The sequence below is a fragment of the Notechis scutatus genome, chromosome 1 (genome assembly GCF_049901735.1).
Source record: "Notechis scutatus isolate UNSWTSFEM ecotype Mainland chromosome 1, rNotScu1.2, whole genome shotgun sequence".
Lineage (NCBI taxonomy): Eukaryota > Metazoa > Chordata > Lepidosauria > Squamata > Elapidae > Notechis > Notechis scutatus.
Genome location: NC_142009.1, coordinates 172,517,193 through 173,093,908, shown reverse-complemented (window position 1 = coordinate 173,093,908; position 576,716 = coordinate 172,517,193). Strand labels below are relative to the sequence as shown.

The 576,716-nt window shown below is 40.5% G+C and overlaps 5 protein-coding genes and 1 pseudogene across 21 annotated transcripts; 4 read left to right on the top strand and 2 right to left on the bottom strand.

The window, feature by feature from the left end:
- Positions 1–72,651: 72,651 nt before the first annotated feature.
- LOC148133105 (uncharacterized) lies at positions 72,652–88,666 on the top strand. The gene is made up of 3 exons (XM_087956152.1): positions 72,652–72,760; positions 73,001–74,009; positions 88,459–88,666. The coding sequence occupies exons 1-3, from the start codon at positions 72,652–72,654 to the stop codon at positions 88,664–88,666; spliced, it is 1,326 nt and encodes a 441-aa protein (XP_087812278.1).
- A 59,059-nt stretch (positions 88,667–147,725) lies between these two features.
- Positions 147,726–336,575, top strand: RAPH1 (Ras association (RalGDS/AF-6) and pleckstrin homology domains 1). Its single transcript, XM_026681279.2, is given in 15 exon segments — positions 147,726–148,034; positions 241,048–241,167; positions 242,009–242,114; positions 243,067–243,587; positions 292,978–293,055; positions 294,304–294,463; positions 319,351–319,472; positions 320,537–320,602; positions 321,110–321,253; positions 322,581–322,691; positions 323,056–323,154; positions 325,314–325,434; positions 328,623–328,768; positions 329,915–330,299; positions 330,302–336,575. Coding segments are annotated over 14 exon segments (3,744 nt in total). The 5' UTR covers positions 147,726–148,034; the 3' UTR covers positions 331,867–336,575.
- A 3,477-nt stretch (positions 336,576–340,052) lies between these two features.
- Positions 340,053–418,179, bottom strand: ABI2 (abl interactor 2). Of its 17 annotated transcripts, none has more exons than XM_087950010.1 (12): positions 418,037–418,179; positions 383,858–384,025; positions 382,765–382,941; positions 377,646–377,663; positions 373,733–373,830; positions 372,821–372,967; positions 371,736–371,860; positions 369,881–370,066; positions 356,348–356,506; positions 355,003–355,089; positions 347,953–348,123; positions 340,053–346,139 (listed from the first exon to the last, which is right to left on the bottom strand). In XM_087950010.1, the coding sequence occupies exons 1-12, from the start codon at positions 418,151–418,153 to the stop codon at positions 345,964–345,966; spliced, it is 1,629 nt and encodes a 542-aa protein (XP_087806136.1). In that variant the 5' UTR covers positions 418,154–418,179; the 3' UTR covers positions 340,053–345,963. The 17 variants fall into 17 exon arrangements, with proteins under 17 accessions (XP_087806136.1, XP_087806147.1, XP_087806231.1 ...); XM_087950021.1 differs by having other exon boundaries at positions 371,736–371,857; XM_087950105.1 differs by lacking the exon at positions 418,037–418,179 and adding an exon at positions 392,911–393,029.
- A 30,636-nt stretch (positions 418,180–448,815) lies between these two features.
- On the top strand, positions 448,816–455,563 carry LOC148133104 (E3 SUMO-protein ligase KIAA1586 pseudogene; annotated as a pseudogene).
- Positions 455,564–494,697: 39,134 nt separating this feature from the next.
- On the bottom strand, positions 494,698–566,671 carry CYP20A1 (cytochrome P450 family 20 subfamily A member 1). Its single transcript, XM_087950147.1, has 13 exons — positions 566,499–566,671; positions 564,421–564,470; positions 563,553–563,719; positions 523,311–523,456; positions 521,543–521,710; positions 520,466–520,544; positions 519,854–519,969; positions 509,886–509,940; positions 502,264–502,384; positions 501,025–501,136; positions 498,992–499,056; positions 496,107–496,196; positions 494,698–495,690 (listed from the first exon to the last, which is right to left on the bottom strand). Exons 1-13 carry the CDS (start codon positions 566,568–566,570, stop codon positions 495,528–495,530), a joined length of 1,404 nt encoding a protein of 467 aa, XP_087806273.1. The 5' UTR covers positions 566,571–566,671; the 3' UTR covers positions 494,698–495,527.
- Positions 566,672–566,802: 131 nt separating this feature from the next.
- Positions 566,803–571,665, top strand: LOC113421073 (alpha-aspartyl dipeptidase-like). The gene is made up of 4 exons (XM_087954148.1): positions 566,803–567,049; positions 567,671–567,755; positions 569,974–570,048; positions 571,574–571,665. Exons 1-4 carry the CDS (start codon positions 566,945–566,947, stop codon positions 571,663–571,665), a joined length of 357 nt encoding a protein of 118 aa, XP_087810274.1. The 5' UTR covers positions 566,803–566,944.
- Positions 571,666–576,716: the final 5,051 nt, after the last annotated feature.

Genomic DNA, 576,716 nt, shown 5'->3' with positions numbered 1-576,716 from the left:
CATATTTAGGAGGAAGAGAAATTCAGGTATTTTATTCACGAGGCTTCTTGCATTGAGTAGTTTGCATTTAAGGCCGGCAGTAGTTGGAATTGAGGTAGTTGGGGGCGTGCGTGCCTAGTCTTGGGTGATGGTGGATGGGTTGAGGTAGGGTTGTGGTTGAGGGTAAAAGCTGAGTATTGGGTTGCGTGGCTTACTTTTGATACAGTCAGCATGGTAGTCAATGTACAGGTCCTTCTCTCCATTGTCTAGACGGTTTTTGAGTTCGGTGCGGAGTACACGGGAGCGGGCACGTTGCTGTATGGTTAGGTCAGGGCGGCAATGGAGGTTCTTATGGTTGGTGTTGGTTTTGGCGAGTGAGTTTATAGTATAAATGAATTTACGTTTGCTTGATTCATTTTTGCAAATGACCCTGCACAAGCGTGGGGCCACAGAGCCGTCTCTATTTTTGAGCTCTCGGTCGATGCGGAAATGTCAAGTATTTCATCAGCGGAGATGGTTGATGCTTGATAATCTCTGATGATGTTTCGGACAGTTGTGATGTCATCATTGACATTGATGTCTTCTAGACCAAATAAGATGGCGTTTGGACGTTTCCGTTCACGCTCAACGGCTTCTCTGATGAGGATTGGGATATCAATATTTGTCTGGGTTGTGTTTATTTGTGGATTGGGTTTTGGATTGGATTGTGGTTGTTTGGTAGAGATGTGGTTTGTAGCTATTGGATGTTCAGGTTTTTGCGTTGTGTCTTTTTTTTCAAGGTTGGATATTCTTTCTTTTACGGCGTCCAGGGATGCTACTATGGTGTTGAGGGATGTTTTAATGGTTTCGATGGTAGGGGATGTTTCAATGGTTTCGATGGTATCAACTCTTTCAGACAGATCCAGTTTGGGTCTGCATGATTTGCAGAAATATGGAAACTCATTGGATGATTTTAGGTATTGAATCATCTGCTCAGGTAATCCCAAGCAGTCATGATGAGTGTATTTTTTACACAGAGAACATTTGATGGAGTTTTCATTATCCTTTAGATTTTTGTAGCATTTAAGGCATGTGCAGGAGTCTTGTGGTTCATTGGTGGGGATCATCTTCTCTTTAGGTTGTGGTTTGATGTAGGATTTTCTTTTTGGCATGGTAGGATTGTTAAAATAGTACGTTGATTGAATTAATTAAAGGAACAATTTTGGGTAATCTATATAGCCAATATTACATCAAACAATCAATTGCAGTAATCTCTCAAGTCAGATAATATTCCTGAGTAACAATCAGCCTGATCAATTAATTACTCTAATCACTAATCAATTAATTACACTAATCATTAATCACACTGTTCATTTAAATTCACTAAATCAATGATTTTGCTATTCAATTAAATTACATGAATTTTGATCTTTTAAACTAGTCAGTAATCACACTATTTGCACTAAACACTCTAATCACACTAATCAATTAAAAACAATAAATCAATTAAACCATTAATAAAATATTTTATAGAAATTGATTATCTAATCGTTGATATAGGTTATATATTATCTAATCGTTGATATAGGTTTCAGAACATTTAAAGTATGTGTAACATAATAAGAAGCAAAGTGTGTCTGGGTAGACATGGGTAAATATATCTTTCTTTTGTTGGTTGGTAGTGGAGTGTTTGGAGTTTTTGGCTGGCATGGTGGATTTGATTTGTAGATGTATAGTTGAGTATTTCTTTTGTTGGTGTTCAATGTTGAATTAATTTGATGTTTGCTGGTGTGGATTAATCACTCTCTTATTTATTGGTAATTAATTCCACACTAATCAATAACAATAACTATTCAATATGATAGGCAATAACTATTCGATATGCTAGGCAATCAATTAATAAATATTGGTAATCAATCAGTTAGAGACCAAATAAATAATAATTAAGGTCACTCTGCTCAATTAAAGTAATCCATAGATGTACTAGATAATAAATCAATTGACCAGACAATCAATGATACAGTAGTAAGTCACTATCAATAAATCAGTAATCAGTAGTTAATTAACTAATTAATTGTTAAACCAATCTATTAATTTATAAATCAATTATTTTAGACAAATTTTTAGAATTAGTGATAAAAGTCTTGAGGTAATCACTATCAATTAGACCAATCATTAACAATCAATTATCAATCAATTACACTAATCAATAAATCAGTAATCAGTAGTTAATCAATTAATTAAATGTTATAGCAATCTATTAATTGATAAATATTTTAGATAAACTGTTATCAAATCAATGATACAGGTCTTGAGGTAATGAGGTAATGGAGGTAATAAAGTATTGGAGGTTAGTAGTGAAAGGGCTTCTCCTTGACTTCTTAGAATCACATGATTTATTTTTTGTTTTAATGGCATCCAAGTAAGCAATAAAAGGAAATTGACAGTATATAAAGAGAATCAATATACAATGTTTATCAGTGGTATCTGGCCCTTTTGAGATAAGCCAATATGTATCCAAATTTAATCCCACTTTATTGGAAATGTAAACAAACAAGGGGTACCTTCTTCCATACTTGGTGGCTTTTCCCAAAGAGTAAGAAATATTGGACAAAAATATGAACATGGATAAGAGAAATTACAAACATTCAATTAGAATTTAAGGCAGAAATCTTTTTATTGGGAATAATAAAAGGTGAATATGCAAAAGAAATAAAATATTTAATTTTACATATAATTACTGCAGCGAGGATAGCGCTTGCACAGTGTTGGAAGGGTGATTGAATGCCAGTAGAAAACTTAATAATCCAAAAAGTCTACAATTACGCTGAAATGGACAAACTTACCCTAAAATTAAAAGAAAAGGAAGACTCAAAATATTATACAGTCTGGGAAACTGATATAATTGGATAAATAATAGAAACCAGAGAGTAAATAGATAAGGAAGAAAGAATATAAAGAGGTTATAGTAGGATAACCAGATATATGAAATAAGTATTAGAATATTGTTTGATAAGAAATCTAACTAACTAACTAAGTTCTAACTAAGTTGTAATGTATACATTCTTTGTTTTTGTTTCATTTTTAACGAAATGTATTTTGTATTTATCTTCTTAATGTTTAATAAAGTGTATGTGTGTGTGTGTGTGTGTGTGTGTGTGTATTGGAGTTTTATTTGATTTTGTGAGTATGAATACTTTTAGAGGATTGTTTGAATTTTTAGCCAGATTGTTTACTGGTAGGTGGAGATTTTGTTGCAGGGATTTTGACTTGAAGACTGAAGGTTTTCGTTTTTCCACAGTCTCCAGGGAACTGTGCTCCTCTAGAGAAGGCTGCGGCTGTCTCCAGGGAATTGCACTCTGACTGCCTCCAGGAATTGCGCTCCAGAGAATTGCATTCCAGGGAACAGGGGTGGGATTCTACTGGTTTGGCTGGTTCAGGAGAACTGGATGTTAATTTTACATCCAGTTCAGTGAACCTGTAGTTCTGAAGAACAGCTGGTTCCGCCCACCCCTCCCTCCCCTTGCAGGAGTACCCATGAGGCCTGTCTGGCTTTCAGGTAAGTGTAGAGCCTTCTGTGAGCAAAAATGGGGTGTGTGGGGGAGTCTGGCTATGCTGGCTGGAGAATTCTGGGAGTTGAAGTCCATAAATCTTAAAGTTGCCAAGCCTGGAGACTCCTGGTTTAAGCAGAAAGAGGTTCCAGCTGAAAATATACCATGAATACCATAAAGATGCATGGTAGCTCTTCTTTCTTTCTTTCTTTCTTTCTTTCTTTCTTTCTTTCTTTCTTTCTTTCTTTCTTTCTTTCTTTCTTTCTTTCTTTCTTTCTTTCTATTTATTTATTTATTTATTTCTCTTAAAAGGAAGAAGAAAAAGAAAGAGGGTGGGATGGGAGAAAGAAAGAAAGGGAGGGAATGGAGAAAGAGGGAAGAGAAAGGAATGTGAATGAGATATGGATGGATGGATGAATGGACGGATGGATAGAGGGAGGGAGGGAGGGAGGGAGGGAGGTGGCGAAAGAAAAAGGAGAGGACGGAAGGACTACAAACCCTGGCACCAGACCCAGCTTCAGAGGATGCTTTGAAACAGCACAGCAAACAAGGGCTGGAGCTGGCTTCTGGGGATTATGCTCTGCTGGGAAAGGTTGCGAAGGAGCCTCGCAGCCAGATCTGGGCTTCAGAAAGGCAGGGATGGCACTCTGGGGAAGGCGCTCCGATCTCTCACCTCTGTCTCTCACCTCTGTCTTTGTTCGGGGAATCGATGGCCAGGGGAGTCTTCATTCACTCAGTCTTCATTCACTCAGACTGTGTTTGGAGAATTGATGCCCAGGGGAATCTCTGGTCTCCACTAATGGGTCCCCCAGCCTTCCTCTGTGTCCTCAGTTATTATAGACTCCGGTAGATCTGTGTGGCCAGTCTCTCTCTCTCTCTCTCTTGGGTTCTGCTGACTCCAGACTCTATTTGTCACTATAATTATTCTTAGTACTTAAATCTATATCTACTCTCCCCATTTGGCTGTTACCATTCCTATCTCTAACCCCAGGTTTTTGGTATTTTGCCTACTCCTAGTCTCCAGTGATGTGGCTAGGCGTTTGCCTTGGCCACCATCTTCAATGTCCTCATGTACTTCATTATACTCCTTGTTACTGTATAAAATATTCCTTGTTTTTAGTGAGTTCCTGTTGTAACAATTTATAAGGCAAAGATATACAGTTGGCAATATTAGAAATAATGTGTTATGCCACAATTTTATTAGCTATGTTTTGTTGAATAATTCTTTATAGATAATGTATATACACCACTTAAAGCCAGGCATGTGCAAGCTGAATCCTTTACCTGTATGTTTTACTATTAAGTTTAGTGGCTTATATACAAAGAAAAACTTATTTTTAAAAGGTAAGACAAGGAAATTTATTAAATGCATACCAAATATTTCTAGTACTAATTTACTATAATTTAAATCAGGTTTTGCTTTGATTCCCTATTTTTTGAAATATGATTTCCTATATGCTGAATAATTATTGCCTAAAACAATAATTAAAGTTGAAATTCAGGGAGTGTTACTGCTGTTATTTAATTATGCTGTCTTTCTACTCTGTTAGGCATTTAAATTAAATTAATTTTAATTTAATTTAATTTTAAATTTAAATTAAAGTTCTGCATTTAACACAATTCTTTCACATAGACTAGTGTCTACATTTCTGGACCTTGGACTTTCTCATTCAATCAGCCTTTGGATTTTAGATTTCCTGTCTGGCCTCTCTTCAGGCATTATTCTTAACAATGGTACACCACAGGTTTGCAGGTTGAGTCCCTTATTCTCTACTCTTTATGTGCACGACTGCATTCCCACTCACACTAGTAATACTATTACTAAATTTGCAGATGATACAACATTAATCGCACCAAACTTGATTGCAGGAAATACGACTTCAGCAATATCTGGAATACTCTACTCTGTATATTTCTGTGGTTTCTTCCCCAAACCCCAAAAACTTTAACCTTAGACTGTCTACTATTGACCTCACCCCTTTCCTAAGAGGTGTGTAGGGGGTGTGCATAAGCGCACCAAAGTGCCTACTGTCCCTGTCCTATTGTTTCTTTTATTTTTTTTATTTTTCTTATATGTATCCATGTATTCATAACTATGTTTTTACTTATACCTATTATCTTGTAAGCAATTGACAAAAATAAATAAAAATAAAAAACAGTGGTGGGACTCATCTCCGGAGGGGATGAGTCTGCCTACCAAGATGAGGTGGACCGGTTGCTTTCATGGTGTGGAGACAATAACTTGGTCCTCAATACCAATAAAACCAAGGAGCTTATAGTGGACTATAGAAGGAACAGATCAGACATCCAGCCCCTGCTTATCAATGGAGAAATATCCTAGGAAATATCCTAGGAAATATTAAAAAGGCAGAATATTTCCTCTAAAAAGAGTAGAAACTCAGAAGCAGAAACTCACCTCAGAAGTACCGTAGAAGCTCACCCACACCTTTGTTAATGGGTGGGCCATTAAGGTCTGGGCCAGAATACTTTACATGACAAAGATCTCCAGGTAAAACTATAGCAATTGCCCAAAGCCCTTTCAGTGTATCATCCAGCAAGGCTCAACCAAGCCTGGAACTCAGGACAGCCTACAGAGTTGCCCATGCATGGCCCCATGGGAGTCTGACAACCAATCAGAATACAAGCTCCAATTCAAATCCCAACAAAGGTTATAAAACCCAGGCACTCTCAGCATATCAGTCCTTTCTTGATCTCTTCCTTCACCTTCAAGCATGTGATCATCCTTCCTTTTCACTCTGGAGCTCCAAGCCATGTGGTCCTCCTGTCCACTATTAAACCTTCCAAACAGCCTCCATGTTTCCAGTGTCTTTTTCCCCACTTGGAACTGAACCCAGAAGGATATTTCTTCCACGAAGGGACTCCAAGCTAGCCTAACCAATGGACCAGGCCCAGGTAAGATTCCCTTGCCAGCAAACAGACCCATTGAGTCTGTGGGCGAGTTTTCCTGGACCTTGGCCATTTGGAAAAAGGTTTCAAAGGGTTTTTTAGTGTTGAGCTCAAAGGCTGTTTGGAAGGAAGGTGAGTACCTCTAAATTCTAAATTTAAAGCATGGGAAATATGTGTATGCTTGCATGTGTGTGAGAGGGTCCTTCTCCCAAACACAATTGGATCTTGCTTCCTCTGTGCATTTCCTAACCTCAGAAAGACCAAAAGTCTGGAGAGCATGAGGGTTTTGTCAGAGCATAGGACCTTTTGTTAGGGAAGGAGGAAGAACATGTGTGTGAGAGGCTTCACCCTTGGACAGCAGCTGGATCTCATTTCTTTGTTTGGCCTCTAGCCACCCTCTTGCTTGTTGCTAGCTCTACAGAGCCATGATCATCAGGACAGGAAAAGCAAAGGGGGGGGCCCTCATCAGAGTGTGGGACCTTCTGTATATAAGAGGGAAAGCCGAGTGGGTTATGACTGAAGGGAAGGAAGAAATTTTTTGTTAGTTTTTTTTGTCCAGTGTATCCCAAAAGCAAACCCCAGGATTTTATTGGATATGAAATTAGGAGTGTCAGTACTTGCTTGCATAAGAGCAGCAAGTTTTCCCGGATTTGAGCTCTTCCAAATCCACTAAACGTGGGCCTGAAGTTAAAGAGGAGGAGTACCAGTACTTATCTGTGGGGGGCAGAAAGTCTCACGGACTGTCTTTTTGTGGGGAGAGGAAAGAAGTCTGCACGAGCAGTTTACCCCCAGTCTGAAAACCATGTGAAAAGAGAGAGAGAGAGAGCCTCTTGTTGTTTTTAAAGAGGAGTGTGCATACTTTGTGGAATACTTTGTGAAAGAGAGAGAGAGTTTTTTGTTTTTTTTAAAGGGGAGTGCACATACTTTGTGGAAGATGGTGTTTGATTTCATTGTACGAGGTGCAATGACTATAAAAGTAAACTAAACTAAAGTCTCCCCCAGACACCTTTTTTTTTCTTGCTCTTGAATTTCTTGTGTCTGAAAACTGGGTCACTGACTGACCCAACTAAGCCAAAGTGTGAGAACCCCACATCGGAAGGGGAAAAACATGGGAAGTGGTAGTTCAAGGGTCCTGAGTGGAACCCCCCTGGGAGAGCTGTTGGAGGCTTGAGATGAGCGGCAGGTGTTGTTAGCTCATGCTAGCCAGCATGAGCAGGAAAAAGGCAAAACATACTGTATATGTAGAGAATGGGCTTTGCTGAGGGATACAGGAAGACCAACGTGGCTAAATAAAGGTACTTGAAAAAAAGAAAAGAAAAATGAAAGAAAAGGCCAATATATAAAACAGGATCACATGGGATTTTTTTTTAATTCTTTCTTTCTGTGTCTCTTTCTCTGTCTTTCTCCATGTGGTTTGTTCCTTAAGATTTGTGCCTTCTCCAATTTAACTGAGAGATTTATTGTGTGTGTAAACCTGAGTTTTGTTTTCCTCTCTGTGTCCTTGTTTGTGTGCTTGTGCGAGCGCGTGAGCATGTGTGTCTAAGTCTTTGTGTGTCCTCGAGATAACTGTTGCAACTGTTAAGTGTCTCTGATCCCTTCAGATATTAATTTTAAATTGTTAAGAGTTAGAGATAGTGAGGGGAAAAGAAAATGTCTTCACCCAGTCTCGTCTGGCCAACTAGATTGGATGAGGAACAGAGTTCAATTTTCTCTCCTCTCTGTGCTTTTAAGAAAAACCCAAGGTTATTAACAAATGTTTTAAGTTCATTTACAATAAAAGTTTTATCCTTGCATTTACTGTGTGTTTAAATGATTTTACTTGTTCATCTTTTTCCTGAAGTATGTGAATCCAGTTTTTTCCTTTCTTATCTGTTGTGTCTCTACTTTGTTGAAATTGATTTATCTGTTTAGTACCTGCAATACTGATGTGTTATTTTTCTTCCTCCTAAAGCCATGCCTGCAAGCTATCCCATCTCTAATCTTTTTACAATGCCTTTCCTGGTAGAATTACCAGCAAATGGGGGAGGGGACCTTTTTTCTTTGTCTTTCAGTCCTGCCACAAGTGGAAGCAGATGCTGCCCCCTAGAGACATTCCATCCATTGGAGCCAAACAATTGGGTTTGGATCCAGCATCCATTGAAAGTCACTACAGCAAACCAGAGTGGGTCAGACCTTCCCAAGCCTGACTAACCACCCATACCACCAGGCCAAGCCTATGCCACCCAGAGACATGAAGGAAAGGACCCTGAGATGGACCAGTAAAAGACTAAAAGACTGTTTTCAATCCCCAGAAGACAGTTAGAAAGATTATGGGGGAGGGTGGAAATTTATTGTAATGTGAAATCCATTGTAATGTTTTCTTTCTTGTATCATTTATATTGTAACCAGTTTGTTGTACTCATGTAAGGATTGTATTTGATTGTGGTTGGCCCAGCAAGTCTGAACACCTGGTACTTCTGTCTGGTGGGAGGGAAAATTGCCCAGCATGTTTGTATTATCTGTATTGTAAAACTAGTTGCATATGCAGGGACACACCATTCAGAATTAGATAGAAGTTATCCCTTTCACCTACCTCCACATAAAGCTGCTCCTAGCTTCTTTTTTGCTGCTCCTAGCTTCCTTTTTTGTTTTTGTTTTTTTGTTTTGTTTGCTGCTCTGTGGCATTAAGGCCCAAGCTAAACTCCCTGCTAATTCCATGGGGGAGGGGCATCTCCCTCAGGCAACTCCTGAAGAGATAGCAGAAAAGAGATCTCCAAACCCCAAGTCCTGATTGTGACTCACAAATGATGCTGCCCAGTTGCCCAGTAAAGCAGGATATGTTGCACTGGTGGTCTCATGAGTAGAAGTCCCAGAGTTCATTGTGTATAACTTTAAAAATACTAAATAGCTTGGATTGCACACTGGCTAACCTCAATTTGGCCTCACAAACCCTGGAAGCTAAGAGCTAGGCAGGTAGTAACCATAATCTAAGAAATGGGCAGCCTGTAATTTAAAGGCTATGGAGAATGTAGGGGCTTGTGCTTATAACCTGACTATAAGCTCATATAAAAGTACATCAAACATCAGAAAATTAATTGGCATGAAAAATTGGATACAGCAAAAAAAATAAAAAATAAAAATCCAGAACTTTTCTAGGCTGCTAGGCCTTCATGGTTGAAAGCTTTTGGGAGCCGCTGAAGGAATCCTTTTCTGTTGCCTCTTTTTCAATGCCTTTCTCTTTGCATCAGAAAAATTAAAAGCACCCATCAAGTCTCCCTGATCTGATCACCTTTTAATCTTTTGTCAAAACACTTGCATGTTTTGAAAAAAAAAAGAGGGAATGTAGGAAGTTAGCACACACCCCTCTCCTAGAAAATTGAAATATCCTAGGAAATATTAAAAAGGCAGAATATTTCCTCTAAAAAGAGTAGAAACTCAGAAGTAGAAGCTCACCCCCACCTTTGTTAATGGGTGGGCCATTAAGGCCTGGGCCAGAATACTTTACATGACAAAGATCTCCAGGTAAAACTATAGCAATTGCCCAAAGCCCTTTCAGTGCATCATCCAGCATTCTCAAAGATTTTTCCTGGCGCAAGTCCTCACCTACATGCAAGAATACGGGCAGAATTTCCCAACCCAGGGGTCAACCAAGCCTGGAACTCAGGACAGCCTACAGAGTTGCCCCTGCATGGCCCCATGGGAGTCTGACAACCAATCAGAATACAAGCTCCAATTCAAATCCCAACAAAGGTTATAAAACCCAGGCACTCTCAGCATATCAGTCCTTTCTTGATCTCTTCCTTCACCTTGAAGCATGTGATCATCCCTCCTTTTCACTCTGGAGCTCCAAGCCATGTGGTCCTCCTGTCCACCATTAAACCTTCCAAACAGCCTCCATGTTTCCAGTGTCTTTTTCCTCACTTGGAACTGAACCCAGAAGGATACTTCTTCCAACAGCTGCACCATAGAGAGTACCTTTACTTACTGCATCTCTGTAGAGTTTGCCAATGGCACAATGGCAGATAGGAAAGCACTCCAGAGGGTTAATGTCATTGCCCAAAAGATCATTGGTTGCCCTCTCCCCTCTTTGGAAGAGCTTTATAGCTCCCACTGCCTTAAGAAAGTTCAAAACATTCTCAAAGATTTTTCCTGGCGCAAGTCCTCACCTACATGCAAGAATACGGGCAGAATTTCCCAACCCAGGGGTCCCGGGTACCAGTCATCACCCTGGCCCTTGAAGGGGCAGCAGTCAGATGGATGATGACACTCCACAACGTCAATGCCCCAGAACTGAGGAACCTCGATTGCTTCATAACAGCCCTACGCCACCGTTTCGAAGACCCCCTCGCCGATAGAAAAGCCCGTGACCATATCAGAGTCATAAAGCAAGGCCGTCGCCCAGTAATGGAATACACCAAGGAATTTCGTGACTTGACCAGCCGAGTTGACTGGCCAGAAGATATCCTAGTCTGTTGGTTCAAAGATGACAACCTGTATGCTGCCTAGGCTCCAACCCTCCTGCATGAATGGTACCTGATGGCAGAGGACGCAGAGATTGACATGACTCATAATCGGTACAGCAGTACTAAGCTTTGGAAAAGATCCCCACCCCAGGGGAAACGGGAAATTTTCAAACCCCAAACCACCATGACTCCAAGAATGTCTGGCTGTTTTAAATGTGGAAAGGAGGGACACCGTGCAGCAGAATGCTGTTTGAAAATCCCTGCCAGAAAGCCAGACCACGAACCGGGGGGGAGGGGAACCTGGAACACCCAGCCCTCGAGGAAAGGAGACTGGCCTGAGAAGCCAAGAAGCTGTGGGATTCCGCTCATCCTCCAACCCAGAGGACGAAACCCCAATGTTCTGTGGAGACCTGAGCCAGTCCAAAAGTGATCCAGAAGACGACCTGCTGGTAAACAACCCAATTGAACTAATCACTCTACCTCTAAGACTGTTCATCCCTAGCCGAGGGAAGGGGAGGAAATTGCAGTACTACTGGATTTGGGATGCACCCGTTGCCTGATCAACCCCTCCCTAACAAAGAAATTGGGAATCCCACTAAAAAGATTGATGAACCCCATTGCCTTCTGCCATTTAGATGGAACGATAGCGGGGGGGGGGAGCCAGATAGGTTTGTCACAGAACCATTGAAAATAAGCCTAGGAAACCACAGTGAGATGCTCTCATTCATTGTAGCCCCAGGGATGGAAGGGCCGCTAGTCCTAGGTCTCACACAGCTGCGGAAATGGAATCCAAAAATAAATTGGAGGAGAGGAACCATATAATTCCAAAGAGATGTAGTATATGCAAATAGCTCAGAGGAAAGGATAAAGAAAGGAACAGAGAACAGAGAGTCAGCCATGACCGGACAGATGGCTGAACCCATTTACATCCCCAATGAGTACCAGGATCTGGCCCAAGCATTTAGCGAGGAAGCTTGTGATGAACCACAGACTGCACTATCGAAATCCTATCAGGGGCTAAACTCCCCAAACCACAAATGTACTGCATGTCTCCCAGAGAACTAAAAGAACTCAGAACATTTATCAACAAAAATTTAAAAAGGGGTTTCATCGAACCCGCCTGACCAAAAATAGCTGCCCCAGTGTTATTCCGCAAAAAGAAAGATGGCTCCATGTGTTTGTGTGTAAATTACAAAAAATTAAACGCAATTTGCATAGAGAATATGTATCCACTCACCCTCATGAAGGACGTTCTCAAAGGGAAATTTATTTTCAAAGTTAGACCTACAAGAGGTATATTACCACATCAGAATAAAGGAAGGGGATGAGTGGAAGATAGCTTTTAACACACCATTGGGATGCTACCAATTTAAAGTGCTCCCTTTTGGACTGCAAGGAGTGCCTGCTGTGTTTATGCAATGAAACCCTTCATGAATTTTTATATAAAGGGGTTCTAGTGTATCTTGATGATATTTTAATCTACATGGAAACGATGGAAGAACACATCAAGCTACTCCATGCTGTCTTCACAAAACTCTTAGACACTAAACTATATGCAAAACTCTCTAAATGCGAATTCCACCAAGAAAAAAATTGACTACTTGGGGTATAGAATATCCCATGAGGGAATAGAGATGGACCCACAGAAAGTAAAAGCTGTCATCAATTGGGACCCACCTCATCCCCGCAAGCAACTGCAAAGCTTCCTGGGGTTTCTGAACTTTTATCACCAGTTCATTCCAGCTTTTGCAAACATCACCCTCCCTATCACGAACTTGCTAAAAATGAGGGGGGGGGCAAACTAAGGCAACCCCTTATCTGGACAATGGAATGCCAAGTGGCATTCGAAAAACTCAAACATCTATTCTCAGCAGAACCAGTCCTTAAGCACCCAGATCCCGAACAACAAAAACACTTGTTTACTCAAAGATGGACTGGCTTGGGTAGAAAACAAACTTTATGTCCCTGCAAGCCAGATAATGGACCTCATGAAACGCTGCCATGACTTCAAAATAGTGGGACGCTTTGGGTTTGTAAAAACCCTGCACCTCATCAAAAGACAATTTTGGTGGCCGTCCCTCAAAGAGGACATTGAAAACGATGTTGCAAGCTGCCCTACCTGTGCTGCTGCAAAGAGAAGACAAGGAAAATATCCTGGACTTTTACAAACAGTAGCAGACCCTTCTGGTCCCTGGAAAGAGATATCTATGGACTATATAGTGGAGCTTCCCGAAAGTGCTGGGAATACTGTCATTTGGGTTGTAACTGATCTTTTTTCAAAACAGGTTCACTTTATTTTTGGATTGAAGCTTCCTTATTGTAATGGGTAATTTGTTTTTTTCTGGTTTGGGGAGTTGTTATTGGTACATATAGTTTGATGACTCTTTTGACTTCAAGTAAAAATATGTTGTAATGGTCTTTAACATTATTGCATCCAGTGAATAGAAATTGCCAATCAAGAGATGAGAGATTGTTGTCTGTAAGATCATAGTTGCCTTTTTTGAAGTTGTAATTGGGGATTACGTCTTTGTGGTGATTTTTGTGTGGACATATGTTGAGACAAAAATCAATCATGTTGTGGTCACTGTTGGAAAAAGGTTCTTTAATTTGTATTCCGTAAATTGAATTCAAACTATTGCAGAAGATGAGATCGAGACAGTTGTTAAGTCTAGTATTGTTGGTTACCAGTTGTTCCAGTCGCAGATTTGCTACAGCATTGTAGAAGGTTGCATGTATGGGTTCAGTATTACATTCATTCAGTTAATATGAGGTAGATTGAAGTCACCAAGAAAGATAAAACTATGTGGGCAGGATGCTGCCCACGCTAGTAGTGAATTTAGCTTGTTTACATGTTCGATGTCATAATCAGGGGCTCTGTAACATAGTAAGAATCGAAATGTGATATTTAAGGACAATTCACAGACGATGGTCTCAGGAAGAGCAAGTTCTTGGGTAACTTGGATATTTTTTAGATGTAAGGACATCTATTCTGCTTGCCACCAGAAGTTCTGAGTGCTCCAACCCTGGAAGTTTCTAAGAAAAGACTGGACAGCCGTTTCTCTGGAATGGTATAGGGTTCCCCCCAAGGTCCCTTCTAAGTGTTATTCTGTTATTCTGACACCTTTCCCAGGACCTCTACTCACAGTTTGGCACCCTCAGTTTTCCTGCCTGAGCAGGGGTTAAAGATCTCCAAAGTCCCTTTCAACTCTGTTAAACACACATGTATTTCTGTTCTGGACTATAGACATGTAAACCCTGAAAAATACCTGGGCAAAAGAAAGGCAGTAAAATCATCTAGGTGTAGGGACAGTGTAAAATATTAATATATGATAAATAATGGAACAATTAAAAATAATAGCACAGAGTTTTCTCTCTCCCCACTTCCTTCCTATTTCTTTTTTTCTTTCTGCCCTTCCTCTTTCTTCCTCTTTCTTTCTTTTTCTTTCTCTTCCTTCCTCTTTCTTTCTCTTTCTTTTTCTCTCCCTTTCTCTTTCTTTTTTCTTTCTTTCTTTCTTTCTTTCTTTCTTTCTTTCTTTCTTTCTTTCTTTCTTTCTTTCTTTCTTTCTTTCTTTCTCTCTCTCTCTCTCTTTCTCTCTCCTTCTTTCTCTCTCTTCCTCTCTCTTCCTCTTTCTTGCTCTTTCTTTCTCTCCCTTCCTCTTTCTTTCTTGATCTTTCTTTCTCTCTTTCTTTCTCCCTCTTTCTTTCTCTCCCTTCCTTTTCCTTTCTTGCTCTTTCCTTCTTTCTCTCAGTTGCTCTGTGGCCAGCCACGCAGATGAAGCAATAATCACAGAATCTAAAGAAATAGCAGTGTTTTATTCTGTCACAGATGGTAGCAAGAAGCAGCGAGCATATGTAAATAAAGTTAGCGCTAAGTGTTCACCGATCCCAGCATTCTATTTATCCCACCCAATAATTACCTTTCCATATCCAGCAGCCCCTCCCCACAGCTAGCCAGCATTCCGTTCCTAATTGGTGACAGCTAACTTCGCTGTCCCACATCACAATTCTCCCATCACCAGGCTCTGCTACATTAAGTGAACCCCTAACACCTCTACCAAGTTAACACGCTTCCAGACATCCGTATCGGCTCAGCAATCTCCAGCCAGCTTGGTTCCATTGTGCTGCTTCAATCACTATGGCTAGCTGACGCCCTGCTGATATGTATTGTTAGCGCCCGCTGCTGTTGTGGGGCAAGAAATGGATTTGAAGCTCCATTGCTGAAATGATGTCATAGCTGGCTCGGAGAGTTCGTGGCAGGCTTTACTTGTGGCTAGCCTTCATCAGTGGTACATCTGATGGTGTCGAGTTGTGGCTTGAGCTGAGCATGACACTTTCTCTCTCTCTCTCTCTCTCTCTCTCTCTCACACACACACACACACACACACACACACACATCTGGTCTGGGATGAACTGAATGATCAGTTAGCAGCGGGCGACAGGAAAAGGAAGAAAGGGAGGGTGGGGGAATGGCATGCGGCTGCAGTCCTCCCAAAAGCAAAGCACCTCCGTGTGCAATGGTGATGGCGATAGTGGCGGGGCATTAAGCACCACCTCACCCCAGTCCTCCCAAAGGCAAAGCACCTCAGCATGCAGTGGCGACGGCAGCAGCAGGGCCTTGAGCAAGCCCCCCGGCCGCAGCCCTCCCAAAACATCTTCGCAGGTGGCAGAGGCAGTGGGCCAGTAAGCTGCCCTGGCCTGTGAGGGAAACAAGTAAGCACAGGGAAGGGCTCTGGTTAGTGCCACAATCTCCCACTTGCTTCCCAAGCTGCCCTGACTTGTGAGGGAAGCAAATGGGAGATTGTGGCACTGGAGCCCTTCCCCATGCTTGCTTCCCAAGCCAAAGTACCTCCACATGTGGTGGCAGCGGGGGGCAGCGGGGCCTTGAGCACCCTCCTGGCCCTCCCAAAGTATCTCCATGTGCAGCAGCAGCAGGAGGCAGCCGGGGCCGCTGCATGTGGAGGTATTTTGGGAGGGCCAGGTCTTGCTGCCCCTGACACCATCACCACCACATGGTAGGGAGAGCTGGGAGAGCGCCACATGGTGGCTTAGCCGGCTAGCCAAGCCCAAGAATGGGGGGAGCAAGTAGGTAGGCTGGGCAAGGGCTGGGGAGCCCGAGAGATGGCTGTGGGAGGCTTGGGGAACCCTGGAGATGGCCGCGGGAGGCCTGGAGAGAGTTGGAGAGGGGCTAGCACAACTTGCAGGCTTACCTGTGCAGACAGGAGCCTTTTCCCAAAGGGAGGGGTAAGGGACTTGCAAACTTTTTGGTCTGCTGCAGTGAAAGGCCAGTAGCAATGGCTGGCCTGGCAGGCAGGCAAAAGCACGCTGCAGGCAAGTCGCACACACAATGTTGCACCTGCGTGATAGGGACTGACTGGGCAGGGAGAGGAGCAGTGGGCGGAGAGGGTCGGGGCCAGACAGAGGCCTGATTTACTGGTTGTCCGAACTACCGGGAACCATAACAACTGGTTCTATGGAACCAGGCCGAACCGGTAGAATCCCACCCTTGCCTGTAGAACTGTTCAGGTTTACTCTCTCTGCACTTGCTACAACTGAAGGTAGGTTATACCTCTTTTTCTTTCTCACACCCATTTCCTTAGTCACCAAAAATACTTTATTCCAAGTGTGCTGACTTTCTGGTTTGAAGACTGGAGTGTATCTTGCACAAAGCAGGAAGGAGAAAATGATCCAGGAGGACATTTATTCACCTTGCTTTTGCTCTCTTAATTTATATAGCAATGATTAATTATCACATCCATCTACATCCACACTCCAAAACAGAGAGAAAATGTGAAGATGTGGAGTTAGCAAGTGGTGTATGTGTGTTTCTATGTGGACCTAGTTTATGGAAAGAAGCACATTGCCCAGAACGTGCTTTGTTCTGGTTGTAAATGCACTGGCTCAGTTCTGTGACAAATTGTTGCATGATTATCCTCTAGAATCCATTAAGACAACATCATGAACAGTCAAGCCTTTGTACAATATTTAACTTTAGTAAGGAGAGTAATCACTGTGGGTGGGAAATAAGGGAGTTTCTCCTATAAGGAAAGCTTTTGGAAAACAAAACAAAACAAAATACTTCTAATTATTACGTTTTTCAATAAAATGTAGAACACTTTATACTCTTTTAAATACAAAACAAATGCTACATAATAGACAATATTATTGAACTACAGTAATTAAAAAATAATTCAATCATTCCCTTTGATCACTATCCCAAGAAATTATCCATTTCAGTGCCTTATTTGATTTTAAAATGTGATTTATTTATTTAGCTTACATTTACATACCTCAGACTGCTTTTTAAACTATATGCAGATTATCTTCCCTTAATTCTTAGGGCATACCACAACTAAAGATACTTTAAATGTATTAGTCTTTATGGTCACTATTATTCATTTTGGAACCTGAATATAAAGTCAACGGTGTATTCCAAGTTTAAAGCTAACATTCTAGATCTAACCTGCATTTATCATTGATTATGAAGTACCATACCTGTCAGATTGGTGTATCTGCCATTCTTCAATGGAAGAAGAAGTGGGGGGGAGTTGGTATAAGTAATCCTTTTTGATGTAACCTGAATATATTAAATCTTATATTGAATCTGTATAACTTACACATGATATACAACTGGAGAACTGGAGCCAGATGGCTAGAAATTTGTCACCTCTTGAAGACATAGCAAGAGGAGAAGTGACCATAAAAATTCCAGCTCTGGAAGATAATCCCTGGGAAACTCTTCTAAAATACATTCCCAGAAAAGGGGAGGGGGGAATTAACATGTTGGTCCTTTGTTTGACTAAATCCACATCTAAATAAGGGGAGGGGTTCTAACTCCCTTTATCTAGTACTGTATGCCTGGAAGCATCTTAGATTCTGCTTTGACTAGTGTTGGAATCATTTCCTTTCAATAAAGAATTCCTTTTGAAGTGCCTAGATTTCAGAAGTTCATTCTTTTTTTGGTTGAAGGGGAAAAAGTCCATTGCTTATATAAAACAGAATCTGCAATAAAGATCAATCCGGAGAGGGATGTTTTTTTTTAAAAAAACTTCACTCTACCAAGGGGACCCTGCAAAAAATGTCTGAATATAGCAAGGAGCAAGGGGAAGCTGAATGCTGGGGAGAAACTTTGACAGCTACCCAGCCAGACACGGACTTTGTGTACCCCATCAAAGACAGTGAAGCTGCCTGCAAAAATTCCACAAAGCCCTGGTGTAGGAAAGAGAGACAACTGGGATAGAAGAACCAAGGGAGTAACCCTCACCCAAAGTAACCGTAAACTTGGGTAGAAAATGGAGCTGGAGGCCCCCTCTGATCAAGAAGAATGGGTCGAGGAACCACTGGCAGATGACCCACTGAAATGACACATAAATCACCTCATGAGGGAAGCCTTAGAGCAGGGGTCCTCAACCACCGGTCCGCGGACCGGTCCCGGTCCGTGGAGCACTCTGTACCGGGCCGCAAAGAATTTTTTTTTAAAAAAATGGCGGCTTTCTTCGCCTTCGGTGAATGCTGCTGGGATCAGGGATCAAGGACACAAATGAGAGAAGGGGAGGGAGGAAGCAACCAAAGCCTGTCCTGCTCTCCGACTTCGGTTTCCTCCCGCCTCGTTCCTCTCTCAGTCTCTCTCTCGCTGCTCCACCAGCCCAGGAAGAAACTGCTTCAAAGAAGCGGGGGTGGCTTTTCCTGTCGCCGCAGCTCCTCCGAGCGCCCGTTCACCCCCACCCCCACCCCGCCCGCCAGCGCGCGGTTCAACCCAGTGCTCCGTTCTGCCTGCCTGCCTGCCTGCCTTAGTTTCTGGTTGATTCGGAGCAGCTTTGGCTGAGTAAAAGAGGCGAATAGTTATTATTCTCAGCCGAAGCTGCTCCCAAACAACCAGAAACGAAGGCAGGCAGGCAGGCAGAACGGAGCACTGGATTGAACCGCGGGCGGGCGGGGTGGGGGTGAACGGGCGCTTTGGAGGAGCTGTGGCGACAGGAAAAGCCACTCCCCGGCTTCTTTGAAGCAGTTTCTTCCTGGGCTGGATGTTAGAGGTCCATCGTAGCTCTGAATGATCCCTAAACAAGGACTACAGGAGCTTCCTAGGGAAAACACACTGACTAAATGCTCCTCATTCAATTCCTGTTTTCACCAAACAGAGATAAGAGAAACATCTGCATGAAATTTTGTAGCTAGGCAAGGGCAAGACCTAGAACTAGAGAGCTGGGCAAGACCTAGAACTAGAGAGGCTGCAGTCAGGTGTCTTTAATGCTAGTTGTACGGTAAACATAAAGTTTTGGGAATGGAAAATAGAATCCCCCCCCGTCCTTGAAAAAGTGTTTCTGCTTGAAACTGGTCCCTGGTACAAAAAAGGTTGGGGACCACTGCCTTAGAGGACCTCAATGTGAAGGATGAACCAGGTTGCCAACGTAGGAAAGCGAGTGACCCAGAAATTGAGACAACCTGATCTGTCACCACTGTCCAGTGGAGAATCATTGGGCATTGGAATAAGCTGGAAGACCAGCAACCATACCAAGTACCTCACCCCTTGCCGCCCCACAGCAGGGGATTAACCTTGGCAAACCCAGAGACATACAACTGCAGAGAAAGGTTGGGGGGTAAAATTCGATGGGGACTCCCAGAAACTGGGATTTTTCCTGGCTCAAGTCCTCAACTACATGCAAGAACACGAGCAGAATTTCCCGACCCAGGGGGCCCCGAGTGCGAGTCATCACCCTGGCCACAGAAGGGGCAGCAGCCAGATGGATGGTGACTCTCCAAAATGTCAACACCCCAGAACTGAGGAACCTCGATCGATTCATGACAGCCCTACACCACTGCTTCAAAGTCCCCCTTACTGACATAAAAGCTTGCAACTGCATTAGAGTCGTAAAGAAAGGCTATTACCCAATAGCTGAATACACCGAGGAATTTTGTGACCTGGCCGGCCGAGTCGACTGGCCAGAAGATATCCTAGTCTGTTGGTTCAAAGATGGACTCAACGGCGACCTGTACACTGCCTGCCTGGCCTGTGGGGCCCCAAACCTCTTGTATGAATGGTACTTGATGGCAGAGGAGGTGGAGATAGACATGATCCAGAGGAGGTGGAGATAGACAACCCAGAGGAAGAATCCCCAATGCCCCGAGGAGACCTGACCCAGTCCGAAAGTGATCCGGAAGACGACCCGCTGGTAACCAATACCACAGTGGCAGAGTTTGGAGAAGATCCCCACCCCAGGGAAAGTGGGAATTTTTCAAACCTCAAACCACCATGTTTTAAATGTGGAAAAGAGGGGCACTGCATAGCAGAATGCTGTTTGAAAACCCCTGCCAGAAACCCAGACCACCCATCAGGGGGGAAACCTGAAAAATCCAACCCTCGAGGAAAAGAAATTGGCCTGAGAGCCAAGAAGCTGTGAGGTTCCAGTTTCCCCCCAACCCAGAGGAAGAATCCCCAATGCCCCGAGGAGACCTGACCCAGTCCGAAAGTGATCCGGAAGACGACCCGCTGGTAAGCAACCCAATTAAACCACTCACTCTACCCCAAGACTGTTTATCCCCAGCCAAGGGAAGGGGGAGGAAGTTGCAGTGTTACTGGATTCGGGATGCATCCATTGCCTAGTCAACCCCACCCTAGCAGATAAATTGGGAATCCAACTAAGCAAAAAATGGAAAATCCCATCACTTTCTGTCAATTAGATGGAACTATAGCGGGGGGGGGGGGAAACCAGCCAGTTTTGCCACAGAACCATTGAAAATAAGACTAGGGAACCATAGTGAGATGCTCACATTCATTACAGCACCAGGAATGGAAGGGCCACTCATCATAGGACTCACATGGATATGGAAATGGAATCTAAAAATAAACTGGATGAGAGGAACCATACATTTCCAGAAACATGTAGCATTTGCAAACAGCCCAGAGGAAAGGAAAAGAAAGAGAACAGAGAACCAGCCATGGCCGGTCAGCTGGCTGAACCCATTAAGACCCCCAAAGAGTACCAGGATTTACCCCAAGTATTTAGCGAGGAGGCTTCTGATGAACTCCTACCCCATTGCGTAACAGACTGCGCCATTGAAATCCTACCAGGGGCTAAACTTCCAAAACCAAAAATGTACTGCATGTCCCCCAGAGAACTAAGAGAACTCAGAGCATTTATCAATAAAAATCTAAAAAGGGTTTTCATTGAACAAACCCGACCAAAAATAGCAGCCCCAGTAATATTCCGCAAAAAGAAAGATGGCTCTTTGTGTCTATGAGTGGATTACAAAACTCTAAATACGATCAGTGTGGAGAATATGTACCCCCTCCCCCTCATGAAAAATATGTTAGCCCGCCTCTCTAAAGGAATTTTTTTTCGAAGCTAGACCTGCAAAAGGCATACTACCGCATCAGAATAAGGGAAGGGGGTGAGTGGAAGATAGCTTTTAACACCCCACTGGGATGCTACCAATTTAAAGTGCTCCCTTTAATGCCATGTTCTTGCAATTAATTAATGAGACTCTCCATGATTTTTTGTACAAAGGGGTTCTTGTTTATCTCGATGATATTTTAATCTACACCGAAACAAAAGGAGAACACATCAAGTTACTCTGAGCAGTTCTCACAAAACTCCTAAATGACAGACTATATGCAAAACTCTCTAAATGTGAACTCCATCAAGAAAAAATTGACTACCTGGGATATAGAATATCCCATGAGGGAATAGAGATGGACCCACAAAAAGTAAAAGCTGTCATCGATTGGGAACCATCCCTTACTTGAAAACAATTGCAGAGCTTCCTGGGTTTTGCAAACTTTTACCGCCAATTCATTCCAGCTTTTGAGAATATTGCCCTCCCCATCATGAACTTGTTAAAAATGAAAGGGGGGGAGAAACTCAAACTGAGGCAACTCCTTCCCTTGACGATGGAATGCCAAGCAGCATTCGAAAAACTTAAACAACTGTTCTCAGCAGAACCAATCCTGAAACAGCCAGACCCTGAACAACCATTTGTCATCCAAGCAGATGCTAGCGATGTAGCGGTTGGAGCAGTTCTACTCCAAAAGAATGGATGTGGACAGTTACAACCATGTGCTTATCCTTCCAAGAAACAGGAACCGAACAAAGATGGGCCATATGGGAGAAAGAGGCATATGCTGTGCGATGGGCACTCCTCACATGGAGACAGTTCCTAGAAGGGAACCAAATCCCCTTTGAAGTCTGGACTGATCATAAAAATCTAGAAGCCCTGAAAACTGAAAATTCCACGGAAATTCTCAGAAAAACAAGCAAGGTGGGCTCAATACTTTAAACCAGGGGTCGCCACCCTTTTGGATCCCAGGGCCCACCAAATTCATACTTTTAAATCCCAATTTTTTTAAAAAAGCTAATATAGTTAGTATAATATTTTTATATTAAATATAAATATAAATATAAATATAAATATAAATATAAATATAAATATAAATATAAATATATATATATATATATATATATATATATATATATATATATATATATATATATATTCTTAAGTTTTTATGGTACTTACATGTATGGCCTTCAGCTTTGTTCGGGTATTTTCCCACGTCATAGTAGTGGTGCTTTTAAAGTTGTAGCAACGTTTCAGCAGAATCTCATCTGCCATCATCAGGCTTTTGTATTGTGTTCGTATGTGAGTTAGACTTTTACAGTGGTTTCAGATCCAAAAAAGATGAAAGAGAACAAACTCACACAAACACAGGCAGGCAAGCTGACTCGGACTTTATAGAGTTAATCCTTTATACTGATAATGTCCTTGGCCTTCCAACACACTCTGCCTGCCAAGTCCGAAAAGATAACAAGAAAAACTACTCGCTGAAGATTCCAAAGCAGACCACAAAAAACAGTCACGACGAAACCTGGAAGAGAAGTAAATTTTGTCCCGTACAAAGTTTCCGAAGAAAACACACCCACTTTTATCCTCTGTGGGATGTGTCTCAATGACTCAGCTCACTCTCTGACCTTCCCACGCCTCCTACGTTGCAGCTCACATTTCTTCCTACGATGCTGCCTAGGATCAAGCCAACATTCGTCCACTTGACTCCCTGTCAGGGGCTGCTCCAATATGCCCTCCTCCTGATTAATCTCAGGCTGTTCCTCTCGGTTGTCTGATGAAACCTGAGGCACCATCAGGGAGGAAGGCACTGCCAGAGAGGAAGGTCCTGGGGAGGAAGGCATTCCCAGTTCCTCCTCCACATCTTCCGAGTCCTCTTCCTCCAACAGCACAGGCTCGGGAATCGGAGCCACAACATACATACATACATACATACATATATTTGTTTTCTTAAGTTTTCGCGGGTACTTACATGTATGATATTCAGCTTTGTTCGGGTATTTTCCCCCGTCATTGTAGTTGTGCTTTTAAAGTTGTAGCAACGTTTCGGCAGAATCTCATCTGCCATCATCTGTATTGTGTTCGTCTGTGAGTCAGACTATCACAGCTGTTTAAGTTTTAAATTTGGGGCAGCCTACTGCTGTGCCAGAATGGTTTTTTCTTCATCCTGATTGGTTGAGAGTCTTGGTCTGTGTTTATTGGTCTTGGAGTTTGCTGTGTTCTGCTTGATTGGTGTTTCTAATATCTTCTGTCTGTTTTGTGGCTCTTTTTGTGTCTTGATTGGCTGGCAACATTGTGTTCCTTTATTGGAGGCCTTTAGTGCAGCTTGGCTCCGAGTAAATGGACAGCTATCATTTGTTAGGTAGCTAGGTTTCATCTGGGTGCCTGGTTGGGGTATGTTTCAGCTGGAGGTATCAGGGGGGATCTGTTTGTGCCCAGGTGTTTGCCTGGCTTGTGGTGTGGAGATTTTTTTGCTTGTGAGTGCAGGCTTCCAAATAATTGACAGTCTGGTGGAATCATCTCTTCTATTCATGCTTTCAGGGCTTTTTTCAATCTCTATGGCTTCTCTGATGATTCTGTGGCTGGGGTTTTCTATAGTGGCAAGGGTTTTGGTGCCATTGAAGTTGATGCTTAAGAAACTTAAGAAAACAAATTTTATATATATAGAATCCCAAGTTCCAAAGTTCAATTATTCAAGCAAACAAAACCAGACCCAAAAGAGTTAACTGCTTCTGTTTTCACAGTCCTTGGCAGTCTTCCTGGAATCTGTCTGGCAAGTCTGAACTGTCCATAAATCACGACGCTGCAGCCAAAAGAGTCATACGCAATTCTTTCACACCAAAAGACACTTTGCTTCCAACAAGGATTACGAGCTAGTACGTTTCCTTATATCCCCTGAGGGGGCGTGTCAGTCTCACTAATTAATCACTGGCTTGACGCTTCTTTTCAAATTGTGATTGACATTTCAATCTTCTTCTAGTCCTAGCATCAAGCCAACATCCGTCAGTGTCGTCATCGCTCGAAACCTCTGGCACGTTCTCCTGATTATCTGTTAACAGCTGAGGTGTAATCAGGGAGGGAGATTCGGGGGAGGGAGAGGACTCTGAAACCTCCAGTAAAGCAGGCTCATCTCTCAGAGCCAACTCCTCCCCCTCTTCCTGACTCCCCTCTAAGTCACTTAATAACGCAGGTTCGAATCTCAATGCCAGATCTTCTTCATCACTCGAGCCTACAACTGCTGACTGACCAGGTTCAAGTCTCGGAGTCACAACACTATCCCTCACCGCAGGGCCCTTCCCCCGAGTCTGACGAGCCAGATGCAGTTTCGATGGGAAGTGTTAATGGAACCTCCAGATAAGGTCTGGGGCGTGAACTGTGGAAGCATCCATCCACGAAAAAACCTCTGAGCCATCCGCTATCCTCCCGACGAGGTACTGAAAGCGTCCCTTTAGCCAGCGAGAATCACTAATGCTGACCACCGTGTCATCAGCATCAGCCTCATCGCTGGGTATTGATGGAGAAACCGCACCAGTGGGAGAACGGAGAGTACACGATGGGGAGTCAGGAACCAGGAGGGAATGATGGAAGACAGGCTGAATGCGCATGGAGTGCGGCAGAGTGAGTCGATACGCAACGGGATTGATGACCACCTCGATAGGGAAGGGACCGATGAAGTGGTGGTCCAACTTCTTAATCGGACGATCAACCCGAAGATGCTTTCTGGATAACCACACCCTGTCACCCACAGACTGCGGAGGCGTCACCCGACGTGAACGATCTGCGAACCTTTTGTAGTCCACCTTAGCCTGTTCCAATTGTTGGGCCACTAAACGGTGAACCGACTGCAATTCCGCGAGAAATTCTTATGTTTCTGGGACCGGGGAATCCACAATTGACAATGGGAAGAATTGTGGATGGTAGCCCACGTTCGCATAAAATGGCGTTACTCGAGTAGATGTGTGCTGAGAATTATTAAAGGCAAACTCTGCCAAAGGGAGGTAGTTCACCCAATCGTTCTGTCGATGGTTGACAAAACATCTCAGATATTGAGTGAGGATGCCAATAACTTTCTCAGTCCCGCCATCAGTCTCCAGATGGTGCGCCGCCAAACACACCTGCACCCGTAATGCAGTCATTAAACTTTTCCAGAACCGAGCAGTAAACTGGACACCGCGATCCGAAACCACTCTGTCCGGCAGACCATGTAAACGGAAGACATGCTGTAGAAATAACTGGGCAGTAGTGTGAGCTGATGGTAGTTTCCGACAAGGGATAAAATGGGCCATCTTGGTAAGCATATCAACCACCATGAGTACCATCGTATAACCCAACAAAGAGGGCAAGTGTGTTAAAAAGTCCATGGAGATTGCCCCCCATGGTCTGCCCGGAGTCGGCAGTGGTTGAAGGAGTCCAGGAGGCGCACCTGACGCTGCTTTCGCTTGTCGACACGGAACACAAGAAGCGACGTAGGAAAAGACATCATGTCGGACTCGAGGCCACCAAAAAGTCCGTGTGACCAAGTGAAGAGTTTTAAAGAAGCCAAAATGGCCAGCAGCTGGGTTGTCATGACATTGAGTCATGATGAGGGCTCTAAGCATCCTGGTGGGTATGTGCAATAGGCCCCGATATCGTAGCAAGCCCTCCTCCAGAGTCCATGGGGAGTCAAGTCCAATTTCCCTCATTCTTTGCTGTGACCAAGCGTCTAATCGGTGCGCCTCTCTTACTCGAGCCCTCAAATCCACTGGATCCTGAATAACGGCCAAAGATTCTGGTGGCAGCACCGTACGTGGAGGAAGAGGGTCCTCGGGACCAATATACTCGGGTTTACGAGACAGGGCATCCGCTCTCCGATTTTGTCCACTGGGAACGTATGTGACTGAAAAGTTGAACCTAGCAAAGAACAACGACCACCGGATCTGTCGTTGGTTCAACTTCTTGACAGTGGACAAATGTTCTAGGTTACGGTGATCCGTTCGAACCTCCACCTTATGCCGAGCCCCTTCCAGATGATGTCGCCAGGTCTGAAACACAGCCTTGATGGCCAGCAACTCCTTCTCCCAAATGGGCCTCCACTTTCCTCGGGTCCATGGCAATGTCCTCAGGAGAGATGATATGCCCCAAGAACTCTATGGAAGTCTGGAAAAAGAGGCATTTCTCCAGCTTCGCATAGAGTTTATGCTCCCGAAGACGTTGTAATACCTGACAGACTTGGCGAAGGTGGCTATCCCTGGACTGAGAGTAGATCAAAATGTCGTCCAGGTACACCACCACGAACCGATCCAGCATGTCCCGTAAAATGTCGTTCATTAAGTGCTGGAAAACCATGGGAGCGTTGGTCAACCCAAACGGCATTACGGTGTATTCAAAATGTCCACATCGGGTGCCAAACGCCATCTTCCACTCGTCCCCCTTGCGCATCTGCACCAGGCTGTATGCCCCTCGAAGATCGAGCTTGGTGAAAATAGTGGCCTCCCGCAACCGCTCCATCAACTCTGGAATGAGCGGCAAGGGATAACTATTTCTTACCGTGATGGCATTTAACCTGCGGTAGTTGCAACATAAACACAACTCCCCCGTCTTCTTTTTCACAAAAAGGACGGGAGCAGAAAGAGGAGACGACGATGGTCTGATAAATTCCCGGGCCAAGTTCTTATCCAGAAACTCTTGAAGAGCAGCCAATTCGGGCTCAGACATGGAATATAGACTACCCTTGGGCAGTGGGGCATAAGGTAGAAGGTCCACGGGACAGTCATAGGCTTGATGCGGTGGAAACTGATCTGCGTCCTTCTCACTGAAAACGTCAGAGAAGTCTGATAGCTCCAGTGGTATGGAAACAGCAGGGGCGGCGATGTCCTGGCCAGCGCAGATATGTCTCAGATGGTCCACGCACTGGAGACTCGGGAAGGAAATGACGTTCTACGCCCAAGCCACCAAAGGATCGTGCAATCGTAGCCAGGACATGCCAAGAACCAGAGGGAGATGGAGGTCTGAGGTGATATAAAAACTAATCGCCTCCTCGTGGTCTCCGATAACCAAACGCAACGGCTGGGTGGCAAAATGAATGGGTCCCGACCTTAGCTCACGCCCATCAACGGTTTCCACCTTGATGGGTGGTTCCACGGCAACCAAAGGGACATCAAAGTGAGTTGCGAAGGCCCGGTCCATAAAACTAGTAGTAGCCCCTGAGTCCACCAACGCAACCGCAGGAATCCCCTCCTTCCAGGACTGTAGGAAAACCTGCGTGTCCAACATTAAATGTTGGGGAGGACCAGAGTTCACCTCAGCTACTTCGGGTGGTGGTGTGATAAGTGCCCGACCTAAGGTTTCCCCGAGGTCGGGCCCACCCCATTTCCCAACGGCCCAGGATTAGTTTCTGGCACTGGTCTTCGTGTCCCCCTCCATTTACAAGAACTGGCAAAATGTCCCGGTCCCCCACAATAAACGCAAAATCCTCCCTGGAACCTTCGCGAGCGTTCTTGCGCCATCAACCGAGGGCGGAGTGCACCCAACTCCATTGGCTCCTCGGTCCTAGTCGCGATATTATGGGATACCTTGTGCGTGGATTGTACTGGAGGTGACGGCCGTGAGTAGGAGGGCGGTTCCGGAACTGAGCATCTGGTTTTATGCCTTTGAAGCCGGGTGTCAATGCGCAAACATTGTATTATCAGCACATCCAGGGTTAGAGCTGGCTCCACGTGCACCAGCTCAGCTTGGATTTCATCTGCCAATCCATCATGAAATGCGTCCATATGGGCTGCCTCATTCCAAACAGAGTCCATGCAGAGTAGACGAAACTCTGCAATAAACTCTTGCAAAGGGCGTTTCCCCTGATGAATGTCCTTCAAACGTCTGGCCACAGTTTGACTCTTTATGGGGTCCTCATACCTGGCATGTAATTGTTGCTGGAAAGCCTGGTAGTTATTTAGTAAAGGGCTATCTTGTGCCAGCAGAGGAGTAGCCCTTTTAGCAGCCGGACCTGACAAAAGGCTGATAATAAACCCCACCCTAGCCCGGTCATCCGGAAAATCTTCAGGCCGTAAGGATATGAATAGTTGGCACTGTCCCATAAATGCCGGGAACATATCAGTCTGTCCCAAGAATTTATCCGGCACAGATACCGGGCATTTCTTAAGGGGAGGAGCTGGGGGAGCAACAGGAGCCTGCAACTGTGAAAGATGATTAAGCAGCTGAGTTACCTGATGTTGTAAGACCTGGTTATTCTGTAAAAGTTGGTCAATTTGTTGCTGTTGCTGCTCCACCAGTTGCTTTAGTTGTGATGGGTCCATCTTGGTTATAAGATGGATTAGCTGGTTGGAAGCAAAAATGTTCTGTCTCACCTGTATCCACAGGTGAGAATCCAAAGTTCAAATATTCAAGCAAACAAAACCAGACCCAAAAGAGTTAACTGCTTCTGTTTTCACAGTCCTTGGCAGTCTTCCTGGAATCTGTCTGGCAAGTCTGAACTGTCCATAAATCACGATGCTGCAGCCAAAAGAGTCATACGCAATTCTTTCACACCAAAAGACACTTTGCTTCCAACAAGGATTACGAGCTAGCACGCTTCCTTATATCCCCTGAGGGGGCGTGTCAGTCTCACTAATTAATCACTGGCTTGATGCTTCTTTTCAAATTGTGATTGACGTTTCAATCTTCTTCTAGTCCTAGCATCAAGCCTAAATCCGTCAGTGTCGTCATCACTCGAAACCTCTGGCATGTTCTCCTGATTATCTGTTAACAGCTGAGGTGTAATCAGGGAGGGAGATTCGGGGGAGGGAGAGGACTCTGAAACCTCCAGTAAAGCAGGCTCATCTCTCAGAGCCAACTCCTCCCCCTCTTCCTGACTCCCCTCTAAGTCACTTAATAACGCAGGTTCGAATCTCAATGCCAGATCTTCTTCATCACTCGAGCCTACAACTGCTGACTGACCAGGTTCAAGTCTCGGAGTCACAACATTTTATATATATATATATATATATATATATATATATATATATATATATATATATATATATATATATATATATATATATATATATATATGTTGTGATTCCGGCATCTGCTACAGGTTTTTTGAATGACAGCTCCAGCGAGGAGGACTTATATGAATCAGCAAGTTCTAACGATGAGGAGGAGATGAATGCATTTGATTTGCAAGATCGGCTTGAACCTTCAAACTCCTCCACCCTTCAATTAGGTGGTCAGCCGGGAACGGGTGATAATGAGGAACCAATGATATCTTCAGGTGAAGAAGATGATAATTTGGATGATTGCTGGGTAGATGTCAGGACAAGACGTCTCCTGACAAGGAGGAACCAACGAGGATACAGTAGGAGAGCAGACCAGCAATTAGACTAATTAGTTACTCTATAAAGGGAGAGATATGACTTTGCACTTTGTCCGGAACAAAGTGTCTATTTGCAAGGAGAACTGAAGAGCACAGTTTGGAGGATTTTGATCTGAAATATCTTGTTGGGATTTGGATTTAATTCGTTGGAACTTCTACTTATTGGAATTATTTTGTGAAGGATTTTGATCTGAAGAATCTTGTTGAGTCTTGGATTTAGTTCGTTGGAACTTTTACTTATTGGAGCTATCTGTGAAAATTCCTGTTTGCTGCCTTTCTTTACAAGGACTGTTGCTTTCAGCCTTATCTGTTTACTTTAAAAGGTGGGACATAACATTTTTGTTCCGGACCCAACAGACCATCTTTGCAACGATGGATTCAACTCAAATGCAACAATTGGTGGAGCAGCAACAGATGCAAATAAATCAATTACTTCAGAGCAACGTATCCCTTCAAAATCAGGTAACACAATTATTATCGTTCGTTGCCAATTCTCAAACTGTTTCAGCTGCAGCTGGAGTTCCCCCTGCACCCCCCTGTGAGAAAAATTCCGATAGCTATGCCAGATAAATTTTCTGGGCAAACGGACATGTTTTCAACATTTTTGGGTCAGTGCCAATTGTATTTTTCTGTGAGGCCGGAGGATTTTCCAACCGATCGAGTTAAAATTGGCTTTATTATTAGTTTGTTAACCGGGCAGGCTGCCAAATGGGCTACTCCCTTATTAGTACAAGATAGTCCATTACTGGACGATTTCCAGGGGTTTATTCAACAGATGAACGTTATGTTTGAGAATCCAATTAAATCTCAAACTGTGGACAGAAAATTGAGGGATATTATTCAAGGTAAACACTCATTGCAAGAATACGTTGCAGAATTTCGCTTGTTGTGTATGGACTCCACCTGGAATGAACCAGCTCACATGGCAGCATTCCAAGAGGGTTTGTCCGACATTATCAAGGATGAACTAATTCATGCAGAGCGTGCTTCAACTTTGGACACATTGATTACTCAATGCTTACGTATTGAAGCTCGCCTACAACATCGTGGGTGTAAACGGACCGTTGCAGAGCCACCTGTGTTTCCTCGTTCACGCACCCCGTCTATGAGGGTTTTCCAATCCAGAATTCCAGCAGAGGAGCCGATGGAGATAGGCGCACTCCGCCTCGTTTAACAGTTCAGCAACGATCGAGAAGATTTCAGGAAGGTTTGTGCCTTTATTGCGGGGGTTCGGGACATTTTGCAAATTCCTGCACTCGGAAGGGGACTCGTGGACCTGTATCAAAACCCATTGCTGGTCCGTCGGGAAACGGGTAGGCCCGACCTCAGGGAAACCTAGGTCGGGCACAGTATTCACTTTCATCTCAAATTGCTGAAGTTAATTCTGGCCCTCCTCGACATTTACTTTTGGACACTCGCATATTCTTGCAATCTCGGAAGGAGGGAATCCCTGCCGTGGCACTGGTGGATTCAGGGGCTACGACTAGCTTTATGGATTATGATTTTGTAAAACATTTCAAAGTTCCTTTAGTGCCTGTGAATCCCCCCATGCAGGTGGAAACCGTAGATGGGCGCGAACTCAAGTCGGGACCTATTCGCTTTGCCACCCAATCACTGCGTATGCGTATTGGGGATCACGAGGAGGCGATAAGTTTTTATATCACTTCGAACCTCCATCTTCCTTTGGTGCTCGGAGTATCCTGGCTGCGTCTACACGATCCGTTGGTGGCTTGGGCGCAGAACGCTGTTTCTTTTCCAAGCCTGCAATGTGTGGACCCCCTGAGACATGTCTGCGCAGGCCAACATATTGTCGCTTCTGCTGCCTCGATTCCTTCAGAGCTGTTGGATTTCCCGATGTTTTCAGTGAACAGGAGGCAGATCAATTACCACCACATCGTGTTTACGACTGTCCCGTGGATTTGATACCGGACGCTCCATTACCAAAGGGGAGGTTGTATTCTTTGTCTGAGCCTGAACTAGTTGCACTTCGAGAATTTTTGAATAAAAATCTAGCTCGGGGATTTATTCGACCTTCGTCATCCCCTCTTTCAGCACCCGTTCTCTTTGTCAAGAAGAAGTCGGGAGAACTTCGTCTTTGTTGTGACTATAGACGCTTAAATGCTATCACTGTGAGAAATAGCTATCCTTTACCGCTCATCTCCGAATTGTTGGAGCGGTTACGGGAAGCTACAATTTTCACGAAACTTGACTTACGTGGAGCTTACAATTTGGTTCGGATGCGTAAGGGAGACGAGTGGAAGATGGCTTTTGGCACTCGTTATGGTCATTTCGAGTACACCGTTATGCCATTTGGTTTGACCAACGCTCCTGCTGTATTTCAACATTTAATGAACGATATCTTTCGAGACATGTTGGATAAGTTTGTTGTCATATATTTGGACGACATTTTGATTTATTCAAAATCTAAAGAGCAACATCTTCAGCAGGTGCGTCAAGTGCTTCAGCGTCTTCGGGAACATAAACTTTATGCTAAATTAGAAAAATGTTTCTTTTTTCAGTCGTCTATCGAATTCTTGGGACACATTATTTCTCCTGTGGGCATTGCTATGGACCCCAAAAAAGGTTGAGGCGTTGTGTAGTTGGGAAGCTCCTCGTCGGGTTAAAGATGTGCAACGACTTTTAGGATTTGCCAACTATTATCGGACTTTCATTCCAGGTTTTGCGAAGATAATGGATCCCATAACCCAGCTTCTTTGTAAGAAGGTTCCATTTGTGTGGGGGCCTCCACAACAACAGGCTTTTGACACTTTGAAAAAAGCATTTATAACTGAACCCATATTGAAGCATCCTGATCCGGATCGCCCATTTGTGGTCGAGACAGATGCTTCTAATGTCGCTATCGGAGCAGTGCTGTTACAAGCTTCGGAGGATGGCGCTCTTTGTTTCCTTGCGCTTATTATTCTAGGAAGCTTACAGCTTCGGAACGCAACTATACCATTTGGAAAAAGAGTTGTTAGCTATTAAGGTTGCTTTTGAGACTTGGAGACATCATTTGGAGGGAGCTCGACACAAGGTGGAGGTTCGGACAGATCATAGGAACCTGGAACATTTGACCACGGCTAGGAAATTGAATCAAAGGCAGATTCGTTGGTCGTTATTTTTGCCAGATTTAATTTCTCGGTTACTTACGTTCCAAGTGGTCAGAACCGGGGCGGATGCATTATCTCGAAACCGGAGTATACTTGTGCCAAGATCCTCTTCCTTTACGGACAGTGTTACCACCGGAATCTCTAGCCGTACTGCAGGAACCGGTAGATTTACGGGCCCAACTACGAGAGGCGCAACGTTTGGATGCGTGGACGCAGCAGAGACGGGAGGACATTGGCCCAACTTCTCCATGGTCTTTTGAAGACGATCTGCTTCGATATCGGGGTTTATTATATGTGCCTACCAGACCGTTGAGGGCTCTCACCATGACACAATGTCATGATAACCCAGCCGCTGGTCATTTTGGATTACACAAGACCTTGCATTTGGTCACTCGGACTTTTTGGTGGCCTCGAGTTCGTCATGATGTGTCTTCTTACGTCGCTTCTTGCGTTCAATGTAGGCAAGCGAAAGCAGCATCCGGTGCACCTCCTGGACTTTTGCAACCCTTGCCGACTCCAAGTAGACCATGGGGAGCGATCTCTATGGACTTCTGACACATTTACCGTCTTCATCGGGGTTCACAACAGTGCTTGTGGTAGTGGATATGTTGACTAAAATGGCCCATTTCATTCCCTGTCGGAAATTACCATCGTCCCGCACTACGGCTCAGTTATTTTTGCAACATATCTTCCGTCTACATGGACTGCCTGATAGAGTGGTTTCTGATTGTGGGGTCCAGTTTACGGCAGAATTTTGGAAACAGTTAATGGCGGCTTTGCAAGTGAAAGTATGTTTAGCGTCAGCGCACCATCCGGAAACTGATGGCGGGACGGAGAAGGTGATTGGGATTCTTACTCAATATTTGAGATGTTTTGTTAATTTGCGACAAAACGATTGGGTGAAATACCTCCCGTTAGCAGAATTCGCGTTTAACAACTCGCAGCATACCTCCACCCGTGTCACGCCATTTTTTGCAAATATGGGTTATCATCCGCGTTTCTTCCCATTAACTATGATGGATTCCCCGGTTCCTGAGACCCGAGAGTTTTTGGAAGAACTACACGCAGTTCGCCGTCTACTGATACAACAATTGAACAAGGCAAAAGAAGATTATAAGCGGTTTGCAGATCGGTCCCGTCGAGATACACCTCCGTTAGTTGTGGGTGATAAAGTGTGGCTATCTACAAAACATCTGAAGGTCGATCGCCCTATTAGAAAACTTGATCATCGGTTTATTGGTCCGTTCCCGATTGAGGCAGTTATTAATCCTGTGGCATACCGCCTCACTTTGCCACGATCCATGCGTATTCACCCCGTCTTTCATCGATCTCTTTTGATTCCTGATTCTTCTGTTTGTCGATTACGTGATTCTGCTGAACCGGGTCCGTTATCATTGCCTTCTGAGGAGCCTGCTGTTGACGATACGGTGGTCAACGCCTTGATTCCCGTTGGCTCAAAGGTCGCTTCCAGTATTTGGTCAGGAGGAGGGTAGATGACTCGGAGGTTTGTTCCTGGACGGATGCGTCTACACTTCATGCTTCGGATCTGCTTCGAGACTTTCATGCACGCTTCCTTCGAAACCGCATCCGGATCGCCAGACCCGGGGGAAGGGCCCTGCGGTGAGGGATAGTGTTGTGATTCCGGCATCTGCTACAGGTTTTTTGAATGACAGCTCCAGCGAGGAGGACTTATATGAATCAGCAAGTTCTAACGATGAGGAGGAGATGAATGCATTTGATTTGCAAGATCGGCTTGAACCTTCAAACTCCTCCACCCTTCAATTAGGTGGTCAGCCGGGAACGGGTGATAATGAGGAACCAATTATATCTTCAGGTGAAGAAGATGATAATTTGGATGATTGCTGGGTAGATGTCAGGACAAGACGTCTCCTGACAAGGAGGAACCAACGAGGATACAGTAGGAGAGCAGACCAGCAATTAGACTAATTAGTTACTCTATAAAGGGAGAGATATGACTTTGCACTCCTCCGAGGGGAACAAAGTGTCTATTTGCAAGGAGAACTGAAGAGCACAGTTTGGAGGATTTTGATCTGAAATATCTTGTTGGGATTTGGATTTAATTCGTTGGAACTTCTACTTATTGGAATTATTTTGTGAAGGATTTTGATCTGAAGAATCTTGTTGAGTCTTGGATTTAGTTCGTTGGAACTTTTACTTATTGGAGCTATCTGTGAAAATTCCTGTTTGCTGCCTTTCTTTACAAGGACTGTTGCTTTCAGCCTTATCTGTTTACTTTAAAAGGTGGGACATAACATTTTCCTGTTTGCTGCCTTTCTTTACAAGGACTGCTGCTTTCAGCCTTAACTGTTTATTTTAGAAGGTGGGACATAACATATATATATATATATATATATATATATATATATATATATATATATATATATATATATATATATATATATATATATATATATATATATATATTCTTAAGTTTTCGGGTACTTACATGTATGGCATTCAGCTTTTTCGGTATTTTCCCACATCATTATAGTTATGCTTTTAAAGTTGTAGCAACATTTTGGCAGAATCTCATCTGCCATCATCAGGCTTCTGTATAGTGTTCGTATATATATAATATTTACTATAAAAATTATACACACACACACACACACACACACACACACACACTTATTTAATTATAACAAAAATGTAAATGCTTAATGATAACAAAATAAAACATTCCAGGCTGGAAGCCTCCCCCAGCTGCACCTTCCAAAGAGACAGAAGAGCCTTTCAGATGCCAAGTGGAGGATTGAGAGAGCTCAGATCTGCAGCTGAGAAAAAGCTGGGGGTGGGAGGTGGCTCTTCCAGCCTCACCTGGAGACAGGCAAGGAAAGGTGTCCCTGGGGGAACTTTGCTGCCAAACCCAGCCACAGCTAGTGATTTTTGGGGGGCAGGGGAGGGGGAGAGAGAGAGAGAGAAAGCATCTCTCGCATTACCAGGAGAGGAAAGGAGGTGAAACAAAACTCACTCTTTCACCGAGACTTACAAAACACCAATCTACCACATTCCAGAAGATCTTAAAAACTACCAAACACTCCCACTTGCAGTTCCCGCGCCTCCCGGCTCAGGTCCCTGAGATGCATGCTCCCACACACAGCGGCAGTGGCAAACAACAGTCCCCTTCCCCAGTGCCCGCTGTCAGCTCTACCCATTAGTTCTCTAGCTTTGAATTGTTCCCAGCTCTCCCTCTTTCCTCCCCACCCCCATGCCCACGTGCAGACAGGAAAGGAAAGGGAGATGGAGCTGTGTGCAGGGTTGCCATCTGGCCGTTTTTCCGGCCAAATTCGAGAAAACTGGCTGTATAGAAATCTGTTTGGCCGTGAAAAAAATCATGTCTCCAGCCAAATATATTTGGCTGGAAATTTGGCCATATGAAAGTTGCTTGGCCGTGAAATCAAAATTTTGACCAAATACCGGTTTTCAATACAATATATTTGCATGAAAATGACTGGCCGCCACGAGTGCTGCAGGAGCAGCAGCAGCAGCAGCAGCAATAGCCTCCCTCACTTGCTTGCCTGGCTGCCTGGCTGCCTACCTGGGCTCCGCGTGCTGCCTCCGAGGGGAAATTCCACGTCTGCGCCGCCATAACTTTGAGCTCAAAAGAAATCGGCTGTCCTCACAGGGTTGTTGTTTTGTTGTTTTGTGGGTTCGTTTGTTTCATCTGAGGAGGGGAAGGCGACTCCATGCTGGGTGGCGGGACAGGCTCCCTTTTGGACCAAGAGGAAATTCTAGGCCGGCGTCCTTCTCCCCCTGCCTCAGCATCCATAAATTTCAGGCTACCGGGGCTTTCGCACACCGGCTTTCTGCTCCCTCCAAGGACCGGGAGAGCCTCCCTGGCCCCCTCAAACTTCACAAGGTAACTAAGGGCGACTCCAGTTCCTCAGTAATCCTTCTCCCCCCCACCCCCATATTTTTTTTTCTTTCTTTCTTTCTTACCGCTCGTGCCCTTTTTACCACAGCAAAACACCCGCTTGTGCTTTGCTTGGGATCCCCATTTGAAACCTCTTCCTCTCAGTTGGTGAGGGGAGAGGGTGGAATTCCTCCTCCATCCACCCACCCAGGCACCCCGGTCAGTTCATCTGCTCACGTTGCTTGCGGCAGACCCTTCCTGTGTTGTAGGGCCGGCTTTGCAACTGCCGTTTGGCTCCAGCCTTGCCGTCGCCTCAGGCCCAGCTTACCGAAGGGAAAGAGAGGGGAAGGAAGGCGGGGTGTTAGTAGGCTTCCCGATCGTGCGCGCGCGGGGAGCCTTCCCGGCCTCGGTGCCGCAGTCTCGACAGAGACCGTGCTGCCTCGCAAAAGAACATGGTGCCTCCTCTTCCTCCTCCTCCTTTTCGGCCCCGCGTCCTCCCTGCCTCCCTGCCACTGCCTAGCCTGGATGTGAGTAAAGAAACGCAGAAATTCCCATGACATCACGTCATGTTGTCGAATAAAGACTATTTTTTATGATTTGATTATTTAAAAACAGTTAAAAAACCAAAAAACAATATATCCTCATGTTATATTGCATAAAAAAATTTGGCCGGAAAATTTGGCCGTGAGAGAAAATAATTTGGCCGAATTTGGCCGTATTTTGACTTGAGTTTGGCCACAGAGCCAAGCTGCGATCTGGCAACCCTGGCCGTGCGCAGCTCTCTGCTTTTCCAGCCCTCACTGCCTCTCTCAACATCGAAGCCTTGGAAACGCAGGCAAAGCAACCACAGCGGTAGCGCCCTGAGTTGCTTTCTTCTTCACTACTGCCTCTTCCTCCAGCACCTTCTTCTCTGGGTAGGGAGATTCTTAACTTAACCAAGCATGCTAAGGCAACTCAGGGCACTACCGCTGCAGCGGCTTTGTCTGTGTTTCTGAGGCTTCGAGGGCTGGAAAAGCAGAGAGCTGCGCATGGCTCCATCTCCCTTTCCTTTCCTGCCTTCACGTGGGCATGGGGGTGGGAGGAAAGAGAGAGAGCTGGGAGCAATTCAAAGCTAGAAAACTAATGGGTAGAGCTAACAGCGGGCACTGGGGGTGGGGACTGTTGTTGCAACCACCGCCGTGTGTGGGAGCTGGTTGGCGTGTGCATCTCAGGAACCTGACTCTGGGATTCCTCGAAGAGCCGGAAGGTGAGAGAATGTTTTTAAATGTTTGCAGTCTAGTCTTTTCTTAAAATTAGTTACATTGCTTTCTACAAGTCTTTCACAAGGAAGTCCCACAAATTGATGATTTTATATTTATATTTTTAAAGGTTTCTGAAGTAATTAATTCATCAACCTTTTTTTCATATGCACCCTTTTCCTCTAAAAGTATTTCAAATTATTTAATTTAACCGGATAAGCATGCCACACAGCTAGGGTTGACCCTAAACTACAGGCAGCCCATCTTGGACCAAAAACTCTACCAATCTTTATAATTTCAATCTCAAGTTGTTCAGAAATTTTGTTAAATTCAATTAGGTCCTTATTGGATTGATGGAAAATAGAATATATGTTATCAATAAAGATTTGAAAATGATTTACTTGCTTTATTTCCCTAATATAATCATCTAAAACAAGTTGCAGACGATGGTTTAAGCAGTGCCATATTATAATGTTTGGAAAGTCTTTGTCTATCCTAGTGCTTACCCCAGATTTTCTCCCAAGCATAACACTGGCACCATCAGAACAAAATCCAATTAAATGTTTCTCTAGATAGTTCTTATTAAACCCAACTTTATTCAAACTTTCCATAACTGAACATTGTCTCTGCATTTTGTTTTTCCAATTCTACTAGTTCAGGAAAATTGTTGGTGAGAAAACTGGATCCTCAACTTTTAAGTACAATGTAAGAACTGGTTTGGAAGATATCATCAGTGATCGAACAGATTTTGAGAATTTTTTCAATAATTTTGCTAAATAAATGTTTCCTAATATCTTTTGCAATGAAATCTACTATTGCAACTGCAGTTTTACGTGAATGCAACCCTATTCCCATTTTTAATTTGCAATTCAATCAGATCGTCTGTTCCATATCCACAGACTTGAAACCCTGCATTCTCATTGGTCCGTTTTAACCGCTACCTGATTGGACAGCTTGGACAGTTATGATTGGCTCGCTAAGAGTCTGCCGTGATTGGCCAAAACCAAGCGAGGGAGACTTGAAGCGGTGTCATTGGCTGCCAAGCCGCGCGAGCTCTATAAAAGAGCTGCTATTTCTTTAGAGCTTGTCTAGCCGACAAATAAAGAGCTGTTGTTACTGAACCGAAGTCTCTCATCTTAATGAACCTGACCTTCCGAACTTAACACTGGAGACGAAGGTGGGATAGAGAAGACAATGAGGCAATCCAGCATGTGGCAAATGGCGCGAAACGACCTTCAAGATGGCCAGCAATGCCACGCCACCCGCTCCCTTTAATCCGGCCACTGAGGACTGGGAGTCCTACATTGATCGGTTCCAGATGTTCTTGGAATGCAGCAACCTGAAGGACGCCAACGGAAACCGGAAACGGGCCGTATTTCTAACACACTGCATATTTAAAATGGCCAAGGCTTTGGCAAAACCGGCAGACGTCAAGGCGATGGACTGGGATGACCTCGCGCCCATCCTCTGAAACCACTATGCTCCAGCCGTGCCCACCCTCATTCACCGGCACGACTTTTACTGAAGAGACCAGCGCAAGGGTGAGAGCATCAGCGAATTCGTGGCTGATCTAAGGGACCTAGGAGGGCTGTGCAGATTCACCGACCTAGAAGACGCCATGCGAGACCGGGTCGTCCTCGGCCTAAAAGACCCCACACTACAAAGCAAGTTGATGGCAAAGGGCAGTATCTCCCTCATCGACACCATAGCCGAAGCAACTGCCGCAGAAGCTACCCGCAGATCAGCGGCTCAAATGCGATGAGCAAACGGAACTGACCGCCATCCTGTCAGCGAAACGGCTTCAACTTCAGAGAAACACACCACCTCCACCCACCACGGCAACACTGAATCCCCCTCTGACAGCGACTACGAGGAGAAAGAGATCCACTGGCTCCAGTCGGAATGCGATCGACGAGACCGGCGGGGTCGTAAGTCGGGGTTTCAGTGCGCCGGATGAGGAGGCGATCACCCCCGCTCTGAATGCCGTTTTCTTGACACCATTTGCCGGCATTGCGAGAAGCGGGGCACATCGCAAAAGTATGCCGAAATAAACGCAACCACAGCCCCCGGCATCGAGGCGGCAGCCCAGGACGACGAGATGGCACCCCCCCAAAGCAGTGGGACTGCCAGACTGACAGCTGATGGAGCCGAGACGCCCAGACCAAGTGATTCAACGAGGCGCCGCGGAAAGAAGAGACCCACCAAACGGTTGTCATCGGCCATTCTTCTACCATAGATGCCCGAAAAGTACGCATAACAGTAAACATCAAAAACCAACCGTGCTCCATGGAAGTGGATTCTGGATCCTACCTCTCCATGGTCTCCTGGCACCTAATACCCATCAAGCACCTAATACCCAGCATATGCCTACATGAGCTAAGCGACCAAAAGCTTATTCTCAGAAATTACCAAGGGAACCGCATTCCTGTAACCGGCATCGGGCACTTCAAAATCACATTCAAAGACCGCACCAACATACTGCCACTCACCATCATGGACAAAGACGGTCCCAGCTTGCTTGGACTACAATGGTTCGAGCCGCTAGGAATAGAAGTGGCTGGTATCCACCACACCAACGAAGAAGACTGGGAAGAAACACTTAATTAATTCTCAACCTTTTTTCATATGCACCCTTTTCCTCTAAAAGTATTTCAAATTATTTAATTTAACCGGATAAGCATGCCACACAGCTAGGGTTGACCCTAAACTACAGGCAGCCCATCTTGGACCAAAAACTCTACCAATCTTTATAATTTCAATCTCAAGTTGTTCAGAAATTTTGTTAAATTCAATTAGGTCCTTATTGGATTGATGGAAAATAGAATATATGTTATCAATAAAGATTTGAAAATGATTTACTTGCTTTATTTCCCTAATATAATCATCTAAAACAAGTTGCAGACGATGGTTTAAGCAGTGCCATATTATAATGTTTGGAAAGTCTTTGTCTATCCTAGTGCTTACCCCAGATTTTCTCCCAAGCATAACACTGGCACCATCAGAACAAAATCCAATTAAATGTTTCTCTAGATAGTTCTTATTAAACCCAACTTTATTCAAACTTTCCATAACTGAACATTGTCTCTGCATTTTGTTTTTCCAATTCTACTAGTTCAGGAAAATTGTTGGTGAGAAAACTGGATCCTCAACTTTTAAGTACAATGTAAGAACTGGTTTGGAAGATATCATCAGTGATCGAACAGATTTTGAGAATTTTTTCAATAATTTTGCTAAATAAATGTTTCCTAATATCTTTTGCAATGAAATCTACTATTGCAACTGCAGTTTTACGTGAATGCAACCCTATTCCCATTTTTAATTTGCAATTCAATCAGATCGTCTGTTCCATATCCACAGACTTGAAACCCTGCATTCTCATTGGTCCGTTTTAACCGCTACCTGATTGGACAGCTTGGACAGTTATGATTGGCTCGCTAAGAGTCTGCCGTGATTGGCCAAAACCAAGCGAGGGAGACTTGAAGCGGTGTCATTGGCTGCCAAGCCGCGGCGAGCTCTATAAAAGAGCTGCTATTTCTTTAGAGCTTGTCTAGCCGACAAATAAAGAGCTGTTGTTACTGAACCGAAGTCTCTCATCTTAATGAACCTGACCTTCCGAACTTAACACTGGAGACGAAGGTGGGATAGAGAAGACAATCCAGCATGTGGCAAATGGCGCAAACGACCTTCAAGATGGCCAGCAATGCCACGCCACCCGCTCCCTTTAATCCGGCCACTGAGGACTGGGAGTCCTACATTGATCGGTTCCAGATGTTCTTGGAATGCAGCAACCTGAAGGACGCCAACGAAACCGGAAACGGGCCGTATTTCTAACACACTGCATATTTAAAATGGCCAAGGCTTTGGCAAAACCGGCAGACGTCAAGGCGATGGACTGGGATGACCTCGCGCCCATCCTCTGAAACCACTATGCTCCAGCCGTGCCCACCCTCATTCACCGGCACGACTTTTACTGAAGAGACCAGCGCAAGAGTGAGAGCATCAGCGAATTCGTGGCTGATCTAAGGGACCTAGGAGGGCTGTGCAGATTCACCGACCTAGAAGACGCCATGCGAGACCGGGTCGTCCTCGGCCTAAAAGACCCCACACTACAAAGCAAGTTGATGGCAAAGGGCAGTATCTCCCTCATCGACACCATAGCCGAAGCAACTGCCGCAGAAGCTACCCGCAGATCAGCGGCTCAAATGCGATGAGCAAACGGAACTGACCGCCATCCTGTCAGCGAAACAGCTTCAACTTCAGAGAAACACACCACCTCCACCCACCACGGCAACACTGAATCCCCCTCTGACAGCGACTACGAGGAGAAAGAGATCCACTGGCTCCAGTCGGAATGCGATCGACGAGACCGGCGGGGTCGTAAGTCGGGGTTTCAGTGCGCCGGATGAGGAGGCGATCACCCCCGCTCTGAATGCCGTTTTCTTGACACCATTTGCCGGCATTGCGAGAAGCGGGGGCACATCGCAAAAGTATGCCGAAATAAACGCAACCACAGCCCCCGGCATCGAGGCGGCAGCCCAGGACGACGAGATGGCACCCCCCCAAAGCAGTGGGACTGCCAGACTGACAGCTGATGGAGCCGAGACGCCCAGACCAAGTGATTCAACGAGGCGCCGCGGAAAGAAGAGACCCACCAAACGGTTGTCATCGGCCATTCTTCTACCATAGATGCCCGAAAAGTACGCATAACAGTAAACATCAAAAACCAACCGTGCTCCATGGAAGTGGATTCTGGATCCTACCTCTCCATGGTCTCCTGGCACCTAATACCCATCAAGCACCTAATACCCAGCATATGCCTACATGAGCTAAGCGACCAAAAGCTTATTCTCAGAGATTACCAAGGGAACCGCATTCCTGTAACCGGCATCGGGCACTTCAAAATCACATTCAAAGACCGCACCAACATACTGCCACTCACCATCATGGACAAAGACGGTCCCAGCTTGCTTGGACTACAATGGTTCGAGCCGCTAGGAATAGAAGTGGCTGGTATCCACCACACCAACGAAGAAGACTGGGAAGAAACACTTAAAATGGAAATACTATTAACAAATTAAGGGAGTTTGTTACTTTGTGCCAGTAGTGGCACAAAAATCTTTCCTAGCCAAGACTACTTACCTGGACCTACAGTCCCTAATGGAATGCTCTCTCTATAGCAGAGAGAGAGAAGCCAAGGGAAGCCATATTTAGCCATCTAGGCTTTTTAGACTTTGCATCTTAAAAATGTACTGAAGCTTTTTACAGCCTTTTGCAGATATATATAGTACAAAAAAAAGATATAGTAAAAAGATCATCAGAGAAGTTAAACTAAGAATGAAATTCATAGGCACATTCACAGAACAATACTGAATTCTTTTTCTGAAATTTTTTCCTCAGTTTAAAAAACTGGAATATATGAATTAGGTTCAGTATTGGGCTCTGCTAGTACTCAAATAGCTATTCAAGAGTATGTAGTGTCAAAGTTAGCAAAAATGGTAAAGCAACATATAGATTTAAATTTTAAAACCAGAAATATTTTTGTTGGTACCCACATAAATAAAGGGAATATAATACATATTTAATTTTACGTATGTTAACAGCGGCTATAATTATGTTTGCACAACAGTGGAAAAATGAACAGATCCCTATAGATGAAAATGAAATTAAAAAATTACAATGTGCAAAAATGGATAAAGATAAGAGGTAGAAATTAGGTGGAGAACAATCATTGCCATGTATGAATTAAATACAAAGGGTTGATAAACATGTTGATACGATTAACAGAATTATAAATAAGCCAGTACAAAGAAATTTAGTTAATTTTTTTTTGTTACACTACTGTTGTTACATGTTGATACTTGTTTTTCCTTTGTTTTTTCCTAAATGATATATGCCCTTCCTGACAATATTATTCATAAAAACAAAACATATACCAAAAAATAAATAAATACATAAATAAAAATTATTTTACTATTATTGTTACATGTTGATACTTCTGTTTCTCTGTTGCTTGTTTCTATTAGGAAAAAGCAAAGGAAAAATGTGTCAATATGTAACAATAACAGTAATGTAACAAAAAATCATTTATGTATTTATTCATGTTTTTAATATCTCTACTGTTTTTATGATTAATAAAACAAAACCTATACTAAAATATTAAAATTATAATTTTTAATATTTTAGTATAGATTTTGTTTTTATTAATCATAAAAACAGAACAGATGGGTTCCTAATAGGAAAAAGCAAAGGAGAAACAAACAGAAGTATTAACATGTAACAATAATAGTAAAATAATTTTTATTTATGTATTTATTTAGTTATTTATTTAATATCTGTTCTGTTTTTATGATTAATAAAAACAAAACAGATACTAAATAAATATATAAAGAAATAAAAAAAGCAACTTGCCAAAAATTAGGCAGGCTATGCTGGGGTCCTCGGTTGGGACTAGTATTGGAGCTTGCTTTGGCGAGGACCGCTGGGTGGCCTGGGAGTGACTGGGGCTAGTGGTGGTGGCGGCAGGAGGAGGTAGGCAATCAGTGGGGCTAGCTGCTTGCCTCCTCACTCACCAATTGGTGGTGGAACGCCAGGCAGCAACAACAGTGTGGTGGGCTGCAGATGGGAGAAGATGGTGGCCAGCCAAAGATAGAGGCTGCTGGCTGAATGAGGCAGGTGATGAGGGCAGCTGGGCAGCCCGGGAGTCGGCACTTGACCGGAGCTAGCGGTGGCAGCGGCAGGAGGAGTTAGGCAACTGGTGGGGCTTGCTGCTTGCCTCCTCACTCACCAATCGGGGTTGGAAGGCCAGGCAGCAACAATAGTGGGCTGCGGGCAGGAGAAGATGGCAGCCAGGCGAGGCAAGCAGCTGCCAGTGAGGGCAGCTTGGCACTGAGGCTTGCTTGGAGGTCTCACTCACTGATCCGCATCTTCAATTTACGGCAGCTGCGAGGCAGGTAGGTCGGGGGAGGCAGGCTGGCCAAGGCAGGTCGGGCAAGGAGATGAACTCTAGTACTCCTCCCTCCTCTTATTTTCTCCAGAATGATCCTGTCAGGTGGACTGGACTAAGAGAGAGTGACTAGTCCAGGCATCTAACCAATTTTCATGCCTAAGGTAAAACTAAAATTTACTGTCTCTTGATTTCTAGCCTTGTGCCTTAACCGTTAGACCATAGAATAAATACAATATTGTTTTGTTCTCTCAGTATTGAAAGGAACATTCTTGTAGTGAAGGTAGTTTTGACAAAAAAAAAAATCATTACTCCTTCTTGAAGTATTAGGATTTTGTTTGGAATCTAGAAAGCATATTCTGACAATTGCAATATATTTGCAATATATACAATATATACTTCCCACATGCAATAGAATAGGAGGGTTATGATCTCAGGCTAGTAACAACACAAGGAAGAAATGTGCATTACTTTTGGGAAGAAACTTCCAAATTGTACTTTCCCTTCCATTTTCTGGCTCCACCATTCCAACTTTTCTTTCTCAGAAGGCAAAAATGTGGAATACATCTGTGTGCGTGTGTGTGTGTGTGTGTGTGTGTGTGCATGTCTATGTGTTATGTCTCACCTGTATCCACAGGTGAGCAATCAAAATTCTAAAGTTCCAAAAAATATAAGCAACCAAAAACAAACCTCAACAAAGATAACTGCTGAGGTTTTTCCAGTCCTCAGCAGTAGTTCTGAAATCTGTTTGGCAATCCTGAAGTGCCTATAAATCACAATGCCTCAGATAATCTCACAGTACTTTCGCTCTAACAAGACACTTTGCTTCTGGCAAATTTCTCAAGCCAATCCATTTCCTTTTATCCCCTAAGGGGGCGTGTTACTCTCATTAATTAATCACTGGCTTGACGCTTCTTTCCCAATTGAGATTGACGTCTCAATCTCCGTCTATTTCTCATGTCAAGCCAGGATCCCTCAAAGTCCTCCTCCTCACTTGAAACCTCTCGCACGTTTTCCTGATTATCTGTTACCGGCTGCTGCGTAATCAGAGAGGGAGATTCGGGGGAGGGAGACGACTCCGACACCTTCAATAAATTAGGTTCGTCTCTCATAGCTAAGTCCACCTCCTCATCCTGGCTACCTTCAAAATCACTTAATAATGCAGGTTCGAATCTCAGTGCCAGATCTTCTTCACTCGAGCTCACATCTGCTGGTGGACCAGATTCAAATCCCGGAGTCACAACATCTATGTGCTTTCAAGTCAACATTGATTCCTGGAAACTGCCTGAACAACTCCATACAGTTTTATTGGCAAGATTTCAGTAGTGGTTTCCCTTGCCTGTTTCCTAGGATTGAAAGAGAGGGACTGGCCCAAGGTTACCCAGATGTCTTTGTGCCTAAAATAGAACTAAAACTCACCGTTTCTCAGTTTTAGCCAGATCCTTTAACAACTACACCAAACTGGCTCTCACGTCCTTTACTGAAGTATTCTGGAAATCAAATTAAGTTCACCTTGGTTTTATATGAATAATTTACTTCAAACTTACTTTCATTATTTGCCTATGGAGAAAATTCCTCCCCCATAGAATCAGTTCCTCTGTAGAAGATCATCATCATCATCTTCATCATCAGCAACATCATCATTGCAACCACCATGAATCTCATTACAATCATTCTTTAAGGAGCTCAAGGTGTTCCCTCCCATGTTTAGGCTATGAGATGGTGATTCATGCAAGTCCTCCCCCACATTCTCCCATGTTGAACTAACTCCCAGCCCCAGAACACAATGATTCTCACTATTTGGGTACACTCATATTACAGAGTAATCTTTCCCAATCATGCTCTCTGGGTTGATGTTGGGGGTTGTAAAAGAACACACTTGGAGACCATTGAGTTGAAGAAAGACTGGAATGATTCATCAAGTGCTGTGGGCCTTCAGTATTTCCTGTGGAACTGAAAAGTTTCAATGCAGCACAATCAACATCCTCTGTAGTCTGTACGTTAGGTCATGATGGACAAACTGTTTTTGGAAACTTGTCCATAAATACTGGATTGCTTGGATTAACCCTTGATAAACCTGAAACTCTTTCATAAAAAAATAGCTAATATTGCATCACATATGTATTCCTTTGGAAAAAGAGAAGCTCTGCAGATTTTAAAAACTTTCTTCACATAGGCACTGCTATTATATTACTGTTTTGATCGCCACACAAGTGTAGTTTTGGGTTATTGCTTTATATTCAAGAAATTAAACTTGCCACCAGGTTCAATCTCATCAATTACAAAGTAACAGACATATGGTCTATACTCTAGTAATCCAGATCCATTTTTTTAGAGTAATGCAGAAAGGAAGATAGAACGAAACAACAACAACAAAAATATGCAGAATGTAAATGGTATTATCAGCTTTTTTTCAAAGGCAGAATCAATATACTACTAAAACTGTCATTCCCATAACTTTAACTGGGTGAAATGGTGCATTATAGAGGAATATTTTTTGAACTAAAGTATCTCAAATGGATTAATTTACAGAATGTATCCAAAATCTGGCAAATTTTATAAAAAAATTATGACATGAAAATGATCATAAAATTGTTTATGATATGATACAAAATATCATAAAATGTTTCTTTTGCTTATGTTCAACACTGTCAACATAGATACATCTCCAACTGTACCCCGACTTTTCCAGTGAAGGCAGTACATTAGAGGCTCTGTCATGTTGAAGGCATTGAAGATATCCTTTACCCACAGGTTGTCTAGTAGAAATTAAATTTCACTTAGCTGATGGCTTGGGGATCACTTATATGAAACAAGGGAATTGAGGAACCATAAGCTAATGAATCATTCCAAAACAACACCGACAGTGGCTGAGATTTTTTTTTCTGTCTGACACTTGTTTTGACTTTATTAGACATCATAGATCACATTTGCTTATAGGTGGCATCACAGAAAAAAACGTGATGCTGCTGTTGCTATAGCATCTAAAAGATCTCTCAAAATATCAAAATATCTGCTGGTATTAGGAAACTATCTAAGGAATTAAAAAATTGACCAAACTGGGATCTTTCTAAATTCAAGTTGTAAATTTCCTAAATAACAATGGGAAGAAAACCTGCCCAGTGCAACCAAATATTTGTGCCAAAATTTGCATCATTTATTTGCATCACATTTGGACCCTGACTATCTCATCTAAGTGACTCTGGGCAGTTTTAGAATAAAAAAGGATATAATATAAAAGCATAAATATAAAAGCATATGGTAAATAAATGCAAATTAAAAGCAGAATTTCAACTTTTAAGATCTTAAAAATTAAAAGTTGAAAAGGTAGGGAGAATATCCTCAAGAAACCAACCATCCCATGATGGCATATCACTCTTTGATCCACCCATCCCATTGATTAACACCCTTTCTGAAAGCCCAGAAGCATGAGGACCCACCTCAAAGGATGAGGGCAATGGTAGAGAAAAATTCCTGCCTGAATTTGCAATCAGAATTCTTTAATTGATGGAAACTGCCACATACCCTCCCTGCCTGACCAAGTAGGATGGGATGATGTAATTGGGATGAGATAGTTCCTCAAGTAACCTGGTCCTATACCAAGAAGAACTTTAAAGGTGATCTCTAACATCTTGAATTGGACTCAGAAACAAACTGGCACATAATGTCACTTGCATGGAAAAGATAGCCCCATGTAGATCTATTGGGCATGGGATTGCAACAGAAGCCACGATTTTTGCATGTTTCATTATGTACATACAAAAGAGGAAGGACTTTGGACACAATGCTGCACTGATCCCCCAGATGGACATCCATGGACATGCCCCAATTTCTGTTTCTCCCAGGAGATTTGTGAACAAGACTGGGTTTTTTAAAGACTGATATAAAATGCACACACACAAAAGAATAGTGTTTCCAATCTAAGCAGATAAAATAGACCAAATAGATCAAATCAACAAGGTATTCAGAACTCTGAAAATGACAACTGTGACATACCATTGTTCTTATAATGTGCAGGATTATCTGACCATAAGAACATAGATGTTTCTATAATACCTTCAATATAAATAAATACATTATGGCATTAACTTTGAGAAGAACTGGCTTTATAAAAAGTGGAAGGGTTTCTTACCTATTGTTTATGCTGTTATTACATCTGTTTGATTCATACGTCACACTGAACAGCTGAATGTGTCTTGCTTATTTAATCTTCTGAACCTTGGCTCCCATTTTAAAGAATTTTAAGGCTGGAAAAATGTCATCCTGAGATCTTGAAGAAGGAAAGGCAGTTGATCTGAAAGTGCATATGTATTTTAACTAGAGAAGTGAGTTGATCCAGAGCACAGAATGTGATATTGCTTTTGGAATAAGTGTAATATAAGCCTCTGACCATGTTTTAGGTATCATCTTCTTTGACATAGCTTCATTCATAACTTCAAGCAATGGAATGCTCAATGATTCTTGAAATGTTTTATAGAATTCTGCCGGAAGCCCATCTGGACCCGGTGCTTTCCCATTATTTTGTTTCTTAAGTGCTTCAGTTAATTCCATCATTGTTATGTTGCTTTCTAGCATTTCTTCAATCTCTTTAGGCATCTTCGGTAGGTTAGCATTCTGTAAATACTGTTTAACTTTTTCTTCATCAATATTCTCTTGTTTATATAGTTGCCCATAAAAATCTCGAACAATTTCCTTTTTCTCCTTGTTACCATAACAAACTTGGCCTTGATCATCTATTAACTTCAATATTTTTCTTTTTTTTTTGTCTTTTTTTTTCCTTTTTTTAAAAGGTTTTTTTATTGATTTTAACAACAAACAAAAACACAAACAACATAAGACATGACATAAAAACATCATTATTCTTCATATATTTACAGACAGTGCATCGGTTGGTTTATCACTCCTTTTTGTGCATCTATTTCATATCCATCATAGTAGTTATATTACATAGTAACTCATATTATCAATCAACAGTTGTATATCCTAATATTGTTATTAAACAATCATTTAACTGATTTTAGTAATTCATACTTAAACGAGATAACTATAATTTATTTAGCTTATCTTATTACGAATCATAAAATCATACCAAGTCTATCGTAGTGTAATATTCTAAAAATGTTATCAAAGCCAAGAAAAAAAAAAGAAAAAAATATATATATATATTCATTATTTCCTAAGTTTCTAAGTATTCTATTATTCTATTGCATTATCTAACCATTGGTAAAAAAGATCCCAAATTTCATAAAATTGTTTATCTTCTTGCTCTCTAATTTCAAATGTCAATCTACTCATTTCAGCACAGTTCAATATTTTCTTAATGATTTCTTCCTCTAATGGTATTTTCTCACTTTTCCAATTTTTAGCAAATACAATCCTAGCCGCTGTTAATACATTTACAATCAGGTACTTTAAATTTTTATTAAATGTATCAGGTAAGATTCCCAATAAAAAAATCTCTGGTTTCAAATCTATATGTTCCTTTGTCATTTTTTCCAACCACATGCGAATTTTAGTCCAATATTTTTTTGCATCCTCACAAGTCCACCACATGTGGTAATATGAGCCAGGAGTCTGATGACATTTCCAGCATTTTTCAGATTTGTTCTTGAACATTCTTGCTATTCTTGTCGGGGGGAAATGCTACCTGTAAAACATCTTATACAAGTTTTCTTTATATGCTACTGACATTGTCATTTTATAATTTTGAGACCACAATTTTTGCCATTTCTCCAAATCAATCCCATATCCAAAGTTTTTCCCCCAAGCAATCATTGTTTCTTTGACTTGTTCTTCCTCTAGTTTAATTTCCAACAAATGACTATATAGTTTTTTAATCATCTTTTCATCAGAACCTGTCAAAATCCTATCTAAGTCAGTCAATTTATCATAAAATCCTTCTGTTTTAGAATCTTTAAGATACCTTGAGTGTATTTGCACATATGAAAACCAACTCATCTTTATATCTTGTTCTGCTAACTTTTGCATCGTTTTAAGTTCACCCTTTTCATCCAATATTTCCCCATATCTAACTGTTTGTTCCTTCTTATAAACTATAGGATAGTAAAAAGCTTCGATAGTTGATAAACAAACTGGTATTTTCAAATAACATTGTTTCTTAATTTTCTCCCAATTCAACCATAATGATTCCTGTATATAGTGCCTTCTAAAATAGCCCTGCGATTTAGTTCCTTTATACCACAAAAAAGTGTGCCAACCCAACAATAAGTCATGTCCTTCCAATGTCAATAATCTAGTCTTTCTTAATGTTAACCATTCTTTAGCCCACATTAAGTTTGCAGCTTGATAATACAACTCCCAGTTAGGAAGGCCAAATCCTCCTCTAATTCTAGCATCCTGTAAAAGTTTTAATTTTATTCTCGCTTTCTTACCTTGCTATATGTGTTGTGTCCCTGACTAGCTAAGTCTTCAACCTGGTCCGCATTTTGAGCGGGACCATCTTACTGTTCCCATTGGTTGGTGCCGTTTGACAGCAGACTATATAAGGAGCTGTCAAACGGCATCAGCTGGGGCTTTTTGGGGCTCCGGCTCCAGCCAGCCGGCTGCCAGCCCAGCTGGGCAGCCACGTTAATCTGTTACTGCTTCAATAAAGAAACGTTACTCTTCAGCTCCTGTGTCTGCCTGGTGTGTCCGTCAAGACCAATACAACACTGGCGACGAGGGTGGGATGTCAGAAGAGACACCCAGGCAAGAAGCTAAGTCACTGAAGAAAGAGCTGAAGCCACAGAATGTCTGGAGCCGCAGACAGTCTCTGCGTGCGCCAAATTTAAAAAGAGCCTCTGAGCTGAGGAGAAGAAAGTCTCTCTGAGCTGAGGAGAAAAAGTCTCTCTGAGCTGAGGAAAAGTCTCTCTGAGCTGAGGAAAAGGAAGTCTCCTGAGCTGAGGAGAAAGTCTCCCTGAGCTGAGGAGAAGTCACTGCCTGACAGGCACTCTAGCCTCCCGTGCGAAAGGCACCCTGTTGGCACTACCAAAAGCGCAGAAGTCTGAAAAGCCTCCCCAGCCGAGGAACAGATGTCGCCTCAAGGCCCGTGAAGGCTGGTGAAACCCCGTTGGCGCTACCAAAAGCGCAGAAGTCTGAAAAGCCTCCCCAGTCGAGGAACAGACGTCGCCTCAAGGCCCGTGAAGGCTGGCGAAAAACCCCACCCCGTGGGCGCTACAAGAGCGCAAAGCCTGCAGCCTCTAGCAGAGGTCCAGACTTCGCCTCAAGGCCGTGAAGGCCGGCGAGTCCACGCTTCCCCCACTGATCCGGCCGCCGTTACCGCGCTGCCGCCGCCGCGACCCGACAGCCGCTCCCGCCAAGGGCGCCGAGCGCCTCGCTGCAGCCGCTCCCGCCGAGGACGCCGCTGCGGCCTCCGCTCTTCAGCCGCTGCCGCGCCTCCGCTCTTCTGCCGCCGCCGCGCTCTCCGCTCGTCAGACGCCGCTGCGGCCTCCGCTCTTCAGCCGCCACTGCGGCCTCCGCTGCCGCCGCGCTCGCGCCTCCGCTCTTCTGCCGCCGCTCGCCGCGCGCTCTCCGCTCTTCAGCCGCCGCGCCTCCGCTTCTGCCACCGCTGCGGCCTCCGCAGCCTCCGCTCTTCAGCCGCCGCTGCGCCTCCGCTGCCGCCGCCGCGCCTCCGCTCTAAAGCCGCCGCCTCCGCCCGCCGCGCGCTCCGCTCTTCAGCCGTCGCCGCGCCTCCGCTCTCCTGCCGCCACCGCGCCTCCGTTCTGCCGCCGCCGCCGCGCCTCGCTGCCGCCGCGCGGCCTCCGTTTCTTCTGCCGCCGCCGTCGCGGGGCCTCCACAGCCGTCGCCTCGCTCCGCCGCCGCCGCGCGGCCTCCGCTGCCGCCGCCGCGGCCTCTGCTCTTCTGCCGCCGCCTTCGCTGCCGCCGCCGCGGCCTCCGTTTCTTCTGCCGCCGCCGCCGCGCGGCATCCGCAGCCGTCGTCTCTCTCCGCAGCCGCCGCGCGACCTCCGCTGCAGTCGCCTCCCCTCCCCGGCCGCCGCCGCTGCCGCCTCCGCCCGTGGCCGCCGACAGCCCGAGCGCCTCTTGACTCCCACCGGCTGCCGAGCGATGGGCCACTGCCGGTGCAGCTTTTCACCATTGTGGACTGGGTGCAGCCATTGGCTCTGCAGAGATGCAGCCCCTCCGGGGTTGAGCATGGCTGGTGTGCGTTTCCATGATTCACTGAACTGTTGAGACCTTTTCTTCGTTCTGTCGGGTTGTTAAATAAAAATTCTCTTCTGCCCCCCCTTCCCAATGACTCTGGGGGGATGGATCCGGTATTTAGGGGGGGGTGGGTGTCAGGCGTTGAACAAGGAGGTGCGCACCCACCATTAGAGTCCTTCCATGCACCCACATCCAGGGTCTCTCCCACCTGGGCTTGTCTCCCTTGACATTAGCACTACACTCCCCAGGGAGGGCGAAAGCTAGGTAGGTGGGAGGTTGGATGTTCTTGTCCCAAGGGGGGCCAGGTTGGATGTTCTTGTCCCAAGGGGGGCCAGGAGAGCACAACGAGCCTCCAGCCTTAGGGTTCAGGCACCTCTGCCCTACCCCATGCAGGCAGTCACCAGACAGGTTTATTCACCATCTTATCTGGTTCCCCTTCTCAGGCTCCTGCCTTGTGACAGGTGGGGTGCCATTTTTTGTGCAAGCCACAGCTAGACCTGCCATCTCTGCAGCGTTGGTTCCAAGGCAGGCAGCTGTCAGTATTTGACCCACAACCCTTGGGATGTGGGGGCCCCTACTCCGCCACAGGCGGGAGGTCACCTGGGCAGGGTTGCTTGCCACGTTTGTCAGGGTCTCCTTCCCAGGCCAGGTGCTCTTCCCTGGCCACTAGTTCAATTTCCTCACTAGTTCAATTTCCTGGTTATACCATTGTATTCCCAAAAGGCTGGGCAGCGCATGTCCTTAGCTAGGGGAAAGGGGTGTTGTGTCCCTGACTAGCTAAGTCTTCAACCTGGTCCGCATTTTGAGCGGGACCATCTTACTGTTCCCATTGGTTGGTGCCGTTTGACAGCAGACTATATAAGGAGCTGTCAAACGGCATCAGCTGGGGCTTTTTGGGGCTCCGGCTCCAGCCAGCCGGCTGCCAGCCCAGCTGGGCAGCCACGTTAATCTGTTACTGCTTCAATAAAGAAACGTTACTCTTCAGCTCCTGTGTCTGCCTGGTGTGTCCGTCAAGACCAATACAACAATATGTATTTCAACTCCGAAGTTACAGCTGATATCTTCGCCCCTGGTTGGTCCCAACGGACCTAAACCGTCCCGTAGGGACGGTGATAGTAAGGGGCGCGTTCTGCTGATCACAGGGACACCGCAAGTCCCTGGAAGATCCAGAAGAAGCCCCTTTACCAGCGGCGGAGAGGCAGCCATTAAGCTGCTGAAGCAGGGACAGCTCCGGAAGGAAGAGAAGACAGAAAGAGAAAGTGCATCGGCTGGTGAGATTTTATTTTAATTATCTGGAACTTAAGCTCACTCTAGAAGAAGAAGAAATCTGTAAGATTTTTGACAGAACTTCGATAAGGTGGACTTAGTGGCGATTTTTTTTAGAGCTGTCAAAATGACGCTTGGCTTTTTAGCTTTTTTTTTTCTTTTCAATGAATCTCTATTGTGATCAGTAATTGTAACCAGACTGGTTTTCCCTTTTATATTTATCCATTTTCTTTGGTCTGACTGTTTATATTTTTAATAGAGGCTCCCTTTAGTAATCTCTCTTTTTTTTTGATATATATATATATATATATATATATATATATATATATATATATATATATATATATATATATATATATATATATATATATATCAAAAAAAAGAGAGATTATATATATATATATGTATGTATGTATGTATGTATGTATGTATGTATGTATGTATGTATGTTATGTCCCACCTTCTAAAATAAACAGTTAAGGCTGAAAGCAGCAGTCCTTGTAAAGAAAGGCAGCAAACAGGAAAATGTTATGTCCCACCTTTTAAAGTAAACAGATAAGGCTGAAAGCAACAGTCCTTGTAAAGAAAGGCAGCAAACAGGAATTTTCACAGATAGCTCCAATAAGTAAAAGTTCCAACGAACTAAATCCAAGACTCAACAAGATTCTTCAGATCAAAATCCTTCACAAAATAATTCCAATAAGTAGAAGTTCCAACGAATTAAATCCAAATCCCAACAAGATATTTCAGATCAAAATCCTCCAAACTGTGCTCTTCAGTTCTCCTTGCAAATAGACACTTTGTTCCGGACAAAGTGCAAAGTCATATCTCTCCTTTATAGAGTAACTAATTAGTCTAATTGCTGGTCTGCTCTCCTACTGTATCCTCGTTGGTTCCTCCTTGTCAGGAGACGCTTGTCCTGACATCTACCCAGCAATCATCCAAATTATCATCTTCTTCACCTGAAGATATCATTGGTTCCTCATTATCACCCGTTCCCGGCTGACCACCTAATTGAAGGGTGGAGGAGTTTGAAGGTTCAAGCCGATCTTGCAAATCAAATGCATTCATCTCCTCCTCATCGTTAGAACTTGCTGATTCATATAAGTCCTCCTCGCTGGAGCTGTCATTCAAAAAACCTGTAGCAGATGCCGAATCACAACATATATATATATATATATATATATATATATATATATATATATATATATATATATATATATATATATATATATATATATATATATATATATATGTTTTCTTAAGTTTTCGGGTACTTACATGTATGGTGTTCGGCTTGGTTCGGGTATTTTCCCACGTCATTGTAGTTCTTTTAAAGTTGTAGCAACGTTTCAGCAGAATCTCATCTGCCATCATCAGGCTTCTGATGTATATACACATAATTATACACATATATATACACATAATTTTTTTTATTGGGTTTGTCTTTTTTTTTGGAGGGGAAGAAGGGGGAGTGGAGTAGAGAAACTTTGTAACTTTGTAACACTGCCAACTAGAGGCTTGAAGATATTTTATTTGAAGTTGTGAGAACTGTGAGAAACTTTTTCCCAAGGACACGGAGTTGATAAGATAGAGGGAAGAAATCTGAAAAACATTTTCACAGGTGTTTCTTGGGGTTTCTACAATCAACTGAATATTTGAAGTCTGGCTTCGAAGCTTGCCATAATAAGAGCCTTGGACGTTTAAATAAAATGCAGTGTGTTTTTTGCTTCACTGATTGCTAGCTTTTACCCCTCCTCCTCAACCCCACAGCATTTTGTAATAATCTTACATTTTCGCTCATCATTATTATTATTATTTTTCATTTATTTTTTTTCTAAAGGGAAAGCCTCAGAATATTTTTTCCTTTCTCTTTTTTTCTTTTCCTTGAGGGGGGATTCTTGTTTTTTTCATTTATATATATATACTTCATTTATATATATATACTTTTTCCTTTTATGGCTATGTTTTATTGTTTGGAGACCTCGCAATTGGATTAGGGTGTGAAGAACCTGAAGAATTTTTCTCTTTTTCCTTTATTATTATTATTATTATTATTATTATTATTATTATTATTATTATTATTATTATTATTATTATTATTATTATTTAATATTATTGGGTTTTATTCTTTTTTTTTTGTTTGTTTGACTATCGTAACTGAGGATTAAGGTTTAGAAGAACCTGAAGAAATCTCTTTTTTTTTTTGAAACCTTTTTCTTTTTGAATTTTGGGCCTTTTATTTTTTACTGGCTATTCTTTTTTTTTTTTTTATGTTTTTCCTTTCCCTAATTGGATTACAATTACCACTCTGCCAACTGGATTAAAGAGTGGGAAGATTCTGAGCTATTCAAATGAGTAAGAAAATTCTACCTTCTGGCACCTCAACTTCTGCGCCTGCCTCACCATCAACTGGAGGACGACTTTCAACAATGGCGAAGCAAGATAAAGCACAAACAGATTTAACGACGGTTATACAAGGAATTCAAGAGCTCAAAATGAGTACGGGAAGCATTGAACAAAAAATTGAAAGCATCCAACAAATGATGGTGAAATATGATGAGAGACTACAAAGAATGGAAGAGAACAAAGAGATGAGAAATTGCAAAAATGGAAGAGAAAGACAACCAAAGAGACGAGAAAATTGGAAATATTGATGACAGAGTGACCACGCTTGAACAAAGTAAGAATGAGATGTTGAAGTTGGAGATGGACAGATCAGAATATTATCTCAGATTTCAAAATATAGAGGAAGAAAAAGGACAAGATCTTGCTGCAGTAATGATAGAAATCTTGGCTGAAGCTCTGGGAATAACAGATGAAAAGATGATGGATGGAATAGATGAGATATATCGAGTTTTTACAAGATATGCATCGAGGAATAAGTTACCAAGAGAAGTTCATATCAGATTTACTAAAAATCTATTAAAACACAGATATTACAAGTGGCAAGAGAGAAGACATTGAAATATAAAGGTAAAGAGATTTTGGTTTTAAAACAAGTTCCCAGAAAAGTTAGAGAGATGAGAAGAGAATATCGATTTCTGACTAAAATATTACTGGAAAAGGAGGTGAACTACAGATGGTTGATTCCAGAAGGATTAACGATTACATGGAAAGACCAGAGATACAGAATTGACTCAACTGACGAAGCAGAAGCGTTTTACAATGAATTTCTTAAAAGAAGAGAAACAGAGATAGAAAAAGAGATTACTCCAACCGAATTTCAAGAAATGGGAAAAGAAGAAGGTGCAGTATGTGGACAAGTGGAGACTAAAGAACAACGTGAAGTAAGATCAACGAGAGCGGTTAGACCTAAATATAAATCATAATCATGGAGGAAAAAAAATTGATTTCTTTGAATATAAATGGACTGAATTCAGCTACTAAAAGAAGGAAAATCTTTGGCTGACTTCCGGTTTGTCGGCTTCGCGAGTGGCAGGGATTTGCGAAGCTGCGCGATCCCTGCCGCGCTAGCCGTTTTTGGGGCTCCGACCCAGACGGGTGCGGAGCTAGCTGCCCTGCAGGGGCAGCTGAAGGTAGGGGATCCAGAGAAGGGTTTGGGGGTTTTGCAGACCCCTCTCCCGGCCAGCAGAACCCCCTTTTCCCAGGACAGTGCAGCGGCGGTCCGTAATGGCCGCCACAAAGAAGCTGGCAGCCGGGTAAGAATGCGCAGGAGGAAGTGGAGAAAGTGTTTGAAAGGAGAAAGTTTTTCTTGGCTCCTAGGACTCTAAGACATATTTAACAAAATTCCTGAAAAGTATGACTTTCTGAATGATACCTTCGAGAAGAGGAAAAAGTGGCAGTTTAATGGTGCTGAAAGGATAGCTTACCCTTTTTTCTACGGAATAAAAAGTGAATATTAAGAAATCTATTTTTTTTTTAAGGTGAAAACTGGCTTTAAGCGATGAGTGGGAAAAGAGAGGACTAAAAAAAATATTTGTATGCTAAGACTTTGTTGGAGGAGATGCCTTAAGGATTGAAAGACTAAAATATATTGCAATAAGATTTTAAGAAACAGATTTGGACTTTCTTTTTCTCTGATTGATACTACCCTAGGAGGAGAGAGTGGGAACTCTGTCTTGGTTTGGACTGACTGATAACTTTGGGATTGTCTTATTTTTCCTTTGGAATATTCTGACTGTTGTAAGAGAAAAGAAAAGAAAAGATTTATAATGGCTCCTTCTATTGAGGAACTGAGAAAAGATTATGAGCAAGCAAAAAAAAATGGTAAAGCTGGTTTGAAAGAAGCCTTCCTTTTTTTAGAAATGGCGCTTATTAACTATCAACAAACATTGCAGCAGATGAAGACAGCAGAAGAAGAAGAAGGAGAGGAAACCATCTTTTAATAAATCTCAGAACTCGACCAAGAGGGAAGGAAGAGGGAAGAGAAGAGAAATAAAGGACTTAAGATTTAAAAAAACATTTAAGAAAGGGAAAAACAAGGTGCAAAATCAATATAAGGATGGTAAACAAAAGGGAAGAGGAATACGACAGAGAAGGGAAGCCAGTAAGGCAGAGGCTAGAAGAAGGGGGTAGAAAGGTTTGTTGGGAGAAGAAAGAAAGGGAAAGGTGGAGAAAAAGCTACAAAGTTTTGAAATTAAATGGGAAAAAAGGAATTTTTAAGGGATAAAGGATAAGTATAATTTCTTCAAAGAGATTTTGCAAGGTACATAAAGATGATATGGTAGTATTGTATTAGAAATAGAAAACTTAAATGGCTTAAGAGTTGATAAGAGATTAAAATGTTGAAATGTTAATAATGATTGGCTTTAAAATATAATATGAGGGGAGATTTAGAATATTGAGCTTTAATTAAAGAGTTTAATAAGATTATGGGATTGATGTTATTATAAAATTTTCATTATAGTATTTGTTTTTAATATTTAGATCTATTGTTTAACTATGTATTTAATTATTTTGGATGTATTATTCAGTTAGAATGTACCAAGCAAAATCGGATTGGGTATTCTAAAGATTAATTTGATTAATTTAGTCGGGAGACAGAAAGGCATCATACTCTGATTAGTGATTTCAGGAGAAATTTCTTTTTTTTTTATAAGGAATGAGACAAAGGTACAATAAAGAATGGACAAAAGATACAAATATAATGACTCAAATTAAGATGATTAATTAAGATAGAATTAAAAAGAGTGAAATATGGGGAGAAGTTAATATAGAAGATTTAGAATGGTAAATAAAATAAGTAATGATATGTAAGATGAGTATGAATACAGTTGAAGTCCATGAAGAAAGAAATACCTGGGTCCAAGTTACTTTCCAAAAAGATCTTTTTTATGTTTTGTGTGTTGTGTATATATGTTTTTTTTGGGGGGGAGGATTAATGAAACCTTGCAGAAATATAGAATGAGAATAATGGTAACTAAGTCAGAAAGAAATAGATGAAATAATAATAATAAAATGGAATAAGAGTAAAGAGAAAGAAAGAGAAAATGGATAAGAGGTTTTTGTATGTTTATATGGAAATGGTTTAAAACAGAATTATAGTTTATCTGACTTGTTAAATTTATAATGGAAAAAGGTTTAAATATGTAATGGATAATGACGACTTGTGTGTTTTGAAAAAAATTAATAAAACTTGTTTAAAAAAAAAAAAGAAGGAAAATCTTTCATAAAATAGAGAAATTAAAATTTGACATAATCTGTCTACAAGAAGTACATATTAAAGAACAACATCAACAATTATTGGTTCGACCGAAGATAGGGAAAATGTTTACTTCTTTGACACATTGTAAGAAAAGAGGCGTGGTTTTGTATATTAAAGAAACCATTCCAGCAAAACTGATCTATAAGGATGAAGAAGGAAGAGTACTAATGGTTGAAATAGTGGATAATAATACAAAAATACTCTTGGTTGCAATCTATGCCCCGAATGATAAACAAAATGGATTTTATAAAAAATTACATATGAAAATAATTGAATTGGACTATGCTAATTTATTTATAATGGGAGATTTTAATGGAATTGTAGACAATGAACTGGACTATTCAGCAAAAACAATACGACAAAACAGGAGGACCCTCCCTAAATCTTTTTTAAATGATAGAGGAACTAAATTTAAAAGATATATGGAGGGAAAGAAATACTAAGACTCAACAATACACTTTTTATTCGAATAGACACTCATCATGGTCCAGAATAGATATGATTTGGACGTCAACAGAATTATTATCTAATATTCAAGAAATAAACATCGAAACAAGTACATGGGCAGACCATAATCCATTGACAATTAAATGGAAAGGACAAAAAAGAAGATCTAGATGGACATTAAATAATACTATTTTAAAGGAAAAAGATTTTATACAATGGATAGAAAAAGAACTGGCCTTCTTCTTTAATGAGAACAGAAAAGAAGATACTTCAATGCAGAATGTCTGGGACACAATGAAGGCTTATGCAAGAGGATTGATAATGGATTATACAAAGAAAAAGAATATTAGAAAGAGGCAAATGATTAAAATTTTAGAAGAGGATTATAAAAAATTGGAAAAAGAATTACAGAGAACACCGCAGAAAAAAGATATTAAATTTAAAATGGACATAATTAAACATAAAATGGACCAAACAGAGAAAGAAGAATTGGCGCAAAAAATTAGAAGTGCTAAACAGAACTACTTTGAAGATGCAAATAGGCCAGGTAGATGGTTAGCATATAAATTGAGAAAAGAGAAAGAATCCAAGAAAATACTACAATTAATGGATGAACAAGGCCAAGTCTGTTATGGTAATAAGGAGAAAAAGAGAATTATTCGAGACTTTTATGCACAATTATATAAGCAGGAGGATCTTGATGAGGGGAAAATCAAACAGTATCTACAAAATGCCAACCTACCCAAGATACCGGACGAAACTGGGAAAATGTTAGAAAATCCTATAACAATGATGGAATTAACTGAAGCACTTAATAGACAGAATAATGGGAAAGCACCAGGACCAGATGGCTTTCCGGCAGAATTTTACAAAACACTACAAGAATCGTTGAGTATCTCATTGTTAGAAATTATGAATGAAGTTATGATAAACAAGAAAATGCCTAAAACATGGTCAGAAGCTTATATTACGCTCATCCCAAAAGAAGGGGCTGACCCACTACAAATTAAGAACTATAGACCCATTTCTTTATTAAATGCAGATTATAAAATCTTTGCTTCAATTTTGGCAGAAAGGCTTAAAAAATACTTAAATAATTTTATTCATCCTGATCAAAATGGATTTTTACCAAAAAGACAAATTAAAGACAACATGAGAGTAATTCTGGATACTTTGGAATACTATGAGGCACATCCTGAAAAACAAATGGCTTTGATATTCTTAGATGCCCAAAAAGCATTTGATAACGTGAATTGGAAATTTATGTTATTATTACTGGAACAGATGGGTTTTGCTAGAAAATTTATTCAAGCAATAGAAACTATATATTATAAGCAGACAGCCAAAGTGATGATAGACGGAGAATTTACAGATTCTATTAATATTTAAAAAGGCACAAGACAAGGATGTCCATTATCCCCTCTGCTATTTGTATTGACTTTGGAAGTGCTAAACAGAAATATTAGAGAGGACACAAGCATAAAAGGAATGAAAGTTAAAAAGGAGGAATTTAAGTTGCAAGCCTTTGCAGACGACTTGGTCTTTATTTTGGAAGACCCTTTAGAGACAGCTTTAAAATTACTGGAAAAGATAGAGACATATGGTGAGATGGCGGGCTTGAAAATAAATAAAGAGAAAACAAAGATTTTGACAAAAAACATGTTATTGAGACAAAGAGAAGAGTTGGCAGACCTATTGAAAATTCAAGTTACGAATAAAGTTAAATACTTGGGGATAATTTTGACTTCAAGATGTATTACATTGAAAGAGAATAACTATATCAAACTTAAACAGCAGATAGCATCCGACTTGAAAAAGTGGGAAAATCTACAATTGTCTTTGATAGGTAGAATTTCAACAATTAAAATGAATATTCTACCTAGAATTTTATATTTGTTTCAAACAATACCAATCAAGCTAAGTAAGGACTATTTTGAAGAATTAAACTTCAATATTTTTCTTGATTCTTTCTCTTTTCTCAATTTATATGCGAGCCATCTACCTGGTTTGTTTGCGTCTTCAAAATAATTCTGTTTAGCATTTCTAATTTTCTGCGCCAATTCTTCTTTCTCTATTAATTCCATTTTATGTTTAGTTATATCCAACTTCAATTTAATTTCCTTTTTTCTGTGGCATTTTCTGTAATTCTTTTTCAAGTCTTTTATATTCATCTTCCAAGATCTTAGTAGCTTTCCTTTTCCTAATGTTCTTTCTTCTTATATAATCTATTATCAAACCTCTAACATATGCCTTCATTGTATCCCAAACATTCTGCAATGAAGTATCTTCTTTTTATTTTCCCTAAAGAAAAAAACCAATTCTTTCTCCATCCATTGTGTAAAGTCTTTTTCTTTAAAATAGTATTGTTTAACGTCCATCTCGATCTTTTTTTTGTCCCTTCCATTTAATTGTCATTGGGCTATGATCTGCCCAAGTACTTGTTTCAATATTTGTTTCTTGAATATTAGATATTAATTCTGATGAGATCCAAATCATATCCAATCTGGACCATGATAAATGTCTATTTGAGTAAAAAGTAAATTGTTTAGCTTTAACATTTCTTTCTCTCCAAATATCTTTTAAGATTAATTCATCTGTCATTTTAAAAAAAGATTTAGGGAGAGTCTTTCTATTTTGCTTTGTTGTTGTTGCTATATAATCCAGTTTATTGTCCACAATTCCATTAAAGTCTCCCATCATAATTATATTAACATAGTCCAGTCCAGTTATTTTCATGTGTAATTTTTTATAAAATTCTTCTTGTTTATCATTCGGAGCATAAATTGCAATCAAGAGTATTTTTATATTATTGTCCATTATTTCCATCATTAATACTCTTCCGTCTTCATCCGTATAAATCAATTTTGCTGGGATGACCTCTTTGATGTATAGAACCACTCCTCTTTTCTTACATTGAGTCAAAGAAGTAAATATTTTCCCTAATTTTGGTTGTACTAACAATTGTTCATGTTGTTTTTTGATATGTACTTCTTGTAAACAAATTATATCAAATTTTAATTTCTCTAATTTATGAAAAGTTTTCCTTCTTTTAACAGCTGAATTGAGTCCATTTATATTCATTGTAATCAATTTTTTTTCTTCCATGATTATGCTTTATATTTAGGTCTAACAGCTCTCGTGGATCTCACTTCACAGTGTTCTTTACTATCCACCTGTCCACCTACTGCACCTTCCTCTTCTTCAATCTCCAGTTGTTCCTCTTGAAACTCAATTAATGAGACCTCTTTCTCTGCCTCTGCTTCTCTCCTTCCAAAAAATTCTGCGTAGAAAAGTTTTGCTTTCTCAATTGAATCAATTCTATGTCTCTGTTCTTGCCACGTAAACATTAATCCTTCTGGAATCAGCCATTTATAATTCACTTCCTTATTCAATAACATTTTGGTCAGGAATCGATATTCTCTTCTCATCTCTCTCACTCTTCTGGGTATTTGTTTTAAAACCACAATCTCTTTCCCTTTGTATTTCAATATCTTCTCTCTTACAACTTGTAGTATTTGTGTTTTGATGGATTTTTTGGTAAATCTAATATGGACTTCCCTTGGTAATTTATTTCTCATCGCATATCTTGTAAAAACTCGGTATACCTCATCTATTCCATCCATCATCTTTTCCTCTGTAATTTCCAACGCATCCGCCAAAATTTCTATCATTATCGCAGCCAAGTTTTGTCCTTTTTCTTCTTCTATATTTTGAAATCTGAGATAGAATTCTGACCTCTCCATCTCCCACCTCAACATCCCACTTTTATCTTGTTCAACCACTGTTAATCTGCTGTCAATATTTCCAATCCTCTCTTTGTTCACCTTCTTCCTCAATTTTTTGGAATCTCTCATCATACTTCGCCATCATTTGTTGAATATTTTCAATTTTTTCATCAGTCTTCCCTGTTCTTTGTTCAATATTCTCTATTCTTTGTTCAATGGCGTCTGATTTTGTCTTGAAATCTTGGATTCCTTGCATAATCATCTGTAAAGTCACTTTTTCTTGTTCTTTATCTTGCTTCAACATTGTCTGAATCAAGCGTTGTCCAGCTGGTGGAGAGGCAGAGGTAGAAGTAGTGATCCACTGCAAATTAAGAACTATAGACCTATTTCTCTATTAAATGCAGACTATAAAATTTTTGCTTCAATTTTAGCAGAAAGACTTAAAAAATACTTAAATAATTTCATCCACCCAGATCAAAATGGATTTCTGCCAAAGAGACAAATTAGAGATAATATGAGAGTAATCTTGGATACTTTGGAATATTATGAGGCACATCCTGAAAAGCAAATGGCTTTGATATTTCTAGATGCTCAAAAGGCATTTGACAACGTGAACTGGAGATTTATGTTATTACTATTGGAACAGATGGGTTTTGCCAGAGAATTTGTCCAAGCAATAGAAGCCATATACAATAAACAGACAGCAAAGGTAATGATGGAGGGAGAACTTACAGATTTTATTAATATAAGAAAAGGCACAAGACAAGGATGTCCCCTATCTCCTTTGCTATTTGTATTGACTTTGGAAGTGTTGAATAGAAATATTAGAGATGATAAAAGCATAAAAGGAATGAAAATTAAAAAGGAAGAATTTAAACTGCAAGCTTTTGCTGACGACTTAGTCTTTATTTTGGAAGATCTGTTAGAATCTTCCAAAGTTATTGGAAAAGATAGAGATATATGGTGAGGTGGCTGGTTTGAAAATAAATAAAGACAAAACAAAGATTTTGACAAAGAACATGCTACTGAGACAAAGAGAAGAACTGGCAGACCTGTTGAAAATCCAAGTTACGAATAAGGTTAAGTATCTGGGGATACATTTGACAGCAAGATGTAGCACATTAAAAGAGAATAATTATATTAAACTTAAACAACAGATAGCTATAGACTTGAAGAAATGGGAAAACTTGCAATTGTCATTAATAGGAGAATTTCAACAATTAAGATGAATATTTTACCCAGAATCCTATTTCTCTTTCAAACAATACCAATTAGGCTCGGAAAAGACTATTTTGATGATTTAAATAAAATTATGTTGAAGTATATATGGCAAGGTAAGAAAGCGAGAATAAAACTAAAGCTTTTGCAAGATGCTAGAATTAGAGGAGGTTTTGGCCTGCCCAATTGGGAATTGTACTATCAAGCTGCAAGTTTGATATGGGTTAAGGAATGGATAACATTAAGAAAGACTAGATTGTTGACATTAGAAGGTCATGACTTGCTGTTGGGTTGGCATGCTTTTTTATGGTATAAGGAACTAAAACACAGGGTTATTTTAGAAGACATTATATACGGGAGTCTTTGTGGTTAAACTGGGAGAAGATAAAAAGACAATGTTATTTGAAAATTCCAGTTTGGTTATCGACTACTGAAGCATTTTCCTATCCTATAATTTATAAGAAGGAACAAACAGTTAGATATGGGGAACTATTGGATGAAAAGGGTGAACTTAAATCGATACAAAATTTAGAGTAAAGATGAATTGGTATTCATATGTGCAAATACATTCAAGGTATGATGAAGATTCTAAAACATAGGGATTCTATGATAAACAGACTGATCTAGATAAGATCTTGATGGGTACTGATGAGAAGGTGATTAAAAAAATATATGGTTATTTACTGGGAATTAAATTAGAAGAAGAACAAGTTAAAGAAACTATGATTGTTTGGGGGAAGAATTTTGGATATGGGATTGATTTAGAGAAATGGCAAAAATTGTGGTCTCAAAATTATAAAATGACAATGTCAACAGCATATAAGGAAAATTTGTATAAGATGTTTTACAGGTGGCATTTCCCCCCGACAAGAATAACAAGAATGTTCAAGAACAAATCTGAAAAATGCTGGAAATGTCATCAGATACCTGGCTCATATTACCATATGTGGTGGACTTGTGAGGACGCTAAAAAATATTGGACTAAAATTTGCATGTGGTTGGAAAAAATGACAAAGAAACGTATAGATTTGAAACCGGAGTTCTTTTTATTGGGAATCTTACCAGCTACATATAGTAAAGATTTGAAATATCTGATTGTAAATGTGTTAACAGCGGCTAGGATTGTATTTGCTAAAAACTGGAAGAATGAGAAAATACCATCACAGGAAGAAATTATTAAGAAAATATTGGAATGTGCTGAGATGAGTAGATTGACATTTGAAATTAGAGAGCAAGAGGATAAACAATTTTATGAAATTTGGGATCTTTTTTATCAGTGGCTAGATGACAAAATACGATAATAGAATATTTAGAAAGTTAGATAGCAAGGAATACCTTTATTTTTTCTTTTGCCAATGTTATTTGACATTATATCTATAAAGTGTTTTTAGGATAGATTTGGTATGATTATATGATTTGTTATAGAATAAACTGTTTAAAGTATTGTTATCTCATAAAGCATGAATGATTAAAAGTATAGTCAAATGATTTATTAATAGCGATATTAGGATATATAAGTTTGGATTGACAATATGAGTTGTTATGTAATATAATTGTAATTGAGACTACGAAATGAATGCACAAAACTGATGAACCAACCGATACACTGTACGTGCATAAGAGAGTTGATGTTTTAATGTTTTGTTTGTCTTGTTTGTTTGTAGAAAATCAATAAAATTGTTTTCAAAAAAAAAAAAAAAAAGAATGTGATATTGCTCTATTGATTAAGTATACTTATCATCCACTCAGTAACCAAAGTTCTCTACATGAAATATAAAACTAAAATAATTTTAAAATGACAAAGCAATACAAACAATACAATAATGAGTAGCACAGAAGCGATGTAAAACATCATATGTATTATTCTAGTGTATGATGGACATGTTAGAGATTTAAATTCAGTAGGAGTTTTTTTTTAGTTCTTTCCCAGGATATGCTATGATTTCTGTGTAACACAGACAGACAGATGGCAAGAAGCTTCCTTGTATCCTTTAAGTAATAACAAGCCAATTGGGAAACATTATTATGTTAGCATTACGTAGCATAATTATGAAACATTCATATTAAGAACAAGGCAGCGGAGAAGACCGTTCACGTCATTTATCTCCTATTTCCCATAGGACTTTAGCAATCTGATAGATTTATAGCTACAAAGAAATGATGTAATCTTCAATAAAGTGCTTCAAATCAAATAAATACAGAGCTGTGCTCGCTACAACCTACACCCTACCCTTATAACAGCAGTTTCTAGCAGAAACTCCATTTGTTTTCAGGAGAGTTTCCTTTGCTTTTACTGTTAAACAGGAACACTGACATTTCCAGGACAGCCACAACATTTATTTCAGCTGCCATTGCTGTATGCAAGGAAATACTAAAATTTTAGAACTTCACCAATAGACATTTGTTCTACATATAAATGTAGAATGTAGAATTTTTATTTTAATTGTTAATCCAATTTATATTGCCACCTAACCATCTGAGAAACTTTGGGAGAGAGCAAACAAAAATAAAGAATTACAATAAAACAAGAACCAACTAAAATGGTATCAAGACTCAGTAAAAACATAAACACCTATTTTGGAGCTCCCAAGTTCCCACTAAAGCAAGGGTGTCAAACTCACGCCATCACAATGGTGCCACATGACGTATCAGAACTTTTTCCTCCTTCACTAAACTGGGCATGGGTGTGGCCAGCACATGATGCATCCAGTCTGTGGGCCGGGAGTTTGATAGCCCTGGACTTTAGCACATGCTTTCAATATATTTTGCATAAAGCACTGCAGAGAGTAAGGCATTTTATCTTACTAATCAGATGCTCTTCTATATGCAGAAAGCCGTTTAGTTGCTATAGATTTTATTCATTTGAGCAAGTAATTTTCTCCTGTATAGATTTTAATAGGATGCAACCAAAGAAACATCTATTTGCTCTTCAATAGCTTTTACTTTAATGCTTGTTTTGGCAAAATCAAACTCTAAAGCCCAAGAATGATCCTGCTGAAAAGCTATAGAGTTTAGCATATGAATGGCAGTCTCTTGGAGACTAGCAAGAACCAGTCAGTACTAAAAGACCACAACTGAAAGTGACTGGATCTAACTTTAACTAAAAATTCAACATGGCAGCCCATGCCTAATTTGGAATTAGAATATTTTTTTTAGAATATAATCTAAAAATATGTATTTGAGAGCATTTCTAGCATGTGGTGAGGACTTCTCAATTCCCCAGCAATAACAGAGCTCCCCAAAGACACTGGATCTCTCTGCTCCCAACAGATAGGTGTGAGCAGAGAAGATTTCAATATGTCCATCCTCAAACATCTGAGTAAGCAAAGCAGGATTTAATCTTGTCTTCCACATCAATTAAGGACATGATTCACCCTGTTTATTTACTGAATGTGAAAGCCTTCCAGTTTTAAGTTTGTGGTTGTTTTCTTTTAAAATAACTACACTTTTGGTAGTTATAAGCAGCACAGAGACAAAGTGTGTCAGAGGCTGGGAAGGCTTGGGAAATATACCTAATGGGAGACAAGATGAAAACCATCTTCCCATTCTTCCAATATATTACGCATAGATAGAACTCTCCAATTTATTTATATATAATATTTTTTTAGTATTTTGAAATACATTAGATCAAGTTAGGCATCGAGTAACTGAGCAAGGACTTGATCTTCAAAAAGTCTTAAAACTCATTTTTATTCTTGATTGGTGTGCTTTTTTGTTCTCACGGTATACTGTGTTCTTCTAATTTAAAAAAAACCCACAATATGGAGGCAAGACTCCACTGGCTGTTTTGGGACATGTAATTATTACTATGTTTATTTCAAATCTCTTTGCAACAATACTTTTGTTTCCTGACAATTAATCTGTCAGATCCGTGTATCTGCCATTCTTCAATGGAAGAAGAAGAGGGTACAAGTTGGTACAAGTAATCCTTTTTGATGTAACCTGAATATATTAAATCTTATATTGAATCTGTATAACTTGCACATGATAGACAACTGGAGGATTGGAGCCAGATGTCTAGAAACTTGTCACCACTTGGAGATATAGGAAGAGGAGAAGGGACCATAAAAATTCCAGCTCTGGGAGTTTCCGGTTTGTCGGCTTCGCGAGCGGTAGGGATTCGCGAAGATGCGCGATCCCTGCCGCGCTAGCCGTTTTGGGGCTCCGATCCGGACGGGTGCGGAGCAAGGCTGCCCTGCAGGGGTAGCTGAAGGTAAGGGGATCCGGAGGAAGGGTCTGGGGTGTTGCAGACCCCCTCCCTGGCCGGCAGAACCCCTTTTACCAGGACGTGCAGCGGCGGTCCGTAATGGCCGCCACAAAGAAGTCGGCAGCCGGGCAAGTATGCGCAGGAGGAAGAAGGGAAAGTTATTAAAAGTGAAAGTTATTCTTGGTCGACCCAGGGCTTTGAGATTTATCTAATTTAATTCCTGGAAAAGATGGGTTTTTGATGATTTTTTCCACAAGAGAAAAAAAAGCGGCAATTTTTGAGGTGCTGAAAGGAAAGTTTACTCTCCCTCCCGACGGAATTAAGCCGGAAGGGAGAGGACAAAGAAAATATATAAATCTGGATCTTGTTGGAGGAGATGCCTTAAAGATTTGAGGACAGAAACATAATTTTAAAAAGGCTTTAAAATACAGATTTGGACTCTCTTTTTTTTTGTTTGATACCACCCCTGGAAGAGGAAGGGGAAATTTGGCTTGCTTGGATTTATTGAGGATTGTGGACTTTGGGATTGTTTTACCTTTCTCTCTGAATATCGGGTTGGTGTAAGAAGAAAGAGGAATAAAGAAAAGAAAAGATTTATTTATAATGGCTTTTCCTTCTGAGGATCTGAGGGATGAATATGAGCAAACAAAAGCAGCCTGTAAAGATGGTATGGAAAAAGCTTTTCTATTTCTAGAAATGGTGCTGGTTAATTATCAACAGACAATGAAACAGATGGAAACAGAAGAACAACAACAAGAAAAAGACGAAGACGCCATCTTTATTGAATTTCAAAACTTATCTAAGAAAGAAGGAAGGAAGAGAGCAAGGAAAATGAAGGACTTAAGATCTAAAAAAACATTTGAGAAAGAGAAAAATATGATGCAAAGTAAATATAATGATAGCAAACAAGAGAAAAAGGGAACACAACAGAGAAGGAATCCCAGCAAGGCAGAGGTTAGAAGAAGAAGCGGGGGTAGGAAGATTTGGTGGGGGAAGAAAGAAAGGGAAAAGGCGGAGAAAAGCCTCAAAGTTTTAAAATTGGATGGGAGAAGAGGAATTTTTTTTAGGGACAAAGGATGAAATATAAACTTCTGTAAGAAAGATTCTGCTAGGTACAGAAGATGGTATTGTAACATTTATATTTGAAATAGTAAATTAGAATGGTTTAAGATTTAATAAGAAATTAAAATGTTGAAGTTTTTAATAATGATTGATTTTTAAAATGTAATAAAATATTGAAGGAAAGGAGGATACAATGTATTTAAACATTTTTGGTGGATAGAATGTACCAAGCAGAACCAAATTGGGTATTTGTTATGTTGAATGTTACTTTTACTAACTAAGGGGGAGGATAGAAAGGCATCATACTCTGATTAGTGATTTCAGGAGAAATTCTTTTTATTATAAGAAGAGATAGAGGGATAATGAAAGGGCAAAAGATATAAATATAATGATTTAATTAAGATGGATTAAATAAGATAGAATTGTGAAGAGTGAAATGCGCTGCCCATACAAAGAGAGGTAACTGGGGCCAAGGTACTTTACTAAAAGATTTTTTATATGTTTGTTTGTGTTTGTTTGTGTTTTATGAGAATATTGGGGAAATTTTTGTGGAATTACAGGAAAGATTTAAATATGTAATGATTTGTTTGTTGTTGAAATTAATAAAACTTGTTTTTTTTTTTAAAAAAAAAAATTCCAGCTCTGGAAGATACTCCCTGGGAAACTTTTCTAAAGGGAAGGGGGGAATTAACATGTTGGTTCTTTGTTTGACTGCCTGGAAGCATCTTAGATTCTGCTTTGACTAGTACTGAGATTATTTCCTTTCAATAATTCCTTTTGAAGTGCCTAGCTTTCAGAAGTTCATTCTTTTTCAGTTGAAGGGGAAAAGTCCAGTGCTTACATAAAGCAGAATCTATAATAGAGGTGAACCCGGAGAGGTTTTTTTTTTTAAACTTCACTCTATTGAGTGGACCCTGCAAAAATGTCTGAATATAGCAAGGAGCAAGGGGAAGCCAAATGCTGGGGAGAAACTTCGACAGCTACCCAGCCAGACATGGACTTTGTGTACCCCATCGAAGACGGTGAAGCTGCCTACAAAAATTCCACAAAGCCCCAGGTGTAGGAAAGGTGTAGGAAAGAGAGACAACTGGGATGGAAGAACCAGGGGAGTAACCCTCACCCAGGGTAACTGTAAACCTGGGTGGAAAATGGAGCTGGAGGCCCTCTCTGATCAGGAAGAATGGGTCGAGGAACCACTGGCAGATAACCGACTGAAACGGTACATAAATCGCTTCGTGAGGGAAGCCCTGGAGGACCTCAATGTGAGGGATGAACCAGGTCACTAACATAGGAGAGCAAGTGAACCAGAAATTGAGAGAACCTGAGCTCTCAGTGGAGAATGATCAGGCATTGGAACAAGCTGGAGGACCAGCAGCCATACCAGGTACCCAACCCCTTGCCACTCCAGAGCAGGGAATTAACCCTGGCCAACCCAGAGACATACAACTGCAAAGAAAGGTCCTGACCTTGGGGGTAAAATTCGATGGAGACCCCTAGAAACTGGGATTTTTCCTGGCGCAAGTCCTCAACTACATGCAAGAATACGGGCAGAATTTCCTGACCCAGCGGGGCCCGAGTGCAAGTTGTCACCCTGGCCCTAGAAGGGGCAGCAGCCAGATGGATGGTGACACTCCACAACATCAACACCCCAGAACTGAGGAACCTCGATCAATTCATGACAGCTGTCAGCCTTCAAGATCTTCCTCCTTTCCTTTGCTTCTTTCTGGCTGTCATGAGTAACGGGGGGTGGAAGGGGGAAATGTATGGGACGTGAGCTGAAAGTGTTACTAACTGATATTGTATAAACTGGGGAGGGTTTCTAATTCCTGCTTAGCTTTCTCTTCTCTGTGCAACTGCAAACCTTTATCTGAGTAAGCCAAGGTCAACTAATCATCACCACCTGGAGATGTCCACATGATGAAGTTCACAACTTTTAATTGGAAGAACCGTTTGAACTATTGGGGGTGGGAACATTTCACTCCCTTGATATATGTGATGAAGCCTATTTCCCCAGATTCAGAATTTTCTTGTTGCTACCACTGACTTCCAGTAAAAGATATCTTTTCTCTAATTACAAGAGTCTAAGTATTTCTTTCTTGGATTTTGAACGGAGCACCAGCTGACATTATTCTGAATCTCACCCTATCAGCCCACCCGGAGAGATAATACAATTTCTTCTGAGGGGGTCTGAACATCATGTCAACTCCAGCCAGCGACCAAGAGGAAGCAAGGGAAGCTGACTTGTTAGCAGAGCTCAACCTTGAGGAAAAACCAGCTGTAAAGCCCAAATGGTCATTGGGAGTAGGTTGGAAGGATCCAGAGGAGCCTCCTCCCCCAGGAGTCACCACTACCCATCGGCGTGGAACAGAGAAGCCATGGCAAGAGAGGGAAAGGAGAGACTTTTTACTAAACCAAGCCAGGCACTTCCTCAATGAGGCTTTTGGAGAACCTCACACTGCACAAAGGTATGAGGGAGAGGGAGAGGGGGAGGCAGCCCCAGCCAGAAGAAGCCAAGCAGCCACCCCCATAAATCAACCTGGGCCAGTGCAACAGCCAGCAGCAGCCCCGGGGCCCCCAGCAGGAGGTGTAATTCCTAGAAGGCGTAGAGCTCCCAAGTTGCCTCCGCTGGAAGTAAAATATGGGGGAGATCCCAAAGAGCTAGAGTTTTTCCTAGCACAAGTTTGGAGCTATATGGAAGAACACGGAAGGGATTTTTCCTCAGAAGCAGCCAAAGTGAGATGTGTTACAAGGGCTCTGGAAGGAACAGCTGCAAAGTGGATGGTGACTTTGCATAGTGATAATGCTCCCCAGCTGTTGAATTATGACCTGTTCATGACTGTGCTGAGGGCCAGGTTTGAGGACCCACTGGCAGAACGTAAGGCCAGGATTAGGATGAAGACCATAAATCAGGGGCGGAGATCAGTGGCCGACTACACCCAGGAATTTAGAGAGCTGGCGTGTCATATTCGAGGCTCGTCCCAAGTAGCCCTGATAGAAGCTTTCAAAGATGGGTTAAATGATGATGTACACCAGAGCTGCATTGCCAGAAGAGACCCCAATGATCTGCAGATGTGGTACGTGCTGGCAGCAGAGGTAGAAATTGATTTAACCCGAAACAGATGCCGGGGAGGCTCTGGTTGGAGCAAGCCCTCCCCCACACATCCTCAAGAAGCCTTCAAACCCCAAAAGGGAGGGATGGCAGAAAGACTCAAGACTACTGTTTGCTTCCGATGTGGGAAGGAAGGTCACCGGGCTGCAGACTGCTGGGCCAAGTTGGAACCAAAGGGGGCGCCAAGAGGAGAAAAAAAAAACAGAAAAACCTCAGCAAAGCCTCGCAAAATGGCGCTTAAGACAGGGGAGGTTGTAGAGGTCGCCCATCCGAAGGGAGAGGGGCTGGGAACTCTGACCTCCTCTGAAGAGAGTGACGTCGATTCGGAAGATGACTCATTGGTAAGTCCAAACAAGGGCCCTATGACCATTCCAGTGCAGTTAACGGTACCTGCATCGGGGGCCAAGGGGGAAATGCCGGCCTTGCTAGACTCTGGGTGCACAAGGTGTGTGATCAGCCCGGAAGTAGTACAGAAGATGGGCTTAAGACTAAAACCTTTAAAAACGTCCATAGCCTTTTGCCAATTGGATGGATCAGTGGTGGGGGCGGGCCTGCACATTTCATAATGGAACCTATAGAAATGACGATGGGGAAGCATAGCGAGACTCTGTGTTTTATTGTGGCCCCTGGGATGGAACAGCCAATACTGGGATTTCCCTGGCTCCGGAAATGGAACCCCCATGTCAATTGGAGAAGAGGGTCATTGCGTATACGTACCGACCAGCGGCCGGAAGGGGTGGGGCAATCTCAACTGAAACTCCAGAATCCTATTGACCTAGCTTCCACGGGTACGGAAGACCTGAAGGGGGAGGAGAAAATTCTGGAGGAGTATTGGGACTTAAAGGACATATTCAGTGAGAAGGCCTCAGATGAGCTGCCCCCTCATCGTTCAACAGATTGTAGTATTGAATTTTTACCTGGGGTGAAACTCCCGAAACCAAAGCTGTACTCGATGACACCGCGGGAATTAGAAGAGCTGCAGTCGTTTATCAATAAAAATTTGAAACGTGGCTTCATCCAGCCCGCTAGACCCCAGGTGGCGGCCCCAGTACTGTTCTGTGAAAAGAAAGATGGCTCCTTTCTGTTGATTACAGAAACCTGAATGCCATTTCTGTGGAAAACATGTACCCCCTCCCCCTGATGAAGGACATGCTGGCCCACCTGGCCAAGGGGAAGATTTTTACGAAGCTCGACTTGAGAGAAGCGTACTACTGGGTTCAAATTAAGGAAGGGGACGAATGGAAAACCGCTTTTAACTGCCCGATAGGTTGTTTCCAGTTCCGTGTTCTTCCATTTGGCCTACAGGGGGCCCCAGCAGTATTCATGCAGATGATTAATCAGGTTTTACATGAACATTTATACAAGAGGGTTTTGGTCTACCTTGATGATATCCTTATCTACACAGAGACTTGGGATGAACATGTGAAACTGGTGCGGTCAGTCTTAAAGAAACTCCGAGGCACTAAGTTGTATGCTAAATTGTCCAAATGTGAGTTCCATCAGGAGAAAATTGACTATTTGGGGTATCGCATCTCACATGAGGGCATAGAAATGGATCCAGGGAAGGTGCATGCCATGTTGGAATGCCCCCCTCCCACGCACCAGAAAACAACTTCAGAGTTTCTTGGGATTCACCAATATTTACCGACAATTTATCCTGGCTTTTGCAAAGATAGCACTGCCTATCACAAACCTCCTAAAAACCAAAGGGGATGTGAAACCAAAGCCTAGTAAGCCACTGGAGTGGTCCATGGAATGTCAAGCAGCCTTTGAAAAGCTGAAATGACTGTTTGCTGCTGAACCAGTGCTAAAGCACCCGGACATGGATGCTCCTTTCATAATCCAGGCCGATGTGAGTGATGTGGCGGTGGGAGCTGTATTGCTGCAAATGAATGAGAAGGGGATTTTACAACCCTGTGCATATACCTCCCGTAAATTATCTGAAACTGAAAGAAAGGTGGGCAGTGTGGGAAAAAGAGGCTTTTGCAGTTCGTTGGGCCCTACTCACTTGGAGACATTTCTTGGAAGGAGCAAAACACCCGTTTGAGGTGTGGACCGACCATAAGAATTTGGAGGCCTTGAAAACGCCCCGGAAGCTGTCCCCCAAACAAGTTTGCTGGGCTCAGTACTTTAAACAGTTTAATTTTTCATTGAAGTACATTCCAGGGGGGAGGAACTTCATGGCAGATGTTCTATCTAGACTACCTCAATATAATAGTGCTCGCCAGGAAGTAGTATGGCCGATTGTCCCAATCGAACAGTTGGCAGCTCCAGTAGTTACTAGAGCCCAAAAGAAGAAGAAGGAAATGGATCTATCGAATGATTTGACTGCGCAATTAAAGGATGCTCTAAAACTCGATGATTGGTTCCTGGCTCATTCGAATAACTGTAGTTAGAGATGGCCTGGCCTGGGTGGGAGCCAAGTTGTATGTGCCAGAGAAACTGAGGAGCCAAATCTTACAACAAGCTCATGATTCTAAAGTGGCTCTAATTCTAATTGGACTGACCTTTTACCATTTGCTGAAGTGGCATATAACAATTCTATTCATAGTAGTACTGGATTTACCCCCTTCAAGGTGGCATCGGGACAAGACTTTGTACCCATACCTGAACTCCCTCGTGAGAGGCCTAGTATTCAGTCATTAGATGAATGGATAACATAACTCCAGCTTAATTGGCCAGTCGCTCGTAAAGCATTGGATGATGCACATTGGGCTCATAAGAAATTTGCAGATAAAAAGAGGACTCCACAAAACCCATATCAAGTGGGCAATAAAGTCTTTTTGTCCACCAGATATCTACAAACCACTCAAAAGTCAAAGAAACTTGGTCCTAAGTATGTTGGTCCTTTCTCAATTGAACAAATTATAAACCCTGTGACAGTCCAATTGAAATTACCAAAAAGCCTTCGACGAATTCACCCGGTTTTAAACGTTAATTTGTTAAAACCTGAACATACTTCCGATCTGAGACCGATCCAGACCGACCCTCCTGTACCATTGCTTATTGATGGCGAACAACATTTTGAAGTTAAAGAAATTCTAGACTCTCGACGACGGAGGGGTTGGCTCCAATATTTGGTTGCTTGGAAGCATTTTCCTTTGTCCCAGGCTGAGTGGGTCAATGAAAAAGATGTTAGAGCCCCTAGGCTTGTCAGAGCATTTCATTCTAATTATCCTGATAAAACCTAGATACGTGTCTCTTTTATGTTAACTGGTTATTAAGTCGTGCCTTTTATATTTCCCTCTTTCATAGGACTAACGTCTTTTTTCCAGGAGGGCCGAATGTCAGCCTTCAAGATCTTCCTCCTTTCCTTTGCTTCTTTCTGGCTGTCATGAGTAACGGGGGGTGGAAGGGGGAAATGTATGGGACGTGAGCTGAAAGTGTTACTAACTGATATTGTATAAACTGGGGAGGGTTTCTAATTCCTGCTTAGCTTTCTCTTCTCTGTGCAACTGCAAACCTTTATCTGAGTAAGCCAAGGTCAACTAATCATCACCACCTGGAGATGTCCATATGATGAAGTTCACAACTTTTAATTGGAAGAACCGTTTGAACTATTGGGGGTGGGAACATTTCACTCCCTTGATATATGTGATGTACGTGCCTATTTCCCCAGATTCAGAATTTTCTTGTTGCTACCACTGACTTCCAGTAAAAGATATCTTTTCTCTAATTACAAGAGTCTAAGTATTTTTTTCTTGGATTTTGAACGGAGCACCAGCTGACATCAGCCCTATGCCACCGCTTCAAAGACCCCCCTCACCAACAGAAAAGCCCGCAACTGCATTAGAGTTGTAAAGCAAGGCTGTCACCTGGTAGCTGAGTACACCGAGGAATTTTGTGACCTGGCTGGCTGAGTCGACTGGCCAGAAGATATCCTAGTCTGTTCGTTCAAAGATGGACTCAACGGCGACCTGTACACTGCCTGCCTGGCCTGTGGGGCCCCAAACCTCCTGCATGAATGGTACCTGCTGGCAGAAGAGGCGGAGATAGACATGACCCATAACCAGTACCACAGTGGCAGAGTTTGGAGAAGATCCCCACCCCAGGGAAAGTGGAAATTTTTCAAACCCCAAACCACCATGACTCCAAGACCACCTGGCTGCTTTAAGTGTGAAAGAGAGGGGCACTGCATAGCAGAATGCTGTTTTAAAACCCCTGCCAGAAACCCAGACCACCCACCAGGAGGGAAACCTGGAAAATCCAACCCTCGAGGAAAAGAAACTGGTCTGAGAGGCCGAGAAGCTGCGAGGTTCCGGTTTCCCCCAACCCAGAGGAAGAATCCCCAATGCCCTGAGGAGACCTGAGCCAGTCCAAAAGCGATCCGGAATATGACCTGCTGGTAAGTGACCCAATTGAACCACTCACTCTACCCCTAAGACTGTTTATCCCCAACCGAGGGAAGAGGGAGGAAGTTGCAGCGTTACTGGATTCAGGATGTACCCGGTGCCTAATCAACCCCACCCTAGCAGAGAAATTGGGAATCCAACTAAGGAAAATGGAAAATCTCATCACTTTCTGTCAATTAGATGGAAGTATAGCGGGGGTGGGGGGGAGCCAGCCAGTTTTGCCACAGAAGCATTGAAAACAAGACTAGGGAACCATAGTGAGATGCTCATATTCATTGTAGCACCAGGAATGGAAGGGCCACTAGTCATAGGACTCACATGGCTACGGAAATGGAATCCAAAAATAAACTGGATGAGAGGAACCATATATTTCCAGAAACATGTAGCATTTGCAAACAGCCCAGAGGAAAGGAAAAGAAAGAGAACAGAGAACAGAGAACCAGCCAGGTCAGCTGGCTGAACCCATTAACATTCCCAAAGAGTACCAGGATTTAGCTCAAGTATTCAGCGAGGAGGCTTCTGATGAACCCCCACCTCATCGCGCCACAGACTGTGCCATTGAAATCCTACCAGGGGCTAAACTTCCAAAACAGAAAATGTACTGCATGTCCCCCAGCGAACTAAGAGAACTCAGAGCATTTACCAATAAAAATCTAAAAAGGGTTTTCATTGAACAAACCCGACCAAAAATAGCAGCCCCAGTAATATTCCGCAAAAAGAAAGATGGCTCTTTGTGTCTATGAGTGGATTACAAAACTCTAAATACGATCAGTGTGGAGAATACATGTCTCATTCTCTAAAGGAATTTTTTTTTCAAAGATATACCTACGACAGGAATACTACCGCATCAGAAAAAGGGAAGGGGATGAGTGGAAGATGGCTTTTAACACCCCACTGGGATGCTACCAATTTAAAGTGCTCCCTTTTGGACTATTAGGAGCACCTGCCATGTTCATGCAATTAATTAATGAGACTCTCCATGATTTTTTGTACAAAAGGGTTCTTGTTTATCTCGATATTTTAATCTACATCAAAACAAAAAAAGAACACATCAAGTTACTCCGAGCAGTTCCCACAAAACTCCTAAACGACAAACTCTCTAAAACTCTCTAAATGTGAACTCCATCAAGAAAAAATTGACTACCTGGGATATAGAATATCCCAAAAGGGAATAGAGATGGACCCACAAAAAGTAAAAGCTGTCATCGATTGGGAACTGCCCCATACTTGCAAACAACTGCAGAGCTTCCTGGGTTTTGCAAACTTTTACTGCCAATTCATTCCAGCTTTTGAGAATATTGCCCTCCCCATCATGAACTTGTTAAAAATGAAAGGGGGGGAGAAACTCAAACTGAGGCAACCCCTTCCCTGGACGATCGAATGCCAAGCGGCATTCGAAAAACTTAAACAACTGTTCTCAGCAGAACCAATCCTGAAACACCCAGACCCTGAACAACCATTTGTCATCCAAGCAGATGCTAGCGATGTAGCGGTTGGAGCAGTTCTACTCGAAAAGAATGGACATGGACAGTTACAACCATGTGCTTGTCCTTCCAAGAAACTGAAAGGAACCGAGCAAAGATGGGCCATATGGAGAAAGAGGCATATGTTGTGCGATGGGCATTCCTCACATGGAGACAGTTCCTAGAAGGGAACCAAATCCCCTTTGAAGTCTGGACTGATCATAAAAATCTAGAAGCCCTGAAAACTCCACGGAAACTCTCAGAAAAACAAGCAAGGTCGGCTCAATACTTTAAACAGTTTAATTTCACTCTCAAATATCTCCCAGGGGGAAACAATTTCTTGGCAGATGCCCTGTCCAGGAAACCCCAATACAACAGCAAAAAGATTGAAGTTATAAAACCCATGATCCAACCAACCGAACTTGCAGCCAAACTAATTACCCGGGAACAAGAGAAGAAAGAATCACTGACTGACTGCAACAACTTCAATATTTAAGGAGGCACTACTTAAGGACCAGGCTAACAAAAACACTTGCTTACTCAAAGATGGTCTAGCCTGGGTAGAAAACAAACTTTACGTCCCTGCCAGCCAGAGGATGGACCTCATGAAACATTCCAAGATTCAAAAATAGCAGGACACTTTGGTTTTGTAAAAACCCTGCACCTGATCAAAAGACAATTTTGGTGGCTGTCTCTCAAAAAGGACTTTATAGCGCAGCTCCTTGAAAGTGCAGGAAATACTGTCATTTGGGTTGTAACTGATTTTTTTTCAAAACAGGTTCATTTTGTACCATGCCAAAAGATCCCAACAGCCAAGGCCTTAGCAAAGATGTTTTTATTACACATTTATCGCCTTCATGAAGCTCCCCAACAGATTATCTCAGATAGGGGTGTACAATTCACATCCACATTTTGGTGGGCATTTTTAAACCTATTAGGCTCTGCCCAGGGTTTGTCATCTTCCAATCACCTCCAGACTAACGGCGGAGCAGAACGATCATGTATTAGAACAGTGTATTAGAACAATATTTAAGATGCTTTATTAATTACCAACAGGACAATTGGACTGACCTTCTTTCTTTTGCAGAGGTAGCATACAACAACTCAGTCCACAGCAGCACTGGTTTCACCCCATTCCAGGTAGCCACAGGCCAAGAATTCAACCCCATGCCAGAACTACCCACCAAGGAACCTGAAATTCCCTCCCTTAAGGAGTGGATTAATAATTTGCAAGCCACTTGGCCAGTGGTCAGACTAGCCTTACAAGAGGCTAGAGCAGCTTTTAAAGCTCAAGCAGACAAAAAACATTGTGATCCTAAAACATTCAATGTTGGAGACCACATATATTTGTCCACAAAATTCCTAAAATCATTGCAACTCTCTAAGAAACTGGGACCTAAATTCATTGGACCATTTTCCATCTCCAGAATTATTAACCCTGTTACGGTAGAGCTTCTACTTCCCAAAACACTTAGACAGGTTCATCCAGTATTTCACTCAATACTACTCAAACCAGAGATCACTTCATTTATTTATTTATTTATTTATTTATTTATTTATTTATTTATTTATTTATTTGATTTGTCAATTGTTTACAAGATAATAAGTACAAGTGTATACATAGTTGTGAATATATGAAATGGGTACATATAAGAAAAATAATAGAATAAGAGAAACAATAGGACAGGGACGGTAGGCACGTTGGTGCGCTTATGCACGCCCCCTAACTTCAAACCTTAGATACGCCCCCTTCCCACACCTCCAACTCCCATTATGGTACATGGGGAACAACATTTTGAAATTAAAGTTATCCTTGATTTGTGCACTCACCATGGATCCACACAATATTTAGTAGCTTGGAAATATCTTCCTTGCTCAGAAAATGAGTGGGTAGCCAAACAACATGTAAAACTACCCACATTACTATGGAGGTTCCTCCTGAAATACCCTCACAAACCATCCTAAGTTGTAAATGTAACACATCTTTTATGTCTTCCAGGTGGATTTCTCAAATTTTTGAGGAGAGCAGTATTGCCATTCTTCAATAGAAGAAGAAGGGCGGGGGGGAAAGTTGGTATAAATAATCCTTTTTAATGTAACCTGAATATATTAAATCTTATATTGAATCTGTAAAACTTGCATATAATATACAACTGGAGGATTGGAGCCAGATGTCTAGAAACTTGTCTCCTCTGGAAGAGATAGCAAGAGGAGAACGGACCATAAAATTTCCAGCTCTGGAAGATACTTCCTGGGAAACTCTTCTAAGATACGTTCCCAGAAAAGGGGAGGGGAGAATTAACATGTTGGTTCTTTGTTTGACTGAATCCACATCTAAATAAGGGGAGGGGTTCTAACTCCCTTTATCTATTACTGTATGCCTGGAAGCATCTTAGATTCTGCTTTGACTAGTACTGGGATTACTTCCTTTCAATAAAGAATTCCTTTTGAAGTGCCTAGCTTTCAGAAGTTCATTCTTTTTCAGTTGAAGGGGAAAAGTCCAGTGCTTACATAATCTCTGTCTTATTATTAATGCTTTACTCCTGAAAACAACTTCTTCTTAAAACAAATGACATTTCATCTGCAGAAAATAATATTTCTAGAGGTTTATCAGCTATGTTAGTAAACTGGAAATCTTGTCCCATTTATTGCTCTACTAATGAAGACTGTCCATAATAAAAAAGACAGGCAGGTTACTTTTCCTTCAACAGGGACAGAAATCTACCAAAAATCTACTTATAATTTACTAATTGCTCATACAACAGCGTTGAAAAAAGTGATTTATGACCATTTTTCACACTTACAGCCATAGCCCCATCTCCATGGTCACATGATAAAAATTCAAACACTTGGCAACTGACTGATATTTGTGATAGTTGCAATGTTATGTGATCATCTTTTGCAACCTTCTGACAAGCAAAGTCAATGGGGAAGCCAGATTCATTTAACAACTGTGTTACTAACTTACCAATTGCAGTAATTCACTTAACAACTATGGCAAGAAAGGTTGTAAAATGGGGCAAAACTCACTTAACAAATTTCTCACTTAGCAACAGAAATTTAGGGTTCAATTGCAATCATAAGTCAAGGACAACCTGTACTGGGGATCAGGTTTTCAAATGTTAAACTTAATTAGAATGAATTAAGTCAGTCAGTCTATAGCAGTGGTGGCTAACATTTTGGGCTCCTGTGCCAAAAAGGAGTGTCGCGTGCCAGCACTCAGAAGTCAATGTGCACCCCCCTCACCCCCTGCTCATGTGCGTGCAATCCCCTCCCCCACTTACCTACACTGCACCTCCCAGCTGATTTTTGGACCATTTCGGCCTCCCAGAGGCTTGATGAAAGCCTCTGCAGCTTCTGCAGCCCAAAAAATAGGCCTGTTTCATCACTTCCGGTATTTCCAGAAATATAGGAAGTGATGAAATGGGCCTATTTTTTGGGCTGCATAGGCTTTCCTCAAGCCTCTTGGCAGCTGAAAAAGGCCTCAAACATGCTGGAAATCAGCTGTGAGGTGTGCGTGCAGTGAGGTAAGTTTGCCTGCGGCTCGCATGCTGGCACAAATGGCTTTACGTGCCACCTGTGGCATGTGTGCCAGAGGTTCACCATCACAGGTCTATAGCGTCCTTTAGTACAAGAACTGAGTGATGGACTCATATGTTCCTTTCTTCCAATTGCAAATGTTTTTCTGTGTAGCATTAACCATTGTGATCTCAACAAATATTGCTTGTCTTGCAGTAGTCAGTGGGCTTCTTATTCTGAACTGCAAAGTAAACACTAGCACTAACTATTTCTTAATTTGGATTTCACAGCAAATTAAAGCCATAGATGAGGATAGATTCAATAAAGTCACTGGTCCAGGATTCTCTATGGATAATAATTTATATTGAGCAAGGATTTGTATGAATATATGCCTGCTCCTCCCTAATATAATTATATTTGTACTCTTCAGCTTTGAAATCTCTCTTAAAAACTAAGGATGTGTTCTAGCAATTTTGCTGAATTTTAATTCCTTGCTGATTATGGTATAATGCTTGCTGATTATGGTATAATCAGACAAGGAGTTGAAGAGTGTTATAATATCTCTTGCAGTTACATTAACAACATACCAGGTTGTTTTAAACAGCTGCTTGGATTCTGCAGATCCCTTTTACCTTCTGGGAAAGAAACATTACTTCCTCCCTAAGCCATCACATAAAACTATTTCCAACATGAAGGTTGAAGGAAACTGCCAGCAAATAAAAATAGGGTTCTAAAGAGCCTTTGGATGAATCATACAGCATATCATATTAGAATGATTTAAGTCTTCAAGACGTCCAACAATTCCCATGTGATTCTTGTCTCTTTTTCATTGAGTCAGAAACATTGCAACTGTTTTGTTAGCTGAATTTCCATATGCTTTGCTTTTAGAATTACTAGTTTCTATTTGCCTTGTATGTGCATATATTTGGAACTTGACACTTACTTTAAGTCTATGGAATTTCCAAAAAGCAGTTGAAAGCCTATAGAATGAAATTTGTGCACCAGGTTTATGTAGGCCACTGAATACCATTCTTACACCATGGTATTGTTAACAGATTAAAAACAATAGCTTTAGGAACTCTGTTCACTCCAGGAATGTATTTATAAAACTTGTTGCTCTGATGTCCCCACAAACCAGCAGAGCATCTGTTAGCATCTCAGTGCTGGAACACAAATCTTGTTTTCTTGGTCAGGGGCAAAAATTCCACCCATTCTTCCTTTGCTCATTAGGACACCATATGCCGAAAGTTAATTTCCATTATGAAGTAGCAAGTGGTTTTGAGCCAAAAATGTTTCACGTGTTGATCTTAAAGGCTCCAATAGCTTGAATGATGGTGACCTGAACTCTATAAGACTAGGACAGTTAGACTTCTGGTGGTGCTTCCATCTAAGACGGACCAGAGACCACGATTGTGCATGGCTTTGATCCGTGCTTACCCTGTTGGAAGGGTCCCTACGGGACCGGATCCAGCTAACCCACCTCAGAGGGGTTGGGGAAGAGGGAGAGACTGCCAACTGGGTTAAGGGAAGCTGCATCTCCCCTCCCTGGCTAAGTATGCTCTCCTGGAAGACAGGGAGAAGAGGCAGTTTTTAATGGCTGCCCTGAAGACGGGAAGCTGCTGGGACCTAAGTGTGTGCTGGAGTGTTGAAGTGGTGAGTGGTGTGTAACCAGATAAAAGAACTTGAACTTTTTTTTTTTGACAACCCTGAAAAGCAGAAAGAAAGGGACCTCATTTAAGAGTATGACCACGGCAAATGGAAAAGAAGAGGAAAATACAAGGTAAATAAAAAACTGGAAATAAAAGAACTACAATGAAAGCAGAGATTAAATCTGGAATAATATACAGAAACTGGCATTAATTAGACATTGAATAGAATGCTGGACTTGCCTGGAATTGATTATATCTAAAAAACAACAACTAATGGGTAAGAATTAACATTGATATTACTGAAAAGAGGGGGGAAGAAAGAACTTTGAAAAGTGGAAGCGATATAGAGCGCCGTCTAATGGTTAAAGACATTTTCTCTTCTGTGATTTTATGGAAAATTACTGGTCTTATAAACGTGCGAAAGAAGAAATAAATAAAATAAAAGACAGGAATCCTGGAAGCCTAAAAAAATGAGGGGGTGGGAAATTGCAGCAAAGGTTAAATGAATGTAACATCTTGCGACTGTTTGGTGTTGACTGTGACAAGGAGACAGAAGGAAGGGAAATTGAGATAAACAGAGATCTAAGGACTACAACAAAAAATTCTGACTTTTAATAAAATAAAGAATAACTTAAAAATGCAAGAAACAAGCAAAGAATCTAAGTCGGAACTGAAGCTGTGAGAGGAATGTTAAAAGAAAGAATAAGACTGTTGGATATACTGGCAGTCAAAGTAATGGTGATGCAGTTTGCAGAAGAATAAAAGAAGCCTAGGGAGGAGAAGTCAAAGGAAGAGGAAAGCAGCTCAGACAAACATGGAGAACAATGGATACGGCCAAAAGACATAAAAGGAACTAATTTTAAAATACCAATGATAGAGGTAATAAACAAAAGGGAAAATGTTCCTAAGATTAAGCAGCAGAAGAAGAAATTGTATAAGAAGATACTCCAAAAAAGAGAACAGGAAAGGTCGGGGGAAAAGATGCCAGATCGGCAGATGAAAATAAAAATAATATTAGAGAGAAAAAGAGGCATAAAGAGGAAAGACCAGGGAAACCTGGAAAAGGGAGAGCTGGCTAAAACTAAAAGAAAGGACAAGGCAGAGAGATTTAGAGATAAGGATTAGAGATAGTATAAAAGGGGGATACCACATGGAAATGAATATTGGTACTTTCTTCTTCTTTTAATTATATTAGAAATACAGTCTGGGGAGATTGAAGTTTAAAACTTACTGGGAATTACCCTAAGATTATATAACTATATATGAGTTCTATTGTTATTATTCCTTCTTTTATATATATATGTATTCTAAAATATGTAATTGAGTGTCCAAATGATATTAGAAAAACAGAGAATATGGCAAATTGGGAGAAAACAAGTTATTACAATTGAACAAGTGTGAATTATATAAACTTTATAGGTTAAAGTTGGCTAAAGGGAAGCAAAAAGGGAAACTTAATTTTCTATCTTTCTTTTTTTTCTTTTTGGTGTACATATGAAATAGAAAATGTAATTGATTATACAAAGGATATGAGAAAATAGAAAATATGACAAATTAGAAGGGATTATATTGGCACATAAAGTATTTATAATGAGAGTATTATCTTATGACTAAAAACAGGGGAATGAAAATTTATTAAATTACATAGGTAAACTTTGGCTAGTGGAAATAAAGAAAAAATACAACTACTATATAATTATATATGAGAAAAGTGAAGATAGAGTGAGAAACATTAAGTTATTGCTGTTAATCCTTTCTTTTATATATATATATATATATATATATATATATATATATATATATATATATATATATATATTCTAAAACATGTAATTGATTATTTAAATGATAATAGAAAAACAGAGAACATGACAGACTGGGAGAAAATATGCTAATTATACAAACTTTATAGGTTAGATTTGGTTAAATCGAAGCAAAAAGTGAAATTTAATTTTCTGTTTTTCTTTCTTTTTGGTGCATATACGAAATAGAAAATGTAATTAATTATATAAAGGACATGGGAAAATAGAAATATGATAAATTAGAAGGGGTTATATTGGAATGTAAAGTATTTATATACTTAAAGTAAGGAAATGAAAACTTATTAAAATTATATAGATAAATCTTGGCTAAGTGGAAATAAAGAAAAAATATGAAATGGTTAAATGAGTATCTCTGGAATAAATATAAGATATATTGTAGATTGGAGGATATACCATGTGGAACCTAAATATATTAATTTTATATTATTTTTACTCTTTTGTGATTGTTTACTATATATTGGTCTTGACAAAGTTAATGATGATAATAATGTATAATGTAAAATAAAATAGGAGGTAAGCTGAAAATGGAAATATTAGGGGATAAAGAATTGAAAATAGATGTGAGGATGAAATGATCTTGATATTGAACTGATGAATTGAAATATGAAATGGAAACTTATTTAAAGATTAGAGAAATGGATGATGACTTGATGTGATGTTAAACAAAAAAGTTGAAAATGTAATAATGACTATGCATAAATGTTGTAATCTGGAACCACATTGCTCATATGAAGAGATGTGTAAAAAAATAAAAATAAAAATAAAAATCTTTTATTAAAAAAAAAAAGACTAGGACAGTTAGAGAAAGTGGGGCTCTAAGAGAGGCTTTCTGAATTAGTCTAATGCTATGTATTTTTCAAATGTATACTTAATCAGTTCAATCCAGTTTGGAAATGTGTCAAAAACAGGCTTCTGTTTAAAGATCTTCTCATAGGATTATGGCACCTAACCTGCAGGATATTTCAGGAATAACTGAAAATACCTGAAAATACCAGAAATAACTGAAAGATGGTATAATAGTGTCTGTATCTTTCAGCATATTAAAATGCTTCTTTCTTGTTATACAGGTAGTCCTCGACTTATGATCACAATTAAGCCCGAAATTTCTGTTGCTAAGTGAAGCATTTATTAAGTGCATTTTGCTCCATTTTATGACCTTACTTACCACAGTTGTTAAGTGAATAGGCCCCCCAACTTTGCTTGTGAAAAGGTTATTACATGACCCAGTGGTACTGCGACTGTCATAAATATGAGTCAGTTGCCAAGCATCTGAATTTTGATCATGTGACCGTCATAAATGTGCAACAATCATAAATGTGAAAAATGGCCATAAGTTGCTGTTGCTCTGGGCCCTGCCTGTGGAATAGACTTGAAGTCGCCTTGTGGCGCGGCAGGGCCCATTGAGCCTGAGGTTCCAGAAGTACACCACAGGACCTCCTCTTCTAAAGCTAAGTGTCCCCATGTTCTGTTTGGGTTTAAGGCTAGGCAGTTACCTCTTTCAGTGTCTTCTGTGGGTAGGGTCTTTGCCAGGGCCGGTTCTGGTGGTGCGTGTTGGGCTTCTGGCTGGTTGTCAGTGATAGTGACCCGGCCTCTGATCTGGTCAATGTACCTGTCCCACAGTTGCCCTTCTTCGGTCTCCGGAGTGCTCTTATGGTGGCCTCTGTAGTGGTTGACTTCATAATGATCACTTCCAACCACTTAGAGTATGCGTCCACCACTATCAGGAATGTTTGTCCTTGGCAGGGGCCGGCAAAGTCAATGTGTATCTGGGCCCAGGGGGAGGTGGTTGTTTCCCTCTTTACAGGTTTCACCACTGGGGGTGATGGTCGGGTTTCTTGACATAGGGTGCAGGTAGCGACCCATGTCTCAACCTTCTTGTCTAGTCCTGGCCACTATAGATAGCTTCTGGAAAGGGCCTTCATGCGGACAATCCCTGGGTGACCCTTGTGTAGCAATGTCAGTACTCTAGTCCTTACCGGTGGGGGAATGATCACCCTCTCCCCCCCACAGTAGGCAGCCCTTGATCACTGACAGCTCTGCCTGTCTGTTTTTAAATTGCTTGAATTCATCCCCTTCTATGGTTTCTAGCCATCCCCTCCACACCCAGTTTGAAATCCACACCATGGTTTTGTCTTTAGCTGTAAGCCTCGTGATCTCCATCAACGTCATCAGTCCAGGCCATAGGCTTTCACTAGGAGAACTTCAGTGGATGGCGCTGGGTCTTCAGCGAGAACTGGGAGGGAAAGTGGCTCAGGGTGTCGGCATTGGAAATGTCTTTTCCTGGCCTGTGGATTAGACAGTAATTGTATGCGGCCAGGAATACGGTCCATCTTAACATCCTGGGCAAGAGGATGTTCGGTGTGGGTTTATCCCTGGTGAGGATACCCAGCAAAGGCTTGTGGTCAGTAATCAAATTGAACTGTTTCCCGTAGAGGTATTTGTGGAAGCACTTGATTCCTGCAACAGTGGCCAGTGCTTCCTTGTCTATCTGACTGTAGTTCCTTTGTGGCTTGGATAGGGTCTTTGACTAATATGTGATAGGGGCTTCTCTTCCATTGGGTAGTTTGTGGCTGAGGACTGCACCAATTCTGTAGGGGGAGGCATCGCACGTGACTGTTAATGGCAGTGTTTCGCTATATTGAATGAGAATGCTGCTGGATGTTAAAATGCTTTTTATTTTTTTAAATGTGTTGGCTTCGCGTTGTCCCCAGGTCCAATCGGTCATCTTATCTAACAGTCTATGGAGCAGTTCTGCGATGGTTGCCTTCTGTGGTAGAAAGACATTGTAAAAGTTGAGCAACTGCAGAAATGCTTGCAGTTCCGCTTTACTTTGAGGGGTGGGGGCTTCCCTGATTTCCTGTAGTTTGCCGCTTGTGGGTCAAATGCCCGATGAGTCAATCAGGAAGCCCAGAAACTCTGTTTGGGGGATGGACAGATGACATTTATTCCTTTTTAATTTTAGTCTGGCTTCCTGGAACCTCCTCAGCACTGCCCTTAGTCTCTCTATTAATTGTTCCTAGCTTTTGGCCGATATTATGACATCGTCGAAGTATGGTATGACCCCCAGAATGTTGTGTAATAGTCTCTCCATAATACTCTGAAAGAGACCAGGGGTAATGCTTACTCCAAACTGCAGCTGGTTGCATTTAAATGTGCCCCAGTGAGTGACAATTGTCTGTGCTTCAGCGGTTGCCTTGTCGACCAGCAGCTGCTGATAGGCCTGGACCATATCTAGTTTGGAAAAGATGTTTCCTTGCCCCAGGGAATATAGGAGGTGCTGCACAACTGCCATGGGGTAGGCGCTGTGCTGCAGGCCCTTATTCAGGGTGGTCTTGTAGTCAGCACAGCTTCTCACTAACCCATCTGGTTTTACTGGGGTGACTATTGGGGTCTCCCATCTGGCGTGGTTAACCAGCTCAAGAACCCCTTGGGCAATTAATTTATCAAACTGCTCTTCGACCTTGGGTTGGAGAGCAAACGGGACCCACTGCGGCTTTAATCTGATGGGAGCTATGTTGGGATCTAAATTAAATGATATTGGGGGTCCCTGTGTATTTGCCCAGTTTGTCGCTGAATACATAGCTGAAGTTGCACTCTAGTGCTGTGAGGTCATCTTCCTGGTGTAGGGGTGGTGGTCTCAGAAGTGTGGACACCGGTGTGTGGATCTGGATGTAAGGCATCCAGAAAGTATCCATGATATCAAATACTCCAAGACATTTTCTCTCCAATTGATTTATTTAGAAATAGATCTGGTATGTCTAAAGCAATTTCCCAAAGTGAAATTATTTTTGTGAGTCCACCTTCTCTCCTCCCACTTCTACACTTCATAAATCACGAGAACCAATTAACTGCAACTGGAATTTCTTAATACAACATACCTTGAACTTTTCAACTCCTCCAACCCTCTTCTAATAAAAATGAGGCAGCTGAATTTCAAAGCTGACAGGCGTCCCCCCCTTGAAAACTCCTCCTCCTAAAATAAAAGAAAAAAAAACAGATACAGGGATTAATACATTGTCCTTAACCCCCTCTCCCCCCCTCCACGAGGACCCTTCGGTTTGTGGGGAAAATCCTCATGGAATTGGTTAATCAGCATGAATATCCCAACTCTTTACCCAACTAGCACCTGAGAGGGGGTATCCTTTCCATAAGACCAAATATTGCAATCAGCCACGATGTAATCTAGAATCAAGAATTTTTTGAATTTCATAATGTGTTTCCTCCTGTACCATTAACGGTTTAGGGGGAGCATTTGGCAGTGGTCTTATCATTGATGTAGTAGCTGGTTTTAGTAAACTACAATGGAACACTGGATGAATTTTCAGAATGATCTGCAGAGAAATGTCACCCCTAGAGCACCCCCCAAGCAATTAATCCAGGCTGCATGGGAACACAAGGCTATGCCACCCTCATGTCCCCCCTCCCCACCCACTCACTCCTTACCTGGCAAACTTGCCTGCTAAGTTGCTATTTTTCCTTTCCACCCCCAACCATCAGCTGTTCTGCTGTGCCAGGAGATTTAGATTAGCTAGAAAGCAGGAAACCTTCAATTTCTTGCTTTCTAGCTAATCTTTAGATCTTTAGAACCTTCCTTAGGACTGAAGCTTCTATTATTCAATACAGGTAGCTGATGGCAGAATCATAGATCTCTTAGTGAATCTGTGATTCTGTGAGCAACTCAATCTGCTTGACTGCTTTGCCTGATTTTGGGTAAAAGTTGCTCTTTTTTAAAATAAAAAAATTAATATTTACATACATGGTGTGTTGTGAGTTAATTTTGTGAGTTTGCTTGCAAGCATATTTTATGTGACAGATTCAGGTAGTCGATGGCAGAAACACAGATCTCTCAATGAATCTGTGATTCTGTGAGCAACTCAATCTGCCTGCCTGCTTTGCCTGATTTTGGGTAAAAGTCTCTCTTCTTTTATAAAAAAAAATCAATATTTATAATAATATTTATAATATTTACATACAAGCAATGCCCAGCCAGTCACATAACCACCAAGCCACACCCACAAATTAGCCATGCCCACAGAACCAGTTGTTAAGAAATTTGAATCCCACCCCTGTCTCTGTCTCTGTCTCTGTCTCTGTCTCTCTCTCTTTCTCTCTCTCTCCCACCAACATCAGCAAGCCACCATCAGTCAAAATTCATATTAGTGGTCCCCAGGATTTAAAATTATGAGTTTGGTGGTCCCTGAAGTCCAAAAGGTTGGCAACCCCTGTCATAGATAAACCACAGACAATTACAGCGATCTAATACATATCGATTTTACAGAAGATAACATCGAAAAAGCACTACAAGATCTAAAACCATCTCTATTATTGGACCCGATGGACTATGTACCTACTTCTTAAAAAAGATTTCCACTGCCATAGCAGAACCTGTAAGCATAATCTTTGAAAAATCTTTCAGGACCAGCTGCTTGCCTAATCTATGGTCACTAGCCACAGTCATCCCCATCTTCAAAAAGGGAGACCCCAGCCTAGTTGATAACTACAGACCAATCTCTTTATGTTGTGTCACCTGCAAAATCATGGAATCAATTATTAACCAATCCATTACCCTCCACTTAGAGACAGACAACCTACTCTCTAACAAATAATTAGATTTCAGGAAAAATATATCCTGTAATCTGCAACTCCTACACTGCAAAAGCATATGGACTACACAACTTGATCAGGGGAAAGCAATAGATGCTATTCACATAGACTTCTGTAAAGCCTTTGATTCAGTGGTACACGACAAACTACTTTTAAAACTAAAATCTTATGATATCTCCAGACATCTGCATAATTGGATAGCTGCATTCCTGTGAAACAGGCAACAAATGGTCAAAATAGGGAGCACCCTATCAAATCCTGTACCTGTCAACAACAGTGTCCCCCAAGGCAGTGTTCTAGGACCAACTCTCTTTGTACTTTACATAAATGACTTTTGGATCATATTAAAAGTAACTGCATTCTTTTTGCTGATGATATAAAACTATTCAACATCACCGACAATACTGCTACCCTTCAAAAAGACTTTGATTATGTGTCAGAATGGTCAAACAAGTGGCAACTTCAAATCTCAACAAAAAAATGCTCTGTCTTACATATTGGCCAAAAAAATCAGAAAATAAAATACAAGCTGAATGGACATGACCCATTCATGCCCATGTAGATGACCCCCACTCAGTCAAGGACCTTGGAGTACTCAACTCTGATGATTTATGTGCTAAAACCCACTGTAATAACATTGCCAAAAAGGCATTAAAGTTATTAACCTAATCCTGTGTAGCTTTTTCTCTGGTAATATTGTACTACTAACTAGAGCATACAAAACATTTGTTGGACCAATTCTCAAATACAGCTCATCTATCTGGAACCCGCATTGCATATTGGATATTAATACAATCGAGAGACTCCAGAGATATTTCACGAGAAGAATCTTCCATTCCTCTACTTGCAACAGAATATCTTATGCCACCAGACTTGAAATTTTAGGCTTAGACAACTTAGAACTACGCTGCCTTTGGTTTGATCTAAGTATAGTACATAAAATTAAATATTGCAATGTCCTACCTGTCAATGACTACTTCAGCTTCAACCACAACAATACAAGAGCACACATTAGATACAAACTCAAGGTAAACCACACTAAACTCAATGGCAGGAAATACGACTTCAGCAATAGAGTGGTCAATGTCTGGAATACACTACCTGACTCTGTGGTTTCTTCCCCAAACCCCAAAAACTTTAACCTTAGACTGTCTACTATTGACCTTACCCCATTCCTAAGAGGTCTGTAAGGTCATGCATAGGTGCACCAACCATCCCTGTCCTAATGTTCCATTTTATTCGTATCCATTTCATACATTCATAATCATATTTGTACTTATATCTGTTATCTAATACATGTTTGACAAAATAAATAAATAAAAATAAAATAAAATAGAGTAAGAATTATTAAAACTTTATATAATATTCCTTATAAACACAGATGTCACAATAAAGCAAACAACATGTATTTCAAACATTGTTTATTGAAAATATTTTGTTACGAAAAGGAGTGTATAACTTAAAATAATAAACTACTGTATATTTGGGGGTTACAACATAATTCTTTTTGTCAAGGCATTCAAGGTTTTACAGTTTTGTTTAAAGATGCAGCCATTATTTTAAGTTCTAATGGAGTTAGAATGTCTAATGAAGTTCTCATGAAGTTCTAAAACTAATGATCAACATTATGGTGAGCAGAGCTTCTGGTGGAATCACAGGAATCACCTGAGGCTTGGACATGAATGCTTTCAATGCTGCCTACTTTTGGAGGACTTATCTAGTTTTCTAGAGCGTTCTTTAGCATCACATAACTTCAGAACACAAATGTCTACTTTTTGTGTCTGTTCTTTATATTAGGGAATAGATTTGCACAAAATTCTATTTTGACAACACAAAATGAGTGTTTTGCATTTAACCTCCACCACAGAGCACTGTGCAGTCTATATAGAAACTTCTTCCCTTCTCTCTCATCTTCTGGAATGGCCATGTGACATATAATATTGCTCTGCCACATGATCAGGAAGTGTCAGAAAAAGGATGGTAGGACTATTTGCAAAGTCTGGAGCTATTGTAAGCAAAGTTGGATTTGAATGAGTTAAACAGGCTTAGAAGAAATATTTATGTTTCCATGTACATTTTTTTAAAACATGCAACCTCCAATATTCCCATAATTGACTTTCCTTAATTTGAGGGACAAAGAAAGTACAATAACCTGAATTCTGTTGTAGCTGATGTTAATTTATCATGGGTTCCCTTGGGGGCAAAATCTCTAAATAAACTCCCAAAGAAATATGTGTTAGGCATCCAGAAATTATCCATAGTAATCAATCACTCCGAGACAAGCATAATCTCCAATTGATTTATTAGGAACAGCTCTGGTACATCTATGGACATTTCCAAAACTGAAACTCATTTCCAGTGCGTCTCACAAAGTCCACCCTATCTCCTCCCACTTACTACACTTCATAAATCACAAGAACCAATTAACTGCAGCTGGAATTTTTTAATGTGACATACTAAATAACCTTGAACTGTTCAACTCCCTCACCCCCCCCTTTCATTATTCACATATATTCTTGTGGCAGCTGAATCTCAGAGCGAACAGGCATCCCCCCTTGAAACTCCTTCTCCTAAAAGAAAAACAATCAAAATAGATACAGGGGTTAATACATTGTCATTAATGTATTAATGTATTAATTACACTTCACCCTCCACGAGGACCCTTTGGTTTGTGGGGGAAGTCCTCATGGAATTGGGTAACCAATTGATCAGCGTGGACATCCCAACTTTTTACCCAGCTAGCATCTGAGAGAGGGTATCCCTTCCATAAGACCAAATATTGCAATCGTCCATCTAGAAACGAGAATTTTCTTAATTTCATAAGACTGTATGTTTCCCCCTATACCATTAATGGGTCAGGGGGAGCGATTGGCACTGGTCTTATAATTGATGTAGCAGCTGGTTTTACTAAACTACAATGGAACACTGGATGAATCTTCTCTAATAGTCGAGGAAGACTCAATTGGACAGTGACCGGATTGATTATTTTTCAAATTGGGAACAGACCCAGGAATTTTGACCCCAGTTTTTTACTGGGCAGTTTCAACCTAAGATACTTGGTTGACAAATATACTTTGTCTCCCACGTTAAAGGGCGGTTGAAGGGATCTATGTTTATCCGCCTGCTTTTAATAATTTTTTGCAGCTTCGGTCAAAGCTTTTTTTTGTATCTTCCCACTCTATTAGAGACATGGATGTGGGAGGTTGTCAAGGTAACTCTGGCATAGGGACAAAGTCCATTCCAGTGTTGATTTGGAATGGAGTCAACCCCGTGCTGCTATGTACTGCATTATTGTAAGCAACCTCTGCAAAAGGTAATAACTCAGCTCAATTTTCTTGTTGATACTTTACACAGCATCTAATGTATTGTTCAATCGTGGCATTAGCCCTCTCCACTGCTCTGTTACAGGCCGGATGGAAAGCTGAGGATAATTCTTGGGAGGACCCAATGGACTTCAAAAATTCCCTCCAAAATTTTGCGGTAAATTGTACCCCTCTGTCTGATATTATTCTACGAGGTACTCCATGTAGTCTATAGATATGTATTACGAATAGCTTTGCAAGCTTTTTCACAGATGGAAGTCCTTTACAGGCTATAAGGTGGGCCTGTTTAGAGAATAAGTCAATTACAGTCCAAATGATTGTATTCCCTTCACTCTCAGGTAATTCCACAATAAAGTCCATTGCGATTTCTTCCCATGGTTGGGTTGGTTCAGCGACTTGTTGAAGGAGGCCAGGGTTTTTCCAGTTCTGTGTTTCATTGTGGCACAAATTGAGCAACTTTTTACATAGTCTTTGATGTCAGTTTTCAGTTTTGGCCACCAGAACTGTCTTCTCAGTAAATGTAGGTGTCAGCCTTCAAGATTTTCTTCCTTTGTGGGCTTCCGGTTTGAGCTTCTTCAGCGACAGACCAAAACCTCGTCTCTGTGAGGCTTCAATCCATGCTCGCCACTGGAGTGCCCCGAGCCGGCTGGCTTTGGGGCTAAGCCACCCCGTAGAGGTGGTAAAGAGGGGGAAACTGCCTGCAGGATTGAGGAGAGCCGCATCTCTCCTCCCCAGCTGGCCATTACTCCCTTTCCTGAAGGCAGTTGCAGCGGTGGTCAGAAATAGCCACCACAAAGAAGAACTCGACCAGAAAAGAATGTGCAGGAGGAAGATAAGAGGAGAAAGGTTTGGTTGACCGGGTCAAACAGCAAAAGCAACAAATAAGGTACCCTGGAATTGAAACTGTTAAAAAACAATAACATTGTTCCCTAAGAAGATTTTTAAGCTGCGAAGGAGAGAGAAAAGGGAAAAGATCTCCTTTTCCTATACTGACAGCTAAGAGACTTAAGTAAGAAATTGGAAAAAATCCACTTTGACATCAATAGGCATTTAATGCTGAAAATAAAAAGTCAAAGGGATAATAAAGATTTCTGGATAATTAAAAGCTTTTGAAAACAGGAAAGGAGAGAGGAAGAATAAAAGGGCAGGATCTGGAAGGGAGGAGACTGCCTGGAATTAAAAAAGAACTTATAGCAAAATCTCAACAAGACTTCCAAAAGATACATTCTAACTGAAATATTGCAACAAAAACCCCAGGAAGAGAAAGTTGAAAAAGAAATAAGAAGATATAACTCAGAACTATCTGGATTCTTGGCTATTGTTTTGAATGACTAAAATCAACCGGGTGGTTGTTTAAAACTGTTTAAAATGGCTCCACTTTTAGAAGAACTGAAAATGGAACTTAAAAGTACAAAGAAGATGCACAAGAAGGAGAGGTTCTTTTGGCTTCATATTTCAGTTTTTAGAAATGGAGATTTGGAATTATGAGAAACAAGAAGAAATGCCTGCAGAACAAGAAGATTGCGACAAAGAAGAAGCCATCTTTAATGAACAACAAGTAATCTTAGATGGGGAAAAAAGGGAAAGGGGGAAAGAGAATGGAAAGTTTAAGATTGGGAAAGACAACTCCAAAAAAATTAGAGTGAAAAATAAGTATAAAATCAGAAAGCAACAGAAGAGGGAAATGCAGAAGAGAGAATTAGAAATAGAGAGACAAGGGAGTAAAAAGGGGAGGGAGAAGATGAGAGGGAAGAAAGAAAGGAAAAGAAGTCATAAAGGACAGAAACAAAATACAGAGAAACAGGGCCTATTTAGAGATAATGAGTGAAAATTTAATGGAAAAAGGGATTCTGCAAAGGTACATAAGATAGTATGTTTATATTAGAAACAGAAATAATTTTAGAAAATATGAAACAATGTATGATTAAAATGTCTGATAAAATAGCTATCGTAATTCAATGGAATGCTTGTCAATAAATAAATGTAATAAAAGATCTATTTAATGAGTTATAAAACATATGTGAAGAGAAATAAGGGAAAAATTAATTATGGAGATTATATGTGTTTTTAAGGAAGTATGATATTTAATTGAAAAGAAGTGTTAAGATTTTAATGATTGTTAATGATAGAATTGAACTGGAACAGAATGAGGGTTTATAATTACATATATTTACAATCTTTTTTTAAAAAAAGAATATAGTGTGTATTATAAGAATGTACCAAGCAGGGAGAAGGCGGAGCCACGTCGCTGCGATACAGCTGCAATCTCGGGGCTCCGAGATCGCAGCTGATATCTTCGCCCCTGGTCGGTCCTGCCGGACCTAAAACGTCCCGTAGAGACGGTGATAGAAAGGGGTGCATTCTGTCGCAAAGTCCCTGGTGGATCCAGGAGAAGCCCTTCTACCATCGGCTGGGACAGCTCCAGAAGGAAGAGATAGAAAGAGAAAGTGTATCGGCTGGTGAGGATCTTTTTTTTTTTATTTGGGACTTAAGGACACTCTAGAATGAGAAGAAACCTGTAAGATTTTTGACAAAACTTGATAAAATGGACTTAGTGGCGATTTTCTAAAGAGAAATGTCAAAGTAAGGCTTGGCTTTTTACTTTTACTTTTTTTTTTCTTCACTGAACTTCTATTGCGATTTAGTAATTGTAACCAGACTGGTTTTTTCTTTTATATTTACCTATTTTTTTTTCTCCTTTTTGACTGTTTATATTTTTTAGACTAGAGGCTCCCTTTAGTAATTTTTTTTAAAATATATATATATATATATATACACATGTATATTTTCTTTTTCTATTAGGCTTTTTGTGGGGGAAGAAGGGGGAGTGGATTAAAGAAACTTTGTAACACTGCCAACTAGAGGCTTGAAAATACTTTGTTTGAAGTTGAGAGGACTGTGAAAAATTCTTTCTCAAGGACACTGGAATTTGATAAGATAGAGGGAAGAACACTGGAGAATGTTTTCACAGGTGTTTCTTTGGGATCTCTACTTATCAATTGAACATTTGAAGCTTGGCTTTGAAATTTGTGGAGAAGCCATAATAAGAGCCTTGGACGCTTAAATAAAATGCAGTGTGCTCCTTGTTTTACTTTCTCTTAGCTGTTTTATCCCTTCAATCCCACAGCATTCTGTAATATTTGTATATTTTTATTATTATTATTTTACTTTTTTAAATCCTTTTTTTTAAAGGGAATAGAATATCTTTTTTCTTATTGGGACCTTTGCCCTTTCCACTTTCATTTTTGATTTATTTTCATGGCTATTTTTTATTTTTTGAGACCTCTCAATTGGATTAAGGTGTGAAGAACCTGAAGAATTTTTCTTTTCTCTCTCTTTTTTCTTATTACCTTTTAATATTATTGGGTTTTATTCTTTTTCTGACTATCATAACTGACTATTCCATAATAGGATGAAGGTTTAGAAGAACCTGAAGAAACTCTTTTTTAAAAAAAAAATTCTCTTCTTTTTTTTAATTTTGGGCTTTTTATCTTTTACTGGCTTTTTCTTATGTTTTCCTTTTTCCTAATTGGATTATAATTGGCCACTCTACTAACTGGATTAAAAGAGTGCGAAGACCCTGAGTTATCCAAATGAGCAAGAAAAGTCTACCTTCTGGCATTTCAACTTCTGCTCCTGCCTCCCCATCAGCTGGAGGACGACTTTTAACAATGGCGAAGCAAGATAAAGCACAAGTGGATTTAACGATGGTTATGCAAGGAATTCAAGAACTTAAAACGAGTATTGAACAAAGAACGGAGAGCATCGAACATAAAATTGAAAATATTCAACAAATGATGGTGAAATATGATGAGAGACTCCAAAAAATGGAAGAGAAAGACAAACAAAGAGATGAGACAATTGGAAATATCGACAGCAGATTAACAATGGTCGAACAAGACAAAAGTGGGATGTTGAAGTGGGAGATGGACAGATCAGAATTTTACCTCAGATTCCAAAATATAGAGGAAGAAAAAGGACAAGATCTGGCTGCAGTAATGATAGAAATCTTGGCTGGAGCTCTGGGAATAACAGAGGAAAAGATGATGGATGGAGTAGATGAGATATACCGAGTCTTCACAAGATATGCGACGAGGAACAGCCTACCAAGAGAGGTTCATGTCAGATTTACTAAAAAAACCATTAAAACACAAATATTATAAGCAGCAAGAGAGAAGGCGTTGAAGTATAAAGACAAAGAGATTGTGGTCTTAAAACAAGTACCCAGAAAAGTCAGAGAGATGAGAAGAGAATATCGATTCCTGACTAAAATATTATTGGAAAAGGAGGTGAATTACAGATGGCTGATTCCAGAAGGATTAATGTTTACATGGAAAGAACAGAGACATAGAATTGACTCAATTGAGAAAGCAGAAATATTTTATAATGAATTCTTCAAAAGAAGAGAAATAGAGACAGAAAAAGAGATCATCCCAACTGAACTTCAAGAGGATCAAATGGGAATGGGAAAAGAAGAAGGTGCAGTAGGTGGACAAGTGGAGACCAAAGAACAACGTGAAGTAAGATCAATGAGAGCTGTTAGACCTAAATACAAAACATAATCATGGAGGGAAAAAAAAGATTTCTATGAATATAAATGGACTGAACTCAGCTACCAAAAGAAGAAAAACTTTTCATAAACTAGAGAAATTAAAATTTGACATAATCTGCCTACAAGAAGTACACATTAAAAAACAACATCAACAATTATTGGTGCGACCAAACTAGGGAAAATTTTTACTTCTCTGACTCATTGTAAGAAAAGAGGAGTGGTTTTGTATATTAAAGAAACTATCCCAGCAAAATTGATTCATACTGATGAAGATGGAAGAGTATTAATGGTTGAAATAGCGGATAATAACACAAAAACACTCCTGGTTGCTATTTATGCTCCGAACGACAAACAAGAAGAATTTTATAAAAAGTTACATATGAAAACAAACGAACTGGACTATATTAACATAGTTATGATGGGAGACTTTAATGGAATTGCAGATAATAAATTGGACTATACAGCGACAGCATCAAGACAAAATAGAAAGACTCTCCCTAAATCCTTTTTCAAAATGATAGATGAATTAAATTTAAAAGATATATGGAGAGAAAGAAATCCTAAAACTCAACAATATACTTTTTATTCAAACAGACATTTATCATGGTCCAGAATAGATATGATTTGGACCTCAACAGAATTAATATCGAATATCCAAGAAATAAATATTGAAACAAGTATATGGGCAGACCATAATCAAATGATAATTAAATGGAAAGGACAAAAAAGAAGATCTAGATGGACATTAAATAATACTATTCTAAAGGAAAAAGATTTCACACAATGGATGGAAAAAGAACTGGCCTTCTTCTTTAGTGAAAATAAAAAAGAAGATACTTCAACACAGAATGTTTGGGATACAATGAAGGCATATGCAAGAGGATTAATAATAGACTATACAAAGAAAAAGAATATTAGGAAGAGGCAAACTATTAAAGCTTTAGAAGATGACTACAAAAAACTGGAAAAAGAATTACAGAAAATGCCACAGAAAAAAGATATTAAACTTAAAATGGACATAATTAAACATAAAATGGGTCAGGTAGAGAAAGAAGAACTGGCACAAAAAATCAGAAGTGCAAAGCAGAACTATTTTGAAGATGCAAATAGGCCAGGTAGATGGTTAGCATATAAACTGAGAAATGAGAAAGAATCAAGGAAAATATCACAGTTAATAGATGATCAAGGCCAAATGTGTTATGGTAATAAGGAGAAAAAGGCAATTATCCAAGACTTTTATGGACAATTATATAATCAGGAGGATCTTGATGAGGGAAAAATCAAACGGTATTTACAAAATGCCAATCTACGTAAGATACCTGAAGAGACTGAAAAAATGTTAGAAAGTACTATAACAATGATGGAATTAACTGAAGCACTCAACAGACAGAACAATGGAAAAGCACCAGGTCCAGATGGGCTTCCAGCAGAATTTTATAAAACACTACAAGAATCGCTGAGTATTCCACTGCTAGAAGTCATGAACGAAGTTATGTTAAATAAGAAAATACCTAAAACATGGTCAGAAGCTTATATTACACTTATTCCAAAAGAAGGGGCCGATCCATTACAAATTAAGAACTATAGACCTATTTCTTTATTGAATGCAGACTATAAAAATTTTGCCTCAATTTTGGCAGAAAGGCTTAAAAAATATTTAAATAATTTTATTCACCCTGATCAGAACGGATTCTTACCAAAGAGACAAATTAAAGACAACATGAGGGTAATTCTGGACACTTTGGAATACTATGAGGCGCATCCTGAGAAACAAATGGCTTTGATATTCTTAGATGCCCAAAAGGCATTTGATAATGTGAATTGGAGATTTATGTTATTATTACTGGAACAGATGGGCTTTGCCAGAAAATTTATTCAAGCAATAGAAGCCATATACTATAAGCAAACGGCAAAAGTAATGATAGAGGGAGAATTTACAGACTCTATTGATATAAGCAAAGGCACAAGACAAGGATGCCCATTATCACCTTTGCTTTTTGTATTGACTTTGGAAGTGTTGAATAGAAATATCAGAGAGGACCAAAATATAAAAGGAATGAAAGTCAAAAGGGAGGAATTTAAATTGCAAGCCTTTGCGGACGATCTGGTATTTATTCTGGAAGATCCTCTAGAGACAGCTTTAAAACTATTGGAAAAGATAGAGATGTCAGATGGCTGGCTTGAAAATAAATAAAGATAAAACAAAGATTCTGACAAAGAACATGTTATTAAGACAAAGAGAAGAACTGGCAAACTTATTGAAAATCCAAGTTACGAACAAGGTTAAATACTTGGGGATACATTTGACATCAAGATGTACTACATTAAAAGAGAATAACTATATTAAGCTTAAACAGCAGATAGCATCTGATCTGAAGAAATGGGAAAATCTACAATTGTCATTGATAGGTAGAATTTCAACAATCAAGATGAATATTTTACCCAGAATTTTATATTTGTTTCAAACAATACCAATTAGGCTTGGCAAAGACTACTTTGAAGAATTAAATAAAATTGTGTTGAAGTATATATGGCAAGGCAAGAAAGCGAGAATAAAATTAAAACTTTTACAAGACGCTAGAATCAGAGGAGGATTTGGCCTTCCTAATTGGGAGTTGTATTACCAACCTGCAAATTTAATGTGGGTTAAAGAATGGATAACATTAAGAAAGACTAGATTGTTGACATTAGAAGGACACGATTTACTATTGGGCTGGCATGCTTTTCTGTGGTATAAGGGAACTAAATCGCAGGGTTATTTTAGAAGGCATTATATACGGGAGTCTTTATGGTTGAATTGGGAGAAAATTAAGAAACAATGCTATTTGAAAATCCCAGTTTGGTTATCAACTATTGAAGCTTTTTCTTATCCTATAATATATAAGAAGGAACAAACAGTTAGTTATGGGGAAATATTGGATGAAAAGGGTGAACTTAAAACGATGCAAAATCTAGAAGAACAAGGTATAAAGATGAATTGGTTTTCATATGCACAAATACATTCAAGGTATCTTAAAGATTCTAAAACAGAGGGATTTTATGATAAATTGACTGACCTAGATAGGATTTTGACAGGTACTGATGAAAAAATGATTTTAAAATTATATAGTTATTTGCTGGAAATTAAATTAGAGGAAGAACAAGTTAAAGAAACAATGATTGCTTGGGGGAAGAATTTTGGATATGGGATTGATTTAGAGAAATGGCAAAAATTGTGGTCTCAAAATTATAAAATGACAATGTCAACAGCATATAAGGAAAATTGGTATAAGATGTTTTACAGGTGGCACTTTCCCCCGACAAGAATAGCAAGAATGTTCAAGAATAAATCTGAAAAATGTTGGAAATGTCATCAGATACCTGGCTCATATTACCATATGTGGTGGACTTGTGAGGACGCTAGAAAATATTGGACTAGAATTCACATATGGTTGGAAAAAATGACGAAGAAACATATAGATTTGAAACCAGAGATCTTTTTATTGGGAATCTTACCTGATACATATAATAAAAATTTGAAGTATTTGATTGTAAATGTATTAACAGCGGCTAGGATTGTATTTGCTAAAAATTGGAAGAGTGAGAAAATACCATCAGAGGAAGAAATTATCAAGAAAATACTGGAATGTGCTGAGATGAGTAGATTGACATTTGAAATTAGAGAACAAGAAGATAAACAATTCTATGAAGTTTGGGGCCTTTTCTATCAATGGTTAGATAATAAAATATAATAATAGAATATTTAGAAACTTATGAAATAATGAATATAAACTTTTTTTTCTTTGATAGTATCTTTACAAAATTTTATTAAGATAGACTTGGTATGACTTTATGATTTGCTATAAAATAAATTAAGTAAACCATAGTTATCTCATTAAAGTATGAATTAATAAAATTATAGTCGAATGATTGTTTAATAATTATATCAGGCTATATAATTGTTGATTGATAATATGAGCTATTTTGTAACACAACTACAATGGAGACTATGAAATTGATGCACAAAAAAAAGTGGTAAACCAACCGATACACTGTTTGTAAATTTATGAAGGATGATGATGCTTTTATGTTTTATGTCTTATGTTTTATGTGTTTTTGTTTGTTGTTAAAACAATAAAAAAAATTGTAAAAAAAAAAAAAGAATGTACCAAGCAGAATTCGATTGGAAGTTATATATTATATTGAAGGTCATAACCTTAATGATTTGAATTGAGATGAGATAATCAAATTAAAATCGAGAAAATCAAAAGAGGGGAAAAACTATATAGAAAATGTAAAATAGTATAAGATATGGAATAGAATACAAAAAGGAGCATGAAATTGAGTTTTGTGTCTGTATAAAGAAGTTCAACCCGGGACCATGCTATTTTCAAAAAAGATGTTTTACTTGTATTTTGTATGTGTGAAAACCCAAATAAAACTTTATTTTTTAAAAAAGATTTTCTTCCTTTGCTTTGCATCTTTCGGCTGTCATAAGTAACGGGGGGAAGAGGGGAAGGATGGAATGAATTGTTCCACATATAATTTGGCGGCTAGAAGTTTTTCTAGGACTTGTCGGACCAATTGCATATGTTCTTCCATGGTTTTGCTGAAGATAAGGATGTCATGCAGGTATACGAGGACCCCCCGATAAAGGTACAGGTGTAGCACCTCATTGATGAGTTGCATAATCACTGCAGGAGCCCCCTGAAGTCCAAAAGGCATGACTTTGAATTGGAAGCTACCCAAAGGGCAGTTAAAAGCTGTTTTCTACTCGTCTCCCTCTTTGATGCAGACCTGGTAGTAAGCTTCCCTGAGATCTAGCTTGATGAATACCTTGCCTTTCGACAGGTGGTTCAATAAGTCCTTCATGAGGGGGAGAGGGTTTTTGATGCACATGGCATTTACGCCCCTAAAATCGACACATAACATCAACCCGCCATCCTTCTCTTTGAACAACATGGAGGCAGTTCATCTTGATTTGGCAGGTTCAATAAAACCTCAGTCCAAATTTTGGTCGATATATTTCCTTAATTTGGTCATTTCAGCAGGTGTCATGGAATACATCTTTGGTTTTGGTAGTTTCGCCCTGGGTTCTAATTCTATGGCGCAATCAGTGGCTCGATGGCGAGGTAAAACATTACACTCTTCTTCACTGAATGCTTCAGCCAAGTCTTTGTATTTGTTGGGTAATTGGGGGTTATCTGGTAGAAGGTGGGATGCTGTGGATGCTGGCTCAGGGGTTGGGTTTAAGTTGACTGGTGGTTTTGTTGTGGGAGGAAGAGGGGACAATGGGCCCAGTCCAATGAGGATTTTCCTGAATCCATCCTCCCATTTGATTGTAGGGGCCCATTTGTCTAGCCAAGGAAGACCCAATATGATTGATTCTGACATCCTGGGGGTCACTATGAAGCGTATTAGTCCGCGATGAGGGCCGAATTCCATCTTGATCAATTCTGTCATTTGGGTGGCTGGGGTGCCCCCAATTAATGTCCCATCCACTTGCTGAAATCTGATTGGGTGCCTTAGTGGGTTAGTCTTTATCCCCAATTGTTCAATTATAGGGAGTCTGATAAGACATCTAGAGCACCCAGTATCAATGACAGCTTCAGCTCAGCCTCCCCCGTGTTTGGTGCCACTAACTTGACCTTGACTGTAAAAGGTATGATGGGATCACTCACCATTGGGTCATCTTCACCAGTCGGGTTCCTGGGGACGTGGTGTTGGTCTGTTGGTCCGTTGCTCCCATCTGCATAGGGGGGACTTTCCCAGCTGTGTCTAGCAAACTGGCTAATGTTCAGAGGTCTTCCATGACTTTTCCGACCTCTACCAGCCATACTAGACATCAACTATGGTGTTTGTGGTACAGGAGCAGGGGCAGACAGTCTGCTGCTCTATGGCCGGCTTGGCCACAGTGGTAACATTTCAGCATCCTATTGGGTTGGGTACCAGCAGCTTTGGCTGGTCTGGTCAGCGGTCTCCTAGCCACAATTCTCTTAGGCAGGGCCGCCGGAAGGGGTTTTCTGTGTGGGTTGATGCTGCGGGCTAAGCTGGGGGCGGCAGCATACCACGCTTGCAAGGTCTCTGGTATTCCCCTAATGTCACAGGCCTTCTTTACTTCTGGATCAATGGCGTTTTTAAAGTAAAGTCATTCTTTCAGGCCAATCCATGAGGTAGCTTGCGACCCTTCTAAAGTCCCAAATAAAGTCTGACAAGGGTCACTTGACTTGTCTCATTTCCATTAACTTCTCTTCATTCTCTGCCACCCTGTCTGGATTTTCAAATCTGAGCCTTAATAATTGAATAAATTCATTGACATTGTGTAATTCGGGCGCTTGCTTGTTGTGTAGTTGGGCCACCCAGTCTGAAGCATCCCATTCATTCATCCCATCTGTTATGGCCATAACCAAATCACGCTCTGTGGTATATTGATCCCCAAATTGTTCTATATGGGATCGGATTCGAGTGAGGAAGTAATTGAAATGTTCATGGAGGCCATTGAATACAGCCTTAAATGATATTTGGTCCGGCCTGGGTCGTGGTTGGGGAAGTGGTACATGCCAGGCACCTGCAGATTGAACTGGAATGAAAGGAGCCAGGCAGGCAGCGAATCTAGGCTGGGCAGGACCCCAAGCCTGGCTGGGTGGTGCCTCTCTGGCTGGGTGGTGCCTCTCTGGAATAGGGGTCCCTGTGGCCTTGCTCCAGGTTGGGGTTGCAGTTGTGGTTGCCATGAGGGAGATAGGTGTGGCTTGGTTCCCTGCATGGGTGGAGGGGAAGTGACTGCTGTCTGTTGTCTGGGCAACCCCCCTTCAGACCTGGACTTTGTTGGTGCTGGCTGTCATTGGCACTGAATCCACCCCTGGCCTGGATAAAATCCCCACCCTGGAGGGATACTTTCTGCAGGAGGTAATCTTTCTTCTGGGAAATGAGGGGATTGCCTCGGAGGCTGCAACATACCTCTATCAGTCAATGCCTCTTGCTGGGCATCTCCAACTGGCATCTGTTTTAATCTCCTCATCCCTCACGATACTTGGATAAGAGAAAATGGGTTGTCTCAGGCTTCCACTCATCAAAACAGGCTGTGAGACCAAGTCTGTCACCTTTAAATTCTGGAACTGTTGTGGTAAATCCACCATCAATGGACTCCCAGAATAACCCTTGGGGATGTCATCTTGAGAGAATTCTGACTCAAATTGTCTCTTCCCTCCAATCTGGTTCAACAGCTGTATGCATGGGGCTGGAGAAAGACTTTTCTTCAGACAGTCTGGTTAAATCTGGGTTGTAACATTTCTTCAAGTTGAAAAGCTTTGGCCTGGCTCTCAGGTCTTTTTCCTCTACTGCCCTTCTGAAGGCATCCATCATCTCCTCCAAACAGGGACTGGCAGCTCCAGATAGTGCTCCAGAGGACCCACCCTGCAAGTCCCTTCCTTTTCATCTTCTGTGCCGGCTGATCTCTGGGAAAAAAATCTCCAGGGTATCAGCTCAAACCCCTTTAGAAAAGAAAAATTGAGTTTTGGAAATAAATGTTAGGCATCCAGAAATTATCCATCGTAATCAATCACTCCGAGACAAGCATAATCTCCAATTGATTTATTAGGAACAGCTCTGGTACGTCTATGGAAATTTCCAAAACTGAAACTCATTCCCAGCGCATCTCACAAAGTCCACCCTATTTCCTCCCACTTACTACATTTCATAAATCATGAGAACCAATTAAATGGAATTTTTTAATGCGACATACTAAATAACCTTGAACTGTTCAACTCCCTCACCCCCCTTCAATGTTCACATATATTCTTGTGGCAGCTGAATCTCAGAGCTGACAATATGTACAGTAGCACATTTTTACATCCATCTGTAAGACTATCTTTAATCATATGTTTAAGGAAATAGATATGAAGCAATTATCCTGTGCTAATGAGGAGGATAATTAGTTTAATGATTTAAAGTAATAAAAGTGTCTTATTTATATAATGCTAGTCATATTCAGGATGCTTTATAAAGGAGGACAGGACATTCTCTGTCAAAGAGGATTATAATATAAAAAAAGAATAAATGGAATGAAGAAGGAAATTAGAGAAGGCCTTTATAATGGGTTAAAAATTTAGAAGTGGGTTATAAATTTATAAATACTGTAAAAAAGCCAGAGAAGAAGAGATAATTATTTCAATTACACACATTTAGGCTTAGTTGCAACAAGCCTGACAAAGCTAGGATTGGGCATTGTGGAGAAGTGATTCCATTAATGAAGCAAAAACAATTATTTAGAAACCATTTGGAAAGATCTTAAGGAGTCATTCCTAAAGAAAAAAATGGATGGAAGAAAGGGGTTGGATTTGATACATTTAATTCTTTTCCTCTCTATGTAGCCTAAGTATCCTATTTCTTACCCTGTCTTTTATATAACCTATAACCTTGCTTGGTGCCCCAGGTGCCTGGAAAAGTCTCACCTCTTGGGGAGATGCAAGGGGAGAAGGGACCATGTGGATTGCAGCGCCAGAAGATAGCCCTAATAAACTTTCCTTGTCTGTTTTCTCAGAGACGCTGGTATAATAACATCTTCACACCTGTGGATTGGTGGGATCCACATTGGACTGTTGGGAGGGTTTCTAATTCCCTTTATCCTAGTTGCATGCCCTGAGGGATCTCAGATCCTGCTTTGAATTTTGACTTGCTTTTACCCCTCTTCAATAAAAGATTCCTTTTGAAATACAAAGTTTTCAAGAGTCTATACTTATTTTTTGAGGGGGGGAGAGGCTGATCCTTACAGGTATCAATATGTAAATACACATTTGATCATAAGTTTCACACATCTGTACCAAAAGTCTAACCCATAGAAATTTATTATATAAATTATATTGAATGTTCAAATTGGTTGCTATTTTCTTCAAAACATTGTTTATTATTTGATATGCAATCTTTGATCATTCCTGAATAAGTAACATCTTTTCTGGGGGGGGGGGGAACTATCATATTCTGGTTGGCCTAAAAGGACTTGACTTTTGCTATCTATTGTATGCATTTAGCATATCTTTACTCAGAAGCCAATAAATATATTTCATTGTTTTCCCTTGACTTGAGAATCCCCTATCTTGGCTTAACATAACTTTTTTCAACTCTACTTTCCCAGATCACATCTTCCTCAATTTCAGTGAATGAATATTTCCTCAGTCTGTCATATTCCTACTGTAAGGGTCTTAGAGCAACAAGCTCTGATTTAGTCCTTGTAGGATGAAAAGGATTTGGGTGGCCTCAGTTTGCTTTTCCTGACTGGCCTCACAATGAATGACAGACAACATCTGGCAGCTTTACCTAGCTAAGGATTCTTATGAGATTCTCTGTGTGAGTCTTTAGTGCGGTTCCATGTATACAATGCGGATGGATCATTCTTGGTATGAACTGCCACATCTACAAAAGAACATGGACAATTTCAATCTTGATACTGGGCTAAAACTGCTCATACAGTTCTACAGAGATATTACTGAGTCTATCATCTGCACCTCTATAACTGTCTGATTTGGTTCTGTAACCCAACAGGACAGACACAGACTTCAGAGGATAATTAGAACAGCAGAAAAAAAAAATTACTACCAACCTGCCTTCAATCGAGGACCTGTATACTGCACAAGTCAAAAAGAGGGCTGTGAAAATATTTACAGACCCCTCACATTCCGGACATAAACTGTTTCAATGCCTTCCCTCAAAACAACACTATAGAGCACTGCACACCAGAACAACTAGACACAAGAACAGTTTTTTCCTGAAAGCCATCACTCTGCTAAACAAATAATTCCCTCAATACTGTCTATTTACAAAGTCTGCACCACTGTTATTATTAATCTTCTCTTCACTTATCACCCATCCCCTCCCACTTGTGACTGCATGACTGTAACTTTGTATCCTTATGATTTATATTGACTGTTTCCTAGTATAATTTGATTGCTTATTGTACTCTATGACTATCATTAAGTATTGCACCTTATGATTCTTGACTCTTGACAAGAATCTCTTAACTCTTGACAAGAATCTCTTGACTCTTGTATCTTTTCTTTTATGTATACTGAAAGCATTTGCACCAAAACAAATTATGTTATTCCTTGTGTGTCCAATCACACTTGGCCAATAAAAAAGAATTCTAATTCTAATTCTAAAAAAAAGCAGTAGATTCTATCAATATCTGTCGTTCAACATGGATGCTCACTGGAGAGTTTTACAGCAGGGGAACAGTTTAGCTTGCACCCACTTCTGTGAAGAAGCCATGAAAGTTGTTACTTGAAATCTAGCACAGTGACATAGGAAAAGTAATGCCACACACTCTCCAATGGATTCAAAATGCAGCTACAAGCCACACAGTGAACTAAAGAGGGATAAGCAAGAGGACAACAAAGTGTTGAAACCAGCATGTGTACTTTCCTACTTACAGCACTGCAGAGACTTTCACGGCTCTCAATGATGTTTTTCTTCCTCTCTGCTTGGTAACTGCATGTAAGTCTACATTTCTACAAAGAAGCATACTGAAATGATTACTTTTGCATCTTGGACCTCCTCTGGTGTGTATTTGGAAAATAAAACAAATTCATCAAGAACATTGTTCAAATCCCCTTCTGTTACAGCTCCTAGCAAAGTGTTTAGCCTTTGCCTAGTTTTTCACAAATTAATGCACTGTGGGCTTCCTTTTAACCGGGTGTTATTCTTCTTCTTTTACTTCCATCCCCTCCCAGTAGCCTTGCCAGCCTTTCAGTCTGGCACAGCTGCCTTCCCATCACTGGTAGACTAGCATGCTCTTGGAAGGCACGAGCAATATTCCTCAGGGTACTGCGGAAGTGCATTATCACAAAATTGAAGTCATTTGTAGCTGTTGCCTCAAATACTCCAAACAGCCATTGTGGAAAAAGTTAAGGGAAAATGGGATATCCATGGGAAATGTCATTTGGAAAGAAAAGAGGGCAGAGAGGAGTCTGTTCTGTTTCACCTGAGATATACAAATTCTCTTGAGATGCCAATAGAGCATGGCAAATTGTTTACAGAAATTAAATGGCTGGAGCACTGGAAAGCAAAGTGTTGTTTTAGAGAAGGTAAGTTATTTGCCACCCACACAGTATCTATGAAGAAAAGAAGAGCAAAAGAGCATTTAATGGAACAAAAGCAGAATTGTATCTGCAGATTCTGCCTTAAACTGGCATCACAATGTTTACAGGTCCTTCCCTTGATGCTAACCAGTTCCACTGCCCTTTCTGATTTATTTATTTATTTAAGCAATTTAAGCAATTTATATCATCACCTATTTTGCTACTGCAACATCTTTGCAATCAACAGTAACAATTCAAACATGAGAACTTGACATGTTGCAAAGCACCAGCCTCCAGTTTCACTTTTACTTCCAAGAATTTCTCAACAACCCAAAGAGGAAATTGTTCCGCAACCACCACAACCAAGCCCATGACAGATAGTGGGGGGGGGGGCACATAGACAGACATGAAGCACTAGTTTGGTATAGTGGTGACTGGCCTAGAAACAGGAGACTGTGAGTTATAGTTCTACCTCAGGCATGAAAACCAGCTGGGTGATTTGGAGCCAGTCCCTCTCTCTCAGCCCAACCCACCTCAGGGTTATTGTGGGAAAATAGGAAGCAGGAGTATTAGGTATGCTTGCCACCTTGAGTTATTTAATGAAGCATAAAAATCTAATAATAACATCAACACTGTCTTTGTTGTAAGATTTTTTCCACTAACTTAAAATGTGTGACAAGTTTTGTTTATTTATTAAAAAGTAGAAAATAAGTAACTTTTTAAAGTCCCTTGAGTTTCAATTATTGAACAGAACAAAAGGAGAGTAAATAAATAAATGAAAGAGAAGAATTTTTACCATAGTCATGATTGATCTTCTCCCTGTGGTTCCATTTTCTACAAAGACAAATTTAGATGTTTGGAAAAAAAGGTTCTGTATATTTTTGCCCATTTGCTACCTACACTCTTTAACACTTTAGAATTAAAGTACATCATAGAGCAAAAAATTGCCCTCCTATAAAGCTGTTGTTTGACTATAGCCTTTGGATCCAATAACAGCTTTCTGGTTAGATTCCTGGTGGAAAAAACCTGTAGGAAACAAGGTTATACTTCTGCTATTACCCTGATCCAGGAGTGGGATTCTACCAGTTCTCACTTATTCGCTAGAACCGGTTGTTAACTTTCTAAGCAGTTTGGGGAACCAGTTGTTGGAATAAATCTCCTTTCTTTTTTTCCCACCCTTATTACATTCCTGGCAGTATGCCTAGACTTACTGTCTCCGAAGGAGGTTTTTTTTTTTCTCTGCTGATACTTTCTTAAAGAGGAAGGGTTATTTTAAGCTTTTTACACTGCTCTTGGGAGGAAATACTCCCTGGAAATATTTCCAGCTGCATGCAACGATCAGCACTTTAAAGAAATAATTGAATAATGAAGCAGAGCTGCCGGAAAGAACCATTCAGCAAGGCTTATTGACTAGCTAGAAAGATTGATATTCAAACGTGAGTTTAAATACCCTTTCTGAGTTTTGGTCTAAAAACTGGTGACCATTCAAAGTTACAATGGCACTGAAAAAAGTGACTTATGACCGTTTTTCACACGTATGACTGCTGCAGTATCCCCACTGTCATGAGAGGCCAGCCAAGGAGAAGTACCCCTTGTGAATGATGTCGAGTTGGCCATGCCCACTCAGTCACATGACCATGCTCACCAACTAAGCCATGCCCACAGAACCGGTTGTTTAAAACTTTGAATCCCACCCCTACACTGATCCCAAACTCTGTGGCTATATTTTTTCTTTAAGCACCCTCCCACCCCGCCAAATCTCCTGATGACCAATGGATAGCAGCAACAGGCTAAAGCTTTCATCCTATATCTCTGCTGGGATTTAGTATTCATCCAGATGTTTGCAGCAACCCAGCCGTAGAAGGCCCAGACACGTGACCACATAAACACATCACATCTAAAATTTTAAAATAGCACATATAATGAAATAAGTCAGGGAGTGGGGTGTTTACATAATTGTTACTTTTCCTAGGCATCTTAATAATTACTCTTAGTCTTTAATTATTCAGTTGGATCCTTTTTCCAATTTCAACTCCTTGTGTTTTCTATTTTTATAGATTTGCAAAAGATGTGTACTGTTGTGCAATACTGAGGGACTTTGGCCTCAGCAGGGGGGTGGTTCCTCTTTAATATTGTCTACTGTACTCTGGAAGTTGGATACTATACATTTTTCTCTAATTAGCTGAGTTCACAGGTTAAGAGTGATTCATGCCAGCTACAGTGAACATTTCCTGTTTTCATGTGCTTTTAATAAACAAAACTGAACTAAAATGAACCAAACAGACATTTTTCTTTATTATACATAACCACTTAAGAAAATGAAAACAGTTTTCCTTCTTGGGAAAAAAAGCCACTGCTTCCTTCTTCCCAGGGACAAAGTAAGCAACCATTCTGATTCTCCAAATACTGTTGTTTGCAATTCCGGTTGCAAGTAAGAGGTTGCTGCCTGCTCTGAGGCTCATGAAATGTGCCGTGGTGATGTTGGTAGTATTAAAGGCTGCTTTGTGCAAGGATTAGTAATGCAGGTTTTATAACAGAAAGAGCATTATTCACAGGAAATGTATTGCAGGGATAAGCAAATATTATACCTAGTTGGAGGAGGAGCTTCTAAGAATGTGTGATCTGTATAGAACGTATTTGCCTGGGTCAAAAGGCAGAAGGAAATGTTCTCAAATTAGCAATCTCCTTGATAAGGAGCAAAGGCAGAGTCATAAATAAAGGAGAAATACAGAGACCATCCTTAACTCTCTTTCCACATTCTGCTGTCCCATTTGTGGTCAGGAGGTGCTGGGGATTTAGTGCATTAGATTTTGATCTTAAAAGATGGGAACTTGGAACAAAAGAGGGAATTCAGCCTGATTTCAGGTAGCTGGTAAGCTGCCAGAAAAACAGATAGATAAGCTGATACTATCTGTTCTCCCTGCACTAAGGTCTTTTTCCTCTGGGTTATAGTCAGGACATTTCCATCTCCTCCTCCTCCATTCATAAACAAACTGGTGGCTATTCCATAGAAGGCAGTGCAATACTAGGCAAAAGATAAAGGAGAAGGAAAATTACTGAAACCAGAAATAAAGACTTATCAACTAAAAACACAACAATTAAGGGATAAATCACATAATTTTACATAATATACCATTTTCTAAATGGGCACTTTAATATGAAGTGAGAAAAATGTCAGTGAACAATATTAAGTTGGCAGTTTGATAATGATCACAAGGTATACTTGTCTGTGAAGAGGGAGATTAAGAACATTACAGTAAATATTAGCATCCATTTGTTTTTTTTATTCATTCAAGAAATACATGCCAGAAAATGAAAGGTACCTTGTAAATGCAGGAGGATCTTGGAAATGATGAAAACATTAGCATGGGAAGCAAGTTGATAAGAAACAATAACAGCAACCCAAAAAAAAACCCTTACTTCACATGGCTTGAATTGAGGATATCCATCCATTGCTGAGTCTGCTTCCAAATACCGACACACACACACACACACACACACACCCCGATCCCCAGTTCTCCCTCACCCTCAACACACAGTATTTTATATCTTTTGGGACTGCCACTGGATAATGTTAGATATGGTCAGATTAAGAGGCAAGACAACGTGGATATAGTGAAATAGTCCGTTTATTCTGCTCCCGTCTGATTCTGCCACCATGGCGCACCTGCTGTTGTTTTTACAGATCGCTGTCCAACCTTTCAGCCACTGATGGCTATTCATTCTCCCACCTGGAAAATGAACCAATGGGGAAAGTCGAACATCACCGACTTTCCCCATTCAACACCCCTCCCCTCCTGGAAAAAGTGTTCTCCAATCCGCTTTTGCCTGAAGTACATAGTCATGCAGGTAGGCAGGGCTCTGATGGGTGTGACCTGATCTGCACGGTTCATTCTCACCACCACTGGCAACCTGGATAATTGAGTTTGCTGCCACTCTGGGCTGACCTTTGGAACTGCTTTGAAGCTTTTTCGAGGTGGGGTTGGTTCTGATGAATCAGAGGCTTCAGAAGTACCTGGCTGGACTTCCCCTGGCTCAGCTAAGTGACTGTTCATAATGCTCGGGTTTGAGTATAGTGTGTGTGTTGGTTTTCAGCACCTTTATTTGTCAGGGCTGGTCTTTCACTTCCATGTTGGATTTTTGATTCGGTGTTTCTCTGTTTGGGTTGCTCCTGGTACAATTGTCCCCGGAGTTGGTCTATGTGCCTACTCCAGATCTTACCATCTTCTAATTCTACCCTGTAAGATCAAAGACCTGTGACTTGAGCTACTTGGGCCAGAACCCATGTGGGATCCCCAGTGTAGTTATGTGCATAGACCAATTGTCCTATGCTAAAAAAAACTACATTTACTGGTCGAATCCACTGGTGTGTCTAGGTTATAGTGGGGGTGTAATCTATCAAAGATTGACCTTAATTTCCATCCCATTAAGAGTTCTGATGGGTTTCTATGTGTGGTAGCCGAAGGTGTGATATGTTGTATCATCAGTAATTGTCTATTTTCATTTGCCAATCCCCCGGACCCATTCTGGCCAAAGTTTCCTTGGTAGATCTCACTACCCTCTTTACCTGACCATTATTCTGGAAGTGTCCCAGTGCTGACAAGGCATGGCGGATTCCCTGCTCTGCTAGGAAACATTCAAAATTATTTGCTGTGAATTGGGGCCCATTATCCAACACCACAACATCTGGTTACCCATGGGTGGCAAAAAGTTTCCTTGGTACTTTAATAATGGTGTCTGCCATAGTGGTTGTCATGAATGTCACTTTCAACCATTTTTAATATGCATCTACTGTTATTAAGAATGTATGTCCCTGCATTGGCCCCTCCAGGTCAATGTGTATTCTTGACCATGGGCTTTTGGGTGATTCCCATTCCAGAGCTGGTGCAGATGGTGGTGCTAGTCTAGATTCCTGGCATGGTGTGCATGTGGCAACCCATTCCTCAATTTCCTTATCCATGCCCGGCCACCAGGTATAGCTCTTTGCTAATACTTTCATATGCACTATACCCAGGTGACCCACATATAACATCCTTAATACTGGTTCTCTCAAACCCTTGGGTATCACAACTCTATCCCCCCACAACAAACACGCCTTTATCATAGATAGTTCATTTTGCTGGATTTTTAAACAGTTTAAAGTCATTGTCTATCGTTCCTTCTGGCCATCCCTCCACACCCAGTTTAAAATTCGCACCAAAGTTCTGTCTTTGGTTGTTTGATTTGCAATTTTCTGATGCTGTGATAGGGCCGGTCACAAAATCTTCAATTAGGAGTATGGAGGTGGCTGGAGCTGGGTGTTTGACAAGGTCTGGAAGTGGGCATTGGCTGAGTGCATCTGCATGGTTGATGGTTTTTCCCAGGTGATGGACAAGATGGTAGGTGTAAGCAGCTAGGAAAACAGTCCATCTTGTCATTTTGGGGAACAATATGTTTGGGGTCGGTTGATTCCCTGCGATGATGCCAAGAAGTAGCTTATGGTCTGTGATTAGTTCAAAACTTATTCGATAAAGATATTTGTGAAAATGCTTTACTCCTGCTACTGCAGCCAACACTACTTTATCCAGCTGACTGTAATTGCACTCTGCTTTTGACAGAGTTTTGAATAGAATGCAATGGGCACTTCTCTGTTGTTTGGAAGTCTGTGGCTGAGGACTGCCCCTACCACAAAAAGGGATGCATCACATGTCAGTAAAAGGGGCAATGTCTCATTATATTGCACTAGGACACTATTAGATGTTAATAGTTCTTTTACAGTTGCGAATGCAGAGGCTTCTCTGTGCCCCATGTCCATCTTGCTTTCTTATCTAGCAGTCTGTGTAGTGGCTCAGCAACTGTTGCCTTCTGTGGCAGAAAAATACTGTAAAAGTTTAAAAGTTTCAGAAATGCCTGCAGTTCTGTTTTATTTGTTGGAGTGAGGGCTTCCTTAATAGCTTTCATTTTGTTCTTGGTGGGGTGTATGCCTGCCTCATCAATTAAATATCCCAAAAATTTGACCTTGGGTACTGCTATCTGGCATTTTTCTTTTTTGATTTTAAGACCTGCTTCTTGAAACCGACTCAAAACTCATCTCAGTCATTGTTTAAGCTGTTCTTTGTTCTCTGCTGCCATGAGGACATCATCAAAATATGGTACTACCCCTGCGATGTCCTGTAGTAGGCGCTCCATTAATCTTTGGAACAGTCCTGGAGCCACACTGACCCCAAATTGCAGCCTCTGGAATTTAAACACCCCCCTGTGAGTTACAATAGTCTCAGCTTCTGCTGTATTATCATCCACTGGTAATTGCTGATAGGCTTGGGCCAAGTCTAGTTTAGCAAAGATCTTTCATTTTCCAAAGGAATGCAACAGATGTTGTACTATTGCTACTGGGTATACACTCTGTTGCAGGGCTCTTTTTAAGGTCCCCTTGTAGTCAGCACGTATGCAAATTGAGCCATCTGGCTTAACTGGGGTAACAACAGGTGTCTCCCATTTAGCGTAGTCGACTGGCTCTATGACACCCTGGGAGATTAGCTTGTCTAATTGCTCATCCACCTTGGGCTGCAGAGCAAAAGGGACTCACCTCGGTTTTTGTTTGATGGGGAATTTGGGGGTTCAGATTAAAAGAAATAGGGGTCCCCGTATGCTTGCCCAGGCTGCCATCAAAAACATCATTGAATTCAATCTGCAGCTCCACACTCATCTCATTGTTGTCCCCTTCTTGTATAGTGTGAATGGTCATCTTCACTTCCATTGCTTCAAACCATTCTATTCCAAGCAGGCTGGGTAATTCTTTGTCCACAATAGTTAGCAGCAGTAGTCCGGTGAATTTTCTAAATCTTACTGGAAAGAATCCTCTTCCTATGACTGGAATTTGATTTCCTTGGTAGTCCTTCAATGTTATTCCTTGTGGCTCTAGTTGTTTCTGAATTATTTCTAGAATTGCTTCTCTTTATCATTGTCCAGGACACCATGGATATGTATGATCCAGAGTCAATTTCCATATCACAAGTTTCATCCCCTCTCAGTACTGTTAGGTTGAAGTTTTTTTATTTATAGGCGTCAGAATGGCCAACTATTGTCTGATCGTAGTGTCTGTCTCTAGCAGTTTTATTTTCTTCCCACCTGTAGTTTGAATCTAGTGCTCTCCTGTATCTCCTTTGTTGTTGATCACGTGGTTGGCTTGTGAAAACCAGTTGTCTCTGGTTGGGATACGCAGACAGGCTCACTCTGCAAGCTTCAGCAATATGACCTCTCTTCTCACATCATTGGCAGATGACATCTCTAAACTTGCATTCCAACCTGGGATGGTTTCCTTTACATCCAGCACACCATGGGGGTCTCTGGCCCGCTCCCAGTGGCCCTGGTCTTATGTTGGATTTTACTTGATGGATCTCTTCTTCCTCTTTGGGGCTCTCTCCATCTTCCCCTTCATCCTGGCCTCTGCTGGCTATCCCCCCAGGGATGAGTGAATGCTTCCGGACTTTATATTTGTAGCAGTCAGTTCGTCCAAGATTTCTGCTGCTCTTCCTCCATTAGTTCTTTAAGGGTAACACTTTTCTTAGCTATTAGTTTCCTTTGCAGTCTCAGATCCCTCATTCGCACAACAATTCTATCTCTAAGCATTAGATCCACATTTTCAAATTCACAGCCAGCCGCAATGTCCCTCAAGTTTGTAATGAAGTCATTTATGGTCTCACCTGGATGCTGTTCTCTGCGATAAAAATCAAGTCTGTGAGCCAACAACAATGCAGCAGCGGTGTAATTCTCCTCCAACATTTTTTGTAGTTCTTTCCACTCCATAGTTTCCACGTCTTTCAGTGTGGCTAGAGTTCTAGCCATCTTATACAGGTGATTCCCACACTAGCCAAAGAACAGGGCTTTCTTCCTCTGTTCTGTTGCATCTTGTAGGGCATTTGCTTCTAAAAATATCCTGAATTGTCCCATATAGGTGACCCAATCATGCTTGGTTGGGTCAAAATGCTCCTGCTGAGTGTGGGTGGACATTCTGATGGCTGATGCAAGGAGAGTCTCTCTCTGCCATAAGATGGCCATCTATACCACATTTCCTTTGTTCTCTTCTAGGATCCCACCTTTGTCACCAGTGTTAGATATGGTCAGATTAAGAGGCAGGACAATATGAATATAATGAAATAATCTGTTTATTCTGCTGCCATCTGATTCTGCTGCTGCAACGTGCCTGCTGTTGTTTTTAAGGTCACTGTCCAACCTTTCAGGCACTGACAGCTTTTCATTCTCCTGCCCAGAAAATGAACCAATGGGGAAAGTCTAATGTCACCAACTTTCCCCATTGAATATTCAACAGATAACATAACTACAACTAAGGACATTTTAAGCCTAATTCAATGACTGGCCAGAGGGTGGGGGGAGTTGAAGGCCACATCATGGAGACATGACATGGGGACATGACAGAAATACTTTAGTCTTGTTAAAGCCTATTTGTTCAGAAGGGAAAATGGCAAGGTCAATTTGGAGAGTACATTTAGTCTGCAGCACAAAAGTCCACTGACATGACAACTTAAATCAGTAATGCCCAACCTACCAGAAATCAGGCACCTGGCAGATTTCATTGGATTACAGCTCCCAGGGACAGCCACAAATACCTAGAGAGCAGCCATTCAGGTAAGTTATAATAAGCTATGACACTCTGCCATTTTCTCTTACAATCTTTTCTATGTAATTTTCTTTCATTTCATCTTTCCACCTTCCCTGTTATACATTTAAAATTTCCCCACAAGGTGAAACTTAATTTTTTTACCCTCCATCTGATACCTGTTTCATTCATATCTCCTTTTTAATTATTCTTTTCCTGAAAATGCATTTAGCCTATTGTATTTCTTTCCTTTTCTTCTTGGACCCTTTATTCTTTCTCTCATTGTTCTTAGGGATATCAATAATTTTGCTTCAGAATTTGACCAAAGTCATCTCAAATTACAATTTGAAAACTTTTATTTTTGTGAGATATGTCTCAACTTTGTAATAACTCTCAAGGCAAATATACAAAGTAGCCACTAACAAGTTTCAACATATACGTTCAGATGAATACTCAAATGATGAATGAATCCTGAAGGATGCTGCTGGCTGCTCTTCTAAAGAAAGAGAGAATATCATTCCACAGCCTGGGAAAACAGAAGACCCAATGTTCTGCAGATAAAAGACTGTGACAAAGCAGAGATCTTCTCCAGCAGATTTTAATGATTAGACAAATTCACAATAATAGAAATAGACCCTCAATGAGTTACACTTTAAGCCATCCAATGATTCACGCCAACAACTTTGGCAACCAGTGCAAATATTTCAGTACAGGAAGCTGTTATTGTATACTACAATATATAAGGTGCTAACTGCTGAATCTTTTTCTGACTTACTTGTGAAGGTTAGTATCTAAATAAAATAACAGCTAAAATAAAGGTGGGATTTATTGTGTGTGAGAGACAGAGAGTATGAGAGTATTGAAAAAAGGTTGAGTTCAGTATTTTCAAATCCCTCAGACTGAGGTTGTAAAAATGTAGTTTAAAGAAAAAGTGGCTAGTGAAACAAAGAACTAATTTACATTGGTATTACATCACTTGATTTCTCTGCCTGGAATGATTACCAGCTGAATATGGAAACAGGATGTGTTTCGGAGGGGGGGGATATACTGTTAGAAACACAAGTTCTCTTCTTGGTGTTATATTTGTTAGGTTCTTTCATACATGAAAGAGGGATGAATCCATATACTGTATATGAACAATGTCAAGTAATCTAACTGAAAGTGTATGCTTATGACAGGTGCTAACAATAGACAAATGAGAAAGTGTATTTACTAGAAAATGGAACGATGATCTTTCTCACTTCTTCACAGTAGGGAAACTTTTCAGATTCAAGTGAAACTAGGCTGTGTCATATGCTGTGCTATGCTATGCTATCCTAATATATAGAAAGTAGTGCTCTTTTTTCTGCCTGTTTAATATTATGGCAAGCATAATTTCCATATGCTAGGAACCTAGAGCTTTGCCTTAGTGCTGACTGCGATAGACTCAGGGGGGGGGGCTTCACCCAGTTTGCGCCAGTTTGGGCAAACTAGATGTTAATTTTACATCTGGTTCAGTGAACTGGTAGTTCTGATGACTGGCTGGTCCAGTCCCCCCCCTCCCCTCCTCCCAGGAATCCCCACATGATCCTCTTTGGAACCCAGGTAAGTGCAGGGAGCGCAGGGAGCCCGCGGAGCAGTGGTGGGATTCAATTTTTTTTACTACCGGTTCTGTGGGCATGGCTTGGTGGGCGTGGCAAGGATACTGTAAAATCTCCAGTCAGAGGTGGTATTTGCCAGTTCTCCGAACTACTCAAAATTTCCACTACCGGTTCTCCAAAACTGGTCAGAACCTGTGGAATACCACCTCTGCCATGGAGGTGGAAAACGGGCCTCCCAGAGACTTGTGGGGGGAGAAAACAGGCCTATTTTCGGCCTCCAGAGAGCCTCTAGAGCCCAGGGAGGTGGAAAACAGGCCCTCCACAGCCTGTTTTTGGTCCCAGGATGATGCAGGAGGCCGATTAGGCCAGGGATCCCCAACCTTTTTGACGCCGCGGCCCGGTACCGGCATCAGCTGGGCGCCGCCATCTTTTGACGAAAAAGTGCTTCCGGTGACCTCACCGAAGCACGTTTCGTCAAAATGGCAGCGCCAACGCTTCGATGAGCTTTTGGGTAGAAATGGCTTTCTCCGGAAAAGCTCACTGGAAGCGCTGGCGCTGCCATCTTTTTTTGATGAAAAAGTGCTTCCGGTGAGCTTTCTACCCGGAAAAACTCACCGGAAGCACTTTTTTACCAAAAAAAGATGGCGGCGCCCAGCAACCAGCGGCCCGGTAAGAGTTGTTCCGCGGCAGCAGAGGTAGCCTGCAGTACTGCACTCTAACCATGGTGCCACTGTGTCTCTTGATTACCCTCTTAAGTGTATCATGAAGGTAATGGATTAATTTGTAATTGCTGATTTGTGAGTCAAGGAACCAGTTTTGGACCTTTGCTGCTGAGACATTTGAGTCCCTTATTCAAAACAATATTGTCTGATGGCTGATATTATTTTGTGAGAGTAATGATATTATTGACCTGGAAAGGTCAAACAGTTTTGAACTAGTGTTCTGTATTGAACACCTTCTCTCATACTGCAGGGTTCCATTTACCTGTGTTGCCACTGTACATTACTCTCAGCTTGATTGTTCCCGTGTTAACTTTAGAGGCCAGGAAGTCTGAACCAAGAAGTTACATGCATACAAGTGTGTTTAGCAATAGCAATACCATTTAGACTTATATACTGATTCATAGTGCTTTACAGCCCTCTCTAAGCAGTTTACAGAGTCAGCATATTACCCCCAACAATCTGGGTCCTTTCTCATTTTATCGACCTTGGAAGGATGGAAGGCTGAGTCAACTTTAAGCCCCATCAGGATTGGCCTGAAGAGTTTGCCTGCAATACTGTATTTTAACTATTGTGCCAACAGGGCTACTGATTTAGTGCTTAGATATTGCTACTATGGCAAAATGGGTTCTTAATTATGGATTGAAGATGTCAATATTTTGTCAAATTTTAACTCAAAAATGAATCTTATACATACGTTGTATATATTGATCTTGAATGCAACAAAAAAAGGTGATCATGTATTGCTGGAAAAAAATTTGTGTGGCAGACTCCACAAGATGACTTAACAATATTTGTCAACATTCAGCCTTTGAATTAGCAGTTTATCAAAAGAGAGGTGAAACCAGAGAATATCATTCTGGATTTAATTCATTGTTTTCAAATTACACTATAATGATGAATTTGAAAAATGTAATATAAAATTAATATTTGACAGTGTTATTTTATTATTTTCTATTTTACATAAACAATATTTTTATTTTTTCTAATCATGTCATTTTTTTCTTAACTTTCCTTTTTATTTTAGTAAATATAGAGCTTTTTCTTTTTTATGTTTTAACATTTTTATTGAATTACAAAATATTATAAGATACAAAATACAAAAGTAAATAAAAAAGCAGTGGGGAGGAAGAGGGGGAAGAGAAGTGAGGGAGGATAAGAAAAAGAAAAAGAAAAAAAGCATTGACTTCCGACTCTTGCTGTTGCAGTAAAATCAGGCATTTAGCATCAAATCACAACTTTTTCCTGTTTTGTAATTTGAACAAGCCATTTCTATTGATACATAAATCTACTCGGTAAAACTCAAAATCAAAGTTTCATTCTTTTCCACTTCAAGCACAAAGTTCAGAAGAGGTCTCCATGTGGAAACAAAAGCACTTATATTCTTTTTTTTTTAGTAAACGTTTTATTGGGTTTTCACAAAACATAATAGAAATAAACATCCTTTTTTGTCAGCAGCATGATTCCAGGTTATCACATCTCCATACAGACATAATCTCAGTTACATATTCATCTTTGTATTCAATTTCATATCTTATCACTATTTTATCAATTTTTCAATAATTCTTCTCTTCCCTTACTTTCCTCAACCTTATTTTATAATTATCTCATTCCTTTCTAATTCAATTACATATCTTTTTTCTAAATTTCTATATCTTTCTAGTCATTATACTTGTACTTTTGTCTGTCCTACTTACAATTTCATAGATTCTTTTCCATCATCGTCCTGAAAGGGAAGAGAAAGAAGAAAATTTCTTCCCCTTCTAGGTTCCCCCTATAATTACCAAATAGAGTGTGTCACCTTTATATTTTGAAATTATTATCCTTTCAAATCTCATTAAACATTTAATTTATACATTATACAATTATAACATTCAATTTCTAATATCTATTTTATATCATATACATCTTATCAACCGAATTCCAGTTGGTACTTTCCCTTAACAATACACACTTAATTCTAAAAAAAGAATATATATATAAAAATGATGAATAAAATGATTAATCCATTCAAATTCACCCTGACAACTGATATTGATTTCATTATAAATCTTTCACATTTCTCTTCAATTGTATTTTATAAATCCTAAAAAATAATTATTTTCATTCATTCCTCTTATTTCCTAGCAAGCATTCCATTACATCACAATACCAGTTTTATCTTTCACTTTAATCACTTATGTTTCATATTTTCTAGCTCATTACTATTTCTAATATAACAACACTATCTCTTGCACCCTTGCAGAATCCTCTCTTTTAATTTATATTTTAACCATTATCTCTATGTCTTTTAAGTAGGCTAATACCTTTAATCCTTGTACATTTCCCCTGTTTCTTTATTTCCTGTTTCTGTCCCTTATAACTTCTTTTTCTTTCTATCTTTCTCCTCTTTTTCTCTCCACCTTTTTTGTCCCCCTGTCTCTCTGATTCTCCCTTCTGTAACCCTAAACTCTGCTTCTTCCTAATGTTATATTTACTTTTCAAACTATTCTTTTTTTTAGTTGTTTCCCCAAGGCTTAAATTTTTAACTCCTTTTTCCCCTTTTCCCATTTTACCCCACATTGCATTGTTTTGTTGTTAAAGATGGCTCCTTCTTTGTCCAACCCTTCTTGTTCTTCAAGCGTTTCTTGTTGTTTTTCATAGTTCAAAATCTCCATTTCTAAAAATTGAAGTGTGAAACCAAAGGATCCTCTTCCCTCTTGCAACTCTTTTTTCATTTTTTTTAAGTTCCATTTTTAATTCCTCAAGGAGTACTGCCATTTTAAACACTTTTAAACAACCACCCGATTTATTTTAATGCAAACCACTAAAAACCCAACACCCAAAATTTCAAAAATCACCAAGTAAGCCAAAGCTTCTTGCTTCTTTCTTACACTTTTCCTTTCCAGGGGATCTGTTATATTGTAGCAAAGTTTCAGTTATAGTATATCCTTTGGAAATCTTTTTAAAGTTTCACAGTTAATTCTTTTTATTTCCAGGTGATACTCTCTGTTATTTCCAAGTCCACCCTTTCTTTTTCTCTCCACTTTCCTCCTTTTGAGGGCTTTAGAATGTCCAAAAATTTTATTTTCCCTTTGACACTTTAATTTCAGTTTAGGATTGCCTGTTAGTGTCAAAGTAAATCAACACAAATTTCTTAGTTAAGTCTCTTCTTTTTTAACTTTCAAAGCTAATTACAGCTATCTTCTCTGCCGCTAAAAAAAACTTCTTTTAGGAATAACGCTCTTAATAATTTTAGTTCTAGGGTACCTTGCATAGATGTTATCTCAGCTTTGCCCGGTCTGTCAAGCTCTCTCCCTTTGTCTTCCCTCCTGCTCAATCTTGTCCAGTCGGGTTCCTCTTTGAGGTGGCCATTTCTGACCACCTCTGCAACCGTCTTCGGGAAAGGGAGTAATGCCAAGCTGAGGAGGAGAGTTGTGGCTTCCCTTGACTCAGCTGGTGGTCTTCCCCCTCTTCACCACCTCTATGGGGTGGCTTCAGCCTTGAATCCAAAGGATTGGGGCGCTCCAGTGGAGAGCACGGATCGAAACCACACACAATCATGGATTTTGGTCCGTCGCCGAAGAAGCCCAAACTGGAAGCCAAAAGCACTTATATTCTTTTCTTTAATCAAAATAATCAATTTTGCCATTTCAGCCAACTCCATCAACTTCTGCAGCCATTTGTCCATAGTAGGAATCAAAGTGTCCTTCCATGTAAGCAATTGACAAATAAAATAAAATAAATAAATAGTCTTGCTGCTGGCAACATATATAGCAAACAAAGTTCCAAATTTTTTCTCCAGTTCTTTTTCCATTAGGCCCAAAAGGAAAAGTTCTGGTTTCATTTTTATCTTCATTTTCAAATTTTTCTGTAGTCAAATATATAGGACTTTTTTCTTTATTAGATTGTTCTTCCTTCTAAAACATATAGACCTTTTTATAGTTTATGTATAATATTAACATGTAAATACCTTTTCAGAAATTAAACAAATTCATTTTAAATGTAATTTTCAAACATTTTAAAAAGAAACACGTGTGGGTGTCATTCTCAAGGTCATTGAAGCTAGTGAGGCTCCCACCACATGACACTTGTAATTTCCAGAGAAGGAGTCATAATATGATATACATTTCTAGTGAGGAAATGGCTACTGTGTTGTCTGTATAATAAAACTTCAAAAATTGTTTGCTAATTTGAGCTCAAAATTTGCAAGAAACATAACTCATCAGATAAAAAGTGATTGGAAAGTCAAAATCAAAGTTAATCTTGTACCGGCAAGAACTGTTTGAACTTGATTCAACGGGTGAGATTATGAGAAAGTCAGCTCTGAATGACAAATGCACTCAACAGATATGATAGGTATGTTCTGCAACAATATTTTGGAAGAGAAAAGGAACTTTAAAAGTCTGCCAAGGTGGCAGCAAACACTAAGCACTGTCCTCTTTATGGTTAGCAAACATGCTTTCCCAAATGAAACAAAAGTACCTACTTGATTTTAAAAATTGCTGAATCTCACTCAGAAAGCTATTCAGCAAAGAGCTCAGTAGCAATACAGAAGAATTAGATAGTCATGGCATCAAGGATTACATTTGCAGTTCGGAGGTTTAGAATAGAACAATGTAAAGAACAATCAGGACTGTTTCAACTGATTTTGCGTGAAGGCCTACCAAATAAATATGCATTGCCCAATGTCATAGGCATGGCAATGGGCTTTTAGCTGATCATCTCTTGCGACAGCCTTCCAAAACCAGATATCCTGGATTGTAATACATTTGTGTATGATCCTGAATTTCATGGGAGTTACAAGTGACACCTGTTTTTGTGGATGCATACTAAAATGTATGTGAGATATACTCCTTATTGAGTATGGTGGGGTGGTAGTGGTTAAATAAATAAACTGGTATTTATCTGGAGGATGCTCTGATCCTGAAAGATTACACAATTATTTGGGAAAGAGAGAGAGAACAATTAAATGAAATAAAGAATCCCAAGCTTCCACAATACCACTAAAACAAGTTAAAATTCTGCAATGAAGGGAGAAACATTAGTATTCAGAAGTCAGTTCTTGAAACTTTTCTACATGCTTGTGAGTAGAAAGAAATAGGGCAGGCAGCTCTGCTTTGCAAAGGTCAGCTCAGAACCACTGTTGAAAAAGAATGAAACTGCAAGAATGAAGATAATGAAAAATATTTTCAGTCTTGCAAGATTGATGTTAGCCCTTTGAGGCAGTTCAGAGAAACACAACCAACAGCATTGGCACTATCTTTATTGTAAGGTTACCTTAAACAAGGATCTTGAAAGACTGAAAATATTTCTCCCTTCTCTTTTTAATCTCCAGAAAATTGGAGAAGATCCTCTCTGAAATGGTTCCCATGTGCCCCCAATTACAGACTGAGCAGTCCCTTTTCAAATTGTTGCCTAGGCTACAGATCTTCCTCCTGTTTCCCAAGCCATCCCCATATATCATCACAGGTAGTAAGAGGATGATTACTACCCTGGACCACAACTAGGCCGTCATCAAACCTCCAACCATGGACCTACATTCTGGGGAGAGCTATAGATGGATGCAGTGGAACACTTACTGCCACTAAAATATTGGGGGATGAGGGGAGGGGTTGGCTTTGCATGTGGCCGGACAAGGTGGCATTTACCCAGAGCTTTTGCTGATGAAGCTCCTCCCTCATCAAAAATTAATGTTCTGTTGTATATAGACATTTGCATACTCATAATACCACATTCTGATTGGACAACCACTGCCGGAAATAAAAAGCAACTAAAAGACTGGCTAAGAGAAGTCTTGCAAAGATTTAGGGAAGCAGGACTCAAAGTCAAAAAAGAAAAATGCCAACTTGTTACAAATCAGGTCAAGTTCCTGGGATACCTTATTGATGAAGCAGGAATCCACCCCACTGGAAAAAAAATAAGAGCCATAAAAGAAGCACCCAGACCCAAAAATAAAACAGACTTACAGGCATTTTTGGGACTCATTAATTTTTACAATGTCTTTTTGCCACAGAAGGCAACAATAGCAGAACCACTGCACAGATTACTCGATAAAAAAGCCACCTGGACCTGGGGCCAACGAGAAGAAGCCTCATTCCAGGGAATTAAAGACCTAATAACATCCGAATCTGTATTAATCCAATACAACGACATGTTACCACTGACTGTCACCTGCGACGCATCACCATTCGGTGTGGGCGCCATACTCAGCCACATACTACCCGATGGCAGAGAGGCACCGATCGCCTTTTACTCTAAAACACTGTCAAAAGCCGAAAGAAACTACAGTCAACTAGATAGAGAAGCCTTAGCCGCCATATCAGGGGTCAAACGGTTTCACGAATACCTTTATGGTAGGACATTTTCCTTAATTACTGACCACAAGCCACTGTTGGGAATTCTGGCGGGAAACAGAGCTACCCCCAACATCCTATCACCAAGGATGACACGGTGGTCAGAATTCCTTGCAGCCTACAACCATAAACTCGTCCATCGACCAGGAAAAGCAATACCCCATGCCGACGCACTGAGCCGCTCACCTCTACCAGATCGAGACAACGACCCAGCTCCTACCACGTCAACACTCCAAATTGAAACATTACCAAATCTGCATATCACCGCATCAGACATCGCAAAGGAAACCGCAAAAGATGCATTGATGGCTTGGATCCTGAACTGGGTAGGAAGGGGCTGGCCGGAAAATGATAAGAACGAAACTTTAAACCCTTCAGAACCCAGCAGACTGAGCTGTCAATTGAGAAAGGATGTATACTTTGGGGGGATAGAGTTGTTGTTCCAAAAAAACTACAGGAAGAAGTGCTGGGCATGTTGCATGGACACCCGGGTATGGTAAAAATGAAGTCTCTGGCCAGAAGCTACGTTTGGTGGCCAGGGATGGACAGAGACATTGAAACATGGGTGACAACATGCAATAAATGCCAGAAGTCCAGACCTACTTCCCCACTAGCACCGGTCCTCGACTGGGAGACACCAAGAGGCCCCTGGTCGAGGATCCACATAGATTTCGCTGGACCCACAAAAGGATATACATTTTTAATCATTGTCGATGCCTACTCGAACTGGTTGGAAGTCAGCGTCATGAATTCCACGACAACTGAAGCCGTCACCAAACAACTAAGAAAACTTTTCGCCACGCATGGGTTGCCGGATTTGCTAGTTTCAGACAATGGCCCCCAGTTCACAGCCTTAGCTTTCGAACAATTCCTTGCAGAACAGGGCATACGACATGCCCTCACAGCGCCAGCTCACCCGGCTTCAAACGGAAGGGCGGAACGCATGGTTAGATATACGAAAGAGGCATTGGAAAAAATTGACACAGGTGACATTCAAGACAAAATCAATACAATGCTCACAATCCAACATATAATGCCGAGCACATCAACAAACAAGAGTCCAGCTGAACTTTTAAGGGGCAGAAAATTGCGGACATATTTGGATAGGTTGCACCCCACCTACAACCCTGAAAAGCCACCAGACTCTTCCAGGAAGTACCGCACATTTATACCAGGCGACCTGGTATATGCAAAAAAATCTTACCGGAGACCCATTGTGGCTACTGGCTACAATAACGCAAATAACAGGGCCCCGGTCATACCGGTTGGAAATGACGGACGGCAGAACCTGGAAGAGGCACATCGACCAACTACGGTCTCGAACCATCGAACGGATCACCGACACGCCCCGAAGCACAGAACATGCACTCACACAAAATCCAATAAATAATAATAGAACCAGAGAGGGGACGGAACCATCAAATATTAAAGAAAGGGAAGACCCTCCATTAACAGGACAAAAAACAAATCACCAACCCATTCCAGAAAGCCCAACAAAAAATAAAAACTACTTACCGGAAGGCGAGTTCGGAAGAAAGGAGCTGGAAGACACCCAAGGAAGAAGCAGCCGAGCCGACTCAACCTGCCCGGGTAAGCCAGGAGGGAGCGGCCAAGCCGACTCAACCGGCCCGAAAAAACCAGGCGGGAGCGGCATGGCTGACTCACCCTTCCAGGAGGTTCCAGAGAGAAGGACAGGAGAGACAGCGATCCCATCTGAACCGACTGAAGTCAGCACAGAGACTGAGCTGTGCAGGTCAAGTAGGAACCACAAAAGCCCCGCCTACTTATGCGACTACGTAAAGTAGCGTTGGACCGAACCAAGAGGGGAGGGGTGTTGTATATAGACATTTGCATACTCGTAATACCACATTCTGATTGGACAACCACTGCTGCCTAGCGATTGGCGGTTTAACAACTGTTGCGATTGGTCCGCCAATGGTGGGAAGTTTAAAACGATGACATTGGCCGCGAGCCGCGAGCAGCCGCTATAAAAGAGGCTGCCGCGGCTCGAGTTTAGTTGAAGTTACTGACGCTTAATAAAGAGCTGAATTCAAGTCCAGTCTTTGAGTCCGTCTTTGTTCCACAACAGAACATGTTCCTCTGCCTCTATTGCCAGTTCCTTCCATTTGCTCCATTTTTAGCTTCCTAGTTGCTTTACCATTTCTCAGTTAACTGCAGTAGACACAAAGTAGTAGCTTCCTTGTGCCTGTAAGTTAGAAAGTGCTGTTGTGCATTCCACCTCCAAGCTCCATCCAGTGGTCCAGCTTTGCTCCACTTTCAAATATTGGTGTCAGTCCCGGATCCATTTTGATTCAGATTCCGGCTGCCATAGCAGGGGATGGGCAGGCTATGGGAACGGGACAGTAGCAAAGGGTGTATAGCCACAACAACATTCTTCACCAGAGATCAAGGACAAGTTGCTAGAACCTGGAGGGGAGTGACTGGAATTTGGCAGCAGCTGAGACAGGAGGTTGATTGCCAAATGTGACTTGGGAGTCACTAAATGGGACAGGGTGTGAGTTTTAGTGTGGAAGGGGAGAAACGCAGGAATTCAGATTCAGGTTTTCCCCAGATGTGCCAATATGACTTCTCTAATAAATTCTTACTTGATGGACTTTGTCTCGGAGTTTTGAATTGTCTGGAGGGTTTACTTGGAATGCTGACAATTGGAACAGAGTTTAAGAAAAAACAAATCTAATTCTACTTTCCAAATGAAGCATTTTGTGGATAGGATGCTCAGGCGTTGCCCCTGAAGTACTACAGTTATGAAGGGGCCCTAAATGACCATTCTGCTACACATTGATATCTCAATCTTGTAAGTATGAAAGAATCACAACTACTTTTAATACAGAGCCCTACAATGTTCCTGCAGCCCAGCCCTTGTGATTGACACAACCAATACTTGAAGATATCACCTAATTATGGAGGTTAGTGCACAGGTTGATAAAAATGTCTATCTTGGTATGGTGCCATCTCCCTTTCTTCAAATGCTCTCCCAGAAACTTATCTTTCCTGTGCAGTCATTGGCTCAACTTCTTGGTTCCAAGGCCCTATTACAGTACTCTAATCCTTAGAATTGTGTCTGTAAGCAGGGATGCTCAATCCTTGTGCTCCTCAAACTCCGAGATCTTTTATTTTCTTATATTGTTTTAATGTTCTGTTTCTTGTAAAATGGAGGTCAAGACACCTTCCAGATTTTTTTATTTTATTAGAAAATAAAAATTCTAGATGACTTATTTTTAGGGGAGCAAGAAAATCACCGAAAATTAGAAATTACACTCTTTCTTATAGGCCTTCTTCCCTTTACCCTTCTTTTTCTCATGCTTATTGATGAGAATTTTAGGGAAGTTGACATGTTCAGAAATTGTCAAAACTGGAAATAGCTGGAACAAATTATTGCCAATATAAAGATAATTCAAAAAGTATCAGTGAATATAAAAAAATATTACTGAGTCAGTTTTATTCCCAAATTTGTCATGCACGGACATGTAACTTTACTCATTCTGAAGCCTTTCTATTTTCACTGGTAAGAAATTCAGGAGTAGTGAAATAACTGTTTCCAGAATATGCAAAAAAACCTTCTACCTGCCATTCACAGTGGACAGCAGTTCCCAGGCAGATTTTCTGTATGCCCAAGTAGAAGCTGAACAAAATCATGTAGAAGAGGGCTTTTTGATGGATTATCCCCTTGTGAGACAGATAGTCTCAATAGTCTCACACTCTACCACTCTTAATGGAACCCTGAATCTTGAGATCAGATTGACTCTTCATGACCTCTAAAGTGGCCACAACACTTCTGCTCATGTCAGCCACTTTACCAAAACCCAAAAGATAAATCAACAGCACTTTTATAAACCAGAATACCAGCTGTCTAAACAAAACCTTATTAGATTATGATATGTCCTGCCTTAATGGAAGTGTATCTTTATTTTTTTGGTGGGAAAAGCTGCATTTATTTGAAAACGGTATTTCTACTCAAAGAAAGTTTTGTACGAACACAGATACAAAAGTTGGAGGGAGTCGCAGACAAAAATACCCTCAACATTTTAAAAATTATTTTTATAACAAAAACCAACAAATAAAACCTTCTTTCAGTTATACAGTGTGTTGGCTGGGTACATATATCATGTGCACAATATTTGTATACATTTCTTCTTGAGTTTACATTCATATTATATTTAATCAACATTATATATCATATTATATCATTATTACATTGTCATTGGGTTTTTTATTTCAGTTTCCAGCTATCCTTAAAAGCAAATCCCAACTCTTACTAGATTATATTCAGGTTATAACTTATTCAAAAATGATCAACTACAGTATATCATTATTACAATATCCTTTAATTTCTTACTCTATTTTCTAACTATCCATAAAATAAATTCCAAATATATTCCTTTTCTTCTTGCTCTCTAATTGCTAATGATAATCTACTCATTTCTGCACATTCCATTATTTTCTTAATCACCTCTTTGTCCATCAGAATTTTCTCATTTTTCCAGTTTTGCACAAATACAATTCTAGCTACTGTTAATAAATTAATAATCAAATATGTTATTTCTTTACTATAACTTTCAGGCAAAATCCCCAATAAAAATATCTCAGCTTTAAATCTATGTGTTGTTTCATCATCAATAATGAATGCTGTTTCACCAAGGACCTTGGAGTTCTTGTATCAAATGACCTAAGTGCCAGAGCTCATTGTAACAGCATTGCCAAAAAGGCATTAAGAGTTGTAAATCTAATCTTACAAAGCTTCTCCTCCAGAAATATCGAATTGCTAACTAAAGCATACAAAACTTTTGCCAGACCAGCTGATCAGTCTGGAATCCGCACTGCATATCAGACATTAATACAATCAAGCGAGTCCAGAAGTATTTCACAAGAAGAGTACTACACTCCTCTGCTCGCAACAGAATACCCTATATCACCAGGCTTGAGATTTTGGGCTTGGACAACCTTGAACTCTGCCTCTTACGATTAGACTTAAGCATAGCACACAAAATTATCTGCTACCATGTCCTACCAGTCAGTGACTACTTCAGCTTCAACCACAACAATATAAGAGCACACAACAGATACAAACACAATGTAAACCACTTCAAACTTGATTGCAGAAAGTACGACTTCAGCAACAGAGTGGACAATGCCTGGAATGCGCTACCTGACTCTGTTGTTACATCCTCTAATCCCCACTCCTTTAACCTCAAACTAACCACTATTGACCTCACCCAATTCCTAAGAGGTCTGTAAGGGGCGTGTATAAGTGCACTACAGTCCCTGTCCTATTGTCCCCATTTATTCGTACCTATTTCCTGTATTCTTACCCATGTTTATACATATATCTATTATCTTGACAAATCAAATAAATAAATAAATAAAAATATTTGTTTTCCAACCATGTGTGTCCAGTATCTTTTAGCTTCTGCACATGTCCATCACATATGGTAATATGATCCAGGTATCTGATGACACAATGGAAGCGTATCTCATTGTTCTTCATCTCACTCTCCAAAATGCACTTCTGTTGGTCTAAAGCAGCGATTGCTAACTGGTGGGCCGTGGCCCCCTGGTGGGCCATGAGAAAATTTTGATGGGCCACAGAGAAATCTCACCCCAGAGCACCCCCCCAAAACAGTTAATCCAGGCTATGCAGAAACACAAGGCTGTGCCACCCACATGGCCTGTGGGAACCCGCCCCGCCCATTCATTGCTTACCTGGTAAACTTGCCTACTAAATTGCTATTTTTCCTTTTTCTGATCATCATCTGTTCTGCTGTGCTGGGAGATTAAGATTAGCTAGGAAGCAGGAAATAGTTGGATTTCTTGCTTTCTAGCTAGTCTTTAGATCTTCGGCTCTGCTTTTAAGCACAGCCAAACCACCCTTAGGACTGAAGGTTCTATTACTCAGTGCAGACTCACAGCAAGCAAATTTGAGAGACTGAGCTAGCCGATGGCAGATAGATAGATCACTGAATGAATATGTGATTCTGTGAGCAACTCAATCTGCCTGCCTGCTTTGCCTGATTTTGGGTAAAAGTTGCTCTTTTTTAAAATAAAAAAATCAATATTTACATACATGGTGTGTTGTGAGTTAATTTTGTGAGTTTGCTTGCTAGCAAATTTTATGAGTTTGCTTGCAAGCAAATTTTATGTGACAGACTGAGCTAGCCAATGGCTGATAGATTTCTGAATGAATCTGTGATTCTGTGAGAAATTCAGTCTGCATGACTGCTTTGCCTGATTTTGGGTAAAAGTTGCTCTTTTTTTAATAAAAAATTCAATATTTATATAAATATTTATAATATTTACATACAAGTCATGCCCAGCCAGTCACATGACCACCAAGCCACACCCACAAACTAGGCCACACCCACAGAACCAGTTAGTGGTCCCTGGGATTTAAAATTATGAGTTTGGTGGTCCCTGAGGTCCAAAAGGTTGGTGACCCCTGGTCTAAAGTACATGGGGAATTATAAGCTTGTGGGAAGAAAATAGGATTATACGTAGCTGCTTTTGGAAGGCCAGTTTTTGTCCTTTAGTTTATTTCAATCTGCTCTGTATAGCAGTTCAGAAAACTGGTTGTTAGAAGAAATCTCCTTTTGTTTTTTCCACTTTACAGGCCTAATTCTGTAAGGAATGCATCTGGTGTTGTTGCTTACAGAAACTGCCTGTCTGTTAACACTTATTACATTTTTGGCAGGACTAGACTTCCTGTCTCCAGAGCTTCTCTTGAGTTTTTTTTTCCTCACCTTTGCTGGTACTTTGCTTGTGTCCAGCCCAAAATTGACATATATGTAGCCATTTCACTTGGAAACCTGACAGCTTGACTTTCTGAAAGGGGAAGGGTTGTTTTAAGCTTCTTACACTGCTGTTGGGAGGAAATACTCCCGTTGGAGTTAGCACTTTGAAGAATTAATTGAATAATGAAGCAGAGCTTCCAGAATGAAGCTTTTAAATGACAAGGAACCAAGGTGAGTGACATTCAGTAAGGCTTCTTGACTAGCTCGAAAGATTGACATTCAAACGTGAGTTTACATACCCTTTCTGAGTTTTGGTCTAAAACTGGTTTTTGGTGAAGTTTAATTCTGTGCTTGGTCACATGTATAGTGTTGGTGTGGTGTTGGGGGTTTCTGGTTCAATGTGTGAAGGTGAAGGATGTGTGTTTGTGTTTATTTTCATGATCATGGTCATGATGTGCACTGAAGATGGTGTTTGATTTCATTGTACGAGGTGCAATGACAATAAAGTAAACTAAACTAAAACTAAACATTTAATCCTGTGTTTATTGATGGGATCATTTCCCCTATTCAGCTTTGTTTGGAAGGAAAAAAGTTAATCTCTGTTCCTGAAAAGAAACTTGGTTGAAAAATCTGGCTAGTTCCTATGTCTATTTGTTCTAGTAATTAATTTAACAAGCAACAGCTACTGTTGTGATTTAATTATTTGTATTGTTTAAATTTTTTTCCTGCCTCATGGTTTTTTTCTATCTGGGGAAGGGGTCTTCCTTCACTGCTTTAGTGGTATCTGGCACTGTCCTTTTGGGGTGTACTTCCAAGAGGCAGGATGCAAGCTTGGCACTGATTTTTTTTACTGCCTTTCTGGGGGACATGTAATCTTTCCTTAAATCTGGATGATTTCCTTAGGATATCTTGTGAGGTGAGTGAGACCAGCTGGTGTCTTTAAGTGGTGCAAATAGATCTAAGGATTGCTTCTCCTGGGTGTGCTCTTTCTGGAGAGCTTAAATGACCTCTCTGATAAAGGGTTTCACTTTATGAACAAGAGTTGGCTGCTGATAGTTATCATTCCATTTTAACTATTTTAATTCATCAAGGTGTTCTGGCTCCCTGCCTGACTTCTAACTCTGGCTTGCAGGTATTTTTACTCTAATGATTGGTATTAGGGCAGCTTTTTGCAAGCAAAGAAGCTTTTTGTATTTTTGTACAAATAATCCTTTGGGTCAACTCATAAAATATTTCTGTGGTTTTTTAGAGTTGCCAACAGAAAGGGAGGGAGGAGCAGTGGGCAACTTGTATTCCATAAATGTTTTCAAAGGTAGTTTCTAGGTAACCGAAGTTTCTACTGCACAAAATTCTAACTGGAGAGTATGATTGATGACTCTTGGCTATGGATGTGTCCCATTGGAGAATATGAATTATGATACACCCAGGGGGTGGGGGAAAACCATGGTTAAGGGTGACAACGAATGATGTGTCTCAGAGTTGGCTACACCCAGGCAGCGCTGATATGTTTATTCCTACTAAATCTTTAAGTTCTGGAAGTTGGCTAGAGACTCATGATTTAAATGGGGGTAACTGCTGGAGCCCTGACATCTAGCCGATTCTCATAATAAATCAATTACCAGGGTCCTGGGTCCTGAACTCTCTGATTGCTCCCTGACATCTTGGGTGCATGGAGAGAAACTCAGGCAGCCATGGCAGAGATCGGGCTATCAGGAGGAGAAACAGACTTGGCCTCCAGCCAGAAGCAAACAGAAGCTGATAGCACAATTAAAGCTGGGGGCTAGCCCCCCATGCTTTCCAAAGTGGAGAAACCTGCTCCAGTGGAGGAAAGAACATAAGTACTGGTGAGAAAATTCCTAAAGCCTCTGAGGCTGAGTTTCCCCATCCCCAGGCCCAAAAAGGGAGAAGGCCCTTGAGTGAACTGGGAAGAGTGGATTGTATGTGGGACTGGGCACAGGCCAGGGCCCCAAAGTCCCAGATGGAATCCCTGGTGAGGTCCATGGAGCAGCTGGGGGAGGAATTTGACTGAAATGACAGCCCATCATACTCCCCAAAACTGAGAGTTTTTACAGAGCACTTTGAAGTGAGGAGAAGCAGGCGAGGCCACAGTCCTCCTTCTTCACCCACCAGAAGAAAAAGGAGCCTGAAGCTGCAGCCAGTGCCTCCTCCATGCAGCAGGCAGCCCCCTCACCCTGTGTGAACTAGAGCCAAGGAAGAAGGCCAGCCACCTCAAGCACAGGCTTACAGAGGGTGACAGGAGGAGAGAGGAGCAGTGCTCAACAAACCACGTCAGTTCAGGGGGAAATTTGATGGGGACCCAGACCAGCTAGCTCTATTCCTTGACAGCTGAGATCCACCTAGAACGCTATGGACACCTCTACCCCTCCCCTAGAGCCATGGTGAACGCCATTTCTGAGGGGATGGAGGGAGAAGCAAGAGGATGGCTAGCAACCCTCCACAAGAGAAGCCCTCCCCCAACTGCAGAACATAGATGACTTCCTATGACTGCTAGAGGCCAGATTTGAGGAGGCAGAGGAGGATCTGTACGTGGAAGATGAGCTCAGCAACCTAAAGCAGAGAGGGCGACCCATCAAGGAACACATCCGTGAATTCAGGACGATCAGTGGGAAGCTACCTCTTTTGCCTGAATGGATGCTGGTTCATTTTTTCAGAACAAACCTAAATAAGCAAATTAGCCAAGTAACTGCCTATCAGGACATCCCAAACCGACTCTCTGAGTGGTTCCAAGTGGCCATAAAAGTCGATGGGGCATTACGCGCTAACGACATGAGAAAGCCGCCAGAAACCAAAGATAGAGCTCAGCCAGACCAGAGACCACCCAGCTGACATGGATCTACAGCACCACAACTGGTCCCAGAACCAGCCGTCCTACAAAGCCCAATTAAATGCTACTGATGCGGGGGGATGGGTCACATGGCAGCGGCATGCACAACCCCTGGCCCGAAGCCAAGTCCAGAACCACCATCCAGAGCATGACCGGAACGAGGTCCCAGGCATGCCAACAATGCGTCCCAGAAGGACCTTCAGGCTGCAGAGGTCTGGGGAGGGGGAGAACCCCCAGACAATTATGACCTGTTGCCTGACTCCTATGACAGTGAGGATGAGGGTGAAAATGACCCAATGGCGAGTGGACCGGTCCCCCCTTGCATCTTCCCAATATGGCTCACAGCTCTGTAAATGGATTCAGGGGACTTTCCAAGCCCTAATAAATTCAGGCTGCTAGGTGCCTGATCAACCTAACCATGGTCCTAAAAATGGGGATCAGAGGGAAAAAGCTAGCCCACCTGATCCATTTCAAACAAGTAGATGGCTCCCTGCTGGGAGGAGCCTATGCCACTCACTTAACCAAACCAGTGAGACTAGAGCTAGCAGAACACTGGGAAACAATTCGATTTGTAGTGGCTCCCAAAATGACAGATGCAGTCATACTGGGACTTTCCTGGCTTGACAAATGGGGCCCGACTATCTGGTGGCAGCCACAGATTGAGGATAGCAAAGGGACCATAGCCTCTACCTCATCAGCGAATAGAAGCAGCGGCTATGCAGGGAACGCTCTCAGAGAGTTCACCAGAACAACTGGCAGCCACCTCCGACAAAACTCCAGGGGCCAGACAGATCCCGAGAGAATATCGGGACCTCTTGGAGGTATTCAGCAAAACTGAGTGCGATGTCCTACCTCCCACCATGAGACAGACTGCACCATAGAAATCATCCCTAGGGAAAAACTACCAAAGTCCAAAATGTATGCCATGATGCCCCGGGAAATGGAAGAAATGCGCAAATATATAGACAAAAACCTAGCAAGGGGGTTCATCGAGCCAGTCAAACCACGAGTTGCAGCCCCAGTCCTGTTGAAAGAGAAAAAAGATGGGACTATGAGATTATGCATCGATTTTAGAAGCAACAACCGCTTATATGTACCCCCTCCCGTTCATGGACATACTATCTTCACCTGGCCAAGGGAAAGGTCTTTACCAAACTAGACCTCAGAGAGGTATACTACCGAGTCTGCATCAGGGAGGGGGATGAATGGAAAACCCCTAGGGAATTTCCAATTCAAAGTCATGCCTTTTGAACTACAGGGAGCCCCGCAGTGTTTATGCAATTAATAATCTGTCCACCAATTAGTTGGGTTAGCAATATATAAACCAACACTGTATTGATTTGTACTATGTTCCGATTGGTTGATTGTATTGCAGATTGCCATAAGAGGGAGCTAGAGATCATGGCTTGTTCTCTGATATTCTGTATCTCTGACATTATGTATCTCTGACATTATGTATCTCTGACATTCTGTTGCTATCTCAGTTTGACTCTGAGACTGTTGTATTTATGCTGTGCTTATACTTTGATATTTTTGTTTACTGGAAATGAAAAAGGCAACCGGTAAGAAGACTTTGTAATTAGATATTCTTTGGACTGTAAAATGTATATGACCTGGACCGTTTATTGGACTGTGCTATTTCTTAAAGTAAACTTTAACTCAATTCAGTGTAGCTGTGTGTGGCTGAATAATTATTCATAATGTCAGCCTCAAGATATCTTCACCCCTCTCTATTCTTTGTTTGCTGCTAGCTTTTCTTTATTTTGCTATTATGCCATTTTCTCTTTCGGCTGCCATGAAACGGTGGGAGGGGGGAAACTTGGAAGGGAAGAAGGCAGGAGGTGTTTTGCATTCTTTTGTTGGGTTAAGAAGGGGAGGGGGGATTCTTTTCTTTAACTTTCCATTTCTTCGCTAGCCTCTGTTCTTTTCTGCGCAACTGCGAACTTTTATCAAAATATGTCAAGGTCACTGACAGTAGCCTCATCATCACCTGGAGATGACCACATGATCCTATTCAGAAGTTTTAATTGGAAGAATCATTTGATCTTTGGAGGGGGGGAGCAATTCTTTTTTTTAAAAAAAAAACAAGTTTTATTAATTTTCAAAACACACAAATCATCATTATCCATTACATGTTTAAACCTTTTTCCATTATAAATTTAACAAGTCAGATAAATTATAATTCTGTTTTAAACCATTTCCATATAAACATACAAAAACCTCTTATTCAATTTCTCTTTACTTCTCTTTATTCTTATTCAATTTCATTATTATTATTTCATCTATTTCTTTCTGACTTAGTTACCATTATTCTCATTCTATATTTCTGCAAGGTTTTATTAATTCTCCCAAAAAACAAACAAACATATACACACAACACACAAAACATAAAAAAAATCTTTTTGGAAAGTAACTTGGACCCGGGTATCTCTCTCTTCATGGACTTCAATTATATTCATGCTCATCTTACATATCATTATTTATTTTATTTACCATTCTAAGTCTTCTATATTAACTTCTCCACATATTTCACTCTTCTTAATTCTATCTTAATTAATCATCTTAATTTGAGTCATTATATTTGTATCTTTTGTCCATTCTTTATTGTCCCTTTGTCTCGTTCCTTATTAAAAAAAGAAGAAGTTTCTCCTGAAATCACTAATCAGAGTATGATGCCTTTCTATCTCCCCCCTAAATTAATCAAATTAACCTTTAAAATAACGCCCAATACCCAATCCGATTTTGCTTGGTACATTCTATCTAAATAGTACATCCAGAATAATTAAATACATAGTTAAACAATAGATCTAAATATTAAAAACAAATACTATAATAGAAATTTTATAATAACATCAATACCATAATCTTATTAAACTCTTTAATAACTCAATATTCTAAACCTCCCCTCATATTATTAAATTTTAAAACCAATCATTATTAAACATTTCAACATTTTAATATCTTATCAACTCTTAAACCATTTAAGTTTTCTATTTCTAGTACAATACTACAATATCATCTTATGTACCTTGCAAAATCTTTTTGAAGAAATTATACTTTATCCTTTATCCCTAAAATAAATTCCTTTTTTCCCATTTAATTTCAAAACTTTGTAGCTTTTCTCCACCTTTTCCCTTTCTTTCTTCTCCCAACAAATCTTTCTACCCCCCCTTCTTCTAGCCTCTGCCTTACTGGCTTCCCTTCTCTGCCGTGTTCCTTTTCCCTTTTGTTTACTATCATTATATTGATTTTGCACCTTATTTTTTCCCTTTCTTAAGTATTTTTTTAAATCTTAAGTCCTTTATTTCTCTTCCTTCTTTCTTGGTCGAGTTCTGAAATTTATTAAAAATGGCTTCCTCTCCTTCTTCTTCTTCTGCTGTCTTCATCTGTTGTAATGTTTGTTGATAGTTAATAAGCGCCATTTCTAAAAAAAGGAGGGCTTCTTTCAAACCAGCTTTACCATTTTTTTTTGCTTGTTCATAATCTTTTCTCAGTTCCTCAATAGAAAGAGCCATTATAAATCTTTTCTTTTCTTTTCCCCTTCTTTCTTCTTACAACAACCAGAATATTCCAAAGAAAAAATAAAACAGTCCCAAAGTTATCAATCAGTCCAAACCAAGGCAGAGTTCTCACTTTCTCCTCCTGGGGTAGTATCAATCAGGGAGAAAGAAAGTCCAAATCTGTTTCTTAAAATCTTATTGCAATATATTTTAGTCTTCAAGTCCTTAAGGCATCTCCTCCAACAAAGTCTTAGCATACAAATATTTTTTTTTTAGTCCTCTCTCTTCCCACTCATCGCTTAAAGCCAGTTTTCGCCTAAAAAAAATAGGTTTCTTAATATCCAGTTATTTATTCCGTAGGAAAAGAGGGTAAGCTTTCCTTTCAGTACCACCAAACTGCCGCTTTTCTCCTCTTCTAGAAGGTATCATTCAGAAAGTCATACTTTTCAGGAATTTTGTTAAATATGTCTTAGAGTCCTAGGAACCAAGAAAAACTTTCTCCTTTCAATAACTTTCTCCACTTCCTCCTGCGCATTCTTACCCGGCTGCCAGCTTCTTTGTGGCGGCCATTACGGACCGCCGCTGCACCGCCTTGGGAAAAGGGGTTTTGCCGGCCGGGAGGGGGTCTGCAACACCCCCAAACCCCTCTCCGGATCCCCCCTACCTTCAGCTGCCCCTGCAGGGCAGCCTAGCTCCGTACCCGTCCGGATCGGAGCCCCAAAAGCGGCTAGCGCAGCAGGGATCGCGCAGCTTCGCGAATCCCTGCCGCTCGCGAAGCCGACAAACCGGAAGTCCCGAGGGGGGGAGCAATTCTATCCTTTTGTATATGTGTTTTGCCTGCCAGTTTTTAGTTTCGGAATTGATTCTGTTGCTACCATATCATCTTCCAGTAAAAGAATAATTCTGCTCTACACCATGGAGTCTGAGTATTTCTTTCTTGGAATTTAGAGGGAGCACAGTCTGACACATAACTATTCTCATAAATGTTTCCATGTGCATATCCTTGTTACTCAAGGGTTATTCTGTACGTATCATAACAGTGCTAAACAAACATTTTTATAAGGGGGGTCCTTGTCTACTTGGGCAACATTCTCATCTACACTGAGACGATGGACGACCATGTACCCCTAGTGTGTCAAGTACTGAAAAAACTTCTAGTAGCAAACTTGTACGTCAAGCTGTCGAAATGCGAATTTCACCATGCACAGTTGGACTACCTGGGCTACCGAGCCTCCAATGAAGGCATAAAGATGGACCCAGCCAAAGTACAAGCCATCCTTGGTTGGCAAGCCCCTTGCACCTGCAGACAGCTACAAAGCTTCCTGGGGCTTGCAAACTTCTACTGACAATTCATCCCCTCCTTCGTGAGGATTGCCAAACCCATGATGGACCTCCTAAAGACAGGGAGTACAGGTACAAAACCCTGCCCAGGACAACCCCTACAGTGAGACCTAACCTGCCAAAAAGCATTTGAAACACTGAATGAACTGTTTGCAAAAGAACCGATACTGAAGCACCCTGACCCTAAACAACCCTTCATCAATCAAGCAGACACCAGCGACATGGCTGTGGGAGCTGTGTTACTCCAAAGAAATGACCAAGGAAAACTACAGCCCTGTGCCTACACCTCCCGCAAGCTCATGGACACAGAGAGGCGATGGGCTGTTTGGGAAAAAGAGGCTTTCACGATAAGACGGGCACCGCAAACCTGGAGTCATCTGCTGGAAGGGGGCCAAAGACCATTCGAAGTTTGGACTGACCATAAAAATCTGGAAGGCCTTAGGAACCCGCAAAAACTATCACCCAAACAAATCTGCTGAGCCAAATACTTCAACGAATTCGACTTCATGCTAAAACACCTCCTGGAGGGAAAGAACTTTCTGGCTGACGCCCTCTCTCACATGCTCCAGTATAAATGTGAAAGAGAGGAGGTTGTAAATGCCATCATCCCCCCTACCTAAATTGCTGCCCAAGTAACCACCAGATGACAATACCACGACCAACAAGACCAACCCAAAGACGACTTAACCACAAAATTAAAAACCATACTGCTAGCCGACTGTTGGTGCTGGGACAATCAACACATCTTAACAAGAAGAGATGACCTAGTGTGGAAAGGGACAAAACTCTATGTCCCAGAATCCCTACATACTCTAGTCCTTCAGAGGAGCCATGATGCCAACTGGCAGGCCACTTCAGGTTCTTAAAGACTTTACACTTCTAGTGGCCTGGCATAAAGACATAGACAGTTATGTGAAGAGTTGCACCATCTGCGCCACAATGAAAAAACGACCAGGAAAACTCCCTGGACTGCTACAGATGGTAACGCAACCAACGATACCATGGGAGGAGATCGCAATGGATTTCATAGTAGAGTTGCTGAAAAGTGGAAGAAACACAGTGATCTGCATTTTAATAGACTAATTTTCCAAACAGGCGCATTTCATATCGTGCAGCAGGCTACCCTCAGTCTACCAGTTAGCCAAGCTGGTTTTGAAACACATCTGACCGAAGTTTCTGCCGTGCAAAATTCTAACTGGAGAGCATGATTGATGACTCTTGGCTATGGATGTGTCCCATTGGAGAATATGAATTATGATACACCCAGGGAGTGGGGGAAAACCAGGGTCAAGGGTGACAACGAATGATGTGTCTCAGAGTCAGCTACACCCAGGCAGCGGCAGCATGTTTACTCCTAATAAATCTTCTTTAAGTTTTGGAAGTTGGCTAGAGACTCATAACTTAAATGGGGGTAACTGCCGGAGCACTGACATCTTGATTTATAACAGATCATTTAGTGACCATTCAAAGTTACAATGGCACTGAAAAAGTGACTTATGACCATTTTTCACACTTATGAGTGTTGCAAAATCCCCACAGTCATGAGAGGCCAGGCAAGGAGTAGTGCCCCTCGATGTGAGTGATGTCAAGTTGTCCATGCCCACCCAGTCACATGATCCACCAACTAAGCCACACCCACAGAACCAGTTGTTAAAAAATTTGAATTCCACCCGTTCCTTGGTATTTGCTTCAGGACTGTTATCACCTTCCCTCTATATTTCAATGTGTCATCTCTTGCTTTCTGTAGTATTTCTGTTCTTGTGGCTTTCTTTGTAAAACTAACATGTACCCCCTTTGGTAACTTGTTTCTCAATGTGTATTTCGTCTGTACTCCAAATATTTCATCTATATCTACCATTACTTTTTCTTTTGTCATTTCCAAGGCCCCTGCCAATAAGTCTGCCATTATTTCTACTAGGTTTTCTTCCTTTTCTTCCTCAATGTTTTGAAATCTTAAATAATAATCAGCTCTATCCATCTCCAGGATAATTCTTTTCTCCTTACTTTGCTAATGTCCATTTCTCCTACTCTTTTTTCTGTTATGTCTGATCTCTCCTTTATTTTTCCAATACATTCCTCATTTTTTATCATCAATTGCTGGATGTTCTCTACCTTTTCTTCTACATTTCCTACCTTCCCTTCTACATTCCCTACTTTCTCTTCCAATCTCCCAATTTGCTCTTGTAAACCTTGTAATATCATTTTGATCTCCGCTTGCATTGTAACTGCCTTGTCTTGCTGTAACGTAACATCCAGAGATCTTTGTCCGGCAGGACTTGAAGTAGCAGAGGAAGAGGCAGAAGATGAGGCAAATGTTGTTGTTTCCTTCATTTTACGATATTGTGTTTGTTGTCTCTTTATAAGTTTTTTGCAATCCGTCTCATAATAACCCAATCAAATCAGCAAATCAAAAGCAATTTATAATCCAGGTTTTTGCGTTGTTTCTTTTTTGTCAAGGTTGGATATTCTTTCTTTTACGGCGTCCAGGGATGCTACTATGGTTTCAATGGTATCAATTCTTTCCAACAGATCCAGTTTGGGTTTGCATGATTTGCAGTAATATGGAAACTCATTGGATGATTCCAGGTATTGAATAAATTGCTTGGTTAATCCCAAGCAGTCATGATGAGTGTATTTCTTACACAGAGAACATTTGATGGAGTTTTCATTATCCTTTAGATTTTTGTAGCATTTAAGGCATGTGCAGGAGTCTTGTGGTTCATTGGTGGGGATTATCTTCTCTTTAGGTTGTGGTTTGGCATTGGATTTTTTTTTTTTGACATGGTAAGATAGTATGTTGATTGAATTAATTAAAGAAACAGTTTTAGGTAATCTATATAGCTAATATCACACCAACCACTCAATTGCAGTAATCTCTCTAGTCAGATAATATTCCTGGGCACCAATCAGCCTAATCAATTAAATACTCTAAACACTAATCAATTAATTACACTAATCATTAATCACACTGTTCATTTAAATTCACTAAATCATTGATTTTACTATTCAATTAAATTACATGAATCTTGATCTTTTCAACTAGTCAGTAATCACACTATTTGCACTAAACACTCTAGTCACACTAATCAATTAGGACAATAAATCAATTGAACCATTAATAAAATATTTTATAGAAATTGATTATCTAACCGTTGATATAGGTGATGAGGTAGAAAAGTTGTAAGTTTTGAGGTAATGAGTTAATCAGTGTTTGATTAAAGTAATGAGGTAGTATTAAGAGTCTGCTGTGGGAAAACACCAACGAAACCTGTTTAAAGTAAGAAAGTGAACTTGCGAGACTGTGCACATTCAGATAACACATTCATTATGATGTATGGCTTAAGAATAAATTCACATTTTTACAGAAATTTCTCTGTGCAACTTGCCAACTACTACAGATGTTACTTTAGTATTTGTTTCAGAACTCTTGTAATATCTGTCAATGACTCCCACCCTCATTAACCAGAACAACAAGCCTAACAAAAATTGTGGGCAGACAATGGTACTCTAAACAACGTTTAAAAAATAGCCATTTGTAAGCCTATGTGAAGTGGCAGGCAGGAACTAGACACCATACTAAATGAATTTGCAGCGACTATAAACCATAGTGAATATGATGTCTAAACACAGAGAATAACCCTCCTTCCAAATCATAAATTCTTCCTTCATTAGTATTTTTTCCCTTCAAACATCTATGGATGTACCAAAAAATAATAATTTGGGAATGTTTAATTCATTCCCAGAAGAAATGCTCCCAGAACTTTCTATTCCACTTGAGTGTAAAGTAACCAACAAAGCTGTTATGATATGTATAGAATAATCCTTGAGTAACAAGGATATGCACATGGAAACGTTTAGGAGAGTAGTTATGAATAATTATTCAGCCACACACAGATACACTAAATTGAGTTAAAGTTTACTTTAAGAAATAGCACAGTCCAATAAACGGTCCAGGTCACATACGTTTTACAGTCCAAAGAATATCCAATTACAAAGTCTTCTTACAGTAAACAAAAATATCAAAGTATAAGCACAGTATAAATACAACAGGGAATCTTAGATAGCAACAGAATGTCAAAGAGACAGAATATCAGGGAGACAGAATGCTAGAGAGAGAGAATATCAGAGAGAACAAGCCAGCTCTAGCTCCCTCTGAGGGCAACCTGCAATACAATCAACCAATTGGAATATAGTATAAATCAACACAGTGATTTTGTCTTAAAGCTACAAAACATACATTGTTGGTTTATATATTGCCAACCCAACTAACTGGTGGACAGATTCCTAACATAAGCAAAATAGGAATGTTGTCAAAATATATAGCCCACCATTTTCACAGAGTACAGGAAGTACCAATCTGCATGTCAGGTTAAGTTTTTGTACACAGTCAGAGGTGGTAGAGAAATTACAGAGTCTGGAAATATGATTCGTCTTATTATAGAATGTGTGATGATGTTTATTTGTATGACTTATTATTTTTTACTCTTGTATATTTGTATATTTTAGTATTTTGTACTTAGTAAAGTATTTAAAAAAAGAAATTACAGAGTCTGAGATATCACAATGCTTTCCCCACTCCTGTGATACTGAATATTTTAATGAACTGCAAGGGAATAATATACAACAGCAGTAACAATTTTTTTTCTTTTACAGCATCTAAATCATGTAACTCAGCATTAGGCATGGAGTGCAGATTTTTTTTAAGTATGGCGTTTTGTTTTAGTTATCATTGCGCTCCCTCCCAAAGCCTGCAACACCTAGCTCACCTCCAAATGTGCTACCAAGATGCAATTTTAAATGTGCCTAAAATATTGAACGCAGAGCACTTGCACTTATTAATATAATCATTAATATATTTTTTCATTGTCCTGACTCATACGCTTTTTTATCCTGCCCGTTTTTTGCACCCCGCTCCAGATCGCCAAAAGGTGGCCCCTAGTCTTGAGAGGCTGGTGGTTTGCGGGCGCGAGTCCGAAGACTCTATATATGCCCAGAGACGCTGTCTTCTTCGTTAGAGCTTGGGCCAGGGCTAAGTCTTTTTGGTGGCGGGAGACGAGCCGGGCCTGGGGGGCGGCAGGGCTTCGTTTGAATAGTTAGGCGGGAGCTGGTTGCTCTCCCTCCTGCAGCGGCGTGCAGGAGGAGTAGGAGGAGGAGGAGGGAGGCGCGGTGAAGCAGGCGAGGCCTGCGCGCCGGAAGTGAGCGCCGACTGCGGGGAGAGGAAAAATCCCGGCCGGTGGAGGGGCTCACCGACGCTTGCGGTGGCTGCGGTCGCGCCGACGGAGCGCGCGGCTGAGGGGCATCTCGCGCGGGGAGGAACCTTCGTCTGGCTCTGCTTCCAGAGCGAGAGCAGCGCAGCTACAGCGGGAAGGGAAGCGAAGGAAAGGGAAGCAAGCAGCCTACTCCGCCACTCAAGCCAGCGGCCGCCGGCAGCAACAAGGGCGTTGAGGGAGAAGGAGGAGCGCCGCCGCCGCCGCCGTGAGCACTCTCTTTCTTTCGCCCGGGAAAAAGGAGGGGAGGGCAGATCGAATCACCCCGTCCCCCCCCCCCAAATTTTCGCCTTTGGAGGCTTCGCGAAGTAGCGCCCGCCGTCTCCAGACTGTTGAGCCCCGGGTGGGGTGACGAAAGCCGAGCTGAAGTGGCAGCGCCGCTACTTCGGACCGGAGAGCCTGCCTTAGGCGAACAGCTAAGCGGAGCCTAGGGTCGGTCTCTCTCTCTCTCTCTCTCTCTCTTTTTCCCCCCCCCTGACTCGCAGATAAGGGGCTGGGAGGAACACCCATTTTCTTCCGGCGGGGCAGGGCTTAGAAGCCCATACATCCAACTAAATCCTGGGAGAAGAATTCAAATGCCCCACTCCATTTCTCCCCGAAATCTTTTAACAAATATACAATTTCAACAAACGCAGGAGCAAGGTTAAAGGCTGGTTGTCGTGCAGATTCTTCTCTTATATGAGGAGTGGGTCGAAGAGCGCTGGGGTAGTTACTGCGCATGTACCTATGGAAATAGAATCCCTAACCACCCTTAAGAGAGATACTATACTGGGGAGGGGGGTGTTAATTATTCCTTCATGAGCAGGAAAGGATAGGCTTGAAAGAAAAAAACGTTACGTCCTTTTCTCGTTTATGAGTGTATTAAACTGTGGATCCATCTTCTCCCCTTTCACGTCTTCCTTCTGGGAGCAGTTAACGTTTAATGGGCTTGCCTAGTCTCAGTTTGGGCCTCCTGTTTGAAATCTCTTCCACTGACATTTGTAGTGATAGCTGTCAAACAGGCAAAGAGATTCAAGTGGAATAATCAACAAGCAAATGCTACTTGCAAAAGGGATTGTCCAGCACTGAGGCAGAAAAAAATATTGTTACAGTGCTGAGATACAGAAATGTTGCTGCTTCCAATGAGACTCCACCCTATGGAGCTTGAATTCATGTAGTTTTCATATAGTTTTCATCTCCAGCTTTCATATAGTTTTCATCTCCAGCTTCCAATAAACGTATGTAAATTTGTATAGAATTATTCAAGAATCCAACACTGGTTAAGTAATAAAAGTTAATAAGAGTTGATTGCTATGCACCATGCCTTTTAGAATGCCTTCACATACCTTTTTTTAAAAATAATGATATAATAGGTCACTGAAATATCTTGAAATTGTAGCTGGTTACTTTCATTAAAGCTAGGATGTTATTGACTAGCAAAAATTGCTGGTACTGATAAAGAAATAGATTATTGTCTCTTAATATTTGACCTTGGCAGTGATGATTTTTGCAATAATATAATGTTGACATGTGCAAAAAAGAATAAAATGAAGTTTTTAGGTAAGTATAATTTAGAACAGTTTCTTGAAAAATAAGTTGACATTTTTAAAAACTGCTTAGTTTCCTAAGAATTTCTCTTGGCCAATGGAGCTGAAAGGGAAAATTAAACATGTTTGGCTGGTGCTGAAAAATAGCACCATTGACTTTTTTCAGTTTGATATTACTTAGCCAAGAGTTATGAATGCAGAGGTTTTAATGATTATCTCAGGTAAAAAATATGGGAAGAGGTAGCACTTGAAACATTGCTGTGAAGTCTAGCACTAACATTTTGATTTTGGCTGAGGTTTACTGGTGAATGTGAGATACCATCTTTTTTCAAAAGGAAGATGATCCTGTATTGATTTACTCCCTTACAAAAGGCAATATAATCTGCCTCTATTGTCACAATGTCAACAAATCTAAGATGATGCTTCTATTTTAAAATTACTGTAAAATAATATTCAGAAGTATGTGTGGACCAGGTTTCCTTTCAATAAATACTGGACAAGCTATGACTCATTGGGTCATCCTGTGATGTGGCATAATTGGGCTGACTTTTTTTTAACCTGAATGCTGGATGTTCATCATCTCAAGAATATGTCATGAGACCATGGGACACTGCAATGTCCATAAATGTGGAAATAAAAGTGCTCTGATCATAGTGGAAATTTCAATTCCATAGGGGATTTTTTATTTATTCTTTAAATAAGAGGATTTGAAGTACATTATAACAAAACGTTGTGATAGCAGGAGCAGGGAGCAACTTCTGACTTCCTGCTGGTTTCACCATTGACTTTGCTTACGAGAAACTGCCTGGGAACATTGAAAATCACAATGATGTGATCACAGCTGACTGAGGTGGTATTGCAGTAGCCACAAGTTTGCCAATACAACTGATCTGAAGATCCTTGAAATTTCAATTCAATGGGAATAAAAGGTCCCAAAGTTTATATGCATTCTTTAAATTAGCACATTTGAGGTATCTTGATAAAAAAATATGCTGCCCTATGATGCACCATTCCTGCTAATTGAATGTTACAAGCAGACAAATAGAATTTAGTGGTATATAGATAGTTATTAAAACTCAGTTGCAGACATTGAGTAACATTTTCAGGCCATCTTCAAGGGCAACCCTATACATAATGTGTTGTGGCCATCTAAATGAGAAATTAGAGATCACAATCATGTATAACAAGCTGTTTCCATCTAGGAAAAGTTGTAGTTGGTAACTAATCTAAGCTGTTGAAGGTAGAGTCGATGCTACACTTCCACAACAAGCTGAACATTTACATAGATTGATGAACCACCCACTACCAATGTTCCTATCTTGTCTGGATTAAAGTTTAGTTTATTGATCTTCAGGTCCATGTAGCATCATGATGATCAGGTATTTCCACTGCCTCATCTGGAATTGCTAAAAAAAGAGAAACTACTAGCACTGTATTTTAGATCTTTGAACAATTGCACTTTCAATAGCTGGTTAATATGCGATAGAGCTCTGCAGAGCCCCAAAAATAAATATCATAAGCTTGACCAAAAGTCCCCAAGTATGAGACAAGCCTCACAGAGCAATATTTCAATTGGACAAGTTTCCTAGAAGGGTACCATGGTTGATAATATTGAAAGCTGTTGGAATACCAAGGGAATTTAACAGGATTACATTTACCAATCCCATATGATGATGAACAGTGTTTTCAAAACTCTGCCTAAAGATTAGTTGAAATGCATTGGGAAATCTATTTAATTTTAGAATGTCTGGGTGTTTTAAATGGTATTTGTTAAAAAGTGGTGAAATAAAAAAGACAAAAATTTACATTGAATAGTAAATTAACAGTAAAGGAAAAAAATGTTTAAATGGTTACAGTAATTGTGCTAAACACAATAACAAAATAATAGAAGGAACAGTCCATTTGATAAATATAAATACCTATGTCACCTATTTTGGCTAAGATCAACTGTAGTGGGAACATCTAGATGTGATCACATACTTATGAATCTTGCCAAATCCATGATAAAATTAACTTTAGACTTGAATATCCATAATCACAGTCATGTATTGTATTGAATATTTTAAGTCAATATTAAAACTCTACTTAAGGCCAACTTGGAAGTTTTAGAAATGTATAAAATATCTGAATCTCTTAATCATTCAAGATGTTACAGAAAGCAGACTGGAGGAAAGGCACATGATAAAATTAAGACTTCAAAAGGTTGTATGTTTTTCATCTAGCTTGATAAATAATTTATATGATGTTTTTTATAGTCTGCACAGTTATCTTTCTTTTCCCCTTAATGTTCATATTTAAAATTTGTAATCATACAGTAGAAAATGGATACTGGAATTCAATTGTGTGAAGGGGAATACTGTATAGCAGGGGTGTCAAACTCAATTTCATTGAGGGCCGCATCAAGGTTATGTTTGACCTTGGAGGGCCAGGGTGAGTGTGGCCAGCTCGATGTCATTCGTGTCAGGAGCACCTGTGTAGGCCCGAGTGCTCTGCCAGTGAAAATGGACTCCCAAGCTCCATTTTCAGCTACTGTGGCTTCCTGCAACCCTCTTCCAGCGAAAATGGAGGTCAGGAGGGCTGCACGCAACTCCGGTTTCATTGACAGAGGCACTGCGGGCAGTCCTTCACTGTTTCCAGGGCGGCTCCGCGGGCCAGATCTAAGCATCCTGTGGGCTGGATCCAGCCCCCGGGCCTTGAGTTTGCTGTATAGTATCATAGAATCATAGGTTGGGAAGGGACCTTGGAGGTCTTCTAGTCCAGGAGTCGCCAACCTTTTGGACCTCAGGGATCACCAAAGTCATAATTTTAAATCCCGTGGACCAGAGACCCTGGGAAAATCCAAAAAAAAGTCTGCAGGAAAATTCCCCGTTTTCCTACCAATCAATCATTCTTTATTTGGATTGCAGGATATCATCTCCAGCTTCATTCTCGGGGAGAGAGAGACTTTTGGCTTCATGCAAGGAAAGCAGCAGAAGCAGCAGAAGTCTTTCTCTCCCCCAACTCCAACAGACTCCGCCAGAAATGAGTCTTTTTGAGACTTGTGCCAGTGCAGCCTCTTGGAGCACGATGGCTTACAGGGTCCCAAAGACTCATTTCTGATAGAGTTTGGGGGAGAGAAAGAAAGACTTTTGCTGCTTTCCTTCCTTGCTGCCAAAAGCAGAAGAAGAAAGAAGCAGCCCAGTGGTCAGGCAAGGTGCGTGGGGCGAGTGGGGCAAGTTCTCCCCCTCTGCCCTCTCCCCCCTCCCCTCACTACCTCGTGTTGTTCGCAGTACAAGCAATGCAAGTCTTGTGTTCCCGTGGGCCATGTGGTCAGCGCAGCCTTGTTCCTGCTCAGCCTGGATTAATTGCTTTGGGGGGTGCTTTGGGGGTAACTTTTCTCTGCAGACCACCAAAATTTTCTCGCAGACCATCATTGATCCCCGGCCCACTGGTTGGCAACCACTGTTCTAGTCCAACCCCCTTGCCCAAGGCAGGAGACCTTATTCCATCACAGACAAATGACTGTCAAATCTTTTCTTGAAGACCTCCAGTGATGGAGCACTCAGAACTGTTTATGCAACAGAAATGCTATATTAACTGTTAAATTTACTTGTGAAAACAGTCTGTATAAATGAAGGATGAAGAGAAGGATAAGAATGTGGAAAATGCTAAATCAAACTCTAGTGTCTCAAATATGTTTTTCACCTCTCTCCAGGAACAGCTAACAATGTTGGCTGTTAATGTGTATATTTTAGCTTTGCATGCAGTAAAGCACACTAATGGTTTGCTTGCTTCACTTATCTTGCCAAATTGGTTCCAAACAAATATTCCAAGAAAAGAACAGTAGGGAACAGTTCCATTTTTAAAGCATATAAATAGGACTGTATTGCTGAGCTGTACTACATTCCAATGTATACTCTATTTGGTAATAAGGTGTAAATTCCACTGAATACACATGCGTAGGTTCAGACTACAAATATATTTATTTCTTGTGATATTTTAAAATATTTAGGAAAGAATACAAATTTTAGTCAATTTTATATTTTGATAATTGATAAGAATACACATGTTTTTCTGTTCTATTAATATGTATCTAAAGAAACTACATATAGCATTTATACTATCAGCTAATATAATATTTATGCTAAAGTTGGCTATATTTAATGTGCAGGATAGTGATCTATATGTGATGCAAACAAGGTGGGGTAAGTGGCAAGGGATCAGAATGTTAGTTGAAATGGGCTGACTGGTGAGGGGTCAGAATGTTAGTCAAAGCAAGATAACCCGAGACCATTGGCTCATTGCTTAGACATGTTTCCTTAGCTGAACAGAAAAGCAGAATAACCAAGGGCGGGCAAGAAAGCAGTGGGAGCTGGACTGATGTCTTGCCAGCTTTTCCATTGCCTTTCCTTGTAGGAAGCCAGCAGGGAGTGTTAGAAATACAGTCATGTGACTGCAGCAAGGTGGTGATGTGGCAGCACTGGAGTGGCCACAACTTCGTCAATTTCAATCGCAAGAAGTCATGGGCTCTGAATTTGGGAAGCATTGTTTAATTTAGCCCATTTGAGGTATGCCAATTCAAAAAAATAAGTTGCTCTATGATATACCATTTCATCCAATAGAAGGTTATACTCAAACACAAGAATTCTAATAGAATAAGGGTTTGCAGCACTTCGGGGCAGGCAGGAATCCGCGATCGTGCACGGTTTCTGCCTGCGCTCGCTGGAGTGCCCCGAGCCAGCCGGCTTCGGGGCTAAGCCACCCCCGTAGAGGTGGTGAAGATAGGGGAGACCTGGCAGGGTTGAGGGGAATCGCATCTCTCCTCAGCTGGCTAAACTCCCTTTTCCGAAGGCGGTAAGAGCGGCGGTCAGAAATGGCCGCCTCAAAGAAGCACTCAGCTGGAAAAGAAAGTGCAGGAGGAAGTTAAGAAGTGAAAGTTTTTGGCTGACCGGGACAAAAAGCAACAACTAAGGTACCCTGGAATTTAAATTTTGCAAAAGATACATCGCTCCCAAAGAAGACTCGGAAGCGGCGAATGAAAGTAAAAAGGGAAAGTTTTTTTTTTTCACTCTCCTTCCCAATGTTGACAGCGAACAGAAATGATTGAGAAATCGGAAAAACCCGCATTGGCATCAATAGGTAATTAAACTGGATAATTAAATGTCAAGGGGATAAGGATTTCTGAACACTAAAAAAAAAACTTTTTTGCTGTAAGTGGGAAGGGAGAGGAAAAGAATAAGAGCAGGATTCGGAAGGAGGAGATTGCCTAGAACTTAAAAGAATTTGATTAAATACTAACAAGACTTCTAAAAGATACATTTTAACTGGAATTTTGTAACTAAACAGTAACCCCAGGAAGAGAAAGTGAAAAAAGAAGAAAGTGTCAAAAGAAACAGCTTGTGTGTATTTGGATTGTTTGGTGACTTTGGGACTTTTGGAAATTATATTTGAATGGCTAAAAACATTGGGGTGGTTGTTTGAATTTTTTTTTTTTTACAATGGCATCACTTGTGGATGAACTGAAAATGGAATTTAAAAAATACAAAGAAGAGGAACAAGAAGGGAAGGGCTCTCTTGGCTCTCTTTTTCAATTCTTAGAAATGGCAATCTGTACCTATGAGAAACTACAAGAAAGAACTGCGCAACAAGAAGATTGGGACAAAGAAGAAGCCATCTTTAACGAACAAGTAACTTTACTTGGGGAAGAAAGGGGAAAGGAGGAAAAGAAAATGGAGACTTTAAGATCTAAAAAAACAACCAAAAAAGGGAAAAATAAGGGGAAAAGTGGAAACAATGTTAGAAAGCAACAGAAAGGGGGAATACAGAAGAGGGAAATGGAGGTGAAGAGACAATGGGGTAAAAAGGGCAGAGAAGAAACAAAGGAGGAAGGAAGGGATGAGAAGCTTCAAAGGTGTGGAGCAAGATGTAAAGAAACAGGACTTATTTAGAGATAATGGGTAAAAACTTAAATGAAAAAGTGATTCTGCAAAGGTACATAAGATTGTATTGTTATATTTGTATTAGAAATAATGTTAGAAAATTGGAAACAACATGTGATTAAAAAGCGGGATAAAATACTCAGTGTAATTCAGTGAAACTTGTGAACAAAAGGAAGGAAAAGGAATAAATGAGAGAATTGAATTAGGAAGGAATGGGAACATTTTAATGACACAATGTTTTAAAATATAAGTGAAGTGGGGGGGGAAATAATTATGGAAAGTTTATAAGTGTTCCCATAGAAGTATGATACTTAATTGAAAAGTAATGTGTAAAATGTTTAAGATTTAAATGAATATTAATATTAATGATAGATTTGAATTGACATGGATTGTTGTTTTAATTATATTATATATTTATAATTTTTTTCTCTTTTTAAAATATAGTGTGTAACTTTAGAATGTACTAAGCAGAATCCAAATGGAAGTTATGTACTATACTAAGTGTTATAAATTTAGGGGAAAGAGATAAAGGCGTCATACTCCAATCAGTGATTACAGGAGAAATTTTGTTTAAAGAGAAAAGATAATAGACAGCTGGAAACAGGACAGACAAAGAATATAAGCATAATGATCTGAACTGAGATGAGATAAACAAAATAAAACTAAGAAAGTTAAAAGAGGGGAGAAGCTATATAGAAAATGGAGAATGGCAATAAGATATGGAATGGTATATAAAATGAGCATGAATTTGAATTTGTGTCTGTACGAAGAAATGTAACCCGGGATCAAGCTGCTTTCAAAAAAGATGTTTTATGTTTTTATGTTTTATGTTTTGTTTGTGTTTGTTTTTGAAAATCAATAAAATTTGTTTAAAAAAAAGAATTCTAATAGAATATAAATAGGGTGAATGGTGAGAGATCAGAATGTTAGTCATATTTGGTTTCAAGGGATTCTAGAAAGCAAGAACTGAAGCTTGGTGGAAAGGGAGCAGAGATAAATAAATTTGCCTTTCAGATGTTGGCTATTTGCTGTAGTTTGCAGTGTTTTCTATACTGTCATTAGAAGTAGAGTTGTGACCAGGTGGATTTGCATTCAAGAGATCTGATAGATCAAAAATTTGAGTCTGGCTCTATCTAGAATTAATTTATCTAGAATAAATTAGTTTTTCTTTAAAGAAAAAGATAAATATTGAAATTGTTGTAAGATAAATATGGAAAGCAAATCCTTTCCCGGTCCACCTACATTTCTTGGAAGACATGAACAACTTGTCAAATATCAGTCCAGAAAAATATGACTTTATTATTGATTTTTTAACAAGATCTTGAAATCAGACACTTGCCTTCTTTTATTCTCCACTCTTTTTTGGGGGGATGTGAAAAGATCCTAACTGATGTTCCCATGCTCTCATCATTACTTTTTTACATTCCCACCACCCTTGAAAGACACAGCACTCTTCACCCTTAGGGGTTTCCTGTATATTGGATTTCTCAGGCACAGAATCTGAACTTAGATGTCACTTCCAGCGCATATTGTACATTGCATCCAAACATTATTCTAACTAAACCAAAACATTGAGTTAATATGCACTTTCATTAGTAACATGACATAAACTTTGTATCAATTATGCAAGGACAATGGCTGATTAATTTATTTGTCCTGTGTAGATTTCAGGAGAAATTGCATTTGTTCTGTCAGTTATTTTGAATCATGAATCTGAATGGTTTTTCACCATTGGATGAATAAGAATAATTTGCTTATTTTTACTTGTTATGACAATTTCAGAGTATTTTCCCATATACTTTTCCTGGCATAAAATAAGTTTTTCACCTCTGTGGAAACTCATAAATGTTGTAGCAACTCTACATATTCCTTTATGTTATATCTTTCAGTAGAACTGTGGAGATTTCTGTTTTACTTTGTTGGTGTCAATTTTTCTTCCAGAAAATCTTCTTAAATTCATGTTTTCTCTTGAAGTATATGGTAGGGACCAATGGATTGTTCTGTATTGTCATCTCTGTACTCAAGGAGAGCAATCTAACCTCAGTAAGGAAAAACTATGGCCATAAATCCCCTGGCAATCTGAGACTCCTTTGTCTCAAAAAGGGTAAAAGGGAAAAAACAGAGGTTGTAGTTGTACACAGAAAGGCCAAAGGGCAAACACTATATAAGTTCTTCAACTGGTGCTATCCCACCTCAGGCTGTGCACCCAACAAGGGAAGAAATTTAAAAATCCCTAAATACCACAGTTCGTTTCCTGCGATGTTATAGAATGTTTGTCATACAAACAAGCTAACTGCACTACTAACGTGGGCAGCTTCCTCCCCGCACCCCCTTATCTTTCTTGGTGACCTCAATTTGCCTATTATTAACTGGACCCTAAATGAATGTACAACTGAACCTATACATGCAACCTTGTACAATGCTGTTATGACTCGGGCTGGAGTAGTGGGTAACAAACAACACTATGGTCAACAATTGCTTAGATTTCATCTTCTGCAATAGCTTAAACTCAATTTATGGCCTACAAGTTAAAGAACCTTTTTCCAACAGTGATCACAGCATGATTGATTTTTATCTCAATTTGTATCCTTGTAAAGAGGGTCATAATGATAGGACCCCAAATTATAACTTTTAAAAGCCAACTATGATCGCATAGCTGCTGACCTCGCATCTCTTGATTGGCACCTTCTGTTCACAGGTTGTATAACAACAGAAGACCATTATAACATTTTTTGCTCAAAGTCAATAGAATCATTAATCTATATGTACCTAAAATAACCCCTAGAGCAAAAAAAAAAAAAAAAAAAAAGAATTACCCATACCAATAAGAAAGTTACAATCCAAGAAAAAAATCTTTTTGGCGAGAAAACAAAACTGGCTACGTAGCTAACTTTAAAAAACGATACAAAGCCTTATGCTGCCAGATAAAGGCTGAATGTACCAATCACCATTGCAGACAGGAGGAAGAGCTGTTAAAAGTCGAACTCCTCCCGAGTCTTCTATTATTTCGTAAATGCCAAACTTAAAGACTTGAAAACTATCCCACCCCTAAAAGGGTCTTACGGGGAAGACAGTAACGATGAAGCTGTTAAGGCCAACCTCTTTAATACCTTCTTCAGTTCAGTCTTTGTCAACATCAATGGCTGCTGCCCCTCATTTCCTAGTCATACCACAACAAATTGTAACAATTTACTACATATTGGTTTTACAATAGATAAAGTTGAAACGGCACTACGTAACCTAAAGCCATTTTTATCTATTGACCCTGACGGATTACTTTTTAAAAAAGCCTGCCATTGCTGAACCTCTATGCACAATCTATGAGTGATCTTTCAGAACCAGCTCCTTGCCTGACTTATAGTCATTAGCCATGGTCATACCTATTTTTAAAAAAGTGAGACCCTGGTCTAGTAGAAAATTACAGACCAATCTCACTGTGTTGCATCACCTGTAAAGTCATGGAAACAATTATAAATCAAATCCATTACCTTCCACTTAGAAACAAACAACCTGCTTTCTAACAAGCAGTTTGGTTTCAGGAAAAAATTGTCCTGTAATCTGCAATTCCTACACTGCAGAAACATTTGGACCATACATCTTGACCAGGGTAAAGCAATAGACACAGTTTACATAGACTTCTGCAAAGCTTTATTTCAGTGGTGCATGACAAACTACTGTTGAAACCAAGCTCTTACAGCATCTCTGGATCCCTGCCCAAGTGAATAGCTATGTTCCTGTGAAACAGTCAACAAATAGTCAAAATAGGTAGGGCCATATCAAATCCAGCACCAGTTAACCACTGTGTCCCCCAAGGCAGATTTTTAGGAGCCACACTCTTTCTGCTTTACATCAACGACCTATGCAATTATGTTAAAAGCAGCTGCATCCTCTTCACCGATGACATAAAATTATTTAACCCTACTGACAATGCTGCTGCCCTACAAAGCGACCTTGACTATGTGTCAGAATGGTCATGTAATTGGCAACTCCAAATTTCAACTAGCAAATGCTCTGTTCTACACATTGGCAATAAAAATCAGACAACCAAATACAAGTTAGGGGGAAACGATCTCGTAGACAACTCTCAGTCTGTCAAGGACCTAGGAGTATTTATCTCAAACGATCTAAGCCCCAGAGCTCACTGTAACAGCATTGCCAAAAAGGCATTAAGAGTTGTTAACCTTATTCTCCAGCATGCCTATTGGAGAATCCACACACATGGGTTGAATCTACCTTTCAGAGACTGAGTCATCAATCTTTGCCACACCTCTTCCTGTCAGGGCCAGGAAGCCCCCAGTCATGACTCAGTCTTGGCCCAATAGAGACATGGTAAAGGTTGGCTCCATGTTTTTGAAAAGCAGCATTCAGCTACGGTGTGGATCAGTGGTGGAATTCAAATTTTTTTACTACCGGTTCTGTGGCATGGCTTATTTGGTGGGCGTGGCTTGGTGGTCATGTGACTGGATGGGTGTGGCTTGGTGGTCATGACTGGGTGGGCATGCTTGGTGGTCATGTGACTGGGTGGGCATGGCCAACTCAATGTCACTCATATCAAGGGGTGCCTCACCTGGCCCCTCCCCTCCCAGCCATTCCTTGTCACCCAGCCTCAACTTATCTTGAGTTCTGTAAAAACGTTGTTCACCTTTTTTGACTTTATTATCTGCATACTATAGATGTACTTTCATGGACCACTGAAAGGAAAAAATGGCTCACATGCTTTACCCAAGAGTGTGATAGGCAACAGGCCTTTAAGGGGCTGCCACAAAGAAAGGGGGACAATGTATTTTCCAAAGAAGCAGAATGCAAACAAGAAGCAATGGATGGAAACTGAACAGAGAGTAGCAACTAAAACTAAGGAGAAACTTCCTGACAATGAGAACAATTAACCAGTGTAACTGCCTGTCTCCAGAAGTTCTGGGTGCTCAATCACTGGAAGTTTTTGAGAAAAGACTGGACAGCCATTTCTCTGAAATGGTATAGGTTTCATCCCAAGGTCCCTTCTAAGTATTATTCTGACACCTTTCCCAGGATTTCTAAGAGTTTGGCATCCTCAGTTTTCTTGCCTGAGCTGGGGGTTGGACTAGAAGACCTCCAAGGTCCCTTTCAACTCTTGTTAAACACATGTGTATTTTATGCTCTGGACTATTGACATTGAATGCATGTAAACCCTGAAAAATATGTGGTAGCCCTGGGCAAAAGAAAGACAGAAAAATCACTCTAGGTGTAGGGACAGTGTAAAATATTAACACATGATAAATAATGGAACAATTAAAAGTAATAGTAGAGAGTTTCATCTCTCTCTCTCTTCCTATTTTTTTTCTTTCTTTCCCTCTCTCTCTCTCTCTCTCTCTCTCTCTCTCTCTCTCTCTCTCTCACACACACACACACACACACACACACACACACAGAGCACTTAACAGACAAGCATTTTGGAAGCAGTTCCTTTAAATTTCTCCAAGGCTGGAGTGTCAGACCCAGCCCCTCTGTCAGACCGCACTCCTTCTCACTCCAGACACTTTAGCTCACAAGGGGAAAGCGATACTTGCAGCGTCCATGGGGAATCCTTGGAGAAGTTTTTAAAGGACCTGCTGCTTCCAAAATGCATTTCTTTTACGTTGCAAAAGTGCTCCAAGGCTCGATTCACCCCCACCCCCTCTGTCAGACTGCACTCTTTCTCACTCCAGACACTTTAACTCACACGGGGAAAGCGATACTTGCAGCGTCCATGCCTTTCTTCCTTTCCCCCGGGGAGAAAGAGGATATGGGGAACAGAAAGCTAGGAGAGCGATCGAAAGTGAGCAACCGGGCGACCAGGTTGGGGGTGTGGCCAGCCAGGGGTCGCCACCGGTTCGGCGACCCATGCCAAATAGCTGCTACTGGTTCACCTGAGTAGGTGCAAACCGGTTGAATACCACCTCTGGTGTGGATTCTCCAAAAAGTTTGGATAGACAAAGAAGACAGGCAGCAAAGGATTTTAAAATCCTGTTTTTTGCTCCGCTATAACGTGACTTCCTCCAACCACCAATAATGGCCCAAACAGGCCAGGCATAGAGGGGGCAGCTCTGTCACTAATTCCCACCCTTTGCGGGTGTGTGCCCCAGAGCCACAGCCACCACTAACACAAACGCACAGATCGTGCACTCAGGCTCACCCGGATAACTCTGGCGTGCCCATTTTGATCGTAGCGCTCCACAGCTGATTATCGGGGCCAGTGGCCGCCATTTTGAAAGTGACTGCATGGCGAGTTGTGCAGGCTATTCCAGGGATCTGGTCTTGCCGTCACTGCCACAACCCAGGGGAGAAGACCTGGGCTGAAGACTGTCCCAGGATTAAAAGGGAATTGGAGGATTGAGCCATTACCCTCTTCTCCCAGGGCAGTCTCTGGCTCAAGCCACAATAATGGCTGATCACTCAGCAGATAGTGTGGAACCCAAACATTCTAAAACATCTTCCAGGAAGGCTAGATCTGAAAGCAAGGATGCAGCAGACAAAGTAAGAGCAAAAGCCATTTATGTCAGCCTTGGAAGCCATATTGAGATTTGATGCTCCCACGCTGCCCTAATTGGGTCTGAGAAAGTGGGAGGGAGGAATTCATTTGAGTATATCTAGTTAGACAAAATATTTTTTTTTGTTTGGTTCAAGGTCACTGAGTGACGTATAATGAAATGGGAATCTTAATTTAGGACAGATGATGATTGGACCATGTGATGTGGTGATGGCTAAGGGGGGTGGATTTGTAGTTTTGTCTTTTGCAAGGAAGCCTGGAACTTTCAGATGTGCCAGTTACTATTTCCAAATAAAGGTACCTTTGAGATATGTCTGTCTTGGAGTTATTGACCAGAATGGAGGTTTGCTGGAACACTGACATTTTATTCCAGGAAACCTACCAGAGCAGAAGAAAGGGATGCAAACAGAAGACAAAAAGCCTCTGAAAAGGAGTTTTCCAGAGCTGAGAAGCAAGCTGTGTAGAAGAGGTATTCCCCCTCCACCCAGCCACAGACTAGCTTTTCCCACCCTCAGCAACCATTAGTGCAAGCCTTGCCTGCAATTCAAAGAGCATGGTCACCAGAGGGAGATAGAGAGCAGGTTTATCTTCCCTCAGTAGGGGAAATTCAAACAGAATCATTTCCCTTTGCTTGCATGGCCCTTGATTCTGCAGAATCACAGAGGAGGGAGAGAACCAGGGTTCCAGAGGCCACTACTGCAGCGGGGCTCCACTCAGCAGAAACACTTGGACCAGAGTTGTCTGAGGAAATTAAGGCCCTTATATCCCACGCCATTTCACATGGGGTGGCCTCTACCCTGCAGAGGAGGAGCCATCCCCCTTTCTTGGGGTCTGAGCCTCCATTGCAAACCATGCAATACCAAGTTCCTATGGAGGCATTTAGGCACCAGAGGGTAGAATCTCCAGTCCGCTCTATAAGGAGTAGGGCATCTGTGATAGAGGAGGAAGACCAAAGAGAACAAGGGTTCTCAGAGGACAATTCCTGAGCCTCCCCGCTTCACTGGGCCCAGCACTCTTTAAATCTCTGCTGCACAAGGCCAGAACCACGGCCCAGATAGGCCCAGAGCCTTGCTCTCCAGCAGTGCCAACTGACAACTAGAGCCCTAATAGTAAGGTGTTCTCTGAACCCACTATCATGCAGCAGGACATACCCTGCCCCAAGCTGTTCCTAGACATTGTCCAAAGACAATGGATGCAGCCATGTACCTTTCCCACTCCGGGGAGTAACGACAAAAAGTACTTCAATATGACTCCCCTCCTTGCTGAGGCATTTCAATTGCCTTCATTGGATGAACCATTGGCGTCCTTGGTCTCTCCCTCTGCTATATCTGGGGATATAGCAGAGACCCTTAAAACTTGAGGATAGGAAAGCAGAACTAAACTTCCATAGGACACACCAGGCTAATGCATGGGTTGTCAAAGCAGCAGCAGCCACCTCCTTCTTCACCAGAACATCCCTTCTCTGGCTTCAACAACTACAAGCCAGAGTCCCCTTGGAAGAAATTCGGATGAACCAGGACATTAACAAACTGGTAGTGGCTGCCAAATTCGCAGCTTACTCATCGTTGCATGCAGGCCCATTTTTCTTCCATGACACTGGCCTCCAATATTATCTCTTGCTGGTTGCTATGGCTTCAGCAATGGCAGGCAGATGCCAGAACAAAATGGAGGCTTGGAGATGTACCCATACATGGGTACATCTGAATCCCTCCCTGGTTGAAAACAAGGAAAAGCTCAAGGTCTTTTCCTCCTTTACCAGGATAGCAGATAGGGAGCTTCCCTTTATACCTGTATACCCTTTTGTCCAACAGAGGCAGGACAGGAATTTTCACAATTCCAAAGATCTTACCAGTCTAGAGCCGATCGAACATCAGACAGATCAGGGTTTCAGGACAGGGCTAGGCAACAGTTCCAGCAGCCCTTTCGTGGCTCGGGAAGTCGTCCCTTTCACTGATCCAAATGACTTCTGGAACCCTCCTCCCATTGGTGGTTGTCTGGCCCTATTTGCGGACCGATGGGAGAATATCACCTCCGACTCTTGGGTCCTGAAGACTGTGCGATTTGGTCTCACTCTGGACTTTCTCACCACGCCTCCAAGGACCTTCACCCGCTGCCCCACATCCAAAAACCTCTTAAGTAGAGGGCTGATGAACAAGGCAGTCCAACACTTGTTGGACATCTAGGCCATTGAGCTGGTGCCGGAGGACCAGAGGGGGCATGGATTTTACTCCATTCTATTCATAGTCCTGAAGGCCTCGGGGTGGGGTGGGGGGTGGAGAGCAATTCTGGATCTCAAAAAGTTGAATATACACCTAGAGTACAAGAGATTCAAGATGCAATCTCTGCAGTCAATTTTGGAGGGTATAAAGGGGGGGGGGGACAATCTCCTGACACTCGTCAATCTGACAGAGGCCTACCTCCACATTCCCATCTTTCCCTTCCATTAAAGGTTTCCCAGGTTCTATTATGCAGGGAACCACTATCAGTACAAGGCTCTGCTGTTTGACCTATCATCGACCCCCTAGAGCCTTCATAAAGGTGCTGGCAGCACTGGCCACCCACTTCAGAACAATCCAGGTGCAGGTCCAGTGCTACCTGGACAATATTCTCATTCAGTCCAGTTCCAGCCAACAGGCACAGGCCTGCTACACCTGGGAACGGTGATAGATACTAATCTGTGTGAGATTTACTTATCTCAGAAATGCCCGGACAGCATCAAGTCCGTGATCAACCAGATCAGAACAGAACGAGTAGTTCCCTTGGTGGTTCCCTTTCCCAACTCCTGGGGAAACTGGTATCATGCATCCCTGGGCGCATTTACATGCCAGAACCCTCCAATGGCTCCTCTCGCCGTTCCAGAGGGCAGGGACCAGCATCTCCAATATCAGGGTTCGGGTAACGCTAAAAACTCTTAGGTCCCTTAGATGGTGGGTTTCCCCAGCAATAACAAAGGGAACCCTATTCAGGGAACCCAACCATATCCCAGTAACCTCAGATGCCAGTCTATTCGAATGGGGAGCCCATCTAAAATCTCAACTAGCACAGGGACAATGGTCCCCAGCAGACCTGAAACACAATATAAATTGGCTGGAACTCCGAGCAATTCACTTGGCTCTAAGGCAATTCCAGAATACTGTCTCAGGCCAGCATGTATTGATCCTGATGGACAACGTGTCGGCCAAAGCACATGTCAACTGACGAGGGACCCACACTAGGTCCCTCATGAGCGAAGTGGAACAACTGGGAATCTGGGCAGCTCACTTATTGTCCATCAAGGTAGAGCACATATCAGGTGCAACAAACACACAGGCAGATTACCTGAGCAGAGCCAAGATGGACAACTCCAAGTGGCATCTCCACCCGGATCTCTTCATGGAAATGTCCCAGAAATTCGGAAGGCCGATACTTGGACCTGTTAGCCACTCCAGCAAACACCCAACTTCCCTTATTGTTCTCCACATTCCCGACTCTGGGCGCAGAAGGGGTCAACGCCCTTCGCAGCCAAAGGCCTATTATATGTCTTCCCTCCTCTTCCCCTCATTCCGGGGGTGATATGGAAAGTGCTACTTGAATGGGCAGAAATTCTACTCATTGGTCCCCATTGGCCCAGACGATCACGGTATGCAGATCTGATAAGCATGTCAGTGTCCCGTCCTTGGAGAATTCCTCAGGACAGGATTTCCCTCAGCCAGGGGGTCTTGGAACACCCGGAGCCTCAGTGGTTCCAATTGACCCCCTGGTACTTGAGACCCCCTGGTACTTGATCCTAAGGAAAGACAGTTTCTCAAGGAAGGTAATACAGAAGACCCAAGCGTCCGGAGAACTTCCACTAACAGACTCTATGATGCTACCTGGAAAGCATTCTGTAACTGGTATGACAGGAGAGAGACAGATCCCACAGTGACCTCTATTCCGCAGATCCTGGAATTCTTACAGGACGGACTCGACAAAGGGTTCTCACCTAGCACACTACACAGACAAGTGGCCGCCTTGTCCACTGTGCTGAATTATGGAGAGTTAGAATCCCTAGCCCGCCATCCAGTGGTCCGTACCTTTATCAGAGGGGCCGTTAATCTCAAACCACCTGTGATTCACAGGTATCCTACCTGGGACCTGTCCAAAGTTTTGCAGGCCCTCACCCTGGTACCATTTGAACCACTACAGTCTTATCAGCGTGCACTACCTGACATTGAAAGTCACCTTAGTGGCCATCACCTCGGCCAGGCACATATCAGAACTGGCAGCACTTTCTGTCAGAGAAGACCTTTGCACCTTCCACACCACCAGGGTAGTTCTGCAGCTGGACCCCTCCATCCCTAAAGTCAAGTCCCGCTTTCATAGGGCTCGGGAAATTGTGCTACCGGACTTGTGCCCTGCTCCATCTCACGACCTGGAGCACAGATGGCACACTCTGGACGTAAGGAGGGCACTCCGCAGATATATCAAAAGAACATCGTTGTATTGCAGAACTGAAACCCTGTTTGTCTCATTTCAACCGTCTTCCATGGGTACCAAGGTCTCATCATCGACCATAGGCCATTGGATAAGGGCTTGTAGAGCCAAGGCCTACGAGACTCAGGCTCTCCCCATACCAAAACAAGTAACCGCCCATTCAACTCAAAGTGCAGCTATCACTGCTACGTGGGCGACGCAGGCCTTACTTGAGGACATCTGCAGGGCGGCAATGTGGTCCTCCCCATCTCCCTTCATAAGGCACTACAAACTGGACACATTTGCCTCTGCAGAAGTGGTATTTGGCAGAAGGGTACTACAACGAGTTGATACAGTTGGGGAGAATCACAGGACCAGACTGCTTCCCGCCCATAGGGACAGCTGGCTTTGGTATGTCCCATGTGTGTGGATTCTCCAATAGGCATGCTGGAGAACAGGCATTGGCTTACCTGAATGCAGTTTCTCAGCATGCCTTTGGAGAATTCACTCCCACCCTGGCGACAGTCTGGTCCAGAGTCCAGGTGGGAGGCCGAACCAATACCACAATGAAGATCATCAGGTGCCTGCACCTTCATCGTGACTGGGAGGTTCCTGGCCCTGACAGGAAGAGGCGTGGCAAAAATAGATGACTCAGTCTCTGGGCAGAAAGGCAGATTTAACCTATGTGTGTGGATTCTCTGAGAAACTGTTCAGGTAAGCCAATGCCTGTTTTGCAAAGCTTCTTCTCCAGTAACATTGAATTGCTAACTAGGGCATAAAAACCTTTGCCAGACCAATTCTTGAATACAGCTCGTCTGCCTGGAATCCACACTGTATATTAGACATTAACACGGTTGAGTGGGTTCAGAGGTATTTCTCGAGAAGAGTACTCCACTACTCACAATAGAATTCCCTATGCCTCCAGGCTTGAAATTTTGGGCTTGGCCAATCTGAACTGCACTGCCTGCGATCCAATCTAAGCATAGTACACAAAATTGTCTGCTACAACAACTATAATACACGGGCAAACAATCGATACAAACTCAAGGTAAACTGATTCAAACTTGATTGCAGAAAATATGACTTCAGCAACAGAGTGGTCAATGCCTGAAATGCTCTACCTGACTCCGTTGTTACAGCCTCAAACCCTCACAGCTTCAACCTCAAACTGTCTACCGTGGACCTCACCCCATTCTTAAGAGGTCCTTAAAGGGGGTGTGCATAAGTGCACCAGCGTGTCTAACTGTCCCCATTTATCTGTATTTACTTCCTTTGTTCATGTTTATGTTCATACCTATTCTTGTTATCTTGTACATGTTTGACAAACAAATAAAATAAAAATAAAATAAATAAAAATTACTTCTACCCTTCAGAAATGATGGAGAAATCATTATGTTTTGATGGACTTAACAGTGGCTTTAGATATCTTCAGTTTTACAATATCACACCACTCCAAAGTGAATGGTAAAATGTTCTGTAATTTGAAAAATCTCATCTATTAAACTATGTCCTCAACTCAGGACTTTCTGCTTATGTGGCAAAAAGTTTATTTGGATCTATTTTGCTATATAGTTTTAAAAATTAATTTGGTCTTACTTATGATTTTTTCCCCATTTTTTTCCTGTTTGAATTTGTTTTTTGTTTTTTGTACTAAATTAGTATTCCGTGGAACTTTCACAAGAACCAGTTTCCATGGAACATAGAAAGCAGCTGTGCAAAGCAAAATGTATAAAAGTTGTGGATCACTTTGAAAGAAAGTACAGTCCTCTGTTCTGTGTATTTTATGGCTGCAGTACAAATCCACATTGTTTTATCTCCTGCTTATACCAGTTTTGATTCTTTCATTATCATAGTGGCCCAGAATATACTTATCACCCAATTTAACTGTAAATTGTTAAAGTAGATAATTTATATGATTAAAAATTATATAATTTCTGTTATTATTGTAAATTTTAATAAGTGCAGCTATACCCTGGTGCTGCAACTCTAGGTGTTCTTTATAAATCACAGAATAGACTTTTTTTCTTTTTAGTTTTTTTATTTATTTTTATTTTTTATTAAATTTTATTTAGTTTTCAAAATTTAAAAACATAAAATAAAACTTTATACATCATTATATCAATGTCCAAACATCTTTTACATTTCCTTATCATCTTTCTATATACACATTTCTTTCATTATACAATTTCAACTTAATAAATAAATATAGATATGAATATAAGTATAAGTATTTACATAGTTTCTTATTCTTTACCTAATTGCTATTTTGATTTCTTTTTATTCTTAAACCATTCATACCAGGGATCCCAAACATTATAATATGTCGACTCTTCTTTGTCTCTTAATTTCATTGTTAGTCTGTTCATCTCTACACAGTCTAAATTTTTTTTATAACAACATCCTCTGATGGTACATTTTCCTGCTTCCAAAATTGTGCATAAGAAATCCTAGCAGCTGTTAAGATATGTAGCATAATGTATTTATCTTTTTATTGTATTTTTCTGTTATTATGCCTAATAGAAATAGTTCTGGTTTGAGTTCAATTTTCTGTTTTGTTATTTCTTCTAGTCACAATCGAATTACATTCCAAAATTTCTTGAGCACTGGGCAGATCCACCACATATGAAAATATGTACCTTTTTCCTTTTTACATTTCCAACAGCTTGGGCTTAGGTTGAACATTTTTGCTAATCTAGCAGGAGAAAGATGCCACCTATAAAACATTTATATAGATTTTCCCTGTATGTTGTGAAGCTGTGGACATAGTTGATTTGTAATTTAGTCCCCACATTTTTCCCTATCAAGAATATTCTTTTGTTTTCCAGATTGATCCATTCCTTCATCCATACCATGGCTGCTGCCTGACAGTACATTTCCCAGTGAGGGAGTCCAAAGCCACCTCTTTCTCTTTTGTCTTGTAATAGTTTCATTTTTATCCTAGCTTTTTTTTTTGCCCAAATAAATTTAATTACTATTTTGTTCAATTCTCCCAAAATTTTTTTATCTAATTTCACTGGTATAATTTGAAAAAGATATAATACTTTTGGTAACGTGGACATTTTAATTGCCGTGATTTTCCCCATTAATGATAACTGTAATTTCTCCCCTATTTCCAATTCTTTTTTAATTTGTATCATTAATTTATCATAATTATCTTTTTTAATTGATGAGCATCTTGATGTTAACCAGATGCCTACCGTGTTTCTCATATAATAAGGCCGGGTCTTATTTTTTTTTGAGCCCCCCAAAAATGGCTAGGCCGTCTTTTCGAGGGTGACTTAATCCCCCCCCTTGCATCTTCTGGCAGGCGGGCGGCGACGGCTTGGATGTTGACCTCGGCGTTGGTGGGGCACTTTGTATCAGGGTCAATGCAGGCAGCACCATATCCAGGTGTGCAACAAATGTACTTCCTAACAGCAAGCCCCCCCACCATTTCCCCCACCATTTCGCATGTTTTAATATAGGCCTTAATTTGGGGGGGGGGGGGGCTTAATTTCATTTCATGCCTATAAAACATGCTGGGACTTCCTATTGGGGGAGGCTGTATTGTTGGAGAAACAGGGTAAATATTTTATCTTTTTGATAATTTGCATTCCCAATTTTTCTTCCAATTCTTTTTTTTTATCTTTTAAATTCTTGGTCAATATCTTTGTTTTACTTTTATTTTGAGCTCTGCAACATTGCCAAAATTCTTCTATTTCTACTCGGGTGTCCTTTGCCTCTTCCAAGAATAATACTATATCGTCAGCGAAAGCCTGTACTTTATAATGCTCCTGTCTCATTAAGGCCCCTTTAATTTTTTAATTTTTCCGAATATTCTCCAATAAGTTCTCTAGCATAAGTATAAAGAGTAGGGGTGACAGTGGACATCCCTGTCTTACTCCCTTGTTGATCTTAAATGTTTCTGTCCTATCACCATTTAGTATTATACTGGCCATTTGTGTAGAGTAAATTGCCGAAATTGTCACCGAAATCCATACTTTTTAGTTGTGGTATGATGAATTGTCAATTGATGTTATCGAATGCTTTTTGCACATCAAGAAGGACCATTGCCATCTGCTTTTCAGGATGTGCCTCATAGTACTCTAATATGCTGATAACCATTCTGGTGTTATTTTTAATCTGCCTGTTCAGCAGACATCCATTTTGGTTGCTGTGTATAATTTGATTTAATATTTTTTTCAATCTTTCTCCCAGTATAGACATAAATATCTTATAATCCACATTGGTCTATAATTTTGTATTAATTGGTGGTCCGAATCTTCTTTTGGAATTAACGTTATATATGTCTCTTCCCACAATTTAGCTAATTTCGCTGTCATCAATGCTGCATTATAAAGATCTAATAAGTGGATTTCTAATTTTTTTGGAGTTTCTTATATAACTCCCCAGGAAGACCATCTGGTCCTGGCGTCTTATTATTTTTCTGCCACTGAATTGCCTCTTGTAATTCCTTTTGTGTTATCTCTTTGTTCATCATCTCTTTGCTTTCTTCCGAGATTGTAGCCAGCCCTTCTTTAAATATTGTTGAATATTTTCTTCCAGAGTATCTTCCTGTCTATATAATTCTTCAAAAAAGATTTTAGTAATATTTTCTTCTTCTCCATTTGGTATTATAAATTGCCATCAGTATCTTTGAATTGTTCTTTTTTCCCTTTCCTTCTTTATTCTATAGGCTAGCCACCTTCCCGGCTTATTTGCATGTTTGAAATAGTTTTGTTTTATTTTTCTTATATCCGTTATCCATTCATCCTGCATCAGCATATTCAATTTGTGCCTAACCATTATTCTTTCTTTATTTGCTGTTTTATTATTTGGTGTTTTTGTAATGTTTTTACTAATTCCCTAATTACTAATTGTCTTGTAATTTGAATTGTTCTTCTTCCTTTTTTTTACGCCTAATGTCATGTATGAGATTGCTAGACCCTTAATATATGCTTTTGTGGTGTCCCATACGTTTTGGATTGATGTTTGTTGTTTTTTATTTTCTTGTAAGAAGTATTCTAATTCTTTTTCCATCATCTTGATACATTCCTTTTCTTTTAAGATCTCCTGATTTAGCATCCATTTTCTTTTCTTTTTCAGTCCTTTCCAAATTATTTTTATAGGGTTATGATCTGCCCATATGTTCGTTTCTATTTCTATTTCTTTTATATTACGTTCAATTTCCAAATTTGTCCATAACATATCCAGTCTTGACCACGATTTATGTGGTACCGAATAATAAGTATATTATTTTTTTTCTGGATTTCTTTCTCTCCATATATCTTTTAATCCTAATTCAGTTGTCATTTGATAGAATATTTTTGGTAATGTTTTCCTTTTTTTTAATCCATACTATTATTCTTATAATCTTTTTCTTAATTCACTATCGTGTTAAAGTCACCTACCAAACATATATTGTCATATTCCAGTTCTACTAATTTTTTATAAAAATTTTATAGAATCTTTCCTGTTTTTCATTTGGTGCATATATGACAGTTAACAATATTTTCTTGTAATTTACATATACTTCTAACATTAAAACTCTACCCTCCTCGTCTGCATAAACTTATTTTGTTTCTGTTTTCTAATATATATTGCTATTCCCCTTTTTTGTTGAGCTAAAGATACATATAAACCTCCCAATTTTGTTGATTCTAACAATTTGCTCTGATATTTATGTATATGTATTTCTGGAAGGCATACAATGTCTGTATTTTGTTTCTGTAATTTAGTTAATATTTATTTCCTCTTAATTGGTGAGTTTAAGTCATTGACATTTATAGAAACTAATTTTATTTATTCAGCCATTTTAGTTTGTGTTTTTTATTTATTAACACCTGTTTTTGTTTCTCTTTTTTGTCTTGTTCTTACTCCTTTTTTTTTGTCTTTCAACTTTTTCCTGTTCTCTTTCCTCTTGTTCTATTTCTCTTTCCTCTAACTGTTGTTCTTCCTGACTTCTACTCTCCACTTCTTCTTTACTTGTTTGGTCTTCTTCCAATACTACATACAAATCAAAAAATTCCCTTGCCTTTTCTATACTATCTATTTTAAACTTTTTATCTTGCCATGATATTAACATTCCTTCTGGGATGAGCCACCTAAATAGAATGTTATGTTTATTCAGTTGTGCAGCCAGGAACCTATAATTTTTCCTATGTTCCCTTTCTCTTCTTGGGATTTGTTTCAGAGTTGTTATTTCTATTCCTTTGAAGATCAATGATTCGTCTCTTGTCATTTTGTATATCTCGTCTCTTAATAGTTTCTTAGAGAACCTTATGTAAACCTCTCGTGGTAGTTTAAAACGTCTTGTGTAATTTGTATAGATTCTGTATACCTGATCCATTTCTCTTCGAACTTCTTGACTGTCTTTGTAAGGCTTCTGCTAGGAGGTCTGTCATGATTTTGGGTAGATCTTCTCCCCTTTCTTCTGTTACATTTTGAAATCTGAGAAAACAAATCAGCTTTTTCCATCTCCAAATAGGAAATCACATCTTCTAATTTCTTATTTTCTCCCATCAGTTTCTGTTCAATAGATTCCACTTTCTTATCCGTCTGTTCGACTTTTGAGCATAGACTGTTTTTCTACTAGGGTATTCTTGTAGAAAAAGAAATAAATTCCCCGCAAAAGCCCAAAGGATGCCTACACAAAGGGAGCAATAAAATTTGAAATGTCCTTATTACTTTTTAAATGTGTTACTTCATTTCCCATGTTAACTTTCAAAAATTCAATCAATCTAACTTGGCTCTAAGTAATTCTTTGTTGAACTTAAAGTTGAGAAAATAATTGATACTTATTTGAAATTCAAATGGAAGCATTACTTTATTAATATTATCTGTCAGATATGTTTACATTGCTCTGGTATTGGTGCCATCAATTGAAAATAAAACATCTGGGCTTCTTTTGAATTTACTTTGAAGTAAATAGAAGTGGTGGTAAAACTGATTTGTGAAAGCACTTCACACAGTTTTGAATTATATTGCTATATTCTGGGGACCTTAATAATGGGATAAATATTATTAAAATTCAGTGCCAATCTTCTTTTGATAAACTACATATGCCAGCAAAACAAGGGCTATAATGATTTTTCCTTTTTAATGTTACAGAAATTGGGATTGTAGAGGGAGATCTTTCTCCTGTGAATCCACTAGTGGATGACTGGCAGTGAATTCTATATTTAATCATACTTACAGGTGAAACTTGAAAAAATAGAATATTGTGCAAAAGTTCATTTATTTCAGTAATGCAACTTAAAAGGTGAAACTAATATATGAGATAGACTCATTACACACAAAGCAAGATAGTTCAAGCCGTGATTTGTCATAATTGTGATGATTATGGCTTACAGCTCATGAAAACCCCAAATCTACAATCTCAGAAAATTAGAATATTACATGCAATCAATAGAACAAGGATTGTACATAGAACAATATCGGACCTCTGAAAAGTATAAGCATACATATATGTATATGTAATACATATATGTAATACATATATGTATTCAGTACTTGGTTTGGGCCCCTTTTGCAGCAATTACTGCCTCAATGCGGCGTGGCATGGAAGCTATCAGCCTGTGGCACTGCTAAGGTGTTATGGAAGATCAGGATGCTTCAATAGCAACCTTCAGCTCTTCTGCATTGTTCGGTCTCATGTCTCTCATCTTTCTCTTGGCAATGCCCCATAGATTATGGGGTTCAGGTCAGGCGAGTTTGCTGGCCAATCAAGCATAGTAATCCCACTGTCATTGAATCAGGTTTTGGTGCTTTTGGCAGTGTGGGCAGGTGCCAGGTCCTGCTGGAAAATGAAGTCAGCATCCCCATAAAGCTCGTCTGCAGAAGGAAGCATGAAGTGCTCCAAAATCTCCTGGTAGACGGCTGCATTGACCCTGGACTTAATGAAGCACAGTGGACCAACACCAGCAGATGACATGGCTCCCCAAATCAACAAAGACTGTGGAAACTTCACACTGGACCTCAAGCATCTTGCAGTGTGTGCCTCTCCATTCTTCCTCCAGACTCTGGGTCCTTGGTTTCCAAATGAGATGCAAAAGTTGCTCTCATCAGAAAAGAGGACTTTGGACCACTGAGCAACAGACCAGGTCTGTTTTTCTTTAGCCCAGGTAAGACGCTTCTGATGTTTGTTGTTCAAGAGCGGCTTGACAAGAGGAATACGACATTTGAAGCCCATGCCCAGGATCCAGGCTATTGATGCACTGATTCCAGCCTTAGTCCACTCCTTGTGAACGTCCCCAACACTTTTGAATGGCCTTTTCCTGACAATCCTCTCCAGGCTGCGGTCATCCCTGCTGCTTGTGCACCTTTTTCTTCCACACTTTTCCCTTCCACATAACTTTCTATTAATGTGCTATGATACAGCACTTTGGGAACATCCAATTTCTTTTGCAATTATCTTTTGAGGTTTTCCCTCCTTATGGAGGGTGTCAATGATGGTTTTCTGCAGAACTGTCAGGTCAGCAGTCTTTCCCATGATTGTGCTTCCTACTGAACCAGACTGAGAGACCATTTAAAGGCTCAGGAACCCTTTGCAGGTGTTATGGCTTAATTAGCTGATTAGAGTGGGACACTTTGAGCCTAGAATATTGAACCTTTTCACAATATTCCAATTTTCTGGGATTGTGGATTTGGAGTTTTCATGAGCTGTAAGCCATAATCATCTCTCAATTATGACACAACATGGCTTGAACTATCTTGCTTTGCATATAATGAGTCTATCTCATATATTAGTTTCACCTTTTAAGTTGCATTACTGAAATAAATTAACTTTTGCACGATATTCTAATTTTTCGAGTTTCACCTTTAGATAGTCAAAATAAACAAGACAAGTTATGCTGTAGAACAAGTCTGGATCAAATCCAATGCCTCTCATGATTTTACTTGTCACAAACATGTATTTCTATAGGATTCAAAATGCCAACTGATGCTATAAATAAATAAAATTAGTGCTTATCAATAGAATTTTGGAAGAAACTATAGATTAAAGCAATTAATATTAATTACTCTTGGTTGCATAGCCAGATGTTTAGATTAGATTTGGCATTTTAATCCACCTATCAAGGCCTTTCCAAGGACTGGGGTAGGTAGATGTAATTTGATATCGTTGTAGGAAGTAAACTATCATTATCTACTGATAGTGATTGTCAATATCGATGATGTTCAAGTGATGCTCCAGTTGTTTTGGGATTGCACCTAAGGCACTTATTACTATAGGTAGGAACTATATTTGCTTTCTTTTGCCAAAATCATTCTACTTCTATTTGCAAGTCTTTCTATTTTGTTCTCCAGTTCTTTTTCTTTTATTCTGCTGTCTGCTGGTACTGCAAATCCACTATCCAGACTTTTTTGTCTTCCCTATCAATAATTGTTAAATCTGGTATTATATGGCAGATACTTGTTTAAATTCTAAAGTCCAGAGAACTTTGGCTTCTTTATTTTCTATTACCGTGTTTCTCCAACAATACGGCCTCCACCAATAGGAAGCCCCAGCATGATTTATTGGCATAAAATCAAATTAAGCCCCTCCCCCCAAATTAAGGCCCTTTTTAAACATGCAATATGGGGGGGGGAATGGCGGGGGGGCTTGCCGTTAGGAAGTACTTTGTTGCATGCCTGGATATGGTGCTGCCTGCATTGGTGGGGCACTTCATATTGGGAGACTCAGTGCTCGCGCTTTGCTCGGACGAGCAAATTGGAACATTTCGGGTGCCTCCGCCGCCGCCTCGCCCATCGCAGGTGGCGGTGGTGGCGCTTCGCTGAGGGAAAAAGAAGACAGCGCAGCCACCTTGCTTGCTTTCCCGCCTGCCCGCCCCAGCCGGCCTCAGGAGCGGCAGCGGTGGCAGCAGGTGTGCACGTTCCTGCCAGCGAAGGGAGGAGAGGAGAGGAAAGAGAAGGGAGCGCAGCAGCGGCGGCTGTCACAGTATCGTCTCATAGCGGGGCAAGGCTGGCAAGCTGAGGTGGCCGCACCAGAGAGCGTCGCTGCCGACCCCGTCGTGAGGATAAAGGAGCGGGATAGAGATTCAGTCAGACGTCAGCCTCGGCTAGAGAAAAGAGCCAGCCTCTTGGAGCACGCCGGCGTCTCTCTCTCTGTGTGTGTGTGTATGAAAGAGCTCGCCTCGCTCGGAGCGTTTGGCGAAGCACGCGAGTTTCGCAGTCAGAGAGGGAGGCAGCGGCGAAAAGGACGCGGCGGCAACAGCAGGATGCTGCAATTGGGCAAGGTCAGGACCTTGCATTGAAGCAGCCCGGGGGGCATGCAGCCATCTCCCTCCAGCCCACCTTGAGGATTTGCCTTTTGTTGTTGGTATACTTGGCTTCAGGCGCTCCTGTCGTCGCCTTCCCTTTGCCTTCGAAGGCAAAGCGAATTCTTTTAAAAACCTCTGCTCATCTCATCAGGGCCGCGCCGGAGCCATGCGAGCTGGGCAGAGCCAGGAAACACCCGTGGCTCGCTTTCCTGGCTCTGCCCAGCCAGCACGGCTCCGGCGCGCCTTGGTGGGATGAGCGGAGGTTTTTAAAATAATTCACTTTGCCTTCAAAGGCAAAGGGAAGGCGGCGACAGGAGCGCCTAAGCTAAGTGTCTCCTCAGGGCTCCGGTTGCAGGGAGGAGCCCTGACTGGCCACACGTGGCTGCGCCAAACGCTGCGGCGTTGCTCTAACGCCGCGGCAGCAAGGGAGAAGGAAAAGCAACAGTGGCGGAAGGTCTCCCGAAGCTGTTGCCGCCCGCCCACCCGATGATGCATGGGGGGGGGGAATTAAGTCACCCCCGAAAAGACGGCCTAGCCGTTTTTTCGGGGGTCAAAAAAAAATAAGGCCCGGCCTTATTATGTGAGAAACACAGTATTTTGTCTATTTTGTGGTCCCACCAGTTCTTGCTTGCCAGGAATGGTGTTTTATTATTTTTACTATATTAATATTATTAATATAATGATTAAATATTACTTCATAAACCATTTTGATGTAGTGATTAAGGTGCTTTCCTAGAAACTAGGAGAATGTGAGTTCTAGTCCTGCCTTAGTCATGCAAGTCAGATGGGTAATTTTGGGCCAGTCACTCTCACTCAGCCAACCCGTCTCACAATGTCATGGGGAAAGTGTCAACTAAAAAGATATTCCTTTGATCTTTTTAGTGGCCAGAAAAAGGGAGTGGGGGAAAACAGTGCATTCCTTAAGTGCCTAGATAATCACCTGGAGCGCAAGAAAATTACTGGTGAGCATGATTGATGACTCTTGGGGATGGATGTGTCCCATTGGAGAATACACATCCAGGGGTTGGGGGGAAGACCAGGGTTAAGGAATGATGTATTTTAGTATCAGCTGCATCCAGCTAACACCAACATTAGGAGTTGTATTAGGAGGAAGATATATTATGTCTGTTTGAGTTCCTTATAAAGTAATAAAGGCAGGATAAAAATTTAATATTCCAAAGGACTCGTTTCTCATGTAATTTCCAAATTTCATTTGTAAAAACCTTTATTTCATATTCAGTTTGAGAACATTGGAAGAACAACTTTTGAAATATATTTGATTGAAACAATCCTAAGGAAATTACACCATTCATTTGTAGTTTTCAACTGCTTCCTTTTACAAATTCACATGGTGCGTATATTGGTTTATATCCAATATTTTATGTACGGATTTCCACTCATACAATAGGACTTCCTTCGCTCCACCCTGTGTACTATTTTACAAAATCCACTAACTTTCTCAATCATGTGAGTGATGATGAATTGGAATAATACAATATGATTTTGTTCCAGATTACAGTCTGTCAATATATAAGCATTGTTGGAATACAATCCATTAAATCTAAATCAAGACTTAAGTACATTAAAATTGTTTAATAAAAACTGTGTTGTTTGATAGGGAAAATATGGCACTAAACATGTAGGAAAATTATATCAGTCATATACTAACTAAAACATTTTGTTTTTAATAGTTGTAGCTATAGTTGTAGCTAGAGCAAGTTTTTAGCATTCTGAAAATATAAGCATGTAAATTCTAATTCAGCATTCATATAGTTAAAACTATTATTTTGTCTTATTGATTGCTGCACTTTCTCTCTTTAGGTTCACAAAATTTAATTTTATATAAAAACTGATTAACATTTGGATATTGGTTTACAGAATTTATTTTGGACACTTTTATGCACAAAAGATATTTTACAGCTTTTTTTAGAATGAATAATGTAGTACTCTGCAGATAATTATTTCACAAGAGAAATTTGTTTGGCAAAAGTATTTCTCCTGTCATATAGACAGAAGTCTATTTTTAGCCTTGCTACATAAAACCTTCCAGCTGTATTTAGTTTAAATAAAACATGGAAGTAAGCCCACTAGTGAAAATTTTCCATCAATCCTTTTGTTGCCACTTCAGTGTGCTAGTAATTCATTCTAATAAAAAACTGCTTACACTCCAATGATCACTATATTCAATGTAGTTATGGCAACTTGGTGTATGTATTTATATTATTAATTTTCTACTCTTATTTATATTAGAGACTTCTTGAAAGAGGTAAAAAAAAATTAAGTTTTTGTCATGGAATAACCACCTAATTTTTTTCTTTTTTTTCCTTTCTTTTCTTTTGATGTGCATTTGACATATATAAGCTTTATCTATCTATCTGGTGTGTTTTGTTCTCTAATAGTCTTAAGAGATCCAGAGACATGTAATGAACAGAATAGACTTTTAAATGTGTGGTTTGCAAGCCTATATAAACCAAAAGCAAAATTTACCTCTAAGCAACAAATGGCTATTTTACACTTCTGTTGCTATTAGAATGGTTGACCAAAAGAGCCTGTAGAATTTATAATGCAAATGTAATGTCTGTGATGCTCATCTTTGGATTAGTTCTTCTCAATCACTAGATTAAGTTGCAGCATATAGAATTATTTCTGGACACTGGCCATGGTGACTGGATTAATGAGAGTTGGGACTTCAGCAACATCTGGAGGAGCCTAGGCTGTCGTCCTCACTTAGCTCTAAATTCTGAATACATTCTGTAGTAAATAATTTGTTAGTCATCAATGAGAAATATCCTCTAAATAGCAAATTTAGGTTTTTTTTTAAGCGAGCAGACTATTGCTCACTAAGATGGTAGAAAATTTCAATTATTGTAGATTGGCTAAAAAGGTCCCAGAAAATAATACAGACAGTGAACAACTATTTCACAAACTCCTTGCTGTGGAAGAAGAGAATGTATGTAGTCTAACTGGAGCCAGTCATTTCTCCCATGAGCTGCTCTGAGCATCCAGTAGTAGTGGGAGGTGCTTAGACTCTGCTCAGATAGGCTGGGCTTAATTGATAGGACGCTGCTCCTCCTCCACAGTATCCTCCTTAGCATCCCCCAGTTTTTTGCTCACCCTTCATTGGGGTAGGCAGCTATTTTCTTGGCCGGAATAGGAGCAAGATCAGGTTTGGTTTAAAAAAGTAAATTTGACTCCACTTGTCATCTAGAGCCCAGAAGCATCTGACAGCACTAGTAAACACCTGGCCATCGGAGCAAAGAGTGGATAAAAGCATCCGACGGCACTAATAAATCATCTGGCTGTCGGAGCGAAGATCGCACCACCCACCGTCGTGGTGGTTTGAATCAGCGACATTTTGTCAGCCTCTGCCATTGCGACTCCACTAGAGCTGCATTGTTTAAAAATAGAGCGTGCGGCTTATTCAACTGCCAGAGGCATTCTCTCCCCTCGTAGAACACCCGTGGGGTGGAGGCATCAGCGCTCTTATTCTCCCCTCCTTGCCTCCTATTACAGTTTCGAGCCGATTCAGGCTATCAGTGAGGCGACAGTTTGCTGTTGAGCTCTTGGTGCGCAAATTAACAGCGGGCGCCATTTTGGGCACTCTAAGTTGCATGGAGTTTGCCACCTGCTTCATTGTGGAGAGGCTTATTCCCCTCGCAGGGCTACCAGCGCTAAAGCCCAGGGAAAAACTATTCCGTTTTTTTGTCCCATTTGGGGCATTATCAGCATTTTAAGTTGGCAGCCTTCACAGATCATCATTACAGCAGCACAACAGTGAACACCAAGACCTATGTCCACCTGTGCATGCAGCTGTTGAGGGTCCATTGAACCATAAAGTTTCTTTTCCACTGATTTATCAATTGGCCTGGAAGTGGTGTTCCTTTCAGGAAGATGGAAGCTCTTTTCATTTCTTTTCAGCCAACCACTCAGGGACACAAAGTCTCTTCTTCAATGATAGGCAGGTGGCTGAAAGCCGCAATCGCTAAGGTGTATGAGACTCAATCATTACCAGTGCCTAAGGGCATAACAGCGCATTCGACCAGGAGCGCTGCAACTTCAGCGGCGTGGGCCACACAAGTGCCAATATCAGAAATATGCAGGGTGGCAACATGGGCTTCCCCATCGCCTTTCATTAAACATTACAAAATTGATGTCTTTGCCTCTGCTGAAGCTTCCTTTGGTAGGAGTGTTTTGCAACGGGTCCACACGGACCATGGGGGAACTCCACTCCAGATGGAGACCCTCCTGTAGGGCAAGCCAAGCTTTGGTATATCCCACTACTGGATGCTTGGAGCAGCTCATTGGAGAAAGGGCATTGGTACTTACCTGATATGTCCGTTTTCTGTGAGCTGCGACAAGCATCCAGCCCCACCCAATTTCCATCTGGTGGGATCCTGTTCCAGCCAACGATTAACCAAGGTAAAAAAGGTGAGAGTTACATCACTTAGTCTTCACCAAAAGTGGGGGATGCTAAGAAGGAGCCCATGCAGGAGGAGGAGCATCCTATCAATTAAGCCCAGCTTATCGAAGCAGAGTCTAAGCACCTCCCACTACTACTGGATGCTCGTCGCAGCTCACAGAGAATGGGCGTATCAGGTAAGTACAACGCCCTTTCTCTTTGTTAGCCCTATGAGGAAGGCAAGGCCAGGAAACAAGAATTGCTGGGAGTCTTGGAAAGTAATGTAAGTTTTGAGTCCCTGTCACAGCCCCTTTCTACTTCAATTTATAGCTAACACAGTTGAGGTGAAACTATTTTGAGTTTCATTTGCTTGTATTCTACAGTCCCAGAATTCAAATCAGAGGTGGTATTCAGCAGGTTCTGACCAGTTCTGGAGAACCGGTAGTGGAAATATTGAGCAGTTCAGAGAACCGGTAAATATCACCTCTGACTGGAGATTTTACAGTATCCTTCCCCTGCCACGTCCACCAAGCCATACCCACAGAACTGGTAGTAAAAAAATTTGAATTCCACCACTGATTCAAATATATTTTTTCTAATGGCTTGGCAATATTGCTCTGAGTCTACCCTAAATGTCATCACGCTCATAATTGACTGACTAGCTGAAAGAGCATGTAAGGTCAGTAGAGAAATTCAGATAACTTTAAAAGTGAACAAATGAACAAATGAGCAAATGAACACCTACTAATAATTCTGTTTCCAGTTGTGTCTTTATGAACTTCATTTGAAACTATTGGAACAATTTTAAAAGGGATTAGCATATTCTGATTATTCACTACCAAAATTTTAAAATAATGTTTTATGCATTAAAAGTTAAAGGAATTAAAGTGTGCACAAATTATCTAAACTAATTCTATAATAATTTGAAGCATTTTATTAAATCCAACAAATGCACCATTATGGCCATTCAAATCAGATTGTGATTATGTGCTTTCATACAGCAATTTTCAGTGTTAAAACTACAGTATTATGAATGGCTATACCTTGTGTGCTAGAATTGGCTCATGTAATTCTTAGCAGATCCATTTCTTCATGCCAAAAAAGATATTTTTGAAGAAAGGAAAATAATTGTTGTTTTGGGATGTTATTCATACACAGTGTCCATCTAACCGTGCCAATATTTTGCACAGCTGTTAAAATGACATAATAGGCTTTTTGTTTAACCAAGAGTAAGAACTTCCTTCCTTCTTCGTTTGTATGTCTCAGCTACATGTAGGATAAAGATTTTTGAGATGAATCATTATGAAGTTATTGTTCACTGTAAAACAGTTTTTTAAATATTATAATTAGCATATTTTACTATATAGATACTGAACTATGTAATTGTCCCCAAACCTCTAATTTCTGTATGCTTGATTACAGGCTGGGTAACTATATGGAGAAATAGAAATTGGACTAAGAAAAAAATAAATGAGAATTAAACTTGCTGGGGAAAACAATAACTTCACTTTGATTATTGGAAAATTTAATAAGTTTTTTGTTAAAAATGAAAGAAGAAAATGCAAAAGTCAGTCTTCAGTTCAGTATTTTAAAAACCATATAAACAGACCATCCTATCCGAAACCAAATAGGTAACAGATTTTATCTTTCTGGGAGTAAACATTCACACAGTTTACAATTGTAGTCATGAAGCAGACATGGCTGATACTTAAAGGAAAACTATGATCAATGGACAGATGTCACATTGACCGCAAAAGACATTTTGCCAAGTCTGTGATTTCTCAGTTGTAATGTATGCTCATGAAAGATAGATCATGTGAAAAGCTAACTAAAGAAAAGTAGGTGCCTTTGAACTGTGGTGCTAGAGGAAATTGTAGAGAATTATTTGGCTCTCAAGAATAAAAATCATTCCAAGTTTTTAAAAATGTTAACTTTGTTTTTCTATTTCAGAGAGACAAAGATAACTTGTTTTTGAGCTACAGGTGAAACTCGAAAAATTAGAATATCGTGCAAAAGTTCATTTATTTCAGTAATGCAACTTAAAAGGTGAACCTAATATATGAGATAGACTCATTATATGAAAAGCAAGATAGTTTAAGCTGTGATTTGTCATAATTGAGTTGATTATGGCTTACAGCTCATGAAAACCCCAAATCCACAATCTCAGAAAATTAGAATATTGTGAAAAGGTTCAATATTCTAGGCTCAAAGTGTCCCACTCTAATCAGCTAATTAAGCCATAACACCTGCAAAGGGTTCCTGAGCCTTTAAATGGTCTCTCAGTCTGGTTCAGTAGGAAGCACAATCATGGGAAAGACTGCTGACCTGACAGTTCTGCAGAAAACCATCATTGACACCCTCCATAAGGAGGGAAAACCTCAAAAGGTAATTGCAAAAGAAATTGGATGTTCCCAAAGTGCTGTATCAAAGCACATTAATAGAAAGTTATGTGGAAGGGGAAAGTGTGGAAGAAAAAGGTGCACAAGCAGCAGGGATGACCGCAGCCTGGAGAGGATTGTCAGGAAAAGGCCATTCAAAAGTGTTGGGGACGTTCACAAGGAGTGGACTGAGGCTGGAATCAGTGCATCAATAGCCTGGATCCTGGGCATGGGCTTCAAATGTCGTATTCCTCTTGTCAAGCCACTCCTGAACAACAAACATCAGAAGCGTCTTACCTGGGCTAAAGAAAAACAGACCTGGTCTGTTGCTCAGTGGTCCAAAGTCCTCTTTTCTGATGAGAGCAACTTTTGCATCTCATTTGGAAACCAAGGACCCAGAGTCTGGAGGAAGAATGGAGAGGCACACACTGCAAGATGCTTGAAGTCCATTGTGAAGTTTCCACAGTCTGTGTTGATTTGGGGAGCCATGTCATCTGCTGGTGTTGGTCCACTGTGCTTCATTAAGTCCAGGGTCAATGCAGCCGTCTACCAGGAGATTTTGGAGCACTTCATGCTTCCTCCCGCAGACGAGCTTTATGGGGATGCTGACTTCATTTTCCAGCAGGACCTGGCACCTGCCCACACTGCCAAAAGCACCAAAACCTGGTTCAATGACAGTGGGATTACTGTGCTTGATTGGCCAGCAAACTCGCCTGACCTGAACCCCATAGAGAATCTATGGGGCATTGCCAAGAGAAAGATGAGAGACATGAGACCTAACAATGCAGAAGAGCTGAAGGCCGCTATTGCAGCATCCTGGTCTTCCATAACACCTTAGCAGTGCCACAGGCTGATAGCTTCCATGCCACGCCGCATTGAGGCAGTAATTGTTGCAAAAGGGGCCCAAACCAAGTACTGAGTACATATGTATGCTTCTACTTTTCAGAGGTCCGATATTGTTCTATGTACAATCCTTGTTTTATTGATTGCATGTAATATTCTAATTTTCTGAGATTGTAGATTTGGGGTTTTCATGAGCTGTAAGCCATAATCATCACAATTATGACAAATCACGGCTTGAACTATCTTGCTTTGTGTGTAATGAGTCTATCTCATATATTAGTTTCACCTTTTAAGTTGCATTACTGAAATAAATGAACTTTTGCACGATATTCTAATTTTTCGAGTTTCACCTGTAGTCACTTACTGCAACATTAGCAACATTATTTTTGTTACTTTAGTTTTTTTTAATCAAGTCTTTTTATTTCAATCTACACATACACAACAATACATTAACAGTGTGGCATCAATATATCATACATTTTAGTATAGGCAAAATTAATAATGCCAATCATATCTCTTAATACACATATTCATATTAAATCATAATCCTTCATTGCTTATTTTCAACATTTCAATACTCTCTCCTAATGCCAACCTCCATATCAGTTAAACACACATAATAGTTTCATTATTCAATTTCCTCTCCAATTTGTTTTTGTTTTAAATAAAAAATTCTCATTTGGCAAGCAGTATGGTTCCAGGTTTCACATCTCAATACAAACATGACCATAGATAGTTACCTATTCATTTTATTTGTTCAATTTCATATCGCATTATCCTTATTAGCGTTAAATAATAAACTTATCCAATTCCAATTCATGTTATAACTTGTTTCATTTTTCTTAGGATATTCTGATATCTTATTTTACAATGTTAAAGATTCTCATCTCATTTCTATGTTCATTTCCCATATTACTTTTTCTGTCACATTTGCAATTTTATCAATCCTTATTTTATTAATTCAAAATTGTCCCCACTGGGTAATAATTCGAGCTAGCCACCTTCATTCTTAATACCAATCTCTCTATTTACTATATAACACAAATATATCTATTTGTCTAATTCCTTATTACATTCTCAATCACCTTATAAGTCATCTGTACATTACAAAAGTATTAATCTAATCAATTAATTATAGCAACTAATATTAAGCTTTCCATAATGGTTCTCGTTTCATCATTCCCCCCTTTTTTTCCTTTTCTTATACCTCGCTAATCATCAATTAATATATAATATTCCTATTATAAATTCCCAATTCCATATTTATTTCATTAAGTTCCATGTCTAATGTAGTGATAATCCTTTAATAGAAAGAGAAAAAGAAAAGGAAACTAAAAAAACCCCATATCAGTTACATACTTATCTATTTTCAGTACTTATTTTTATATATCACAACATATTACCTTGCCTGACCTTTTTTTTCACCCATTATCTCTTGCTCTTTTAACAATGTAATTTCTTTTCAACTTTGTTTGCTTCCTGTTTCTCTTTATTTTCTGGTCCTTTCTTTTAACCCCCTTTCCCCCCATTCTTATACCCCTCCATTTCTCATTCCAATTATTAAGTTTATCTCCCTCCCTCTTTTGATTATTCTTTTGTACTTCCCTTTTCTGCTTTTTCCCTCTCCTTTTTTTCATTTTCCAAACCATTCTCCCTTTTGTTGTCACATCAGACCACAAATTTTTAATTTTAACTCCTTTCCCCCACTGCTTAGATAATTGTTGCTCCCTTTGTTCTTCAAAGCTGGGTTCTTCTTTGTCAAACTCCTCCCCCTCTGGTTTACTTTGTTCTACTACAAGCTGAGTTGCTATTTCTAATTTCTGTAATACATAATTGCATATTTCAAGTTTAATTTTCAAGTCCAATCTTATTTCTCCATTATATCTTGTCCTTTTTTCCTTTTCTTTCCTCTTCTTTAATAGATGTATTCTCCTCAATGCTGCTGCAAGAGCCCAGGATGGGTTAGATTCCTCCTGTTGGCATCATCAAGCTGAGTCTGTCTTGTATAAAAGGGACTGCCTGTGGGAGTTTCCCCAGCTCTGACTCAGCTTCTTTCGACGACAATTGAACTGTGTCTCTGAAAGCAATTTAGCAAAGCAAAGCAACAGCAAATTCAGAACAGCGATTACAAGCCTTCAGCACAGCTCCTGGGGACCCGGTGCAGCTGTGCCTTCAGGAGAGCAGAGCTCCATTCTCCTGCAACGCAGGGAATCGTCCCACAGTCCAGGGAGACTGTAAGTAAGGGAGAAGCCATAGGCCCTCCCCTGCAGCTCTCCCTGGGCAAATTCGGCCGCTGCGATTGTAAAGATCAGATCAGTGATAACAGCGCCTCACAGCTGATCGTAAACAACGTGGTTTCCTTTCTACAGCTGATTTCTCTGCTCGGGGCACTTTCTCTGCCTAGAGAATGAGGATCAGCCATCGCAGGCTGCAATTGTGCGAGGAGCCATTTTAGATCATCTTCTTAGCACACGTGGCGAGCGGCCATTCTAAGTGGCCACACTCATCAACTGCCTACTTCCACAACACAGCAGGCTGTAATTAAGGCCTCTACATAGGCAGCACATAGTGAGGGTCTCTCACAGGACCTCTTGTGCTTGTCTATACCAACGATGGAGAAGGATAGGATTCAAGCAGAGCTTTCAGGCCTGGACAACCAGGGTCTTCAAACGACCAAGAGGAAAAGAAAGAGACAGCACTCTCAATCAGTGCAAAGAGAGGTAACGGCCAAGATCAGGGCCAAGGCTTTGGGCCCTAAGAAAACATCCCAGGCCAAACTTAAAACAGAGAAACATAGACATGCGGACTTGGAGCGACAGTTCAATAAGACTATTGAGCAGATGAGAGGACAACTGCAACAGGCCTCCCAACCATCTTACCCTCCGGTTGTTGTGGCAGGTACTTCCAGGGGGGTGGGTGAATCTCCAGCCCCTTTTGACAACCGCCAAGCCTGGTCTGTAGAGCCTGTTGAGGAACAATTCAGGCCTCAAGACCTAAGCAGATCAGGCCCCAATTTTAAACAGGCCTCTTGGGACCTCTTTTCAGCTCTGCCCTCCATGGCCCAAGGTAGCTCTCGACCTAGACCTGAAGCTACCTTCACCCTCACTGTAGGCCTTCACCCTGCAGATCCATCATTAGGTGGCATTGCCATCAGACAGGGCCTAGCAGAAGGGCTGCAACAATTTTTTTGACCCTCAAACAGGGCCCAGCCCCTTTTTCTGGCCTACCCACAAGCCCAAATCCCCCAGAGGGGACTGCTTTATCCACTGGAGCCCAGGGCCCCTTCTGCTAGAGCAGGGAGACTATGCAGAACCATCTGAATATAACCACTCTCCTGCTTCTGAGGAGGGAGAAATCTGGGACCCCTACCTCTCTGAAGAAGAGGAAGATTGGCAACCCAATCAACCCCCATCAGCTGCAGTCTTTAAACCAGCTTTATTCAAGCCTCTTCTCAACAAGGCACTGGTTATTGCCCAGTTGTCCCCAGAGGAGGCTGCCCCCGAACCTCAGGTGGTACAGTCGGGGCCCGTGGATACCCTCTTCTCCAAACCCATAGTCCACTCAGAGGTCCTTCCATCACCCAGAATTTTTCTGGATCTGATCAAGGAACAATTCGCCTCTCCTGCCACAGGCCCCCACCTATGACAGGCAGTTCTACAATGTGGGTCCTTCTCTTGCAGTTCCCTCTGTAGATGCTCCAGTTGTGGCTTCCTTCTCCTTGGGCACTCCAACTGAGCCCAAGGATGTACTTAAGGCAGAGGACAAATGTGCCAAGCAGACATTAAAACGTAACCACCAGGCCTCTGCTTGGGTTGTCCAGGCCTCAACTACTGCATCATTTTTCACAAGGTCCTCTATCCATTGGCTGCACCAGCTACAAGACCGCATACCTCCATCAGACTTTAATCGCATGAAGATCTCAATAAAATTATAGCAGCAGCAAAATTCACAGTGGACGCCACCCTAAATTCCACCAAGTTCTCCAGGGCCATGGCGTCATCTGGCAGCAAGGAGACTGCTATGGTTACAAAATTGGCAGGCAGAGCCTTGGGACAAGTGGAAGCTGGTTTTGGTCCCCTGCACCAGCAAGAAGCTATTTGGAGATGCTCTCGACCCATTTGTCATCAAAACGAGGGACAAAAGCAAAGTTCTTTCCTCGACAGGGAAGAGGGCAGACTACCACCCTGCCCCATACAGGCCACCTCCATTTAGGCCCGAAACTACTTCTCGCTTTTCCAGGCCACAGAGAGCGTATTCCCAGCACCAAGAGCAATGCCCTGACACACCCAGAAGACAACAACAGACTGCGGGTAAACGGCCCTTTCATGGGGGTGGGGGTCACTCATTCCATCACTCTAAGTAATCCCTAATTCTTCCCACCCATCGGAGGTCCAAACGACCTTCTTTGCCTCCAGATGGGAGGAGTCAATGATGGACGCCTGGGTACTCAATACAGTAAGGTCGGGGTTACAACTAGAATTTCTATCGTCACCCATAAAAAATTTTGTGCTCTGCCCCATCTTGCGGGACAGTTCAAAAAGGGCCCTTATGGAATTGGCCATTCAACACCTAGTTGACATAAGGGCCATTCAGCCAGTCCCTGAATTCCAACGGGGACGTGGGTTTTATTTTTGGCTTTTCGTTGTCCCCAAGGCCTCGGTGTGGGTCGGCGAGCCATTCTCAACCTTAAATTTCTGAATGAGTTTATCCCATATAGGCGCTTTAAAATGCAGACTCTGCATTCTATTCTAGAGAGCGTTCAGGAGGGCGATCTCTCTTCCATTGATCTCACAGAGGCTTACCTCCACATTCCCATCTGGCCTCACCATCGCCAGTTTCTCTGTTTCTGTTACCAGAATTCTCACTACCAGTATCGAGCCCTTCCCTTCGGGCTCTCGTCAGCTTCACAAAGATGCTAGCGGCATTGGTGGCTTCACTCCGTTCCATTCCAGTGAGGATCCAATGTTACTTGGACGACATTTTGATTCTGTTATCCTCCATCCACTCCATCCATCAAGACTTACAAATCACACTTTCCTGTCTTCAGAGCCACGGCTTTTCCATCAACACCAGGAAAAGTCATCTCTCTCTCTCATGACCAAATTGCTTCACCTGGGAGCGGTCATCAACACAACTCTGTGCCAAGTTTTTCTGTCACCAAATCAGGGGCAGAGACCTACCGAGATCTTCCGACAGGTTCAACATCAACACACTGTCTCCCTGTCAATGCTGTCCAAACTATTAGGGAAAATGATCTCATGCATCAGCATCGTTCCGTGGGCACTATTACATTCTCGATCTCTACAATGGTTCCTGCTCCCATTTCAATGAGCAGGAACCAGCCACACATCCACCAGGGTCCAGCTCTCTCTGCAGACTCATCACTTCTTCAGGTGGTGGCTTTCTCCGGCTCTTTGGAAAGGACTCCTGTTCAAGGAACTGGACAGACTGCTCATCGCCACCAATGCAAGTCTCCTGGGTTGGGGGGCCCACTTGGACGGGCACATAGCCCAAGGGATTTGGTCCAGAGTAGACAGGACCGGCCCCATAAACTGGCTGGAACTAAGGGCCATCTTCCTGGTGCTGAAACAATTCAGGGACAAGATAGCTGGATCCCATGTATTAGTGTTGATGGACAATATGGCTGCAAAGGCGCATGTCAACAGGCAAGGCAGAACAAGATCCAGGGCCTTGATGAGGGAAGCCGAATGTTTGAGGCGGTGGGCGGAGAAACACCTGCTGTCTATCACAGCAGACCACATCTCGGGAGTGGACAACTCCCAAGCCGATTGGCTGAGCAGGAGCCTAGTGGACCACACAGAATGGTCTCTCCATCCGTCCATATTCAGGGATCTATCACTCAGGTTCGGTGCCCCAGTGGTGGACCTCTTCGTCTCTTCCCAAAATGCTCAAGTCAACAGGTTCTTCATCAGGTTTCCTTGCCAGGGAGCGGAGGGGACCAATGCACTTCAGAGCAGATGGCCCACAGGTCTCCTCTATGCCTTTACCCCTCTTCCCATCATTCCAGCGGTCATTCGGAAGATGTTGGAGGAATGGGCGGAGATGATTCTTCTGGCCCCCTATTGCCCCAGGAGGCCCTGGTTTGCAGACCTGGTGAATCTGTCAATAGCCACTCCCTGGAGGATCCCAAATGACAGGATGTCCCTTCATCAGGGAGCCTTGCTCCACCCAGATCCCCAGTGGTTCAAACTGAGCGGTTGAGCGGCATCAGTTGAGAATGGCTAACCTCCCAGACAGGGACATTCTCACTATCCAGGCGTCTCGTAAACCATCTACGACGCACATCTACAATGCCACTTGGAAGGTTTTTTACCAATGGTGTCAAAAAGAGGGTCTCACTCCAACTTCGGCTGGAGTAGCAGAGGTTCTCTGCTTCCTTCTGGACGGCCTAGAGAAGGGTCTCGCACTTAACACTTTATGTTGTCAAGTAGCGGCTCTTTCCTCAGTCCTCTCCCAGGAATCCTTTCCTTATCTCACCATCCTTTGGTCAGAAGGTTTCTAAAAGGGGCTTCCAACCTTCATCCTCCTGTTGTACACATCCTCCTGGGACCTTCAGAAAGTGCTCCAGGCTCTTACAGAACCTCCCTTCGAACCCCTTAGAACAGTGTCCCTTCAATTCTTGACCCTGATGGTGGTTTTCCTGATAGCTATCACATCAGCTAGAAGGGTATAGGAGCTGGTGGCTCTTTCTATCAGACAGGATCTCTGCATCTTTCATGACTACAGAGTTGTTCTCCGCCTAGATCCTACCTTCGTCCCAGAGGTTAATACTGTTTTCCACAGATCTCAGGACATAGTGTTATCTGATTTCTGTTCCCTTCCGCACCACAACTTAGAGCACAACTGGCACACACTAGATGTCCTCCCACTTGAGTAGGTGGATCAGGGCATGCATCGAAAATGTCTACACAGCCAAAACTAATGGCACACTCTACTAGAAGTGCTGTGACTTCAGCTGCCTGGCCACCCAGGCATCCCTAGAAGAGATTTGCAGAGCGGCTACGTGGACTTTCCCATCTCCGTTCATCAGACACTACCACCTGGACTCCTATGCCTCGACGAGTGTAAATTTACCTGAGAATGCCCTTTCTATCTATGCTGCTAGAGAGCCCAGCCCCTCCCTTGTTTCATCCGGACCATGGTAAGATATGTTAATGTTCAAGATTCTGTTTGGCATTCAGAGACACTAGTCTCTAAAGTACCTTCACCAAAGCTGGGGAAACTCCCACAGGCAGTCCCTTTTATGCAAGACAGACTTAGCTTGATGATGTCATCAGGAGGAGCCCATCCTGGGCTCTCTAGCAGCATAGATAGAAAGGACGTTCTCAGGTGAAGTTACCATTGCCCATTCCTCTTCCTTAATAAATGTATTCAATCTCAAAGTCCAGTATATTATTTCAGCCAGTGTCTTTTTTTTTTTGTAAATTTTATTTGAGTTTTCACAAAGAAAAAAAAATACAAATAAAACATCTTTTTTGAAAGTAGCGTAATCCCAGGTTACATTTCTTCGTACAGACACAAATTCGACTTCATGCTCATTTTTATATTCTATGCCATATCTTATTACTGTTTTACATTTTCATCATAGCTTCTCCCCTCTTTTAATTTTCTCAATTTTATTTTAATTATCTCATCTCAATTCAGATCATTATATTTATATTTTTTGTCTGTCCTGTTTCAATTATCTATTATCTTTTCTCATTAAATAAAATTTCTCCTGTAGTTACTGATTGGAGTATGACGCCTTTATACCTTTTAAGTTTATCCATTTAACTCTTATTTAGGCTTCAATATATATCCTAAAGTTATAACATTCAATATAATACATAACTTCCATTCGGATTCTGCTTGGTACATTCTTAAAATACACACTATATTCTTAAAAAAAGAAAAAATTATAAATGTATGTAATTAAAACAACACATTCCATTCCAATTCAATTCTATCATTAATATTAATAGTCATTAAAATATTAACTTCTTTACCATTACTTTTCAATTAAATATCATACTTCTATGGGAACAGTTATAAGCTTTCCATAATTAATTCCCCTTCACTTATATTTTATAAATCATTAACTGATTAAGATGTTCCCGTTCCTTCCTAATTCAATTTTCTCATTTATTTTATTTCACTTATTTTATTAACAAACATTTCACTAAATTACACTATTTTATTCCTCGTTTTAATCATACATTGTTTCCAATTTTCTAAAGTTGTTTCTATTATTAATATAACAATACAATCTTATGTACCTTTACAGAATCCCTTTTTCAGTTAAATTTTCACCCATTATCTCTAAATATATCCTGTTTCTCTATATCTTGTTCCGGTCCTTTGTAACTTCTTTTCCTTTCCTTCTTCCCTCTCTTCTTCTCTCTCCCCTTTTTACCCCCTTGTCTCTCTACCTCTATTTCTCTCTTCTGTACTCCCCTTTTCTGTTGCTTTCCAGTATTATACCGTATTTGCCGGCGTATAAGACGACTTTTTTGCCCCGAAAAACATGCCTCCAAGTGGGGGGGTCGTCTTATACGCCGGTATATCCACTGCCGGCTTTCGGATGCTTGTTGGGCGCAGCGAAGGCGCCTCTGGCTTCCTGGATCCCCTGCGTCGCTTCCGCTTCATCCCTCGCCTCGCTCCGCCCGAGGCTGCAGCCTTACTGCTCTTCCCACGGCCCCTGGCACTCTGCCCTGCCGCTGCAGCCCCGGGGATTTCTGGAGGGCGTTTCCGGTGGTGGTGGGGGGTCGTCTTATACGCCGGGTCGTCTTATACGCCGGCAAATACGGTACTTATTTTTCGAATTATTTTTCTTTTCTTTGGTATTTTTTTAAGTCTTAAATTCTCCATTCTCTTTCCCCCCTTTCCTTTTTCTTCCCCACTTAAAATTACTTGTTCATTAAAGATGGCTTCTTCTTTGTCCCAGTCTTCTTGTTTTGCAGACGTTTCTTGTTGTTTCTCATAGTTCCAAATCTCCATTTCTAAGAATTGAAAAATGAAGCCAAAAGAACCCTTCCCTTCTTGCGCATACTTTTTAAGCTCCATTTCAATTAATCCAGAAGTGATGCCATTGTATAAATTTTTAAACAACCATCTGATTAATTTTAGTCATTCAAATGTAATAACCAAGAATCCAAAAATCACCAAATAATCCAAATACACACAGGCTGTTTCTTTTTGCTCTTTTTTTTTTTCACCTTCTCTTCCTGGAGTTACTGTTTGGTTACAAGGTTTCAGTTAAAATGTATCTTTTAGAAGTCTTATTGAAGTTTTACTGTAGATTCTTTTTAATTCCAGGCAGTCTCCTCCCTCTTACAGATCCTGCCCTTATTCTTTTTCTCTCCCTTCCTGCTTATGGAAAAAAAATTTAGTGTCCAGAAATCTTTATTATCCCTCTGACATTTTGTTTTATTTTCAGCTTAATTGCCTGTTGATGTCAAAGCGGATTTTTCCGATTTCTTATTTAAGTCTCTTAGTTGTCAGTATAGGGAAGCAGAGAGAGAGAAAAAAAGCCAAACCTTTCCCTTTTCACTTTCCTTCACTGCTTCCGACTCTTCTTTGGGAGCGATGTTATTTTTTTGTAAGTTTAAATTCCAGGGTACCTTAGTTGTTGCTTTTACAATTTAGCCCGGTCAGCCAACACTTTCACTTCTTCTCTCCTGCACATTCTTTTCCGGTCGAGTTCTTCTTTGTGGTGGCCATTTCTGACCACCGCTGCAACCGCCTTTGGGAAAGGGAGTAATGGCCAGCTGAGGAGGAGAGATGCGGCTCTCCTCGACCCTGCTGGCAGTCTCCCCGCTCTTCACCACCTCTACGGGGTGGCTTAGCCCCGAAACCAGCTGGCTCGGGGCGCTCCAGCAGCGAGCCCAGACCGAAACCGCGCACGATCGTGGATTTCTGTCTGTCACCGAAGAGAATTCAAACCGGAAGCCAGCCAGTGTCTTTTAAGTTTATTTTCAACAATCAATGTCCTTGTGTCTTTGTTCCAGGTCTTCTAATTGGTCCTTTCCCAACTGTTGTCACCGGGTGGTTCTGTGACAATATTTTCAAATAACTTTCCCTTTGTAATATTTGATGTCCCTTTCCAGGATTTTTATTTTACTCTAATGGAGTTTCTTTTAGTTTCTTTTAAGTTCCAAAGTCCCAATTTCTTAGAAAGGCCAAGCACTTTTTAAAATGTCACTCAAATTTTTCCTGTACCATCAGGTGGCGCTCTTGAGTCTTTTCCACAATCCACTGCTTCCTTAACTTTAACTTTCTTTGTTAAATATAGTACTTTTATTAAGTTCGTTAATTTCAATCATTAGTTGTTATTTCTTTTCTTTTCAACACATTCAATTTCAGCATTTAGTTATGCCCTTTAAGTGCCAATAGTCCAATAGTTGTTCAGTTTAATTTCTAAAACTTTGTTGTGCTCAAATATTTTCCTTTAAATTTTCTCCTCCCAAGTTAATCCAATACAATAATTCAAGCCAATTTTATAAAATCCAATTTCCTTCTTATTTTCTTTGGTCGCCGCTTCCACACACTTTCCTCCAAAATAGTCCTTTATTTTTTAATACCGGGGTACCTCAAAATCCATGTATTTTGCCTGGTTCACACTCCGCTTGCTGCTTCTCTGCTCCAGCACAGTCTTAGTTTCCGGACTGTTGTTCGTCTTCATGGTGGCCATTTTAGGACCACCACTGAAATTTGCCTTTGGGAGGGGTTTTTCCTGTCAGGGAGGGGAGTTGCGGCTCCCCTCAACTCTCCAGGCAATTCCCCCCTTCTTCACTACCCCTCCAGGGTGGTTCTGGTCCCAAATGGGACCCTCCAGCAAGTGAGCTCAGGGCAAAACCGTGCACGATTGTGATTCGACTCTGACGACTAACAAACCGGAAGTCCCATTTTTGTTACTTTAGTAATAATTAGCAATTGAAGTATGGACATCAGTGACAAATGATTTTTAAATAGACACTTTAATAATTTTGGGCTTCTGAATGTATTCCATTTACTGATTGTTGATGCTATAATGAGCGTTACGCAGAAAGTGTAGTCCAGCACAGCACTAAGTATTTCTGTCCTGTCTGATATCATTCATTTATATGATGTGCTCTATAGCTTTCTGTCTGTCTGTCTAATTTATATGCTGCCCAACTCAGTATCCAAAGTGACTCTTGGCAACTCTTGGTTTTATATCTAAATGATGTCAAGACTTTGTCTATCTACAAAAAGATGTAACTGCTGTAGAGATGTGGCTAACCCACATTGGAGTAACCAGTGGTATATACCAGGATATTGATAAGCAGGTGAGCAAGAATTCTCTTATGATTGGGTTGCATATCAAATGAAGTCAAAGTACTGTGTGGATAAATCCTTCATTATTGTATTACTTTAACTCTATCTTAACTATATTTATAATTATTGAACTAACACAAGATTGGCATCATTAGGGCTAGGTTATGTTAAATAAAAATGTTAGTTAAATGAAGTTAAGAATTTCCTTTGCCACAAGCAGAATAGTTCAGCAGTTGCAACTTTGCTATTGTTCAATGACTAAGTAATTGCGCAGTATTACAAGTGAGAATTCAATATTACAGGTGTTACATTTTAGTATTCTGATGCTTTTAATTGTTTATCAAATCAGGTGTTATCAGCCATACTTGGAATTGCAGATCATATTATGTACTTTGTTTCATGTCTTTAATAAAAACTCTACATTCTCATTTGTACGGGTCAGAGAATCCAAAGTGTGAGTGCTTCCTTGCTTGAAGACTGAGTCAATCAAAGCTTAGTCCCGCCTCCTTCCACTGCACATGCCCAGTTTTTGACTCAGTCTTCATGCAAGAGGATGCACGGAAAGAGTGCTCAGAGAAAGTTAATCACACTTTGGATTTTCGAACTTGAGAAAGAAGAGAACTTAGAAACAGCGAAATGTGAGTAAAGCGAAAAGGGGTGGAAGCCTCAAATTGACCGAACTGGGACTCCTTTACAAGTCAGGAGAGCACTAAACAGCTGTTTGGTGCTCAGAACAAAACCGTGGCTGCCTCAGATATTGCGGGCGGTCTCGCGCTCGGCCATTATATATGAAAAGAACCGAGGAGTGAGCATTCAGCTGTCCTGAAGCAAGCAGGGGAGCAGAGGGGCCCAGTGGGCAGGATAGGCAAGTGCATGGCTATCCTGAAGCCGCTGGGCGAAGATCAAACAAGGGACCACCAAACAGCTGGTGGGTGATTAAAAGGAAGCTGCAGCCGCTCTAAAAGAGTGGAGTTAGCTTGGGGAGCCAAATAGAGCGGTTCGTGATAGGAAAAGGACAATAGATAGCAGCAGAACCCTCCACATAGCCTCCAACAGATTAAACAAGGAAACAAAGAGCAGAGTTGCGGCTGAGCGACTGCATCCAAGTTAACCCTGCATCCAAGTTAAGATGGGCTAGAGTCCATATTCAGTTTTGGCTGAGCATACTCTTGAATGGTCAGGAACTAGCAGACCGCGTCAGCTGAGCTCCAGCGAAGGCGAAGCTGTTTGTCCCAGAGAACAAAGGGGACAACATGGCTGATTTTTAAGAAACGGAGGCTGGCTTGGAGGATCAGGGATCACCTGACCCAAGCTCTAATAGAGAGCAAGGCTCAAAAGGGACCCAGGGAGGCCAGTAGATCATCAAAGATGGAAGAGAGAGAGAAGCCATTCATCAAGATGTCTAAATCAGATGAGAGAAAGGCCCCAACAATAGATGGACCAGTGGCAACTTCTGCATCTACTACCATTTTGGCCAATGATGCAGAAGAGGGTCTAAAAGGGGAAGACAAGAAGCTGGAGCAGACCCTCCAAAAAGTCCACCAGGCAGCAATGTGGTCAGTGAAGGCAACCCTTACTGCTTCATTTTTCAGCAGGGCAGTCCTAATATATCATGAACAGATGTAGGATAGGGTGCCACTTGGTGATCTTTGATTACAACAGGATTTTAAAAAATTGATAGCAATGATGGAGCTGATAGCCGACATCACCCTCAATGGGGTCAAGTATGCTACCAAGGCTATTGCAGCTTCTGTGGCAGTAGGGCTTCTAGTTTGGCTCCGCCACTGGCTGGCAGAATTGAAGCACAAGTGGAAACTTGCTTTGGCCCCAGTAAAAGGGGACAACTATTCGGGGACGTGATTGAACCACTACTGATCAAGACCAAGGACAGGAGAAAGATCTTGCCTAGGAAGTTTGGTCAGGCAGATCGGCGGCCATTACCATACACATGATGATAGTCCTTTTCAGCCACTGGGAGTGGCTTTGGTCACTCCCAGTATTCCCAGAGACTGTACATGCAGATGCCAATCAGGCAACCAGACAGATCCGGATTTAGAGATAGGGGCAATCAACAATTCCAAGGAAGATGACCATTCAAGGGCCCCTCTAACAGGCTCTTCTGTCACACAAAGTGACAACCGGAACAATGTGCCCATTGGCAGAAGACTGGGCTTATTCGCCAATTGATGGGAGCCAATAACAATGGACAAGTGGGTCCTGGACACAATAAAAAGAAGCCTAGTTCTGGAATCCCTCTCCACACCTCTGAACTCCTTCAGAAGGTGCCTGATACCAAGAGACCATCATGGAGACAGCAATGCAACACCTGCTGCACTTTCGGGCGGTCCAACTGGTACCAAAGGACGAACAGGGACAAGGGTTCTATTCAATCCTGTTCAAGGTGCAAAAGGCGTCAGGGGAGACCAATTCTAGATCTCAAGTTACTGAACAGACACATAGTGTGTAAAAGATTCAAAATGCAATCCCTACAGTCAATCCTGGGGAGCATCCAAGAGGGAGATGTCCTAACATCAGTAGACCTTACAGAAGCATACTTACACATTTCGATTACCAAGACACATCGAAGGTTCCTGCGGTTTTGTTACACAGGAAGATATTACCAATACAGGGCCCTACCATTTGGCCTATAAGTTATACGTTGGACACTTTTACATCAGCAGAGGCAGCCTTTGGAAGAATGCTACAAAGAGTTCACATGGAGGTGGGGGCTCGGGACCAGACTATTGCCCATCCTTAGTACAACTGGCTTGGGTACGTCCCATGCTTTGGATTCTATGCCCCTTACAACTGAGAAAGATTGTTGGTTCTTACCTGAAACGCATCTTTTAGTTGTACAGGAGGAGAATCTAAACCCACCCGAGTGAATGTTGGTCCCAAGCTTAGGATCATCAAAAAAGAGCACCAACAAATCTCCAAGTCAATCATTAGCCTTCATCAAAAACTGGGCATGCGCAGTGGAAGGAGGCAGGACTAAGCTTTGATTGACTCAGTCTTCAAGGAAGCAGAGACTACCCACACTTTGGATTCTCCTCCCGTACAACTAGAACATGCATTTCAGGTAAGAACCAACATTCTTATTCATTATTTTTAAATGGAAATTGCTCATTCCTAAGATGAATCATCTTTGGTCTAGTGGTCTAGAAAGGAGCTTGTGATTACAGACACCAGTGCATGTTCTGCTGTCTTTGCCCCGTGTAAAATATAGTATGCTTGCAAGTTAGTTGTGGAACAAGATATTTACTCCAGATGTATTTTGCAATTCAGAAATATGTTTGAAACTGAAAAGCTGTAGAAAACTTGCCCTAATGATTAGAGTGAGTGTGTATACAAATATTTGATCCAGAAAATATGTTCTGTCTTGATTCTAAAATATGCACTTGAGTTTATATTTTTACTGAAATAACACAGATATGACTTGTTATTAATTACAGATAAGAATGTACTCAGGCTGGGATAGTCTAGGGATGTTTGTTTCTTTACAAAAATGATTGTGAATGTTTTTTATACATGCATTCCTATAATGTTACAATTTAAAAAGTCATATTTAATGTCTAAGCCTGCTTGTTCTCTAGAACGTACAAATGCAGCAAGACCTAAGTTACATTAAGAACTAAGCCTGAGCTCAGCTCTGTTTACTTTCACATAAACACACACATTGGACATGCATGGTTAGTTTCATGTCTGGTGGCAGTATAAATATTTTTTCCCATGGTTCATAGGATATAGCAGAGATTCACACATTGTTTGCTATAGCCTTAGAAAATGCTTCATTTATCTCCTAAGGAAAAGGAAGGATGAGTCTTCAAATATTTCAATGAACATTTTTTTAGAAAAAAAATATTCTTAGCTGCATTGTCTTCATGTTGAAGAAATACAGTTCGTTTAGTGACTGTTCAAAGTTACAACGGCACTGGAAAAAAGTGACTCATGACCATTTTTCACACTTAAGACCATTGCAATATTCTCGTGGTTACATGAACAAAATGTGGATGCTTGACAATTGGTTCATATTTATGACGGTTGCAGTGTCCTGGGGTCATGTGACCACCTTTTGCAACTTTCTGACAAGCAAAGTCAGTGAGGAAGCCAGGTTCATTTAACAACTGCCATGATTTGTTTAGCAAATGTGGCAAGAATGGTCATAAAACGGGGCAAAATTCATTCAACAAATGTCTCAGCAACAGAAATTTTTGCTCAGATGAGGTCATAAGTCGAGACTAACCTATATATGTACATTTAGAGAATTGTTTCCTGTGCTTTAACAAAGTCTACTGGACCTGAGCCTTTGATTTATATACTCCCTTCTTTTCCTCAAGAATACCTAATACCTAACTTCTTGCTTCTGATGAACCATAGCTTACTATTATGCCAGAATTGGCAAACTGTTTTGCCCTTGAAACTCAAACCAGAATTGGTTTCACTGTGCCTTTCAATTGCAGTATGCTTCCCCCCTCCAAGTTTTATTAGATTTTTATTTTTAAGTATACATCAATATCAATACATGAACAGTGGGGCCCCTGAGTATAATTCATTTTGATACAAACATCAATAATGATAATCATAATAGTAGTTATATTAATCAAACTTATGTAATCCTAGTATTAATATACATGGTATTTTTAAAGTAATTATTCAATATTTCAGTGTTCCATTTTCATGCCAGTGATATTATAGGCATACGTGGTAATACCATCATTCAACTTCTGATCTTTTCCATCAAATTATTACTTATATTCAGTTATATAAAAAGTATATCTGCTAATATTCCCCTATTTCTTATTTCTACCTCTATTCTATGTAGCTTCTAATCAAGTCACCACTGCTAATCCTAGTATTAATACACACGTTTGTATTAAGATATAGTCTTTCATTATTTGGTTGTTCAAAGTCACAATATGCCATTCAAGTACCAGTCTTCCTATTATTTAAACATACCTAATATATTCACGGGTGCAGGTATGCAGGTTTTGGCGTGTTTGGGTCTTTTCTCATGTAAGATTGAGGAGGTGTGGTGTGCTGGCTCTGTTGTAAGCAGGCTGGTTGGCTGTGTTGTTATTTCTTGATTGGTTGATGGAGTTGATGTTTGCAGATACTCTCAATCTTACATGGGAAAAGACCCAAACACGCCAAAACCTGCATACCTGCACCCGTGAAAATCTACGAAAATATATATATATATATATATATATTCTTATGTTTTCACGAGTATTTATATGTATGGTATTTAGGTTTCTTCAGTATTTTCCCATGTCTTAATAGTTGTGCTTTTAAAGTTATAGCGACATATTGGCAGAATCTCATCTGCCATCCTCAGGCTTGTGTATTGGGTTTTTTCTTAATTGTGTATGTCAGGCTTTGGCAGCCGTTTCTGTTTCAGGATGAAGAAAAAACCATTCAAATAAAGCATGAAGCCAGCACCAAATTCAAACAGAAACAGCTGCCAAAGCCTGGCGCATGATTAAGAAAAAACCCAATACACAAGCCTGAGGATGGCAGATGAGATTCTGCCGAAACGTTGCTATAACTTTAAAAGCACAACTATTAAGACGTGGGAAAATACCCGAAGAAACCTAAATACCATACATACACACACACACACACACACACAAATCTTATTCGTTTTTTGGCTTGTCTCCCATACTCCTCTCTTGGATTTTTGTCTCTATCAACATCTGTATCTTCACCATTCAGACTGAATCTTTCTCCCATCTCTATCCTCCTAAACTGCCAGGTCTCCAGAGTATCCACCCAAACCCCTATCTCCCTTTCAAAAATATCTTCTAGGTTATCCGATTCCATTTTTAAATCTCTTAAAGTACTTTTCCCTTGGTTTATTTCATCAGTCATTATTATCTTTATCATCTTCTTCTCATCTTCTTGGTTTATTTCCAGGTTTGTCCATTCCATCTTTTCTTCCGTACTTTCTGCTATCTTGTCTCTTTCCTGGACTCTTTGATTTTTATTCATTATCAGTTGTAGCATATTTTCTATTTTCTTATATATGCCTTGCATTAGGTTCTGTCATGCCCCTGGTGGAGACTGACTCTGAGGGGGAGGAGGAACAGCCGACAGGGAGTGGAGGTGTGGCTCCAGAGGTTGTGGAGGAGGCTGGGGAAGGGCAGAGGCCGGCTGAGCAGTCAGAGGAGGACCCAGGCCCATCCTCTAGCCATCCTAGGCCACGCAGGGAGGAGAGGATAAGGGAGAGACATCTACTCGGGAAGAGAGGTCCTTGATCCCTTTTCATGGGCTGCAGGTGTGACAACTGCATAAGAGTTTGGACCTGCGTACTGGCAAACACTGGAAACAAAGTGTGTTTTATTTTAGTCGGAAGTAATCTTGGTTGGCATCCTTCCAACAGACTGTGCCTTGTTATCTCTTTGAATTTGGTAAATACTTCTCCTGTTCCGTTGTGGAAATTTCATAGTTTGTTTGGTTTTTTATTTCACCTCTATCTGCTCATTAAGTTCGGACTGTTTTGCTTTCTTTTGAAGACTATTTTTGAATACATTTTATATCCAACTGAGTATTATTGAACAGTGGGGCCAAGTTCGAGGCATTAAAGGACATTTATTTACGTTTTGGATTTTGTTACATTTGTGTTACACTCTGGGTCATCACAGGTTCTTTATCTCTCTGTGACTTTTTTCCATACCACTGATGCTTTGAAACATCAACGCCATTCCTCTTGAAATCTCACTCATTTCCCCCTGATGAAGCATCTTGTCTTAATTTAATAAGTCACGCTCTTACTCAAGTCCAAAACAATATATTCTAGTCCAATGTTACCCCTCAGGAAGTTCAATAATCATAGCTCTTTGCATCTTAGGATTATTAATCAATTCCATTTAAGTAGTCCAGGCAGCTTCCACTAATCAAAAGTCACTTTACTTAAGAGTCTTCCTTATTCTCACGATAGAGTCTCCAGTAATCATAAAATAAATAGTTATAGAACAGTAAGTGTCACCACATTCCTCAAGATAAATGTTTATTTCTCTCCTCAAATTTTTTTCTAAACTTGTAGGGGTCTGGTATATTCCATTCACCAATAGATGGGACCCTCAGCTTAGGTTTCAGCGTTATTTCAAGTCTTATAGATTTAAATAATCCAAATTTAGTTCAGTGTATTGCAGCAAAGTCAGCTATTCAAGTAGATTCAAGTAGATAATTCCAGCATTTTATAATGCCTTTCCAAAACAACGCCTGCCCAATTTAAAAGTCCAATTTATGTTTTAAAAGATCTTTAGCTTTTCTCTCCTTAGTTCCTTTCTTTCAGGTCTAGGATTTTTCTCTCTATGGTTGTTTGCCGCTTTAAGATATAGTTCTAACAATTTTTTTTCCTGGATTTTCCTCTTTCTTTTTTTCTTTAAAGTTAGGGTCTACATAAAAAAGAATCTTCTCACCCAATCATTGTTCACCTACACTGCTCCTGCACATTTCTTTGTTGCCTCGGCTGTTCCAGCTTCGTGGCAGCCATGATGACTGCCTCTTCTCATCGTGGGAAAGGGAAGAAGCCCTGAGTCCAGCATGAGAGTTGCTCTTTTCTTCACCATCCCTACAGGATGGCTTTAGCTTCTTTTGAAGCCCTCCAACAGGGAGAACTCGGCTTGGGAGTGAGGAGACCCATTCCTCATGTCCAATATTGCCTTGATGTCAGCCAGAAGTCTGAATTGCAGTATGCTTTTTTTTTAAAAAAAAAAACAAGTTTTAAGAATTGCAGTATGCTTGAAGAGCCAGTGTAACATATAGTTTGTCAGAATTAGAAATAATTGTCTTGTAAGAAGAGGTATGAGTGTTTAGCTTGAGACTCCGCTCTAGGGTGCACCTATTCCACTGGCAGTTTTTAATCATAAAACGCAGTTAGTATTCTTAAAATATGGTACCTATTGTTGCCTTCAGATAAGCAAACATAATTATCCTAGTTAACTGCTAAGAAGAATGGGCACACTAAATTATAAACAATAGAATCAAAATCCAATTGTTCTCATTGTTCTCCTTTCTTGGACTCAGAAAGAGCTTTAAGAGTAATCTCAGAGTAATCTTAAAACATTTTTATTATTTTTTCTCTCCCTCTCAAAAGTCAGGCCTCATAGACGTTTTACTATGGTTAGTTGCATAGCCAGTCCAGTTTAGAATGGATTTGGCATTTCTATCCAAAGGACTTGGGACAGAGAGATATTCTTGTTTGATAGTGTTAATGGTATCATCGCAGGATGTATAGTAAAGTAACGTTGCTTTTTGCAATTGACGAATATTGTTATAAAATTGTTATTTTATTACAATAAATATTTTTCTACTTTTTCTAAATATTCCTTACTTGTAGAAGTATGCTCAACTTATGACCACAACTGAGCCCAAAATTTCCATTGCTAAAAAAAGCAGTTGTGAATTTTGACCCATTTTACATTTTTTTTTGTAAATTTTATTTGAGTTTTCACAAAAAGAAAAGAAATACAAATAAAACATCTTTTTTGAAAGCAGCATAATCCCGGCTTACATTTCTTCGTACAGACGCAAATTCAGGTTCATGCTCATTTTTATATTCTATTCCATATCTTATTACTATTTTACATTTTCTACATAGCTTCTCCCCTCTTCTAATTTTCTCAATTTTATTTTATTTATTTCATCTCAATTCAAATCATTATATTTATATTTTTTGTCTGTCCTGTTTCAATTGTCTATTATCTTTTCTCATTAAACAAAATTTCTCCTGTAGTTACTGATTGGAGTATGACGCCTTTATATCTTTCCCCTAAAGTTGTAACACTCAATATAAGACATAACTTCCATTCAGATTCTGCTTGGTACATTCTTAAACTACACACTGTATTCTTGAAAAAGAAAAAGAAAAAAAATTATAAAGGTATATAATTAAAACAACATTCCATTCCAATTCAATTCTATCATTAATATTAATATTCATTAAAGTCTTAACATTTTTCATGTTGCTTTTCAATTAAATATCATACTTCTATGGGAACAATTATAAACTTTCCATAGTTAATTCCCCCCCCCTTCACTTATATTTTATAAAACATTGACTAATTAAAATGTTCCCGTTCCTTCCTAATTCAATTTTCTCATTTATTTTATTTCATTTATTTTATTCACAAACATTTAACTAAATTACACTAACTATTTTATCCCTCATTCTAATCATATGTTGTTTCCAATTTTCTAAAGTTATTTCTATTACAAATATAACAATACAATCTTATGTACCTGTACAGAATCCCTTTTTCAGTTAGATTTTCACCCATTATCTCTAAATAGGTCCTGTTTCTTTATATCTTGCTTTATATCTTTATATCTTGCTTACCTTTGTAACTTCTTTTCCTTTCCTTCTTCCCTCTCTTCTTCTCTCTCCCTCTTTTACCCCTTTGTCTCTCTACCTCTATTTCCCTCTTCTGTATTCCCCTTTTCTGTTGCTTTCCAGTATTATACTTACCGTATTTGCCGGCGTATAAGACGACTGGGCGTATAAGACGACCCCCAACATTTCCACTCAAAATATAGAGTTTGTTATATACTTGCCGTATAAGGGACCCCCCACTTGGAGGCGGTGCGGCGGAGGCCGGCCTCTTAGGAAGTACTTTGCTGCATGCCCAGATATGGTGCTGCCTGCGTTGGTGGGGCACTTCATATCGGGAGACCTTCCACCGTTGCTTTCCCTTCTCCCTTGCTGCCGCCCGTCTTCCCTTTGCTTTCTAAGGTAAAGCGAATTATTTTACAAAGCCTCCCTGCCCGAGAGGGCAGCCCAATAACGTGGGGAAGCTAATTTCCGGGGCCTCTTCCATTCCTCCCGACCTCCCTACACTGCGCGCCTCTGACGCGCCGGTCCCTTCAGCCCAGCGACCTTTTCCACCTCAAAGAAAGGCCAGGCGGGAGCCACTCGCAGCGGAAACAGCCATCACCCTTAGCCCGACGCAGGGGAGAGCGGGCGAGGTTAGCGCCCACCAGCCCGTCCTTCCTGCCTTTGGAGGCACCTGCATGGAGCGCCTCCGCGGCTCGGTTTCCCCTACCGGCGGGTCCTCCTTTCGTGCGGAGGGCTGCGGGGAAGGCGCTCGCCCGAGAGGATCTCTCCTCTCTCTCCCACAAGGTCAACATCTGCGCTGCAGAGGAGAGGGCTGCAGCCGGTTCCTCCTGCTTGCTGAGTGGTGGGGAAGCCGCGGCCCGCCCGTGCGAGATTTGGCAACGAGAGGGCAGGAGGAGGCACGCACACACCCGCGGCTCACTTTCCCAGCTCTGCCCAACCCTTATGGCTCTGGCGCGGCCCTGGCGGGCAGCGAGCACCTCCCGCTGGACCCTCCGCTCATCCTGCCAGGGCCGCGCCAGAGCCATAAGGGTTGGGCAGAGGTGGGAAAGTGAGCCGCGGTTGTGCGTGCTCCTCCTGCCCCTCGTTGCCAAATCTCGCACGGGCGGGCTGCGGCTTCCCCCACTCAGCAAGCAGGAGGAACCGGCTGCAGCCTTTCCTCTGCAGCGCAGATGTTGTTGGAGGCATGATTTTTAGGGCAAAAAAGTCGTCTTATACGCCGGCAAATACGGTATTTTTTGAATTATTTTTCTTTTCTTTGGTCGTTTTTTTAAGTCTTAAATTCTCCATTCTCTTTCCCCCCTTTCCTTTTTCTTCCCCACGTAGAGTTACTTGTTCATTAAAGATGGCTTCTTCTTTGTCCCAGTCTTCTTGTTTTGCAGTCTTTTCTTGTTGTTTCTCATAGTTCCAGATCTCCATTTCTAAGAATTGAAAAACGAAGCCAAAAGAACCCTTCCCTTCTTGTGCATCTTCTTTGTACTTTTTAAGTTCCATTTTCAATTCATCCAGAAGTGATGCCATTGTATAAATTTTTAAACAACCACTCGATTGATTTTAGTCATTCAAATATAATAACCAAAAATCCAAAAGTCACCAAATAATCCAAATACACGCAAGCTGTTTCTTTTTTGCTCTTTCTTTTCTTTTTACACTTTCTCTTCCTGGGGTTACTATTTAGTTGCAAAGTTTCAGTTAAAATGTATCTTTTAGAAGTCTTATTGAAGTTTTACTGTAGATTCTTTTTAATTCCAGGCAGTCTCCTCCCTCTTCCAGATCCTGCCCTTATTTTTTTTCTCTCCCTTCCTGCTTATAGAAGAAAAAGTTTTTAATGTCCAGAAATCTTTATTGTCCCTTTGGCATTTTGTTTTATTTTCAGCTTAATTGCCTATTGATGCCAAAGCGGATTTTTCCGATTTCTTATTTAAGTCTCTTAGTTGTCAATATAGGGAAGCAGAGAGAGAGAGAAAAAAGCCAAACCTTTCCCTTTTCACTTTCTTTCGCTGCTTCCGACTCTTCTTTGGGAGCGATGTTATTTTTTTGTAAGTTTAAATTCCAGGGTACCTTAGTTGTTGCTTTTACAATTTAACCCGGTCAGCCAAAACTTTCACTTCTTATCTTCCTCCTGCACATTCTTTTCTGGTTGAGTTCTTCTTTGAGGTGGCCATTTCTGACCACCACTCCTACCGCCTTCGGGAAAGGGAGTAATGGCCAGCTGAGGAGGAGAGATGCGGCTCTCCTCGACCCTGCTGGCGGTCTCCCCCCTCTTCACCACCTCTATGGGGTGGCTTATCCCCAAAACCAGCTGGCTCGGGGCGCTCCAGCAGCGAGCCCAGACAGAAACCGCGCACGATCGTGGATTCCTGTCTGTCGCTGAAGCCCTTCAAACCGTTTTACAACATTTTTGCCACAGTAAACTCAAAATACAGGTACAGTTATATGACACATACAGTGTCAGATAATGCTCCATTCAAAATCGAAGAAAGACACCCTTAGACTCCATTGTTATAGAGAAAAGGACTTTTACCGGAAATCAAGTGGTAGTATCAAAAGAATTCAAGATCTGAGGATTTAGGAATGGAAATCACATATACAAAGTCATGGCAGCGTTCTCACCCACAATAATTCAAACAGTCCATCCAATCTGAGATGTGCATAATGTCATGTGGGGCATCTTCAAGTGATGATGCAGACATTTGGCCGTTGACCTTGGCCTGGTTTGATAAGATGCTGGCAGCTGTGCAGTAAGGAAGTAAGCACAAACAATAAAGTTTTCCCCAAGTTTTACAGATCATTCTCTGAGTCTAAAGCCTCCAGCACACTTCTCCCCCCACAAAGCCCAATTTATTCTCCCTCCCGCCATTACAATGGCACCCAGAAAGACAAGCAAAAGAAAAGATTCTTGAAGGCTGACATTCAGCCCTCTTGCAAAAGAGGCATTAGCCCTGGAAAAGAAAAACAATTTTAAGACAACAGGATAATAAACATGCGAAAGTCAAGGAAAGGTAGTTAGAACAAAAGTTAAGGTTCGTCAGGATATTTCGAACGAAATCCTTGTATGAGCCTAGGAGCTCTAACATCTCATTCATTTACCCATTTGGACTGAGAAGCAGGGAAATGCTTCCAAACAACTAAATATTGGAGCCGTCCCCTTTGTTTCCTTGAGTCTAAAATTTCTTTAACCTCAAAATGCTGCTCACCCTCAATCAAAAGAGGGACTGGGCGGTCGGCCTGAGCAGGTCGCAAATTGGAGGTATGTTCAGGTTTTAATAGACTGACATGAAAGACAGTGTGAATCTGTCTAAAGGTCTTTGGTCATTGCAGTTGTACTGCTACAGGATTCACTATTTGTAGAATTGGGAAAGGTCCAACATATTTAGGTCCCAATTTTTTGGACTTCTGTGTGGTTTGTAAATACTTAGTGGACAAGAAGACCTTGTCCCCCACTTGGTATGGTTTTTGTGGAGCTCTCTTTTTATCAGCTTGCTTCTTATGAGCTTCATGAGCACCATCCAATGCTTTACAGGTAACCAGCCAGGTAAGCTGGTGTTGGGTTATCCACTTGGTCAATGATGAAACATTGGGTTTCTCTTGAGGAAGTTCCGGTATGGGTACAAAATCCTGCCCCGAAGCTACTTTAAGTGGAATAAAACCAGTGCTACTACGAACCGAGTTATTATGCGCCACTTCTGCAAAAGGTAATAGGTCAGACCAATCATCTTGTTGATAATTAATATAACTTCTAAGGTATTGTTCCAATACCAAGTTAGTTCTCTCACAAGCCCCATTGGCTTGTGGGTGGTGGGCGGAGATTAAGTCCTGGGTGGAGCTCATTAGCTTCAGGAATTCCTTCCAGAAGTTTGACGTAAATTGATTCTCCTATCCTAAATTATCCATTCAGGAACACCATGTAACCTATAGACATGTAAAATAAACAATTTAGCCAAAGTTTTTGCAGATGGGATTTTTGCACAAGGTATGAAATGTACTTGTTTGGAAAACAAGTCAATCACCACCCAAATGAATGTATTTCCCCCCACTTTCAGGCAATTCCGCTATAAAGTCCATGGAAATTTCCTTCCATGGAGCACTTGGCTTAGTTACATGTTGTAGTAAGCCGGCAGGTTTTCCAGATGGCCCTTTCGCCAAAACGCAAATAGGACAACTAGCTACATAAGCTTCAATGTCCTTCTTTAAAGTGGGCCACCAGAATTGCCATTTGACCAAATGTAAGGCTTTCATGAATGCACACTGTCCAGCAGCTTTTGAATCGTGGACTTGCTTTAAAATGGGCCCCCTCAGGCTAGCTGGAACATATAACTTAGCCCCCACCCATGCCAGACCATCTATAACCGTACAGTCATTTGAGTGGGTCAGGAACCAATTATCTAGTTTTAGTGCCTCCTTTAACTGTGCAGTCAAGTCCTTGGAAAGATCAACCTCTCCCTTTTGGGGGGCTCTGGTAACCATTGGAGCCACCAATTGCCTAGTCGGGACAATAGGACAGATAATTTCTGGGAGGATACTGTTAATCTAGATTACAGATACAGGTAATCTAGATAATGCATCCACCATAAAATTACCCCCCTCCAGGAGGTACTGCAATGCAAAATTAAACTGTTTAAAGTATTGTGCCCAGCAGACTTGCTTAGGCGACAATTTTTGAGGCGTGTTTAGAGCCTCATTTTTATGATCCGTCCACACTTCAAAGTGGTGTTTTGCCCCTTTGAGAAAATGCCTCCAGGTTAATAAAACCCAACGGACAGCAAAAGCTTCCTTTTCCCAAAGAGCCCATCTTCTTTCTGTCTCAGTTAGTTTACGGGAGGTGTAAGCACAAGGTTGCAAAGTTCCAGTCTCATTTGTTGCAGTAGCACCACCCCCATCGCTACATCACTTGCATTAGCTTGGATCACTAAAGGAGCATCCATCTCTGGGTGTTTTAGCACTGGTTCGGCTACAAAGAGTCATTTGAACTTTTCAAAAGCCACTTGGCATTCCATGGACCACTCCAATGGTCGACTGGGTTTTGGTATAAAATCTCCCTTAGTCTTTAGTAGGTTTGTAATAGGCAGCACAACCCTTGCAAATGTTGGGATAAACTGACAGAAAAAATTAGGAAATCCCAGAAAACTTTGCAATTGCTTTCTGGTGCGAGAAGGAGCTCACTCCAAAAAGGCCTGGACTTTTCTCTGGGTCCATTTCTATGCCGTCATGTGATATACGATAACTTAAATAGTAAATTTTATCTTCGTGAAATTCACACTTGGGCAATTTTGTATACAGTTCGGCTGCTCGAAGTTTTTTGAAAACTGACAGTACTAATTTCATGTGCTCCTCAAGGGTTTCTGTATAAATAAGGATATCATCAAGATAAACCAGCACCCTCTTGTACAAATGTTCATGCAGAACCTCGTTTATCAGTTGCATGAATACAGCAGGAGCCTCCTGCAGGCCAAATGGGAGAATGTTGAATTGAAAACTTCCCAAAGGCCAATTGAAGGCCATTTTCCATTCATCCCTCTCCTTAATTTAAACTCGGTAGTAGGCTTCTCTCAAATCAAGTTTAGTGAAAATTTTCCCTTTGGCCAGGTGAGGCAACATGTCCTTCATTAAGGGGAGTGGGTACACATTCTCTACGCAAATTCCATTTAAATTTCAGTAATCGACACACAAACGAAGAGAGCCATCTTTCTTTTCTTGGAATAACACTGGGGCTGCCACTTGAGACCTAGCAGGTTGGATGAAACCTTGTTCAAGGTTCTTATTGATGAACAACCACAGTTCTTCTAGCTCTCGTGGTGCCATCGAATACTATTTAGGCTTAGGGAGCTTCATCCCTGGCAGAATCTTGATACTGCAATCTGTTGGGCGATGAGGGGAGAGCTCATCCGACACCTTTTCACTAAAAACCTCTTTTAAGTCCCAATATTCTTCAGGGATTTTTTTCCTCCTCCGCCATGCTTTTGCTGCCCATGGATGCCAACTCCGTGGAATTCTGGGTGGTTGGTCAGTGCGTATGCGCAATGACTCCTTCCTCCAATCCACTTGGGGATTCCACTTCCGGACCCAGGGCAAGCCTAGTAGTAAGGGGCGCTCCATCCCAGGGGCAACTATAAAACACAAGTCTCTTGATGTCTCCCCATCATTATTTCTACTGGTTCCATTATGAAATGCGCAGGGCCACCCCCAGCTACTGATCCATCTAGTTGGCAAAACACTATGGGAGTTTTAAAAGTTCTTAGTCTTAATCCCAGCTTCTGAGCTGATGACACATCTAGTGCACCCAGGGTCTAGCAAGGCCAACATTTCCCCTTGGATTCCAGAAGCGGGTACCCTTAATTTCACTGGGATAGGCATGGGGCTCCTCTTTGGACTTACCAGAGGATCATCGTCAGAGTCGGATTCACTCTTGCCAGAAGAGGTCGAGTTCCCAGCTCCTCTCCTTTCAGAGGGGCAAACTACAACTTCCTCCCGCAGATGCCCCCTTTGGCTCCAACTTTGCATGGCAATCGGCAGCATGCTGTGGTTTGGGGCTTCACTGCCGATCCTCCCTTTTGAGGCTTTGGGGCTTCTCGAGGGTTGGTGGGAGAGGGCTTGCTCCACCCCTGCGTCTGTTTAGGGTCAGATTGATTTCCACATCCGCTGCTAATATGTACCAGAGTTGCAGATCACTCGGATTTTTTCTGGCTATGCAGCTTTGATAAACATCCTCATTCAGCCCATCTTTGTTTGTTTTTTAATAAAAAAAATTATTTTTAAAACAAGCACAAATAAAACATTAAAAACATAAAACCATCTTCCAGTTCTATACGTACAGTGTGTCAGTTGGTTACAAATCTTTTGTGCTATCCTTTCATAGTCCTCACTTACAATTTTTATAGATTCTCACATTATCAATCCAACATATATTTATACATTATCAGTTATTAATTGTTCATTTGACTAAACTATTATTCCATCATTTTATACAAAATATTCTAAATTTTATATGAATTTATATTATGCATTCATCCAATGGTTATATATTTTTATATTATATTCTATATCATTCTACTAGTCTTATATTATGAAATTTCCTAATATATTTCATTATCATATCTTTTTGTCTAAACATTGATAAAATAAATCCCATATCTTATAAAATTGTTTATCTACTTGTTCTCAAATTTCAAATGTCAATTTACTCATTTCAGCACAATCCATAATTTTCTTAATAACTTCCTCCTGCATAGGTATTTTGTCATTTTTCCAATTCTTAGCAAATACAATTCTAGCTACTGTTAAAACATTTACAATCAAATATTTCAATTCTTTATTATATATTTCCGGTATAATTCCCAATAAAAATATCTCTGGTTTAAAGTCTATGTGTTGTTTGTGTGGATTTTCGTCCAATATCTTTTTGCATCTGAGCATGTCCACCACATATGGTAATACGAACCAGGTATCTGATGACATCTCAACAATTATCCGATTTGTTCTTAAACAGTCTCACAATTCTTGTTGTGGGTAGATGCCACCTGTAAAACATCTTATACAAATTTTCTTTATAAGCAGTTGACATTGTCATTTTATAATTTTGGGACCACAGTCTTTGCCATTTCTCTAAGTCAATCCCATATCCAAAATTTTCCCCCAAGCAATCATCGTTTCTTTAACTTACTCTTCCTCTAATTTAAACTCTAAAGTTTTTTAATTACCTTTTCATCAGGACCTGTCAAAATTTTATCTAAATCAGTCAACTTATCATAGAAACCTTCTGTTTTAAGATCTTTATCAAATCTAGATTATATTTGTACGTATGAAAACCAATTCATCTTTATACCTTGTTGTTCCAATGCTTGTATAGATTTAAGTTCACCCTTTTCATTCAATATCTCTCCATATCTAACTGTTTGTTCCTTTTTATATGTTATTGGATAAGAAAAACCTTCGATAGTGGATAACCAAAGTGGAATTTTCAAATAATATTGCTTTTTAATCTTCTCCCAATTTAATAACAATGCCTCTCGAATATAATGTCTTCTAAAATACCCCTGCATTTTAGTTCCCTTATACCAGAGGAAGGTATGCCATCCCAACAGTGTCATGTCCTTCTAAAGTCAATAATCTACTGTTCCTTAATGTTATCCATTCCTTTACCCAATCAAATTTGTCGCCTGATAATATAATTCCCAATTAGGCAAAGCAAATCCTCCTCGTATTCTTGCATCTTGTAACAATTTAAGTTTTATTCTTGCTTTCTTTCCCTGTCAAATATATTTCAACACTATTTTATTTAAATCTTTAAAGTACTCATTCAACCCATCTTTGAATGCTTCTATCAGGGCTCCTTGGGACCAGCCTCTAATATGGCATGCCAGTTCTCTAAATTCCTGGGTGTATTCGGCCACAGATCTCTGCCCCTGATTTATGGTCTTCATTCTAATCCTAGCCTTACGTTTGGCCAGTGGATCTTTGAATCTGGCTCGTAATGCTGCCATGAACAGGTTATAGTTCATCAGTTGAGGGGCATTATCATTATGCAATGTCACCATCCACTTTGCAGCAGTTTTTTCTAAAGCTCTGGTGACACATCTCACTTTAGCTGCTTCTGATGAAAAATAATCACCATATTCTTCCATATCATTCCAAAATTGGGCTAGGAAGAAACCTAATTCTTTGGAAACACCCCATACTTTACTTCCAATGGAGGCACCTTCTTGCAACTGCTCCCCCCACTGGGGCAGCAGCTGACAGTTGAGCTGGCCCAGGTTGATTTATGGGGATGGCTTGCTGGGCTCCCAGTGCTGCTGCCTCCATCTTCTCTTTCCCAGATTCTTCACGAATTGGCAATTCATACCTTTCATTGGGTTTGCTTACTCCCACAGCTTAATTTAAGAGATTTAAGGCTTGTGCTAGCAGAAGGTTCCTCTTCTGTTCCTCCTGCCAAGCCTTCTCTCCCCAACGGCATCTGGTAGTCATCAACCCTGGGGGTGGTCTTCCTCTGGTTCCTTCCATCCGACTTCCAAGGACCATTTGGGTCAGACTACCGGTTTCTCTTCGAGGTGCAGACTTGCCAGCAGCTCGGCCTCCCCTGCAGCATCCATATTCAGAGAGTTTGTCCTTCCAGCAGCTCCCAAATCTTCTTAGTCGCTAGCTGAGTTAGACATTGTTTTTCAGACCCCACCCCCTTGGAAGATAGAATGTTAATTCTTCGGGTGGGCTGGTAAACTGAGATCTCAAATAATGTCAGATAGTGCTCCATTCAAAATCCAAGAAAGACACCCTTAGACTCCATTGTTATAGAGAAAAGGACTTTTAATGGAAATCAAATGGTAGCATCAAAAGAATTCGAGATCTGAGAATTTAGGGGCAGAAATCACAAAGTCATGGCAGCATTCCCACCTACAATAGTTCAAACAGTCCATCCAATCTGAGATGTGTATAATGTCATGTGGGGGCATCTTCAGGTGATGATGCAGATATCTGGCCGTTGACCTTGGCCTGGTTTGATAAGATGCTGGCAGCTGCGCAGTAAGGATGTAAGCACAAACAATAAAGTTTTCCCCAAGTTTTACAGATCATTCTCTAAAGCCTCCAGCATCCTCCCCTCCCCTCACAAAGCCCAATTTATTCTCCCTCGCCCCCATTACTATGGCAGCCAGAAAGACAAGTGAAAGAAAAGATTCTTGAAGGCTGAATTCACTTCAGTAATGATGTTCTCAACCTACAACCATAACCTCAACCTACAACCATAATTGAGCCTGGAATTACAGTTGTAAGTCATAATTCTGAAGCGGGTCACCCTATGAAGGCACCCATCTTTATTACATTTGCTGTGCTCACTATGTTAGAGATGTCATTAAGTGAATGTGGCAATCGTTAAGTGAATCCATTATACCCAATAGGCGTTTTTTGCTGGAAACCAGAAGTAAATTCTGGAAACTAGTACAAATTGATTTCAAAATTGCAATGACAAGAGGTTGTTTCCAAGTGTCCAGAATATAATCAGGTGAATTGGTGTGTATGTCTGTGTGGGTAGCCATTGTAATTTCTAAATCTGATTGTAGGTCCTTTTGAGAATTTGTCATACCTTTAAATGGTTAACCATAAGTCAAGGACTAGCTGTATTGCAGGTTATAAAATGTTATTAATTATTTTTGCAAGCATTACATAATCTAGAAAGCCAGATTTATTAAGCATCTGATAGGCCATCATAAATAGCCAATGACTACAGGTTATTAAACTTTTTGCAATATAAAGTGTTGATTTCAGATAGTATTGCCTTCAGGTCTTTATAAAAGTAGAGATAGGCTAGGACAGGGGTCTCCAACCTTGGCAATTTTAACATTTTGGACTTCAACTCCCAGAATTCCTCAACCAGCAAAGCTTGGTTATCCACAAGTCTTAGAGTTGCCAAGGTTGGAGATCCCTGGGTTAGGAAACTGGAAGGTTCTTGAGAAGCAAGGATTTCAAAGAGTTGTGTAAAGTTAATATGCTGAAATAATGAATGGCTGCAGAAAAAAATACCTCAGACTGAGGGTTAAAAGTGAGACTCATTAATATTCTTTGCAGTAATTTGTTAAAACTCCAATTAAAAAAGCATATACAAATATAAGCAGGCAGAGCCTGCACTTTTCTTTTTGCTAGTTCCTTGAAGCATTTGTTTTATAGAAATGTATAATATAATAGGTGTAATTTAACAAAAAATATGGACTGTTAATGAAACAAGATTTTTTAACTGGAATCAGAGTATCATTGGCTTCAATCTTAGTGGTAGTTGGCTGTAATTACACACACACACACACCCCACACACAATGGTATGGGGAAATGTTTTTACTGTATCAGCTAAAAGACTGAATATATCTTTATAAAAATGAAAAACAAGCCACAGTTGAAATGCTGATATTGAGTCCTTGTTGAAAGGAATTTGGCAGCTTCTCTGGAGTTTTACTGGATAAGTACCCACATTGTACAGTTCAACAATGTCTCTTATAGCAGAGAATCTAAAAACTAAGCACTAGCATAATTGCCACTTAAATCTTTATATAAAGAGTCCCTTCAGCAAAAATAAGAAAGTGTTCATTATTGCTGCCTTTTCAATAATGCTAAATCTTTACATGCTTTTGTTCAATAGATTTGAGACCATGTTTCTTTATTTATTTTTTTTAAAAAATAATTTTTAATAAACAAATTTTCTTATATACAACATCATTTCCATTCATTACAACTCTTTCGTGACAGTATACATACTTTTACATAAATCTTAACTATCTATACACTTGTCTATATTGCTTAATCTGTCATGCCCCTGTCGGAATCTGATTCTGAGGGGGAGGCCGAGCAGCTGACAGGGAGTGGGGGTGTGGCTCCCTTGGCTGTGGAAGAAACTGGGGAAGGGCAAAGTCCGACTGGGCAGAGCAGGGGAGAGGTAGAGCAAGGCAGAGGGAATTCAGAGAAAGATCCAGGCTCACCCCCCTCTTCATCCTAGGGCATGCATGGAGGAACAGAGAAGGGAGCAACATGAATTGCGTGGCTTATGGGGGAGGAAAGGGCCCTAATTCCCTTCATTAGCTGCAGCTGGGAACACAGTGCCCTCCAGCACGGTGACTGGAGAATCCATAGCTGGGTTGACACATGCCATTCTGCCTGGAGACTGAATCCATAATTTTAGCCACACCCTTTGTCAACTGTCACTTTCCCCAGTTCATGACTCAATCTTGCCTAAGGAGGTTGTGGCTTGATTGGCTCTTCAATCTCCAGACAGAACTGTGGATTTGTTTTTGGACTGAATTTCATCCACTTAAAGACTGTTCTTGGGAGAGTTTTTTCTCCAGTCAAAGGTAAGTAGACATTGAGGGCAAAGTTGGAGGTATTAAAGGGACTTTTCTTACTTATGTATTGCCTTACTTATGTATTTTCTCATTTATGTGTTGCCTTTGTGCTACACCCCCGGTCATCACACTATCTTTGTTCACTATAACTTTTATCTTATTATCTTACTGCCATCTTCTATATTCAACTCTATATCTATTACTTAGCCAATCATACAGTACATTCCATGTCAAATAATAATCCATTTCCTTTCTTTCCTTTATCTCCATGGTCAACTTATCCATCTCGGCACACTCTAGTATTTTTCTTATCACATTTTCCTCTGATGGCATACTATCATTTTCCAATTCTGTATGCAAGATATTTTTGCTGCCATTAATAAATGTAGCATTAGATACTTTGTTTTCTTATCATATTTTCCCATTATTATACATAATAGAAAAGTCTCTGGTCTTAATTCAATTTGCTGTTTAATTATTCTATCCATTTTTTTGTCCTTATCCAATATTCTCCAGTGAGTTGTTCCAAGCATCCATCCAGGTCAGGGTTGTACTTCCATCTGCCATTCAACACTCCCCCTTGCTGCTTGTTCCCAGTTTAGCTCAGCCTGTTGTTCAAGCTAGAAATGCATTCCTGCCCAGGAGCATTGGAAAGCTACAGACAGGATTAACAGGCTTCAGGATTTAGAGGGTCCTATTCTTCTATTTTTTTTCCTTTCCAAAACGCTGCCAACCAATGACAATTGATCAGCCGTTTGTCAGTTGCAGCTGGTCTTTTTCAGGACCATAGCAGCGTGAAGAGAGGGATCTCAATTCTGCTGCTGAAGCCTCTTATTTTCAAAAGGCTTCAAGGCACGTTGGCAAGGCTCTGCTCCTCGGTGCATTACTGGAGCGTCAAATTGTCTTATTTATTTTTTTTACAGTCCTTCACGCTCACACCGAGGTCCCTAAACTGCTCTCTTCAATTTAAACTTCATGCCGGCGGCTTCAGCGGCCGGCACCATTTTGAATTGGCCGTTTTTCGTGCTGAAAAATAAAACAAGTTATTAGTGTCTTTATTTGCAGAATCAGGTCTTTATCCTCAACAGCTGCATCGTAATATGTTCCTTGCTTTTGTTTGCATTTCCAACATTCAGATGATCTGTTTGGGAACATTTTTGCTAATCTAGCAGGTGGTAGGTGCCATCTGTAGGACATTTTGTACAAATTTTCTCTATATGATGCCGACATCGTCAATTTATAATTTATAATTTTTCTCATTTCTCCAATTCTATCATGTAGCCAAAATTTTTCATCCAAACAATCATTGTTTCTTTAACCATCTCCTCTTCCATCTTATATTCCAACAAATAATTATATAATTTTTTAATCAATTTCTCCTCTGGACCTTGTATAACCATGATGGCGAATCTATGGTACGTGTGCCGGAAGTGGCATGCAGAGCCATTTCTGCCAGCACACAAGCCGTCGCCCCAGATCAGTGCAATATGCATGCGCACATGCCTCCTGCCAGACAGCTGATTGTCGGGTATCTGTCATACATGCACAGGGGGTTCCGTGCAGATTTGTAGAGGTGCACGCACACAGTGCATTATGGGTGTAGGCATACGTGCACACGCAGGCACACACTTGCAGCACGCAAGGACAAAAAGGTTAGCCATCACAGTTATATAAATTCATCTAATTGCAATAGTTCTCTATGCATCCCATGTCTTTCTGTATCTTGAATCTTGCTTGTATTTGCATATACATCCCCCACTCTACCTTGATTCCTTGCTTTTTTAATTCTTGTTTCATTTTTAATATCCCTTACTCATTTAACATGTCCTTATACCTTACTATCTTATCAAGATTTAACACATTTGGGTATATTGATGCTTCCATGGTTGATAACCAGATCGGAATTTTGTCATAATGATTTCTTTTAATCCTTTCCCAAACTAATATCAACGCATTTCTTATTTGCTGTCTTTTTAATGAGTCCATCCACTCCATTAAGGACATGGATGTGGTTCCATAGGTAATTCCGACACAGGGACAAATTCCATTCCAACTAAGAAAAGAATTTTATATTGTCTACTTAGAACTACTCAATTGAAATCATCCCCCTCCCACTTTCTCAGGCTATGGGGCAGTGTGGAAAATGGCTTCCAAAGCTGACACTTTTTTTATTTTGAGGCCTTTTATTTCTTTTTCCCCTTTAATCTGTCCATGTAGCACTTCTAAAGTCAGAATAAACAACAATGGTGATAGCGGACATCCTTGCCTTACTCCCTTCGATATTTGACATTGTTCAGTTTCTTATTCCTTTTACTGTTTGTGTGGAATATATTGCTTGTACCATTCTTATAAATTGCTGTTGAGGTATTCCCCGTTAGGAGAATGAGTGCACTCAGGGAAACATAATGAGAGTGGTGATGAATAACATACAACCAGCACACAGATACACTGAATAGTAAAATGTAGATTTTACTTCCAGTAAACGGGTAAACAAAGTCCAACAAACAGTCCAAATCATTCACAGTTAAAGCAGTTAGTATCAGTCCAGAGATAATCCAAAAACAATGTCAAGTATCATAAACAGAGTTCAGTAAACGGAGTTTGCTAACAGTTGCAAAACTCACAGTAATCCAGGTAGAACGATGATCAGGCAAAACAGCAAAACAGGAAATGCAAGGAGAGAGAAACCAGGTTTTTGGCTCCATCTTATGGCCGTTGGAGGAACCTCAGACAATCACACTTAGAGCATTCTCTTAAAGATACAGTATTAAATTACTATCCTGGTTTATATATTTCCAACCCAACTGTTAGGTGACTATCATTCCTAACATTCTCCCCTTTGGATAGGACAATATATAAAACCTTACAGTTTAAGTTCATATTCCTCACAGCAAGCCTTATGTTTTACAGTGCCTTGAGCTTTCATAAAATGATCAGCAATGTTATTCTCTGACATGCAGTACTCCAGTGTAATCATTTTACTTTGAACACATTGTCTCACATTTAGATATCTTGGAATAGTGTGTTTTGATCTTGTTTTTACGGTGAGATTGGAAGCCATCTGAATTGCTGATTGGTTGTCTTCATATACAACAATAGGTTTCTTTACATTAATTCCCATATCTATCAATAGTTGTTTATAACAAACTAAATCTGTACATAATAGAGACAAACATGAGAATTCAGCCTCCATTGTTGATAAGCTTAGATGTTTTTGTTGAATAGACCGCCATCCAATTAACACCTTTCCTAATAATACTACAGTATCTGACGTTGATTTACGTGTATGTACGTCTGTAGCGAAACTTGCATAGGCATATGCAGTTAAACTTAGTTCATCCTTAGGCTCTAAATATAATGCATAATGCATTGTTTGTTTAAGGTATCTCAATACATGCTTAGCAGCTTGCCAGTGCCTTTCAGTAGGCTCAGTGTTAAACCTGGCTAATTGGTTGACACTAGATGCTATATCTGGCCTTGACCAATTACGAAGATAAGATAAGCTACCAATTAAAGATTGATAAATATCTTTATCAAAAACAGAACTTTGCACATCACTGTGGCTAAACTCCTGGTTCATCAGTGTTTTAGCCGGTTTACAATGTTCCATTTTAAAGTTCTTCAGTAACTGGTTAATTTTATCTGCCTGTGAGATTTTGTAGCCTCCCTTAGTTTTATCTATTTTCAAACCAAGATACTGTTTAATCTCACCTAAATGTTTTATTTTAAATTTCTTCTCTAACAGTGAAATAATCTCATTAGCTTCTTGCTCAGTCTTAGTGATTAAAGTTATGTCATCAGTGAACAACAGCAACAATGAAACTACACCATCACTTTCTTTTTTGAATAAACATGGATCAGCCATTCCAGCTACAAAACCTATCTTAATTAATTCCTTCACTATGCACTGGTTCCATTCATAGCCTGATTGCTTTAAGCCATAAAGACTCTTTTTTAATCTCTAGCAATCAGTTTTGTTATCAGTTTTTATACCCAAAGGTTTCTTTAAATATATAGTATGTTGCAACGGTGCATGAAGATATGCCGTCTCCATATCTAAATGGTTTATTGTGTATTTATTTTTAGCTGCCCACACTAATGCTGCTCGTAATGTGGTAGCCTTCAGACTAGGTGCAAATACCTCATCATAGTCATTGGCTGACTGATCGAACCCTTGTGCTACTAACCTGACTTTATGGGTAACAGTCCCATCCACACCTGTCTTAATTTTATAAATCCACTTTCACCCTATGGCATGCTTTCCTGGTGGTAACCTGGCATTTTCATATACCTCCAAACTTTGTAAAGATTTCAGTTCTTTATCCATTGCTTCCTGCCAAGCAGCCTGATTCTTAGCAGGATACAGTTTCAGTTCATTATAGTTACTAGGAACTGTATTTACTTGGCATATTATACTAGCCTGATATCTATCAGGTGGTCATGTTACATAGGTTGAACGTCTAGGTAACTCGGGGCTTACTGGTGGACTCTCCTGTTCCACCTGCTCCTGTTCTTCTACCTCCTCCTGTGCCTGTTCTTCCTCTTTAATAGCTATTGATGGTTTTACTATCGCATCGTTAGGGACTATTTGGGTGTCAATAACAACATCAGTGTTGGATTCCTGTTCTAATTTATGCCACCCAACGTGCTCAAGAAATTTAGCACTAGCAACAGTAAATATTAGCTGTGCCTTTATCCCAAAATCGAAACGATCTATGGTTGGCCTCGTAACCTACGAAAAATAATTTCCTACCTCTATGTTGCCCTTTAAGTCTTATTTGTGAGGGAATATGCACCCATGCTGGAGCTCCAAATGTGTGAAGATAACTTAAATTTGGTTTGTTGTCATGCCAACAAGTGAATGGCAATTCACCAGTTGTTGTGTTAACCACATTGTTTAACACATGGTTGCTACACATTATTGCTTCACTCCATAGTGTTTCAGGCAAATCTGAATCAGATAACATAGTGCGAGCCATGGCTTGTAACGTTTGCCCTCTTTGTTCTATAAACGAGTTATGTTGTGGCCTATAAGGTGCAGAACGCTTATGCTAGATACCAGCCAATTTCAACATCGTTTGGAATCTATTATTAATAAACTCAATCCCGTTATCTGTCACTAAAGTAATTACCCTACGTTTCATTTTCCTTTCAACAAATCTTAGCCAATTAAAGAAATGTTGGAATGTTTCTGTTTTGTTTTTCATTAGATAGCAGAAACCATACCGTGAGTAATGGTCCATTATACTCAAAACATAGCAGGTACCTCCCAAACTGGGTTTCTTAGGATCAATTATGTCAGCAAACACAACCTCTAAAGGTTCTTTGGTCTTAAACCCATTCAGTCTGTTTGCTGGAGTAACCTTGCTTTTCTCCTGGTTACAGGCATTACAGTTTAAATACTTGCTACAGGGTTTTAATTTTACTCCCTCTGACAATTTAACAGTTTGTTTCAGTATTTTGAAATTAATGTGCCCCAGACGTCTATGCAGTAAATGTATACATTCGTCATGTGGCTTAACATTGTTATAAACCGAGTTAGCCATCTGCAATTGGTCATCATGTATCACATATAAATCATTCTCTAAAGTAGCAGTAACACTTTTACCCTCTTTCTCTATTATACAGTTATCTCCCCTAAAGGTTACTACATAACCAATATTAACTAAACCCTTACTGATAACAAATTAAGTTTCAATTTAGGTACATATAACATAGATAAATGCTCATTTACACGTGAACAATATGCAGTACCTTCACCAGATGCTTTCATCTTCCATCCATTTGCCAATGATACATGTTGCTTACTTGAGGACATCTTTACAAACCTCTCTCTATTTCTAGTAATGCACTGTGATGCTCCACTATCAACTACCCACAAATCATGGTTTACAGTTGAATTGCTAGACATAGCTAAATTAACATTCTTCTTAGCCTTCTGGTGATTACCAGTATTCTGTCATTTTTCCGTCTTACAGAATCTAGCTATATGTCCCGTAGCCCCACAAGAAAAACATTTCCTAACAGTATAGGCAGTTGAAAACAAATCCTCTTCTTGTGGTTGTTTCTCTCTCAGTTGGTCTCTATCCAGCCTTCTTCTTGCCTCTTCTAACAATCGTCCGGTTATGTCAGTCAATGTCAGTTCATTTCTGGTCAGGATTTCCAGTGAAGATACATAATCATCATAACTTTCATCCAATGAGGAAAGAATGATGTAAACTTGAGGCAGCTCTGAAAAAATCAGTTCCTTTTCATGTAGCTCTTGAAAAGTTCTTTTCATGAAGTTCAAATGAGCTAACATATCTCCACCTTTCAGAAGACGTGCTCTAAACAGTTTACGTGTAAGATGTATGTGTGCACCTACACTGTCACGAACATAAATCCTCTTCAAATTCTCCCAACACCTAGCAGCAGACACTTCTCTACGAATATGGACTAGCTGCTTGTTACTCAGTGTTAGTCCAATTATACAAAGAGCTTGTTTGTTGTTCTGTTTAAAGTCAGCTAACTTTTTGGCATCGTCCTCATTACATGGATCCAAAGAATTTACATCTGGTGGATTCTGAACTGCAGCCCATAATCCTTCCCTACGCAGAATTAGACTGCACTTCATAGACCAGAAAACATAGTTTGTTCCATCCAACCGGGTTATCAGTGATAGACTTGTTGACGGGTCTTGTGCCATCTTTACCCATGATTAAACAGCAAACAGCTGTCTGTATACGGTACTGTGTATTTACACTAACTCTCAGTTATCTGGGCCTGGGCCCATAACCAGTTTTGAGGTATTCCCCATTAGGAAAAAATGAGTGCACTCAGGGAAACATAGTGAGAGTGGTGATGAATAACATACAACCAGCACACAGATACACTGAATAGTAAATGTAGGTTTTACTTCCAGTAAACGGGTAAACAAAGTCCAACAAACAGTCAAAATCATTCACCATTAAAGCAGTTAGTATCAGTCCAGGGATAATCCAAAAATGAAGTCAAGTATCATAAACAGAGTTCAGTAAACGGAGTTTGCTAACAGTTGCAAAACTCACAGTAATCCAAGTAGAACGATGATCAGGCAAAACGGCAAAACAGGAAATGCAAGGAGAGAGAAACCAGGTTTTTGGCTACATCTTATGGCCGTTGGAGGAACCTCAGACAATCACACTTAGAGCATTCTCTTAAAGATACAGTATTAAATTACTATCCTGGTTTATATATTTCCAACCCAACTGTTAGGTGATTATTATTCCTAACAATTGCTCCCAAAAATTCATAATTTCTAATTGTTTTGTAATAAACTGCAATTCAAATTATCAAAAGCCTTTTGTGCATCTAGAAACATCAATGCTAATTGTCTTCCAGAATGTACTTCATAATATTTCAGTATGTTTATATTCGTTCTCAAATTATTTTTCATCTGTCTTTTTAGTAGAATTCTGTTTTGATCTGGATGTATCAACTCATTTCATACCTTTTTTAGCCTTTCTGCCATTATAGATGCAAATATTTTATAATCAGTATTCAATAATGAAATAGGCCTATAATTCTTTATTTGTTGGTGATTTGTCTCTGCTTTTGGGATTAATGCTACATACGCTTCCGACAAGTTTTGGATAATTTCACTTCTGCCAGTGCTTCGTTATATACCTCTATCATAGTTGTCTCTAATGGCTTTTGTATATTTTTATAAAGTTCTACAGGTATTCCATTTGGGCCCAGGGTTTTATTATTCTTTTGTTTTTTACCGCTTCTGCCATTTCCATCATCGTTATTTTTTCATTTAACATTGTTCTTTTTATCTCTTCAATTTTGCTTAATTTTTTCTTATCCAAATATTCTTTAACATTCTTTTCCATTATATTTTCCTGACTGTATAAATTCCTTAAAAAATTCTTGAATAATTTTCTTTTTCTCTTCTGTTTTATGACATATATTCCCTTTGTCATCTTGCAATTAGTGTATTATTCTCTTCTCCTTTTCTTTTCTTAATTTATTTGCTAGCCATCTCCCTGGCTTAATTTGCATGCTCCAAAAAAAAATGTTTCGCCCTTTTAACTTTTTGTGCCATTTCTTCTTGCATTATCAAATTCAGTCTATGTCTTCTATGTTCCATTCTCTTTTTAACTTTACCTTTTTGAGGATCGTTCTGTAATTCTACTTCCAGTTCCTTAAGTTCCTCCTGTAAAACTTCTTGTTGATATTCTTTTTTCCTATTTTTTCTTGCCACACTATAGATTGCTATTGTCAATCTTCGGATGTACGCCTTTGCTATGTCCCACAATATTTGTGTTGTTGTTCTTTCTTTCCTATTTTCTTTGAAGAAGAAGTCTAACTTCCTCTCCATCATTTGTACATATTCTTTATCTTTCATTATTGCTTGGTTCCCTGTCCATCTTTCTCTTCCCTTCTGTCCTCTCCATATCACTTTTATTGGATTATGATCAGCCTAGGTATTGGTCATTGTTTCTACTTCTTATATCATTTCTCAATCCCGATGTCATCCATGCCATATCAATTCTTGACCATGAACAATGTGCATTTGAGTAAAAGGTATACTGCCTATTTTTTTCATTTTGTTCCCTCCATATGTCTTGTAAGTTTAATTCTTTTGTCATCTCAAAAACTGTGCTTGGAAGTATTCTCTTAATTTTATTATTTTTACTACTTTTATAGTCCTTTTTAACCTTCACCATTGCATTGAAATCACCTATTAAGCACACATTGTCATATTCAACCTCAATTATTTTTTCATGTTGTTTCCTATAAAATTCTTTCTGATTATTGTTTGGTGTAAGCAAGATTTGTTTTAAATTTATTATTATTTCCACTATTAATACTCTTCCGTCTCCATCTGTATATATTTGTTTCGCCTTTATCCTTTCCTTAATATATACAGTGATTCCCCTCTTCTTCTGTTGTGCTAAGGATGTGTAGAGATTCCCCATTTTTGGATTTTCCAGTATTTTAGTGTGGTGTTTCTTAATGTGTACTTCCTGAAGACATATTATATCTAGGTTCAATTTCTGTATCTTAGTCAACGTTTGTTTTCTTTTTGCTGGGGAATTTAGCCCATTGATGTTAATTGAGAGCATCTTTATTTCTTCCCCCATCTTGTTATTTGTATATTGGCCTTGCTCTTCTAGTTGTCCTTATCTCTCTTTGTATTTTGATTCATGTATCCTGTCTCACTGCTTGTTCTTTTTCCTGCCTTACTCTTTCTTTTTTTTTCTACCTCTTTCTCTTCTATTAGTTCTTCCTCTTGGCTTTTACTTTCACTCTCTTCTCTACTCTCTTGTTCCTCTTCTGTTGTGAAATACTGGTCAAAAATTTGTGTGCTTTGTCGGGTGTATTGATCCTAAAAAAATTATCTTGCCATGTAATCAAGATACCTTTCAGGAGCAGCCATCTGAACATCACATTATATTTATTCAGTTGAGTAGTTAAAAATTGGTAACATTTTCTCTGTTCCCTGACCCTTCTGGGTATCTGTCTTAATGTATGAATCTCTCTTCCTTTATATGTCATAGGCTCATCCCTTGTCCTCTGGTACACTTCCTCTCTTATTGTCTTTCTTGAAAATCTTATGTATACCTCTCTCGGCAATCTATGTTTCCTTACATAATTTGTGTGTATCCTGCACACTTCATCTATGTCCACTTGTACCTCTTGCTTTGTTCTCTGTAACTTATCTGCTAACAGTTCTATCATGATTTTAGGTAAATCTTCCTCCTTTTCTTCAATTAAATTCTGGAATCTTAGAAAAAACGCAGCCTTTTCCATTTCTAGAAAGACAATTTATTCTTCCAGCTCCCTATTAGTTAGGGTGAGCTTTTGTTCCATTGTCTCCATTTTCTTCTCCATTTGTTCCGCTTTTGCCTCTGCCAATTGTATTCTCTGTTCATTCTTGGCAATTGCTTCTTGAATATTTCTTATTTTATCATCCATTCTTCTAATATCTCCTTTCATTTCACCCATCTCATTTTTAATCTCCTCGTGATTTCTTGCCATTGATTCTTGCGTTTTCGTCATGGCCTCCTGTATCAAGAGTAGTATTGCTTACATACTTCGTAAGTTCGTTGTTGGGTTTGTTTTCTCAGCACTCAACATGCTCTCTATTGTGTGTTGGTTAGATGGAGATGTTGTGGATGAAGGATTTGACAAGGTTTTCTTTCCTATTTTAGCAATTGTTGTGGTACTTGTCATCTTCACTACCTGTACAATATTTTTCCAGAATAACATACACTAGTGTGTATCCACTGTTTTTCTCTCTTCTTTTACCATAATTCCCAGTCTACTATTAGTCCAGTCTAGTTTTGTATGGCCTGATATCTAGTAATATCTAATAATATAATCACACATGTAATAATTCCTCTATAAATTAATACTTTTCTGTAATTATATAAATACTTATTAAATAATAAATAATTAAATTAAATATAAATAACTATTTTAAATATATTTATTTTTACTTTGTCAATACTAATAATACTGATTTTAATACTACTGATAATAATAATTATAATTCTTACATAATACTATAACCACCTCTAATCACTTCTGTTAATTGATTAATTCACTCCTAAGCAGTTAATGTTATTTTATATTCCAATCTTCTCTAATACATTCTACTACATACTACCATAAACACACATATATCTCTACTATATAACAATGCCAATATTATAATCTTTTTGTTGAGGATATTACATCAGATTTTAACTTAGTCCATTGGTCTTCTCTTAGTTTCCTTCTTCTTTCTGCCACATGATGGTGCCTTTACTATTCCCTATGTGGCTTCTCCTCACAGGTTTTTTTCTTTTACAAGTCTTACTACTCAATTCAGTCCCGTTCTTTTATTTTTAGTAAAAAATTAAAAGTTAAAGTCCTTCACTGACTTAAGTTCCAAATCAATCCAAATCAATCCTTACGCCTATAAAAGTTTGTTGTCTCTTTGTCAATCTCAGTCCAGAGCTCTTCTGTCTCTCCTGTCCTTTTTTCACAGTTTCTTGTCAGCTATCCTTTACTGTCAGATGCTTCCCCTCCTTCTTGCCGCGTCTCCTGGAGCAGATTTCTTGTCCCGCTTCTGGCATCTCACTCTCTCTCTTCTACTTTTTTTTTTTTTTTAAAAAAAACCCCACTCTTTTGCCATCAGCTATATCTGGATCATAAATTTTCTCACCTTCTCCGAAGTGTTGTCTTCTATTTTCTCTTTCTGCTGTCTCTCTCTGGCTGCCACGGCTCCGGATCCGCCATTGCTGGCTGATTTCTTTCCTGCTGGAGTTCAGAGGTTTCTTCTCATCCATCAGGGAGATCGCCTTCTCCCTGCCTTCTCTGAAGCTTCCTCTTTCTCTTGCCGCTCCCTCCAGGATTCAAGCTGCCCTTTAAGAGCCTCCACACAGGAAAATTCAGGCCATCGGAACAGAGCTTGGTCCCTTTGAGCCAATTCAACATGATGTCACCGCCGGAAGTCTCGAGACCATGTCTCTTTAAGGGATTATTTCAAACTACCTTCTTAAAACAACAGTTTATTTAAGAGACACTTTGTGTCTTCATATCAATGGCATCTGATAGAAAACCATTCAGGTATAAGAGATATAGTGTAATTGTGGGTTATGTCTGTAGATAGTCTTTGACTTATAGCCATTCATTTAGTGTCCATTCAAAGTTATAGTGCCACTGAAAAAAAGTGATTTACAACTGGTCTTTTCACTCACAACTGATGCCTCTCCACAGTCATGTGATCAAAATCAGCATGTATTTACAATGGTTGCAGTTTCCCAGGTTCATGTGATTGCCATTTGTGTCCTTGCCAGCTGGCTTCCGACAAGCAAAGCCAACGAATTTAATGCCTGATGATCTGAGGTGGAGCTGGAAAGATGATGTTAGCACTGGGGAGGGGCTACAAATACAGATGAAGCTTCACTTGCTCACCTACTGCTCATCTCCAGCTGTGCAGCCCAATTCCTAACAGGCCACAGACTAGTTCTAATCTGTGGCCTGTGGATTAGGGACCCTTGCTCTAATCACTTCCTTGCTTACCCTATCAGCATTGCTCTGAAGGCATTCATAAGAAAGAGGCTAGATATTCTGTACATTTGCAGGATGAATAAGCACGAAAGTTATAAAGTAAAAATATATGAACATGTAGAGTTACTTTTAAAAACCAAAATGACCTAAAGGAAACAAACAGCATTTTGAACTAAGCACAGAAATGCATTGGAGAGCATAATATTATCATTATATCCCTTATAAAAACCATCACAATCTAATTATGTAGTAGCACAAGTTTCTGAATCATCCTTAATGACAGTCCTGTATTGGGAAGTTACCAGAGTGTGGGTAATTTCGACCAGATTGTTTGTTTGCTTTAGAAATATATGTATCAGACAGACATTGCTCCCTAAAAATGTTTCTCCTTCAGAATCACAGTTATATAGACCACTTGAGTTCTGGTGACTTTATTTCCAAACATTTGAAGCTAAATAACAGGGATTCTTCCCCTTTCCAACCAGCTTAGCCCAGAGGTTTCTTCCTGTCAACCTTTACAACAGTTGAATAGCTTCCTGTCTCACTTGAGGAATCCTACAGTAATAGAATTTCTGCCCTGGCCAGACTGAACCTCCATTTGCTAACTTCCATCCAATCTGTTACTGCTTTTGGGCACCATTTTGCCATTCCTTTTGCCGGGCCTACTGCTAAAAACAAAGAAGCTATATATTATCCAAATACTGCTTTCTAAAACTGAACAGCTAGTTCTTGCTTACTTAGCATTGGTAAGCATTTTGCAGTTCAGCAACTGTTTGAAGTTGTGATAGCACCAAACAACTATTACTTATAACCAATCCTTGAAGTTATGGCCATTGCACCATGCCTGTGGTCATGTGATCACAATTTGGATGCTTGGCAACCAGCTCACACTTACAATGGTTGCAGCACCCTGTGGTCATGTGATCGCCATTTGCAGTCTCTTACCGGTTTCCCACAAGCAATGGGGAAGCTGATAGAAAAGGTTGCAGTTAGCTCCAATAGGTCCTTCTGTCCTCTCTGAACTCACACGATGTGCACTCTCTGTTCCATCGCTCCCTGTGTTCATGTGGCACTGCACCCTGTTTTCCCTGGCTTCCCTGCACTTGCATAGCTCCACACCCTGCTTTTCCTGAGGTCCCTACACTTGTGCATGGGCTGAATTGCCTGTCCCAGCACCTCCCCAACTCCCATTATTAACCCCCCCAATACCACTCCACCCTCCAGACCGGGAACTCATCACTCCCCACTTTATAACCCGTTTGTCCCATTTGCTGTTTTAACCTGAAAACTATACAAGATTTTGTTGAGGGTTTAATCTAAGCATTTTGCAGGGTTACGCATCCACACTATGCAGTGACTGAGACCCTACAAATATAATACACAGCCCTTCCCTAAATTTTGCTTCAGGGTTCCTGGGGGAAGAAGGCCAAATAGATGTGCTTGCTATCAGCTACTTAGTCCAAAGAACCCACTCTGCTGCTGATTTTTCAGGGAGGAAGCCATTAACTACTTGCTTCCCTCATTAGCTGAATTGGTAGCAAGACTAAAGGCTAAATTCATTTCCTAGGATGAGCAAAATTGGTTTGTTTATTATCAGATCAGTTCGTTTAGAATCTGTATATGACTATGCCTATATCTGTGTATCAGAGATCTAAAAGAAAATTCAAAGAAAACAAGGAAGAAAGAATGAATGGATAACTTCTGAATAACTATTAGCTTGTGGACAATGTTTTTTTTCAAGCTTCTCTGATCTGACGTTGTTACTCTAATTTATTGGATCCTTTCTGTCATTCTTGGTAAAATGGGCACTTTCTTCTGATTCTGAAAGCCCACCAAGAAAGGAAATTTCATCCTTTTGATTTATTCCTCAGCATTGGATTTTCCTGAGATTAAATTAGTTTTTCATTAATCCTTTTAGTATCTGAACCTCTTTAGGTGGAATTTTCCACATTTGCTACATTACATTGAGTAGCAAGGGGAGCAGAGGGCATTAAAATGTAGGGTTTAGTTCAGTGGCACTATGCTTGAACACAAAAGGCTGATAACAATATTACTTCTGACAATTCCCATTCATTCTTAACTTCTCCATAAGATTGTTAAGTTGTGTGGTATTGAAAGCAACTTAGCCCTTCAGAAGGATCACTCCCGTTTTGATGAGACCATCTAGGTCAGAGCTGTTGTGCACAACTCCAGATTGACCCCTATTTCAGTTGGTCTCAGACAATCACTACCATTAAAAAAATCTGGGTCCCATTTACCACTTTGTCCTCAACAACTCGAGAAGAACATATTTGCCACCAGCCTAATATTCTGAAACCCTATAAATTTAGATACATCTAATAGTCATTGCATCCAATTTCATTTGTCCCCCAAATGGCTTGCAAGAATAACAATAAGCTATTTTTGGGAACAATTATGTCTAGCTTCAGGATCCTCTGTTCTTCTCAGGTTGACCTAAATACTTCTCCCCATGACAGTGGAATGCATCGGGGCCAAGAACATTTTTAAAAAGTCAAGAATAAACCTGCTTATATCTTAGACAAAGGTAATTGTGACTACAAGAGATCCTCGTTTGGCTACAATTGGGATGACAATCATTAAGCAAAGCAGTTGCTAAATGAAACTGCAACTATGTTTATAATCTTAATTCAGCTTTCCTTTGCTTTACAGACCTTCAGAGGTTGTAAATATGAGATACTTACATTATTTTTTCATCACTGTTGTGACTGTGAATGGTGGCTGTATAGATAAACCCTAAGCAAGAACTGACATTTTGCTTATAGCCAGGGTGTCAGGCATCCAGAAATTGTCCGTTGCAAATCAGTAACTCCGAGACAGGCATAATCTCTAAGTGCTTTATTAGAAACAAGTACTGGTAATGTCTGTGGAATTTCGGAACTGAGGTGCTTGCCAGACCTCCCACAAAATTCCACCTACACACACCCACTTTTCTACACCTCATTAATCACGTGAACCAATTATTCTGCAGCTACAATTACTTGCTAGCCACACTCTGCAACCTTGAACTTTCAAACTCATATATTTTTTCTACTAAAAACTATTCAATTACATCACCCCCTTCCCACATTTTCAACTCTGTGGCAGCGATGAATTCCAGAGCTGACACAGGAATGAATGCAACACCAGTAGAATCGCCTGTATATTTTGCTATCCACTATAAGGTACTAATACAGGTAGACTTAACAGTTCATTTAATGACCATTCGAAGTTACAAGGCACTGAAAAAAGTGACTTATGACTATTTTTCACACTTATGACTGTTGCAGCATCCCCATGGTCATATCAAAATTCAGACCCTTGGGAACTGGCTCATATTTATGATTGTTGTCATGTCCCAGGTTCATGTGATCACCTTTTGTGACCTTCTGACAAGCAAAGTTGATGGGAAAACCAAATTCACTTAACAACCATGTTACTAATTTAGCAACTGAAGTGATTCACTTAACAACTGTAGCAAGAAAAGTCACAAAATGAAGCAAAATTCACTTAACAAATGTCTCACTTAGCAACAAAAAAAATGGGTTCAATTGTGTGTCATTAGTCGAAAACTGCCTGTATCACTTGCCTAAATGGTAAATGGGAGGAGAGAGAATTTGAGAGCCAAACTCAATATTTCTTTTTAAAAAGTAGTTTGATGTGAGACCCTAATCATCCTTTGTATTCCAAAATATTTTTTAAAATACATTCATATAAACAGGCATGACACAATTCCAACAATTGAACAAAAGGTGCCTTTCCCTGGTGTGGCAATCACTATTTTATTACAGAGTGTACAGATAATGTGGACTGAAAGCTGGATTTAATAAACTCCATTCACAGGCATGATATTCTTCCGATTAAAATCGGAATTCCGTTTTTTTGGGGAATCGCCCCCCCTTTCCCCCCACCCCTTCTTCTCCTCCTTCCCCTCCCCTCGGAGGCCCCGAGTCAGGAGTTGCTGGCACAGCTCCGCGCGGCTCCAGTCCTGCGTTGCCTCAGGAAGGGAAAGGCAAAAAGGAAGAGCCGCGGTGGCGCTTTGCAACGGCAGCAGCGGCTCTTCCTTTTTGCCTTTCCCTTCCCGAGGCAACGCGGGACTGGAGCCGCGTGGAGCTGCGCCGGCGGTAGCAACTCCTGACAGCCCCAGCCGGATACTTGAGCGGAGCCCGGGCGGTGCGAGCGGAGGCCACTGAGCGGCAGGAAATGGGAGCTGGGCCAGCCACAGACCAGCCTCCGTGCAACACGCCACCGCCCGGCCCTGGCGAGGGAAAGCAGCGGGCACTCCCCGGGCACGCGGCGGGGGGTCTCTTGGCCGGCCCCGATTTTTTTTTCAGAGCGGAATATCATGCCTGCATTCAGTAGACTTCAGATACAACATACAAATTTCCTGTCTGGAAATAGAAATAAAGGACAAGTTAGTTGTACTTGAAGTAGTCAAGTTGAGGCAATAAATTTACATTGTCGTTTCCATCAGGTTACCGTATGTCATTCATTTAATGATGTCATCACACAAATTATGCAAATCACTGTGAATGATGCAGTTTGGAAGTAACAATCACCCAACCCTTTGAGCTGCTGAATTTGGGCTTCACTGTATTTGCTTTGTTTTTTTCTTAGGCTGTGGATTGTATGATTTCCAAGTCCTTGCGCACTGTTTTTAGGCCAAGTAGTAAGTATCAGGACCATACCAGATAGCATCTGTATTAGGATTGTTCTTGTATTAATTCGTGGTTGGAAGAAAGAAATAGTCACTGCTTCTTCATGATCATGATGGGCAATAAGAATGCCTACGATGATATTAAGAATACTTTTTACCTCCTAAAATATGCTCTTAAAATTTTATATAAAGACTTTTCTAGACAGTTGGTCTTAATTTAACCTCAATTTAACCTGCTTATGCCAACTTAACCTTTATTTTTAATTTAGCTGTGCAAAATAACAATTCTTTGAAATGTTTGGTTCTTGTACAATATTTTTACAAATTTTTATAAACAAATATGAATACAATATTAATGTCCTGTAATGTTAGATGTTTAAGACAAGACGAACATAAGCAATCTGTAATAATTTTTGTTCCACTCTTAAAATTCTGTGGTTCCAACCTTCGGATAGAAACTTGCAAATCTAGCATAGTCCATTTTATTTGGCAAGCAGTGTTTTATTTGGCAGATGGTGTTTTGGATTTCAGTATTCAGAGTGACAGCCCCTGAAGTTAAGTTGGACCAAATGTAAAGCTGTATACCGTGTTTCTCCAACAATATGGCCTCCACCAATAGGAAGGCCCAGCATGTTTTTTGGGCATAAAATCAAATTAAGCCCCTCCCCCCAAATTTAGGCCTATTTTAAAATATGCAAAATAAGGGGAAGGGCGGGAGACTGCCTTTAGGAGCGCCCGGCGGGCAGGAATTCCTCGCCACCAGCCACTCCTAACGGGCGATCATGGCCAAGCACAGAGAGCTCCCTACTACCACCTTTGCTGCAGACACCTTTGGCACCCGCCGCTGTTGCTTTCCCTTCTGCCCATTACGCCACCACGTTTGGAGCTGCCGCTTCCGTGTTTGGAGTGCCGCCGCCATTTGGAGCTCCAAGCGCGGAAGTGGCAGCTCAAACTATGACAGCGGCGATCTTTTTATTTTGGTCCGCGCGAAGTTCAGAGCAAGCAAGAGAGGGAGACTGCGATGCCTCCATCCGAGATGGCAACCTCACTAGTGGATCACAACGTGGCTGGAAGCCCGAATCGGCGGGATACGATGGCGATCTTTTTGGAGCGAGAGGAAAGGGAGAGAAGAGTTGCGAGGCATAATTTGCAGGAGGAAATGGGTGTACCCCACGGCAGGGAGCCCAAGGAAGAAGGGCTGGTAGGCAACGGAGAGCTTCCCGTAGCTCCGGAAGCAGCCTAGAGACAGGCCCGGGAAGAGGCGCAGATGCTGCCTTGTAGTCCCCAAGCCAACTGCGTGCGCCGCCTTTAGTTATGTGCGCTCCGCGCTTTGGGCATCTCTGTGTGATTGCGACCCTGTCCTTTCCACCTGGCGCCCTTGCTGCTTTCTGGCTCTTTAGCAAGGCATCGCGGTCTCCCTCTCATGCTCGCTCTGAACTTCGCGCGGACCAAAATAAAAAGATCGCCCACCGTCATGTTTGGAGCTTCCGCATTTGGAGCTTCCGCCGCCGTTTGGAGCTCCAAACAGCGGCAGTGCTCCAAACACGAAGCCGGTTGCTAAAGAGCCAGAAAGCAGCAAGGGCGCCAGGTGGAAAGGACAGGGTCGCGATCACACGGAGATGCCCAAAGCGCGGAGCGCACATAACTAAAGGCGGCGCACGCAGTTGGCTTGGGGACTACAAGGCAGCATCTGTGCCTCTTCCCGGGTGCGTCTCTAGGCTGCTTCCGGAGCTACGGGACGCTCTCCGTTGCCTACCAGCCCTTCTTCCTTGGGCTCCCTGCCGTGGGGTACACCCACTTCCTCCTGCAAATTACGCCTCGCAACTCTTCTCTCCCTTTCCTCTCGCTCCAAAAAGATCGCCATCGTATCCCGCCGATTCGGGCTTCCAGCCACGTTGTGATCCACTAGTGAGGTTGCCATCTCGGATGGAGGCATCGCAGTCTCCCTCTCTTGCTCGCTCTAAACTTCACGCGGACCAAAATAAAAAGATCGCCCGCTGTCATGTTTGGAGCTGCCACTTCCGCGTTTGGAGCTCCAAATGGCGGCGGCACTCCAAACACGGAAGCGGCAGCTCCAAACGTGGCGGCGTAATGGGCAGAAGGGAAAGCAACAGCGGCGGGTGCCAAAGGTGTCTGCAGCAAAGGTAGGGAGCTCTCTGTGCTTGGCCATGATCACCCGTTAGGAGCGGCTGTTGGCGAGGATGCAAGGGGGGGAAATTAAGTCACCCCCGAAAAGACGGCCTAGCCGTTTTTTCTGGGCTCAAAAAAAAATAAGGCCCGGCCTTATTATGTGAGAAACACGGTAGACAAATTTGAAGCTTGAATTAGAAAAAGGAAAAACCCAGAAACTTGGTGACTGTTATTTTTAGACTAATATATAATTCTAAAAGCATATTTTCTATTTTAGTTTGTATAATACACTTTGATTATGAAAGTTGTATTTAAAGTGGAGGATTACCGTATATGCCGGCGTATAAGACGACCCGGCGTATAAGACGACCCCACAACATTTCCACTCAAAATATAGTTTGTTATATACTCGCCCCTCTTCCGCACGCCTTCCACTTTTGCACTTTTTTTTTTTTTGAGGCACTTTTGTCTACCGTGGAAACGAATCCCGTGAAGCTGAAAGGAGCAGCCAGCCTTCTCCCAGCTCCCAAGGAAGCGAGGCTCGCACCGCCCAGGCTCCGCTAAGGTATCCGGCTGGGGCTGTCAGGAGTTGTTACCGCTGGCGCGCTCAGCTGCGCTCCAGTCCGCGTTGCCTCGGGAAGGGAAAGGCAAAAGGAAGAGCCGCGGCAGCGCTTTGCAATGGCAGCAGCGGCTCCTGGTTTTGCCTTTCCTTCCCGAGGCAACGCGGGACTGGAGCCGCGGAGCGCGCCAGCGGTAACAACTCCTGACAGCCCCAGCCGGATACCTCAGCGGAGCCCGGGCGGTGCGAGCCTCGTTTCTTGGGAGCTGGGAGAAGGCTGGCTGCTTCTTTCGGCTTCACGGGATTCGCTTCCACGGTGCGCAAAAGTGCCTCAGCCGCGGCAGCCGCAGTGCTTCCCAATTACTATTTGCCGGCGTATAAGACGACCCGGCATATAAGACGACCCCCCCAATTGGAGGCATCTTTTTCAGGGCAAAAAAGTCATCTTATACGCCGGCAAATACGGTATTTGTAAGAAGGGTTAGGGTTAGGGTCAGAGTTTTAAGTATTCTGATTAAGCAATTCTGATTAAGCAATTCTGTGACTTGGATCCCAAGTCAAACAGGAGTTTAGTGAATTGACCTCTCAGCCCCTCCTATTCTAGGCTGTTCTTTCAGTCTGTCAGAAGGCCTCTCAATGCTCTCACATAAACGCCTACAGTACTTTTATGTGTATAGTCTAGCTACCACTATTTCAGTTTTCTAACTTGCTGAACAGCTTTTAGGAAAAACTAAAAAGAAAATAAAATGTTAAAAGTAAACCTAAAAATAGCAGCATCCAAATGCTACAATGTTGTTTTCATAAGTGAGCTTTTCTTTTAAAGGTTTTCCTTGTATAAATATAAAAGTTAGTCAATTCATTAATAATTTTGCACTCATATGTAACCTTCTGAGACCGAATAATATTTGCATTCTGTAGACTGGCATCTGGTAATTTCAGTTTCATTTCCCCGAGCATGTTGTGTCTTCAGATAGCAAGATTATGGGCAGAGTGCCTGGTTTTATTTCTGCTTAACATCCAGGCTGTAGTGCTTAATAGACAGACAGCAGTCAGATTGAACTGAACTGCTACTGTCTTTATTTCCCAGGAGTAATGTCCCTAGAGTATTTGCACCTCAGGTCCAGAATTTAGTTTTGCCAGGCCACTAGAAAAATGTGAAGTAAATGGAGGACTGATGATGGGAGAAGATAAATGCATTGTTCAGCAAAACCTGGTAACAATGGTTTGAGTCCTAAACAGCAAGTTAATTCATTTGAATTCCATTTCCATCTCCTGCTCCATATCCCTGCCCATATTCTCACCTCAGTGCCCAAACTTACCAGAGCAGGACAACTGCAAAAAGAGTTGACCTTAACCATTTCCCCCCCTGAGAAGTTCTCATAGTAAGTATTGAAAGTTAGCTATTCCTTCACTCCTTATATATTGGAGTGGCATTGGCACTCAACTGGAGTCCAATAGAGAGGAAATGGAGACAATTAGTTGCTTTTCCAAGTTTTATTCAAAGCATTTTGCCAGGAGTGATAACTTTGCTTTCTTCTCAAAGCAAAAGACAAAAAATTACTTTTTACAATATGAAATATTGGATTTGCTGCAGGGATTATTGTGAATGTTAATCTAGACTGGCATTGGATACTGGAATTTACTATCTTTAAAGGCAAAATATATATACCATTTGCTCAAAACAAATTCATAAACGCTACTATTCACATTTAGTTAAATGTAGTCCTGGAATTACAACAGCTTATTTAGTGACCATTCAACGTTACAACAGAACTGAAAAAGTGACTTACAACCGTTCTTCACGCTTATGACTGCTGTAGCATCTCCATGGTCACTTAATCAAAATTCAGACGCTTAGAAACTGACTTCTATTAATGATGGTTGCAGTGTCCTGGTGATCACCTTTTGTGACCTTTTGACAAGCAAAGTCAATGGGGAAGCCAGATTCACTTAACAGCCATGCTACTAAGTTTAGCAACTGCAGTGATTCACAATGGGAGCAAGAAAGGTTGTACAATGAGACAAATTCACTTAACTGGCTTGCTTAGCAACGGAAATTTTGGGGTCAATTGTGATCATAAGTTGAGTGCTACCTATATTCTACACCCATTGAGGGATAGGGCTGCCCTCCTGCCCATTTTGCTCACTCTTCCATAAATGCTGATACCAATGAGCAGGTGTGCTTGCATGCAGTGCCTTAAAGCAAGAACAAAGAGGGCAAAAGCATCTATGGCACAAATTTGACACCTCCACTCCTTTGTACATTGCTCTTGACTTCTGTATGGTAATTTTCCCCCCAGAATATTAACACAATAGGTAAATGATTATGTTGCTTGTTAAATAGATATTAGATTTTTAACTTTATCTAAATAAAGACAATAAATTATCAGTAATAAAGTATTAATTAACATTAGGAAACAAACAAATGGAATAGCTGTCATTTACATATATAATCCCTTTCCTACTTCAATCTTTCTCCTTTCCCTTCTCTTTTGTTTCCCTTTTTACTTATTTATCCACTGGCTTGATGGATTGGAAACAAATACAAGCATGCTCTTAGTAGTTTTCAAGGGAAGGCAGTAGGATTCAAGCCTCAGTTTTCTTATAATCAATTAGACTGGAGTTTGTTTCTTTTTCCTTTACATCACGGGTGTCAAACTTGCGGGGTCACTTTGCCATCACATGATGTTTCATGGTGTTTTCCCCCTTCACAGAGTTGGAGTGGGTGTGGCCTGCACATGAATCATCTGGCCCACGGGATGCCAGTTTGACACCCCTGCTTTACATAATATCCGTGTTAGGTTGACAGCTTGGTGAAGTTTTTACAGGCCTAAGTACAGTGGTGGGATAAGGAGAATAGGGTCTCTGCTGTCCACCATCCCCCACCCCCAATTTCAAGGCAGCTGATGACTCCTTTTAATATAAGATACGATTTGGGGGAAACAAATAAAAAACTGTTTAGGCCTGCTAAAAGCTTTCATAATTTGTAACCAAAATTAAATGTATGCTTTCCCCTAAATAAATATAATTGTAAATCCTCTGACCTTTAGAGAAACAGACTATGGACATGGCCAGATATTATTTTTTCAGCAGTCAGTATTGGCAACATACATGTCTTCTTCAGATTTTAAACCTGTTTACATACATTAAAAACCCAAAAGAAAGGTTTTATTTACATATCTTTCTGTTGAAGAAATCTAGGATAGTGACATCTTTGACTAGTTATATTAAGCTGCTTTGTCATTGTTAACTTGGTTATTGCCTGAATTTTAAGTGCTTTCCATTCTTCCCCTTCATTAACCTAACATAAATTATTGAGGAAAAACTATTCATTTGATTTTAAACATGTAATCCTTAAGGCAATAATTATAAGGTTCTGGCAAGATAATATATCTGTCTTCTATTTGAAACAAAGCAAAGTGCTTCCTTAAATATGTATCTTGCCTGAGAATTTTTTGTTGTACACCGGAAATAATACTGCTGCTATATTTCTGTAAGGAACAGCTCTTGTGGCTTATTTTTTTAATTAATGTATAGTGGGATGTTGTCCTTGGAAAAGCATCAATTCATATATATTAATGCCAGCAGAGACCCAGTTTAATTTGGTGATTAAGACTGGTAACAGGAAGACCATGGCTTCCTGCCTTAGGCACGAAGCCACCAGCTGGGTCATTTTTGGCCACTCCCTTACTTATAGACCTAGGAAAAAGTCAGTAGCAATCTACTTCCGAAAAATTTGCCAAGCAAACTGCATGAACTTGTCCAGACCAGTTGCCAGGAGTCAAGGCAAATTTTAAGGCAAACAATTAAAATAATATAAAACAACGTTCAGCATATTATTAGAATAACAGACACTTGGAATCTGTGGCTAAGAAATCTAGAACAACAACCAAACTAAAATGACATAAAGGTTTTCTTCAAGCTTATATGTCATTTGCTTGACAGTGAGTAGCAATGTTCCACTGATAGCTTAAATTCCAGTTTCACATTTTCTTTTAATACTAAACATACACAGCAAGAAATATTTCTCTGAATATGGAAAGGAATCCAAGCTAGTTTAATCTTTTAAAAACAATATGTATTTATTTAAATATCTATAGAAATCAAAACAAGCTTAGCTTTTACATAAGATTTTAAAAGTTGATGTAGGTGAACTCTGTACCCGAACCTTGTTCTAACTCATTTTGTATAGTGTAGGAAAGTCTGCTAACCAAGTAAGATTACTTACTAAGTTCCTATTTCATGAATATTGACTTTAGTTAAGCAAATAAATCAGCCAAGTTAGTCAGAAAATAACAAGGAAACAGTAAGGCACAAGGACATTTTGCTAGTTGAGGAGGCTACTTTTTAATGAAATGGCACTTTATGCAGGTAAAGAAAAAGATATTTAGCATTAAAGAGAACAAGAGAGGAAATTGCAAACCTCTGTGTTAATTGTTGTATGCATCTGAAAAGTTGTATTGGAAAGAATATTACAGGAAAGTAGGAATTGGTACTGGTGTCCCAACTATCACAAAAGAAGACTTGAACTAACATAGCGATTTACCTAAAAAACAGCTTAGAGGAAGTGGATTATCCAGATCCCTTACAATCTAATTTCTGAGCTGGATGTGGGATTGAGTCACCATTGATTGCTCTAGTTGGATAAACTTTGTTGGGAAATGGATGGGAGCATGCACCCTTCTTGGTCCCTTTTGACCTTCCAGGAAGATATTCTGCATACTGGAATTTGGAAAGTTTTTAGTCTGTTAAAGATGAAACATGCTTTAAGCATTCAGAGAAGAAAAAGAGATTATGGAAGAATGGGAAATAGAATGGTAGTTCCCTAAAGAGTAGAGAGCATGCAACTATGCCAAATAGGATTACAAAGAAAAGAGAAATTATAGTTTTGGCTTGCTGCTATGAAAAACTGAAATATATGCCAGCTAGACCTATTGGCTCATTGAATGTTCAGTTTGTCAGGAGCAAAAATCAGGGATGGATAGAACAACTCCTAAGATATTTCAACTCAGTGAAATTTCACTCATGGTGGACCGACTCAGATCCTGGAACACGTATCCTGGGACCTTCATATTTCAATTCCACTATTATCCAGTCTTGCTAATGTTGATGGGAACAAATGATCTGGCAGACAACAACTAAAGCCTTTACATTTCTAAAACTTCTCTTTTAGATGGAGCAGTTCTCAGATGAAGAACTTGATCATGGTGCAGAAGAAGATAGTGATAAAGAAGATCAGGATCTGGATAAGATGTTTGGAGCTTGGCTTGGAGAGTTAGATAAACTTACACAGGTTAAAGTTTGCTTATAATTCTATGAGATGCAAACTGTAAAAGAGATCACTCTTACTTGTTATAACAGCTTTCTATAACTTGCATTCTCAGAGTGTGTGTATAGTAAAACATTCCTTAGTTCCAGACAATGTGACTGCTGTAATACACTAGCAGATTGATTTAGGGTAATGCTGTTGGTAGGTTATATCAGCAACAGAGATTATAATTTACAAGCAGTATTTTACACAGAATATTTGATTGCTCTTACATTGTCCTCCTATCATTTGGAAGCAGCTCACCAGGCTAAAAAAAACCTAGCCCTTTGGCATACTTAACATTATGTCAGAGTTTGGATTTCTGGTTTATTATATAATTCCTGATTCTCCAATAATCCCCTATCACTAGGCAACAAGGCAGAAGAGAGCCAGACAACAAATTCCCTATTGCCTTTTCTCCAATGAATACACTTCCAACCATTAGGGCAGTATCTGGCCTAGCCATTTAACCAACTCTTCACTCCCTCCTTTTCCTCCTATCCTGTCTGTGGACCCCCATCCTAGCTCCAATGCTCATTTCAGTGTTTAGGGTTACCACCAATACTTCCCAACTTTGCTTGATCAAGACAGTTCCTGATACTATTCAGTAGTAACTATGGTCCTATATCATAGATAACTGGATACATTTTTTCTTTCCTATATAGAGATTCATAAAAATATTTTATTTTGACATAGATTAATTATTGGTAGCCATTAAACATTTTGTAAATACAAATTTTTAAGAAAAAAATATCTGTTGAGGTGTAATTATTTCCTTATGTTCATTTGTAGATCTTGATTATTTTTCTCAAATTCATTTATTTAGAGTTTGGATACAGACAAGCCTATGGAACCAGTAAAAAGATCCCCTCTTCGGCAGGATGCTAATATTGCCAACTTCTCTTATCGCTTTTCCATGTACAACCTGAATGGTAAGATTGATAATTTATTTCAACTAGGGGAAAAAATAAAGTTATATACTTGAGTGCAAAACAAACAAACAATCCTGTTGAAACCTATTACTTCATCTATAAGTATACAGTACATACTGTTTTTCTAAATGAAGTTTTCCTGTTGAAATTTTGATAAAATTTCATGGAGCAATAATAATTTAAACCCACATCAGATAAATGATTAGTTTGACTTACACATAATGCTAAGCCATAATGTGATTGATTTGGTTTTGGTTCAGCGTGATATATGAATGCAGCCCATAAAATTTTTTATTGTTTATTCTTGTCAGTAAATTATTCTCCATAAGTATTGTTTATTAGCGCATGAATTTTGACTTGCTCTAAATATGGTTTGATTTATATTTGAATCCAGAATAATTAATTAATTTGTTCTCTGTCCATTTTCTCTGGAAAGTGGAGAAAATAAATTGGGACATGAGGAATTCATTATTTCTTTGTTCATCTACAAAAATAGCATTAACTTGTTTATCAGACTATGGTTAAAGTAATTTTTTCCTTAACATTATGTGCAAAAACCGCCCATGCAGTAAAAACAGAAAGTCTGACAATTATTTCCATAAGCTGATCAATAACATTGTTAAGGCAGTCACATATCTTCCCAAACTGCTACTATTTCTGCCTGCATGTGAGTGCACAGCTACTTCATCTTTTTTCCCCAGCAAAACAAAGTGGCTGAGCATACAGATGCCTGCAGAGACACTTGTGAACAACTTCTGAACCTGATCCATGAATCTAGAAAAAGAGATAGCTGTTTTAATTTGAGGGGGTAAAATCCAAAGAACCTCTTTTTGATGGATTTGCATGGCCCAACTAATCAAGTAAATCTAACATTAAACTAAAATAACTTTGATATAGTGGAACCTGATAATTGAAATTGGAATACTGTTTATGTTCTTGTCATTCACTGCAGAAGCCTTGAACCAAGGTGAGACTGTAGATCTTGATGCTCTTATGGCAGATCTTTGTTCCATAGAGCAGGAGCTCAGTAGTATTGGATCACAGTCCGCTAACAGCGTATCAATGAAATGTTTTCCCATAGAAGGGAAAATGACCCAGAAACCATCAAATGGTAACCGACTTCCTTCCAAGCATGGTAGCATGAAAGGATTATCTTCATCTAGTCAAGTAACAAAGCCTTCACAAGCTGTCTTCTCTCTGGATGACATTACTGCACAGTTAGAGAAAGCGTCTCTAAGTATGGATGAAGCAGCTCAGCAATCTATAATTGAAGATAGCAAGCCTGTAGTTGCTATTCAGCATAGGAGGACAGCATCAGCTGGAACTGTGAGTGATGCTGAAGTCCATTCTATCAGTAATTTCTCCCGATCTAGTATCACATCTGCAGCATCCAGTATGGACTCCCTGGACATTGACAAGATGACAAGACCTCAAGAGTTGGAGTTGACTTCCCACAGGCAGCCCATCAGTGAGGTAAACTATGATTGTTCATAGGAGTTAGTTAAGTTTCAAAATATGATTCTTTGGTTTATTTTGGGCCCTTTATAAAATAAAGAGACTGCTTTTTACTATTTTCCTGTTTTCCTCGTATAGGTTGCTGCATAGGAGTCTTCTAGAGGGGCCATCCATAACAAATTTTATCAATAAGAGCAAAGTGATATTTAATCTTAAACACTAACTTTTGAGTAACACTGCTTGTTTGTTATGTACAGCTAAGGATTTAAATATGGGTTTCCCTAAGATATATAAGCATTCATTTTCATGTTATGAATACTGTGGTATTATCTGAAACAAAAAAACCACCCCAATTTAGTATTAACTAATGCAGTCTACATTGCACAGTGTTCTGATGTTGGCAAAGTTGTTTTTACAGCACTGACCAAAATTACAAAGAAAAACACCAGAATCATTCAGCGAGGATGGATATTAGTTTAGTTGACTTCATAACTTTGTATGAATTCTTTTGAAAATGGAGCCATGTTTGGGGAGATGACAGATGATAAACTGGATTGTGACTGAAAAGAGGAAAACTGAGATATGGAAAGAAATAGAACAAGTAATGGAGAAAGATATATTGTCTGAGATAAAGGAGATGAAAAATGCAGAAGCCTGAATAAGAGACAAGTAAAAAGAGTCTGGAATTTGAGAATGAATAGGTTCTCAATAAAGGAAAAATATGCCACTCCTGAAATGGTTATTAAGAGATTTTGGTATTCTATATGTACTGAGATTCATCGGTATATGCTATTCTTACCAGCCAATTTTTTGATTGTAGGCTGTTCTTAGGTAAAAACAAGACCTGAAAAATTATATCACGAGGAGTGGTTGGTGCTCTCTAGCACTTGATGATGTTACCTAGTTTGGGTAATGAAATATCTGCAAGAAAACAAGCAAGCTCAGAGACCACCAATGACCCCTCATATCAACCCTGATCTACAAATATTCTCTTTATATGATGAAGAAGAAGAAAAAATCTAAACATCTTGAAATAACTTAAAAATCTGCCTTCTTATCGCTTTTCTAAAATGAATAACTTAATTCAAATGTTGACAAGTAATATACAACAGTTCATTACCACAGATGAAATATATATTTATTATTCCAGTGTTCAGTACAAACACACCATACACACACATTCTTGTTTTGTTTTATAGATTCCAAGCCCTAACATACAATCAAGATAAACATATTAACATTTTTACATGCAACATGGTCTATAATTAAGTTAATAATCCTATGGATTTCTCCTCGAAATGGATAATCCCAGGACAAGTTTAGGATACTATACGTGAGTTAATGTTCCAATTTCTGATTTGCATTTCTGATAGGACAAAAATAGTGGACAACCTCTATTAAACATCCTCTACATTGTCCTAATCTATTATGCAAAAAAATTTTTAAATTATACTGACCTCATTTTAAGATCAAAGAAAATAAATGTCATATCATACTCTTGCAAGAACAGGACAAGCCTGTTATACCAGGGATAACACGAATTATTAACACTAATTTCATCAAATGCCTTCATCTAATTATAAAAAGTGATTGCAGGACTAATCTTAATCACTGCACTGTGAGCTGAACCCACAGACATGGCTTTTTCCAGCTGACCTGATGAATGAATTGGATAATCCATGCTTTATTGTTTGTACTGATGTTTTATTTTGTTTTAATTTTTCTTAGTAAGCTACTGTGAATTTGAATTTGAATAATAATATATGAATGTAATAAATGAATAATCCTCCATTCCCTACTTTCTCCATTTCCTGTTGTACATTTTGGGGGAATCTGGAAAAATATGGAGAAACAAAGAAGCTTGAATTAACCAACAGCCCTAATTCATGATTCTCCTCTCTATCTTTATGTGCTATCAATACTCCATAGAGCTCAGTGATTACACTGTGGTTTAGATTCATCTCATCTCATTTGTTAGGAAGATAAAGTCATTGATCCTTGTTTATTTTGTAATGTGTACAAAATCCATCATTCCTAAATTACTAAATTAACTTTTTCCAAAAATCTAGGCTAGGTATGAGAATTATAAGATTTATATGTTCATGATTTTTTTAAAAAAATGACATTTCCATTTTAGTAATTTTGTTTGTTTAGAAATAAAGTGGAGAAAAATTTCCTTATTTGCAATTTATATTTGTATTAATGTTAGGAATATGATTATTAATATTATTGTGGCCTATAGCATTGTGAGCAACATAAATGTCAGAATGACAAATGAAACGCAGAAAGAAGGAGGAAGGAAAAGATAAAGAATATTCTGAGTGGCAATCTACTTACACCGAGATGTATATTGTCTAATATGTTTTAAGCCTGTGATTTTACTCCTATATTACTGTTTAATGTTGTTGGTTCCTGATCAGAATTTGCTCTCCTTCACTTTAAAATATGTTAATGAGAGAAGATGTGATTCATACTTTTTCTTTAGAGGTTTAATTCGTTGTAAGCATTAGTCCTAAAGATGGAAGAGTACTTAATAATATGAGAGGGTCAGAAATGTATGCTGTATTTTCCATTATGTTAGTTGTTTTTGAATTTTAAGGGATTTGGGAACAAGGCAGTATTATCAGTAAAACAAAATAAATAATTAAAGAAAATCAGTAGGAATGCAGCCTAGCAAGTGAGAAGCATTCTTTCCTCAATATGTAGAAGCCAACTGGTAGTAGTAGAAATCAAAATTAAGTAATTTGTCAAATGAACAAGTAGGGAGAGAAATATGAAAAGAAGGGAGATGCTGAAGGATTGAGTGTAGCTACCCAAGCAGTTGGCTGAGGAAGGCAAGGATGCAGCCATACTGAGTGTGCCTCTGCTTGTGTGGCTTAAATAGGCTGTGTCTGTTAGATAGGCAAATGGCAGCTAAATGTGGTAGCAGATCAAAGACTATTAGATAAGTTGGTGTACAGGAGAGAAAAGATTGTTAGAGCAATACAATCTGACCCAAATTCTATAAAAATGTTTGAAGAGTTTCTGAGAACTACGCCATGTCCTTTGAGGTCTATGTATACCCTTAGTTTGTAAGCAGAAGACTGTGGCATTGTGGGAGAGGGAGAATGGCAAAAATATCAGGCCATTACAATACAAAAGCTCTACCTCATTCATCTTTGTACCCTGACATCACAAATATTTAAAGGGTCTTGCCTTTTTAAGTTTGAATTTTAATTATTCTATTCTTGTTTTAGTTGCCTCCTAATATAATTATATACAGCTTTCATGTTTTATTTATTTATTTATTTATTATGCTGTCTATCTCCCCTAGAAGGTGACTCTGGACAGCTTACAAGTTATAAAACAGTAAAAAAATAATTAAATTATTAAACATTAAAACTATACAGGTTAAAAAACTATTAAAACTGAAAGAGAACAAAGAGACTTACAGGAGAGGGATGAGGTCATCTTATCCCATCAGCCACCTCTACTGGGGAGCTGTATCTGTATAGTTGCTAAAGAAAGAAAATGAAAAACTCAACTTACAATTATAGAATGAAGCAAAATAGTCTAACATTGGACATATTAAAGCAGTGATCCCCAACCTTTTTGACGCCGCGGCCCGGTACCGGCATCAGCTGGGCGCCGCGGCCCGGTACCGGCATCAACTGGCTTTCTACCCGGAAAAGCTCACCGGAAGCGCTGGCGCCGCCATCTTTTTTTGATGAAAAAGTGCTTCCGGTGAGCTTTCTACCCGGAAAAGCTCACCGGAAGCACTTTTTTACCAAAAAAAGATGGCGGCGCCCAGCAACCAGTGGCCCGGTAAGACTTGTTCCGTGGACCGGTACCGGTCCGCGGACCGGCGGTTGGGGACCCCTGTATTAAAGGATATTTTGAAAAATGGACTCAAGTGTCAAAAGAGACATTTTCTTTTTTGGGAGACTATCTAAAACGGGTGTCAAACTCAAGGCCCATGGGCTGGATTGCCCCCACAGGATGCTTAGATCTGGCCCATGGGGCCGGCCTGAAAATAGCAAAGGACCAGCCCACAATGCTTCTGTTGGCCAAAATGGGCCACGCATGCCCCCCAGCCTCTTTTTGGCCAGGAAAGTGCTGTAGGAGGCCGTGGAGGCTGAAAATGGGCTGCAGGGCCCCACCCTCCGCCAAAGTGCAGGAGGATGTCCAGGTCAAAAAAAGAGCCATGGGACCACATGAGGCCCTTCCATGCCCCATTTTGGCTGGCAAGGTGCTGCAGAAGATGTCCATCCCATCTCCCCTCTCTGCCTCCCCCCACCCGCTGGCCCATGGAGAAGAACTACAATGCTGATATGGCCCTCAAAGAAATCCAGTTTGACACCCCTGATCTAAAAGATGCTATGGAAGAGGATCAAGTTCTGCGTAACAAGAAACATAGTTGAAAGTGAATTCACAAATGAATGGCAAGAATGAAATGGAAAAAGATACTACACTGGTTATATAAAGGAAACTATCCAGGGGTGGGATCCGACAGGGTTAACTACCAGTTCGGTCATTTACGAGGTTCGGTGATTTACGATGTGCTTCCCTGCACACTGCCGGTACGCGCCTGTAAATCATCATCAGCATGCTGCGTGCAGAGAAGCAGCCTTTCAAAAAGCCCTTTTTTCCTGTTTTTTTAACTGCAGCTGTGCCTCGCACGGCAGCTGAAGTTGAAAAAATCAAGAAATAAAGGTCAGGTAAGAGCCCGGGTGGGCAAGTGGGCAAAAACATCAGCAGACATAGAACCGGTTCTATGTCTGCTGCTCTTCAGAGCTACTAGTTCTACAGAGGTGGACAGAACCGGTAGAAACCCACCCCTGAAACCATCTGATGTCTTAATAATTAAAAGGAATATACAAACAATAAACCAAGATAGTGACCTGGATAATTGTTTAATATTGGATTTACAAGGCGGTTGCTAAACTTTTGAAAAATCTCAGGAGAATAGATAAAGAAAAAATGAAAAGAAATCAAGTTGTGTTACATTTTATTAATGGACCAAAGATTAAGATTGTTAGAAGTAAGAGAATAGAATGTAAAGCTGATTTATTTAATCAAAGCTAAATTCAGTATGTTGTTATCTCTGGTAACCATAATGGACTTTCGTTGACATCGGATCTGAAATAAATGTTTGTTTATGGATTTATTTATGAAATCAGATCCAGTTTTCATTTTTATTAGAAATACAAATTAAAGCTTAAGAAAAGTTAAGCATAAGATAAAAAATATACTAGCAATGGGAAACATTTAAGGAATGCATATAAATAATAGGGATGAACTCCCACCAAAAGATGTCATGCAAGCATCTAATCAGCAGAAACATCTGCATATGCAATGAACAGTATTTCTAAGTTTTAACAAAAAGAAAAGAAAGATCTCTCTTTTGATTCCTGTAAAATATTTTAGCTGGAGGCCTGACATACATTTACATATACTTTTCAATAGATATTTCCAAAATCATATTATTTGCCTATTTTTTCTAAAGGCCTTATTGCTAAATATCTCATAATTTAAAGCTCATAAAAATTAAGATAATTTTAAAAACCTTGAGACTCTGTCTTTTACTTGCTACCACCAAAAACCCAGCAAGATCAATCTTGTACAGGGTAGCCCTCAGTAGTCCTCAATTGGGACTTGGATTTCCTATGCTAAGGAAATTGGTTGTTAATTATTTTAAATTTTACAACCTTTTTTGCCACAATTGTTAAGCAAATCATTGCAGTTGTTAAGTGAGTCACAAGGTCATTAAATGAATCCAGCTTCCCCCTTGCCTTTGCTTGTTGGCAGTCAGCTGGAAAAGTTATAAATTGTGATCATATGATTCCAGAATGCTGCAGCCATGGTAAATGCATGCTGCGACAGTTGTAAGTGCGAGAACTGGTTGTAAGTCACATTTTTCAGTTTCATTGTAACTTTGAACAGTCGTTAAAAGAATGGTAGTAAGTTGAGGGTTGCTGTATATATGTGTGTTTCTATGTGTGTGGTGTAAATATAAGATACATAATAAAGTGCAAAGTGTAAAAATATATAACAAAATAGTAAAATAGCAGAATAAAATAAAGGAAAATAAACAAAATTCAAACAAATGTAAAAATTTACTTTACCTACAAGTAAAGTGAATAGAATAAATGCCTGGAAATTCCTCTAGATCAGGGGTGTCAAACTCATGTCATCACGGAGACGTCACATGACATATTGGGACTTTCCCCCCTTTGCTAAACCAGACGTGGGCGTGGCCAGCACATAACGCATCTGGCCCATGGGTCAGGAGTTTGACACCCCTGCTCTAGATGAATAGATGAGAGTTCTTGAAAAGAGAACAACAAAGATGGAGATGGCTCAGAAATGCTATTGAGCCATCTCTATGGGCTGTCATACAGATACCCTTATAGTATCCAAGGAGGACTTGTGAGCACATTGCCTTTGGCCTAGCTAAGGTAAATGCTGTATGAAATGTCAGTACTATATTGTAATAGATGATAGGTAGGCTGGCACAAATCCTTTTGGACGAATCCCCCAAACTATAGGCTTAGAACCTAACCTTAAATTGGTTGGAAGGTCAATGTCCCAGATCTGCTGCTTCAGAGCACTTCTGGCATTTTTGAAGCCTAATGAGCAGAGACTCTAATAAGACACCCCCAATAAGTCAATAGTTTTTTAAGCCACCTTCATCAAAAACAGTCTCTATGGAACAAAAAGTTCAACCTATAGGAAATCATAAATTTTGCATCTATTGGAGGGCATTAGCAGATAACAAGCTTTTTAATGTTTTTATTTATTTATTTGTTTGTTCAATCAGTTATAAACAAACATTTTAAAAGTTTTGATGTAGTTGTAGCTGTATAATTTTTCATTCTTTATTCAGCTTTTGACTTTATCCCAGTATTTGTTTTTGTTTATAAATAATATCCAAGGAACTCACTCATAGGGGTTTGTTCGTCACATATTAACTGTCTGACTTGCATGCAGACTTGGGAAACTGAAGAAAAAGGCTAGGGGGATTTTTTTAATACACTGACATACTATTTTCCATTTAAGTCATACATTTTGAGTCATAGCATTTGTTAGCAAAGCATGTTCTGCAGAAAACAAGTCAGCAATTTCCCAATCTTTCTAGTAATCTCAGCAGAACTGATTCAGCCCTTATTTAAAATATGTGTCATCACTATTACAGGGTGCATTTATTAAAGTGATAATTCAGAAGAGGGCAAGTTCTACTTCCTTTCTCAGAACTCTTTTTGAAGTAATGAAATAAACATTAAAAGAATCAAAGCAATGAGTTAAAAAGTTAATAGAAACAAAAAGCCAAATCCATTATCAGCAGTGGGTACTATACAGGTGAAACTCGAAAAATTAGAATATCGTGCAAAAGTTAATTTATTTCAGAAATGCAACTTAAAAGGTGAAACTAATATATGAGATAGACTCATTATATGCAAAGCAAGATAGTTCAAGCTGTGATGTGTCATAATTGTGATGATTATGGCTTACAGCTCATGAAAACCCCAAATCCACAATCTCAGAAAATTAGAATATTACATGCAATCAATAAAACAAGGATTGTACATAGAACAATATCGGACCTCTGAAAAGTATAAGCATGCATATGTATTCAGTACTTGTGTGCTGTCCAGACAGTTTAGAGTTAATGGGATTTGGGATAGTTAGTTAGGATTTGAGAGCTGTCCCCTTAAGGGAATGCATCATGACAAATGTAGTTAAGGTATCCTGGGAAATGTCATGTCATGTCATGTGGCCACATCTGTAAATCCTGATTGGTCACTAAATTGACCCTTGTTGGGTTGGGGGAGGCTCCCTCACTCTAGCCTAAATCCTTTACCATGCAGTCACTTCAATCATCATGGGGGCGAGAGTTTATTATCTTTCTATACCACAATTCAGATATGCAAAGGATTGGACATTTAGAAGAATCTCGTCATAAATGTGAGTTGACAGGATCCCTGATGAACCAATAAAAAGGACATTGTACGGAGGCTTTGTGGAGTTGATCTGTCTGCTTTATGCCATCCAAACAGTAATAAGTAGAACAACTTAATTTGGGCCCCTTTTGCAGCAATTACTGCCTCAATGCGCCGTGGCATGGAAGCTATCAGCCTGTGGCACTGCTGAGATATTATGGAAGACCAGGATGCTGCAATAGCAGCCTTCAGCTCTTCTGCATTGTTCGGTCTCATGTCTCTCATCTTTCTCTTGGCAATGCCCCATAGATTCTCTATGGGGTTCAGGTCAGGCGAGTTTGTTGGCCAATCAAGCATAGTAATCCCACGGTCATTGAATCAGGTTTTGGTGCTTTTGGCAGTGTGGGTAGGTTCCAAGTCCTGCTGGAAAATGAAGTCAGCATCCCCCATAAAGCTTGCCTGCAGAAGGAAGCATGAAGTGCTCCAAAATCTCCTGGTAGACGGCTGCGTTGATCCTGGACTTAATGAACCACAGTGGACCAACACCAGCAGATGACATGGCTCCCCAAATCAACACAGACTGAGGAAACTTCACACTGGACTTCAAGCATCTTGCCACATGTGCCTCTCCATTCTTCCTCCAGACTCTGGGCCCTTGGTTTCCAAATGAGATGTAAAAGTTGCTCTCATCAGAAAAGAGGACTTTGGACCACTGAGCAACAGACCAGGTCTGTTTTTCTTTAGCCCAGGTAAGACGCTTCTGACATTGTTTGTTGTTCAGGAGTGGCTTGACAAGAGGAATACGACATTTGAAGCCCATGTCCAGGATCCGTCTGTGTGTGGTGGCTCTTGATGCACTGACTCCAGCCTCAGTCCACTCCTTGTGAAAGTCCCCAACACTTTTGAATGGCCTTTTCCTGACAATCCTCTCCAGGCTGCGGTCATCCCTGCTGCTTGTGCACCTTTTTCTTCCACACTTTTCCCTTCCACATAACTTTCTATTAATGTGCTTTGATAGAGCACTTTGGGAACACCCAACTTCTTTTGCAATGACCTTTTGTCAGCCTTCAAGATTTTCTTCCTTTGCATTGCATCTTTCGTCTGTCATAAGTAACGGGGGGAGGAGGGGAGACATGGTTATGGGAAGCGAGCTGGAGGTGTTACAAAACAGAACTTTATAAGTTGCGGGGGGAAGTTTCTTGCTTAGGCTTCTATCCTATGCTATGCGCAGCCGCAACTCTTTATCAAAATATGTCAAGGTCAACGGACGGAGGCCCCATCACCACCTGAGATGCCCACATGATGCTATATACAACTTTTAATTGGATGAGCCAACTGAACTATTGGGGGTGGGAATGTTGCCATCGCTTTGTATATGTGATTTACGTGCTCATTTTCTCAGATTCAGAATTCTTTTGTTGCTACCACTTGACTTGCAGTAAAAGATACCTTTTCTCTGATTAATGGAGTCTAAGTATTTCTTTCTTGGATTTTGAATGGAGTACCAGCTGACATTATTCTGAATCTCACTTTACCAGCCCACCTGGAGAATTAATAAATTTTCTTCCAAGGGGGTCTGAACACAATGTCTAATCCAGCCAGCGACCAAGAAGATCTGGGAGCAACTGGAGGACCAGATTCCCTGCTGTTAGAGGAGACAGGGGAAGCCGACTTGTTAGCAGAATTAAGTCTTGGCAAAAAACCAGCTGTAAAGCCCAAATGGTCCCTGGGAGTTGGCTAGAAAGATCCTGAGGAAAAGCCTCCTCCAGGAATGACCACTACCCATCGGCGTGGAAGAGAAGAGCCATGGCAAGAGAAGGAAAGAAAGAATATTTTACTAACTCAAGCCCTGCATCTTCTAAATGAAACTGTGGAAGAAACTCAGACTGATCAAAGGTATGAGAGGGAAGGGGGGCATCCCCAGCCAGAAGAATCAGAGCAGCCACCCCCATAAATCAACCTGGGCCGCCACAACAGGCAGCAGCAGCCCAGGGGCCCCCGGCAGGGGGAGTAATTGCCAGAAGGCATAGAACTCCAAAGGTGCCTCCGTTGGAAGTAAAATATGAGGGGGATCCCAAGGAGTTAGGATTCTTCCTGGCACAAGTCTGGAGCCATATGGAAGAATATGAAGAGGATTTTTCCTTGGAAGCAGCCAAAGTTAGATGTGTTACAAGGACTCTTGAGGGAACAGCTGCAAAGTGGATGGTGACTTTGCATAATGATAATGCCCCCCAGCTGATGAATTATGACCTGTTCATGACTGCGCTGTGGGCCAGGTTTGAAGACCCACTTGCTGAACGTAAGGCCAGAATTAGGATGAAGACCATAAATCAGGGGCGGAGATCAGTGGCCGATTACACCCAGGAATTTAGAGAGCTGGCGTGTCATATTCGAGGCTGGTCCCAGGGAGCCTTGATAGAAGCTTTTAAAGATGGGTTGAATGAAGATGTATATCAAAGCTGTATTGCCAGAAGAGACCCCAGTGAGCTGCTGCTGTGGTACATGCTGGCAGCAGAGGTGGAAATTGATCTGACCCGAAACAGACACCAGGGGGCCTTGGTTGGAGCAAGTCCTCCCCCATTAGCCCTCGAGAAGCCTTAAAACCTCAAAAGGGAGGGATGGCGGCAAAACCCAAGACCACTGCATGCTTCCGATGTGGGAAGGAAGGTCACTGGGCTGCAGGCTGCTGTGCCAAGCTAGAGCCAAAGGTGCCCAAGGAAGAGGAAGAAAACCTGAAAAAACCCCAGCAAAGCCTCGTGAGACTGCTTAAAGCGGAGGAGGTTGTAGAGATCGCCCTTCTGAACGGAGAGGAGCTGGGAACTCCAATGTCTTCTGAAGAGAGTGAATCCGAATCGGAAGATGACTCACTGCTAAGTCCAAATAAGGGCCCTATGACCATTCCAGTGAGATTAAGGGTACCCATGTCGGGAGCCAAAGGGGAAATGTTGGCCTTGTTAGACTTTGGGTGCACAAGGTACGTAATCAGCTCAGAGATAGTAGAGAAAATGGGCTTAAGGCTAAAGACTTTAAAAATGCCCATAGCCTTTTGTCAACTGGATGGATCGGTAGCTGGGGGCGGCCCTGCACATTTCATAATGGAACCAGTAGAAATGACGATGGGGAAGCATAGAGAGACTTTGTGTTTTATTGTGGCTCCTGGGATGGAGCGTCCCCTAATGCTGGGTTTGCCCTGGCTCTGGAAATGGAACCCCACGTCGACTGGAGGAGGGGATCATTGTGCATACGTACTGACCAACCCCCAGAAGGGGAGGGGCAATCTCAACCAAAACCCAAGAATCCCACAGAGCTGGCCTCCACTGGCACCAAGAATCTGAGGGGGGAGGAGAAAATTCCAGAGGAATATTGGGTCTTAAAGGAGGTATTCAGTGAGAAGGCCTCGGACAAGCTCCCCGCCATTGCTCAACAGATTGCAGTATTGAAATTTTGCCAGGAGTGAAACTCCCCAAACCGAAACTGTACTTGATGACACCGCGGGAGCTAGAAGAGCTGCGGTCATTTATTGATAAAAATTTGGAATGTGGTTTCATCCAACCTGCTAGGCCCTGAATAGCAGCCCCAGTATTGTTCCATGAGAAGAAAGATGGCTCTCTGCATTTATGTGCTGACTATAGGAACCTCATCGCCATTCAGTGGAGAACGTGTACCCCCTCCCCTTGATGAAGGATATGTTGGCCCACTTGGCCAAAGGGAAATTTTTTACGAAACTTGACCTGAGAGAAGCATACTACCGAGTTCGAATTAAGGTAGGGGATAAATGGAAAACTGCTTTTAACTGCCCAATGGGCTGTTTCCAATTCAACGTTCTTCCATTTGGCCTACAGGGGGCCCCTGCAGTATTCATGCAAATGATCAATCAGGTGTTGCATGAACATTTATACAAGGGGGTGTTGGTTTATCTTGATGATATTCTTATCTACACGGAGACTCGTGATGAACATGTGAAACTAGTGCTGTCAGTTCTGGAAAAACTTCGAGCTGCTGAACTGTACGCAAAGTTGTCCAAATGTGAATTCCACCAGGAAAATATTGACTATTTAGCCTATCGCATATCAAATGACGACATAGAAATGGATCTGGGGAAAGTTCGTGCCATTTTGGAATGGACCCTTCCCCGCACCAGGAAACAACTTCAAAGTTTCTTGGGATTTGCTAATTTTTACCATCAATTTATCCCTGTTTTTGCGAAGATTGCAATGCCTATCACAAATCTCCTAAAAACCAAAGGGGAGGTGAAACCAAAGCCTAGTATACCACTGGAGTGGTCCATGGAGTGCCAAGCTGCTTTTGAGAAGCTGAAACGACTGTTTGCTGCTGAACCAGTACTCAAGCACCCGGACATGGATGCCCCTTTTGTAATCCAAGCTGATGCAAGTGACGTAGCAGTCAGGGTGGTGTTACTACAAGCAAACAAGATGGGGACTCTGCAACCATGTGTATATACTTCCCGTAAACTAACTGAAACCGAAAGAAGATGGGCCATCTGGGAAAAAGAAGCTTTTACAGTTTACTGGGCTCTGTTAACCTGGAGGCATTTCCTAGAAGGGGCAAAACACCCATTTGAGGTGTAAATGGATCATAAAAATTTGGAGGCTTTGAAAACGCCTCGGAAGCTGTCTCCCAAGCAAGTTCACTGGGCGTAGTACTTTAAACGCTTTAATTTTTCATTGAAGTACATTCCAGGGGGGAAGAACTTCATGGCGGATGCTTTATCTAGATTACCTCAATATAATAGTGCTCGCCAAGAAGTGGGCTGTACTATTGTCCCAACCAAACAGTTGGCGGCTCCAGTGGTTACCAGAGTCCAGAAAAAGAAGGAAGTTGATTTATCAAATGATTTATCTGCACAATTAAAAGAGGCTCTAAAACTTGATGATTGGTTACTTGCTCACTCAAATAACTGTACGGTTAGAGATGGATTGGCATGGGTAGGGGCCAAATTATATGTGCCAGCAAAGCTGAGAAACCAAATATTACAGCAAGCTCATGACTCTAAAGCTGCTGGACATTTTGGATTCATGAAGACCTTACACTTGGTTAAAAGGCAATTTTGGTGGCCTACCTTGAAAAAAGACATTGAGACTTATGTGGCTAGCTGTTCTATCTGTGCCTCAGCCAAACGGCCTCCTGGTAAACCAGCAGGCTCACTACAAAATGTGGCTAGACCAACTGCTCCATGGAAGGAAATCTCTATGGATTTTACAGTGGAATTACCTGAAAGTGGGGGAAATACAGTTATTTGGGTAGGAACATATTTGTTTTCCAAACAGGTACATTTCATACCTTGTGCGAAAATCCCATCTGTGAAAACGTTAGCTAAACTGTTTATTTTACATATCTACAGGTTACATGGGGTTCCTGAATCTCAGACAGGAATGTCCAGTTTACCTCAAACTTTTGGAAGGAGTTCCTGAAGTTGTTGGGCTCTGCCCAGGGCTTAAGCTCCATCCACCACCCACAAACCAATGGGGCTTGTGAGAGGACTAACTCGGTATTGGAACAGTATTTTAGATGTTATCTAAATTATCAGCAAGATGATTGGGCTGACCTATTGCCATTCGCTGAGGTGGCATATAACAATTCGGTACATCGTAGTACTGGGTTTACTCCATTTAAAGTGGCTTCAGGACAAGACTTTGTACCCATACCCGAGCTTCCACAGGAGAAACCCAACATTCAGTCATTAGATGAATGGATAACACAGCTCCAGCTTACCTGGCCAGTTACCCATAAAGCATTAGATGATGCTCATCAAGCCCATAAAAAAATTTGCAGACAAAAAGGGAACTCCACAAAAACCATATCAAGTTGGTGACAAGGTCTTTTTATCGACCAGATATTTGCAGACCACACAAAAGTCAAAAAAGCTTGGACCTAAGTATGTTGGACCTTTCCCAATTGAACGAATTGTGAATCCTGTGGCATTCCAACTGAAATTACCTAAAACCCACCAACGGATCCACCCTGTATTTCATGTTAGTTTATTAAAACCTGAACATACCTCCGACTTGAGACCGACTCAGGTCGATCCCCCCGTGCCATTGCTAATTGAAGGTGAACAACATTTTGAAGTTAAAATTTTTTTTGCAAGCTTCGAAGGATGGAGCACCTCTTTTCCTCTGCGCATATTCTAGGAAGCTCACAGCTTCTGAGCGCAATTATACTATCTGGGAAAAGGAGTTGTTGGCTATCAAGGCTGCATTTGAGACCTGGCGACATCACCTAGAGGGGGCTCGGCACAAGGTGGAGGTTCGGACGGATCACCGAAACTTGGAACATTTGTCTACTGCCAAGAAGTTGAACCAACGCCAGATCCGGTGGTCGTTGTTTTTCGCAAGGTTCAATTTTTCCGTCACTTATGTTCCAAGTGGACAGAATCGGAGAGCAGACGCGTTGTCTAGAAAACCCGAATATATTGGTCCCGAGGATCCTCTTCCTCCACGAAAGGTGTTGCCACCAGAATCTTTGGCAGTGATTCAGGATCTGGGGGATTTGAGGGCTCGAATACGGGAAGCGCAGCGATTGGACGCCTGGTCACAACAAAGAAGGGGTGAAGTTGGACCTGATTCCCCATGGACTTTGGAGGAGGGCTTGCTAAGACATCAGGATTTATTGTATGTACCCACCAGGACGCTTAGAGCCCTCATCATGACGCAATGTCATGACAACCCCGCTGCTGGTCATTTTGGTTTTTACAAAACACTGCACTTGGTCACCCGGACTTTTTGGTGGCCTCGGGTTCGACATGATGTGTTTTCCTACGTCGCTTCTTGCATACAATGTCGACAGGCGAAAACAGCATCAGGTGCGCCTCCTGGACTTCTTCAACCACTGCCGACTCCGGGCAGACCATGGGGAGCAATCTCCATGGACTTTCTAATGCACTTGCCCCCCTCATCGGGTTATACGACGGTGCTCGTGGTGGTTGACATGCTCACTAAGATGGCCCATTTCATCCCGTGTAGGAGATTACCCTCGGCTCGTGTTACTGCCCGGCTTTTCATACAACACGTGTTCCGTTTACATGGCTTACCGGACAGAGTTGTTTCAGATCGCAGTGTTCAGTTCACCGCTCAATTCTGGAAAAGTCTAATGAACGCACTACGAGTACAAGTATGTTTAGCGTCGACGCACCATCCGGAAACCGATGGCAGGACTGAGAAAGTAATTGGCATCCTCACCCAATACCTCAGATGTTTTGTAAATCAACGACAAAACGACTGGGTGACCTATCTTCGATTGGCAGAGTTTGCCTTTAATAATTCTTGGCACACCTCCACCCACATGACGCCTTTTTACACAAATGTGGGTTACCATCCGAGGTTTTTCCCCCTGTCGATCCCAGATTCTCCAGTTCCAGAGGCACGAGATTTTTTGTCGGAGTTATATGCCGTGCATCAATTAATTTCCAGACAATTGGAACGAGCGAAAGCAGATTATAAGCGTTTCGCAGATTGTTCGCGTCGAGCGACGCCTCCGTTGGCTGTGGGTGACAAGGTGTGGTTGTCAACGAAACATCTTCGGGTTGATCGTCCGATTAGGAAGTTGGATCATCGCTTTATTGGTCCCTTCCCTATCGAGGCGGTTATTAATCCTGTGGTTTATCGACTCACTCTACCGCACTCCATGCGCATTCACCCTGTTTTTCACCGCTCCCTGTTAGTACCTGACACCCCATCGTGTACTCTCCGTTCTCCGGAAGATACAGGTTCTCCATCTAGGCCCAGCACTGAACCTGTTACGGATACTACAGTGGTCGGAATTTATGATTCACGATGGCTGAAGGGACGATTTCAGTACTTCGTGGGGAGACTGGAAAATGAAACGGAGATTCGCTTTTGGCAGGATGTGTCCAAGGTGCATGCCCCAGACCTTATTAGAATATATCATGCACAATTCCCTTCAAAACCACATCCTGATCGTCAGACTCGGGGGAAGGGCCCTGCGGTGAGGGATAGTGTTGTGACTGGAAGGATCGATCCTGCTGGGAGTTTTGACTCTGATGACTCTGAAGATGGAAGGTTGGAGCCTGCTGTGAATGTGGAGTCTGAATTATCAGAGGACACAGATGTGAGCCAGGAGGATGAGAGATTGTCAGAGAGACAATCCTCCCCAGAACCTTCAACTTCGCTCATGCCAGCAACTGATCCACAAAATGAGTCAGAGGCTTCTAATGGGGAAACTGACAGATCTTGGCTTGACGCTAGAACTAGGAGACGATTGAAACGTCAATCTGAAGGGAGGCGTCAAGCCAGACGTTGATTAGAGAGACTGACACACCCATCCAGGTGATTTAAGGAGGCGTGCTGACTCTCAAACTTTGCTTGGAAGCAAAGTGTTTGATGAGTCGAAAGGATACGTGTGGAGCGGCCTTTGTGATTTATGGACAATCCTGAATTACCAGACAGATTCCGGGAAGTCTGTCAAGGACTGGAAAACAGTATTGTTAACCCTTTTTAGTCTGGTTTTGTTCTTGTTTGAATATTTTGAACTCTGGAACTCTGTAACATAACATAACAGTGTTACATGTATATTTTCTATTACCATCTATATTTATCTTTTTTAGGACTCTTTTGCAGGAGGGCCGAATGTCAGCCTTCAAGATTTTCTCCCTTTGCTTTGCATCTTTCGGCTGTCATAAGTAACGGGGGGAGGAGGGGAGACATGGTTATGGGAAGCGAGCTGGAGGTGTTACAAAACAGAACTTTATAAGTTGCGGGGGGAAGTTTCTTGCTTAGGCTTCTATCCTATGCTATGCGCAGCCACAACTCTTTATCAAAATATGTCAAGGTCAACGAACAGAGGCCTCATCACCACCTGAGATGCCCACATGATGCTATACACAACTTTTAATTGGATGAGCCTGTTAGGTATAACATTGTTTACCCTAACTGGTTTGGGTAAAAATAATAAATAAGGTATCATGGTTTGTTAGTTAAAGTGTGTGTAACTTTAACTGCAAGAATGTAATTAAGGGTGTGGTTGTAAAAGCACTATATAAGAAGCGAGGCAATTGCAGCTCGCTCTCTCTGGCTTACTGATCCCTAATTACTGGATGGATTGATGACTGCGTTCTTGCTGGAACGGGGAGAGAAAAAGGAGTGTTGATTTTTCTCAACCGAGAGAAGACAAAGATTGGACTGATTTATTGTAAGTGAACTGACATTGGCTATTCAACACGGACTTAGCAAATAGAGTATCCCCGACAAGACTTGACTGAAATTGATATATGACTAATGGACCGTTTATTTTGACTGTGCTATAATTCTTAAATGGAATAAACTATATTTTTGATAGCACAAGCGTATCTGTATTTTTACTGCGTGTTAACTAGAAAACTTATCTCACACATTTACCTGTCTTCCTATCTGACTTCGCTGTACATTCTGTTTAGTTTGTTTTCCTTAACACCCGTTGGGGAATCCAGGCTTAACACTGGGCCCAGAGAGACTGCAAAGTCAGTTTAACTAGGATAAAAACAGGTTTATGTAAAAAGTGAGATTTTGTGTTGTTACACGTTACAGTAAACAGACAGATGTGTTTTATCAATTATAGTTTTATATCCATATAGTGAAACATGGCACAAGTCAGTCTACAAAGTTTGTCCCTTATATCCAAGCTGGATGGAACAAACTATGTTTCATGGTCTATGAAATGTAGTCTACTTCTACGAAGAGAAGGTCTGTGGAACATAATAGAAAACCCACCAAACGTAGAAGAATGGGATTCTGAAGATGAGGAAGATAGTCAAAAGATAGAAGACTTTAAACAGAAAAATGAACAAGCTCTTTGCATCATAGGACTAACACTATCTGATCAGCAACTTGTTTATATACGTGGAGAGCAAACAGCTGTTGGGTGTTGGCAAAAACTGAAGAGGATTTATGTCCGAGATAACGTTGGTGCTCACATAAATCTAACACGGAAGCTTTTCTGCACGTATCTCCAAAAGAATGGTGATATGCTGAGTCATTTGAATACTATGAAAAGCATTTTTCAAGAACTTCATGAGAAGGAGTTAATTTTCTCTGAGCTACACCAGGTCTACATAATTCTATCTTCATTAGACGAAAGTTTTGATGACTACGTAACTTCCCTAGAAATATTGCCTAAAGAAAGCCTAACTTTAACTGATATCACTGGCAGATTGATTGAAGAGGCCAGAAGAAGGCTTGAAAGAGATCAGTTAAGGAGGGAGCAACCTCAAAAGGAAAATAATGAATCTCCTACTGCATACGCAATTAAAAAGTGTTTTAATTGTGGGGGGAGAGGACATTTGGCAAGATTTTGTAAGAAACCAAAGCGCCAGAATGCAAGCCAGAATACTGGAAGCTATCAAAGAAGAAATAAGAATTATGAGTTAGCAATGTATAGTAATGAAGTTGTAAAAAATAATTTATGGGTGGTTGACAGTGGTGCGTCCCACTGTATTACAAATGATAACAAAAAATTAGTAAAAATGTCCATGAGTTCACAGCATATCTCATTGGCAAACGGATGGAAAATGAAGGCAAAAGGTGAAGGTATTGCTCATTGTTCTAGTATAAATGAGAACATAAAAATGTTATATGTACCTCAACTTAAATTTAATTTGCTTTCAGTTAGAATATTGGTTAGATTAGGATACATAGTTACCTTTAGGGGAGATACTTGCTTAATTGAAAAAGAAGGTAAGAAAATTACTGCATCTTTAAGAGGTGAATTGTATGTGTTAAATGATAATGGTTTAGAGGTGGCTAACACGGTTTATGATAATAAGAAACCTCATAATGAATGTATTCACTTGTTACACCGAAGGTTAGGTCATTTAAATTTTAAAATGATTAAGAGAACTGTTCAACTATCTAAAGGAATAAGTTTAAAACCTTGTAATAAGTATTTGCAATGTTCTGCTTGTAATCAAAACAAAAGCAAAGTTATACCGGCAAATAGAGTTGATGGATTTACTACCAAAGAGCCTTTAGAGGTAGTATTTGCCGATATAATAGGTCCTAAAAAGCCAAGTGTAGGTGGTGCTAGATACATATTAAGCATAATGGACCACTATTCTAGGTATGGTTTCTGTTTTCTAATGAAGAGAAAAACTGAAACGTATACAAATTTCTTTAATTGGTTAAAATTTGCAGAGAGGAAAACTAAAAAGAAATTAGTAACTCTTATAACAGATAATGGTACGGAATTTACAAATAATAAATTCCAAAGTAGACTTAGAATGGCAGGTATTCAACATAAAAAGTCTGCACCATATAGGCCTCAACATAATGCATTTATAGAGAGACGAGGCCAAACACTGCAATCAATGGGAAGAACAATGTTATCTGATTCTGGATTACCTGACAATTTGTGGGGAGAAGCTATAATGTGTGGTAATCACATATTAAACAATGTTGTTAATTCAACAACAGGTGAATTACCATTCACTCTGTGGCATGGTAGGAAACCTGATTTGAGTTATATTCACACATTTGGTGCACCAGCATGGGTGCATATCCCTACACAACTCAGGCACAAAGGACAACATAGAGCTAAAAGATTAATTTTTGTTGGATATCAAGCAAACCATAGATCTTATAGATTCTGGGAACCAGGTACATCTAGAGTATACTGCAGTGCTAGTGCACAATTCCTAGAACATATAGGATGGAATAGAATAGAGCAAGATTCAGATAATGATGTTATTATAGAACCCTATACGAGGCAGAAAGAAAAGACTAGTTATAAGAAAAGTCCAATTAAAGAAGAAGTCCATGAAGAGCAAATAGAATCAGATCAAGAGGAAATAATTGATCAAGAAGAGATAGATAGTCAAGAACAGGAAATAAAGGAAAATCCACCTGTAAGTCCTGTTATACCTAGACGCACAATGCGTATAACTAAACCACCTGAAAGGTATCAGGCAAGTATTGTTTGCCAAGTAAATAAAGTTCCTACTAGCATAGATGAACTTAAGATGTATCCTGCTAAGGATCAGGAGAATTGGCAAAAGGCAATGGAAAAAGAGTTAAATTCATTAAAGGAAATGAAGGTTTATGAAGAAACCAAATTACCTCCAGGAGAAAAATCCATTGGGTGCAAATGGATATTTAAAGTAAAGACTGGAAATAATGGGAAAGTAACTTATAAGGCTAGATTAGTAGCACAAGGATTTAACCAAAATACATTTGATTATGATGAGGTATTTGCACCAAATCTTAAGGCTACAACTTTAAGAGCAGCTTTAGTGTGGGCAGCTAAGAAGAATTATATAGTTAACCATTTAGATGTAGAAACTGCCTATCTACATGCACCATTGCAGCATACAATATATTTGAAAAAACCAGTTGGTATAAATGATAATAAAGTAAATAGCAATGATTGTTGGAAACTCAAGAAGAGTTTATATGGATTAAAACAATCTGGCTATGAATGGAACCAATATATTGTGAAAGAATTAAACAATATAGGGTTTAAATCTGGTTTAGCAGATCCATGTATGTTTAAAAGAGAAAATAATGGAACGGTGTCATTATTGTTATTATTTACAGATGATATTGCTTTGATTACTAAGACCAATAATGAAGCTACTGAGATTATTTCATTATTAGCCAAAAGGATAAAATTAAAGCATTTAGGTGAAATTAAAAAGTATCTAGGATTGACAATTAACAAAACCACAAAAGGATTTAAGATATCTCAAGAGGATAAAATTTGCCAATTAATTAAATTGTATAAAATGGAACTTTGTAAGCCTGGAAAGACTCCAATGAGTCAGGAAATTTGCAAAATTGATGCTCAAAGTCCCAAATTTGATAAGACCATATATCAATCTTTGATTGGTAGCTTATCATATATAAGCAATTGGTCAAGGCCAGATATAGCTTATAGTATTAATCAGCTGGCACGATATAATAATGATCCACATCAATGTCATTGGCAAGCATTAAAGAGAATTTTAAGATATCTTAAAGGAACAATGCACCATGCATTGTATCTAGAGCCAAAAGGTGATTTGAATCTTAGTGCCTATGCAGATGCAAGTTTTGCAACTGACATAAATACTAGAAAATCAACATCTGGGATGGCTATATTATTTGGTAAGACACTAATAGGGTGGAGGTCAATCAGACAACAGCATATTAGCTTATCAACGATGGAAGCAGAATTTTCATGTCTGTCATTACTATGCACTGACTTAATTCTGTACAAACAGTTATTATTAGACATGGGTATAACTGTTAAAGATTCTATTATTGTATACGAGGACAACCAGGCAGCTATACAGTTAGCTACTAATATTGCTGTAAAGACTAGATCAAAGCATACTGATTTAAGATACTTAAATGTTAGAGAATCTGTGAAAAATGGTCTAATTAAACTTGAGTACTGCATGACGGAAGAAAATATTGCAGACCAGTTTACAAAAGCTCAAGGTGTTGTAAAATTTAAAGAGAGTTGTAACAATTATGATTTAAAGGTGTAAATAGTTATATTATTGTAATATTATTATTATTACCCAAAAGGGGAGAATGTTAGGGATAACATTGTTTACCCTAACTGGTTTGGGTAAAAATAATAAATAAGGTATCATGGTTTGTTAGTTAAAGTGTGTGTAACTTTAACTGCAAGAATGTAATTAAGGGTGTGGTTGTAAAAGCACTATATAAGAAGCGAGGCAATTGCAGCTCGCTCTCTCTGGCTTACTGATCCCTAATTACTGGATGGACTGATGATGTTCTTGCTGGAACGGGGAGAGAAAAAGGAGTGTTGATTTTTCTCAACGGAGAGAAGATAAAGATTGGACTGATTTATTGCAAGTGAACTGACATTGGCTATTCAACACGGACTTAGCAAATAGAGTATCCCCGACTGGACTGACTGAAATGATACATGACTAATGGACCGTTTATTTTGACTATGCTATAATTCCTAATGGAATAAACTATATTTTTGATAGCACAAGCGTATCTGTATTTTTACTGCATGTTAACTAGAAAACTTATCTCACACATTTACCTGTCTTCCTATCTGACTTCGCTGTACATTCTGTTTAGTTTGTTTTCCTTAACACCCGTTGGGGAATCCAGGCTTAACAGAGCCAATTGAACTATTGGGGATGGGAACGTTGCCATCACCTTGTATATGTGATTTACACGCTCATTTTCTCAGATTTAGAATTCTTTTGTTGCTACCACTTGACTTGCAGTAAAAGATATCTTTTCTCTAATTAATGGAGTCTAAGTATTTCTTTCTTGGATTTTGAATGGAGCGCCATGGTTTTCTGCACAACTGTCAGATCAGCAGTCTGTCCCATGATTGTGATTCCTACTGAACCAGACTGAGAGACCATTTAAAGGCTCAGGAACCCTTTGTAGGTGTTCTGGCTTAATTAGCTGATTAGAGTGGGACACTTTGAGCCTAGAATATTGAACCTTTTCACAATATTCTAATTTTCTGAGATTGTGGATTTGGGGTTTTCATGAGCTGTAAGCCATAATCATCTCAATTATGACACATCACGGCTTGAACTATCTTGCTTTGCCTGTAATGAGTCTATCTCATATATTAGGTTCACCTTTTAAATTGCATTACTGAAATAAATGAACTTTTGCACGATATTCTAATTTTTCAAGTTTCACCTGTAATTAAATTTGAAAAATTGATATCATGTAAATCAGAAATTGATTTAAAAGACCAGTATGGATACAATGTTTATTTTTCCTGGTATATAAAGCTTAATATTTAAATATAGGTGCTCTGGAACGAAAATACACCCCGAAAAAGATGGTCTCACGGATGAGGAAGCTATAAGAGTCTCTCCAGATCTCAAATTTTAGGCAGGTTTTTATGGGAGAAAGCAAATAAATTTGTAAAGCAGTATGGGCAATTCCTTGGTGACTGGGCCTACGGTTAATACTGTTGAGGGACAGAAGGATGTAATAATAATTCAGGGTAGTTGGAAAGCACACCATACAAGAATTTTCCGGTTACCTTCCATGGTTTGATAGGTGATAAAATGTGGGGTTTTTTTTTCATTTTTTTTTTAAAAAGTAATAATAAGGTTGTTTATTTCAGATAGGTTTCATACAGGCTTTATGTGATGACCCGTAGTCTCTCAAAATAACCCAAAACCCAAAACATATATTAAAGTCCGGTAAGGCCTTCAACTTAATTTCACTGTTTTATTAGGCACAGTTTAAAGTCACAAAAGTAAATAATGAGGCTAACAGAAAACCAAAACAAACCGCATTGATGAGAGCTCTGAAGCAAGCCGAGATAACTAATCATAAACTCCAGGCAAATAACTGAGAAAAGTCCATGGGAAGAATGCCAACAAAGATAAGCCTCTTTCAAGGTAAACACTAATTGACTTCAGCAATTCTAACTGCGCAGTTGGAAACTTATATACATAGCTCCCACCTGCAAGCCACGAGGAGGATCATGGTAATCTCCTCTTGAGTAGACCTCGCTTTTCCCTGATCCTCTCCTCCCTGCGTGACCTAGGATGTATAGGGGATAGGCCTGGATCCTCCTCTGACTGCTCAGCCGGCCTCTGCCCTTCCCCAGCCTCCTCCACCACCTCTGGAGCCACGCTCCCACTCCCTGTTGGCTGTTCCTCCTCTTCCTCAGAGTCAGACTCCACCAGGGGCATGACACTTTAACTATTTCCTGCCCAGTTGTGAATTGTTGTATTTTGTTGTCAATTGTGGTCAGAGGGCTATGTAGGAGTATGTGGCTTTGTGCTGCCCACTTCTGCTATAAACTCTTAATTGGCTTAGCAGTACAGTAACATTTGCCCTTCCCATCCTTTTGAATCACTTAAACTGCTAGGTTTAGTAAAATTACAGTAACTGAATTAAAATCCATAATCTGTATAAATGAAGGTGCAATCTTTCCAGTACAGTTCATCTCAAAAGCATTAAATTATAAAATATGGAAATCTTGCTTGGCAAATTCTGATGGTGATAAATGGTAAAATATGGCAGTCCTTTAAGATATGTGTTGGATTGTAATTTAGCAGCATTGCCATTTTTAGCCCAAACAGCATTTCTGCCCAATAGTGTGCGGCCACACATTGCTTGGCTTGTAAAATCAACCAGGGAATAAAAAAACACAACCTGGAAGAAAGCCATAGCACAAGAATTCTGTAGTGTGGCCAAGAAAATTCCTTCTTTATTGATCCCTCAAGGTAAGACAGCACCAATTCCTGGGGCCAATCACAAAATTGAGTATGCTGAGTCCTGGGTTATTTTTGCATGGGGGATAGATGGGAAGGGTTTTTTAACTGGACACGCTACTTTTGTAATGCTACTAAGAAAATAATTCCAAAGAGTTAAGGTTGATTTTAGCACTCCTTTAACTTTACGTGCTTCAAATAGTAGTTTTGACAGGGAGGTCTTTTCAGTTTCAGTGAAAATAAGATCCAGTTCAGAAATAGGCACTTCATTGTGATATCAAAAAGTTGCATCTGACTTTGTCACAATATGAAACAAGTATAGATTGTTCATTCTGAGGCTTATGAATGTTTTGCAGTGTAGGATTAGATTAAGCAATTATGTCAGGGGCTTATTAACTATCCAAGGCACATTAATACCATCTCCTGACTAGAAAATTATCTGATTTTTTTGTTATCTAAAATTGGCTAGTTTAATGTTTAAAATAATATTTATGTGGTAGTGATGTACCCTTATTTATTGTGTATCTGTAACTAAGCATACTACAGATGTAAGCTAGCTGCATATTAAAGTATTTAATCGTTTTTCACTTTAAAATTTTTATTTTCAGTTATTAAAGTGACATTTAGAACATATCAGCTGTGTTTCAATGCTATATATAGGGCAGTGTATTTATTTATTTATTCATACATACATACAATTTTCTAGCCTGGTGTCTTAACCACTAAATATTATCCAAAACATTAAAAGATGAAGGAATTTTTAAATTAAATTAAAATCTTAAATTAAGATCTTAAAGTTAAAATCTTAAAGGCAAAAGCATAACAAATTACTTAAGTATGCTTTTAAACAATATTTCCAGAAGAACGTGATAATTGTTACTTTGCTTTTATTGGAGTTTTTATCACTTCCCCTTAAAATATTTGTTTGCCCTCAATTGTTTTGGTATGCATAATTTTGCAGCTAAATCTGGTTATTTAACACAGTAGTTTTGCTTAGTTCATTGCCTAATATATTACCTAAGAAAAAAGAAAATGTAGGTTTAAATGGTAGTAACAAGAATAATGAAAGCAAATATTTTAAAGAGTAAGTAACATAAAATACAGTAATATGCAATAATACAAAAGGAAGACCCCTGTATGCACTTTCTTTGTGCGCTTTCTGCTCCTCCTTTCAATGATGCTATACTCGCTATACTGCCTAACAGAACTATGAGACTAGCCTTGTTATTTTGGGATCTTTGTCTCCAAGTAGATAATTTATCTAAAAGTCAACAAGAACATCTGGAAATTTTTGTCTTGAAAATGCTATAGTGATGACAGAATAATCTGTATAGACAAGGTATTAGACAAATATTCACAAGATGTTTTCTCTTGCAATTTCCCACATGGGCAGTTTTTCTGAGCAGAGTGTTTATCTGTCCTTAAGAATTGCTGAAGATAGTTTGTTAAAAAATGCAAGAGTGCAGTGACATGGAAGAATAAGCTGCTTAAGATAATGGTGCTACCTGGAGATTAGTAAACCAGATACTTACTTCCGTACTTTCAAAAATTCTACCTCAGTCTTTTATGGCTATATCTGCCATATGGCTATATCTCTCAAGTGTCTGCTTTAGTATCTCTATTGTTTGGCCATTGCCCATTTCTACCAACATCTAGGAAGAATGCAATCTCTGCAGCAGTTTGCTCCACCATTACTTTCCGGAATACATAGAAACGGTCAGTTAGCTTTGTGAGGAAAAATTCAGTTTTAACCAAAAGTTAAATATCCCCATTTCAGCCCTTCTTAGGCCTACTTCCAGTGCTGCATTGAGAACGCAAAACACCACTTGGGAGCCTTTGTTTAGAAGGTTTGTCTTAATAATTGCTAATAGAAGAGTTTACATTCCATCCTGCAAGAACAGTGTATAGAGGTTTATCCACAAAAATGATAACAGATGGAATATACTGAGTTCCCCTAGTGTAGAAGAAATAGAAAATAGTTGCAATGGCAGTGGGAATAGGTTAAAGCTGAGCATTCTGGAAAATATATTCCTGAACAAGGCTATAGTTATTAAATTATATTGTTTTTAAATGGTTGAAATACCTTTTTTTCATTATGTGGGTGAAATTCTGGCTAAAATTGTATGTTGGCATAGACATAAGTTCTAGAATATTTCTATAAAATTATTAAGGAATAGTTCGTAGAAAATTTCAAAATTGTGGTGGAAAGGAATTTGCAGATGTTTTTAAAACATGGCTTGAAATATACCTAAAGCACTATTTGTGCTTCAGATGAAGAAGAGAAGTTACTCTCTTATCTATTATTACTGATCATGCACTATAAAATGACTGCACTGGCTTTCTTGTGACTTAATTTCTTTTCTTTTCTTTTCTGCACAAGCACTCCTATTTGGACAGGGAAACCTCCCTCCTTCTGAGAAACATTGCAGGAAAGCCTTCTCATTTGCTGACCAAGGTGATATGCTACTTACTTCCCACCTGCATGTGACCATTTAATCCTAGATAGAAGTGGAATTTGTGTAGTGTGTATATTTAATTTGGACTTTATTTCAGTAGCTTTTGTTTTATGAAAATGATTTTTCCTCTGGTTAAGGAAGGGAAAGGCATCATTAAATATGCTTGGTTTATTTCCCGTGATAAATCAAAATGTTATGTTGCCTAGAATCTAAATGCATTTATTGTTGACAGGTTTCATAAAACAAATACAGAAATCACATAGCTTTAATGAATGTCAAAATGAAATCATTTAAGGAAATATGTTTGTAAATAAATGTTAATGTTCCAATCAGGTTTCTCATTTTAAATCTTTGTGTAGTTATCATTGTATAAAATCATAATCCATAAATTGCTGTCAGTTAACAAGGAAATAGATTATCACCACAAATAATAAAGTCATTGATTTCCAGTAGATAAATGAAGCCAACCATACATCAGATCAGATCAAAACATTATTATGGCTAAAGGCCAGCAAGAAGAACAAGCAGACAAGTAATTTATATTGAAGGAACTTAAATCTTCAAGATATATCATTTGGCATATTCTTGATACTAGACAACAAAGACAGAGATTAGTCACTGATATATGAGAAATTGAAAGTTTTGTACATCTTAATATCTAATTCCTTTTATTAGAGCATTTTTTTCTGAATTATAGCCTGCCTATTCGTGGGGAAGTGATTAAAAAGTAAAAGGTTACAGGGAAATATTGCCAGTATATTCAGTGTTAATGTGCTTTTCAATAGAATATATATACATTTTGGTGTGGCAGATGTTTTTGCACCATTGAGATAAAGAATTCATTAAGTTTGATCATCTTTGTCTCTGTTAATCCATGGAAATTTCATCTCAACTATTTTATCATAAAATAAATTGTTTTCTCATTAAATCTTGGTCATCTTGAAGTCAGCTACAAAATATGCATGAAAGCTGGAGCATTCTGCAGTTATTTGGGGGAAATTAAAATTGTACTTATTTCCTATATGTTCCATATCAGTTGTCCTCCCTAGAGTTTGGTGAGCTATTAGTGGTAACAGTGATGACTACATTGAAGTGGACAATGATCAGATTTGTGAATTCTTGCTATAATTAATAACATTAAGTCTTCTGGTGTCAAAGTAGATACTGGGACAAAGTTAGCTTCTCAGTCTATGTCAAGGTTTACCTCTCATGGCTGTATCATTGTATCTATTGTCATAAACAGATAGGTGTCCCTCATGATTGTGAAAGGGAGTATCATAGCTTTAACTTATTCCTTAATTTAAGAAATATTTACATATTCCTATAAATATGAATTTATAAATTGCTTCTTCTCTTTAATTGCAAGTGTTGATCTATTCATTTCTGCACATTCTAATATTTTCCTAATCATCTTTTCCTAATCATCTTTTCCTCAGTGGGAATCTCTTCACTTTTCCAGCTTTGAGCAAATACAATTCTAGATGTATATATGAATAATTAAGTATATATTCTCTTTTAATTATAAGTTTTTAGGTAAGATCCCCAACAGGAATATTTCAGGTTTTAGATCAATATGTTTCTGTATCATTTTTTCCAACCACATGTGTATTTTTGTCCAATATTTTTTGGCTTCTACACATGTCCACCACATATGATAATACAAGCCAGGTGTCTGGTGGCACTTTCAACATTGGCTGATTTATCTTTAAACTTCCTTGCCAACCTCGCTGGTGCAAAATGCTATTTATAAAACAAATTTTCTTTATATGCGGGTGACATTGTTAACTTATAATTCCTATCCCATAGTTTCTGCCATTTATCTAGTTCTATTGTATAGCCAAAATTCTTTGCCCATGCTATCATTGTCTCCTTTATTGTTCCTCTTCCAATTTAATACCCAACAGATAACTATACAGCTTTTTTATCAATCTTTCTTCTATTCCTGCTAATATCTTATCCAATTCTGTCTGATCATTGTAAAAGCTATATAATTTAACATCTTTTTCATATCTAGATTGTATTTGCACATATGAATACCAAACCATGTCGATTCCTAGCTCACCCAATTCTTGTTTAGTTTTGAGCTCACCCTTTTCATTCAAAATATCTTTATATCTAACAATGTTTCCCAGATTAAAAATATTTGGATGAATAAGTGCTTCCATTGTCGAAAGCCAAATTGGTATTTTCAAATAATGCTGTTCTCTGACTTTCTCCCATACTAACAATAAAGCGTTTCTTATATAATATCTTTGAAAGTACCTATCTGTTGTGACTCGGGGTTGGGAATATGCTCCTGTGTCAGATATGAGTTCGAGCGACGAGGATATGGCAGCAAAATATGAGCCGGCATTGCTTAGTGACTTGGATAGTAGCCAGGATGAGGAGATGGATTTAACAAGGGGAGATAAACCTGATTTATTGGAGTTGTCAGGACCTTCGACCTCCTCTGGTTCTTTATCTGAGCAGCAGCCGGGAATGGCTAACAAGGAAGGCATGCAAGAGTTTTCCAGTGGAGATGACAACTTGGAGAACGTATGGCGTGACGTCAAAAATAGAAGGAGGCTGAGACGCCAATCTCAATTAGGAAGGAGGCGTCGAGCCAATAACTAATTAGGGAAATTAACACGCTCCATAAGTGGATAAAAGGACACGACTGGGCTGGTGGAATTCGCCAGAAGCAAAGTGACTAAATGGGAGTGAAGACATGCAGCAAACTCTCTGAGGCTTGTGAATTACTGCCACGCCAGGATTGCCGGACAGAGTGTGGATTTATTGCTGTGTTTTGGAATTACTTCAGCTGTTCTCTTGTGGGGGTTTGTTTTTGATTTGAGTTAATTCTGAAACGGCTGAATTTTGTTTTGCTCACCTGAAATTAAAGGAGAGACATAACACCCATGTATCCTATTTTTCCCATACCATAAGAAGGCGTGCCAACCCAGTTGTCAGTCATGTGTCAGGATTCCAGAAATTGTCCATTTCAATCAGTAACTCCGAGACAAACATATTCTCAAAGTGCTTTATTAAAACAGAAACTTGGCACGTCTGTGAGATTCCGAAACTAAAGTTTCCTCGCAGACTTCCCACAATACTCAATCAACACCCACCCCTTTTCTCCCACATCGTAAATCACATGAACTAATCACCCTTCAACTTCAGTTCTTACTGCGCCATAGAGAATGACCTTGACAGTCTTATGTATCTATTATGTCTACTGAAAATTACTCAAATAACAACAACCCCCTTCCATCCTCCGTAGCTGTGTGGCAGCTTTTAATAGGGATTCCAAAGCTGACAGGCTTTGGAAAATTCACCTCCTGAAAGAACATATAAGAAATAAATACAAACAGGGGTTAATGTTATATTTTAACCCCCTCTCCTCCCTCCAGGAGGACCTTTCGGTGTGTTAGGAAATTCTTCATGAAATTGTTTAACCAATCTATCTGCATGTACATCCCAACTTTTGACCCAAATAGCATCTGATACAGGGTAACCTTTCCATAAGAACAAATATTGCAACTGTCCTCGGTATAATCTAGAATCGAGGATTTTTTTGATTTCATAATGTGTCTCACCCTGTACGATTAAAGGGTTTGGGGGAGCGATTGTTATTGGTCTTATCATTGATGTACTTTTAATAAACTACTATGGAATACTGGGTGAATTTTTCCTAATAGTCGAGGAAGAGTTAGTTGGACCATGACCGGATTGATTATTTTCGAAATCGGGAATGGACCTAAGAATTTAGGTCCCAACTTTTTACTAGGAAGTTTCAATCTAAGATATTTGGTTGACAAATAAACTTTGTCTCCTACTTTAAATGGTGGTTGGAGGGATCTATGTTTTGTCTACTTGCTTTTTGTAATATTTTGCGGCTTCAGTCAAAGCCTTTTTCGTGTTCTCCCAACCTTTTTTCAATGAGTTCATCCATTCTGTTACAGACATGGATGTAGGAGGTTCTCTAGGTAATTCTGGCATCAGGACAAATTCCATGCCAGTGTTGATTTGAAATAGAGTCAACCCTGTGCTGCTATGTACTGCATTATTATAAGCAATCTCTGCAAATGGTAATAATTCAGCCCAGTTTTCCTGTTGATAATTTACATAACATCTAATGTATTGTTCCACCATGGCGTTCGCTCTTTCTGCTGCTCCGTTGCAGGCTGGATGGAATGCTGAGGATAACCCTTGGGATGACCCAATAGATTTTAAAAACTCCCTCCAAAATTTAGTGGTAAATTGTACTCCTCTGTCTGATATTATTCTATGAGGTACTCCATGTAGTCTGTAAATATGCTTCATGAACAGTTTTGCAAGCTTTTTTGCAGATGGAAGTCCTTTACAGGCTGTAAAGTGGGCCTGCTTAGAGAATAAGTCAATAACAGTCCAAATGATTGTATTTCCTCCACTCTCAGGTAATTCTACAATAAAGTCCATTGCGATTTCTTCCCATGGCTGTGTTGGTTCAGCTACTTGTTGGAGAAGACCAGTTTTTTTTCCAATTCTGTGTTTCATCGTGGCACAAGTTGAGCAACTTTTTACATAGTCCTCAATGTCAGGTTTCATTTTTGGCCACCAGAACTGTCTTCTACTAAATGTAGGGTTTTTAAGAACCCGAAATGTCCCCCCAGCCGTCAGTTGTGGCGACGTTTTAGTACCATTAGTCTTAGGGTTGCGGGTACATAAAGTTTAGTCCCTTTCCAAGTCAGTCCTTCATTGATTGTTAATTCAGGTTGATGTTCCACAAACCAGGGATTGGTCAATAGGGCTGCTTTCAATTCTGTGGTAAATTTGTCTTCCAGGTGTTTGGGGTTGTGGTTGGCTTGGCCTCGAGTCGTTACTAGGCCTGCTGATTGAGGTTCTGATATCAAAGACTGTACTATTTCCTCTCGGTGACTGTCAAACGGGTTTCCTGGACAGGGCATCTGCCAATATGTTTTTCCCTCCGGGGATATATTTCAGGTTGAAGTTGAATCGTTTGAAATATTGAGCCCAGCGGACTTGTTTAGGGGATAGTTTCCAAGGTGTCTTTAGCGCTTCAAGGTTTTTGTGATCAGTCCATACCTCAAACGGCTCCTTCACTCCTTCTAGGAATTTCCTCCAAGTCAACAAAGCCCATCTTACTGCAAATGCTTCTTTCTTTCAGACTGCCCATCTTCGCTCTGTGTCCGTTAGCTTTTTGGACACATAAGCGCAAGGCATCAGTCGGTTCTGAGAGTCCTTTTGTAACAGAACAGCCGCTACTGCCACATCACTAGCATCAGCTTGGACTATAAGAGGTTTGGTGGGGTCTGGGTGTTGAAGAATGGGTTCAGCTGCAAAAAGGCGTTTTAGAGTTTCAAAAGCTTTCTGACAGTTCATTGTCCAAGCCAGCGGTCGCCAACTGGTGGGCCAGTGAGAAAATTTTGGTCGGATGCAGAGAAATCTCACCCTCAGAGCACCCCCACAAAACAATCCAGGCTGTGCAGAAACACAAGGCTGCGCCGCCCACATAGCCCACAGGAACCCTCCCCACCCACTCACTCCTTAGCTGGTAAACTTGCCTGCTAAATTGCTATTTTTCCTTTTTCTGACCATCAGCTGTTCTTCTGTGCCGGGAGATTTAGATTAGCTAGGAAGCAGGAAATGGTTGGATTTCTTGCTTTCTAGCTAGTCTAGATCTTTGGCTCAGCACAGCCGAAACTCCCTTAGGACTGAAGGTTTGCTTGCAAGGAAATTCAGTGCAGACTCACTGCAAGCAAATTTGAGAGACTGAGCTAGCCGATAGCAGATAGATCACTGAATGATTCTGTGAGCAACTCAATCTGCCTGCTTTGCCTGATTTTGGGTAAAAGTTGCTCTTTTTTTAAATAAAAAATTCAATATTTACATGCATGGTGTGTTGTGAGTTAATTTTGTGAGTTTGCTTGCTAGCAAATTTTATGAGTTTGCTTGCAAGCAACTTTTATGTGACAGACTGAGCATGACAATGTGACAATGGCAGATAGATGAATGAATGAATCTGTGATTCTGTGAGCAACTCAATCTGCCTGCCTGCTTTTGCGTATTGGTCTTCAAATTAGTCTATGTGGGACCAGATTCGAGTGAAGAAGTAAGAAAAATGCTCATGGCGCCTGTCGAAAACGGCCTTGAACTGTATCTGGTCTGGTCTGGGTCGTGGTTGGGAGGTGGTACTGGCCTGGTACCTGCAGGTTGACCTGGAATGAAAGGAACCTGACGAGGTGCATATGTAGATTGGGCAGGTCTTCTGAGGCCTGGCTGGGGTGTGTCTCTCTGTGAGAGGGGCCTCTGCAGAATTGCTCCAGTTGGGGGTTGAATGGGTGATTGCCATGAGGACGGTGGGTATTGCCACATTCTCTGCCTGGGTGGAAGGGGAGTGACTGCTGTTTGTGCAGATCCCCTTGTGGGTCAAGGATTGCTGACTCCCCTTTGGCCCAGGGCTTTGTTGGTGCTGGCGTCTATTGGCACTGAATCCACCCCTGGCCTGGATAAAACCCCCACCTTAGAGGGATGCTCTCTGCAGGGGTAAACTGCCTTCTGGGTGTTGGGGAGGAAGAATTGGAGGTTGCAACATATCTCTTATAGCCAGCATCTGTGCTTGCTGTGGGCTGTCATGCTGGGCCTCTCCAACTAGCATCTGGACAATTTCCTCTTCCCTCATAACACTTGGGAAAGAAAAGATGGGCTGTGCCAGGCTCCAACTTGAATAGGTAGATTGTGACTTTGAGAAAAAACTTCCCACTTTTAATTGCTGGAATTGTTGTGGTAATTCTGCCAACGATTGGCTTTTAGAATAAATCGGGGGGTTGTCATCTTGAGACGGTTCCGATACAAATTTGGGCGTCACCCCTCCAGTGTAACTCCTTTGCTGTATGCAGAGGGCTCGTGAAGGACCCTTCCCCTGGCAGTCCGGTTAGCATCATTTGACAACTCCTCCATGAGTTGGAACGTCTTGTTCTGGCTCCTAAATCATGTCTCTCCTCTGCATCTCTAAATGCCTGCATTAGCTCCTCCAAAGGGGGGCTGAGAGATTCAGCTAATGCTCCACAGGGCCCTCCCCAAGCTCCCTCTGTCTCACCTTCTGGTTTGGCTGAATTTTGGGCCTCCTCCATCGCTGGAAAAAATCCCTGGGGTTTTCAGCAGCCCCTTAAGCAGAGTTTCAGAATATTGTCAGGGTTCCAGAAATTGTCCGTTTCAATCAGTAACTCCAAGACAAACATATTCTCTGGATGTGCTTCGTAGTACTCCAAAGTGTTCAAGATTATTCTCATATTATGTTTAATTTGCCTTTTAGGTAAAAAACCATTTTGGTCCAGGTATATAAACTGATTTAGAAATCTCTTCAGTCTTTCTACAATAATTGATGCAAATATTTTATAATCCACATTCAATAATGATATCGGTCTATAGTTTTTAATCTGTTGCAAATCTAAGTTTTCTTTTGGTATGAGAGTAATGTATGCTTCCATCCAGGAATCTGTTACCTCTGCCTCTAACAATGTCGTTGAAAATCTCCAAATTATATTATTTAAAGATTCTTGCAAATCTTTATATAATTCTGTTGGTAGTCCATCTGGACCTGGTGTTTTGCCACTCTTTTGTCTTTTAATTGACTCCATTAATTCCATCATTGTTATTCTTTCTTCCAATGCTATTTTGACTGTTTTGGTATTATCGGTAATTGCGCTTTTTATAAATACTGTTTTATTTTATCTTCTAAAATTGTCTCTTGATCATCTAATTTTTCATAATATTTTTGAATTATTTTCTTTTTATCCTCATTTCAATGATAAATATGAAGGAAAAGAGATAGTGGTCTTAAAACAATCATCTACTAATTGGTGGACCAATTTTTTTCTTTTTTTTTTCAGTTTGTACGCCAGCCATCTTCCTGGTTTATTTGCATTTTCAAAAAGGTTTTGTTTGGCACTTTTAATTTTTTGTGCTAATTCCTCTTATTCCATCAACTTATGGGTCTTTCTGTAATTCCATCACTAATTTCTTATATTCTTCTTCTAATTTCTTTTGCATTTGTCTCTTTTTATTTCTTTCCCACATTATCGTTAATCTCTAATATACACCTTTGCACTATCCCATAATTTTTGTAATGTTTTTTCTTTCCTATTTTCTTTAAAGAAAAAGTCAAATTCTCTTTCCATAAACTGAATATATTCCTTTTCTTTTAATATTATTTGGTTCATTGTCCATCTCAGTTTCTTTTTTTTGTCCTTTCCATATAACTTTAATCGGATTTTGATCTGCCCAAATATTTGTTTCAATGTTTATTTCTTGTATATTGATAACCACTTCATATCTCTTCTTGACCAAGACATATGTCTGTTTGAATAAAATGAATATTGTTTTTTCTCAGGATAGGTATCTCTCCAAGCATCTTGGATTCTTAATTCTTCCACTATTTTAAGAAAAGCTTTTGGAAGTGTTTTCCTCGCTTTTTTGTTTATTTTCCTAGTTTTATAGTCCAGTTCTGGATCCACAATTGCATTAAAATCTACTATGCATATATTTTGATACTCCAATTCTTTTTTTTTTTAGTAAAAGTTTTATTGGGTTTTCACAAAACATAATAGAAATAAAACATCTCTTTTTGAGAGCAGCATGATTCCAGATTATCACATCTCCATACAGACATAATCTCAGGTACATATTCATCTTTGTATTCAATTTGATTTTTTGTTATATTGTAGCAAAGTTTCAATTACAGTATATCCTTTGGAAATCTTTTTAAAGTTTCACAGTTAATTCTTTTTATTTCCAGGTGATACTCTCTGTTATTTCCAAGTCCACCCTTTCTTTTTCTCTCCACTTTCCTCCTTTTGAGGGCTTTAGAATGTCCAAAAATCTTTATTTTCCCTTTGACACTTTAATTTCAGTTTAGGATTGCCTGTTAGTGTCAAAGTAAATCAACACAAATTTCTTAGTTGAGTCTCTTCTTTTTTAACTTTCAAAGCCGATTGCATCTATCAATGTGAGAAAGAAAAAAAATCTTTTTTCCTTTTCCCCTCTCTTCTCTGCCGCTTTAAAGATCTTCTTTTAGGAATAATACTCTTAATAATTTTAGTTCCAGGGTACCTTGCATAGATGTTTATCTCAGCTTAGCCCGGTCTGTCAAACTCTCTCCCTTTGTCTTCCCTCCTGCTCAATCTTGTCCGGTTGGGTTCCTCTTTGAGGTGGCCATTTCTGACCACTGCTTCAGCTGCCTTTGGGAAAGGGAGTAATGCCAAGCCGAGGAGGAGAGATGTGGCTCTCCTTGACTCAGCTGGTGGTCTCCCCACTCTTTGCCACTTCTATGGGGTGACTTCAGCCCAAATCCAAAGGATCAGGGTGCTGCAGCGGCGAGCACGGATTGAAACTGAGCACGATCACAGATTTCAGTCCATCGCTGAAGAAGCCCAAACTGCAAGCTTGATACTCCAGTTCTATTATTTTCTTATGCAATTTATCATAAAAATCCTCTTGATCATTATTTGGTGCATATATTGCTACCAACAGTATCTGCTTATCCTCCATCATTATCTCCACCATTAAAATCTTCCCTTTGTCATCCATAAAAATTTGTTTAGGGTTTATTGTCTCTTTTAGATACAATGCTATTCTTGTCACTTTGTTATGACAGAGAGGCGTACAACTTCCCAGTTTTAGGATATTCCAGTACTTTATTGTATTGCTTTTCGATGTGAACTTCTTGTAGGCAGATTATGTCCAAAGCCCCTGCCAACAGCTCTGCCATTATCTTCGCTAGATTTTCTCTCTTTTCTTCTGTATTTTGAAATCTCAAATAAATATCTGCCTTATCCATCTCTAATGCGATTATTGTTCTTTCTTTGCTTCTGTCTGCTTGTGTCAATCTATTCTATAGTCCAATATTCCCACTCTTTTTTCTGTTAATTCTGCTTTCTCTTCCACTTTTTGTATGTTGCTCATTTTTTGCCATCATTTGTTGAAAGGTCTCTCTTTTTTCTTCTACTTCCTCTATTTTTCCTTCCATTTTCTCCATCCTTTTTTTCATGTCCTGTTGAAGTGTTTGTACCATGTTTTTTAATTCCGTTTGCATTACATTTGCTTTCTCTTGTTGAGCAGGACATCCAAAGTTCTCTGGCCCGCTGTGCTGGAGGCTACCGATGATGAAGTCAAAGATGGTGCAGATGTTGCCTTCTTCATTTTAAAATCCAATAATCCAGTTAAAAAATATAGTTCCGCTCTATCCCAGAAAGTTATAGTCCAGGGCCAAATTTTATCATTCTTTTAAAAGTTCCTCTTTTCTTCAGGTTCTTCAAACCCTAATCCATCTTGTTAATAAAAAAGGAATTGGTATAACAATAATTTGTAATCCAAATAGGCCCACCACACCCAGAAAATCAACCACCAACAAGTTTATATCCAAAAGTCGAGTGTACAGAGCAAACAGGAAAAAAAGATCAAAAGGAAAAGGCAACATCAGTTTCTGTTTCCTTTATCTGTTTAGTTCCATTTAAGTTCCAAGAGCTACACTCTTTCAAAGACAAATTTTCAGTGCTTCGCTCTCTATTTTAATTTTTCAATCAACACAACCTCTTATCTTATCATTTTGTTCTCAAGCTTCAAGGCTATGTTTTTCAGTTTGTATAATTTCCATTTCAATTTTCACTTCTGCCTTTAGGTGGCTCTGTTGCTTTGCTTCTCCCTTTTTCCCTCTAATACTATATATCCGGTATAGATTCAAAAATTATGAAGTGAGTTCCATAAAATCAATTTTATATTATCCAAAACATCTAAGTTGCTTTTGTATTAAATATTATATAATTTTTGAAATGGTTTTCTTAAATACACTCTTTCAACCAGTCTTTAACTAATTTCCTGTCTTGATTATAGCTCTTAAAAGCTCTCCATCGCTGCTTTTCTTCAGGAGGTGGAAAGAAAAACAATTCCAGCTCCCCTTTTAGGTCTCACTTCCCCTTAGTTGTATTCCAGGGGGCTCTCTTCTATTTGTTCTTAAATATTCCATTTAAAAGTATCTCACCCAGTCTGATCACACCGTCCGCTTTCACTTTCCTTCCGGTGACTGCCCCAGCTTTGGAACGGCACGCAATGGCCGTCTTCCCTGATGTCAGTTTAGAGAGCCTTCTCCAGACCGATCAGGAAGATTGCGGGCTCCCTGTGATCAACAGAGTGTGCTCTCTACATTCATCGCCCCTCTGAGGCGTCAAGAATCTTAAGAGGAATCTCTTTGGGTGTGCTTGAATATAAAGACAGCTGCCAGTGCCATCTTTAGCATTCCCAAATTGCCAGAGTTATGTCCCTATATTGAACGAACATGAGTAAAAGTACTATATATGCCCTCTGTGCACTATTCTCTCCACACATGGCAAATACTTGACTGAAACTGCCCAAAGGCCTACTTCAAATATAATGGGGAAGCTGTGTTTTCCAGTCATATTAAAAAGTCACAATTTATCATGTTCCTCCTCTTCTTCTTAACATGCAGTTGAGAACAATCCAGGACAAAACTCTGGTCTCAGAATTGTCCTTATAAACCACAGTTTACCAAATAACAATTTCCTGAGTTTAGCCATCATATCCTGGTTTAAAATATTTATTTATTTTTGTTAAATTTATTTGCTGACTGACTCACTGTGGGGCAGCTTACAATAAAAAGGAAGAAATGAAGAGTGTAAACAGAAAAGAAATAAGATAATAAACCAATAAAATAAACAATGAAAAAGAACACAGTGGGAATACATCAATAAGAAAAACAAAAAAGATGGACAGGAATATGAAGCAGGTGGTTCTGGTGTCTTTATATCATATGAAGGACATAATTTGCAATCAAGGCTTGTTATATTTTGTTTCAGGAAGCCTAACTGAATATTTGATTTAGTAAGTTAAGTTTCAAATCTGTACATTTATTTTAGCAAAATCTGGGAAACACTGACTCTGTGTTGTGGGTTTCTCCCTGCCAGTTGGTATGGATAAATGGTATTAGGCAACCTTTAAGTGTGCTGCAGCTTTGTATATCTGTTGTTCTAGGCTACAGCAGTCTACTAAAGGTCACAGTCATTACATAGTGAGTGACAGCATTTTTAAGGGCATAATTGATCAGATTTACACTTCAGCAGAAAGTATTAAGGCAGTCTTAAGTTCTATGCAGTTACAACTTTAATAAGCTAATACAGTATGTTTAAAATTGATTTGATTTTCAACAAGTTCATTAAATTGTGTTGGAATTTAATAGGTAATCTTAAAATTCACAATACATTCTTTTTATTTGGATGATTCTGTGATGTTTTATCTTATGGATCTCCTAAATATAAACACTTACTAAAATATTATTTACCTCATCATTAATGCTTTGTAGCAAATAAAACTACATTCCAGAACAAGTCATTTTCTGCTATTTCACAATCACTAGTTTAAATATAATTCATAATTTGTGCAATTTAAATAGTAGCATCGTTTTAACATTTAGATGCATGTTCAGATGCATGCCATAGAAATAAAGATTATAGTTTTAGTTTTTTCAGTAATTGTATTAGATAATTTGTTAAAAACTTGCTGTGTTTTTAAAATTTTGTTTAGAAACGGCATATTTTAGTGGTTTTTTCTTGCACATTTAATTAATACTAAAAATCAAATGGGAAAATCAACAAAGCAGTAACAAAGTATTTCCTTTGTTTCATCTAAAGAATAGCATATAATACCCAACAGCTAGTGTTTGGAACAATAACTTAAATATTAACCCACTATTGGTATTTTTGAGATTTAGTAAATCTCAAAAAATCTTGTGAAAATAATTGCTAAGATTCTAGAGTTCATTAGACCTATGCCAAAGCACAAAATAAATATGAAACTTCCAATTTTGAAATAAGCTTGAGTTTGAAGTGAGAAAATTGTGAAAGAAGACTATAAAACCAATTAATATCATTGCATCATTTTCATACTGTCTAGTTTTTATAATAAAGATGTTGGTAATGAAAAATCATACAAAAGACTAAATTAATATACATTTTTAATTATTTTTGCAATATTTTTAATTATTTAGTTTTCTATATATAGCAAAAATTTATATGCACTTTTTAATGCATTTTTAAAAACAACTTTTAATTTAAAATAGTTTTTATTGCAGTATTCTTGCAAACATGTTTCTAAAGATATGAAATTCATAACTAATAACCATAACTCTTTACAAAGTATAAAGCTTTTTAACTTCAACTTTTTTGATGATATTTTTACTGGTTTGAAATGCATTTAGTTGGTTAAATAATAAATAAGCAAACTCCTATTTAATTAATGCTTTCAAAGAATCAAAAGAATAAGGATCATAGTTTAGAAAGAAGAATTATTTCTGAATTATTCTCAAAGAGATATTTTTTTACTGAAAAGTTTGCCTTATTCATACCCCTTGTGCTATAAATACTACATAAGAAGCCATATGTTTCACCAAATTATACACATCCAAAAAGTAGTACATGACTGTCTAAAATATCTAAAAGTATCTAAAATAATGAAAAGAGTTGTCCTGCAATGAAAAAGAATTGTCAATATATGTTTAAATTCACCATGTTCTCTTTCCAATTTTTTTAAAGACCTGGGACCAGTTAATTCAGAATGACTTATTTGAACAAGTATAATTTTTGGAGATGGTCTTATTTTTATCTGCTAGATTTCTTATTTCTCTCTTATAGGGTGGATTCAGGAAAAACTTTTTTTAGAGATTCTTTACTCACTTCTACCTGCCATTTTAATTTTCCTTGAACAATCAAGTAAAAACTCCAGGGAGCAGAAAAATGTGCTTATATTGCACATTTATATTATATTATATGGTACTCAGATTTAAGCAGTGCTTGAATAGAAAGAGCAAAATTTCATTTGCATTAATTCATTTCTTGCAACTATGTTTGTTCCACTTTATCAAATTACATTGTATGGGGGTGTAAGATCCGTGTATCTGCCATTCGTCAATGGAAGAAAAAGTGGGGGGGGGGGGGTTGGTACAATAATCCTTTTTGATGTAACCTGAAAATCTTAAGTCTTATATTGAATCTGTATAACTTGCACATGATATACAACTGGGGAACTGGAACCATATGTCTGGAAACTTGTCACCTCTTGGAGAGATAGCAAGAGAAGAAGGGACCATAAAAATTCCAGCTCTGAATGAAACTTCCTGGGAAACTTTTCTAAGATAGTTCCCAGAAAATGGGGGGGGGATTAACATATCTCTTTGTTTGTCCACATCAGAATAAGGGGAGGGGTTCTAACTCCCTTTATCTATTACTCTATGCCTGGAAGCATTTTAGATTCTGCTTTGACTAGTACTTGGATCACTTCCTTTCAATAAAGAATTCCTTTTGAAAGTACCTAGCTTTCAGAAGTTCATTCTTATCGGTTGAAGGGGAAAAGTCCGGTGCTTACATAAAGCAGAATCTGCAATGGAGGTCAACCCAGAGAGGATTTTTTTTTTCCTTTGAAAAGAACTTCACTGTAATGAGGGGACCCTGCAAAAAATGTCTGAATATAGCAAGGAGCAAGGGGAAGCCGAATGCTGTGGAGAAACTTGAACAACTACCCAGCCAGACACTGACTTTCTGTACCCCATTGAAGACATTGAAGCTGCCTGAGAAAATTCTTCGAAGCCCCGATGGTCTATAGCATAGGAAAGAGAGACAGCTGCAATGGAAGAACCAAGGGAGTAACCCTCACCCGGGCTAACCACAAAACTGGGTGGAAAATGGAACTGGAGGCCTTTTCTGATCAGGAAGAATGGGTTGAGGAACCACTGGCAGATGACCGACTGAAACGGTACATAAATTGCCTCGTGAGGGAAGCCATGGAGGGCCTCAATGTGTGGAATGAACCAGGCCGCCAATGAAGGAGAGCGAGTGAACCAGAAATTGAGAGAACTCGAGCAGTCACCACTGATCCAGCTGAGAATGATCAAGCAATGGAACAAGCTGGAGGACCAGCAGCCATACCAGGTACCCGACCCCTTGCCACTCCAGAGCAGGGGATTAACCCTGGCCAACCCAGAGACATACAACTGCAGAGAAAGGTCCCATTCTTGGGGGTAAAATTCAATGGGGACCCCCAGAAACTGGGATTCTTCCTGGTGCAAGGCCTCACCTGCTTGCAAGAATACAGGCGGAATTTCCCGACCCAGGGGGCCCGAGTGCAAGTCGTCACCCTGGCGCTAGAAGGGGCAGCAGCCAGATGGATGGTGACTCTCCACAATGTTAACACCCCAGAACTGAGGAACCTCAATCGATTCATGACAACCCTATGCCACCGCTTCAAAGACCCCCTCGTCAATAGAAAAGCCTGCGACCACATTAGAGTCGTAAAGCAAGGCCGTCGCCTGGTAGCTGAGTACACCGAGGAATTTTGTGACGTGGCTGGCTGAGTCGACTGGCCAGAAGATATCCTAGTCTGTTGGTTCAAAGATGGACTCAATGACGACTTGTACACTGCCTGCCTGGCCTGGGGGCTCCCAAACCTCCTGCATTAATGTACCTAAAGGCAGAGAGAGACAGGGCCTATAACCAGTACTGCAGTGGCAGAGTTTGGAGAAGATCCCCAACCCAGGGAAAGCAGGAGTTTTTCAAACCCCAAACCACCATGACCCCAAGACCATCTGGCTGCTTTAAGTGTGGAAGAGAGGGACACCACGCAGCAGAATGCCGTTCATAAACCCCTGCCAGAAAGCCAGACCACCCATCGGGGGGAAACCTGCAAAATTCAACCCTCGAGGAAAAGAAACTGGCCTGAGAAGCCAAGAAGCTGTGAGGTTCCAGTCCACCCCAACCCAGAGGAAGAACCCCCAATGCCTCAAGGAGACTGAGCCAGTCCGAAAGTGATCCGGAAGACAACCCACTGGTAAGCAACCCAATTGAACCACTCACTCTACCCCTAAGACTGTTTATCCCCAGCTGAGGGAAGGGGGGAGGAAGTAGCAGCGTTACTGGATTCGGGATGCACCTGTTGCCGAATCAACCCCACCCTGGCAGGGAAATTGGGAATCCAACTAAGGAAAATGGAAAATCCCATCACTTTCTGCCAATTAGATGGAACTATAGCGGGAGGGAGCCAGCCAGTTTTGCAACAGAACCATTGAAAATAAGACTTGGAACCATAGTGAGATGCTCACATTCATTATAGCACCAGGAATGGAAGGGCCACTAGTCATAGGACTCACATGGCTATGAAAATGAAATCCAAAAATAAACTGGAAGAGAGGAACCGTACATTTCCAGAAACATGTAGCATTTGCAAACAGCCCAGAAGAAAGAAGAAGAAAGAGAACAGAGAACCAGCCATGGTTGGCCAGCTGGCTGAACCCATTAACATCCCCAAAGAGTACCAGGATTTAGCCCAAGTATTTAGCGAGGAGGCTTCTGATGTGCCCACCTCACTGCGCCATTGAAATCCTACCAGGGGCTAAACTTCCAAAACCAAAAATGTACTGCATGTCCCCCAGAGAACTAAAAGAACTCAGAACATTTATCAATAAAAATCTAAAAGGGGGTTTCATCAAACCTACCCAACCAAAAATAGCAGCCCCAGTATTATTCTGCGAAAAGAAAGATGGCTCTTTGCATGTATGGATTACAGAAATTTAAATATCATCAGGGTGGAGAATATGTACCCACTCCCCCTCATGAAGGACATGCTAGCCCACCTCTCTAAAGGAAAACTTTTTTCAAAGTTAGACCTACGAGAGGCATACTACCGCATCAGAATAAGGGAAGGGGATGAGTGGAAGACAGCTGGGATGCTACCAATTTAAAGTGCTCCCTTTTGTATTATAAGGAGCACCTGCCATGTTTATGCAATTAAATAATGAAACTCTCCATGATTTTTTGTACAAAGAGGTTCTAGTTTATCTCGATGATATTTTAATCTACACCGAAACAAAAGAAGAGCACATCCAGTTACTCCAAGCAGTTCTCACAAAACTCCAAAATGCCAAACTATATGCAAAACTCTCTAAATGTGAATTCCATCAAGAAAAAATTGACTACCTGGGATATAGAATATCCCATGAGGGAATAGAGATGGACCCACAAAAAGTAAAAGCTGTCATCAATTGGGAGCCACCCCATACTCGCAAACAACTGCAAAACTTCCTGGGTTTTGGAAACTTTTACCACCAATTCATTCCAGCTTTTGTGAATATCGCCCTCCCCATCACAAACTTGTTAAAAACGAAAGGGGAGGAGAAACCCAAGCCAAGGCAACCCCTTACCTGGATGATGGAATGCCAAGCAGCACTTGAAAAACTTAAACAACTGTTCTCAGCAGAACCAATCCTGAAACACCCAAACCCTGAACAACCTTTTGTCATCCAAGCAGATGCTATCGATGTAGCAGTTGGAGCAGTTTTACTCCAAAAGAATGAATGTGGACAGTTGCAACCATGTGCTTATACTTCCAAGAAACTGACAGGAACTGAACAAAGATGGGCCATATGGGAGAAAGAGCCATATGCTGTGCAATGGGTACTCCTCACATGGAGACATTTCCTAGAAGGGAATCAAATCCCCTTTGAAGTCTGGACTGATTATAAAAACCTAGAAGCCCTGAAAACTCCATGGAAACTCTCACTAAAACATGTACAGTGGGCCCAATATTTTAAACGGTTTAATTTCACTCTCAAATATCTCCCAGAGGGAAACAATTTCTTGGCAGATGCCCTGTCCAGGAAACCCCAATACAACAGCAAAAAGATTGAAGTTATAAAACCCATGATCCAACCAACCCAACTTGCAGCCAAAGTAATCACCCGGGCACAAGAGAAGAAAGAATCACTGACTGACAATGCAACGACTTCAATATTTAAGGAGGCACTACTTAAGGACGACTGGCTCCAGGCTAACAAAAACATTTGCTTACTCAAAGTTGACCATCCTGGGTAGAAAACAAATTTTATGTCCTTGCCAGCCAGAGGATGGACCTCATGAAACGATGCCATGACTCAAAAATAGCAGGACACTTTGGATTTGTAAAAACTCTGCACCTCATTAAAAGACAATTTTGGTGGCCATCTCTCAAAAAGGATATTGAAACTATGTTGCTAGCTGCCAAACTGTGCTGCTGCAAAAAGAAGACAAAGAAAATCTCCTGGACTTTTACAAAAAGTGGCAGAACCTTCAGCACCCTGTAAAGAGATCTCTATGGACTTTATAGTGGAGCTCCCTGAAAGTGCAGGAAATAGTGTTATTTGGGTTGTAACTGATCTTTTTTCAAAACAAGTTCATTTTGTACCCTGCCAAAGGATCCCAACAGCCAAGGCATTGGCAAGTACACATTTATAGCCTCCATGGACCTCCCCAATGGATTATCTCAGATAAGGGTGTACAATTCACATCCACATTTTGGTGGGCATTTTTAAACCTATTAGGCTCCACCCAGGGGTTGTCCTCATCCAATCATCTGGAAATTAATGGCTTGACAGAGGGAGCTAATAGCGTGTTAGAACAATATTTTAAGATGCTTTATTAATTACCAACAGGACACTTGGACTGACCTTCTTCCTTTTCCAGAGGTAGCATACAACAACTCAGTCCACAGCAGCACTAGTTTCACCCCATTCCAGGTAGCCACAGGCCAAGAATTCAACCCCATGCCAGAGCTACCTACCAAGGAACCTGAAATTCCCTCCCTTAAGGAGTGGACAATTAATTTGCAAACCACTTGGCCAGTGGTCAGACTAGCCTTACAAGAGGCTAGAGGGGCTTTTGAAGCTCAGGCGGACAAAAAACGCTGTGATCCTAAAGCATTCAAAGTTGGAGACCGCGTATATTTGTCTACAAAATTCCTAAAATCATTGCAACCCTCTAAGAAACTGGGACCTAAATTTGTTGGACCATTTTCCATCTCCAGAATTATTAATCCTGTTACTGTAGCTTCTACTTCCCAAAACACTTAGACAGGTTCATCCAGTATTTCACTGTAGCCTACTCAAACCAGAGATCACTTCAAAACTTAGACCCCCCCACACACACACACACCTCCAACTCCCATTATGGTACATGGGGAACAACATTTTGAAATTAAAGATATCCTTGATTCACGCGCTCACCGTGGATCCACACAATATCTAGTAGCTTGGAAACAGCTTCCCTCCTCAGAAAATGAGTGGGTAGCCAAACGACATGTAAAAGCACTCCCATTGCCAAGGAAGTTCCACCTGAAATACCCTCACAAACCACCCTAAGTTGTAAATGTAACACATGTTTTATGTCTTCCAGGTGGATTTTTCAAATTTTTGAGGAGGGCAATATGTCACATCCGTGTATCTGCCGTTCTTCAATGGAAGAAGGGGAGGGGGAAGTTGGTACAAGTAATCCTTTTTGATGTAACCTGAAAATCTTAAGTCTTGTATTGAATCTGTATAACTTGCACATGATATACAACTGGGGGACTGGAGCCAGATGTCTGGAAACTTGTCACCTCTTGGAGAGATAGCAAGAGGAGAAGGGACCATAAAAATTCCAGCTCTAAAAGAAACTTCCTGGGAAACTTTTCTAAGATACGTTCCCAGAAAAAAAGCGGGGGGAATTAACATGTTGTCTCTTTGTTTGACTAAATCCACATCAGAATAAGGGATGGGGTTCTTACTCCCTTTATCTATTACTGTATGCCTGAAAGCATCTTAGATTCTGCTTTGACTGGTTCATTTCCTTTCAATAAAGCATTCCTTTTGAAGTAACTAGCTTTCAGAAGTTCATTCTTATCAGTTGAAGGGGAAAAGTCCAGTGCTTACAGGGGGGAAAATAAGTGTGTGCACATTGTCTCATTCTGAAGGGCAATATTAGTTCATTCAGAAAATAGACTGCCTGTGATTTTTTTTTGTTCCTTCATAGCTTGTAAATGTATCTATATGTATGTTAAAAAGTGCCTTATGGGGCTATTGTCAATTAAAAAGAGGAGTAAAAAGCTTGTTTTATTGATAGAGGGTTTTTATATCCTTTTTTGTATGTTGCCTTGATTATAAATTATTTTTATATTTTGAAGAAATATAAAGTGAATTTGGATTATAAGAATTTGGATTTTGAAGTGAATTTGGATTATAGAGCATTTAATTATAGAATAAATACAGTCTGAAAAACAAATTCTTTAATGGTGAGAAAGAGATGATTATTTCATTGTTAGAAGTACATAGAATTTAAAGCAATTATAGCCAGGTTTTTTTCAGACTAATTTCCATCAAAAAGGTAATAATGATTGTAGTATCAAGCAAAGGCATGCACTTATTAAGTCATTATGAACTGATTGATCCCAAATTAAATTATTATAAATGTTTGAAGAATAGTTACCAACTTTTAAATTGGGCTAATATTATTGTGCTGGCTAGTTAGTTTTACTAATCAATATTATTTTAAGATAAAATAGAACAGGTTTTTTTCAATTAAATGTTTTGTTCTTTAATGTGTAAAAAATAGTCTCAAATTATCACAAGAAACTTAAAGTATTGGGTTGGTGGTAAATTCACTCTGCATACATGGCTTCTTTTTATTCACAGTTCAATCACCACAAAAAAATCCCGCAATTGTTCCTACTTTTTCATTCTAAATTATTTTTATATTTTTGAAGAAATCACTGCAAAGTGAAAGGAGTGGAAACTGTTCACCAGAAGAAGCTATTCTTATCAAAATATTGTTACCTCACTAGTCTGACTATAAATATTTAAATGGTTTCCAATGATTCATTGGTAGGACTTTGAAATGTCAGCAACAAACATGTAAATTGTGTTAAAATGAATTACAGTAGATACTGATGGAGAAATGATGGCTAGTGTTACTTCATATCCAGTTTATTTTTATTTTACTTATTTATTTGTATCCTACCTTTATTATTTTTACAAATAACTCAAGGTGGCAAAAATTTCCAACATACTTTCCTCTTCCTATTTTCCCCACAACAACAACCCTGTGAGATTGATTGGGCTGAGAGAGAGGGACTGGCCCAAAGTTACCCAACTGGCTTTCAAGGCTAAACGGAGACTTGAACTTACCCTTTCCTGCTTTGTAGCCTGGTGCCTTAACCACTAGATCAAACCATTCCTCTGCAACAATTAAGGACTGGATTTAATTCTGACTATTAAAGAATTGGGGATAAAATTAGCAAAGATCCTTTGTTTTTCCTTTGTTCCTTTGTTTTTAATATTTGTATTTAAATCCTGTTATTGCCTCTTCCTTTAAAGTTATACTCCATTCTTTCCAACTAAAAGTATCAAAAATAAAACTTTATTTGCACTTTGTTCATTGTCACAGAAATAGGCTTTAGGGGAGTTATCTAATAATATTCAGCTCTATGTTGAGACATTGATACTGACAGTTTTGTGTTTTTCTTTACAATTTTTTAATTTGCAAATCTATACTATTTTCTGAATTTCTTTCTTATCTTAAACAAACATACAATGTTATCCATTATGAAGATCCATAATATAGATTTGAAATTATTTTCATAGTTCATTATAATTTTCCCTGCTGCTGCTTGATATTTGTGCATTTCCTGATTTATAATTTGTTTCAGTAAGAAGGACAAATTGATAAAAGGATGTGACTCTGTACACATATAAATAATTGGAGATATTTGTTCTACCTGCCAAAATTGCCAATATTATTTATTTACTGCTCTGTGTATTCTTTACATGCTTTATCCAAATATTTATCTACTCTGATTAACTTTATCCTGGTCAAAATGTATAATCAGATGAAGTCATTGAAGACTTTATACTCAGTCATATAGTCAGAGTAAACATGAGAATATGAAACACAAAGATTGGATATATTATAAAGTGATACATTTTTTATTTGAAAAATATATCTAAGGTGGAAAGGATGTAACCAGTAGATGCTATGATTCTATTATTTTAAAATATATTAGGAGATTTTAGAATATTTATGCTTGTGATTTAAAATAAGACTGTAAAATTTCTGGACAGTTGTGAAATCACTAGGATGGGTATTTAATAAATAAAATTACATTTATTTTAGCACATTTTATTAATGAAAAGTGCTTGTCTTTTTTAGAAATTGACCATAAAATCATGTTTGATACATCCATAGTAAAAGTATGATTGATTCATAAATTAAAGTTTGGGTATGTGATTTTGCTTTAAAAAAACCAGGTGAGAAAACTTCATTTGCAATCTAAGATATTTTTATTTTCTATACAATGTGCTGAGTTGTTGGGAATACTTTTTCCATTTGAGCCCATACAAGATTTATACTACAGAACTCTTTCTCTAATCTTTGTTTTCAAACCACGTGAAGTCCTTTTTATATTTGATATATGATGGGCTTTTACCCCACCTCCAGAATGTGGTTTCCTTTGTAATTGTTTATTAGATACTGTTTCAGGCCTCATTTATCTTTGCTCTTATCAAAATTACTATGTTTCCGATGAACATTTCTTTTGCCAGCTGTTCCCTTTTTTGCTATTAATTGGACAGAACGTGAAGAGGCAGGCGGCAGCTACAGGGGGCTAGGAAAAAAATCAGAAGTTTTCATGAGAATAGAAAATGCAGCATATAGTAAATGTTACTATACTGAAAAATTCATGTGCTCAAACAGTTTGAATAGCACATACTTTTAGAATATAATATTCTAAACTGATGGGAAGTTTCCTGTAAATATTAGATTAACATGTGATACCTTTTTGAATAGTCAGTAGAATGAAGTGGTACAGTAGAAATCCACTTCATAGAATTCTGTCTTTTGTCTTTACTTTCTTTCTTTGAAGTATTCTATTGGAGAATATAATTGGGGAAGATGGGAAAAGCATTGATATATTATTGATATTTATGTATATATGTCCAGTCCACATATATCGCTCAATGTTAAAGCAAAAATTATTTTCCATAGGAAGAACAGGCTGCCAAATTGAAGGCTGAAAAGATCAGGGTTGCTTTAGAGAAGATTAAAGAAGCACAAGTTAAAAAGGTAAGTTAATATATTTTGCTTAATATATTTTAAAGTCATTACAAACAATTAGTTCCTACTGAGGAAAATATGTGGCATTAAAACTCTTGTTTTTAGGTTATATTTCTAGATCTACAATTTATTTTGCACTGCAATTCTAGTTAGCAAGCAATGTTAACATATTAACTTGGATTACAGCAACAGAAAGTTCCCTTTTAATGATTCCAGGATGTGGGTTGTATCCAGTTATATCTATTCACCCTATCTCAGTTTCTGTTTAACTCCTGCATGGCTCCTAATCAGCATGAGCCTCAGGGTATCTTTGCAGGGCATCTAAGGCAGGGATCCCCAACCTTTTCGACGCCGCGGCCCGGTTCCGCGTCAGCTGGGCACCGCGGCCCGGTTCCGGCGTCAGCTGGGCGCCGCCATCTTTTTGACGAAAAATCACTTCCGGTGGCGTCACGGAAGTGATTTTCATCAAAAAAGGGCGGCAGCGCTTTCTGGTGAGCTTTTCGGGTAGAAATGGCTTTCTACCGGAAAAGCTCACCAAGCTAGCGCCGCCATCTTTTGACGAAAAATTGCTTTTTTACCAAAAAGATGGCGGCGCCCAGCAACCAGCGGCCCGGTAAGGCTTGTTCCGCGGCCGGTGCCGGTCCGCGGACCGGCGGTTGGGGACCCCTGATCTAAGGGATCCACAAACATAGGGGCTAGTTAAGGGTAGAATCATCTCAAAACTAACAAGAGTTGGAAATGTTAAATTATACTTACTACTCATGTAAAAATCATATCATTGAAAATTATTAGAATCTAGTAAAATCCTTGCTTAACAGTAATAACTGGGACTGGCAACGCAGTCATAAACCATGATGTCACATGATCACACTGACAACAGCAGCTGCAGCAATCCCAGTTGTCTTAATTAGACAAATTCCATATGGTTGCAGATTGTGCTCACATAATCGTCATTTGCAACCTTCTGCCAGCTTCCTCACTGACTTTGCAGTGAAGGTCATGAATTGCAATCACATGGTTCTGGGACCTGCAACATCATAATTATGAAGTAGTTGCCAAATTCCCAAAACATCATCCTATGAACGTTGTGACAGCCTCAAATATGAGGATCCATCATAAGTCTCCCTCATTCAGTGCCATTGTAACTTTGAACACTTGATGAATGAGTGGTCATTCAATAAGGACTATCTGTAATGAGTAGAAATTTTATTTCAAAATTTCATCAGTTTAATGCCTTCTCCTTTATTTCTGCTACAGCTTGTGATAAGAGTCCACATGTCTGATGACAGCTCAAAGACAATGATGGTAGATGAACGACAGACTGTAAGACAAGTGTTAGACAACTTGATGGACAAATCACATTGTGGATTTAGCTTAGACTGGTCCTTGGTAGAAACAATCTCTGAATTACAAATGGGTTAGTTATTCAGATTTCTTGACAGTACCAAATTGTTATGGAATTTTTATAATGTATGATCTTGTTTCCTGGTTGTGTGTATATGTATGTGTGTCTTACTTTAGGTAGCTGGATTGCTTGGGGAAGACTTTTCTTTGCTTGGAACTTTTTGTAAAGATCCTTTTATAATTCTGGAAGTTCTGGGTTTGCTAAAACTTCTATAATATTTTGGTGTTACCACTTTGATTACTTAACCACAAGCTTTCAGTAGACCAAACCAGAAATACAATAATAAAATAGTCAAGGTTTGGTTTTACTTGAGAAAGATACTAAATTGGATACAGATATATTTACATGCTTCATATACCATAATTCATATACCATAATATACCATAATTTTACCTGTACATGTTTTATCCACATTTTTATTTAAAAATCAACAGCATATTTATTACAAAAAGTTGGTGTTCTTTCTACTTCGAGCCTGTTAAAAATACCCTTGTAGATAGAACCTTTGCGTTATAGCTTTAGTATATAATTGGTTTTCATCTTTTTATATACAAAGATTTTTAGTATTCTACTTAAATATTGGGACATGTTTTAAAATCTGTTGGTTTTGTTATTATTATAGTTTATTTCCTTTCATAGAATTAAATTGAACGTATTAAAAATACACTATTTGCAATAAGAATATACGGTACCTGTAAGATATCTTTTTCAGTACTCGTATATATGAGTAGTTTATTCCCCTTTTGAAAAAAAAAATCTTTATATTGGAGTGATAATAATGGAGTGATAATAATGGAGTGATAATTCATTCCATTGGTACATAAAACAAATCTGTATTGATTTTAGATTGCAGGATAAAAGTAAGCAAAATCAGAACCATGGAGTTAGACTTCATCCATGATTGAAATTGTAGCCTCCTAATTCTCCAGCACGTCGATTGGAGAATCCACACATGGGGTAGATACATGCCTTTCTGCCCAGAGACTGAGTCCTTCTCCACTGAGCCAAAGGGAGAATCCAGGATGGGTAGTCTCTAGTCTCATAGCTCTGCAGACTGATTTGAAAAACTGAGGACACCCACCCCACGGTAACGGTCCCCAGTTCTTCACTCAGTCTCAGCATGTTCAGACCACCTTTAAAGGGCTCTGAATAGTTTAGATTGTGGAAGAATCTTCACCCCCTGGATTGAGACTTTTTTCTTAGAGAGTCTTAGAACAGGTTTGACAGCTAGCCGGCTCACCGGTTTAGCCACTTGTTTTTTTGTGCTTTTTCTGTTCACATTTTTTTTGATTAATTTTTAAACTTTATTTGCTGGTGGACTGGTTTCTGTGGTTTGTTGGTGGAATTTTGGTTGGAGGTGCCCCTGAGAGCCTGTGTGGCCCAGGCTGGGGGGGCAGGAGTCGGTGTCTTATTTAACTCACCTTCTCCCGGTCCATTCTTATTTGTGCTAGCCACAACAACCGCAAGGTGCTTCTGCCTCTTTTTGGCATCGGCAGTCATTTCCGACGTTTAGACCAAATAAATTTTATTTTTATTTTTATTTTGCCCCTTTTTCCTTTTCTCTCTCTCTGTCAGTGACAGTTATTTTTGGCGGGCTCAAAATGGCAGCCAGGGGAGCTGATAAGGAATTATCAGCTCCTCAGCAGAGTAGAGAGAGAGCTGCAAGGGTATCAACTAAGTCCAGGTCTGCTGGACTAGAGGCAGCAGCTAGGATCAGAGCTAGGGCCCTAGTCCCTAAAAGACCCTCTAGGGCAGAGGATAGGCAGGCCAGGCGTAGACAGAAAGCCCTGAATAAAGAGTTTGATAAGGCTGTGAGAGACTCCAAGATGGCTGAAAACGGCCATCTCTCCTCTGATCCCACAATATGGCAGGCAGCAAGACCAACTGGCAGATAGACAATATTTGACTGCCTGGTCTCCTGGTGGCTCTAGTACTCAGGGTGTGCAGGGAAACCCCCAAATCAGAGCAGAAGCCGCTCATAATGTTTCTGAGCCATCACAAGGATTTTTGATTACTGCATCGGGGAGTCAAGCCTCCAGCGGAACCAGAGCTGCGCCTGAAGCCACCTTTACCCCCACAGCAGCTGGATTGCGGCCTGAGGAAGCCCACATGCAAGAGATACCATCCTTCATGAGAGCCCCCCAAACAATTAGACAAGAATTTCAGGCAGCAGTCAACCAGCTGCAGCAGCTGTCTTGTTTGGACGTTAACAGAGGCATTCCTCGGGCATGGCCAGGCTTCTGCAGAGCAGCTGATTACTACAGAGATTGTTCTGCATCCCCATCAGAAAGACGCCAGTCTTATGTCTCCGAAAGGGACCTCCTTCCAGAGAGGGACTTTTCGGAAGAGGAGTCGGAGGTAGCAGGTCCCCCTCCTTTAAGGACCTTTTCCAACCAACTCTCTTAAAGACTCTGCTGGTTAAGGCTAGGAGCATGGCTCATCTTAAAAAGGACACTTCCCCCAGAGGGAGAGGATCAGGAAGATTACCTATTCACTGAGAAAACATCAGTGGTGGACGCTGTGCCTGTGCCCCAGATGTTTTTGAATGTGATTTAAAGACAGTGGGAATCCCCTGGGGTGTACACTCGCCCCAGTGGGTCAGAGTCTACCTTATTTAATGTGGACAAAGATCTTTTGACATTATTGAGGTGCCAAAGATAGATGGCCCAGTGGTAACCCTAGCATTCTCATTGATCATCCCACGTGATGCTGAGGACATTTTAAAGGCGGAGGACCGGAAGGAGGAGATGGTGCTCCGCAGAGCTCATCAAGCTGATGCTTGGGCCATCAGAGCAGCCACGACTGCGTCTTTCTTCACACGGGCCTCTTTGCGGTGGCTGAGGCAGTTGCAGAGCAGAATCCCACCTGAGGACCTCAGGGTGCATAAGGACCTGAATAAGATAAAAGCCGCAGCTCAATTGACAACTGCCAAAATCACATCAGCCAAATTTTCTTCCAGAGACATGGCCTCATCTGTAACAGCACGTAGGCTCCTCTGGCTAAGAAATTGGCAGATGGACACCAGAAACAAATGGAAGCTGGCATCAGCTCCTTTTAAGGGAGAGAGGCTTTTTGAGGAGGCCCTGGATCCCTTTTTAATGGAGGCCAGGGACAAGCAAAAGATCTTGCCCTCCCATGGGAGGCACTTTGATAACAGGTCTCTGGCCTGCTACAGGAAGCTTAAACGGGGAAGCTGGGACAGGCCTTCCCCATCAAAGTAGGCCCTTCTTCCAAAGATCCTTGTCTCAGGCTGATAGACCAGCCTTTGCCACCAAGGGCATCAGAGGCAAGAAGGCAAACGATCTTTTCGGGATTCCAACAGACCTTTTAGACGCAACAAGTGACATCCAAGCCACTTTTCCCATAGGGGGCCATCTGGGGCTGTTCTGGCAGAGGTGAGAACAGACTACAACGGACGCTTGGATCCTGACAACCTTACGGTCAGGTCACTCCCTGGAGTTTCTTTCCTCCCCCTGCAGAGCCTTTGTGTGCTGCCCCGTCTCCAGGGACCCCTCAAAGAGGGACTCATTGACTCGGCGATCCACCGAAGGCTAGACATTCGGGCCATACAGCCAGACCAGGAGAGACAGGGGTTTTATTCAATTTTGTTTGTGATTCCAAAGGCCTCGTGGGTGGGGGTGGCGAGCAATCCTCAACCTGAAAGGGCTCAACAGGCATCTAATATACTGAAGGTTCAAAATACACTCCCTCCATTCCATCCTAGAGGGTCTTTGGGAGGGAGACTTTTTTGCTTCGGTAGACCTGACAGAGGCCTACCTCCATGTACCCATAGACCCCAACTACCATCAGTTCTTGAGGTTTTGCTATGGCGGCTGCCATTTTCAATACAGGGCTCTCCCATTCGGCCTGTAATCAGCCCCACAGACTTTGTGATGACCCGTAGTCTCTCAAAATAACCCAAAACCCAAAACATATATTCAAGTCCGGTAAAGCCTTCAACTTAACTTCACTGTTTTATTAGGCACAGTTTAAAGTCACAAAAGTAAATAAGGAGGCAAACAAAAAACCAAACAAACCGCATTGATGAGAGTTCTGAAGCAAGCCGAGATAACTAATTATAAACTCCAGGAAAATAGCCAAGAAAAGTCCATGGGAAGAACACCAACAAAGATAAGCCTCTTTCAAGGTGAACACTAATTGACTTCTGCAATTCTGCACAGTTGGAAACTTATATACATAGCTCCCACCTGCAAGCCACGAGGAGGATCATGGTAATCTCTTCTTGAGTAGACCTCGCTTTTCCCTGATCCTCTCCTCCCTGCGTGACCTTGGATGGATAGGGGATGGGCCTGGATCCTCCTCTGACTGCTCAGCCCGCCTCTGCCCTTCCCCAGCCTCCTCCACCACCTCTGGAGCCACACTCCCACTCCCTGTTGGCTGTTCCTCCTCTTCCTCAGAGTCAGACTCCACCAGGGGCATGACAGACTTTTACCAAGTTCCTGGCGGCCATAGCGGCATACCTCAGATCCTTACCCATCAGGATCCAGTGCTATTTGGACGACATCCTGACCCCAGGTGGAGGAGTATCTGATGTTGACAATCAGGATCCTTCGAGAGCACGGGTTTTCGATAAACCTGAACAAATGCCACCTAGTCCCATCGACTCGTCTCTTGCATTTAGGGGCTATCATAGACACTTTGGCGAGTCAGGTCTTTCTCTCACTGAAGACAGTATAAGGGATGTCACATCACAGATCCTGTCATCCAAAGAGGCCCCTATCATCTTGCTGTCTCAACTTCTCAGCAAGATGATATCGTGCATCGGTATCGTCCCATGGGCCCACTTCCATACCCGAACCCTGCTGTGGTTCCGGCTCCCCTACCAGAGGGCGGGCAGGGGTGACTCACTGAGGACAGTTCGTGTCCTCTTGCTGGTTATTTGTTCTCTCCATTGGTGGCAGTCCCTGGCCATGGATCAGAGATGTTCGTACAGGGAGCCCCAGAGTATTACCATCACTACTGACATCAGTCTGTACGGTTGGGGGGGCCCACCTGGGAGTCCAGGTTACCCAGGGGAGGTGGTCACGGGAGGAGCTCGCCCACAACATAAATGGGCTAGAGCTCAGGGCTGCCCGCTTAGCTCTCAAGGATCTAAGGCAGGAGGTGGTGGGGAGACATGTACTTCTCCTCATGGACAATATGGCCACCAAGGCCCACATAAACTGGCAGGGGGGCACTCCAGAGCCCTGATGCAGGAGGCGACTCAATTGTGCAGGTGGGCGGAGAGACACCTGTTGTCCGTATGAGCAGAACACATCTTGGGAGTTTCCAATGTGCAGGCAGACTGGTTGAGCAGGGCCATGGTCAATCAGTTGGAATGGCGACTGCATCCCAATCTGTTCCAGGAGATGATGGAATGGTTTGGCCGTCTGATTTTGGACCTCTTTCCATCTCTTGCAGCTCCCGAGGTTCTTTGCACAGTTTCCAGCACTGGGAACAGAAGGGGTCAACATTCTCCGGTGCAGGTAGCCCCAGGGACTATTGTATGCCTTTCCCCCCCTTTCCCTGATTCTGGAGACAATCAGAATGGTACTGATAGAGAGGGCGGAGGTTCTGTTGGTCGCCCTTTAACTGGCCCAGGCGTCCATGGTTCACCGACCTGGTGGGCCTGTCAGTCGCCAGACCCTGGAGAATTCCCATGCACAAGATCTCCCTCAGCCAGGGCCCACTCGAGCATCCAGATCCAGCTTGGTTCCGGTTGACCGTCTGGTGCTTGAGCGGGGGCTCCTGAAATGGGAGAAGTTTTCCAGAAGGGTCATCCAGACCATCTAGGTGGCCAGAAAACATTCCACGACCAAATACACGACGCAACGTGGAGGATTTTCTGCGGTTGGTGTGCCAGTCACCAATTGGAACCCACTTCTGTTTCTGTTGCAAATGTGTTAGAGTTCCTGCAGGACAGTTTGGACAGAGGTCTCACCCCCAATACCTTGAAGAGACAGGTTTGGCCTTGGTGATTTCATTCAAGGACTCAACCACTCTGGCCCAACACCCCAGAGTGAAAGCCTTCCTTAGGGGAGCCACGAATTTGAAGCCACCGGTGGTCCACTGTTACCCCACCTGGGACTTGCCTAGGGTCCTGCAGGCACTGACTTCTCCCCCATTTGAACCTTTGCGTGAAGTCAGCCTTCGTCTATTCACATGCAAAGTGTCATTCTTAATGGCCATTACTTCAGCCAGGCGTATCGGCCTTATCCATCAGAAAGGACCTTTGCATTTTTTTCATGCAGACAGAGAGGTTCTGCGGTTGGACCCTACCTTTCTGCCCAAGGTGAATTCCTAAGTCCATCATTCACAGGAGTTGATTTTGCCTGACTTCTGTCCAGGGCCTACCCATGCACTGGAAAGAAAATGGCACACCTTGGATGTTAGGAGGGCCCTCCGTATTTACATCAAACAAACATCTTCCTTTATGAAGACTGAAGCCCTGTTCGTTTCCTTTCAGCCGTCAACTTTGGGCTGCAGGGCGATACCTTCTATCATGGGTCTCTGGCTTAGAGCCTGCATTGCAAAAGCCTATGAGTTACAGGCTCTTCCTGTGCCCAGGAGAATCACTGTGCACTCAACCAGGAGTGCAGTGACCATTGCAGCCTGGGCAATGCAGGCATCGGTTCTAGACATTTGTAGAGCTGCAATGTGGTAGTCTGTGACCCCATTCATAAGACATTATAAAATTGACTCCTTTGCCTTGGCAGAGGTGTCCTTTGGAAGATGAATCCTGCAGGGCGTTCATGTAGAGGTGGGGACCTCCGACCAGTCCAGTTCCCACCTGTAGGAAAGCCATCAGCCAGCTTTGGTATGTCCCATCCTGGATTCCCCCTTCGGCTCAGTGGAGAAGGGGCATTGGTCCTACCTGACACGCCTCTTCTCAGGGAGCCGAAGGGAGAATCCAGTCCCACCCTGTATTCTGTCTGGTTGGACTAAGGAGAAAATGTTTTTTCTTGTATCATCAAATAGACTATCTTTCAGAAGACGATGAGCAGCTGAATTCGCTTGGATGTTGTCTTTCTTTCTTTTTTTTTAAAGCTGCTGCCTGGATAGGGAGGGGAGATCGGAGCACTGTCTAAGCACTACAGAGGCTCCAGATGCTGGTCTCTGCCTACTCAGAAGCCCTCAGTTAATTTTTGCAGCCAAAGCCTTGCTATTAACAGCTAGATTCTTCCAGCCAAATCCCTGCCACTTCACAGCTGAGTTTCAGCTGTCAAGCCTATAATTATAGGTTGTCAAGCCTATAATTAACTTCCTGGCTTAGCAGCTTTTGTTTTAAAGGCTCAGGCTGCTGCAGAGATTCAGTCTGCATTAGCAGCCTTTGTTTTGGACTGCATGATTGAGAATAGGGGTGAGTGTGCGTGCTGGCTACCCCAGTGCGCTGGTCCTGCTGCCAATACTCAATCGCTCTCCCCAGCAACACCAGCAGCAGAGCAGCAGTCTCTAAGCAGAGCGTGGTTGCATCGCCCTGCTGAAGTAAGGCTGTTAAGATGGCTTAACAGCTCCTGTCAACAGGTAGACCAGGGAGCTTCAGCCTAGGAAGACCAGCTCCAGAAGAGCTAGGTCAACTTAACAGATACTTAACTGATAATCAAAGTTGGAAGGGACCTTGTAGGTCATCTAGTCCAACCCCCATCCAAGCGGGAGACTCTACACCATTTCTGACAGATGGCAGTCCAATCTCTTCTTGAAAGTCTCAAGTGATGGCGCTCCCACAACTTCTGAGGGCAAGGTGTTCCATTTGTTGATTGTTCTCACTGTCAGAAAGTTTCTCCTTATTTCCAGGTTAAATCTCTTCTTGTTCAAACCATTATTCTTTGTCTGGCCTACAGGCACTTTAGAAAATAGATTGACCCCTTCCTCTCTGTGGCAACCCCTCAAATATTGGAAGACTGCTATCATATCTCCCCTGATCCTTCTCTTTACTAGACTAGCCAAGCCCAGTTCCTGTAACCGTTCTTCATATGTTTTAGTCTCCAGTCCCCTAATCATCCTGGTTGCTCTTCTCTGTACTTTTTCCATAATTTCAACCTTTTTTATAATGTGGTGAACAAAACTGGATGCAGTACTCTAGGTGTGGTCTTACTAAGGCTTTATAGAGTGGTATTAGTACCTCCCTTGATCTTGATTGTATCCCTCTGTTAATACAACTTAGGATTGCATAGGCTTTTTTGGCTGCTGCTGCACACTGCTGGCTCATATTTAGCTGGTTGTCCACTAAGACTCCAAGATCCCTCTCACAGTTACTGCTATTGAGCCTGGTTTCACCCAGTCTATATGTTTACTTTTGGTTTTTCTTGTATAGGACTTTACTTTTCTCCACATTGAATTTCATTTTGTTAGATACAGCCCAGTGTTCTAGTCTGTCAAGATCCATCTGGATCTTGAGCCTATCTTCTTGGGTGTTAGCTATTCCTGCCAGCTTAGTATCATCTGCAAATTTGGTAAATTCCCCTTCTATTCCCTCATCTAAGTCGTTAATGAAGATATTGAAGAGTACTGGGCCTAAGGCGGAACCTTGTGGCACCCCACTGCTTACTTCCCTCCATGTAGACTTAGATCCATTAAGGACTACTCTTTGAGTACAGTTTGTCAGCTGGTTGCGAGTCCATCTAGTGGTGGTGCTATGTATTCCACTTTTTTCTAACTTTACTAAGAAGTAGGTTGTGGTCTACTTTGTCGAATGCCTTGCTGAAATCTTAATATATTATGTCCACAGTATTTTGCTGGTCTACTAATTTAGTCACTATGTTGAAAAATGAAATAAGATTGGTTTGGCATGATCTGTTCTTAACAAACCCATGCTGACTGCTAGTTATTATTTTACTTGTTTCTAGATGTTGGCAGATCTGTTTTTTTATTATCTTTTCCAGTATCTTCCCAGGTATTGATGTTAGGCTGATTGGTCTATAGTTTCCTAGGTCTGCTTTTTTCCCCCTTTTTTTGAAGATGGGAACCACATCAGCTCTTTTCCAGTCCTCTGGTAGTTCTCCGGTGCTCCAGGATTTTTGAAAGATATGGTGCAGTGGTTCTGAGATGACCTCTGCCAGTTCCTTTAAAACTTTGGGATGCAATCCATCAGGCCCCAGTGATTTGTTTTCTTCAAGATCAGACAGGTGTTCTCTTACTATTTTTTTTACTTATTTTAACTTTTATTTCTGGTCTGTCTTTCACAGTTATGTTTTTGGTGGGTTGAGCTATAGTTTCTTTTTGCGTGAAGCAAAGAATGAGTTAAGCAGTTCTGCTTTTTCTCTGTTGCCTGTTACTTCCTTGCCATCTTCTCTCTTTAGTGGACCAACTGTTTCCTTAATTTTTTTCTTGTTATTTATATGTTGGAAGAAACTTTTTTTTATTATCTTTGACTTTTGATGCAAGTCTTTGTTCGTTCTGAGCCTTTGCTATCCTGACTTGGTCTTTGCAGATTCTGGCTATCTGCTGATATTCTGCCTTAGTTGTATGTCCTTCTTTCCATTTTTTGTACTTGTCCTTTTTTTCTTTCAATTTGCCAGAGAGATCTTTCTGCAGCCATGCTGGTTTCATCTTGGATTTCTTGTTTTTTTTTTCTCAGTGGTATTGTGCTGGTCTGGGCTTCTTTGATCATACTTTTTAGCGTTTCCCAAGATTCTTGTTGTTTTCCCCTTTAGGATTTTCATCCATGGAATCTTTCCCAAGTTCTCTCTGAGTTTATTAAAATCAGCTCTTTTAAAATCCAAGACTCTTGTTCATTATGTTCTTTTGCTTGTGTTTGTGTTATGTTGAATTCTAATATGACATGGACACTCTCACCCAAGGTTCCTGCAGTTTCAGCTCCCTCTATCACTTCTTCTCTGTTTGTAAGAATTAAGTCCAGTATGGCTGTCCCTCTAGTTTCACCTTTACCTTTTGGACAACAAAGTTATCAGCTAGGTTGGTTAGGAACTGATTTGATTTCTCACTTGGTGCAGAATTAGTTTTCCAATTGATATCAGGATAATTGAAGTCCCCCATTACTATTGTTGTGTGTTTCCTGCATATGTTTGTTAGTTGGTTGGCAAAAAGGACATCTATTTTTTCTACTTGATTGGGTGGCCTATAATATACACCTATGGCCAAATCATTCTTTTTTTTTCTTTTATATTGACCCATATGCATTCTAGGAGGTTTTCATCTTTGGTTTCATACATTTCTGTAGCAATATAGTGGTCCTTTACATACAGTGCAACTCCACCTCCTCTTTTATGGGGTCTGTTTTTTTAATAGTTTGTATCCTTCTACCAATGTGTTCCAATCATGGGTTTCATCCCACCAAGTTTCTGTTATTCCAACTATATCATATCTACCTTCATTATTTGTAGTTCAAGTTCACCCTGTTTGTTCTCCAAACTTTGTGCACTTGTATATAAGCACTTGAGATCTTTATGTCTGACACTGTGTTTACTGTCTACGTAACCAGTGTTGTGCCTCCTGCCCCTACTTTCTTGCCACCTGTTTGATTAATGCACATGGTATGGCACTCACTATTAAATGCTTGGTTTTGGTTGACAGCAAGGTTGATAATCTTACCTGCACAAACATCTATTTTGCATGCACTGGTATCCTTATTAATTTTAGGTTGCTGGGGACAGAAATGTTCTGTATCCATTAATTCTCTGTTCCCACTGTTCAGTTTAAATGTTTATCCAGGAAATCTGTGATTTTAATGCCAAGTAACTCAGTCCCTTTCTTTGATGGATGCAAACCATCTCTTTTGTACAGTTTTTCATTGGACCAGCTGCAGACATCATGACTAATAAAACCAAAGCCTTCCCTTTTACACCACTCCTTTAGACATACATTAAACTCCACTACACGCTGCCCTTTCCCTTGTTGTTCCTTGTATACTGGTAGAACCTCTGAAAAGATAAGTTTACAGCCCATATTACTAAGTTCATACCCCATGCTCTGGAAGTCTTTCTGAACAGTACATCCTTCTGGGACAGATCATTTGTAACAAAATGTGTAATAGCATCAACATAACAGTCCTTACTGGTATTCTTGACTATCTTAAGAATACGCCTCTTGTCTCTGCTGGCAGTAGCACCTGGCAGACACCTGACCACTTTCAAAACCTCCGTATCCTTTCCTAAATCTAGCCAAGATGCTGCTGAAAAGATCAAAGTGAAGGCCATCTACTCCAGGAAGCCCTCAAGGGCTGAAGAGAAAGGTGCCAACAGGAGACAGAAGGCTCTGGACAAGCAAATCTCGAGAGCTGAACAGGAAAGTATTTCCCTCCCTCCCTCAGACAGCAACTGCCATCTCCCACCCTCAGCAATTGCAGTTCCTATGAACTAGTCACCAGAGGGCGAGAGTGAGCAGTTAGAATTCCCCATTCCAGTCATTCAGGAGGAGGTTGAGCAATATCCCTTTGCCTGCCTAGCAACAGAGTTGACTGAATCTCAGTTCAGGGATAGGGAATTTGCTCCAGTTGCTAACTTTACCTCCACTGTGGTGAGACCCCCGCCCAGTGGATAGCCAGGGATCTGGCCAGTCTGAGGAACTTAAATCCCTCATCTCACAGGCAATTTCCCTGTGGGGTAGCCTCTACTTTAACAGCTCAAAGGATACCCTCCATCCACAACTTCTGAACCTCCCCAACAGCTGTCCCATCACCTCCAGCTTCCTGTGGGAGGGGGGAGGGAGCAAAGGTCAGTATCACTTTCCCAGTCCAGTAGAAGTAGGGCATCTGTAATAGAGGATGAGGACCAGAGGGAACGGGGGTTCTCAGATGATGACCAGGACCTCCCTGATTCCCCACCATTCACTGGACTCATCTGTCCAGCATTATTTAAATCTCTTCTCCACAAAGCCAGGGCTATAGGAACCATATGCAGTGTACCTGTTGCACCAGTGGAGCCCCAAGGGTCTAACAATGTGGTTTTCTCTGAACCCATCATAATGCAGGAGGACATCCCCTACCCCAAACTTTTCTTGGATGTGGTTCAGAGACAGTGGAGCCAGCCTGCCTTCTTTCCTAACCCAGGAAGGAACGACAGGCGATTTTTCAACATAGCTCCCTCCTTATTTGATGCCCTAAGCTGCCCTCAATAGATGACCCTCTGGCTTCTCTGATCTCTTCCTCAGCAATATCTGGGGACATTGCAGAAGCCCTGAAGGCGGAAGATAAGAAGGCAGAATTAAATTTCTGCCGAATCCATCTTGCTAGTGTCTGGGCAGCTACGGCCACCTCCTTTTTTGCTAGGACTTCCCTACTCTGGCTGAAGCAGTTGCAAACAAGAGTCCCTCCAGAGGAGACCCGAATACATCAAGATATTAACAAGTTGGTGGCAGCTGCTGAGTTTTTGGCTGACTCCTCCCTACATGCTGCCCGGTTCCCCTCCAAGACTCTCACTTCTAACATCACCTCCCTGTCATTTATTATGGCTTTGCCAATGGCAGGCGGATGCCAAAACCAAGTGGAGATTAGCTTCAGCCCTGTATAGGGGTTCCTCACTGGGGAAGCTCTGAATCCCTTCCTCACAGAAAATAAAGACAAACGCAAAGTTCTAGCTTCGGTCACAGTACCATATGGCCGTCAGTTCTCCTTTCACCTGGCAGATGCCGACAATGACCAGTCACAATTCCAGTGACATTTCCCCTTTAGATTTGACCGTGAACAGGACAGATCAGGATTTAGGGACAGGCAGCAACCCCAGTCCAAACGGCCCTTTCGTGGTGCAGGGGTTTGCCCTTTTCGTCGCTCCAAGTGACTGCCAGGACCCTCCTCCCATTGGAGGCGCCTAGCCCTATTTACATTCCAATGTGAAAAGACCACCACCAACTTGTGGGTCCTCAACATCTCCACATTCCTATCCTCCCCTTACACCTGCGGTTCCTTAGGTTCTTAGGTTACTTGGGTCATCACTTCCAGTACAGAGCACTGCTGTTCATTTTAGCTTCAGCCCCCAGGTCCTTCACAAAGTTCCTAGCAGCACTGGCCACACACCTAAGGACAATTCCGGTGTACCTCCAGTGCTGGACAACATTCTCACCCAGTCTTCCTCACCCCAGCTAGCTCAGAAGGATCTGGAAATGACAACCCGTGCTCTTCAGGAACACGGATTTTCCATCAAACTTCAAAAGAGTCATCTTGTACCAACTACTCATCTGCTCCATCTAAGAGCAGTTATAGACAACAAGCTGTTCGAGGTCTATCTTTCCCAGGAGCGACAGGACAGCATCAAGTCCTTAGTCAACCAAATCAGGATGGAACGATTCGTTCCATTGGCCATACTCTCACAGCTCCTGGGAAAGATGGTCTCTTGCATAGCCATAGTACCTTGGGCTCGATCACACTTACAAACCCTGCAATTGTTTCTGCTACCATTCCAGAGGGCAGGGGGCAGCAATTCCATCTCCATGGTTAGGATACCATTAGCGAGACTTGGGTCCCTCAGGTGGTGGGTGTCCAGCAATAGCGAAGTTCAAGGAGTCCAGCTGCCGGACCCTGACCTTGGACGCCAGCCTGTTCGGATGGGGAGCTCATCTTCAGTCGCAGCTGAAGCAGGGTCAGTTGTCTCAGGCAGACCTGAAACACAACATAAACTGGCTGGAACTCCAAGCGATCCACCTTGCCCTCCGACACTTCCAGACTACCATAGAGGGACAACACTTACTGATCATGACGGACAATGTGGCCACAAATGTGGCACATCAATCACCAAGGGGGCACCCACTCCAGGTCCCTCATGCGCGAGACAAACCAACTGTTTCTCTGGGAAGAGGCTCACCTGCTTTCCATCAAGGCAGAGCACATCTTGGGGGCAACAAATTGTACAGGCGGATTTTCCCAGCAGGACCACTCCAAGTGGACTACTCCAAGTGGTGGCTGCACTGGGACATCTTCCAGGAAATGTGTGAGAGATTCGGCCACCCGATCCTGGACTTGTTCGCCACCCCGATGAACTCGCAACTGCCCAGATATTTCATGAGGTTTCCAAAACCTGGAATAGAGGGAGTCAACGCCCTCCGCTGCCCCAGGCCCGGGGCCCTATTATATGCATTCCCTCCTCTTCCCATCATACCGGAAGTGATCAGGAAACTCTTAGTGGAACAGGCAGAGATACTGCTCATCGCTTCCCATTGGCTCAGACGGCCATGGTTTGCAGATCTCATCAGCCTATCTGTGTCCCTTCCTTGGAGGATTCCTTGGGACAGGGTCTCCTGCAACCAGGGGGTCTTGGTCCACCCGGAGCCTCAATGGCTCCAACTGACCGCCTGGCACTTGAGAGGAGGATCCTGATGAGGGACAACTTTTCAAGGAAGGTGATACAATCCAGGCTTCCAGGAGACCTTCCACCAATAGAATTTAAAACTCTACTTGGAAGGCATTCTGCAGTTGGTGTACTAGATTGGACCTGGACCCCATGTCAGTCTCCATTCCACAGATCCTGGACTTTTTACAAGAGGGTCTAGACAAGGGGCTAGCCTCTAATACTATCCGGAGACAAATGGCTGCCTTGTCCTCGGTGCTGACTTATGGGGACTTGGAATCCATAGCGCACCACCTGGTAGTGCGTTCTTTCCTAAGGGGGGTAGTTAACTTGAAAACACCTGTTGTACACAGGTACCCAACTTGGGACTTGTCTAAAGTTCTACATGCCCTCACCTTAGCACCTTTTGAGCCGCTTAGGTCTAAGAGTCTGCGATACCTGTCATTCAAGGTTACCTTTTTATTTTTTGGAAAAAAACTTTATTAGTTTTACCTTTAAAAGCACAACACAACTACAAGTTATGTACAACAAAAAGACAAACAGGCCTTAGCATAGGCCAAGAGGGAAAGAGAGGAAAGCCTAAGAGAGGAAAAAGGGAAGAGTAAGGGAGGGGAAGGGTAGAGTAGGGAAAACAGTTAAAATAAAACCATATTTTGTGACTGTCTGTAAGATCCTTTCTTCTTCAAAAATATCATCGGCAGTGCTTTTCTTTATCTCTACTTCGGAGGCCCTCGGCCATAGTTTTCCTAGAGGTGATCTATCTTTGGTTTAGCCAATTATACAAAGGATTCCAATTGTTGTAATAGGATGAGGATTCTTTATTTATTTTTTTAAGCAAATTTTATTAATTTCAAAGACAAACAAATCATCATCAACCATTACATATTTGAACCTTTTTCCATTATAAATTTTACAAGTCAGATAAAACCTTATTTTATACAATACAATTCTATTTTAAGCCATTTCCATATGAGCATAAAAATACCTCTTATCCAATTTCTCTTTACTTCTCTTTACTCTTATTCAATTTCACTATTATTATTTCATCTATTTCTTTCTGACTTGATTACCATTATTCTCATTCTGTATTTCTACAAGGTTTTATTAATACTCTCAAAAACATAAACACACAACAAACAAACATATAAAAATCTTTTAGGAAAGTAACTTTGGCCCCAGGTACCTCTCTTTATATGGGCTTCAATTATATTCATGCTCATCTTACATATCATTACCTATTTTGTTTACCATTCTATATCTTCTATATAAACTTCTCCATACATTTCACTCTTCATAATTCTATCTTATTTAATCCATCTTAATTTAAATCATTATATTTGTATCTTTTGCCCATTCTTTATTATCCCTCTATCTCATTCCTTATAAATAAATAAAAAAAAGAATTTCTCCTGAAATCACTAATCAGAGTATGATGCCTTTCTATCCTCCCCCTAAATTAATTAGATTAACATTTAAAATAACACCTAATACCCAATCTGATTCTGCTTGGTACATTCTATCTACTAATTTTTTTCTTTTAATAACAATAAAAACAGAGTAATAAATCCAAAATGATTAAATACATAGTTAAATAATAAATCTAAATATTAAATCTTATAACATTCCCATTGCCTTTCCCTTTAATATTTTATTACATTTTAAAATCAATCATTGTTAAACATTTCAACATTTTAATTTCTTATTAACTCTTAAGCCATTCTAATTTTCTATTTCTAATACAGATGTTACAATACCATCTTATGTACCTTGCAAAATCTTTTTAAGAAAATTGTACTTTACCCTTTGTCCCTAAAAAAATTCCTCTTTTCCCATCTAATTTCAAAACTTTGTGGCTTTTCTCCGCCTTTCCCCTTTCTTTCTTCCCCCACCAAATCTTCCTCCCCCCTTCTTCTAGCCTCTGCATCTTATTTTTCTCTTTCTTAAATGTTTTTTTAGATCTTAAGTCCTTCATTTTCCTCGCTTTCTTCCTTCCTTCTTTCTTAGTTAAATTTTGGAATTCATTAAAGATGGCGTCTTCATCTTCTTCTTCTTGTTGTTCTTCTGCCTCCATCTGTTGTATTGTTTGTTGATAGTTAACCAATGCCATTTCTAAAAATAGGAAGGCATTTTCCATATCATCTTTACCGGCTGCTTTTGTTTGCTCATATTCTTCCCTCAGTTCCTCAAAAGAAAAAGCCATTATAGATCTTTTCTTTTCTTTTTTCCCTCTTTCTTCTTACACCAACCAAGATATTTTTTTAAAAAAGTAAAACAATCCCAAAATCCACAATCCTCAATCAATCCAAGCCAAGACAAAATTCTCCCTTTCTCTTCCAGGGGTAGTATCAGACAAAAGAAAAAAGAAAGTCCAAATCTATATTTTGAAGCCTTATTGGAGTTCTATTTCTGTCTTCAAACCCTTAAGGCATCTCCTCCAACAAAATCAAACCAGATGAATATATTTTTTGTCCTCTCCCTTCCGACTTATCCCATAAAGCTAGTTTTACCTGAAAAAAACAGGTTTCTCAATGTCCACTTATTAATTCCGTCGGGAAGGAGAGTAAACTTTCCTTTCAGCACCACCAAACTGCCGCTTTTTTCCTCTTCTAGAAGGTATCATTCAGAAAGTCATAATTTTCAGGAGTTTTGTTAAATATGTCTTAGAGTCCTGGGAACCAAGAAAAACTTTCTCTTTTCAAAAACTTTCTCCACTTCCTCCTGCGCATTCTTACCCGGCTGCCAGCTTCTTTGTGGCGGCCATTGCGGACCGCCGCTGCACCGTCTTGGGAAAAGGGGTTCTGCTGGCCGGGAGGGGGTCTGCAACACCCCCAAACCCCTCTCCGGATCCCCCTATCTTCAGCTGCCCCTGCAGGGCAGCTAGCTCCGGACCCGTCCGGATCGGAGCACCAAAAGCGGCTAGCGCAGCAGGGATCGCGCAGCTTCGCGAATCCCTGCCGCTCGCGAAGCCGACAAACCGGAAGTCTCAGGATTCTTTATTTTTTAATGCTTGGGTTAGTTTGTCCATTTCGGCGCATTGTAAAATTTTCTGAATAACCATATGTTCAGTGGGGATAGAAGGTAATTTCCAGCATTGGGCGAATGCCAATCTGGCTGCGGTTAAGATATGAATTACAATATACTTCGATTTTTTGGGTATTTGTTTATCGAAAATTCCTAGAAGGAAGGACTCTGGTTTGTACTCAATTTGTTCCTTGGTTATTTCCTCTAGCCAGCGCCTAATTTTTTGCCAGTACTTCTGGGTTTCCTTGCATGACCACCACATATGGAAGAAGGTACCTTCTATGCTTTGGCATTTCCAACAATTGGGGCTCGTGTTGGGGTGCATCTTCGCCAATCTCGAAGGGGCAAGTGCCATCTATAAAACATTTTATATGCGTTTTCTTTATAAGCTGCTGATTTCGTGATCTTAATGTTCCTGTTCCAGATCCTTTCCCATTCTGCTAGGGTAATGCTCCGTCCCACGTTTCTGCTCCATGCAATCATATTTCCTTTGACAATTTCTTGTTCTAATTCAGTTTCTAATAAATTTTTGTAAAATTTAGATATTTTTTTTTTGCTCGGTCCTAATAGGATTTTGTCTAATGTCTGTAATTTATTGTAGATTCCAAATTCCTTAATATCTTGTTTGTATCTACTATGAATTTGAAGGTACACCCACTGATCAATTATAAATCCTTGCTCTTGTAATTCTTGTCGTGTTTTCCTTGTGGATCTAATAAATTTTCGTACTTAATCATTTTAGTTATATCGAAATTATTAGGGTGTACTATCGCTTCCATTGGAGATAGCCAAATCGGTATTTTTAGATAGAGTTTTTTACGTACTTTTTTCCAATTGGTTAATAGAGAGTCTCTGATATGATGCCTATGGAAATATGATTGCCTGGGTTTCCCAGTTTCCCACAGAAAGGCATGCCATCCTTTTTGCATATCGTGGCCTTCTAATATTAGTGTTCTTTTGTTGGTTATATTCACCCATTCCTTTATCCATAGTAGGGTGGCTGCCTTATAATATATTTCCCAGTTTGGCAAGCCTAACCCTCCTCTGCTTTTCAAATCTTGTAGGGCTTTTATATTAATCCTAGCTTTTTCCCCCTGCCAAATAAATTTCAGTGTTATCTTGTTTAATTCCATAAAAAAAAATTTATTTAATTTGATTGGAATTGTCTGGAATAGATATAGAAATTTTGGCAGAATATTCATCTTAATCAGAGCAATCCTGCCCAATAAGGAAAGTTGTAATGTACTCCAGGAATCTAAATCTTTCTTGGATTGTTGGAGAAGTTTGTCATAATTGTTTTCTTTTAATGATTTGCTTTGTGGAGTAAGCCAAATTCCTAAGTATTTAATTTTTTTTGTCACCTGTATTCCCATTATTGTCTCCAGTTCTTTATTCTGGTCTCCTGTTAAATTTTTAGACATTAATTTCGTTTTTCCCCTATTAATTTTAAATCCTGCGACTTCTCCAAATCGTTCTAGTTCTTCTAATAAGATATGTCCTTTTTCTATGGGTTCCTCCAGAAAAAAAACCAAATCGTCAGTGAAGGCTTGTACTTTATACTCTTCTGATTTAATCCTCAGTCCTCTAATTCTCGAATTTTGCCTAATATATGTCAAAAGAGATTCTAGGGCGAATATGAAAAGCAGAGGAGAGAGAGGACAACCCTGTCTTACCCCTTTTTCTATTTTTATCGGGCCAGTTTGTTCCCCATTTATTAGAATATTTGCCTGTTGGGTGTGGTAAATTGTAGTGACGACGTTTTCGAATCTAGTGCCGAGGTTCATCTTGTATATTTTTTGAATTAAAAAATGCCAATTTAAATTGTCGAATGCTTTTTCAGCGTCCAAAAACATAAATGCAAATTGTTTTTCCGGATGGGCTTCATAGAATTCTGAAATGTCTATCACTGTTCTTAAATTATTCTTAATTTGTCGAAATGGGAGAAATCCATTTTGATCTTCATGGATATGTGTGTTTAAAACCTGTTTGGCTATTATAGCCAACCTATTGGCTATTATAGAAGAGAATAGTTTGTAATCTGCATTCAGGAGCAAGATTGGTCTATAATTATTAATACGTCTATGGTCTAGGTCCTCCTTCGGGATCACCAAAATTAAGGCTCCCCTCCACGAGTCCGGCATCTTGGCTGCTAGGAGTACCTCATTGAATACTTCCAGCATCAGTGGTCCAATTTGTTCTATGATTGTTTTGTAAAGTTCTACAGGTATCCCGTCCGGTCCTGGCGCTTTATTGTTACTTTGCTTCTCTATTGCTGACTTCAGTTCGGACCATGTTATATTTTTGTTTAATAATTCTATCTCTTCCTCTCCAATTGCTTTATCGTTCGCTTCCTCTAGGTATTTCATTATTTTGTCCTCACAGACTTCTTCCTTTTTGTATAATTTCCCAAAGTATTTGAAAGTGATCTCTTTTTTCTTCTCTATCTCCTCTTGCAAATTGCCCCTCTCGTCTATTAATTGGTGTATTATTCTTTTTCTTTCGTTTTTTTAAGTTTGTGGGCTAGCCATCTCCCTGGCTTGTTTGCATGCTCAAAATAAATTTGTTTGGTCATTTTCAGACTAATCTCCAATTTTTCTTGTTCCAGTAAATTTAGTTTATGTTTAGTTGGTATTAACTGGTTCTGTATTCTTTGATTTTTGGGGTTCTTTTGTAGTTGGGTTTCTAAATCCTTAATTTCTTGTTGTAAGTTACTTTGTTGGGCATACTTTCTTTTATTTCTCATAGCGTTGTAAGAGATTGTTGTTCCTCTTATAAATGCCTTCATTGTGTCCCATATATTTTGTTTCAAAGTTAGTTCATTATTATTTTCCTTTAAGAAGAAGTTCAGTTCTTCTTTCACTTTATTAGTATATTCTTCTTCTTTTATTAAGTGAGTATTAAGAGTCCATCTTCTCTTTGGTTTTCTTCTACCTCTCCAGGTTATTTGAATTGGGTTGTGGTCAGCCCAGTCGTTTGGTAAGATTTCGCTATCTTTGATTTCATTAATTAATTCACCATTTATCCAAGCCATATCTATTCTTGTCCAAATTTTGTGTGGGTTAGAGTAATAAGTAAACTGTTCTTTTTGGGGGTTTAGTTTTCTCCAGATATCTACCAGATTCAGTTCATTCATCATATCCTTACATGGCTTCGAAAATTCTCTTTTTCCTTTTTTGTTCTTACTCATGTTACTATGATCCTTCCGGTAGTCAGCAATAGAGTTAAAATCGCCAATCAGACAAATATTGCCTTTTTCGAAATCTATTATTTTTTGGTGGAGATGTTTGAAAAATTTACCTTGATCATCATTTGGGGCATAGATTACTACCAGTAAAAATGTAATGCCATTAATTGAAGTTTGTACCACCAGAGTTCTTCCTTCAGGGTCCGCCCAGATTAATTCCGCTTTTAAATCATCTCTCATATATATTGCAATACCTTTCTTTTTGTGCTTATCTGCTGGTGCTGTAAATAATTTTCCCAGTTTTGGACAATCTAGAAATTTCTCCTCACTTTTCCTAATGTGTGTTTCTTGTATGCAAATTATATCAACGTTTTGTTTTATTAGTTTGGTTAGAATCCTCTTCCTTTTAGCTCTTGAATTTAGGCCATTTATATTGATGGAAAGGATTTTCCTTCCTTCCTCCATTTACTTAAGTCTGCCTCGCTTTTTGTCTTGTAATTATACGACTCTCTTCTTGTGGTTGGTATGGGGTTGTTTCTTCTCTTTCTTGTTGTAGGTTGTCTTTCCCTTGAGTTTGGACGGGTCTTTCTTCTTTGTTCCTATGGCGGTTCCGATCTTCCTGCGTGTTCCTTTGGGTTTCCTCCCTAGTGTGTTGATCCTCCGTGATTGTTAGCTGTTCTAGGAAGTCTTGTGCTTGAGTCTATTTTAATTTTTCTTCCCTTCCACGATATTAGCATCCCTTCTGGAATTTGCCATTTGAATGAGATTTCTTTTTTATTTAAGTGGTTAGCTAAAAATTTATATTCTTGCCTTAAGGCCCTCACTTTTCTTGGAATCTGCTTAAGAACTATGATCTCTTTGCCCTCATATAATATTCTCTCATCTCTGGCCATTCTAAGTATTAGGTCTCTCACGCATCTTCTTGAAAAGCGGATATGGATCTCCCTTGGGCACTTGTGACGCCTTGCGTAACTGGTGTTCACCCTATAGACTTCGTCGAATTCTTTGAGTAGGTCATCTTTCTCTTTTTCAACTAGTTCAGCCAACAAACCTGCCATTAATTGCTCTAGTTCTTCATTTTGGGATTCCTCCACGTTTTGGAACCTTAGGTATGCCGCTGCTCTGTCCATCTCAAGTTGGACCAAGGAATCTTCCATTTCTCTATTAACATTTTTAAAGTCTTCCTCAGTCCTTTTTAGGTTCCTCTCCACTCGTTCTGTCCTCCTCTCTATTTCTTTTATTTTTATTTCAGTTCTTTCCATGGCCAATTGCATTGTCCCAACCTTATCTTCAACTTTCTGTATATCTGCTCTCATCTCCTCTTTTAATTTACCCATTTCTTCCTTCAGTTCGCTAATATCGGCTCTGGTCTCATTGTGGTTCCTAATCATAATCTCCTGCATTCTAGACATTGATTCTTGCAGGGATAATAGCGTCGCTTGCAGATTGGCATTAGTGACGGTCGGTTGTTTTTCTCCTGTCAAGGTCTCTTCTATAGTTTTCTGCATTGTTGGGGAGGCAGTTGCCAAAGTTGTCGTCAAGGTCTGGGTGTTCTTCCTTCCCGATTTCAGGGCCGTGGTTGTTGTGGAAGTCCTCTGATAAGATTTGTTTTTGCAATTGGACAATGTTAAGAATATTATCCCAAATCACCATTCGATGTAATAGCCCTTTAAGTGTGATTGCAAGTCTATTTACTAAGCTTACACACCAAGTTATTTTAGATCTCTATCTTCGACCCAATTTGTCGCTTAGGCAATTTAAATTCAATAAAGAGTTATCAAATAGAATAACAAATACAATAGAATGTTATCAAATATTTTGTATTATGTATTATATATTATATATTATTCTCTATACTAAGTTCATATATCAAAGTTAATTATATTTAACCCCTAATACATCAATACCATATCAAATCAAACTTATTTAAAGCTAGCAAACAACTCTGGAATTTCTCACTCTGTATATACCTTTATCCTATAATGTAATTAATATTCAAGGTTCCAGTTAATCTGAGTCAACCCTATTTAACAGACCTTAAAATTTTTGTATATTCAAGAGACTCTAATCAGTAAACCCTAATAACTATAATAACTATAATAAGCAGTTTGCCTTTACATCTATATTTCTAATTATTATAGAGAGAAAGGAAAGACTAAGAGAGAAAGGGAGAGAGAAAGGGTGCGGGAAGAAAAGGGTCTTTTAGATTTCGGGGAATCACTAAACACGTATCTGTGGGATTAGTTCCATAGAAAAACAAGTCTGAGTTGAGGCTGGTGTTGTAGTCTTATAGTCTTTCTTCCTGGGCGCACCGAAGGAGCAGGGGGAGGAAGTGCTGACTAATTGCTGTCAGCGCTCAGCATACAGTCTTTACCAGGTTTCCGTCTGTCTCTTCCTTCTTCTTCCCTCTTCTTCCTTTCTGCCAGCAATTGTCAGTCCACAGTCACTTTGAGTGTCCATCTCAAATCGATCACTTTGGAAATCAGTTTTGTAGGCAGTGTAGCTACAAAGAAGAGGACCTTACATATAAAAGTCAATGCGTCGCTATCTCGCCCTCTACAGCTCGCTCTGCCCTCCTTCGCAGCTAATAGTTCTCCCTTAGTCTTCTAGTCTTCTCAGGCGCTGATCCCAGATGGCAATCCAATCCCGAGCTTCTTAAAGTTCCCACCGCCTTCCTCTCTCCTCGGCAATCTTCTTCCAAACGCTCCAATCCACACTTTCACTTTAAGTGTCGAGCCATTCTGTCCACGTTAATCCCCCTTTCACTTTTCGAACTGCTTTTCTAGCCGCTTGTCTCCAGCATCCCACCACTGTTACTCACACTGAAAGAGGGAGAGTCAGACCGATCTCACTCACGGCTTTTGTAGTCCTTCTGCCCTTTTCAGCTCGGATCTTTCAGGCTGTCACTTTTCGCTTCGTCAGTTCAGTGACAGACCGGACTTTGGAGCCGCCATTAGCTGGCGGCTGGCTCAATCGCGCTGGTCTCAGAGGCTCTTCCTTCGTTGCTGGGGAGTTGCCTTCCCCCAATCAGCAACCCGGGGGTCCTCTATTCTGACACGAAGTTCTACGGGTTTCGTGTATCCACTGGGGATCCCTCCAAACGCAAGAAGAGGTGATCGAAAGCCACAGCTTGGCTTTTCCACCTCTGGACGTCCCTGTCCTGCCACCGGAAGTCTCAAGGTTACCTTTTTAATGGCCAGGCAAATATCAGAGCTGGCTGCTCTCTCCATCAGAGAGGAACTTTGCACCTTCCATGCAGACAGGGTGGTTCTATGTCTAGATCCCTCCTTCATCCCCAAGATCAACTCCTAGTTTCACCGGGCCCAGGAGATAGTGCTGCCAAACTTCTGTCCAGGACCTTCTCATCCACTGGAACAGAAATGGCACACACTGCACATGAGGACAGCACTACATAGATATATCAAACGAACTCCGCCTCACTGCAAAACTTAATCACTGTTTGTCTCATTTCAAACATCTTCTCTAGGTTCAAAGGTCACTTTATTGACCATAGTCTGTTGGATAAGGGCGTGTATAGCCAAGGCCTATGAGACATAGTCTATTCCGGTCCCCAGATGATTAACCGCCTATTCTACTCAAAGTGCTGCAACTACAGCTGCTTGGGCGACGCAGGCCTTGATTGAAAAGATTTGCAGGGCGGCGACATGGTCTTCACCATCTCCCTTTGTATGCCACTATAAGCTGGATACATTCACCTCGGCTGAGGCTGCTTTTGGCAGGAGGTGCTTCAGTGAGTGCATGTCGATAGGGGGACTCAGGACCAGACCAATTCCTGCCCATAGGGACAGCCAGGCTTTGGTATGTCCCATGTATGTATTCTCCAATCGACATGCTGGAGAAAGAGCATTGTCTTACCTGAACGCTTCTTCTCAGCACAGCGATAGAGAATCTACTCCCCCCCCCCCCAGAGGCAGTCAAGTCCCTCATTCAGGATAGGAAGAGCCAATGCCACCAAAAAGTCCTTCAGATAGCTGCGCTTCGTCGTGAACTAGGAAAGTGACAGTTGACAGAGGGGTGTAGTTAAAAAAAAAAGGACTCAGTCTCTGGGCAGAAAGGCATGTATCTACCCCATGTGTGGATTCTCTATCGCCGTGCTGAGAAGAAGCGTTCAGGTAAGACAACGTTCTTTCCATGAAATTATTATAATGAATACACACAGATTCATTTATATGCAAGGGTTCATTTATATGCATAGGTTTGTAGAATATGTTCTCACAAGTAAAAAGTGCATATATTTATTTATGCATTATAGAAACCATGTAATTGGAAAATTGACTTTTACCTGTCTTTAGTAAATATGAAATATACATGTTCTTCAATTTTACTTTTTTATTAATATGCATTGTCATATGACATTAGGGAAAGGACTTTAGTCTATAAAATTAGATGACTTGATTTTGAATTTTAAATGGTTTTATATTTCTGTAACTATGCAGAGAGGATTTTTGAAGACCATGAAAATTTAGTCGAAAACCTCCTGAACTGGACAAGAGATAGTCAAAACAAACTGATGTTTGTTGAACGTATTGAAAAATATGCCCTTTTTAAAAATCCCCAAGTAAGTATAATGCTTTCCATCAATCTTGTATTATTGTCACAGACCAGAATAAAAATTAAAAATTTTAAAATAAAACAAGACATAATGTATTATGTATTAAAATTAATGGTGAGATCATCAATGGGTAGAAACAAATGTCAGATCCAGTGTATCTGCCATTCTTCAATGGAAGAAGAAGGGGGGGAGTTGGTACAAGTAATCCTTTTTGATGTGACTTGAATATCTTAAGTCTTGTATTGAATCTGTATAACTTGCACATGATATACAACTGGGGACTGGAGTCCAGATGCCTGGAAACTTGTCACCCCTTGGAGAGATAGCAAGAGAAGGGGCCATAAAAATTCCAGCTCTGAAAGAAACTTCCTGGGAAACCTTTCTAAGATACATTCCCAGAAAAGGGGGGTGGGATTAACATGTTGTTTCTTTGTTTGACTAAATCCACATCAGAATAAAGTTCTAACTCCCTTTATCTATACTGTATGCCTGGAGGCATCTGTATGCCTGGAGGCATCTGTATGCCTGTTTTGGCTAGTACCTGGATCACTTCCTTTCAATAAAGAATTCTTTTTGAAGTACCTAGCTTTCAGAAGTTCATTCTTATCAGTTGAAGAGGAAAGAGTCTGGTCCTTACAATAAAGCTCTTTTTTCTACTTTTGAACATCCATTCTGGCTTAAACATCCTTTGTGGTGGTTGTTTTTATATGCTTAATGCATTAAAATTTATTAAATATAATTTATTGAAACCATAACTGTGATCTGAAAGGGAGTATTTCTTAAATTTATTTTGATTTTCCATTCCCTTCCTAATAATATTCTGAGAAATATTAAAAAATGTATTTGCATTTAAATTTTTGACCAGGTTTTTGTATCTGGGAATAAACATGCCTGCCTTAACCTGCCTTTAGATTTCATATTATTCCCATAAATTTATATATGTTTCCATATAGAAAAGATTTGTTCAAAAATAGCACTCTATTAGCATCAGGAAAAGATGAGACTCAGATAGCTATTTCATTTCTATTATTTTACATCAGTCAACTGTAGCTTCTATTTCTCTATTGCAGAATTATCTTCTTGGGAAAAGAGAAACCTCTGAAATGGCAGACAGGAACAAGGAAGTACTACTGGAGGTAAGTTGATAAGAGGGTAACCACTTCACTATGAACCACAAAAAGGAAATCTGCTGCATTAATATCTTGAAACAGTCCAGAACTCACCCACAGAATTCAACTAAAATCTGTCTGCCACGTGAAAAATAATGAAGAATATTGTAGTATTCATCTGCCATAATTAAGATGTTCGATGAGGAAATGTTAGTTACTTAGAAATAGGACCAAACAGAAACTTGGAATAGTGGAAAAGTATGTTTTTCAGAAAAGTGTTTTTCCAGAATACTTTCTCTATCTCGGCATGCTTAAATGACTGAGTCTTATACCAGGATTAGGGAGCTAAACTTGTTTCCCTGCTTAAGTCATACAAGTCCCCATAGGCCAGGATACCTATCCTTTTGGGCTGAAGTTCCCCATCCTCATTCTAAGAGATAGAAAAGGAAATACTGAATAGACAACTAACACGAAAAGGTTTCTTGTTAATACATAAAGTTCATTTTTCACAATTCCTTTACCCATATGTTCTAGGAGTGTTTTTGTGGAAGCTCAGTAACAGTGCCAGAAATCGAGGGAGTCCTGTGGCTGAAAGATGATGGTAAAAAATCTTGGAAGAAGCGTTACTTTCTTCTGCGAGCTTCTGGAATCTACTATGTTCCAAAAGGAAAAGCAAAGGTGAAATCTCTTTTGAATCTCATATAATGCTCGTCTTTTCAAATGCACTTGACTGCAACTTTTACTACCCAAAACACACTGTAAAATGCACTTTTATGATTTATTTATGAAGCAGGCATCAAAATATTACATTGCACTGGGAATGTTCAAAGCTGAGCCTTCACTTTCAAATTGACTAGCGGCCTGAAAAAGATTATACACACACACACACACACACACACCCCTATAGCTTCTGTTATGATTGCTGGAATATGCTTGTTTCATCTAGGTTCAGCACATAATTTTTAAACATTGTGGCGATGGAATCCTGAAATCCAATATGGATTTGGAAGAAATCATCAATATTGTACATATTATTCCAACAAAGTTTTGGGGTTTTATATATATAAAAACTTTGTTGGAGTAATATGTACAATATTGATGATTTCTTCCAAAGCTGGATCTATCAGTTAAAAATTCACCTAATCTTCAGAGGATATCATTAAATAATGGATAATTGATAATTACTATAAAAAAGATGCATCATTTGTGTATGCAGTGAAACCTTTATTAAACAGACTCTGTTTAGGAGATTTCAGATACATCTGACCAAATTTCTGGCCAGACTTCCTTCCAAAATAATGGTCTTGTACCCAAAATATAGTAATACAAATGAGGCATTTAAATTTTTATTAATGATATGTTTATGTAATATACCATGATGCAGATCTCTGAAGAGGATTGTGATTTGTATCATTTGCATATTGGTATTCCCCACATTTGTGAATAATAGACAAGCCATCCCCCTCATATTTTGGAATGAGAGGTTGAAATAGTGGTTAAGATGTTGGCCTGGCACTGGGAAGAGTTAGGTTTTGCTCTACCATCAATCACAAATGCTCATTAGATTGGTAACTTTGCACCAGCATTCACTCTCAGCCCAACCTGCTTCACAGAGATGTGCTGGAGAAAAAGGAGACAATGCTTTATGCACTCTTAAACAAAAAGACAAAATATAAATTTCATCAATAAATAGAAATAACTAATGTTTCTGTTATATAAAGGTTGTGCAATTCATTTAGTTGAGAATGTACAGTACTGTGCAAAAGTGGTATAAATTAAGAATGCTTTCAGAAATAGAAGTGTTAATAGTTTATTTTTATCAATTAACAAAATGGAAAGTAAATGAACATAAAGAAATCCAAATCAAATCAATATTTAGTGTGCCCAAACAAATGTATTGTACTTTTGTATAGTACTGTATATAGACAGTAGCCTTGACAGAATTGACATTTGTTGATATGATTTGTACCTCTTTGTCCATGACCAAGTATGTCATTATTGATAGGTCTCACGAGATCTTGTGTGCTTTCTTCAATTGGATCATGTTAATGTTTACTATGGACAAGATTATCGGAACAAGTACAAAGCTCCTACAGACTATTGTCTGGTACTAAAGGTAACTATTGACTTAATTCTTCTGATGTGATAAATAAACATTGAAGAAAACTGTCCATAACTTCATGCAATTTGTTTCTATCTGCTATGGATTTCATGACATGACATCTTGTACTGTTTTTGTTTAAGAAGATTTAATGTTTCTTTAAAATTAATCCAAGTACAGGTTTTATTTCCCTATTAGAAAAAAATCACAATATCTTCATTTTATTTGGAAGATTTATTCTAATCTTTTTATGAAAACATAAAAAGACAATAATAGTGTCAATTTTGAATATGCTTCAGCTGTCTCCATTATGATTAATTTTAATTCTGTAAATACTTATTTCAATCTGATCAAAATAGATTAAATATTTCTCTTTCAGCATCCCCAAATTCAGAAGAAATCTCAATATATTAAGTATTTATGTTGTGATGATATCAGAACCCTTCATCAGTGGATAAATGGCATCCGTATTGCTAAGGTATTACCTCCTTCTGTCCATGTTTTTCTTTAAGCATTAATTCTATATTAGAATAACTCTTAGTTTTATCCACTGCAATTTTGGGAAACTCTTGAACCAAATTTGTTATCTTTTTCTACTTTAATTATTGCCCTATTCTGCCCCTCTTAATATGAACCGATTAATACTAATTAAATCAAGCCAATATCATGGCAGAATATAATTTTCTCTGAAATATGAATAACTGAAAAAAGGAAAATAACCAAGCAGTAAATATAGTGGTGTTTTATTCTCCTGCCTTGAACGAAGTGACAGATAAAAGCTAGCTGGTTCAACCTTGCCAGTAATTAATCCTTTTTAGGGTGTTTTTCTGTACTCTAGATCAGTGGTTGCCAAGCGGTGGGCCGTGAGAAGATTTTGGTGGACCGCAGAGAAATCTCACCTCCAGAGCACCCTCCCAAAGCAATTAATCCAGGCTGCACAGAAACCCAAGGCTGCACTGCCCACATGGCCCATGGAAAGCCTCCCCGCCCACTCACTCCTTACCTGGCAAACTTGCCTGCTAAATTGCTATTTTTCCTTTTTCCGACTATCAGCTGTTCTGCTGTGCCGGGAGATTTAGATTAGCTAGGAAGCAGGAAATGGTTGGATTTCTTGCTTTCTAACTAGACTTTAGATCTTTGGCGCTGCTTTTAAGCACACCCGAACCTCCCTTAGGACTGAAGGTTCTATTATTCAGAGCAGACTCACGGCAAGCAAATTGTGACAGACTGAGCTAGCCAATGGCAAATAGATAGATTTCTAAATGAATCTGTGAGTCTTTGAGCAACTCAATCTGCCTGCCTGCTTTGCCTGATTTTGGGCAAAAGTTGCTCTATTTTATAAAAAATCTAATATTTATATAAATATTTATAATATTTACATACAAGCCATGCCCAGCCAGTCACATGACCACCAAGCCACACCGACAAATTAGGCCACGCCCACAGAACAGGTTAGTGTTCCCTGGGATTTAAAATTATGAGTTTGGTGGTCCCTCAGGTCCAAAGATTGGCGACCCCTGCTCTAGATGGCAGTGAGTATCAATTTACAAACATTCTCACCTCCATAGCAAGGCAATGCACAATAACAAAGAATAAGGAGTGTGAAACAAAATGAAATGACTACAATAAAAATCAAAATTGACAGTGGATGTTTTACCAACAAATGATTTGAACATAAGAAAAAGAACCCAGAAAGTTTCCATTAGCTAATCTATCACTAACCACTAGACTACTTTGATTGTCCTGCTGTCTGGGAGGGAGGGAGGGGAGACACACACACACACACGGAGGGAGAGAGGGAGGAAGGAAGGAAGGAAGGAAGGAAGGAAGGAAGGAAGGAAGGAAGGAAGGAAGGAAGGAAGGAAGGAAGGAAAGCCATCAGCACCCATCACTTCCGGTAGTAGCCAGGCTGCAGCCTCCCAATATCCCTTTCCCTGCCCTTTGATGCTAAAAGCATCTTCCACTCTACCCCTAACATCTCAAGGGACACGAAAGAGATAACTTAAGTAGTAACTGTAACTTTACAATTAATGCACTTTCTGAAGAATGAATGATAATTTACCATGATTGTGCAGTGTGTTTGTCTTTGACAAAATCTGAAACACAATCCCATTACCCATATACCTTTTCTTCTTTAAATTGATACTTTTTCTTAACAGTACCGTTGTAAAATTAGAAAAGTCTGACTCAGCTTAAATGTAGGCAAAATAACTTGAAGGCAATGCCAGGATTTTCTGGAAACAAAGGAGGGGGAAAACTTCCTGGTGCAAGTTTGAGGCAATTTCCTCACCCCATCATACTGAAACTTAAGGGCAACATCTCTGGCTATTTTCTAAGTATACCAATCTCTTTCAGATGAAGAGGGTTGCTCAGGCTGCCTTCTTGTGCAACCAATGGGTGGAACCCCTTTATTTGTCACAAATACATTCAGGTTTTAACATTTTTATTTTATTTATTTATTTTATTTCTAATCAATTCAACAGTAATTCTGAACCTCATTTTTGGCATATCAAAGTTAAAAAGAAACATTCCAATACTTGCTTTCATCGAAGAGTGTGCAGTGGGATTGTCCTGGGTTTGAGTCATACAGCTGGAAATGTTATAACAAGCAGCATTCATATTTCATATTTTGTACAGTATGGGAAGCAATTATATATAAACTATCAAGAAGCTCTGAAAAGGACAGAATCAGCATATGATTGGACATCCCTGTCAAGTTCCAGTATTAAGTCTGGATCCAGCTCATCTAGTTTACCAGGTAAGCTCTAACAGACCAATTAATAGCTGTTTCTGTGTATAATGTATATATGTATTGATTCAGTGACTAATGAAAATATATGTGTTTCTCTTTCTCTACCTCATCCCCTTCAGTATCAAAATTATGCCTGGAGTCTAATGTGGAAGCAAAATATGCAATCTGAATTTTAAAAATAGTGATTAGTAGTAGTCCATGTGGACTTTTTAAGAAAATATCTTGTTAAAATATAGTCCTTCACTTACATCAGTTCATTTAGTGATCATTCAGTTACAACAGCACTGAAAAAAGATGACTTACGACCATTTTTCACATTTAGGACCTGTCAGATCCATGTATCTGTCATTTCTTCAATGGAAGAAAGCGGGGGGTGGGGGGGACTGATAAAAAAATCCTTTTTGATGTAACCTGAATATATTTAATCTTATATCGGATTTGTATAACCTACACATGATACAATGGAGGGATGAAAACCAGATGCCCAGAAATCTATCACTTCTGGAAAAGATAGCCAGGGATGAAGAGACCATAAAAATTCCACAGTGAGATGTGCCCTGGGAAACTCTGGAAAAAATCGTTCTAAAAAGGGGGTGTGGGAATTAACATGTTGGCTCTTTGTTTTACTAAATACACATCAAGATAAGGGGAGGGGTTTTAAACTCCTTTGTCTATCTCTGCATGCCTGAGAGACCTTAGACACTGCTTTTAATCCCTACATGAATTGTCTCATCTCAATAAAGGATTCCTTTTGATACATTTAGTTTTCAGAAGTTCATTCTAGTTGATTGAATGGGAAAAGTTCTGTAGCCTGACAAGACCATTGCAGGATCTCTATGCTCACATGATCAAAATTTAGGCATTTAGCAATTGAGTCATATTTATGATGGTTGCAGTGTCCTGGGGTCATATGATCATCTTCCGACAAGCAAAGTTAATGGGGAAGCCAGATTCATTTAACCAGGAGTGGAATTCAAAAATCCCAACAACTGATTCTCTGCCCAGTTGCTGGGTGGGCGTGGCCATGGTGGGCGTGGCCTACCAGAACTTCCCCAGAGTCAGGAGGCCTTTGCCAGAGTCGGACACTTCCCTCGAGTCTCTGGGAGGGCGAAAATGGCTTCCCCTGGGCTCCGGAAGTCCTCCAGAAGCCAGAAACAGGCCCACTTCCGGAACTTCCGGGAGGGCTGTTTTTCACCTTCCCCAGAGTCCAGGCTTCCCTCAGGCCTCTGGGAGGGTGAAAACGGCCTCACCCGGGCTCTGGAAGCTGGAAACAAAAACTTCCAGGAGGGCCATTTTTTGCCCTCTGCGTGGACCCTGCCCTTACCTGCATCCAAAATGGGCAACATGAAACTCTGGGGAGGGGAGGGGAGGGTGGGGCCAGCCAGTCGGTTCACCTACCAGTTCAGCGAACTAGATGTAAATTTAACATCTGGTTTGCCTGAACCAGCTGAATCCCACCCCTGCACTTAACACCTGTGGGTACTAATTTAACACTTGCAAAGATTCACTTAACAACTGTGGCAAGAAAGGTTGTAAAATGGAGCAAAACTCACTTTACAACAGAAATTTTGGGCTCAATCGTGGTCATAAATTGAGGACTACCTGTAATTTTTAATTTCATTTTTTATCAATCAATTGTCTTAGCAGATTTTGGAAATGCTGTAAATGTAAATGTTTCTTGACTTCAGAAAGGTATTTGTCAGTTTACTTGGAAACCCACTGAAATAAACAATCCACCAGTTGTTCCTCCTCAAAGTTTTTACTAGATTTGCCAGTGACACTCTCTAGAAGCCAGGCACCAAGCTTGAAATTAGCTTGATAGATGAGAGGAAGGGTTAAAAATATAGAATGAATTTAATAGACACAATAAATTTATTTACAGTCCCAGACCAAACACAAAGAAAGACCAGCACATAATACAGTAAGCATAAAAAAAGAAATTTTAAAAAATGAGAAAATCCTAAAGCAAGTAGCATCTAACAATACCACAAGGGAGGATTTAGATGATTTCTATCAGCTATAGCTATTAATTAAAAATGCAACTTTCTTAGTTTCTGAAGAATGGTAACCTAGGGGAAAGGTAACAATCTCCTGATTGCAATAGCAGTTAAAGTTATTGACAATTGGACATATTAAACTTAATTGTCATTGGGTGATCAGTGGACATTTTGATAGCATGTGTGAAATAGATTCTATCTGAGAACAGAAACAAACAATTTCAGTTTTCATATGGGAGGTTTATATATCTTATAAATAACACAACTGAGTACCATATAGCATGAAATCTAGAACTTTTGTCTTTAAATGATTTAATAATACTTGGGACAGAATTGTTATCAAATTATCCTGTAAAGTTAGCAATAGCAAGGGAAGCTTCGTAGAGGAAGATGTAAAAGTCTTCACCAAAGAAAAAGTCATTTGCTCATATATAGAATTAGAGTTTTATGGTTTGATAATGATACATGGGAAAGGTCTTGGTTGGCCCCAAGTTTTTTTAGCATGTCTGCTAAAAAGCAGATATAATTTAAAGTTGTGTGAATTGAAGTATTCAAGTAATGGCTATTGCACTAAGTTCTGCTTTGAGTAGACTACAACTGAGTTTCTTTGTGAGATTCTATGTAACAAACTGTCATACTCAGATAAATGAAAACTGTTTAAAGAAGGACAATGGGGATAGTGAATGGACTAGAAACTAAGTCTTATGAAGATAAACCAAGAAAATGGAAAAATAGAGCATTTTTCAAGAATCATATAGAAGAAAGTGGTGTTCAAGCACTGATTAATTACCTTACAGAAAATCAGCTTCTGGTTCATTATTTGGGGGGAATAAAAATGTTTTTAAAGTGGAACCAAAGGATAAATTCAAACAAAAACTACAGCAATTTCAATTAGGACTACTTTAATTTAGAAGTCTTCATTGAGCTTGATATGACCTAAATGATACCTTTTAAATTGGTGATCAAGTGAAGAGAATCTGTACATTGAGAGTATGTTTATATGACTGGCATCAAAATAAGATTTGGTTTTTGCTTTGTCTTGCTCTTTTCCTCCCCCAAATTTAGTAACGTTTTATTATATACCATCCAGTTCACCATGGCAATGTAGAGTGATAGTGCTCCATCTAAGCCACTGTAGTTGTGAATCTTTTTAATGAGGACAAAAATTTCAAATATTTTTCATATTTCTTTTGACAGAATCTCAGTCCAACCACTCAAATCAGTCTGACAGTGGAGTTTCAGACACTCAAACAGGACATGTCCGTTCCCAAAGTATTGTTAGCTCCATCTTTTCAGAAGCTTGGAAGAGGGGAACTCAGTTGGAAGAATCTAGCAAGATTAACGTAAGTATAAGCATTGTTACGAGGGAATGTTCCCATTACAAAATCTGGACTTGTTTGAAGGTCCTGGGTTTTTTTAATGCAAAATGCCAAAGTGCAAAGTGTAAGCCAACAAAGCCTCCTGATTTCTGAAAATGGTGGGGAAAAGTTGCTTGAAGTCCCCCATTGGTTTCCCTGTCCCCTGATCCCCTGTGTTTCATGCTGTGTTTTTGTTCTTGTTTTTCCTGTTGCCCTGCAGTCTCATGTGGCAAAAGCAAAACCTGGAACAGCTCTGTGCTCCACTGCAGTGATGGCTTAAGCCAGGGGTAGAGTTAAGGTCAGGGGCTTTGTTTGAACTATTAACCTGGGGGAATGATGCAAACCAAATCATGCAAACTAACTTTTCCCGAGTTCTAATCTTTACATTTGTTGATCAGTTCACAAGTGCTTGAAGCTCTCCTAGTTTAATTTGACCCTGTCATGCCACCCACTGTGTAGTTCTGGTTTAGCCTGGGTTACATTGCCCAGAATGAAAGATCTCCAGTATGCTATTGCTTGCCAAACTTCAGATCCTTTTTTGCAATGGAATTCTTGGCTTTATAATATTTAACCGAAAGCATTGCATAATCAGGAAGACAAGGCATTCTTTAATGTGGATTTCCTTATTTCGGTTCCATACAAACATGCCTTAACTTACTTAAATTACCTTAACACCTTGACCAGAACTAATCAATACCTTCTGTTCTGTTTCTCTCCTTGACTATTTATTTCTTCCCACAAAATATTTGTGCATGCCTTTCTTTATGCTATCATATGGAGGTTTTGATAGTTTTCACTCTGCGTTCACTCTATTGATCATAATTGCTTGTTCACATATTTTTTCAGCTCTTCAGCATATTTTTTTTTCTAGAATTGTGAAGGAATTCCACTTTATCCCAAAGGGAGATTTTTTGCAATGTCCACAGTCCTTAGTGGAATTGCGATCTCACACGAGCTGCTGTGTAGTTTTTGTCTGTTACCCTTATTTGTTAAGTTAAATGACACTTTTTCTTCAGGGTTTCATAATTCAGCTTAATTAGGTGTATTGAGCACACAGGATCATAATTGCCAGTATAAATGATATTTGCATGAATTTGTTTTTTGAACATTTCGCTTTCATTTCTCCTTTAGGCTCGAATGGACTCAATAAACCGACCTTTCACTTCACTTGTATCACCTTTATCTCCACAAACTAAAATAGCTACTCCATATTCAGCATCACAACCATCACCTCCCCTTCCACCTCCTCCACCTCCCCCACCTCCACCCCCACCTCCTCCCCCTCCCCCTCCTCCCCCTCTTCCTGGTCAGTCTGTGCCATCTGGAACCAGCTCAGCAACAGTGTTTGTGAAATATAGCACTATAGCAAGACTACAGAATGCCTCTCAGCATGGTGGGCTTCTTTACAAATCACCTATCACAATACAGCAGCCACCATCCCCACTCCCGCCTCCAGGAATACCTCAGAATTTAGTACCTCCAAATGGTATAGTCCCACCCCCACCTCCTCCGCCTCCTCCCCTACCCCAGGATCAGCAATGGCACAGCTCATGAAACCTGTGCCTTCCAACCCATCAGTATCACTATTCACACAGCCACCTCCTCCTGCTCCCCCTCTCAAAATTCATCAAGTTCACCACAACATTGTTCAATCTGCAATTTTGCCACCTCCACCGCCTTCAGGGCCAGCACCACCACTGCCACAAGCTCCTCCTAAGCCTACTATGACTCTCCCTACACAAAACAGTGCAAAATCTATCTCGGTAGTCATGACACATCCAGTACCGCCACTTCCTGTTCCTTCAGCAGTAAAAAAGCAGCCAAGTTTCACCACCCCACAAATTCCATTGTCTCCTGCCTCACTAGGTCCATCTCCTCCACCTACTCTGCCAAAGCAGCAGAATCACTCTAGTAAGCTTCCTCCCTCTCCACAATCTCCTGTGCCATCCTTTGTGAAGCAAATAGCCAGCCAGTTTCCCCCTCCTCCCATGCCAGCTTCAGAGCCCCAGCCTTTAAAACCTGTCCCTCTGAGTGTACCACCTCAATCTCCTCCAGCTGTAAAAGCCAAGCCAAAATGGCAGCCAACCTCTGCTCCATCCCCTGATTTTCCCCCTCCACCCCCTGAAAGTAGCCTAGCATTTCCTCCTCCACCTTCTCCTTCTTCTCCATTGATAGTATCCCCTACACCAGATAAGTCAGGAAGTTCTCCAGTCAAAAAAGGTAGTAAGACTTCCAGTCCAGGAGGAAAAAAGCCGCCTCCTACCCCTCAGCGCAATTCCAGTATAAAATCAAATAGTTCAATTGAGTCCAGTGAACCTAAGAGACCTTCAGTGGATGTCTTAGTTAGCAAATTTGCACATCCCCCGGAGCCCTTGGGATCTCCTGGTAAGGAATCCCCAATTCCACCAGCAGCTCCTCCAAAGCCAGGAAAGCTCTGCCTGCCTATCGTTCTTCAACAGGCAGGTATTTCAACAAAAGCATCTGCCACAGGAGCACTAGGCAAGGGTGCTGCCGAGGAATTTCCTTCTCCTCCATCAGATTCAGACTTTCCCCCTCCACCACCAGAAATCGATCTTCCTTTACCTCCCGTAGAAATTCCTGCTGTCTTTTCAGGCAATACCTCACCAAAGGTTGCTGTCGTCAATCCCCAACCTCAGCTGTGGTCTAAGTCATCTGGGAAGAAAGCTCCCCCTCCAACACGTCCCAAACGCAATGACAGCACCCGTCTCACACAAGCAGAAATGGTGGAGTCGCAGGTTGTTGTCAGTGCACAAGTGCCCACCTCACCCAAGTCCGGCCTTAGTGTTCAGCCTGGTTTTCTGGCTGATTTGAATAGGACTCTGCAGCGTAAGTCCATCACTCGACATAGCTCCCTGTCCTCTGCCCGGATGTCCAGAGCTGAGCCAACTGCTACAATGGATGACATGGCCTTGCCCCCACCCCCACCAGAACTTCTGACAGACAAGCAGAAGACCAGCAACTTTGGAGGTAATCATATATTAGGCTATGCAACCTTACGTAGGGGCCCACCTCCAGCACCTCCAAAGAGGGATCAAAACACCAAACTGTCCAGGGACTGGTGATATTTAGGAGACCTTTGCATTGCCAGCAAACCCTTAGCGGGACACATCTGGTACTGAGACGCCTCACCTTAATAGCTGTGAACTGAAGAAGTCTGTTTTAACAGTAGCCGCGGGTAGTGACTACATTCACTTCCAGAAACAGCCCCTAAAGCTTTGCTTATTTGTGTTCTATGTATTGGTATGAAGGATGGAATGACTACTACTTCAAAATTCAAATACTTCATAAGGATTGGACCAAAATCTTTAACAATATTTTTCCTGCTGTTCAGGAAATAACTGTTGTTTGTCAGTGTGGGACATGTGGGTGCATGTATTATAAATGTAGGTATATAATATATTGTGAAATATTTTGTTGGAATTGTAGAGGCTCACCAGAATGTTTTTGTACATCTGTAATTGTTTCAGTCAACTGAGTTTTTTTTATCAGAAATTGGATGATGTGTTAGAAAAGCCTTTTTTTTTTTTTTTTTTTTGGAAACAAAGATGTTGGGGCACCTTAGATCATTGGAAAATGTTGGTGACGGGTATGCAGGGCTGATAAATTCTGTCAGTCTCTGCGCAGAATTAATTGATTGAAAAAATTTGGACACAGTCTACCAAAACATGCTGGTTGTAATACTACCGAATAGAAATCCATATAGAGAAAAAGAAAAATGCTGTACAGTGGGGCTGCAGTTTAAGATGTTGGATAATAAAGGCATTCTGTTCTAGAATTCTTAAGGGGGGTAAGTCCTTTAAAATACATCAGAACTTTCTCCTGAATAAACACCGGTAGGATTGGGCTTAAACATAATGTTCTAGTAACATGCTCTAAAGAGGAATGTGTAAGGAATTGAACATATCAGAATGTTGTGCATTAGAAACCGGATCATCATTCCCCAAACTCTCAGTGGGATTATTTGGACTGGTAATCCTCTATTTAAATTAACATTTAATTCACTGTCACATATATGTCTGTTTTGGTTGTGAAAATAGTGTATCATCAAATTACAAGTTTACATATAGGAGGTGCACCTCTCTCTTTCCCCCCTCTCCCCCCTCCCCTCCTCGTTCTCTCTCTCTTCAGAATAAAATCTATCAGACATATATTACAAACTCTTAAAAGGAAAATTCTTTATGAACACTCAAAAGCAGTAAATAGTGAGGATGCTATAGCTTAAAAGAACATGGCAGATGAACACCATCAGGAAAGTATCTGAGGAAGCAACTATAAAATTGTATTGAAAGGATAGTAGTGTGCATTTTGGTATAAAAACTAAACTCTAAGAGAAGCATTGGTTTCAGCCATCTCGCAATTTATGGCCTTTAAGTGAAATAGCTCTTCTTCCACTAAGATTTGTGGGTAAGTCAAATGCTAATTACAGAACCACTGTTTTAACCAGAAATATCCTAGAATGTATAAAACAACTTAAAATAACTACTGTGCATGTGCTGTGCAACACAGGAGATTGTAAAAATGTCTTTTTAAATTGGCAGTTGTAAACTGATAGTTCATGAAGACTGGTTTAAAAGAAAATCCGGAGTTACTAGTTTGGATTTGAGTTTGAACCCTCAAAGGTTAGCAGTCTCATCCAGCTATGGATGTAGCAACCAGATATTACTTCTTAAGATTAGAAATTTAAAATGACTAAACACATACAACACACCTGGACTTCTGTTAGAAGTATTACAAAAGGATTCATTACAGAGTATTTGTTCTAGAAAGAAGTAAAAAGTGATCTTTTTTTCCTTTGTAGAACTTGGGTCATAAATAACTAACAACAGAAAAGTGGTGCTATGTCATCGGATGCTGGAATTATAGATGATTTGCTCTACCCCAGATGTATCCTGGGCATATTTTTCCTATTTGACAATATTTTATCTGAGCAATAATAATATACCATTTTGTGCATTTTTAAAGTACTGCTATTTAGAAGGCACTTTTTCTTTTTGTATCTTTCAAAGTGTTTGGGATTACAAAGTGTCCTTAACAATTTAACCACATTTGCATTAGTGTACTTTAACACATATTTGGTTTGTCTTATGGTATGGTCTTTATTTTTTAATTTTGCTTTGTGAATGCATTGGTGCTCTGCCTTTTTATTCCGTTGGTTGCTGCTGCTGCTGCTGCTGCCGCCACCGCCGCCGCCGCCACTGCCACTGCTTGGTGGCTCTGGGACAGGTCTAATTTTGTGAATATGAAACTGAGAGAATTTCTGTGGGACAGTTTGTTCACTGTTTCTTTGGAGACAGGCAATGTTGAAGTACCGCCTGAATTCACTAATTGTTAACAAAATATTGTCATATGCAAAAAAAAAAAAATAAGCAGTACCTGCCTATGACCCCCCCCAAATTGTACTAGTTAAATATCTTAAGCCATCAAATTAAATTATGTGCCCCAAGGAAGACAAATTCTGTCTGATAGAGAATTTGACCTGGGCAGCAGCAGCAGGAGGAGCACAGGGATGCCTTTTTCCAGACTTGGTCTTTTAAAAAGAATATTAATATAGAACTTTCTTTCCTGGTTGCTCCCATTTTGCAGGTAGGTTTCTACACTTTCTCTAAGGAGGTAGTATTACCAACATAATGAAGTCGCTTTACCTACTTTCTTTGCCCCTTTTGGTTAACTTCCTCTGGCTTTAGGACATCCCTGTTTCTGCCCTTGCACCTCTTCCTTTTTCAACCCTTCTCAAGGGCCTTTTGTTAAATATCTGAGAAGTGATGAAGCATCACAGAAAATCAATTTGATTGGTTTTGAACCAAATAGGTAGGTTGCATTTTCAATTAGAATCATTGCCCTAATTAGTATATCCATTCAGTTAATTAGGCCTCAGTTCTGTAACAGATTGTTCAAGCATTCATATTTTCTTTTTGAATTAGGATTTTAAATACGTTCAATGTCTAACTCAGGGCTAGTTTTCTTCAAAAATTTTCCCCAAAAGGCTCTAACCCAGGAGATTATGGCATATTTTATTAAACTTTGAAACTGAGAAGTCAAAAGATAAGAATATTTAAGCCAGAGATGGTTAAATACCTAAATATCATGAAGAGAGAATGTCTGGATTATGGCTCAATTCAGCTTTTGGTGAATAAACATCTCATTTCCACTGGCATTTATTTGTTTGGTTTGTACATTGATCAGTAAAATATAAATCCGAACAGCTTTTTGGCCTTAAAGACTTAATTCTTAAAAGATAATAGAGTTTTAGATTTAAAAAAAGCAGGGTTACACCCAAAAACAAATTTGTTAGAATTATTTTGCAAGCAGGTATATCTAAAATGCTAATAACAATAGGATGAAATGATTCTTCACAATATTTTAAAGTGACTTCTATATGCTCTCTAAACCTATTAATAAATTATTCTTTTGAATAATTCTTGAAAATATATAAAAGCTAAAAATATTTTTAATATGATTAAACTATCTTTATTGAGAGGAATGTTACGACCAAAAGGAATTGGCATCAATACCTATGGCTGAGGTCCCTAGACAGGAAAATTGTGCATCACAATTATCTCTACTATTAACTATTTCTGTGTGCTGCATATGTTGTACATGTATATCTAGCCTTACATAAATGGGTGGTTGGTCCTGATACATTACAGCTGAACTGATTGTCATCTAAAACTATAGCTCTCATTTTGTTACAAGGAAAAAATGCTTGCCATTTGTGATATCGAACTTATTAGATAGCAAACTATTTCAATCATATCAGTAATCTAGTGTCTTATGTGATGTACACAAATGTTATTTGGTATCTGCTGCTTCAGTGTAGGGTTCAGTTAAAATTTGGTTCCTGGATTCCCATCAACTAATTATAATTATACTCTCTTCTTCTCTAATTCATACATTTGAAGCTTACAGAAGCTTCCACAAATGTAACAGGAAGGATCTGGATCTACATCTGGCTCATGTAGTACTTTCTTGCATTGTTATAATGACTGGCCTATTCTGCCTGGTGGAAATTAGAATGTGTAGATTGGAGAGTTAAGAGAACCTCTGTATAGTATTCAATGCTTTCAGCAGGACAGCCCCACAATATTGGGGATGACCTTGTCCAGCAAAGTAAAAGTCTGTGGTAGTTCTCTCAAGAACTGCTTACATCTTCATGAATGCAGGCCATAGTACAAATGTTTTGGAAAACAAGGCTTCTGATCAAAATGGGTATTGCTTTTATTTTAATGTGGGTGTATCATTCTAAGGTACCTATTTGTGACTGCTGCAACATACTCCCCACCCCCAAATCTTTGTATTTTGTCATCAGAAAATGGGTAAGGTCATTGTTTGCTTTTCCCTGCTTGCCTATTTTGTAATTGTAAATTTTAGGATTGTAAATTGTGGGAAAGAACATTTGATTTGTTTTGCAGCCATTGGACTGAGTCAGTGGTGGTGTTTCTTGTATCTGATTATGCACATGTAAACCACCAATGTTAAAACAATGATTTTGTCTGTGTAGCCAATGTGTACTATATGCTTTACAGGAAAAAAATTGCACATTCTTTCAGAATGAGACTGCCTCCCCATATCCTTTCCTTTTAAGAATGAAAGCTCATTGCAAGTAAGAACTTATGGTTGAGAAGAGCTCTTTCTATATAAATATTCTATAAATATGTATAAATATACTTTTTTAAAGCATGGGTAAAAAAATAAGAATGCATTCATGGAAAGTACTAAGAAATCATTATACAATGGAATATGCACAAGTCAATAAAGATATAGTTAAATTTGTCTGAGGTCGTTTCAAAGATAATTTGCCTCTGCCCTAGAAGGCATCTACCTGGCAAAACTGCCCATCAGTATTCAGGAAATTCATATTCTTTCATATGAATAAATACCATAAATAAAAATTTAAGATTCCTTCATCAGATAAATGGGAAATTAGTAACATCTAATGTTTCTTTAACAGAGAAGGTAGGGACAGAAGCTGAACAGTCAGACGCTATAGCATTATTTGCCTTCTAAGCCTCCAAGAAACAAACAGCATCAACTGCTGCTACTGTATTGGCTAATTTGGGCAGATATTGGGGGTCCTGAGCAGCTCAAAGTGAAGTAGAAGACCTTGCTGGTTGCTGTACAGGTTAATCAGTCAACTTTTAAACTTGTTGAAATAGTTTTCCTCTCCTTCTTGTGGCTGTTCAGCTGGATTTTCTTATAGTAGAAGTTCAGCAAGGTCGAGATCACCACAGCTTATCCACCCAGGACCCACATAAAATATGTGCAGACTTCAGTTTCTTGTAAGCAGTGCTGCAATTGTTTCCAAAGAGTGCTCTAGGTTTAATGAGGAAAGGCAGTATGAAAATTAATGCATCATGAAGTGTATAAAGCCAACCAAGGTTGCCGCAGAGGGAGAGACATCTGTTTTCCAACGTGTCAGCATTTTGGAAGAGGATGGGCTTGCACTTGTTCTTTTTTGAGAAGTGGGGTTCTTTAAGCATACTGGAGGTTTAATATATTTTATTTTACTGCCAAATATAGTAAAAACACACAACTAAAAAGCTTATACGTTCTGATTTTCACTTAATGTTAATGTAATCTTTCTTTAAAAAATGTTCTGGGAACAGTTGCCCCAACCTAGAACTTTGAATTGGAAGACTCAAGGGTTTTCTCAGTATGCAGACATAGTTAATATGTAGACATACATAATCTAACCCCTCCCCTATAATTAGTTTAAGGTAACTTGTTAATGCTATACAGAAATTTTTGTATGGTCTTACACAAACATAAGAAATTGCCCTATGACAGGCATGGTAATTTATTGATGCAGAATCTGGCACTAAGTTTTTGGTTAGTTTAGATATTTACCCTGCCCTTATTACTTCATAAGTAACTCAAACAGCAAATACACATACAGGTGAAACTCAAAAAATTAGAATATCATGCAGAAGTTCATTTATTTCAGTAATGTAACTTAAAAGGTGAAACTAATATATGAGATAGACTCATTACATGCAAAGCAAAATAGTTCAAGCCATGATTTGTCATAATTGTGATGATTGTGGCTTACAGCTCATGAAAACCCCAAATCCACAATCTCAGAAAATTAGAATATTACATGCAATCAATAAAACAAGGATTATACATATATTGGACCACTGAAAAATATAAGCATGCATATGTACTCAGTACTTGGTTTCGGCCCCTTTTGCAGCAATTACTGCCTTAATGCGGCATGGCATGGAAGCTATCAGCCTGTGGCACTGCTGAGGTGTTATGGAAGACCAGGATGCTTCAATAGCAGCCTTCAGCTCTTCTGCATTGTTCGGTCTCATGTCTCTCATCTTTCTCATGGCAATGCCCCATAGATTCTCTATGGGGTTCAGTCAGGCGAGTTTGCTGGCTAATCAAGCACAGTAATCCCACGGTCATTGAACCAGGTTTTGGTGCTTTTGGCAGTGTGGGCAGGTGCCACGACTTGCTGGAAAATGAAGTCAGCATCCCCATAAAGCTCGTCTGCGGAAGGAAGCATGAAGTGCTCCAAAACCTCCTGGTAGACGGCTGCATTGACCCTGGACTTAATAAAGCACAGTGGACCAACACCAGCAGATGACATGGCTCCCCAAACCAACAGACTGTGGAAACTTCACAATGGACTTCAAGCATCTTGCAGTGTGTGCCTCTCCATTCTTCCTCCAGACTCTGGGTCTTTGGTTTCCAAATGGGATGCAAAAGAGGACTTTGGACCACTGAGCAACAGACCAGTTCTGATTTTCTTTAGCCCAGGTAAGACGCTTCTGACGTTGCTTGTTGTTCAGGAGCGGCTTGACAAGAGGAATATGACATTTGAAGCCCATGTCCAGGATCCGTCTGTGTGTGGTGGCTCTTGATGCACTGACTCCAGCCTCAGACCACTCCTTGTGAAAGTCTCCAACACTTTTGAATGGCCTTTTCCTGACAATCCTCTCCAGGCTGCGGTCATCCCTGCTGCTTGTGCACCTTTTTCTTCCACACTTTTCCCTTCCACATAACTTTCTATTAATGTGCTTTGATACAGCACTTTGGGAACATCCAACTTCTTTTGCAATTACCTTTTGAGGCTTTCCCTCCTTATGGAGGGTGTCAATGATGGTTTTCTGCACAACTGTCAGGTCAGCAGCCTTTCCCATGATTGTGCTTCCTACTGAACCAGACTGAGAGAGCATTTAAAGGCTCAGGAATCCTTTGCAGGTGTTCTGGCTTAATTAGCTGATTAGAGTGGGACACATTGAGCCTAGAATATTGAACCTTTTCACAATATTCTAATTTTCTGAGATTGTGGATTTGGGGTTTTCATGAGCTGTAAGCCATAATCATCTCACTTATGACACATCACAGCTTGAATTATCTTGCTTTGCCTGTAATGAGTCTATCTCATATATTAGTTTCACCTTTTAAGTTGCATTACTGAAATAAATGAACTTTTGCACAATATTCTAATTTTTCGAGTTTCACCTGTAATACTTCCTCCCATTTGAACTATGTGCAAAGCATGTTTATTTCTGAATTATCAGCTCTATTAATGTGGTAAATGACTTTATATTCTTTCTTACAATACATTCTCAACACTTTCACATAATTCTGTATATTATACATTGTGATAAATGCTGAATCGGTTCTTCTGCCACACTATTTGAATTTCTTATGTATTTAACCATTTTGGTATACTCTTTTGAAAAAACAGCACTAAACCTTAATGTCACCTTCATTACTTTAGTTTTTCACCAGTAGGATCCACCACATGAAAGGTTTTTATTAATGCTAGGAATGCATTTTTGTAGGTTCTGGTTCATCAATTAATACACACCTGAATTGAATTCTATTCAATCATTTTAATCCAGGACAATTCCTTAAATTATCTCCAACTTTCTATTTGCCAAGGGATCGGTGATTCTCACATGTTAAATTCTACAATTCTACATTGTTCATGCAGATATTCAAATTGATAAACCTATCCATCCTATCTATCCAAAGGAGGACACTGACCACAACCTAGGTTGGCAGTCAATACAACTACTTTTTTCCTCTTCCAAACTTTCTTTAAGGACATCAGTGTTAACAAGCACACATCATACTATTTTTGGACTTAAACTATTTATTTTAAACTTCATTTTTAATTCTTAAGACTACTAAAAAGATATGCATATAGAAATAGTCAGAAACCAATAGGTCTAGTAATAACAAGTGCACATCAAAAAATAATCATTAAAAAGTTCAAGGCAATTGTCTTGAGGGCAGTGCAAGTTTTGGGGGATTTATTTATTAGGACTTGTAACAAGAGGGTTTAGTACACAACAACAGTTAATTCCAAATACATTTTTTTAAAATTAAAAATTTATGTCTCCTCCCTCATCCCACCCCCCAAATGGTTTAATGGTACATACAATAAATCAAAACCAGCAAGGCTTTCTTCCCTAAAATCTCACATTGTTCTCATCCTACTGGGATACTTAAAGAGCTCAGAGCCCATAGCCACTACTAGTAAAGTGGCTAATTTTAAATCAAATGCCTATTTTTATGATAGCAAATGAAGTTGGCCACAATATCTGAAAAACAGCACCCAATGTTTATGAAATTTCAGCCAGAACTCTTAATAGACTCCAATTGAAACCATTCTTTGCTATTTCTCATGTAATATATGAAGACCATAATGGAGTCTATTAATAAGAGAGTGATAGTACTGCATAAAGGTTATACTTTTAGGCCCAGGCAGGACTGGTCATGACATTTTCTGCCTTGAATTGCTGCCTATTCTGCACTAGGGCAAAAAAGCACCATTCTTCTATCGCGTGGTTTTTAGCACTGCCATTGATCTGGTATACATACATTATTAGGTATAGACGACCTTACAAATTCTCTTCATAGATAAATCTAACATCTCCCTCTGAATTTCCAATGGAACTCATTGCCAAATTCAAATCTATCAGCACTTTTTTAAAAAAACTGCTCTTGGTTTTGAGCAACAATTTATATATTATTTTTAACTGCAGTATCCTGTCTAGCAAAAGTGATATATAATACTGTAAATGTTAAGACAGGTGTATAATTTCTAAAAAATCTATAATCATAGAGAATTTCTATGTTTTTCTAATTGGTGCATCAGCTCTTTCAGAATATGTATTGATACACAAAATCTGTCATCACATAGTGAATTTAATCCTATCTAGTTCAACCCTTCACTGATGAAATTTTTAAATACTGCTATAAAACAAAGGCTGTTCCAGCAACCCAAAACTGGAAGACATGCTATCATTATTAATTAAATTTAACACACTTCATTTCTTTTACATTTTAACTTCTGGAGCGGTGCAAAACCATCTAAGCTAGCTTATACTGATTTTTCCCTAGCAAAACATGCAAGTCCTGATCACCAGAAACACTTTTAAAGTCCTTTTCTTATGTGAAAAAGTTTTAACTTCTCACTTTTCATTTGACAAAGAAATTGGGGATAAATTACGAAAATAATAAAGCTAAAACCACAACACAATCTGCAAAGGTTAGGCCTCCCTCCCCTCCCTACAAAAGCCTATCTGTTAGAGATCACCAAAAGAGAGATCATTAATGAGATCATTTTTCTCATTAAATTAAAATTAACAAACTCACAAGCAACATCTCTATGCAATTCTTATAAAGCATGTAAAATTCAAGCAAAAGAACATGTAACAGACTCTGGATCATATACTTTGCCTCTTCCCCCTATACACTATGATGTCAGCTCTCAAATGAAGAAAAGTAATTTTCCATTTTTACTGGAGGGGAAAGCCCCTGAAAAGGATCATCCTTAGGCCTGAAGGCACCAACATATTATTTGCATGATAAACAAAAACACTTTTCCATAGGGGAAGATTTGACCCTTTAGCATCGACAGCAATATTTGAAAGCTCTGGGCCAAAGCTCAACTTCCCAATCTTTTGAAGGGCGATAGGATCAACCTTTTTTTCCCCAGAAAGGACAAGATCAAGAGTTTTAACCTGTGGAAATAACAGGAGATGCTCCTATTTTTACCCTCAATGCATCCATAATGCATACATTATCTCCCCAAATCATTTATATGTTGAGGATGGAAAGATAAGAATTAGAGTTGTCATGCTTCATTATTCATTCGCACCTTTAATTTGGGCAACGCCCATCTTAAATTAAACTACTTGGCTTATGACTTTGGAGAGCATGTCTCAGAGTGGTAGGGACTCAAATTGGATGTTAAGAAGCTACATGAAGCCAAAGGGATGCTAATTCGTACCATAGCAAAAAAATGTTGCTCTCTAAAAGAAACAGAAGAATGTTCATGAATATGTTCATGTGCCATAATTGCATGGTTGGAAAAATGAGCGCTAAGGGTATCAAAGCCATTTTATGGTGAAGGAAAAGCTTTAAAAAATGACACTGAGTTCTTTTTGATCTCCCCACTATATGTTTTTCCCCACAAGATACTGAAACAGAATGTGGAATGTTCAACATATTTAATAGCTTTACAGCAGGACTAGGGAAAGAGGATAGGTACAAGGGACAAATCCAGGCCCTTCCTCTTCACCCCTTTTTCTTAATTAAACAGTAGTGGGGGAAAAGGTAAGTTGGAAAAATAGTAAATGATATTTGAAAAACCACTCTCACAGTCTTGATATAACATGCAGTCTATGTAACAGTACATACACACAGTCTGATTACTTTGGGCCTTGTACATAGCATCATCCATAGGCATTCTACAGAATTCAAAACTGTACAAAATAAAAAATAAGCATAAAATCCAAGGATTATTTTCACAACATTAGTATTGCAGAATAAAAGCATTAAACCAGCAGGAGGCAAGGATTCTGTAAACACCCTCTGCAGCAGTTTGCAGGAAGATGATCTTGGCTCATGAGGGATACAGGAAGCAGTCATACAATCAGAGAGCTCCAAATTCGTATAAGGGAACTGTGGCCCTGCCCTCCATAGAGGCTGTAGAGTTTCTCCCCAAACAAGCAAATGAGTAGCATCTTATAAAAACCATGTGATACTAAAAGCACTTTTAAACAGGAAATACAAAAAGGCTATCAATAAACCCTCCCTTTCATAGCCAGGAAATAGTCAGGATTCATGTATGTTCTGCCACAGAATCATCATCCAACTTCTATTTGTTCTAGGAATAAAATTTGGTGGTTTAGGTCTTGCAAAGGGACAGAGTTAAGACTTCACATTACTGACTTTTCAACATCAGAGCTCCAGGCGTAACAGCAGTCTTTTCTACAATTTCCCAGAACAGCAGAGAAAGACACCACATGTGAAGGATTGTTAAGGCAATCTGTTTCTGAAAAAAGAAAATAAGACTATGGTGGTGGGCAAAGCACTCTGCAGAAGTTGATGAAACCATAAAAAGCATGGTACCAGACAATAACTGCATCAATAATGGCAAAAAAGCAGAATATGAAAAATTGGGAGGAAATTTGAATAAGCTGTGTTCTGTATATCCTCCAGCTTGTTGCTTTCCTAATCAGCTGTGGCTCAGGTTTTCCATTCTAAAGAAATTGTTTGCAACACAGTTCATAGACTGCAGGCACAACACCCAATATGTTTAAATGGGCAAATGTTAACTTTGCTTAGTTTTTCAGAACTGAGCCCAAGTAACTCCACAAAATTTGTCCAGAACAATCCCTGATCTCTTTTGTTCACCCTCTTGGCAGGCTCTGCAAAACTCAGGAGAAAGCAGGGCGCCACTGATGAATGATATTTGAAGCAGAATCCTACTCCAAAACTCCAAACAAGTACTACAGTTGCATTTTCAACTTCTCAGAGCAGAGTCTTATCTTACCTGGGTCCCCATGGAGCAGTGGCAGCCACTTAAAATAAGCATATTGATGGAGGCTGCATTCCCATCTTCATATAGTAAGTTGTGTCTCAAGACTGTATACTATTACACCACACATTAAGATATTACACAGTAAAAGCTATGTGCATACCCATCATGCTTGGTCCTTTGTAGAAATCTACCCTTTGTCCTAACAGATCAGGCTCTCATAACTCATACTCTCAATTGGAGATCTAGTGTTTATGCAAGAAGCTGGCTCCAGTATTCCATCATCTACAGATATATCCAGCTTTACCCATCCCTCTTAGACAAATCAAATCTGGATGCCTTCAAACAAGCCAGTCCTCAAGTGATCTTTATACTATAAGCACTGGCATCTGTTTGGGGGGGGGGGGGGTTGCGCCAGTAAAGGCAAACTGATGGTCCCAGAATGCAACTGAACTCCTCTGTACCTCTGCAATATTAACATCATTAAAAAGGAGAAGCAGCTTTTATCTTTTTTGGGGGGTGGGGTGCCAGTGACATCACAATGGGTCTCAAGCTTTGAAACAGTAATCTTTGAAGGAACCTGGATCTCATTAGCAGTCCTACTAATGGGAGCTACAACAATTGATGCAAAGTTAATGACTTTTTGTAGCACCTGAGTTTATTAATGGCACAAACAAGCAACATAGGAAGCTATACCAACATAATCTGTGTTACTCAGAAAATGTTTAGTAAATTCATGGCTAGCTTATGTGAGAAAGGAAGGCTGACCACTACAATCAGTATTCCAAGCACATGATTACTGAACAATATATTGAACAATATACCCAGAAAACCAACTAAGAGTAAGAAGTATGAAATGCTTGCAATGCCTTAAAAAGAAATATCTTATTCTTGTATATGGGAAAACTTTTATTATGTTAATCAGCAGCGAAGAATTGGACTGGGATTGTGGCATATAAACTTAACTTCTCACAATACACTACGGAGCTAATATAAAACCCTTCTGGTCCTTCTTATAATCCCCCCAATTCAGCTGCTATCAGCAGCTAAGCAAAAGCAAGTTTCATAAGAACTGTGGTCTACAGTATAGAAAAGAGTTCACACCTTCCCCCTCACTTCATGCCCGATTCTGATAGCTCCATGATTGCTGGATAACAAAAATAAACATACTGTGATATCCTCTAGCTTGTTGCTAAAGTGCCTACAGACATTATAGTAGATTTTCATTCCCATGTTGGAAAATCACCCATATATTTACTGGTGGGAGAAAAAGCAGCTTATACTTTTGCCAGTTTTAAATTAGCATTCAAAGAAAACCAACAGCCCTTGGAAATCTTTGGGCAATATTTGTCTGGTTTCACAATTCCCTTATGGTATGTATCAAAATCTGAAATAGAACAAATGGCCAGTCTCATAGTACACACTTATTCTGAGTTGGACAGGCTATAGTTAACTGAAGCAGGCTAATCAATTCAAAGCCTTTCTCTATAAAATACATGTCCCTTTCTAACTCCCAAATTATGAAACATGAGGTAATTTTAGAAGACTGCTGTCAGCCTTTGTAACAACAATCAGGGCTAAAGCCTGACTGAAAGCATTTTTGAACACTATCAAGAGGGCAGGTTTAACCATTTCATAAATATTTTGCATACTGAGGGCTGAATAGGGCTGCTATATAAGAAGGACAGAGGCCATTTCTAAAATGTCAAGCTTTATCATCCTTCATTATCTTTAGTCCAACATCTTAAAAATAACTGAATGATACAAAAGAGGCCCAGTTTATGACTTGGAAGTCTCAATATATTGGGAGATTATCTCTGTCTGTAAGAAGAAATGAAACAGCTCCTTACAAGCCTAGATCAAGCTATAAGTGTGAAACAATTGCAGAATTGCTGTATTAGAGATGCAAGGAACCAAGCTGGTGTGTAATCTCAGAATGTTTGCCACTACAATAACACATATTCAACAGTAATATGTGCAGAATAAGGAGGGGGAAAGAGATGGCAGACCAGCACTAACATCCAAGATGCCCCAATACCATGCCCCATGGTATTCCTGAGGGGAAAAAAAATCCCATATTTTGACTGAATGAGTCTCAATTTGAGTAATGGATCCCTTTACTGGCAAGTTCATTACATCTCTATATCTACATGTTGATCAGTCAGCTCATTAATATTGGTCATTCAGTTTGGTCGCTGCTGGCAAATGGAAGAGCCATTCTTCAAAATAATTCAAATCACCATTTTATAAAAAGGAAAGAGGAGTGGTTTTGTATAATGATCCTTCCTTCAGGTGCCCAGGTGCCCCCCAAGCTGCCTATGGGACCTGGGCAGCTCAACAATCTCTTGGTTCTGTCTCGCCATAATGGTCTTCATTCTGAGTAGTGCATGATGGACTCTACATAGTTTCCAGGGAAGAGTCCAGTTACTCCATTCATCACACCTTCATACCATCCATCATCATTTTTCTTAATGACGTAGATGATGGCACCTTCCTGAAAGGAAAGTTCATCTTCCTTGTCTTTAGTGTAATCATAAATTGCCACAACTAGGAACAAGAAGAAAAACAAAATTAACACTTCAAATAAGCAGTTGGACCCAAAGCAATTATAGCTTTCACTTAAGTGGTGTCTTGTATCAAAAAGTAGGCATTTTCTTTATTGTCTATTCATGCAAGAGTTCCTTCCCATTTACAGAAACAGTTGCTAATGCAAAATTGTAAAACATGTAGACACGTATACGTTTTGATTCTAAAATGATGGACTACTACATAAAAAATGAAATAACACAATGTTAATACATTGATTAATGATTAATCCCTCAAAACTGTCCACTGGGCAACAAGCTTTCTTTGCTAATAGAAGTGGGAGTTCAATCTTTTAACAGTGATTTTCCAGGGTATGTGGTGCAGGACTACTAACAATGCTTTGTTGGCTTAGTGAAATTCTATTTATTTCTCATATGCCTGAAAATGAAATGAAAAACACAAAAGTGATTTAGTGGAGAACTTTTTGAAAACCTCTTTGTCTTGTGGCCAAACATCAAAGTTTTAGTCCCACCTTAGGCACAATTTCAGTTGGGTAAACTTGGGCCGCTCACTCACTCTCAGCTCTTAAGAACAAGACAAGCACACCACTCCTGAAATCTTGCCAAGAAAACTAAACGGAGTTCTCCAGTCAGTAGCCAGGAGTCAACACTAAGTCAAAGCAACCCCCTCCTCAAAAAACAAGATAGTAGTCCTTGAACTACGACCATTCATTCAGCAACTGTTCAAAGTTATGACAGTGCTGAATGACAGTGGTATGACATCATCAATGTTCTGGATAAACCAACACCCACACAGTCGATCACATAACCAGTTGCCAAGTATCCTGTGATCATATGATTGCCATCTGCGATCTTCCCTGCTAGCTTTTCCAGAAAGTCAATAGGGAAGCCAGCAGAGAATGTTGTAAGTCACCCTAACCCTTCACCAGCCCCCTGCAATCATGCTGTGCCAACCACTTACACCTCCATTCATATCCTCTTGGATTTGCATGCCATGCATGCCCTCATGCAACCTTCTCACACCTCACTCTCATGCATCTGATTCACTCAAACTCTCAAGCAGCCCACTACACCCTTACTGACCTATGCAAAGCTTCTCATGCACTCTTCACACTTTCCCTTACCAGCACCTCTTGCAGGCCTGCTCCCTGAACCCCCATTTGGTCTCTGCTCTCACCCATCCCTAGCAGCAGCAGCTTACCTGCCTGCCAGCCTAGGATTTGCAACTTCCTTTCAGCTTCTTCACTAAGTTTGGTGTAAGAAACCAGTAAGAAGTTGCCTCACCTAACAACTGTGGATTTCCATTAACAATGGCAACCAAGATTGTACAGACTGCATCACTAAGAGATACAGTCATACTTTATTACTGCATTGCTTGATGATGGAAATTATGGTCCTAATTGATGTAAGTCAAAGACTGCACATGACAGACAGATAGAATGGAATACAATCATAGTTATTAGTACATGACATAGGGAAACATTTTTAAAAACTGAATGCAAATTAAGTTTCTGAATTACATTCATACCTGAATGTGGTTTGGTCTCTTGGGGAAAGAAGCCAGTAACATTTTGTTTAAAATAATTGGAGATGGCTAATAACGATTTTATTTCATGATCACATCATAAGTCACACTTTGGGACATCACATAAGGGAGCAAAATATTATTCTAGCACTATTTCTTGGCAAAATGTAGAAAACCAGTGACTCTCAAGCTCTCAGGATAAAAAGGCATCAGTATAATGTGCCACACTTAATTCAGATCCAATGAGGGAGACAAACTTCCACCTCCACTACAATTACAACCAACTAACCTTTCTCCAAATAGGTCCTTGGTGCCCATGGTGGATCCTCTTCAGCATAAGGATCACTGTATTCCACCACAGCTGCTTCTTCTTCATAATCCTCTGGAGGAGGGGGTGGCGGTGGAGATTCATCAAAAACAGCTTCATCTACTGGGGGTGGAGGGGGAGGTGTGTCTGAAACTAAAAAAAATAAAAATAATATTCAAGTTTCTTGACTTAGATGTTTACATAAATAGCAATATAATAAATAGTAGGACATATTTGTCCAGTTTATTTTACACATGAAACCCAAAGTGGAAATATGGAGATCTAGTAAATAATATTAGAGATTATGCTTCAAATGTTCCTTCATCCTTCAAAACTTTCATTGATAAAGATGAGCAAAACCACAGATACACAAACTTGTGGATAATAAAAAGTATAGATAATGAGGGCTACCTATATGCATAACATTTATATAGATTGTTTCGTAACAAAGAATTAGCAAGACTCCTTTGCTTCCCTTCTTCTAATGTATATAAGCTTTTTAATGGAGATAATCAAATAATTTTGGTATTCACCAGCTATTAAAATACAACGCCTAGCTAGTGATGTCAAAGATCATATACTATCCAGCACTGTAGGAAAAGGAGTGGCAGAACCTGGGGTGGAATTAAAAGAGGGATCATCTAGGTCACCAACTGGTTGTCCGTGAGAAAATTTTGGTGGTCCACAGAAAAATTATTTGCATTTTTTATACTGCACTAAATCAGGAGTCCTCAAACTGGGCCGGATATGTGCAATGAACGCTGCAGAGAGTCTCCCCCTTTGGGGTCTTTTTGTATGGGTTGGAAAGGGGCAGAAATTATGACTTGGAGTCTGCTTCAGCCTCCTAGTGTGGGGCTTTGGGCAAAGGCTGGAGCCGGAGGGCCTTGTTCCAGTGAGTTTGCATCATGGCCTGGAACCGCTGAGCCTCCAGGCACCAGTATCTGGCCTTGTACTCCTGCAGGTCTTCCCTCTGCTTGGAAAGCCTATGCTCATAGTCTTCAGTGAAGTGCTTCTGCTGAGCCTCCTTCTCAGTCAGATCCAATTTGAACTGAGGCAGTTGTTTTGCCAACTCTATCTCGTGGTGGCTGCTTAGCTCCAACAACTATTTCCTGTTGGGCCCTAAGGACCCTGGGTGGTCAGGCAAGGAGTGGCTGGGAGGGAAGGGGCGAGTAGAGGCTGGCAAGGCGCCCCTCGATGTGAGTAACATCGAGTTGGCCATGCCCACCCAGCCAGTCATTCAGCAGATCATATTAGTGGTCTGCGGGATTTCAAATTATGAATTTAGTGGTCCCTGAGGTCCGAAAGGTTGGTGACCCTTGTTAGGGATAACATTGTTTACCCTAACTGGTTTGGGTAAAAATAATAAATAAGTTATCATGGTTTGTTGGTTAAAGTGTGTGTAACTTTAACTACAAGAATGTAATTAAGGGTGTGGTTGTAAAAGCACCATAAAAGAAGCAAGTCAATTGCAGCTCTCTCTCTCTCTGGCTTAATGATCCCTAATTACTGGATGGATTGATGACTGCGTTTTTCCTTACTGGAACGGAGGAGAGAAAGGAGTGTTGATTTCTCAACGGAGAGAAGAGATAATACGGACTGATTTATTGTAAGTGAACTGACATTGGCTATTCAACACGGACTTTGCAAATTGAGTATCCCCGACTGGACTGACTGAAATGATACATGACTAATGGACCGTTTATTTTGACTATGCTATAATTCCTAATGGAATAAACTATATTTTTGATAGCACAAGCGTATCTGTTTTTTACTGCGTGTTAACTAAAATACAAACTTATCTCACACATTTACCTGTCTGCCTATCTGACTACGCTACACATTCTGTTTAGTTTGTTTTCCTTAACATTCGTTGGGGAATTCAGGCTTAACACTGGTTATGGGCCCAGAGACTGCAAAGTCAGTTTAACTAGGATAAAAAACAGGTTTATGTAAAAAGTGAGATTTTGTGTTGTTACACGTTACAGTAAACAGACAGCTGTGTTTTTATTAATTATAGTTTTATATCCATATATTGAAACATGGCACAAGTCAGTCTACAAAGTTTGTCCCTTATATCCAAGCTGGATGGAACAAACTATGTTTCTATGAAATGTAGTCTACTTCTACGAAGAGAAGGTCTGTGGAACATAATTGAAAACCCACCAAACGTAGAGGAATGGGATCCTGAAAATGAGGAAGATAGTCAAAAGATAGAAGACTTTAAACAGAAAAATGAACAAGCTCTTTGCATCATAGGACTAACACTATCAGATAAGCAACTTGTTCATATACGCGGAGAGCAAACAGCTGTTGGGTGTTGGCAAAAACTGAAGAGGATTTATGTCCGAGATAACGTTGGTGCTCACATAAATCTAACACGGAAGCTTTTCCGGACGCATCTCCAAAAGAATGGTGATATGCTGAGTCATTTGAATACTATGAAAAGCATTTTTCAAGAACTGCACGAGAAGGAGCTTATTTTCTCTGAACTATACCAGGTCTACATAATTCTATCTTCATTAGACGAAAGTTTTGATGACTACGTAACTTCCTTTGAAATTTTACCTAAAGAAAGCCTAACTTTAACTGATATCACTGACAGATTGATTGAAGAGGCCAGAAGAAGGCTTGAAAGAGATCAGTTAAGGAGGAAGCAACCTCAAAAGGAAGATAATGAACCTACTGCATACGCAATTAAAAAGTGTTTTAATTGTGGAGGAAGAGGACATTTGGCAAGATTTTGTAAGAAAGCAAAGTGCCAGAATGCAAGTCAGAATACTGGAAGTCATCAAAGAAAAAACAAAAATTTTGAGTTAGCCATGTATAGTAATGGAGTTGTAAAAAATAATTTATGGGTGGTTGACAGTGGAGCATCCCACTGTATAACGAATGATAACAAAAAATTTGTAAAAATGTCCATGAGTTCACAGCAAACGGCTGGAAAATGAAAGCAAAAGGTGAAGGTATTGCACATTGTTCTTGTATAAAAGAGAACGTAAAAATGTTATATGTACCTTAACTTAAATTTAATTTGCTTTCAGTTAGAATGTTGGTTAGATTAGGATACGTAGTTACCTTTAGGGGAGATACTTGCTTAATTGAAAAAGAAGGTAAGAAAATTACTGCATCTTTAAGAGGTGAATTGTATGTGTTAAATGATAATGGTTTAGAGGTGGCTAACACGGTTTATGATAATAAGAAACCTCATGATGAATGTATTCACTTGTTACACCGACGACTAGGTCATTTAAATTTTAAAATGATTAAGAGAACTGTTCAACTATCTAAAGGAATAAGTTTGAAACCTTGTAATAAGTATTTGCAATGTTCTGCTTGCAATCAAAGCAAAAGCAAAGTCATACCGGCAAATAGAGTTGATGGATTTACTACCAAAGAGCCTTTAGAGGTAGTATTTGCCGATATAATAGGTCCTAAAAAACCAAGTGTAGGTGGTGCTCGATACATATTAAGCATAATGGACCACTATTCTAGGTATGGTTTCTGTTTTCTAATGAAGAGAAAAACTGAAACGTATCTAAATTTCTTTAATTGGTTAAAATTTGCAGAGAGGAAAACTAAAAAGAAATTAGTAACTCTTATAACAGATAATGGTGCGGAATTTACAAATAATAAATTCCAGAGTAGACTTAGGATGGCAGGTATTCAACATAAAGTCTGCACCATATAGGCCTCAACATAATGCCTTTATAGAGAGACGAGGCCAAACACTGCAATCAATGGGACGGACTATGTTGTCTGATTCAGGATTACCTGACAATTTGTGGGGAGAAGCTATAATGTGTGGTAATCACATATTAAATAATGTTGTTAATTCAACAACAGGTGAATTACCATTCACACTGTGGCATGGTAGGAAACCTGATTTAAGTTACATTCACACATTTGGTGCACCAGCATGGGTGCATATCCCTCAGAAACAACTCAGAAACAAAGGACAGCATAGAGCTAAAAGATTATTTTTTGTTGGATATCAATCAAACCATAGATCTTATAGATTCTGGGAACCAGGTACATCTAGAGTATACTGCAGTGATAGTGCACAATTCCTAGAACATATAGGATGGAATAGATTAGAGCAAGATTCAGATAATGATGTAATTATAGAACCCTACAAGAGGCAGAAAGAAAAGACTAGTTATAAGAAAAGTCCAATTAAAGAAGAAGTCCACGAAGAGCAAATAGAACCAGAACAAGAGGAAATAATTGATCAAGAAGAGATAGATATTCAAGAACAGGAAATAAAGGAAAGTCCACCTGTAAGTCCTATAATACCTAGACGCACAACACGTGTAACCAGACCACCTGAAAGGTATCAGGCAAGTATAGTTTGCCAAGTAAATAAAGTTCCTACTAGTATAGATGAACTTAGGATGTATCCTGTAAAGGATCAGGAGAATTGGCAAAAGGCAATGGAAAAAGAGTTAAATTCATTAAAGGAAATTAAAGTATATGAAGATACCAAATTACCTCCAGGAGAAAAATCCATTGGGTGCAAATGGATATTCAAAGTAAAGACTGGAAATAATGGGACAGTTACTTATAAGGCTAGGTTAGTAGCTCAAGGATTTAATCAAAATGCATTTGATTATGATGAGGTATTTGCACCAAATTTAAAGGCTACAACTTTAAGAGCAGCTTTAGTGTGGGCAGCTAAGAATTATATCGTTAACCATTTAGACGTAGAAACTGCCTATCTACATGCACCATTGCAGCATACAATATATTTGAAAAAACCAGTTGGTATAAATGATAATAAAGCAAATAGCAATGATTGTTGGAAACTCAAAAAGAGCCTATATGGATTGAAACAATCTGGCTATGAATGGAAACAATATATTGTGAAAGAATTAAACAATATAGGGTTTAAATCTGGTTTAGCAGATCCATGTATGTTTAAAAGAGAAAATAATGGAACGGTGTCATTATTGTTATTATTTACAGATGATATTGCTTTGATTACTAAGACCAATAATGAAGCTACTGAGATTATTTCATTATTAGCCAAAAAGATAAAATTAAAGCATTTAGGTGAAATTAAAAAGTATCTAGGATTGACAATTAACAAAACCAAAAATGGATTTAAAATATCTCAAGAAGATAAAATTTGCCAATTAATTAAATTGTATAAAATGGAACTTTGTAAGCCGGCAAAGACTCCAATGAGTCAGGAAGTTTGCCAAACTGATGCTCAAAGCCCCAAATTCGATAAGACCATCTATCAATCTTTGATTGGTAGCTTATCATATATAAGCAATTGGTCAAGGCCAGATATTGCTTATAGTGTTAATCAGCTGGCACGATTTAATAATGATCCACATCAATGTCATTGGCAAGCATTAAAGAGAATTTTAAGATATCTTAAAGGAACAATGCACCATGCATTGTATCTAGAGCCAAAAGGTGATTTGATTCTTAGTGCCTATGCAGATGCAAGTTTTGCAACTGACATAAACACTAGAAAATCAACATCTGGGATGGCTATATTATTTGGTAAGACACTAATAGGGTGGAGGTCAATCAGACAACAGCATATCAGCTTGTCCACGATGGAAGCAGAATTTTCATGTCTGTCATTACTATGCACTGACTTAATTCTGTACAAACAGTTATTATTAGACGTGGGTATAACTGTTAAAGATTCCATTATTGTGTACAAGGACAACCAGGCAGCCATACAGTTAGCTACTAATATTGCTGTAAAGACTAGATCAAAGCATACTGATTTAAGATACTTAAATGTTAGAGAATCTGTGAAAAATGGTCTAATTAAACTAGAGTACTGCATGACGGAAGAAAACATTGCAGACCAGTTTACAAAAGCTCAAGGTGTAGTAAAATTTAAAGAGAGTTGTAACAATTATGATTTAAAGGTGTAAATGGTTATATTATTATTATATTATTATTATTATTACCCAAAAGGGGAGAATGTTAGGGATAACATTGTTTACCCTAACTGGTTTGGGTAAAAATAATAAATAAGTTATCATGGTTTGTTGGTTAAAGTGTGTGTAACTTTAACTACAAGAATGTAATTAAGGGTGTGGTTGTAAAAGCACCATAAAAGAAGCAAGTCAATTGCAGCTCTCTCTCTCTCTGGCTTAATGATCCCTAATTACTGGATGGATTGATGACTGCGTTTTTCCTTACTGGAACAGAGGAGAGAAAGGAGTGTTGATTTCTCAACGGAGAGAAGAGATAATACGGACTGATTTATTGTAAGTGAACTGACATTGGCTATTCAACACGGACTTTGCAAATTGAGTATCCCCGACTGGACTGACTGAAATGATACATGACTAATGGACCGTTTATTTTGACTATGCTATAATTCCTAATGGAATAAACTATATTTTTGATAGCACAAGCGTATCTGTTTTTTACTGCGTGTTAACTAAAATACAAACTTATCTCACACATTTACCTGTCTGCCTATCTGACTACGCTACACATTCTTTTTAGTTTGTTTTCCTTAACACTCGTTGGGGAATTCAGGCTTAACAACCCTGATCTAGGATCTCTATGTAGCCACAAGTGAATTAAGTCCAACTTTCCCCCTCCCAAATTCGGTTCACCTTTATCTAATTCGAAACACATGTTAATCATTAGATGAGAAGATTCCTGTGCACAAATAGGCTTTTTAGCAATAAATCAGTTTAATTGGACCTTCAGGTGTGGACCTGGTCTTTCATACCTGACAAGCAATATCTGAAAGGTAGAAGGTGGCTTGCTCTAATACAGGCCGGGGGAGAAAGGCAATTACCCTATTTTCAGAGAAAAGAAGACTAAATATTAGCTGCTGCCTGAAATTGGGACAGAATTTATCAGATAAGTCTAATCAAAACATCTAAACATGGAATCTCTACCATATTAGGAGTGAATAGTAATATGGCTGCACAAAATTGACTGTTACCCAGAGATCAGTCAAACTAGTGCATACAGGTAACTTAAGGTAAGAAACAAAAACTGAAAGATCTTTACTTAAGTCACAGATCAATAAAAAGACAAACTTACTGTTTTCCTGAACTCTGGCCACAAATCCCATTAATGGTAACTGAGGAGTTACTTGTAGGATGGAGGGAGGAGGTGGTGCAAGAGACACTGCAGAGAAGAAATACAAATAAATAGACTCCAATCAGAAATATAGTATAGAAACATGAAATAACTGGATAGACAATGTGGCATCTTACTAAATGCAATGGAGTGACTGGATAATTAAAAACTAGGTAATATTAATTGTGCAGAACATTGAAAATGGATAATCAGCTTTTTAAAGAATTTTTTAAAAGAATTCTTGGAAACATCTACAGTATCTACAGAATAATATTCCTGAAACAGCCCTATTCAAATCATACTTATTTTATTACAGCAAATAAAATGTTGCACAATATTATTGTGGCAAATGGAAATATTGCTACACTATTAATGCTGCTAAGAGAAAATGTTTATTCTTCCATATTTATCAATTTGATATAATATGGACACTTGACCCATTTCCGCTTAATCAAAATTAATTTAGGTCTGAGCATTTAAAGAGTGTGACTATGTGGCTAAGTCCTGAATTGCATTTACTAAAATACTTATATTTTTGTAAGTTTACAATCAATGGAAGCAAGAACTTTAAATAATTATTTTCTTCTGATTAGATAAATTGAATTGGGATTACATCACTATTATTATACATTATTTGGTACCTTCCATGATATCTCAACAAAGGAATAACAAATGTCAACAATTTATCTCCCAACAGTTTATTTTACAAAGTATTCTACCAAATAGAATAGAGAAAATAAGTTTTTGCAGAAGAAAAACTGTCCAAACCTAAGCAATTTACTTCACATTTTTAAAAAATACCTGCAAGTTTTGGGAAAGGGGGAAATATATGTGTCTGAACATAACATGTATATACTTGTATATCAATAGCACTTAAGACTTATAAACTGCTTCACAGTGCTTTACAGCCCTCTCTAAGCAGTTTACAGAGTCAGCATATTGCCCCCAACAATCTGGGTCCTCATTTTACCAACCTCAGAAGGATGGAAGTTTGAGTCAACCTTGAGCTGGTGAGGATCAAGCCCCTGGCAGTCAGCAGAATTAGCCTGCAACACTGCATTCCAGCCATTGCGCCACCACAGCTCTAATGTACCTTTCTATTCACACTTAAAACAAGTGAACTAGGTGTTCTTGGATTTGATGTTTCCATTACCAATTCCTTACTGTAAACAAACATACCAGAAAATTTAAAACCAGGACTTAGTTATGTGCTATGATATATAGAAGGTTCTTGCTAAACACATCTAGCTACTTCTGGTTAAAATTCTTCTATCAAAACTGGGAATTCTGCAGGGGCCTATCTTACCTGGATTCTGGCTATAAAACGGTCCTCCGTTGACCTGGCTTTGAAGGCTGTTCTGTGAAGTGATGGATGGAGGGCGCCTATATGGCAAAGAGCCCCCTATTGTTGGAGGTGTGTGCCGAGTAGCAGGTCTGTTCATGCTGTAGAACTGAACAGGATGACCTATTTCGACAGGTTAGAAAAAAATATAAAACCTTAAACAATCCATTTTTAGATGAAGTGATTCAACTTAGGCATGGCAATTCAAATTAAGTGAAACACGTTTCAGTCAAGTTCTCTAATGGAAAAAAATCCTACGTGGATGAGATCAAACAAATTTAAGAAGAAAACATTCTTAGATATTATTCTCTTGACTCTTAAAAAACTTGGCCAAATATAAAAGTAGATAACTTGATTATCCGGAAGTCAGCATTCCAATATAATACATGCATAATGTGCAAGTTAATTACTTAATAACCAGCATATGTGAATGAATTAATATGAAATGAATATCTACATTCTCTACTCTTTCAGCCACAGTGCTTCTCAGTGAAAATGTAGAGAGTCAGAATGCAGAAGAATCTCATGCTCAAGTACCATATGAATGGGTTTCACTAATTACAGAATGTTGAATTTCTCATGCCTGGATTTTCCCCAGTTGTTTTTGCATGCATTCGCATGCACAGCTCTTTCGCAGAAGTACAGGCCAGTCTGTTGCGATGCTTTGCCCAAATGTTCCTTTGAATAGTTCCCACAATCTTGTTATTGACCAGCTTGAGGTCACTTGGCTCAACATTTCAAAGGCAGGACCAAGGTCAAATCAAGGGCAATGGGTTGATACTGGTGGTCTCAGGATCACTGGTGGCTCCTGGGAATCGTAAATATTCTGGTTGATTTGCCAAAAATAATTTTTAAAAATGGCAAAACATTGCCAACTGTAAAACTATTGGTGTTCAGCATTGCCATCTCAAATCTTGTGAGAGATTTGATCTTAATCATTTTCAGCTTTTTTAATATATGTAATCATAATGAGCAGTTGTTAGAACAGTGAACAGAACAAATATAAAGTGCTCTGATGCAGAATGAGAGCTAGTTTGGTATAGTGCACCAGGCTAGAAACTGGGAGACCCTGTATGGTAGTCCTGCATTAGAACAAAGCCAGCAGGGCATTTTTGGGCTAGTCACCCTAGAAGGAGGCAATGGCAAATCACTTCTGAAATGTTACCAAGAAAACATCAGGGATTGGAGACCAGGCCAGTCTCCAAAAATCAGACACGACTGAATGGAAGGGGAAAAAATCCTTAAGTTCTATGCACCAATGATAAAACTTTCTAAGAGCTATAATTTGAAACATATAAATTTCACATAGCTAAATAGTGCTTTAGTACATATAGAAGGCTTATTTTCACTTCAAACCTATGTACTACTTATGTAGGAATAAAATAAACCAAGTTGATATCAGAAGCTGTATGATATGAAGTTAAGAAATAAAACTGTAGATAAATTTAACAGCATGAACATATCCCAGAGTTTCCTATTCATAGAATTAATCTAGCAAAATGCATCTTGGTTAATTGCAGCTTCCATCTTTCTAATTTTCTCCAGAAAATCAGAAAAACAAAACCCATTAGCTCCAAAATGAATCATCTTTATTCTCATATGGTTCTAAGGAAAAAGATGTGTCAGAAATGTAAAAGCACCCACATTACTACGAAAGTTCCACCTAAAATACCCTCACAAACCACCCTAAACTGCAAACATAACGCATGATTTTTGTTTTTCCAGGTAGACCTATCTGTTTTTAAGGAGGGCAGGATGTCAGATCCGTGTATTTCTTCAATGGAAGAAGAAGGGGGGGGGGGGACTGATAAAGAAATCCTTCTTGATGTAACCTGAATATATTTAATCTTATATTGAATCTGTATAACCTACACATGATACAATGGAGAGATGAAACCCAGATGGCTGGAACCTATCACCTCTGAGAGAGACAGCCAGGAGATGAAGAGACCATAAAAATTCCACAGTGAGATGTGTCCTGGGAAACTCTGAAAAAGATCATTCTAAAAAGGGGGTGGGGGGGAATTAACATGTTGGCTCTAAATACCAGTTGTGGTATTTACCACAACCAAATATTTAGTTGTGTCACTAAATACACATCAAGATAAGGGGAGGGGTTTTAAACTCCCTTATCTATCTCTGCATGCCTCAGAGACTTTAGACACTGCTTTTAACCCCTACATGAATTGTCTCATCTCAATAAAGGATTCCTTTATGATAGGTTTTGATACGTTTTCAGAAGTTCATTCTGGTTGATTGAATGGGAAAAGTTCTGTAGCCTGACATAAAGCAGCGTCTGCAATAGAGATCAGCCCAGAGAGGAAAAAAAAATTTTTTTTAAAAAAAACCTTAACTCTACCAAGGGGACCCTGCAAGAAAGTAAAATGTCTAAGTACAGCAAGGACCAAGGGGGTGCCGAATGCTGGGGAGAAACGTTGACAGTTACCAATCCAGATACTGACTCAGTGCACCCCATTGAAGATAGCGAAGCTGCCTACGAAACCTCCACAAAGCCCCGGTGGTCTATAGGTGTAGAAAAGAGAGACAGCAGGGATGGAAGAACCAGGGGAGTAACCCTCACCCGGGGCAATCGTAAACCCAGATGGAAATTGGAGCTGGAGGCCCTATCAGATCAGGAAGGATGGGGTGAGGAGCCACTGGCTGACGACCGACTGAGACGGTATATAAATTGCCTCATGAGGGAAGCCTTGGAGAACCTCGAGGTGAGGGATGCACCAGGACGCCAACGCAGGAGAGCGAGGGAACCAGAAAAAGAGACAACCCGAGCCGCCACCCCGGAATCAGCTGAGAATGATCGGGCAGTGGGACAAGCTGAAGAACCAGTAGCCATACCAGGTACCCGACCCCTAAATGCCCCAGAACAAGGGATTAAACCTGGCCAACCCAGAGACATACAACTGCAGAGGAAGGTCCCACCCCCCTAGGAGTAAAATTCGATGGGGACCCCCAGAAACTGGGATTTTTCCTGGTGCAAGTGCTCACCTACATGCAAGAATATGGGCGGGATTTCCCAATCCAGGGATCCAGAGTATGAGTCGTCACCCTAGCCCTGGAAGGGGCAGCAGCTAGATGGATGGTGACGCTCCACAACTTCAATGCCCCAGAATTAAGGAACCTCGACCGTTTCATGATGGCCCTACACCACCGTTTCGAAGACCCTCTCACCAATAGAAGAGCCTGTGACCACATTAGAGTCGTAAAGCAAGGCCGTCGCCCAGTAGCCGAGTACACTGAGGAATTTTGTGACCTGGCTGGCCGAGTCGACTGGCCAGAGGATATCCTAGTCTGTTGGTTCAAAGATGGACTAAATGACGACCTATATGCTGCCTGCCTGGCCCGTGGGACCCCAAACCTCCTGCATGAATGGTACATGATGGCAGAGGAGGCAGAGATAGACATGACTCGAAACCGGGACCGCAAGTGGCAAGTTTTGGAAAAGATCCCCACCCCTGGGGAAACAGGAAATTTTCAAACCCCAAACCACCATGACTCCAAGAACGTCTGGTTGCTTTTAAGTGTGGAAAGGAGGGACACCGTGCAGCAGAATGCCATTCGAAAACCCCTGCCAGAAAGCCACACCACCCATCGGGGGGAAACCTGGAACATTCAGCCCTCGAGGAGACTGGCCTGAGAGGCCGATTAGCTGTGGGATTCTGATTCCCCCCAACCCAGAGGAAGAACGCCCAACATTCTGAGGGGACCTGAGCCAGTCCGAAAGCGATCCAGAAGACGACCCGCTGATAAGCAACCCAATTGAACCAATCACTCTACCCCTAAGACTGTTTATCCCCAGCCGAAGGAAGGGGGAGGAAGTTGCAGCGTTGCTGGATTTGGGATGCACCCGATGCCTAATAAATCCCTCCCTTGCCGAGAAATTGGGGATCCAACTGAAAGAAATGGAAAATCCCATCGCTTTCTGCCAATTAGATGGAACTATAGCGGGGGGAGCCAGCTAGGTTTACCACAGAACTATTGAAAATAAGACTAGGAAAACCATAATGAGATGCTCACATTCATTGTAGCCCCAGGAATGGAAGAGCCGCTAGTCCTAGGTCTCACATGGCTGCAGAAATGGAATCCAAAAATAAATTGGGGGAGAGGAACTGTACAATTCCAGAGAGACGTAGTATTTGCAAATAGCTCAGATGAAAGGATAAAGAAAGGAACAGAGAACAGAGAGTCAGCCATGACCGGACAGTCAGCTGAACCCATTAACATCCCCAGGATCTGGCCCAAGTATTTAGCGAGGAAGCTTGTGATGAACTCCCACCCCATCGTGCCACAGACTGCACTATTGAAATCCTACCAGGGGTTAAACTCCCAAAACCACAAATGTACTGCATGTCTCCCAGAGAACTGAAAGAACTCAGAGCATTTATCACAAAAATTTAAAAAGGGTTTCATCGAACCCGCCTGACCAAAAATAGCTGCCCCAGTGTTATTCCACAAAAAGAAAAATGGCTCAGTACGCTTGTGTGTTAATTACAAAATATTAAACACGATTTGCATAGAGAATATGTATCCACTCACCCTCATGAAGGATGTTAGCCCACCTCTCAAAAGGAAAAAAAAATTCAAAGTTAGACCTATGAGAGGCATATTACCGCATCAGAATAAAGGAAGGGGATGAGTGGAAGACAGCTTTTAACACACCGTTGGGATGCTACCAATTTAAAGTGCTCCCCTTTGGACTGCAAGGAGCGCCTGCCGTGTTTATGCAATTGATCAATGAAACCCTTCATGAATTTTTATATAAAGGGGTTCTAGTGTATCTGATATTTTAATCTACACAGAAACGATGGAAGAACACATCAAGCTACTCCGTGCACTCCTCACAAAACTCTTTAGACACTAAACTATATGCAAAACTCTCTAGGTGCGAATTCCATCAAGAAAAAATTGACTATTTGGGTTATAGAATATCCCACGAGGGAATAGAAATGGACCCACAGAAAGTAAAAGCTGTACTGGACTGGGACCCACCGCACACCCGCAAACAACTGCAAAGCTTCCTGGGGTTTGTGAACTTTTATCGCCAATTCATTCCAGCTTTTGCAAACATCGCCCTCCTTATCACGAACTTGCTAAAAACGAAGGGAGGGGGGGAGAAACCCAAACCAAGGCAACCCCTTATCTGGACAATGGAATGCCAAGTGGCATTCGAGAAACTTAAACATCTATTCTCAACAGAACCGGTCCTTTTTTTAAAAAAAAAAAAAAAAACAAGTTTTATTAATTTTCAAAACACACAAGTCATCATTATCCATTACATGTTTAAACCTTTTTCCAATATAAATTTAACAAGTCAGATAAACTATAATTCTGTTTTAAACCATTTCCATATAAACATACAAAAACCTCTTATCCAATTTCCCTTTATTTCTCTTTACTCTTATTCAATTTTATTATTATTATTTCATCTATTTCTTTCTGACTTAGTTACCATTATTCTCATTCTATATTTCTACAAGGTTTTATTAATTCTCCCCCCCAAAAAAAAACATATACACACAACACACAAAACATAAAAAAGATCTTTTTGGAAAGTAACTTGGACCCAGGTATCTCTCTTTTCATGGACTTCAATTATATTCATGCTCATCTTACATATCATTACTTATTTTATTTACCATTCTAAGTCTTCTATATTAACTTCTCCACATATTTCACTCTTCTTAATTCTATCTTAATTAATCATCTTAATTTGAGTCATTATATTTATATCTTTTGTCCATTCTCTATTGTACCTTTGTCTCATTCCTTTTAAAAAGAAAGAAATTTCTCCTGAAATCACTAATCAGAGTATGATGCCTTTCTATCTCCCCACTAAATTAATCAAATTAATCTTTAAAATACCCAATCCGATTTTGCTTGGTACATTCTAACTGAATAATACATCCAAAACAATTAAATACATAGTTAAACAATAGATCTAAATATTAAAAACAAAATACTATAATGAAAGTTTTATAATAACATCAATACCATAATCTTATTAAACTCTTTAATTAAAGTTTAATATTCTAAATCTCCCCTCATATTATATTTTCAAACCAATCATCATTAACATTTCAACATTTTAATCTCTTATCAACTCTCAAGCCATTTAAATTTTCTATTTCTGATACAATACTACAATATCATCTTATGTACCTTGCAAAATCTCTTTGAAGAAATTATACTTATCCTTTATCCCTAAAAAAAATTTCTTTTTTCCCATTTAATTTCAAAACTTTGTAGCTTTTCTCCACCTTTTCCCTTTCTTTCTTCCGCCAACAAACCTTTCTAGCCCCCCTTCTTCTAGCCTCTGCCTTACTGGCTTCCCTTCTCTGTCGTATTCCTCTTCCCTTTTGTTTACCATCCTTATATTGATTTTGCACCTTGTTTTTCCCTTTCTTAAATGTTTTTTTAAATCTTAAGTCCTTTATTTCTCTTCTTTTCCCTCTTCCTTCCCTCTTGGTCGAGTTCTGAGATTTATTAAAGATGGCTTCCTCTCTTTGTTCTTCTTCTGCTGTCTTCATCTGTTGCAATGTTTGTTGATAGTTAATGAACGCCATTTCCAAAAAAGGCAGGCTTCTTTCAAACCAGCTTTACCATTTTGTTTTGCTTGCTCATAATCTTTTCTCAGTTCCTCGATAGAAGAAGCCATTATAAATCTTTTCTTTTCTTTTCTCTCACAACAGCCAGAATATTCCAAAGGAAAAATAAGACAATCCCAAAGTTATCAGTCAGTCCAAACCAAGACAGAGTTCCCACTCTCTCCTCCTAGGGTAGTATCAATTAGAGAAAAAGAAAGTCCAAATCTGTTTCTTAAAATCTTATTGCAATATATTTTAGTCTTTCAATCCTTAAGGCATCTCCTCCAACAAAGTCTTAGCATACAAATATTTTTTTTTAGTCCTCTCTTTTCCCACTCATCGCTTAAAGCCAGTTTTCACCTAAAAAAAAATAGGTTTCTTAATATTCACTTTTTATTCTGTAAAAAAAGAGGGTAAGCTATCCTTTCAGCACCATTAAACTGCCGCTTTTTTCCTCTTCTCGAAGGTGTCATTCAGAAAGTCGTACTTTTCAGGAATTTTGTTAAATATGTCTTAGAGTCCTAGGAACCAAGAAAAACTTTCTCCTCTCAAGCACCTTCTCCACTTCCTCCTGCGCATTCTTACCCGGCTGCCAGCTTCTTTGTGGCGGCCATTACGGACCGCCGCTGCACCGTCCTGGGAAAAGGGGTTCTGCCGGCCGGGGAGGGGGTCTGCAACACCCCCAAACCCTTCTCCGGATCCCCCTACCTTCAGCTGCCCCTGCAGGGCAGCCTAGCTCCGTACCCATCCGGGTCGGAGCCCCAAAAACGGCTAGCGCGGCAGGGATCGCGCAGCTTCGCAAATCCCTGCCGCTCGCGAAGCCGACAAACCGGAAACTCCCAACAGAACCGGTCCTTAAGCATCCAGATCCCGAACAACCTTTTGTCATCCAAGCAGACACTAGTGATGTCGCAGTTGGAGCAGTCCTCCTCCAAAAGAATGGAAGTGGACAATTACAACCATGCGCTTATACCTCCAAGAAACTGACAGAAACCGAGCAAAGATGGGCCATATGGGAGAAAGAGGCATATGCTGTGCGGTGGGAAATGCTCACATGGAGACATTTCCTGGAAGGAAACCAAATCCCCTTTGAAGTGTGGACTGATTACAAAAAACTGGAAGCCCTGAGAAATCCATGGAAACTCTCTGAAAAACAAGCAAAGTGGGCTCAATATTTTGAACGGTTTAAATTCACTCTCAAATATTTTCCTGGGAGAAAGAACTTCTTAGCAGATGCACTGTCCAGAAAACCCCAATACAACAGAAAAAAGATTGAGGTTATAAAACCAATGATCCAACCAACCCAATTAGCAGCCAAAGTAATCAATCACCCAGGCACAAGAGAAAAGAAAATCACTGACTGAAGACACAATGACGTCAATATTTAAGCAGGCACTACTTAAGGCTGACTGGCTCCAGGCTAACAAAAACACTTGTTTAATCAAAGATGGACTGGCCTGGGTAGAAAACAAACTTTATATCCCTGCAAGCCAGAAAATGGACCTCATGAAACGCTGTCACGACTCCAAAAAAACGGGACACTTTGGGTTTGTAAAAACCCTACACCTCATCAAAAGACAATTTTGGTGGCCGTCTCTCAAAAAGGACATTGAAAATTATGTTGCACGGGAGTCTCTGTGGTTAAACTGGGACATTAAAAGACAATGTTATTTGAAAATTCCAGTCTGGCTATCGACTATTGAAGCATTTTCTTATCCTATAATATACAAAAAGGAACAAACAGATATGGTGAAATATTGAATGAAAAGGGTGAACTTAAATCTATACAAAAACTAGAGGAACAAGGTATAATGATGAATTGGTTTTCATATGCACAAATACATTCAAGGTATGATAAAGATTCTAAAACAGAAGGTTTCTATGATAAACTGACTGACTTAGACAAGATTTTGACAGGTACTGATGAAAAGGTGATTAAAAAATTGTATGGATATTTATTAGAAATTAAACTAGAAGAAGAACAAGTTAAAAGAAACTATGATTGCTTGGGGGAAGAATTTTGGATATGGGATTGATCTAGAGAAATGGCAAAAATTGTGGTCTCAAAATTATAAAATGACAATGTCAACAGCATATAAAGTAAATTTGTATAAGATGTTTTACAGGTGGCATTTTCCCCCGACAAGAATAGCAAGAATGTTCAAGAATAAATCCAAAAAATGTTGGAAATGTCATCAGACACCTGGCTCATATTACCATATGTGGTGGATTTGTGCGGACGCTAAAAAATACTGGACTAAAATCCACACCTGGTTGGAAAAAATGACAAAAAAACATAGATTTGAAACCAAAGATATTTTTATTGGGAATTTTACTTGAAATATATAGTAAAGATTTGAAATACTTGATTGTAAATGTATTAACAGCGGCCAGGATTATATTTGCTAAAAACTGGAAAAATGAGAAAACACTATCACAGGAGGAAATCATTAAGAAAATATTGGAATGTGCTGAAATGAGTAGATTGACATTTGAAATTAGAGAACAAGATGATAAACAATTTTATAAACTTTGGGATCTATTCTATCAATGGTTAGACAAAAAAATATAATAATGAAATATGTAGACTTTTAGAAAATAATAAATATATAAAGATGTATTCTTTTCTTCTTTTTTAATAAAATTTTTATTAATTTTCAATAAACAAACATACACAAACAAAACACAAAACATGAAAACATAAAACTTCTTTTTGGAAAGCGGCTTAGTCCCGGGTTACATCTTTTTGTACAGACATAAATTCGAATTCATGCTCACTTTTATATACCATTTCATATCTTATTTACCATTCTACATTTTCTATATAGCTTCTCTCTTTTCACTCTCAATTCTATTTTATTTATTTCATCTCAATTTAAATCATTATGCTTATATCTTTTGTCTGTTCTGTTTCAGTTATCTATTATCTTTTCTCATTAACATAAAATTTCTCCTGTAATCACTGATTGAAGTATGACGCCTTTATATCTTTCCCCTAAATATAACACTTAAAATAGTATATAATTTTCATTCGGATTCTGCTTTGTACATTCTAAAGCTACATACTATATTTTAAAATAAGAAAAAATAATAAGTTTATATTATAATTGAAACAATAATCCATAGCAATTAAACTCTATTGTTAAGTCTTAAACATTTAACACATTCGTTTTGATATTTTATCCCATTTTATAATCGTATAATGTTCCAGTTTTCTAACATTATTTCAAATACAAATACAACAATAGAGTCTTATGTACTTTTGCAGAATCTCTTTTTTGATTATATTTTTACCCATTATCTCTGAAAAAATCCTGTTTCTTTACATCTTGTTTCAAACCTTTGTAGCTTCTCTTCCCTTTTTCCCTTCCTTGCTTCTCCAATCTAGCCTTTTTACCCACTTGTCTCTTGATCTCCACCCTCTTCTGTATTCCTCTTTTCTGTTGCTTTCTGACATTGTATCGATTTTTCACCTTATTTTTCCCCTTTTTGGTTGTTTTTTTAAGTCTTAAATTCTCTATTCTCTTTCCCCACTTTCCCTTTTTTTCCCCAGCTAGAGTTGCTTGTTCGTTAAAGATGGCTTCTTCTTCATCCCAATTTTCTTGTTGTTCTTGTAGTTTCTCATAAGTAGAAATCACCATTTCTAAGAAATGGAAAATAGAGCCAAAAGAGCCCTTCCCTTCTTGTTCCTCTTCTTTATACTTTTTGAATTCCATTTTCAGTTCATCAACAAGTAATGCCATTGTGGAAAATTTTTTAAACAACCCAAATGTTTTTAGTCTTTCAAATAATAATTTCCAAAAGTCCCAAAGTCACCAAGCGATCCAAATGCACACAGACTGTTTCATTTAACACTTTCTTCTTTTTACACTTTCTCTTCCTGGGGTTACAGTTCAGTTACAAAGTTCCAATTAAAATGTATCTTTTAGAAGTCTTGTTACAATTTAGCTCTAGTCTTGTAAATTCCAAGCAGCCTCCTCCAGCAAAATATTAATATTAATTCTTTTCCTCTCCCTTCCCACTTACAGCAAGAAAAGTTTTTTCTCCAATGTTCAGAAATCTTTATTGTCCCCTTGGCTTTAATTTTCCAATTTAATTACCTGCTGATGCCAAAGCTGGTTTTCTCGATTTCTCATTCATCTGCTGTCACCGTAAGGAAGGAAAGTGAGTTTTTTCTCCAATGTTCAGAAATCTTTATTGTCCCCTTGGCTTTAATTTTCCAATTTAATTACCTGCTGATGCCAAAGCGGGTTTTCTCGATTTCTCATTCATCTGCTTTCACCGTAAGGAAGGAAAGTGAGAAAAAACTTTCCCTTTTTACTTTCATTCGCCGCTTTTTCCGAGTCTTCTTTGGGAGCGATGTATCTTTAATGAAATTTAAATTCCAGGGTATTTAAATGTTACTTGTTATCCCGGTCAGCCAAAACTTTCACTGCTCAGCTTCCTCCTGCACATTTTTATCCGGATGAGAGCTTCTTTGTGGCGGCCATTGCTGACCGCCGCTCCACCGCTTTCGGAAAAGGGAGTTAAGCCAGCTGAGGGAGGGGGGTTGCGATTCTCCCAGACCCCTGCCGGATCTCCCCTGTCTTCAGTTACCTCTACGGGGTAACTATAGCCCCAAATCCAGCCGGATCGGGGCACTCCAGCGGCGAGCACAGCAGAAACCGCACACGATCATGGATTCCTGCCACCGCCGAAGCCCTGCAAACCGGAAGTCATGTATTCTTTTCTTATTATATCTACAAAATGATTCTAAGATAGATTTGGGATGATAATATGAACTGTCATAAAACAAATTAAGTAAAATAGGATTATTTCGTAAAACATGAATGAATAAAAGTATAGTCAAATGATTAATAATGATATTAATGTATTTAATATTTGATTGAAAATACGAGATTATATACAATGTAATTGTAATTGAAGACTACGAAATGGAAGCACAAAACAATTTGTAAACCAACCAGCACACTGTATGTATATATATGGAAGATGACTTGATGTTTTTATGTTTTGTTTATGTTTGTTTTAAAAACCAATACAAAAAAGAAAATTATGTTGCGAGCTGCCCCACCTGTGCTGCTGCAAAGAGAAGACAAGGAAAATCTCCTGGACTTTTACAGACAGTAGCAGACCCTTCTGCACCCTGGAAAGAGATTTCTATGGACTTTATAGTGGAGCTTCCCGAAAGTGCTGGAAATACTGTCATTTGGGTGGTAACTGATCTTTTCTCCAAACAGGTTCACTTTATTCCATGCCAAAAGATCCCAACTGCCAAGGCATTGGCAAAGATGTTTCTAATACACATTTATCGCCTTCATGGAGCTCCCCAACAGATTATCTCAGATAATGTTCAGTTCACATCCAAATTTTGGCAGGCGTTTTTAAACCTATTAGGCTCCACCCAGGGGTTATCATCATCAAATCACCCCCAGACAAACAGAGGTTCTGAACATTCGAACAGCATATTAGAACAATATTTAAGATGTTTTATTAATTACCAACAGGACAATTGGATTGACCTTTTTCCTTTTGCAGAAGTAACATACAATAACTCAGTCCATAGCAGCACAGGGTTCATCCCATTCCAGGTAGCCACGGGCCAAGAATTCAACCCCATGCCGGAACTACCCATCAAAGAATCTGAAATCCCTTCCCTTAAGGTGTGGATAAATAACTTGCAAGCCACGAGGCCAGTGGTAAGATTAGCGTTACAGGAAGCTAGAGCAGCTTTTAAAGTTCAAGCTGACAAAAAACGCTGCGATCCTAAACCTTTCAAGATTGGGGACCGTGTATACCTTTCAAGATTGGGGACCGTCCACAAAATTCTTAAAATCATTACAACCCTCTAAGAAACTAGGGCCAAAATTCATTGGCCCATTCCCCATCTCCAAAATTATTAACCCCGTGATGGTAGAACTTCAACTCCCCAAAACACTTAGGCAGATTAATCCAGTATTTCACTATAGCTTGCTCAAACCGGAGATCACTTCAAACCTCAGACACCCCCCCCTTCCCACATCTCCAACTCCCATCATGGTACATGGGGAACAACATTTTGAAATTAAAGATATCCTTGATTCGCGCACTCACCGTGGATCCACACAATATTTAGTAGTTTGAAAACACCTTCCTTCCACAGAAAATGAGAGGGTAGCCAAACGACATGTAAAAGCACCCACATTACTACGAAAGTTCCACCTAAAATACCCTCACAAACCACCCTAAACTGCAAACATAACGCATGATTTTTGTTTTTTCCAGGTAGACCTATCTGTTTTTAAGGAGGGCAGGATGTCAGATCCGTGTATTTCTTCAATGGAAGAAGAAGGGGGGGGGAGACTGATAAAGAAATCCTTCTTAATGTAACCTGAATATATTTAATCTTATATCAAATTTGTATAACCTACACATGATACAATGGAGAGATGAAATCTAGATGGCCGGAACCTATCACCTCTGAGAGAGACAGCCAGGAGATGAAGAGACCATAAAAATTCCACAGTGAGATGTGTCATGGGAAACTCTGAAAAAGATCGTTCTAAAAAGGGGGGTGGCGGGGAATTAACATGTTGGCTCTTTGTGTCATTAAATACACATCAAGATAAGGGGAGGGGGTTTTAAACTCCCTTATCTATCTCTGCATGCCTCAGAGACTTTAGACGCTGCTTTTAACCCCTACATGAATTGTCTCATCTCAATAACGGATTCCTTTATGATACGTTTTGATACGTTTTCAAAAGTTCATTCTAGTTGATTGAATGGGAAACGTTCCTCACTCAAGAAGGAGAAAGAGAAATAATGGAAATATCCATCTATCTAAAAGCTCAAAACATCTGACCAGCTTTAGGCAGGAATTGCACTTTTCAGTTGTCAGAAATCAGCAGCAGAAACTCACCTGAAGAGGGATTGGAAGAGGCAGCAGGGGGAGTTGGAGAAGTGAAGCCATCAGCAAGGGGCTGAACCCCTGCAGCAGCAGCAACATCTGGGGTAGCAGAGGATGGGGCAGTAGCAGGAGTGAGAGGGGCAGAAGCAGAGGCAGAAGTAGCAGGAAGAGGAGAAGTACCAGCAGAACTGGCAGGGGCTATGTTGAAAGAGGAGGAAGAGGCAGCATTAAGGAGTAGTTCAGGTTAGCAAGGAGGAGAAAAGTTTTTAATCATTGCTATTAGGTTTCAGTCAATTCTTTAAAAATTAGCAAAAAATAAATAAAATGGATAGAGCAGGAATGTTCACACTGAGAGGTTTCCCATTACATATACAGCCAAACACCAAAGTAAAAAAGAAACGGCAATGCATTCTATACATAAAAGCCTCACAAATCTAAATCATGTTGTTTTAGCTGTTGATATAGAACAAGGGTGTCAAACTCGCAGCCCGCAGACCAGATGTTTCACACACTGGCTATGCCCATGCCCATGCCCATGCCTGGTTTAGTGAAAGAGAAAAAAGTCACGATACATCACGTGATGACATGAGTTTGACACCCCTGATATAGAACAAGAGTGCCGTTTGATTCTCTGCAGCTCTCAGAGAAGGCAGGACTAAAATTTGTTTGGGGGCGGAGATTGATGTGTTTTTGCATTTTGATATTTTTGGGGGGACAAATTGGACGTACTGCACCTTTTATGGTCTCAGGCCAATTTTTCCTATTAACTATTTGACTCCTAATCAACTTCAACAAAAGCTCAACCCAAAACGCAAAATAAAATTTTAAAAACAGGTATTTGACCCCACAGATTCTAATAACTTCCCTCTTTTGGTTGTAATTATTTTCCTGTTTGGAAAGCAAGAATGTGATGACCCAGAGCATGGAAACAAGACAGCCAGAACAAAGGCCTCCTCCAATGGCCCTAGCTCAGTCTTATTCTCCTCCTCAGACTTAGGCTCCGATGGGGCCATAATAAAGGAGGAGGAAAAACAGGAAAACCGTGTTGTTTGGAATTCTTTCCAACTTCCAGAGGTGGCACCTTTTTTTTTTCTGTGTAATGAAGTAGCGTGATACGTGTATGTTTCTCCTCAAAAGTACATATTGCATCTGTGTGTGTCTCAGGGTCCAATCAGAATGGATGCATGTGCATTGCCTGGGTGCGCATGAAAAAGGTCTATTTAGAATGACTACATATATGTTGCCTGATTTTGTATATGTGTCAGGCATCCTAATATACAGTATGTGGGTGGGTAGATGGGTAGATAGAAAGACAGACGCATACATGTCTTTCTGCTCTCACTTCATGTTGCATTTATGTTTACATGTACAAGGTTGACTCAGCCCTCCATCCTTCTGAAGTCAGTAAAATGAGGACCCAGATTGTTGGGGGCAATATGCTGTTTCTGTAAGCTGCTTAGAGAGGGCTGTAAAGCACTGTGAAGCAGTATATGTTATGATCAATTGGAATAAAACAAGAATGCATGTATTTCTTTTATAATACTAGCAAAATCTAGTTTTACTATATCTGCTATTTGTCACATCATTATTATTGCTATTGTTATTTAAATTTATTTGCTGCCCATCTCACCACAAGGAGGGTCTGGGAGGCTTACAACGTTGAGTCACATGGAGTGTGTGAAACAAAATAGCTAAGATTTTAAATAAATCTTAACATTCCAAATTAATGTAAAATATCCACTTCCATTTAAACAGTACTATTCCTAGTACTATTCCTATGATAACTTCATTTGCAATTCCAAACCACTGGCTAATTGAGCACATAATCAAAAGAACAAAATAGGACTAGGAACAAAAGGGACATTACCTGGATACACGCTGGGAGGGGATGGAGTAGGGACAGCAATAGGGACGCCGACACTTCCACTCCCACTGTTCTCTCGACTGCTGCTCCTACTGCTGGGGTGGCTACCTCCACTGCTTCCACTGCTGCTAAAAGAAATCCAAGCCACCAAAGTAACTATAGACCATTCCTTAACAGGTAAACCACAGCTGCACAACATTTATAGAAGCTTGCTAAATTTTCCATTTTGGAGATCAATAAAAATTGAGTATGTTTTTAAAATGTCTTGCCAATGCCTCAGCTAAAATTAGGAAACATCATTCAGGATTAATAGTACAGATGAAATGATCAGAAACAACTCCAAGAGCATTTTCTAAAAATGTTGGTAATATGGGCCTTCGGTGGAAAGAAGCTGATTTCATCTAAAGTGCATCTCTGAAGTAAAAACCTTTATGTATAAAATGTAAATACTCATGAGAGCTTTATAATATATTTTAAGATTTTTCTTTCCTTGTGTACTGCTAGCCTGCTCTGCAGGTTGATTCCACACTGCAAAAACTATTTTACCAGGGCTACTTTCCTACTGCTACAATATACATTCTAAGGGTCGATGGAAATAAATAATATTAGCTACATTTCAAGTCAACTGAACTACACATTTGTTTAAAATTGGCAGCACTTTCACAAGCATCAAAATTTTACCACTTCAGAATTTTGGACATAAATTTCACAGTTGCAGTATTCTTGTTAGCAGGTACCACATTTTAGAAGCTGTGTATCACACCAGTTATAACGAGATAGTAGGCAGCAAAAATAAATACCTTAAATGCAATACTATTTGCGTTACACAATGCAGTAGTGTATTTATTGTATATTGCTTTTGAACAAAACAAAAACCTGTTCCAAGACAAACAACTTCACACTACACAACATGTAGTATCAGCATGATTTCTCTCTATTTCCCAATGGATTTCCCAGGAAATCGCATGAATTTATGAAGCTCTAAGTGGAGAGGTGGGGTGGGGTAGGGTGGTTAAAAGCAGTTTGCTATAAACCGAGTTGTCTATCTTAATTATTGTTAATATTTTGCACAGGAGCAGAGTGAATACCTGTAAGTGCGATTCCTCTGATTCACAGAAGCTGTTCTAACAGGGCTCTGCTGCGAGGGAGCGATATTACGGGTAGGGCTAGGTACATAGTCATTTGGTACCACTGGAGGACGCACTGGCTCCAGTGTGCGATAGGGAGAGTGACGCCTACACAAGAAAAACATGTATGGAAGCAATTTCAGACAATGAAATACAAAAACCTTTTGGCCAAGGCAGTGCAGAATTCCTGCTAGATTGTTCTGCTCAAAAATGCACAGGTCTGGATCCAATGCGCTGCAGGAGTAGCATATGTGTAGGATTTCCTTAGGCCCAGCTTTCCCAGCTGGCATCTATGTAGATAATTCACAAAGAGATCCATGCATGCCTGCCATAAACTATCCCTCCCTCCCTTTTTCCTCAAGACTATTTATGTACTGGGGCAGAAAGGACAGATGGGATTAGGTTATAAGAGGCATGCAGAGAGATCCTATTCCCCTTGATGGTCTGTCATGCTACATGTAACAGGCATCCCTATGCAGAAGAAAAGAAGAGAATAGGATTCTTTGGAACTAAAAAAATCCCCACATTAAGGTACTGGGGGTCATGACATTTTATATTAATCTACTACAGGATATTCAGGCTGGTCATTTTTTCCAAATATATAAGAAAATAGTGTACAGCTATTCAAACTGCAAGCACTAGCCCAAGGGCTTCCACAAAAGAAATGTATCTTATATTTCCAATGATTATGCAACACCTCTTGGTGATATTATGGATAGGTTTATGCTTGCAAGACAGATGCCTTCAAACCCCAGACTGCAGCTTTTAAGTACCTTAATGCCAAGAGACAATTGTAAAAGTTAAAAGAAAGATTTAGCTTTCCCCTTTACATTCTCTCCCTCCCCCTTCTGATGTATATGCAATTATACTTACCCAATAGTTCCTTTCCCTGACATTGGTGGACTGGGCGGTTTCTGTGTGGGTGGTGTGGTACGAGGCAGACCACCCATTTTCATATTCTGCGTGCTAACCTGTGTAAGAGGCAATGGGAAAAAAATAACCTCACTTAAACTTTTCAGACTTAAATTAGAGCCCTTAAAGACTTGATCTACTACATTAAAGAGACAAATGTGCAAATCAAAAAAAAGAAAAAGAAAAAACCAAACTAGTCATACATACGTGTGCTATCTCTACCCTGGTTAAAATTATTAGGTGCACTTAAATTGTGGTTATATGCGGTGTGATGATGTGGTTTTGAGACAGAGTTTGCCTAAAGCCATCACATTTACATTTAGCAAATCTATCTCCATGAAAATTGTTGAGCTTTCTAGGCTCAAGAGTTTTAGACAAATTACCATTCCAAGAACGCAGTACTGTAGTTGTCTACTCCAATGAGACTAAAAGGTAACTGTATCTGAAACATTTTATTAGCTGTGCCTTAATTATACTAAATGCATGTATTGATTACTACATGTAATCAATTAAATGTTCAAAACCTGGTTTTAAGCTTGATTCTACTCTTTGTAACAAATTTACAACTGCATATTATATGAAAATCCAATATGATTTTACTGCCTCTGAGAGGTGTTTTTCAGGAACAATTTTCTTTTCATGAATGCCTTACATATAATTTTATTAAATATTCCAAGGAAGTCCTGAAGTATATGAGGTCTCATCAATCAGTTTTATAACAAAATTGGAATGAGAAATGTGAATCCAATTACCTTTTCAATCCAATTAATTATATATCACCATTTGTTAAGGAGAAGTAAAGGTTTGCTGGAGTGAACAGCAACAGGAAGTAGTGATAAAGGCCAATCCAACAGCTTCCCTTGCCCTTTCCATATAAGGTCCTTTCATCATCATGATAATAATTCTATTCAGTCTCTCCCCCTTTATATGGCTTTTGATATAAATCTCCATAAGCTATTTCCCCAAGAATATTGAGATAGAGGGATTCATTCTTGGCATGAAGACCAGAAGAATTTGACCCAAAGAACAGGTAATAAATTTAAATTTAGTTGCAATTATATAAAATTGTTGAAGTCATACATAATAAAACAGAAATAAACTGGGTTATGTCACTAATATCATACATCAAAGGGCAATCAAAATTTCAAGCAGGTAGCTTCTAAACGGATGGTTCATTCTGAGATTATAGGATAAATAATCCAATATTGCCCTAAAGAAAAAAAAATTCAATAAATTTTGAAATGATTTTCATAAGCATTACAGAGGAGAAGGAGCCTCTGTGGCGCAGTGGTTAGAGTAAAGTACTGCAAGCTACTTCTGCAGCCAGCTGCCTACAATTTGGCAGTTCAAATCCCACCAGGCTGAAGGTTGACTCAGCCTTCCAAGGTCAGTAAAATGAGGACCCAAATTGTTGGGGGCAATATGCTAACTCTGTAAACTGCTTAGAGAGGGCTGTAAAGCACTATAAAGTGGTATATAAGTGCTATTGCTATTATACATTGTAAATATACTTGTAAATTTTAACATTAAATTCACACTGATATTACTTGATGCTTCTATAAATTGAATTCTAGAAAATATATTATATGTTATGTAACAAAAGATAAATGTTTATATTTATTATGTTGCTGGGATATTATTAATTTTTGTTCTTAATTATTTTTACCATGAATATTTTAATTGTGTTGCAGCAATTTGCAAATCAAAAGTTATAAAAAATAAAATATTATCCTTAATAGTAAATATTTTTTTAAAACCAAGTTGTAATTAGTTACCTCAATTTTTCAGTTAATTATTGTACTGATCATATCAGTAAATCAAACTATATAAATGAGGCTATAAATTCAAGGTATAAATAAGTTGTCTCAAGTTCAATGGAATGTTCTATGAAATAAGCAGGATTTTTATCAATCATAAATATGACAGAAATTGTGATTATTTCTCTGTAGATAAAAAAATAACTCACTAAGTGAAGGAATCACTGGAGGGTCAGTCAATTTAGTCAGTTTAAGAATTAGGATTTGACATGATGTTTGGAAAGTTCTATTCAACTGTATTTCCTTACCATAAAAGCAACACCAATAATGCATTCACAGTGTCAATAAGTGTATGGGACACCCTACAGTTTAAAGCTTCTGAATTTATCTTAAAAAAATGTAGAAGGAAGGGGACACAATAAATAAAGTCCATGAAGCGTGGCATTCTGCAGCTACCGTTATAATGGAATGTTATGAAACCTGGAGCTGATGGAAACTGTAACTAATATTTGGATGGCATCCAGTTAAACAAGATTTTCAATACTTTATAGTAGTTAATATTTGCAGAATATTTGGTAACTTTATTATTTATATACAATATCCAGAGAATCAGTGCCAAATATATGGAAATATTAATTCAAGATTACTGAATATATTCTAATATTTTTCTAAAATATCTTCCAGCAAGTGTAAATGCACACGAGTTGCTTCACTATTCCTCACAACGTTAAAAATATAGGAGAGAAGTAATAGTAGCTGTGGTGACCTTTAGTAAAGACTAAAGACTTAGGCAGTTATGGCTGTGCCCATTGCTGACGTGCAGGCTTTTATGAATTACCTCAGAAGGAAATAAGTCCTCTGTACTGGGTAGATTGCCTTTCAGATATTTGTTAGACATGTGATATATTGACATTTAACAATATATGTTGTTATATATTGACATTTAATTGAGAATCTGTATTCACTTTCAGAAAAAAATGGCAAAATGCCACAAAGAGGAATGCAAATAGTCAACACCCTGCCATCAAAATACTTATTTGCTAAGGCATGAACAAAACAAAAGATTTAAACACAGCTCAGCTCAACTAATGTTCAAAAACTAAGGTGTGTTTGTCATAAGTGCAATTTCTTGTCATCAGTTATACTGGCTTTTTAAAAAATCAATTCCACATTATTAAATCATCAACTCCTCCAGGGGCAAGGATACAGTAATATCCCTAAGGACAATCCCACTTTAGACTCACAAGAACTTTGTAAACTACATTTAAGTGAATGAGTGGCTGAAAATTATAATTAGCACAGTGCAGAACTGAACTCCAAATGCACGCACTAGTTAATTACATGATAAAAGTCACTACGTAAATAAGCCAAAGTTGGCAGCACATGCTACCCAGTACCAAATCCCACCATGTTCAATTCAGCACAACTTTAGGGGCTCTATTGTCCTTTCATCTTTCATCTATATCTGTTCATATTCTTAAAGCAACAAAAGTTACTTATAAAATAAAATCAAAGGGCTCAGGATAATTAGGAGATTCATTCTGGTACTTATAATAGTTATATCTACTCCTCCTTTATTTTAATATAAAAATACTGAGAACATTAAAAGTAACCTTAAATCCTACTTAATACAATGAAGACAACAAACATAGCAGAAACTATATAAACGTATATATTTTCAAAGGAACTATAATATAGATCTGCAATACCAGCCTAACAGTAGCACTGGTGTAGCAGTTCAAAAATTTGCTTAATAATTGAAAGTAAAACTTCAAAACATATAAAACATGCCCCAAGTTATATTTGATTTTGCAAAATAAAATAAATTTGCAAATTCAAACTTGGCTCATAACTGAGATCAAATCACACCATATAAGTAATAATATATAATTACACAGGGGGAGAGAAGACCTGACACAAATTTATATTGATTTGTTTTTTCATGTAAAACCTGATTGCTGAAGCCCTTGCTAGTTCTTTCAGCATCTAGCATATTTTAAGACACAAGAAACATATTAAACATTATTTTCTTCCCATGAACTTGGCAAGAAACAACATTCTCCCCATATGTAATAGTCTCAAATATAAGAATGAAATCCAGCCCTGATGTTTCTTACCTTAAATCTAAGCAACCACTTAATGCATAAATGAAGCAAATAAAAGAGGCAAGAAAGAAAAGCATTGAAAGGTTAGTTGACATTTCAGGATATGAAGAAAGAAGGGAAAAAGAAAAGTTAAGCACTTAGCATCAACTAAATAATGTATCAATAGATCATAGAAAGAGTGATTAAAGCAGAAGGTGTTATGAATAAAGGTTTTCAAAATGAATAACATTTTAAAATATTATTAACAGAATTTGCTAACAAATCTGTTAACAAATAACAATGATAAATTGAATTCGAAAGTATTATTTTGCACATGTAACATATTTGTAAATCTCATACATGCTAAAAAATACTGAGAAAAAAAGTTCACTCAATATAGATTTTAGGGGCTATGAAAATCCTTCAGAAGGTTTAATCCATGTTAAAACAAAGCTCTCTTTGGATCATTAAAACAGTGGAATCTTTTTCCAGATTCACACACCTGCTGTGCCAGCTATCTCTATATACCTGCACAAACCAAGCCACTTCCAGTGGCTTTTTGACTTGCATGTACACACATGCAGAGACAACTGAGAACAGCTTCTGAAGTGTACAAAAGGACACCGCTGTTTTAATTAATCAAAAATAGATTCTTTACACATGATTCCATGTATTCTGAAACACCTCATTTGAAAGAATTTATTCAGCTATATAGGATTTGCTATTTATCCATTCTTCTATTGCTAAATCTATTATATTATGATGAAATATATACCTCTGCCCATGTGTAGACTCAATTACAAAGTTACCGTAAAATAATTATCGTGTTTCTCATAAAATAAGGCCGGGTCTTATTTTAAAACGGCTAGGACGTCTTTTCGGGGGTGACTTAATTTCTTCCCCCATGCGCACCTCCACCTAGAGTGCCCCATGTGCACTCACGTCTCCATGAGGCCGCCACTGGAAGCTCCCCAAAGGTAGAGTCACCAGCCGCTTCTATCTGCTGGTAGAAGCGGCCTCAGAGCGAGCACCCACGCACACTCACCTCGCCACGAAGCTGTTTCTATCAGCCAATGGAAGCTCCCCAAAGGCAGAGTCACTAGCTGCTTTGGGGTGAGGCATGCCTGCCCGCAGGGCGCTTCTGAGAGGAGCGCCCCACGCGCACTCTCCTCGAGGCCGTTTCTATCGGCCGATGGAAGCTCCCAAAAGGCAGAGTCACCAGCCGCTTCCATCGGCTGATAGAAACGGCTTCGTGGCAAGGAGAGTGTGCATGGGAGAGCAGCTGCAAACTTTTCTTAGCAGAAGGGAAGCAAGCTGAGTTTCTCTCTCTCTCTCTCTCTCTCTCTCACACACACACACACACACACACACACACACACCACCCCTGCTAGCCCTCGTCCCTGCACCGGGTCAGCCAAGCCCTTCTGGTGAGGGAAGGTTTCAGCATCTGCGGGGTTTCTACCGCCGCCCTCCCCAGGCCAGACCTTTTCCGGGCACCCTGCCAAAGTCACAGGGCAGCCGACCTCCCTTTACCTGCTGCCGCTGCTGGTTTGTGGAGTGGGGGGGCCGCCGGGGAGGGAAGAGGAGGCAGCAGAGCTCGGCTACCCTTAGAAGGGAGATTGGACAGGCTCCCAAAAGGAGACGCAGGAGCGGTCCTCGTGGGAATGCAGCGGGGAAGCGGGGTGAGCGTGAAAGGGTCGTCGCTGCGGCACAGGAGGGTGGGAGGGAGCTGGAGCGAAGAAGGGCTGGGGAGAAGCTAAACCATCCTTTCTATTGCTCTGGTGAGGGCCGAATATTTGCAGAGGCTGGTTGGAAAGGCCTAATTTTAGTATGAACCTTGAGTCGTGGGGGGGGGGAGTTGAACAGTGAAGGCATTCTGCACATGATCCGAGGCAATCCTGCCACAGCTCACGGGTGGCGTTGCTAACAGTTGGGGGGAGCCTGAGAACTTCAGCGACGCCTCCTTTACTCACTCTCTCTCTCTCTCTCTCTGAGCGCCTGAAAGAGCGCCCGTCATTAACCAATTAACTGCCAGCCTCGGAATCCCTTATTGCAGCATAATTCGGGATGAGAGAGGAGCCGTAAAACCAGGGACTTGGCGATGAGGTGCAGGTTCTTTTTTTTTTTTTATTGAGTTCAATCACGAGACATTTCTGGATTTCATCGGCCGTCTGAGGTGTTCAGAAGAACTTTTGAAAAACTTGCGGGTCTAACTTTGAGAAGCAATGAGTTCAGTCCTCTCAAATGATCTTTGGAGACCTCCCCTCTCCTTTAGCTAAGGGAGACCTGGGTGATTTTAGGCCAAAAGCTGCCCTGGAGAGATTGATCAGAGAATGGGCAGGAAAACAAAACAGGAACACATTTGGGCTAAGGCCTTTTCTCCCATTCCCTCCGTCGCAATCTCACAATTTTTATCCAGACACAGATACATGTGTGCTTTCTCTCCTGCCCCGCTGGTAGATTCAAACACAACTAATGTGCTCTCCCCTCACCACGAGGCCGTTTCTATCGGCCGATGGAAGCTCCCCAAAGGCAGAGTCACCAGCCGCTTCTACCGATAGAAGCGGCTGGTGACTCTGCCTTTGGGAGCTTCCATCGGCTGATAGAAATGGCCTCATGGCGAGGAGTCTTAGCGTCGCCCGAGGCCGCTTCTACCGGCCAATAGAAGCAGCTGGTGACTGCCTTTGGGGGGCTTCCATTGGCCAACAGAAACGGCCTCGTGGCGAAGGGAATGCGCATGGGCACTCGCCCCGAGGTTGCTTCTACCGGCCGATAGAAGCAGCTGGTGACTCTGCCTTTGGGGAGCTTCTATCGGCCGATGTTCTATCAGTAGTAGATCAGGGTATTCTAGCCTAGGCTACCTGCATGGCGCTCCTAAAGGCAAGTTCCCCCCCCCCCACTTCCCTTCCCATTTCTCTTCACCTCGTGTAGTTCTAACAAACATATGTGAGAAATTGTGGGGAAATGCATGGTTTAAATAAGCCTAAATTTTGGGGGCGGAGCTTAATAAATAATAAACCTCATGCCTAGAAATCATGCTGAGCCTTCCTATTGGTGGAGTCCATATTGTTGGAGAAACACGGTATCTTTCACTTGATTAAAAAAAAGCTAGCAGCTTGTCATCCCAAAGGGCTTTGCAACACTTCAGATTTAAAAAGAAATAGATGCTTTGGAGCATACAGCATGCTCCCTGAATCAGGGTTCTCAAACAAGTATCACAAATAACTTATAAACTGGACACAGCTCCTTTTTAAGACTTTCTGCTTTGCACAAATAAAATAGGGCATTATCAAAATCTGTTCTGACTATATCGTTTTCCACAAATAACTTTTATTTCTAAGTATGTTTATTCTGGTTTTCTATTTATAGCATTCATGTTACAGAATAATTAAATTGCTTGTATACTTCCTTCAAATTGTGTTTATTTGCTCATTACCTCCACTATTCATTACCATTATATTGTAGGTAGGGGCAGCGACTGAACCATATTTAATCAGACTACCCACCAGAACAAGAAAAATGGTTGGCAAAACAGATTTCCCTTTTCTGTGTGAGCAATCCACACCAGTGGTGGGATTCAATTTTTTTTACTACCGGTTCTGTGGGCATGGCTTGGTGGGCGTGGCAAGGGAAGGATACTGTAAAATCTCCAGTCAGAGGTGGTATTTGCTGGTTCTCTGAACTACTCACAATTTCCACTACCGGTTCTCCAGAACTGGTCAGAACCTGCTGAATACCACCTCTGATCCACATTCCTTAAGGTATTCTAGAACATTAACATTCCAGAATAGATTTAGATATAAGGAAGAACCGGAATTTTTGATATTAGATAGAATTCATAAGGATTACAAAAGATGATATAACATGGCTGTATATTTTTGTTGTTACAAATTAAAGCTGCATTTCAAATATTCTTTCAGGTATTTGATTATTGTTTGCCTCCAGGATGGCTATATTGAAAGAAAAACAGAACCAAACATCCTTTCTCATAAATCAAAGGTGCTATGTTATTTTTATAGTCCAAATGTAAATATGTGTAACAGCTACAGAAACTCTGTATTTGTTTTATAAAACCTTAAAGACATGATAACTATAAGAAAAATAACTGTAGTTTATGCATCATCTTCACAATACCACTATCCTATGCATGCAATTTTTAGAGAGTTCACTAATGTTTAAAATGAGAATTTCAATCAAAGGTTACTTTCAGAATAGTTTTATATTATAATCAACATAGAAAATGTTTTCAGTGAAGAGGAAGTTGGATTTAAATATATTTCAAATTTAATAAGCTTCACTGAAGAATCTGAATCATTACATTCTGGATTGTGAAGTAAACAATAATATAATTAATTCACAAACATGCATTTCTTTGCAAGGTAAATAATTCTCTAGAAAATACGTATTTTTTGTCATTTCTGCTACTATGCTGACTGAAAATGTTGCAAGTACTGTAAATTGTTCTTTTTCACATTAACTTTTTCCTTTTTGTTGATATTTTCACATCTTTTAATTACTTTGTATCTTTTAAGGCTGTATTCCAGAGAAGCATGCAAGAAAATGAACAAACTTTACACATGCAATTAAGTGTGTAGCTACACAGTGCATGCATATACATTTAATATGTAATTCTACATGTAATTTAGCAACACTTAAATCATAGGTGTTGTTAGAGCCACATACCCAATGGATCCTAGTTATTTTTTTCTGGTTTATCTTACTTTTCTGCTTTAAAAGGATATTAAAAGATTAGCTCCTTAATTTTGCTTATTATGCAAGTCTGGAATTAACTGAGTCTAGAATCAAGAGAGTAGGCAGCAGACAAATCCATATAATAAATATAAATAAATTGGTCTGACCAAAGGAAAGATTAATGTTTACAATAGTAGTGTAATAAGTTCACAACTAAACAGAAAAGAGGTATTATATTGTCAGTCAGTACTGCTTGATAACCAAATCAAAATCAAGAAGGGGACATGCATTTTATCTTATTTTTTGCTCATTGAGACACAAAGAACAATACAGTACAGAATCAATAATATAAAAGGTAAACAAACCATGCTATTAATTGGAGAATGCAAGGGAGCCTCTCCACACAAAAAAATTTTCATTCTTAAAATATACATTTGAATTATTTCATTTTGCCACTTACCTTTACCCCATGTCCAATATCATCAAGAATTGTATAATCAATAGGTTTCCTGATATAACGAACAGGTCGCTCCAAGTTGGCTGGTGCAATGATCTTGTGAGTTCTTGAAGTGTTTTTGTTTGTAGTCAAGATGCCAATTTCTCTTCTAGCCACTTTTTCCTTGTGTATATCAACTGTCTACAGGCATAATGAATATAGGTATTTTTTTTTAAATCATCATTAAAGATCATTAAATAAAACAGGTACAAGAGTTACGTTTTATTTCTTTTGTTATAATAACATTTAATTTAATACAAAAACTTCTGAGGTATACAGAATAGTCCTTATACTAATGCTATACTAAGTAATTAAAGAAAAAAAAACAAATTTTTTTAAAATACAATACATTGATAATTGAAAATGACATACATTGTCGTAAGTTACATTTTCCCTAACATTAAGTGAAAATATATTCCTTTCAGAAACATGATTCTATGTTCATGAATCATTCTATGTGATTAACAGTGTTATGGATTTCTTTTGTACATTGATTACCGTCTATTATAAATACCTAGGTCTGCTGCTCTCTAAGATCTCTACAGAAACTTAACATTAGATACAACTATGCAAAACATTTACTGTCCCAATATGGACTTCCTGGAATGAAAGGAATAATTTTATGCCATGCTTGCTAATATTGTTTTTATCTAATGTGAGACAGTGTCATGGAAGACAATTATATTTTCAGTGTCTTTGTAGAATTTTTTTTTAATGCTACAGGTCCCAATAACTGAATCAACTCATTGCTATAATTGAACATTTTGGGAAACTGACAATTCAGATTTAAAATTTTAGCAAAATATCCCAAGGAAACAATAAATAGTAATATTCGGCATTTGTTGCAATAATCATACATTTCAAGTGTGAATTTTACATGGTAAAGCTGGCTAATGAAGTTTTTTTATTATTCAAAAAGTGCCTATTTTATTTTCTTCAAGAAAAATAATTATTTTTCCATAAAAACAAAAAGACAGCAGATAGTATCTGCATACAGTGCAACATTCTCTGCATTACACTGACCTTAAATATAAAGTTAGCAAATATGTTATCTTACTTGGGAAATGTGGTTGATTGACGATTCCATTCGCCTAAGCTGGGATGCCTGGATATCCAGCATTTGGAGAACATTATTTGCCAAAGTGTTGATCAGATAGGCTACACTAGCTAAGGACTGAGTAGTGTATGCTTTGGTTTCTTCTAGAGCCCGTTGTTTATCTGGTGACTAAAGAAAAAATAATAATCAAAAATGTACATTTTTCATATACAATTTGTGCATCTTCCAACTTTTTAAGCCAATATACACATTATAGTCATTTTCAGCATTCCAGAAAACCTCCACTCCAACCAGTAACCCCGAGACAGACATCTTCTCAAAAGTTCTTTTTTATTTGGATAGTAAACTGGCACAAATTCCCAAATCTGAAAGTTCTGAGCTTCCTTGCAATAAGTAAAAACTACAAATCCAACTCCTGCACCCATCATCACATAACATGCCCCAATCATCATCCATCAACTTGACACTTCCCCTCACTTATGTGCAAACTAACATGACCTTGAATTAGAAAAAGAATATTATGTTTAACTACATACACTCCAAGAAATTCCCCCCTCCCATTTTCCCAGGCTCAAAAATGTGGCAATGTGGGAGCATCTGGTCTAAATATGGCTTCCAAAGCTGACAGTCATTTCTCACAACTTTCTTAGGTCAAATTGTTCTTTCATGTTTTATTATATAAATTGCTGGCATCAGAAAAAAATGAGAAAAGATAAAAGAACTGGCTTAAAGGAAAAAACTTCCATATAGAGATAGGAGTTTCCTACCTCTAATTGATTCCAAACCATGTATGAAAGTAGCAAATGTAATCTTAATCACACCCGGTAATTCTGAGCAATCATCAATTCATTAAAATGGGGGGGGGGAGATCTATTCAGATGCTATTGGTAATTTAATTTTAGTATTGTTCATAGTCAGAAGAAAAAAGCATTTCTACTTTTTCAGTTTCCAAATTATTTCATAATTTAAAATGCATTACAAGTAGTGCTCGACCTATGACCACGACTGGGAGCAAAATTTCCATTGTTAAACCAGGCAGTTGTTAAATGAGTTGCATGGGATTTTACTATCTTTTTTACTATTTTTTGCAATCACATGGTCCTTAAGTGAATTCAGTTCCCGACTGAGTGTGCTTGTCAGAAGATGGCTGGCCGGGAAGGTCGCCAATAGTGATCACATGGTTCTGGGGCACTGCAATCATTGTAAATAATGCCAGGTGTCAAATACCGAAATTCTGATCAGGTGACTGTGGTGATGCTGCAATGATCATAAAGGCAAGGACTGGTCTCTTTGCAAGTCCCTTTTTTCACTGCCACTGTAACTTCAAACAGTTGCTAAATGAATGATCGTAAATCAAGTTTTCTGTACAGTACAACTAGTCTTCAACTTACAACCATTCATTTAGTGATTGTTCGAAGTTACATCAGCACTGAAAAAAGTGATTTATGTCCATTTTTCATATGACCATTGCAGCATCCCAATGGTTGCATGATCAAAATTCAGACTCTTGGCAACTGGCATGTATTTATGATGGTTGCAATGTCCTGGGGTCATGTGATCACCTTTTGCGACCTTCTGACAAAGAAAGTTAATGGGGAAGCAGATTCACTTAACCAGCTTACATATTTTTTAACAATGCTTTCAAGATATGCACATAGCATTTTCTTAAAATATTTTCCCAAAATATTTTCTTAAAAATAAAGATTATGATTTTTATTTCAGGAATTTAAAAGACACACACACACACACACACACACTCACACACACAAATAGATGGAGCCTGGAAAGAAACAGAATAATGTATCTGCTTCTTATCTGTGCTACACTGGAGTACATGATTTATGCACCATCCAATATATATAAGCCTCCCAGAGGCTTATAAGCCTTATTGGTGAGATATATAAGTTCAAATCACTTCTTGGTAACAAAGATCATCAGGCAGCATTGGCAGCTCTAGTGAGCTGTATTTTCAATTCTATCAAGGCACAAAATATTGTTTCACAATACAATGAGATTATTTTCATGCATTAACCTGGAGAAAAATCCACTTCATATGCAAAATCCAGAATCCCCATGTATGCTTATGGGACATGCTAGATGGGATTTTTTAAAAATACTAGTCCAATCATATTTGGAAAACATCAAGCTGGGAGAATAGCTATCAACAGGATTAGATAAAGTCTAGCAAATAATATATGTCCCATTGCCTCCTAAAAATAAAACTGTTTCCTTAGATCCATCAATCAATTAATCAAAACAAAAGAAGCTTAACATATTTATTGTCATTCCCTTAACGATGTGGTATATCGAAAAATGTTTATTAGCTATATTTTTCAAGAAAGCCCAGAGCCAAAACTACAATACAATTCAATACAATATGTAATCCCAATATTATTTCAAGAAAGGAACTATAATAAAATAGATGTAACTTGGTAGTTTCTCTTTTCACCTTTCAGTAATTCCTTTATTGAACAATTTTTCCCCTTGCCACTATAGCCTGGGGAATTTATAAGCAATAAGTACTTTTCATGCAAGTATAAGGGGGGATTGATTAATAAAACATGTTTCATGACAAATAATACGACTGGCATATTTATATCACACATCACAATGAAGTATCTAATGGCAGAATGTGTTAGTTTTGTTCCATGTGTGTATTCATCAATTTTGAATCATAGTAGTTTGCTGTCAACATCGCTGATCAAAGACCATCTGCAATTTTTGTTTCTTCTAGAAAAGACTACTGTAAAAGCTAAAACTGAATAACTAAAAAATGAATATTAAATTCACAGAATTTCATAGAATTTAGGCAAAAAAATTATTTCACTATTAACACTGCATTTTAAATATGGCCAAGGGAATTTGAATTGACCACATAGGTTTATGATCTTCATTCCAAGCACAATGTTTCGTTATTATATTTTATGTTCATCCAATTGACAATCAATAAAATAACAATGACAATTAACAATTAAAAAGCACTACGAGTACAGAACAAAAACTGGTTAAAACAGTCATCATATTAAATGTGTTTAGCCATAAGTAGGCTCAATGTGAGTATTTATGATATCCTTTCTTCTCAGATTTACCATTACAATCCGTGTCAGATATGCATTGTCAAAAAACCAGCATATTTCTGAACAAGCAGTATATTTATTTAATTGAGTAAAAAACCAATAGAGTACTCTAGTTATCTTTCAATTTGAAGGGTTTTTTTAAATACATTTTTTATTTTTTGTTTCTATAAACACATCATTGTGTGAACAGTGTGGTTCCAAGGTGCTTTACATTTTAAAACAAACATGACAATATTTTCACATTGGTATTATTGACTTTCTTCCATAATTTGATATTAATACATATTATCAGTCTTAATCATTCAATATTCTCATATACTATTTTGTATCAATCTCTACATCCTTAACATCTCTTCTTTTATCATGGATTCTATATTAATACCGTGTTTCTCCAACAATACGGCCTCCACCAATAGGAAGCCCCACCATGTTTTATTGGCATAAAATCAAATTAAGCCCCTCCCCCCAAATTAAGCCCCATATTAAACATGCGAAATGGGGGGGGGAGAGCGGGGGGGGGCTTGCCGTTAGTAAGTACTTTTGTTGCATGCCCGGATATGGTGCTGCCTGCGTTGGTGGGGCACTTCATATCGGGAGACCTTCCACCGTTGCTTCTCCCTTCTCCCTTGCTGCCCCTTCTCCCTTGCTGCCGCGGCGTTTGGCGCAGCCATGTGCGGCCAGTCACGGCTCCTCTCTGCAACCGGAGCCCTGAGGAGACACTTGGCTTCAGGCGCTCCCGTCTTCCCTTTGCTTTCGAAGGTAAAGCGAATTATTTTACAAAGCCTCCCCTGCCCGAGAGGGCAGCCCAACCCCACGTGGGGAGGCTAATCTCCCGGGGCCTCTTCCGTTCCTCCCCGACCTCCCTACGCTGCGCGCCTAATAATTCGCTTTACCTTCGAAAGCAAAGGGAAGACGGGAGCGCCTGAAGCCAAGTGTCTCCTCAGGGCTCCGGTTGCAGGGAGGAGCCCTGACTGGCCGCACGTGGCTGCGCCAAACACCGCGGCAGCAAGGGAGAAGGGAAAGCAACGGTGGCCCGAACCCGAAGGTCTCCCGAATATCCAAGCTGTCGCCGCCCGCCCACCCACCCGAGGATGCAAGGGGAGGAGAATTAAGTCACCCCCCGAAAAGACGTCCTAGCCGTTTTTTCGGGGGTCAAAAAAAAATAAGGCCCGGCCTTATTATGTGAGAAACACGGTAGTTATATTTGCAATGTTCAACGAATTATATATACACATCATTTCATGAGCAGTGTGGTTCCAGATTATTTTACATTTTAGAACAAACACGAAAGTAATTTCACCTTGATATTATTATTATTCACCTTGATATTACATGATTTGATATTAATACATAATATCAATCATAATTATTCAATATTCTCATATACTGTTTTGTATCAGTCTCTATATTCTTAACTTCCCTTATTTTGTTATATAGTCCAGATTAATAGTCATATTTGCAGTATTTATCTAATTGTATATTTCAAATAGCCATTCATAAATTCATGTTAATTTATGTTTTCTACTTATTTATCCCCTTTTTAATTTTTGGTTATGACACCATTACACCTAAAACAAAATTTCTTCCTACTCCCAATTATAATAAAACAAACAATATACATCCTATTGACATTTAACTTATTATACCGTTCTAGTTATACTATACTCCCCTTTAGCTATTAGCATATTTTACCTTATTTTCAAATCTGTCAGATTCCACATAATTTCTTTTCCTACCTCAGAGTATTAGTTTTTTATTTCTTACAGTTCAATTGTATATCTTTAATGCTAATCCTCTAATACCATATTAATTTCATATTTATTACTATTAACAATTATACATCTTAAATATTAATGCATACATTCATGTGGAATCCTTATCTTTTCCTCTTCAGCCATCATCTCTTGTTCTCATAATTAATTCATCTCTTTCTACTGTGTTTCTCCAACAATACGACCTCCCCCAATAGGAAGACCCAGCATGTTTTCTAGGCATAAAATGAAATTAAGCCCCTCCTCCCAAATTTAGGCCTATTTTAAAAAATGCAAAATGGGGGGAAGGGCCGTTAGGACTTGCCGTTAGGAGCGCCCCGCGGGCAGCAATTCCTCGCCACCAGCTGCTCCTAATGGGCGATCATGGCAGAGCGCGGAGAGCTCCCTACTCCTGCCAAGCACCTTTGCGGCAGACCCAAGACCTTCAGGGCCCGCCGCTGTTGATTTCCCTTCTGCCCATGCCACCGCCTCATTTGGAGCTGCCACTTCCACGTTTGGAGCACCACTGCTGTTTGGAGCACCGCTGCTGTTTGGAGCTGCCGCTTCTGCATTTGGAGCTGCCGCTGCGTTTGGAGCTGCCACTTCCACATTTGGAGCTGCCGCCGCGTTTGGAACCCCACCACTGTTTGGAGCACTGCCGCTGTTTGGAGTTGCCATGTCCGCATTTGGAGCTGCCGCCGCGTTTGGAGCTGCCACTTCCGCGTTTGGAGCACTGCTGCTGTTTGGAGCACCACCATTTGGAGCGCCGCCACCACTCCAAACACGGCGGCAGCTCCAAATGCGGAAGTGGCAGCTCCAAACATGACGGCGGTGCTCCAAATGGCGGCGGCACTCCAAATGGCAGTGGCACTCCAAACACGGAAGCAGCAGCTCCAAACGTGGCGGCGGTACTCCAAATGGCAGCGGCACTCCAAATGGCAGCGGCACTCCAAACACAGAAGCAGCAGCTCCAAACGTGGCGGCGGAATGGGCAGAAGGGAAAGCAACAGCGGCAGGTGCCAAAGGTCTTGGGTCTGCAGCAAAGGTGTTTGGTGGGAGTGGGGAGCTCTCTGCGCTTTGCCATGATCACCCGTTAGGAGCGGCTGGTGGCGAGGCTGCCCGCGGGGCACTCTAGATGAGGATGCAAGGGGGGGAATTGAGTCACCCCCGAAAAGACGGCCTAGCCGTTTTTTCGGGGCTCCAAAAAATATAAGACCCGGCCTTATTTTATGAGAAACACGGTAGTTTGCCTCCCATTTTCTATTTTTATTTTACCTTTCCCCTTACTCATTCCTCCCTACTCTATTAAATTCCATTGTCTCTTTTTCCAAATGTCTAATCCTCTCAGCATGTTTTCTCTGAGATTCCATTTCCTGTAATTTTCCCCTAAAGAACATTCCCCCCTTGTTTTATTGCCTTGATCATTATCATATTAAGTTTTATTTTCTTGTTGCCTTTTATTTTCATTTGTTGTATCATCCATTCTGTTTCTGATTATAATTCCAGTTGGCTCCTCCTCTTCCTGGGTTTCTTGTTTTCTTTCTGTTGCTTGTGTTTCTGCTGTCTGCGACTCCATTTCTAGCTTTTCTAACACACCCTGTATTTTGTCCACAACTCCTCTATTCAGAATATCTTATATATCTCGTAATTCCGACTCAATTTCTCTACATATTTCACTCATCTTTATTCTTATTTATTCCGTTTTTTGTCCCAATTGTCCAAACCTCACGTTTCAAGCTATAAATTCAACGTCCAGGAGTCTTTGAGTTCAAAAGTTAATCAATCTATTTCTTATCCAAGGGTAATATATTCATAAATTTTCCCACCAGTTTTATAATGTAATTTTCTGGGGTCTCTGGGTTGTCTCTGGAATTTTCCAAAAACTTCATAAGTCTATAAATTCAATCTTATATCAAAATCTTCAAAATTACTTCATAACATTTCCAACTTTGGGAGTAAGTTGTTCCTTCCTTCTGTCAGCAGCTGGTGCCTCGTTCCAATTTTGACCAGTTTTCTCTGATTTTAAAAATAGCAATCCAAAATAGTAAGATATTAGTTTTTTAACTTATATGATTCCAGCATTTTAAAATGTCTTTTCAATACAGTAATTTTCCAATTTTCCATATTTTCCAAACATTTGCCTTCAATTTTTTCAATTTTAATTTTTTTCTCTCCAAATGCTTGTACTGCCGCTTTAAAATTAACAGTAAGTTCCTTTTTAGATAGGCTTTTGGGGTTAAGTTTTAGATAAAGAAGATTCTTCTCATCCTGCTCCAGACACCATTTACTATCTCCACTCCTGCACAGCGCTTGGATGGTCACGGCTGTCCCAACTTTTTGGTGGCCATTTTGATCAGCCCCTTGTCTCTGTCGTGGCATAGAGGGAAAAAGCTCAGGATTTCCACAGGAGAGTTGTGTTCTCTCCCAGGACCTCACGCCCCTCCTTGGCTTCACCACCCCTCCAGGGTGGTTTTCGGTTCCTCCAGAGCCCACAAACAGTGAGAAGCCAGCACAGGAACAGAGAACTCTGTTCTTTGCTTCTGGTCCCATCGCGACATCAGCCAGAAGTTCCCCAATTTATAAACCAACTGGTAAAACCAGTTTTGGCAAAGAATTAGTTTCATCATTTAACAATTTCTTTTTATAAAAAGTTGAAAGGAGGACCATCTGGCTGCATAATTATAAATATACTGTTTTTACCATTAACAACTGGATGATTTGGGTTTCATGTGTTGCACCGACAATGTACATTCACTGATATGTTTACCCCCTAACAGCCCAATATTCAAAGCACTTTTCTAAATCTACTCTTGATAGTCAAAAATAAATGTCCAAACTTGAATAGCACCCTTCACCTGAAAGTTCTGGACCATTTATGCAAGTTCTATATCTCCCATTACCTAACCAATTAATACTGAATAGTGTCAGCTATAATCAGCACAATGGGAGAGCATTATATTAAAATATGATTTGAGCAATAAAAATACACTTATTTTATAAAAGTTTTACATATGTCATATGACATATCACAACTTTGTTCCCCTTCGCTAAACCAGGGGTGGGCATGGCCAGCATGTGATGCATCAGGCCCATGGGCAGCAAGTTTGACACCACTGATATAGATTATCATATTATTGTTTTTCTAAACTGCAAAATGCAATATTATTAGGAATAATGAGAAGTATGAGACGTAACGATTTTTTGTTTGGGAGATTAATGGTTGGATGGATGGACAGATAGAATGTCTACATGTTTTTGAAATTCTTAACATGCAGAAGTTTATATAGAATATATTTAAGGAAATAAGAAAAAAAGAAAAATAAGTTAAAATTGCCCAACTTCTTGTGACATGAAGACTACAGAACGTTGAACTCCATTTAGGATTTTAAATGTCAAAACTGGGAGGCAGAGAAGTAGAAGAACTGGGGTGCATAACAATCAAATCACTTCTTTGTAATAATAAGGCAAAATTTGAGGTGTCTTAGTTTATCTATTGATCTTTCAAAGGTGCTTTTCAGGACAGGGTAAAAGATAGAAATGGTAGCAGTTCACTTCCTAGAGGTCTCTCAAACCATGCCCAAACCATCCTAATAAAAACAGACGATTTTGAGATTTAAAGATCTTTTCAATTTGAATAAAAAACCAAAAAATATCTGAGCATTTTACTAACAAATATAAGTACAATTTTTCAATTCTGGAGGTTTAAATAGAAAATTGAAGGACTATTAATGTGTTGGAATTTTTCTTTCACTGAGGGCCAAGTAAGCAGCTTTTATTTTTATGAGATTTTCATAAATTATTTAACAGGTGAAATCAATCATAAAAATGTTTTTCTACGAGCTCTGTCCTACATTTTATATAACTGGTGCAAATCAACATTAGATTTGTAAATGTATTATAGCAGGGCAATAGAAATACTTTATATTATAACAACAATATGACTGAAATAACATTCAACAATGTCAAATCCCATTTTATTTCTTAAAAACTATGTAAGAGGGAAAGAGACCTAATATGATTTCAGTAAATTGCTAGTTTTAATCATTTCATATTTCTCCACAATGCAAACACAAACATTCCCTAAACTACAGTATAATAACAAACTACTTCTGAAAAAATTAAAGATTCATCACTTTTAACACAGTCAGTATTACATTATCTCTAATCTATTTTTCAAAATAAAAATAATCCCAATGTAAAATATTGTTAATGGGTGTTGGTTTACCGGAACACCTGTTCTCCTTGTAGGCAAGACAGGTCAGGAATGGGTGTTGCTCCTATCCTAGCTGCTTGGACTGAGTCTGTCTAAAAGGCTTATTAGCCTAGCTCTGCCCACTCTGGGTAGCTCTTCCCAGCTTTCTGCGAAGACAACACGACAGACAGGACTGCCTCTGTGGAAAAACATTTTTTAAAAAAAAGACTGTTATCGGTTTCCCCCCTCCCATACGCCCCTGAAAGGATCAGTTCCCTTAGGGTGGGACTGACCTGTCTTGCCTACAAGGAGAACAGGTGTTCAGGTAAACCAACACCCATTCTCCCTTGTAAGGCTGCGACAGGTCAGGAATGGCACATACCAAAGCTGGGTTGTCCTCGGGAGGGTTAAGACTGGTCCTGGCTCTCATGGTCCAACACCACTTGTTGCAGGACCCTTCTGCCAAATGCCGCATCCACTAAAGCAAAGGTGTCCAGTCGGTAGTGGCAGATGAAAGGCTACAGGAATGTCCACGTGGCTGTTTTGTAGACCTCTTCCACCAATGCCTGCGTCGCCCAGGCCACAGTCGTCGCAGTATTGTGAGTAGAGTGCGCTGTAATACCTCTGGGTACCAGAAGGGACCAACTCAAGTATGCTCTGGCTATACATGACTTAATCCACCTGCTGACTGTGGAAGGAGTCACTTTCCCCCCCCAACGAGGAAGGTCGGAAGGAACAAAAAAAGGGATTCTGTCCTACGGAATTCAGAAGTTCATTTGATGTAAACTTTCAGAGTCCTGCACACAGCTAAGGTGTGCCAAGCCTTTTCCACATGATGGACTGGATGGGGACAAAAATCTGGAAGAAGCAGCTCGAGATCTGTGGAACAAGGTATTGACCTTGGGGATAAATGCCGGGTCCAAACATAAAGCCACCTGATGAGGGTGAAAAACAGAGAGATCAGGGTGAACTGAGAAGGAGACCAACTCCAAAACTCTTCTGGCAGATGTGACCGCTACCAAGAAGGCCACTTTCAGGGTAAGAAGGTGCAGACTAGCCTGGCGAAGAGGCTCAAATGGAGTCTTCATAAGGGACTGCAAAACCCTGGGCCGATCCCACATTGGGTACCTGTTAACCACCAGAGGGCAAAGATTGGCCACTCCTCTGAGAAACCTATGGACTGTAGGATGTTGAGATAAGGACTGTAGGATGTTGAGATAAGGACTCTGTTTTGCCACAAGCCAACACCGAAGATATAGTCACCATTGGCCGGCAAAGGGCATTGGGAGACAGGCCTCTATCCAGCCTGTAAAAATTCCAATACGCTAGCCACCGAGGCCTCTAAAGGTTGAATGTTAGCTTTGGAGCACCAACTGGAAAAAGCTTGCCATGTAGCATCATAAATATGGATGGTCGAGGGTCTCCTGGAGGCCTGAATAGTCCTGATAACCTTGTTGGAGAGATAAACACGTTTTAGGATGCCCCACTCAATCACCAAACTGTCAGATGTAGCCACTGGGGCTCCGGATGACTCAGGGATCCCTGGAGGAGACATCCTCTTCAGGAATCCACCAAGGTTGAGAGACCGATTAAATCCGCAAACCAGGGGTGCTGCGGCCAATAGGGAGCCACTAACACCACTTCCACTTTCTATCTCAAAATCTTTTGAATCACCGCTGCCAGCGAAGGCAAAGGAGGGAAAGCATACATCAAAGTTGGAGGCCACGTATAACATAAGGCGTTGGCCTCTTCCGCCCCAGGGGAAGCAAATCTGGTTAAGAACCTGGGCAACTGGGCATTGAACGGAGTGGCAACCCAAACCTCTGAGTAATCGGAGTAAAGAGCAAAGGATGCAGGCTCCATTCTGAGTGGTCTATAGTAGCTTGACTGAGCCAATCTGCCTGCACATTATCCAAGCCAGCTCAGATGGATAGAAGGTGCCGCTGTGCCCATCTGTCCAAAGCCTCCACTTCTGTCATAAGGGATTTGGACCTGGTGCCCCCCTGTCGATTAATGTGGGCTTTAGTGGCCACATTGTCAGTCATGATAAGAACATGCTCCCCAGAGACAAGATGAGAAAATTTTCGAAGAGCTAAACAAACCGCCCTTAGCTCCAACCAATTAATGTTATGACCTTGTTCCTCCACAGACTATAAACCTTGAGCCATGTGAGACTCCAGATGAGCACCCCAATCTGACAATGAGGCATCAGTTGTGAGGATGAGTCTGTCCTCCACCTTAAAGGACTGGCCCTTAGAAATGGCACTGGAAAGCCACCAGTGAAAGAAAAGCAAAACTTGCTTGGGTAACTTCACCTTCATTAAGGAATGACTCTTACCAGACTTCTGGTGAGGCAATAAAAACCATTGAAGGGCCCTGGTGTGGAGCCTGGCCCAGGGAAAAATGCCAATACAAGAAATCATCTTACCCAAAAGCTGGGAGAGATGAGCTGAAGGAATAGAACCCATACTATGGAAATTCCTGGCCAAGCCCTGCAGGCTGTCCCTCCTTTCCTGAGAAAGGAAAACCTGACACCCTTCTGTCAATTATGGCCCCCAAATGAAAAAGATGAGTTGATGGAGTAAATTGGCTCTTTTTAATATTGATAGAGAAACCAAGATCCTGCAGCACTGAGATAGTGGTCTGCAAATCTCTTTGAGCCCTTTGAAATGAAGAAGACAGAATCAAAATGTCATCTATATAACAAAGCAGACGCACTGGAAAGGAACGAAGATGTGCTGCTAAGGGAGCCAAAACTTTGGTGAAAACTCTAGGGGCAGAGGACAAACCAAAGGGAAGAATTCTATATTGATAGTGCTGTCCCTGATAACAAAACCTTAAGAACTTCCTATGGGAAAGACAAATGGGAATGTGTAAGTAACCTTCCGTCAAATCAATAGATGTGAGGACGTCCGTCCCCCCCGCAGAATGGTCTGGAGGGAATGCATTTTAAAACGCCTGTAAACAATAAACTTATTGAGTCGTTTCAGGTCAAGAATTGTTCTCCACCCCTCCCCAAGGGTTTGGTGATAACGAATATTCTGGAGTAAAACCCCGTTCCCCATTGGTCCAGAGGGACTTCTTAGATGGCCTTGAGATCCAGCAGATGCTGGATATCTGACTCCGTGAGCCGCCTTCTACCTGAATCCCTAGAAACGGGACAGGAGATGAAAAACCTCAGAGGAGTGGAGTAGAACTCAAATGAAAGACCTGATCTCACAACGCTTAACACCCAGGCATCAGAAGTTATCTCTCCCCATTTGTTGCCAAACCATGCTAAATGACCACCAATGGGAAAGGAATGGACAATGGTAGCATTGGTGATGGTATGGGCGACTTCCTCCTCGTCGAAAGGGCCGATTGGCCTGCCTGCCCTTGCTGGTAAGAGGCCTTGGCTGGGCGCTGGAGCTGGATTCACTTCTAAACGAAGGGCGCTTGTAGTACGGAGCAGGCCGATGTTCTGGTTTCTTGAACAGGAATGGAAGCACTTTCCTCTTATCTTTGGTTTCGACCAGGAACGGTTCCAAGGCTTCCCCAAAGAGCTTGTCTCCTTGAACTGGAGTAGAGGCCAGCTTCCACTTTCTTCTTCCATCAGCCTGCCAATTGCACAACCAGCATAGGTGCCTGGCCACCACCGAAGAAGCGATAGCTTTGGTGGCAAATCTCGCCCCATGCAGGGTGACATCAGTCATGAACTCAGTTGCAGCCACGATCTTATTTAGGTCCTGATGGGCCTGAATATCTGTAGTTGGGATCCTGTCCTGCAACTGTTTCAGCCATTTCAGCGACGTTCTGGTGAAAAACGAAGCTGCAGTAGAAGCTTTGACTGCCCAGGCAGCCGCCTGGTGAGACCTCTGGAGCAATTGCTCGATCCGCTTTTCCTCCGCCTTGAGGACATCATCTGGATCAGAAAGGGCTGAAGAGGTGGAGGCCAAAGTCGCCACTGGCACATCAACCGAGGGCACCTGAATGGTCTTGGTGAGCTCAGGGCCCACATTGAAGAACCTGCGATCTGAAGACAGGGGATTGGGCCCTGAGGCTGGTGACTCCACTGTTTCCAAACCACCTTCAGAAAGAGCCTGGGAGAAGGTACCTTCCTCCTTCCTCACCTCCAATTCGTCGAAGAGGATATCTGACTCCACTGGAGGCTGGGTAGCTGCTTCATCATCATCTGCAGCCTTCAGGTTGGCCGTGGTTCTCACCTTGTACAGCAAGGGGAAGAATAAGGCATGCTTAAAAAAACATCCAGTGAACACAGGAATCTCATGGGAAGACCCTTCAACTTCTGACATATCAGATTCCCTCTTGTCAGGTTCACTAACCTCGGAAGATTCATCAGCGACAGCAGGAGTGAGGGCCGAAGCTGAAACAGAAACTGGTTTCTGAACCGGGGAACCTCTTTCTGAAAAAAGAGACTCTTGAACCCGGGACTGTCTCTCTGAAACATCAGAAGCCACCGAAGAGTGACGGGCAAATCTCTGCATACCTTCAGAGATACCCTTCCTGATGGCCTTTGTCAATCAAGAGCTGCAGGTTGACTGGGACAGCTGGATCAGAAGGTTCTGCAGATCTAACTCCTGCTGCAGTAGGGGTAAGGGAGGGATCCACCCTAGGCCTACTGCCTGCACACTCCTGCCAAGGTACAGTTCTGAATCCACCCTGGTGATCATCTAGATGACTCTCCACCTCCGAGGGGAGGCCTCTCTTCCGGCTGCATCTGGGGACTAAGCCTGGGTAATGGCTCTTGAGGAAGGACCAGGTTCCTCTTGAAGATCCACCTCACTGAGATGCAAAGCAGGAAAAGATTCCCTTTCTGGAGATCTGGAAATAGAGGCCCTTTGTACCTTGGCAATGTGCTTCTCTATGGCCTGATGGCGCCTGGAAGCATCTTCCTCCACTGCCTTAGAGGCCTTCTTTGCAGGCTGCTTTTCTTTGTTACTTGAAGCAAGAGGAGCTGCCTTTGAGCTTTGGAAGCTCCAGATGCCCTGGTGTCCCTAGGGGCTACAGCCATCTTGAAAGCAGAAAAGACTCCTGGCAAGGCGCAGAGTAGTTGAAGAAGAAGCAGGCTGGCCTCTTCAAAATGGCCGCTTCAGGCCCAGGAAGCTTTTCAAAATGGCCATCGGCCACGAGGAGTTCTCAAAATAACCACTTCTGGCCACAAGACCGCCTGCTTCACCAGGGAACCCTGCGGAGGGATCCCTGGCCTTTCACTGCTCCTGGGAGGTTGGAGCAGCCGCTGAGAAGTCCGCTTCACAAAGCGTGGCTTCCCTCTTCGCTGCAGAGGCTCCGAAACGCCCCCAAAGCTCCAAGAAGAGGCCTCCACCCTCGAAAATGGCTATGCTTCACTGGAGGACCTCAATCGTCCCCGCGGCCCTCTGCAAGCTGCTTCGGACCGCTGGAGCAGTCCTCAGCTGTTGTGCGGCTCCGAGCCCCAGCTGGGAAGCAGAGCTGCAAAATTCAAAAGGCGAGCCTTTTCGAGGCTTTTTTTCTGTAGGTAGTTTGTTTTAGAATTCTCTCCTGCAAGGCTGCCTTTGGGGGGAAAAAAACCAAAGGCAGGGGAGGCAGTGCTATGCGTCCTTCCTAGCTGTAGGACTGAGCAAAAGCTGGGAGGCGCTACCCAGAGTGGGTAGAGCTAAGCTAATAGGCCTTTTAGACAGATTCAGTCCAACCAGCTAGGATAGGAGTAACACCCATTCCTCACCTGTCACAGCCTTACAAGGGAGAATATAATATTCACCAAAGATGGCAAAACCTTTTTCTTAGAAAGAGCTCCTCTCTGAATAAACAATACTAGCTCCTTTAAAACCTGTATTAGAATCTAGAAAATGGAAACAATGTTTACATCTTTAACTGTAATTCATTATATTATCTGACTTGGTAATGATGAAAATAAAGTCTTCCACAAATCACTGGCCATATGCCAGACACAAATATATATTTAAATCAGGAAGCCGGAAAAGACAGATTTCGTACAGAGAATAACTCTCAAAAAAGCCATAATGTGGGTTTGAGGTGAAAATTTGCCTAGTTCAGGTTGTATTAGCAACGGTTTCTTCTATACTACACATAATCTTACCCAAAGGGCCAAGAAGAAAAGTTTAGAACTCTGTAGTTATACATAAAAATTTGTTATTAAGAATACTAACATAATTTGCACGTCTAAAAATTACAGTTAAAATAAAAATATCCTGCCACTGATCAAGTGCTTAAACACTGTGCTGATCAGTTGGCTGGAGTCTTTACCATGATCTTCAATTGGTTTTTATCCCAGTCCACTATTCCATCTTCTTTGAAGGCTTCCACCATTGTTCCACTGCCAAAGAAGTTCCCTATCAATAACCTCAATAATTATAGACCAGGGGCACTCACTCCTATCATGAAGTGCTTTGAAAAATTGGTCTGCCCGCACATCATTTCTGGTCTTCAGCACACATTTGATAAAACACCAGTTTGCATACAGAAGAAATAGATCTACAGAGGACGCTATAGCTATCACTCTTCACACTGCTCTGATTCATCTAGAACAGCAGGGGGGCTATGTGAGGATACTTTTTGTAGATTTTAGTTCTGCATTTAACACAATTCTTCCACATAGACTAGTGTCTAAACTTCTCGACCTTGGACTTTCTTATTCAATCTGCCTTTGGATTATGGATTTCCTTTCTGGCCGATCACAGAGGGTCAGATTAAATAATCATACCTCTTCAGCCCTTATTCTTAACACTGGTACACCACAGGGTTGCGGGTTGAGTCCCTTACTCTATACTCTTTATGTGCATGACTGAATTCCCACTCACGCTAGTAATACTATTACTAAATTTGCAGATGATACAACAGTGGTGGGACTCATCTCCGGGGGGATGAGTCTGCCTATCGAGATGAGGTGGACCGGTTGCTTTCGTGGTGTGGAGACAATAACTTGGTCCGCAACACCAATAAGACCAAGGAGCTTATAGTGGACTATAGAAGGAACAGATGGGACATCCAGCCCTTGCTTATCAATGGAGACTGAGTGAAGCAAGTGGCCAGTTTTAAGTTTTTGGGTGTTAGCATAAAAGAGGACCTGACCTGGGGTGCTCACATTGCAGCACTGGTCAAAAGGGCCCAGCAAAGATTGTACTACCTGAGACTTCAGAAAAATTAATTCTATGTTATTAACCCATGCTTTTCTGCCAAATATTCTCTATTTAAAGAACTTCTTGGGACACATTCACATGGCATAAGCATAAATTGTAACATCCCTTATTGTACCAACTAGCTGCTCCTATTACTTCATAAGCTTCTCAACAGCTACCAATGGCTCATTCAACCCTTTATCATGTCATATGCACTGCTGCTTTCACTAACTGAAAATCAAACCTAAAATATCCTACAGCTTCATTTAGCTTATTTCCTTTATTTGGTAGCACATGGCATGATAAGCTTTAAACAAGCCAGTGGCAGCCACAGGAGAATCTTTCCAGAAAGCTGGGAGTAATCAGCAATTTTAATCCGAAATTTCTTCAACTAACCTTAGCTTACGCTTGTATCTCCTTTCACAGAATAGCTTAAGAAAAATAATTAATAGTCCAGAATTGATGAAGATAGTTTAAACTTTTTCAACTTGAATCCTGATGATTACATAATATACACAACACACCTTAGATTTCACTATGACTTCAACAGTTTCCATCCTGGAAATTCAGAATTCAACATCCTTAGGATTAAAATGAAAATTTCTTTGATAAAATGTAAAGTAATTAAATCAATATTGAACATTTTAAAATCTTCATGTTTAAATTCATATTGTCAAAAAATGTTAAAACTAATAATAGACAATATTTTGTGAAATATTCAAGAATTTACATAATCAATTTCAGAAGCTAATTGTAGTACTATTAAATGAGGTAATTCTTGTCCATATATTTTTTAAATATTTTCTTAAATAATCTGGCTTTGCGACATATCTCTATTTATCTATAAGAAAATCCACACGTATGGGTTGAATATGCCTTTCTGAGTCATCAATCTTTGCCATGCCTCTTCCTGTCAGGCCAGGAAGTCCCAGGCCCCAGTCACGACGAAGGCGCAGGCATCTTCTTTGTGGTGTTGGCTCTGCCTCCCACCTGGACACTGGACCAGACAGTTGCCAGGGTGGGAGTGGATTCTATCAAGGCATGCTGAGAAACTGCATTCAGGTAAGCCAACAGCTATACCAGCATGCCTTCGGGAGAATCCACACATATGGGACATACCAAAGCTGGCAGTCCCTATGGGAGGGAAGAAGTCTGGTCCTGTGAACCCCCATCTGTATGTACTCATTGTAGCACTCTTCTGTCGAAGGCCACCTCTGCCGAGGCATATGTGTCCAGTTTGTAGTGCCTTATGAAAGGAGATGGGGAGGACCACGTCGCCATCTTGCAGATGTCCTCAAGTGAGGTTTGCGTCACCCAGGCAGCTGTGGTAACTACACTTCTTGTTGAATGGGCGGTTAGTCATCTGGGTATGGGAACAGCCTGAGTCTCATAGGCCTTGGTTATAAAAGCCCTGATTCAACAGCCTATGGTCGATGATGAGACTTTGTGTCAGTTTGTGCTCCATTCAAAATCCAAGAAAGAAATACTTAGACTCCATATATTAGAGAAAAGAATTCTTTTACTGAAAAATGAAGTGGTAGCATCAAGTAGGATTCTGAATCTGAGAATTTAGGCGCGCAGATCACATATACAAAGTGATGAAGTTGTTCCCATCCCCCATAGTTCAAAAGATTCTTCCAATTAAAAGTTCTGAGTATGATCATGTGGACATCTTCAGGTGGTGATGAGGTCTCTGTCCATTGACCTTGGCATATTTTGATAAAGGTTTGCAGCTGCGCAGAGAAAAGAAAGCTAAGCGAGAAATAGAAACCTAAAAGCAGGAATTTATACTCCCCCCCCCACTCCTCATTTACACAGCACAAGAATGTAACACCTCCAGCTCTCTTCCCAGACAATATCTCCCCTCCTCCCCCGTTACTTATGGCAGCCAAAAATGCAAGGCAGTAGGAAAGATGCAAAGCAGATCTTGAAGGCTGACATTCGGCCCTCCTAGAAAAAAGACGTTAGTCCTGCAAGAGAGAACAACATAAAAGATACTGATTAATAACCAAATACATTTCTAGGGTTTATCAGGATACTTTGTGCGAAAGTCTTTGATCAGCCATGTTAGGGATAACATTGTTTACCCTAACTGGTTTGGGTAAAAATAATAAATATGGTATCATGATTTGTTAGTTAAAGTGTGTGTAACTTTAACAGCAAGAATGTAATTAAGAGTGTGGTTGTAAAAGCACTATATATGAAGCGAGGCAAATGCAGCTCTCTCTCTCTCTCTGGCTTACTGATCCCTAATTACTGGATGGATTGATGACTACGTTCTTGTAGGAGTGTTGATTTTTCTCAACGGAGAGAAGATAAGATTGGACTGATTTATTGTAAGTGTACTGACATTGGCTATTCAACACGGACTTTGCAAATAGAGTATCCCTGACAAGACTTGACTGAAATTGATATATGACTAATGGACCGTTTGTTTGACTATGCTATAATTCTTAAATGGAATAAACTATATTTTTGATAGCACAAGCGTATCTGTATTTTTACTGCGTGTTAACTAGAAAACTTATCTCACACATTTACCTGTCTTCCTATCTGACTTCGCTGCACGTTCTGTTTAGTTTGTTTTCCTTAACACCCATTGGGGAATCCAGGCTTAACAAGCCTAGGGGCTCTAACATCCTTCTCATTAACCCACTCAGCTTGGGAAGATGGGAAATGTTTCCAAGCTACGAGGTATTGGACGCGACCCCTCCATTTTCGAGAGTCCAAAATTTCTTTAACTTCAAAATGTTGTTCACCTTCAATCAGCAAGGGTATAGGAGGATCAGTCTGGGTTGGTCTCAGACCAGAAGTGTGTTCAGGTTTCAACAAGCTAACATGGAAAACCAGATGAATTTGTCGAAGTTTTTGGTAATGACAATTGGACTGTCACAGGATTTACAATCCGTTCAATCGTGAAAGGACCTACATATTTAGGACCGAGTTTCTTCGACTTTTGAGTGGTTTGTAAGTATTTGGTGGACGGGAAAACTTTGTCACCCACTTGATAGGACTTCTGTGGAGTTCTCTTTTTATCTACAAACTTCTTATGAGATTGATGTGCGTCATCTAATGCTTTACGGGCAACTGGCCAGTTAAGTTGGAGTTGAGATATCCATTCGTCTAGCGACTGGATGTTAGGTCTTTCACGAGGAAGCTCGGGTATGGGTACAAAGTCTTGTCCTGACGCCACTTTAAAGGGGGTGAACCCAGTACTACTATGAACAGAATTGTTGTATGCCACTTCGGCAAATGGCAATAAGTCAGCCCAATTATCCTGTTGATTTTATGTAACATCTGAGGTATTGTTCTAACACTGTTAGTTCTCTCACAGGCCCCATTGGTTTGGGGATGATGGGCGGAGCTTAAGCCCTGGGCAGAGCCTATTAACTTCAGGAACTCCCTCCAAAAGTTTGAGGTGAATTGAACCCCTCGGTCAGAAATTATACGTTCAGGAACACCATGCAGTCTATAAATATGTAGTATAAACAGTTTAGCTAATGACTTTGCAGAGGGGATCTTAGAGCAAGGTATGAAATGCGCTTGTTTGGAAAACAAATCGGTCACTACCCAAATAACCGTGTTTCCGGTGCTCTCAGGTAACTCTACTATAAAGTCCATAGAGATTTCCTTCCATGGAGCCGTTGGCCTAGCAACATTTTGTAACAGCCCTGCTGCCTTACCAGGTGGCCTTTTTGCTGAGGCGCAAACTGAACAGCTAGACACATAAGCTTCAATGTCCTTCTTCAACGTAGGCCACCAGAATTGTCGCTTAACGAGGTGTAACGTTTTCACGAATCCAAAGTGACCAGCCGCTTTAGAGTCATGGGCTTGTTGCAATATTTGGCTTCTCAATGTCTCTGGTACATACAACTTTGCTCCCATCCAGACCAAACCATCTCTAATTGTACAGTTATTCGAATGAGCCAGGAACCATTCATCCAATTTTAGGGCCTCCTTTAATTGCGCCGTCAAATCACTCGATAAATCCACTTGTTTCTTCTTCTGCGCTCTAGTGACCACCGAGGCGGCTAGCTGTTTGGTTGAAACAATCGGCCGTATCACTTCCTGACGAACACTGTTATATTGAGGCAGTCTAGATAAAGCATCCGCCATAAAATTCCTCCCCCCCGGGATGTACTTCAGTGAAAAGTTGAAACGCTTAAAATACTGGGCCCACCTAACTTGTTTAGGAGACAGTTTTCGAGGCGTTTTTAAGGCCTCCAAATTCTTATGGTCAGTCCATACCTCAAACGGGTGTTTTGCTCCTTCCAAGAAATGTCTCTATGTTAATAGCACCCAGCGAACTGCAAAAGCTTCCTTTTCCCAGACAGCCCACCTCCTTTCGGTTTCAGTTAGTTTACGGGAGGTGTAGGCTCAGGGTTGTAGGGTTTCCTTCTCATTGATTTGAAGTAAGACCGCTCCAACAGCCACATCACTCGCATCGGCTTGGATCATGAAAGGGGCATCCATGTCCGGGTGCTTTAGCACTGGTTCTGCAACGAACAGTCGCTTCAGCTTTTCAAAGGCGACTTGGCATTCCATGGACCACTCCAGCGGCTTGCTAGGCTTTGGTTTCGCCTCCCCCTTAGTTTCTAAGAGATTGGTGATAGGCATTGCTATCTTAGCAAAAGACGGGATGAATTGCTGGTAAAAGTTGGCAAATCCCAAGAAGCTTTGAAGTTGTTTTCGGGTACGAGGTGGGGCCCATTCCAACACAGCCCGCACCTTCCCTGGATCCATTTCAATGCCCTCGTGTGAAATGCGATACCCCAAATAGTTGATTTTCTCTTGATGGAACTCACATTTGGCCAGGTTAGCATACAGTTTAGCGGCTCGCAGCTTCTGTAGCACTGAACGCATCAGTTTCACATGTTCATCCCAAGTTTCCGTGTAAATAAGGATGTCATCAAGGTAAACCAAAAACCCCTTGTATAAATGTTCGTATAGCACCTGATTGATCATCTGCATGAATACGGCTGGAGCCCCCTGTAGGCCAAAGGGAAGAACATTGAACTGGAAAAAACCCATCGGGCAGTTAAAAGCGGTTTTCCACTCATCTCCTTCTTTAATTCGGATTCGGTAATACGCTTCTCTCAAGTCCAATTTCGTGAAAATTTTCCCTTTAGCCAGGTGGGCTAGCATGTCCTTCATCAGGGGGAGGGGGTACACGTTTTCCACGGAAATTGCATTCAGGTTTCTATAGTTGACTACCAAACGCTTGGAGCCATCTTTCTTTTCACAGAACAGCACTGGGGCCGCCACCCGAGGTCTAGCAGGTTGGATGAAACCACGTTTCAAATTTTTATCGATAAACGATCTCAACTCTTCCAATTCCCGTGGTGTCATCGAATATAGCTTCGGTTTCGGGAGCGTCACCCCAGGCAAAATTTCAATACTACAATCTGTTGACCGATGAGGGGGAAGCTCATCCGAAGCCTTTTTGCTGAACACTTCTTTTAAGTCCCAATATTCTTTCGGAATTTTCTCCTCCTCCAAGTTCTCGGTACCTGTGGAGGCTAGCTCAACCGGATTCTGATGCTTCTGCTGGGATCGCCCCTCCCTTTCCGGTCGCTGATTGGTGCGTATGCGCAACGACCCTTTCCTCCAGTTCACATGGGGATTCCACTTGCGGAGCCAGGGCAATCCCAGTATTAACGGTTGCTCCATTCCAGGGGCCACAATAAAACACAAAGTCTCTTTATGCTCTCCCATGGTCATCTCTAGGGGTTCCATTATGAAGCATGCAGGGCAACCTCCCGCCACTGATCCATCCAATTGGCAAAAGGCTATGGGCGTTTCTAAAGTTCTCAGTCTGATGCCCATTTCCTCAACTACTTTCATGTTGATTACACATCTCATGCACCCAGAGTCTAGCAAGGCTAGCATCTCCCCTTCGGTCCCTGAAGTGGGTACCCTTAATTTTACTGGAATGGTCATAGGGCCCTTATTTGGACTTACCAGGAAGTCGTCTTCCGAGTCAGATTCACTCTCTTCAAGGAAGGTCGGAGGTCCCAGCTCCTCTCCTGCCGGAGGGGCGACCTCTACAACCTCCCCCGTCTTTAGCACGGTTTCGCGGGGCTTGGCTGGGGGGTTTTCAGGTTTCCTCCCTCCTCTCTGTGCCCCCTTTGGATCCAGCTTGACCCTGCAATCCGCAATCCGGTGGCCCTCCTTCCCACATCGAAAACAGGCAGTGGATTTGGGTCTTGCCATCACTCCTCCCTTCGGAGGCTTTGGAGCCTCTTGGAAGCGTGGGGGGGGGGACGGCTTGCTCCACCCAGAGCCCCCCCTGCGTCTGCTTCGGGTCAAATCTATTTCCACTTCTTCTGCCAGCAAGTACCACAGCTGCAGATCATTGGGGTCCCTTCTGGAAATACACATCTGGTATACGTCTTCATTTAGACCATCTTTGAAAGCTTCTATCAGGGCTCCCTGGGACCAGCCTCGGATATGGCACGCCAGCTGTCTAAACTCTTGGGTGTAGTCGGCCACTGACCTCCTCCCTTGATTCATGGTTTTCATCCTGATCCTGGCCTTTTGCTCCGCCAGTGGATCCTCAAATCTTGCCCGCAGCGCAGTCATGAATACGTTATAGTTCAGCAGTTGGGGGGAGTTATCATTATACAAAGTCACCATCCACTCTGCAGCTACATCTAACTTTGGCTGCTTCTGAGGTGAACTCTTCCCCGTATTCTTCCATATAGCTCCAAACTTGTGCTAGGAAGAAACCCAAGTCTTTGGGATTTCCCCCAAATTTCACTTCTAACGGAGGCAGCTTGGGAGCTCTGCGTCTTCTAGGGATCACACCTCCTGCTGGGGGCCCTGGGGCTGCAGCTGGTTGCTGCGCTGGCGCAGGCTGAATTATGGGGGTGGGGGCAGCTTGGCTGCTTCTGGCTGAACTTGCTCCCCCTTCCCCTTCATACCTTGATGCGGCGTGGGGTTGTCCAAATGCCTCATTAAGGAGATGCCTGGCTTGATCCAGTAATAATTCTCTCCTTTCCTTCTCTTGCCATGGCTCCTCTCTCCCACGCCTTTGGGTAATGGTGATTCCAGGAGCGGGGGGATCTTCGGGGTCTTTCCAGCCAACCCCCAACGACCATCTGGGTTTCTCAGCTGGAACATCTTCCAGGGTAAGGTCCGCTAGCAATTCAGCTGCTGGCACCTCCGGTATCAGCAAAGATTGCCCCCCCCCAGCTCCTGGATCCTCCTGATCACTAGCTGAAGATGACATGACATCAAACCCCCTCGGAAGAAAACTGGATATTTTCTCCGGATGGGCTGGTGATGAGATTCAGAATAATGTCAGTTTGTGCTCCATTCAAAATCCAAGAAAAAAATCCTTAGACTCCATATATTAGAGAAAAGAATTCTTTTACTGAAAAATGAAGTGGTAGCATCAAGTAGGATTCTGAATCTGAGAATTTAGGCGCGCAGATCACATATACAAAATGATGAAGTTGTTCCCACCCCCCATAGTTCAAAAGATTCTTCCAATTAAAAGTTCTGAATATGATCATGTGGACATCTTCAGGTGGTGATGAGGTCTCTGTCCATTGACCTTGGCATATTTTGATAAAGGTTTGCAGCTGCGCAGAGAAAAGAAAGCTAAGTGAGAAATAGAAACCTAAAAGCAGGAACTTATACTCCCTCCCACTCTTCATTTACACAGCACAAGAATCTAACACCTCCAGCTCTCTTCCCAGACAATATCTCCCCTCCTCCCCCCGTTACTTATGGCAGCCAAAAGATGCAAGGCAGTAGGAAAGATGCAAAGCAGTAGATCCTGAAGGCTGACACTTTGGTACCCATGGAAGACAGTTGAAATGAGACAAACAGGGCTTCAGTTTTGTGATACGTCAATGTTCTTTTGATATATCTGTGGAGCGCCCTCCTTACATCCAGTTTGTGCCATCTGTGCTCCATATCATGAGATGGAGTAGGGCAGAAGTTAGGTAGGATGATTTCCTGAGCCCTATGAAAGCAGGAGTTGAACTTAGAGATGAAGGAGGGATCCAGGTGCAGAACTACCCTGTTTGTGTGGAAGGTGCAGAGGTCTTCTCTGACAGAAAGAGCTGCCAACTCCAATATGCGCCTGGCCGAGGTGATGGCAAGGCAACTTTGATTGTTAGGTAGCACAGACTTATAGATTATAGAGGTTCAAATGGTGCTAGAGTGAGGGCCTGCAGGACTTTAGACAGGTCCCAGGAAGGTACCTGTGAATTACCAGTGGTTTGAGATTGACAGCTCCCTTGATGAAGATGCAGATGGTGGGCTAGGGAGTCCCGCTTTCCATAGTGCAGCACCGTGGACAGGGTGGCTACCTGTGCACGTATTGTACTAAGAGAGAAACCTTTGTTGAGTCCATCCTGCAAAAAGTCCAGGATCTGTGGTATAGAAGCCATAGTGGGATTTATGTATTTGTTGATACACCACTTACAGAACGCTTTCCATACATTCTGTTCGTGGAAGGTCTCCTGGAAGCTTGTATTGTCTTGATCACCTTTCTTGAAAAGTTATCCTTCCTCAAGGTCCTCCTCTCTAGTGCCAGGCGGCCAGTTGGAGCCACTGGGGCTCCAGGTGTTCCAAGACCCCCTGGCTGATACAGATCCTGTCCTGAGGAATCCTCCACGGACAGGACACTGACAGCTTACTAGGTCTGCATACAAGGACCTTCTGGCCAATGGGGAGCAATGAAAAGGATTTCTGCCTGTTCTAGTAGCACTTTCCATATTACCCCCGGGATGAGGGGAAGAGGAGGGAAGGAGTATATGGTAGGCCCTTGGGCCAGCGGCTGCAAAGAGCGTTGACCCCTTCTGCACCTGGCGTCAGGAAGTTGGCATATGTCGGAGTGGCAAGCAGGTCCAATACTGGCCTCCCAAATTTCTGAGACATTTCCCTGAAGAGATCCAGATGGAGACACCACTCGGAGTTGTCCACCCTGGTTTTACTCAGGTAATCTGCCTTTGCATTTGTTGTCCCCGATATGTGCTCCGCCTTGATGGACAATAGGTGAGCTTCTGCCCAGATTCCCAATTGTTCTGCTTTGGTCATGAGGGATCCGGAATGTGTCCCTCCTTGGCGATTGACATGTGCTTTGGCTACCACGTTGTTAATTAGGATCAATACCTTAGGGTTAAAGGTCAGGTCCAATTGCAGAACTACGCGATCATTATGGAAGATACAGAGGTCGTCTCTGACTAACAGCCACCAACTCCAATATCCTCCTGGCTGATGCAATCACCACCAGGAAAGTCACTTTATAGGATAGGTATTGTAGGGCGACAGTTCTCAAGGGCTCAAAGGGTGGAACTGTAAGTGCTTGAAGCACCTTGGAGAGATTCCATGTGGGGAATCTATGTACCACCTCCGGTCTTAAATTTGATGTTCCTTTAAGGAATCGACGTATCAGTGCATTCTGTGCTAATGAATCCAGGTTGCTAAAGGACAGTACTAAAATAATGCTGCCACTTGCCTTCTCAGTTTTGCGGGAGCCAGGCCTCTGTCAAATCCATTCTGCAAAAACTCTAACACGTGGGTGATGGAAGCCTTGGTGGGGTTGACATTCCTTCCCGTGCTCCATGTACAGAAGGCCCTCCAAGTGGTTTCATAAATTCGAATGGTCGATGGTCATCTGTCTGCCTGCATGGCTTGATGACTTGAAAGATTAGCCCCCTTCAGCATTCGCCTCTCAAATGCCAGGCAGTCAATTGGAGCCACTGTAGCTCTGGGTGTTGTATTGGCCCCTGGCTGAGAGAGATCCTGTCGGGGGGATCCTCCACAAGGGTGACACTGATAGACTGACCAGGTCCACGAACCATGGCCTCCTGGGCCAGTATGGAGCTACAAGGAGAATCTCGGCCTCCTGTTGCAAGGTCTTCTTGATGACTGCTGGAATGAAGGGTAACAGAGGGAAGGCATAAAGGAGTCCCTTCAGCCACTGGCAGCGGAGGGCATTGACTCCCTCTGCCCCCTGTGCTGGGAACCTAGAGAAGAAATGAGGCAATTGATTATTGGTTTCAGATGCAAAGAGATCCACTAAGGGCAGCCCAAATCTGTTGGAGATCTCCTTGAAAAAAAGAGGGTGCAAGGTCCACTCTGAGTGATCTATTGTGGACCTGCTCAACCAATCTGCTCTGACATTCAGTGTCCCTGAGATATGCTCAGCCTTGATAGATACTAGGCTTGCCTCTGCCAACTTGCAGAGCCGAAAGGCCCCCTTCATTAAGGTTTTGCAGTGTATCCCCCCACTGACGATTGATGTGCGCTTTCGTGGCCACATTATCCATCAGAAGGAGCACATCTTATCCTATGACTAGTGACTCAAATTTTCTAAAGGCGTAAAAGGTCGCTCGTAACTCCAGCCAACTGATGTTATGTTTTAAGTCAGAGACTGTCCAAATGCCCTGTGCCACCTTGTCCTGACAGCGGGGTCCCCCATCCTGACAGCCTGGCGTCTGTAGTTATGCTTATACATTCCTGCTCTCTAAACAAGCACCCCTTGTCTAAGGCCGAAGAGGTCCACCAAAACAAGGATGATAAAACCTTTGGTGGCAACCTCATTCGTATGGGCAAGGTTCCTTTCTTAGCTTTCTCATACGGGAGCAAGAACCACTTCAAAACCTGAGAGTGCATGCATGCCCATGGAACGTCAATGCACGGTATCATCTTGCCCAGTAGTTGAGATATTTGGGCAGGGGAAGCCATCCTGGAGGAACAGAAATGACCTGTTAACATTTGTAAGTCCTCCCTTCATTGCTGTGATAGGAAAACTATTTCAGCCTTCGTGTCTATTATCGCCCCAAGTGGCTTTTCTCCTGGTTGACTAGAAACCCGTGATACTCTAGGGCCTGCATGGTGGTCGTCAAGTCACGAACAGCTTGATCTTGGGAAACCGACAGAATTAAAATATCATCCAAGTAGGCCAATATCCTGATTGGTACAGTTCTGAGGTGAGCTGTCAAGGCTGCCAGTATCTTGACAAATGTTCTGGGGGCCGATGCTAGACCAAACGGGAAGGCTCTATATTGAAGATGTTTGCCCTCATAACAAAACCTCAGATGCTGACAATGGGCTGGTAGGGTGGGGATATGTAAGTACGCCTCTGTGAGGTCTATTGATGTTAAATAGTCCCCCTTTCTCACACACTTCAAAATGGATTGGAGCATGTGCATCTTGAACCTGTGATAAATCAGAAAGGTATTTAGTCTTTTGAGGTTCAAAATAGCCCTCCAGCCCACCCATCCCCAAAGCTTTTGAAACTACAAATAGCATTGAATAGAATCCATGCCCCTGCTCTTCCTCCAGAACTACTTCTGCCTCTTGTATTGTCAGAAGGTGTTGGATTGCTTCCTCCATCAGGTTTCGTCTGGAGGTGTTATTTGACACAGGGCAGCAGATGAAAAATCTTAGTGGGGGGGAGTCTGCCACCAACAGGAGCTACAGATTGCTCATTTGTAGGGGAGCTATGGATTGCTCATAAAAGGGCCTGTTGGAGGACCCTCAAAATGGCCATTTGGCCTGTGATTGTGATCTTGCCTTGTAACGTCCCCCTTGCTCAGGTTGCGTGTATTGTCACTGGCCGAAGCTGCCTTGAGTCCATTGTCCCTTTGCCCTATAGTAGGGTGCACGAACGGAACGTCGGGAAAAGGGGAAAAACCTAGAGTCTCCTTTCTTTGAGACTGATGGCACGATCTTGCATTTGTCCCTGGACTTGACGAGGATGGGGTCTAACGGGGCACCAAATAGTTTGCCACCTTTGTACGGTGCTGATGCAAGTTTCCATTTTCATTTGGTGTCCACCTGCCAGTATCTGAGCCACAATAAATGACAAGCTGCTACAGCTGAAGATAGTGCACGGGATGCAAATTTAACTGAGTTCAAAGCCAAGACAAGTAGATTTCAACATAGCTTTTACCCAAGTGCTGTGATCAGGTTAAATGCAGAGTTATGAATCTGGTGGTCTTAACACATATATCCTGGTTGTACAGTTTTTAAATTGTTATTTGTTTTAATTTGTTTTATATTGTTATTTGTATACATCTTTTGGTGTTGTTTAGTTGTATGCTGCAAAAGAGCACCTTATTTTGTTGTTCTCAGGTTCCTGAGCACAATGACAATAAATTTATCTTATCTTATCTTATCTTATCGGCTGTATACTCAGATGCAGCAATCACCTTGTTGAAATCTTGGTGTGCTCTGATGTTGCTGGTCAGTACTTGTTCTTGCATCTGCCGTAGCCAGATCAAAGACACCCTGGTGAAGAAGGATGCTGCTGTGGCTGTTTTGACCACCCATGCAGCCGCCTGGTGCGTCTTTTGCCACTCTAAGTCAGCCTTCTTGTCTTCACTCTTTAGGACGTTATCTGCGTTGTTCAGTGTACAAGAAGAAGCAGCAAGTGCCAAAACCAATTAATCGACTTCTGGCAGGTATAACGCTTCTGTGAATGCAGTATCTACACTGTAGAAACATTTGTCAAAAGCAGTAGCGCTAGGACAAGACCCTAGGAAGTCCAATTGTCATTGGACCATATTAAAAAAGATTTTTTAGAAGGAGATTACATCCATTTCCTCTTTTGGGTCGGTAAATAAGGCCTCATTGCCCCCCGTCTTGTGTGTGGGAATTGGGGCCTCTGCATTAAGCTCTAACCTTGTGGCACTCTTGGCCTTGGCCAACAGTGGCTTAAATAAATGGGTCTAAAGAGCCCTTTGAACCCGGATTTTTCGGGTTCTGTTTCCTCCTCTGACAGGGCCTCTATCTCCCCTTCCTCAATCGAATAATCGGATTGGTCTTCCTCTGAGGAGACCGGGGAATAATCCTGGAGCACTGCAGAATGCTTTAAAGGCTGTCTGGCGTTACGTTTACTGCAGTGAGCGATGACTGGGTTAGCGGCTGCCTGAGTGGGTAGAACGGTTTGTTGCGTTCCTCCCATCAGACCCTGCCTAATCATCTGGGTAACCCACTGTTGCACCTCTATAGGCATCAACCTCTATAGGTTCTTGGGGGAGGCAAGTGACTTGATTGAAGGGCTGGGTTAGGTATCAAGCCGCCCACCCCAGCCTGTTGATACATTGGAACTGGTAAGAGTGGGAAACCAGGTACCATTGGAGTAGGAACTCCCCAATGGGAGCAACCAGAAATTTCAGCAATCTGTGGATTACTGATTGGCTACCCCTAGTTCTCTGTCCCTGAGCCTTCCCCCTGTGATACAACTGGCTGGCTGGTCTGATTCTCACTTTCCCTAGGAGGACTAAGTTGGATTAACTTTTCCTGCTCTCTAGTGTTCTTTTCCACCTGCTTGAGTAAGGCGTTGTGTAGCCTACGTTCAGCTTGTTCCTCTGCCTTGGATCTCCTAGTTGCTCTGGCCTTGGCTCTAATATTAACTGCTGCTTCCTTAGCGGAATCCCTGGTTTTACTGGTTTGTTTGCTCTTACCCTGCTGCTGTGTTTCAGAAGTCTGAGGTGGAGAAAGAGTGGCAGTGGAATCATCCATTATTTAGCTGGATGATGTTAATCCTAGTTGTTATGAGGACTCTATATAACTAGAGTATAAATGCTATAATGAATGGGTGGTAATAATCTCAGGTGAGAGTGCTATCTGTGACCCACTCAAGGAAAGGGAATTCAAATTCCTGAGCAGTCTGCTAGTTGCAGCAATCTGTCAGGCCAAGGGATCACCAGTTGGGAAATGAAGGAGAAAGCCTCCAAAGACTATAGCTGCAACTCCTGCAAAAGGATAGAAAAGGTGTCCTAGGTTTGTTCAAAAGGTAGTGGCTATTTGTATCTGAACAGGCTGAGTTAGGTTTACAGCCAAGCAGATATATGAGATAATGGGCGTTTGCAAAAGTCTTTGCTCTCCAAAATGGCGCTCCCGCCAAAATTACTTGCTACTATGCCCAGCAATGAAGTAGAAACAGCCACAAAAAATTCCTCTGCTCTGATTAGGCAACTCTCCCTTATTTGGGCAGACTGCCTAGCAGGAAAAAATCGCGCTAAAAGGTTGGCAACCCCTGTGTTAAATCAAAGGTTTGTCCACCAAATAGCTGGTTTAGCAGACATCAGATACAATGGAAAACTTTTCTGATCACACTCTATCCCATTTGATGTCTATTCCCTATTAAATTGACAGTTTAGCCTTGAAAATGAGGGTTTATCCATTAAATCAAAGTTTTACTACAAATGAGGCCATTTATGTTAATTATATAATTACACAAATGATGTAAATTGATGCAAATGGTATAAATTGATATTTAAAAGATATTCTCATTTAATGAACACCTCACATTCCTCCAACCAATATATTAAATGGATGGTGTACTCTATAAAGATTTTTAGTATACCTGCAACCATGCAACAAGACTGCTTTGAGTAAAAAACCACAGAATATAACTCCATCTTTGAGAAAATATTGCACAAGAAAATTCAGATATAAATTGAAATATAAGTTTTAGCAGGAATCAAAACAAATTATGGCATCAAGCCAGGTTCAGACTTTTTTAATTTTGTTCACTTGAAAAGAGAACTGTATTACATGATAACAGTCTCCCCCAGGTTAAAAACATCTGACTTTCGGACAACTTTTAGATTGCCCTGAATCCTATTATATTAAAAAATACCTGAATACAAATACAAATGGTTCGTAATAATAAACATGCATTGTTTTGTGACATGTGAAAACACTGCATTGCTTCAATAATATGTTGGCTCAAAGAAGAAGAATGATGTCAACATTTTAAGTAGGATCATGATATCGAGTAAGTATTCTGTCTTATCTGCAAATCTGATTTAAAGACAGACTTAAGAACAGATCTCATTTGTAACCCAGGTTCTGCTTATATTAACCATTTCAAATCAAACGTTTATTGTCAATGCACAACAGATGAAATTGAAATTTATGACTTATTTTGATTAATATGTAATATATCCTTCATTCAACTAATAAAACAAGGGTAAAATAATGCCAGTAACACTATCCATGTTTTCACCGTGATATTGTGATCTCATTCCACAACACAGCACTTTATTTACTTGTTTGTAATAAATAAACAGCCCAATTATCAAAGCTTTCTGGATCATTCACAACAAAACACCATCCTAAAAATATCAAATCAAGTTAAAATATATACAGTAAAATTCAAAAGTCATTCATCAAATTAATGAGCCAATTGCATGCCAAAATTTTTCAGATTTCTAATTTATATAGATTTAAAGGCTTTGAAACAAATAAAAATATGCTTTAAAGTTTTTCTGTGCACTCAGACTATATATCAATAACTGCATTTACTTTTTCAGTTGTGAGATGAAAACAAGAGATTACAAGGAAATATACTGGTTAAAGATGCAAGCTTGTACATTCAGTATGAGCATGCTTGGGTAAAACTAGCTCTGACTGCACCTATGACATAGACACTAAAATGTGCTAAAACTGACTAGTATTGTCCACAGCTGGAAATGCTGCATATAACAGGGGTATAATTAAGGTTGGTAACCCAATTTATAATCTCTCTATATTATTAAAGCAATGAGTGGCAGCAGTTAGTATCTATGTATCCAACAAGTGACAACAATAGCATATGGAAATGGTAAAGGGCATAGGAAAGAGGGAGGAATGTTATTCTGTAGGTTACATGCAGGCATATTTGAGAGTGAATAACTTCATAGAAAGTCAGCATAAGCTCTGTATACAAAAAAATTACAAAATAATCTCCACCAAATAAATGAAGAGTGAATTTAAAAAAAGAAGTTGCTTTGAAACAGATTGAAAATAATGTGCTACAAAGGTGGAGACTACATTCTTGCTTTTCAGCAGGAAATTTAGAAATAATCTAAAGAAATCTACTGAGCCCTTGTACAAATATTTGCCCAAAAACAATTGGGAGGATTTATTTTAACATTAAAGCTGGCTAATATATAAAGTGCTATCCCAAATTGTTCTTTGTTGACCATTGTTCCTTAAATTGTATATTTTTTATTGGAATACTTCAGATTTATAATGTAACAATCTGATAAAGATTCCCTTGGCATATATTATTTCAGCAAAATCTTTCAAAAATCCAATCATCCTCAGGTCAAGCTAACAGAATTCATCTTTAAGCATTATGATTAAAATCAAAACCAATAAATACCATTTTTGCAGCCTCAATGCATGCAACAATTTAAAGCAACATAGCAAAAATATTTTATTCATTTTATGTTACAGTATCACAAAGAAAAATCTTATGTTCGCCTTGGACTATAAACTCACAATAACATGGTTAAGTCATACAAGACTCATGACAGACTACAGTAAGTACAAAAGCTTTCCGATTATATAATTCAATATCCAATTCAGGAAAAACAAGCAAGTCACACTGCACATTTTCTTAGTGCTTTTTAAAATTCTCAGTTCTTCTTTTGATCTTCAAATATGTACATTATTCACATGCATGAAAATAGAAACTTATGGATATGCTTTGCTTCCAAAACCATTTACACTGTACATAAAAAAAGAAAAGTTGTAAAACTTCAGAATTTTTATCAGTGCCACATACATTTTAGTCTTCAAATCAGAAGCATGTTATAAAACTGATATGATGAAAAGAAAATATTACATAAGAGAATTACTCATCTTTTCTTTGCCTATTCCTTAAGACCCAGATGTGTTTAAGTAATTGATAATGTAAACTTTACATTCAACATTAGATACCATTAGTTAACTAAACCAATTTCATAAGTAATAAACCAAAAAGCAACTGCAATTTCGTAACTCTCCCATGAAGCAAATTCATTGCATTCAATTATTCAACACTTCGTCAACAGAAAGCCATAATTAAATCTTAATTTACGTCTCCCCAGCAAAATCTGAGTTTTTTACATCTTAGAATAATGTTTTAACTGCTCTGAAAAAATATTTGAAATACAAAATTCTAATCACCAAGCAGAAAGCTACTAAATTATATTACCATATGCTATATTAATAAGGCTGCACACTTAGTAAGATACTAAGATCACTCCCTGTTTATAAATGAGATAGAGAGGTTGCAATTAGAGGATCATCTATCTATCTATCCATCCACCCATCCATCATATCTACCTGCCCATTTCACGAAAAGCAACACAAAAATGCATATAAATTTCTAAGCTAAAAAAGATTTCCTTGTGATTTCAATTTAAATATTGAAGCATCGTGTCAGTTTTTAGCTTTGTTGATGAAGGAGAAAATCACGTTTTTTTTTCCTTTGAAGAATCAGCAAAAATTAAAATCAGCTAGCCAGCTCATTACCACGTCTCAGTAGCAGCATTGAAGCTCAGTACAGTTTGACATCACATTCAGAACTGATGCCAAATCACAATTCTAGCAAATCAGGCAGTCTGAAAGCCATAGCTTTGAATTGTTATTAACACCTTGTTGTAAGGAACACAACATTAATATTACAAGACAGTAGTTATTAAATGGAGCACAGTAGTTATTAAATAGAGCACAGTAGTTATTAAATGGAGCACGGTAGTTATTAAATGGAGAGAAAAGGAATTCTTAATAAAGGTACATGTAATATCGCTCGAGGAGTAGCATTACACGTGGAGTCAGGGGTTTATTTTTGTCGCCTGAAAAAATTCCGTACCTATTAGTCCAAAGATCACCTTTTGCCCTTATTTCCAAGGTGTAGCAAGCAGAAATATAGCACACTATTCCAGTTAAAGAATGGGAAACATTTCATATCTCAACGATCCCAGTTAACTGTGAGTTCCCTGTGTACAGGATACATCTTTCTGAAAGGAAATCTCTGGATTAAGGGCACCAAATCTTAGACCCAACGGCTTTTTGCGTGGGCGTTCAACGGGTACCCACCTCTTCTCCACTTCCCCCTCGTTCTCATTCCAAGCTCCTTCGAGGCCTCTAAGGCCAGCTGAGATGCCTGGTATGGAGAGGAACATCGATATTCCCTATGGCACGCATGCATACAAGCATGCATGTATGTATGCATACGAGCATGCACTCAATAGTGTTCACCCCTTCTCTCTTTGTTGCAGCGAAGGGGGCAATTAGGAAAGACAGCGACCGCTCCGTACCTGGATGTAGTTGGTCTCGCAGTATTCGGCCACCCGTTCGAGGTTGGTGTAGCTGTCGAAAAGGGCCCGGCGCCCTCCCGGGATCTCCTCCTCCAGCAGCATCTGCAGCTCCGCCATTTTCACATCCTCGCGCGTGCGCGCTCAGCCCCGCCCTTCTGTTCCCTCCTTTCCACCCCCACTACTCCCCAAAACCCAGGCGTCCCGCCTTTTGTCCACAACGCCTGCAGCAGTTAGGTCCGCGTCCTCCGCCGCTCACTCAGCGCTCGCTAACCCCCGCCGCTGGCCGCGGGGTTCAACTTCACCCTCTACCTCCCACCCACCACCCGCTTCTCAGCTGAGGCGCGACGTAAACCAACAGCAGCCGCGGCAACTGCGCATGCGCCGAAGTTTTCCATGAAAATTCTTCGCGGGCCCCCTTTCTCGGCAATTCCCTACCGCCCAGCGTTTTCTGTTCCCACTTCCGGTGCCTACATCCCGACGGAAGTGGGGTTGGAGTTACTAGGAAACTCCAACACTAGGTATAGTGACTGGAGAGGAGGTTGGAGGAAAAAAAGAGAATGTCTCCCACTACATTTGCCCATTCAGATTTAAGGCTTTTTATTGTTGGCACAGTTCTGCATATGTACCTAGACTCACTTTTTGTCCTTTACTGTATTAATTTTTTAACATAAACCATCTGAATATAAGAACCATGAGGCATTTTAAGCAGAATGTTATTTGATACAGTAAGAAAATTATTGATTGAGACCTAAATCTTTGTGACTGTACCATATATCACCTTTAGGTCTGCTTTGTCATAGTTTGTGACTTCTGGTGACTCACAGTTTCAGCCATTTGATGAAGAGGGTTAGATTCGACAATCATGAAATTTTTATTTCCAAAGTCCAGCATAGAATAATATAGTATAAAAAGTCAATAATAATCATCTGATCAGTGCTGAATATTCAATAGGAGTGAAGTCTGATGCAAGACTATTTTATTTGTCAAGTATGTATTAGGTAACATGTATAAGTAGAAACATGATTATGAATACATGAAATGGATACAAATAAAAAGAAACATTAGGACAGGAACAGTAGGCACGTTGGTGCGCTTATGCATGCCCATTACAGTCTTGTTAGGAATGCGGTGAGGTCAACAGTAGACAGTCTAAGGTTAAAGTTTTTGGGGTTTGGGGACTAAACCACAGCGTCAGGTAATCCAGATATTGACCACTCTGTTGCTGAAGTCGTACTTCCTGCAATTGAGTTTGGTGCGGTTTACCTTGATTTTCTATCTATTATGTGCTCGTGTATTGTGGTTAAATCTGAAATAGTCGTTGATGGACATGGCAATAGATAATTTTATGTACTATGCTTAGGTCGGACTGAAGGAGGCATAGTTCTAAGTTGTCTAATCGTAAAATTTCAAGTGAGTAGAGGAACGGAGGAATCTTCTCGGGAAGAATCTCTGGACTCTCGATTGTATTAATGTCTGATATGCAATGCAGGTTTCAGACAGATGAGCTGTATTTGAGAATTGGTCTAGCAAATGTTTTGTATGCTCTAGATAGTAGTACAGTATTACCAGAGAAAAAGATACACAGGATTCAGTTAACAACTCTTAATGCCTTTTTGGCAATGTTATTACAGTGGGCTTTAGCACTTAGGTCATCAGAGAGGAGTACTCCAAGGTCCTGAGTGAGTTATATACAAGGTCATATCCATTCAGATTGTATTTTATTTTCTGGTTGTTGTTGTTTTTTGCTAATATGTAAGACAGCATTTTTTTTGTTGAGATTTGAAATTGCCACTTGTTTGACCATTTTGACACATAGTCAAGATCTTTTTGAAGGGTAACAGTATTGTCGGTGGTGTTGAATAGTTATACATCATCAGCGAAAAGAACACAGTTCCTTTTAATATGTAAAGTATAAAGAGTTGGTCTGAGAGTTGGTCTGCTGCCTTGGGGGGCACTGCTGTTGACAGTATGGGATTTGATAGGGTGCTCCCTATTTTGACTATTTTTTGCCTGTGACAGGAATACAGCTATCCAATTATGCAGGTGTCCGGAGATACCATAAGATTTTAATTTTAAAAGTAGTTTGTTGTGTACCACTGAATCAAAGTCTATATAAATAGATTACAGGATAATATTTTTCTTGAAAACAAGTTATTTGTTAGAGAATAGGTTGTTTGTCTCTAAGTGGAGGGTAATGGATTGGTTAATAATTGATTCCATGACTTTGCAGGTGATGCAACATAAAGAGATTGGTTTGTAATTTTCAACTAGGCTGGGGTCTCCCTTTTTGAAGATAGGAATTGTCAGATCCGTGTATCTGCCATTCTTCAATGGAAGAAGAAGGGGGGGGAGTTGGCACAAGTAATCCTTTTTGATATAACCTGAATATCCTAAATCTTATATTGAATCTGTATAACTTGCACATGATATACAACTGGAGGACTGGAGCCAGATGTCTGGAAACTTGTCACCTCTTGGAGAGATGGCAAGAGGAGAAGGGACCATAAAAATTCAAGCTCTGGAAGGTATATCCCTGGGAAACTCTTCTAAGAAAAGGGGAGGGGGGAATTAACATGTTAAATCCACATCAGAATAAGGGGAGGGATTCTAACTCCCTTTATCTATTACTGTATGCCTGGAAGCCTGGAAGCATCTTACATTCTGCTTTGACTAGTACTGGGATCACTTCCTTTCAATAAAGAGTTTCTTTTGAAGTACCTAGCTTTCAGAAGTTCATTCTTTTCGGTTGAAGGGGGAAAGTCCAGTGCTTACATAAAGCAGAATCTGCAATAGAGATCAACCCAGAAAGGAATTATTTTTTAAACTTCACTCTACCAAGGGGACCCTGCAAAAATGTCTGAATATAGCAAGGAGCAAGGGGAAGCTGAATGCTGGGGAGAAACTTTGACGACTACCCAGCCAGACACTGACATTGTATACCCCATCGAAAGTGAAGCTGCCTGCGAAAATTCCACAAAGCCCAGGTCGTCTGTAGGCATAGGAAAGAGAGACAGCTGGGATGGAAGAACCAAGAGAATAACCCTCACCTGGGGTAACTGTAAACCCACATGGAAAATGGAACTGGAGGTCCTCTCTGATCAGGAAGAATGGGTCGAGGAACCACTGGCAGATGACTGACTGAAACGGTACATAAATTGCCTCATAAGGGAAGCCCTGGTGGACCTCAACGTGAGGAATGAACCAGGTCGCCAAAATAGGAGAGCGGGTGAACCAGAAATTGAGAGAACCCAAGCTGTCACCCCTAATCCAGAGGAGAATGATCGGGCATTGGAACAAGATGGAGGACCAGCAGCCACACAAGATATCCGACCCCTTACCGCTCCAGTGCAGGGGTTTAACCCTGGCCAACCCAGAAACATACAACTGCAGAGAAAGGTCCTGCCCTTGGGGGTAAAATTCAATGGGGACCCCCAGAAACTGGAATTTTTCCTGGCGCAAGTCCTCACTTACATGCAAGAATATGGGCGGAATTTCCTGACCCAGGGGGCCTGAGTGTGAGTCGTCAACCTGGCCCTAGAAGGGGCAGCAGCCAGATGGATGGTGACTCTCCAAAACATCAATGCCCCAGAACTGAGGAACCTCGATCGATTCATGACAGTCCTACTCCACCACTTTGAAGATCCCCTCGCTGACAGAAAAGCCTGCAACCGCATTAGAGTCGTAAAGCAAGGCCATCGCCCGGTAGCTGAGTACACCGAGGAATTTCGTGACCTGGCCGACTGAGTCGACTGGCCAGAAGATATCCTAGTCTGTTCAAAGATGAACTCAATGATGACCTGTACACTGCCTGCCTAGCCGGTGGGGCTCCAAACCTCCTGCATGAATGGTACCTGATGGCAGAGGAGGCAGAGATAGACATGACCCGTAACCAGTACCGCAGTGGCCGAGTTTGGAGAAGATCCCCACCCCAGGGAAAGTGGGAATTTTTCAAACCCCAAGCCACCATGACTCCAAGACCAGCTGGCTGCTTTAAGCGTGGAAAAGAGGGGCACCGTGCAGCAGAATGCCATTCAAAAACCCCTGACAGAAAGCCAGACCACCCATCAGGGGGGAAACCTGGAAAATTCAACCCTCAAGGAAAAGAAACTGGCCTGAGAAGCCGAGAAGCTGTGAGGTTTTCGTTCCCCCCCAACCCAGAGGAAGAATCCCCAATGCCCCAAGGAGACCTGAGCCAGTCTGAAAGCGATCTGGAAGACGACCTGCTGGTAAGCGACCCACTCTACCCCAAAGACTGTTTATCCCCAGCCGAGGGAAGGGGGAGGAAGTTGCAGCGTTACTGGATTCGGAATGCACCCGATGCCTAATAAACCCCACCCTAGCAGAGAAATTGGGAATCCAACTAAGGAAAATGGAAAATCCCATCACTTTCTGCCAATTAGAAGGAGCTATATCGGGGGTGGGGGAGAGCCAGCCAGTTTTACCACAGAATCATTGAAACTATGACTTGGGAACCATAGTAAGATGCTCACATTCATTGTAGCACCAGGAATGGAAGGGCCACTAGTCCTAGGACTCACATGGCTATGGAAATGGAATCCAAAAATAAACTGGAAGAGAGGAACCGTACATTTCCAAAAACATGTAGCATTTGCAAACAGCCCAGAGGAAAGGAAAAGAAAGAGAACAGAGAACAGAGAACCAGCCATGGCCGGTCAGCTGGCTGAACCCATTAACATCCCCAAAGAGTACCAGGATTTAGCCCAAGTATTTAGCGAGGAGCCTTCTGATGAACTCCCCCTCCCCATCACGCCACAGACTGTGCCATTGAAATCCTACCAGGGGCTAAACTTCCAAAACCAAAAATGTATTGCATGTTCCCCAGAGAACTAAAAGAACTCAGACCATTTATCAATAAAAATCTAAAAAGGGGTTTCATCAAACCTACCTGACCAAAAATAGCAGCTCCAGTATTATTCCACGAAAAGGATGGCTCTTTGCGTGTATGGATTACAGAAATTTAAATACCATCAGTGTGGAGAATATGTACCCACTCCCCCTCATGAAGGACATGTTACCTCACCTCTCTAAAGAATTTTTTTTTCAAAGTTAGACCTACCTCTCATACTACCGCATCAGAATATGGGAAGGGAATGAGTGGAAGACGGCTTTTAACACCCCACTGGGATGCTACCAATTTAAAGTGCTCCCTTTTAGACTACAAGGAGCACCTGCCATGTTCATGCAATTAATTAATGAGACTCTCCATGATTTTTTGTACAAAGGGGTTCTTGTTTATCTCGATGATATTTTAATCTACACCGAACAAAAGAAGAACACATCAAGTTACTCCAAGCAGTTCTCCCAAAACTCCAAAATGCCAAACTATATGCAAAACTCTCTAAATGTGAGTTCCATTAAGAAAAAATTGACTACCTGGGATATAGAATATTCCACGAGGGAATAGAGATGGACCCACAAAAAGTAAAAGCTGTCATCGATTGGGAGCCGCCCCATACTCGCAAACAACTGCAGAGCTTCCTGGGTTTTGCAAACATTTACCTTCAGTTCATTCCAGCTTTTGTGAATATCGCCCTCCCCATCACGAACTTGTTAAAAATGAAAGGGGGGGAGAAACCCAAACTAAGGCAACCCCTTATCTGGACAATGGAATGCCAAGTGGCATTCGAAAAACTCAAACGTCTGTTTTCAGCAGAACCAATCTTGAAACACACAGACCCTGAACAACCATTTGTCATCCAAGCAGAAGCTGGCAATGTAGCAGTTGGAGCAGTTCTACTCCAAAAGAATGGACATGGACAGTTACAACCATGTGCTTATACTTCCAAGAAACTGAAAGGAACCAAGCAAAGATGGGCCATATGGGAGAAAGAGGCATATGCTGTGCGATGGGCATTCCTCACATGGAGACATTTCCTAGAAGGGATCCAAATCCCCTTTGAAGTCTGGACTAATCATAAAAACCTAGAAGCCCTGAAAACTCCACGGAAACTCCCAGAAAAACAAGTAAGGTGGGCTCAATACTTTAAACTGTTTAATTTCACTCTCAAATATCTCCCGGGGGGGGGAGGATTTCTTGGCAGATGCCCTGTCCAGGAAACCCCAAAAAGATTGAAGTTATAAAACCCATGATCCAACCAACCCAACTTGCAGCCAAAGTAATCACCCGGGCACAAGAGAAGAAAGAATCACTGACTGACAATGCAAAAACTTCAATATTTAAGGAGGCACTACTTAAGGACGACTGGCTCCAGGCTAACAAATACATTTTGTCAGCCTCAAGATATCTTCTACATCTTATATCTTCTGCATCCTATCTGCTGCATCTTCTCTGCTATTATGCTCACTGCTTTTTCTCTTTTGGCTGTCATTTGCAATGGGGGGAGGGGGCACTTGGAGGGGAAGAGAGCTGGAGGTGTTTTGCATTCCTTTGCTGTGGGTAAGCAAGGGGAGGGGGTGTGTGAATTCTTGTCTTTAACTTTCCATTTCCTTGCTAGCTTCTATCCCCTTTGCGCAGCTGCGAAGTTTTATCAAAATATGTCAAGGTCAACGGACAGAGGCCTCATCACCACCTGAAGATGCCCACATGATCATATTCAGAACTTTTAATTGGAAGAGTCATTTGGACTTTGGGGGGTGGGAACAATTCCATTCCTTTGTATATGTGATCTGCACGCCAATTCCTCAGATTCGGAATTCCACCTGTAGCTTCCACTTTGATTTCCAGTAAAAGGATAACTTTGCTCTAACCCATGGAGTCTGAGTATTTCTTTCTTGGATGTTGAAGGGAGCACACACTGACATTATTCCGAATCTCCCCATCAGCCCACCTGGAGAAAATATCAGCTTTTCTTCCGAGGGGGTTTCACATCATGTCATCTCCAGCCAGCGATGAAGATGACCAGGGAGCTACGGGGGGGCAGCCAATGCTGCTACCGGAGGTGCCAGCCGCCGACCTGCTGGCCAACCTTACTCTGGAAGAAACCCCAGCTGAGAGGCCCAGATGGTCGTTAGGTGTTGGATGGAGGGATCCCGAAGACCACCCCCCTCCTGGGATCACTGTAAGCCAAAGAGGTGCGAGGGAACGGCTGTGGCAAGAGAGGGAGGAGATGGAATGCAGGCTGGATCAAGCCGGGCAACTCCTTAAGGATGCTTCTGAGAAGCCCGGCATAGCTCCAAGGTATGAGGGGGAAGGGGGAGCGAGTTCAGCCTGGGGAAGTCGGGCTGCCCCCACCCCCCTAGCCCAGCCTACGCCAGCGCAGCAGCCGGCTGCCGCCCGGGGGGCCCCAGCAATAGGTGTGATCCCTGGAAGACGCCACCTGCCCCCGTTAGATGTGAAGTTTGGAGGAAATCCCAAGGATTTGGGTTTCTTTCTGGTACAAGTCGGGAGCTATATGGCAGAATATGAAAGGGATTTCACCTCTGAAGCAGCCAAAGTGAGATGTGTTACCAGAGCCCTGGAGGGGATGGCAGCAGACTGGATGGTGACTTTGTATAATGACAACTCCCCCCAACTGCGAAATCACAATGTTTTCATGACCGCATTGAGGAGGAGGTTTGAGGACCCTCTAGCGAAGAGGAAGGCCAGGATCAGAATGAAAACCATAACTCAAGGGGGGAGATCAGTTGCTGACTACACCCAAGAGTTCAGACAGCTGGCATACCACATCCGAGGCTGGTCCCAGGGGGCCCTGATAGAAGTCTACAAAGATGGCCTAAATGAAGATATATACCACATGTGCATCTCCAGAAGGGATCCATATGATCTGCAGCTGTGGTACTTGCTAGCGGAAGAAGTGGAGATAGATCTAACCCGGAGCAGACGCAGAGGAGGCCCCGTATGGAGCAAACCGCTCCCCCCACGTCTCCGAGAGGGCCCAAACCCTCGGAAGGGAGGAGTGGCGGCAAGAGCCAAATCCACTGCCTGTTATCGTTGCGGGAAGGAGGGCCGCTGGATTGCGGATTGCCGGGTCAAGCTCGATCCAAAGGGAGTGCGGGGCCCAGGGAGGAAGCCCAAAAATCCCCCAGCCAAGCCTCGCGAAACCGGGCTAAAGATAGGGGAGGTTGTAGAGGTCGCCCCTCCAGCGGGAGAGGAGCTGGGACCTCCGACTCCCCTCGACGAGAGCGAGACCAACTCAGAAGATGATATCCCGGTAAGTCCTAACAAAGGGCCCATGACCATCCCAATAAAGTTAAGGGTGCCCACCTCAGGGACCGAGGGGGAGATGTTGGCTTTATTGGACTCGGGGTGCACGAGGTGCGTAATCAGCATGAAAGTGGTCAAGGGCATGGGCATCGGACTGAGAACTTTAAGAACGCCCATATCCTTTTGCCAACTGGATGGATCTGAGGCGGGAGGTTGCCCTGCACGTTTTATAACGGAACCCCTAGAGATGACCATGGGAACCCACAGCGAGACCCTGTGTTTTATTGTGGCCCCGGGGATGGAACAGCCCCTAATATTGGGATTGCCCTGGCTTCGGAAGTTATCCCCTAAGCAAGTTAGGTGGGCTCAGTATTTCAAACGATTCAATTTCTCTTTGAAGTACATCCCAGGAGGAAAAAATTTTATGGCAGATGCTTTATCTAGAATGCCTCAATACAATAGTGTTCGCCAAGAAGTGATAAGGCCGATCGTGTCAACCACATAGCTGGCTGCCCCAGTGGTCACCAGAGCGCAAAAGAGGAAGCAAGAGAGGGATCTGTCCAGTGATCTGATGGAACGATTTAAGGAGACCCTGAGAATGGATGAGTGGTTCCTGGCAAATGCGAATAACTGCACCGTTTGAGATGGTTTAGCCTGGGTAGGGGCGAAATTGTATGTACCACAGACCTTGAGAAGCCAAGTGTTACAACAAACTCATGACTCCAAGGCAGCTGGTCACTTTGGGTTTGTGAAGACCCTACACCTGGTGAAATGACAATTCTGGTGGCCTTCGTTGAAAAAGGACATTGAAACTTATGTGGCGAGCTGTCCAGTTGCACCTCAGCCAAAAGACCTCCTGGTAAACCACCAGGTCTGTTGCAGAATGTGGCTAGGCCAACTGCTCCTTGGAAGGAAATCTCCATGGACTTTATAGTAGACTTACCCGAGAGCACTGGGCACACAGTCATCTGGGTGGTGACCGATTTGTTCTCCAAACAAGCACACTTCATACCTTGCTCCAAGATCCCCTCGGCGAAGTCGCTGGCCAGATTGTTCATTATACATGTCTATAGACTGCATGGTGTCCCTGAGCGTGTGGTGTCTGATCGAGGGGTTCAATTTACCTCGAACTTCTGGAGGGAATTTTTGAAGTTAATAGGCTCCACCCAGGGCTTAAGCTCCGCCCACCATCCCCAAATTAATGGGGCCTGTGAGAGGACTAACGGGGTGCTGGAGCAATATCTCAGGTGTTACATAAATTATCAGCAGGACAACTGGACGGATCTACTGCCTTTTGCGGAGGCGGCATATAACAACTCTGTCCACAGCAGTACTGGGTTTACTCCCTTCAAAGTGGCCACGGGGCAAGATTTTGTGCCTATACCTGAACTTCCTCGTGAAAGACCCAATGTCCAGTCGTTGGACGACTCGATATCTCAACTTCAACTCAATTGGCCCGTCGCTCATAAAGCGTTGGACGAGGCGCACCAGTCTCATAAGAAATTTGCCGACCAGAAAAGAACCCCACAGAAGTCTTATCAAGTAGGCGACAAAGTGTTCCTCTCAACTAAATATTTACAGACCACCCAGAAATCGAAGAAATTGGGTCCTAAGTATGTGGGCCCTTTCCCTATTGAACGGATTGTGAATCCTGTGACTGGTCAGTTGACTCTACCAAAGACTCTTCGTCGTATTCATCCGGTTTTCCACGTTAGCTTGTTGAAACCCGAACATACCTGTACATTGAGACCGACCCAGACTGATCCCCCCGTACCATTGCTGATTGAGGGTGAACAACATTTCGAGATTAAAGAGATCTTGGACTCTCGGAAATGGAGGGGTCGTCTCCAATATCTTGTAGCCTGGAAACATTTTCCTCCATCCTATGCCGAGTGGGTAAATGAAAAAGACATTAGGGCTCCTGAACTGCTCGAGAACTTTTATGCAAAGTATCCTGATAAACCATAGAAATGTATGCAATCGTTAACATATTTTTATGTTATTCTCTCTTACAGGGACTAATGTCCTTTTTCTAGGGGGTCCGAATGTCAGCCTCAAGATATCTTCTACATCTTATATCTTCTGCATCCTATCTGCTGCATCTTCTCTGCTATTATGCTCACTGCTTTTTCTCTTTCGGCTGTCATTTGCAACGGGGGGAGGGGGCACTTGGAGGGGAAGAGAGCTGAAGGTGTTTTGCATTCCTTTGCTGTGGGTAAGCAAGGGGAGGGGGTGTATGAATTCTTGTCTTTAACTTTCCATTTCCTTGCTAGCTTCTATCCCCTTTGCGCAGCTGTGAAGTTTTATCAAAATATGTCAAGGTCAACGGACAGAGGCCTCATCACCACCTGAAGATGCCCACATGATCATATTCAAAACTTTTAATTGGAAGAGTCATTTGGACTTTGGGGGGTGGGAACAATTTCATTTCTTTGTATATGTGATCTGCACGCCAATTCCTCAGATTCGGAATTCCATCTGTAGCTTCCACTTTGATTTCCAGTAAAAAGATAACTTTGCTCTAACCCATGGAGTCTGAGTATTTCTTTCTTGGATCTTGAAGGGAGCACACACTGACACATTTGCTTACTCAAAGATGGTCTAGCCTGGGTAGAAAACAAACTTTACGTCCCTGCCAGCCAGAGGATGGACCTCATGAAACGATGCCACAACTCAAAAATAGCAGGGCATTTGGTTTTGTAAAAACCCTGCACCTCATCAAAAGACTATTTTGGTGGCCATCTCTCAAAAAGGACATTGAAAACTATGTTGCCAGTTGCCCCATCTGTGCTGCTGCAAAAAGAAGACAAGGAAAATCTCCTGGACTTTTACAAACAGTGGCGGAACCTTCAGCACCCTGGAAAGAGATCTCTATGGACTTTATAGTGGAGCTCCCCTGAAAGTGTAGGAAATACTGTCATTTGGGTTGTAACTGATCTTTTTTCAAAACAGATTCATTTTGTACCATGCCAAAAGATCCCAACAGCCAAAGCCTTGGCAAAGATGTTTTTAATACACATTTATCGCCTTTATGGAGCTTCCCAATGGATTATCTCAGATAGAGGTGTACAATTCACATCCACATTTTGGTGGGCGTTTTTAAACCTATTAGGCTCCACCCGGGGGTTGTCATCATGAAATCACCCCCAGACTAATGGTGGAGCAGAATGATCGAACAGCGTATTCGAACAATATTTAAGATGCTTTATTAATTACCAACAGGACAATTGGACTGACCTTCTTCCTTTTGCAGAGGTAGCATACAACTCGGTTCACAGCAGCACTGGTTTCACCCCATTCCAGGTAGCCACAGGCCAAGAATTCAACCCCATGCCAGAACTACACACCAAGGAACCTGAAATTCCCTCCCTTAAGGAGTGCATTAATAATTTGCAAGCCATTTGGCCAGTGGTCAGACTAGCCTTACAAGAGGCTAGTGCAGCTTTTAAAGCTCAAGCAGACAAAAAACACTGTGATCCTAAACCATTCAAAGTTGGGGACCGCGTATATTTGTCCACAAAATTCCTAAAATCATTACAACCCTCTAAGAAACTGGGACCTAAATTCATTGGGCCATTTTCCATCTCCAGAATTATTAACCCTGTTACGGTAGAGCTTCTACTTCCCAAAACACTTAGACAGGTTCATCTAGTATTTCACTGTAGCCTACTCAAACCAGAGATCACTTCAAACCTTAGACACCCCACACACACACCTCCAACTCCCTTTATGGTACATGGGGAACAACATTTTGAAATTAAAGATACCCTTGATTCGTGCACTCACCATGGATCCACACAATATTTAGTAACTTGGAAACACCTTCCTCAGAAAATGAGTGGGTAGCCAAACGACATGTAAAAGCACCCACATTACTACAGAAGTTTCATCTGAAATACCCTCACAAACCATCCTAAATTGTAAAAGTAACACATGTTTTATGTCTTCCAGGTGGATTATTCAAATTTTTGAGGAGGGCAGTATGTCAGATCTGTGTATCTGCCATTCTTCAATGGAAGAAAAAGGGGAGAAGTTTGTACAAGTAATCCTTTTTGATGTAACCTGATAAATCTTATATTGAATCTGTATAACTTGCACATGATATACAACTGGAGGACTGGAGCCAGATGTCTGGAAACTTGTCACCTCTTGGAGAGATGGCAAGAGGAGAAGGGACCATAAAAATTCCAGCTCTGGAGGATACTCCCTGTGAAAGTCTTCTGAGATACGTTCCCAGAAAAGGGAAAATTAACATGTTGGTTCTTTGTTTGACTAAATCCACATCAGAATAAGGGAAGGGGTTCTAACTCCTATCTATTACTGTATGACTGGAAGCCTCTTAGATTCTGCTTTGGCTAGTACTGGGATCACTTACTTTCAATAAAGAATTCCTTTTGAAGTACCTAGCTTTCAGAAGTTCATTCTGTTCGGTTGAAGAGGAAAAGACCAGTGCTTACAGGGATGACCATGGCTAGTGACCATAGGGTTGGGAAGGAGCTGGTCCTGAAAGATTTTTCAAAGATTATGCTTAGAGGTTCTGCTATGGCAGTGGAAAGCTTTTTTAAGAAGTAGGCACATAGTCTGTTGGGTCCAATAAATAGAGATGGTTTTAGATTTTGTAGTGCTTTTTTCGACATTATCTTCTGTAAAATCGATATGTATTGGATCATTGTAATTGTCTGTTGTTTGACTATGAAATATTGGGCATGAGCCATTGTTGTTTACAAAGACTGAGCCGAAGAATGTGTTAAAGAGGTTGGCTTTAATGGTTTCACATTGTTACAGTCTTTACTGTTAGGTCCTTTTAGGGATGGGATGGATCTCGAGTCTTTAAGTCTTGTTTACAAAATTATAGAAAGCATGGGTGGAACGTGCATAGAAGGTTTTCCTCTTGTTTAATGTGATAATTGGTGCCTTCAGTCTTTATCTGGTGGCATAAGTTTTTGTAGTGTTTTTTAAAATTGGCAACGTGGCCAGATTTGTTTTGCTGCCAAAGGGATTTCTTTTTGGATTGGAGCTTCCTTATTGTTATGGTTAATTTGTTTTTTCTGGTTTTGGGGATTATTAGTGGTACATGTAGTTTGATGACTTTTGACTTCAAATAAAAAAATGTTGTAATGGTCTTCGGCAGTATTGCATCCAGTGAATAGAATTTGCCAATCAAGAGATGAGAGGTCAATGTCTATGAGATCATAGTTGGCTTTTTTAAAGTTATAGTTGGGGATCTCATCATTATGATTATTTTGTGAGGACATATGTTGAGACAAAAGTCAATCATGCTGTGGTCACTGTTAGAAAAGGGCTCTTTTATATGTAGCCCATAAATTGAGTTCAAACTATTGCAGAAGATGAGATCGAGGCAGTTAAGTCTAGTGTTGGTTACTAGTTGCTCAAGTCCCAGATTAATTACAGCATTGTACAAGATTTAGTGTATGGGTTCAGTTGTACATTTGTTTTGGGTCCAATTAATAAGAGGTAAATTGAGGTCACCAAGAAAGATAGGAGTATGTGGGGAGGAGGATGCATGTACAATGTCATAATCGGAGGCTCTGTAAGATAATAAGAAGCAAAGTGTGATATTTAAGGACAGTTCGCAGACGATGATCTCAGGAAGAGCAAGTTCCTGGGTAACTTGAATATTTTTTAGGTGTAGGGACTTTTTATCGAAGATAGCAACACCACCTCCTCTACGGATTTCATGGTCAGATCGGTACATTCTATTACTGTGTCTATTACTGTGGTAATGGATTCAGGGATGGATGTATTCAGCCATGTTTCACAGACAAATATAATGTATTTAGTCATATTTAATAAGAGGAGGAATTCAGGTATTTTTTTATGAGGCTTCTTGCGTAAAGTAGCTTACATTTAAGGTCAGTAGTAGTTGGTATTGAGGAAGTTAGGGCATGCGTGCCTAGTTTTGGGTGATGGTGGATTAGATGATAGAGGGGTGGTTGTGAGGATGTGGATTGTGGGACCTTTTTTGATACATTCAGCATGGTAATCAATGTATGTATCATCCTCTCTTGATGTCTTTTGAGTTCTGTGCAGAGATCATGGGAGCGAATTCTTTGCAGTATGGATAAGTCGGGCTGTGAGTGAAGTTTTTTATGGTTGGGGTTGGTTTTAGCAATGGAATTTGTTGTATAAATGAATATACATTTATTGGACTCATTTTTGCAAACGACTCTACAAAATCGTGGGGCCACCGAGCCGTCATTGTACTTGTACTCAGGGCCATCTTTGGAAATTTCAATGATGTCATCAGGGGAGATGTTTGATGTATGAGAGTTGTTTAAGATGTTGCGAACCTTAGTGATATCATCCAAATTGTTGGTGTCATCAAGACCAAATAAAATAGTGTTTGGACATTTCCGTTCACGTTCAATGGCATCTTTGATGGTCGTAAGTCAAGGACTACGTGTAGTAAATTAGAGCTTGCCTCTTTTGTGAAGGAGGACCGGTTTGCACTTCACTGTTTTGATAACTGTTAGATGTATCAGTATAAAGAGCTACAGTCACACCAGGATTCTTGTGGAGTTTCCCTTCTTATTAAACAGGTGTTGCCAGTGATGAAAATGACTCTTGCTCTTATGACCTTCCAGAAATTTAAGACCTTTGGATTTTAGAGACAGTTGTAAGAAAAACATCGCACCGTAAGGGTTGGATTAACATATATTGTATGTGTTTATTTATTGCTTTGTTTGTTTATTTATTTGTATCCCAGGTTTATTATTATTTTTTACAAATAGCTCAAGGCAATGAACATATCCAATATGCCTTCCTCCTATTTTCTCCACAACAACCCTGTGAGGTGGATTGAGCAGTAAGAAGGTGACTGGCCCAAAGAACTGGCTTTCACAGCAAAAGTGAAACTTGAAGTCACAGTTTGCTGTTTTCTAGCTTGGTTCCTTAACCATCGACCAAACTGGCCCTATTATTGCTTGTGTATATTTCTGTGTCTTGTTTATTAAATATAGTAAACTATGTAGAGTCAGATCTGAAATGGGACAAAAATCAATTCATCTATGTACATTCATCTATTATATATGTTGGTAGTGAGACAGAGAAGTTGTGTATACAATTAATTTATAAGGTAGTTATTTTACAGTCAGATAAATGGCATTTTTCCATGGATATTCTCTATTCTTCATAAATTTTACAAACAAAAATACAAGTCTGTTAAAAAGTTAATTTCGGGTTGCAGGTTAAACTTCCAGGACTTATTGAAAACAGCAACACTATGTATGCACATTCAAGTGTTTAGAAAATGTTTGCCAAGTTCTACAATAAATGCTTTTCTATATTAAAATAAATAAATTAGCTTTAATTACTTTATGCAATATGAATGGACACATACAGTGCAGCAGAAAAATGTTCTTCACTCTTCAAATCCAATATAAGTTTATTTTTTAAAAAGCTATTGAATATCTAAGAATGCATATTTTTGAAAGAGATAAAAAGTTAACTGATTAAAAAATATGATGTTTCTTCAACTTCCGGTTTGTCGGCTTCGCGAGCGGCAGGGATTCGCGATACTGCGCGATCCCTGCTGCACTAGCCGTTTTTGGTGCTCCGATCCGGACGGGTTTGGAGCTAAGGCTGCCCTGCAGGGGCGGCTGAAGATAGGGGGATCCGGAGAGGGGTTTGGGGGTGTTGCAGACCCCCTCCCCGGCCAGCAGAACCCCCTTTTCCCAAGACGGTGCAGCGGCGGTCCGTAATGGCCGCCACAAAGAAGCCGGCAGCTGGGTAAGAATGCGCAGGAGGAAGAAGAGAAAGCCTTTGAAAGTGAAAGTTTTTCTTGGTTGACCCAGGACTCTAAGACATATTTAACATAATTCCTGGGAATTATGGCTTTTTGAATGATACTTTCCAGAAGAGAAAACAAGCGGCAATTTTGAGGTGCTGAAAGGAAAGTTTACTCTCCTTCCCTACGGAATCAATAAGTGGATACTGAGAAACCTGTCTTTTTCAGGTAAAAACTGGCTTTATGTGATAAGTGGGAAGGGAGAGGACAAAAATATATTTATATGTTAAGATTTTGTTGGAGGAGATGCCTTAAGGATCTGAAGACTGAAATGTATTGCAATAAGGCTTTAAGATACAGATTTGGACTTTCTTTTTTTGATTGATACTACCCCAGGAAGAGAAAGTGAGAACTTTGTCTCGGCTTGGATTGATTGATGACTTTGGGATTGTTCTATTTTTTGAAATATCTTGGTTGTTGCAAGAAGAAAGAGGGGGGGGAAGAAAAGAAAAGATTTATAATGGCTTTTTCTGTTGAGGAACTGAGAAAAGAATATGAGCAAACAAAAAAAGATGACAAAGATGGTGTAAAAGAAGCCTTCCTTTTTTTAGAAATGGCGCTTGCTACCTATCAACAAACACTACAACAGATGGAGGAGGAGGAGGAGGAAGAAGAAGAAGAAGAAGAAGAAGAAGAAGAAGAAGAAGAAGAAGAAGAAGAAGAAGAAGAAGAAGAAGAAGAAGAAGAAGAAGCCATCTTTAATGAATTCCAAAATTTAACTAAGAAAGAAGGAAGGAAGAAAGCAAGGAAAATGAAGGACTTAAGATCTAAAAAAACATTTAAGAAAGAGAAAAATAAGATGCAAAATAAATATAATGATAGTAAACAAAAGAAAAAGGGAACACAACAGAGAAGGGATGCCAGCAAGGCAGAGGGTAGAAGAAGGGGGGTAGGAAGATTTGGTGGGGGAAGAAAGAAAGGGGAAAGGCGGAGAAAAGCCACAAAGTTTTGAAATTAGATGGGAAAAGAGGAATTTTTTTTAGGGACAAAGGGTAAAGTACAATTTCCTTAAAAAAGATTTTGCAAGGTACATAAGATGGTATTGTAACATCTGTATTAGAAATAGAAAATTAGAATGGCTTAAGAGTTCATAAGAAATTAAAATGTTGAAATGTTTAATAATGATTGATTTTAAAATGTAATAAAATATTAAAGGGAAAGGCAATGGGAATGTTATAAGATTTAATATTTAGATTTATTACTTAACTATGTATTTAATCATTTTGGATTTATTACTCTGTTTTTATTGTTATTAAAAGAAAAAAATTAGTAGATAGAATGTAGCAAGCAGAATCAGATTGGGTATTAGGTGTTATTTTAAATGTTAATTTAATTAATTTAGGGGAGGATAGAAAGGCATCATACTCTGATTAGTGATTTCAGGAGAAATTCTTTTTTTTTCATTATAAGGAATGAGATAGAGGGATAATAAAGAATGGGCAAAAGATACAAATATAATGATTTAAATTAAGATGGATTAAATAAGATAGAATTATGAAGAGTGAAATGTGTGGAGAAGTTTATATAGAAGATATAGAATGGTAAACAAAATAGGTAATGATATGTAAGATGAGCATGAATATAATTGAAGCCCATATAAAGAGAGGTACCTGGGGCCAAGTTACTTTCCTAAAAGATTTTTAATATGTTTGTTTGTTGTGTGTTTATGTTTTTGAGAGTATTAATAAAACCTTGTAGAAATACAGAATGAGAATAATGGTAATCAAGTCAGAAAGAAATAGATGAAATAATAATAGTGAAATTGAATAAGAGTAAAGAGAAGTAAAGAGAAATTGGATAAGAGGTATTTTTATGCTCATATGGAAATGGCTTAAAATAGAATTGTATTGTATAAAATAAGGTTTTATCTGACTTGTAAAATTTATAATGGAAAAAGGTTCAAATATGTAATGGTTGATGATGATTTGTTTGTCTTTGAAATTAATAAAATTTGCTTAAAAAAAGAAAAAAGAAAAACTGGATAAGAGGTATTTGTATGCTCATATGGAAATGGTTTAAAATAGAATTATATTGTATAAAATAAGGTTTTATTTGACTTGTAAAATTTATAATGGAAAAAGGTTCAAGTATGTAATGGTTAATGATGATTTGTTTGTCTTTAAAATCAATAAAATTTGTTTAAAAAAAAAAATATGATGTTTCTATTCAGTTTTTAAAAAACTGTTTCAATATAACCTAGCCAATTACCAAAAAACACTAGTTACCATGAAAGTGAAATTAACTGTATTCATATGCCTAAGAACCAAATGTTTATGATAATTAAAAAACAGACAAAATTGCATAGTGCTCAGCAATATATTTTCAGCTATAAAATATGGCATCAGACCTGCAGTATTGTGATCATTTCAGGAAGTTAAGAATACATTCAATTCCCAGACCAGCAGAGTCCAGCAAAGAGATAGGATATGGATTAGCAACAGAAGAAAACAAATTTCAGATCATACTCAATGATGGATGGTGGTAGGAGTATGAAACAATTCGAAATCATCACTTTCTAGAGGTTTGTTTAGTTCAACTCAGCAGGTCAACCAAAGTCACAAAAGCAAAACTCAGAACATTTTAGTTACTCTATATTTTAGATGAAACAAAATTGAATAGGGCAAGGCTGTTGCTTGACATTCCCACCTTTTGCATCTCCCAGCTGGCCTCTCCACTTTTTCCAGGACCGTCTGTTCTTTTTAATCTTTCTGCTGCCACTGCTAATAGTCTGACACGTCATATCCTATCAGCCTGTCCACTGATGTGCATTTCAGTGCACGCACTGACCATTTAAAACTGGCTGTTCTGTGGACTATAGGAATATAAGCATGGAATACTGTTCACATTCCTATATTTCAAGCCAATAGTGCGAATGGATTCAAGTGAGACACCCATACAGTAATCATCACACTAATCTTGAATCTGTCAAGAGTATTGGGGAGTTGTCAGCGTATTTAAATAGCTTGCAAATGAATTGCACACCTACTACTAAAATAATACTTATCTACATTCAAATATGTATTACTTTTAAAGATAACAGATTTTTCCCAGCATAACTTAGATATTTAAGAGTTTTATGTGAGAAAAGGATTATCTTCCAATATTATTTTCTCAGCCTGAAATATTAACTTCCCACAAGAACCTGGTGACAATTCTAGCTGCCTTTCTCACATGTGCAGTCCCATCAGTGACAGAAACGTGTTTTGAAAGTCTTCCCCACCATTCTGCAGACAACTGGACGCTTGTGAAGGTTGTATTATGTTGGAGAACAGTGACTGTCTAAAAAGAAAGCCTCCAGAAAAAAAATCTGATTATTAAACCAGTTTTCTATGTGAAAGCATCCAAATGGGCTTTTTCGCTGTGTGGGACCTTGATCCCTTAGCATGCATAGAAATTCTGTATAAAGCTGTGCAACCTTGTAATATTGAAAAGAAATTGGAAACACAATATCTAACCAGTCCTCTCTGGCTAGGCAGCAGAGGGGGTTAAAAATCATCAGTCATTATGCAGCCTTTTGAAATACAGCAGCTCTATGAATAACATGCACTCCACGCAGCTCGGCAGAAACATAAACTGTTTTACTACCTCATTGTTGTCTCTATGCATGTGAATATTCTGCAGTAAAGCTGAGTGTTAATAAGGAGGTTGTCAAGACATTCTTCTATATATAGATTTCTATTGAATGCAGTGGTCATATCATAAGAGCCTGGTTTTTCATCCAGCTGTTTTTTCCAATAGCTGCAGTTTATAGGTTGCAATGTAAAGCCACTGAGTGTGCTTTCTTTCTTTGTTCAAGTGAGTGATGGCTCTCTTAAACAAAAAAATGAGGAAGCAGGGTCAGACAAGATGTATTTAACTCTGTACAACCTGTACAGCCTCTGCCCTATGGAAAACTTCGCCCCTAAAGTTCAGCAGGCCTCCATCCTTCTTTTACAGCCTTCTGTAAGGCTTTAAAAACCTGATATCCCCCACCCACCAAGCATTGGGAAATTAGATTATGGCACTTTAGCAAAGACTAGCACCAGGTTTTTATTGTTTCTGATCTTGTATGTTTTAATTGGTTGAGCTTTATATTTTATAAAATGATTTAATGTATCTTTTAATTTTTGAAGGAGTCATCCAGAGTTGGTTGAAAGATGGATGGCTATACAAATGTTTTAAATACATAAAATAAAACCTGTAAAATTTTATTAATCAGATATTCATAGGCAAAAGGCATGTTGAATAAAACATTGCCATTATACTCAAGGTCAAAAGGGGTTAAATTTATTTACTTGCATTTTTCAGACATTTATTATTTGTCTATTAAATTTAAAATCTGTTTTTCCTGAGTCTAATGGATCCTAGTCAAACACATTAATCATTCAATCATGCTGTATCTCATTTTTTCAGTGATTTAACTGAAAGATATTTCTCGGTTATTTTCTTACATTTCTTTAATGAACCTTTTTTTTCTTTTTGGTGACAATTGCAGGCCAGTTTCAAGATGTTGAAAAAGTAACCATGGAGATAGTACAAAATACAAGAACACCTCTTTTGATTTTTGGCAGCATCCAGATATCTCTGAATTATTTTTTAAAAAATAAAGAGATGTTAGCTCATATTTCCCACCAGGGACAATTTTGAATCTATTTCAGACCCAAGGGAACAAACTGGGGGAAAAAAGTGGGGAAGCTTAGAAAAGCCTATTTGTTTCTGCTTGGTGCTTTGTTATGAAAAAACAAATAATTCAAAATTAGTTAGAACATTACATGTAAAAATGATAAAGTTATTTTCTAAGATGTTACATATAAGTATAACCTTGAGAATTAGAATAAAAGATGCTTCATATCGAGTAAACATTTCAAAACATAAATGCTTCCACTATCACTTAAAAGGTATTGTACATAATTGTTGTCTTTTTCTTCTCAGCAAATTTAACAATTTTATCTGAAAAAAATGACACAATTAGTACTGGGAAAAGATAGGAGGTTGAGAAAATGATGGCCAAACCAGAACTTACATTCTGTGAGTAAAGTGGGATAATTGCAGAGTAATAGTTTCATCTGGGAGCATAATGTGTCTTGATATTTCACCTATTTCGGCAGTTCTGAATATGATTGTCCTATATAAGCCTTGCTGAATTCAAGCTTGGATGCAGTTTTCTAGATCTGTTGCACAACAGTTCCCAGCAGCCTGCAGCCAACATGGTCAGTATCAAGAGATCCTTGAAGACATAATTCAACAACGTCTGGGGGACCTTATACAATCTTTGGGCCATCAGTTTTCAAGGACCTTGGGAGGGATAAGTGTTCTATATTAACATACTCCAAACGTTGAAATCTGATTGGTCCACACGGACCGCTTCCCGATTGGTCCACTGAACGGCCGTGATTGGCTTTCTAAGAATCAACCACGATTGGCCGAGCCGATCGCGGGAGATTCAAAGCCCTGTCATTGGCCGGCAAGCCGCGAGCATTCCCTATATGAAGGGCTGCCGTGGCTCCAAGATCTTGTACAGGTCTTAACTTAAATAAAGAGCTTGAAGTTCACTAGTCTCGCGTCTCGTCTGTACCCGATCAAACACTGGCGACGAAGGTGAGATGGTGAGACACCGAAACCAACGAAGCACGTGGTGAATCGACGCCAAAATCCAGACGAGATGGCCGGCAACACCTCACCACCCGCACCCTTCGACCAGGCTGCCGAGGATTGGGAATCATACATTGACCGATTCCTAATGTTCCTCGAGAGCAGCAATCTAAAGGATGCCAACGGACAGAAAAAAAGGGCCGTGTTCCTGACACACTGCGGGCCCGCAGTGTTCAAAATGGCTAAAGCCCTAGCCAAACCTGCCGACGTGAAGGAGATGGACTGGGCCGACCTCGAACCGTTGCTGCGGCACCACTATGCCCTCGCCGTGCCCAACCTCATCAGAAGGCACGAGTTCTATCGGCGGGACCAGAAAGAGGGCGAGAGCATCAGCGATTTCGTGGCCACACTGAGGGACCTCGGGGGCATGTGCGGCTTCACCAACATGGATGAGGCCCTACGAGCCCATGTGGTCCTCGGGCTCAGGGACCCCATCCTCCAGAGCTGGCTGATGGCAAGGACAGACATCTCAGTCACCGAGGCCATCGCCGAATCGACGGCGGCTGAAGCCACCAAGCGGTCTGCAGCCCGGATGCGGCAGATGCATGCAGCAGACCGACCAACGACCGCGGAGACGGCACCAACCCCAGAAGCACGACCAGAGGCCAACCACAAGACCACCACCACGCACCACGGAGACCACGACTCCTTCTCAGATACCAAGGACAAGGAGGAGGAGATCCACCGGCTGCAGGTGGAACGAGACCGGCAAGAGCGGCGAGGTCATAAGTCGGGGTTCCAGTGCACCGGGTGCGGGGGCGACCATCCACGCTCCGAATGCCGGTTCCTCGATGCCATCTGTCGGCACTGTGACAAACGGGGGCACATCGCCAAGGTGTGCTGGAACAAGAGGAACCACAGCCCTTGGCGACGAGACGGCAGCCCCCGATGACGAGAAGGCACCCCCCCAGGACCAGAGACCGTCACGCCGAGAACCGATGGAGCCGGGACGGGCGGAACAAGTGGTTCAGCGAGGCCAGGCGAAAAGAAGAGACCCATCAGACGGTCGTCATCGGGCACTCAACAACCCTCGACGCCTGGAAAATACACGTGGAGGTAGGCATCGAAGACCAGCCATGCGTGATGGAGGTAGATTCCGGATCCTACCTCTCCATGGTCTCCTGGAGCACAATCAAGCGCCTGGTGCCTACCATCCACAGGGGTGATCTAGAAAGCCAGAAGCTGACCCTGAAAGACTATCAGGGAAACCGCATTCCCATGGCCGGGATTGGGCATTTTAAAATATCCTTCAAGGGGTGCACAGAGGTACTTCCACTCACCGTCGTGAACAAAGACCGCCCAAGCCTGCTGGGACTACAATGGTTCGCGCCATTGGGGATCGAGGTGATGGGCATCAACCACGTCGCTGAGGCGGACTGGGAGGAAACGCTCGTGAGGGACTTCCAGGAGGTCTTCAATGGCGACCTAGGCAAGTACCGGGGGTCCCCAATATCCTTCAGCCTAAACCCAAATGTTGCCCCAATCCGCCTTAAGCCATGGCGAGTGCCATTCGCTCTCAAGCCCAAAATCGATGAGCAGTTAGACAAGCTCATCGCACAAGGGGTTTTAGAGCCTATAGACCATGCCCAGTGGGAAACTCCCATAGTCACCCTGATCAAGCCAGATGGGTCCATAAGAATCTGTGGTGACTACAAGGCCACCCTCAACCATGCATTGCAGCCAAGTGCCTACCCCGTCCCAGTGGTACAGCACCTTCTGCACTCACTGGGGGGAGGTAAGGTCTTCGCAAAACTCGATCTGGTGCAGGCATATCAGCAGCTGCCAGTCAATGCCAAGACCGCGGAGGCGCAGACTATCGTCACCCACCGAGGGGCATTCTGGTGCAAACGGCTCCAATTCAGAGTCAGCGTGGCACCCGGGGTCTTTCAGAGCCTGATGGAAAGACTTTTACTAGGAATAAAAGGGGTGGTTCCCTATTTCAACGATGTACTGGTGTCAGCTACAAATAAAACCCAATTAGAAAGCCGCCTAAGGGAGGTCTTGCAAAAATTCAAAGACACCGGACTAAAAGTTAAAAAGGAAAAATGTCAACTTTGCACTGAGAAAGTTGAATTCCTGGGGTACCTCCTAGACAAAAACAGAATCCACCCCACGGAAAAAAAGCTCAAAGCCATCAGAGAAGCCCCTAGACCTAGGAATAAGACTGAACTGCAGGCTTTAACTTTTACAATGTTTTCCTGCCCCAGAAGGCGACAGTAGCGGAACCTCTCCATAGGCTGCTGGACAAAACAGCCACCTGAGCCTGGGGGAAGCAGGAGGAAAATGCATTCAAACAGACAAAAAAACTGCTAACATCAGACGCAGTTCTCATCCAATACAGCGAGACTCTGCCATTAGCCGTGACCTGCGACGCGTCACCCTTTGGCATCAGAGCCATCCTCAGCCACACGCTGCTGGACGGAAGAGAAGCACCCATCGCTTTCTTCTCGAGGACGCTATCCAAGCCGGAGAGAAACTACAGCCAGCTGGACAAGGAGGCCCTAGCAGTTGTCGCCGGAGTGAAAAGGTTCCATGAATACCTATATGGTAGGACCTTTTCAATCATCACCGATCACAAGCCGCTGCTGGGGATACTGGCAGGGAACAAGGCCACCCCGAACGTTCTATCACCAAGGATGACAAGGTGGTCCGAGTTCCTTGCCGCCTACTCCTACCAGCTGGCACACCGACCTGGGAAGAACATCATGCATGCAGACGCGTTGAGCCGCTCACCCCTGCCCGACCTGGAGGATGACCCGGCACCCACAACAGCAACGCTACACATAGAAACACTACCCAACCCACCCCTGACCGCGTCAGACATTGCCCGAGAGACTAATAAAGAAAAACGGCTGACGCGGGTCTTGAACTGGGTGGAAAAAGGGTGGCTGGAAAACGACAGCGGCGAACAATTCAGGACTTTTTGAAACTGGCAAACCGAACTCTTCACACAGAAAGGTTGCATACTTTGGGGGGGACAGGGTTGTGATCCCTGAAACACTACAAAAGAGGGTGTTGTCTATGTTGCATGAGGGGCACTCGGGCATAGTTAAGATGAAAGCCCTGGCCAGGAGTTACGCCTGGTGACCAGGAATGGACAAACAAATCGAGACTTGGGTAGCCTCATGCGGGAGATGCCAGGAAACCAGACCCAGCCCTCCCTCCGCCCCAATCCTGGAATGGGAAACCCCCAGGGGACCATGGTCCAGGATCCATATAGACTTCGCCGGACCAACCAAGGGGCACACATTCCTGATAACGGTCAACACTTACTCCAACTGGCTGGAGGTAAGCGCCATGAAATCCACCACCACGGAGGCTGTTATCAAAAAACTAAACAAACTATTCACCACCCACGGCCTACCAGATATGCTGGTATCAGACAACGGGCCACAATTTACTGCACTGGCATTTGAAAAATTCCTGGCAGAAAGGGGCATACGACATGCGTTGATAGCACCCGCTCATCCGGCGGCGAACAGGCGGGCGGAACGCAAGGTTCGTTACACAAAAAATACCATACAAAAAATCGAAACCGGGGACATACAGTAAAAAATAAATAAACTGCTATTAATACAACACATAACACCCAACACAACGACCAACAAAAGCCCAGCAGAACTCCTCATGGGCAGAAAATTACGGTCCCAGTTAGATAGACTGCACCCCACCTACAACCCCGAAAAACCCTCAGACTCATCAAGCAAACACTGAACATTTACGCTAAAAACTTCACGGGAGACCCGCTCTGGATTCCTGCAAAAATAACCCAGGTAACAGGCCCCCGATCATACCGCCTACAAACGGACGATGGAAGAAGCTGGAAATGGCACATCGACCAATTAAGGTCAAGAATAGCCACCGACAATGAAGACAACTCGCAAACACCACAAAAAGTCACTAATAAAGAAACCAGGGGGGGGGGAACCTCAAGCAATAAACAAACAGAAAAAGAAAACCCTAAAATACAAACCAAACACCCCCAAGCCAAAATAAACCAGCAATACTCACCGGTAGATGACGAACCAACAGCAGACGAACAACCCGGAGCTTCACCTGGAAGGAGCAGCCAAGCCAGTTCAACCAGCCCGGAAAGACCAGGCGGGAACAACGGAACCGGCAGCTCAACCAGCCCGAGTAGACCAGGAGAGAGCTACCGCAGTAGGCCCGGCTCACCCTTCCAGGCGGTTCCATCAGGAGAGATGAGAGCAGCAAGGAGTCCGTCCGAACCGGTTGAAGACCCAACATCAACTGAACCGCGCAGGTCAAATAGGCAGGTACGAAGCCCCGCCTATTTACGCGACTACGTAACCGCGCTGCATAGGACTGAACCAAGAGGGGAGGGGTGTTCTATATTAACATACTCCAAACGTTGAAATCTGATTGGTCCACACGGACCGCTCCCCGATTGATCCACTGAACGGCTGTGATTGGCTTTCTAAGAATCAACCGCGATTGGCCGAGCCGATCACAGGAGATTCAAAGCTCTGTCATTGGCCAGCAAGCCGCGAGCATTCCCTATATGAAGGGCTGCCGCAGCTCCAAGATCTTGTACAGGTCTTAACTTAAATAAAGAGCTTGAAGTTCACTAGTCTCGCGTCTCGTCTGTACCCGATCAAACAATAAGCATACAAGTAGAACCTCAGGTGACGACCATAATCTGTTTTGAGAATTTGGTCATCACTTGATTTGGTCATCACTGGAAACTCACTAAATAAGAATTCAAAATATATTTTGACTGTATTATACAGAGATCCTTATGACTTCATCTATACAATATTCTCAATATTTCTTTCTCCTTAAAAGCTTTCCTTATCTCATAGATAGAAATGGAAAAGAACCTGGTGCCAGTCTGTGCTAATGTGCCATCATCTAATGGGGAAAAATCTAGATCTTTAAAGCCTTATAAAAGGCCAAAAGGATAGAACTTTAGGGACAAGATGTTTCATAAGGCAGGGGCTGTACAGGTTGTACAGAATTATATGCATCTTGTTTGATCCTGCTTCCACATTTTTTTTATTAAGAGAGCCATCACTTTCTCCCTCTGCACACTTAGTGGCTTTACATTGCAACCTATAACTATGGCTGCAGCTCTTGAAAAAAACAGCTGGATGAAAAACTAGGCTGTTATATACAACCACGACTTTTAACAGAAATCTATATATGGAACAATGTCTTGACAAACCTCCTGGTGATTGTCTCCAGTTCTTCCTCTTGTCTTCACTCATATATTTGAATATTAGTGGCTTTACTAAAAATTTCATCAGCAGACATAAGACAAAATCAATTGTGCAAAATGTACATAGCAATGGATATATATATCATAGCAGCTCTTGTGGGGCCAGTCAGGTGCACATGAGGAAATAAGACCCCCTTTTTGCAAATTTCTTTTAATGACCAATTACAGATTTCTTTGTATGTTATCCTCCCCACCCCCAAAAAAGTAATCCAGAGCAATATGGGGGTGGGGGCATTAGGTTGTGCATTGTAAGACCCAATATTGGGGTAAGAGGAAGGGGGGGGAAACTCATACAGTTTTCCAAAAACCAAGATCATTCTGGATGGATGAATTATATATGGATTTCTTTTAATTTTTTTTTCTACAGATTGTGAGATGTATGAGCCAAATTATTCAATACTCACAACACAGAAACAGGTCTGGTTCACAATTCAAAGGTTTATTAAAGAAAATAAACATTTGCAAATGGGCCTTCAAGTCCCTTCCAAAGTGGATTGGGTACAAGAGCAAGCTTCCATATTCAAACAATACATTTTATACCCCTGCACAGAACACGCCACGCCTAAGAGGCCCTACCCACACACCCAGGGGTGGGTTTCTACCAGTTCTATAGAACTGGTTGTTAACGTCACTGGTAGTTCTAAGAACCGGTAAAACCGACCCCTGTTGGCCCTGCCCCTATGGCCCCCAAGCCATTTTTTTTACTGTGCATGCGCGAAAATCCCTTATTCTCCCCCACGCGCCCCTCCCTTCACTGGCCCCGTCCCCTGCCCCTATCCACCGCTCCAAAGTAAAAAAAAAAAGTTTTTTTTTTAAAAAACAGGGTTTTTTACTGTGCATGTGTGAAAATCCCTTCCTCATTCTCCCCCATCCGCCCCTCCCTTTGTTGACCCAGTCCCCATCCCTATCCACCGCTCCAAAGTAAAAAAACCCAATTTTTAAAAAATGGTTGTTTTTTTTACTGCACATGCGCGAAAATCCCTTCCTCATTCTCCCCCGCCTGCCCCTCCCTTCACTGGCCCTGGCCCCCACCCCTATCTGCCACTCCAAAGTTGAAAAAACATGTTTTTTTTAAAAAAAATGGGTTTTTTACTGCGTATACGTGAAAATCCCTTCCTCATTCTCCCCTGCCCACCCCTACTTATAGTGCATGTGCACTAATTACAAAAATTTTCCTGCCCAGCACCATTGCTCACACCAGTATCAACAGCAGCAGCAGCAGTAGCTGAGCCAGCCAGCCAGCCGCCAGCCAGCCATTGCTGCTTGCCTTCTGCCGCCCTGCTGAGTGAGTGAGGGCAAGCCGCAAGCCCCGGTTGCCACTGCCGCTAACCGCCCTCACCCGGCTGGCCTGCCTTGCCTGGCCGGCCTGCCTTACCCGGCTGGCCTGCCTCCCTGGCCTGCCTGCCTGCCTTGCCCGGACTGCCTCCCGTGGTGGCTGCCATTAAAAAAGGCGCAAGCCACGGCCACCACCACCGCTAGCCATCCTCGCCCGCCCGGACTGACTAACCCGCCGGCCTCCAAAGATGTGGATCAGTAAATATGACCTCCAACCTGGTCGCCTACCTACCGCCGCCAGTCCCGGTTGATTGCCGACTCTCAGGATGCCCACTGCCCTTGCTGATGCTCCCTGCCTCACCCGCCCCCATCTTCCCTCGCCCACGGCCCTCCATTGTTGCTGCCTTGCCTTCCCACCACCAATTGGTAGTGAGGAGGCAAAGCAGCAAGTCCTACCGGCCTGGTCCCCTACCTCCTCCTGCTGCCACCATCCCCAGCCTGGTCGAGAGCCGACTCCCGAGCTGGCTGTCCTCATCGCAGCAAGCTTGAAGATTAAGGAGGACCCTGGTTAGCTAGCTTGCCAAGTTGCCTGTCTCATTTTTGGTAATTTACTTTTTTATTTATGTATTTATTTGTTTACTATCTGTTTTTGTTTTTATCATAAAAACAAAACAGATACTAAATAAATAAATAAATACATAAATAAAAATTATTTTACTATTCATCTTGATGTTTCTTTCTCCTTTGCTTTAAGAAACATCAAGATGAATAGTAAAATAATTTTTCATTCATTAAATTTATTTCATTTTCATCTCTTTGTTTTTCCACTGTTGTGCAAACATAATTCTAGCTGCTGTTAACACGCGTAACATTAAATATGAATTGTACTCCCTTTATTTATGTGGGTACCAACAAAAATATTTCTGGTTTTAAAATTTAAATCTATATGTTGCTTTACCATTTTTGCTAGCCTTGATACTATATCCTCTTGAATAGCTACACTAGCAGTGCCCAATACTGAATTCATACAGTATATTCCATTTTTTAAACTGAGGAATAAATTTCAGAAAAAGAATTCTGTATTGCTCTGTGAATGTGCCTATCAATTCCATTTGTACTCTAACTTCTTAGATGATTTTGTACTATTATCTTTTTTTTTGTACTTTATATATCTCCATAAGTGTAGAGTTGTAATTGCAGGAATATCTTTATCTTGGATGGCAAACCTCAAGAGAAAAGAATGTTTCCAAGCAAATACAACTCAGGCAAACAAAGTTACTCATCTAAAGGAGGATTAGAGAGAGGAAGTAAACATATGTTGGACTTTGACTAGAGATCATTAATTGTGTTAGTTACTATGCTGAACAATAACGAAAGTCAAGCAGAAACCAAAGTTAACCAATGTTGGAGGATAACTAAAAATGTGTATAAATGCAAGACTAGATTCCAATAAAGTTCATCATGAATCAGTTGATCATGATCAAACACCTCGACTGCCTCGTTATTACAACACATAAGGCTGGTAAAAGCTTCAGTATATTTTTAAGCTGCATTCTAAAAAGGTTAGGCGACCAAACATGGCTTCCTCTGGCTTCTCTCTCTCTGCTATAGAGAAAGCATTCCATTAGGGACTGTTGGTCCAGGTAAGTAGTCTTGGCTAGGAAAGATTTTTACTGGCACAAAATAACAAACTCCCTTGGTTTGTTAATAGTATTTCCATTTTAAGTATTTCTTTTTAATTAATGAATTGTAATTATGAAAATATCAGCCATTCTTTTATATACACAGTGCAACATCTTTTTTATAGACTGTCATTTTCAAATCCACTTTCATTTCCGTCTCAGTCTTGTCTGGTGAAACTTGTTCCTCTTCCATAACATCTTTTAAATACTAGCTAGCTATAGTGTCAGGGACTCTTAAAAGTAACTGAATATTACTGATCTCCGTTCCTCACCTGCTTTCTTCGCTTGCCACTGCCTTCACCACTCAACCTACAACAACAATCAAGTCCAACCACTACATTGTTAAAATTTTGCAGCATATTGCCAAGATGAAAAGGCAAATGAGTTTGTCTGCTTTCTTTGGCAAGAAAACAAAAGGAGATCCAAAAGAGTCACAACCACAACCATTGGAGTCTGAGGAAAGCAGAGCCAGCACATCATCCACACCATGACTAGAGGAAGGAGCCAGCACATCATCAGGTAGTGGAAGAACTGAATCAGACATTGAAGGGAACCTTCCTAACTGCTGGATACTGCAGCAGTACAATAATTTTAGGGGAAAATATGATGGACTGGACATTTCCCAGAAAAAATTAGGTTGCAAGCATTGTAGAAGATTTGAAATTTCGACCAAAGAAAAAAGTGTCCACGGAGCTAAGGAGTGGAAGAATTACCAAACTGAACCATCAGGAAGGAGTAAAGAAAGCTTCCCTTAGAAAGAAATTGAAGGAACATTTCTCATCTAAGGCTCACAACATCTGTACAGAGAAGTTGAAGCAATGTGAGCAGGATGTCATAAGCAAAGCACTGGAGAGGATGATTGAGAAATATTTGGGTAGTACATGTAGAGTGTTTACTACAGTGTATAGTCTGGCAGAAATGTGCAGACCATTTTCATATATAGAAGATCTGATTGAATTACAAATAACAAATGGTTTAGATTTGGGAACAGGGTTGCATTCACATAGAACTGCAGTTGCAATGGTAGATTTCATTGCAAAAGATATCAGCAAACATTTATTTACCAAAATTATTGAGAAAATTCACAAAATCTGTTTGATAATTGACGAAGCCTCAATATCTTCCAAACCAGTTCTTATGCTGTACTTAAAAGTTGAGGGTCTAGCTTTCTCACGAACAATTTTCCTTGAACTAGTAGAATTAGATAAACAAGATGCAGAGACGATATATTGTTCGGTTATAGAAAGTTTGAATAAAGCTGGGTTTAATAGAAACTATCTGGAGAAACATTTAATTGGATTTTGCTCTGATGGAGCCAGTGTTATGCTTGGGAGAAAATCTGGGGTAAGCACGAGGATAGCCAGAGTTTCCAAATATTATAATATGGCACTGTTTAAACCACCATCTGCAACTTGTTTTAGATGATTATATTAGGGAAATAAAGCAAATCAATCATTTTCAATTTTTTATTGATAAAATATATTCTATTTTCCATCAATCGAATAAGAACCTAATTGAACTTAACAAAATTTCCAAACAACTTCAGATTGAAATTATAAAAGTTGGTAGAGTTTTTGGACCAAGATGGGCTGCCTGTAGTTTAAGATCAACCCTAGCTGTGTGGCATGCTTATCCAGCGCTACATCTGTTTTTCTGTTCAAATAAAAAATATTCTGGTATGGCTGCCCGTCTTGAAAACGCATATTTTCTCACTGATTTGGCTATGATGATTGATGTGCTAACTGAAATATCTCCCCTTTCTAATGCATTGCAAGCGAGAAACATAGACATAATAAAGGCTGAAAAACGTGATAAGATCAATTAGATCATTTGAAATGCTTATAGAGGAAAAGCGTTCATATGAAAATAAGGTTGATTAATTAATTACTTCAGAAACCTTTAAAAATATAAATTTTATACAAAATCATCGATTTGTGGGACTTCCTCGTGAAAAACTTATACAAAGCATTATAAGTACTTTAAAGAAAAGATTGATGGATTGCGAACATTTAAAAACAGGCTACCAATTTAAAGACATTGATCAATTAAAATTTCTAAATTATTTGGAGCCAGATTATTGGAACATTGAAGAAGTGGTGGTTCTATGGAGAGCAGCTGAAGGACAATTGGTTGCATTTGGTCAAATTTTCAATTATGAAATCAATATTAATGATTATCGTGATTTCATAGAAAATGTACTAAAAGATTCTAAAAATTATACAATTCCTTGCAGCATTAAAAAGGCTAGAGATATTATTAAAACTATTGCAGTCAGTTCAGCAGAGGTGGAAAGGGGCTTCTCGCAGATGAACATAATTATGGTGGTCTCTCATGAATGAAGACACTGAGGCAGTCGTCTTGAAGCCAAATCGGGATGAGAGCCCAGGGCAAGCTCTGACACCCTCTTTTATTAGAAGCAATCTTTGTTAACGTTTGCAATTTTTTGTTAGTGTGTTGTTACAAACTCATTACATCACACAAAATACCATATGAGAATACAAAGCTGTAAAGTTTAAGTTTGCTACAATTCTGGGTAAGAAGTGGCAACATTTCGACCTTGTCCCTCGCCTCGTGTTACAAACAACTACCAGAAGGCCCGTTGTCCTTGCACGCGCACGAGGAAACAGATAGCAATTCCCACATCTCCTCTGTTTTTCTTTTTTTAAAAGACAGGGAGTGTTTTAGTTCCAACAGCAGCCTTTGTTAGGCGCGTAGGCAAGAGTGCTGTGTATGCTGATGTTATCCATGGCGTTCGTGACTTCTTCGACCATCACAAACATCTTGTCCTCGTCTGGGTCATCACAGGTTGGCTCTCCCATTTCGTCTTCGGATGGCAGTGGTTCATATGTGTTAGTTATTTGTTGATTCCAGAGAGCCATTACCTGTGCAGTGGCTTTTTTCTCAGCCAAAAGGGATAAACTGTTAGAAATAGTGCGTACAAAGATAGGTAATACACAAGGCAATATAATACATCCCGCAGCAATCATACCAATAAGCGCTACAATAGCTTGCAAACCAGGTAATTTTGGGAACCAAGATCCAAACATGTCTCTAAAATCAAGACCATTCCATGTTTGTACAGGTACATGCGCAATCTTGATCATTCTATCAGTGATTTGTTGAATAACTTTTCCACTATCATCTACTTCAATACAACAATTACTAAGGTTAAATTTTCCACACACTCTTCCTTCTTTGGCAAGAAGATAATCTAACGCCAAACGATTTTGCATGATATATGTTCTAGACAATGCACTTTCTTTAGCTAATGTTTTCAAAGCAAGAGCAGTTTCATTGGTTATAATTTCTAATACAGCTTGCAACCTTATAATTCTATTGAGCATATATATGGGGATACGGTACCCCCAAGTCCCGTCCTGGGCCTCTTACTTGAGCAGAGTCAATAGGTGGGGTGTATCAGTAGTTGTAAACAGTGGTGGCCCCCACATTAGTCCCGGACACCTTTTGGAAGAGATATTTCCTTTCCTGTAGATAAGATCTTTGCCAGCTGTGTGAGCTGCAGGTGACTCCTGCAGTGTCGTTAGGACCTTGGCCTTTGTTGATGGCAAAGCAAGCATCAAAACACACAAAAGTGTTGGTAACCCCCCGAGTGACATTATGGGTAATGTACCCATTTTTTGCTTGACTGGTAGAGAACATTGAGGCAAGGTCAGAGCTGGATCCTCCTTTGTAGGCATAGACATACAGTGAGGCGGTGATGGGCCCCACAGCCTTTGGCTCGTAGCATTGGATACCTTGTTTGGTGTAGCATCGTGCATATTGAGTGTTGTTATGCAGACAAGGGGAGACTGTCGTGGAGTTGCACTCAGGTTTCAAAGTATGATAGATCAGGGTGGATTGGGTCTTCGTTCCGCTGCGAGTAGTTTTGATGCAGGCGTCACAGGAGGATGGGGTGGTTGTCGTATCAGCAGGAACGATGTGGAAACCCAGGAAGCAAATGATGAATACAGTGGGCAGCTTCATGATGTTGATGTAGGCAAGGCTGGTTTGGGTAGAAAAGGCCTTACTTGTCGTCCAGGGACCCAGATGGTGTTGTTGTTGTCAGCGTACCCTCGTCCCCAGGTTATAAGTTCAGCAGGACCTTTCCACTGAGGATCTGGAAGCTGATACCGTTGGTCTGGGTTCAAGATGAGGCGAAGAAGCGAAATGACGTGATGCTGCTGTGCATGGGGGGGATCCGGACTCATTGAGGAAGTTAAGAGTAAACAAGCAAACATTCAATGCATTCTGGAGTCCTGGCAACCCTGTGACATTTTTAAATTTGAATTTAAACTGTCTGGCCAAGGCTTTTTTGTTTTGATGAAAATAACTATGACTGTCCCAGGGTGTTTGTTGTGAAAGAATCATGCAAGAGATGGCGCTGTCTGCGGTTGCAGCTGCCGCATCAGCCATATCATTGCCTTCCTGGAGAATTCCTGGGAAGGGTTGGTGGCTGCAAATGTGTGCTACAAAGAGCGGGTGCTGGTGCTGTGCAACAAGGTGTTGCAATGTAACAAAAAGAGAGAGAAGATTTTTAGAGACAGAGACTGAAGTGAAGGATAGGCAGTAGTTGAAAGCATTTTATGTGTATGGAGTTAGTACTTCGATGAAATCAATCTGTGTTCTCTGGAAAGGCCAGCCCATCAGGGGTTGCCCTCCCATTTCTTTTTTCCTTGCTACTTTCTTGTTTACTTTCAAACATACTTTGCATCTTCACCCCTTCTCAGTTTCCCAACTCATCTTTCTCTTTTTCCTCAGGTTTCCAACCCTAACAACTCACATTTCTGCGCAGACCATGAAGGAAGGGAGGGAGCCCTTTTATGACCTCCCCTGCTCCTATCATGACTGCAAATCCTGATTTCCTCTTTCCTTCTTCAACCCTGCTTGACCCATCCACCTACTTGCAACAAACAATCATGGTCCTCAGTTCCCACGATTCTGCAAGCCTTTAGATAGTCCAAGAGGGAAGCCCCCCCTCGGGCAGATAGAGGCTGCAGAATCCTCTTTCAATCCTCATTTGCATTTTCAACAACCAGTTTTAACAGACTAAGAGATTTTTTAGGAGTGTTGAGGAAGATGTATCCATTCTAAGATAAGGAGGTTGCTAGTGTGCTGAGACTTTTGGGTTAATACAGCAGTAGGTAAGGAGGGGGTGTATTGAGCAAGATTAAGGAAATAGGAGCATTGTTGTGACATCGGTTGACCCACCTTTTCTGCATAATGTGCTATATGTCCTGGGTGATTTTTAATTGATGATCTGTAATGGTAATTTTATCTCCTGGAGTGGTTCCTCCCTTTAACACCTCAAACAGTAGTATGTGTGTAGTAATGCCAAAATAGGGACGGGTCCAATTAATAGCCCCTAAATATTGTTGTAATTGTACGAGGGATGTCTACACAATGGCATCACGTGTGGATGGACTGAAACTTGTATATCAAAATTTAAAAAAAGAAAAGCAAGAAGGGAAAGGTGTCCTAGGCACTCTTTTCCAATATTTTACAAGGAGAAGAAGAAGCAAGGGAGAAAGGAAGAGATGAGAGGCCTTAAGCAAAAGTTCTCCAGAGATAATAGACAAATTCTACTGAAAAAGGGATTTCAGAAAGGCACACAAGACCGCATTTCTACACCTGCATCCAGAAATAACCATAGAAAACTGGAAACAACATGCAATTCAAAATGTGACAAAACACTCAGTATAATCTAGTGAAACCTTTGCCAAGAAAAGGAGTACTGTAATGAAACAATGATTTAAGACATGGGATGTGGGGGGGGGGGGGGGGAAACAATCCCGGAAAGCATAAGTGTTTCCACAAAGGCATGATATCTAACCGAAAGGGGTAAAATGTTCAAGACATAAATGATTGTCAACATCAATGATTAGACTATGTTATCCCAGCGAAACTTTTTGTGAAATGAGAGATCTGAAGTAGGAGAAGGGGGAACACTGCAATGAAATAATGATCTATAATATGTGATGTGGTTTAACTGAAAAGCAATGCACCAAATGTTCAAGACACAAATGAACAGCAACACTAATGAATAACAATACTGCACAATTTCAGAATGCACCAGATAGAATCCCAGTGCAAATTATGTGTTCTATATTAAGTATTACAAATATAGGGGAAAGAGTTAAAGGCATCACACTCCATTCAGTGCACAGGAGAAGTTTTTCTTCAAAGAAGAAAGATAAATGGATAGCTGGAAATAGAACAAAGAATAACAAACTATGATTTGAATTGAGAGGAGATAAACAAAATAAAACCGAGAAAATTCAAAAGAGAGAAGAAGCTATGTAGAAAATTGAAAATGCCAATAAGATGCCAATGGTATGCAAAATGCCAATGGTATGCAAAATGCCAATGGTATGCAAAATGCCAATGGTATGCAAAATGCCAATGGTATGCAAAATGAACACGAATCTGAATCTGTGTCTGTACCAAGAGTTTTGACCTGGGACTAAGCAACTTTCAGAAAAGAGATTTTTTATGCTTTTATGTTTTGTGTTTCTGTGTATCCATGTTCTGCATGTCTTTAAAAATTAACAAAGTTTGTTAAAAAAAAGAGAGAGAGGCTGAGAGTTTTGAGGAAGGATAGAGCAGATCGGGAACCACAGAGATTCCTTTGAGAAGGGCATGAGGGTGAGATTGTAAGAGCAGTTTTATCGGAGAAGAAGGAGGCAGAAGGAGGAAGCTGTGTGCTGACAGAGATGGGGAAAGGATATGAACACATCTTCTGCCATTGATAATTCATACACAGTGGATGGTATATGGGCAGCCTTGGGAGAGGGGCTAGCTGCCGGCCCCTCTACTGTCGAGCATCTCTGCTGGCGGAGGGCTTTGCTGCCCCCCCGCCGGGGCTTGACATTGTGATTTAAAATGACCAGGCTTCCCACAATTGTAACAATTACCAGATGGTTTATTACCTCTGGTGATAGCTGCAGCCATCATTTCGGAAGTGTCTAAAGAGGCTTTACTGAGGGGTTTTTCAAGAGAGCCCCCTCTTTTAAAAAGGAAAAAATTTCGTTTGGTTGATTCTCTTAGTTCCTCAATGTGCAATTTCTGGTCCTGAGAGAATCCTCCACCCATACTCACGAGGGATCCACGGCGATCGCCTGCGATCGAATCAGGGATGAGGTATACCAAGGCTATGCCAGCCGATGAGTATGGATGGTCCAAAGACGTACCACCTCGCAGATGATCACGTCGGGGTCACCAGTTATGGTGGTCTCTCATGAATGAAGACACTGAGGCAGTCGTCTTGAAGCCAAATCGGGATGAGAGCCCAGGGCAAGCTCTGACACCCTCTTTTATTAGAAGCAATCTTTGTTAACGTTTGCAATTTTTTGTTAGTGTGTTGTTACAAACTCATTACATCACACAAAATACCATATGAGAATACAAAGCTGTAAAGTTTAAGTTTGCTACAATTCTGGGTAAGAAGTGGCAACATTTCGACCTTGTCCCTCGCCTCGTGTTACAAACAACTACCAGAAGGCCCGTTGTCCTTGCACGCGCACGAGGAAACAGATAGCAATTCCCACACATAATATGTTCAGAGGGCAGAAGTCGCCTTACAGTTTCCAATATTACAAACCTCCTGACCATCAGTCTAATTGACTTACCTCTGCAAGAATGGGACCCTGTTCCTATAGTAAAGAAGTGGTTACAGGCACATAATCACACAGCTGATGATGCTTGTGTTAAACACAAGAAAACTGTAACTTGGGACGATAATAGAAAAGCAATTTGGGAGTACTTTAAATAAGTTTTATTGTTTTTTGTAAAGTTTTGTTATGTAATAGTTTTTGATTAATATTTTAAAATGTTGTAACAATATAGTTTTGTGTACCTTTTTATTATTTAAGCATTAAAGATATGACATAATAAACTACCTTTGTTTTGGTATATCTTTTTAAATACTTAGTCATTCGGGCAAAGAAGTGATATTGAGTTGGCCTTGCCCAGCCGTCTGCAGACCTCCCCGTAGCTGCCCACGCCTCACCTTGCTCTCTCCAGGGTTCCCCAGGCCTTGGAAACTGACAAAAAGCACTTGCTAAGCAATTGGCCATTAAGCGAGGACCTGGTCATTAAGCGAGGACCACTTAAATTTGGGTTGCCAGCCATATGGCCACGCCCACCCCAGTCACATGACCATAGCCACACCCAGTCAGCAAGCCACTCCCACCTCAGTCACATGATGACCAAGCCACACCCACAAATTAGGCCATGCCCACAGAACTGGTTGTTAAGAAATTTGAATCCCACCCCTGCCCTTATTCTCTATATTCTAAAATGAGATAAACTATAAGCTTGAGAGTCAGCATGACATTGTTTTCTGTGTTTCAGTGTCTTACCTTGTTTTACTGCTGGGCTTTACCTTGGGAGGATGTCCCTTATAACAATGCATCACATACTTGTAACTTTTTAGGTTTTAGGGTGGGGGTTTTATGCAGAAAAAGAAAAAGAGGAAGCTTACAGAAAAGCATCAGAAAGAGCAGAGAAGAATCTTCTAGTCTAACTACATAAAAATTCCATTATAAAAGAGTAACTTATAATTCTTTTCCCTCATACTGGAATCATTAGAATTCAATTTTGGCAAGAAATATATTTCCAAAAGCTCATTTCAGAATTTGTCTTGACCTTGTTACAGATTTATGAAATTTAATATTGTAGAAATTACTACACAAGGTCTTCCTTTCTGTACTCCCCCCCCCCCCAAAAAAACTATCTAGGAGATTTTAGCTTCAGAAATGCTTTTAGCCAGGAGTAAACAATCCGTGAAATTTAGGTGAGAATACAGAAAAAAATGTGAATTACTTCTTCATAATTTAAACATGTTTATTGTCAAGCACTTTTCCAACCTTTTCCTGTAAATGTCTCTCAGGGGAATGTGAGAGTGAGGAGTGAGAGAGTGAGAGTACTGTACTGTTCAGTGATTAAGGCACCAGCAATGGTGAGTTCTAGTCCTGCCATGAAAGCCACCTTGGGCCAGTCACTCTCTCTCAGCCAAACTCGCTTTACATGATTGTTGTTGTGGGAAAAATAGGAGGAGAGAGGAGTACTAGGTATGTTTGCCATCTTGAGTTACTTATAAAGATAATAAAGAGTTACTTATAAAGATAATAAATATTAAAAAGTAAAAATGAACCAAGACACCTGTCCAATGGACTGTTTCAGTTTTTTGTCATTTCTATTTCAGTAATTTGGTGCTAAAAACATGCTAGAATTTGTCAGAACCTTTACCTTTGTAGAAATGAAAATCAATTCCTAGGTACCAATGTGCTTCCATTTTTTCCCTTGGCATGACCCAGGCTCCTTCATCCCCTTGAGAGAAAAGAATTATAAGTTACTCTTTTATAATGGAATTTTTATGTGGTTAGACTAGAAGATTCTTCTTTGTTGTTTCTGATGTTTTTCTGTTAGCTTCCTCTTTTTCTGCATAAAACCCCCACCCTAAAACCTAAAAAGTTACAAGTACATGATGCATTGTTATAAGGGACATCTTCCCAAGGTAAAGCCCAGCAGTAAAACTAGATAAGACACTGAAACACAGAAAACAATGTCATGCTGACTCTCAAGCTTATAGTTTATCTCATTTTAGAATATAGACAGGGGTGGGATTCTACTGGTTCGGTCCACTTCTATAGAACCGGTTGTTACTGTTCCCGGTAGTTTGGAGAACCGGTAAATCGGGCCTCTGGCTGGCCCCGCCCCTCTCCACCCACTTCTCTACTGCCTGCCCGTCAGTCCTTATCATGCATGCGTGACATTGCACGCATGCGCGACACTGCTCCCTGCTCTTGCACGCCTGCCAGGCCAGTCATTGCTGCCTGCCTTCTGCTACGGTCCTGCCTTTATTAATCTCCCTGGGTGAGTGAAACTCTGCAAGCTCTGGTCGCCTTCCCCCCCACTTGCCTTTTGCTGCCGCCGGCGGTCGCCTTTCCCCTACCGCTTGCCTTCCACTGAGGAACACGTGGAGACGACAGCGGGAGCATCGCTGGACTCTTCTCCGTAGCTGACTCAGACTCAGATGGAGGAACTTCTAAAGGTAGGTCGACCTCTCCCAGTGGCTTGTTGTCAGTTGTTTTGCACCTCGGTGTATCGGCCACTCCGAGTTCGTGTTGCTGTGCGCCGGCCAGCTTGCTATCTGCCGTGTCCTCCAGGAACTCAACCCAACACCCTCTCACATGGTGTACATGCTGCCGCCAAACTCAGCCATCCGACAGACTTATTTTATATGATTTTGGCCCGGTAACGACCTCTATTTTCCCCAGCAGCCACAACGAATTACCCACAAAATTCCAGCATAAACTAAATCCCTGACCCGGAAAACTCTAGTGCCACTGAAAGAGTTTAAGGGAACATTTGGGGTGTAACTGGGGTGCAGTCTCTCCATATGGTTCCTCAACTTTCGCCCCATTAACAACTCCGCTGGGGAATGATTGGTAATTGTGCTAGGGGTAACATGTTGCATTACCAGATACTTTGCCAACTTAGAATGCCAGTCCTCGCCCTCTAACCTCCCCAGCACTTCCTTGGCGGCCCTCACAGCTCTCTCCACTTGGCCATTAGAAGCTAGGTGGTAGAGTGCAACAAGCGCATGCCTTATGCCCCGGTGTGCCAGGAACAGCTCAAAATTTGCCATGGTAAACTGTGGACTGTTATCCAACACTAGGATGTCAGGAAACCTATGGGTTGCAAAAAGGCGATCTAACGCCTTGATAATCATCTCTGACGTGGTAGAATGCATGAGGGTTAACTCTACACACTTTGAATGTAAGTCCACAAGGATAAGGAAGGTGCGGCCCTGAAATGGCCCAGAGAGGTCAATATGGACCCTAGCCCATGGAGACTTCGCAGACTCCCATTCCCCAGAGGCAGTAGCTGGAGGGGCAGCTCTAGATGCTTGGCATGTGTCAGGCTACAGAACTTTTTCCCATTCAATTAGCAAGAATGAACTTCTGAGAACCAAATTCATCCAAAGGAATCCTTTTTTGAGATGAGACAATTCATGTAGGAGTTCAAACCAGCGCCTGAGGTCCCTCAAGCATATAGGGATACATAAGGGAGTTTAGAACCCCTCCCCTTATCTCGATGTGTATTTAGAGAAACAAAAGCCAGTATGTTAATTCCCCTCCCACCCCTTCTGTAGGAAAGATCTTTCTCACAGTTTCCCAGGACATACCTAATTTTCCCCCACCCCCTTTTTAGAATGAACTTTTTCCAGAGATTCCCCAGATACATCTCACTGTGGAATTTTTATGATCTTCCCATCTCCTGGCTGTGCCTCTTGGAGGTGATAGGTTCTGGCCATCTGGCTTTTCTCCCTCCATTGTATCATGTGTGGGTTATACAAATTCGATATAAGGTTAAATATATTCAGGTTACATCAAGAAAGGATTTCTTTATCAGCTTCCCCCCCTTTTCTTCTTCCACTGAAGAAATGACAGATTACACGGATCTGACAGCATGCCTGACAAGCCCTAACCTTTGTGGTGATGTCAGAGTCTATGCCAGGCCACCAAACGTAACTCCGGGCTAAAGCCTTCGTGTGGGCCATTCCTGGATGGCCCTCGTGCAAACTGGTTAACATCCTAGGTCTCAGGTGGCTGGGAACTACTACCCTGCATCCCCACAGTAGGCAACCCTGCTGGGTGGACAATTCATGCTGCTTTGCTCTGAAAGGCATAAATGGGGCAACTAAAGAACTTTCTGGCCAGAGGTCTGGAAGCAAGTTAGGACTTGTCTAACGCGTGCCAGAAGGTCTTGCTTGTTTTGTACAGAGATGATGATGTCATCAAAGTATGGTATAATGCCAGGGATACCCTGCAGCAACCGCTCCAAAAGGCATTGGAATATGCCAGGAGCCACAGATACCCCAAACTGCAAGTGTTTACATTTGAATGCTCCCCTGTGTGTCACAATGGTTTGGGCCATAGCAGTTGTTTCATCAACAGGCAGCTGTTGATAAGCTTGGGCCATGTCAAGCTTAGCAAATATGGTGCCCTTTTCCATTGAATAGAGGAAATGTTGAATTACAGGGTAGGCGTTAGTGCGCAAGGCCTTATTCAATATGCTCTTATAGTCTGTGTATAATCTGATAGAGCCGTCATGTTTATTCGGGGTCACTATAGGGGTTTCCCATAGTGCATAATCCACAGACTTCAGGACCCCTTAGGATATTAATTTATCAATTTCTTTATCAACTTTTGGTTTCAATGCAAAAGGAACACGTCGGGGCTTCAACCTGACAGGTGTTATGGCTGGGTCTAATGCAAAAGAAATTGGGGAGCCCAATTTTTTCGTTGAAAACATCCTTAAACTCAGCTAATAATGACTCAATGTCTTGGTTTTGAGTGCAACGTATGCCAGTCACTTTAAGATCTAAAGCATTAAACTAGTCTAGCCCTAGCAAACTAGGTAAAGTGCCTTCTACAATAGTAAGGGGTAAATGTCCCTTGAACTCTTGAAAATTAATTGCAAACTTGCCTGTTCCTATGACTGGTATGTTCCGCCCTTGATAGTCTTTGAGAGACAGATTGCAAGGTTGAAGTTGCTTCTTGGAGATGGACGGAATCAGTGTCTTCAGGGTGCTCCAGGAAAGTATGGACAGAGACAAACCGGTGTCAATCTCCATTGGACACTCTTTACCTTTTAATGAGATGGTTACATGAAGTTTATAATGTGCAGCTGTTGTGATAAATTGTTTAGAGAGTCAGTGGGAGATGCTCTAGTAACAGTAAAACATTCATCTCTTTGTTTCTGGTATCTAGCTGGTGGCTGAGGCTGTGATTGCGGTGTTTTCTTTCCAGATTTGCTGATCCTAGCTATATGGCCCTTTCTCTGGCAGTTTAAAGAAATAGCATTTCTAAACCGGCAGGCAGGTCTTAAATGATAACCCCCGCAATTCAAGCAAATTACCTGTGCTGTAGGAAACTGTTGTGGTTTGTTTCCTGGGTTCCAGCCTCTTTGCTGTTGAAGTTGTTGGTGATTGGTGAGGTGATTAACGTCTTTGCCATAGTCTAAAAACTCGTCAGGGGTAAACTCTTCAAAATGAACAGTAGCATTTGGTTTAGTCACTGGACTGCTAGTCACGCCTTGGATCTCAGCCGCAGAGAAATTGGACATCTCAGCAGCTTGAGCCTCTTTTATGGCCATTTTTAAAGTGAGGTCACCTTTTGCCAACAGACGTCTTTGGAGTCTGAGGTCTCTCACTCCGCATACCAGTTGATCAAGCAGCATGTAATCAAGCTCTTTAAAACCGCATTGCAATTGCCGTTCGGAGAGCCACCATATACATACTAATGGTCTCACCTTCCGCTTGTGCCTACCACCTAAAAGCATGTTGCCTAGCGATTCGAGAGGGCTTGGGACATAATGGTTACTAAGGATTTCCTGGAGGGCTTCCCAGGAAACCTCTTTAACAGATTGTGGTGCCAATAAAGCGGTGGCAGTGTCGAAGACAACTGCCCCACAGAAACTTAGGAAATAAGCTTTTTTTCTGTGATTCGATATGTCCGCCAAGTCAGCAGTGTCTAGAAAACACTCGAATCGATTAATGTATGAATACCACATCTCCGTTGTAGGATGGAAGCATGGGAATGCTGGAGGGGAAGACATCTCGTCAGCCGGCTGAGGTAACTTCACGGCACGCTTCGAATCCTTCGGGAAACTGGTGTGCCTTCACTGCATCGATCCCACCCTCGTCGCCAGTTTTATGAGGTACAAACGACGTCCACGATCTTGCTAAGTTCAACCTTTTATTTACTCTTAACTATTAACTGATAACCACGGTAGCCACTGCTTGCGCGAGTCAGCTGACAGAAATGAGCAACAGCTGACGCTGTCTGACAGCTCACTTTTATATCACTCACTGTTAGATGGCTCAGCCAATGGGAACGAATTTTTAATTCTTGGTAATAAAATGGCAAGTAGAAAGGCTCACTTCTACTTGCCATTTAGAAAATATTAGAAAGAATGAGAAGGTTAACCTTTGCTTTGTTTCCAATCTCCTTTTCTTGACTTGGTCTTCATAAAAAATAGCTTTGGAATTGTGTTAAAATATGCCATATGTGTTAAAATAAAATTCTTCCTGTTTATGTATAAGTATGCAAAAAGTTTCAAGATTAATCCAAGATGTTTAATGGCTTTAAATAGTGTTGTACTAAGGTTTAAGTCAGAGGTCTTCAAACTTGGCAATTTTAAGACTTGTGGACTTCAACTCCAGAATTCTCCAGTCAGCTATGCTGGCTGGAGAATTCTGGGAGTTGAAGTCCACAAGTCTTAAAGTTGCCAAGTTTGAGGACCCCTGGTTTAAGCAGAAAGAGGTTCCAGCTGAAAATATACCATGAATACCATAAAGATGCTTTCTTTCTTTCTTTCTTTCTTTCTTTCTTGCTTTCTTGCTTTCTTTCTCTTTCTTTCTTTCTTTCTTTGTTTCTTTGTTTCTTTTTCCTTCTTTCCCTCTTTCTTTCTTTTTCTTAAAAGGAAGAAAAAGAAAGAGGGAAGGATAGGAAAAAGAAAGAAAGGGAGGGAAGGGAGAAAGAGGGAAGGGAAAGGAATGTGAATGAGATATGGATGGATGGATGGACGGACGGATAGAGGGAGGGAAAGAAAAAGGAGAGGAAGGAAGGATCACAAACTCTGGCACTAGACACAGCTTCAGAGGATGCTTTGAAACAGCACAGCAATCCAGGGCTGGAAGGGACCTCAGAGGTCATCTAGTCCAACCCCGCACCAAGAGCATTGTTAAAGTGAATTTCTATCTTTTGACCCACCCAGTCATGTGACCACCAAGCCACAATCAGCCAGTCACATGACCAGTAAGCCACACCCACAAATTAGGCCATGCCCACAGAACCAGTTGTTAAGAAATTTGAATCCCACCCCTGAATATAGAGAATGGGGGGGGAGGGCCTCTAGGCGTGGTGTGTTCTGTGCAGGGGTATAAAATTTATTGTTTGAATATGGAAGCCTGTGGAAAGGAAACTTCACGAGGACAGTGGTGTCACCCAAGCAGGAAAAGCCCAAAGGGAACATCAAACCAGCCATAAAACAAACTTGCATAGGAAAAGAAATCAGATAAAAGGTATTAAAGAAGCCCCTTAGACAAAAGCCCAAATAATTAAGAAAACTAAGGAAACAAGAAAAGAAAACCCTTACAAACACAAGACATGCCAAATCAGCAAAACAAACAGACAAAAGACACAAAATATATTGCATAGGAGACAGACAGGAGATTGCCACAAAACAAATATAAGAAACCATTAAGCAAAAAAAAAAAAAAAGATTAGGACGAAACCGATAATCCAATCAAACCACCCCGCAAAGTTTGCCTTCTACACCCCGCGGAGTTTACCCTCCAGCAGAAATGAAGACAACCCCTGACAGGATTTAAAACATTAAGAAATACAAACACAAGCACACACACACAAAAGGAGAAAAGGTATAAAAAATCAGGGACTTATCATACAAAGCTAGCTAGCCCAGGAACGCAGACTTCTTGCTATCTCTCGCCTTCCTGAAAAATAAAAAGATCCAGCTTTCAAGCAGTTGTCTGTATCCTTGCACCGGAGCTCTCCCAGCGGGAAAATCGAATCCTCAGAAGAAAGGCATTTTGACAGCCTTTCAACATACCCAATCCACTTTGGAAGGGACTTGAAGGCCCATTTGCAAACATTTATTTTCTTTAATAAACCTTTGAATTGTGAACCAGACCTGTTTCTGTGTTGTGAGTATTGAATAATTTGGGTCTTATATCTCACACCCTCCAAAATATGTACACTTAAGAAATTACTGTTCATTTTGCATCTGAAAAGACAGTATTTTAAATTTCCACCTGCCAACTTTCAGCTTCACTTTTACTTCCAAGAATGCACTTGAGCCCCAAAGGAGCTTCATCAGTTTTTGTGGAAAGTAAAAAAGAAAACATGGGTAACTGAAGCACAGAACATAGTTTGCAAATGTATCCAGCTTCTCAGAAAAAGTGAGAATCCCTGGGTGAGGAGATTAAAATTTAGATCTCCATGGCAGCCATTTTGCAATGGGCAAGCTCTCCCAAGGAAGTTTTTTTCAGCACACAGATACATTTCCAAATTTCAAGAAAAGACCATGAGTCTGAAAGATTCTGCTGTTATATATAATCATTTTCTCTCCACTTATAGCATTTGCAAAATTTGAATAAAATGGCTACTGCTTAACAAAGTAATTAAAACACACACAGAAAAAGATTTTTATATACTTCTTTCCCTCAAACATATAGGAAAGATTGTGCTGGCAGGAAGAAAGGATTTTCCTGCATCCAGTAATGTTGTTGAATACAGTTTCTGCACTACAGAGCTACCAATAAAGCAAGTCTAAATGGGAAGGAGGAAATAGCTAAATCTCTTGTCAGTTTTATTTTAAGCTTCACTGCTAGAATTGTTTTATTGGTGGCAGGAATTAACATAACTTTTGTGATGCTTTTCATCCTCCCTTGTGAACTGAGACACATAGGGCCCCTACAATTATTTTTAAGCCTCTAACAAAAGACTACAACATATTTGATTTAAATATGAAAATTCTACTTGTCATTGTCAGTGGTTTCTCATAACCAACTTCCCTGACTATGCACTGGGGTGATGATGATGAAATACAGTGTTCGTATTCAGATTTAATTTCGCATTTAATTTCACTATTTCTATTAAATTAGTTTCCATATGTGAAAATAGATGTTGTGCTAAAGTGATAAAATTTTACTCTGACACTCTTTATAATCATAATAAACATTTTTGAAGAACATCTATTATTAAAATGGTTTTTGCATGACAGAGGAAAATAAACATGTCATCTGAAAATAATCTTAGAAAGACGTTGGTCTTTCTACACTGGTATAAGCAGCTGATGAGAGAATTAGTCACATGTGTGTGTGTGAATGCACATGTATGCATGGCCCTGTGCACATGTAGATGTTTTTTGATTGTTGGTTTTTTTTTAATTATATGATATTGGCTCAATTTTTAATTTTGGCAGAGTTTGCAAGTTGAATGGATTCCTGACATGACCACTTTAGGTATAGGTTAATCAGTGGTTAATACTGAGAATAGGTTAGACAGAGAACAAGAACATGTAATAAACAAGATATACATTGAAGACTGTTCTTTATTTCTTGCAATAGGTGGAATCAACCTACTTTCCAAAGCACATGAAGGCAGGTCAGGAAGCAATGGATAGAAACTAATCAAGGGGAGAACAAGCCTAGAACTAAGGAGAGATTTCCTAACAATGAGAACAATTGATCAGTGGAACGGCTTGCCTTCAAAAGTAGTGGGGTGCTCCGGACTTCCGGTTTGTCGGCTTCGCGAGCGGCAGGGATTTGCGAAGCTGCGCGATCCCTGCCGCGCTAGCCGCTTCTGGGGCTCCGACCCAGACGGGTACGGAGCTAGGCTGCCCTGCAGGGGCAGCTGAAGGTAGGGGATCCGGAGAGGGGTTTGGGGTGTTGCAGACCCCCTCCCGACCGGTAGAACCCCTTTTCCCAGGACGGTGCAGCGGCGGACCGTAATGGCCGCCACAAAGAAGCTGGCAGCCGGGTAAGAATGCGCAGGAGGAAGTGGAGAAAGTGCTTGAAAGGAGAAAGTTTTTCTTGGCTCCTAGGACTCTAAGACATATTTAATAAAATTCCTGAAAAGTATGACTTTCTGAATAATACCTGCCAGAAGAGGAAAAAAGCGGCAATTTGATGGTGCTGAAAGGATAGCTTACCCTCTTTTCCTACGGAATAAATAACTGGATATTAAGAAACCTATTTTTTTTAGGTGAAAATTGGTTTTAAGCGATGAGTGGGAAGAGAGAGGATTAAAAAGAAAATATTTGTATGCTAAGACTTTGTTGGAGGAGATGCCTTAAGGATTTGAAGACTAGAATATATTGTAATAAGATTTTAAACAGATTTGGACTTTCTTTCTCTTTGATTGATATTACCCCAGAAGGAGAAAGTGAGAACTCTGCCTTGGTTTGGACTGACTGATAACTTTGGGACTGCTTTATTTTTTTTATTTTCTTTGGAATATTCTGGTTGTTGTAAGAAGAAAGAAGGGGAAAAGAAAAGAAAAGATTTATAATGGCTTTTTCTGTTGAGGAACTGAGAAAAGAATATGAGCAAGCAAAAAAAAATGGTAAAGATGGTGTGGAAGAAGCTTTCCTTTTTTTAGAAATGGCGCTTACTAACTATCAACAAACATTACAACAGATGAAGACAGCAGAGGAACAAGAAAGAAAGGAAGAAGCCATTTTTAATGAATCTCAGAATTTGATCAAGAAAGAAGGAAGAGAGAAAAGAAGAGAACTAAAGGACTTAAGATCTAAAAAAACATTTAAGAAAGGGAAAAATAAGGTGCAAAATCAATATGATGATAGTAAACAAAAGGGAAAAGGAACACGACAGAGAAGGGAAGCCAGTAAGGCAGAGGCTAGAAGAAGGGGGGGTAGAAAGGTTTGTTGGGAGAAGAAAGAAAGGGAAAAGGTGGAGAAAAGCTACAATGTTTTGAAATTAAATGAAAAAAAGGGATTTTTTTTTAGGGATAATGGATAAAGTATAATTTTTTCAAAAGATTTTGCAAGGTACATAAGATGAGATGGTAGTATTGTAATGGTTTAAGAGTTGATAAGAGATTAAAATGTTAAAATGTTTAATAATGATTGGTTTTAAAATTTAATAACAGGGGAGGTTTAGAATACTGTTTTAATTAAAGAGTTTAATAAGATTATGGTATTGATGTTATTATAAAATTTTTATTATAGTATTTGTTTTTAATATCTGGATTTATTGTCTAATTATGTATTTAATTATTTTGGATGTACTAGTTAGATAGAATGTACCAAGCAAAATCGGATTGGGTATTGGATGTTATCTTAAAGGTTAATTTGATTAATTTAGGGGGGAGATAGAAAGGCATCATACTCTGATTAATGATTTCAGGAGAAACTTATTTTCTTCTTTTTTATAAGGAATGAGACAAAGGGATGATAAAAAATGGACAAAAGATACAAATATAATGATTCAAACTAAGATGATTAATTAAGATAGAATTAAGAAGAGTGAAATATGTGGAGAAGTTAATATAGAAGACTTAGAATGGTAAATAAAATAAGTAATGATATGTAAGATGAGCATGAATATAATTGAAGTCCATGAAGAGAGAGATACCTGGGTCCAAGTTACTTTCCAAAAAGATTTTTTTTATGTTTTGTGTGTTGTGTGTATATGTTTTTTTGGGGGGGAGAATTAGTAAAAACTTGCAGAAATATAGAATGAGAATAATGGTAACTAAGTCAGAAAGAAATAGATGAAATAATAATAATGATATTGAATAAGAGTAAAGAGAAGTAAAGAGAAATTGAATAAGAGGTTTTTGTATGTTATATGGAAATGGTTTAAAACAGAATCATAATTTATCTGACTTGTTAAATTTACAATGAAAAAAGGTTTAAACATGTAATGAATAATGATGATTTGTGTGTTTTAAAAATTAATAAAACTTGTTTTTTAAAAAAAAAAAGTAGTGGGGTGCTCCAACACTGGAGGTTTTTAAGAAAAGATTGAACAACCATTTGTCTGAAAAGGTATAGGGTTTCCTGCCTAAACAGGGGGCTGGACTAGGGGGTTAGACCCCCAAGGTCCCAACTCTATTATTCAGTTATATGGGGCAAAATTTCCAACAAATCAATCCGTTCCAAAAAGTTGAGGTTCATAGACTTTGTGATTTAATAGAAAGGCACCAAAGACGTGACATGGGGAATTATTGGAAATTATTGAACCTTTTGCAGTTTCAGTTTGGGTCATGAGTAAGAATAATTCTTCCCTCATTGCCACTAACCTCCTGAGCTAAAACAAAAAATTATGGTTATTATGATTTAGTTTCATGAGACTTTTAGAAAGACCAGAATTTTTGCTCTTTAGATTTCACTTCACACTGTGCTGACTTCTTAGTCCTTGTTTGGTGATTGGATAAATAAGTTATATGTTCCAGGTACATAAATTACATTATGTATTCAAAACACTAGATATCAGAGAGGATTCATATGCTGTATGATATGAATATATCAGATAGAAGAAGTGTCACATTAAAACAACTGAAAGCCCAGGTACCAAGTTCACATTGATTTAAATGAATCTTACACTTCCGAGAAATTGAGTATCTTCATGTTGTCTTCACAAATGTGGCATTTCAACCACTGGGGCCATTTTGCAAGTTTTGGGGAATGCCAATGTTCTTTGTGGTTATTGAAAATGATCAATATGCTCTGTCATCTCTCTCTAGGTCAAGAATCTGCTATATTAACAGATAACAGATAAATCAGAGTTGTAGGTCATCTAGTCCAACTCCCCGTGCAAGCAAGAGACCCTACACCATTTCTGATAAATGGCAGTCCAATCTCTTCTTGAAGGTCTCAAGTGATGGCTCTCCCACAACTTCTGAGGGCAAGCTGTTCCATTGGTTGATTGTTCTCACTGTCAGAAAAGTTCTCCTTATTTTCAGGTTAAATCTCTCCTTGTTCAGTTTCCATCCATTATTCCTTGTCTAGCCTACAGGCGCTTTAGAAAATAGCTTGACCCCTTCCTCTCTGTGGCAGCCCCTCAAATATTGGAAGACTGCTATCATGTCTCCCCTGGTCCTTCTCTTTACTAGACTAGCCAAGCCCAATAACCATTCTGCGTATGTTTTAGTCTATATGATTGATGGATGGAAAGATGCCACTTAAAGATAAAGAAAGAGGGGATCAAACTACAACAATAAAGACCTGGAAAATCATGGGACAGGTAGATCTCACTAAGATAAATTAATGAAAAGTTTTTAGCATCCAGAAAGTGAACTGTAAGGGACAGCCATTTATTGATCATTAGTCCTGGCATCAACAGATGTGGATTTGAATGCACTAATCTGAATAAAAATGTGTTTTATGTACACAGATCGTAACAATGACTAGTCAGATACCTTTGCACTTGACAAAGCAGAACCAGCAGATCTTTCTTGGTCAAAAAGCATACAGATAATTGCCATTTTCCACTCATTCTCATCTGATGTAGAAGCATGAAACTCTTGTGATGAATCATCAGAGAGAAGAGCTCCTTCTTCCATACACATGCAATAGATTTCCTGTTTCCAGAGGACAGCTCAGCTTTGCATCAGTCAATTTTGCCAAACTCTCATTCAAGTCTGCTGGGGTGAGCCCCAAAGAGGAGCTAGAAAAAAAAAATGGATTTAAAGCAGAGATTGTAAATGCTTTTGGCAGTTGGCAACATATCAGCGCTAGGCCTTGAGGACCAATTCGCACAATGAAATGTAACATTAATTTTGGCTGCCTATCTAATAGCTCCCATGGTCATTACTGCTATGTGTGTAGCCAAGCAATTTTCATATTAATCTTTTCAAAAGCACTCACCACTTGTGTTAGTGGAGGCTTAACTGAAACCTCATCTGGCCAGGAGGACAGGAGATTATAACCTTTCCCACTTGTTTCACACTTCTACTTTTTGGTTCCTGTGGCCTATCCAGGGAGGGCATAGAGGGCCAAAGTGTTGCTAACAGAGTAAGTTTGAGGGGTTTTCACACTGCTACTGTTTCCACTCCTTGATCCCTCAAATATGCATCCCCAAATCTTCACCTCTACCTTTCTCAAAATGCTAATGGAGAGTCCAAAAGGAACCCCTCCAGGCTACAAACTACTACAGATTCCAGAACAGTGATTCCCAAAGTGGGTGGTACCACCCCCTGGGGGTGGTGGGATGACTTAGGGGGCTCTAAGAGGCAAGGAGGCCAGCAGGGGGCGTTAAGAGGTGGCAGTGAGGCATTGCAGGTGGGCCCCTCGCAGGGCGCAATTCAGAGGTGGGATTCTACCGGTTCATTACTGTTCCCGGTAGTTTGGAGAACTAGTAAAATGGCCCCCTGGCTGGCCTTGCTCCTCTCCACCCGTTCCTCCGTTCCCTGTCTGGTCAGTCCTTATTGTGCATGCGCAACATCGCTGACAGCCACAGCGGCGTGTTGGAAAAGCGGAACAAGCAAAGCTGGAGATCAGTAATTTTCACTGCAAAGTGAAGTTTGAGGTTAAAGGAATGGGGGTTAGAGTCCAGCCGCACCGAAAAAACCACGCAGCATCTGGAGGCTTTTTGCAGCAAAAATTACTGACCTCCGGCTTTGCTCTGCTTCTCTAATGCACTGCCGCTGAGTTCTAGGCAACGGCCATGCAGGCTCACCCCATTGACTGCTACACCACTCCACTCAGACTTGTTTGGGCAAGTCCGGTGCAGCAGGCTCAATGGGGTGGACTGCAGGGCCAGCGCCTAGAATGCAGCCACAGCAGTACGTTGGAGAAGCAGAGCAAAGCCAGAGGTCAGTAAGTTTTGCTACAAAAAACCTCCAGCCACCATGTCTTTTTTTCAAAGCAGCTGCAGTCCAGCCACCCTGAAAAAAACTTGTGGCGGCTGCAGGCATTCGTGACAAGGGCGACCTGGGCTGGCGGAGAGCCCAGTGATAACAATGGTTCAACCCTGGCTTGCCTTCCCTGGCAGCTAGCTGTGGGAGGAAGGTAAAGTCACAGCAGTGGGATGACAAAAGAGACAGTCATGGGGGAGGAAAATGGGCCTCTGAAAGGGGAAACGGGGTGATGCAGGATTAGGCTAGGCCTTTGACAGATTAGGCTATGCCTGCCTGGGCAGAAAATAGGTAGATAGGATAAGGAAGGGATAGAGAGAGAGAGAATGAGAGAAAGAGAGAGGGAAAGAGAGAGAGAAAAAGAAAAAGAGAGAGAGAAAAAGAGAGAGAGAGAGAGAAGGAAAGAGAGAAAGAGGGAAAGAGAAAGAAGGAACAGACAAGAAAGTAAAGAAAGAAAAAGGGAGCGAGAAAGGAAGAAAAGGGATAGACAAAGAAAGAGTGCGAGATGGAAGGAAGGGACAGAAAGAAAGAGAGAGAGAAAGAGAGGGAATGAGAGAGAGAGAGAAAGAAAGAGGGAGGGAGGAGAAAGTGAATGGGATATGGAGGGAGGGAGGGAAAGAGATGGAGAGGGAGAGCAAGAGAGAGAGAAGGAAGAGACAAGAAAGAAAAGAAAGAGAAAAGGGAAAGAAAAATGAGAGAAAGGAAGAAAAAGGATAGACAAAGAAAGAGGGGGATGGAAGGAAGGGACAGAAAGAAAGAAAAAAGAAAGAAAGGGAGGGAGGGAGGGAGGAGAAAGTGAATGAGATATCTAATCCAACCACCTGCTCCAGCAGGGTTAGAAGGGAGTGTGTGTGTGTGTGTGTGCGCGTGCATGGCTGTCAAAACTCCAAAAATAGGTCAAGTAGCTCTGGGGAGGTCAGTCATAAATTAGAACACTTACTAAACAACTGGCCATTAAGCAAGGACCACTTACATTTGGTTTGCCAGTCACATGGCCATCAAGCCATGCCCAGCCAGCAAGCCACGCCCAGTCAGTCACATGACCACCAAGCCACACCCACAAATTAGGCCATGCCCAAAGAATTGGTTGTTAAGAAATTTGAATCTCACTCCTGGGTGGGAGGCACTGAAGATGAGTTTGTAGCACCAAGGGGGCGGTGGACTGAAAAAGTTTGGGAACCACTGTTCTAGAAGAACAAAACTCCATTGCCTCATGTCTTAATACTGTACTATATGGGATTTGAATCAATTCTGGCACACAATTATTCCAACCTCTCAACTTATTTCTGCAAGTGTGACTATCATCTATGGCTAATAGCTGAGTACTATGTTTTCTTAAGATTCATTTTACACTTTCGTTCTTTAAGAAAGCCTACCAGTCCTATACAGAAAATTCAAAATATGCAGTTTACTGTGTTTTGAAATGCTTGCATATTAGCGTTCCTTTGCAGAGAAGTGGAACTGTGCAACCTTGTTTAAACCTGAGTAATTTGGAATAGCTCCTTTGGAGTCTGAATTTTAATTAGAGTGGTTGACTTGCAGCATGTGCAGATTTTCAAAGGACTATTTATTTTCCACCAATCTGTTTTGTGTCAGTACTCCTTGGAATTTTTAACAAACATTAATTAGAACACTTGCTTGTTGTTCACATTATAGAACAGCAACTAATATAGAGTAGTTTTTCAGATTTACTTGAGTTCCATATGACCATTTAGGCAACCAATTCAAAAAGGGGGGGCTCGCACCTCCAATATAGCACCTTGACTGACTAGAAGAAGATGTATTAGAAGTGTATAACACATGCTCTTATTTGCCAGCTTTCTCCTTGAGCAATACTTTTAAAAGAAAAAAGGCAAACGAAATTGTATATTTTAAAGCACATCTTCTTGAATAGAGCAGTATCTTTGACAAAATGCTAGCAATCCTACTTCTCTTCCAGACAAATCAGCAATATCTCATCAATTGCCTTAACTGCTTATATTATCTAAACTCTAATTATCTAAATATCTAAAGTAAAAATCACCAGACAATCAGTGGAGGTCAAAGAACATATATTTATTCACACAAAGTTGTCAAGTAGCTTTGGAAAGGCAGCTGCATAGAATTGCTCTCCATCTCCTTTTTTTATAAAGTTTTGTAGTTTAGATATTCAACCAGTCATGATCAATGGAATGGAATGCTTGAGTTATTATAAAAAAATTATAATATTTAGTTATTTATTTTTTATTTATTTGATTTGTCAATCACTTACAAGATAATAGATATAAGTATAAACATGAGTAAGAATACAGGAAATAGGTACGAATAAATGGGGACAATAGGACAGGGACTGTAGGCACGACGGTGCATTTATGCACACCCCTTACAGACCTCTTAAGAATGGGGTGAGGTCAATAGTGGTTAGTTTGAGGTTAAAGGAGTGGGGGTTAGAGGATGCAACAACAGAGTGCAGTGGTCCCCAACCTTTTTTATGCCGCAGCCCGGTACCGGCATCAGCTGGGCACCGCCATCTTGTTTTGATGAAAAAGTGCTTCCGGTGAGCTCACCGGAAGCACTTTTCATCAAAACAAGATGGCTGCGCCAGCTTCGGTGAGCTTTTCCGGGTAAAAAGCCATTTCTACCGGAAAAGCTCACCAGAAGCGCTAGGCGCCGCCATCTTGTTTTGATGAAAAGTGCTTCCGGTGAGCTTTCTACCTGGAAAAGCTCACCGGAAGCACTTTTTCATCAAAACAAGATGGCGGCGCCCAGCAAACCAGCGGCCCGGTAGGATTTGTTCCACGGACCGGTACCGGTCCGCGGACCGGTGGTTGGGGACCCCTGAGGTAGTGCATTCCAGGCATTGACCACTCTGTTGCTGAAATCGTACTTTCTGTAATCAAGTTTGAAGCGGTTTACATTGAGTTTGTATCTGTTGTGTGCTCTTGTATTGTTGTGGTTGAAGCTGAAGTAATCATTGACTGGTAGGACATTGTAGCAGATAATTTTGTGTGCTAGGCTTAAGTCTAACTGTAGGCATTCAAGGTTCAAGGTTGTCCAAGCCCAAAATCTCAAGCCTGGTGATATAGGGTATTGTGTTGCGAGCAGAGGAGTGTAGTACTCTTCTCGTGAAATACTTGTGGACTTGCTCGATTGCATTAATGTGTGATATACAGTGCGGATTCCAGACAGATGAGCTGTATTCAAGTATTGGTCTGGCAAAAGTTTTGTATGCTCTAGTTAGCAATTCGATATTTCTGGAGGAGAAGCTTCGTAAGATTAGATTTACAACTCTTAATGCCTTTTTGGCAATTCTGTTACAGTGAGCTCTGGCACTTAGGTCATTTGATATGAGAACTCCAAGGTCCTTGACAGAGTGAGGATCATCAACGAGGTCATATCCGCCTAGCTTGTATTTGGTGTACTGATTTTTTTTACCAATGTGTAGAACAGAGCATTTGTTGGTTGAGATTTGGAGTTGCCAGATGTTTGACCATTCAGACAGATAATCAAGGTCGCTTTGAAGGATAGTAGTATTGTCAGTGGTGTTGAATAGTTTTACGTCATCTGCAAAGAAGATGCAGTTGCTTATAAGGTGATCGCAAAGGTCATTTATATAGAGTATAAAGAGTGTGGGTCCTAGAACGTTGCCTTGGGGGACACCACTGTTAACTGGAGCAGGGTTTGATAAAGCGCTCCCTATTTTTACTATTTGTTACCTATTTGACAGGAATGTAGTAATCCACTTATGGAGGGATCCAGAAATGCCATAAGAGTTTAGTTTTAACAGTAGTTTGTCGTGTACCACAGAATCAAAGGCTTTGCAGAGGTCTATGTAAATTGTGTCTATAGCTTTACCCAGGTCAAGTATAGTAGTCAATATGTTTTTGCAGTGTAGGAGTTGTAGATTGCAGGACAATTTTTTCCTGAAACCAAATTGTTTTTTTGGAGAGTAGGTTGTTTGACTCTAAGTGGAGAGTGATGAATTGGTTAATGATTGATTCCATGACTTTGCATGTGACACAACACAGTGAGATTGGTCTGTAGTTTTCAACCAGGCTGGGGTCACCTTTTTTGAAGACCGTAGCTAAGGACCATAGGTTTGGTAAAGAGCTGATTCTGAATGATATCTCATATATAATGCTTAGGGGTTCCACTACGGCAGAAGAGAGCTTTTTAAAGAAGTATGCACATAATCTATCAGGGCCAATAGATAGGGATGGTGTTAGGTTTCATAATATGGGAATTCCAGTTGAGCCCTCCTTGCCAACAAACTGGAGACCGCGATCATCCGCGGCTTCGGTCTGTGCTCTCTCATCGGAGAGCCTCAATCATTTCGCTGAAGCTGCCTCCAGGGGGGTGGAGAAAGGGGAAGCCGCCAGCCAGGTTGAGGGGAGCTATATATCCCCCTCTTGGCTTGGCAATATTTCATCCTGAAGACAACTGTAGTGGTCTAAAATGGCCACCCTGAAGAGGAAGACCCAGCTGGAGTAAGATTGTGCAGGAGTGAAGAAAGAAGCGGACAGTATGAGAACTGAGACAATTGGACGCAACAGCTAAATAAAAGGTACCCTGGGATTAATGTAATAAGAATTTTTAAGAAAGACAAGAAAGCAGTGGAAATACAAAGGGAAGGGGGTAAAAAGGACAAAATAACTTTGACAGCTGAGCAGGGGCTTTGAACTGTGAAAGGAAGAAGCTAGAATAAGATATTTAATTAAATTGGACTAAGATATTTTGGCACTAAACAGGCATAATTAAAGCTGGACTTAAGAGGCTCAAAGAAAAAAAGGGGGGGATATACTAATTGGAGATTTGATTGTACTGGAATATTGAGGTTTGAAAAGCCCTGAATAATAAAACTGGGGAAGAAAGGTGAAGATACAACGGAGAGTGGCATCTTGTGGACAAAATTTTAACTAAAAAGGAAAAAAAAGACCCTGTTTCTCTATGAACTTGATTTGATACAAGTAAAGGAAATATTGAAACAATAAAACAGGAACCCCGGAAAGTGAAAGTTATATTTGAACAAAGGAAAAATCAAGAAAAGACTGACTTGGGGATTAATTGGTGATTTTGGTATAGACCCATGGCGGGAATAATTGTGAATCTAGAAAGCTTGAAGAAGGAAGAAGAAAATTAGAAGTTGATCTTTGGATTTTACTGACTGTAAGATATAAAAGTATGCAATGATATTTCTTCTGGAAATAAAAATGGAACTGAAAAATATGAAAGAACTACTACATGAAAGAGGTGAATCATTGGGCTTTGTCTTAAAATCTTTGGAAATGGCTATTGAAGGACATGAAGAAAGAATCTCAGAGGAGGAGGAGTTGATTCAAGGAGAAGCCATCTTTAATAAATACTTAACACAAAGAACACTTCAAAGAAGAGGGAAAAGAAGGGGGTTTAAAAATTTGAGATTTAAGAAGGTAACTAAAAAGGGGAATACCTGTGAAACTAGGAAAGGCAAAAAGAAACAGCAGAAAAGCAAAACGGGGAAGGAAGATATAAAGAGGGAGGGGGATAAAAACTGGAGAGGGAAAATAGGTGGGAAAATAAGGGGGAAGAGAGGCAATGAGAAACAGGAGCAGGAAATAAAGAAATATGGGAACTGCAAAATAATGAAAAGAAACTGTTTATTTAAAAGACATAGAGATAATGGTTGATTAAAAATTAAGAAAAGGGGAGGGCGGGGCTGACGTTGCGACGATATGATGTGTGTTCTTGGGGCTCCAGGATCGCCGTTGATATCTCCCCAGCTGGACGGTCCTTTTGGACCAGAACCGTTCCGTAGAGATAGTAATAGAGGAGGGTGCATCCTGTTGATCCCAAGGACATTGCAAAGTCCCTGGCTGATCCAGAAGAAGCCCTTTCTTCTGGCTGCGGAGAAGCAGCCATTGAAGCTGCTGAAAGTTGGGACAGCTCCAGAACGGAAGAAAGAAGAAAGTGTGTCAGTTTGGTGAGAAACTTTTAAACACTCCATTTGGGAAGAGAACACCGTAAGAGGGGGGGGTCATGAAAATTTGTAAAGTGAAGACAGAAGAGAATAAGCAGCAAAAATAAGCTTGAAATCAAATTAAGTGGTTTTTTTTTTTCCTGCTGGACTTTGTTATAGACGCCAAAAGATTTTAACTATAAACTGGATTGTTTTTTTTTCTTTTCCTCTTTCTTAATGTTAAGTAATAACTCTTGGGAAAATGATAGGTTTTTTTTGGAAGCTTTATTTGGTTTGATTTTAAAAAGGGACTTTTTAACCTTTTTTAGTTGTCCTGGCTATAAAGAAAGAGAAAGTAGAGTAAACTAAGTAACACTGCCATCTAGAAGCTTGAATACATTGTTTTTTATTGTGCTTCTCACTTCTGAGAACAAAGGGACTTGGACTTTTATCTCAAGGACTTTTCAGCTTGTCTGTTTGTGTGCATTAATAAGATAGTGGGATGAGCATGGAAGAATGTTATTGCAGGTGCTCCTTTTGTAAACTATCTGTGGCTGGAGTCTGGAGTTGAAAGAAAAGAGATTATAGTGACCTTGAACAAAGAGTCCCATAGAAATTTGTTTGGATTTTGACAAAAGAGCCTTGGACATTGTATTGTGGCAGTGTTTTGCTTTGTGACAGATTTTTTTTTCTTGCTATTTTCCCCTCTTTTCTTTTGATTTCAGCTGGCATCTGTGCCTGCTTAGCTCTATTCATCCATTTTTTAATTTCCCTAATTGGAAAATACCATTTTCAATTAATTTTTTTTCTTTTTCTTTTTGGAGATTGCTTAATTTTCTGCTGGGCATATTCTACCACACATGATTGGATTAAGGTATAGAAAAACCTAAAGACTTATATTGTTATTGGGGAACCTGTCAGATTTTCCCTATCTAATTGGATTAAGGTGTAGAAGAACCTGAAGACTTTTATTTTTGTTCATGATTTGTCAACAAACAAACTACCTAGAGAAGTCCACATAAGATTTACGAAGAAATATAAAGATAAGGAGATTGTGGTGCTGAAACAAGTACTAAGGAGAGTGAGACAGATAAGAAGAGAGTATCAATTCTTGACCAAAATGTTGATTAAGAAAGGTGTGAATTATAGATAGTTGATACCTGAAGGTCTGATATTTACATGGCAAGAACAAAGACACAGAATAGACTCAACTGATAAAGTGGAACTATTCTAATACTTCACAGGGAAAGAAGAAGAAATAAGACGAGAGGAGGCAATAATTAGAATTCAAGAGGAATGCTTAGAACTAAGAGACAAAGAGGAAGGTGCTGTAGGAGGCAGAGTGGAACCTAGAGAAGCAAGAGAACAGAGATCTACTAGACCAGTAAATCCTTCATATAAAGTATAAAGATGGAAGAGGAAAAACTATTACAATTAATGTAAATTGACTTAATTCAGCTATCAAAAGAAGGAAAATATTTCATAAATTAGAGAAATTAAAATTAGATATAATCTGCCTACAAGAAGTACACATCAAAAAACATGAGCAAATCTTGATACAACCAAAACTTGGGAAAATATATTCCTCGTTGACGAAGTACAAGAAAAAGGGAGTGCTTTTATATATTAGAGACACTATCACAGCTGAACAGGTTTTCACAGATGAGGATGGAAGAATTTTGATGGTGAAAATAATTGATAATGTTAAAACACTTTTAATAGCAATATATGCTCCCAATGGAAGTCAAGAAGAATTTTATAGAAAATTACACATGAAAATAATTGAATTATGGGAGATTTCAATGGAATAGTGGATGTGAAATTGGACTATAAATCACAGAAAATAACTAAGGAAAGCAGAAAGATCCTCCAAAAATCCTTCTTTAAAATGACAGAGGAATTAAATTTAAAAGATGCCTGGAGAGAAAGAAATGTAAAAAATAGGCAATATACCTTTTATTCAAATAGACAGTCACCCTGGTCGGGAATAGATATGATAAAGAAGTCAATGGATTTAATCTCCAATATGCAACAAATAGACATTGAAACAAGTACTTGGGCAGACCACAATCCAGTTAAAATTATATGGAAAGGAAAAAGGCAAAGATCTAGATGGACTTTAAACAATACCATATTGAAAGAAAAAGAATTTACACAAAAAAGTGGAGAAAGAATTAGCGTTCTTTTTTAAAGAAAATAGGACGCCTCAATTCAAAATCTTTGGGATACATTGAAAGCTTATGCTAGAGGATTGATAATAGAGTATACAAGAAAAAGGAACATAAAGAAAAGACAATTGTTACAGACACTGGAGGAAGACCATAAGAGACTTGAGAAGGAGTTACAGAAATATCCACAAAAAAAAAGGATATTAAAATTTAAATGGACACAATTAAACATAGAATGGGATTGATGGAAAAAGAAGAATGAGCACAGAAAATTAGAAGTGCTAAACAGAATTACTTTGAAGATGCAAATAAACCAGGTAGATGGCTAGCATATAAATTAAAAAGAGAGAGAGATTCAAAAAAAGATAATACAATTGATGGATAATCAAGGGAAGATTTGTTATGGAAATGAAGAGAAGAAAAAAAATCATACAGGACTACTATGGAAAATTATATGATCAAGAGAAGGTGGGGGAGGAAAATATTAAACAATACCTGTAAAAGGCAAAGTTACCTCAGATACCTAAGGACATTGAAATGATGTTAGAAGGGAGTATAACAATGATGGAATTAACTGTGGCGTTAAAAAAACAAAATAATGGAAAGGCACTAGGCACAGATGGGTTACCAGTTGAATTTTATAAGACTTTACAGGAATCTTTAAGTCTCCCACTTACTTGAAGTGATGAATGATGTTATGTTAAAGAAGAAAATATCTAATTCATGGACAGAGGCTTATATCGCTCTTATACCGAAGGAGGACGCTGACCCACAACAAATTAAGAACTACAGGCCTATTTCACTGCTGAACTCAGATTACAAAATCTTTGCTTCAATTATGGCAGAAAGACTGAAAAGATTTTTAAACAATTTTATACACTCTGACCAAAATGGATTTCTGTCAAAAAGACAAATCAAAGACAATATGAGAATAATTCTGGACACTTTGGAATACTATGAGGCATATCCAGAGAAGCAAATGGCTTTGATATTTTTAGATATCAAAGCTTTTGATAATGTGAATTGGTGGTTTATGTTATTACAACTGGAGCAGATGGGCTTTGTGGGGAAATCTATTCAAGCCATTGAAGCAATATATGATAGGCAATCAGCAAATGGAGAATTAACAGAAAATATTGATATTAAGAAAGGAACTAGGCAAGGTTACCCCTTGACACCTCTGTTGTTTGTGTTGATTCTAGAGGTACTAAGTAGAAATATTAGAGAAGATAGGGAAATAAAGGGAATGAAAATCAAGAGGGAAGAATACAAACTGCAAGGAGTTTATATTTGTTCCAGACAATTCCAATTAAACTAGGGAAAGATTATTTTGAAGATTTAAACAAAATAGTATTGAAATATATTTGGCAGGGGAAGAAGGCGAGAATTAAATTAAAACTACTACAAGATTCTAGAATAAGAGGAGGTTTTGGTCTACCCAATTTATACTATCAGTTATACTATCAGGGAACAACATTGATGTGGGTTAAGGAATGGATAACATTAAGGAATGTTAGATTATTGACATTAGAAGGCCATGATTTGTTGTTGGGATGGCACGCCTTCTTATGGTACAAGGGGACTAAAACACATGGATATTTTAGGAGGCACTACATACGAGAGGCATTACTATTAATATGGGAGAAAATTAAAAGACAACATTATCTAAAAACACCAATCTGGTTGTCAACCATTGAAGCATTTGCATATCCAGTAATTTATAAAATGGAACAAACAGTCAGATATGGCGAAATATTAAATGAAAAGGGTGAACTTAAATCTTTACAAGAATTAGAAGAACAAGAAATAAGGATGAATTGGTTTTTATATGTGCAAATACAACCTAGATAGGATAAAGACTTTAAAACAGAAGGCTTTTATGATAAATTAACTGGAGAAAATTTTGACAGGTACTGATGAAAAAGGTGATTTAAAAAATTATATGGATACTTATTAGAGGTTAAACTAGAAGAAGAAGAAGTAAAAAAACATGGATTGCTTGGGGAAAGAATTTTGGATATGGGATAGATTTAGAAAAATGGCAAAAACTATGGTCTCAAAATTATAAAATGACAATGTCAACACCATACAAAGAGAATTTGTATAAGATGTTTTACAGGTGGCATCTACCCCCAGAAAGAAAAGCAAGAATGTTCAAGAACAAGTCAGAGAAATGTTGGAAGTGTCATCAGATACCTGGATCATACTATCATATGTGGTGGACATGTGCAGAGGCTAAAACATATTGGATTAAATCCACACATGGTTGTAAAAAATGACAAAGAAACACATAAATTTAAAGCCAGAGTTATTCTTATTGGGTATTATACCTGAAATATACAGTAGAGAATTGATATATTTGATTGTAAATGTATTAACAGTGGCTAGAATTGTATTTGCTAAAAATTGGAAAAATGAGAAACTTCCAATGGAAGATGATGTTATTAAGAAAATAATGGACTGCACAGAAATGAGTAAACTGACATTTGAAATTAGAGAGCAAGAAGATAAACGATTTTATAAAATATTGGATTTATTTTATCAATGGTTAGATAATAAAACAGGGAAATGAAATATTTTATAATACTCTATAATATATGTATAATAGAATTGTAGAGATAGAGTAATGTAGGGATAAAATATTATTGAATAGATTGGTGATGATGAAATGAATGTTACAAAGTAGGTTAAGTTAAAATGGGGATTTGCTCACACAAAATGATATGATAGTAACAGTCTAACAAACAATAATGATAATACTAGAAATAAATATAGTTTATATATAATAGGAGGATTAAATTGTAACTAGAAGGGAATGACTGCAGAGATTGAGCACAAGAGACTGGTACCAACTGACACGCTGTATGTAATTGAAAGATGGTTTTATGTTTTTGTTTGTGTTTTGTGTATGTTCATTTAAAAAAAAAAGAATTAAGAGATGAGGGGTATGGAGGTATGCATGGAGATGAGGGATAATATGAATGTATTTGCAATTATAAATTATTTAGAAAATAGGGAAAAATAAATTTTTAAGAGGAAGGAAGGACACTGATATTTTCACTATGAATGCATGTTTTTATTTTTATCTTTAAAAGAAATGTTAATGTTTAATAAACATATAGTAATAACTGAAATGAACTGTGAGGAGGTTTAAAATGAGATTAATATCAGTGACCAGGACTAGTTAAATGGATTTTTTTTCTTTTTCTTTTTTTGAAACTGTAAATAATCTTATGAAATCAAAGGGGAAAATATGCGGAATCTGATTGAAAATATAAATGTTATGTAGCTTCTAGGGGATTATTATTATTATAACTACTTAAAAATAAATGACTATTGGGAATTAAAGATGAGGGAATTAAAAATATTTGAACCACTGGGGTGGCAAACCCAAATTAGCAAATGGGGGGGAAACTTTGTTTGTCTTTTTTTCTTGTGTAAAAGCTTTCATTAATTTAGAATTCATAAATTCTAAATTAATGAAAGCTTTTATACAACAAAAAAAGAATATGTGATGAAATTGCAAATTTGACAGATAAAAGTACTAAAAGGTAATAAATATGAGGATACTGGAATTATATGTGATTTAAATGAAAAAAGAGTATTTCAGAAAAGGTAATAATAGAATCAAGTAAAACTTGGATAAGGTAGGAAGTTGAATGTAAAAGATGAATATATTAACTATTGTCATATTTGCATGTAAATGTGGTAACCTGGAATTATGCTGTCCACTGAAAATAGTTGTTTATAATGTGAAAAACTAAAGTAAAACTTGTTTTAAAAAAATTATAATATGGAGTTCCCTTACCTTAAAGTGAAAACAGATGCCTATAAAAGGATTTATAGTTAAACAAATGTCTCTTTAACCAGAGCTAGAACAGATGTGTTTCTATGCATAAAATACACGTCTTCTTTACATGTTTTTTTGCTGCCTATTGTCTCTATTGTTTCTAATGGAGAAGCCAATTTTATAAATCAGCATTACTACATCATATTTAATACTGCCTATACAATCTTTCTTAAATTAACAATTTAAACCACTATTGCATAATAATCTAAATGATTGTGTTCATAATAAAGACATGCCATGCTTGAAACAAGAGCAGGCCAAAGATATTTTGCTGCTAGTGAACATAATACCTCCATTCCCTTATAAGAAGGCTAACTTAACAAGGAAACTCTTCGATATCTTTCTTACTTTGCCTAGCGGAAAGGTAGGCTCTGCTCAATTACAGTTTCAAAACTGAGTAATAGCTACTTAGATTGCTGAAATTCAATTCAAATTCAGTGTATTAAAGTCAACTTTGACAGGTTGGCCTTGGTTGAGTTCTCATGAGGCACAAAGGGGTTTGCAGTCTGTGAATGGTCTGGCTGCTGAGTTCTGCGCCAACTGAGTTCTGCGCCAACAAGCAGCCCCATGTAGAGTGTCTTAGAGTAATCAAACTTGGAGGTTCTCAGTGGTGGGATGCAAATATTTTTACTACCGGTTCTGTGGATGTGGTTAGGTAGGTGTGGCCATGTGACTGGATAGGCGTGACTTTTTTTGTGCAGCACCCCCTCCCAGGCTTCAGGTTTTTGGGGGTTTTTTTGCCTCCTGGGCCTCAGGGAAGCCTCGGGGGGTGGGAGTGTTTTTGCACCCAAGAGGCTTCCCTGAGGCCTAATCCACTAAGAAAAATAATCCCCCTTTCAAACCAAGGTAGTCTTAATCTATAGATCTTATAGAAGTCAGGTTAAAATTGAGTAAAATCATATGTTTTGTGCAAAGCAACTGGAAGCTGTGAAGCCATCACTCTCTTGATTATATTACCCCATCATGGATTCAATGGTTTGTTTGAGTGGATCATCCTAATAGTTCTTCTGCCCATACCTAGGATTGGATATAATGACATAGTGATCAATGAAGAGACCAGATCCAAATGGCAACTCCTGGCCAGGATAAAATATTGACTTTGAGCTGGTGAGTGTACACCTGTGATTAACTGAAATAGTTTCTGACTGCTATGAGTTCCTCAGCCATTCCAGTTCTGAAGTAGGTGGTCTATAGTAGAAGTCACCCAGCACTAGGAATCTAGGAATCCCAGTCTTTGAGATCAGTTTTTCAGCTTAGCTGGAGATTGAACTAGAGAGTGAGTAATAGGATAGTAACAGACTCCTCAATGGATCCTTGGTCCCAAGATTGAAATATAAACACCTTATGTAGTCCAGTTTTCTTATTGGTATCATACTTTTTGTGTGTCATTTTTAAGGAAGATTTTATTCTTACAAATCACAATCATATAACCTCCCCATCCACTCTTTATTGCTTGAATACTGTGTAAGCCACCCAGAATCTATTTGAAGCGAGATAGATGGCAAGCAAATCAGATAGATACCAATAGATAGATGATAGATAGATGATAGATAGATGATAGATAGATAGATAGATAGATAGATAGATAGATAGATAGATGATAGATAGATAGATAGATAGATAGATAGATAGATAGATAGATAGATAGATAGATAGATGATAGATAGATAGATCTATTAAAGAATATAGTGGGATAGTTTGGCATAATAGTCAAGGCCCCAGCCTAAAAACTGGGAGACCATGAGTTCTAGTCCCAACTTAGGCAGAAATTGGAATGGATGATTTTGGGTAAATCACTGTCTCTCAGTCCTAGGAACATAGTAATGGCAAACCGCTCCTTGAAATATCAAGAAAACTGCAAGAACTAATCCGGAGAATCACAGGAGTAAAAAAAAAAAAAACTGATTCAAAGGTACAATGAAGAAAATTAGAGAGCATAGGCTAGTTGCTTGGAAGATCGATACCAGCACATCTCCTCTCTCCTCCAAGTCTCTATTATACAAGTCAGGCAGACTTCGACTATTCCCTTTATTACCAAAATCAGACGAGTCCTACCAGTCTTGTATTGTAGCCTGAACACTATGTCATAGAGCTGGAGTACCTAATGGCAAAGTTACCTAGAGAGGTGGTAGCATGTATCTTAGTATGAACAGGATTCCAATTTTTTTACTACCGGTTCTGTGGCCATGGCTTGGTGGCCATGGTTTGGTGGGCATGGCAGGAGAAGGATACTGTAAAATCTCCATTCCCACCCCACTCCAGGGAAAGGATACTGCAAAATCTCCATTCCCACCCCACTCCTGGGGGAAGATTACTGCAAAATCCCATTCCCTCCCCACCCCACTAACCTGCTTTCCAGCTCCGTTCTCCTATGCAGGGCAACAAAAGAAGACCCAGCCGATCAGCTGGGACTTGGGAGGCAGAGAATAAATGAGGGCAGGGCCAATCAGAGGTGGGATTTGCCAGTTCTCCAAACTACTCAAAATTTCTGTTACCGGTTCTCCAGAACTGGTCAGAACCTGCTGAATACCACCTCTGAACAGGACATTAAAATGGTACAATATTTAGGAGTTCTTTCCTTTTTTAAATGAACTTTCCTTGCCTTCACATGTTTTCTTTTTTAGTAAGCACATCTTGACAGAAATGTACATATAAAAAGAACTGAAAGCATTTAGTTTAAAATAAAGCTAGAGCTGTCAATAATGAGACTGATGCTTGACTAGTAACCCCATCAATATGTATAAAGCATATTGGACCTTTGATACGGAAACAGAAAGCTTGACAGTTGATAAACTGATTCTCACAGAGATGAAATGGAGTAATAATTTTATAGCCCTCATATTTTTCCATTGGTGCAAGATTCAGTAAAATGTATATGTATACATATACATTTACATATGTATCAGAACCTGTATTTATGAAAGATATTGATATTTCAGCCCATACAATAAAACATCTATGAGAAAATTTATTATGTTCTGTATTTCAGTTAAAGAGTGTGGTTGATATTAACCTTGCTGCAATCAGTGAATCATGGTTAATTAGAAAACAGTCAACAGGTTGAACTGGAATTAGTCTCTCATCTTCAAATTTCTGAGAGAATGGATTTTCTTGGGTTCCACAAGAGGGAAAACCAGATCTAAGGACTAAAACAACAGCTGCTACTGTTATTAGCAATCTCATCTTTATTAAGTTATGGAGGGAGGGATTTTAAATAGAGTTCCTGGAATGTGCCTTTAAGGGAATCCCAGTTTCACTAAGCACTTTTCTCTGTATTCCTAGTTACAGGAGGACACTGAGTCATTTTTTTAGCAGAACTATTTCTCACTTAATAATTGTTTTTTAAGGCATAGGTCAAAAGAAATCTGTTAGTTTTTGATATATCAAGAGACTCTTTTTTAAAATTAAAAATAAACTTTATTAAAGATTAAAAAGAAAAATACAATACATAGAATACAATCTTTTGTTACAAACGAAATCAATATACAATTACATAACAAATAAACATAACAATAAAACATATATGTTTCTAATGAACTAAGACAGTGTGATCTTTTATTGAAAACAATTTTACTAATATTCAGTTCCTGTTTTTGGTAAATGATGTTAATCACTAACCACTTCATTTTCCAAATTCTTATCTTTTAATTCCCTGGTTTTTTATCCTTAATTCACTTGTCATTTTTTCCAAGCTGTACTAGGTCTCGAGTCTTCCTTATCCCTATGTTTTTGTGTAAGTAGGTCCATTTCAGCGCAGTCAAGAACTTTCTCAATAATCAAATTATTTGTTGGCATTTGGTCACCCTTCCAGCATTGTACCAACACAATTCTTGCTGATATAATTATATGGAGAATTAAATATTTGGTTTCTTTTACGTAGTCCCCTTTTAACATTCCCAACAAAAATATTTTGGCCTTAAGTTCTAGTTGGATATTTGTAATTTCTTTCATCCAAATTCTATTTTTTTTCCAGTATTTTTTACTTTTTGGGCAAAGCCACCAAGTGTGGAAAAAGGTACCCCTTGTTTGCTTATATTTCCAGCAAGTCGGACTTAAGTTTGGGTACATATTCACTAATCTTGAGGGTGCCAGGTACCACTGGTAACACATTTTATATTGATTTTCTTTATAGACAGCCGATTTTGTTATTTTGTAATTTTGTTTCCAAACTTTTTCCCAGTCTTCCAAATTAATGTTGTGCCCTACATTCTTTGCCCATGCAATCATTGGGCCTTTAACTAATTCTTCCATCATTTCAGATTCTAATAGATAATTATACATTTTAGAAATTAATTTTTCATCCATTCCCTCTAATATTTTATCTAATTGGTTCGGTTTTCCCTCAATTCCAAATTCTTCTATGTCTTTTTTATACCTCGTCTTAAGTTGTATATAAGGCCACCACTCTATTTTCATCCCTTGCTCTCTAAGTTCTTGGTCTGTCTTTAATCCTCCTTGAGAATTTAAGACATTGTAATATCTAATCTTTCTTCCTGTTTCTAAAGCATTGGGGGGATCACTGCCTCCATGACGGACACCCACCCTGGAATCTTCATATAATGTTTATGTTTAATCTCTTTCCACACTTTCAATAGTGTGCTTCAGATTATGTGTTTATAAAGTGTATATAACTTTTATTTCCAGGGTTCCACATGAAGGCATGCCACCCTGCCTCCAGATCATGCCCTTCTAGGGTTAAAATTCTTCTATTTCTCAGGTTGGCCCATTCTTTATGTTAGGACTGCTGCTTTATAATATAGTTCTCAGACAGGGAGTCCAAATCCACCTCTGCATCTATTATCTTGTATGAGCTTAGTTTTATTCTTGCTTTTTTCCCTAACCAAATAAATTTCATAGTAATTTTATTTAATTCATGAAAAAAATTGTCTAATTTAATTGGAATAGTTTGAAAAAGAAATAGTATTCTTGGCAAGATGTTCATTTTGATGGTATATCAAGAGGTCTCTTTATGATTTTATTTGCAGAGACATTTTAACATTTTGGGAAGAATGCTTCAGATTATATAGATAGGTAGATTACAAAGATTTATTTCCTTTATTAAATTCAAAAGAACTCACTGTGGGCACATTGAAGAGAAAGTGGATGAGACTTTATATTCCCAAGATTGTGACTTTTTATTCAGTTAGTATAATAATGTTGCCACTTCTGACTACATTAGTGACTGATTGGCTTAAATGTGTAATGGGAAAAAAGCTTCAATATGGCATCTGTTTTATAAATGAACAAGTCCCCTTATTGCAACCATTTGAGCACCCACAACTTGCTCACTGTAATGTGTTTTGGGCTGCCTTTAATAACTTATTCAGGAACTGTAATTAATACAAAATACAGCCACACACATGCTGGTGGGTGATTAATGGTGGGCCATTAAACTTGTGTTACAGAGACTTCTGTGGCTTCTAATAGGTTTCCAGGTACAATTCGAAGTACTGGTTTTATCCTTTAAAGGTCTACATGGATAACATCCATTCCTAACCATAATGAAATATGCATTGCAGCATCACAACATAACTGCAACCTTTCATAGTTGTGTCACAAATGCCATTGCCTCCACTTTCAGTAACCACCTGGCTTATCAATTTATTTTCCATATTTTCGCTCATATATCCATAGTTATAAAAAAAAATTGCAGTCCACTTGACCATACAGTCTTTAACCTGTTCATCATTTCAAAACTTAATAATGTATACATTTTAGCTTTGATTGTCATTTGTAAATGGCTCTAACTTCAAAAAAATTTTCTTCTCAATTCAAATTGTCCTTTTGTGCATGCTAAATCTCTATTTTAACAAAAAACATTGAAAAGAATATCCTTCTGTAGCTATTTGTTCTCTTAATTTCCCCCTTACACTGTATTAATAGATCCTCATATCTTAACCAGCTTTAGATTTATTCCATATTCTTAATAAAATAGCTCTCAGGTTTAAAAAAATATATACTCACTTTCACTTTGTCATACCATAGGAAACCATGTCATCCAAATCTCAAACTGTAATCTTCCAACTTCAACATTTTTTTATTTCTTATCAATATTTATTCCTTCATCCATACTAAACAACATGCAGTAACATACAATTTAAGATTGGGTAATGCTAATCCTTGCATTTTGTAAAAACTTATTTTATTCTCTTTTTACTCCTGCCATATAAGCCTTGATAAATCTTTTTGCCATTGTTTAAAGACTACATAATTTCAATATTGATACTGCCTGGAATAAAAACATCATTCTGGATAGTACATTTATTTTTATCACTGATATTCTATCAAGCAATTATAGTTTTAACTTTTCTCTGTTTAAGATATTTTTCTTAATTTCGTTCCAGAGTTTAACATAATTATGCTGGCACAATTCATATTACAGTGTATTAGTAATATCTAAATATTTTACTTTCTTCTCAATTCAAAAGCCAGTTTTATCTTTTTGTTTTGGCTTCACCTGCAGTTAATCTAATTTTTAAAAAAATTAAATGCAGCTAGCCCACCAAACTTTTTAACGTATCCATTAATATTTCTATTCCTTCCAGGGGATTTTCTAGTATCAAAATGAGATCATCTGCAAATGTTCTTAATTTATATGTCTTCTTTTTCACTTGCATTCCTATACTTCTATCATCCTGACTTTTGTCCCTAGCGAGTACCTCTAGTGCTAAAATAAACAATAATGGTGCAAATGTGGTTTTAGAATAGAATAGAATAGAATAGAATAGAATAGAATAGAATAGAATAGAATTCTTTATTGGCCAAGTGTGATTGGACACACAAGGAATTCGTCTTTGGTGCATATGCTCTCAAGTGTACATAAGAAAAAATAAAATACATTCACCAAGAATCATAAGATACAACACTTAGTGATAGTCATAGGTTACTAATAAATAATCAAATCATACTAGGAAACAAATAAAACAATATAAATTGTAAAGATACAAGAAACACGGTTATAGTCATAAGTGGGAAGAGATGGGTAATAGGAAGGATGAGAAGAATAATAGTAATACAGTCCTACTAAGTAATTTGACAGTGTTGTGGGAATTAGTTGTTTAGCAGAATGATGGCATTCGGAGAGAAAATTGTCGTATCTAACTTTTAAGTGTTTTTTAAATCTTCAAACAGCTCCAGTTTGGTGTAGTTGCTAAGATACCAGGTTAGAAACCAGGAGACCATGTGTTCTAGTCCTGTTTTAAGCAAAAAGTCAGTTGACTTTGGGCCAAACACCTGGGAAGAAGGCAATAGCAAATCACTTCTGAAAAATCTTACCAAGAAAAGTACAGAAACCTGTTCAGACAGTCTCTGTGAATTGGATATAATTGAATGAAAGAACAATTTAAAAAGATGTTCCCACCACACAAGTGACTTAGTAGATGTAAGATTGCATTCCCTATGTATTATTAAGACTATTTTGAGCCGTGGTGGCGCAGTGGTTAGAATGCAGTACTGCAGGCTACTTCTGCTGACTGCCGGCTGCCAGCAGTTTGGCAGTTCAAGTCTCACTGGCACAAGTTTGACTCAGCCTTCCATCCTTCCGAGGTGGGTAAAATGAGGACCCAGATTGTATGCTGACTCTGTAAACTGCTTAGAAAGCACTGTGAAGCGGTAGATAAGTCTATGTGATATTGCTATTGCTATTAAACCAAAACTCCTGACAATGGTTGATTGGGCTGTTTGACCCACTTAGTTTTCCCATGGCATAGTAACCCTTGAACTAGTTAAATATGTTACTGGAGCATGCCCAATGAATAATAATTTGTTCTCTGCAAATGAAATAATGATGAGTTAATTGTATTTAATTCTACTATAGAGCATCATGATAAGGAAGCAGGCTTAAATCCAAGAGAAAGAGGGGAGTTCATATTATATTTCTAAGATTTCATATATCTTTAAATTGAATGATTGTATTTCTTTTTCATGCATGCAGTTGAGACATTTAAGTTATAAGTTAAGTTTTGAGTATGAATTCTCGGTGTTGTTAAATGGATATACAGATAAAAATACAGTGTTACACTGTCTTATTTTTATACAAAAATTTTAAAGTAGAGACTGGATGCCCCCAGTCAAGAATCTTGTACCAGTGGGGGGGGAATTTCAGTGGGACAAGTTGGGTTAAATGAAATCAGAACCCTCTCCCATCTCTGATTTCCTGAGAGCAAGGCCATCTGTGAACCTTAAAGAAAAAAGCAATAGGAATGTCAGCTTCTTCTGAAGCTCTCATTTTCAGTAAGTGTTAACAGAGGAGATAACATTACAGCCTTCATCTTCATTTTATGCAGGGATTATTCACTGAAGAGCTGTGACATGAAGGAAAATTTAAGAACACCATTTCAAAAGAGAAACAAGAAGGGTTGGAATCAAATAAATTTAAACAAGTGTCTTCACGCAAAAATTGCCATGGCAACACTTGGCTTTTATCCTTTTCCCACACCCCCTCCTTATGAGTAAAAACTATTTCATATTTCTATTGGTGATGGCCCCTACTCCATTTTTCTTCATTGTGACACCCTGGTGCAGCGTATAATGATTTTAACCTAAAAGTGGAGATGCAATGCATGGACTGGCAATCCCCATCTTTTCCTTACAGCAAGGCTGATCTGGCTTGATATGCAGCTAATTTTAAATTGGCTCTTGTATAGAATATGGTCTATCACACTAATGAAGAAAGAATGTGCATTTGTGTTGCTGATTACAATTTTTTGTTCTAGCAGCAGCAAAAACATGGGGTTTTTTTAAATCAGAAAGCACTGCTAGTGGATCACATGTTTTAAATAAAGAACACTGGCATTGTAACTGGATTATTCAGCACTGAAAAATGAATGCTTATATTGCTAAGTAAATGATGAGTCATAAATTTCAGAAATACCCCATGCAGTGCCGGCATGATTGAATGCTGCAGCACTGGAGAGAAACTTTGCATTTACACCTTTAGTTACTATCAGAGTCTCACAGATTGCTATCAGTTTCCAGAGTCAGTGGGATATTTGTACTAAGAAAAAAAATGCACAAATGCCTAGCATATCTGTGCTTAACTCAACCTGAAATACTCAGATGAGATCTTCCTGTATTTAAAAGATTATCTATAGGCTGGTTGATTGACCTCGTCAGGGCTTGGAAGCTAAGCAGGATTGAGCCAAGTAAATCCCCAGGAAACACCAGGTTAGACTTGGAGAATGAAAACCCCCCGCTCTGAATGAAAACAATGGTTCATCCCTTCTAAGAAAACCACAAAAACATATTCATAGTCACACCAAATCCTCCCAATTTAAGGGAAATTTTATTTTTATAGGATAAATCAATATTCTGCTGGAATTAACTGGGATCTTTTACTTATCCCAGCAAAAGCTTCTCCTGAACACAATTTTAAAAAAAACCCACTAGAATTGATATAGAGTAACTTGCAATCCCTCCTCACCCACCCACCCAAACTATCCAAGTCTTGTATAATGTAATATGGTGATCCTTCAAGACTTTGTCTACACCAAATTTAAATGAATCGGGGAGAGGCATAGGCATTACTGCTGGATTACAGATGTCCTGGCATTCATGGATACTGTGCATTGCTAACCCGTTTATAAGATATATATTTTTCTTTTCTTTGTAGGCCAATTGAAAGAGAGTTTTAAAGGTTGTCAAAGGTCTGTGTGGATGACAATCACTGTATGATCTTGAGAAATGAATTCCACAACGTATGGCAACCATAGAGAAAGCAATGGCTTTCATAGGAAGAGACTCCCATCAGGGGTGGCCTTCTATCAGGGGTCTTAGGAAAAAGGCTATTTAGGGCTTTCAGAGTAGTAAAATCTTATATTAAATGGAAAGAAATTGCAACAAGTATAAAGATTTCAACATTGGTATAAAATGATCTCTTTGGAATTAATCTTAATTCCAAAGATTAATTTTATACTACTTGAAGCCTCCAAGAGATACACAAGAGTTTATTAGGGAAATCAAACCTGAAAGTTTGAGGTTATTATTATCTAGGAAAAACACAAATGGTCCAATAGCCAAAGCTGATAAAATGTACGCTACAGATGAAACTCGAAAAATTAGAAAATTGTGCAAAAGTTCATTATTTCAGTAATGCAACTTAAAAGGTGAAACTAATATATGAGATAGACTCATTACGTGCAAAGCATAATTCAAGCTGTGATGTGTCATAATTGAGATGATTATGGCTTACAGCTCATGAAAACCCCAAATCCACAATCTCAGAAAATTAGAATATTGTGAAAAGGTTCAATATTCTAGGCTCAGTGTGTCCCACTCTAATCAGCTAATTAAGCCATAACACCTGCAAAGGGTTCCTGAGCCTTTAAATGCTCTCTCAGTCTGGTTCAGTAGGAATCACAATCATGGGAAAGACTGCTGACCTGACAGTTGTGCAGAAAACCATCATTGACACCCTCCATAAGGAGGGAAAGCCTCAAAAGGTAATTGCAAAAGAAGTTGGATGTTCCCAAAGTGCTGTATCAAAGCACATTAATAGAAAGTTATGTGGAAGGGAAAAGTGTGGAAGAAAAAGGTGCACAAGCAGCAGGGATGACCGCAGCCTGGAGAGGATTGTCAGGAAAAGGCCATTCAAAAGTGTTGGGGACTTTCACAAGGAGTGGACTGAGGCTGGAGTCAGTGCATCAAGACCCATCACACACAGGTGGATCCTGGACATGGGCTTCTAATGTCATATTCCTCTTGTCAAGCCGCTCCTGAACAACAATGTCAGAAGCATCTTACCTGGGCTAAAGAAAAAGAGAACTGGTCTGTTGCTCAGTGGTCCAAAGTCCTCTTTTCTGATGAGAGCAACTTTTGCATCTCATTTGGAAACCAAGGACCCAGAGTCTGGAGGAAGAATGGAGAGGCACACACGGCAAGATGCTTGAAGTCCAGTGTGAAGTCTCCACAGTCTGTGTTGATTTGGGGAGCCATGTCATCTGCTGGTGTTGATCCACTGTGCTTCATTAAGTCCAGGGTCAATGCAGCCGTCTACCAGGAGATTTTGGAGCACTTCATGCTTCCTTCTGCAGACGAGCTTTATGGGGATGCTGACTTCATTTTCCAGCAGGACTTGGAACCTGCCCACACTGCCAAAAGCACCAAAACCTGGTTCAATGACCGTGGGATTACTGTGCTTGATTGGCCAGCAAACTCGCCTGACCTGAACCCCATAGAGAATCTATGGGGCATTGCCAAGAGAAAGATGAGAAACATGAGACCGAACAATGCAGAAGAGCTGAAGGCCACTATTGAAGCATCCTGGTCTTCCATATTACCTCAGCAGGGCCACAGGCCGATAGCTTCCATGCCACGCCGCATTGAGGCAGTAATTGCTGCAAAAGTGGCCCAAACCAAGTAGTAAGTACATATGCATGCTTATACTTTTCAGAGGTCCGATATTGTTCTATGTACAATCCTTGTGTTATTGATTGCATGTAATATTCTAATTTTCTGATATTGTGGATTTGGGGTTTTCATGAGGTGTAAGCCATCATCATCACAATTATGACAAATCACGGCTTGAACTTTCACCTGTAAGCACAGACTCCATCTGTTCTAAAACTGTTGCTTTTTAGTGAATTGATAGCAGCAGTTTCTTCCAACTGTTCTATGGCTCATACAGTTCTGATACTAACTTTTATCATTCTGCAAAGCAATCTATTTAAATGTGGACTTCAGAATATTGGGGAATGGCTATGCTGGAAGATACCCAAAGATTAAGGTCTCTCATTTTACAGCCATACAAAAAAGGAAGATCGATCCAAGCACTCATCCACACACCACTTCACTTTTTATACATACAGTCTGTCAAGATAGACTGTCAAATATGCCCCACCCCCTCCATTTGGGAAAAATGCCTATAAATTTAAAGAACGGTTTTGTAAAATAACAAATATGACTCACTACCAAACATAAGTTGAGTCACACATTCTAAGAGAAAACAAAACCCCAAGGTTGCTATTCCAAGCTATTGCCATGTATGGTCAATTTACTGATTTTGATTTTTCTATATTATAGTTTACTATTTCAATAATAGGTAAGATTACTATTAAATTCAGCAATGGGAAAGGCAGAGTGACAGCACTGCTCTATAGAAAAATGGTATACATGAATATGAAACTCCCCTTGGAACAACTGACAAATAATAGGTTAATTACACATAAAGACTGCTTTAGATTTTGATCAAAACTGTTACTAAAAAAACATAATGCACTGGCAATTCTTCAACAATTATGTAGCAAAGGAAAGAACAAAAAATATAGCATGCCATCTTTCCCATCTCTCCAGACAAGGAAGCCCAGATTTTTTAAAAAAGAGATGCATTATTCTTTGCTAAGAGAGTCCAAAATGACCAATACCAATTTTCTCCCCAATCCCCACCCCAAATATCACCTTGGCCTCAAAATTAACTGTGACTACATCTCATTAAAAACAATGGAACATATATTAAGTTACATTGCTAATAAACTGCTCCCATAATTTGTAGTGGGTTGCGGTTATGACTAACATTTCCACCCAAGCCCTGATAGAAAGAGAAATAATCAATTGACACAAGAATGTTTCTCATTGGAAGTGTGCTTCCACCATGTTTATTGAATTGCATGAACAGTTAATTAAGAAATTAAGATCCACTCATATTGGATCTTAATTTAGAGCAAGGTTTCATCTTTAAGTTTCTCTCTGCTATAACTCATACTTGAGTTGTATTTCATTTAAAAATATATTTTTAAAAACTCCTATATCCAAATGCAGTGCCTTTCCACAATGTGACTGCTTACACTTGGTTTTTATGGCTGAGGACTTCTAGGTCAAAATATATGATTTCTTGCTGCTCTGGTCAATGGGAAGCAGGGGTGGGTTTCTACCGGTTCTGTCCACCTCTGTAGAACCGGTAGCTCTGAAGAGCAGCAGACATAGAACCGGTTCTATGTCTGCTGATGTTTTTGCCCACCCGGGTTCTTACCTGACCTTTATTTCCTGATTTTTTCAACTTCAGCTGCTGTGCGAAGCACAGCTGCAGTTAAAAAAGCAGGAAAAAAGGGCTTTTTCAAAGGCTGCTTCTCTGCATGCAGCGTGCTGATGACGATTTACAGGCGCGTGCCAGCAGCGTGCAAGGAAGCACATCGTAAATCACCGAACCTCGTAAATCACCGAACTGGTAGTTAACCCTGTCAGATCCCACCCCTGATGGGAAGTGAGGGAAATTAATCACTGCTCACAAGGTCCAGTTTTCCCATTAATCCTACAGATTTGTTTATAGGATCCAAGGAAATTTTTAGGAAAGGAGGGAAATACTTTGAGCCAAGAATGCTCAATGATGATTGATGTTTCAAAGGAAGCATTGGAAGTGGTCAGTTGTGCAAAAGTGTTCTTTTCCCGCAACAATTTCACTCCTCTCCTTTGTTCCTCCTGGATATGGTTATCCATGCTTCTTCCTTGGGTGAGGTAACCAGCTCATACTTAGTGTCAATGACTTGACCTTCTACAGGCTGCAGGTGGAGTTTCCTCACAATCACGCTCAGAAGAACCATAGCAACTGTACAGGCAAACCTAGCCATGAAAAAAAGATCAGGCAAATAATTGGAACTCATAGTTAAAGAAACAGAAAGATACCCATGGAAGGAACTCACTTCTTGCTACCGTAGGCATCTGAATCCTTCCCAAAAAATCTCTGATAGATTAGCCACCCTTCAGACAGTGTGGAATGAGAGGCTAAAGAAGGAGGGATGGGTGTTTTAGACTCATTTGGGAGATTTTCCTCCTGCCACAACTTCTTGATGTTTTTCTAGAAGCTCTTTAATATTCCTTCCAACCCTATTATTCTATCTTCTATCTTCTAAGAACATCAAGAGGCTTTTTACAGATCTCAGAGAGCTACAAGAAGAAGAGAGTATTGATTTTCCTCCCCTCTATATAGAGCATATCCCTCCCCCTCCTTTAAAAAAATATTATTACTTTTCTCTCACCTCAGTTCAGGGCATTCCTGACTTCCTGAAAAACCCAGGAGAGAGAAGTTTTTTATAGCAGCTTCATCACTGAATCTGTCTGGATCAAATCTATCAAAAAGAAAAGAAAAAGATCAAAAGCCACCCACTCCTTGAAATGAGCTACAAGAAATGTGAATTGGTAATTAGGAAGCTCTTCAGCAGAGAATACCCAAGGCCGCCTGCATCCACCCAATGTACATTTTCTGATTTGGCACAATTTGGTGAGAGACAGAGCTGCTATCTCTTTCTCCTTTCTTCCCTTCTTTCTCTGCTGCTTGCACCAGGCCACCTCCATTTTTTAAATCCAGCTGGCCTGCAAGCAAATGTGTGCTCAGCAGCAGATGATTCATTAGAAAGAAAAGCATGTTTCACAGTCACAGTTGGGAAGGAGGGGAAAACAAGCAATTATCCAGCCTCACCTAAAACTAACAGTAGGGTTTTCATAATTAAAGGATGGACAAAAGCAATCAAAAGGATGCCTGGTTATTTACTTTCACACAACTCCACCCCACCCCCACCACAATATTTATTAAAATCTGTAGTGTAGCACATGTGTGTTTTTCATTAACTTGATATTTCATTGGGCAATAAATTTTCTATTCTTCAACCCTTCAGCTGTCTGTTGGCTGTACCTCATCATGTTCCCTTAAAAGGCCAACCATATTCTGCAGGGAAATAGCAAAGTCTGGAAAAGCTGTTTTGTTTGATGTATACCTTAATTTGTTTTAATTAGTAGAGTTTAAAGAGTTAGATTGTAAATGGTGATGCCTGGCTGATGTTCATATAGCTTTTTTTTTGGGGGGGGGGGGGCAATCAGACCTTTCTGAACTCATCTCCTAACCCAAACAAAATATCTTTGATGTGGAATGAAGAATGCATTTGTACAAGCAGTGATCAAGAAGTAATGTTATGCCCAGAGAGATATACATGACAAGAAACAACTTCCCTGAAGTCAGAGGAAATTCTGTACTTTACACCAGTGGTCCCCAACCTTTTTGTACCAGGGACCAGTTTCAAGCACAAACACTTTTTCAAGGACCGGGGAATCCGAGTTTGGTGGTTTGCTTGCAGACGTTTCATTACCTGACTAGGTAACATCTGATGTTGTTACCTAGTCGGGTAATAAAACGTCTGCCAGCAAACCACCTCGGCCCTGCCTCCCTCAGCCCCATCCCTCAGGTGTCTCCCTCCCTCCCTCCCTCCCTCAGGTGTCTGCCTCGTTCCTCTCTCAGTCGCTCTCTCGCTGCTCCACCAGCCCAGGAAGAAACTGCTTCAAAGAAACCGGGGTGGTGGTGGTGGTGGTGGCTTTTCCTGTCGCCGCAGCTCCTCCGAAGCGCCTGTTCACCCCCACCCCCACCCCGCCCACCCGCGGTTCAATCCACAGTACTCCGTTCTGCCTGCCTGCCTGCCTTCTTCGTTTCGGAGCAGCTTCAGCTGATAAAAAGAGGTGAATAGTTATTATTCTCAGCCGAAGCTGCTCCCAAACAACCAAACAGGCAGGCAGGCAGAACGGGGCACTGAATTGAACCGCGCCGGCGGGTGGGGGTGAACGGGCGCTCGGAGGCGCTGCGGCGACAGGAAAAGCCACCCCCGGCTTCTTTGAAGCAGTTTCTTCCTGGGCTGGTGGAGCAGCGAGAGAGTGACTGAGAGAGGAACGAGGCGGGAGGAAACCAAAGCCGCTGAGCCAGAGAGCAGGACAGGCTTCGGTTGCTTCCTCCCTCCCCTTCTCTCATTTGTGTCCTTGATCCCCGATCCCAGCAGCATTCACCGAAGGCGAAGAAAGCCGCCATTTTTTTAATTTTTTTTTTCTTTGCGGCCCGGTACAGAGTGCTCCACGGACCGGTACCGGTCCTCTGCCCGGTGGTTGAGGACCCCTGCTTTACACCCACCTGTAAAGAGTGTGAGAAATGCTGCAGTACCCAGCATTAGCTGCAAAGCCTAAATCCAAGATTCCTTGCAGAGGATAAACCCAGGGTACTTAGTCCAGTAGTTGCAAGCATCATATTAAAAACAAAGTAATTGATTTTTAAAGGAACTCTAACATTTGACACTCAGCATTCTCCAAGGAGGCTCGGCCTCTCTACCTTTTCATTCCAGAGAAAATGATGCTGGGACTATTTATTTTCCTTGAACTAATATTTGCCATTGAAAGATGTTATAAATGAATTCTGTTACTGGAAATGACAGCAACTTTTCGGAGGTGGCTCTTCTGCTTCCCCCCAAAGTAATGGTTCAGTTTCCAGAGCCAGATTATTTTTTTATTTTTTTAAGCTGTTTGGTTAATTTTATTTCAATCAATTCTATCATATTATCCCCTTGGATTCAAAATCAATGTCTTCATTTAAGCTCCCCGGTCCTGCCTCTACTTGACTGAATGAAATTAAACGTTGCCATTTGGAGGCATTACAGTGTTTTCTTCTATTCAAATTTTTAACAGAAGAATACATTTTGAATAGAATAAATAAATTTGGAATTCAAATTTTGAGGGCAAAATTGTTCTTCTGTGGCCATATCTGGAAATAATGATGTAAAGCTTTTGACTGGTTCACTCCATCCTTTAAATTGCAATGTCAATATTTTTTAAAATTGACAAATGCACCTCTTAAAATCTTTTGCTGAGAAAATAATGCATTTGGATAATTCTACTTTTTTATCTGCTGGGTTTTTTCTTTACATGCATTTTGTTGCTGTTTTCAAATATGAAATTCTACACCTACATTTTACATGGAGTAGCCCAGAAACCATGTGTCATGATATAGTTCTATTCTTGGTACTATTCATATAGTACCAAGAGACAGAATTTAGCAGGGAAAAATGAATTTACATTAAGAAACATTATTATCTAAGTTTTCTATGTTCCATACTTGTAGGGCAATGGCCAAACTGAGTTGTCCTGCAAGACCACACCAAGTGCATATAAGACAAGAGTCTGTAAGAGAATATAAAAAGCATATTAGCCCACTGACATGCACAATATTATCACATTACATGCACAAACTAGTAGTCTATTATGTGCATAAATAGCTGTATAAATACATGACAGAGATATATTTTCTTTGCTTTAACTTCAATTTAGATCCTTAATGCAAAACTAATCCAATCTGGAAGAAAAGAAGAGATCAGGGACAGAAAAAGGTGACAGCAGCCAAGTACCACAGAACCTCTAAGAGAAATTTGCTTTACGAAAAGCAGTATCACAATGACAGCATTTCAAGACAAGATGGACCATAATAATTCCAAATGAGTATGTGTGTAATCATCTATAGCAATTGCTGCATTTTACAAGAGGAAAAAGACAGTGACAGAAGTGATTGAAACCAAATGTTTTTTTCCAGCTCTTTGCTTGAAATCAGCTCCTTTCACTACTTTTCTCAAAGTCTGATGCTTTATAATCTCACCTAAAGAAATTAAGTCATAATCTGATTTATAAGGATGGTGAAGATATTCTGGAACTGATGTCCAAGTAAATATGGCAATAAACGGATCAATTACAGTGGTTATATTTTTGTTGGAAATGGCACAAGCAAGGATGGACTATTTATATTTTATTGATCAAAACTCCTACTAATTTGGAACAAAAGATATAACAGCAATATTCATGTACTATATCTCTCCCTCTTATTTGTTAACAGGGATGGAAAACTTCAGGATGAATGTGGCTCTTTCAGGGACCATTTTATGGTCCCAAGAGCGACTTGGTCACCACTGCCAATTTTTCCTTTTCTTACATTAAGAAAGTGATTACAGCAAGCCTCAGTAAGATTTCATGCATTTATTCTGTTCCCCAAGCATCTCTCCCAAGTACTTTATGAACAGCTAAAACATCCATCTCCCCTCATTCTAATGATACAACTGCATTACTATAACTCAGCACAGAGCACTATACATTTTATTATTAATAGCTTTCTTACTAAATTGGTCAGTTTAACAGCTATGAATAAATCCTTCATCTTCACGTATAACCAAATCTATTCATTTGTATCCTGCCTTTATTGTGTTTGAAAATAATACAAGGCAGTGAACATATCCAGCATGCCTTCCTCTTCCTGTTTGCCCATAACAACAACCCTGTAAGGTGGGTTGGGCTGAGAGAGAGTAACTGGTCCAAGGCCACCCAGGTGGATTTCATGGCTAAAGCAGGATTAAAACTCACAGTGTCCAGCTTTCAAGCCTGATGCCTTAACCACTAGATTGAACTGGTTCTCATGATCATGATCCAGTTATTCTCAATTAAGAATGTTATTGGTATTCTATTTAGAGGAAAAGGAAAACTTTGCTTAATTGAATCTTTCCTGGCTAAATTAGGTTTATAAACACAGAGACCATACAAAGCACCTGAATGACTTAACAAAACACTCAATCATATAATGGTTTATTAAACCAAAAATACATTTGAATTCAGTTGAATATAGACCCATTTTGGTTGTTTAATTATTGGGTTTAGTTGCCATTTTATATATTGGGTAGGTTTTTTTTAATATTACATGGTTATTTGGGTGTTTAGTGTTTGGTGTTTGTTTGGATTTTTTTGCTATACACCAGGGGTCTCCAACCTTAGCAACTTTAAGTCTTGTGGACCTCAACTCCCAGAATTCCTCAGCCAGCAAGCTGGCTGAGGAATTCTGAAAGTTGAGGTCCACAAGTCTTAAAGTTGCTAAGGTTGGAGACCCCTGATCTAGAGTCACATTGCTTGAGATGGGAAGTATTATCAATGTTTTTTGAATCAGCGCACTGAAAAAAAGAATTCAGAGTTCTGGTTTACATGGCCACTAATGTGCCTCTCTTTAAAAACAAAGTAACATTCTGTCTTTGTATATTTTCTCTTTCTTGGAAGCCTCCCAATTAAAATGGTAATTTCACTGAAATTGAAGATCAAAGCACCAGCTTCCAATCCTACCTCCTTGGGAATCAGATGCTGATCAACTCTGCCTTCCAGCTCCTGAAGTCGGGCAGCAATTGGGGTTAGTTTTGCTGTCCTCACTGTCTCATTCAAAACCTGCCGGCAATACCTGCAAGCACAACATTTCCAAGGTTTTCATTTGATTAAAAAAGAAAAAAAAAAGAATCCTAAAACACACACATTCCTATAACTTCCAGAGACCGCATTCAAACAAGAATCAGATTAATGAACATTAACCCAGTCATGGCACAACTTGTGTTATAATAATCAGTTCTTGGATGAATTACATGCCACTTGGCTGGAGTTATCCATTTAATATTCCCAATTTTATTCTGTTTCTTGAAGCTCAAATGGTTACTTGTTGGTTGAAGCACTTCTTCCCCATCCCTAGCAAATTCTCTTCCATCTCTGTTCTAAATCAAAGTACAGTGCCACTCATGGATCACTTAGATCTCAGCACCCTTTTAAATACTTTTAACTACATAATTAGGGGAAGGGGGGAAATAGCTCAGAAAATTCCAGTCTTTCACAAATGTGGCTTGGTGTCACCCATTTTGCATCACTGCTCTGCCTATTGTTGCTCTCAAACACCCCATTAAGTATTGCCCCATTCACTAGATACAGGATATAAGATACAGGTAGTCCTCGATTTACAACAATTCATTTAGTGACTGTTCAAAGTTACAATGGCACTGAAAAAAGTGACTTATGACAAGCTTTTCATAGTTAAAACCTTTGCATCATCCCCATGATCATATGATCAAAATTCATATGCTTAGTAACTGGTTCATACTTATGACTATTGCTGTATCCCAAGGTCATATGCACCTTTTGCAACTTTCTGACAAGCAAAGTCAATGGAGAAGCCAAATTCACTTAACAGCCAGGCTAGTAATTTATCAACTGCAGTGATTCACTTAATTGTGGCAAGAAAGGTCATAAAATGGAGCAAAACTATCTTAATAAATATCTCACTTAATAACAGAAATTTTGAGCTCAATTGTGGTCATAAACTGAGGATTACCCATGTACTGGAATGGGTCAGCTAATTCACATGGCAAACTCTGTCTTAAATTAAGCATATTAGCAATATACTACAATACTAGGGTTCAAATTGATTTTGAAAAGTGATAAATTGATAGGGCAAGAAGAAGGATCCTCTTCTCACATCTTGTTAAGAGATCAGGAGCATGATATTTGCTGACACTAAAAAAATGAGTATAAAAAGACCCACACCTAAGTTGTTCAATTTTCACATGTGTAACAGGGCTCTTTCCAAGAACCTGATCCAACTCCTTGTAAAGCTTTTGCTGAACTTCTTTTGAGGTAGTTAACAAATAGACCACCCACGTACACACTAAAGAAAGGGAAAAAAAGAGAAGCATCAGAGAATAAAAGTCTTTATACAATTCACAGTTCATGTACTGAAATTAGGAAAAAGCAACCCCCACTGAGTAACTCAATAGAAAACTCAGGCCAGATGAAGCAGTATGTAGAAAGAAGTATTAGGTGGCCTGTGAGAAAATGAACAAACATAGGTGATTAAACTATTTAAAGGCTGAGTAGACTTTTGACGTAATCTACAGTTTAACAATCAGAGAACCTTTTGTGAAGTGTACAATTTGTACCATAGTTATTATTTTAGTCATCATTATCTTTGCTCTCTAAAATATCCCCACATAAAGAGGCTTGAAAGACAATGGCTTGACTAAAACTAGTCAGTGAGTTTAGAGTTAAGACCTATAATTCATAATTTCAGATATATCCAAGCATGCAAACATCTATTCATCCATCCTCCATCCTTTTATCTCCCACATCATTCAGTCATTCCAAACTCTTTTATATCACAAACGGCTCACAAACTGCTCACCCCCACCAAAATGTTCCATGTGCTGGCAACACCACATTTGGCACCACTTAATAGGCTCTATTTCACTTAATATTTCTTAATTAAAAGCAAAAGTTTCACTGGAAAGTGTCAGCCTGTGGCATAAGCTTTGTGTCAATTCTGAATTTAGTTTGGTGGTGGAATCGTATGAATTCAATTTGACATATTTGAGAAATGGAGCGGGGGAGAACTGAGGCGGATGAAGCTCCAGCCAAAACAACATAGCTGGGTGAAGAGTCAGCTGCATTCCAAACTGCTGCTTGGCCAGAGAAAGTTGCCAGGAAATTATTTTATATCCTGGTTGGACAATGTGAGTTATTGTTTTGGAAAAATGAGAACCTTCTAATTATAGTGATGTGGAAGCCTGGTAAATCTTCAGTACTGGCTTCCACCAGTTCGTGCCAAGATGTGTAATTAGAATAAAATAGTTATTCGAGGAATTAGAATGCCTCTGAGTTTGTTTTGTGGTGATTGCATTACTTGGAATCTGACACTAAGCCAGTACTCTAAAACCATTGCTCCAATGGGGCTACATTCTGGGGTCCTGAGCCCCAGCTGCTCCCTGGATACTCCAGTGGGACAGAAGACTCAGGGAAGATTAATTAATGGAGGGGAGGAAGTAGAATCAGTGGGGATGACAGTGGACCCCTGAGCGAGCATCGGGGTCCCATTGGCACTCGATGGCAGATCGGAGTGGCGGTGGAGACTGACCAACTGAGAGACGGGTTACTCAATGGTCTGAGGCTAGTCGAAAGAATTCCCAGCTGAGATGAGGAAGATAGCTAGCTGGCTGAATCGTCCCGGGAATTGGCAGGAACCTTGGTGGGCCTGCGGCAGGAGGAACCGAGGGACGTCACCCACCAAGGAAGAAGCACTCTGGGTGAGCCTGGATTACCCAAATCCACCCTTCCCACAGCCTATGATAGCTACATGAGGTGTTTCCTGAACTACCTTGGCAGGATGGAGCATGACAGTCAAAGCCCAAAGCCGAACCCAACATGGTAGGGGGAGGTAGCTGCTTTCCTGACCGTCAACAGCCCTAGTCGTCAGGGCTAGGACAGATCGGTGGGAGCTATGACCTGGGGCTGGCTGGGGATATGCCCCTGGATCCTTGTCCCCTGCTCGCTGTAGCCACCAGAGAAATTATACTCTTAACCGGTACCGGACATTTTGCAGCTGATCGAAGCCGTCCCCGTGGGCCCAAGCAGGCTGGTGGATTCCCCATTGGCCAGAAGAAGCACCCACCCAGCTAGTGGGTGGTCCCGGAGCCAATTACCAACATCCAGGGCAGCCGATGATGACCAAGGCGAGGCCCAGGGAGGAAGAGACGGTGCCTGATGGCGAGGGCAGAGTTCTAGCTCAATTGGAAGACTTTCCCACAGAATAGCTGACCGCCTGACCGCGGAGCCAAGCCCAGCTTCTGAAGTGACGCAGAGCCCCGGTCGGACCCAAGGGAGTTTCTGGAGCCCTCAGCAACCAGTCCCTGGGTGAGTTGGGTCCTGAGGGTAAGAGGACTGTCCCAATATTTACATGCTCGGTGCAGAAGTGACTAGGGCCCCTGCCTAAGATGCAGCCATTAGGGTGGAAGTATCTCACTGCGCCCGACAGGGAAGCCTTGGGGGAGATTCCTTGCCAGTCAGCTGAAGAGCTGGCGGAACTGCGAGGAACCTACCCACAGTCAAAAGATAAGTCTGAAGAATTGTAAGAATCCCTCTCCCCTCCAACCAAGGAAGCCACGAGACGGCTGGGGCCTACTGCCAATGGCCCCACACCAGAACGGGTACTTGTGGTCCGACGAGGGGAAAAGAGACCCTGCCTGGGAGATGAAAAAGGGGAGGATTTGCCCTGCAAGCTGTAGAAGTACCTGCCTCCTCCCTCCTGAGGAAGACAAAACCTTACTGACCTACGACAGTGATGATGATGGTCCTATAGTGAGTCCATTCCCCCTTTCACTGTGCCAATACTGGGGGTCAGGGGGAAGTAAAAGCAATTATTGACATGGGTTGTACCTGTTGCCTGATCAGCCTGGCCACTGTCCTAAAACTGGGCATCCGAACAAAGATGACCTAACCCGTAAGTTTTGGATGGGTCACTAATTGGGGACCTCCCAGTATCACTTCTTACAGAAGCTGTGAAGATGGAGATGGGTCAGCACAGAGACAGACTCCACTTCATCATGGCACCAAAGATGAAAGTGCTGGTCATCCTGGGGTTGGCATGGTTGGACAAGTGGACCCCGCCTATCACATGGCAGGGTGGTTACCACACGCTCAAGATAGCAGTGGGGCCTAACCCCCTCATCTGAACATTGGGGGGGGGGGGTCCTACCCAACCCCAGTCCAACAAAGCCAAGAACGAGAGCACCACAATGGCATCGCAACCGGTCCCAGGTGACCGACAAATCCCTAGGGAATATCGGGACTTAGCAGAGGTGTTCAGTGAGGACAAAGCCAGTGTGTTGCCACCCCATCACCCCACTGACTGCACCATCAAATTTGTGCCAGGAGCTAACTTACCCAAACCAAAGATGTACTCCATGACCCCTAAGGATGAAAGAGTTTAGAAAGTACATCAATGAGAACCTGGCTCACAGATTCATCCAACATGCAAAATCCAAAGTAGCCATCCCAGTCCTCTTCAAAGAGAAGGACAGGTCGATGAGGCTATACATGGATTTTAGGGGGATCAACACCGTATGTGTGCCCTCTCCTGCTCATGAAGGACACGTTGGCCCACCTGGCCAAGGGGAAGGTGTTCACTAAACTGGATTTATGAGAGGCATACTACAGAGTGCGAATTAAAGAAGGTGACAAGTGGAAAACAGCCTCGGTAGCTTCCAGTTCAGAGTAATGTCTTTTGGGTTGCAAGGGCTCCTGCTGTCTTCATGCAACTCATAAATGAGGTGCTGCATGAGCACCTATACGAAGAGGTCCTCTTTTACCTGAATGACATTCTCATTTTCTCCAAGACCTTGGAAGAACATGTGAAGTTAGTGCGCCAAGTGTTAAAGAAACTACTAGCAGCCAAGCTGTATGCAAAACTGTCAAAATGCAAGTTTCAAAAAGACTAGACTACCTGGACTACCGAGTGTCTAGTGAGGGGATAGAGATGGATCCAGAGAAAGTAAAGGCAGTTCTGGACTGGCAAGCTCCACGCACCCATCGGCATTTGCAGAGTTTCCTGGGATTTTCAAACTTCTATTGACAGTTCATCCCAAATTTTGCCGAGATTGCCAAGCCAAGCTATTGAAAACGGGGAAAGGCCTGCAACAGCCACGACCAACTCAACCCTTAAGTTGGACTTTAGAATGCCAGAAGGCTTTTGAACAGTTGAAAAGACTATTTGCTAAGCCTATCCTCAAGCACCCAGACTTGGAGCAGCCCTTTGTGATCCAAGCTGATGCCAGTGATGTGGCTGTCACAGCAGTCCTTTTCCAGAAGAACGCAGAGGGTAACTTGCATCCTTGCGCATACACTTCCAAAAAACTGACGGAGACTGAGTGGAGATGGGCCGTATGGGAAAAGGAAGCATATGCAGTCCGATGGGCCCTACTGACCTGGAGACACTTCCTGGAGGGCAATGCAGTGCCTTTTGAAATATGGACTGATCACAAAAACTTTGAGGCACTGAAGACTCCACATAAACTCTCTCCAAAGCAGGTACGTTAGGTGCAGTATTTTAAATGTTTCAACTTTGAACTAAAGTAAATCCCAGAGGGAAAAAAACATTTTAGCTGATGCCCTATCATGCAAACTGCAATACCACCCCACGAGGGAAGAAGTGATCCATCCAATAATTTCCCCTTCCCAGCCAGCATCATGTTAACCCGAGGCCAGGCAGCCCTTAGAAGGACCTTGGATGTGGGGGGATAACCCAAAGGCTAAAAGATAAGCTGCTAACTGTCCAGTTGTTACAAGGACAATCCGGGGATACTAACCCTGAAGGATGGTCTAGGCTGGAAGGGATCAAAATTATATATGCCTAGCAGTTTGTGACTCCAGGTTCTTAAGCAAAGCCACGATTCTAAGCAAGTGGGGCATTTTGGCTACGTAAAAACCCTGCACCTGACTTGAAGACAATTTTGGTGGCCAAAAATGAAAAAAGGCGTGGAGGACTATGTAAAAAGCTGTGCTACTTGTGCAATGATGAAAACGAGGCCAGGAAAGCCTCCTGGTTTGCTCTATTAAGTGGCAGATCCATCGCGACCCTGGGAAGAAATAGCTATGGACTTCATTGTTGAGCTCCCTCAGAGGGGTGGAAACACTGTCCTTTGGACCATAGTGGGCTTGTTCTCCAAATAGGCCCTTTGCAGCCTGCCTAGGACTCCTGTCTGCACAGAAACTGGCTAACCTATTTATCAAGCATATCTATAGGTTGCATGGAGTCCCCTGTAGAGTAATCTCTGATCGGGGGATTCAATTTACCGCTAGATTCTGGAGGGAATTCATGAGGGCTATTGGGTCCTTGCAGGGGCTTAGCTCAGCATTTCATCCGAGTACTAATGGTGCCGCAGAGAGAGCTAATGCCATCGTAGAGCAATGCTTAAGGTGTTATATAAATTATCAACAATCAGACTGGGCAGAGTTGTTGCCGTTTGCTGAGGTAGTATATAACAACGCAGTGCACAATAGTATCAGTCTGTCCCCTTTCCAGGTGACCAGTGGCATAGAGTTTGTTCCCATGCCTGAGCTCCCTAGGGAGCCACCCTCCTCCATGTTGCTAACAGAGTGGATGGAGTCATTGAAAAAAGCATGGGAAAATACCAAGCAGGCCCTGAGTGAAGCAGCAGAGGCCTATAAAAAGCAGGTGTCAGCTTTGGAATCCTTATTCATTGCTGCCACATAGCTTGAGAAAGTGGAAGGGGGGTAATTTTGTTGAGTAGCTCTAAGTAGACAAAATAGAATTCTTTTGTTAGTTCAAGGTCATAGAATGTGGCGCAGAAACAAAAAGGAACTTACTTTGGGATTGGTTCATGTGATGTGATGATGAGAAAAGGGGATGGTTTGTAGTTTGGGACATTGTGGGAAGTCCGGGAAACTTTTAGTTTTGAAATTCCACAGATGTGCCAGGTGCTATTCTAATAAAGGTAATTTGAGATTATGCTTGTCTTGGAGTTACTGATTGGAATGGAAGTTCCCTGGAATGCTAACAGCAGGCTGACAAACACTGCACTTCTCAACCAGAATTTAGGGTGGGGGACAAGGTGTACTTGTCCACAAAGTACCTGAAATTAAAATTGGCATCAAAAAAGCTTGGTCCTAAATATATGAGGCCATTTCCTATAATTAAAGTGATTATGCCAGTTACAGAACAACTTCAGCTTCCCTGGTTACTACGGAAAATACATCTGGTATTCCACAGTAGTCTGTTGAAACCGGTGATAAGTTCACAAGTTGGACCAGTGGATCAAGCTCCCCACAAACTGTTGGTGATTGAGAGTCAAACGCACTATGAAATAAAAAGGATCCTGGACTCAAAGGTACAGAGAGGCCAGTTAGAATATGTGATACATTAGAAGGGATACCCCCTATCTGAAGCAACCTGGGTTAAAAGCCGGAAGGTAAATATAGGTTGATAAAACAATTCCATGACAAGTACCCTCAGAAGCCGAAGGGACCTCCCGGTGGGGAAAGGGGAGGTTAGTGGCATGAGTGATAGTCTTTATGCTTTATGTCTTATAGGAACGTTCCTCCAGTTGGGGGAGGGGGCAGCCTGTCAAGCCTGAATTTAGTTTGGTGGTGGAATCATATGCATTCAGTTTGACACACTTGAGAAATGGAGGGGGGGAGAACTGAGGTAGATGAAGCTCCAGCCAGAACAATATAGCTGGGCGATGAGTCAGCTGCATTCCAACTGCTGCTGAGTCAGAGAAAGTTGCTAGGAAACTATTTTATATCCTGGTTGGACAATGTGACTTATTGTTTTGGAAAAGTGAGAACCTTCTAATTACAGTGACATGGAAGCCTGGTAAATCTTCAGTACTGGTTTCCACCACTTCGTGCCAAGATGTGTAATTAGAATAAAATAGTTCTTTGAGGAATTAGAATGCCTCTGAGCTCATTTTGTGATGACTGCATTACTTGGAACCTGACACTTTGTTCATCAGATCCTGATAAGCTTTTTTAGAAAGTCAGCATAATGGGAGACTATATAATGGCACCTGTGCTCTGAAATAGCCCTACTAGCACTAGTGTTACCTAGTTTTGGTAATGAAATATCTGCAAAAAAAACAACAACCCCAAGCTTAAAGAGCACCTAAGACCCCTCATTTCAAGTCTGAGCTACAAATATTCTCCCTCATTAATGACTGGACATTGTCTAGTATTAGGGAGCATCTGCCAAGGTATCTTGGATACTGACATGGCTGCTATATGGAATTTCTGTATATTCTTTTCATTTTATCTTCAAGTATCAGTCTCTTCAAAAGAAAGGTTATAGAGTTATTTCAAAATATATGATAATCACCTCGGAAGGCAATTGCCTTAAAATATGAGGAAAATCATTAAATGCTATTTTGAGATCTGCCTCTAACATAACCTAAAGAATTCAGACAAGCACACCTCATGGCCAAGCAAAAGGAGATAAAGACCTTTTCTCCCTATATCATGAAATTTTTATTTATCCTGGGATACTGAGATTTTGCTTCTCCCAATCCCAATTTGTCAAGATTTACCATTTAAAAAGTTACCATTTTATTTACTTTACATGATGAGAAATTGAAATAAAAAATTTCAAGATATTTATCATTTATTTTGCTATTTCAGGCATAAGCCCAAGTTCCCTCCACCTGCCCTATTTTAACTTTTCACGTCCAAGAAAGAAAACACCTTGAATATTATAAAGGCCTGGAGCCTCTCAGCTTACAAACTAAATCAAATTATCTATAGTATTATGGAACAACAAGCACTGTGACAACATTAGGACTCCCTCCTCCCCCAATGATTTGCACTAAGCTATTTTATATACTTACATTTTGCAGTGATTATGGATCCTGCCAGAGAGAATATCATAGTGTCCTCCAAAATCTAGAAAATGAAAAGAATTTCATGAAGGAGGGAAAAAAGACAATGAGAGTGAGCGCCAAACCTAATATTGAAAATTTAATAAAACATTTTATATATGTCAAAGCAGATATGTCTGAAATGAATTCCAAATTAATTGTAGCTCCAGAAGAAATAGTTTCAAAAAGAAAGAAAATTATTAATTGTTAACAATATATCTTCCCTCTGCCAACAAAAAATATACATGGAAAAGTCTGTCAGTACCATGTACATTTAGAAGCTTCCTGTTATGAAGTCAACTGGCCTTCAGAGAACCCCAGCTGCACATAATGGAGATTGTTCAAATCAAAACATCTTCTCTGTGTCAAGCAAAATTCTCCTGAGAAACACCGCACATAGCAAAAGGACCAATCAATCAAATCTTTATTACATCTATAGACCAGCATAAGTATGCTTAACAAAAGTTTTCCTGCCCCCTCCTTTTCTGTAGAAAAATATATATTTTATCCTTTAAAAATTTCTAGCGAGAATCAAGGTACCAGGGCTACACAAAAGGAGATAAAGCTCATGAGCATTTGATTAAAGGGGAGAATCTAATAGAATTTGGAAGAACTAAGGGAAAAATAGGAAAGTTTGTTGTACTCTTCAGTTTGCCTCTGAAATAACGGCAACTTAAGTAACTGGAAATGTTGCATAAAATTACTTTTATTTTGGAATGCATGGTGCTTTATGGTGCCTGAGATAACCCTTTCTTATTTATATTTTCCTTTTTCAAATGTTCATTGATTATATTTCCTAATTAATAGACCAATTTCACTTTTTGCATGTAGTTTTGACTTTGGAGATTTGCTTGAGATGCTATGAGTGGCTTTCAGAGCTCTCTATTTTTACACTTTTTCTTTACATATTACCAATTAAAATGATTTTCTAGCCTTGTTTTTTAAAAAATAAAGTTAATTCTGTTATAGTGTATCATATGAATGATCACCCAAAGGAGGGGTGCTGATTTCTTTTGTCACATGCCTCCATACGCCAGTCAGGAAATAGCTATAAAAATAAAATAAGATTCATATTGGAATGTGCTGAAATGAGTAGATTGACATTTGAAATCAGAGAACAAGAGGATAAACAATTTTATAAAATTTGAGATCTATTCTATCAATGGTTAGACAATAAAACATGGTAATGAAATATGTAGATTCTTAGAAAATAATAAATATATAAAGATGTATTCTTTTCTTATTATATCTACAAAATCATTGTAGGATAGATTTGAGATGATAATATGAACTGTTATAAAACAAATTAAGTAAAATATGATTATTTCGTGAAACATGAATGAATAAAAGTATAATCAAATGATTGATTAACAATGATATTAATGTATTTAATACTTGATTGAAAATATGAGAATATATACAATGTAATTGTAATTGAAGACTACGAAATGGAAGCACAAACAATTTGTAAACCAACCGGCACACTGTATATATATATATGGAAGATGGCTTGATGTTTTTATGTTTTGTTTGTCTATGTTCGTCTTAAAAACCAATAAAAATAAAAAAATAAAAATAAAAAAAAAGATTTGGACTTCCGGTTTGAATTCCTTCGCCGACAGATCGAAACTGCGATTGTGCACGGTTTCGATCTGTGCTCATCGCCAGAACGCCCCGAGCCAGCTGGTTTCAGGGCTAAGCCACCCTGTAGAGGTGCTGAAGAGGGGGGAGACTGCCAGCAGGGTTGAGGAGAGCCACATCTCTCCTCAGCTGGCTTTACTCCCTTTCCTGAAGGCGGTTGCAGCAGTGGCCAGAAATGGCCACCTCAAAGAAGAACTCGACCGGAAAAGAATGTGCAGGAGGAAGATAAGAAGAGAAAGTTTTAGTTGACTGGGTTAAACTACAAAAGCAACAATGTAAGGTACCCTGGAATTTAAACTATAAAAAAATAACATTGTACCCAAAGAAGATTTTGAAGCAGCGAAGGAGAGAGGGAAGGGAAAGGATTTGGTTTTTTTTCTTCCCTTCCCTATACTGACAGCTAAGAGACTTAAGCAAGAACTTGAAAAAAAGTCCACTTTGACATCAATAGGCATTTAAGCTGAAAATAAAATGTCAAAGGGATAATAAAGATTTCTGGATACTTAAAAGCTTTTCAAAACAGGAAAGGACAGAAAAAGAATAAAAGGGCAGGATCTGGAAAATGGAGGAGACTGCCTGGAACTAAAAGGAATTTACAGTGAAACCTCAACAAGATTCCTAAAAGATACATTTTAACTGAAACTTGGCAACAAAATAATAGAACCCCAGGAAGAGAAAGTGGAAAAAAGAAGCAAGAAGAAACAGCTTTGGATTATTTGGATTACTTGGTGATCTTTGGATTTTTGTTTATTGCATTTAAATGACTAAAATCAATCGGGTGGTTGTTTAAAAGTGTTTAAAATGGCACCACTTTTAGAAGATCTGAAAATGGAACTTAAAAAGTACAAAGAAGATGCACAAGAGGGAGAGGTTCTTTTGGCTTCGTATTTCAATTCTTAGAAATGGAGATCTGGAACTATGAGAAACAACAAGAAAGGCTTGCAGAACAAGAAGATTGAGACAAAGAAGAAGCCATCTTTAATGATCAAGTAATTTTATGTGAGGGAAAAAAGGAAAGGGGGGAAGAGAATGAAAAGTTTAAGATTTGAAAAAACAACCAAAAAAAGAAGAATAGTTTGAAAAATAAGTATAATATTAGAAAGCAACAGAAGAGGGAATTACAGAAGAGAGAATTAGAAGTAGAGAGATAAGGGGGTAAAAAGGGGAGGGAGAAGAAGAGGGGGAAGAAGGAAAGGAAAATAAGTTATAAAGGACAGAAACAAAGATATAGAGAAACAGGGAAAAGGTATAAGAATTGAAAGTATAAGCCTGTTTAGAGATAATGGGTGAAAACTTAATTGTAAAAGGGATTCTGCAAAGGTACATAAGATAGTATTGTTATATTACAAATAGAAATAATTTTAGAAAATATGATTAAAATGATGGATAAAATATTTATCGTAATATAGTGGAATGTTTGTTAATAAATAAATGAAATAAAGTGAATGAGAGAATTAAATTAGGAAAGGATGGGAACATTTTAATTATTATTAATGATTTATAAAATATGTGAAGAGAAATGTGGGGAAAAAAAGAATTAATTATGGAAAGTTTATAAGTGTTCCCAAGGAGGTATGATATTTAATTGAAAAGAAATGTTAAAGATGTTAAGATTTTATTGAATATTAATAATAGAATTGAGTTGGAATGGAATGAGTGATATATATGTGTATGTGTGTGTGTGTGTGTGTGTGTGTTTTCTGAGGTTTTCGCGGGTATTTGTATGTGGATCTTTGGTTATTCGGGTTTTCTCCGGCATAAAATTGGAAGTATCTAGGCGACGTTTCGATGAAGTCTCATTCATCATCTTCAGGCTTGTGTCTTCGGCTTTGTGCTTCTCGGAGTTCTCGGAGTCCGAGAAGCACAAAGCCGAAGACACAAGCCTGAAGATGATGAATGAGACTTCATTGAAACGTCGCCTAGATACTTCCAATTTTACGCGGGAGAAAACCCAAATAACCACAGATGTATGTATGTATGTATAAAATCTTTTTTTAAGAATATAGTGTGTATTTTAAGAATGTACCAAGCAGAATTTGATTGGAAGTTATGTATTATATTGAATGTTATAATCTTAAAGGTATACTTTGAAGCTTAAATAAGAGTTGAATGGATAAAATTAAAAGATATAAAGGTATCATACTCCAATTAGTAACTACAGGGGAAAATTTGTTTAATGAGAAAAGATAATATGAAATTTAAACAGGACAGACAAAAGTATAAATATTTTGATTTGAATTGACATGAGATAATCAAAATAAAGTTGCGAAAATTAAAAGAGGGGAAAAACTATGTAGAAAATGTAAAACAGTAATAAGATATGGAATAAAATATAAAAATGAGCATGAAATTGAGTTTGTGTCTGTATGAAGAAGTGATAACCCGGGACCATGCTATTTTTTTAAAAAAAGATTTTTTATTTGTTGTTAAGTTTGGGGAATAATGGAGACCAGACATCTGACCAGTGACTTCAACTCTTTAATAATCGTAAATATAACAGAACAGAGCAAGGCTATGGGCAACAGCAACCCTTTTATAGGGTTATCTGCTACCTTATTACCCAATGACATGTGCAACAAGTTCAAACTTATAACCAATGAGAAGTGTCAAAATAGTGGCCAATCAGGGACTACTTATGGACCAATCCCTAGTTGTTGTATAAGGGCCAATCAGGTGTGCAGGTTTCCAAACCCTGATTTGCATTTATGCTAGTAACTTTTATTGATTCCCAACACCCCTCCCCCTTGGGTTCCGTTTGAGGGGAGCTGTAATAAAATCCTCAAGATAGACAGGCCGTTTGGTCTGTCTGGATGATTTCCGTGGCTCCACCGGTTTTGGTCTAAGGTCCGGTTCCGGTGGAGCGTTTGGATGATCTTTATTAAATTCAGTTTCGCTGCACGGTGATTCCGTGCTGCTTTCACTGTGGTTGTCTCTGCTACTCCGTGTTTCTTCGGGGTTTTGCAGTTCGGTTTCCCCCGTATTAAAGTTCCCTGAAAAATTCAACTCCCTCCCCGCTTCAAGTTCCGGTGTTTCGCTGGGCCGTAGGGTTTCCGTTGGCCTGCTATTTGTCATATCAAAGTCAATTTCCTCGATATTTCCTCCCCCTTGAGTTGGTGAACCCGGGGAGTCATGGGTGCTGGGTGGTAATTTCGATCGGAGTTGGTCTATGTGGCGTTTCCACACCCTCCCATCGTCCGTTAGCAGGCGGTAAGATCTAGGCCCGGTAAGGTGGGTAACGGTTGCGGGTATCCATAACGGGTCGCCGGAAAAGTTTTTGGCAAAGATTAAATCGCCTACCTTAAATTCCCGGCATTTGCTGCTGGAGCCGAAGGGCTTTTCTGGTGCGAATGCGGGGTGGAGCCGGTCAAGGTGCGATCGTAGTTTCCGCCCCATAAGAAGTTCAGCGGGTGTTTTGTTGGTCACGCTGTGGGGCGTGATGTGCTGCAACAAGAGAATTCGATTGATTTTCTCGTCGATGTTACCAAATTCCATTTTGTGAAGGGTCTTTTTTACAAATTGTACCATGCGTTCTGCACGTCCATTCGCCGCAGGGTGCGCGGGCGAGGTTAGCGCATGGCGGATGCCCCGATCAGCAAGATATTGTTCAAAGGGTAATGCAGTAAACTGTGGGCCGTTGTCCGAGACCAACACGTCCGGAAACCCGTGTGTGGCAAATAGTCTGTTTAATTTATTGATAACTGAGTCCGTTGTAGTTGTGTTCATTCGATGGATCTCGAGCCAGTTTGAATAGGCGTCGACAGTAATAAGGAAAGTGTGTCCTTTGGTAGGCCCCGCAAAGTCAATATGAATACGGGACCAAGGTCCCCTCGGAGTTTCCCATTCGGTTGGGCTTGCTTTAGGCGGGGCGTTGCTGACGTCCTGGCAACGTTGACAAGTGGCGACCCAGGCCTCGATTCTTTTGTCGATTCCCGGCCACCAAGCGTAGCTGCGTGCGAGTGCTTTCATCCGCACGATACCCGGATGTCCTTCATGCAATACCGCCAAAACAGTTTGTTGCAATTTGCCAGGGATTACGACTCGATCGCCCCACAAGATACAGCCTTTTTGGGAAAACAGTTCGGTTTGGCGGGTTTTGAAAGGCGCCCATTCCGGTGCTATTTGGTCCGTCGGCCACCCCCGTTCAACCCAGCGTAGGATGTGTTGCAGAACTGGGTCACGTTTTGTTTCAGAGGCAATGTCTCTAGCCGTCAAGGGTGGTGCATGCAGAGCTTCGATCTGTAGTGTTGAGATGGTTGGGGCTGGATCTACAACAGAGTCTGGGAGCGGTGTTCTGCTCAATGCATCAGCGTGGAGAATTGATTTCTCCGGGCGATGTTGCAAGGTGTAGTTGTAGGCCGCCAAGAATTCAGACCAACGGGTCATTCTGGGGGACAATATATACGGGGTTGGTTTATTACCCGCAATGATCCCCAGTAGCGGTTTATGATCAGTAATTATCGTAAACGCATGGCCATAAACATATTCATGAAATCTTTTAACTGCAGCCACAATAGCTAAAGCTTCTTTGTCCAGCTGACTATAATTTCTTTCAGCTTTAGCTAAGGTTCGCGAAAAAAACGCGATGGGGGGCTTCCGCTCCATTTGGTAATACGTGGGCCAGAATTGCCCCAACCCCAAAAGGTGATGCGTCACACGTGATAGTGAGCGGAAGAGTCTCGTTGTACTGCATAAGTAGTTATGATCAGAAGTTAGCAATTTCTTTACTTGTTGGAAAGCATATTGTTCCCGTTGTCCCCAAACCCACGTTCCTTTTTTGTCTAATAGTCTATGCAATGGTTCTGCTACCGTTGCTTTGTGGGGTAAAAAGACATTATAGAAATTGATAAGTCCAAGGAACGCCTGTAGGTCTGCCTTGTTCCTTGGAGTGGGGGCCTTTTTAATCGCCCTTAATTTGTCTTCGGTGGGATGGATTCCTTGGCTGTCCAGGAGGTATCCCAAAAATTCTACTTTTTCGGTACATAACTGGCATTTATCTTTTTTAACTCTGAGGCCTGCGTTTTGGAATCTTCGTAAAACCTCTCTGAGTCGTTTTTCTAGGATGTCTTTGTTAGGGGCGGCGATGAGTACATCGTCGAAATATGGTACGACCCCTCTGATCCCTTGTAACAACCTTTCCATTAAGCTCTGAAAGATTCCGGGGGCAACGCTTACCCCGAACTGGAGCCGGTTGCATTTAAATGCGCCCCTATGCGTTACGATAGTTTGCGCCTCTGCCGTGGTCGGATCTACAGGCAATTGCTGATACGGCTGGGCTAGATCTAGTTTAGCGAAAACTTTCCCGCCACCCAGGGAATGGAGCAAGTGTTGCACTACCGGCACTGGATATGCACTTTGCTGTAGTGCGTGGTTTAAGGTGGCCCGGTAGTCTCCGCAAATTCTTAGTGACCCATCAGGCTTGATAGGCGTCACTATAGGGGTTTCCCAGTGGGCGTGGTCGGTGGGTTCCAGCACGCCCTGCGCTATTAGCTTATCGAGTTGTTCGTCGATTTTAGGCTTCAAGGCGAATGGCACCCGACACGGCTTAAGGCGGATGGGTGCTATCTCAGGGTTCAAGTTAAACGAGATCGGGGTCCCCTTGTACTTGCCTAGTCCGTTCGCGAAAATGTCTTGGAATTCTTGCACGAGTGCCTCCTCCCAATCGCTGCTCTCGGCTCGGTGGACTCCGGCTACAGTGATTCCGAGCGGCCTGAACCATTGAAGGCCTAAAGACTAGGCCTGTCGCGGTCCACGACAGTCAGTGGTAGAGCGACGGTGCGGTCCTTGAAAGAGATCTGGAATCTGCGGGACCCGACGACGGGAATTCGGTTGCCCTGATAATCTTTGAGTATAACCCTTTGAGGGTTAAGGTCTTGGTGGCGAATCGTTGGAATGAGCTGTTGGAGCGTTTTCCACGACACCATCGAGAGGGAAGATCCCGAGTCTACCTCCATCACGCAAGGTTTGTTTTTGATGGCGACCTTTACTCGGATTTTCCCGGCATCAAGGGATGTAGCGTGGCCTATGGTGATTGTTTGGTGGGTCTCTTCCCGCCTGGTTTCTTCACGCCTGGTGGAAGTGGTGGACGGCTTGTTTCTGTAGGAGTGGTTTCCCCATTGGTGGTTCAGTTTTTCTCGGTGTGTGCCGAAGAATCCTGAAGATTGGCATTCAGCCTGTCGGGGTTTGGAGTTTTGTTTGCTTCTGCAAACCTTTGCGATGTGACCTCGTTTCCCGCAATTGCGGCAGAGTGCGTCGAGGAATTTGCAGCTGGATCGTGGGTGATTCGCCCCACATCCTGCACACGGTCGGGATGAGGGTTGTGTGAACTGGTCTCGTTCCATTCGGAGTCGGTTGACCTCTTCCTCATCGCTTTCTGATGGGGATTCTAGGTCTTCGTGGTGAGTCGATACCGGGTGTCTCTCTGAGTGAGGCGAGGTATCATTGGCGAGTTGACGTAGCAGTGCGTTGGTGCGGCGCATTCGGGCTGCCAACTTCTTGGTCGCCTCCGCTGCCGAGGCTTCTTTAAGGGCATCGGTGAGGCTGATGTCCCCCTTAGCCATAATTTTGCTCTGGATCGTGCCGTCTTCTAAGCCCAGAACCAGGCGGTCCCGGAGGGCTTCTTCTAAGTCGGTGAAACCGCAGAGGCCTCCAAGGTTGCGGAGGTCCGCGATGTAATTGGCAAGGCTTTCACCCTTCCGTTGGTCCCTCTGGTAATATTTGTGTCTTCTGACTAAGGTTGGCACGGTGGGCGCGTAGTGAGCCCGTAGTAAAGGCTCGAGGATGTCCCAGTCCATCTCTTTTACCTCGGCTGGCTTGGCAAGTGATTTTGCCATTTTAAACACGGTAGGCCCGCAGTGAGTTAGAAAGATAGCTCTTTTTTTGCCGGTTGTTGCATCTTTCAAATTGTTGGTCTCCAGAAACATCTGGAACCGATCCATGTATGACTCCCAGTCTTCGGTTTCTGGGTTGAATGGAGCGGGTGGTACGGCACCGCTGGCCATGTTGCCGTTGATGGTGCGTGTTCGACCACGTGCTCTGTTGGTTGCTCTGTAACTTAGTCAGCTCTTCGGTCTCCGTATCCCACCCTCGTCGCCAGTGTTAAGTTTGGGGAATAATGGAGACCAGACATCTGACCAGTGACTTCAACTCTTTAATAATCGTAAATATAACAGAACAGAGCAAGGCTATGGGCAACAGCAACCCTTTTATAGGGTTATCTGCTACCTTATTACCCAATGACATGTGCAACAAGTTCAAACTTATAACCAATGAGAAGTGTCAAAATAGTGGCCAATCAGGGACTACTTATGGACCAATCCCTAGTTGTTGTATAAGGGCCAATCAGGTGTGCAGGTTTCCAAACCCTGATTTGCATTTATGCTAGTAACTTTTATTGATTCACAACATTTGTATTATGTTTTTTTTTGTGAAGACCCAAATAAAATTTTCAAAAAATAAAAAAAATAAAATAAGATTCATTGCTTCTTTTACTTGACAATAAAATGCACAGATTATGGGATTCCCATCTATCTGATACACTGAGGTTGAGGAAAGATGCCAAGTAAAGTCACCTCCCTAGAAAACAAGTAGCGGCAGCTAAGCAGCCATACTAAAGCAGGAAGGCAGACCTTCCTTCCTGTGTCAACATTCAGGATTTCTCAGAAAGAAGATTTGATCCAGCCTTTCCTTCTGTATGTGTGTGAATGGCAATAGCTCCACTCTTCACCACCACAGAGATATGGACCTCTGTAATTTTCATCAAGGCAATGCAGCATATATAAAAGCAACAGATATTTGGTATGCTGGTAGACCACTCGTGCGATTGCCACACACACACACACACACACACACACACACACGGAGAGGGGGGAGAGAGAGAGAGAGAGAGAGAGAATGAGAATATAATATTATATATATAAACATTGCACCCTATTGTTATTTCCCTAGTTCACAGCCTTGTCCTGTCAAAAATAAAAATTCACTCTAATCCTAGATCTGGTACAATGAATTTCCTGCCATTTTGGAATTAGCTAAAATAATACATTAGAACAGCTTCTCCCATTTTAACAATAACTATCCATGTCACCTTAGTAGTTAAGTGCATACCATAACGTATTACTTTATTTTTTTAAAAAAGCTTCAAGCCTAAAGGTCCAAAATAGCCATACACAAGGAAAAAAACCCTATTCAAATGAGATACAATGGAGGCTATTATATTAATCAAACACTACCAATACATAATTAGCAGCTGATCTTGAGAGAACTCCATTAATAGTTAATTATACCAAAGATGCAGATACCTGCTTGTCACTCAGATTCCCCTGCAGTAAAGAATCTATGAAGATGTGTCGGCTGAAGTTCTTTCCTTGTCGTTCTTTTATGACTTTCTTCAAGACCTGCTCCATTTCCATCAGGGCTTTAAGCACAAAGAATAATGAGGTCATTTCCTAGCTAGCACAGTGGGATGCCCTAGAAACATATCATGTCATGTCAGGCAGCTGGTCTTTGGCTTCTGAAGACTGCTTCCCTCGCAGATGAAAAATGATTTGGAATACATTTATTTTCATCATAGCCCTATCCATTGGTTCCACAGATATAAGTCTGTATACACATGCAAGTATGAATGGAGAAATAAAATGTTATCTATCAGCCTTCAGAAATTACAGAAAACTTATACTAAAAACGGGTATTGCAGAGTGTTGAAGGAGGGATAGATGGGATTGATTTATTACTCTATCCTGCATTTGGAAAATAGATGAACAAATAATGTTCATGGTGTCTGTGTCTGTATACATGCTAGATAAAACAGTAGCATTTCTGATACATTCAATAAAACATGTTGCTATGCAGAAATGTTCAATTAGATCACCTTGCCAGGAATATGTGTCAACTAGGTAGGAAACAGAACTCACCATCTTCATACTGCTTTTTTCTGGTCGTGCTTTTATCAAGTGAACCATCTAAGAAACCCTTTCCAATTTCTGCCCAGATCTGAAATAGAAATAAATAATAATAATCTTTCTTAGTTTATTATTAAGTATTTATTTCAGTCTTACCAGAATATTAAATATGGTTTCTGTACTAAGGTAAGGCTGGTGCTAAAAGGGAAGTGATTAATAACTGTCTCACTTAACAACAGAAATTTTGAGTTCAATTGTGATCATGTCAAGGACTACCTGTACTTATAATGCATTATAATGGGTATATAGGCTGTCTACTCTGTTAATTACAAGAACAGAGGGACTTCCTCACACATGAAATAGTACAGAACTTATTCCAATTTTTAGAAAGAGTTTAGATGAGTTTCACAATACTATTGGACAATTAAATATATTAATTATAACTACTGTAAATATTACATTTAAAGTCTGAGATAAAACAGAAGATAACATTGGTACAGAGCAGGCTAATTCAGAAAGAAGGCAGAGAAATTGCACATTGTCTACCATTTTAGATGAAGGCTTGTTTTTGTTTTCACTCACACTTAAATCTGCACTTGGTTTGCTCGGTGTGTTCAGACTTTAAGAAAATACCTCTCAACTCAGTGGATTAAGGATGCTTATTTAAAAGTTCTTAATTCAGATATTCCAGCAAGGTATGCAGCACGGCCCACAAGTCAGGCTATCTAAGCCTATTTTAGGAACTGAAATCTAAATTTCCCTTAAGGTGAATTTAGCCTCTGGTGACCACATGTACATTCCATGTTGGTTTTCTTGGCAACAATGTAGATTTTCCATTTTTTTAAATTTCTCAGCCTAGTCTACAGCCTGGGAATTTCCTTGTAGTTTCCCTCCAAGGTCCAATTCGGCTTAGATTTTTCAAGATCAGACAAGGTCAGCTAAGCAGTGTTATCAACTTCTCAATAACTGAAGGAGATTAGCAAAGCTATATCTCTGAATCAATGCCTTTGTACAGCTATGTGATTTGTCTCCTTGTGGTAGAAAATAGAACTGAAGAAAACATTCCTGCCCTTCTTTCTGCAGACTTACCACATCATGGTTCCTACGAAATCGGATGACTTCCTGTTCATCTTCAAACCTGCTGCCCATAGCCGTCTGTGTAACAGCCTTCATTGCAAAGCCTAACATATGCTGACTGAGGGGCACATGTTGAGACTCGGGGAAAGTTAGCCATTTTGTTAGCAATTCTTCTGACAGCTTAAACAAAAGAAATAAATGTGTCAATCTCTTTATCCCTACACATTCCCATGAAACCGAAAAGCACAAATTAAATATTATTACATGGCCTGTTGAACAGAAAAGCAGGTCAATGCCTTTTCAACTATTCTGATGAAATCCATCTTTACTCATAATGCCCATTTAGCATTGAGCTACTGTTATAATGTCTCCCATCTAGTGGTGCTTTGGGAAAGGTGCAATGATTCTTAAGGCATGCAGAGAGTATCTGTGCAATTACAGACCTCTAGTAATTTTACTGGACATAGCTGGACATTTGATCTGTATGATCAAAAAGATGAGGGGCATGGAGATGTTTCCTCCAAGAAAAGTAAACAGAAATGCCAACTGTAACCTCAATATAGTGATGACACTGACCACTAAACTGATGGATGACCTCATCCAAGTGTTTCATGTAAATATTAGGACAGGGGAGAGTATCAAGCCCTGTGGTACCTTACCAATGAGAGGCTGTGGGTGCAACCACTGAGGAAGAAGATGAATAACTGCAGCACAGTGACATCCACTCCTAACCCCCATAGTCAGTCCAGAAAGAAGCCACTGAGAGATCAATACATATCTCCATTTCTGCTCTGCCAAGGATCATGACAAGAGTAACCTGCACTGCTCTGTACCATGCCCTGATATGAAACCCAACTGGCACAAGTCTGGATGTACTATTTATTTTCAAGAATTAAATTTTAAGTGACAGACTGTGTAGGTTTTCAAGGTACCACTTCTCACTATGAGCTTGTTTTTAGTTTGGAAAATATAAGCTCTGCTAAACTCCACTATGTGGCAGAGGGGGAGGGGGGTAAATGAGGCAAATCCAATTTTTCAACAGCACTCTCTGTTTGCCTGTGCAATCCTAATCATGTTTAAAACATGTTTAATATTAATAGTAGTGCCTTGGGTGCAATCCCAAAACATCTCAAGCATTACTTGAATACCATTGGCATTGAGAAAATCACCATCAGTTATTTGCAAAAGGCAGCTTTACTTGGAAAAGTTTACATCCCAATGACACCTTTAACACCATCAAATATCCCAGGTCCTTGGGAAGGATTTCATAGGTGAATAAAAATGCTAAATTCAGTCTAAACACCTGTTTGATTGTGTGACCAACCATAATATAAAATGTATATGCCGACTGACTTTCAGCATCTCTGGATGACTCACAACAAAGAAATTACAACATCATCGATACGACATAAAAATAAAGATAAAAAGCCAATTGTTTTTAGTTTGGAAAATATAAGCTCTGCTAAACTCCACTATGTGGCAGAGTGAGGGGGGGGTTTAAAACAGTAGTAGGCATGTTCATTCGTGTTTTAATTTAACTTGTCCTGAAAACCCAGAAAAAATAGAAAATGGAAATGCACCAGACAAGATTTAATACTGAGGAGTCACTTCTGAGAATGCTGAATGCTTACACAAGATAAGCAACTTTCAAAAACCTTAAAACATCTGATTCTGCTCCACGCGGCCTTTTAAAGAGATTATTCTGAATCATTTATCTTCCTAGGAAACAAGCCTTCCCATACACCTGAGCAAAACTCTGCCCTCAGATAAAGCTATTCACCTTCTGGATTACAGGAAAATTACTCGGCAGCAGCTTGGTGACACCATTTTCATACAGTTTTTTCCTCACGCAGCTCTCAGCCATGTCTCCACCCAGGCCTGACTGATACTGCAACAAGGACTTTAACATCGTTTCAAAGGGGTCCGCTGAAAGAGAGAGTGAAAACACAATAAATCCCTACCATGCTCTAAAGAAGTTCCCCTACTTTGGTTCCCATGGTTCCCAGCAGGGGTGGGATTCTACCTGGTTGGACCAGTTCTATAGAACCGGTTGTTATGATTCTGCGCAGTTCGGAGAACCGGCAAATTGCTCGGCTGGCTGGCACCGCCCCTCCCCACCCACTCACTCACCTTACCTGGCATGCGTGCCATCCAACTTGCCTGCCTTGTACCTTGCAATATTTACATACATGGTGTGCTGTGAGTTAATTTTATGAGCTTGCTTGCAAGCAAATTTTATGTGACAGACTCAGGCAATAGATTGCAGAAAGATAGATCTCTGAGTGAATCTGTGATTCTGTGAGCAACTCAATCTGCCTGCTTGCTTTGCCTGATTTTGGGTAAAAGTTGCTCTTTTTTAATAAAAAAAATCAACATTTACATAAATATTTACAATATTTACATACAAGCCATGCCCAGCCAGTCACATGACCACTAAGCCACACTCACAAATTAGGCCACACACACAGAACCGGTTAAGAAATTTGAATCCCACTCCTGGTTCCCAGCCACTGCTTATGCTGGAAAGGAGGAGGTTAGGAAAGACTGCTATAAATCTGTCAAATTAGTTCAGAGGCTTGCAGTTAGTTACATGGCTGGGTGCTAAGTATTGGTACCTAAAATATCGATTTTTCTTCAAGAGCAATAAAACCAGAAGATGCAGAACTGTATACACATATCTTTGTTCCTACATGTCTGTATTGTCCAAATGTCCAACTAACAATTTTTGTCAATAGTCACACATGCTTACAGCTTCTAATCCTTCTGTAGAAGAAAGGGAGAAGTAAAATTTGTGGTCTCACAGTAAGAAAGTGAACTAATCAGGCAGTCAAGAAAGTCTCAAGCAATGTAGAAATAGCCTCTCCTGTAATAATCAGTAAGAACTTGGCAAAACCCACAGAAGTTCATTTTTATTTTAATAACCCTATCCCTTGCTTCAATGACATAATGTAACTTTTACCAGATCGTTAAGGGAGTCCTCCTTAAAGTATGTTTTTCATCCATATTGAACAAAGCAGAAGCCCAACCAGTGCTTCATGCCAACTGGACCAGCTCCAGGTTATAGTGATTATGTAGCTCACTTTGCCTGCTAACAATATCCTTTACCCAGTACTGTCAGATGCTCAGAGATTCTCAACCATCTGTTGTCCAAGGCAATTTGCAAAAATGCTACTAGTTTATAAAGCTGGTGATAATATGTCTCTTACAAAAAGCAATAGTAGAGAATTTTAACCCCAGGTTAAAATCTTCTGAGGATCAGAGAGGTCACAAAGCACCGGTGGATGTATCTAAAGGCACACATGGTTTCATGCAGACCTTAAATTTCAGTCCTTTATTCTCTCTTACTAAAAGAAAAGATTTTCACAGACCCAAATACATTACAAACCGAGGTGGAAATATCTGTAATGGAATGTGGTAGATGACATTGGGGGAATGAAGGAAATGGCTAGGGAACAATCAGACAAGAGTATGTATGTATGTATGTATGTATGTATTTATTTATTTATTTATTTATTTATTTTGTCAAACAATTATTAGATAACAGGTATAAGTATAAACATGGTTATAATTACATGAAATGGATATGAATAACAAAAAAAAGAAACAATAGGACAGGGACGGTAGGCATGTTCCCTTGTTCCTTGCAGGCAGTTGGTTAATAGTCAGAGGAAGAAACTTTGGAAGGATCGTCCTAATTGATCGGACACCTAAAAGTGGCAGCAAGAAATTTGTACCTTCAGATTTGCAAGATTCTGTTAATGTGTAGCCTTATAATAAAGTAGATTTAGTTCACCTAGTTGTGTTTCCTGTCTGGTTTACCCAGAAGGCCTAACAATACCTATTAACTATTAAAGCCAACCTCTTTAACACATTCTTTGGCTCAGTATTTGTAAACAACAATGGATCATGCCCAGTATTTCCTAGTCGAACCACAGACAACTACAATGATCTAATACATATCGATTTTACAGAAGACATTGTTGAAAAAGCACTGCACAATCTAAAACCATCTCTATCTATTGGACTGGATGGAATATGTGCCTACTTCTTAAAAAAGCTACCCACTGCCATAGCCGAACCTCTAAGCATAATCTTTGAAAAATCTTTCAGGACCAGCTCCTTGCCAAAACTATGGTCACAAGCCACAGTCATCCCCATCTTCAAAAAGGGAGACTGTCAGTCTGTGCTCCATTCAAAATCCAAGAAAGAAATACTGAGACTCCAATGATTTGAGCAAAGTTTTTTCTTTTACTTAAATTCAAAGTGGAAGCTACAGGTAAAATTCTGAATCTAAAGAATTTGGCGCGCAGATCACATATACAAAGGGATGGAATTGTTCCCACCCCACAAAATCCAAAAGACTCTTCCAATTAAAAGTTCTGAATATGATCATGTGGGCATCCTCAGGTGGTGATGAGGCCTCTGTCTGTTGACCTTGACATATTTTGATAAAACTTCACAGCTGCGCAAAGGAAGGAAAAAGCTAGGCAAGGAAATAGAAACTTAAGAACAGGAATTTATACTCCCCCTCCTCCTCCTCCTTTACAGCACAGGAATGTAACACCTCCAGCTTTCTTCCCCTCCAATTCCCCCCTCCCCCCGTTACTAATGACAGCCGAAAGATTTAGAGCAGTGAGAAAGATGCATAGCCATAGAAAAGATGTAGAAGATATCTTGAAGGCTGACAGAGACCCCAGCTTAGTTGAAAATTACAGACCAATCTCTTTATGCTGCGTCACCTGTAAAGTCATGGAATCAATTATTAACCAATCCATCATCCTCCACTTAGAAACAAACAACCTAATCTCTAATAAACAATTTGGTTTTAGGAAAAAACTATCATGTAATCTGCAACTCTTACACTGCAAAAACATATGGACTACACAACTTGATCAGGGCAAAACAATAGATGCAATCTACATAGACTTCTGTAAAGCCTTTGATTCAGTGGTACACAACAAACTACTCCTAAAACTAAAATCTTATGGTATCTCTGGACACCTGCATTACTGGATAGAAGCATTCCTGTCAAACAAACAACAAATGGTCAAAATTGGGAGCATCCTATCAAATTCTGTACCTGTCAACAGTGGTGTCCCCCAAGGCAGTGTTCTAGGACCAACTCTTTTCATACTCTACATAAATGACCTCTGTGATCATATCAAGAGCAACTGCGTTCTCTTCGCTGATGATGTAAAGCTATTCAACACCACAGACAATACTGCTACCCTTCAAAAAGACCTTGACTATGTATCAGAATGGTCAAACAAATGGCAACTTCAAATCTCAACAAATAAATGCTCTGTCCTACATATTGGCAAAAAAAATCAGAAAATAAAATACAGGCTGAATAGTCAAGCCCTTGTTGATGATCCAAACTCTGTCAAGGATCTTGAAGTACTCATCTCAAATGACCTAAGTGCTAGAGCCCACTGTAACTACATAGCCAAAAAGGCATTAAGAATTGTTAACTTAATCTTACGTAGCTTTTTCTCTGGTAATATTACACTAATAACTAGAGCATACAAAACATTTGCTAGATCAATACTCGAATACAGCTTATCAGTCTGGAACCCACATTACATATCTGATATTAACACAGTTGAGAAAGTCCAGAAATATTTCACAAGAAGAGTTCTCCACTCCTCTACTCGTTGCGGAATACCTTATGCCACCAGACTCGAAATTCTAGACCTAGAAAACCTAGAACTACGCCGCCTTCGGTCTGATCTAAGTATAGCATATAAAATCATACATTGCAATGTCCTACCTGTCAATGAATACTTCAGCTTCAACCATAACAACACTAAAGCAAACAATAGATACAAACTCAAGGTTGATCACACCAAGCTTGATTGCAGGAAATACGACTTCAGCAATAGAGTGGTCAATGTCTGGAATACTCTACCTCAGTGTTCCCCAACCACCGGGCCCCGGACCGGTACCAGTCCGTGGATCATTTTTTACTGGGCCGCAAAGAAGTGGGCGCCGCCATCTTGTTTCGACGGCGCTTGAGAAAGTGCTTCCGGGTGAACTTGGGTGAGTTTGTCAGTCATCGGTTGGAAAGCGGCGTTTGGGCGTTGAAGGAATCCTCGCACCTGAGTTTCGTCCGGGGGGTGCCTTCGAATGAAGAGCCGTCCCGATGGCGATGGAGTCTCGCGTTAGGAGGAGATTAAGAAAGAGCCCGAAAAGCCCATCGACAAAGGTACAAAGGAGGAGTTGAAGGTGGCGGGGAGAAGCGGGGGACGGCTGGCTGGCTGGTTGCTCGGCTCGCCTTGCCTTGGTCGTGTGTGCTGATGCCGGTACCGGTCCGTGGATCATTTTGTGATGCTGGTACCGGGCCATGGGACAAAAAAGGTTGGGGGCCACTGCTCTACCTGACTCTGTGGTTTTTTCCCCCAAACCCCAAAAACTTTAACCTTAGACTTAGACTTAGACATACTACTAACCTCACCCCTTTCCTAAGAGGTCTAACGTGCCTACCGTCCCTGTCCTATTGTTTCTTTTCTTTTTGTTTTCTTCTATGTATCCACGTATTCATAACTATGTTTCTACTTATACCTATTATCTTGTAAGCAATTGACAAATAAAAAAAAAATACCTCAGCTACCATGCTAACCCTGTGGGTGTCTCAGAGACACTTGCGATTCACAGCTTGGAACACTGCATCAATGGTTGTATACAAGCAATTTCAAAATGTATGTGCAATCATACTGTATATGTTTGACAGAAATACTTGAGTTTCCTACTGCATTAATTACAGAATATGTGATGCTAAACCTAATGAATTTAAAGACATTCTTATTTTAACCAGAACAAATTATGGTACACTAAATTACAACAAAGTGTTATTGCAGCCAGAACTTGAGAAATCCAAAAGGGTCATTGTGTGACCCAGCTCTGCCTTATTAAATATTCTGGTCTACCACCCCCCATTATTACTCAACATAACCTCTATTCAACAGAATCTTGTCATTTTTTTTTCCTCTGAGTATCTTTGGAAGAGAGGGACAAAACCAAGGCCATCTGATAAAGCTCCTGATGAATAGGATTGACCAAAAAAAAAAAATCTACTGAATCACGTACTGCACAAGTGTAAGCAAGGCATAGTAATCAAAGTAGTAAACTAGGAATAGGAAGACTAGGGTTCAAGTCCACTCTCAACCATTGGATCTTACTGGGTGATTTGGGACCAATTGCTCTCTCACATAGGATTATTATTGTGGCAATAAAAGGAAAAGAGATTTTCATGTAAGCTGAGCTCCATTAGGAAAGGCAGAGTGTGAGTCCAGCAAATTAATAAAATAGGTGCATTCCATTAGAAAACTACTTTGTCCCTGCTTCTATGAGCTAGATACCCAACCTATTCAATAAGATGCAGCAGCAACAGTAGAAACCTCTGCTGAATTTTGTATGATTTATATCTTAGTATAAATGTATAGAACTGCACTATAGCGCTGTTTTATTCTCCCTTCTTGGCAGTTTGCTATGTAAATGTTCAAATGTTCTTTAAATGTGTGACTCAAAGAAAGAAAGGAGGGAACCATCTAGGTGCTGTTGACTGTTCCACCCACTCCCAAGCCAAGTATAACAAAAGCAGTATGGTGCAAAATAAAAGCATGCATTAAACAAGGGAGCTTGGCAAGCAGTTGGCAACAGAAGGCAAACATGCCATGAGTAATATGAACCTAAAAATCGCACAAAATCCAGAAAATATATCCTGCAGAGCACATGCTGCAATCTCTGAAGGCTGAAATCAGTTCTAAACTACTCAAACAATTCATACTTCTATTATTTCTACTGCTTAAGAAACTTCCACCTTTGTCCAATTTTCTTCTTTGCTTGAGTAAGCCAAGTACAAGTAGCAGAGTTACAATTGAGGATTTTTATCTGCATCAATAAAGAGAGAACAATAAAAAGCCACAGCAGCACAGTAGCAAAACAGCTATCAACAAAATAACTTTGAATTAGTAGAGGTTAAAAAAAACCCTCCATAATGGATGCAACACAAAGTTACGGTGCATACCTTTACATTTGTGTATTCAGAGAAGGAAGAAAAAGATATTTCTCTTTTAAAAAAGAGAACCACATTTATTCTGGTGTATAGATTGAGTTTGGAAAGATGGACAAGACATGAAAAGCAATTTAGAGTTGAATTCAAGGGAGGGAGGGAGGAAGGAAGGGGAGATTAGGAGAACTTGGAGAAGAAATTGCAGATGAGATTGGAGGAAACATGAGAAAGAAACTCAAAACAACCTTACCTTGATTTTGCTCGTTTACCATATTTATAGAGCCATCCATCTCACCTCTAGTGACTCACTATACACTTAATAGTTTTTTTATGGGATGAGAAGAACGGGCAGGTTTTCAAGATTTTTTTATTCTATACTATCACAATTCACAGTATTCCTGGTAACCTTTGTGCCTGTTTCTTTAACTGATCTGACTTGCAGGATTGAGAACATGAGAGGAAGAGGAAGCTTCAATTTTCTCAATATGAGTTTATCCCACCAGTTGTTCTTTCATGTAATCCCTGTCCATATCAGAGTTTCTTTAGTATAAACTTATGTCCCACTGTTTCAAGCTTCACTCCTCAGTTATGCAGCATATTTGTACTATTAAATTACTTATCACAATGCCAAATTGAACCTTTTCCTTCTTAGGCAGGTCAGTGCCCTTCCTGCTGGCTTAAATGAGAAAGATTAAAAATGGAAGTTAGATACATCTTATGCTCTCTTTTTGCATTTACTTTTTGGAGAAAGGGAAGATATAAATCAGGACATTTTAAGGCTGTTTTAGACTGTGGAACTTATTAAAAACCTATTTGATGAAAAAACTATTTTTCATTACCAGAACCCCTGATCTAGAGGCAAAGCTCTAGGAGCTGAAAGTCCCGTGTGTCAGCTTTGAAATTCAGCTACCACATTTTTTTTTGAAGGGGGTTGGAAGAGTTGAAAAGTTCAAGGTTCAAGGTTATTCTGTATGTCGTTGCAGTTAATTGGTTCTCATGATTTATGAAGCGTAGAAGTGGGAGGAGAGAAGGTAGATTCTGTGTAACGAGTGAAAATATTTCACTTTGGGACATACTTTAGACATACCAGATCTGTTTCTAAATAAATCAATTGGAGAGAAAATGTCTCGGAGTGATTGATATCATGGATACTTTCTGGATGCTTAACATTTATTTCCCAAAGTCTTCTTTTATTTTTTGAAGGGGCTTGGCTGATACCCCGGAGTTCTTTTCCCAGAGATGGAGAAAGATCAATGATCAGCCGAAGTTGGAGATGTGCAGGGGGGAGTGTGTGGAGGCCCTCCCTTCGGAGCATTAACTGAATCTGCCAGCCCTTGTTTGGAGGAGATGGTGGATGCTTTCAGAATGGCAGTAGAAGAAAGAGATTTGGGAGCTATACCGAAGCATTTCAACTCAAGAAGTTGTTATAACCCAGATGTAACCTAGCTGCCTGAAGAGAAATCTTTCTCTAGCACCAGGCATATTGCTATTCTGTCAGACTGGAGGGAAGTGAGACAATTGGGGTTGGAATTCTCTCAAGAAGGCACCCCCCAGATTTATCCTGGAAGTCCATCAAGGGCAGATTTACATCAACAGTTCCAGAATTTAAAGGTGACAGGTTTGGTCTCACAGTCTGTTTGGATGGGTGGAAGCTTGAGACCACCCATATTCACTTACCCAAGTATCATGAGGAATGAGGAGACTATACAGATGCCAGTTGGAGGAAGCCAGAAAGAAGCATCAACTGACAGAGGTATGTTGTAGCCTCCAAGGATATCCCCTCATTTTCCAGAAGGAATTTTGCCCCCTGCAGAGAGTATCTCTCCAGGGTGGGGATTTTATCCAGGCCAGGGGTGGATTCAATGCCAATGGCAGCCAGCACCAACACAGCCCTGGTCTGAAGGGGGGTTGCCCAGACAGCAGACAGCAGCCACTTCCCCTCCCACCCGGCCAGGGAACCAGGCCACACCCATCTTCCTCCTGCCAACCACAAATGCAGCCCCAACCAGCAGCAAGGCCACAGGGACCCCAATTCCAGAGAGGCACCACCCACCCAGGATTCAGGGGGCCGACCCAGCCTACGTAGGCCACCCGGCCTGTTCCTTTCATTCCAGTACAACCTGCAGGAGCCTGGCATGTGCCACCTCCGCAACCACAACCCAGGCCAGACCAAATACCCTTTAAGGCCATATCTGATGGGCACCATGAACACTTCAATTATTTCCTCACTCGAATCCGATCCCATTTAGAACAATTTGGAGATCAATATGCCACAGAGCGCGATTTGGTTATGGCCATAACAAATGGGATGAATGAATGGGATGCTTCAGACTGGGTGGCACAACTACACAACGAACAAGCCCCCAAATTACACGATGTAAACAGATTTATTCAATTATTAAGAATTAGATTTGAAAATCCAGACAGGGTAGCAGAGAATGAAGAGAAGTTAATGGAAATGAGGCAAGGCAAGCGACACTTGTCAGAATTTATTTGGGACTTTAGAAGAGTCGCAAGCCACCTCATGGATTGGCCTGAAAGAATGACTTTGCGCTATTTTAAAAACACCATTGATCCAGAAGTAAAGAAGGTCTGTGAAATTAGGGGAATCCCAAAGACCTTATAATCGTGGTATGCCGCCTCCCTCAGCTTAGATCGCACCATCAACCCACACAGGAAACCCCTTCCGGAAGCTCCCCCTAAGAGAATTGTGGCTAGGAGACCACCGACCGAACCAGCCGAAACTGCTTGTACCCAACCCACCAGGGTGCTGAAATGTTACCGATGTGGTCAAGCCGGCCATAGAGCAGCAGACTCTCTGGTCCCTGCTCCTGTACCACAAGCTCTGCAGCTGAAGTCTAATCCAGCTGTTAGAGGTCGTAAGAATCAAGGAAGACCTCCAGGCAGGGGCAGGTTCACCAAACACAGCTGGGAAAGCACAGATGGGAGCAACGGACGACCAGACCAACACCACGTCCCCAAGAACCCAACCTGCGAAGACAACCCAATGGTGAGTGATCCCATCATACCTTTTACGGTCAAGGTCAAGTTAGTGGTACCAAACACGGGGGAGGCTGGGGAGTTAGAAGCTGTCATTGATACTGGGTGTTCTAGATGTCTTATTGGACTCCCCATCGTTGAACAATTGGGTATAAAGACTAATCCGCTAAAACACCCAATCAGATTTGAGCAAGTGGATGGAATCTTAATGGGGGAGCAGCCACTCAAATGACAGAATTGATCAAGATGGAATTAGGGACCCATCACGAACTCATACGCTTCATAGTGGCCCCCAAGATGTCAGAATCAATCATACTGGGACTTGCTTGGCTAGACAAATGGGCCCCAACGATCAAATGGGAGGATGGATTCAGAAAAATCCTCATTGGACCGGGTCCATTGCCCCCTCTTCCACCCACTACAAAGCCACCAGTCAGCTTGAATCCAGAGCCTGAGCCAGCATCCATGGCATCCCACATTCTCCCATATAACCCCCAGGTACCCGACCAAGACAAAGACTTGGCTAAAGCATTAAGTGAAGAAGAGTGTAATATTTTACCTCCCCATCGAGCCACTGATTGCGCCATAGAATTAGAGCCCGGGGCGAAATTACCAAAACCAAAGATGTATTCCATGACGCCTGCTGAAATGACTGAATTAAGGAAATACATCAACAGCAATTTGGAACGAGGTTTTATTGAGCCTGCCAAATCAAGATTAGCTGCCTCCGTGTTGTTCAAGGAGAAGAAAAATGGTGGGTTGAGATTGTGTGTTGACTTTAGAAGCTAGAAGAATAAGAAGTTAAAGAAACTATGATTGCTTGGGGGAAGAATTTTGGACATGGGATTGATCTAGAGAAATGGCAAAAATTGTGGTCTCAAAATTATAAAATGACAATGTCAACAGCATATAAAGAAAATTTGTATAAGATGTTTTACAGGTGGCATTTCCCCCCGACAAGAATAGCAAGAATGTTCAAGAATAAATCTGAAAAATGTTGGAAATGTCATCAGACACCTGGCTCCTATTACCATATGTGGTGGACTTGTGCGGATGCTAAAAGATACTGGACCAAAATCCACATGTGGTTGGAAAAAATGACAAAAAAACATATAGACTTGAAACCAGAGATATTTTTATTGGGAATTTTACCTGAAATATATAGTAAAGACTTGAAATATCTGATTGTAAATGTATTAACAGAGGCTAGGATTGTATTTGCTAAAAATTGGAAAAATGAGAAAACACCATCACAGGAGGAAATCATTAAGAAAATTTTGGAATGTGCTGAAATGAGTAGATTGACATTTGAAATTAGAGAACAAGAGGATAAACAATTTTATAAAATTTGGGATCTTTTCTATCAATGGTTGGACAATAAAATACAGTAATGAAATAGGTAGACTTTTAGAAAATAATAAATATATAAAGATGTACTTCTTTCTTATTATATCTACAAAATGATTTTAGGATAGATTTGGGGTGATAATATGAACTGTTATAAAACAAACTAAGTAAATTATGATTACCTTGTAAAACATGAATGAATAAAAGCATAATCAAATGATTGATTAATAATGATACTAAGGTTTTTGATTGAAAATACGAGATTATATACAATGTAATTGTAATTGAAGACTACGAAATGGAAGCACAAAACAATTTGTAAACCAACTGGCACACTGTATGTATACATATGGAAGATGGCTTGATGTTTTTATGTTTTGTTGTTTATGTCTGTTTTAAAAACCAATAAAAATAATAAAAAAAAGAAGCGTGAACGCTGTATGCGTCAAAAACATGTATCCTCTCCCCCTTATGAAGGACTTATTGAACCACCTGTTGAAGGGCAAGGTATTCACCAAGCTAGGTCTCAGGGAAGCTTACTACTGGGTCTGCATCAAAGAGGGAGATGAGTGGAAAACTGCTTTTAACTGCCCTTTGGGTAGCTTCCAATTCAAAATCATGCCTTTTGGACTTCAGCGGGCTCCTGCAGTGTTTATGCAGCTCATCAATGGGGTGCTACACTCGCACCTTTACCAGGGGGTCCTCGTGTACCTGATTGACATCCTTATCTTCAGCGAAAGCATGGAAGAACATGTTCAACTGGTTCAACAAGTTCTAGAAAAACTTCTAGCCGCCAAATTATATGTGAAACTCTCAAAATGCGAATTCCACAAGGAGTCGCTGGACTACTTAGGCTACCGAATATCCAACCTGGGGATTGAAATGGAACCCAAAAAGGTGAAAGCGGTGCTGGACTGGCAACCCCTCAGAACCTGAAAACAACTTCAAAGTTTCTTGGGGTTTGCCAACTTCTATAGACAATTCATTCCGTCCTTTGCTGAAGTTGCCCTCCCATTGACAGAGCTATTAAAAACGGGCCCGTCGATGGCTGGCAGATTTCCGGTGATGATGTGAAGACGAACAGAGGTGTAGAAGCCCGTCTCCGGTCCTTCTAAATCCTTTTTGCTGTTTGGTGTGACCCCTCGGGATGTACGGTTTCTGTAGAGAATCGTGCTGGTGTTGGGAGACTCAGGCTTTGGTGAGAGGAGAGGGCAATCCCTCATCGCAACGAAGAGAAACCCTGCAGAGGCTAACCAGCAAGAGATCGCCAGCTTGTAATGGCGATCCCATAGTCCGAACTGTCACCCGTGAAAGGAAGAGAGTGACAGCCTGTGGTGGCTAACGAAGAGGTTTGTGCGGAGATCCTGCGAGAGTGTTCGATTATTGATTGGTGAAGAGATTTGTTGAGAAGCAACAAGCTGATCAGAGCCTGGAAAGATGCAGTGAAGAAGAGAGGACGCGAAAGTGTTTGAAAGTGAAAGGGCTCGAGAGGAGGAAGTGAAGATTAACAGTAGTGACTTAGAGGAGAAGGAGGCTCGGATCAGAGAGGTTTGCTATATTGTTGCCAGTTGGAGAAAAAAGTTTGACACATGGAGGTTTGGGCGGCTTTTGGATTATTTTTTGCTTGGAAGGATTGGGTGGCTACTTCTGAGACCAGGAGAAGACTTGAACCTTTGAAGTAGATTAAAGACTTGTGGTTATAGACGATATCAATAACTGATTTAAGTCTCTCTGGATGTGGAACAGGGGTTGATGGCTGGGGGAGTACTTTAGTGGAGAATTTTGGGAAAACTATTTGCTTGAAACCCAAGACAGAAGGAGGAGTGTATACTGCTGAGTGTGTTGAGATATTAGGAAGCCATAAACGTTACTCAGCAATTCTTCCCCCCCCCTTTTTTTTTTTGCCTGAACGCGAGGAAGTGAAATCATCTAGCTTCAGAGACGGAGAGCTGGACAATTAATTTAAGACTCTCCCCTTTCTTTAATTTTGGATATTTGGATCAACTATTCTATATTTTAGTATCCTTTACCTATGTATTGACTGAAGGAAACATTTGATGAGTGTAATTGTGAGGTATTCTGCCGGACCTAGCTGATTTATCAGCAACTTGTTAAGTAACATTGATATTGATAATAATCATTTAACATTTATAATATTTACTACATTTATAGTTATAACTGATTAACTACATATTAATATTTGAATATATCTTGCTTATTACTTTAAATAATCAATTGACTTTTTGATGATCTGCTACAGCATTAAAATCCCCTATAATACAAATATTTTTCCTTTCCAGATCAATGATTTTGGCATATAAAGCTTTATAGAATTCTTTTTGATTGGCATTAGGGGCGTAAATTACCACCAATAGGATTTTTTTTTTTGAATTTATCTGTATTTCTATTGCCAGAACTCTTCCTCTGGGGTCTGCAAATATTAATGTTGCTTTTATCTCTTCTTTAATGTAAACTGCTATTCCATTCTTTTTTTTTTCGTTATCTGCAGAAGCCATAAACACTGTCTCTAATTTGGAGCAGACTAAATATTTTTCCTGTGTTTTTAAAATGTGTGTTTCCTGTAAACAAACAATATCTGCATTTTGTTTTATCAACTTTGCCAGAATCCTTTGTCTTTTCAAAAAGATTATAATGGGGGGAATAAGAAGGGAAGGGAAAAAAAGAAGAGAGAATTACCTAAAATTTGTGTAGAAATGATTAAAGAATTAAATTTAATAGATGTATGGAGAAAATTAAATCCTAACCCTAAACCTGAAATAAAAGGATTGAAAATTAAAAATCAAGAATATAAACTGCAAGCTTTTGCAGATGATATGGCTTTTATTATGGAAGATCCAATAGAAAAAGGATAAATATTAATTAAGGAACTAGAAAGATATGGAGCGGTGGCAGGATTGAAAATTAATAGACAGAAAATGAAACTTCTAGTAAAAAACTTAACAGATCTACAAATAACATAGTTAGAAAGGGTGCTCAGATTCCAAACAACAAGAAAAATTAAATATTTGGGAATATGGCTGACAGCACAGTGTAAGGCAATAAAGGAGAATAATTATAATAAGCTATTACAACAAACAAAAAAAGATTTGGAATTATGGACAAAAATGCAACTGTCATTACTAGGAAGAATAGCAGCCATAAAAATGTCTATATTACCAAAATTTCTTTATCTATTGCAAACTATTCCAGTTAAATTAGAAAATACCTTTTTCAATAATCTTAATAGAATGACAGCAAAAATTTATCTGGCAGGGTAAAAAAACCCAGAATAAAAATGAAATTACTACAAGATATGAAGAGCAGAGGAGGCTTTGAATTGCCAAATTGGGAATTATATTATAGTGCAGCAACATTAGTTTGGCTAAAAGATTGGATTAAGTTAAAGAATAAAAGAATATTAGCTATAGAAGGTCATGACCTTCAGAGGGGATGGCATGCCTTTCTTTGGGACATAGGATCTACTAAACAAAAATATTTCCACAGACATCTGATTAGAGATTCGTTGATATACAATTGGATCAAGGTTAAAAAGAAACACTATATAAAAATCCCAATTTGGCTATATACAATGGAAGTGACGATCCACCCAAATAATTTAGACCTGAACAAAATGTTAAAATATAAAGACTTATTGGATACAAATGGAAATTTAAAAACAATATAGGAGCTCCAAGAACAAGGGCTATGAGTAGACTGGTGGGGTTATCTTCAAATACAAAGTCGATATAAAAAGGATGTAAAGGAGTATGGAATATACTTGAAACCTCAACAATCAGACAAAATTTTATTAGGCCCAGATAAAAAAAAATTACCAAAATTTACAAGTATCTCCTAGAAGTAGAATTAGAAGAAGAGGTGAAAGGATGCATGATCGCATGGGGTCAAAATATTGGTCATAACATAAAGTTATCAGATTGGGAGACTGTATGGAATAGAAACCACAAATTAACAAAATCAGTAACATACAAAGAAAATGCATATAAAATGTTCTATAGGTGGCACTTACCCCCTTCAAGATTAGCGAAAATGTACCCTAAAATGAGTTCCATATGTTGGGTTAGGGTGGTCTTGCCCAGAGGTTCGAAAATACTGGCTCAAAATTCAAAATTGGCTACAGGAAATCACCAATGAACAACTAGACCTAGAACCAGAACTCTTCCTATTGGGGATCAAAAAAAATACGTAGAGTACAAAATACTTATTATTACACATACTGACTGTTGCCAGGATTGCCTTTGCCCAGTGTTGGAAACAGCCATATACACCTGTAGAGGAACTGGTTATACAAAAAGTTATGAATTGTGCTGAAATGGATAAATTAACACTGAGTTTAAAAGATAAGGAATCTTCAATATTTTATAAGGTATGGGAACAATGGTATAGCTGAATAGATCGGAGACAGATTAAGGATAAGTAATTATTAAATATAGAATATAAAAAATAAAATTATGCACAAATTAATATTTGTAAATATCGCACAATGATTGTTACATAATAAGCACCACAAACAGCTGTTATTGAATTACATATTTTTAATGTTTTTAATGTAATAAAATTCAACAAAGTTTATTAAAAAAAAAACGGGCCTGTCACCCACCAAACCAAAGCCGAGTCAACCCCTGGCTTGGACTATGGACTGTCAGAAAGCTTTCAAGACCTCTTCGCAGCTGAGCCCATCCTCCAGCACCCAGACGTGACCAAGCCTTTTATTGTCCAAACAGATGCAAGTGATGTAGCAGTGGCAGCTGTTTTGCTGCAAAAAGACTCTCAAGACCGACTGATGCCTTGCGCTTATGTGTCTGAAAAGCGGACAGACACAGAGCAAAGGTGAGCGGTCTGGGAGAAAGAAGCATTCGCCATACGATGGGCTTTATTGACTTGGAGGCATTTTCTAGAAGGGGCGCCAGAGGCCTTTGAAGTATAAACTGATCATAAGAACCTTGAGGATCTAAAGACTCCTAGGAGATTATCGTCCAAACAAGTCCGCTGGCCCCAATATTTCAAGCAATTCAACTTCAACATTAAATATATCCCCGGAGGGAAAAACGTACTGGCAGACGTACTGTCCAGAAAACCTCAGTTTGACAGCCATCGAGAGGAAATAGTACAATCCTTAATTTCAGATGCTCAATCGGCAGGCCAAGTGACCACTCAAGCCCAAGCCAACCACAACCCCAAATGCCTGGAAGATAAGCTGACTGCAGAATTGAAAACAGCCCTATTGACCTGGATGGCCCTATTGATTCCTGGACCATCAAACCGAGTTGACAATGAATGATGGACTAGCTTGGAAAGGGACTAAGCTTTATGCATCCACAACCCTAAGACTACTGGTACTAAAGCATAGCCATGACTCCCAGCTGGGAGGCCACTTCGGATTCCTAAATCCCTACATTTACTGAGAAGACAGTTCTGGTGGCCAAAAATGAAATCTGATGTCGAGGACTATGTAAAAAGTTGTTCAATTTGTGCCACAATGAAACACAGAACTGGAAAACCCCCTGGCCTCCTGCAACAAGTTGCTGAACCAACCCAACCTTGGGAAGAAATCGCAATGGACTTTATTGTTGAATTACCTAAGAGTGAAGGGAATACGATCATTTGGATTATAATTGACTTATTCTCTAAACAGGCCCATTTTATAGCCTGCAAAGGACTTCCATCTGCGAAAAAACTTGCAAAGCTGTTTGTGAAACATATCTATAGACTACATGGAGTACCTTGTAGAGTAATATCAGACAGAGGGGTACAATTTACCGCAAAATTTTGGAGGGAATTTCTGAAATCCATTGGTTCCTCTCAAGGGATATCCTCAGCTTTCCATCCTGCTTGTAACGGAGCAGTGGAGAGAGCTAACGCCATGATTGAACAATACCCTAGATGCTATGTAAATTATCAACAAGAAAATTGGGCTGAATTATTACCTTTTGCAGAGGTTGCTTACAATAATGCAGTGCATAGCAGCACGGGATTGACTCCATTCCAAATCAACACTGGAATGGATTTTGTCCCGATGCCAGAGTTACCTAGACAACCTCCCTCATCCATGTCCCTAACAGAATGGATGAATTCATTAAAGAAAGGGTGGGAAGATACAAAAAAAAGCTTTGACCGAAGCTGCAAAAGATTATAAAAAACAGGCGGATAAACATCCCTTCAACCACCTTTTAAAGTAGGGGACAAAGTATATTTGTCGACCAAGTACCTTAGGTTGAAACTGCCCAGTAAGAAGCTGGGTCCAAAATTCTTGGGTCCGTTTCCAATTTCAAAGATAATCAATCTGGTCACTGTCCAATTAAGTCTTCCTCGAATATTGGGGAAAATTCATCCAGTGTTCCATTGTAGTTTACTAAAACCAGCTACTACATCAATGATAAGACCACTGCCAATCACTCCCCCTAAACCGTTAATGGTACAGAGGCAAACCCATTATGAAATTCAAAAAATTCTCGATTCTAGATTACACCATGGCTGATTGCAATATTTGGTCTTATGGAAAGGATACCCCCTTTCAGATGCTAGTTGGGTAAAGAGTTGGGATGTTCATGCTGATCAATTGGTTAACCAATTCCATGAGGATTTTCCCCACAAACCGAAGGGTCCTCATGGAGAGGGGACAGACGGTTAAGGACAATGTATTAACTCCTGTATGTGTTTTTTTTTTCTTTTAGGAGGAGGAGTTTTCAAGGAGGGACGCCTGTCAGCTTTGAAATTCAGCTGCCACATTTTTTTTTTGAAGGGGGTTGGAGGAGTTGAAAAGTTCAAGGTTATTCTGTATGTCGTATTAAGAAATTCCAGTTGCAGTTAATTGGTTCTCATGAGTTATGAAGCGTAGAAGTGGGAGGAGAGAAGGTAGATTCTGTGTAACGCGTGAAAATATTTCACTTTGGGAAATTGCTTTAGACATACCAGATCTGTTTCTAAATAAATCAATTGGAGAGAAAATGTCTCAGAGAGATTGATATCACAGATACTTTCTGGATGCCTTACACCATGTTTGAGTGAACCAAGAAAGGCAAAACAAATGAGGAAACACCATCCAACTCCTTGAAGCATCCTGATGCTATGGAAACATACAAGAGTGGCCCTAGCTTCACTTGAGTGCAGCCTTTGCATTTGGAAAAGTCCTGGGTTTTAGTATTGATCTCATTCAAGGAATACAGGTTACTTTCATCATCCCTTATGAAAAACCTTCTGAGCAACATTATTCCAATTTAAGTTTTATAACATTTTTCTGTCAGTAGACGAGTTTCATAGACTTTTTCCAATATTGCTCTATGTCACATTCAGCTGGAATAAAATTCTGCTGCTTTTGAATCTATTATTTTCCTCCCCATGAATATGTAGTCAAGGTTAGACTAAGGATATGGCAAGACAAAGCGAGTGCCAGAACTGGTCTCCTCCTGCAGCTCTTGTTGGGGGAGAGAATTTCTCTTCCAAACTCAATTATCCTCCAATCAATGATATTATTTTTAGAGATAATGTTCGGTGGTGGGATTCAAAAATTTTACCGGTTCTGTGGGCATGGTTAGGGGGCATGGCCATGTGACTAAGTGGGTGTGGCTTTTTTTTTTTGCTTTTTGCAGCAACTCCCCCCCCCCCCCGGGGTTTTGGGCCTTCTGAGCCTCAGGCAAGCCTCCTGTGGGGGGGGGGTTGTTCCCAGAAGGCTTCCCTGGAGCTCAGGAAGGCAGATAACTGAGCCTGGAGAGGGGCATGCACCCACCCACACTTTGTTTTGGGGCCTTCTGGGCCTCAGGGAAGCTTCTTGGGGGCATTTTTGCTCCCAGAAGGCTTCCCTGGGGTTCAGGAAGGAAAAAAAATGAAGCGTGGGGGGGCGTAGCTCCTCCCACACTTCATTTTGGGGCCTCCCTGGGGCCCAGGAAGGCAAAAAAGAACCCTCCAACCCCCCCCCCTCATTTTTTGCCTTTCTGGGCCTCAGGGAAGCCTCTTGGGCAAAGCAGTAAGTAAGCAAGGGGAATCCCGGCAGAGCTGATCATAGGAACAGCTGACTGTCGGGAGGGGGAAAAATACCTTAAGAGTGGGCTAGCATCAGGCGGGTAGGGTGAGTGAGCATCAGGCGGGCGGGGTGAGCGAGCAGCAACCAGACAATTGGGTCGGGGGCATGGCCAGCCAGAAGTTACTATCAGTTTGGCGACCCACACCAAATCCTTGCTACCGGTTCACCCGAAGCAGTGCAAACCAGCTGAATACCACCACTGATGATGTTTTGAAAGACCAGACAACTACATGTGCACATATTTGTACAAGAGAGGAACAGTACCTATGATAGGTAGCCTTTTCCAAGATAATTATCTGAAAACTTCTTTCTCAAAATTCTACAGAGCCATTAGCCTTGGGCATCCATATTGCTGCAAGCTTCCATACTGATGGAAACTGAAAACACTACAGAGAGTGCAAATAACATCTTGACAAAATCAATGTTGTCTGATGGACAATGGTAATGGCCAGATAAAAATCTCCCACTGGTGAAATACCACTACTCTGATCATTTTTTCACTTACCCAGTGAGGTGAGGGGCGAGCCCCAAGGGGCTCTCGCTTCTGGCTCCAATAGCTCAGCGCTGGCCGGGCATGACCCACTCCAGGGACAGTGTCAGGTGGGGAGTTTGACTGGGGTAGTACACCTGTCAAACCGTAACGCAGGTGTCCTAAGGCAAGGACAGAAACCTCCTGCGGAGCAGAAGGGGAAAAGTTTGCTTGATCTTGATTTTCAGTACGAATACAGACCGTGAAAGCAGGGCCTCATGATCCTTCTGACTTTTTGGGTTTTAAGCAGGAGGTGTCAGAAAAGTTACCACAGGAATAACTGGCTTGTGGCAGCCAAGCATTCATAGTGACATCACTTGCCTCCATGCTAAGTGTAAAGCAAATGTTAGCAGACCCATGTTCCTTATTAGTGCGTGAACAAATCAATGCTTGGGGACTTTTGCTTCACAATGATAGGAAGTGCTATTTTCAATTTTGCTTTTCTATCTTATTTCTTCAGTTTTCCCCAGACTGTAAGTTCCTTCAAGACAGCTACCTGTATCTTTTGTTTCTTGAACTCTACAAAACTGCTTACCAGCCAAAACTTTTCTGGCCAAAGGATATGTCAACCTTAATGTTCTGTTGCTCCAAAGTTATAGAAAAATGGAAACTAATTATGTGATGCGTTCTGCACAATCTATAGAAGTGAGAGAAGAAATACAACAAAAAGTCTTTAGAACATGAGAGAGAGGAGGAGAGGAGTTCCAGTTTCAGAGGGGATATGCACAGCATCTCTCCAAACAAATCTATTGGTTGGGAGGTCAGCAAAAAGGAAGCACTCACACATTCACAATGCTTGTCTATCTGAAAAAAAAGGCTCCCAAACTCACTTCTGACATAATGCTTCACCTAAGTCTCAAGTACCTGTAGTCTAGGAAATTAAAAATATGTGCAACAACTTTAAGAAACAGGCTTGCCCAAGAAAGTTTCTAAGCTTTATTTGCATCTGAAAGGAAGAGCTGAAAGAACAGACTTGTTAAATTTCACACTCCTTTGATAAAGGCAAGAATCTGTTGAAAAGGATCATGAGAAATTTAACTGCTATGTGTTTAAGATTAGCACCTTTTAGCTGCAAAAAACTATAGGGCTGCTAGCCCCCAAACTTTTATATTCTGCCAAGTGAGTGAAGGGACGAGAGAGAGAGAGAGAGAGAGAGGGGGGGGGGGGGGAGGGAGGGAGGGAGGGAGGGAGGGAGGGATATCAGGATAAAAATCTATTATTAATAATAATGTCAGTAAAGTAAAATAAACTTTGATTTTTTTCATTTTTCACTGAACATGGGATATTAAACTCTTACAATAGAAAGAATAGGTTTGGGTAAGGCAAGTAAATTACTTCCTCCCCAAATACTCACAGTGTTAAATAAACTGTCAGCTCAGCCATAAAACACTAAAAAGGCCAAAGAATATTGACAGAGCTAAGAGAAGATACTAAGAGGCAAGCAAAGGCTCTGGGAAGCAAGGCATAAGATTACCCATAGAAGTAATTCTTTAGAAAAAAAAACTATATCCATTAAATATTGCCTTTGCTTTCTCAAATAGACATCTCATTAATACCTCTATTACCTCAAACTTCTGCCTCCCTCAAATCAAATCAAATCAAATCAAACGTTTATTGTCAATGCACATGTGTACAATGAAATTGAAATGAGCCCCCCTCCCCATAACATAAAATACATCTTACTCAATAAATGAAATAGTATCCCTAAACCCAAATAAGTAATAACACACATTCCCATATACCTGTATGTATGTATATTATATGTTGCACGTTGCGCTGGCCCTGCAAGTCTATCATATTAAACCTAATTGTGGTGTTACGTTGCGTTCAGAAGTCTTGACAGCCCACGGATAAAAGCTACTTTTCAGTCTATTCATTTGGCTGGCTATTCCTCTATATCTCCTGCCTGATGGTAGGAGAGTAAAATAGTGCTGACCAGGGTGTGAATCATCCCTGAGGATATTCCTCACTCTGCTGAGATAATAGGTCGTGGCAATTTCCATGCTTTCAGTCATGATGGAACACTGGCCGTTTGCAGGGAGATGTTAAAAATCCTTGTTAGAACTTCTGATAGTTGGTCAGCACAGCACTATCCCCGGCACCCCATCTAGACCTGCAGCTTTATTGGAATTCACGGCCTTCAATACAGCTCTCACTTGGTGTTCATGCAAAGTGAATGGCTGGGAGTTGGAGGGCCAGTGGGCTGGGGTTACAGGGTCAGGTCTCTTGACCTAATAGCGGGCAAATGGGCATTGGTATATTTACCTGAGAATGCCCTTTCTATTCACACTGCAAGAGAGTCCAAAAATGGGTAAGACTCCTCCCTCTGACATCATAGAGCTGAGTCTGCCACTAAATAAAGTCAGCCCATAGCTGGCTCCCCAGCTTTAGGTGAAGATACTTGATAGACTTGGAGTGTCTCTGGAAGAAAAACAATTCGAAACAACCACCCCTCACCAAGACCAGGTGTCATAAGGGTAGGGCTGGACTCTCTTGCAGCGCTGAGAGTCCAGGAATGGGACATACCAAGCCTGCATGTCCATGGGAGGGCCATTGTCTGGTCTGCTTACTCCGATTGTGGGACAACCTTCTGGAGCACCTGTCTGCCAAACACTGCGTCTGCATAGGCAAATGAGTCCAGACGATAGTGCTGGATGAGGGACGATGGAGATGCCCAGGTGGCTGCCTTGCAGATCTCTTCAAGAGACGCCTGAGTAGCCCAGGCAGCTGGGGTCGCAGCACTTCTAGTGGAATGGGCCATTAGGTTCTTGGGCACCAGAAGAGACAAGGACAAGAGTAGAAGAGGCCTTGCTCCCCAAAGAAGTTAGTCAGAAGAACACGAACATGGCTTCAGTTTTGCGAAATGTAGCAGTACATTTGATGTAGATATGGAGGGCTCTCCGTACATCCAATGTATGCTACATCAACGTATGCCAAATCATGGTGTGGCTGTGGACAGAAGTCCGGTAACACAATGTCTTGTGCACGATGAAACCATGTATTAATTTTCTAAATAAAGGAGGATCTAAACATAAAACAACCCTGTTCTCATGAAAAATACCGAGATCATGTCTGTCTGAGAGAACCACCACTTCAGACATTCTCCTGGATGATGTAATGGCCACTAGAAAGACCACCTTAAGGGTCATGAATTGAAGTGACACAGACCTGAAGAGTTCAAACAGAGGGCCCCGTAAGGGCCTGCAACACCTTGGGGAGCTCCCACGTGGGGTATCTGTGAAGATTGGGGAGATGCAGATTGGAGGCCCCCTTTAAAAACCTGAGAACTGAAGGATGATGGGACAGGGAAGAATAATTTTCCCAGGACAGAACAGATGACAGGACTGCCACCTGGCGGTGGAGGGTGTTAGGAGAGAGCCCTTTATCTAACCTGTCCTGAAAGAACAGTAACACATCTGCTACTGATGCTGTGGTGGGATCCTGGTTTTCTTTCAAGCACCAATTGCAGAAAACCTTCCAGGAAATATTGTAGATGCGAATCATTGAAGGCTTGTGGGAAGCCTGGATGGTGTGGATCACCCTATCAGGAAGGCTAAAGTCCCTCAGATGTTGCCACTCAAGCGCCACACGGTCAAACAGAACTACTGGGGGTCTGGGTGAAGCAAGGTTCCTTGGTGGAAGGAGATCCTGTTGGCCGGGAACCTCCACGGTTAGGCTACAGACAAGTTCACCAGATTGGCGAACCGGGGTCTCCTGGACCAATGTGATGCCAGGAGAATCAGCTCTGCCTTTACCTCCAACATCTTCCAAATGACTGCCGGAATGATAGGAAGAGAGGGAAAGGTACAGAGGAGACCTGAGGGCCATCTGCTCTGAAGAGCATTAGTCCCCTCCGCTCCCTGAGAAGGCAATCTGGTGAAGAATCTGCTTACCTGAGCATTTAGAGGAGTGGTGAAGAGGTCTACTGCTGGTGATCTGAACCTGTGTGACAGATCCCTGAACAGGGTAGGGTGGAGACTCCACTCTGATTGGTTGAACTTGCTCCCACTCAGCCAGTCGGCCTGGATATTGTCGACTCCTGAGATATGGTCTGTCCTGAGGGACAAAATATGTCTCTCCACCCACTGCCCCAGGCCTTCGGCTTCCCTTATCAAGGCCCTGGACCTCGTCCCCTCCGTCAGTTGACATGTGCCTTTGCAGCCACATTATCCATCATGACCAACACGTGGGACCCTGTCACCCTAGTCCAAAAATGTTTCAGTGCTAGGAAAATAGCCCTGAGCTCTAGCCAATTTATGGGGCAGGCTCTGTCTACCTGAGACCTTAGGCTATCTCGCCGGCCAGATGGGCCCCCCAGCCCTGAAGACTGGCATCTGTCATAAGTAAGATTCTGTCTGGTTCCTTGAATGGATGTCCTCTCCAGATAGCCAGAGATTGTCACCACCGGAAGAACCGAAGGATCTGCGGGGAAACTCAGACCCTGATGGAAGAGTGGCTGGTTCCTGCCCGTTGAAAAGGCAGCAGGAACCAATGAAGGGTCCGGGCGTGGAGACAGGCCCACAGGACGATTCCAATGCAGGAAATCATCTTTCTGAGGAGCTGGGACAGGAGAGGCAAAGGAACTGAATGTTGTCATTGAATTTTGTGGATGACCTCGTTGAGACTCTTCCCACGATCCAGAGAGAGGAAAACCTCGCAGAGAGATGTATCAATGATCGCCCCCAGATGAAGAAGTCTGGTCGTCGGGTGCAGATGACTTTTCTTGACGTTGATAGAAAACCTGTGATCCCGTAGGGACTGCAACGTGATGTTCAAGTTACAATGGGTGGATTGGAGGGATGATGATTGAATCAGGATGTCGTCCAGGTAACACTGGACCCTTATTGGTATGGCCCGAAGCGAAGCTGCCTGTCAGACTGTGCTCCTTCTAAATCCCAAGAAAGAAATACTCAGACTCCATGATGTAGAGCAGAATTTATCTTTTACTGGAAAACGAATGGTAGCAACAGAATCAATTCCGAAACTAAAATATTGGCGGGTAAAATGCATATACAAAGGGATAGAATTGCTCCCCCCCTCCAGAGATCAAATGATTCTTCCAATTAAAACTTCTGAATAGGATCATGTGGTCATCTCTAGGTGATGATGAGGCTACTGTCCGTGACCTTGACACATTTTGATAAAAGTTCGCAGTTGCGCATAAAAAAGGACAGAGGTTAGTGAGAAATGGAAAGTTACAACGAAGAATCCCCCCTCCCTTTCTTTTCCCAGCAAAGGAATGCAAAACACCTCCTGCCTTCTTCCCTTCCAAGATTCCCCCCTCCCACCGTTTCATGACAGCCGAAAGAGAAGTAAAGAGCATAGCAACAAATAAGCCATAATCAGGGGCGAAGATATCTTGATAGGTAGGGATGAATATCTCTTGAGGCTGACACTGCCAAAGCTGCCAGGATCTTGGTGAAGACCCTGGGCGCCGATGAAAGGTCAAATGGAAGGTTCCGATACTGGTAATGCCTGTTCTGATAACCAACACGAAAAAACTGTTGACAATGGGGCCAGGTAGGAATATGGAGGTATGCCTCCATAAGGTCTATAGATGAGAGGAGGTCACCCTCCTGAACGCTCTCTAGAATAGAATGCAAGGAATGCATCTTGAAACGCCTATATGGGATGAGCCTGTTCAGAGATTTGGGGTTGAGGATAGCTCTCCACTCCTCCCCAAGACCTTTGGGATCATGAAAAGTTGAGAGTAGAAACCAAGCCCCCATTGATCCACTAGAACCTGTTGTACAGCCCTTATGTCCACCAGGTGTTGGATGACCGATTCCATAATGGCCCTTTCGATCTTAGACATCAAGCAAAGAATCTTGGGGGTGGGGAGAGAAACTTGAGCCAGAGACCCGACCTCACTGTCCTGAGCACCCAGGTATCTGATCTTGACTCCTCCCATCTGGAGGTTAAAAAGCCCAGTCAACCTCTAATGGGAGGGGAGGAAGGGCATTCGCTTAGAGCATCAAAACAAACGACCTCCTCCTCCTTGAAAGGGCCATTTACCAGTAGTTTGCTGTTGCCTGTCTGCCACCCCTGGTCACTGCTCCTGGTGAGGAAGGAACGCCCTCTGGTTCCAAAAGAATCGAGTGTTCAATTCGGCCCGGAAGGAAGAGTGACGGAAATACGGAGCTGGACAATAATCCCCCCTCTTTCCTGTTGAAGAAAGAACCTTTCTTTTGTCCCTGGATTCCACCACGGAACTGGAGCATCTACAGAAGGCAGTAAAAGGGCATTGGCCAATGAAGGACCCACATTATAAAAATGCCTGTCGAGGGATGAAGGCCGAGGCCCTGCAGCAGGGGAGGCACACTGCTCTTTTACCAGGTCAAGGAACAACAAAGGAGATGGGAGAACCGCTGTATGGACCACTGGTTTGGAGAAAAGGGAGTCACCGTGGCTAGACAAATCCCCTTGTGGTTCTGGAGCCACCTCCTCAGGAGTTAATTGGATGGTGACTAATGCCTTGTGTAGGAGTGGTTTAAATAATGAAGGTTTAAAAACCGCCACTGAGGGGGGCTGTTCAGATCTAAACCCCTCCTCCTCTGACAAATTAGGGTCCCTGATCTCACCTTCTTCCTCTGACCCAGAGGAGTGACTGTGCTCTGAGGGTTGGTATAATCCCTCTCATCATAATCTCCCCAATCAGACTGGGTGGATGGGCCGCTAAAGTCTTTAATGCCTGGGATACCCCCTCTGTTGTGGAGGGACCCTTGGGAGAAAGCAGGAAACAAGGACTGACCCCCACACACACTAAAGGCCAGAAAAACTGTTGAAGCCCCTCCACTAGGCCCTGCCTGATGGCCACAGAGACCATGTCTCTAATATCATTAAAGAGTGGAGGAGGGTCAGCTGGGTGCAGGCCCGCAGCAGGAGTAAAGGTTGCCTCAGGCCTAGGCCTATGGCCACCTTGGATGATCTGACCTAGAGGGGGACCCCAAGGAGCCTGCTTGAAGTTGGGCTCAGACCTGCTCAAGTTTTGGGGGAAAATTCTTCCTCTACTCTTTCAGGGGACCAAGTTTGGAGATGACTGGTAGAGCCAGATTCAGCCTCCCCCTCCCTGGAGATAACCTCTGGGCAAACCTGCAATTCCCCTTGTTGGGAAGCTTGTTGCAATCGCCCTCTCATCTGCTCCAGGGTCTTGGCAAACTGTTTTTCCAGAGCAGCATGCCTTCTCTTCTCAGCCCCGAGTTCTGATTTAGAGGTTTTCTTGGGTGCCAATGGCTTGGTCCTGATTTTTGCTGCAGCCTCTCTCTTAGCAGAATGGCCTCGTTGCCTCTTCCTCTTTCTCAGTGGGGCCCAAGGGCCATGGGTGTCTTCTAGGCCCACGAGTTCCAACTGTGCCCTGTCGCTTTCCATGCTATAAATAGGAATGACAAAAGAGGTGCTGGGAGCAACCCTTGTGTATGTGGTCCTATTGCCTGGGCCAGGTGATCAGGATCAGCTGTGAGGCCTCGGGAATGGTCGTTCCTGTATTAGGCCCAATTAAGATGGCCAACTTCCACATGCGTTATGGCCTACTGCTCTCAATATGGCCACCTACCACGTGCGCTGGTCCCAGAGGAATGGTCACCAAGCCTTGATCACTCCTTGGGCTCCTGCAAGCTCCGAGCAAAGAAAAAATGGCTGAGTCGGGCAAAACAGCTGAGAGGTGCCAAAAAAAACACTCCGTATTCACGAAGAAGTGGCAGCCTGTTTTCGATAGGGAAAGTTGTGTGGGAGGCTCGACGAGCACTCCCTTGTATTTACAGCCTCCCTGAAGCTTGAATCCTCGACGCTGCAGGAGAGCGGATCCCCGCTCTCCCCAAGGCACAGCTCAACCGGAGCCCTGGGAGCTGTGCTAAAGGAAATTTATTTTCTTCCTCTTTGCTGATTCTCTGCTGTGAAAAAACTTTTACTGCTTCCAAAGACACTAGCTCAATTGACAAGCAGCTGAATTAAAGCTGGGGTGCCAGCTACGGGCTGGCTTTTTATATAGTGGCAGACTCAGCTCTATGATGTCAGAGGGAGGAGTCTTACCCATTCCTGGACTCTTGGTGCAGCATGTGAAGTTGTTCAACTCCCCTGCCAATGAGGCATCAGAGTTGACTGTCTTCATTGTATTGCCTTTATAATTGGTTAGATGCTGCAATCCCTGCCACACCTGCCTTGGGTTGTTTTCTGCTAGATGGTTCTCCACCTTTTTATATTTTTGTTTAGCTACCTTGATGCCTCTCCCTAGATTTGCCACTGTATTTATCTCTGTCACCTGCCTTAAAGGCAGAATTCCAGGCTCTCAGAAGTGTCCATACTTCTGCTGACATCCAGGGTTTGCAATTCCCATAGACTCTGATGCACTTGTTCACTGTTACATTATTCATGCATGTTTTGATATATGAGAGTATGGTGCCAGTGAATTCTTGCAATTTCAAATGTTCAAATATATTCCATTCAGTAGTCTCAAAGCAGTCTTGCAACTGGCAAAGTGCTCCCTCCAGCCCGATTTTAACAGTTTTCCTCACTGGCCATATCCTTTTCCTAAGGGGGATATACTTTGGACATAATAGCAGAGAGATGTGGTCAGACATACCCAGATGGGAGAGGGGGATTGCTCTATATTCCTGTCTTAAGTTTTTTTTCCCCAAAATGTTTTTTATTTTATATTTACAATAAATCCATCTTTAATTTAAACAGTGCGTCAATTGGGTACATATATCTTGTGTTAACAATTATAATTAGTACTTTTCTTACCAATATAACAATAATCACATTTCCTTTATAAACCATTATCTTTTTTTTTTTTTGAAACAAATTTTATTAATTTTAAAGACAAACAAAGCATCATTAGACATTAAAAACATTAAACCTCTTTCCATTACAAATTCTTACAAGGCAGATAAAACACTGTTTTATACAATATACTTCTAATATATCCCATTTCCCCTTAAATCAGATTTCTCATTATTTCTCTTTATTCAATTACATTTCTTCAATATTTATCCATTTTATACTCATCATATTCATATTTCCCTCTGCCTTGTTTACAATTATTCTTCTCGCTTTCTCCCAAGGTTTTATTAAATCTCAATCAAACATACACACACAAAACACAAAAACATAAAACTTCTTTTTTAAAAAGTAGCTTGGCCCCGGATTACCTCTCTTTGTATGGACTTCAATTAAATTCATGTTCAACTTATATGCCATTACCTATCTTATTTACCCTTCTATATCTTCATTATAACTTCTCCCCGCTTTCCACTCTTCTTAATTCTATTTTATTTATTTCATCTTAATTTAAATCATTATATTTGTATCTTTTGTCCATTCTTTTCCAATTATCCATTTATCTCATTCATATTAGAAAAAAAAGATTTCTCCTGAAATCACTAATCGAAGTATGATGCCTTTCCATCGCTCCCCTAAATTAACATTTAAGGTAACACCGTTCCCTATCTAATTCTGCTTAGTACATTCTACTTACTAAAATAGTAAATCAATAAAGTAATTAAATATATAATTAAACATTAAATCTCATAACATTCCAATTATCTATTGCAAAAACAAATACCATAATAATAAGTTCATACAAACATCCACACAATAGTCAATTAAACTCTATACTTAAACTAAATATTTTAAACATTCCTTTTAATATTTTATTAAATCTTAAAATCTATCATTATTAAACCTTTAATGTTTTAATCTTTACTTAAGTCTTATAAAATTCTAATTTTCTATTTCTAATACAAATACTACAATACTATCTTATGTACCTTGCAGAAATATTTTGAAACAAAGTTATGCATTACCCAGTATCCCTAAAAAAAGATTTCTTTTTCACATCTTGTTTTATACCTTTGTGGCTTTTTTTCCCCTTCTTCCTTCCTATCTTGTCCCATCTGGTCTTTTTACCCCCCTTCGCTTCCCCTCTCTGTTGTATTTCTCTTTTCTTTTGCTTTCTAACATTGTATTGATTTTGCATCTTATTTTTCTCTTTCTTGGATGTTTTTTTTAAGTCTTATGTCCTTTTTCCTTCCTCTCTTTTTCCTTCCTTTCTTAATCAACTTTGTAGACTCATTAAAGATGGCTTCTTCTTCTTCTTCCTCTTCTTCCTCTTCTTCTTCTTCTTCATCCTCCATTAATTGTTGTGTTTGTTGATAAGTAGCAAGCGCCATTTCTAAAAAGCGAAAAATTTCTCTCACACCGTCTTTACCTTCTTTTTTTATTTTACCATATTCCTCTCTCAGTTCATCAACAGATAAAGCCATTATAAACCTTTTCTCCTTCTTTTTTCTCTTCTTCTTCTTCTTAAAACAACCAAGATAATTCAAAGCTTGAAACAATTCCCCAAAATCCCAAAGTCATCAAACAATCCAAACAGAGCACAAAGTTCTTCACACTTTTTCTTCCTGGGGTAATATCAAGTAGCAAGGGGGAAAAAAACCCAATCTGTATTTTAAAGTCTTATTACAATTAACTTCCAATCTCAAAATCTTCCAGGCATCTCCTCCAACAAAATCTTAATAAAAATTTTCCCTTTGTCCTCTCCCTTCCCACTTATAACAGAAAGCTTTAAATTTTTACCTTCTGTAAAATAGCAGGATTTTCAATATCCATTTGTTAAATCCATGTGGAAGGAGAGTAAACTTTCTCTTTAAACACTTTCACTCGCTGCTTGTAAATCTCTTCTGGAAACAAAGTATCTTTCAAAAAATCAGGATTTTCAGGATATTACTTGTATTTTATAGTCCCAGTTCAGCCAAAAAACTTTCGCTTCAGAACTTTCGCCTTCTTCCTCCAGCACAATCTTGTCCAGCTGTCAGTTTCTTTGTGGCGGCCATTGCTGACCGCCGCTCCACCGCCTTGAGAAAAGAGGGTTAAGCCGGGTGAGGAAGGGGTCTGCGAAAACCCCAACCCCCTGTCCGGATCCCTCCTATCTTCGGCTGCCTCTTCGTGGCAGCCTTAGCCTCCAGATCCATGGATCGGAGGCACCAAAGCGGCTAGCGCGGCAGGGATCGCGCAGGATCGCAAATCCCTGCCGCTTGCGAAGCCGACAAACCGGAAGCCTCTATATTCCTGTCTTAAGTTTTTTTTTCCCCAAAATGTTTTTTATTTTATATTTACAATAAATCCATCTTTAATTTAAACAGTGCGTCAATTGGGTACATATATCTTGTGTTAACAATTATAATTAGTACTTTTCTTACCAATATAACAATAATCACATTTCCTTTATAAACCATTATCTTTTATATCTGTTATCTTTATAACAATCTTCACTTATTTCTCTATGTATTCATCTACTCAATTTCAGCTTGTTTTATTTTCAAACCATTGATAAAATATATCCCATACCATATAATATTCAGTTTCTTCTTTTCTTTAATTGCCAGTGTTAATCTAGTCATCTCTGCACATTCAACTACTTTCTCAATCACTTTTCCCTCTGCCAGAATTTTATTGCTTTTCCAATTCTGAGCAAATACAATCCTATTAATTATTAACATTGCTACTGTGTTTCTCACAAAAAAGGCCGGGCCTTATTTTTTTTTTGACCCCCGTAAAAATGGCTAGACCATTTTTTCGGGGGTGACTTAATTCCCCCCCTTGCATCCTTGGGTGGGCGGGCAGCGACAGCTTGGATGTTGACCTCAGCGTTGGTGGGACACTTCGTATCAGGAGACCTTCCGCCACCGTTGGTTTCCCTTCTCCCTTGCTGCTGCGGCGTTTAGAGTAATGCCATGGCGTTTGGCACAGCCACGTGTGGCCAGCCAGGGCTCCTCCCTGCAACCGGAGCCCGGCGGAGACACTTGGCTTCAGGCGCTCCTGTCGCTGCCTTCCCTTTGCCTTTGAAGGTAAAGCCAATTATTTTAAAAATGATGCCCTACTACAACAGACTCCCCTGCCCGAGAGGGCAGCCCAACCCCACGTGGGGAGGCGAATCTCCCGGAGCCGCAGCGCAGGATTGGCCCACCTCGGGAGAAGCGCCCAGCCGCCATCCCTGCCTGGTGTTGGGCAGAGCACGAAGAGCTTTGCCTGAGGCGCCCAGCGCAGCTGACAGGCGGGCCCTCCTTCCCGGCAGTAGAGCTCTCACCAAGACAGTGAGCGCCTCCCTGCTGGACCCTCCGCTCATCCTGCCAGGGCCGCGCCAGAGCTATGTGGGCTGGGCAGAGCCAGGAAAACGAGCCGCAGGTGCGCGCCCGCCTGCCAAGCAAAAGAGCTAGGCTGACCTGAGTTTGGCTTCCTTCCCAAGTCCCTCCAGCGCGAACCCAAAGGGGCCACCGGGAGAGGCTGCCCGAGGCAGTGATAGCGCCCACCCGTTCGCGGACATGGAGGTGAGGTGATGGCAGCGCTGCTTCCCTGGCCGGTGGAGAAAGCCTGAAGCCGCCCGTCCTGTCCACCCCTCGCTCAGCCCATCCCCGTCCCCACGCATCTCCAAATGCACTGGCAGCTCCAAATGCTGCAGCGGAACGGGCATCAGGCAGAGGCACCGACTCAGCGGGGCTCAGCTTGGAGGAGGACGTGGCACAGGCTGTCGTCTTGCCTCCCTGTCCATGGATGGGTGGGCGCTATCACTGCCTCAGGCGGCCTCTCCTGGTGGCCCCTTCGGGTTCAGGCTGGAGGGACTTGGGAAGGAAGCCAAGTTTGGGTCAGCCCGGCTCTTTCGCTTGGCAGGCGGGCACGCACCCATGGCTTGCTTTCCCAGCTCTGTCCAACCCGCACAGCTCTGGCGCGCCCCTGACGGGATGAGCAGAGGGTCCAGCAGGGAGGCGCTCGCTGCCTTGGTGAGGGCTCCACCACCGGGCAGGAGGGCCCGCCTGTCAGCTGTGCTGGGTGCCCCAGGCAAAGCTCTTCGCACTCTGCCCAGCGCCAGGCAGGGAATGGTGGCTAGGTGCTTCTCCCGGGGTGGGCCGATCCTGCACTGTGGCCCCGGGAGATTCGCCTCCCCACGTGGGGTTGGGCTGCCCTCTCGGGCAGGGGAGGCTTTGTCGTACCGGTAGTAGGGTGTCGTTTTTAAAAGAATTGGCTTTGCCTTTGAAGGCGAAGGGAAGGCGGCGACAGGAGCGCCTGAAGCCGAGTGTCTCTGCTGGGCTCTGGTTGCAGGGAGGAGCCCTGGCTGGCTGCGCGTGGCTGCCCCAAACACCGCGGCATTGCTCTAAATGCCACGGCAGCAAGGGAGAAGGGAAAGCAACAGTGGAGGAAGTCTCCTGATACGAAGTACCCCACCAACGCCAAAGTCAACGCAGGCAGCACCATATCCAGGTATGCAATAAAAGTACTTCCTAACGGCAAGCCCCCCCTGCTATTCCTCCCCATTTCACATGTTTAAATTAGGCCTTAATTTAGGGGGAGAGGCTTAATTTGATTTTATGTGGATAAAACATGCTGGGCCTTCCTATTGGTCGAGGCCGTATTGTTGGAGAAACACGGTATTAATAATTAAGTATGTTTCTTCTTTGCTGTACCATTCTGTGATGACCCGTAGTCTCTCAAAATAACCCAAAACATGTATTAAAGTCCAGTAAAGCCTTCAACTTAACTTCACTGTTTTATTAGGCACAGTTTAAAGTCACAAAAGTATATAATGAGATAAACAGAAAACCAAAACAAACCGTATTGATGAGAGTTCTGAAGCAAGCCGAGGGAACTAATTATAAACTCCAGGAAAATAACTGAGAAAAGTCCATGGGAAGAACGCCAACAAAGATAAGCCTCTTTCAAGGTGAACACTAATTGACTTCAGCAATTCTAACTGTGCAGTTGCAAACTTATATACATAGCTTCCACTTGCAAGCCACGAGGAGGATCATGGTAATCTCCTCTTGAGTAGGCCTCGCTTTTCCCTGATCCTCTCCTCCCTGCGTGACCTAGGATGGATAGGGGGTGGGCCTGGATCTTCCTCTGACTGCTCAGCCGGCCTCTGCCCTTCCCCAGCCTCCTCCACCACCTCTGGAGTCACACTCCCACTCCCTGTTGGCTGTTCCTCCTCTTCCTCAGAGTCATACTCCACCAGGGGCATGACACATTCAGGTACTATCCTTAATAGAACTATTTCAGGTTTCGAATTTTCAGGTTTTGAAGTTGCTTTATCATTTTTTCCAACCATGTGTGTACTTTTGTCCAATATCTTTTAGTTTCTACACATGTCCACCACATATGGTAATATGATCCGAGTGTCTGATGGCAGTTCCAGCATTTAGCTAATTTGTTTTAAATATCTTTGCCAATTTTTCTGGTGCAAAGTACCATCTCTAAAACATCTTATACAAATTTTCTTTGTATGCTGTTGATATTGTTAATTTATAATTTCTTTCCCATAGCTTCTGCCATTTATCTAATTCTATGGTATACCAAAAATTTTTGCCCATGCTTATCATCGTTTCCTTTACTTGCTCTTCTAATTTGACACTGAGTAAATCAATACAATTTTTTAATCAGCTTGTCTTCCATTCCTGTTAGTATTTTATCCAATTCTGTCAACTTCTTATGAATACCTTCAGCTTTAACATCTTTTATATGCTTGTCTTAAGGTTGAATTCATATGGTGGTACACCGCACATACTGCACAAACTTAGGAAGAACAGATTGTAGAGAAGCTTGATTAAAATCCCCAACCACAACAAAAATGCCTTAGAGTAGGTTTGCTGCTGCCTCTCGATGGCGTTATGTAACTTAGAGAGTATTCTGCTAACATTTGCATCAGTGGAATATAGACAGTAGTGATAACTATAACGGAAATCTCTCTAGGTGAATAAAATAGCCAACAAATGACAGTTAAGAATTCCACGTCCAGAGAACAGTGTGTAGAACTAACTAACTCTACTCTTAGTACACCAGTCATTATGTATGTAAATACAAAGTCCTCCACCTTTGCTTTTATTGGAGTTGCCGTTTCTGTCAAAGTGGTATGTGGTGCGGTTAATTAGCTTCATTGACGTGTCCGGGTCAAGTGGATAAAGCCAGGTCTCCGTGATAATCATCACACAGCCACGAATGAGCTTATTTGCCACCATCCATAGCTCAAGTTCATCAGTTTTGTTGGCAAAAGATCTAAAAAAACCTCGCCTAACAATGTGCTATTATAGCCAATCACACACTCTTCAGTGTAATCTCATGTACACTGTAATTTGCATAACACTTCAGAGGTTGCATCCCTACCCCATTTTAGTTAGCCTCTGGTACCTTAAGAAACGAAGTGTGCTTTCATGAGATTGCATTTAAACCCCATTATGAAAGAACTGCATGAAGAAATTCCTTCTACGCACAATGCTAGAGGGCAATCATATTAGGCAGCAGGAGGAAAAAAAGCAAGCATATTGATACAGTTAGTCCTTGACTTTCAATCATTCATTTAGTGACCTAACTTACAACAGTACTGAAAAAAGTGACTTAAGACTGGTTTTCACACTTACATCCATTGCAGTACAGCAGGAGTGGGATTCAAATTTCTTAACCTGTTCTGTGGGCATGGCCTAATTTGTGGGTGTGGCTTGGTGGTCATGTGACTGGGTGAGTGTGGCTTGGTGATCACGTGACTGACTGGGTGTGATTTGGTCACGTGACTGGCTGGGCGTGGCTTGGTGGTCACGTGACAGGCTGGGCATAGTTTGGTGACCATGTGACTTTTTATTTGAACAGAAAAACTGATGTAGTACTGGATAACCATGCCACACAGCTAAGGTTGATCTTAAACTACAGGCAGCCCATCTTGGTTCAAAAACTCTACCAATTTTTATAATTTCAATCTCAAGTTGTTTGGAAATTTTGTTAAGTTCAATTAGGTTCTTATTTGATTGATGGAAAATAAAATACATTTTATCAATAAAGATTTGCAAATGATTGATTTGCTTTATTTCCATAATAGAATCATCTAAAACAAGTTGCAGACGATGATTCTAATTAAATGTTTCTCCAGATAGTTCTTATTAAACCCAACTTTATTCAAACTTTCCATAACTGAACAACATATTGTTTCTGCATCTCGTTTATCCAATTCTACTAGTTCAAGGAAAATTGTTGGTGAGAAAACTGGATTCTCAACTTTTAAGTACAGTATAAGAACTGGTCTGGAAGATATCGTTGAGGCTTCGTCAATTATCAAATAGATTTTGCAAGTTTTTTTCAATAATTTTGCTAACTAAATGTTTCCTAATGTCTTTTGCAATGAAATCTACTATTGCAATGGCAGTTTTACGTGAATGCAACCCTGTTCCCAAATCTAAACCATTTGTTACTTGCAATTCAATCAGATCTTCTATATATGAATATGGTCTGCATGTACACAGACCGTACACTGTAGTAAACATTCTACATGTACTACCCAAATATTTCTTTCCTTCAATTTCTTTCTGAGAGAAACTTGCTGTATTTCTTTATTCTTTCCTGATGGTTCAATATGGAAATTCTTCCATTCCTTTGCTCCGTAGACACTTTTTTCTTTGGTCAAAATTTCAAATCTTCTGCAATGCTTGCAACCCATTTTTTTCTGGGAAACTTCCAGTCCATCATATTTTTCCCTAAAATTGTTTTACTGCTGCAGTGTCCAGCAGTCAGGAAGATTCCTTTCAATGTCCGACTCAGTTCTTTCCGTACTTGATAATGTGCTGGTGCTGCTTTCCCCAAGTTGCAGTGTGGATGATGTGCTGGTGCTGCTTTCCCCAAACTCCAATGGTTATGGTTTTGACTCTTTTGGATTTCCTTTTAATCTTGGTAATGTACTGCAAAAAAAATTCAACAATGTAGTGGTTTCGACTCGATTGTTGTTGTAAGTTGAGTGGTGAAGGCAGTGGCAAGCAAAAAAAGTGGGCGAGGAGCAGATATCAGTAATATTCAGTTACTTTTAAGAGTCTCTCTGACACTATAGCTAGTTAGTGTTTAAAAGATGTTATGGAAGAGGAACAAGTTTCACCAGACAAGAATGAGACGGAATTGAAAGTGGATTTGAAAATGACCGCCTATAAAAAGATGTTGCACTGTGTATATAAAAGAATGGCTGATATTTTAATAATTACAATTCATTAATTGAAAAAGAAACTCTTAAAACAGAAATACTATTAATAAACTAAGGGAGTTTGTTATTTTGTGCCAGTAGTGGCACAAAAATCTTTCCTAGCCAAGACTACTTACCTGGACCTACAATCCCTAATGGAATGCTTTCTCTATAGTAGAGAGAGAAAAAAGCCAGGGGAAAACATGTTTGGTCGCCTTTTTAGAATGCTTAAAAATGTACTGAAACTTTTTACAGCCTTATGCATAACCGCATAATATAGTACAAAAAAAAAGATAATAGTACAAAATCATCTAAGAAGTTAGATTAAGAATGGAATTGATAAGGCACATTCACAGAGCAATACTGAATTCTTTTTCTGAAATTTATTCCTCAGTTTAAAAAACTGGAATATATGAATTAGGTTCAGTATTGGGCTCTGCTAGTACTCAAACAGCTATTCAAGATGTAGTGTAGGGAGGGCAGGACTGGCGACGCGGCGGTACGACGCGCAATCTTGAAGCTCCAAGATCGATCCAGACCGACCCTCCTGTACCATTGCTTATTGACGGCGAACAACATTTTGAAGTTAAAGAAATTCTAGACTCTCGACGACGGAGGGGTCAGCTCCAATATTTGGTTGCTTGGAAGCATTTTCCTTACCAAAAATTAAGCAGGCAACTTGGCTAACCAGCTACGCCGGGGTCCTCCTCGGTCTTCTTGGAGCTTCCTGCGGTGAGGATGGCTGGGCAGCTAGCCTGGGAATCGGCACTTGACCGGGGCTAGAGGTGGCGGCGGCAGGAGAAGGTAGATGACTGGTAGGGCTTGCTACCTTTGCATCCTCACTCGCCAATTGGTAGTGGAAGGCCAGGCAGCAACAACAGTGTGGTGGGTCGTGGGCTGGAGAAGATGGCGGCCGGCCAAAGATGGCGACTACTGGCTGGACAAGGCAGGTAGCAAGGGCGGCTGGGTGGCCCGGGAGTTGGCACTTGACCGGGGCTGGCAGTGGCGGCGGCAGGAGGAGGTAGACAACCAATTGGTGGTGGAAGGCAAGGCAGCAACAATGAAAGGCCGCAGGCAGCAGAAGATGGAGGCAGGCTGGGCAAGGCAGGTCCAGGAGGCAGGCTGGACATGGCAGTCTGCGTGAGCGAGGGCAGCTAGTGGTGGTGGCAACCGGGGCTTGCCCTCACTCACCCAGATCAAGCAGGACGGCAGAAGGCAGGTAGCGATGGCTGGCTGGTAATACTGCTGCTGCTGGGAGCAATGGCAGCGGGCAGGAAAATGTGGGAAGCGTAGCACATATGCGCTATAAGTAGTGACTGGGTGGAGCGGGGTGGGCAGGGGAGAATGCCGTCAGCTATTGTCGCACATGCGCAATAATGACTGACTGGGCCGGGAATGGAGGAGCGGGCGGAGAGGGGCGGGGCCAGCCAGGGGCCCGTTTTACCAGTTCTCCAAACTACCGGGGGCCATAACAACAGGTTCTATAGAACCGGACCAGATCGGTAGAATCCCACCCCTGCAGTACAGGTAATCCTCAACAGTTCATTTAGTGACTATTCAAAGTTATAATGGCACTGAAAAAGATGACTTATTATTTTTGATACTTATGACCATTGCAGCATCCCCAATTACATTCGGATGCTTGACAACTGGTTGCAGTGCCCTGGGGTCATCTGATCCCCTTTTGTGACCTTCTGACCAGCAAAGTCAATGGGAAAGCCAAATTCACTTAAGGCACTGTCCTGGGCACTCACACATAACTATGGTTTAATGAGTTTATTAATATTCCCCAGCAATTCCCTTCACCAAAAAAGCCAGAACTGTCCCAATTAAGTCCAGTCACAAGCAGACTAGTCCACAGAGCAATGGCGAAAGAGCCCGCAAGGCACTTGAAAGTTTCTCAATCAAAATAAATTCATCAGGCAAACTTAAATCCACAACACAAGATTGCTCATGAGGCAAGAAAAGTCCAGAGTTTCCAAGGCACGATCTGTCAAGGTACAGTGTCAATCCAAAGTGAGGCAGGAATCACAACAACCAGAAAATAACTTAACAAACTAACAGTTGTTCCCAGCATTGCCTCCATCTGTCTGATGTACACAAAGAAGGGCAAAGCTTTCTCCTCACAAGTAATCTGGTTGACCTTCTCTGTTCCTGCCTTTTCTCTGCCCTATGTTCTTGGAACAGGGGCAGAAGGCATTTCCTCCTCCTCATCCTCACTGACCAGCTGCAGCTGCATGTTTTCCCCACCTGGAACCTCAGCCAAATCCCTCACAGACGGCTGCTCAGAGCCATCAATCATCTCAGCTCCTGATGTGACAGGAACCAGTTCATCCTCCCCCAGCTAACATCTAGAGAGGTATCTGGGGAAGCACCCAGGGGGAATCATCACACTTAATTTAACAACTACAGTGATTCATTGAACAAATGTGGTAAGAAAAGAAAAATAGGGCAAAATGCAACAAATTTCTCATTTAGCAACATAAATTTGGGGCTCAATTGTGGTCATAAGTCAAGGTCTATGTGTATTATCATAGTTCTGTGACCAAAATTCAGGCGCTTAGCAGCTGGCATGTATTTATGACAGCTGTACTGTCCCAGGGTCATGTCATCATCATTTGTAACCTTCCCAGCTGGTTTCCAACAAGCAAAGTCAATGGAGGAAGCCAGGTTCACTTAAGGACTGCATGATTCACTTAACAACTGCAGTGATTGGCTAACTACTGGCAAAAAAATGATAAAAAGAGGCAAAACTCACTAAACAGCTGTCTTCTTAGCAACAGAAAATTTTGGACTCAATTGTGGTCCTACGTTTAGGGACTGCCTATAATGAATAATATGACTGTAGGATTTTTTCATAATAATGTGATAAAATGTAGGATTAGGCTGTATGATATAGATATTATGATATAATATTATGCCTATTACATTTTCAAATCTGTTCAAATGACATATTCAGAAGAACAGCAACATTATTCAGGTTTTATTCACCTGAACTTGGGTGTCAAACTGGCTGCCCATGGGCTGGATGTGTCAAGCGCAGACCACACCCACCCCAGCTCTGTGAAAGGGAACAACATCGCAAAACATCACAGGATGGCAATGTGACACAGTGAGTTTGACACCCATGACCTGGACAATTCTCTAAAGTAGAGCTCCCAACCTTTCTGGGTTGGTGATCTGGAATGAGGGAGGGGAGAAAGAAGGGATGATTTTGTGGGAGGGACAAGCACATGTATGTATGCATGTACAAACACCTGTGATGATTGTGGCAATGCTTGCATGAATGGGGCTGTGAGCACTGAGGCTTCCATGAATGGGGCTGTGAGAACAAGAAGACCTGCGACTGCTTGCATAATAACATAAGTGCAAGTAGAGCCACAAATGCCCGTGAGAGTGCGAGTGGGGCCATGTGCAGAGGCGTGCGCACCTGCCAGCCACTCATGCAGCCTGTGGCTTGGTAGTGGACTGTGGCCCACAGGTTGGGGACCCCTGCTGTAAAGTGATTCTTGACATCAGGTGTCAGTAGTATTTATGGCATTTTCATTGACTGAACTGGATTAATGTCCCACAATAATTAGTAAGAGGAATTTTTTTAAAGTTATTAACTGAAAAGCAGTGCAGAAACCAGTATTTCACTGTCTATTTTCAAACAAATGTGAACTTTGCTGTAGTTCAACAAAAAGTATTTTAAAAAAACATGTATTAACGTACAAACTTAGCACTATCATACTGTGCAATAGCTTGTTAACATTGCTTTAGATGCTGAAGTACTGACATTTTGAAATTGAAGTATTTAGATGCATTTAATTACTTCTATCATCTAGAGAAGATGGAAATGCTGCTTAGCCAATTCAAGTTTGCTGGAACTAGGTTACCCGCTTTCTAAATTGATCTATTTATTTGAACAGTTCTTTTCATACTCCTCAGCTTCACAAATAATTTTCCACCTTACAACTCTTCTTCTGGCTGAATTCATCTGTCTAAATATCACTCAGCTGAGGATAACATCCAGCAAAATTCATGAAATTCATAAAAACTCTATGTTCTCCCAAAATAATATATTTTATATCATCCAATGATTCAGATTATTGTAGACATGAGAAAAGTACTTACTTGTCCTGTTAGGGTTAATGTGCTGTTTCAGGAGGTCAATGGACCCCAGACTGATCACAAGACGTTGTCCAAACCAGAAAGAGACAATTGGGCCATATTTCTCATGGAGGTTGACCAGAAACTCATGCAAGCTGCCACTAGTTATGATGTCGGGAAGATTCCCATCTCTGGAATGAAAGAAGGATGAGATTAGGGCAAATTCACTGGAATCTTCAAAGAAGAAATGAAGAACTTAACATAGAATCACAACATTAAGCTGAGCCATAGTTTGTACAACTATTTCATTAATTAAATCACAGTAAACTAGGCATAAACAAATCAGCCACAAACCAAAGTTTGTAGACCAAAACTGCTGGATTTAAAGCATAGTTTAAAACCAATTCTACTTGAACCCTAGATCCAACTAATTATGTCACCCAGACCAGAGAGAAGAATTCATTTCCAATTAGGCATTACTACCTTTAAACGACATGTTTAAAGAATATGTTTTTACCCTATTGAACCAAGCCTGCCCCAAATAGTCTTAGAAACTTTGCAGAACTTTAGGCTACAGCTTCATTGTTTGAAAGATGGGAATAAAAGTAAGAGGGAAAAACCTAAAATCAGCTAGGAAAAGGATGGTGTAGGCAAGGGAACTGTCTTCAAAGAAAAACGGAGAGCAATTATTGAGATGAGAAGGAAAAAAGCAGATAGACAATAACATACATAGGAAACAGGAGTTTCCAATGCTAAGTATATCCTTCCCTATATAAAGTGTGGTAGTTCTAAACGTTGTCTTAAAATTTGCAACATGCCCAACAAACAACCTAAAAAAATTAAGGGCTCTTCTGTGAAGAAAAGGGAAATTAAATAGAAAGGAGTAACTTACTTTTCATCAGTTGGCGTGATCCCTGGGATTCCCAAAGCTTGTCGGGAAGACTAAAAAGGAAGGTAATTGGAAAGATTAAGATGTTAATATTATCAAGTCAACAGAAAACAAAATATATTATTTAGCCAACTGTTACTAAATCTAGATGCTTATGATTTTACCAAACATAGGACTACAAGTCATCATAATTTTAATTTCTATGGGACTAAACATGTACATGATTATAGTTTATTTTAATCCTAAATACATATATTTGCATTCAAACACAGCTATTCAGAACTATTAATTTATAAATTGCTTGTGTTGCTGATCCATTATGGAGTTCAAAGGAACGTATTTTAGACAGTTTCCCATTCAAAACTAGATTACAAATGCAGTCTAACAAAACAAATCTTGGATAGCTGAGGTTTAATTCCTCTACACTTTTAGATATTAATCTATATAACTTACTATCTAACACTATTTGTCCTCCTTCCTCATCCTATTTCTTTTTGTGCTGAATCTTCCAGACTGTAAAGTTTACATTTTTATTCATATTATAGGCCCTCTAAGAGCAGTTCTTTTAGAAAGCCAAGCCAGGAAAATTTTAAATTAAGTAATTGCATTAGAACCTTGATACTGTGCTGATTTCCAGGATTTGAATAGGTCAGGGAGCCCTTGAAAAAACCCCTTCTCCAATGTTTCAGCAAAAAACTTTTCCCATCCTTGCTAGGGACTGGACTTCCCACCTCTGGGCATGCCAACTATTTTCTTCTCTACTTCTCTTTCTGACCCAAAGCCTCCCTCACCACAGAAAGCTTCCTTCCTTCCTTGGGGCAGATCACAGGCCCATGTTAGCCCATCTTCTTTCCACTGGCTACTAACAGCTGAGCTGTCCACCCTCTAAGGTAGAAAAGGGGCCTTCATATCCCCTTTAAGGGGTGCCTTTGAGTGGGCAATGGTCACAATTTGAGATTATCGGGATGTTGGCTCTCATCCTAAATTGAAATTGTGGATACATCTGGATATTAGAATACATGAAACAAAAGAAAACTGAAGAAAATAACTGAATCCTACTGGAGGATGACCCACCTACACCAATTTGGCTCTTTGGATTAGTGTTCTCATAAATGAAATATGAACACTCCTTGGAAGGAATTGAGCTGGACTCTTGATGATTTAATGGAAATGTTCTGACAACAATATGGAAGTAGTTAGCTGTTACTTTCTTCCAGAATGCCACATTTGCTTCCCAGTTTTATCTTCACTATTCCTATTCCCATCCAAATATTACCCTATCCTGTCCATTTCTTCAGATGGCTAAATGCTGCCACTTGCTGTCCATATTGAACAGACTGAACTCCTTTTCTCCTATTTGCTTTTTCCTCCACAGTTGGAGTGAGCAGTAAAGTGACTGACTAAATCTGACCAAGGGCTTCTCCACTTTATCTGATTAAGTTTCCATTTTGTTTGCCTGCATCCCTTGCAGTTTTCTCGGATTTTCATGAGTAGAAGATGGGTGTTGCTGGGAAAACGTTGGGGATCCTCTTCCAATGCTTTCAGAAGTATATTAAATATGGGGAGGGGGGGACAGAATGGGACACGCTTTCCCAGGGAAGGTCTCACTGGAAGCAAGGTGGATGGTCTCTGGAAAACCCAGAGGGCGGGGTGGGAGAGGAATTAGAAAATGGTTTCTGTCTCCTCTTCGGTCGTCAAACTGCAAGGAGCAAAGGAGGAGCTTTATTAAACTGCTTCCGTAAAATCATGAATATAAATAGAATAACAGAGTTGGAAGGGACATTGGAAATCTTCTAGTCCAACCCTCTACTTAGACAGGAAACCCTATACCAATTCAGACTTCGTTGTCACAAGAAACTCAACGGAACTGCTACTTCCACACAGTCCCGGGCACGAATTGGATGTTGCAAAGGAAATGGTCCTGGCTCACTTGTCTGCGAGTCAGCCCCGAGTTCTTACTTCCAAGTAAAGTTGCCTAGGATTGCATTGCAACGAGTGCGTGGCGGTGAAACTTCCCTCTGGTTTGCTTTACAGACATTCCCCACCTCACCCCACCCCAGGCTCACACCCCGCTTATTTACCGGGTAGAGGTAAAGCACGGCTCCCACCAGGATCAACAGGAAGGTGACGGCGAAAATGACAAAGTCCAGCATGATAGCTTGTCCCCGGCCAACCGCCTTTCTTCCTTCCGTCTCTCCTTCCGAAAGAAAACCCGTCCACGTCCACGGCGGTCTCCACACCACAGCTCCAACGCTGAGCGGAGGGGTAAGAAAGAGGCGGAGATCCGAGGAGGGAGGCGAAAGCAATCGAGTGTTTAGCGGCGCGAGCTAAGTTCCGCCTGGCTACGGGCCCAGTTCCGCGGCTGGCTCTAATCCGTACTCCGCTCTTCTCCTAGGCAGCCTCTCCCCCTTCCGCCGGTTGCCAGGCAGACACACCTCTCCAAACGGAGCCCGCTGCTCACCTCTTCTCTTCCAGCGCGAGGTGGCTTTTCCACGGCTTTCTGGAAAAGACACGCGTTTTTAACAAGATGAGAAATCGCCGGTGGCTGTTGCTGATTTCCAACTCCACTCTCTACGGAGGAGGCTATCTAGACCACTGCCAGGAACAAACAGATCAAGACCTTCCTGGGGGCGTAAGTTTATATGAGAGGCAGCGCCCGGTGAGAAGAGGCTCTGCATCCCCAGGTTGACGATCCTAGGATCGCTTTGCCTCCCCAAACTGTTCCTTGGCTTCTCCTTTTAACTTGCTGGTTGTACATACTGCCTTCTTTTCAAAGTGAACGAAGAATTGTAAAACTAATTCAATGCTACTCCCCAACAGGAAACAAGTTACTTGTTACAAAAATGAAGCCCATAAAAGAGAAGCCCTGTAATCAGAAAACTATTTAACACTGAATAATACTATTTATATAAGATTGGTGTGTAAATTATAAATAACAAACAGCTTGGTCACATCAAAGAATGTTTCTCAAGAACCGATTATGGAAAAAGAACGTTTCCGCAAATTCTTATGGGGAAATAGGTAAATAGATTGTCTATTTATTTAAAAATAATCTGTGTTCAGCCTGCCTTAATAGGCATTCCATCAGTGAATAAACTGGCCACTTTGCTAGGTTCTTGCTTTAAAATGCTAAGTAAACATCAGAATGATGGAGAGAAGCACTTTCATATTGCTTTAGTTTTTAGGGTGAAATGAGATACTGCCCAATCCCAAACTTTTGCTTGTTTGTCATAAAATTGTTTCTCCTAGGCAGATGAGGAAAGTTTTGTTTGTCCCCTATGCTCTTCATGACCAAATTGCATATGCTACACTGGCAAGGGAGAAGCTGGAAAGTTTAGGTAAGTCAGATCTGTCCTTCATTCACATAGAACAGGGGTCTGCAACCTTAAACACTCAAAGAGCCATTTGGACCTGTTTCCCACAGAAAAGAAAACACCCGGAGCCAATAATTTAACCAGTGTGACTGGGTGGGCATGGCCAACTCGACATCACTCACTCCCACCCATTCACTTCCTGCTCTGGAATATGGAGCGAGTCTCCATCCTTGACCATCCTAGATCAGGCTAGGAGGGGTGGGGGCCAGCCAGTGGTGGGATAAGCTGACGGAGCCACAGCAGAGGGCTGAAAGAGCCACATGTGGCTCCAGAGCAGCAGGTTGCCGACTCCTGACATAAAAGATGGGTGGGTGACCTTTTTGCTCCAAGACATTAAATTGGAAGGCATCCAATATTTTTATGTTTATATTTCCCTGTGTTAATATAACATAATCATAAAATACTGGTAATATACAATATGACTTTCTTTTCATCTTCCTCTCTGGCAACAAGCATGGGTTTTACCTATGCCCAGAGATACGCTTAGTCTTTTTCTTTTCCATCTTGACATCATGGGATGGGGAATTATAAGCTGCCTCCATCGTTGTATGTGCTCAAGTGTTTCTGAAAATAAAGGAGAAATCTTTGCTTTTCTCTTTCTGCCACAGCAAAATTAGATGGTGGTCCTCTAAGCCTGTGACTATGGTTTCCATAGGAAAGAAGTAGCTTAGGTTGATTCTTAACACACATTTAAATGCACCAGGAAAATGGGAAAGAGAATAATTTTCAGGGAAAGAAGCTGCCCATCTTCCTCTCTGTTGGCAAAGATGGAGGGGATTTGAGCTGACTTGGGCAATCTCTGCAGACTGTATAGTGCTCACAGTATTGCAGGGGGCCGTTCCTGGACTGAAGAAATTACACAGAATTTCTGAATGATCGTTAAGCACATGTGAAGACACTCAAAAAGATTATTCTACATCAATACAATTATATTTCAACTATAAGAACTGCTATGGCATTTGAAAAAAAAATTTTGCTACAAGTTTCTACAGAAGTATACAGTTTAAGTAGCCCTTAAGCCATATAGCATGGCTTGCAAAACACCTAATAATTCTATAAAGTTTGTAAACCCAGACAGAAGTTAAAACAAAAATGCTTAGGTGCTGGCAAGCCATGGCCAATCAGCTAGATTCCTCTCAGTAGATAAGGCTGTAGCACCCAAGTGCAAACTTTATCTGCTTGTCTATGTTTTACTTAACTGATACAGGCTTAGTGAAAAACACATGTGGAGGAGCTGCAGACAAACAGTCAGCTGCTCCTGAAAACATTGAAGGCAGGGGTGTCAAACTCGTGTTGTCACAGCATTGTCATGTGACGTATCACAACTTTTCCCTCTTCACTAAACCAGGTGTGGCCAGTACACAACGTATCCGGTTCATGGGCCGGGAGTTTGACACCCCTGATTGACACTCTTCCCCTGAAATCAGGCACTCTTACTATTCCAAACAAGGGTTTCCTTCTCACAATCACCAGAATTGTCCTTGATGAGGCCTTTTCTTTTTTCCAAAATTCTTGCACTGCTTTCAGTATATAATGGATATAAAAAGTCTACACATTCCTGTTAAAATGCCAGGTTTTTGAGATGTAAAAATCACTTAATTGAATTGTACATCTGACATGTTAAAGGTGGAAAAATTCTGAAGTTATTTATCTGACTTTTTCACATCTTAAAAATCTGGTATTTTGACAGGAATGTGTAGACTTTTTATATCCACTATAACTTAGCCAGCATAGCATCCTCAATATTACCCAGGGCTTGATCTAATTATTTAGTTGATGGTGGAGGCTAATGGGGCTAACAAGGAAGTTCTAGATCACAGGTGTCAAACTCCTTCACGTGACGTTTTGTGACATTTTCCCCATTCGCGGAGCTGGGGTGGGCATGGTCTGCACATGACGTATCTGGCCCATGGGCTGCCAGTTTGATACCATTGTTCTAGATGGTCATAAGAACAATATTCCAGGCTATTTAGCATCCTTTCTTCAGCTTCCTGTTTTCTGCACAGAAATTAAACTTGCTTCAAAGACTACTATTTCCTGATTTATCTTTTGATCATGAATTCATTATAGTATTTTAGTACTTAGCTAGAACTGTGTCTCTGAGCTAAGAACGCCTTGCTTTCAAATTCTGTTACAGTGCACATTGTTGCTTACTGATTTATATAGCTTCTTGTCTTCTTAGGCTATGGATTAGACAGTATCCATGAATCAAGCGATCCCAGAGAAGCTGTAACAAAAGCTGAGGCAATATTCATTGGTAAATATTAACCTCTTAAAAGAATTTGCACTGATTGTCTTATTGATAAGCCTATACTAAAGTACAAAAAGGCAAAGGTAGTAGGGTAGTAAGGAGATTTCTTAACTCTACTACTGCTTTTTAAGTGTTATGGCAGAAACATAGATTTTTCAAAATGCTTCAGGAGTCCTTAATATTGTTTTTTAGTTCATGTAAGACAGCTGTGATTTAACAACTGAAAGTTGTATTTAGGTTATAGCCTTACCTTTGGGCAAGTGTGGTACATTGAGCAAGACTCTGGTCTTTTTAGCATAGATAAGTCTACATGGGGGGGATTTATTTTGGCTACAGACCACTTGATTCTGAACATATATTAATGATCACATGCTAGAGGTGGGCAGAGTCAATTCACATATGATCCTTTTTTCACACTGATAACATTCACATTCTGGACTCTCCATGTAGCAAAAATATTTCTATTCCAGAAATGATCAGGAATAACATTACAGATCCTTCAGTTAAGATTTGAAGTAGAGGTAGTCCTTGACTTATGACCACAATTGGGACCTGAATTTTGGTTGCTAAGTGATGTGATGATTGAGTCATCAATAACTGCACCCAACTTTACAAGCATTAAGCAAATCACTGTAGTCTTTAAGTGAATCACATGTTTCTTAAGAGAATCTGGCTTCCTCAACTGACTGCTTGTTGAAAGCTAGCTGGGAAGTTTGCATACCGCAACCACAAGACAGTGCAACCATTGTAAATGTGAGCTAGTTGCCAAGCACCCAAATCACAATCATATAATTACAGGTAGCACAATGGCCATAACTTCGAGAACAGATTGTTAGTCATTTTTTCTAAGGCTGTTGTAACTTTGAACAGTAATAAATCAAGTACTACTTTTATCTCTGATGCACCAGTGTAACCTCCTTAAACCCAATTGCCTGTTTCAGTGGATTTGGTATGGTGGAGGTAATAGGGCTATCACAAAATATCTCAACTTTCCTCAGGACTAGGTTCTCACATGGCCTTTGTAAGAAGAAGCTTCTAATTCAGTGGACTCCACAACCTGTGGAATCAGATTTCATGCCCAAATAAAAAATCTCCAGAAATGAAGCACTACATCTTCCAGAGGCAAGCTATTCCATTGATTAATTGTTAATTGACAGGAAATTTCTCCTCAATTCTAATTTGGATCTTTCTTTGATAAACTTCCATCTATTACTTTTTGTCCTGCCCTCAGGTGCTTTGAAGAATAGATTGACCCATTCTTCTCTGTGGCAACTCCTTAGATATTGGAACACTGCTGTCATGTGATGACATGTCCTTCTTTTCATTAGCCTCCAGTCTCTTAATCATATTTGCTCCTTCCTGTACTCTAAAGTCTCAACATAATTTTTGTATTGCAGTGACAAAAAGGCCATGTAGGATATCACTTCATGGGATTTACTTCTGGGTAGAAGAATATGTATAGGATGTATTGTATATTGTGGACAGAACAAAAGGAATAAACTTAATCCAACAGTACTTTCTCTTTCTGTAGGTGGTGGCAATACTTTTCGTCTTTTGAAAGCTCTTTACGACAATGATTTGATACAGCCAATCAGAAAACGAGTTTTTGGGGTAGTTAAGTAATTCTGAAACAAACTTTTGGTACATGCTCAGAAATTATAACTATATTAAATATTAAACTTAACACATGCTGTGTTAAGCTCTCTAAAGAGTCCATTTTGAGTGGACTTTTGTTCTTTGAAAGTATTCTGTTTTTTTGAGTTAAGCATCCAGAGATGATTATTCCATGGATGCCACAATTTTCCAGAGAATGTTCAAGATGGCTTATGCAAGCTGTATGCTGATGAGACTCTGCTCTCTTAGTGTTTACCTGGAGATCATGTTTTGCTAGGCCAAGAACTCTGAATGACAGAGCATTATTACATTGGAATAAGGGCATGAAACTGAATAGGGAAGGACCAATCTATGCTGTTGCTATCCTTCAGAGTCTCAGAAGCATGGAATATAGAGCTTCTGTTCTAATCTGGTGACTCCTCATGTGGAAAGGGCAATATGAAACAATGATGGTCTCTGATGCTTTGTAATGGTTAGAGTCCCAGATGACTTGCAAAATCCAGATTCATATGGTAAAAGCGGGGCATCACTTCTGTAGTTTTTATACAATTTCTACATAGAATGTTTGTATTTTGATAGCTCTACAGAGAAAATGCTCTGGAAAATGCTAATGAGTGTGTGGTAGGGCATTTCTAAAACAAAGATGAAGTAGAAGAATGGGGAACTGAATCTTGTAATAACAGCATGCATTAGATTGAGTGCATGTATAGCACAGCACAGTCATATCCACCAGACATTTAAAGGCAGACCAACTCTTAAAATTATAACAAAATAAAGAGCCAAGATCATATACAAGAAACTTCCCTTTCATAAAAAGCTCCCACCACAAAGAACCACGGAAATCTAGAAAGGTTTTGGCATTCCTGTGAAATGTTAACAATTTGAGGAGGTTTCATTAACTTTGGGAGCCATGTTTTGTGTCAGCTCTGCTGGATCATAATAAAAAGGTCTACAACTGTTTATTGAAATCTTCTCCCCTGCAGTGTGTATTGAAAAGCATGGAGAACAAAGGGAGGCTTTAATTGTATTGTGGTTTATTAAACAGTAAATATGCTTCCATAATCTGAAGAAGAAATCTGGTGCTTTTTACTTATATCCATGGGATCTCGTTCCATTCTTAGTACATTTCCATAGTCCCTCAGACAATTCCTGTGGCAACTCTTTGTCATCCAAATATGCTCACCAGACCTTGGCTGCACAGACTAGATGGCTACAAAGAGATACAGAAGACTAACTCTTAGCTAAAATATAGGGGGTCACTTGGACTGTTGCAGCCCATGTGTGCTGTATCTAGGCCAAAAGAGGTTAGGTAAAGATGCAAAGAATCAAAGCTGGTGTCAGCTGGTGCTCAATTCAAAATCCAAGAAAGAAATACTTAGACTCCATTAATTAGAGAAAAGATATTTTTTACTGGAAATCAAGTGGTAGCAACAAAAGAATTCTCAATCTGAGAAAATGGGCACGTAAATCCCATATACAAAGTGATGGCAAAGTTCCCACCCCCAATACTTCAATTGGCTCATCCAATTAAAAGTCATCCAATCATCTTGCTGATAATTTATATAACATTGAAGATACTGTTCCAATACTGAGTTAGTTCTCTCACAAGCCCCATTGTTTTGTGGTTGGTGGGTGGAGCTTAAGCCCTGGGCGGAGCCCAATAACTCCAGGAACTCCTTCCAAAAGTTTGAGGTAAACTGGACACCCCTGTATGAGATTAATGTCAGCTGGTGCTCCATTCAAAATCCAAGAAAGAAATACTTAGACTCCATTAATTAGAGAAAAGATATCTTTTACTGGAAATCAAGTGGTAGCAACAAAAGAATTCTGAATCTGAGAAAATGGGTGCGTAAATCCCATATACAAAGTGATGGCAACATTCCCACCCCCAATAGTTCAATTGGCTCATCCAATTAAAAGTCGTGTATGTCATCATGTGGGCATCTCCAGGTGGTGATGAGGCCTCTGTCCGTTGACCTTGACATATTTTTATAGAGTTGCAGCTGCGCATAGCATAGGATAGAAGCCTAAGCAAGAATCTTCCCTCCCCCAACTTATACAGTTCTGTTTTGTAACACCTCCAGCTCACTTCCCATAACCATATCCCCGCTCCTCCCCCTTATGTTACTTATGACAGCCGAAAGATGCAAAGCAAAGGGAGAAAATCTTGAAGGCTGACAGCTGGCCTATCACACTGGCTTTCCACCATTATAATAATACTGTATCCTTTATGATAACTTTGTTTCACCTTTCAAAACAGAGCATATTTTAGGGGAAGGGAATGTTAGTGCAATGCACAGAATGTGTTGATTTCTATCTTGCATAAGTGCAGTCCCTGAAATGCTAGATTCAACAGAATAAAACTTCAGCCACTGAAGCTGAAACCTTGCTTGCCATTGTGGGAGTGGTCTTTTTGAGGTTTAGGGTTGTACAACTTTTGTTGACTCAATGACCAGTCAGTTTTTATGTGGAATCTTTTGGATCAGCCTCCAAAAGTGACCTGGATCTGGCCTTCCTTGGAAAGGACAAGCTGGAGTTTTAAAGCACTACTATTAGCAACTAATAGCACTACTATTAGCAACATCCTGGACAATTCTTGATATATTTAAATATTCAGGTTGGATCACACTTTCAAAGGAAAAAAGATAGTCCAAGAATATTCAGACATAAAGTAATTCTTTCCATCCACATCCTCTGGAGTCAGATTTCATTCCCAAAACTCTGTCTTAGATTTGTTATAACATAGGATCTCTCTGCATGCGATGGAGTTCAGTTAGCAACCCAAATTGTAACTTCAGAGTAACTTGGAGTATTAATCATGCAACTTTGCCAGTAGTTGCTGCCCTAGACTTTAATGAAATTGCAATATATGTTTTTATTCTTTAGTATTTTTACACTTTAGAGGTAAACCTGATTTAAGTTCAATAAAGCTTCAGGTCTTATATTCTGCTTTGTATGTATAGGATGGTCAGTTATAACTGTCACATTTCAGAATTGCATTACAAAAGCTTTTAGTATAGATTTGACAGTTTCCTTGTGATTTTAAGTTTTCGGTATGGTAAAAAGAGAAATATGCAGTCAGAGTACACTTCCTATGATTAGCTTTTCAGATTAAGAAAAAACTGGACTTTAATTTCCATGCCAGTATCTTAAAAAGGAAAAATCTATGTTCTGTATCTACGTGAGCATGTCAAGTTCGAAGTGTGCTTTTGCTGTTGCACGAAGGCGATAAATGTGTATTAAAAACAACTTTGCCAAGGCCTTGGCTGTTGGGATCTTCTGGCATGCTACAAAATGAACCTGTTTTGAAAAAAGATCAGTTACAACCCAAATGACAGTATTTCCTGCACTTTCAGGGAGTTCCACTATAAAGTCCAGAGAGATCTCTTTCCAGGGTGCTGAAGGTTCTGTCACTGTTTGTAAAAGTCCAGGAGATTTTGTCTTTTTTTTTGCAGCAGAATAGATGAGGCAACTAGCAACATAGTTTTCAATGTCCTTTTTGAGAGATGGCCACCAAAATTGTCTTTTGATGAGGTGCAGGGTTTTTACAAAACCAAATGCCCCGCTATTTTTGAGTTGTGGCATCATTTCATGAGGTCCATCCTCTGGCTGGCAGGGACGTAAAGTTTGTTTTCTACCCAGGCTAGACCATCTTTGAGTAAGCAAGTGTTTTTCTGAGAGTTTCCGTGGAGTTTTCAGGGCTTCTAGATTTTTATGATCAGTCCATACTGATTTGGTTCCCTTCTAGGAAATGCCTCCATGTGAGGAATGCCCATCGCACAGCATATGGCTCTTTCTCCCATATGGCCCATCTTTGCTCGGTTTCTGTCAATTTCTTGGAAGTATAAGCACATGGTTGTAACTGTCCACGTCCATTCTTTTGGAGTAGAACTGCTCCAACTGCTATATCGCTAGCATCTGCTTGGATGACAAATGGTTGTTCAGGGTCTGGGTTGGTTCTGCTGAGAACAGTTGTTTAAGTTTTTCAAATGCTGCTTGGCATTCCATCGTCCAGGTAAGGGGTTGCCTTGGTTTGGGTTTCCCCCTCCTTTTGTTTTTAACAAGTTCATGATGGGGAGGGCGATATTCGCAAAAGCTGGGATGAATTGGCAGTAAAAGTTTGCAAAACCCAGGAAGCTTTGCAGTTGTTTGTGAGTATGGGGCATCTCCCAATCGATGACAGCTTTTACTTTTTGTGGGTCCATCTCTATTCCCTCGTGGGATATTCTATATCCCAGGTAGTCAATTTTTTCTTGGCGGAATTCACATTTAGAGAGTTTTGCGTATAGTTTGGCGTTTAGGTGGTTTGTGAGAACTGCACGAAGTAATTCGGTGTGTTCTTTTGTTTTGGTGTAGATTAAAATATACAAGATAAACAAGAACCCCTTTGTACAAAAATTCATGAAGGGTCTCATTAATTAATTGCATGAACACGGCAGGGGCTCCTTGTAATCCAAAAGGGAGCACTTTAAATTGGTAGCATCCCAGTCTTCCACTCATCCTCTTCCCTTATTCCAGTGTGGTAGTATGCCTCTCATAGGTCTAACTTTGAAAAAAAAATCCTTTAGAGAGGTGGGCTAACAGGTCCTTCATGAGGGGGAGTGGGTACGTATTCTCCATACTGATGACATTAAGATTTTTGTAGATGCACCGTGCCATCTTTCTTTTCACAGTATAATACTGGGGCTGCTATTTTTGGTCAGGTAGGTTCAGTGAAACCAGTTTTTAGATTTTTATCGATAAATGCCCTGAGTTTTTAATTCTTTGGGGGGCATGCAGTACATTTTTGGTTTTGGAAGTTTAGTCCCTGGTAGGATTTCAATGGCGCAGTCTGTGGTGCAATGGGGTGGGAGTTCATCAGAAGCCTCCTTGCTAAATACTTGGGCTAAATCCTGGTACTCGTTGGGGATGTTAATGGGTTCAGCCGGCTGACTGGCCATGGCTGTTTCTCTGTTCTTTCTTTTCCTTTCCTCTGGGCTGTTTGCAAATGCTACATGTTTCTGGAATTGTACGGTTCCTCTCTCCCAGTTTATTTTTGGATTCCATTTCCGTAGCCATGT

Bases quoted from the DNA above. Each gene is read 5' to 3' on its own strand.
- LOC148133105 (XM_087956152.1), top strand. From the start codon at position 72,652: ATGTCAACTCCAGCCAGCGACCAAGAGGAAGCAAGGGAAGCTGACTTG. The intron at 72,761-73,000 runs GTTGGAAGGATC...AACCTGGGCCAG, and splicing joins CAAATGGTCATTGGGAGTAG to TGCAACAGCCAGCAGCAGCC. The intron at 74,010-88,458 runs GTGTGTGATCAG...TATGGTTTCTAG, and splicing joins CTAGACTCTGGGTGCACAAG to CCATCCCCTCCACACCCAGT.
- CYP20A1 (XM_087950147.1), bottom strand. From the start codon at position 566,570: ATGCTGGACTTTGTCATTTTCGCCGTCACCTTCCTGTTGATCCTGGTG. The intron at 564,471-566,498 runs GTAAATAAGCGG...CTTCCTTTTTAG, and splicing joins CCGTGCTTTACCTCTACCCG to TCTTCCCGACAAGCTTTGGG. The intron at 495,691-496,106 runs GTGAGAGAAAAG...TTTCATGGCTAG, and splicing joins CAGGAATGCCCTGAACTGAG to GTTTGCCTGTACAGTTGCTA.
- ABI2 (XM_087950010.1), bottom strand. From the start codon at position 418,153: ATGGCGGAGCTGCAGATGCTGCTGGAGGAGGAGATCCCGGGAGGGCGC. The intron at 370,067-371,735 runs GTAATGTCCCTT...CTTTCAACATAG, and splicing joins CCCTCCCAGCGTGTATCCAG to CCCCTGCCAGTTCTGCTGGT. The intron at 348,124-355,002 runs GTAAGTTTGTCT...TATTTTTTTTAG, and splicing joins GGCCAGAGTTCAGGAAAACA to TTTCAGACACACCTCCCCCT.
- LOC113421073 (XM_087954148.1), top strand. From the start codon at position 566,945: ATGAGAAATCGCCGGTGGCTGTTGCTGATTTCCAACTCCACTCTCTAC. The intron at 567,050-567,670 runs GTAAGTTTATAT...TCTCCTAGGCAG, and splicing joins ATCAAGACCTTCCTGGGGGC to ATGAGGAAAGTTTTGTTTGT. The intron at 570,049-571,573 runs GTAAATATTAAC...CTCTTTCTGTAG, and splicing joins AGCTGAGGCAATATTCATTG to GTGGTGGCAATACTTTTCGT.